This window comes from Lemur catta, chromosome 5 (genome assembly GCF_020740605.2).
Source record: "Lemur catta isolate mLemCat1 chromosome 5, mLemCat1.pri, whole genome shotgun sequence".
NCBI lineage: Eukaryota > Metazoa > Chordata > Mammalia > Primates > Lemuridae > Lemur > Lemur catta.
In genome coordinates this window covers 1,299,121-1,869,045 of record NC_059132.1, presented here as the reverse complement: position 1 = coordinate 1,869,045, position 569,925 = coordinate 1,299,121, and the positions used below count along the sequence as shown (strand labels likewise).

Here is a 569,925-nt window from a genome sequence, read left to right as displayed (position 1 = left end):
TGCTCTCTTGTTCTAGTTGGTTCTTATCGTAGCTGAGCCCTCTGATGTCTCCCTCCAGGGCGGGAAGGGGGCTTCACCGCACACGGGGGCAGCAGTGGGTTACAACTGAGCACTGGGCAGGGGCTTGGGTAGCTGTGTGTGGGGTGGGCATGTGGGCAGAGGGCCGGGCGGATCTGCTCGGTTCTGAAAATCCTGTTGATCTTCCCTGAAACTGTGCGTTTTGTCCTCAAAAACATCTTTTCTTGGAATGTGCTGGGAGAGAAGGGTTGGGGGGGTTTCAAGCCGAGTCCTTTTCTGAGATGAGTGAGGGTGTTCTGTGCCCACAGCGGGGAGATGATTCCTGCTAGAAAAGGCGTCTGTAGGGAGAGGGGCTTTGGCGTGGGGTGGGGGATGGTGTGGGGCACACGGCTCTGTGCTTGGGGCAGACTCCGCTTGAGCCTCCCCTGAAATCGGCGGGCAACGGGAGCAGCCTCTGTGGGCTGGAAGGTCGGGCAGCTGTCACAGTGCACTTCCTGAGCGGCCGGGGGAGCGGGATGTGATGTCACGTCTGCTGGGAGACTCTGGCAGTGCGTTTCCGAGGTGCGAAATCATTATTTACAACGAAGCACTTACAGAGAGGTAGTAAAGTTGATGCAGTTCCAGAGGAATTAGCCTCGTTAAGTTCCCTGGTGGTACAGCCGCTCCCGGCTCTGGCAGGCGGGCCGTGCGTGGAGCGGGCAGAGTTCGGGTGTGGACGAAAGGTGGACGCGAAGTGGCCTCGGGCCCCCGGATGCCAGGCGGAGGCTGGGCTCTGCGCCGAGGCCACCTCCCCGGCTGCAGCCCCTGCGTGGCCGTGCCGTGGGCTCCAGTCCCGGCGGCTCCTTGCAGAGCAATCACCATCGGTTCCCCTGCTGGCCCTCGGCACGCGGGACCTAGAGCTTGCAGGGGTGGGAGGGGAAGGGCGGGGTGTGAGTCGCCCCCACACTCACGTTCCCCGAAGGGGCGATGGGGCTGCACCACGTGGAAGGCCACTCGCTTGGGGCCACATGCCAGGAGATTCTTGGATGGGGCTTCTGGGCAAGGTGCCACGTCCAGTCCCAGTGCCCCGGGCCTGGGAGTTGGGCGGAGGGGGGGGGGGTTGAACCAGGTTCCACTGGATGACCTTGAACATGCTGTGCAGCTCGGGAGCTTCATCTTCCTTGTCTCTGAGATGGGGACAGCACCAGGGGTCGTCAGGAGGATTGTGTGACGTCCAGCGTGGAGGGCACTCAGTGCTGGGTCGGCTCCTGCTGGTTCTTCACGGTGGGTCTCGCAGCTGCCCCCCAGCCCCGTGTTCCGTATTTGTGGGCGGGGGGTGACCCTGCGAGCAGCTGCCCTGTGAGGCCTCTGCACTGCGGAATCCACAGCCGCCTCTGTCCCTTCAGGCCCCGTCGTACCCTGGAGCAGCGGCTTTCAGCCCCGGCTGCGTCTTGCTCTCCGGGCCTTGCACTGAGGTCTGACCCGGTCGGTCTCGGCTCTGACGTGCGGCTGGATTTGAGAAGCGCCTGGAACGAGCCGTGGGGCTCACACACACGTATGCAGCACGAGAGGAGACAAACTAGAGCAAAATGTAAGAAAATGTAAACATTTGGGCATTTAGTTTAGAACTTGGCTTACTAAACTCTAGGTATTCCTCAGCGTTGGGCTTCCTGGTTCTGTTTTCCAGACAGTTTTAAACTCGCTTTCTCATGGTAGCAATTCGTTTCGGAATAACACCGACGACGGGGCCGACGTCTGCTATCTGCGTGGCTGCTTTATTTCCTGCTTTAACTCTGCTTTTCACTGCCTGGGCCTTCTCTGGCTCTTTATTGTTATTATTGTTATTTTTGCGGGGGAGGGGAAGCTTAACGTTCTGTTCCTCTAAATTGTCCGAACATTTTCTCTCCAGAGCATCAAAAGAAAAGAGAGGGGGAAGGACGTCCGTAGCCGTCCCCCGTGTTTTTCAGCGTCCTATTTCCAATCTGACATGTCCCCTGGGGCCAGGTGGTGTCACTGTCCTCCACGGTGTGCCCGGGCGCTGGCACGGAGTGAAGATTATCCGTCGACACCCTCCACCCCCATCCAGGGCCTCCTGCCCAGTTCGGCTTCCAAAACAGGAACGTGTTCATTATGCCGAGCACCGGAAGACTCTTGCTTTTTAAAGCGCGGTGTGGCTTCCCGAGAGTCTCCAGCCGGAGGACGCACATTTGTCTGCTCCTCGCTCTCTCCTCCCAGCCCCAGCCTCGTGCTGAGACCCGGCTGGCCCTCAGGAAACACTCACTGGATTAAATTCAGTCGAATTTCTCACTCTTTGCGCGCCGGGTCCACCCGGAGAGGAAAGCCCGAGGAATGTGAGTGTCAGGTCTTGCATTCTCACTTCGGCAGCCGTCGCTGTCCTTGTGGGTGATGCCGCCTGGTTTCACAGCCCTGTTGCATCGGTTCAGTCCAGGACAAGAAGCTTGTTGAAGCAGCCGGGGACGGCATTTGTTAATACGAAGGCCTGTGATTGCCACGTACTCTGCGATTGCCAAATAAACATCTTGTTGCTCTGGAGTGGAATGGCTCTCGCCCTGCACAACTGGTTTGTAGGATTCATTAATTCCACTATTAGAAACAGATTCCCATTAACGTCAGTTAATAGACTGTGATAGTCTCTTGGTGGGCCAGAAGCCGGGGGGCACAGGAGCCCGATAGCAGCAGTGCCATGCGGGGGGACGGCACTGCTCCCGGTCCCTGGCAGGGGAGGGCCAGCACGGGGGTGGGAATTTGCAGGCGGAGGGTGGCGAGTGAAGTGGGATGGTGCGGTGGGGGGAGGAGGTGGCTGAAGTCACGTTCGCTTTGGCGGCAGAGCTGCCTGCAGGGACGCTGGGCTGTGCAGCTCGAGGGTGAGAGGCGTGGGGACGACACCTAGGTCTTCGTCCTGAGCCACTGGACATCCGAATGCCGTGTCCTTCGCTGAGAAGACGAGGCCTGGGGGAGGAATGGGTTTTGCAGCAGGTGGGAGTAAAAGCGTTATCGAGAGTGCGATCTTAGACCTGCTGAGCTAAAGGTTCCAGGTGAGGACGTTGGGGAGGAGCTTGTGTCTAGGACCCAGGAGAGAACTCAGGGCGAAGTCTGGGCCTGGGACGTGACCGCGGAAGCCACCGGCACCTACGTGATGTTCAGAACTGCAGATCTGGGTGGGCCCCGGGGGTGTGGGGGCAGACGGAGAATGCCGGGTTCTGAGACCCCGGGCGTCAGGGCCCTGCAGTCTTTAGAGGCTGCTCAGGGGGAGACAAGCTGGCAAAGGGGAGAGGGAGCTTGATGATGACTCAGAAGCCACCCTGGAAAAGGCCTAAACGCCTAGAGTTGGCTCCAGGTACAAACTCTTAATTTTTGGCCTTTTGATGATTCGTGTTTGAGGAATTCCCAGGCCTAAGGAGGCCTCAGGTGCCAGTGAGGAAGAGGGGATGCTTCTTGGGGACGCCTCCGGCATCAGTCCTGCTGTCCCTGCATCCCACGGTGCCCCCAGGATGCGGTGGGAGCAGCTTTTGCTCAGGATGGGATTTTAGCCAGGTCCTCACTTATGAGAGCAATCTAGGAAGGCTTCATGGAAGAGGCAGGAGCAAGCCTTGATGGACAGGGAGAAGCAAGATGGGGGAGGGTCCTCAAGGTATGGAACCAGAGCTTGAGGCAGGGGTAAGCTTGGAGTGCAGGTGGGTGGTGGCAGAGAGGAGAGGGATCATGAAGAACTCTAAGGCAGGTACATGTGACATCCCGTTAAGTGTCTACATCAGAACTCAGTAACTCTCTTGTTTTCAAAAGTGGAGGTTTTGTGGGGGTGTGAAGGGAAACAGGATCGGACAGGCCCTCGGTGCCTGCGTGGGAACAGAGCGGCACTTTCGGGCACTGGAGTGACGAGGTCAGGGTGGTGTCTGGGGCTGAATCCATCTGACACAGGCAGGGGCAAGGGCAGCTGAAGTTCTGAAACACAAATACGCAGCCGTCACACCAGGCGAGGTCAGAGCTGGACACGGAGCCCCGAGAAGGCTGAGCCAGATGGACCGGAGGATTCTGACTGCCCAGAGGCTCTGGACTCGCCCTGGGGTGGCCCCTGTGAGAGGGGCTCTGTCACCAGGGGTCACCAGGCGTGGGGGCCTCAGGATTCAGATCCTCCAGAGCCAGAAGCCCTGCAGGGCGGGTTCATGCAGAGGAGGTGCTCGGCCGTGACTCCCGGCTCTCCTTGCTGTCAAGAGTCAGCCGAGTCTGTGGACCTCGTGGCTCCCAGTGAAGGGGCTTAAGGCCTGAGCAGCTGTCCCACCCGTGCGTGCGCTGCTCCTGCCTGTGTCGCTGCTTGTTGAATGTCTGCGTCCCCAGCCAGACAGCCTAGGGGAGCCTTCGTGCCTCATGATGCTCCCAGACCCCACACCAGACCCGCCGAATGGCAGGTGCTCAGTTAATGTCTGTGGCCAGCCGTGTCCTCGCGGGCTGGGCTGTCAGGCAGGGGACCTTGCAGAGAGGACGACGTCACCCCTTCTGTTTGCTGGGCTGCCCCTGACAGCCGTGGGACGCCGGGTATGAGCCCCGCATGTGCAGCTGGGAGGTCTTCAGACTGGCCTCGGCTCCCCCCGACCTCCGCCCCGTGCTGTGAGCTGGTCCTGTCTGGCCACACAGCAGTTGGGGATTGATTTCTACACAAGGTTCTTGTTTTTGGTGCTGCTCTGGCTTAGGGGTCGACATTATTTCTCTGAGCATTTGAAACCCTAGATCTTGTTTGTTGAGACCAGTTCTACCAAAAGTGGGGTGCAGGCCCAGGAAGGGCTGCCGGAACACAGCAGTCTGAGTGCCTGGGGCAGCCAGATACACTCTGCAGTCCCCTATCCCTCCCACCGTCACCTGTGCCTGTGGTGCCCGTCGGGGTCATCTTCCCTGCTACCAGGAAGTGGTTCTTCTCGTCTCTGGCCTCGTACCCGAGTCCCCACAACCTGTTCTGAACAGCTGCCCTCGTGGTGAGCACATTGAGCTACAGTCATCGTGCGTCCTGCGGACCAGTCCTGGTGATGTCACCGAATTCCTGTTTCCGTCCTGTCTTCCCGGTTCAGTCGGGTTTGGTTGGGTGCGTGGGGGGCGGGGGGGTGAGTGAGGGCGCATCTTCCCTGCGTGGTGCCTGGCTTGTCACCCAGGCTCCGTCTTCCCCAGCGCGGAGGGGCGGCCGGGCGAGTCCCCGGCTGGCTTGTGCCTGGACGTTCTCTTTCAGTGACTTGGGGGAGGCGTGAGAGAGAAAGCTCCAGAAGGCTCGGTTTTACCGTCAGTCTTTCAAAGTCATCCTGAAGGATGCGAGCCAAGCCGGCATCCTTAACTTTTCTCTTTAATTTCTTGATTTTATTTTTAATACTGCGAAGTTCACACTGAAGTCCCTGAACATCTGGACGTCCAACTGCAGGTGTTGTCCCGGCTCCCAGCCCCGCACTGGCCCTTGGGCTCGGCTGGGTTTGAGGACACGATGATGAGTCCTGTCTGGTAGCGGCTAATTGGCTTGGACCGTCTGGACTGGAGCTGAGCGTCACCAGATGTGCCCAGGTTGAGGGCCATGACTTTGTCCCGTGGGCCTGCTGTGTCCTGGGGATGTCCCCGCTCTGTCCACTCTCCCTGAGGCCGCCCCTTGGGCTCCGTGTGCTCTCAGTGCCCACGTCATGTTCCGTGGGAAATGTGCGACCTTCTACACTCCAAATGGAGTGACAACATTTATAGAGGTTTAAAACCTGGGGAAAAATTAAATATTTGGCTATGTTAAAAAAATAAAACTTCAGTTGAGGGTTTCATATTTTATGGCTTAGATACTTGAAGTTCATTGCATAACCGTACGAGGGTTTATTTCAGGCTGTGCAGCCAAATCCCCTTTTTCCAGGGAGTTCCTGGTGCCTGGCAGGTGGGGGGACAGAGAGGGGACACGTCCGGGTGGCAGAAGGCGGCGTCCGAGGGCCTGGGCGGCCGAGCGTGGGCGTCTGGGCGTGGGGAGGATTCAGAGCGGAGATCAGGAAGGTTCTCCGGGAAGGGCTCATCCTAGGCACGGTGGGAGGAGACCCCCTCCACGGTCGAGGGGCAGGATGGGCTGAGCAGCTGGGAGTGACACTGTCTCAGCGTGTCACTTGGCCTCTCTTAGCTCCATTTGGATTTTGCAGGGAGGGGACGTGACCCTCTGTCCACTGCAGCTGCAAGAGGTGGCCCCGTGGCTCTCCTTCCCCTGACTGTCTACCCAAGGCCTCTGGTGTCTGCAGCCCCTGCTGGTCACAGGGTGTCCTCGCTGCCCGTCAGAGGCCAAGTCAGCTGGCGGAGCGCGGGGAGCAGAGGAGTCCTGGGGAGGGCAGCAGGCCCGGCTTCCTTGGGTCTGAGCCTCCCCCGTGCGGCTAAACATCCGCGTGCGGAACATCCTCTTTGATTACGCTGTTTGTCGTCCGTTTAAAGTGCGAGGAGCCCCCCTGAGTCCCCGGCCGTGAAAGAGTGTTTTAAGAAGAAAGTCTCTGAAGCAGGATTCTGTTTACAGAAATGCAACTGGAACACGGTCCCCCCCACAGAGCGGGGGTGGCGGCTGCGTTTTGAAGCAGCTTCCCCGCGAGGCGCCGGGCATGTTGGTTACAGAAAGTAAATATTAGTCCTGAGCGGCCGCCAGGAGACCGGGAGCAGAGAGGAGGAGACGCCTGCTTCTGCCGGCCTCCGCCCCACTGCTGTGAGGAGGCTGTTAGCAGGGCTCCGCCCCTGCCGTGAGCTTGGAGGGTGCCCGTGGGCGTCCAGGGCTCACGCACAGCTTGCAGAGGGTGGGTGTGGGGACGCCCACACCCGAAACGTCCCCGGGAGCACCCTAGAAGGCCTCTCAGCCGGCGTGGGTGCGGGTGCAAGCCTGGGCCCACCCCAGCCAGGCGGGCTCTGCAAGGCCTGGGCTCCCTGAGGGGACGTCGGCCCCGGGGACCCTCTGGGGTGCTCGTCTTCCCGTGTGCACAGCAGGGCACCCCCAGCCAGGCTGCTCCAGGGCCTGCTTGGGAAATAGGCATTGCCCTGCGCTCACCCCCAGGCAGGGGCAACACCATGGGCACGGGAAGCGGATATTCCCCGTGTGGCCACCCGGCCACACCCAGGGGCTGCTGAGGGGCCCGAGTCCTCATCTGGCCTCAGCTCTGGGGCAAGGCCCCGAACACGGAGCTCAGGACAGGTTGACCCCTGTTTCTGCTTCTCAGCAACGCAGTCTGGCTGCATTAATCAGACGAAAGTTGGCAAGAAGGGGCCAAAGCTGCGAGTGAGCACAGAGCTTTCTGTGAGGCAGAAGAACGAAGAATCAGGACAAAATACGCTGTGATAGGGAGGCCTGCCCTTTTGTTTACTGACATGCGTCTCTGCCTCAAGCTAGTCTAAAAATGACGATTTCATTTGCAGGGTGATAATGGAATGAATGGAAATTTACCTATGAGCCTCTGTAATTGAGAGCCTATCTGCAGGATGAATGGCAGAAGCAAATTACCGGGGATGGGCCAACTCCCGGCTCTCCCAGGACGAGCCTCCTATTCTTCCTGTTCAATAGAGGACGTCTCTACTCCACCGAATTAGCCAAACACGGATAATGCTGCCAGAGAACAGCTCCATTAGATTTCACAGGTGCCTGACACCAATACAAAACCCGCTCCCCTCACAGCATTTCAGCTCCAATTTTTTCCTACATGACTCAAAAAATAAATTTGTTTTGTGGGCCAGAGATGATGAGTTTGACAGGTTTTCAGAACAGAAGATAAAAGAAAAGTTAGCAGTATTGGCTGAGTGATTCCAGCCAATTCCATTAGGCTGGATACCATCCATGGGGATGTGAGCACGTCGGGGAACCGGAAGGTTCCTTCTACCTGGGGGTCAGGGGGCTGGGCCCCTGCCCTGACCGTGACGTTAACTCAGTTGGCGCGTTCTGCCACGTGGCGATGGGGACGGCGAGACCCAGAGCCGTGACCTTGAGCTAGGAGGTCTGGTGGGGCACTGGGGCCTGGCGGGGGCTGTACCCACCGTCTCCACATGGTTCAAACTCGGGACGGTGCTCACATGGCAGCACCACGGAAGCCTCGGTGTGTTGGGAGGACTGAGCAGGGACGTGTGGAAGGTGGGACAGCCGTCCAGGAGAGGGGGAATGGAACAGTACTGCAGTGCTGCATGTGCTGGTTTCGGCACTCACACACCTTCAGGAAGAACCAAGAGCTCTCGGGATCTATTTGTTTATTTTCTTTATATTGAAAAGAGCATAGAACAACAGGGAATCTTAAAAAATAGCCGCATCCCCTCACCACTGTTCCATCAGAGGTACGTGCTTCTCCCCATGTACACACGTGGCAGGTTGAGTTTTTTGTTCCTCCTTCTCCAGAGCAGCTCCGGCTTCCGCGGGTTTTGCTTGGCAGGTCGGCGGAAAGCGCGTCTCTCCTCCACGTGAGTGCACGAGCCTGGGACCACTGGCTTTGCTGGGTGGTGTCCCTCACCGGTGGCCGTGTTTGACCAGCAGGGAAGTCGGGCGTTCGGCACACAGACATCACCCCGTGGTTGACACATGACCCAGCAACGGGCCGAGTGTCCCAAGGGAAAAGCCCAGGGGTCAGACAGTTCAGGGCTGACCCGTCCGGGGGTCAGGAGGCTTCCTGGAGAAGTGGACGGTTGAGCTGGGAGCTGGAGGGTGGGCTGGATTTTGGATTTGGATGAGGGGAAGGGCTGGGAACGGGGTTGGCCGGGGTGTTCGTGTGCCTGGGCTCTGAGCAGGGGACTTGGGGCGGCTGCGTAGAAGGGGCCGAGTTTGGGGACCCGCACTTGCCGCCCCAGCTCGCCAGGGAGTGGAAACTCAGTTGCGCCCAACGAGAGCCCTCAGCAGGGAGCACAGGGGACCGGGTGCTGTGTGGCTGCCCCAGGGCCCCTCCCAGTCCCTCCAGCCCCCAGGGCACCTGGTGGGGAGGACAGGTTCACCTGACCACACTTGGGGCTGAACCTGACGATGGCAGCCACGGGACAGCTCCGCCAGCAGCCGTGGGGTGCAGCTGAGTGGGGCTGGCTGTTTGCAGGTGGGAGATGACAGTGCTCCCAGGAGAGGTGGTCAGAAGTGACGGATGGGGGGACGGTTTGGAGGCAAAGCCAACTGGACTCCGGGTGGAGTCAGGTGGAGGTTGGGGTGCGGAGGGGGAGGGGCATCAGGCCGACGGCGAGGCTCGCGGCCTGGGGGGCGGCAGGGCCACGCGCTGAAGGCCGGGAGGAGGCCGACTGGGAGGAAATCGACACGAGCACACCTGCTCTGCTCGGACAACTTGGGTTTGCGTAGGTGCTGGGGAGTAGGTGACATGTGGGTCTGGCAGGGGACACAGGCGTGGAAGTTCGTGGCCCAGAGATGGCCAGTGAGGTCGCGGCGGTGGGCGTCGGTGTGCAGGGCGGGGACAGGCCAGGCCTGGGGCCTGAAACGTCTGGAGGTCGGGGGTGTGGGGGGGGAGGCAACCGTGTCGAAGGCCACACCCTGCCCGTGACGAACCAGGCCCAAGCTGCTGGGCTGCCGTGTGCACCCTCAGGTCGCCCGGGCGCCGGGCCGGTCGCGGCGTGACGGATGAAGGCCGGTCCCCACCTGCTCCCGCCCACCCCGTGCCCGCCTCCTGCCGCTGCCAGGCCGTCCCTCAGGAGAGGAGAAAGCTGAGCAGGCTGCCGTGACAGCCTTTTAAAAGTGATTTCTAAAACTTCCCATAATTGTTGACTAAAAGGCCCGCTGCTCCAAAGGCGCTGCTTGTGGCAGAAGAAGGAAAGTCATTTTCGTAGGAATTTCTGGGGAGCTGAAGTGTTTCAGTAAATTCGCCAGCCGGCATTTGCAGCTCCAGGATATTTCAAAAACCATTAAAAGCACCTCAAGAAAGTGCTGCAAAGCAGCTGTTTTGAGAAAGGGAAATGCGTTTTTGTGGGAAGAAGAAAATGCCAGCTTGCAGGGCTGCGGGAGGAGGAAGAGGCTGGACCCTGTTCCCCTGAACCTCCGTGCAGAGCTGAGCCACCCGCCTGGGCCGGGAGGAGGCTCTTCCTGCCCCTCCCTGGGTGCCCGTCCTGTCCTGGGTGCCCCTATTTGCAAGGGGCACTTCTCAGCACCCCTCTTTCCCAATTTAGCCCGTTTGGTAAACTCCTTTCCCTAAATCTTCTTGGCCTCCAACAGCTACCTCTGAATTCCTGCACCCCATAAGGTCTACGTGCCTCACGCTGTCCCCTGAACTCCTGTGACCCGTGACATCTGCACGGGTCTAGAAATCCTCATGCTGCGGTCTCTGCAGGCCCTGGTTTCCCGCGAGCAGGGATATACACGAGAGAGAAGCGTGCTCAGGATGCTGGGGCGGATCAGCCCTGCAGAGCATCACCGGGCCCCTTTCCTCCTTGCTAGGTGGCCGAGGTGCTGCGGGGGAGGGGCTGGCACTCAGCACCACGTGTCTCTGTCCTGGGCCTTGTCCTGTCCCAGGAAGGTGGCCCTGGCAAACACAGGACAATGAGTAGCATGGTGCGCCTGTGTATGTGGTCTTTGGCTTTTCTGTGGTTGTCAAGGTGAGGGCAGCTAGGCAAGCAGGGCCATGGGAGGCGTCCCCAGCAGAGACGAGATCAGTGAGAATTATCGGAAAAGCTCACAGCCACTTCCTGCTGAGGCCGGGGCAGGAGGGGAGACCTTGTGCCTCCCCGGCCGTGGGCACCAAGCGTCTCCGAGTCCAAGCGGGATCTCTGCCTGTCCCAGAGCCCTGTGCCCAGTATGGGTCTGCAGACAGGCGGGCTCTGGGAGGGCAGAGAGGCTCACCTGCCAGGAGCTCAGAGGGGCAGTGTCTGTGGCTGAACCAGTCTCCGGTTCCAGAACTTCCCTGGGTCCCAGCCCAGGGCAACGTGGGAGGCTTGGTGACCTCCTCAGTTCTTTTCTATTGAAACTAGCTTGCGGGGGCACTGGTCGCAGTGGGCCATTTTCAGAGGGCCGGACCAGAGAGATCTTCAGGGAGGGCTCAAACCTGGACTTTGGGAAAGCTAGTCACCCGGCACTGGCTCCTGGGTTTTGTGTCTGGGGCTGGTGCCCGTGGGCTTCTGAGCAAGTCTCCGTGTGGGGAGACCTGAGGTCGTTCTGCACGTTCTGCAGAGGAGAGGGGCGCGTGGGAGTGGGGGGAGCTGCTGTCTCCCTAGGGGCGGTGGCTGGCTAGATTCTCCCCCCTGCCCTCCCGTCTCTGCCCCCTGCCCTCCCGTCTCTCCCTCCTGCCCTCCTGTCTCTCCCCTCTGCCCTCCCGTCTCTCCCCCCTGCCCTCCCATCTCTCCCCCCTGCCCTCCCATCTCTCCCCCTGCCCTCCCGTCTCTCCCCCCTGCCCATCCATTAATACAGTGATCAGTTCAGCCTGGGCCTGCTGCAAGGGGCCAGGGATACAATGGCTGAGGGTGCCCTCGGGTGGGGGAGGCAGACAGGAACCAGATGGCTCCACGGTGGGCGGGAAGGGCACTGTGTTTGGGGAACACAGGCTGTAGGAGCCCATCAGTCTGAGGGGGACAGGAGGCTCCCTGGGGTCTCTGTTGTCTGTTGACGTTATCTGTTATGACCGGGTGCAGCCATGGCAGGTGTTCATGAGGTTGGCTGGGTCACAGCCCAGTGAGCAAAGCTTGACTGGGGAAGGTGGGGGAGGCACCAATCCCTGTACGTGACGTGTCAGTAGTTTCTGATCCAGCTTTTCCCTGGTAAATGTAATTTTGGGCTGGGTGCAGTGGCTCATGCTTGAGCCCAGGAGTCTGAGACCAGCCTGGGCAACATAGCAAGACCCCATCTCTACAAAATAGTAAAATAAAAAATTAGCTGGGCGTGGTGGCATGCACCTGTAGTCACAGCTACTTGGGAGGCTGAGGGAGGAGGATAGCTTGAGCCCAGGAATTCGAGGCTGCGATGAGCTATGATTACACCACTGCACTCCAGCCCAGGTGACAGAGTGAGGCCGTCTCCAAAAAAAAAAAAAAAAAAGTGCAGGTTTTGCATTTTCTCTCCAAACCTTGTCTCGCGGCTGAGCTAACGCAAAGCCATGTGCAGGAGCCAGGCACGCGAGCAGGGTTTTAACAGACTTCCCTGCACAGACCTGCCTGTGAGAACTTCAGCTCCCTCCAGCCCTCTGAGCCTGAGTTTGCTCCTCTCGGGAACGCGGCAGCCGGATGAGCTGAATTTCAAAGATTATAACATTCCAAACCTCCAGGATCCATCCCTCGGAATCACAAAGTGCATGAACTGAAATTTTATTTCCCTACCTGTGAAGGAGCAGCTCCCCCGAGCGCAGGGGGGCCTGGAGCGGGCAGCAGGGTGAGGGGCGGGAGAGGACGCCGTGGGCCGCGGCTGCTGCCCTGGCTGTGGCTCGGCTGCCGGTGTCGTGGGATTTCCAGCGGAGAAAGTGCCCGGGAGCGATGATGATCCCGGGCTCCGGCCGGTGCGTGCTGGGCGGGAGGCTGAGCTTCCGGAACAGACCGACGTGGGATTCGCAGCAGGAGGTCGGCTGGGCTGCGGGAGGAGACTGGTTGACCTCAGGGTGTGTTTGGGGGGCAAAGCACTGCCCAAGGGACAAGATGGGCTTTTGGGGGGGACTTGGTGACAGCACCCCAGCCCTGGGGAAGGACAGGGTTGAGACTCCTCCGGGAGCTGAGACGGGGGTGGCGGGGAAGGGGTCGCAGCAGCCCTGTCTTCAGTGGGGCCAGGATGGGCCCTGCCGAGCACAGAGATTTCTCAAAGCTGTTTGACTGTGTCTAAATCCGGTAGCACAGATCTGTCTCTTTGTTGTTACAAAAGGGACCCGTGTACTTATCTGAGGGACAGCTGTGTAAGGCACACGTTGGAAGGTGGCTGGGGGAGGGGAGGGCTGGTACACGGGCAGAAGGGCGGGGGACCAGGGGGACGAGGGGGACGAGGGGACAGGCACACAGGGCAGGGTCACGTCGTTGGGCACCGAGCAGAGCACCGGGGTCCTTAGTGTCCTGTGCCCCGTCCCCCACACATGCCGACCCTCACATCCACATGTCCACGTGGGCACCAGGCCCGGGGTGGAGGCCGCCGTGCGCATCGCGGTTCCCAGGTGGGGAATCTGGGCCCCGTGGCAGAGGAGCCTGTTGCCCGAGACCTCGCAGAGACTTGCGTCTGCTCCAGGGTTTCCCGAGACACGGTTTCCCCCCATTTCAGAAGGTCCTGTTGGGTGTGAGACGCTGTTAGAGCCATGCCACGTGCCGGGCTTCCTTCCCGGAGATTCCTGACGAAGCCCAGAAGTCCCTCGGCAAAAGAAACCTGTTAAACTTCCTTTACTCCTGCGTCCCTAAACGTATCCGCCCTCCGATCCCCTTTGTTACAGAAAACCTGCGCATGTCCGGGCGGGTCTCCTCCTCCTGCACGTGCACCCTGGGGCTCTGGTCACTTTGTATCCTCCTGCTGCCTCCCTCGCCGACTCGCAGGCTCCACACTTCCTCACACGGTGAGATTCAGGCAGGGCGACTGTCCCCTGGCCCCGGGAGCTTCGCGTGGACACCAGAGCCCGAGCGCAAGGACATCTGTCTGCTCTGCGCTGCTCGGTGAGCCCGTTGCCGGCCGGAGTTTGCAGACCAATTGCTTCCCCGTCAGCTGGAGTGTTCGTCCCAGGCCCGTCCGTACATTCACCTTCACGGCCAAGCGCAGCTCACCTGGGCGGGGAGCTCCGGGGAGGGCGGGACGTGAGCAGAATCCTCCATCTGTCGAACCCTAATCCCCCGCCACCGCGCTGGCCCTGGGCTGCTCTGGCTGCTTCGTTTTGCATACGGTGATGAAATATTAAAGGAAATTCTTCCAGTTTTGAAACCCTGTTTGTCCAGACACAAGGGGTGGCCTGGGCGTGTGACAGAAGCCCCCGGAGCCTGGAGGGGGGAGCTGAAGGACCAGAGGAGGGAAGAGCCACTGCGGAGGGGGGCTGCTTGTCCTTGAGTGGGCCGGGACAGCACGGCTGGGGGCGGGGGTGACCTCTTTGCTGGAGCTGGAGTGGAGGGGCCACACCTGTAGGCCAGCGTGGCACTGGCCAGCCACACGCCTGAGCCGACCCCCTGGGGACAGCCCGTGGCTGGAGTCCTGATGGCTGTGACTGCAGTGTTGTGTCTGGGTCCGCCCGGGGCCGAGACACAGGGGGCCCATGGGGTTTCCGACGTGAAGTATAAGCCCTCTCAGGGCCTCACCTGACTCTGTCCCCGCCTTGTCACTGCCCTGGTCTCTGGATTGGACAGACCTGACGTGACCAGACTCGGAGACGACCTCTGAGCCCTGTGCCTCCCTGGGGCTTCGCACACCCCGCTCCCGGGAAAGAGCGAGCGGCTCCCCCTCGGTGATCGATTAGTAGCCTGCGTTTTTGTTGGCCGAGCGTCCCAGAAGCGCTCAGCAGATGGCTTCTCGAGGAATTCCTGCGGGGAGCTGGGCTTCTACAAATGCGGCAGCACGTGGAAATCAAGAATTCAAACGAGAGAGGAAATCGGGAGAGAAAATAAGTTCTCTTTTCCTCCCTCGAAGTTAAAGCCTGGAAACAGAGCCTGAGGGTCAGAGAGCGCCTCTGTTCCCCTGTGGCTCTGTCCCCATCGGAGGAGAAATGAGCCTGGGGCTACCACTGGGGGTTGGGGCAGGTGAGGAGGTGGCTCTGGCCCTGAGCTGCGAGATTGGGACCGAGGGACGGGGCCCGGCTCCAGCCCTGCTCCGCCACGTTCTGGCTGCCAGACCTGGAACCCGCCACTGGGGCCCCCTGAGGCTCAGGCTTCCAGTCTGTAAAATGGGGGTCCCAGTAGCCGTGTTGCAGGGCTGTTGATAGGGTCACATGACTGGGTGCGCACAGGGGCCGAGCATGGCGCCTGGCTCGAGGGCAGGCTCATCGATCACGGCGCTTTGTACCAGCTGTAAACTCCCCGCCCCTCCCGGCAGGCAGGGTGACAAAGCGGGGACCGGGATCAGCTGCATGAGGCCACCTAAAATCATTCTGGTTGTCAACGACATGGCAGAGCGAGACTGGGATGGCTCGATCCTCCCCGAGGACGTCCTGCCGCTGCCCCTGGGGAGCCCTGGCCGGGCTGGGAGCCCCTTGGCATCACTGCTCTCGGGCAGAGGTGGCCGTTAAGATCATGCCTCTTATTTGAAGTTTTTCCTTCCTGCCCAAGAAACGCATTCACAGAATTCCAAAGGGTTAAAAATCCACGCAGACCCGTGTCCCGGAGCTGGCAAGGACGGCCCCTCCACGAGGGAGCTTCCGGGGGCCCCGTCCCCAGAGCCCCAACCTTTCCCTCCTGCTCCGAGCCCGTTTCACTGTCGCTCCCGCTCTGTGGCATTTGGCTTTTCCTGCTCCTGTCCCTGAGGTTTGGTCCCATTAATGTTTACGAGCAAATAAAACTTGGATTGCTGCTCTGGGCCGTGAGCTCGCTGCGGACTTGGGGCGGGACGTCTAGTTGAACATAATTCCTCTCCTTCGACTTTCCGAGTTTCTGTGACTCCCGCTGCTTCGTCCTCTGGGAAGTCGAGCAAAGCAGGGGAAACCTGCGGAGGCCTCACCTTCCTCGCACGACCTTGGTGTGCCGGTCCCCTGCTAGGGGCGGGACCTGGAGTGGGACACATGGACTGTGCAGCGTCACGGGTCGTGTGTCCCCTGTTTTCCCACAGAACGAGTCTCAGGGCAGGGGGGTAGATGTTAATCATACGCGTGCTCATTCCTCCTTTGGAGCGAGAAATGGAAACAGAACTCTTCACTTCAAGGATAAAAGTGCGTCGAACTGGTGTGTGCTGCCGTGCAGGCCCCGTGTTGGTAGCGTGTGTGTCCCACTGTCTTCCTGAGCACACAGGAACCCACGCGATGCTTGCTCATGGGCTGGGGGAACAGCCTTGGTGGGGCCCGCGGGGGGTGGTCCGAGGGGGCTGCTCTTCACGGGAGGCGGCCGTGGGGCCGTGTTGCGGAGACGTGTCTCGAGGGAGGGGCGGTGTGTTCCTTCTGGGACTGTCGCTGGGGCCGGGAGCCAGGCAGGCGGAAGGTAATTATGTCATTACCTGCCACTCTCGTCTCCAGGGGCCAGATTAGCTGACTCTCCAAAACTGGGGTTTATTTTTGACTTTTTAATTTACAGGGTGATACAGACGCATGTTAGTTCACTCCTAAACCTTTCTGGAGCAGCGGCCGTGTGCTTGGTGAGGTAGGGAGGGGCGAAGCGTGGTTAGCAGGGACAGAGGACAGGCACGGCCGCTGCCAGAGTGCCCCGATGCCAAGGCTTCGCAGGGGGTGGGGGAGCGGGCCCTTGGAGGCTGCGCAGGATCCCACAGGTGGAGTGGGCCGGGCTGTGGGTGCACACGCAGGGGTGAGGCATCATGGCGAGAGGTTCTGCGGAGGGGAGTCTTAGGGAGGTGGTGGGAAGGGGGAGCCCCAATGGCTTTGAAGACATTCAGGGGCATTTGTTTTGAATAAATGTGTGAGCGGTGGCCCAGCTTTCATTGATCCAACAAACACTGAGTGACAACCGTGTGCTGGACAAGTGTGAGGGGCTGGATAGACAGCTGTGAGCAAAGCAGGTGAATATCGCTCCTCTGCGAGTTTGTGTTCTCACGGGGGAAAGCGGACAATAAATAAATACGTAGGTAACGTATGTAGTATGTTAGGAAGAGGTGAGTGCAAGGCATAAAGCACCAGTAGACAGGATGGGGGGTGGGAGCTGCGTGTGCGTGTGCGTGTGCATGCATGCGTGTGTGTGTGTGTGTGTGTGTGTGTGTGTGTGTGATCGATATGCTCACTGGCTCCCAGAGTTACGGACTTCGTTGCGTGCGTGGTGGGTGAGCTACTGAAGGTTTTGACCACAGAAAGACTCAGGGCTGTGGCTTGGGAAGGGACATCGGGCACCCGGGGCCCGTGCGGATGGCACTGGGGCGGGAGCCTGGGGAAGGACTGGGCCACCCGGCGCGGGGAGGGACAGCCCTGGGACGGGGTTTCCCTGAGAGTGGAGAGCCAAGTAGGGGCAAGCTCAGTGTTACAGGCTGAATATTTGTGTCCCCCTCAAAAACCTCTATGTGGGAGCCCTAACCCCAGCGTGGCTGTATTTGGAGATGAGGCCCCTAAGGGAGTAACCATGGTTACTGGGGTCCCACGGGCAGGGCCTGACCCGGTAGAACAGCGTCCTTACGAGAAGAGGCCCCAGTGCTCCCCTCAGCCACCCGTACGAGGACATGGCGAGAGGTCACGCCTATGAGCCGGGGGAGAGCCCTGGGCAGGAACAAAACCAGCCAGGACCCCGACCTTGGACTTCAGCCTCCAGAGCCGTGAGGAAATAAACGCCTGGCGTCTAAGCCACCTGCCTGTGGCAGCCCCAGCCAAACGCACCAGTCTCTTTGGCATCCTGGCTTGTCCCAGAACTGTGTCTTCTTGCCAAGCTGCAAGTCCCAGCAGTTCGATAATTGGTGCTTTAAGGGACGTCTGCTTTTTCCCTCTCTGAACAACTCCACAGATCTGAATGGGCCAGAAGAGTCATCGAGCAATTACCTAGTGATTAGCTTCCTTGTGGAGTCCAGAGAGAATCGCTGGCAGAAAATTGGTAAATTCTTTTCATTCTGTATAAAACCTAACATTATCTTGCTAATGCCTGATATTAAGAGTTCAAAGTCATCTCTACACCATTGATCTTCAAAGGAAGAGATTTCCTAATTTATTTGACAAGGCTGGAAAAGATGCAGGCAAGGTTCCCCCCGATGGGGAGTTGAGAACATCGAGTGGATCGGCAACGTGGCCGACCCCCCGCCGACCCCCGACCCCGCACCTCCTGCTCCTGCGGAATCTCTGGGCTCGGCCGTGGCAGGTGCCCCCCGTGAGCCTCCCGAGCCCCCGAGGGGCACGGCCTCTCGTGCCACTGAGGAGGTGACATCCTCGCTTCCACCTCCGGCCTCACGGGGAGCGGGCTCTGCGCCCCTTGAGCTCAGGTCGAGGGGCAGCGGTGAGGCGTGCCCGGTGCCGTAGCCTTCGGAAGGAGTGGATGCTTCTGGGGTCGTGATCTTTCCTTCCCTTTCCCGAGAGCTCCCCCTCCCAGCAAAAATGAGCTGTCAGCGGCTCGGGAGGCCCGTACATCGGCCTGGGCTCCGTGCATTATAGGGAGCTTCTGTGCGGGGAAACCGTATAAATCTCAGTCAGGGAGTGTTTAAAACGGCAAATTTCAGAGTAAAGGTTTAACAAAACCCATAAATAAAGCTTGAGAAGCAATGGCAGTGTTTACAAGCATCTGTGGGATTCTGCGCGAGAACAACGAGCCTGGCTCGGGGCCGAGAGATTGGCTGGGGTGCCGTGTTCGCCGCGGGAGAGGGGACATCCGTCTTCGTTTGGCCTCTGCTCGGGGAGGCTGGACCCGGGGAGGCCGCAGGGACGTGAGCGGCGCCGTGTGGCCGGGCTCGTGGGAGGGCGTTTGTCACTGTCGCGGCAGGGCCGGGCCGAGGCTGCTGGTGTGAGCGGAACGTGCCGGGCCCCGGGAAGCCACACTTCCGGGCCGTCCTCCCGTCTTGCGTGGTGGGAAGGCACTGTTGTCACAGAGGTTGCAGTCCCGCAGAGGTGGCAGCCAGAGCGACGTGGCCACGTCCCACCTTCCAGCCGAGGAAACTGCAGCTGGGCTGTTTGTGACTTGTCCAAGCCACGGAGTGGGCCGCGGTAGGGAGCTGGAGAGGCGCAGTGGTCCCCAGGCCGGGGCTGTCACCATGCTTCACCACCTCCCTGTGACACAGTTACTGAATCTGTGCTGCACCCGGCCCTGGGCAGGGCGTTGGGGGCGTGGGGACACCTCAGCATGTCTCTCTCGAGTGCCTCCTCCCCTCCGTTGCCGTCTTGCCGTCTGCCGGGGGACCCTCGCAGCAGGCAGGTGCCAGACAGGCCACTCCTATTCGTTCATTCGTGCAACGAGCACTTGATGGGCACCAACTATGTCCCAGGCTTCATGCCAGGTGCCCAATAAATAGCAAAACGTCCCCGCCTGGAAATAGTCCTGCCTTCGCCTCACGCAGCTCAGTTTATGCCACAGACGCAGCTCGTATAGCTAATTCCTAGGTAGAGTTTATCACGGGACATAGATCATTGCAGATGGGGCTCATGTTTTACAAAATGTTTTAGGAGGGAGATAAATTAGGTCATGAAAAGTGCATGAGGGGCATCAATTATGCAGGAGCCAGAAGAATGATTATAAAGTGATCTGGCCTCGGTTTAGGCCCATGAAACATTTAGCTGTGGCCATTGGGGGGGAAACATCCCACGCTCCCTGCTCCTGAGAAGTGGGGCGGGCTGGGAGGCAGGCCTCGCCCAGGGGAGGCTGCAGGGTACAGGGTGGCCTGCTTTGCCTGTGGACACTTGGGGACTGTAGCAAACTGGGACAGGGCTTGTTGGGGTGGAGAAGAATCCTGGTGGCTCTGACAGCAGCGGGGCCAGCCGAGGGCCCAGTGGGGGTGGCTCTCCTGACCCAGGGCAGAGAGGTGTGTGCAGCATGTCACAGGTGGATGGTTAGAGACACGGGGACTCCAGAGTCTTCAAAAATCCCTCAATGCTGTCATGCTTGCCCTACTTCCTGCCCAACCGCAGCACAGACCTGACTGTCAGTGGGCTGGCATCTGCCACATTCGCTTGGCCTGGACGCTGCCGGTGACCATGGGCATCTGGACTTTCTCGGGACAGGCGATCATGACCCCACAAACAAACCACCCACGTGCCTTCCCCCATCAAGCTTCAGCTGCCACGGCTGGGCCCGGACATGGCCGTGACCTGTGTCTCTGGAGGAACCCAGACCCTACTCCGAGCCACACCTCTCGCCCTTGGCCCTGTGCCTCACTCAGGGTCCCGCGAGTGTTCCTCATCCCGACTCGACAGCGTCGAGTGCTTCCTCCTCCTCCTCTTCTTGCCCCTGTGGGGCACGAGGATTCTCCATCCGATAGGAGGGGGTGGGGGAGGGTTAGTAACCTGCTAAAGGTATCCGGGCAAACGATCCTCGTGTCTCCTTCCCTCTGGCGGGTCACTTTTGGCCTAGCGGTATCTTTCTGAATGAGGGTGTGTTTCCACCTGGAGTTGGTCTCCTGCCTTTGACAGTGACAGAAGGTGCTCTTAAGAATTCTGCTGGGATCACAGGCACTAAACTGGGCCTGTCCTTGGGTACAACTGCAGTTGCCTCCCGTGAGCAGATCCTGTTTGTGTAGTGTGAGTTGTGTCCACGTGTAGAAGTCACGTGAGAGATCACCTAACGTCACTGAGCTCGGCTGCTAAAAGGCAGAGGTGTCGCTTGCACAAGGAGAGCCACAGAGCTCCTGGGAAGGCCGGAGGACTGCGGAGCTGTGAGCATCTGAGAGTCTCTGCACTTGGATTCTAGCACCTAAAGGGGTTTTCTACAGGTTTGGAAACCACTTCTCAAAATCTAACTTTGCAGTCTTCCGTGTGCGTGTGTGCGTGTGCGTGTGCGTGTGTGCATGTGTGCGTGCATATATGTGTGTGTTGGGGGGTGGTGGGGTGCTGAGAACCGACACTGCGGAGCAGTTGTTGGGACGTGTTCCCGGGCCCACCTCCCCAGCTCCCCACAGCGGAGGGTCCCGGCTAGGGCTCCCCCGTCCCCCAGGGCGGTGTGGGGGCCCGAGTCCAGGCTTGTCTGGGCTGCGGGATGGTCCTCCTGCCGTCGTGGGTGAGCACCGGGGCGAGTTGCCGTAGTTTCTGGGAGAGGCAGGGACTGAGGGCTGTGTCTTGGGAGCTGCTTGCTGTGTGTGAAAGGACACCGATCAGCTCCACGTCACTCTAGGTCTTGGGCTGCACAGACCCGTGTGTAAGCGTCACAGTGACCCTGACAGCAGGTGGCTGGCGTTGGCTTTCCCAGCTCGCACCTCCCCGCTCTGCCGCGGGTCGCGAGCGATGGAAGCTGTTCTCTCTGGTCCCAGACTGGAAGATCACAGGGAAGGGCTCTTATTGGCTAGGCTGGGTCGTGTGCCTGTCTCCGGCCAATCCCTGAGGGCAGTGAGGTGGGGCCTGATGACGCCTGCTTAGGTCAGAGATCCGCGCCTGGCCATTCGCAGTCGCTGCAGGTGACAGATGTGACAGAAACCGGCAGCTCCACTTGCTTCCGTATGATCGCAGGAGGCAGCAAAGTGATTCCTTGCAAGAGGGTGGCATGTTCTAGAAGGGGGAAGAATGTGGCAGGGAGGCTGTGGTGGCCCAGTACGCGTTTCGGCCAACAGCATTGGAGTCGTAGTTGTGACGCGAGTCCTTGCTGACTGCATAGAAGGGACAGTGTCGCTTGATCGCTAGTGAGGCTGAATACCTTCCCACAGACTGGCTGGCCATTTGTGTTTCTCCTTTTGTGGCCCGCCTGTCTTCGTAACCGTGTTGAGTGTTTCGGAGAAGGGGTGGGGGTGGGTACGTCCGACTGTGCCCCGTCCACGTCCTCTGCAGGGTCACTGTGTCACCTCTGTTTACTCTGCTTGGAATAAACCCAGCAGAGCCTTCAGCAAATCCGTGTGGAAATCCAAGAAAAAAGGCTCTCTTCTTAATCAAATTTCTTGTATTATGAATGATTAAATATTTTATGGGGGAATCGTAATTACCAATTAAAACCAATATCAATAGCCTCAGATAATCAGTGTGTAGCACTAATTACAAGGTACTGAGTAAGCCCTGGTGAGTGTCTGCAGCAACGTCGGAATTGCCGCAATTACCGGCACGCTGAGTGGGGAGGTGGGCGCGCTGGCTGGGGCGGGGACGTGTTTCCGTGTCAGAGCTGAGTCCGTGGGCGGGGTACACGCAGTGTGGCGGGAGTCACTTTGCCGATTCGGAGGGTTCTCTGCAGATGACCTGCCTCGCTTGCTGGGTGACATCGTGGGCCGGATTGCACCTGCAGTGTGCTGTCACTCTGAGGGGGGGGTGGAGGTTTCCAGCCTTAGGGACTCATCTGTGTGCGTACAAGTCCCTCTGCTCTTCCTCCCCTTTCCGGAACACGTGTGCGCACACACACCTGCTACTGCTTAGCCACGGGCGTTGTCTGGAACGCTGCTTTGTGAGAGTTTGTTCTGCTCTAGGCGGAGGCGGCTGGACAGGCCGCAGGGACGGCTGCTGGCTGCAGAGTGTCGGGGCTCGTCACTGTCCCAGCTGGGCCGCCCGGTGGTGTGTGCCACTTGCAGGAGGAGGGAGGTGGGGGACCTCCTCAGCCACGGGACTGCGTGTCCCTCCTCCCTGGGGAGGGGCAGAAACGATCACCAGGGACCACTGGGGAGCCAGGGAGGAGGGCACGGGGCCCCTCACGCTGCCCACGGGGGGCTGCTCATGGCGGCACCTTGGGGGAGGGTGGCTTTGGCGTCAGTCCCAGCTCCACTCACTGCCGGTTCTGGGGCTTGAGGAAAGTCAGGGACCTCAGAGCCGTCTCCTCGTGGACGGAGGGTGATGATCGTGACCTCGCAGCAGGTGGTTTAGACACAGCAGAGCCTGCGGAAATCGCAGCCTTTGGAGCCACCGGCTTGGGCTGGGCGCCTCCTACCAGCCGCGAGACTCTGAGCGAGGTATTTGGCCTGCGAGCCTCAGTCTCCTAACCTGTCAGGTGAGGACAGTGGTAGGGACAGCCTCAGTGGTTATCCCAGGGGTTCAGGCAGTTGTAGGGAGCTCAGTGTAGCAAGTGCCACGCGCACACTCGGGAAATCTAAATAAATGAAAAGTCACGAAAGCTGACCCGCTATGTGCCGGGCAGTACCAACACGTGCTTAAAAGGCCCCCTGTGCTAAGTGCTGGGGACACAAGGTATGAACTAGCCGGCCAGGTCCCCACCCTTCCAGGCTAGTGGGAGACATGGCACACAGGGGACGAGCAGGTCAGCAGGACCGTCTCCGAGGGCCATGAAGACAAGCGCAGCAGGTCAGGAGCCAGGGACGGGCTGGGCGGGGGAGGGAGGTTTTAGGCAGATGGGGCCGGTGACACGTGAGTGGACCCCGTGGTGAAAGAGAGGAGTGAGCCACAGGAGGAGGCAGAGGGAGAAGCAGGGACAGAGACACCCTTGCTGTCCCCATGTGTCCCGGTTCCCATTGCCAGCACCTGCGGCCCTTTGGTGGCTTCTCGTCGGTAGACTGACCTCAGGCTGCTGGCTCTGCTGTCCCTCCACAGGGAGCAGGAGGTGGCTGGGAGTTTTCATCCCTGACAGGCACAGGGGTGCACACCCCCCAGTCCCCTTGCCTGGATAGGGATGGCCTCAGAGTGACCCGGCTGTTCCCAGGGCTCCCCAGAGGTGTGAGCCACGGCCACCCCCCTGGGACCTGGCTGGCGTGTGCCTGCCTTCGTCCCCTTCCTCCTGCTCCCTCTCGCCCACTTCCCTGCTGGCTTTTCGGGGGAACACGTCCCTGTTAAATCCCTTTCACGTGAACCTCCTCGCAGATTCTGCTTCTGGGGAGCCTGGGACAGACCCCGGGTCCGAGCGAGCAGGGCCCGTTGGAGGAGCAGCGAGGAGACCGGCGCGGGCGGATGTGGCTGGAGGATTGGCCGGAGTGGGGGCCCTGTAGGCTTTGCTGGATTTTTCCAAGAGCTGTGGAAGCTGCTGGAAGTTCTCAGGCAGGGGAGTAACACTGTGTGATTTGTTTGCTAAGGGAATCGCTCTGTGTCCCTGTGTGGGCACAGGCTGTTGGGGATGACAGCAGCGGGGCTGTGGCAGTCACCGGCAGAGACGACGGCTTTCACCGGGAGGGGAGAGAGGTGGGCCTGGGCGTGCTCTGGGGACTGGTGGATGCTTCACGGTGTGGATTCAGTTTATAGTTTGCCCAAAGTCACGGCAAGTCCAGGAGTTCACAGAGGGGCCTACGGGCTGGTGGTGGTCCTGCAGTGGTAACTCCACGGATCCCCCCCACGCCCCACCGTAGACACGGGGAGTGACCTTCCTCAGAGCCAGGAGCCCCTCGCCGGCGCCTTTGTACCTTGTCCCTGCTGTTTGTGCCCTTCCCCCGTTCCCGCTGCCCGACTGCGCCCAGCTTGGGCCTGAGTCCTGCGGGAAGAGCCCCGGGCAGAGCCTGCCCCTGTCTAGGTGGGTCCTTGCTGGGGACGAGGGGAGCTGGTGCTGGGCTGCTGAGGCCTCCCGAGGGGACTCTGGGGACTTCCAGAGGGAGGCTGCGGAGAGAACTGCACCTGGGCTGTGCCGGCCGGGGCTCCCTGTCCCCTGCGGCACCTGCTGCCACTCGGCCACCATGAGGGGAAGGAGGGGCAGTGTGCGCCCAGCCTCCCGCAGGCTTGGGGTTCCCTCCGGCCCTCCTGGGGGGCTCCTTTGAGTGCCCGGCCAGACAGAGCCCAATTTAGCTTGTGACTGGGTTGAGTCGGAACCCATTCTGCCTCTCCAGGTAAAGACATTTCTTAAGAAAGCAGTGATAGTTGTTGTAAGTTCTGTCTCTTCCAGAAATTAAGTACCTGGAATCTTAAAATGTTTGGCTCTGACTTTCAGGCCCCCAGGGGACAGTTCTTTAGAGAAAACTCCTTTCTGCGTGAGGCAGAAGGGTCTGTGGGCAGCTGCAGTGGGCGGGGGGGCTTGCTTTGAGGAGCTGTTTCCCCAGGACAAACCCGGACGGGGCTGAGCAGGGGAGGGTCACCGCTGTTTCTCAAGCTTTTTTTTTTTTTTTTTTTTTTATCATATCAATGTCTTTTGCAGTAATTTAATCTCCCAGCCTCCATAAAAATTTTAAAAATCACATGATCATTTTTGAGTGGTATAAAATGAAGACAAAATTTTAATCTAAAAAACGGAGATCAGTATTGTTAAAGTTTATATTTATGCATTTTCCCACAGATAGCATTTAATAATATTGATATATTAGAATTAAACATTTTCCCATTTAACAACTGATTATAATTTAATAATAATAATAATAAAAATAATAGCTCACATTCATTTTGTGCTGTTTACATGTTAGGTACTGTAGTAAGTGCCTTGCGGGCCTTGGTTAATTTAATTTCTTTTTAATTGGTTACACAAGAAACAGCATGCTTTGCCGACAGATAAATTGCGACGTGCTTGTTGGTGCTGTGGTTCGTATGTGTCCCCAGAGCTCATGTGTTGGAAATTAGGCCCCAGGGGAGCAGTATTGAGAGGTGGGACCTTCCGGAAGCGGTCAATGCTGTTGTCAGTGGAGTCGGTTTGTGATAAAGGTGAGTTTGGCCTCTCTGTGCTTTCTTGGGCATGTGCTCTTTCCCTCTCCTGCCTCCGCCGTGGGGGACACAGCAAGGAGGCCCCCGCCTGTTGTGGGTCCTTGACCTCGGGCCTGGCAGCCTTCAGAACCACGAGCCAAATACATTTCTGTCCATTATAAATCACCCAGTCTGTGGTTTTCTATTTTAGCAGCACAAATAGCACTGAGACAGTTGGGGATCAAATATATATTAAAATGCAGATTGAAATTTAACTACGATTCAACATCAGGCAAAAGCTGCTCATGACCTGGTATTTTGGATTCTTGCATTTTGGGCTAAAAAACACAAATGGTTTATGTGTACAACGCTTGTACTGTATTTTAAACGACAAGATAAGAGAGATGGCCTCATGCTGTTATTTGTAAACACTTTGCCACAAATAACATATTGCATCTGTGGGTCGTATTTATTTCCAACAAACGAAAAGCCAAATTGGATATAATTGTCACTGTATTTTCTTTTTAAAACATTCCAATTTTGAAGTAATAAAGACATCTAGATGCATTATATGTGATTTCTGATCAGATGGACGCGGCATATTTATCTGGCAAACATCATCCTAGGATGACTTTGCAGAATTATCCTTTTTTACGGTCTTCATTAATTTGTGGTATTTTAGCATCAGTGTTTCTTAGCTTCCTGACTTTACCAATGGTTCTTTGTGAGCATAAATTCAATAATGTATAACTGAGAATAGGAACATTTGAAAAGAGTGTAACAATGTAACCCACGGTGGCAGTTAGCACCTGTTCAGCTAAGTTACAAACTGGTTTTGACGCTGATTTGTTAGCAGGTTCCTCTGGTCTCCGTACACTGTCATTCTTGTTCTCACGGCGAACATCAAGGACACCTTTAATTTTTAAAGGATTATTTATGTGATTATTTTTTAAGAATGGGGGTGGAAACCCTCCACTGCGGATATGAGAGCTTGCTGCAGCTGCAACACCAGGGAAGGTCCGCAGACGGCTGCTCGTGCCGGGTGGACAGGGGGCTCCTCCTCTGCCTTTGCCACAGGCGGTGCAGCTGAGCCACCGTAGCTTTGCCGGAGCTGGGCAGGGACCAGCAGGCCCCAGGGTGGAGCTTTCGGGAAGTCAGGTATCCAGCACGTCAGAGCAGGGAAGTCAGGTATCCAGCACGTCAGAGCAGGAAACGACCCTGGGGTCACACGGTCCACATCTCTTTAAATATTCTGTCCCGAGGAGGAAACAGAACCCCAGGAATTGACTGGTGTCGGAGCCATGACGAAAGCAAGTACTGTCACTTGTCTCTTTACAAACAGTCCCAGGAAACGTTTGCCGTTGAGCACGTCCCCACCTGCCCCAGGGTGGCCGATGCCCACTTGCTGTGGCAAGCCCACGGCTTGCTGGGTCGCTGGGCCACGTGGCTGCTGAGGCTGGTGAGCAGTAAGGATGGGGACTGAGCCCTGGAGTCCGGAGATGATTTCAGAGCCTGTCCTCTGATGTGTGTGTACCTGGGGCTCTCGAGTAGATTTAGGGACATGTGATTCTCTTCCAGATTTAGATGGAGTCACCCAGAGAGCGTTCTTTGAAGCCAGAGCTGCTGGGGAGGCCGCGATGGGAAGCTGAGACGCACTGATGTCTTTGCACTGGGCTGTGTGTCCTATCTGGAGGAGCAGTGTGGCTTCCACACCACAGGCTTTGCGGTTCACGGGACGGACTGAGAGCCTGGGACGTCTGATGTGAAATGCAGGAAGCGACCATCGTCCTTCCCGGTTGTCAAGGTGCCCGGCAGTGGGGCTCACTTCCTTGTACTGAAACACTTTCAAAGCCTTTTCAAATTGGGGCTTTACTTTCTCCTCCTTTTTTCCACAACAGAAGGCTCTGCGTTCTCTGAGGAAGATTGGAGTAATCTTTCTGCTGCCCGGTGGCTGTCAGTGCCCTGCATAGCAGATAAGCCGGGCCGGCGGTGGTCTCGGGGCAGGCGAAGAGCAGACTTTGTACAAAGATGAAACTCTCGGCAGCTGTGCCTGCAGCAGCGGCAGGGCGAGTTCCTTCGGTTCTGACAGTTTTCTGCAAAGTGTAGTGAAAATTCCATTCCTGTTTGTTCAGAGAGGCGCCTGGGCTCCCTCTGGCTGTCCCACTCGGGCTCAGACTGAACGCGAGTTCAGAGCGGCTTTGTGGGTGCACAGAGCTCCCCGAGAGTCGGTGGGGGAGATGGCTCGTCCCCTCCACAAACGCTCGCTGCACACCGAGTTTTGTGAACGCTCTCAGGGGTGGTGGCTGGGCGCTCACAGGTCATCCGGAAATCCGTCCCCGTGAGGTTCAAGACATGGATGTGAGCACACCCGTGGTCCAGGGCGGTGGAGAGTTGGACTGGGGGACAGTCCTGGTACGCGGCCTGCTGCGTCCCGGTGGAGCCGGTGCCGGGCCTGGGTGTGCCCGTGTCGGGGGTGCCTGGCCGTGGGGAGGAGGCAGCTGATAAAAACCCTTTTCTTGGCGTTTCCTCCCTGGGCTCCCGGCTTAGTTCTTCTGCTTCACTGACTCGTGTTCCTGCTCTGATCCTCTTCCGTCGGCACCGTTGTTTTCATGGTTCTGGCTTTGGCCTTTGTGTCTCCCCCCTCTGCCTGCGTGATCCTGGCCGTCCCCCGACCTGTTGCCGACGTTGCTCCACCTGCGTTTTCAGTCCTGCGTTCTCTCTTGAGCTCCAGTCTCCTTTCTGGTCGTCGCGGAGGGAGACACGCCCACAGCCAGCGCCCTCCCAGCCCCCACCTCTCCTGCCACCCGCCCACCCACTCCCCTCTTCGTGCTCCTTCGCTCGGCTGACGCCTGCTGGAGCCCCGGGCCCCAGCGATGGCCTCCAGGGTGTCCCCGTGCGCATGCGTTCCTTCCTTGTTCCCAACGCCTGGCCTGGTTCTGGCCGTGTTCTCACCCTCCGCATGGGTACGGAATCCTGCCTGCAGCTCACAGCTCACGTGTCCCTGGAATCGTACACACAACTGCCAGGTAGCGTTCTCAGTTGTCACCCTGCTTCCTCCAGGTGTAAAAGCCTTGTGGCTCCCATTCCCGGCAGGTCGTAGACTCCCGGTGCAGACGCACTCACGGCCTCCACCGTCAGAACCCGGCTGGGCAGGTGCCGTGGATGTCCTGCTCACATCCCTCGGTGTCACCGCGGCAGCACATGCAGACCTGGCCTCCGCCTGCCGACACCTGTGTCTCTGTGTCTGAGGCCCCTCTGCCTGGGCGCTCGATGGGCTGGAACTGACGCCCACCTCACTCCTGAGAGCGCCCTCGGTGGTAGACTGGTGGGGCTGATACACAGATGCCCCGGCTGCCCTGTCTCTCAGGGTAACGCCGAGCTGCGCTGGCTCCCGCAGCCCCCGCACAGGGTCAAGCTCCCGCAGCCCCCGCGGCTGGCGTTTCCCAGGGACCGTTTCCGAGATACGCTGCTCACGCTCACGTCTTCCTGTAAGTCACCAACTGACCTTTTCCTGCCCGTCCCCCCACGAGGGCCTCTGCCCTTCCCCGACCCACTCCTGGTTCCACCTGTCTTTGCGCCTTCGCTCAAGCCAGGGCCTCCACCCGAGGGGTGTCCCCACTGCTGCCTGCTGAAGTCCTCCCGTCCCTAGCTTCACCTGAAATGCGGCCTCTTCTGGAAGCCTCGCCAGGGACCCCGCCCAGCACCCCCACCACGCTTTCCACCGGCGCCCTCTCTGCATTGCGTTGCTGCCTTATATATATATATCTTTATCCCCCGTGACCCCTAACCTGGAGCTTGGCACTGGGCTCCAACGCGTGCTGGCTGGTGAGCCCCCACCCTCGAGCCCCTCGTCCCCCTCGCTCCGCCCGGCGCTTGTCCTGAGACTCAGCGGCCCGTCCCCGTGGTCTTTCTTGGGAGGGAAGCTGAGTCTCCTCCTCTGGACTCTCCTCCAAACCAGAGGCCAAGAAGGGCTCTTAAAATTCACCAGGCAACTGCTGCATTCAGACAGCGAGTGATGCGGTAGGCACAGGGCCCCGGGGGATAGAAAAACACAAGGCGAGCCTTAAATTCAAGATGTTAATCCTTTAGTTCAAGGGCAGGAGCACTTTTTCTGTAAAGGTCAGGTAGTAAATACTCTAGGCTTTGTGGGACACATATGGGCTCTGTCACCTGTTCTCCTCCTCCTGCCGCTCCTCCTCCTTCTTCCTCTTCTTTTTACAGCTCTTTAAAAATGTAAAAGCCGTTTTTAGTTCGCGGGCACTACAGGACAGACCGTGGGCTGAGCCTGGCCCACAGGCCACGGGGTGTGGACCCCGCGTCAGCTCAACGATCCGCCCACCCGGCATTTCCTGAGTGCCTACACTGTGCCCGGCGCCCGTATGGCAAAGTCGCTCCTTCTTACGGGTCCCCCGCTCAGGCTGGGCACGTATCTGGCAGGTGCTTGGAACTGTGCATGAGAAACTGGAGTGAGCGGACACGGTGCGGACCCCGTCCTGGTTTGGGGACCCTCTCTGTGGTCCCTGCCCCCTTGCTGTGGGGCTGCTCTCCCCCAGCGTGGCTCTCGACTGGGTTGCAGCTTTAATTTCAGCTGACTTCAGCTGTCCCTTCCTTCCTAAATGGCTGCTCATTCTCACTGAATTTTTGTGCAATGGCATCATCTCATCTCTGCTTTTACTTTGGAAATGGACCCCATGTTAACCCCCTGGTGGGCTCTGTCCTCTGCCTGTCCCCAACCTCGTTTGCGAGATGCCTTCTCTTGTTGTCACTGCCTCCCTCTCCCACTGAGCTTCTACCCCTGTCCTGCCCAGCAAGGGCCTTCCCAGGCATCCCCGGTGGCCTGTCTCACACTGATGTCAGATCTCTTCCGTCACTGGTCCCGTGGGGTCTGCGGTGGCCCCAACATGGCCCTGAGGTCCCAGCGGTCCATAGCTGCTGAGGCGTCTACTTGCTGCTGCTGCAACCCAGTGCTGTCTGCACGTGGGGTTTCCCCAGTGTCTGCCCCTGGCCTGCCCTGTCCACCGGGGTGGGAACCTTCAGCCTTCATGGCGAATCCGGTCCCTGGACATTCCTGTCCCCTTCACTTCAAAGGATTTACTTATACACTGTTTCCTTTGGTCTTTGCAATAGATGATACAAAATATTTTCTATGAAGAACTCTTCTTTAATGCCTCGATACATGATAAACACAAACTTTATGCCTCAAATCCCTCCAACCTCACCCCCTTACCGGCATTCTTTACTTCTAGTTCCCATTCTACAGAAATCCACTCCCACAAAGAGGAGAAATAATTTGCACATCCCGAAGTTTCCCTTGCTTTGCAGAGGAATTCACTGCCAGCTTTTATAAAGCAGTGAGCCCCCTCAGTGCATGTTAAGTGGTTTTATTTGCAAGGTTTTGGTTCAGGCATAACTTTCCAGGAGCACAGGGACTACATAAAGTGCAGCATATTCGTGCTCACCTGGAGAAAATTGTTACCCCGTGTACATGAGGAGAAGGTAATTTGCAAGTCTGATGCGGATGGTCTACCCCCCAAATCCCACAGGGCCGTTAGTTCACGTTCCAGAATGCATATTTCTCCTACTCTTTTATCTTAAGCAGCTCACCTGTAAAAATCTGTCTTTGGAAGGCAGGAAAGTCAGGATCTGAGGATTTGGGTCAAATGGGGCTGTGATCCGTTCAAGGAATTTGACAGATCATGGTGGTATTTGACTGGAACCCTCCGAGAGCTCTCGCCACTGAAGCGGACCTTGTGTCGGCTTTCCCTGCGCTCAGAGTTTCCTGACCTGGTGTTCTCAGAGCCCAGGGAGTGCACCTGCCGGCTCCAGGGATCCTCCAACCCTCTGCAGAGGCACGTGGTTTGGGGTAGAGTCTGGGGCTTTTCGTTGGATGTGCGGAGGAATTGGGAGAGAACTCTTTGGCTCCCCTGTGGCGTGGGCTCAGGAGAGGAGATGCTCCGTGAGGGTGGACATTTGGCTTGTCCTCTGCTGGGTCCACAGCTCCTGGAGCAGGGCCTGGTATGTCACGGGTACTCAGCGTATACCTGTGGGTTGAATGATTCGATAGGGGAATGAGTAAAATGGCTGCACCGGAACTTGACCCTGGGCTTCTGTGACCCCAGAGCGCTCTGCCTCGCACCCTCCGGAGGGCAAGGAGCTGCTCTGGTTTTCTAGGCAGGCTGGGCTGGGAGCCGGGCACGGAGGAGGAAGGAAACGTCTGTATTCACCCAAGACCCAAAGTGTGAATCGAAGACCCACATCCCTTCAGAGGAAATCTCCAAGCAATAAGCAAAGCAAAGAGGAAAGACAAATTGGATTTTCTGAGGCTCCCTCTCTGGGCAGTTACCTCCGAGCCTGGGGAGGGTCTGGGCTCTGCCCCCCGGATGCTGCGGGCAGGGACTGCAGAGCTAAGTGCTTCTGACGTGACTCTGCAGCGGGAAGCAGCTGCCTTGGGCTGGCTCCAGCTCTGGTGGGCCCGTCTGCTGCCGTGTTCTTCTGTTCTAGAAGCACTGCCGGGGGTTGCCTTGGCCCCCGAACGAGGCAGCCTGCAGAGAGGTGGAGCAGGGTCAGAGGGCCTGGGGTCTGGGTCTGCCGCTGGTCCTCAGTGTCCCTCGGCCTGCCGGCTCCTCGCTCTGGACGTCAGGCCCTTCTCTGTCTGCAGAAAGCCCAGCAGGGTCTGTTTTTCCTCTTGCCAGTGTCGGGTGGGGGAGGGAGGCAGGAGCTGTGCCCGGGGTTTATGAGCTGTGAAACGAGAAGGCTCTTGGGGAAGCAGGGACCCAGCTGAAGGTGCTGGACGGGACCCTCCCGCGTGGGCTACGGGTCTGCGTGGTCCCACCCTGGGGTCAGGTGGCGTGAGCCGGGGCTGCCTGGGACATGCTTGGCAGTCAGAGGTGGCAGGAGCCTGGGGACGCCGAAGGAGAAGAGAGGGGTGGTGACTCGGAGGAGCGTGCGAGGAGAGCTGACTGTCAGGAGAGTTGAGGGAGGAGGAGCGAGGGCTCCATCTGTGCCCTGCGCTGGCGACCCGGCCCTTCGCAGAGGATGACGGTCCGTTATCGGAGCCACTTAATTAACTCCGAGACGCTGAGGGGCTGAGCGGAGCAGGGCTGGATCGGCTCGCTCGCAGTGGCAGGCGGTGACAGGCTGTTCTTGCAGGTAAACACGGTCGGTGGCCCGTCCCAGAGCGACAGACACACCGGCGAGGGCTACCGGGTGTGTTCTAGTTAACAGAGGAGTTGGCGTCCGGAGTGGCTGGTGATTTTGTGATTGACAAGCCCAGGTGGGAGAAGAGTGGTTCTTGCATTTCTAGGCCTCCTGAGGCTTGACCTAGACTGGACGCCACTGCAGACAGGGCTGCAGGACCCGCCGCCATGCCAAGGGCGAGGGCAGGGCTGTCAGGAAGGGGACAGGGGTGGGGGCTTAGGGCCATCTTGCTCAGAAGCAGGAAATGGACGTGGTGGTTGCCTTGCCAGCATCCAGCCCACACTCCCCCAGGTCAAGGAGCCTCATGGTTTGAGTGGACACGATTGGTCCAAATCAGTCAGGGAAACCCTGCCCCCTCCTCCTGTTGGAGGGATAGACAGAGAGATGGTCCAGTTGGAACAAAGCCTAGGGCTTTAGTTCAGGGGTCTCAGAAATGGCGGTCTCCTTCCCTTTGGACGTGAAAAGTGAGGGATGGGGTCCTTGTCGCTTTGGCAGCCGTTTTGTGACCACGAGGGAAGCTGCTCTGAAGACAGAATTAACGAGGGCAGCAGAGCAGAGAGGATCACAAGTACATGTAGCTGGACTTTCTGAATTCAAGAGTCAATGAATCCCCTTTGTCATTTCAGTCATTTTGAGTTGGATTTTTGGATTCTTGCGAGTACTTTCTAACTGTCACACAGGGCCAGGACATGCTGGTGTCTAAGGATCCTCTCAGTCCTAAATGTCAATGATTCATCTCTATAGTCCAAAGCAGGTGAAACACAAAAGTTTGGGGCCACGACTCGAGGGCTGATGTTCTGCTTGGGGACTCGGGCTTTGTGTCCGGAGGCTGGAGTGCCGCGAGCTGACTGGTTCTGGCAGCTGTTGGGTCCAGCCCTCACAGGGCTCTAAAACCACGGAAAGACCCCTTTGCCTTGTTGGGGCGCTTAGGTCTGGAGGCTGGTCTAGCCTGCGGTTTGTTAGGGGTGTGAAGGGTGGTCTAGATCCAGAAGAACTCAACCCGAAGACTTAGGTTTATTCTTCAAATGGTCTGTGGATTGGAAGCTACTAGTGAATTGAGAAAACGCTCTCTCTGAGTTACGTGCTTGCCTCCCAGAGTCAATCACGTGTGAGTCGGAGAGCTCACGCCGGTACTTAACACCGCACAGCTCCTGGGCCGCGTGTCGGGGAGACAGACAAACAGGCTTCCATTTTGCACATCCTCAGACGTTTCCACAAAGGCTCCTTCGACTGCGTCTGACAGTAAGCAAATTAATAGATGCGGCTGACAGCGCGTGAAAGGACTGTGTGTGTCGAGGTCTCTGAGGACAACGTGGCATCTTCACTAGCACGACTGGTGTGACGTGCGTCGCAGCGCGGGGACGCAGGGCGGGAAGGCCTGTCGCAGGTTCAACGCCGTTGTGACACGCTCTCTCCGTCAGTAAGCGGCTGTCGGGCACCGCAGCCTGTCCAGCGCTGGGCCGGAACCGGGAATCCAGGCGTGTTGGAGCATGTTGAGGAAGGATGCGTAGCGTGTCCTCTGACCGTGAGCTGCTCCGTCCTGCTGAGAAGAGAAGGAGCCCGTACGGAACAGCCGGGCACAGTCTAGGCCGTACGTGTTCTACGAAGTCTGCAAGAAAACGACTGTTGGGATCTGGGTTTTCTCAGGGGAAATGGGGCTTGAATTAGACTTCAAAGGAATTGAGCAAATCATTATTTGGACTGGAATTATATATTATTGGGTGAACACTGAAGCAGCCATTCATTGGCTAGGGCTTGGAGATTTTATTTACCGGGGGATGTTGGAATAAAATTTATTATAACAAGCATTGGCCTGCCCTGTATTTGTCCTATATTTAAAACATGTAATTTTTCACGGTAGCAGCAGACAACGTGAAATTTAAATGTGCACTTCTTTATGGAGTCTTGGAAATGACTTTTCTTCCTGGATGGAATTGGACTATTGACTGTGTTGGGTTTGGAGGTGATTGAGCAAATAGTATTTTCTATTTGATCTTATTATATTTTAATCACATTGCAAGAAATGTCAGAATAGTACAGAATGAGAAACTTCACGAGCTCGTGTTTCATTATGAAGTCGGTTTGTGCAGAGCTCTGGCGGGGACCTCGCCCACGTGGGTTTGCTGCGGAGATCAGTTGTGGCGTAGCTCGAACAGGAAGGCCGAGTGCGGGAGCTTCGGCCACGCTGGCCTGGGGGTCACGTCTCCACGCCCCTCTGTCTTGAGCTGGCCCCGCTGCGCTGTTCTACGGCAGGGCTTGAGTCTGGAGGTGCATGAAGTACCACTCGCCATTCTCTGGTTGGAGAACTTGTTAGGCTAAACAAATGCTGCCTGTGGGCTGCATCATATTTTCAGATACTCATTTTTCTTGCCTTTTTTCCACTTTGGTGGGCAGCCGGCTTGGGGCTTTGTCGCCTCAGTGGAACTGCACGGACAGGATGTAAGCCAGTCACCTGCCTGGCTTCTTGTTGGCTTTTATTTTTTAAAAGCTCAAGTGCACGGCATCAAACGGGATTTTAGCAGAAAGAGCACCTGAGGCAAGCCATTGGCAGAGAGCTTCCCCCCTCACCCTGTCTGGGCATGCGAGGGTGGGTGACGAGCCCCAGACGTGGGGCTGCAGCCTCAGGGCCCTGCGTGCCTGCGAGGTGGGGTGGAGGCCGCAGGGGGCTGCCAGCTGCGCCAGGCCGTGGAGGCCATGGGGAAGTCAGTGCCCGGGCAGCGGTTCCTGCCAAGTAGAGGTTCTGGCCCTTGCCAGGAACCACGTCATTCTGGGGAGGCTGGGAGGACAGGAGCCCGGAATGACCCCGTGGTTTCCGTTCACTGCTCTAGGGACTTGGATTCAAGGCTGGCCATTCGGTGGCCCTGGTCCAACCTCCCTGAGGGCCTGGTGCCTCCTTGGGATGCAGCCACGGCAGGGCCGACACCCTCAGGACCGGCCTTTCCCTGCGAGCCGCACGGCCCCCCCAGGAGCAGCCCCCTCTTGCTTCCCTCCCCGACTGTCTGCGTGTCCAGGGGCACCGGGTGGGGAGGACGGGGGGCTGGGGAGAAAGCGCTCAGCCTACCTGGTTTTTCCACAGCAGCCAAATACAAAAGACACCTTGGCATCTGATATTATTTATTTTTTGCCATGTTTGTTAAACAGAGAAGCATGATGGGAAACACAGAAATCACCTCTCATCTACGAAAGAATGTAGAATCATTTAGTGTCCCAACTGTGCACTAACTCGGGCTGGCAGTTCATGCAGCACCCGACAATGTGAAGTAGCACTGTGTTTCCCTCAAAATTTAAACTATCCTGTGGCACCTATGAGTTTGCTGCAGCACCCAGGGGTGCCTTGGTGCACAGTTAGAGAATTAAGAAAATAGGATTATATTGTACATATATTTTACATATTGTTTTAAAATTTTTTGTAGAACTGCATGATGCTATATTTATATATGTCACATATTACTGGACCCTCTTATTGGACTTCAAGGCCATTAATAAGTTTTCTGTATTATAAACCTTGCTATAATACGTGGGTTTGTAGGTAAATCTTTGAGCGCATTTTTTTGTCTGGATAAATTATTCCCAGAGTGGAAAGACGAGGTCGAGGGCAGTTACGTGTTGAGGACAGTTAACAGGAGTCACAGCGTTTCTCTGAAGAGGTGCCAGTCCGTGTTCCCACTACGCACATACCGGGGCCCGTTTTCCATGCCATCGTCAACACTCGGTATCGTCCTTCTTTTTGGTCTCTGCCGATCTCATGGCATCTACTTGTTTAATTTGCGTCTCTTAAGTTATTAACAAGCTCGAAATTGTTCCTATGTTTATCCGTCTATTCTGAATTTCCTGTTTATATCTTCTCTTCATTTTTCTATTGAAGTAGTGATGATTTTCAAATATGCTCGCCCATTTTTTGCCATTCTTCCTTTCTAAATGTGGAGCCTAAGTCCCCTTCCCCTGAATGCGCGTTGGACTTTGTAATTCACTCCAAAGAACAGAATGTGGCAGAAGTAGTGGTATGTGACTTCCAGCTCTAGGTCACAAAAGACGGGCCGGTTTCCATTCTCTGGGAGTTTGCTCCGGGGGAAGACGGCTGCCCTGTCGCGAGGACGCTCAAGCCATCCCGTGGAGAAGAGCTGAGACCCACACGGAGAAGAGCTGAGGTCCCCCGTCAGGGAGCAGTGACACCTTGCCAGCCACGGTCCCCGCTCTGGCTGGCACTTATGGGAGACCTGAGCCAGAACCACACGGAGAAACTCCTCCCAAACATTTGACTCTTGTAACTGTGGGATGATACACGTTTATTGTTTCTGAGCTGCTAAATTTAGGGGGTCATTTGTTATGCGGCAAATAGATTAACTACTACAGAGTGTTTGTCTTTTCCTTATTGACTTATGAGGGCTTTTTATTTGCTAAGAATATCAATTGCTTGTAGGCATATGTTGCAAATATCCCTGGAGATTTTCACTGAATCTGCATTGAATTTATAACTATTTTAGGGAAAAGTAACATCTTAACTTTTACTTGAGGAGAAGAGTTTTGCTTCTTCTTGTCCCAGAACATAGATTTACATCTTTTTTGTGCCCCGCAGTAAATTTGGTCCTTTTATTTGTTTGGATCCTGCCCTCTCCCCCATTTTTTCCTTACGTTTATTCTTGGAATATCTTATATTTTGTTAATATTATGAATAAGATCTATTTTTACTTTATATTTTCTTTATTATTGATAATGACTTCTTTAATAGTAACTAAAAATCAAATTGATGAACTCAGTGAGTGCTACATTGGTTCTCAGCCTACCTAAGTTAAATTCTCTCAGTCTTAGCAGCTGAGTCTGTAGAATGGGAATAGTAATAGCACGGCCCTTGGTGGGTGGTTTATGAGGATGGAATCAGATAATCTACGTAAAGGACTGAGCAGGGTGCCCGGCACACAGTAAGCATGTCATGAATATTTGCTGCCATTGTTTTTATTCATAATCAAAGGAAATAAAACCAAACATTACCTGTACTGACTCCCTTGACTCAAAGTGAGCAAACTCTGTGTTAAGAGCTCGCGTGCGGCATGCAATGAGGCTCTGGGCTCCGGCCGCCCTCGTCCACAGCAGTGAGATCCGGCTGCCTTTCGAACGTGTCCAGCCCTTGGGTGTAAAATCCTCGCGGGCTGCACAGATCAGTTTGTCTTGTTTTATGCTGTGCCTGTGTGGAGTCACCACCTCTTGACTTCCACATTCAAATTTATGTGAAGGTCATGCAAATGACGTTTCCCTGAGTCAGCTAGAGCCTTGAGTGTCCTAGTCTGAGGTCCCCACCGCCCCGCACTGCAAGGCGGTGTGCCCAGCGCCTCTTACTCGTCCCGCTGGGAGACAGTGCAGGGCAGCCCGCCATGCCCCCTCCATTCTGAGAGCTCCCGAGGGTGGCCCTGCTGCGCTCAGTCAGCCTAGCAAACACACACAACACGACGTCAGACATATCTTTTCCTGTTGCCTCAGAGTCTATTGAAGGCCCCGGCTGAGGTCTATCGAGGACTCAGTCTACTGCCCTTTCCGGGACTTTCCCTTGTCCCAGAGAAGCTGCATTGCCCCAGGGGTCACGGAGCCTTGGGAAGAAATGGGCACCAGAAGGAGGGTGGCTGGGCAGAGAAGGTGTCACAACGTCTCCGCTGGATTTGGCAACATGGGATTATTGGTGACGGTGTCAGGAGGAGCTCGTTAGGAAGGGTGAGGCTGGGCTGCAGGGGACGGAGGAGCCGGACCTGGTTCTTGGAGGAAGGGCAGGACGTGGGCATGGGGAGACCCGCCAGGCAGGGGGGACGAGGGGCGTGAAGGAGCCCAGGCTGGAGAAGTCGTCGGTTTGACTGGAGGGTGGGGAGGGGTGTCCAGGCGTGGCTGTCACAGTGGCAGGCTCTGGAGTTAGCGCAGAATCCACCGTGCACGTAGCTAGACACCACTGGATCCCAGCCGCCGCCCTCCTGTGGACACTGGGCATTTTGTCCCCAGAGTGTGGACCTGACCGGGCACATGGCCTCCTGCACTCGGTGTTTGTGGACGCAGATGTAACGGATTCTCTGAAGTCTGATTCCTGAGCCATTTCCCACTCTGTCTAGTACGCTTGTTTCTAGTGGTAATTTTACCATAATTATTTCAAAGAATTTAATTCTGCTCTGTGTAAATTGCACAGGGAGGACTTAATGCATCTATCAGATTGTATCCGTTATAACTTCTGCCGCTGTGAATTTTATTTTGTGACTATTGTTTCTGTCAAATCCAATTTTCCTGGACAAATATTTGCAGATCTAAATTTTACTAAGACAATTGGATCTTCATACACACACACACACACACACGTATATAAGCTCTAACAAATTGTACAATGTGAAATTTTAAGTATTATCAGTTCTATTTTGAAGAGATTATTTCTTCTAGTACAATTCATTGTGAGGCTAAAAAGATCGATAGTTTATATTTATTTATTCACTAATTTATTACAGAATTATGAGTAGGCTCTCTGAGTCGGTACCTGTCTGCTGTCTCAGCCGGGGCTGGGGGATTGAGCTGCACGTCTGACTCTCCTGTTGTTTCAGACGGCTCTGTGTGCTGTGTGTAAACTGCCTCCCCTGTGGGCAGGACACGGTGCGGTCGGGACACCTCGGGCCATTGACGGAGCAGGGGACCCTCCGCCCGGGCTCCGCACTGCTGGCCTCCGGGCTGACACTCACAGTCTCTGCGTTCCTGTCCCACGTTATAGAGGTTGGAACTGCAGCTTAGAGAAGTTGAGGATTTCAACCCGGGATTGTCTGATCTGAAGTCCACAGCTGAAGCCACTGGGTTACGCTGTGGGTCACTGTGTTTGTGTCACCGTATTTGTGTGCCCAGGAGACAGACACTCGCTGCCCCATGCTGTGCGTGAGCGGGGAGGGTTGGTCATGGTCACAAAGTATCTGGTCCAGACTCCCTGTGGCTACACACACACACACACCCCAAATGTGGACACAGAGGTCCAGGGGAGAGAAGGGTCAAGGGTCACACACTTACTGGGTGGTGCAGCTGGTGGGACCGGGGTCCAGGCTCTGGTGGTGGTCACCACCCAGCTCGGTTGAGCTGTACGTGCAAGTGTCTGTGAATCTTTTCCAGATCATTCCATAGTCAACTTGACTGGGTGGGGTGGGGGGAGCAGGCAGTGAGAGTCACCTGAGACTGGGGACGCTTGGGTCCCAACCTCTGCTATTTCAGAGCAGCCGGGAGAAGATGCCCCAGTGGTGAGGACCCTTAAATCACCGGCCGGAAGTGCCCGTGCCTGCCGACGGCCACGTGCCCGTGCTGGGTTCTCTTGACTCCCGGCGGGTCTGAGTTCCCGGTTAGAGGAGCCCAGAGGGACCCCCGGCCCCCGGCCCCGTCTGCAGGAGCTGGGCGGGTGTGGAGGGGAGGGCGGCCCCTTTTGCTGCCTGTTCCGCCTCGACCATGAGTCACGCACGTGGCACCTCTGGCTCTGAGGTGGCCCCGAGAAGCCTTTTCCCTGGGCTGTGATGACACATTCACTTCCCGTCTCACGCAGGGAAGCCGGTGCACTGGGGGCCGTTCCCTTTAAGGGGTCATTTCACGACCACCATCCTTGTTAGAATCCTAATAGTGTGAGAATCGCAAAGGGCCTTGTTGTTGCTTTTCTTTCTTAAAGACCCACATTCCCGTGAAGAAAGGAAGCGCGAGAAATAACTGCACACGTGACCCAGTTAGACGGGGAGAGAGCTGGCCGGCGGGGGACAGGCTGTGGTGGCTTTTCCCCACGTGGCGTCTGTGCTGGCAGCTCTGACCCTCAGCCCCACTGTCCCCGAGACCCTTGCGCAGTGACAAATGCTCACTGTTATAAGCCTAACGGGAGAGGACTTTAAGAATTCCACATCTCAGGTATTTTCCCCCAGTGCTAGGGAAGGAATTCTGTCGTGAGAGGGGCCGCTGTGGCCGGACGGTTCTTGGGAAAACCCGCAGGGTTGGCCGGAGCGTTGCTGCGCCGGGGCCATCGCTCGGCTCCCGGGGTCTGGGACAGAGGCCCACAGACGTGCTGGGTTAATCACGAGCTGGCGACTCTGAAGCTGGAGATACCCCTTTGGTTTTTAATACTCTACCCCGAATGGGGCCCGAATCCAGGGATCTGGTCCTGATAAAGTGTTTTCAGCAGGGTGGGCAAAGGCAAAGCCCGGTGTCGTTGCCAGTCTACGTTGTTTGCTGTCCTCTGCGGACCCTTCCTTGTCCTCTGCAGACCCTTCCTTGTCCTAGCGTCTCAGGAGGACAGCGTGTCTGGGGGTGCGGGGGGGACTTGCAGGACGGCCGCCAGGGTTCCGGCAGCCTTGGCCGCCCGGAGACTCCAGCCTCCATTAGCAGCAGGGCCATGGACAAAGCAGGACACGGTGACCTGCCAGTGAGTCTTCCTTTGTTTGATGCATTAGCAACTGACCTATCGGACTTTGGGAAATAAAGATTCCAAAGCCGGCCTCGACTCCGAACAGCTTTCAGCGGAAAGAGCTGGTCTGTGTTCCTTGCACAGATAGCTTTGGGCGGAGAAAAGAAGAAATTGCTATTGCATCTCCCAAAAGCATTTTGTAAAAAGACCATTTATTCTAGGTGCAGTCTGTTTTGCCCGGCACCTCTCCGGCAGTCGATGATTCCAGTTTGTTTATGACTATCCTTCCTCCCTCCCCCTCCATCTGCTCCCGGAGTTCGTGCCTCTCGCAGACGCCCATCGGAACAGGGGGGCATCTGTCTCTCTAATGACCGGCCGTGGCAGTCGCGCTGCTCAATACGGCTAGACGGAGAAAACATTTAATTCCTACTGTACGGGGCGCGCCAAAGCCAGATTTGACAACTGTTCCATGGAACACTAGTATTTCACAATTTCCTTAGATAACGAAAAGAAACAGCTTTTACTCCCGGGGGAATGTATTTACAAGATGGGAAGTTGATAACTGGGCCACTGGAATGACAAATGGCTCTGAAACGCACTGTGTATTGACTTTGACGAGTGTGCACGGCCGTCTGCGAGGTGGATTCTTCCAGAGTGTCTTGCTCTCAGCCCAAAGGGCCTGCAGAAGTCTTAGAGAGAAGCAAGGGCCCGTGTCCTGGTTCCCGGGGTCTTCGTGGAGTCAAAGGAGTGAGAGCTTTGGCTTGAGGGCATCTGGGACAGGCGTGAGTGGCAGGCGGGAGCTCCGAGGGCGGGGGATCCCCGAGGCTGGGGGCGGGAGTTGGGTCAGAAGCAGCCCCGTGCAGAGGTGGGGTGCATGGGGTGCACGTGGGATGGGCAGGGCCTCGGTGAGTGGGGAGCAGGGGGGACAGAGACATCAAAGCACTTTCTGCAGTGTGGGGTCGTCTGCCGGGGAGTGGGGGGGGAGGCTGCTCTGTGGCAGGGACAGGGACGCGGTCTCAGGGCTGTCGTCCTCCATCCTTGGCAGAGGGAGAGCAGTGGACGCATGTGGCAAGCAGAGGGGAGCTGTGTCCTGTGTCCCCACCCCGGGCAGTGCAGGGACGTTTCCGTGGAAGAATCACAAAGGCTGCGTGTTGGGAGCCAGGGACAGTGGGGTGGCCGGGCTCCTCAGGGCCCTCTGGGACGGGAGCGAGTTCTTGCTCCCATTCTGGGGACCTGTTTTCCCTCCTGCTTCCCTCGCTCCTGACCGAGCCTGTGATCCAGACAGGCACGGCCGCCCTGGCTCAGAACGGTGCCCCTGCGTGTGTCCCCTGGGCTTGTGTCTTTCGGGGCCGTACTCCGGAGGCCTGGGCTGTGACGGAGGGAGGGAAGGCCGGGAATGGACGCCTCTCGCCCCGTGAAGTGGCAGACGCCCTCGGAGACCAGCACGCGGGGAGAAGGCACAGAGTGTGCAGCGATGCTCCACCAGCAGCTCGCTGCAACTCCCCGCTGCTGTGGGCTTTTCTGAATAATTAATTCGTGGTGCAGACACCTGCCCTGGATTTCATAGATAATTAGTAGGTCAGGCACCTACCGGAAAAGATGATTTCTTGGGGTCCCTCTGGGTCCTGCACCTTCCAGCATCGTCCTCTCCTGGCACCGCTCTGTGAAACACTTGCCTCACTCACTTGCTTCTCCGCTCACAATACGCTTCTACCCACCCCCGTCCCTGCCTCACCCCTGCGAGGGTCTTCAGTCGGCTCAGCACGGTGGGTGACGGACGCCTGCAGATCTGCATCGGGCGCTCCCTGGGGAGAGGAGGATTTCGTGGTCGGCTCCCCTCTGCAGAACACATTTAACTTAAGAAGGAGGTGGATTAAGTGAATTTTGTTATGAGATTTTCACCACGTCTCTTGAGCTGTGATGATACCAGGCTTAAGCATTTCTGCCCGAAACCCTGCTCAAGTCATTGCTGAGGCTCAGGGTGACTCAGTGATGATGAGATGCTTTCATTTCTGACACCTCCGCCTGGCAACAGGGCTGCGGAGGGTGGCGGGGACGGTGGGCCGGGAGAGCTTGACTGTCAGACATACGGTACGAGGCTGGTTCCGGGCTCCGGCCTCTCAGTCCTCCCGTCGGTTAAACAGGTCAGAGATCCCTGCTGTATCCCTTGCACGGGAGACAAGTGCGTGGGAGGCTTTGGGAAGGGCAAACTGGGCACGTGTTGTTGGTGTCAGGGCCTTGTGGGTGGGCTCAGCTCTTGCCCTCAGCCTGTGGTTGTTATTCCATGGAACAGCCAGACACTCGAGCAGGTTGTGCACTGCTCAAAGGTGCTCAGCTGCGGGGCAGTGGGGGCTGGAATTCAGCTTTCACGGCAACACCAGCCTGTGTGCCCTTGGGGACGTGTCTGCTTACAGAGTCACGTTTTCTGATTCGTACAAAAGAAGAGGCTGGTGGTGACACGGGCTGGGAAACCTCAGGCTGGTCTCCGAGTGCAGCCTGGTTGCTCAGGAGTCCACACCTTGTGAATCCCTCCAGGAAAGCATATCGGGGCCTTAACCCCATGCACGCTAGCTTCTCATTTGTTATTGCCCTAAACTCTACCCCTGTCCCCGGTTTCCAAGTCCCCTCCTGTGATGTCTATTCATCATTGCATTCCAAATGCAGTGGTCCCCAACCTTTTGACACCAGGGACTGGTTCCATGGAAGACAATGTTTCCATGGAGCGGAGGCGGGAGTGATGCGAGTGCTGGGAGCGGCTGGACACCCAGGTGAGGCTTCACCCGCTCGCCCTCCACACAGCTCCTGCTGTGGCCAGTTCCTAACAGGCCGTGGACCGGCACCAGTCTGCGGCCCAGGGGTTGGGGACCGCAGCCTTAATGAACCCCCTAGTGGACCCCAGTGGGTGGCCTCTGCCTTGAGTCTGGCAGATGAAGATCAACTCCTCTGACCCATTAAGGACCCTCAACCGACCCGAGCCCAGAGAGCTTCCTCTGCCTCCGGGCTTCATTTCCTCCTGCCTTGAGGCCTGGTCCTGGCACCGAATGTCCCGTCCTTGAGAGAGTGGGCCTCATGCCATAGTCTCACGTGTCTGCTCTCCACCCGTGGCCCCGAAGTTTGCATCTCTAGCCCCGACTGGAACAAGAGAGCTGCTCTGGGAAAACTCTCGCCTACAGGCTCAACTCTTCCTCACTCTCTGCCTTCTTTGGCCTCTTCCCCAAATGCTCGAGGAGGCAGGGCCTGGAGCTGCTGCCCCGACCGTGCAAGGCCTGACGGGGTCGTGATGTCGAGAGTGCCCATGTTTCGGAAGAAATGCTTTTGTGCTGACTCTGCTGCCAGAGCAAAGACCTCCCCACCTGGCCAGTCCACCCCACTCCCGGAGCAGCTTGTGGGGAGGGGTACAAATCCCTAGGTAGCAATTCAGAAACTTCCTGTTGCTTTCTGTGCCTAAATTCCACCTGGTGGCTTCACAGGGGCAGGGAGCCGTTGGTTGAAGATGGGGCTTGGGGTGCAGAACTGAGTGTCTCAGCCATTTGACTGTCTTGGGACTCCCCACCCATCCCCACCAGGCCAGTCTGTCCAAAGCCGTTCCCAGCCCACTCCCAGCTGCACCCAGGACCTAGGCGAGGTCAGAGGTCAGGGAGAAGGGGGAGGAGACAACCAAGGACACAGAGAAGTTTCCTGGCAGTTCTTTAGGTGCTAATAAAACAAAAAGAAAATTAGCCCAGATTCATTCTCCGATCACTGATCTCATTAGAGCCTGGTTATGTAATCTAGCTCGGTTTACCTACTCTCTTAACCCATTTTTTAAATCGGTAATAATAGACCTTGAGAGCCTCGTGTTGGGCTCACGCATCTGGCTGCGGTGAGTGGGCTGAGCCGCTGATTGTCAGCGTGAATTGGGGGAACCAGAGGTGTTTGCACGAGGAGAGGTTGTTGCTAACACTTGTTGCTTTGTGTTACCGGATTTGCAATCAGGATTGATCAGCATTTCAATAGAGGGTCACTAAATGACCAGGTGCCGCGGCTCTGATAGCATCACGGGGTTTGGGTTCTCTGGGGTGGTACCGTAGCCCCCGCGGGCCTGGCAAAGCTAGCGAGAGGAAGTTAGGAAGGGGAAACTGCATTGTTCTATGGAGTAACCTGGGTGCAGATTCCGTGCACGGGTCGGCCCTGCGCCCGAGGGCTCTCGGCCCTGCCTTCCGTGCTGTCACTGCTGCGGAGGGCAGGAGGCCCAGGCCTCACAGGTGACCTGCCTGAGCTCATGTCAGAGCAGGGTGGCAGGACAGGGACCAGCCCAGGCCTCCACGCTGGGTGCTGCGTGTCCGTCTGTCCTCACGGTGCCCCCTGGCGACCAGGAGCAGTATTGGCGCATTGGGGCAGTGGCTTCTCTTTCCCGCTCAGAACTCTCAGAGCCGGACTAGCCGGTTTGGCAGTTGGCACCGATCTGCCCCTGTCGTTTCCAATGGCTGATTTTGCTGTTTTAGGTAAAAAACGTTGAGACACTTAGGATAGATCTAAATGTCTATTCCGTTTCTCTTTGATTTCTTGGTGAAAACAGAGAAGCTCTTTGTATACTGGCAATGTCTTTTTGCAGCACCAATTTTCTGTCTACTCTGGTTCTTGCTCATTTAGCTGGGAATTGGTGTTTCATTTGGTCACTGCTAGCAGTTTGTGTGGCTTTTTGAGCCAGAAATTCTTTTTTTGCCTGCAAAAAAAAAAAAAAAATGTCACTATATCTGGTAAGCAAGTTTTCCAGTTTCAGTGAACTGATTTTTATGATTCGGATATTAGGTACTTTTTTTTTTTTTTTGGGCTTTGTAAGTTTTAAATTTTCCTTTAGAAGAAAAATACAGATAGCTGTCTGCTTGTGTCTGTCTGAGAGAAGGACAAAGCCATGCAGTTTCATGAACTTTCACTGATAATCACTAACTGACTGAAGAAGAGAAAGAGAATCACACACATACGTAAGTGTGTTTGCTAACTGATGTATCTTTCAGGGTGACGTATGTATCGTATGCTTTTGAATCCAGGATTTGCAGAGCTCCCGTCTTTGGAACAAGGAGTGAGGAGACAGGGCTCGAACACAAAGCCTCATTATGCTGCAAGGATAACGGGGTTGTCTCCACTGAGTGGAGTCCTTAATGTTAATTTTGTTTGCTTTATATTTCAAGGCGTTAAAAAACTTGTTTTGCCTAATCTATTAGCATTCATTTCAAGGCTTTGAAAACTAATCCTTCTTTGAAAGGAGAGTTTCACATTTGAAATATGAGGCCAACATAGTGGGGCCTTGAGATCATTAACTGCCCCTTCAATATTAATTGCAGGCAGATCCATCATGTGGACCCTGCTTGTCATTAGTGCGAGGGCAACGCAAAAGCCAAAGCTCCTGGCACCCCTGCAGGGGGGATGTTGTCACTGCAGACTTTGTTCTGGAATCGATCTGACCTCAGAAACAGGCTGTACCTATTGACGAAATGACAGTCGTAGTTTTAACAGAGCTGACGAGAGGCTGCTTCAGCAAACGGCATGGAAGTTGGTTATGGGAGAATCTGCCGGGCAGCTTTGCCCCGAGCAAAGTCTTTATGAATGAGTCTGACACGCCGGAGGGGTCAAAGGGCAGGGCCACTTGGAATCCACGTGTAATTCCAAGATTCTGCCAAGAATAGAGTTTGTTGCAATTCAGCCCGCTTGCCATAGGCTTGGCCTGTTGCGGAAGTTGGTATTCGTGTGTGTTTGGGTCTCTGGCTAAAGAAACATTCGTCCATGTATATACCATACGTGGATTTTTAAATTTTTACACACCCCCAATCCTCACCAAGAGCTGCTGCGGCTTGTTTCTCATGTGCTTATTGACTTACGTACTATCGATTCCCTGCTGGGGCTGGTGGCTTTTCCCTTTTTGCTCTTATTCAGCTATTTTGCCTGTTAAATTCTAATCTGGGTCTAAAACATTTTCCGATAAAGGCAGAGCTTAAGGATCATCCGGCTGGAAGGGAAGCTGGGCCCACAGGGGCCCTCGGGCTTCGCCTGCACTCGGGAGCGAGCCCCTCACCCCGGAAACCTTTCTGCTCGTGGCAGGATGGGCCGGCAGTGAGTGTCTGCTCTTAAAATGGGGATTTTCTTTCTCACATAAGCACCCCTGGTTTCTAACAAAATGTCATGTTCCTGGCACAGATGGGGGAAGGTCAGAGCTGAGGCCTCATTCCTGAAAAGCAGCCTCAACCCCATTGCTGGTAGAATTTCCTCCAGCCCCCGCCCGGCCCTCCGACGGCCAGGCCGTTTCCTATGGTGACGCGGTCTCGGTTTGGGGATACCCAATTCACTTTACCTTTCGATAAATTCAACCCAGCAAGCACCCAGTGAGTGCTGGCTCTGCAAAATTACCATGGAAACCCAAGTGGAGTCTTTCAAATACTCTGAGGAAACTGTTTGGAGTCCCCGCGTCCCAGCCCTGCTTGGGAGCAGGCAGGGTGATCTTAGTCCAGCCGTGTCTGCAACGTGAATAGCAACAAGGGGGACAGATGGAGGAGAACCCATAAGCCGGTAACATGGCTTTTGTCCTGGGTGGTGTGACATTGTGCTCCAGGGAAGAAGGGTGAGGAGCCAGAGCTTTGATTTCTGCTGGAGCGACGGCTGAGTTTGGTTTCGCTGCCTCTGCCTGGCGGCGCCATCACCCGGACACCCGGCACCAGGGCAGGGCCCACCAAGGGGTGTCTCGGTGCCTGGTGACAGCCTCGCCGTGGCACCTTGCGGCACAGTGGGGGCCGCACGCTGCAGACGATCAAAGCCCCAGTGGTGTCAGGTGCTCGTCACCAGGGGAGCTGGGCTCGTCCCTGACACCAGCGCTGGAAACCACAGAATCGTGGTCCTGGCTGAGGTCTTGGAGGAGCCCGAGGACCCCGCGCTGCTTGTCCTAAAGCAAGACAGGAGTCCAGGTGTGCTGAGAAGCGTCCCCACCTGGGTAAGGGCAGCTGCGGCTGTGACGTGTAAGCTCGTTGTGAGGGTACAAATCTTTGGGCTGCAAGTGACTCCCTCAAACCGGCCAAAGCCACGAGGGGGACTTGCTGGTTCAGTTAACAGAAAAGTCCAAAGGTAAGTTCAGGTGAGGACCGGCCCAGGGGCTGAACCATGTCACCAAGGCCATGGTTTCTGTCCTAGATGAGCCCACTCTGCTGCCGGCTGCCGCTAGGGCTGCTGGCTCCCTGATGTCCAGCAGGAAGTGGCACCGACTGTGCCTCAACTTTCCCAGCAGTTCTGAGATTCTCCCTGGTTGGATCGGCTTGGGTCACATGACGACTCCTGCGGCAATCAGGTGGACAGGAGTTGATAAGCTCTGCCCTGGGGTGCAGGGGAGCTTCTGGAGAAGCAAAGGGAAGTGGGGAGCTATGGGGGAGGTTAGAGTGAGGAAGGCAGACACGACATCATCACAGTTTCACAAAGGACATGCCTGAGTTTGCCCCTAGCTTTGCCTGCTAGTATCTGTTTACAGATAATTATAATAATAACTTAGATTCATAAATGTCAGCAGCTACTATTTATTTAAGAATTTACTGTTAGATCTCAAAGAAGACAATATGTTAATCACTTCATGTGAATTGCGTTATTTAGTCCTCAAACTCCTGAGATCATTACCTTCCATCATCATCAATCTGTTTGTGTAGGGAGGGAAACCAAGGCACGGAGAGGTGAGGTCACTTACCCAGAGCCACAGAGCCAGTGAGCCGCAGGGCCGGCGTTTGAACCCCCGTCTGTCATTCCAGAGAGCTGCATTTAAAGGAACCGTCAGAACCACTGTGTTACACAAACTGCAGGGTGAGGATTTCCCACCAAGAAAGGGTTTCAATCTTTTTATGAACCCTCTGTTTTTTCCAGGATGTGCTCTCCAGATTTCTGGGTTCCAGGCCTGTTTTTGTCATTTATCTGCCCTAAGACCTTGCGTCTTGGCCTTCCCCTGACCCTCCGCCACCTCACTTGTAAAACAAGAGCTTGGACTGTGGGGTCTCTCAGGTATTTCCCACCCCAGACAGCCCAGGGCTCCCTGAGTCTGAGCTGTACCTGGATTTGTTTTTCTGCTCCTGGGGGGCAGTAGAGATTCCCCCCCAACCCCCGTCCTGGTATACTTCTTCTAGGGAGAGATGATTCCTTTAATAGGTTCTTGTTTTTACCCAAAGTGAAAGAAGTATTCAAATATTTTCTTTGCTAACCTCAGAGAACATAAAAGCAGCAAACACATCATGCCCGAGGCTGGCGTTCTGGTGGGATGATGGTAGATCTGCCCGAGGTGTGTCACCTTTCAGCCGCGGACTTGCATCTCCACGGTGCTGGCTGCTGTCACTTAGGCAGACACGCCGCCCGAACACGCCCACCCCGCTGTGCACGTGGTACCCTCAGGGACCCTGCAGGGCCCCCAGGGGCCTCCTTCACAGGAGCAGGTGGCAGTGCCGGCCCTGCCCTCTGGATCCCAGAGGAGAAGACGGTTTAACTTTCAGAAGCTCCTTATGCCTTTTGTGTCCACCCTTCCCTCCCCTCCGTCCTTAGAGCCACCCCCTGAGGGCTGAGGGGCTGTCCTTATCCGGCATGACAGGTGCCGAGGGTGTCGGTCTGTTGCTCTGGAAGTGCCAACTCTGTATCCTGCTAAAAACACGCCCCGTGACAGTGCCCTGTGAGATTCCACTTCCTCCAGCTGTGTAGGAGTCTCTGTCACCCACCTTGAAAATAGCTTTTGTTTCCGTATATGTCACCTCCCTGTCACTCCGGGGGACGTTGACTTTTCCCTCCCTGTTGCATCTGCCTTGCGGCTGTGAGAGGCTGTGTCCAGCCAGCGTCCGTGATGCCATCAGGCTGTGGGCAGCTGGGGTTTGGGGACATGAGATGATGCCTTCGATGGTGGCTGGGGGTGGCCTGCCCAGGCTCTGTCTGCTCAGCACACTCCACAGGGCAGCTCGGCTTGTCCCTTGGCACCATGTGGGTCAACTGTCAGGACAACTGACTGCATCTGTGTTCAGCTTAATGAGCTGCTTTGTCACCACGCGGACCTGCCGAAGGTAAGAGGGCTGGCCCAGGGCAGGTGTCCACAGCCCCGGTGTGGTGGCCCTGTGCAAGAAGGCCACGTGGGCAAACGTCACCTTCACACTTCCCTTCCTCGGGGTCCAGAAGCAGAAGCTCATGCAGTGTGGTCCGTCGTGACGTGGGGCTGCTTGTCCTAGGGAGGTGATGACTCTTGTGGATGAAGAGTGACGAGGTCTTCCAAAGGTGGCAGAAGCCAGCTCTGGGTTACAAAGTGTGACGCGGAGTGTCGTCTTAGAGATAGGAGTATCTGCTAAACCACACCGTGCATGCCTCTGTGGGGAGGGCCAGCGGAGAGAGGCCATACTGACCCCTCGGGTCATTCCGAATGTGCTTCTTAAACAACAGCCCGTGGACAAAGGAGGTGCCTGGGGCCCCAGTCCGGAGCAGGGAGGGTGGAAACCTGAGTTTTCCTGTGACAAGGCCGATCCTCAGCCTCCCACCTGGGAGGGGCGGGCACGGTCCCTCAGGGCTCTGTGGCTTGTGCTGTCATGTGATGCAGGGAATGCTCTTGCTGTCCCGCCCTGGCCCCTCTCTCGCCAGCGCTCCCACCCCCAGCTGCTACCAGGCCACGGTCCTCTAGGAGCTGCCCTCTGCCACACGGGAGCCGCCTCGCCTAGAAAGTGTTGCCACCTCCTCCACCCATGGGGGGAGATGGTCAATGAGGGTGGACAAAAGGCCAGGCCCCTTGCCTTGGTGGGCCTGACTTTGGGGGCCAGTTTGTGCTTCAGAGCAAGACAGTGTGAGGCTGCACCCACATCCCTGCGCCCTCAGTCCCTTCTCCTGAGCATATTAGCTCAATAAATCCCATAACCCAGACCCCAAATGCTTCTAGGGAATCTGGCCTAAGATACACGGTCACCTTGACCAGGATCCTGTCAGCAGCACCGGAGTGTCAGGAAACCTATTAACTGGGGGGGTGGAGGGGCTGTCTCCCGTTCATCCTAGTCAAGCCCGCCCTCTCTCCTTCCTGTCCTGCCCACCCTTCCTCTCTTTTCCCTCCTTTGCTGTGTCATGTGCCTGCGGTTCACCCACCTCCTCATCCGTTCACCCATCTGTCCCCCCACCCACTCACCCGGAGAGCACCCAGCTGACCTCCAAACCCTCCCATTTGGTAGAAGAACCAGGATTGAGCCTCTGCCCGGAGGGAGACTGCTTCGGGCCCGCTACCTCTCCCAGGCCGGGCAGCAGGAGGGGGTGCCCGCGCCTCCAGCCCAGCAGGACCCGTGTCCAGAGGCGGGAGATGCCCGTGGGTCCAGCACGACACACCTTCAGGCCACTCTCTGCCATTTCGAGAGCTCGTGTTCGAGGCCCACCAGCTGGCTGTGGCAGAGGGGGAGAGGGAGTGTTTTTCACTTACAAATGGTGGAGAAAAAAATCGAGGTGAATTATCTGGCTCCTGCGTGAGTGCTTTATTGATTACAAAGCGCCAATCACATTAGCTGTCAGAAGAGAATGCTGATGGAACCACGCGGAATGGATTTTCTATATCCCCTAATTGCGTTATTTCAATCAGCAGGTGAACACCGCGTGGCCCGCAGCGGGGTGGGGGTGGGGTCGGGGGAGGGGTCGGGTTGGCGCACGCTGAGCCAGGCTGAGGACATGGGTTTGAGCATCATCAGTGTTTCAGTGTCAAGATCACGTCTTTAGCAAGTGGGTCTGGGTTGCTGTATGGGGGGACACAGGGCAGGGGCGGCCTCGGGGCGGGGACCTACCTGCACGCAGGACAGGGCACCTCTGTCTCCTTGGACTCTGGAGATTGAAGCGACCGTCTTCCACCTGTCACAGGTGGACGTGCTTAGGCTCCCGTCCTAGTCTCAGCTCTGCTCCTTGCTAGCTGAATGCTCTGTGGCAGGTGCCTTAACCTCTCTGAGCCTCGGACTCCTCACCTGTAAATGGGGCCAACACCTGTACCTTCTCCCAGAAGGACGGCGGCACCGTGAGGGCTGAAGGGGCCTGTGCGCAGGTGCGTGGCACAGTGCCTGCGAGAGGTCAGGTTCAGTACCTGTTTACTCCTCCTGAGGGCCTGGCCTCTCCTCGGGGCACCCGAGACTCAGGAAGGGCTCTGGGGTCAGGTCCTGGGATGTCTGGTTTACCGACGAGGAAAGGCCCTAATGCATGATTTCTGCTCTTCTCAGAAATTCTCCTGTCGGGGCGGTGAATTCGGATTTGACTCCTGCTCTGACCGGCTGAGACTCATGCAGGGATTGTCCCAAAGCCCGGTGGGGTGGGGCCCGATCCTCTGCGGTGGCGGGTTTGGTTTGCAGCCGCTCCTCACCTGCTCTGCATGGCCGGCGTGTGGGACAGGAGTGGGCCCATGTCCGTGACGGCACGAGGTCAACCGCAAAACCACACAATGCAAAAAAAAACTCAGAGCCCTCGTTGGCTTCCTCGGCTCCACGTGGCAGACGTTGGATAATCTGCAGCTTGTGCTTGTGTGTGTTTCTCCCTCTGGGCGGGGTGCTCTGTGCGGTTGGGAGCGGGGTCTAACGGGGATTTGGAGCCGGTGCTCGGGGAGGCGAGCGCAGGTGCACTGCCGGTCGCTGTGCCGCTGTCCTGTCGCCTGGCGCTGTGGACTCCGAGGGGCACAGCGCCTCCATGTGGGGGTGACGCCGGCTGAAGGCAGCTGATCAGAGAGCTCCAACCCGAGGCCCGTGGCGGCAACTTGCGTCTGCGCTGGGGCTGCTGCCTTCCCCAGCTGAGGACCCCAGAAAGTTCTGGGCGGGAAGAGCTGGGGGAGTGAGGAGGAGGGGTGCCCAGCCTCGGCTCTGCTGCCTCCATGAAATAAAAGCTCCATTTATCCGCAGCCTTGGTCCTGGGTGGCATCCACACCCCCTGCACACCGTGCTTCCAGCCCTGGGGTCCTCTATGCTGTCTGTGCTGTGGTCACTCGCTCCTGTCATAAAAAGTCCTTCCTTTCATCTGCCAGCCCGTCTGGAAACTGTATCCTCTCTTGGACACGTGCGTTCCCTCCCCCAGAGGGAAGGAGGTGGCCGGCGGGCCCGGCTTCCGCTAGAGAAGCAGCGTGAGTTCTTCGGGTCAGGACAGCTGCTCTTGTCCTTCTGCCACGGCAGAGTGGGGTGATGCCGGCAGGGAGGGGGTCGGGAGCCTGCTCAAGTCCACAGACTCACTCAGTGGTGCGTCCCCAGGCACCAGGGTCACAAAAGTGGCCTTGGTCACAGGAGGAGGGAGGAGAGGCCCAGCCCACATCTTCCTCCACACCCTCCGCAGGTGGAGACAGGTCCGGGGTGCGAAATGCTCTCATGACAAACACACACACAACGGCAAACCCTGGTGAGTTCTCTCTCGGTTCAGAGAGCTGAGCTCTGCAGAGAGGACACGCGGAGGAAATCGGATCAGGGAGCCTGTAATCCAGTAAGTGTCTGCACTCTGCGCTGCGTGTGGTGCAGGACGGAGGGGGCGAGACGGGCAGGTGGGAGCCCAGCGACTCTCTGTGTCTGGCGCAGCCGAGGGCAGTCTGGCCACGCGGGTGGAATGTTCTACTCAGTGAGACAAGCCGAGCACTTCCCGAGCGCTGCCTGAGTGTTCTGAGCCTGCACAGACGTGGACACTGCGGAGGAGGAGGCCCCGGGGTGAGCTCAGCCCCCCAGTCCCGCACACGGTCTGGGGTTAGAGTGCCGACTGCTCCGAAGGTCACTGTGCTGGATCCGTGATTGACGCTGACGGGGCTGGGACCTATCTGCAAATCTGTCCCCTGCTCTTCCTCGGGACCCAGCTGCAGGCTGGAGGCCAGCAAATTGCAGAGCAGTGCGGGGCTGGGCGGCTGAGCCGGGGGGCCCGGTGCTGTGGCTCTGCTTCCTCAGCTGGCGTGTGTCTGTCCCCTCCCTGTCCACCAGCACGCCCAGTCCCCTGGCATCTCTTGGCTGCGATGCTGTGACCTGCTCCGTGTGCATCCAGGTGGGTGGTGCAAAGCGTCACACGTAAGGGATAGGGTTAGGGTCAGCACCAATGTTTCAGAATAATTTACTTTTTTCCAGATTGGCAGATTCAAGGTTGTTGTTTTGAATCTCAGTATCCTTCTGCTGGTGTTTTGGTGGAAGAGGAGAGGGGCCGTTTCGGGAGCAGTCTGGGGACTGCATGAGACCCGGGGCCTCTCCTCCCTCCTTCAGAGCCTGGAGTCCAGAAATGCCCACGGGAGCGGGTCGTGCACACGAACGCTGCCCGAATTAAAGTCATAACTAATATCCTGGCTTTAAAACGACCTCCAAAGAGGCATTCTGCCGTCAGTCTTGCCTCCCCCAATCCCTTCTCCATCCTGTGGACAGAAAGATTTTTCTAGAACACAACCGAGCATGTCCTCTACGGTTTCCTTTTCCCAAAGGACAAAGCCCACACTCCTTGGAAGACTCCTCGGAGTGGTCTACACGGCCCTGCCCGGCTGGTCCTGGCCCTCTGCGACTGCCAGGCACGGTGCGGTCCTGCCACCTCGTCACCCGATGGCGGCAGGGCCGGGACGGCAGAGTGCAGGTGACCGTTCTAGCTACGGCGTAGGCGGAGATGCCTCACTCTGCATGTCCAGCACCAGAGACGGACACTTGTCTTACAGACGGGAGAAGTGAACGCGGGCTGCTGTGCCTGTCTCTTCCCTGATCCGGCTTTGTTTTCTCTCCCCCTTTCGGGAGAGGTGGAGCACCAGGGCAGGTGTTCAGGAAAATGCTTTCCTGCCCCTCAGGGCCACGCAGATCGGGGGTTGGAGCAACGAGCGCCACGCGGCTTGTGAGGACACAGACCTGCCCGGCAGGCTGGCGAACGCGATTTCTATTGCCGTCCTTGCAGAGGGACCCTCAGACCTTTGTTGTTGGGCTGGGACTCGGAGGCAGGAAGGGAGCAGCAGTGACTAAAACGGCAAAGGCCGCTGGGGGTGGCGTGTGTTTTGGTGGAGGAAACGACACACACGCAAAGCCAGCACGGAACGAGCTGTGGCCTTTTCTTTCCAAGCCATGTTGATCGTGGGATCAGGCATGAGGGGCTTCTTCGGTCTTGCCAGGGGGCTTGTGCGGGACAGTTGTGAGGAGGGGCTTCCCTTCGATGCCGGGAGCCTTTCAGGGACAGGGAAAGCGTGGGGGGCACTTCCTGGTGAGGAGCCCCTCCGCCAGCCCACGGCCCGCGTTGCCCAGCCCCCCGTTCACTCTCCCGTCCCCCCACGGGGGCGGCAAGCACACAGAGGCTTCCTCGGAGCGCAAATGTGTCCTGCAGGGAAGGATGACAGGCGCAGGGGCAGCGTGGAGACCTGCCACGTGCATGGCCCAGGCTTTCGGGAGGAGAGCAGAGCAGATGAAAGAGAAGATACCGTGATGTGATCGCGGGAAACGCTGGGCTGAGAAATGACATACGTGTGCATGTTGAAGGGCCCTCCTCGTGCCAGCCGAGATAAGTGGACTGAGGTCTCTATCTAGCTACGGTCTGGTGACGTCTGAAACAAAATTTGTCGTGAAAAATTTCAAGCCTCCGCAGCCGTAGAGAGTTAGCACAGTGAGCCCCCTGCCATGTGCCTGTCACCCAGATGCTAACAGTCTTCAGGATTGGGCCACATTCGCTTCATCTGTTCCCTTTTCTTCTCTTGTTCTTTCTTTTTCTTCTTTCCCTTTATTTCCTCTCTCTTAATTTTTGCTGAAGGATGTTAAGGCAGATCTCGGATGTCACATCCTTCCCTCCACATGTTTAGTGCACGTCTGTAAACATGTGGGTACTTTCTCACATAGCTACCATGCTATCATCATACATGATAAATTACTAGTCATCTTTGGTATCTCTAATATCTGTCCATAATACAGTTTCCCTGAATGTTTACAAAATGCCTTTGCAATTGGTTTGTCTTAGGCATGGTCCAAACAAAGTTTCGTATGTTACATTTGTTTACAGTGGTGGTTTCAAGATATGTCCTCAAATTTTTGACTCTCTTCCTTCAAAAGACGGAGACTAATTCCCCTCCCCTCGAGTGTGAGCTGGATTTAGTGATTGACTTTTAGCAAAGAATAAGGCAGAAGTAATGGTTTATGACTTCCAAGGCTGGGCCATAGAAGATACCTAGTTTTCTACCTGTGCTCTCGGGGACAGTTCTCTGTGGGGGACGCCAGTTGTCACATCAGGTAGAGTGTGGGGGTATCCATGCGGGGACACACTGAGGCATCCTGCCGACAACCAGCATCAGCTCACCAGCCGTGGGAGTCCCCGCGGAAGAGCACCCCAGTCCCAGCCAGACCTGCAATGTACCTGTGGCCCCAGCTCATGCCGTGACTGTGGCCGCACACGAGACCCGGCCACGGTGACCCGGCCAGTCCACTGCCAAGTTCCTGATCCACAGAACTGTGAGATGTTAAATGTTAAATGTTGTTTTAAGCCACTAAACTTTTGGGCAGTTTATTATGCCGTGATCGATACCTAATGGAGTTGTTATTCTTTTTAAGTCTATTTTAATCTAGAGTATATCTCCTCTTTATTTTTATTTTTTTCATGGTATAGAAACCAAGATCTAAATCCCGCTCTGGCTCTGTTTTCCCCGCATACGTGTAAACCCTCGGCGGTGAGCTTTCTGGAAAGCCCTCCCAGTTTCTAGACGCTGTGTGAGGAGAGAACTGGAGCTAGGTCAGAGTGATTGTACTCCCAGCTGCCTGCGTGGCGTTGGGGTGTCGCCTGACACCCTGGTTTCCCGAGACGCTCTCCTCTCACCCCGCTCCCTCCCGCACAGGGTACCCCGCGGACTGCTTGGCCGGTTTGGGGTCTTTTCCAGAGTGCAGGTGACTTGCTCTGTGTCTCTCCCCGCCTTCAGGCCGGGCTCGTCCAGTCCAGTCCTGACCAGACCAGCGTGTGAACGGGCTCCTGCTGGAGGTTCTTACTGGAGACAAAGGTGACTGGTCCCAGCCTCCCTGAGAGAGCTTTCCAGGGCCCCTCTGTCGGGCAAGAGAGATGTGCCACCCTGAGTCCCGGCCCTCATTCTTCTGCCACTTAGGGGAAGGCAGAATGGCCAGCGCTCTGCCCGCCCCGTGCCCCGACTGTCCCCGTCCCAATGCAGGCTGGGCTCAGCGCAGCCTCTGGCCCTGAGGGGCCCCAGGAAGGTCCCGGCTCTGTCCCCTCCCCAGGGTCCGACTCTCGTCTCTTTTCTTCTCTGGGACACATGCAAGGCGTTAAGCATCCGTTTCTTGCTCATTTTCCCACTCTTTTTTTTTTTTGTTGTTTCATTTTCTGCCTTTCAAGTTCTACTGTGTTCTCTAATTGCTCCAGAAGCCAGACAGATGGGCTGGTTTCTTCAGCCAAGATGAAATTTAAAAATCATCTCGGAGTACATGGGCGGCTCAGACGTGCGAGTGAGCTTGCACGCCGGTCCCGGTGGCTCTTCGCCGTCACCAGAGCTCCGTGTGTTTCCGAGCTGTCCGGGCCTGGCCCTGGTTCCCTCCGGAAAAGCGTCTGGCGGCTCGGCTGGGCTTGAGGACGGACACGGCTGGCCAGAAATGGGCAGCTGGTGCATGAGTTCTCTTGACTGTGCGGTAGAATTGGGAGGGATTCAGCTAAGCGGGGTACACCAGGCCACCCTGCCCACGGCTCCCCTGCGTGGCTGTGGGGCTCGAGGCCCTGGGGGGCCGTAGGTCACCCTGGATCTCACAGCTGAGGGTCAAAGTGAGGTCTCCTGACTCCGTCATTCACGTTGTGGAGCTTGTCACAGAGAAGGGGCTTCGTAAGACGTCGTTAGAAGGATGGATGACTCTTCTACCAGAGGAACATTGAGAGTCTTGATGAAGGAAGGGGACAGTCGAGAGCCTAGAACTTTCACTCCCTCCATTTTGGAACTCTCTGGCCACGCCTAAGAAGCAAGACATGGTGAAGTTATATCTGCCCACGTGGCTTTAGATGTCTGCTCTTCAGTCTCACGCCCGAGGGCCTCTGTTTGTCCATCGAAGGGGCATCAAGTTCATAAAACACCGCTTCAGCACCCTGGCCTCACATCGCCTTCATTCCGGCTGGCACGATCGAAGTCAGTTCAACAGCCAGCTTACGGGTACGTGGACACATGGCCAGCAAGAAAAGCAGGTGGTCACGTTGCACGAGGCCACGGAGCCACGTGTGTTGTCGGAAGGCTGTCGGGTGAGCCCAGGACGAGAGCCGGGAGTGTCGGGTGTTCTCAGGGCTGTTCCCGCTGAGCTCGCCCCTCCACTCCTGACTTGCTGTGAAGCCCAGGGCCAGGTCTTCTCCGAATCTGGCATCTACCCCTCTGGTTTGGGGAATGGATGGCACAAAGGACAGAAGTCTGCATAGATCACCTTGCTTTCTGAATCATATGATTTTTAAGTCTTCCTTCCTTTTCTTCCCTTCTCCCCTCATTTGGTCATGTGTGTTGGTGGTGGGTAAATTTACCATTGAGTCTGTGGGTGGTGGAATATTGAGGTGGGAGGAACGAATGTTACCTAGCGATCTCAGGCTTGACATTGGATGCACCGACTAGAACTGATTTCGGGCTTTTTCCTTTTGAGAAGAGATGAGATGGTGATATCATGTGAGACGGGGGAGTTTTCAAAAGTGTGTGTGGGAAACCTCCACAGTGAATGCTCGCTGGGCCCCTGGGGCGTGCCAGGCGCTGGGCTGGAACTTCGTGTGCATCATCTGTTCAATCCTCCCAGCGACCCTGAACGGGGATGCCACCCTGTTTTACAGGTGAGGAAACTGACATGCAAAGTTTAAGTAGCTCTCCCAGGGTCATGCATCGGTCACACCAGGATTCAAAGCTTGACAGTCTGTCTCCAAAGCCCTTAAGTTATACGGCTGCCTGGACAGGGTGGGGTGTGTGTGTGTGTGTGTGTGTGTGTGTGTGTGTGTGTTTGCATGTTCTTGAATCTGCACATGCAGACATCCATGGCCAGGCAGCCAAGGGGTAGTATGTGATGGGGCTCCTTCATTTCAGCTATTTGGCATCTCCCGTCCTTGTCCTGGTAAGGGCACCCTCTTGTCTTTTGGGGACCTCCCCCTACTAATTCCAGGAACTGTTCCTCACACCTGCAGCCCCTGGCTGGGTGGGGCCGACCAGACGCTTTCCCTGGACTTTCTCTGGGCTTGGACTCTCGAGTGCAGTTGTCCTGACAGCTGTTCCCTGGGGAGGTGGCCCGTGAGCTCCTGCCACCCAGGGCCGTTTCCTAAAGTTTAAACTAGGGCTCTGGTCTGCCTGCTACAATTCCTTAACTCCCTGGGAAGTAGCCATCTCTATTTCAGCTTCCACTAGGATCAGGCTAAATCTCCATATATCATTAAAATGCCCTTTGTTATTGCAAAATTTGCTGCCTGTTGGAGCTTTCCCATTTCATTTTCTGTCCTGCTACTTCTGTCCTGCTACTTCCCGGTATCTTCTCTTTGTCTGGGGTGTAGTTAGCTCCGGGTGTGGGGTGTGGTTTGTATAATGCGAAGACATGATAGAGAACAGAGTGCCGGTTGCCCACCTGCCACGGGCTTTCGAATGCGCGGTTAACACTCCGACACGCCGTGGCTCTAATTTGCAGCTCGGGAAGAATTCAAACATTAACATAGGAGGATCCAGGCTTTGAAAAACTGAAACTGCTTTTATAGGGAACATTGCTTTATCTCGCGTGTGAAGTGGCAATATGCCTTTCCTAATTCCATTCAGCAAAGGATGGGAGTGGAAGAAAGAATTGTTCAAACCGGTTTTATTTTCATTATGTGAAGTCTGATTGGTTTTACAAATTAAATTCCTGCATACTTTTTTGAAGCTGAAGGTGTATTATCCATACGGGATCCTCTTTCTGCACAGGGGGCTCCATTCGAAGCCAACCCTGCCCCTCTTGAATCTCTCCCTTTGTTACTTTCGGCGCGCTCAATACTACAGCATGTTAAACCCCACAACTGAAAGAAATGCCCCTAGAGCCGCAAAAAACCCTTCTGTCCCTTCTCTTGGCTCGTTCACAGAATAAAGGAAATCGGGGTAATTTCAGCAGTGGCGACATTTCCTGGGGGAGAGTGAAGTTGGCTGTGCCTTGGTGACATGAGCTCGCCGTAAAGGACAGGGGTGGAGAAGCCACCTTTACTTATGGACGGGGACCCGCAGGCTCAGGGCCCCCTTTGCAGGAGGAGTGTTTTCAGGGACTGGCAGTTATACTGTGCCCAGCAGTTGATGCCGTGTCTGGTACAAAGCACACCCAGTGCCCAGCACAGCTGACTGTTCCAGGGGTCGCAGATAGGTCTGGAAGTGTGTGTGGCATGGCTGAGTTGGGTCATGCAGCTGCTGTGCAGCCCGGCTTCTCCTGCGTACGTGTGGGTGAGGTGGGCTCAGGGACAGGGGTCAGGCATGGGGACGCTGACTTGCTCCCATCGGTGTCACTTCCACACAGGGGAGATGACATTAGCTGTGCCTAGATGTTTTGTCAGCTGACAGGGAGAAGAGTCACTCAGCATTCTGGAGAAGGTAAAAGTCGTGAGTGGTCTGGTGATAACGGGGTGCTTGGCTGGCTTGATCTCGACTCTGGGCTTCGGAACAAAGACCAAGGGAAAGAGCTGATGGCGGGTGACTGTCCCTTAAAGTTTTAACTCAGGAATGATGTAGGTATTAACAGAATTCCTGATCTGGCCCCTGCCCTCCTGTTTTTCCTAAACTGGGTCTCCCCAGCATCAACCATTGGAAATCCACCTGACGCCCAGCATACATTCACTGCCCTTTTCCCATAAGCGGCTGCAGTTTTGGGGTCATGGAGACAGCTTCGGCCTCACGTACCCTCACACCCTCTCTCAGATATTACGAAGGAAGCTGTTATTATAAATAAGGAATTGTCACATTGCTAGTATGATGAAGTAAACTTTTCTAATGTATTATTATTGACTATAGCGGACCATAGATGTCATACCCCTTATAGATTCATTTTTCTATGTATTTAATATTCTGCATACGGTATAAATCAGAACTCATTTGAGGAAATTTAAGAGATCCTTTATGCAATCACTGAAAGTTTTTGCTTTAAATGAGTGAGCTAAGCAGGTAACTTAGAAGCTTTTGATTAGGTTGAATTCTTGGTGTTATCAGATTGGATTTATAAATAAGAATAGTTGCTACTATGACTTGTAAATATAGCTGAAGTATGAGGAATATTCAAGAAGAGCAGATTACTTTCATTATACCTATAAAATAAAAAATTCAAAAGTGAGGTAGTCATCTAGATCCCCCCAAATTTTTTATATCTATCATAAAATTAAATGACTTATTTTGGATTACATTGTTAACCATATATTTGGAAATAATATAGTTTACAGAGTGTATGTTGCTTATTCTTTACATTCAAGAATTAAAAATTACTAAAACTGAAGAGCAAATAGTGTACTGGTAGGTAAGTCCACAGTTTTGATGGCAGTAATAAAGTCACTCGAACAGGAGACAATAATAAAGTCACTCGAACAAGAATAAATGCTCATCATCAGAAAATCTGTGGCCATCAGGGCTGTCACATAGAAATCTAAAGTCACTTCGAGGTAAAATCAAAATGTGATTGAAGACAGTTAATGAAAATGATGCTATCTCATCATCACTTTCCCTGTTTCTATTCGACCCTTTTCTTTATGCCAGATAATTAAACACTTTCTCCTTACTCATCTGTCAAGAATAAAATGTACATCAAAATAAGACTTCAGAAAATAAACGTGTATGTGTATATGCATTTAAACTCTAAAGTTTGGAACATTCAGACATTACACAAGAAATATTTTGTATGTGATGTGTGAATATACATGTATGAATGAAAACATAAAACCACAAAGACGGCACTCTGCGTTCATTAGAATGGCTACAGTTAAAAGAATACTAAGTATTGGAGAGGATAGGAGCAAATGGAATTCTGATACCTTGTTGGTGAGAATGCACAATGGTGCAACCACTTTGTAAAACAGTTCAGCAGTTTCATAGAAAGTTAAAAATATACTTACAATAAGACCCATCAATTCCACTCCTAGGTATTTACCCAAGTGAAATGAAAACATGTTCACCATAAAACTTGTACATGAAAGTTCATAGCAGGTTTGTTCATAATAACTATGGAAACAATCCAATTGCCAATCCACAGGTGAGTGGATACACAGACTGTGGTATGTCCACACAATGGAATACCACGCAGCAAGGAAAAGGAAGGAGTTGCTGACACATGCAATGGCGTGGGGAACGCTCAAAAACACTCTGCTAAATGAAAGAAGCCAGACACAGAGGAGTGGGTACTGTATTACCACATTTGTCTGAAACTCTAGAAAAGACAAAATCTAATCCATGGCCACAGAAATCAGACCAGTGTTTGCCAGGGTGGGTGGGACGGACCGGGAGGGGCGTTAGGGACCTTGTTGCCGTGATAGAAACTTTCTGTATTTGGATTGTAGTTGGTGGTTACACAAGAGTGCAAATTTTTCAAAATCCATCAAAATGTATGCTTAAAGTATGTGCATTTTACTGTGTGTAAATTATACCCCAATAATGTTAATTTCTAAAAATAAAATAGTAGAAAGCACATTTTTTAAAAAAATCAGCATATTTCTGTTATCCTGATGAAATAATAGTATTGTCATGAAAAAAAAGTATTCGGCTCACAGGTCTCTTGTGAACCTCTGAAATCAGGATCCCTCAGGAGTGTAAGGGCCCTTTTGTGGCTGAGTGGCGTTCCATTATGTGGCTTTGAATAGTTGTCTGTGTTCATGAACACCCAGAGTTTCTTTGCAACCCCGTGGGCAGACGGGATGGGCCAGAGGGTGCTGCCTGAGACACCCGAGAGTCCGGCTCAGGACAGACTCTGGTTTTAGGCACTAGGTAGGGCATTTGCCAAAAATCCACCCGGCCATTGGCCAAGGGACAATGAAATGAAATCTTGGGTTGGAGGATGTTATTCCTATTCAGTTACTTAAGTGTGTTCTGTCTAAAGTTTCCCTTTTTTAAAAAATGGAATTTGATTCTGTGACTCATGAAAGTTAAGGTTCGGGAATGATTTCCATTCGACTGTGAGTCTCGGAAGGGAAGGGACGCCATGCCCGCTCACTCCTGTTCCCAGTGCCTAACGCAGTGCCTGGCACATGGTGGGCTCTGAAGTGTTTTTTTGAATGATTGTATGGATATATAAAGTTAAGATTCAAGTAATCGATATAGTGTACCCAATCCTTTAATTAGTCAAGGTAAAATAAGTTACTCCATAATGACAAACGCCCTCCAGACCTCGGTGCGATTAAATGACGAAAGTTCATCTTTCACACGGAACCAGTCCCAGGGTCCTGCCTGGCTGCAGGGCGGCTGGAAACACAGTTTTCCACGTTCCCAGAAAAGGAGGGATGTGAAATGAGACTTGGTGAACACACAGCATGTTTCTGCCACATTAAGTCTGGCATAAGTTAAGTTTATGGTCTGAGGCTCATCTCTGCCAATGGTCCGAAGATTTTTGGGAAAACGAGCCCACATGAATGAGCACAGCTCTTCTCTGCGGTCCGTGTCAGAGGCTGAGCTCACCGTGCTTTTATGCTTCTGCTTGTGCGGTTCCTTCCATCTGGAACGCCCTCCTCTGTCTCCCAGCAGTCCAGCCGTGGTGCATGGCCTGAGTAACTGCACAGACATTTGGATGCTTAACTGCGCTTGACCCAGCGCTTGCTGCTTATAATCACGGGTTGCAGCAGTGCTGCATGCCTAGGGATTCTTTCCTCAGTTAGTCCATGAGCCCTTAAAGAGCTGGCATGGCGCTTTCTTCTCCTCTGCCCGGCAGAGGACCGAGCACAGAGTGGATGCTCGATACCTTTGTGTTTCCCATAAACATTGCGCGAGCCAGGGGAGGGTCCGCTCCGTGGAGCTGGGCTGGGAGAGCAAAGCGGCCCCGGGTTGGCAGGCGTGGGCTGCACACGAGTCTCCTTCCCATTCTTCCCAAACGTTTGGGATTTTTACAAAGCCTTCCATGATGTGATGTTGGGGGGGTGGGCGGGTATTTATTTACCTGTCACACTACTCCCTGTTCCCATTGAGCAAAAACAACCAGGTGAGTCCTGAAAAACAGGAGTGTATGGGCCACGGCTGCCGGTCCTTGGAGAGGTTGAGGAGCTCTGGCCCCAGGTCCCTTCGTTACCAGCCTAAGTGAAGTTCATCTGCCGTCTTCCCCCTCAGCCTGTGCCGGAGCATAATCGACAAAAGGCTTAATCACTGTGGCATCAAGATACCCCTTTCTGTCTGAGCAAATGTTCTTGGGTTTGTAATGTGAACACGACGCACTCATTTGGAGCCATTGTTCTCCCTAAATGAGAAAATGCAAATGAAGCACTCAGGGAACTGTGCCATAACTCGCTGCATAAAATCCTTGACATCAACATGAAGCTACTTAGCATAATTTTCCTGTTAATAAACTGCCAATTTAGTCATTTAGGTTTCAGCTTCTAAAGAACGCAAACAGCATCGGGCTGGTTTTTTCTTCTTCCCGTAGATGCCTGAGTTTATTATTTTGATGTTTATGTTAAAACATAGGAAATTGGAGTTTGTGCAATTATTTGGAGGTCTTCTACCCTAATTTGTTTGCGTTCATCATTGGAGGAATCTTTGCTCATTTGAAAGGCAAAACAATTTTTCAGAGCATTTTCTTTGGTTCGGGACAAAATTTTCATATTTAAAAGAGTGACTGAGGAACGGTTTGAGGATCTGAATGAGGCAGTCACCCTGCCCTGACCCCAGGCATGGACCCCGAACAGAGGAGGAATCGTAAGGGTGTGAGCGCCTGGGGGGCCTGGGCCATGCAGGAGTCTCATTTCTGGAACCTTCTGCCTGCCTGGCCATGCTCCAGCCACGCCAGCCTTTTTTTTTTTTTTTTTTTTTGCAAATTTAAATGCTCTTCTTTTATTAATGTGTGTATGAACATGAAACATGATCATCTGTTTAGAGCAAAGACAGCTTTGTTCTTTGACAACTTCAGAATAAGAAACTTTGGCTTTTCATTCCTTTTAAGAGTTTCTGTAGTTGATCATTTTTATCCTGCTAGACCATTCTCTTTGGATCTGTATTACCTTGGCTCCTCAGAGATACAGCAAGGATAGAGAGTCCTCATTTAAAAAACATTTCCTAATTTTACATGTTAAAAGCCAGTATTTAAGAAAAACCCTCTTAATCCCCCAACCCCAACTCCCAGTGAATAATCTGGTTATGAGTCTCTCATGACCCCGCTGGTCATGAGTCTCTCATTCAAGGACTGTCCACTGTGGCCTACTGTGTGCCAGCCATGGAGAAGACGCTGCGGCAACACATGCCCCAGTGGGGAGACAGGCGTGACTCTGTGAACCACACAACCACACTGACGTGCAAAGCGGGGGCTCGCGGTGCTCGGGGACAGGAGAACAGGGATCTGACTCGGGCCCTCAGCCCAGACTCACACAGCACAGCCTGGCGGAAGTGTTATGAAGCTTAGATTACCTGCCAAGATTTTTCAATTCTCCAGGTTGTTGTGAAGTATAGACACAGCCTAACCAGAAGCATCGTGTATTTCTTGAACACCTACTGTGTGCCCACCACTGTTCCAGATGCCAAATATGCAGAGCTGTCCACTCCCCAGGGAGATTGCTGGGCTTCGGGGTTAAGGGTGGGACAAGGCAGGCATGGGGTAGAATTGGGAGCTACACCCCTGACCTTGGTAGCTTGGCTCTCCCATCACCCCTACTGGGGAGTGCCCCACTGCTGCGGGAAACTCCAGCCACTCTGTGTCTCCCGGGCTCTAGCTGTAAGGGGCGGGGCCAGTGTGCAGGTGCCAGGGAGGCTGGCTTGTTGGAGAACCGATGCCTGCAGACATGTGCTGTCCACCACAACCGTGCAGGGAGGACTGAAATGGCTTCACTGTGGCTGCTTCCCGATTCCAGGGCAGGGAGAACACATGCTGTCCCATCTCTCCTGGGCTGGTTGTTTTTCTTCTCTGAAGTTTTCAGATCTTGCTCAGGCAGGGAGGTTGGCTCTCCCCGTCTCCTCCCGTCTGGGGCCCAGTACGTGGTTTCGATAGCCAGGTGGAAGCTCCCTGGTTGGGGATGGGACTGGCGCAAACAGGGGGTGTCCTGGGAAGATGCCAGGATCTCCCGGAAGCCGTCTGGTAGGCAGCTTGAGCTCATGGTTTCTCCATTCAGTGCATGTATCCTACCTCCCTGGGAGTCCCGTGGGCTTTGTTGTGTCTCTTTCGAGCTCAGGGTCCCGTGTCACCATTGGGTGCTTGCTTTCTGCTGTGCACACGGCACCCGTCGGCTCTGGGTCTGCAGCAAGGGGTAGCCTGGCGGGCACAGGGCCAATCACTGCAGAAACCCTCTATTTCCTCCCGTTTGCTCAGTTACTCACAAAGTGATCCAAATGGGTTTGACACGGGTGGTCTGTCATCTGCAGAGATTGTCCTCCTGCTTGTTGGTGACAGCTGTGCTCTGGCCGTGGGCCTGCGGTTTTGTGCATAGAATGATTTGTACGTTGAATCCCCTTTCAGTGCTCTGGGAAGTTTGTCAGGGGTTGACACTGTAATCAACAGCGATAGGGAATATTTACCGAGTGCCTACTGTGTGCCAGAGCTGCCTGGGCTGAAACCAGTGGGGACTACAGCCTCGCTCTCAGGGAATCGGTTTCCTGCTGGAAGAGAGAGCCCTCGCCAGCTCTCCTGTTCCCTGGAAATTAAGGCCAGCTCTGGTCCTCTCCCGACTCCATCTCAGGGACACCCACACCATGGTGACATCCCCACGTCATAGGTGACCCCCTGGCCTTGCCCACATTTGGGCCAAATTGCCTGGTCAGTTCTCCAATTTTAAAAGGAGAGAATAACCACAGACGAAGCTGACGTCGGGAGACAGCGGGTCAGAAACACCCGCCACACCCGCTCCCTGTGACCTGAGGGTCACGCGAAAGCCGGCCCCTCGGAAAGACTCGCCCCCACCCCCCGCTGATTTCAACCCCCCACCCAGCGTTGCTCCTGCCTCCGTTTTTGCAGCTTCCTGATAAGAGACCACCGACCACAGAGTCCGCGGTCTGCAGAGCACATGCAGTGGGGGTTCTCGTGTCCTCTGCTTCACCCTCTGACGTCAGAGCACCCAAAACCCTCCGATCACGCTAATGCCGCCATTTTCCAAACAAGGGCCTCATGAAGTAGCGTGAAGCCAGTTGGGCACGTGCAGGTTTCTCCTTTCATAAATATTCATGACTCCTCCTATAGCTTATTAAATATGCATATTCGGCCGCCCTGCTCAGCATAGATTCCTGTTCCTTTACATTCCCTCAAGGTGCCTCCTCCCGGCTTCCGGCCAGAGGCTGTGCTTCCCGGCCTGCCGGGCCACCCGCAGGCTGCAGCCCGCTATGAGAAACGAAGCTCTGCTTCCCAAATTTATGAGCCTCTTCACTCTTCCGCTGATACAGTTACACATGCCTCCTGGGAGAAAAGACGGGACGACCCTGAAAAGCAGGGAAGTGTCCCCAGCGGGCCCAGGCTCGAGCAGCAGCTGACGACCAGGATTAGTTAGGGAAGGGCCGTGTAGACAAGGGCTCCCAGGTGGGAGTGAGTCGGGCTGATTTCGCAACCCACCGGGAGGGCGGCGGCCTCTGGGGGCTGCTCTGGCCTGGCCGCCCTGCCGCAGGGTCACCTGTGCAGCTTCACAGACTGCAGCTTCCTGCACTTCCTGCTCTGGAGAAGCGTTTGCTCAGTCCCCAGAGTGCAGCATCCCAAAGCCACCTCACTCCGTCCTAGTGGCCCAGGCAGAGGAACGGGCTTGCTCAGAGGTAGGATTCGAACCCAGAACTCTGGGCTCCGGGGCCTCTGCCTGAACCGGGCTGCGGGGATGTTTTCCCAGCCAGCCGCAGCCGTCCGCCTGTCTGCACATCATTCATCTTCCCCAATTGTTTGGCGCTATTTGGCTTTATTGTTGCATTTAGGTCCTGGGAGATGATTACGTTCCCTGAGATGGAGTGATTGATTGACCTTTTGAAATGTCAGCAGCTGCTCCCCGGCTCAGGGGGATTCTGGGGGCCTCACCAGCCGTGGCCTCCTGGACACGTGAGCAAACCTCTGCTCTAATCAGCCGGACAGCGGCGAGGGGGCATCCAGCGGGCACGGAGCTCGGCAACTGTCACGGGCAGGACCCTGCAGGAACAGGGGCACGAAACCATCCCACCATTTAAACAGACCCCGCCCGGCACTGGGCCAGGGAACAGGAGAGCAGAAGCAGGCAAGAGGTGAGTCAGAAGGTCGCCCAGATCAGTTGCTGGGCCAGGTGCTCGTCTGGTCCTCTGACACACGCCTCCTTGTCACAGAGGGACCCTGGCCTAGGCCTTGGAATGAGCTTTGCTGCTTGGCTCCTGCTGAGCGCAACAGCACCGTGTTTGAGACCTGGTGACGACGCAGTGTGTGAGGGTGGCTTCCCCGCCCTGCTCGGCCACCCCTGGGCCTGCCTGCGCCTGGTGCACGGCCGTGCACTGTGGCTTCCCGAGGCCCCTTAGAGACGCGAGGTGCCGCCCGGGAATCACGGAAGCCGCTGTTGGGCGGGGCGTCTCTGCCCGGCCTCACAGCCCCTCGTCTGCGTCATCCTCCCCCTGAGCGACACACGCACGCGTGGGTTCCGAACCTGCAGGCTCTGGCACACCAAGGGAGGGAGGCGGGGCGAAGCCAGCCTGCCCTGTGGTGTCGGTTGGAGGAGGAAGAGCCCCTGGAGGGGGCGGCCAGACGTCCGTGCTTGTGAGTGTTAACATGCATGCAAGTCTGTGATTCACACGGTAAAGGGTGAGTGAAGCCTCCTCCCGGCAGTGGGAGAGCTCTGCTAGGTGGCATTTTATGAATTTTCCCGGCACGGCACATGGTCAGTGTTCTTCATGATGACGGAAAGACTTTGGAGAGTCTTAAACGTCTTTAGATTAATCAGTTATTAAGTTGTAATGTGTTTTATTTCATTCCTTGAAAAATCGGTAATTCTCGTTTGGGCAACTCTCGTAAATTTCTTTTAACCAAGATGATTAATTAACCAGAACATCCTTTTGCCAACCAAGCTTGGTGAAGAGATATCGTCAGTCAGTTTCGCAGAATTGATCATAATGGCGGTACGTAGGCGATTATACGCGTAATGATAGGTGTTGTGAGTGTGAACTGTAAACCACGTCCTGTGTGCTAAGTACTTGGTATCAATTTTGTTTAGTGTTAATAATTCCAGTGACCCTATTAAGTAGGCATTTTTAGTTAACAGATTGAATAACGCATCCAGGACCACAAAGACCGAGGGATGGGCTGCTCCTGCTTCCCCTTCCGTGCTACCTGCCTTCCTGTCACTGCGTCATTGGACACCTGCTCTGGTGGCAGCCATTATGCGGGCAAGGGGCAGGGTCAGCCCCTGCCTCAGTGTGGCTGAGGAGATGGCCAAGCACAGGGGAGAAAGAAAATACAAACGAGGTGCTTCCGCATGATCCAAGTGGCTGAGAAGGGCTAGAACCGCCGAGTGTGTGGGGCGTGGGGTATGTGCTCGGGGGGGGGGGGCTTTCTGGAAAAGAAGCAACTTGATTTGGACCCTGAGTCATGCAGAGGAGAGGAGGGGGGGGGAGGGGCAAGGGCTCGGGCTGGGGACCCAGAGGACCAACCACAGGGATGGGACGGGGGTGAAGCTGCTGCTCGGACAGGTGGTGGGTTTCTGTTGTCGCCAACCCCACACCCCCAGCTGGCTGCGCTGTCCCGGATGGATCCCCCAGGGGGGTCCCTTTGAGATCACAGGAGCACACAAGGGGAACCTGGATCTTGTGGTGGTTGTCAGGGATCCTGGGTGGAAGATCTGTGCTCCCCCCACCCAGGCAGCCCCAGAGCCAGGCGGTGGGCAGGGGCTGCACAGAGTCCTGGTGGCGGCCAGGACAGGGGAGAGACGAGGTCCTGCTGTTCTAGAAGGAGGCTTGTGGAGCCTGCAGGTGGCTTCTCTGTCACTGCCCTAACCACGGCTAGAACTGATCTGCAGACGTATCTTCCACCAGTCTTCACACCCACAGGCAGCAGGTACCCGGCCAGCATCCGAGTGCCTACCAGTTCAGCCCCCCGAAGGAGCGTATCGTCTGAAGGTGCAACTCCAGGACGCAGGCAAATGCATTTTCTGTGTTTCCATATTGCGGATGAACCCAGATTCTCCTGGCCTGGATCTCAGGACAGCAGTGGGGCTGCCGTTAGGATCCAGTATGTGACCCGGCTGACACCATGCCTGGGGCATAGCAGAGGCTGCCACTGGCAGAACTAGCTCCTTCTCAGGCAGTCCCCTGACGTCGTGATGACAGGGCGTGGGGTCAAGCCCGCACTGGCGGCAGTGCCTGACTGTGCCCAGCTGGGGAAGCTTCCTGGAGGAAGGAAGCCTCGAGCTGTTGTACATTAGGATCAAGAGATGCTTCTGGCCGTACCCAGCTGTAACCTGGGTGCCTCTTCCCTTTTAAGGACATGGGCAATCTTGGGCCTCTGGGCCCCTCTGGAGGGGACCTAGGATCTGTGACTGGTGCTCTGTGTCCTGGGTCCATCTGAGCTGATGCTTGTGGGGCCACCTTCCCCCTGGGGACCTGAGCCCTCTGTCACTGTGACCCTAGTCTGGGTCTGCAGGGAGAAGCAGGAATCATGAGGTTGGTCTCACAGATCACTTACTGCTCTAGGTTCTCTGCGAGGGCTGTGCCCACAGGACCTCAGAATTGCCAGTCAATCCACGAAGCTGTCAGTTAAACCAATTTCTTAACACGATTAAGCAAAATAATCGAATACGAACACAGAAACAAGCCCTCAAACAAGTTAGTTATGGGACTGAATTTCCCGGTTTCCTCCTTCATCACGGAGACAGAGCTGTTCCCGGAGCTCCGGGGAGGCCCCCCTGGTGCCAGTCAGGGGCTCGCCTGTGACGGTGTTGAGCGGCCTCTCCCGGCTTCCGCTCCCTCCACCCCGAGTCCTCCGTCCTAGCACAGCCTCAGATGCGCGTGGTGAGCAGCAGCTTCAGGAGTGTGTTTTGAAAACAGCAATTTTCCTTCGGAGACTTTTGTCCTATCTTGTCTTTCAACGGAGAAACGAGACGCCTGAACTGAGTAAAGGTGGAGTCTTGCCGCCAGCAGTGGCTGTGTGTCCTGGAGTCGCAGGGCCAGGGTCCCCTGTGTGGTCCTGCGGCCCCTTCCTCTCTCCAGGGCCTTCCTCTCTGGAGGTCCCCCCGACCCCACCTTGCAGTTCAGGTGCCACATGTGTGCGCTCGGAGTCCCCGGCCTTCTCTTCCTGCCTGGGGTCCGGCAGAGCCCCCATCTCACCGTCTGTCTCTGGGTCAGGGTGAGTCTGGGGTCTCACAGGGGCCGTGGGATCCCCCTTCACAGGCAGCTCTGTCTCCTCCCTGGAAGTGTCCCCGGGTACAAAGTCCTTTTCCGTCCTGGCTGTCCCTCTCTTCAGCCAGGACAGCCTGTGCTCACTGTCTGGTGACGCACGGTCAGCTGGGCCTGCTGCGGTGACCATCGATGGCCCAGATGGGCTTGCATTTGGTGGCCACAGTCCTGGTGTCCAGTCTGGGCTCTTGTCTACGTGACAGTCTGCGGACAGAGAGACAGAGCCCTGGGAGCCCGCGGCTGAGCCCAACCCGGCTTTGTAAATGCTCCTCCCGGCCCCTCGAAGTCGATGTCTACGCGGGAGCCCCTGTGAAACGATCTAATGGGAATGGTAACGGATGTAGCATTCCGCCGCCGCTAGCAGCCGAGATTGGAATTTGAGGAGATGCAGAGACAAATTACCTCTGGATTTTCTTGCAGCCGTAAAAGCTTTTTACCATATAGTAATTTTCCATTTCCGCTGCAGGCATATTTGCATATTGCTTAACAATTTATCTCCTGTCATTTGTCAGATATTATCCATCTCCCGTTAATAAGCTAAGGCAGGTCATATTAAGACTTTGCAGGCCTCATGCGCTCCCCACGGCAGCCCGGCTCTCCTGCCCGCGGGGCCTCCCTGCTGTGGGCAGACGGAGCACGGTGGGGGCGGGGCGGCTTGGCTGTGGCAGGGCCTGGTCCCCGGCGCCTTCCACCCCTGTCCCCGTGCAGAGCAGAGGAAGCCGTGGCATGTGGACCCCGTTGGTGGCTGTGCACCTGGCGCCTGCGGAGGGAGCCCTGGTGCCCCCGCTGTCCCTGAGTGAGAGCCAGCTCTGCGTGTGGGTGTGGTCAGCCCCGCCCGGGGTCTGGTCCCGCCTCTGGCTCCCGCTCGCTCTAGGTTTCGCCCGACTCCTTTTCCTCACTGGAGCTCAGCTTCCCCACTTCTGGAACAAGGATTCTAGAACAGGGTTAATTAACTTCTTTTATATGAATATCTATAAAAGCACTTTCTTCCAAACTAAGCCTTCCCTGGACCCCCAGTCCGCGGAGCAGGCAGCTGGTGAGCATCGAGGGACGAGTGCAGGGTGGGGGCCTGCGTTCCTGCCTGTCCCCACTGACCCTCCTGCTCCCCCCACAGAGGTCCCCGAGGCCCCTCCTGGATTCTCGGGGCCCCGTGGAACAGTGTGGACGCGCTTGGCAGGACGTTCTCGGTCCTCCCTCCCGCCCTGTCACCGAGTTCCGGGGTTGTCAGTGCACGTGTTTGGCACCTGCCGCCGGCATGGCTGTGCTCAGGCTGGGGGAGAGCGTTTTCCAGCTCTTAGCTGAAGATGCCAGGGCTCTGCTCACTCTGGGTCCCGGCTTGGTAGTAGGCTCAGTTAGCCGTTGCTGGACAGACTTTAAGAGGAAAGAAAAATGGTTTGATGCTGAATGTGTGATTAGATCTGCATAATTGAATTGAAAAAGAATTAAAGGGTCGTGTGTTTACACAGTGATGCCTAAAATCAGATTGCAGTGATGTGTGGTCAGTACTAAAATGGGCTCCTTGGGGACATGCGGATATCTGGTTCCCAGGATCTGTGAGAGAGCTGGAGAGAAACCTGGGTGGGGGTGGTTTCTGGGGCCGCCTGTCCAGGGCGCAGAGCAGCACTGATGACAGAGGCGGAGTTTACTGAGCATCCTGGGGTGCCAGGCCAGGAGCTCTGCGATTCACTCAGGTTTCCTTATGGAATCCTGACAGCGTTGCTTGGACTCGGACAGGGATAGCAGGACCTGCTCCCCTCGCTGCTCGAATGTGCAGCCAGAGTCTCCTCCTCCCTCTGGGTGAAAACAGAGACGCAGTTTTCCGCAGGAGATGTGCGGGGAGTTGTAATTTGGGAGGATGCAACAATTTTTTTTATAATTGTATAATTTGTATATAATTCCTTGTAATAAAGTGTGATGATTATAGTTCTGTTCCCATAAAAGTCTCCCTAATCTTCTAATTATGGGAGGATGTTTTCTGAGCTCCAGAATGGTCCATCTTTAAAAGTTTTTTTATTTTTTAATTTTTTATGGTAAGCAAGTCAGTGTAGACTGTGGGTTCTGCGAGCTGTCGCTGTCCGTGGGTCCAGGCCTTCCCGGCAGAGCAGAGGACGGTCCTGTCTGGCCCCGGCCACCCGAGAGGGCAGGCAGCATCCATCATTGTCCAACACGAAGCATCTGGCTGTGTTTAGTCTGCACTCGTTCAACAAGCATTTATTGAACACCTACTGTGTGCCAGGCACTGTTGGAGATCTGCCATCATGGAGCTCCCCACGTCAGGGTGAGAGACACAAGCATCAAATAGTCACACGAAGAAGTGTGACTTTGCAGCTGCAACATGGGCTGTGGGTGTGAGGTGTGACCACGCGGCTGTGATGTGGGCTGTGGGTGTGAGGTGTGACCACGCGGCTGTGACGTGGGCTGTGGGTGTGAGGTGTGACCACGCGGCTGTGACGTGGGCTGTGGGTGTGAGGTGTGACCACGCGGCTGTGATGTGGGCTGTGGGTGTGAGGTGTGACCACGCGGCTGTGACGTGGGCTGTGGGTGTGAGGTGTGACCACGCGGCTGTGACGTGGGCTGTGGGTGTGAGGTGTGACCACACGGCTGTGACGTGGGCTGTGGGTGTGAGGTGTGACCACGCGGCTGTGACGTGGGCTGTGGGTGTGAGGTGTGACCACACGGCTGTGACGTGGGCTGTGGGTGTGAGGTGTGACCACGCGGCTGTGATGTGGGCTGTGGGTGTGAGGTGTGTGGCACGGGAGAAGCGGGTGGGGGGCCTGACCTAATCAGAGAGGTAAACGAGCGCCTCCCCCTCCCCAGCACGGGATGTGTGAGTTGGGCTGCGGAGGAGGAATAGGAGGTAACTGGGTGAGAAGGGGGAGGCCCCAAGCTAAGGAGGCAACTGGGTGGGGGCGGCTGCCCTGTTCTCCGCTCACTCTTGGGAGACACGGTTTGTTCCCCTGTCCCCTCCTGTGGCCAGAGAGGTCCAGTTTCTGTGCTTTGCAGGCCGTGGCCTCAGACTGAACCCAGCTCCGTGTGAGAAGCACCGGCCACCTCCCTCTCCAACCGCATCTCGCCTGGATGGAACGGGAGCCTCTACAGCGTCCTTCACGGCCAGAGGGACCTTCCTGTGGGCCAGACCGGTCACATCGTGCCCCTGCCCGAACCGCCCAGCAGTTTCCCACCAGCAAGGGATGAAATCCGTGCTCAGCCCCACCAGCCTGGAAGCCCAGAGCCTCTGCCCTGCCCACTCCAGCCTCCTCGCTGGTCTTGGGGCTGAGGACGTGCCCAACTTGTGCCCTCCTCTGGGGCTTTGCACACGCCACTCACTCTCCCTGGAACTCTCTGCCTGTCCCAGCAGGACTCTGCTCCTTCCCCTTGTCCGTCCAGCACGTTCTTACCCATCCTTCAGTTCTCAGCTTAAAAGTCCCCTCCTCTGGGGGCCTCCCATGCCTCCTGCTGTGCCCGCCTTCCTGCTCCTCGCTCTGTTTCTCCGTACGTTTGGCTAACGGTGCTTGTCAGTATCGGCTTTCCCCTTCCGGGCTGGGAATTCTATGAGACCAGGCGTGTGTCTATCTTACCTATAGTGTAGGATGCCATTAGCGTCTACCCACTACCTGGCACACGGTAAGTGCTCAGTAAATGAGTGAGCTGGTGAGTTACAGCTCAGGGTGGCTGTGTCCTGCCCCCTCCCATCACTAGGATGTTCTCAACTACTTAAGAGTGGTTTTTATTTTGGGGGGGGCAGTTTATACACCCTCATCCTTGCACAGGCTGGGGCTTCCCACTGATGCTAATCACAGAGCATCTCTTGTGGGCCGTTCTCTGCTTATTGAGCGAGTCAGCCCGGGGGACAGATGACCTTGCCTCTATTTACCCCCAGCCTCGAGAGCTCAGCCCTGCAGGGATGGATGTGAGCAGGTTTCAGTGAGACTTGGGCCAGAGTGGAGTTCAATGGCGGCTCAGCCTTGACTCCTCCTTGGGACCGAGGTGGGGAATTCAGAAATAAGTAGGGCAATGATGTGAGGGGTTCATGCCCCCAGGCTCTCAGCTCTGGGCAGCTCGGAACTTAGATGTGGGTCAGGCCACCTCCACAGTCACAGCTGACTCACCGGCAGGACAGTGCCAGCTGGGTGGGCCATGCGTCTGGCAGGAGTCTGGCCTGAGTGTTGCCAGCAACACAGACCCTGTGAGAAGACGTTAGAGACACATTGTTTCTGGAGGCTGCAGCAGAGTATAAGGCTGGCAATTATGTATTTCTGATCCATTAAAGAATGCTTTGGCATAGGAAATACAGATTAGGGATGAAATTGCAATATAATCAAATTGCATTTTTATAGAAAGTACTACATTTTTCTCTAAATAAAATTCAGTAACAAAATTTTATTTGCTTTTCCCTAAAAATGGCTTTCCAAATTGATTTTTCAGAGAAATTGTGAAAACCAATGTGGTTATGGGGAAGAAAGGTCTAATTCAGTGGCCTTGGATCCCAAGCACGGCGTGGTTATGATTCGGCTCAGAGCTTTTCTCCTTCCCAAAGTCCCGCCAGCCCGGTAGCTCAGCTTTCATGGAGCTGAGCCAGTATAAATCCTGGGACGTCCCTGCCAGGGTGGAGGAAACATGGCATCTGGGGAGGGCTTGTTATTTCCGAGGCATCCCCTGCTGGCAGAGCAGGCAGGCAGGTGTGCGGAGGGAAATTATTCCAAGAGGCAGGTATGAGGTTTTGCGTCTGGACGTGGCTGGACAAGAGGATGTGCAAGTCACTGTCGCTATAGGCAAAGTTTGACAAAAGGGATTTTAAGCTGTGCATCCAAAGCCCCAAAACATTCACATGAAAAGTCAAAAACTCAGTCCATCCCCCGTGTTTGGCCTGAATTTTTATATTTGGAAACATCTGGATCATCATTGGAATTTATCATCCACCCAGGTGCCTGACACTCCCTACATGGGGCCAGCTATATGCACACAGGCAGGAATTGAAGATGATTTATTCTTTCTCCACTATTGTAGTCAACTGCCAGGTTTTCAATAACTATAATCAACCATTAGGTATTTATTGATCTCTTACGCTAGGCATATGCGAGGTGCAGAGATATATGTCATGATCCTTTACTTAAGGAAAGTGGCATTTTGCTTGAGAGACAAAATCAGCGAGTGTGGCAAAATTCCACCTTGGTTCTCTTTCTTGTCCTAACTGTGAGGTCCTTCCTGGGCGTGTGACAGGATCCAGGGAGGGCTGGGCAGTAGCAAAGCCTCCTTGGAGGAAAGGGACTAGATCCGTGTCTGATTTTATAAATGGAAATTAAGATAATGAATGGGGGGGTCCGTTTATGTGAGCGAGAGACGGGCACATTGGCGGCAGGGTATACGCATGGGCAGGGGGTGGGGAGAGGCTGCATTGCCGTGGGGAAGGGAGTGCGAGTGGGAAGCTGGGGGAGGCTCTGTTAGGACAGTAGAGTGCTCAGACCAGCAGCCGACTGAGGTTGTGGGTTGAATTTGGGGGAACAAGGAATGATTAGCTTCACTATGTAGGGCAGGGCCAGGACAGGGACCCGGACCCCCGACAGAAAGAGTTTTCCTGGCCGGGTGCAGTGGCTCACGCCTGTAATCCTAGCACTCTGGGAGGCCGAGGCGGGTGGATCGCTCGAGGTCAGGAGTTCGAGACCAGCCTGAGCAAGAGTGAGACCCCGTCTCTACTAAAAATAGAAAGAAATTATCTGGCCAACTAAAAAAATATATATACAAAAAAATTAGCCGGGCATGGTGGTGCAAGCCTGTAGTCCCAGCTACTCGGGAGGCTGAGGCAGTAGGATCGCTTAAGCCCAGGAGTTTGAGGTTGCTGTGAGCTAGGCTGATGCCACGGCACTCACTCTAGCCCGGGTAACAAAGTGAGACTCTGTCTCAAAGAAAAAAAAAAAAAGAAAGAGTTTTCCTTTTATTCAGGGGACCGTGGTTCCCCGAGGGGCACAGAGTTTGGGCAGGGGTCCCCCCACCCTCACGCCCAGCACAGCACGTGTTACTGTTGTAGATGAAATAAACGATGGTTCTTACACGTGTGCTCACAACCACACTTGAATGTCTTGACCCTATTGTGAAACAACTGCAAATGTATGTAAAAGATTTACTGAGTTTGAAGTAGCTGCTGGGCACTGTGGCTTGTCTCAAGCAATGTTTCCTAAGCGCATGTGATTGCTCTCGAGTTCAGGACTCAGTTTTGCCGTGGGAGGGGCTCTCCTGCCTCAGAGCTGGGGCAGTGCTGTCCCAGGAGGGGGTGTTTGGACAAGGAAGCGGGTGGTCCAAGATGGGCCCCGAGGAGATTGTTCTGGAGCTGAGTCTCGGGCAGACTGGAGAGGTGGGAGGGAGGCGCTGGCCGGCCAACGGGGCCGCTGTGGAGAGAATGGGGTGAAGGGCTAGAGAAGTGGGGTGTGGGGCAGGGAAAACCCCAAGGACCACGGGGAGGGCAGCCGGCAAGGGGGCTGGCTGCAGAGCGCTGCTCGGGGGGCCAAGCAAGGACTTCACACTCCTAGTGCCGCTCCACCTCCGGCCAGGTCTCCTGTCACCCTGAGAGGGTGGCTGCCACCCACACCCAGGAGCTAAAGGACCACGCCGTGTGAGGGGGGCCACAGGGTTTTGCTTCTCCAGGCCCTGAACTTCAGTTCCCTGGCTTAGAGCTGCAGCTGATGGCGTCACAGGCCTCGTGGGGGAACAAAATAGCAAGTCACAGACGCCAACAGCTCCAGTTTCTGCCCTGCAGGTCATCAGAGCGGTGGGCCCTGCGACATTCCCACGAAGTCACAGGTTTACTGAGGAAGTCAGAATAATCGAATTTAGAAAAAGCAAGTGCCGAGTCAGACCAGTTTATCGGCCTTGGGTCCGGCTGTCTGGCCTTTGTGTCTACAGTCTCTGCTCTGTGCTCGGAACGGCTGGGATGAGACAGTGGACGGCAACTATCTTGAAGCTAAGTCGTAAAGCATTTTCAAATCAATAACAAGGCACAAAAGCCTTTTATGCTAGAGAGAGCGAGTTGTCTCCTAACATCCCTTGTCCTCTTCTTCTCTAGAACCATCAGTTTTTAGCTGGGCACATGTCAATATTTCCTGGCCTTCCTGACACCTAGGTCTGGCCATTTACTGAGTTCTGGCTGATGGAAGCTGAGTACAGTGACGTGAGCCACAGCCAGGATGTTCCCTTCAAGGGCGTGTCTTCTGTTTCCCTCTCCTCCCGTTTTGTCTGGATGCAGACGTGGTGGCTGAGCCATCTGGGACCTGGGGAAGGGGCAGCCCCCTGGGGAGGGTGGAGGAACCAGACAGAAAGGGTCTGGGCCCCTGACACTGCAGGGCCACACGCCAGCCTCCACGGCTTGTGCCTAAGTTATACAAGAGAGAAAAACATGTCTCTCTTATTTAAGCTACTGCTGTTTAGATCTCTATGCATAGCGGCTCCATCTTGATCATAATTTATAATTCTTTAATTTAAAAGTTGGTTGTATGCAGTTGGAGAATAAGGAAGGTGTGCAAACAAAACACCTCAAGGTTTTGACAGCTGAACAGTGTTTGAATTTGCTGTCTAGGGGCATCCCTGAGTGAGTACCAGGGATGAAAGGCTTTCAAAGACCTGCTGGTTTGCAGTGAGTTTTGAAAAATCACCAGCCTGGCAAGGCCGCTTTGACTATTCCTCAGATATTTCTGCTCTTCTCTGGGTCTGATTATCACTGCCCTGGTGGAGGAGCTCAGCGACTCTCGCTGGATTGAATGGTGACCCCCGAGAGGGCAGGGGCTCTGCGTGTTCACCACTTATCCTCGCAGCATGAAGAGTGCCTGGCGGATAATAGGTGCTCAGTAAGTGCTCATGGAGCTAATGGACATAGAACTCTGGCCCAGCCTCCCAGCCCCTGGCCTCCCTGCCCTCTTTCCTAGTCCACACAATCGCTTGTCCTAATCTTTCTACCACGCGGCTCCTACCGTACAAGCCGTGCCCCTCTGTCTGGCCTCTCAGTGGCTCCCAGCTGACTTCAGGACAGAGCCCACACTCCTTGCGTTGTGACACCCGGGGCCCTCAGTCCCGGTTCCCCCAACTGCTCCTGTGCCGCAGGCTCGGTCCCTTGCACAGCTTGTGGCTCCCGGGCTGTGCGCGTTTGGGTTGTGCACACTGGCAGGGCCCTCCCCGGCTCCCTCACCCGGCGAACTCACCGCCAGGACCCAGCCTTTGCTTCCCACCCACCCCGTCCAGGCTGACTAGCCTTCCGTGCCCTGCTGCTCCGACAGCGCAATCCTACCTCCACTGCGACATTGTTGCCATGGAAGTCAGGTCTCTGGAGTTCGCCGTCGGTCTCTGTGGCCGCCCTGAGGGCAGAGCCGGGTTGCCTACACCTCAACTCCTGATCCGCAGCTCAGAGTAGGCCTCAGTGACAGTAACACGTGGGTCAAGTGACCCTGGTCTTATTCTGCCCCTGTAACTTTGAATAAGTCATTTCCCTTATCCCCGGGACTTAGTTCCTCGCGTATAAAGTGGGGACAGAAATACTCCCATTGCCATCTCACCTGGCCTCTAAGTATTGGGGGAATGTGCGCGGACAGGTGTCACCTGCATGGGTACGGACAAACACGTCAGTACCCAAGCCATGCTCTGGGAGGGCTTCTGAGACACGTCCAATACGCACGATTAACGCGGAGCTAAGCGAACTACTCAAAGAATGGGCCTGGCTTATTCGCATAAATACTTGTAAAGCACTTACTGTGTGCCAGACACTATTTCAGCATTTTTATAATATTACTTCCTTTAATCCTATCAGCTACTGTCTGAGGTGCTTCTCTTATCCCATTTTACAGATGGGGCAACTGAGGACAGGCTGAACTGCTCGGAGCAGAGTTGGCGAGGGGAGGAATGAGCGCAGGCCGTCTGGCTCTGGGGTCTGGGCCGCTGACTTTCCCACACACTGTCTTCCCAAGGCCAGGGAGGGCCGGACGGCCGGTAGCTTTGTCATGAAAACATGTAGGATGCTCGTCACGGTGAGTCTCATTTGACATCAGGGGTGAAAACAGAAATCCCACAGCAGAGTCCTGCGTGCCACCGGGTGGGCTCCTCACAGGGGCTGGGCGATCGCACGGTGATGAGGGCAGAGCTCTTAGTCAGGTGGTCTGACAGCCGTGCCGTCTGCCAGGGAAATCGTGCCCCTCTACAAGTGACTGTGGGGAGAATAAGAAAAATAAATGAGTCGGGAGTTTGTCAGAGCTGATAGGCCTCAGGGACATGCCAGGGACGCGGGGGGAAGGGGCATTGAAGGCAGCGGCTAGCAGAGCAATCGCAACTGATTTCACAGCCGTCCCCGGGGAACCGGGAGCCACCTGCCTCCTGCCAGCACTGGCCACAGGCCACATCCTCTAGCTCATGCCTGGCTCACTCCAGACTTCCCTTGCTGTCATGAATGGCATGGAATGTTCCAGACTTCCCTCGCTGTCATGAATGGCGTGGAATGTTCCAGACTTCCCTCGCTGTCATGAATGGCATGGAATGTTCCAGACTTCCCTCGCTGTCATGGATGGCATGGACTATTCCAGACTTCCCTCACTGTCATGGATGGCATGGACTGTTCCAGACTTCCCTCGCTGTCATGAATGGCATGCACTGGGTCCCTAAGAGGGCTCCGACAAGCCCACCAACTGGCCTGTAGGTAAAAGAAGAGGAGTGAGGCAGGCCCGTCTGGGCTGGGCTTTCGGAAGCAGCAGAAAGCAGCCCGTGTGTCCTGGCAGTGACACGGAGCGGGCATCCCTTGCGCTGACGCAAACTTTAGTGTTCCAAGCACACGTGTATCTTTGTTTGAATCTGCCACGTTCTGCACCTCTGGGCTTCTTCCTCCTGCAGACACAGCGTGTGCCAGGCCCTCGGTGGCCTCTGCTGAATGGACAGAGATTTTCTCACTGGGCCATTTTAACTTCTGCTTCCCAACTCGGCCAGCCAAGGGCCTTGCCTCGATGCCAGCTGACGTGTCCTTTCGAGGTGGCACATTGAAAGCACACCGAGTAAACGGAACGGGGAAGAGATAGGTTTGTTATCTCAGCGCCAGAGTTCTAGAAGTAGAAGCACGAGGACCACTCAGAAGCGTGGGGGTCCCCATCCCAGGAGAGGTGCTGAGCCCCCAAGGCAGGTTCCTAACAGTCCCCAGCACCAGAGGAATTATTGTCCTCACCTTTCGAAATGAGAACGGTATGTGTCTGTTGCCGAGGACTGGCTGACCCCACGAGGGCAGGACACCCCCGCTCACGCGGTCTAAGCTCAAGACCACCGACTATTTGTTAGAGAAGAATTCATAGGCTCTCTGGAGCAGGTCCTCTGGGTGCAGACTAAAGCCACGCAGCTGCCATTTAAATCTCGGCACAAATACATCTCAATCCCCGGAGCTTGTCTTTGGAAAGAAGCAGGATGCCTAACGAAACAATGAATAATAATTTGGGGATGTTCATTATTTACAGCTGCCCTGGGTCGTCTGCGAATCGTGCAGCCCTCAGTCACGCTCGGTTTCGTCCTCCCGCAGAGCCGTCTCTCCAGACTGCTGTCGCCGTGGGCGCTGTCCACGCATCAGTTAATTGCACCACGAGGACGATGCGCTGTTTCTGGAAGCGCCTCGAGTGCCCTGGCTGAATGCTCACGTCCCACAGACTCCACGTCTCGGCGACGAGTCCCGGATACTCGCAGGCAGAAGGGCCAGGGAGCAGGTTTGACAGAGAACATGTGTGTACCCCTCTCTGCCAGACGTCAAAGAAAATCCTCAGTGGGTACCCGGGGGAGAGAACGTTCCAGTCTCTGTGGCAGAAGTGGCCTGGGGTGCAGGGGAAGGTCGGTGCCTGCAGACACCTCTCTGCACCTGGGCAGCTCAGGGGCTGAGAATCAGCAACCAGTGAGTGGACCGGGGACAGCCCCTGCCCCACGGACCTGCAGGGCGGGCGGGGAGGACACAGCAAGGTGGGTGCAGGGCAGCAGCGGCCAGGCAAGGTGAGCGTCCCCTGCCACCTTTTGCTTACCCGTCACTTTCAGCGCTGAGCTCGGCACGTAACTGCAAACAAGACCTTTCCCTAACGCAGAGCTTAATGGTCCCTGTAATGCCCGGGCAGTAGCATCACTTCTCCCTCTCGCCTGTTCCCTGTCAGCCATGGGGCATTAAACCGGTGATAAAAGTGCCTTTTCGGTATGGTCCACAAACCCGCCAAGAGGCTGGCGGCAGCAGTATAGCCATCCAGCATAAAATCAAGAGGCAATCACCGCGGACGAGGCGAGATGAGCTGCACGCGGCAGCAATTAGCGGAGCCCACGTCCCGGTCCGTCCTTCACCACCTCCGTGCACCGCACCTCCGCCTTCGCCCTCGCGGGGACGGCCCGCGGCACCTTCAGCCGCCAAGTCCGCGCTGCACTGGGCGTCCTTCCTTCTCTTTCTGCGTCCGGGGCAGCAGAAGAAGTGTCACCACTGCTTAAATCCTATTATTCAACGCTGCATTCCTGACCCCTACGGCCCCTGGGAACAAGCATCCTTGACAATGTCTTCAATCCAGAAAATATAAAACCCAAAAGACAGAAAAAAAGGAAGGAAGTGCCCAGTTATGAATATGCATTAACATGACGCTGCGTTGGGAGCTGCGAACACGAGCCATTTATTTTAGGCAAACAGGATGTTGAGCGTGGCCCACGGACGTGCCGGCTCCTCTGCCACACAAACACGCCGGGCCGGTTTGATTTATGTGGTGCGGCTGTGAGGTTTTTCCCCAATTAAAAATGAGCCGAGAAAAATCATTAATTTAACTACTGTATATTAAATTTGCATTAAAACATCCGTTTGTCTATATTTATACGTGAGGTATCGAAAATGTGAGCTCATGAATTCTAAGTTTTAAGATCACATGCCAAATTTTTGAAGATAAATTTTATTTATTTCTGCAATTAATTCTATGAGAACAAATAGAGCTAATTGAGGGGCTGGCAGATGTGACTGGCCGCTGCTGCCCTCCCTGCGTAACAAACATAATATTCGTCTCTCCTCATTAGGGCTTCCCTGCGCCCGTAGCTGCTCTCGGGATGTGAAACCTGGGCCACCTTTCCGCACCCCGTGCCTGCAGCCCCCTCAGCAGCATGCAGGGAAAATGCCTGGGAAAATAGGGACTGTCCTAGAGACGCTCATTCCGTGGGCGGCTGCGCCTGTTACCGGCGCTGGGGTTCAGCGAGTCGGCCCTTTCCACACCCCGGGTCAGACGTGGTGGGGTGTGCTAGTCCTCGTCATGAGTTCAAGGCAGTTCTCGCCTCAAGTTGCAAAACAGGCAATGACAATGCAGTGTGGCAGGTGCTGTGATCAGGGACAGACCGGGGTGATAAACGCCGGAGGGTGGAGACACCGTGCTCCGCCCTGGGAGGCTGCACTCACACCTCTGCCCCAAAGGGTTTTCCTGCATCAAAGACCCCTTACCCCCACTCTGATGGTGTGCTGTGGGCACAGGGTCTGAGCTGCCACCCGCTCACCTGCAGACGGCTCTGTGGCTGAGGCTGTCAACGTGCGGAGAATGACAGCTGGGCAGGCGGGGCTGCACCACGCTGGGGGTCCTTCTGCTCTGCCAGAGCCCTGAGAGCCTCACCGGCCAGCATTCCCTCTGCAAGCAGGCCCCGGCTGTCTTTCCCGGACCCACACTGCCGGGCCCCACCGCGGATGGGAGGGTGGTCACCCCAGCAGTCTCCTCTCTACAACGGGGACCCCAGGCTGAGTCTGGAGTGCTGGGTCCTGCAGAGACCAGGCCACTCTGCCAACGGCGAAGGGTCATTACCGCTTTCCTGTCCCAGGGAGCTGCAGTAGGGGGATCCCCTGGCCTGCTCCTCTCCCCGGGGGGCCCCTGGCTCGCCCTGATCGCATTTCTAGGATCACATTGTGTGCTAATCAGCTCCAGAACATGCGAGTCAAGTGCACCACATGATCAGTGACAATTGTCAAGCTTTTTCTTTTCCCTCAGTAACAGGCTGATCAGACATTGTTTCCTTTGATTTTCAACAAGTAAATCACTTTTGTAACCCATTCTGGCTTCAGAATGCATTAACATACCCGGGAGTGGATCACAGACTCCACAGGGGCTGGGCCACGTCTGGGGGCTCCAGATGGGAAACATCTGGCACGAGTCTGTTGGAACGAGGGGAGGCTGCCCCAGTCCCCTGCCGACCGCTGAGGCTGGAGGGCACACGCCACGTGGGGAGGGCTGCCGGGCTCCGCTCACCGCTCCTGGCCTGAGCCCCACATGGTTTAGGGGCAGCGCAGGGAGGGCGGGGGTGGAGCCCCACTTGCCAAGCCCTGCCTGGGGTCTGCCCTCCCCGAACAGCTGGAAACACCTGGAAACAAAGCCAGAAGGAGGCCGAGGTTGGGACTTTTGTCTGCCCACCTGCCTGCCTGTCCCCCCTCCAGGAAATTGGTGTTGTACCACTCACCACGTCATGGGAACACGGGAAGTCCCTCAGGGAGGTGGCCCATCACACCCACAGGGGCCTGTGCCATGCACACCTCAGCCGCCCTGGCTGTCCCTGCTTCATCCGGCCATCGGACACCCAGGCTCCGGCAGAGAGGCCACAGCACACGGTGGGGAAGGACTGTGGCCCCAGAGCCCGACAGGTCTCGGTTCAGCTCCGACTCTGCCCAGGACCAGCTGCATGGCCTGAGCACGGCACGTCCCACCTGGCCTCAGTGTCCCCACCTGCGACAGGAGCTACGGCGTGTGATGTCATTAGCGTAGGACCTGGAGGCTGCAAGTCCTTGCAGACGGTGGCTGTTGTGGTGTCAGTACTTACTCTGCTGTAACTAGAGGGTGGATGGACTCTGTGTCCACCCCTCCCCTCTGCCAGAAGGTGGGGACAGGTTGCTGATCAGAGATTAGGCCACCTGACCAAGGTCCTGAGCTAGTAAGTGGCAGATTCAGGATCTGAATTCTCTGTTGAGTCTGAAGTTGTAGATCCTAATGCTCTGCTCGATTCTTCCACATTTGTATCCACTTTCCAGGCTGCTCGAAGCCTAGAGAGACGACTTTCTTAGGATCAGAAATTAAGAATGTAAATCCCCATTTATGAAACTCTGTGCACTCGCAGGATACGTTTCCAGCCCTGCAGCCAGCGCCGCCCGTGGGTGGGATCAGCCACGCTCCTTAATTTGATGGTCTTTTCGCAGGAGGCATTTCTGGTGTCTCAGTGGCCCCTGGTTCCGAAGGCAAAGTGGAGTAGAGACCTCGGATGTCATTAATGTGCTGTCACATGGGCAGCAAGGCTGTAAGGCAGCGGTCCCCAACCTTTCTGGCACCAGGGACCAGTTTCACGGCAAACAGTTTTTCCACGGAAGGTGGGGGGAACGGGGAGCGGCTGTGAATTCAGATGCAGCGTTGCTCGCTCTCCCCTGCCGCTCACCTCCTGCCTGTGTCCCCGCCGTATTAAGGGGCCGGGGACCGCAGGTGTGAGGCGCTCCCAGGTCCCCGTCTCCGTCCACGCGGGGCCACATCGCGGCTAAAACTGCCCAGATCCCGAGGATCCAGCCGACTGACCTCCGGGCTCAGGACCTGGGTCTCTAGATTTGCCTCCCAGGGAAGGAGTCTTAGCAAAAGAATTTTTATTCCAGAAGAAAGTAAATGTTTTATAGATTTGGGCTGATGTATGTGAGAATGATTCTCTATTCGAGGATTTCAGCTTTTAAACAGAGGCACAGTTTGTCAATTTTGGTTTCAGTTTTACAAGCACTATCTTTTCCGAAGACTGAATTTGTGTGAGCACGAATGTACTAATGAAACATGACATTTCCGTCTATTAAATGCACCTTCTCCGGGGAAGGGTTCTGAGAGAGTTCATAAAACTTCTCCTGGCATTTGTGGAAGCACATCTTCATGTCTATGGATGCTTGAAAGCAGGATTAAAACCCTCGCGGTGGAAAAGCACTCAGAGTAACTTAAACTGTAACATCAAAAGACTAAACAGAATACAGAATTAGACAAGAGAAGTAATGGAATATACTTTTTTTTTTCTTTCCAGTTTTTCATGAAGGAACTGGCTTGAAAGTGTAAGAAATTTTCATTATGACAATACTCACAATTTAATTTTCAGGCTGACTCAAACGACTCAGTTTTATCCTAAGAAGCCGAAAAGAACAATCTATCTTTTAAATATCTGAGCCTGTAGATTTATTCAAAATCAAAACCTCATGGTATTCTTACGTCTTTATGTAATAGAAAATTGGCGACATTAGTACTAATGTTTTTCTGCTGTTAAGCTCCAAATTGGTTATTATCAAACTCTCTGGAAGGCTAAGAAGGCTATTCTAAGAAAAAGAAAAATGCAAGAATAGTTACCTTTCAAAGCATTTTTAGAGAACTAGAATTTTGAAAGAAGAAATTAATTAATAAAAAGTCTTGTTAAAAGCAGCATTACTTTAAGAGAGCTAAGAATACATGGAATTTAAAGTGTTTTTAACAAAAGGTATTGTTGCAGGATTTCTCCATCTATCTGAATGGGATTGAAAAGTAACCAGAAAAATCCCAGAGGGGGTGTTAGTCTGTAGGGTTATAAGATAGAAGAAAAATATAAACCTCATTTTTCCATACCAATTTCAGAATCTTCTTTTTAAAAATCCTTAGGATAAGACATTTCTTGGAAAACAAATTAACCCCCCACCCATTACTGTCTCTTGCTGTGGTCTCTGACAATGCCTCTCACACCCTCTCCAGCAGGAAGTAAACATTCTCTTTGATCCATTCGTACATCTGTGGGCATCTGAGCGCCCGGGGGCCTGGTCATGGAGTGTGGGTGGGGGAGGGGCTGCTTCTGGATGGCGATGTCACCAAGGGTGGGGTCCTGGAGCAGCCCAGCTGGTCCTGGGGTCTGTCAGGCTCCCCCTGGGGACTATTTCCCTCCAGGCCGGACATCAGGGCCCCCTGCCCAGGCTCAGGGGTGGGTGGCTCCTTCCTGCCCCTCTGCAGTCCCTGGAGATGCTCGCTAAGATCTGCCCAGGTGAGATAAGGAGGCTCTTCTCACTGACCCGCACCCTCCAATTCTGTATTCTTCATCTTTATGTGTTCTGAATCCTAGCCAATCTAGAGTTGTCCTGGTGGGCTTATTTTGCAAGCCCCCTCAAAGGGTCAAATCTCAGGTCCTTGGGCCAGGTTGGGCAAAGCGCCCTTGCTTGGCCCAGTCCAGCAGGTGCTCACGGCACTGTCCTTCCTGCCACCAGGCCCTGCACCGTGCTGGGTAGGCATCCATAACGACCAGCTCTGACGCTGCGGCAATTACCTAGTGGGGTCCTCATAAACACTCCTGGGGGCAGCGGTGTCGGGGCAGTGGTGTCAGGGAGCAAGAGGCCCCGTGCAGTCTGACCCTCGGCCATTTCCTGCCCCCCCCATACCCTGCCACTGTCACCCTGGTGACAATGAATGGGTGGTTTGAAAATCTTTGACTTCTGCTCACGCCTTCAAATTGAGATTGGGAGACATTGTCAACAAACCTCTGTCTCTTTTTGTTTTTTGAATGTCAGTTTAAAAACACTCTTCTCACTTTCTAAATGCCTCCATGTTCCCATTCCCGTTCCTATTCCCAGCTCTTTCTCACGTTAGCTCCTCTCTGCTGTTCCTTCTGCCCGAATGCTGTTCCTTCATGGTGCGTGGAGAGGACCTGCTCATGCAGGTTCCACTTGAGTGGCGTTTCCTCAGAGGACCCCATGGGCCCCCCAGGGAACCCCCCACCCTGGCCCTATCGCATTGCTGTCTTATTTTCTTTAGAGAACAAACCACAACCTGATTTTCAAGTTTGTTTGCTTCTTCCTGGTCTGTGTGGCCGCTAGAACAGTCTCCTCGAGCACTTGTCCACCGCAGGGAGCCTGGCACCTCCACGGAGCCTGAACCGCAGTGTGAGCTCAGTAAACCTGTACTGGATAGACCTCTTGGCTAAATCAATGAATATGTGATTATAATGAGAAATCTGCCAGCTTATGTCAAGAAAAATATTCAGTTTTCTACCCTAATGCCTGTGAGCAGGGACCCTTTACCCACCAGCTCGTGGATCGCACTAATTGCATTCAGTTTGCACTTATTGACCGACATTGTGTGCCAGGCACGGTATCCTGACAGACACTATCTGTGACCTCCAGGCAGCCGAACAGAGAAGCTCCTTCACGTCTGTATGGGGTTTTTTTTTTTTATTTCAAAATATTAAGGAAGTACAAATGTTTTTGTCACATGGATACCTTTTATAATGCTTAAGTCGGGGCTTTTAGTGTGCCCATCGCCCGAGTAGTGTTCATTGTACCTGACAGGTAGGTCTTTACTCCCCTCTCTTGTTGCTTTCCAATTACCTTTACAGCCCTTTGTGCCTGTGTGTGCCCATCAATTAGCTCCCAATTATTAGTGAGAACACGTGGGGTTAGCCTTTCCAACCCTGAGATATTTCTCTGAGGATAATGGTCTCCAATTCCATCCAACGTGCTGCAAAAGAAATTATTTCATTACTTTTTGTGGCCAAGTGGTACTCCGTGGTGTGCGCATGTATATATCACGTTTTATTAATCTACTCATGAATTGACGGGACTTAGGTGGATTCCACATCTTCGTGATTGCAAATTGTGCTGCAATAAACATTTGAGTACAGGTGTCTTTTTTTATAAAATGACTTCTTTTCATTTGAGTATTTACCCACTAGTGGGACTGCTGGGTAGAGTGGTAAGTCTACGTCTATTTCTTTGAGGAATCTCCACTCTGTTTTGCATAGGGCTGTACTAATTTGCAGTCCCACCAAGAACGTATAAGTATTCCTTTCTCTCTGCATCCTCGCCAGCATCCACTGTTTTTTGAGTTTTTAATAAAGGCCATTCTGACAGAGGTATGGCGCAATCTCATTGTAGTTTTAATTTGCGTTTCCCTGATGATTGGTGATTTTGAGCATTTCTTCATGTTTGTTGGGCGTTTATCTATCTTCTTCTGGAAAACTTCTGTTCATGTCTTTTGCCCACTTTTTAATAGGGTTGTTTATTTTTTTCTTGCTGATTTGTTTGAGTTCTTTGTCAATTCTGGATATTAGCCCTTTATCACATATATAGTTTGTGAATATTTTCTCCCATTCTGTAGGTTGTCTATTCATTCTGTTGGTTATTTCCTTTGCTATGCAGAAGGCTTTTAATTTAATTACATCTCATTTAGTTATTTTTGTTGTTGCTATAATTGCCCTTGGGGTTTTAGTCATAAATTGCCTAGGCTGATGTCATATATGACAAATCCACAGCCAACATCGTATTGAATGGGGAAAAGTTGAAAGCATTCTCCCTAAGAACTGGACCAAGACAGAGGTGCCCACTGACACCACTTCTATTCAACATAGAATTGAATGTCCTAGCCAGAGCAATCAGGCAAGAGAGAGAAAGAAAAGGTATCCAAATTGGGAGAGAGGAGGTCAAACTATCACTTTTCACTGATGATATGATCTTGTATCTAGAAAATCCCAAAGACTCCATCCAAAGACTCCTAGAATTGATAAGTAAATTCAGCAAAGTCTCAGGTTACAAAATCAATGTACACAAATCAGTTGCATTTCTATATAGTAGTAATAGTCAAGCTGAGAGTCAAATCAAATACCATTCACAATAGCTACAAAGGAAATCAAATACTTAGGAATATACTTAACTAAGGGTGAAAGATCTCTACAAGGAGAGGTATGAAACACTGATGAAAGAAATCACAGATGACACAAACAAATGGAAAAACATCTTATGCTCATGGATTTGTAGAGTCAGCATTGTTAAAATGTCCACACTACCCAAAGTGATTTACAGATTCAATGCAGTCCCCATCAAAATACCAATGTTGGCCGGGCGTGGTGGCTCACGCCTGTAATCCTAGCACTCTGGGAGGCTGAGACGGGTGGATCGCTCGAGGTCAGGAGTTCGAGACCAGCCTGAGCAAGAGTGAGACCCCGTCTCTATCAAAAATAGAAAGAAATTATTTGGACAGCTAAAAATCTATATAGAAAAAATTATCTGGGCATGGTGGCGCATGCCTGTAGTCCCAGCTACTCGGGAGGCTGAGGCAGTAGAATCGCTTAAGCCCAGGAGTTTGAGGTTGCTGTGAGCTAGGCTGATGCCATGGCACTCACTCTAGCCCGGGCAACAAAGTGAGACTCTGTCTCAAAAAAAAAAAAAAAATACCAATGTCATATTTCACAGATCTAAAAAAACTATGTTTCATTTGGAACCAAAACAGAGTCCAAATAGCCAGAGCAATCTTAAGCAAAAAGAACAAATCTGGAAGCTTCACACTACCAGACTTAAAATTATACTACAAGGCAATAGGAACAAAAACAGCATGATACTGGCATAAAAGTAGAGACGTAGACCAAGGGAACAGAATAGAGAACTCAGATGTGAAACCATCTACCTGCAACCAACTGATCTTTGACAAAGCAGACAACAACATACACTGGGAAAGGAAGTCCTATTCAATAAATGGTGCTGGGAAAATTGGATAGCCACATGCAAAAGAATGAAACAGGACCCCTAACTCTTGCCATATACAAAAATTAATTCAAGATGGATAAAAGACTTGAACGTAAGGCACAAAGCTATAAAAATTCTAGAGGAAAAACCACTCAGTTTTTATTAACTCATATACACATGCAAATGTGGAAGGCTCTGCCTGCCTCATTCTCTACGTGATTTTTTTCAAGGTTTCTTTTCATCTTAATGGGATCTAAATTAATGAAGTTTGCGTTTCTTATTTATTGTAGTATGTGAAGATCCTTTTCCTCTCCTGGTTACCTTGCGAGAGGGTGGACCTCATGGTTACCAATGTTAGAAATGATGACACTACAGTCCCCATTTATCTGAAGGCCAGAACTGCAGCGACCTCCACCATTAAGAAGATGGCGGAAAGCTTTGAAGTTGGTGGGAAAAAATATCTCACGGAGGAGAAAATTGTTGTCATACTGCTGATGCATTTTGCTTGGTGGAAACACAGAACAATCCACAGCACCCAAACCACTGTGTGTAATAGAAGTTCGCAGGATAAAAGCCTTATTCACAGACAGCAACGCGGGAGACCCTGCACCCTTGGAGGAAGGGATGTCAGTCCTCCCGGCATGGCGACCTGGAGCCAGCGTGCGGGCTACTGCCCCTCCTATAGTGGAGGTCTTTGGTGTTGCTGTGTCACAGCCTACACTGCAATTATTGCCACAGGGATCGTCAGAGTCATCACAGAAGTTTAATTGTGTTCCTAGGGCTACTTGTTGTTGAGGCAAAAACAATAAGAATTGCGTGGTAGAAAAATTATAGTAAAAACCAAAACAGACACATAAGTTCTGGCACTTAGGGGGACTTGGAGAGTTTGAATCTTGCCCCCTCTGTTTTCTCATTGCTTCTGTCCCTCCACGGCAGCCCTTATCAAACCCTGCCTTGAATTATAGTCCCTTTCACTTGTGTGTTTCTTCCTCACTAGACTGAGAGTCCCTGAAGGCAGAGAGGATGTTTTATTTATTTCTTGGCCATAGCTCTGTGCACATAATAGGGCCTAGATAAGCATTTGCTGATTTGCATAGAATTAAAGTTTGGTATCTGGAAATGTCACTTAAATTGAAGAATCAAAGTGGAAGCAGATAAGTTGAATTTGAATCCACAATGGCTGGCAGGCACCATGAGACGTCAAATTAAGGATCTGAGTTGGTCAATTAGGAGGTCTTCATTACTTTTGAGTTGAGGAGGTTTGAGTGACAGGAGTGCTAAGAGGCCACTCTGTTCCACCTGATTTTAGGGAAGGAATGTCTGGCAGTGAGCAGCAGGCAGGGTGGCAGAGCCGGGAGACAGCCCTACCATGGGGCGGGGGACTCTGGACGGCCCAGTCTGGGGCTGCCCCCGCCCTGGTGACTGCTGAGTTTCCTGCAGCACAGAGAAGGGCTGGAGGTGCCACACCTGGGCTCACAGCTGGCCCTCTTGTGCCTGCTCTGAGTCGATTCCTCCAGGCACGCCGGGAGGGGAGGCAGAAGCCAGCTCTCTCCTCAGCCCCCAGCACAGCTCCGGAGGCCGCGGCAAGAGGAAACTCATTCCTCTCCACCCCCCCGGATGCTCTGAACTCTGGACAGAAAACCTGTTCCTCTGACCTCTGCTGTCTGAACTGCATTGATTTGTTGTCTTTAATCTCTTTTTCTCTCTTTTTTCAGTTAGCATTATTGGTCTCATCTTCTGGACAAACATCATGTATTCACCCATTCATTCGTGAACAAGCGCGTGAGCTTTGGGATCAGACAGATATAGGGCTTACTTCTGGCTCAGCTGCCCCAGCAGTCAGGGTGGTCTAGGGTGGGCTGTGCTGCGGTGAAAATTCCAGATCTCAGCAGCTTAAAGCAAAAACGGTTCATTTCGCTATCAAGCTCCGTGTCCACCATGGGTTGGCCGGAGGCTGTGCTCCACCACACGCTGGGAGAGACCTCGGCTGAAGGTGTGGCCGCCGTCTGGGACATCGTGGTGCTGTGGTGAGAGAAAGCAGACGTGGCAAGTCGTGCATTTTTATAGTCTTTTTCCCGGGAGTAGCACACACTGCTTCCACTTGAGTCTTACTGTCCAAAGCAAGTCCCCAAACTCTCCTCCACTTCAGTCTCACTAGGTGCCTGGAAGGAGAACCAGGGTGTTGGCCAGCAGCTCTGATGACAAAAAGCCATTTGCTAGCTGCGTGACCTTAGCTACCCAGGCAACTTGCTCTGTGCTTTAGTTTTACCTGTAAAATAGGGATCATACCAGTACCTATCTTCTTGGTGGTTGTGAAGATTAAAAAAGAGGATGCACGTGTATCCATGATCCAGTGCTGCGTAACAAACCATCCCAGACTTTGGTGGCTTAAACAGCAAGCATTTACTGAGCTCATTTGCAGTCTGACGCTTGAGGCAGGGCTGTTCTGGACAATTTTTCGGGTCACGGCTGGGCTCTCTTATTCGTGTGCCATCAGCTCTCAGCCAGCCATGGGACTCTGCTTCTGGAGGCTTTCTGCTGCCATATAATAATTTCAAGAAATCTCTGGTCAAATTTTTTTTTGCTCATTTTTAAATTGGGTTGTTTAAGAGTTTGTATTGGGAGTTCTTGGTGTGTTTTGGATATGAATTCTTTATCAGATATATATCTCCAGATATTTTCTCTCAGCCTGTGGCTTGTCTTTTAATTCTCTTAACAGTGCCCCAGCAGGGGCACGGGCAGCCCCAGCATTACCGATGCGGCTGAGGCTCCTCTCCTCTGCACTCGCCGGGTTCTCGGTTAACGTGTGAGGGTGGATATTTGAGGCAACTGAGTCACAGGCTTCTTTGCTTGTGCAGAGGCTCTGCGGGAGCCCGGCTGAGGGCAGGCGGGTGGGTCCTCGCCACACTGCCCAGGGGCAGGGCACACTCCAGGCCTCCCGACCTGGACCCGGCTGAAGGATGTCGTGCTGCGCAGTTCCTGCCGCGTCCTCTGTGAATTTCCTCTGTTTTCAGTAACTTAGGTGGGAACACAGAACACACCGCCCTCCTCAGCACTTTCGCTCCGCACTCAGGGAGGATGAGTCCCCGGGGTCTGGGGTGACCAACCTGGAGCCTCATCCCGCCTCTCACCCCTCCCAGCCTCAGGATGGGGCCCCCACCTGCCCCGCCCGCTCTCCAGGAGGAGCTGGGTCCCTGCAGCTGACCCCTGGGGAACGTGGAGTTTCGAAGAGGAGCCAGGAAGGGTCAGTGTGTCCAGCCTCGTGCGTGAGCTCAGGCTGTTGAAGGAGAAATTTGGTGAAGGGATTTTTCTGGTGCTCCTTAAATCCTATCACGAGGCATCCAATTATGCTACCTATGTGTGGCGGCAATTATTAAAACACCCTGAATTGTGATGCTAATAGCAAATTTGCTAAATGGAAATGAATTTTTAATATCATAATTTGCCTTTTTCTTTTTATCTGATTCATTTTCTTTCTAGATGTCACTTCATAAGAGTGAATGAAACTTGGAAACATTTCTTGCCCTTTCTGCTTGTGACATATTTAGTTAGATTTCACCACATCTCAGAATGTTTCAGGGCTTGTGCAAAGCATCGTGCCTGAGGGCCTGTGCTCATTTGTTTTGGTGACACCTGACCCCACATCCAAAGTCCCCCCTCCTCGGGCAGGCTTACCTCTAGCTTGATGATGTCACAAGACAGAGCACCTAGGGCACCCTCAGAGCCAGAGGTGTCATCCGAAAGGGGCCCACACGTTCCCAGACACAGCCGCCTTCGGCTACTGGCAAGGCCGTGTTAGCAGCAGAGTCCACCTGTCAGAAGGTATCGCACGCACCTGGCTACTTGGGCCCTCGGCCCTTCCTGCACGTTTTACAATGCACCCTGGGAGTCTCTGCTGGGCTCCCAGACTAATTCACACCTGCAGCTCTTGCTGAGCCTGGAGGATACAGAGATGGACGGGAGCAATTGCTTCTCTCTTCTGTCATACACCTGTCCGCAGGTGCGCCAGCATTCGGTGAAGTCGGTCTGCATTTTCACTTACAACCCTCCTCTGAGCAGACACGGGTGTGGGGGGTGCTGATTTCCTGGCACCCGTGTGTCCCTCTTCCGAGTCACTCCCACCCTCTGAGCCCTAAAGCGCTGTCTTCCCTGCAGGATGGGTGGTCTTCCTGGGGGCTCCTCAGCTCCTGATGGGACAGACTTGTGCTGTCCCCACCCCTAGCCCATCAAGGTGCCTGCAGTGACTGGCCCTGTGCAGCAAGCCCTGCTCAGGAGCACGTCCCAGCACCAGTGTGTGGCACGAGAGTGCGGTCACAGGGTGGGATCACCTCTGAAGTTCAGTTACAGGCTTAGCACAGTCTTGTCACAGGGGCTCCTGGCCAGGTCCTGGGTTCCCTCACCACTAACGTTTGAGTGAGACGGACGCGATATCAGGCACGAAGGGGGAGCACGAGGCCCTGATTTGGCCAAATACATTGTTTCACCACTGAATGCAATTTCGATTATTCCTTCAACAAATATTTATTTAGTAAGTGTCTACTGTGTGCCAGGCACCGTGCTGAGTGGACACAGCAGTAGACAAAACAGACGAAAATCCCTGCCCCTGTGGAATTGATGATCTAGTAGGAAAACAACAGATAATAAGCAAGTAAGTAGAACGTAAGTGCCAGATGAGGGTAAGAATATGAAGAAAGATGCCGCAGGGACGGCATGGTGGGCTAGGAGTGAGGATGTCGCCGCCGTCAGTAGTTGGGGGATGGTCTGATGCTCTGGGAGCCCCTTGCAGATACCTGGGGAAGAGCGTTCCAGGCAAAGGAGCTGCCTGTGCAAAGGCCCTGGGGTGTCTGGGGAACAAACCTGCTCGGCTCCAGCGGAGTGAGTCGGGGGAGCGTTGTGGGAGATGAGACCAAGGAGGGTCTTCTCGGCCTCCGGACGGCCTCTCTGCGCTGGTGCTGGCTGAGATGGGTGGGCCATGGGGGGGAGGTGGTTAGGGCACGGAAATGACATGGCCTTCTTGATGTTTGAAAAGGACCGCTCTGGCTCTGGTGTTAAAATCAGACTGTGGTAGGACGAGGGCAGCGCCAGGGAGGCGACCACTGCAAAAGTCCAGGCAGCAGCGACGGTGGCTTGGGCCAGGGTGGTGATGGTGGACGTGGTAACGCCTTGGTGATATTCTGACTGTAGTTTGGAGATGGGCCAACAGCACTTAGCGGCTGAGCTGGAAGTGCAAGGCGAGGGCAGAATGAGGGTAACCGCAAGGCTTTTGCCCTTAGGAACGAGAAGCTTGGCTTGGCGCTGCTCTTTGTTGAGATGGAGAAAGTTGGGAAGAGGCAGATTGCAGAAGATCCGGAATTAGATTCTGGACATGCTTAGTTTGCAATCCCTTTACAACCAAGTGAAGATGGGAAACAGGCATTTGGCTACGTGAGCCCGGAGCTCAGGGGCAGAGACAGAAATTTGGGATCATCAGCATTTTGATGGTATTTATGGCCAGAAGACCAGAATCAAATACAATTCAGGTATCAGGGAAATGATGATCCTTTAAAAATACATCTGCAGCAATGTTTTCAGGAAGTAAAGGGCAACATTTAAGAACTCTCTTTTGTTTTTTTTTTTTTTTTTGAGACAGGGTCCTACTCTGTCACCCAGGCTGGAGTGCAGTGGGGTCTTCTTAGCTCAGATTCCTGGGCTGGGCTCAAGCGATCTTCTCACCTCAGCCTGCCAGGTACCTGGGACTATAGGTGTACACCACCGTACCCAGCTGAGTCTTCTATTTTTTGAAGAGATGGGGTCTCGCTGTGTTGCTCCAGCTGGTCTCAAGTGATCCCCCCACCTTGGCGTCCCAAAGCGCTGGGATCGCAGGTGTGACTCCCGCGCCTGGCTGAGAAACTCTTTTCAACACAGGAACAACTTGCTTAATTTCTAGTCAGTTTCGTTGTCCAACTGAATATTTTGATTCTGAATAAGAGAGAAAAAAAGTTTTCACTGTTAAGAAAGGGAGATTAACGTAGAATTGCTTTTTCAGAGAGAACAACCCAGGAGACAGCGTTGCCTGAAAGGATTCTCGTGCGCATTCACGAAAGAGGAAAACGGAGAGGAACAGCTAGCGAGGTTCTGTTCTGGAAATAGACGTTTTCTTTCTTTTTTAACAGTGAACAGTTGAGAAAAAGCTTTTAACATTTTAAATACCCTTTAACCGTGGATATTTATTTCTGTGAACTGATTTACATATAATTAGAATACCTACAGTTTCTAAGGGGAAAATACGTCCTTATTCAAAACTACAGAAATACAGTGTTGGAGGCTTTTCAGGGAATAAGGAGCCATAAAAGGGGAGAAAAGTCTCAGAGTTCAATTCCTTTTATAATTCACCAATATTTTCAGGGCTTCCAAATAGATTTTTTAAAAGTAGCTATGGGGCGGTAGTTCTATATTTTCCATCAATTTTCTAATTAAAAACAGGATTTGGAAAAGAAAAAAAGTGCTTTGCTCACTGAAATGATTCTTTATGTTGAAGAAGCTATAACATGAATCCCACAATAGTGTAATATAATATCTGAGCAGCTTGGCAGGTTCATGTGCAGATGAGACTCTGCTGAGTCTGAACGGCTATTCCTTTGGTAATTATCTTTTTTTTTTTTTTTAAATTGGTGAGTGGTGAGATATGTGGGACACTCCCACTCTGGACTTTCCTAAAGGGGACTTTAGCCAGCATTAAGCCGCGGAGGCCGGGGCCCAGAGACAAAGCCACTCGAGAGCTTCCACGGTCCCGGTGGCCCACGCGTGTGATGCTCGGAACCCGCAGCAGCCCAGCCCACTGGCTCCAGGACAGGTACTCTGGGACAGGTGCTCTGGGACAGGTGCTCCGGGACAGGTGCTCCGACACAGGTGCTCTGGGACAGGTACTCTGGGACAGATGCTCTGGGACAGGTATTCTGGGACAGGTGCTCCGACACAGGTGCTCCGGGACAGATGCTCCGACACAGGTGCTCCGGGACAGATGCTCCGACACAGGTGCTCCGGGACAGGTACTCTGGGACAGGTGCTCCGACACAGGTGCTCCGGGACAGGTACTCTGACACAGGTGCTCCGGGACATGTGCTCCGACACAGGTGCTCCAGGACAGGTGCTCTGACACAGGTGCTCCGGGACAGGTACTCTGGGACAGGTGCTCCGGGACAGGTGCTCCGACACAGGTGCTCTGGGACAGGTGCCCCGGGACAGGTGCTCTGACACAGGTGCTCCAGGACAGGTACTCTGGGACAGGTGCTCCAGGACAGGTGCTCCGACACAGGTGCTCTGGGACAGGTGCCCCGGGACAGGTGCTCTGACACAGGTGCTCCAGGACAGGTACTCTGGGACAGGTGCTCCAGGACAGGTGCTCCGACACAGGTGCTCTGGGACAGGTGCTCCGGGACAGGTGCTCTGGGACAGGTGCTCCGGGACAGGTGCTCCGACACAGTGCTCCAGGACAGGTGCTCCGGGACAGGTGCTCCGACACAGGTGCTCCGGGACAGGTGCTCTGGGACAGGTGCTCCAACACAGGTGCTCTGGGACAGGTGCTCCGACACAGGTACTCTGGGACAGGTGTTCCGGGACAGGTGCTCTGACACAGGTGCTCCGACACAGGTGCTCCGGGACAGGTGCTCCGGGACAGGTGCTCCGACACAGGTACTCTGGGACAGGTGCTCTGGGACAGGTGCTCCGGGACAGGTGCTCTGACACAGGTGCTCCGACACAGGTGCTCTGGGACAGGTGCTCTGGGACAGGTGCTCCGGGACAGGTGCTCTGACACAGGTGCTCCGACACAGGTACTCTGGGACAGGTGCTCTTGACACAGGTGCTCCGACACAGGTGCTCCGGGACAGGTGCTCCGGGACAGGTACTCTGGGACAGGTGCTCTGGGACAGGTGCTCTGACACAGGTGCTCCGACACAGGTACTCTGGGACAGGTGCTCTGGGACAGGTGCTCCGGGACAGGTGCTCCGACACAGGTGCTCCGACAGAGGTGCTCCGGGACAGGTGCTCCAGGACAGGTACTCTGGGACAGGTGCTCTGGGACAGGTGCTCCGGGACAGGTGCTCTGACACAGGTGCTCCGGGACAGGTGCTCTGGGACAGGTGCTCTGGGACAGGTATTCTGGGACAGGTGCTCCGACACAGGTGCTCCGGGACAGGTGCTCCGACACAGGTACTCTGGGACAGGTGCTCTGGGACAGGTGCTCCAGGACAGGTGCTCTGGGACAGGTGCTCCAGGACAGGTGCTCTGACACAGGTGCTCCGGGACAGGTGCTCCGGGACAGGGCCTTGGGCACAGGGCTGTGCAGAGACGTGCCCGGGCTCCCTGCCCTGCACTCCCTGCTGGACGGTGCTTCCAGCTTCGGAATGCAGAGGAGGGAAGAGCCCCCGGGCCCCCTCTGTTACGTGCCCCGGGTCAGCCAGACGTTTCCGGGTCCCGCACGTGTGAGCTTTGCCTTTGCTTCCAGAAGAGGCTCTCTGGGCTGTGGGGCCCAGTTCTCCAGCCGCGGGAGGGAGGCGCTTCCCCAGGGCAGCGTGCACCGCAGAACACACCTGCGTGCCGCGGTCACCCGCACAACAGGGCGACGGCCGCGGTGGAGTCTGGGCGCCGAGAAGGCTGTTCTCGGGGTGACGGCCGCGGCCGAGACAGCGCGCCTGCCGCACGTGCGGGTGCGTGCTCCTTACGGCCTCGCGGTCGGCTCCGGTCGGCCGGCCGCGAGTAAGACAGCCCGGCTACTCCCAGGCCCAGGCATTTACACGCGGGTGCAGTTCGTTCTTCCCCCCCCTTCTTCCCTCTGCAACGAGGCGGAAGAAGACCAGACTGACTCCTGGGTCACCGTGGGACGCGGTCTGACCAAACCTCACTGAATCCCGGTAAGAATGAGAACTAAGCTTTTGCTGGGCTAAGCCACTAGGGTCCAAGAACTTAGGAGTTACTACAGCACAGCTGAGTCTGTCCTGACTACTAATAACACAGTTCCTTTTCAAAGCCGCTCTCAGACTTCCTGGGAGCTCAGTCGTTGGTGAGGTTTGGGCCCACGGGGACACATGCTTCGGAGGAGCCTCAGACGGCTTCGTGTGGGGCTATCACAACCCCGTGCCTTGGTGACCGGAGGTTTCCTGAGTGGCTGTCACCAGATGGTGTTGGAGTCGGTGTCTTAGCTGTGGCTGGTAGGTGCTCGGATATGCTGATGTGATTCTGTTTCCATAACTGGCATGAAATTAAATTGATTTCATATCCCAATCAAGGAGACATGATCTTCAATAGAAAGAACAACATCCCATATAAAATTGTGTGTGTTGGGTCATCTTTCATCTGCCTTGAAGTGATTCATGACTCCCTAAGCTAGTAAAACACCTTGCTGAGATAAAACGATCCGTCTAAGCAAATAAAAGCCCTGGCAGAGTTACTGGCTGGCATCTTCCGGGGAGCTGTAACTGTGATAGCAGGTTCGTTGAGAACTAAGTAGAAAACCCAAACCCTGACAAAGCGGCAAAGGAGAAATGAATCACCGTCGGATGGCGTCTGTGCAGGGACACTCTGGGGTCATAAAACATACAGACTTGCAGCGGGAGGGGACGTCCAGGGGCGGCCAGGCTGGCTTCGTGCCCTGGGCGTGCCGGAGCTGTCATTCACTGGCACCGGGTGTTTGCGGAGCCCCCTGCTGACCCGCCGCGGCCTCTGTGGGGCAGGAGGGAGCGGCAGGGCCTGTGGATCTGTGGGGAGGTGAGATCTATTTGGGGACGTCATAAAGTACTGACGAGTTAATGGGCTTAACTCGTCAGGAAGCTATGCTGGGCCACATCTTCAGATCAGGGTCCCCCAGCCAGTGTGTCCTCCCTGTTGATGTCATCCTGTTAGATGGGAGGGGGGGCCAGGCAAGGGTCCCTGGGTAGCATCCTCGACAAGTGGTCATTTAATCTATGTCCAAGTATTTCCAGTGTCTGGGAACTTACTACCTGCCAAGGAGGCCCGCTGGGCAGTTCTTCATGCCGAGTTGAAGCCTGTTTCATCCAGCCTCTGCCTACAGACGTAAAGGCGGTCCTCAGACTAACACAGGAGGAGTCTCCTCCATCTGCCACTCACAGCCCCGCGGGTACTGGCTCAGGGCACTCAGGCTGTGTCCTCTACATATGCACGTGGCTGTCCACATCTTCTTTCCAGGCTGAGCATCCCAGCTTTACTCAGAAGCTCTAGAAGCTTCCAGACCTTCACCACCAGATAGTCTCCTGGCCTGCTCCAGGCATGGAAGGCCCTGGTGTGAGATCCCTGCTGTTCCCACCTGCCCTGGCTGCCCTGCTGCCTCGGGGCTGACCCCAGCCCGAGCAGGTGGCGGAGCACTTCTGGCTTTAAACATCTCTTTGCTCAAACGTCTCCGTTCTGCAGGGAAATCCCGTTTTGGCCCTCAGTCCTACATCATCCAGCCACTGCGGAAAGGCAGGCTGTGACAAGAACACCAGGCGTGGGGCAGTTAAACACCCTTTCCTCGTGCCGTTGGTAATATACATAAGGCATGTGCTGGCACCTCTGTTTTCAAATGGAAAACAAGCTGATTAGTTAACTGAAGGCTAGTCTCTTGGTCCCATGAAAAGTTATTGGTAAAAAATGGCTCATCGATATCTTTTTTTTTTAATATTTATTTTTAAATAGTTTAAGGCTCACAAAATGTTGCAAAAATAGAACATAGAGTGAGTTCCCTTCATGAAGCCTCCCCTCAATGATCATATCTTATGCAATGATAGAATATTTTACAAACCATGAAATTGGTGTTAGCACAATACTTTTAACTCGGTCACAGACCTTACTTGGGTTTCGCCGGGTTGCTATGCATCTTGTGTGTGGGGCCCGCGTGTGATTCTATGGACTTTTATCATGTGTGGATTCAAGTCACCGTCAGCACAGTCACGGGGCAGAACTGCTCCGTGACCACAATGCTCACAACCACACGCTTTCCCCCACCCCAATCCCTGGCAACCACTGAGCTGTTCCCCAGCACTGAGATTTTGTCACTTTGGGAATGCTGTATCGTTGGGATGGAACGGTACCTAAGCCTTCCAGATTGGGTTTTTTCACTGAATGTCACTCTCGTGGGAGTCTTTTGCTTACATGTACTCATGATCCTAAATTACTGGATGATTTTGTATTTTAAACTTGAACAATGTGACAAGGCCTCCCCAATGTGCTTAAGAAAGCCATTGGCTTAAGGATGGGAGAGTGACTCATGTCCCCATGGCCAGCACCTGGAGAGAGGGGAGCCTGGGTTGGGGACCCTGGGGGCTCCGGAATTGTGAATGGGACATACCTGAGTCTCTGCCTTCGTCTTCTCATGACTTTGTGCTTTCAAATACTGACAGTTTTCACAGACTGAAGATTTCAGCATTTTCGAAAGGCAGGAATGAAAATCAGGAGTAATCAAACTTGTCAACATAAAGTTTTTTTTAAGGAAGCATTTTAGCAGGGACAGCAGGCTGTCATGTTCCACCTCCCTCCACGCTGTCCGCCTTCGGAGGGTATCTGTATGCCGTGATTGTCTGATCTGGAGGAAAGTTGTATGAATTCCAATTCCATTCCAACTTTGGTAAACTCAGAAGTGATTAGCCACAGAGTGAAAATATCCACTGTAATTTGGCAAATATTAATAGCACTGCGGAGCATTTCAACTGTAAATGGAAAAGTAAAATATGTAAAAATTGAGGATTAGATAGAAAATGGAGGTGCTCATGTTTTAGGAATGTAAATGATTATTTAGTGAACTCATCTATTTATAGCATTGCCACTATACAGGGAATTCAGATTTTTTTTCCACCTTTCTAGAAATCTGGGGAAGTTTAATGGAATAGAAATTTCCCAAAACCATCCTCAGGAAGTATAATAAAAATTTACTGGCTATAGATCAGCTAATTTGTTGTAGAGTTTAAGCAAAGTCAATCTCAAAGTTGATTGTATTTATAAATATAATCAAATATACATGAGTGGTTGGATTATGGTAATATAATTATTTTTAAAATCCAGCAAATATTAATGCCTAGTTTGTGCAAATGCCTCTGTGCTAGGAATCCGAACAAATATTTGTTGACTAAATGATGAATGACTTAATGAATGAGCAAGAACGAGTTACTGAAAACATGACCAGATATCTTAGATTCTTAAATACAGCAAAGAAGGACAATACAGAAGTCTACCTATTGTAATCCCTTAATAACAAAGTTATCTTTATGAATAAGAGCTTTGTATATTGTTTAAACCAATTCTAAGACATGATTATTAAATACAGTACACTGGCTATTATATTAATACATCCATTGGAAACCACTTTTTATGTTTTCCCATGTTTTGACTAACTATAGAATACAGATATTCAAAATATACTTCCAACCAGAGGAAACAGTGACATTATCTCCCTTATCAGTAAACCAGGTTGGGCTGTAAGATACTAATGCTAATAGTAGTGTTAATGCTGATACTACATCTAATACTCAAACTAATACGAGTACTAAGCAATTATCTTTTCAACCCCCTGTTAAGTCCCAGATCCGTGCCAAGCAGGTGCCAGGCCTGGTGCTGTCTGCCCCTCGTCCCCACCTTGGGAAGCTGTTAGATGTCTTTATAAACAGAAGCTGCGCTTCCGAGCAGTTCAGTGGTTTCCCCAAGGTCATAGTGACAATGACTGGTAGAAATCACGGTTCAAACGCAGGCAGTTGTCTCCAAAGCCGGAGCTCACGATCGAGCCTCCACTGTTGCCATATTGTTTTGTTTCTATCTGCTCATCCAAGCCAGCGTGGCCGGCAGTTGAGGTGGGCACCATAGGATTTACCATGGCTCCTTGGAAACGGTAATAGTCGCTTTTGTTCCTGCAAAGGTTTCCTGACAGACTCCTTCCTAATCTAAATCAGTGAGTGCGGTTGCGCGCAAGGGAAACTGAGCCGTGGAGCACACGTGCAGGCTGAGCGGAGAAGGGTGGGCCTCAGGAACCGGGGAGTCACCCGTGACGCAGGCTGGGGGAGGGCGCAGGGTGGCCGCTGTGATCCTGGGTGTGTGGCTGGCCGTGGACACAGGGCTCTGCGCCCAGTGTGAGCACCGCAGCCCCGACACGTCTGCGTGTGTCCTGCCCGCAGCTCCGTGGCGCGTGCAGGCCCGGTGGCCAGCGGGAAGGCGGCAGGCCAGGCCAGCTGCTGCTGTCTGCACCTCTCGTGCAGGAGCTACGTCCTTCCAGTCTCAGCCGAGATGTCACTTCGCACAGAAGGGCTCCCTGACTGCCGTAGAGCAGCCTGGCTTTCCCGTGGTAGATGCTGCCTGTCCCTCCCCTGCCCTGCTGTGGTTGCTTTTTAAACTCTTTGCGTGGACTGTGAGCTCCGGGAGGGCAAGGAGAGAGTCCGCTGCTCGCTGCTTTGTCTGCAGGCCCGGAACGGGGCCTAGAATACAGGGACTGCTCGGTAATGAACAGAAATAATTTGGAATGTTTTCCCTAACAAGGGAACAAGTGATTCAGGGACATCACATTAGGAAACTAACGGAGCCGAGAGCTTTTCCCGCTGTCTGAATCGGAGCGTGTTGGGTGTGCGGGACTCCCGCGTCCCTCCCTCTCCCTCAGTCCTGCTTCTTGTCTGCGTGTCTGTCTGTCTCTTCTTGCTCTTCTCTGAGACAGACTCTCGCTGTCTCCTTTATGTCCTTCTCTTAATACCTCCCTTCTCTCTGTCATTCTGGTTTGTTTTGTCTATTTCTCTGAAATTCTTCTTATGGAGGCAAAAATGCATATTGACAGCTTGAGAAATTGATCGGGATTCCCCCCCTTAATTTTCTTTATATCTTTCCGGTACAGTTCTTAGTGGCTCAGGGACAACCCCTAGAAGAATAAACATAGGATATTTAACTTTCAAACCAGCAGAAGAAAATTCCATCTACCCAAAAGAATGTAAGAAAGGAAAGGGAAAAAAGAAGTTATAAAAATAGAAAACATAAAAAGGCAGAAATAGTTGTTAATATAAGAGGAATTCAATAATTGTAAATAGTTTAATCTCATTTATTAATCCAGTGACCTGAATAAGTACACAGGAGGAGGAGCCTGTGGGCAAAGAGGAGCAGGTATGGAAACAGGGAACCAGGAAACAAAATAACACAACCGGGGAAGAGCCTCCCCCCCCCCCCCGCCCCCCGCCCTGCCCCCACATGAACCTCTGGCGTCTGCGTCCTGAATTGAGCAACGTGATCCGCTCAACTCTGTGCACCTGGGACGGAAAGAAAAATAAAAGTCCCTGTCTATCTCCTGTCACGTAGTAACCTGGGTGCTGTGGTGACCAGTGTCTCTTGGGGCTGACTTTTCTTGCAGTCATCTCAGGCTCAGAGTCACTGATCTTGCTACATTGTAGCTCTCCACTGTGTTCCCAACCACCGTCCCCTCCACGCCATGCCGCCTGCCCGAGCCGCCTGCCATCAACTGCCTGCCTGGGGTCGGGGGTGTCCTGATGGTTTGGCACAGTGGGGGACACGGGGAGGGGAGGGTGGTGACAGCACTCCCCATCAAGGCTGTTTACCACTTTCTCTTTGCCCCCGGCCCTTGCCTGGCACCCCCTGGCTCTGCACCAGCCCTGGGAGGCCGTAAAGGCCAGGTGAGAAGTCCCTTCCAATGACCAGCATCGTCGGCAGAAGCCCCAGAGAAGGCAGAGCAAGAAGGCAGCACCCGGGGGCGGTAGCAAGCTGACCCCTGGAAAAGCACGGGGAAGGCGGGCAGTGGCCATTTGTGACCCACAGCAGCCCAGATGCCTGTGAGGTCCCTGCCTGGCCGTGACCCCGGCGTATGGGGACTGTGCCAGAGTGGGAGGTGGAGGTTACGGACACAGACTCTCAAGTCTTCCTGCCCAGGCTTAGGATCCCAATTCCGTGGCGGGGTGGATTTGGGCAGGTCATGTGACTTCTCCGAGCCTCAGATTTCTAGTATATAAAATAGAGCAAAATAATGTCCGTCCTTCAGAGGGTTGCAGTGAGGATCAACCGCGGCAATGTATGTGAAGGACCCTGTGTCACGCCTAGCATGTGATGAGTCCACAGTGGTGGCTGCGGTGATCACCAAGCGCCCCAGCTTCACCGTGTGCTCCCGGGGAGAGGGAGCCAGTCTGCGGACGGCCCTCTCTTCCCCACCGTTGCCACCCCTCCCGGGGAGCAGGCAGGACTCCCACAGTGGCTTCCCGCCATCCTCATCCCGACTGTCGTCCTACTTCCTGCTGTCACTCGGGGAATCCGGCCACCGAACCAGCCGCAGAGGGAGAGACTTGCCGAGAGCAGGGGCTAGAGGCCACCAAGACATTAACAAGGACCAGGGAGAGCAATCGCAGCAAGAACCTTCATTCTATTGTGGGTTTCACGGTTCAGTCTCTGCCCCTGCTGTGGAGTTAAAAAGAAAAAGATAACTTTAGCTTTTTCCTTGCAAGTTGGAACCAAGAAAAGAAAAAGAACTGGAATGTTCTTTCTCAGCACAGCTGCCCGCTTGCACCCTGGCGACCAGAGGGCTGCTCCAGCTGAAGACACAGATCACACGGCCCCTCCGGGCCCCCGGCGTCCAAGCTCAGGGAACCTTCTTTTCTCCCAGCAAAGTGCGTCCCTGTGGCCCTGGGAAGGACACATTTTACAAAGCAAAACACCTTTACACTCTTCCCCACCATCATTTTGACAACCGCTTGAATTTAGGAATTTGTTTTTATTTGCTAGAAGAACAAGTATTGGAAATGTTAGAAAGGATAAGGTGCCTCCCTGCAAAGCACTAAAACGTGAACAGTTCGCTGTGTCCTTGTGTCCTCTCTGTGTGCTGTCTCCTCCCTCCCTGAGCCGCTGCGGGTCCCCTCCTCCCTCCTTGCAGGCACAGGGTGACGCTGGCCTCGCCCCATTTTCTCTCCGGTCCTTGGGAGCCCCGTGCCCTGTGCTGTCTTCAGGGCAGGGTCTCCCTTTATTGGGCAGGACGATCGGCTAGTCCCGCTCGTGCCGCACTGTGTCACTGGGCAGCGTCTGCTGGCAGCCTTGCGGGGGGAGCCCCTGTCGGGGGTGGGCAGCCTGCTTTGCCGGGCTGTGGGCTGAGTCCCTGTTTGTCGTGGAGGACTCCAGGGCACCACTGTGACAGTGCGTGCCGACCCCAGGGGCTCAGACGTAAGGCCCAGAGCAGTGGCACGGCAGGCACCCGGCCACCACCAGCCTGAAGGAGGGTCGGGGGGAGGACAGAGGACCCCTGAGACCCAGGGTCAGGGGCTCATCCCCGCATGGCGGCCTCGGGTCTTGAAATGCTCTGAAGAGCCATCGTGCTGGTTCTTCCCAGTGGATGTTCCCTTAAGGTTTTGATGACTTTAATAGTACATAAAACTTGCTCGTTGCAGAATTTCAAACAATTCAAGATTGTGTGAAATAGCAAGTGAAAATTTTCATCATTTCAACCCACAGAGTTGACAACTTTGCAGAGTTTGCAGGGTATATACCCAGAGTCTTTCAATTTTTTCAGTGCCAAGACATACAATACACATATATGATGGTTTAAAGCTGGTTCAAACCTGCGCACACTCTCCTGCATCCTACTCACTTTACTTTAGAATATACAGGCAGTCTCCGCTTTCACACACAATACATGGCTGAAAAGATGTTCAACAGATACGCAAAAGTGAATGAATAATAGACGTATGTTTTCTAAGGCGATTGCAGTCTCAGAGATCTGAATTATTCCGGCATCTTGTTCACATTCCGGCAACTTGTTCTCACGCCCTGCGGCCGGTCACCAAGTTCACCAGCGTAAGTCCAGCGAGTAGCAGCAAATTAAGGCCGAGGGCTTTCTCCTTGCCGTGCCCTGGTGACTTCTTTGTTTCAATCTTATGAAGCCTATACTAGACCTTGTTGTCTTGAAAAATATAGACATTTTAATTTCTTATTATTCATTTTTATAAGACAACAAGGGCATGAGGCAATGAAGTATGACACCATAATGGCACAAACCTGTCCCGCTGTGCCCGCAGAGAAGGCCGCGCTCGTTAAACCGGGCGAAGGGCTGGCGGGCAGTGACACCTTGCAGAGCCTGAGCATGCGTCCTTCTGCCGAGTCCTGGAGCTCTGAATCTGGCAGTTGAATGGTGGCGTAGAGGGTGTTCACGTGTGGGGTACAGAAGTGCCGTCTAGTCACAAGTTGAGATTATAAAGTCAAGGGTCAGGTGTCACGATGCCTTTCCAGGCAGCAGCAGTTGACTCTGCTCGTTAAAAAGAAGGGGAGCTTTATTAACGGAGATAGGGCAGCTCACAGAAGTGTCGGGGGGCCAGAGAAGCGGGTGTGGAGCTCTGTTTTGAGGAACGCTGAGCAAACCCACGATGCAGAACTGTCCTAACGAGAAAATGCCACTGCTGCCGCCAGCAAGCCCCGATGCAGCACTCGGCTCTGCTGGGGAACTTGTCTCTGGGGACCTGCCCTTGCTCTCACCCTGACACCACGAGTGTGTCACGAGCTCAGCCCTGCACGGCTGTCTCACCCGCGATTCTTGCCAGCAAAATGCTGCCTCTCTCTGAGCCCGTTTTCTCACTTCCTTTTTGAAGTTTTGTCTCCTGGGTGGAACCAGGCTACGTACCTGTGTCCTGGTGGCAAAGGAAGGTGGGAAGGGGACTGTCTAGCTTCTACCTTGGGAAGAAGGTATCACGGACAGTTAATGCCTCAAACATTAGAAGGGCATTCAAGAGCTGCTGGGAATCCAGAGAAAAGAAGAAAAAAAAAGAAGTAGTTAGTCTTCTACAGGTATAAATAACTTCAGCGGGTTCTTTTAAAGGCTGCATAGTATTTCATTGTATGCATATACTATAATTTATTTAGCAAATCTTACTAGCATACATTCAAATAATTTCCTTTATTTGTTGCTATTAAAACCATCCTACAATGAACATGTTTGTGTATGTATATGCTCACACATATATGAACACACAAACATGCAAATATATTTGTACACTTTAACTTATTTTTATAGGATTAATTCTTAGGCGAATTGCTGGTCATGAGGTATTTAAAATCTTACATATTTATACATAACATTGTCTTCCTAAAAGCTTGCTGAAGTGCCTCTCAGCAAAGCAAGATCACGTTTACAACAACTAAGTTCAGGGAGTTTTAACAATATTCAAAGACACAAAAAAACAAATAACATGCGCATGTTTCTATATGGTATCTTTATTGACTGGGATATCTACAATAAATGGAATGGCCCCTTGCCCTGCTGAGCCTGAAAGCAGAAAGTTAACTGCATTAGTAATCTATAGATATATACATGGATTTTCTAGGTTATCCATATGGACACTATATGGTTGGGTCTTTTTGATTCATTTTTGTGGTATTCCCATGAGCCCTTGGGAATACTAACTCCAAGTTACTGAATTAGCAGCACCCATATGGTTGTAGGATAATGACTTCATGACTCTAGGAGGTGCTATTTCAAATGTAGTGTATGGGAATTGTGTCCCCTGGAGTTGTGCAGTACATAACCTGCTCAACAGTACCTAGCACCCCTGCCAAACAAAGTAACAGTGATCACTTGGAAATTCTTCCAGTACTCCTTTTGGATTTTTAATTCATTTGTCCAAGGCAGCTGATTATGAAACATTAAACCTGGTTTCCCCTCTAGAGCAGTGAGGCAGCAACAGTGACAGCTCCTAAGTGTATAAGAAATGCATCTTCAATTCTGTGACATTTTACATTCCCAACTTTGCCCAGTGGCCAATGGTTCCTTCTTCCAAGTGACATATTGATTGTACCTACATGCAGGGTGAGTGTGATTGTGTGCAGTGTGTTGAGCTCATCATCTGTCATCCCATTCTTACTGTCATCCCAGGCCAAGACGATATCAAATTGGAAGCAGTAGCGTAGAAAATTACGGACAAATCAGAAAAGACTACAGCTGTGCAGTGAATCGGGCCAGCACTCCACGTTTAGCATTTCTCCCGATGTGCACACCCTGCTCCTTCCCTTCACCCTCCTGGCGGGTCTCAGAGCCAGGAGCGCACTGGAATAATTAGAGATCAACTCTGACCTTGCTTTGAAGCCAGGGACAAGGTGTCCCCGAGAGCAGGAGATTCTGCTGTCCTAGAAACCATGTCACATCTTGGAGGCCACGGGGTGGCTCACCACGGTGTGACAGTGAGGAAGCTGAGATTGACGCCCGGTGATTGATGTGGCTGTGAAAGGCAATTTCCCTCTCCCAGGGCACCTGGGACGGCCCATTCCCCCAGGGTTTATGAGACCCTCGTTAATCACACCCCTGCAGGTGGACCTGTGCCCAGCGGCTAATGAGAGGGCGCCATGTTGCCGGTTGGCATGAACGTAGGCGCGGCTCCGGCAGGGCGGGCAATTTCATGCATCGTCAGAGTGAGAAGCCGTAAGGAATGGCGTGTGGGCAAGGCCACCTCGTCACTGTGATAACTGCAGGCTCCTCTGTCACGCACCCTGCCTGTTGTCACTTTTGTGTTTGCTCAACGTACCTGCAGTGCGTGTGAATGGGGCCTGCATTTTCATGCTAACCAGCCCCAGAGCACAGTCTTTCTTCTTGTTCTAAAAATTCAGTTCTGATTTTTTTTTTTTCTGGCTCATAGAGAGTCTGGGCCTGGAGAATGAGTCCCGGGGACTGTCCCTGGCTGAGGCCAGCTCTTGAGAGTTTGTGGGAAAGATCACGCTGGGTGGAGTCACCACCGTTGTCTCCCGCCCAGCCCCTGGCGGCCAGCAGCTCGGGGTGGCAGATGAAAACATGCTTGTTCCACGGTCTCGGGACCTCGAGAAGCTAGCAGTCGGAGGTGACGTGGAGAGACGGCATTCCTCCCGAGAAAGGCCTGGTCGGAGGTTCCTCTCTGCCGGTGGCCCTGCCCTGCCCACAACAGGGCTTCCTCAGTCAGGGGTCTTCCAAGAGTGGGGGGTCCTTTCCTGCCTGGCTCAGGGATTCTGCCCCGCCTGGAACCAGCTGACTTGACTCTGAGCTCTGGGTTTGCTCTGGAAGCCAACAAGCCCCAAGGTCAGGGTGAGACCCCCTCTCGGGGGAGGAGCAAAGGCTGTTTCACCAGCCTGGGAAATCCTGCCCCTCTCGGAGCTCACCCCAGGGGCGTCACACACCTTCTTTGTTCACTGAGACAGGGGAGACCTGAGGGGCCAGTAGCCCACTCGCGTTTTAAATAATCCATTCAGTGACTGTTTATGGAGCACCTACTGTTGCCACACTCCTGTCTAGAAGCTGGCTGGCAATCTGGCCCAGGCACAGTGGCTCACGCTTATAATCCTGGCACTTTGGGAGGCCAAGGTGGGAGGATCGCTTGAGGTCAGGAGTTCGAGACCAGCCTGAGCAAGAGCAAGACCCCGTTTCTGCACAAAATAGAAAAATTAGCCGGGCATGGTGGCATGTACCTGTAGTCCCAGCCACTCAGGAGGCTGGGGCAGGAGGATCATTTGAGCCCAGGAGTTTAAGGTTGCAATGAGCTATGATGATGCCACTGCACTCTAGTCTGGGTGACAGAGTGAGACCGTGTCTCAAAATAAATAAATAAATAAATAAATAAATAAATAAATAAATAAATAAATAAAGCTAGTAATCTGGAAATGCAAACAGATACAGGCAAAAAAAAAGTCCAAGAAAAACCCTCTCTTTCTCACCAAAGGACCATAAAAGAGGCAGCCTAGCAAGAGGAAAACTTTTAGACAAAAACCAAACTCTACCCCAAACTGATGTACAGGTTTAACACAATTCCTACCAAAATCTAAGCAAGATATTTTGTAGATAGAGGCAAGATGATTATAAAATTCATGTAGAAAGATAAAAGACCAGTTAAAAGAATTTTGAAAAAAAAATTGGGAGGAATCACTGACTTCAAGATTTATATATTAATAGCTACAGTGATCAAGACTATGTGTATGGTGGAGGGCTAGACACAGAAGTCAGAGGAACAGAATAGAGAACCCAAAATAGATCCATAAAATATGCCTAGCTTATTATTTTAGTTTAGTTTAGTTTATATTGAGGTGAAATTCGTACAAAATTAAACCCTGAAAATGAACAAATCGGAGGCATTTAGCACATTCACAATGTCGTGCAATCACCATTCTACCTAGGCTCAAAACACTTCTATCACCGAAAATACAAATCTGTAGCCTTCAAGTAGCTGATCCCCATTTCTTCTTCCAGCCACCAATCTGTTCTCTCCTTCTACAGATTTGCCTATTTGGATATTTCATATTAGTGGAATCATATAAATGTGACCTTGTGTATCTGTCTTCTTTCACTTAACATGTTTTTGAGGTTCATCCCTGTGGTTGCAGGTACCAGTACTTCAGTCCTACTTATGGCTCATTGTAATAATATTCCACTGCATGTATAGACCACGGTTTGCTTATCTGTCATCTATTGATGGACATTTGAGTTGTTTCCACCTTCCGGCTGTTGTCCACAGCACTGCTATGAAAAGTCATGTGTGAGTTTTTGAGCGCCTGTTTTCAATTCTTTTGGGAATATACCTATGAGTGGAATTGCTGGGTCACAGATCATTCTATATATAACTTTTTAAGGCCCCACCACGCTGTTATCCATGCAACTGAATCATTTTACGTTTCTATCAGCAGTGTATGCGATTTCCAGTTATTCATGTTCTTGCCCCAGCTTAGCTTCCATTTTTTTGAAACTTACTAATATAGCCATCCTGGTGGGTATGACGTGGTATCTTGTTATGGTTTTGATTTGCATTTCTCTAATGCAAAGTTTTGACCATTTGTATATCATCTCTGGAGAAATGTCTGTTCAAGTCCTTTGTCCAGTTTTTAATTGAGTTGCTTTGTCTTTTTGTTGTTGAGTCATAAGATTTCTTTATGTATCCTGGATATTGATTCCTCATCAGATATATGATTTACAAATTTTTTTTTACTGTGTAGGTTATGTAGGTTGTCTTTTTACTTTCTTGACAGGGTCCTTTCATGTGTAAAAATGTTTAGATTTGATAAAGTCCAATTTATTCCTTATTTATTACTCATGCTTTTTGTGCTATAAGAATCTATTGCCAAGTCCAAGGTTGTGAAGATTTACTCCTGTGTTTTTCTCCAAGAGTTTATGGTTTTAGCTCTTATATTTAGGTCATTGATCAATCTTAAATTAATCTGTGTATTTGGTGTGAGGTAGGGGTTCAAACTCATTCTTTTGCACGTGGGTATCCAGTTATCCCAATGCCACTTGTTGAAGAGACTATTCTTCCTCCATTGAATAATCTTGGCAACTTGTTGAAACTAATTAGCCGTAGAGGTATAAGTTTCTAAACTCTCAATTCTATTCCATTGGTCTATGTGTCTACCTTATGCTAGTGCCACACTGTTTTAATTTCTGTACCTTTGTATTAATAGTAAGTTTTGAACTGTGAGTCCTCTGACTTTGTTTTTTTTTTTTTTTTTTAAGATTGTTTTGGCTATTCAGGGACCTTTGCAATTCCTGCCCATTTGATTTTTGACATAGATGTGAAACAAGTCTATGGAGGAGAGAGAGCTTTTTCAACAAATGGTGCTGGAGCAATTGTACGTTTGTAGGAAAAAAAATGAACCTCAACCTAAGTCTCAGACCTTGTACAAAAATCCACTCAAAATGGATGATGGACTTACATGTTAAGTATAAAACTATTAAACTTTTATTTAAACATAGTGGAAAATCTTTGGGATGTTGGATTTAGATTTGACACCAAAAGCAAGACCCATAAAAGGAAAACATGATAAATTTGATTGTATCAAAATTAAAAAACTTTTGCTGTGCAAAAGACCCTTTTTTAAGGGGTTATAGACTAGAAGAAAATATTTGTAAACTATCTCCACAAAGAACTAGCATCTAGAATGTCTAAAGAACTCTCAAAACTCAATAGTGAAAAAAAAAACCAAACAAACCAAACAATCCAATTAGAAAATGGCCAAAAGATATGAAGAGACATGTCACCATAGAGGGTGTACAGATGGCAAATGCACACATGAACGATGTTCAACAGCATTACCCATTAGGGAAATGGAAATGCAAATTAAAACCACAATAAGATATCACCACACACCTGTCAGAATGCCTAAAATAAAAAATAATGACAACACCAAATGTGGGCGAGGATGCAGAGAAATAGAATCACTCACACATTGCTGGTAAGAATGGAAAATGGTGCAGCTATTCTGGAAAATAGTTTGGCTGGTTCTTTTTTTTTTCTTCCTTTTACATGAAACACTTTTATTCAAAATTGGCCATTTCTTTAAAAAACTAAACATGCAACTATCATACAAGCCAGCAATAATACTTTGTGGGCATTTATCCCAGAAAAATAAAAATTTATGTTCACACAAAAACCTGTACACAAATGTTTATAGCAACTTTATTTGTAATAGCCAAGAAGTAGAAACAACCTAGGTGGTTAAACAAATGTGGCACTTCCATACCTGGGACTCAGTAGTACAAAAGAACAAACTGTCGATACATGAAACAACTTGGATGAATCTCAAGGTAATTATGCTGAGTGAGAAAGACCAATCCCCAAAGGGGTTACATATTGTATGATTCCCTTTATGTCACATTCTTTTTTTTTTTATTCTTATTTCGGCATATTGTGGGGGTACAAAAGTTTAGGTTACGTTATGTAACATTCTTGAAACGACAAAATCATATAAATGAGAAAAGACTAGTGGTTGCCTGGGATTAGGGATGAGGGGAGGAGGGGAGAGAAAGGAGGTGGATATGGCTCTAAGGGGCCACAGGAAGGATTCCTGTGACAGAGATGTTCTGTGTCTTGACTATGTCCATGTCACTATCCTGGTTGTGACATTGTGCTACGGTTTTGCAGGGTGTTACCATTGGGGGAAGCTGGGTAAAGGGTACATGAGATCTCTCCGTATTATTTCTTACAATTGTATGTGAATCTAGAATTACGTCAAAATAAAAAATTTAAGTAAAAAATAAATGACATATTCTTTAAATTTTCCCCATTTGTGATAACAGACTGGGCGCCCGTTGGCATGTAAGCCGCACGCAGGGGCGAGGGGGGAGGTCAGGTGAGGACACGCAGGATCCCTTTACTCAGCCTTTCTCTTGGCTGGAAGTCACTGACTGCTGGGACGCTTGAGACTGTTTCAATTTTAAATTGGTTTTTTCTTAGACATGTATGTTTGATTTGTGCCCATAATAGGCTGTGTTTAAGGACTAGAAACATAAGGAATCTGATGATGAAATACAAGATAATTAAGAGCAAAAAATGGTAAGTCTACAATTCCGCTTCAAAATTACCTTCACCAATCTGTAAGTTGCATTCATCTGATAAAAAGCCTTATTTAGAATATCAAGATGTCTTTGGTACTTCAAAAACAGTGTTAAAAAGAGAAAATAGAGTGACAATTATATCCAGTTTGGTTTTCCCTTTGTTGAGAATAAAGGCTCTCTCCATATCCACAATGTGTTATTTGCACAGTGCTTGCAAATAGTGGCCTGAAATCTTTCCCCTCCTGTCATTTATAAACCAAAAAAAACATAGAAATTATAAAAATAAAAGAGTAGTGTTTTTAGCATAAAATTCCAGAATTTCACACATCAATTCTTGAAAGACAGTTTTTGCTTATTCTTGATGCTGTGTCAAGGAATTAAATCTTAAAATACTTTTTGGTCTATATTCAGTCCCCAAACTAGATATCACTTACCATTTTTTAGCATACTTGTCAGAAAACTATGCTTTCTTTCATATCATTTAATAAAAATTAAGCATTGTGTATTTGTTGTTAAATGATACAAAATGGAAATTTGTCTGGAATGATTGTATATTATGAACATTATTAATGATTGCGTTAAAGCAAACTTTGGAGATAATATTTAATGTGATACTCTGAAATAATTTGTTTAAAACTTCAAATCAGTCTTCTGTCACATACTGCCCCAAAATGGCAAAACTATTTTAAAAATTTTTGAGGGGGGTTTAGTGCAAGGCGTCTGCGAGTCACACAGGGCCGCAGTGCTGATGTGTGTGCCCGCCTTTGTCAGCGGCGAAGCACCCTGTTGGTGTCAGTTGTGCACCCACTGTCTTTTATCCAGGGAAATTAAGAAATGGAGGGTCCTGGTTAATTAAATGCTCTCCATAACTGAAAATTACCACATGTCTCATCACGGGGCTGGAGTCAAGAGACTTCAGCCTTTGACTAGCTTGGGGTTGTTGGCAAGTAAGGTGCGAAGCACACCTCCACGTGCCAGGTGCGGATGATGTCGATGTTAATGGCGTCTCTCTCCCATACCATGTGTTTTCATTATTTGAAGCCAGTAAAATAATGCATCAGGTTTCTATTTACATTTTGGCTTCTTTCTCACTTGGCATATTTTCTACTTTAAGTAATGGAAAAACCCTACTAAGTTGATTTAACTAAGAAGGGAAATAAGTCCCAGGGTGGGACAGCTTCAGAGCTGGCTATCGAGCAGCTCACTAAGGATCTAGTTTCTTTCCCTGCTCTGTCATCCATCCTCCGTGGGTCACCTTAGGTGTTCTCAGGGTCACAGGTTAGTGGCCATGGTCTAGGGGTCGCTTGTAGTTAGTGACAGTATCAAGGGGGAAAGAGGAACCATCTCTTCCCGAGCTTCTCTTCATCCCCAGCCAACACCCTCTCTTCTCTCCGTGGCCAGAACCGGGCCCGGCTCACCACTTGGCCCGTTCCTGGCAAGGGGCCTCCTGACCGGCTTAGACCACGCTGAGGCTGAGACACCTGAATGGAACTGACATTCTAGAGGCAGAAAAGAAGATAGAAATGTATTTTGCAGATGCAACACCAATGGTGTCTACCATGGTCTCCCGGATGACATGTTCGGTTTTGATTTTATGTGACAGGGGTTCACAATGAGAACAATTAAGTAAATGTAGCAATAGGTTCAGAACAGAAGGTTCTCCAGCCACTGGTTTGTAGGACGTGAATTCTGAGCTATGTGTCAGCTGCCGCACACTCATACCCAGTGTGCAACTGACACGGAATTGTGCAGTGATGGTCAGGGTGGGCTCTGGGTGCAATCCTAGCTCTGCCATTTGCCATCCAGTTTGCCGTAGATACGCTAACTTCTTGCAGCTTCATTTATAAAATGGGGATCTTGCAGAGTTGTTGTGAGGGTTGGGTGGAACAATACACATGAACGGCTAGGACCGGTGCCTGATGCGTAGTTAGCACTCAGTAAACATCAGATGCTGGTTTGACGGCAGTGATGATGACTTTGTACTTCTCAGTGACAGCACCTGGTCTTCCCTGCCTCACTGTCACCACCAGCCACTATCCTCCCTGTCCAGTCTCTTCTCCATACAGCAGCCAGAGTTATTTGTTAAAAACATACAGTAGATTGTGTCTTTCTCTGGCTCAAAACCCTCCCAGGGCTCCCATGACACCTAATGTCAAATCTAAAATACTTGCAGTGTCCCCTTATCTACGGGGTTGCTTTCTACAGCTTCAGCCACCTCCAGTCAACTGCAATCTGAGAATGTCACATGCAGTGAGATATTTGAGAGAGAGAGCGCATACACATATTCATATAACTGTTACTGCAATACATTGTTATAATTGTTTCATTGTATTATTAGTTATTGTTAATCTGTGACTGAGCCTAATTTATAAATTAACCTTTATCATAGGTACGTATGTATAGGAAAAAGAGTTTACATAGGGTTTGGTGTTATCTGAGGTTTCTGGCATCTACTGGGGGTCTTGGAACGTGTCCCCGTGGGTGAAGGGGACTACTGTGATTGTCAGGGCCCACAGGCCCCTGTGTGATCTGGCCCCTGCCCAGCCCTCTCTGTCTCCTGCAACCTTTCCCCCGGTTCCCTCTGCTTTGCCACCTGGCCTGGCTCGCGTCCCGCCCGGGACTCCACCACGTTCTTTGTGTGCTGTGCCTCCGCCTAGGCGCTCCCAGCTGGATCTCTCATGCCTCGTCCCTCATCCAATCACGCCTGTGCTTAAGCACCGCCACAGAGAGCACTTTGTCCTCTGCTCTTTTGAAAACAGCCACCACTCTTACTTCCAGGTACTTCTTCTCTCAGTCTGGATTCTCTAGAACTGCGGTCCCAACCCCCGGGCTGCTGACCGGTACCAGTCCGTGGCCTGTCAGGAACCGGGCTGCACAGCAGGGGGTGAGTGACAGGCACCTGTATTCACAGCCGCTCCCCATCGCTCACATCACCGCATAAGCTCCGCCTCCCATCAGATCAGTCCCTGTCTCCCATCACCCCCAGATGGGCCGGTCTAGTTGCAGGGAAATAAGCTCGGGGCTCCCACTGATTCTGCATTATGGTGACTTGTATAATTATTTCATTATATGTTACAATGTAATAATAATAGAAATAAAGTTCACAATAAATGTAATGTGCTTGAATCATCCCAAAACCATCCCCCACCCCAACCCCTGGTCTGTGGAAAAATTGTCTTCCATGAACTGGTCCCTGGTGCTGAAAAGTTGGGGACCGCTGCTCTAGAAAACAGAGCTGGAGGCAAAAGCTTATGTGCTAACACTATCGAGGGGGAGGACAATTGCAGGGAGGAAGAAAGTGCAAATGCTGAGCAGGCCACCGCCCTGGAGCCAGTGGAGCTGTGTGCTGGGTCTCCAGGACATCTTCAAGGAGGATGGGGGGCGGGGCGGGGGGAACTGCGTGTCAGTGTGGACCATCCAGGGGAGCAAGGGGGATTTGTCACCTGGCCCCTGTGCCCAGGCGCCCACTGGTCAGAGGGCAGCCATCAGGGCAGTGGCCCCTCCGTGCCGCTCCCTCTGACCAAAGCAGGCCTGAGGCCAGCCTGTCCTTGTCAGCTGGTGCCACATGCAGAGCTTCCTGTCTGCAGTAGTGACGCGGTGGCAGTAAGAACAGAGGGGACCTGGCTCTAAGCCTGTGGGAGCAGCATGGACAGTTGTCGGGCCACTCTGGCCAGGACGCCAGACAAGTGTCCAAAGCCCTGGGGGGGACCAGGGGCAAAGAGGTGAGTGCGGCTGCTCAGATCTGGGGCAGTCTGGGGCCGGCGCCATCTTGCAGGTGGATCCTCATCTTGCCCTGTCCCCAGAGCGTGTGAGATGCCCCCGCAGTGCTGCACATGCATTTGAACGGAACGTCTGTTCATAAGCATGGAAGCTCCCTAAGGTAGGAGCTTGTCTTTTTGAATAATCTGTCTTATGACTGGGTTGGAAAACAGGGTCATGACAAAAATTTGTGAGCTTGTGCTTCCCCTTTTGGACAAAAGAAGTTGGCCCCTCCCTTGCCTCTGCCCCTCTATATTCCCTCTGCCACTCCTCTCTCCCACGCTCGTAGGATGGGGCACTTTGTGGCATGGAGGCCTGGCCGTCTCATCCCAAATTCTTCTTTGTGCACACTGAGTTCTTAGGGTAGCAAAGCTTAGTTTCCTCCTGTTTTCAGCGCTCTTCTTAGGCCCCTTGTGCCATCAATCCAGCCCCTGGGAGTTTAAGGGGAATTTAGTCTCAGGAGCAGCAAGTACCAGGTGAAGGGTGTTAGTATTCATCTCCCCCCGCGGTTACCGGTCACTCGCCCTTCCAGCACCGCGTCTCCTCATTCATCCCAGCCTCTTAATTAAAATTCCTGCTCTACCCCACTTCTTCCTTGCCTTGAAAATTTTCCCCAATCAGCTATCTCTTGAATGAATACCTGATTTCCAAGCTGGCTACTTCTCTTCCAAAATCAAAGTTAAAAATAATTATTTGCATGTGATTTCACATGTAGGATTTTGAACTTATTGCCTACACTCCCTCAATTTCTAGATGATTAAATGAATCGTCATTTTAAACGTCAGCATTAATACTAGACTTACGGGAAAACTTTAACATCATCGCTCATTTTAGATCAAAGTAGCCCTGACTTCTATAAATACTAGCAAAACAAAGACATGATGTTTAGAATTGGAAATGCTCTTAGAAGTTCAGTTGATATGACAGCCCCCACCCACCCGTCCCCAGCTCCCGCTTGAGAGAAGAGACTAACAAGACGCAGAACAGGGGTGACTCACCCAGGCTCACGCAGCCCTAGAGGGGCCGAGGCAGAGCGAGGCCTAGCCCTGCCGCCCTGTCCAGGCTCTCCTAAGCACAGGCTGCTTCTTCAATACACTGCAGGGCTTGGTTTGAAGATTTACAAAGACGTTTTTTGGACAGGCAGCAAAATGTTAAATTATGCAAGACAAGGAAGACTGTTTCCTGCCTTTTCCCACCTTCTAATGTTTGACCTCCCTGTCTGGCTTCCAACAGGTATCTCTGGGCACTGTCTGAGCAGCCCAGGATGGGCCCCCAGGGTGACCTGACCCACAGCTAGTAATGCGGACACTTTTGGTTGAATCTGGAGAAAGTGCCTTGGTCCCATGGCTGCGTGTCATCTCTGGGTATCCTGACGGGCTGCTGTAATCTGAAATGACCTGTAGGACACATTGTTTGGCAGTAGTTTTGCATCACATGGTTGTGTTTCGGGTAAGAAAGAAATAGAAAACAGGTGGGAGGCTGAGGCAGGAGGATTGCTTGAGGCCAGGAGTCTGACTGAGGCTGCAGGGCACTAGGATTGCGCCTGGGAGTAGCCACTGTGCTCCAGCCTGGGTAACATTTAAAAAAAAAAAAATGGGATGTTTAAATTTTCTGATCTTATAAAAGTATATTAATAACTTCCTATTATTTGTCTCTGGGTCTGCCTGGGTTAGAGTGAGGGCTGGGGATAGTTATCTGAATTTGTGTTTCCTTTTAGCTCCCCCATTTCAAACTTACTGAATTATATGATGTTTACAAGAAATTCAAAACTTAACCAATTTTTATGTCAGTATGCTTGCAAGTTCTGAAACAGGGTTTCAGGCAAATTCTGAAATTCTCCGTGTGAAATATAGCCTATTTTCCAATTTGGGGCATATTATTAAACCAAAATTGCCCTGAGAGGTAAAGCACAGAGCAATCCAAAGAGGTGTGAAGGTCTCCTGGCATCTGATGCCGCTTCCCTGGAGGCTGGTTTTATTTCGTCATTCACACTTCACCTTTTTTTATTCCAAGGTGACTTTTAATTCCACTCTTATTTTATGCACGGCAGTCACAACAGCTCACTCTGATGTTGACACTATCTCCAAGGGATGTTCCGTACATCTGGTTTGCAGCAGCTGCATCCTCCCACTTCTTTGGGGAGCTGGAGGGAAGAAAGCAGTCCTGCTCGCTGCATTAAACAGAGCTGGTTCTGATCTTGGTCAATCTATAGACCTTGACTTACATGTGACCTTGAGTTATTAAAAAACAAAAAACACACAAAGTCCTGCTTTGATTATGTCATAAGGCCACTAGGCTGACTCAGGGGCTTTGTGCTCAGAGCTGAAATCTGCTTTTCCAAACACCTCAGCGTCCGAGGAGGGGGCTCAGGCCACCCTGACCACGGCCTGAGAGTCCACTGCAGAGGGGGGCACAGCCTGTTTCCAAACTTCCCTGCCTCCTGTTCGCGCCCGGTCTCCTTTTCTTTTTCCCTAGACGGAAAGTGCTGTCCCTTCCCCAGTCTGGCTGCAGGGGATCTGGCCTCTAGCCAGCCTCAGACGTTCAGCACGGATGGCCTTGGCAAAGATCCAGATCAAATCTGAGACAGCGTCACAGCAGCCAGGGCCCAGGGCCACTGAGGATGGAGTAGCCTTTATCCTTCTGGGTACAAACCATGGTATCCGCGTGGGAAGTCACCCAAGTTGTCCAACCCTTCATTTTACAGATGGGGAAACCGATGCCTATGGCAGAGGGGTGACTGGCTCTGTGTCACACAGTTGGCCAGTGGTGAAGGGAGGGCTGGACCCCAGACCGACACTGTGAGGCAGGACCACGCTGGCCCATTCACTTCTGTACCCCTAGCAACTAGCACAGTGCCTGGTACATGGGAGGAGCCGTCACCAACCGGGCCTGCTGCGCCCTACTGGGGTCCCGGCGCCCCAAGTCTTGCTGCAGTGCCTGGCGCAGGTGTTTGCTTGAGGAAAATCTGTTGAAGGAAAAAACAAACATAGCATCTCTCCCTCCATGTCAGCCTTTTATCCTTCTTCCCTTTCCTCTGGCATTTAACTAACCTCATCCTCGGAAAAGCCCCTCTGCCCACTTCTCCTGGCCAGGAGAGGTCAGAGAGGCATGGACAGGACGCTGTCCCCCTAGGCCAGGAAGCCACGCGGCCCCACACAGCCAGAGCGGGGGACAGCCCTTCAGAAGCACTCCTGGCTGGGGCCCCCCTCCTAAGTTTAGTGACAGGCTGAGGCTACACTATGACCACCTGGAAGGCCCGAGGTGTTACAAACGTGTTTCCACTTTATTTGGGAACCAAGACTGATCTCAAAAGCTTGTGGCTGTTGAAGAGGGACACAGAAAAGTTTGGGAGCCCTCAGACTTGGGGATGGGGTCCGGACGGAGAAAGTGTCTTGTTCTAAGGGATAAGAAGGACCCTCTGGTCCCAGCTTGGTCAGGCTGGGCAAATGTCACCTGGGATTGCCGCTGCATGCCCAGTATCTCCCAGGGTTGTGCGGTTGGGAGAGGGCAGATTCAGAAGAGGGATATAAAAACTTTGCTCTTTCGCAGGTTTTTGGTTCTCAACGGAGTGGGAGCGCCACCTGATTTTGCCTCCAGGGACAGCTCTCTCGGTGTGGTGGACTGGGCGGCTCGCGCTCCACCAGCAATGGCCACTGAGACCAGTCGTTCGCCCTGAGAGCGCAGCCTCGGGGAACCTGGCCCGAAAGGAGCCCTAGAGGAGAGCAGAGGGGAAAGGAGTGGGAGGAGGGGGCTGTCGCCAGCCGACCTCCATGCCAGCCGGAGGCGGGAGCGCGGCCCCGGCCCCTCCCGCGGGACCGAGAGGCCTCAGCGCGCCCGGAGTCCGCGCCCCGCGTGCGCGCCCGGCTGCTCTGCGCACCTGCCGCGGGCGCCGCGCGGGTCGGACCGGCGGGCGGGCGGGCGGCGCGCACAGGTGGCGGCGATTGGGCAGGCGGGGCCCGGGGGGTGACGTCACGGGCTCCGGTCCCGGCGGCAGAAATAGGGCAGCCGCGGCGGCGGCGGCACAGCAGCGGGCAGCGGCGGCTCGGACGGCCGGAGCCTTCGCAGCTCCGCGAGCCCAGGACCCGCCGACAGCCAGCGAGACCGAGCGAAGGACGCGGGGCCGGGTGGCCGCCGCCGCCGCCGCCACTGGCGCTCGCTCCCTGTCGCCCGAGTCCGGCCGCCTGGTCTTCCTCTCGGCCCGGCAGCCTCAGGTACGCAGGCGGGAGCGGCTCCGGAGCGGGCGCGGGGAGGCTGCCAAGCTGCTCTCGCCGCCGCCAGCCGGTCCCGCCGCGCCCCACGGGGGTCCCGCGCCTGCGGCCGCGCGTCCTGCTGCAGGGCCCGGCGCGGGCGCTCGCTCGTGCTCTCTGCCCGCGCCGGGAGAGCCAAGTTTGCCCGCCGCCGCGGGCGCGGGACCAGCGGGCCGGGGCTCGGCAGGGTGACCCCGGCCGGGGCTGGGACCCGAGGTTAGGGCCGGGGCGCCGAAGCTCGTGGCCGGGGGCTGCGGCGGGGACCGGACGGACCGGCTGGCGCGCACAACCGCTCGCGCCGAGGCCGAAGCTCGCGCCCGGCCCCGAGACCCTGCGGGCGCCGCTCTCGGGCTCGGGACCCCGGCAGCCCCGGAGGCGCCAGGCGAGCGCAGTCCCGGGCTCGGCCCGTGCCCTTGGCTCCGACTGCGGGGCGGACCCGCTCTGCACTCCCTGCCGCCCCCGTCTCCCGCTCCCCGGCTTTGCGGGGAAACTTCCGTCTCCTCGCCGCAGCCCGAGGGGCCCGCTGAGCCCCGCCTGGCCCGCGCTTGCCCGCGTCCCCGCGTACGAGGCTGGGGACGAGGGGATCGGCCCCAGCGGCCCCGGGCAGCCTGCGGCTCTCGTGCCGCCGCGCCTGCCGCTGCCCAGGTGTCGCCCTCCGGGGGCTCCAGGGAGCAGCTCGTCCTGGGGGCCTGGTCCTAACCGAGCCCGCACCGTGGGCGACCTCTGCCCCTCTGTGCGCCAGCGAAGGAGAGACCAGTGCCAAGTTTTGGGGGGACCGAGACGACGCAGGCAGAGAGCGCCGGTTTGGTCGTGTGTCGCCTCGCGTGTGGGGACGGACGCCGCGGCACGGGTCTTCCCGGCTCCCTGCAGCTGCCCGAGCGGCGCCGACCCGAGGCTGCCACCTGAGGACTTCGCGCAGCGCGACCCGCGGGGCGGCAGCGTCTCCCGGTGCCGAGCGCGGCGAGCGCCCCCGGCGCGCGTGTCCCCTGGGAGCTCCGGGGACGACGGGGTCGGGCCCTGGCCCCTGTGCCTCGGCCCACGGGGCTGGCCCCCCGCGCGCGGTCCCGGACCTTGCTCCCGATGCCTGTCCCCGACAGCGACGGATGGCACCGCCACCGCCTCGCCGCGCTGTCCTCTAGGCGTCGCTTCCGCCGAGGTTTCCTGGAGTGAAAAATAGCGCCGGCAGCTCCGGCCGTGCCCTTGTCAGTTTGCTGCGAGCCCGCGCGCCGGGACGGTGCCGGGTGGGCCCGAGGTGCAAACGCCCGTCCGCGGTCTCTGGGCCAAACCTACCCAGAATTTCCATAAGGGGTGGCGAGGTGGCCGCCAGCCCAAGTGTGCACCGGGGACGGCACTGTGTCACAGTCTGCGAGGGGAAAGAGGGGTCAGAAACCATGAGGACTCTCTCCCAAGTCCCAGGTCATTTTCCTACCACTAGGCCTAGGGGAAGCCGGAGATGATTTTTGACAGTGTCGTCTTAGTCCCGGGCCGGGTCAGTTGGCCCCTCCTGGTCCCCAGAGCAGCCCCTGGGTCTGGGCGGTGGTCCGTGGGGGGCTCACCTGGGAGGCAGATGGTCGGAGGAGTGAGCGGGTGGCTTCTGTCACACCAGAGCCCAGCGAGTCTCGGGCAAGGGCTCAAGCCCAGCCCCCGGGCCGATGCCCTGCAGGGCAGTGTCTGCTCCCGTCTCAGCGCTGTGAGGACAGCCGCAGCGTCCCTGGCCGGTCTGCCACACTCTGCCGCATGTCACCTGTCTTCCCCCCTCCTCGGAAAAGGGATGCTACCCTCTCCCACGACTTGAGCCCGAGCCAAAGGTCATGCAGGAAATAGCCCACTTTGATGTCATGTATGAAAATTGCTCTTAGGGTCGTCCCGGTGCCTTTTTCTCTTAGAATTTCATGATCACCCTCAGTTTTTGTTGATTCCAGCAAGGCTCTTTTTCTTCTAGAAAGGGGCCAGCTTGTTCTTCTGGGCACTGGGAGAACTTCCACCCTTTTGGCTGTCCTCCGAAGGTGGGTGAAGGGAGGGAGGTTGGATTTGCTACCTTGACCAGTCACTCAGGAGTCTCTTCCTTTTTCTAAGGCTGTAGGGTTTCTTTTAAACATGACCTTCATGTTGTGATCTTTTGTTTGACTCCACACTCTATTCCAGAGATTGGCATTGAATAGTCAGAATTTCATAAAACCTGCTTTAATTTCTACCTTGCCTTTTTGAGTATTTCTCTGCCAGCTCAACCTTCTTGAGTTGCTTACGTGTGGTCCATTGTGGGCTTCCTAACGTAATGAAATTAAGTAGCTATTTCAAGAACACGTCTTTCCTTATATTTTCTGTCTCTTAATGCCTGATACAGGGCATGGAACTTCAAGTACAATAGAACTACAGTCAATAGAATGTGGTGCTTAAAAGGTACAATCTGAAGGTTGGAAGGATAAGAGTTAATTGGAAGTCGTACTGGTGTATGTGTTAAACTTCATGGCAAATAGAGAAGTCATAGATTTATACATTGCACGTAGAATAATTTAGGCATCTAATTTATCAAGTGTTGGAAGACTTAACCAATGCTATAGAGTAGATAATTAATAGGAAATGCAATTTAACTTCATTATGGCTTGCTGCAAGGTTATCCTGTTATATTTCCATGCCTAATTTCCCTGAGTTGGTATTTTAGGGACTGTCTTAGGAAATTTGAACCGCTTTCTTTTTTCCTAAAACATTCATAAATCAAAACCAGGGTGCTAAGCCTTTCAGAAGAAATTACCATATAGCCCCCTGATTTCAGGTTGGAGTTGATAGGGCTTTTTTCTTTTTACCACTGGGCAGACGTGCAGCAGAGGACTGTGGGGTTTTGGCGATCCCAGTTGATGCCATTTGATTGCCCACCTGTCATAGGTAAAACGCAGCACTCCTAAAGTGATTTGCTAGAACAGACGCTGTTTCAGTTGGAAACGTTAGGAATGCAGATGCCTCAGAGTCCCAAATCTGACTGTCTTCAGGGCTGGTTGGTGTTGCTCGGTTCTGCCAAATCATCTTCTTAATTTCTGATCCTGTTGGTTATATATGAATCCTTCATGGCTCGTCTGATAAAGTTACCACGTTCTGGGGGAGAGGCTGAGAGGGAGAATCGGTGAACAATGTCCCCAAAACTCTGAGGGCCAGAATTCCCAGTGTGGCTGGTTCCTAGAATAGAAGAGAGAACTTTGTATAAACCCATTGGCAGTGTAGCGGCGGGTGCTGCTCCCCGACCTGCCAGGAAGAGAGCTTGCGTGCCCAGGTGTGCTCCCTGGGTGGGTGGGGCAAGTCTTAGAATTTTCATATTAATACCTAGTTCTCTCTAACACTTTGCATTCTTCTGTCATGCTTTGTAAACTTTCTTCAAAAAGCAGGTCAGTGTTTAGAATATTACATCATGCTAATTTGTAATACCTCTATCATTTTAAATACAAATAAACAATAGCACAGGTATCAGCTTATTTTATGACACCAGAAAATCCTGTGGTTTTCACAAGGAGAAGGTAGACAATCCAGTGAGGCTCCTCGCATGTCCTCCAGCTGTAGGTGTGTGCTAAGAGGAACCACACCGTGGCCTCGGGCAGGATGCCTGGATCCTAGTCTAGGTCTGGCTTCACTTTGAGCTTTGGGTGAATTCTTCAACCTTCTGGGCCTCTGGCATCCTGTCTATGTGGCAGCCAGGTAAAACACCTGATGCCCCTGACCACAGGGTAAGCCGTAAAATACCTCTCTTCAAAGCAAGATGTCTTCAATATCAAGTGATCGTACTTCCTCAGTAGTTTGGAAGAAAAGGTAGTCCCAGCTCTTATGTGAGGACAATCCCAGGAAGATTTATAATGAATGCTTAGGACTTAGCAAGGATTGAATGAAACTTACTAACCTAAATTGATCTCAAAAGGAGCTCTAGGTTGAAAAAGAAGGTCTGTGACTTTATTGATGGCACCTTCCCAGTTCTATAATGGGGAGATTCTTGCGTTTTCCTCTATCTGAAGGCCAGTAGGGCTATTTGAATGTGAGGAGTAATTAATTTGTTTACAGACCTGCTTCCCCAGAGTGACTGTCTTTACCGTGCTGGTGTTCCTTGCGAGCTGAAGGTCGCCCTTGCTGCCTGGGAGCCTGTGCATCTTCTCACGGCCTCTTTTTCAGGACCACATTCTTTTCTTGGCCCATAAATTGAGCAGCAGTGAGGGCTGAGGAGGGTGCACTGGGCGGAGTGCAGGAATTAGGGGTGAGCAGCTTGCCCCTTTCCCCTTGCTCTGCCTTGGTCGGAGCCACGGCCGCTAGAGGAGAGCAGCTCTTGGCGGCTTTCGGAGGAAAGGAGAGACTCGGGGTTCAGGGCCTCCTATCTTACTCTATGTAGATTTTCTGCATCGTACTAACAGCAACTGTCTATCAGAATAAAACATTGCTAAGTGTTGTCAGGCAGCGCAGGAGGGGGGTTAAGAGCATAGATGTCGGGGTCCACCTGCCTGGCTCGGAAGCCCAGCCCTGCCACTTACTTGGCACTTTCCCAGTGCCCATAATGGGGAGATTCTTGCATTTTCTTGCCATGGCCTTGGCAGGGTATTAACCTCTCTGTGACCCTGTCTCCTGTGTCATCTGACGGGGGATCATCATTGCCCTCCTCCTGGAGTGGAAAAATGAGGATTGTGAGTTAATACCTTTAACGTGTTTAGAACAGTGCCCGACACATAGTAATTGCTGTATACGTGTTAACCAAATAGATAGTCTCTACTCAGGTATTAGAACATCAAAATTGATTTAGGCTCAATAGTAATTCTTTTTTATGAACTAAACTGTCATAAAACTTGAGTTATAAATTTTTAGGCTGTTGCGGCGGTAGATGTCATGAATTGTCAATCATGCTAAGTATAAAATGACATTCAAGACACATTCACAGTGCAGATGACATCAGAGCTAGTGGTGGCCAAACCGAGCTACGCTTTACAGAGAAGCTGCCTGGCAGTACTTCCGTAGTTGGCCTGGTTGATGTGTTTCCCCGTTGCCAGATGGAGTCTTACGGGGCATTGCAACACAGGCCGGATGGAACCTGTGGCAACTCCGGGTAGAGCTCCAGGCTTGGAGTTTGGGCTTCCTGAAACACGACTCGGACACAGCAAGTTTAATGCCCCCAGTCTGGGTGCATCTTCTTAAACGAAGTGATTTGGTGCTTGCCAAAATAACAATTGAAATGAATGGATTTTATTTTGATGCTACCCATTAATAACACAACATCAAACATAAGTGGTCTTAGATTACTAGGCAAATTAAAAATTAAATCCTAGATTTTGTGGCTCATATATTTCATAACTCCAGGAATTGACATCTGTATGTTAACTAGAATAAATTTTGCTTATCTTGCTGTTTTTAGTTTATTTGGATGAGGGGGCATGAAAAGGAAGGAAAGTAGACCTTGATATGTGTGCTTAGTCCGTGAGCAATGTTTGGTGTTGGGTGAGCAGGGAAAAATTAACGAGGGTTCTAGCTTAATTTACCATGGCTGGGTTTTAAAATTCCCAAAATCCGGTAGCTGCTTTCTGTAGTCTCTGGAAAGTGGCTCTGTGTTCAGAAGAGGATACATTTATGGAGAGTAGCTAGTTGTCTTATTTATTTTTAGAAAAACCAGTTGCAGTTAAGGAAAGATGTTTTTATTTTCTCTAAGTCCTGAATGTGATTTTTTCCCCTGTTCCTCATCCCTGTAAGAATTCACACGCCCCAGCTGGAGCACTGGAGCAGGGCTGCGGAGTTGGGTGGGCGCCATTAACGTGACCGTCCTCGCCCAGGCGGTGGCGGAAGCGGCACCGTCCCCACAGCAGGTGCCTGACAGTGGTGTGACTGTGACCTTCAGGTTACATTTACTGGCCACCCAGACCGTGTCCCCGGGAGCTCAGCTTTGCCAACAGATGTCAGAGATGAATGACCGAAGGAAGAGACGTGGGAGCGGGAGCCTGTGGACTCTTTCTAAAACAAGGAGACACTTGCTCTGAAAAGATGGTGCTACCTCTCGGCCTTGCCTTTTCTGAGGCCAGTGTTACATGTCCACAATTTTCAGTCTGACTTTTCCTCCCTGTGGGCATTTCTGTCTTAAGCTGGAGACATAAAGCGAATGTGGAGAGGCAGCTCTATTTGGACGTGGAAGGCAGCCAAAGGAACCCGGAACGTGGCAGGAGTGTGTGTGTGAGTGACAGCCCCGTCCTCGGCACTAGCGGGTGTGTGACAGCCCCACCCCTTTGCCTAGAGCAGGAATCCTCCACGGCTGTGGACTGTGGGAGTGAGCGGGGCGGACCCCCCCCCAAGCACCCGCTTGGTTCTGACTTGTAGCCTGCTCTGCCCCCGCCCCGAGGCCAGGTCACCCTGGGTGGTGGCCTCCAAGGAGGTCCGTGTATCCTCATCTCGCCCGCGGTGACCGGAATGCAGCCTGGACCACATGTGACTAAGCACTAAACTGTGTGGTACACGCAGAAACCAATAACCCCTAAAGTTTCCTTGAGTAAGAGTTGTAAGGACTTGAGTCCCATCTGGCTGCGTTTCATAGACAGATACTGAAAGTATGGTTAGAATATGTTCAGAATAGAAACCCTTTTCGAAAAAAGGGCAGCGAATTAGACAGATGGACTAGTCTGTGTCCTCATTCCCGTAGCACAGTTAGCGCAATGCCTGGTACATGATAGGTGCTGGAATATTTGCTGTAGCTGATCCTTAGTTTCTCTATCCATGTAATTCTTTGATTACCTTGAATTGCTCGTTTCTTGTCTTCTAGGAATTTAGACTATAATATTAAAGTGAATCTCAGGAAAAACCGTCAAGTGTATTGAAATTCCACTATCATTGGATGCTTGAATTCTGCTACAGAAATGATTGGCCTTGAAACTGAGATACTGGATTTATGATGCCATTTTGAAGCTCATTATCTTGTAAACTGAGGTGTCTGCTACAAATGAGCTGTCACAGCTTTAACATAATTTCTAATCGGCGTTTCTTGGGCACTAATTGTATGCCCAGTCCCAAAGGCTTTCTTTGGAAACTGAGGCATGGCTCTGTAGGAACCTAATAGAGGTGACCCAGCTGTCTCATCCTGGTTCGTTCTTGCAAATACATTGGTAGGTGGCATTTCAAGCGGGTTTCCACGTCACAGCGTTTGTGGAGTTCTCACTGTACGTGTGACCCTGATTCCTTCAGTCTTCACAAAACCCCACGAGGTCTGTACTGTTGCCTCCATTTTAGAGATAAGTAAACTAAGGCTCAGAAGTAACGTAGTTTCTCCAAAGTGGAGCGGAAGGGTTGGTGCTAGGGTCTAACCCAGGCTTATGTGATCGTGGGGTGCACGTCCTAACCCGCCGTGACCCGCTGTACGTCTCGTAGTGCTTAGTTCTGAGCATTTGTCCTTTTCTCAACAGACTCAACAGAATGAAGCCAGGAGGCTTTTGGCTGCGTCTCACGCTGCTCGGGGCCTCTCTGCCGGCCGCGCTGGGATGGACGGAGCCGGGAACCAGCGGGGGCCGGAGCGTGGGTGTGGCGGAGTCACAGTCAGAGGTACAGTCAAATACCAGCCGATGGGACATTTCCAACCGGTTTCTTTTTGATGTTACAGTATCTGATTTCTCCTCCACCTTCAGTTTAGATCAGTTAGGCCACAATGTGAATTTAAATAGCACTCCCTCTTGGGTGGGGACAGAGGAAGCAGCATCTATTGATGTGGACAGGAGGTTTATATCATGGTGTGAGCAACGGCTCTGGAATCTCTCGAAGGCAGACACCGTGTTCGGAAACCAAGCTTCGGTTGCGCGGTTAGTCTTCTGCAAAGACCCTCAGGAGAGTGGCCTTTCTGTATCCTTAATAAAACTCTGAAAACGCAGACTAATTGGTGGAGCACACCCATGTGAATTAGTGAAGTATTTTAATTATAAAACATGTTTTAAAAGAAATGGACTCCTTTTCAGGTATGTAGATAGAAAGAACCAGACGGAAAAGGATCTGGCAAGTGGAGGCCCTAGGGGAGGCTGCTTTAATGAGCAGATAAGAATGATTAATGGCGTGTTGGGTGTATAAATGCTGCTAAAGTGCTTGAAAAACTTGTTCTCGATACCTCCCTGGAGAGTCTGGGTTCACTGCTAATTGCTCAGTGAACTCTGGTCTTAAGTGCCGAAGGGGATTCAGAAATTGCAGCCCAGCCCTGCTCAAGGTAGTGGCCCCATGAATTTGGGGCTGGCGGGTGGGGTGTAATTTTTCTGCAGAAAATGTCTTATGTGTGCTCAACCTTAAGAAATGACTACACCCTTTCATTAAAACTACCTGGGATTTTCTCTGTGCTGTGACAAATAACAATTCTTATCAGGGAGCTTTTCGGGGTATTTTTTCCTCCCCTTGTCTTCCTCGAGCCACGCCCTCTCCTTTTCTCCGTCCCTGTTTCCTGTCTTGCGGAATGAGAAATAAAAATTCCCTCAAAAAGTCAACATTCCCAGAGAGTGGATGAGGTTACACAGTGTATAGTAGGATTAATGCATTATTTGATCAAAAGACACGATTTCTCTTTCATTATTACTTAATTGTAATGCAATCCCGAACCTCCAAGCCTTAATCTGTAGGGAGCTACAGAAGTAATTTAACGCACACTTTTCCTGCTGAAGTCGGCGTGGCTTCCTCCTCTGCGGTGGGCAGGTGATTAAATAGAAACGCTATCTCTGCCATCTAAATCCGTGCAGGACGCAACTAATGCTCTCTCGAGAGTCCGGAGGCTGCCTTGCTGGTGAGAACAGCATCCCCACACGGGGGTGGCTTTATCCCCACACTCATATCCACACAAAGGGATCACTTAAGTCCTACAAATACATGGTTGAATATTTAATAGCAAAGCAAACAGGCAAGCACAGGTATGCTCAGTCTTCTTACTGCTGGGGCTCGTTGGCCCACTGTTTTCAATCACTTATTTCAATTAAAAAGTCAAGCTAATTAAGGTGGGATTTAGCTGGAGGTAAATTGAAGGTAAGTTAATGTCAACCTAGGGTCTCTTTATCTCAGCTGTTAACACCCTCATTCTTTCTGTGCCAACAAGGGAGGGCCGCTCACCGAGGAGGTTGGGCTGCTTCTTGGTTTGGGTGGTTCTCCACCCGCGCCCCCCGGGTAGAGCCGTCGTCTTCCGAGTCCGGGAATGTTGCTGCTTCAGGAAAGGGAAGTGCTGACTCCGCAGATGCTGGGATGCAGGAACAACCGCCCTATCGATCATATATATATATATTTTTTGCTGTGGCTTTTGCTTTTGCAGTGTTATGACTTCTACTCATTGAGTCTGCTTGTAGCGATGATTAAATGAGATGATAATTCCACTGAGCCTGGTACATAGGATGGCTGCAGTAATGTTTAGCTGCAGAACGTTTATTTTTAATGGATTCATTTGGTGACCCTGATCACACTCTGTGCAGTCCCCCACTCCCCGGGTCCCTTGCTCAGTAGGAGGGTCCTGCCTGGCGGGGTCCCTTGCTCAGCAGGAGGGTCCTGCCTGGCGTGCTGTCTCCCTTCCCGTGTGTGCATCTTCCCCTTCTCCAAGGCCCAGGTCTGGTTCTTACCTTTTCTCTAGAACCATCTTTGACCACTCTTGGTCACACTTGGTCTCTTTTTCTGAACTCTTAGTCCTTCCTGTCTTTTTTCCCTTCCTCTTATAATTTTTATTTTAGCATCTGGATGAAACCTCTTCTCTTCCTCGCAGTGTCCAATAATTTTATGAGCAAAATAAAGGCTCGGTGGGTTTTTAAGCCAATGGAAACGTAGGTGACATTTGGTACTGGTCACGATGTCACCCTGGTGCTTTCAAAATTCAGATCAGACCGTCAGGTACTTAAGTCCGTGGTGTACCTGCCCGCACGGCAGGCTGGTCGCTGGTGGGGACACGGTGGTCTCCCCAGCCAACCCGTGAGCCGCTCGCAGGCCAGGCAGCCTTGGGTACGATCAATACCAAGACGGTCCTTGTGTTATAGTAATAGTTTCTGGGTAGCTTCCTCTTTGAATTCTAGTTATTAATGTATCCATAACTCACAGTCAAAACCATATTAAACTCCTCCACCAATTTCCTCAGTCTTATTTCCTGGAAGAGTCAAAACCAACAAAGTTCTCTGAGAGACTCTGAAGAAGCCAAGACCCTTCAGGAACGAACCACTGTGTGTGTGTTTTCTCCCTGAGGGCAGCACTTCACAGATACTCACTGACTTAAGATTTTTAAAGTACTTGGGAAGCATTAATAAGATTTGATTTGTCTTTAAAGTCATTCTACCAATTACTTACGTGTCCTAAGGGTAAACCAGAATTAACTGACCAATGTGTGTGTGCGTGCGCATATTTTTAAAGCAATTATGCAAGGGTGAATTTTTTGTTTTATGTACGGAAGCTGCAGTGGAAATGGCTCCACGGAGTTTACCATTCTGCAGACCTGTAGATAACAAGACATGCAGCTGGGTGGAGTGGCTCGTTCACAAGAGTGGAGTGGCGGAACGCGGCCTGGAATGCTAATATCATTCTGAAGTCAGAGGAAACAATTCTGAGATGTATAATTTACTGAAATTCTGAAATGTTATTATATTTCTCCCCTTTCCTCTATACAGACGCTCCTTGACTTATGATGGGGTTATGTCCTGATAAACCCACTGTAAGTTGGAAATACCATAAGTCGAAAATGCGTTTTAATACATCTAACCTACCAAACGTCATAGCTTAGCCTGGCCCGTCTTCAGCCTGCTCAGGGCACAGACAGTAGCCTGTGGTTGGGCAAAACCATCTAACGGAAATCCTATTTTATAATGAAGTATTGAGTATCTCACGTAATTTAGTGAGTCCTGTACTGAAAGTGAGGAACAGTTGTGTGGGTACCAGAAGCACGGTTTCCACGGGATGCGCATTGCTCATGCACCATCACATTGAAAAATCCTAAGTCAGGGCCCGCCTGTGCCCCGGCCAAGATAAATGTAGTAGCAAAATCAATATTGGTAGAATCTCCTATCTGGGAAACCGAGGAACCAGGAGGGAGTGAGAAGTGCTGCGGTGGCAGATAGCCGACGTGCTCTTGAGAGGCAGGTGCTGGTGGGAGCCCCCCCAAACGTGGGGTCCTGGGTGCTCTGTTCCGGCACCAGGGTCTGCCCCACGTGCCAGGCTCGGGGTTGAGTGGTGGCCCTTACAGTCTCATGCATCTTTCATGCATTTTACTTAACTTTCTCTAAATTATTCTTACCCATAGTGTGTATGTATATAGTCATGTACTAAGTACCTGCAAATCTTGTTATTCTCACATGCCTCGGTGCTTATAGACCAGAGCGACGTGGTGAGCTCGGGCACCAGGCGTTTTCAATATTTGCAAACGCTCTCAGTGTAAAGTCTCGGAGAAAAAATAAGTAGGGTGGTATCAGTTAACGTAAGTGTGATCCCCTCCTCCCTAGCCCCAGGGGTCAGCCGAAGGCAGCCCTGATCCTACCCCGTAGCCCGGCCTCTCCCCCTTCCATAAGCCTTGGCCCCAGACGCTGACAGCAGACATGGCGCTCCCGTCCCCTCGAGGTGGCTTCTAATTGCAGGGTCCCTGAATGCTCTCTGGCTCCCCTCTGGCTGGGCATTCAGGAGTACGGGGGCTGCCAAGACTGGGCATAAAACTTCAAAACTATTTAAGGCAATGCCCCCCACCCTCTGCCACCCTTCCCGATAAAGTGCTTCTCCCCGGCACCCACGCCCCGACCGCTCTTCCTGATTTCTGGGGAAGAGCAGCTTGAGGTCTGCCCACGGGTGTCTCTACTCACCCTGGCCTCAGCCCCATCGTGGGCACGAAGACGAGAAACTCTCTTCTCCCTGTGAACAGACGGGTCCAGGCTGGATGTTCACTCAGCGTTTTCTAAGCCTCACCTGCAGCACAGGCCGGCGTGCACGCCCGTGTGTTTTCTGCAGTGTCACCCGCTACCCTGCACTCGCTGCCCCCAGTTCTAGCATGTGACTCGCTTCAAACAAGATGAGCCTCTGGGCAAGATCGCTCAGCAGGGTGCAAGAACAGCCTTCTCCGTTGGCCATGCCAGGGCCCTGGGATTACCGAGGCTCCGCTTTCCCAGGGATCCAGGACTTCCGCTGCAGGTGGGGTGCCGGCAGTGGGCACAGGGGCCCTCTTCTCCGTGTCCCCGACACTCAGCCGTGCCTCTCTGCTGCCGATTGTGAGTCACAGGATGTGTGTACTTTCTCAGGTGGAATTGGGGGGTCTCAACCTCCCCCCTGCAGGTGCACAAGCACATCCGTAATTTTGAAGGCGATGGATGGTACAGACCCTTCCGAGTTCTCGGGGGTGTCGGGAGGAGCCCATTCCCGTTTACAAAGTCAGTGTGGGCTGTGCCCTGCCCCCGCACCTCCTGCGCTTCAGTGTGCTTGTGAACCGCCTGGGGTCTGGTTGAAACTGCGGGTTCTGATGCGGGAGGTCTGGGTAGATCCTGAGAGTGGGAGCCCCAGTGGTGCCCACACTTCTGGTCTCGGCGGACGGGGGGCAGGGGGCCTTGGAGCAGGTGCCCCCAGCCCCGTGCACACAGGCAGGAAGGAGAATCACAGCTGGACGAACCCATTTTTTTTTAAATCTCTTCTTACATGATGCTGCTGACTGCAGTGAGGAAGAGGAGAGAAGCGGGCTGCAGTCGTGCTGGGAAACAGCCTGATGAGACCGGCCTGGGGGTGGATGGGCGAGAGAAGGGTAAACTGAGGCAGACCGGGTTCTGGAGCCATTTTCGCCCATTTCCCAGCAGCTGGACAGGCAACCTTGGATCTCCGAACCCACGATCCTCAGCGGGTGTCTGTAGGTGGCTTAGATCCCAAGGGAGGGGATTCTCCAAGCTGAGGCCTCACCCAGCCCCCTGCTCCCAGGGCCAGCAACACGCACCCCCGCCCCCCACTGCCGCCACCGTGGTGCCCACGCTGGTGTCCTGCCCCGTCTCTGTCCCCAGGGCCCTGCACTGCTGGGTCTGTGCTCTGTGTTGGAGTCTTGTTTTTATCTTTGTCCTTGGACAGGGCAGTCACCGTCTTTGTTCTCTGTGTGGGGTGTTTATCTGCCACCACTGTCTCAGCCAGCCCTGCTGCGCCGTACCCGTCGGCCCGCTGGATGCCCCTTTAGTGTTTTGAGATCACAGTTGATGGAATCTTAATTGGCCCTGAAAAATTCTGTGACCAGGAAAACGAGCATTTATGAGTTCACAGAAAACCATTATTTTTCTTCCTCTTAATTTCACATTTACTCATCTACTTTATTTACGCCTCTGCTGCCGAGTGGCCTACACTCTAGGAGCCCCCACCCTCGTGTTCAGGAAGGCAGGCCGCGCTGTAAACGGGGCCCCAGTTTCCATCTTTCGGGGGGTTGGCAGCACCAGACTGCCGAGCCCCCACCATCTGCCCGACGTGTCCCCTCTGCCCCGGGGGCTGTTGCTGTCGCTCCCATTTAGGGACAAGACAACGTTGTGCTGGTGTCAGGTGCGAACAGGCCCCGCGAGTGGGCTCCGCTTTTCCGTCCCGCCAAGCCTGAGCCGCCGTCCTTCTGCCCCCACCGCTGTGGTCCCTGCCAGGCAGCTCCTGGGCCTTATCGTGTCCCCAGCTGCCCGGGAGGTAGAGGTGCTGGTTCCAGAAATGGAAGGCGTCGTGTGACGTGGGCCCCGTGCTCTGAGCTGGTGGCTCGGGGGACACGGTGGTGGGAGCTGGCGCGTGGCGCTGGTGTCGGGTGGAGACGTTGTGCCCAGGTGCCCACGGAGCCGCCGTCCTGCCGGTAGCCGTCACTTCGACATCTCCGCCTGCGGCAGGCCCTGGAGCCGGGAAGGCCTGGAGCGGGGGAGCCCAGTTCTTCCCTCTGAGTAAAGGCGGCCTGGTCTCCCCCTGCTAGTGAGGGGGAAAGAAAACACTCACTCCTGGCTGGAGTGAGGAGCAGAGTGCGAGTGGCCTGTGGCGCTGGGTGTCCCCTCGTCACATCGTGAGTTTTGGCCGCACAGGGGCAGGAGACCTGGTGGCGCTGAGACCCTGGGGGTGGCCGGGCAGCCCCGAGAGAGAACTGTGTGCCCGGGGTCTGTGGGGCATTCTGGGTGGCACCTCGTTGCTCGATGCTACATCTGGACGCTGAGCCCCTGGTTTTTACTCCCCTCAGTGTTCCAAGAGGGTCTTGAGTCCAAACTGAGACCCTCCTGGAGGCCTCAGCTGGGCGCGAGAGCTGCCACTGTTGCTTTTGTTAAGATATTTTAAAGTCTGAGATTTTGTGTCTCTTGGGTCTGGATCCAGAGAGTGTGTTTTTCTCTTTAAGAGCTGAGAAAGGACGTCGGTCATCCCCTGGTTCTCGAAAAAGTCCTTTCCAGAGAACCAGTGAGGTCCCCAGTGAGCCTGTGACGTGGCTACAGAAGCCCCTCTGCCGACCACGTCACCGCCTGCAAGGGGACAGCCCAGCCTCAGGGGTGACAGGCCAACACCACGCCCCCTGTGAGGCGCGGCCTGCCTTGCCACAGCGAGTCTCCCCCTGCGCGGGCAGGCAGCGCCCTGTGCGCCCTCGGCCTGGCAGCCGGTGACCCTGAGCCCCTGGCGTGGGGCTGCGGGCTGCCCTCGGGTCAGGGCTGCAGCCGTGTCTTCCCCGCCAGCCCCGTGGCGGAGGGCGTCCCTCGCCCTCTCTGCCTTCAGGGTGGCCACGAGTGAAACGCAGGCGCCATCTCGGAGCTTTCGTGGGGACCGAGACTGAGCCCAGGTGGGGCCTGCCCGGCGCGCGGCCGTCGGAGCTGCGGTTCCGTGTCCGGCGTCTCAGAAACCCGGCGCGTCCTCCCCGGGAGGAGCACACGGCCCCCTGCGCCCGGCGGTCTCTGCTCACCGCAGCGAGGCGGCCCTGGGGGCGGGAGGGTCCTCTTGGGGCTGGAACGGCCAGTTTCCTGGGGTCTGGGCCCCGCGTCCGGGACAGCCAGGCGCACGGGAGGATGTTCCAGTGTTTTCTGAGTAAGTAAACCCGTCAGCCATCTGCTGTTCTTCATTTTGTCCCCATGTAGGGTTTAAACAGGGGCTCTTGAGGTTCTGGGACCCCTCACAGAAGAAATCCCAGGAGGGCATCACCTGACTGCCGTTGGCTTCCACTTCTGGTAGAATCCCGTCCTCAGCCTCAAATCTTCCCAATGTTCTCATTGAACCGATAGAGGCTTAAGAGAGTCCTACGGGGTGTGGCGGGGGCAGGGGTGGGACCCCTGACTCCGGTGCTGGCCCCTCCTAGAGTAATTTTTGGGGCCTGCCTGGCTCTGGCTGTTCGTCCTCCGCAGAGGCCAATGTCACTGGAGGCAGCCAGACCCCTGCCAGAAACAGGAACCCCGAGAATGAAGCGTAAAGTCTAACAAATGCGGGAGGCTCTGTTTGTGCTTAGAATTCTTAAGGTCAGCAGGAATCATCTGTGACTCCAGGGAGGGGTCCCCACACCTCTCCTTGCAAAGGGAAGAAGGGGTTGAGGGACGGTAGGAATAGAACTTCTCTTTTGAAACATCATTAAATAGGTGTAAGGGTGTTGGCTCTCCTTGACACGGGTCTTAGGACAATTGCACTGAAAGCTTGTTTGAGCTCTGCTGTCATTAAAAGCTTGCTCTCTAAAGAGAGCACAACTCTTTCCCCATTTATGTCCCTTCCAGCCTTGCATTTAAAACGTGCCTTGAAAACTCTCCCTACAGGAAAGACCTCGGGTTTCTGTGGTTCTGCCAGTGCCACACTTTGAGCACCGTGCCAGGCAGCTAGGGCTTCACGTGGGGACGCGGGAGGTGTCGGCCGCGAGAGGCCTGCCAGGTACACGCCGTAATTGGAGCAGCTCTAAAATATGCCCATGGTGCCTCCTCTTCCTCCTCCGCTCTCCTCTGCTTGGTTGTTACTGCCGTTTGCGCACGAGCGTTTGGCTGTGAAGAGTGGGCTTCTCTGCCGTGTGCCGAGGTGTTCACGCCTGGCAGCACGGCTCAGGGTTTTGTCTCTGTGTCCCCAAGCAGAGCTTCCTGTTTGACCTTCTCATAGCACCGCTGCCTACATGGGTCTCTGAGCCCTGGGCTGCCTGGGCCAGCTGGGACGTCTAGTCGTCCTGAATCTTAGCGAGCAGCAGGTATCCCCTGAGCACCCAGCCATGTGCGTGGGCCTGTGCTGGGGCTTGGCCCCGTGGTTGGAGGGAAACGGGGTCTGTGATTCCAACCGTGAGGCCTGAGGAAGACTGGGGTACGGGGCGGGGGCGGGGCGGTCAGCTGTTGCAGAATGGATTCCGAGTTGGCGGAAGGAATTAAACACCTACCTCAGTCAATGATCTTTTCTAACCTATATACGATGACTAAATTAAATTATTAACTTTAGCCTAAAGAAAGGTATATTTATTGAGTAATAAAGAAGGAGGTAGCACCTGCCTCTTCCACGCCCCACCCCGGCCCCGGGCAGGATGCTTGTTCCCACGGTCCAGACGTGCCCTGCTCGGCCGAGGGCAGATCTGGCCTGTCCTGGTCTGTGACCCGCTGCTCTGGAGCCCCCAGAGGGGGGGTTGGGGGCTGGAGGAAGCTGGGGACTGAGTGTCCCCTGCGTGGGACGGGTGCGGTGCTGAGTGCAGCCGCCCCGTGGGTACACGTGCCCTCCAAGGCCTGTGCCCGCCTGGGCCCGCTCCCCTGCGGTGGCCCTGCCTGATGCGGCCATGTCCCCGCGGGCTCAGCAGGTGCTAAGTCCCACTCAGAGCACTTGGGCTGGTGGTGGAGAGGGGGGTGGACGCCCATCATCGCTCTCACTGTGTCGTCTTTCTCAGGGTGCTGCAGTGTGTGACACTGCCACCCCAGCGCCCCACACCGTCACACTGGGGGTCTTAGTCCCCTCCTGCGGAGTCCCACCTTGAGCAAAGTGTCTGCCCTGGTCCACCGGACTGTAGCCAGTCATCGTAGTCCATTCGGTGTTGCTGCGAAGGCACGTCTGGGGCTGGGCGATTTATAAAGAAAAGAGGTTTATTTGGCTCACGGCTCTGCAGGCTGTGTGGGAAGCCTGTCGTCACATCTGCGGCTGGGGAGGCTTTCGGGCTGCTTCCCCGCACGGCAGAGGCCGAAGGGGAGCTGGGGTGCAGGTCACGTGGCCAGAGAGCAGCGGCACGAGCCGGGAGGTGCCGGGTCTCTTGAACACCTGCTCTCAACGGAACTTGTGGAGCAAGAACTCGCCCATTGCAGCAGAGCAGCACCGAGCCGTTCGTGGGGGATCTGCCCAGACAGCCCTCATTAGCCCCCTCCAACGCTGGGATCACGTTTCTGCGTGAGGCCTGGGGGCACGACGTCCGACCCGCAGCACGGCTGTTCAGCGATCCTCAGGAACGAAAACACTTCCATGGCCGTGCCGACTAGAACAAAGTTCCCTGGGATTCATTACACATTCTAGATGAAAACTAAATGTAGGATTTAAATCCAAACTTATTCAAAATGACTGTTCTTAAAAGTTGCCAGTGGAGACCGTCATGCACTTCGCTCTGCAGGAGATTCCTGTCTGCTACCTCACATGGCTGTCTCGGGGGAAGGAAGGAAGAGCTGTAAGAACTGGTGCACACGTGGCAGCCGCTACCGTGGTGCAAAGCGTGTTCAGTTAGCAGCGTGGGCCAAGCCGTGGGCGAGGCGAGAGCTGAGAGCAGAGAGGCGCTGGGTGGGAGGCAGAGGGGCTTGGGGGAGAGGCTGGGATCTGAGTGGGCGGAGCATCCAAGGGGAAGGACCCCGGGGCCGGTGTGGGTGGAGCAGGCCACGGCTGGGGGGAGGGGAGGGGAGATGGTGGCTGGGCCTGCTGTCCCGGTGAATCACTGGGGACCTTTTGGGGACCAGGAGCAGAATCCCGTGCAAAGAAGGGTCATCACGGGGGCTCAGACGTTCTCCCGCAGCGAACGGCAGGGAGGCCCCGTGGGCTCAGGCAGGGAGGCGCGGCAGCCTGCCCCTCGCCTCCCCCGAGCCTCCCATCCCCTCCTGCGTTTCTCTGTCCTCTGCCTGTCCTCCCTGGAGACTGGCCTCTCCACAGAGCTGCGAGTCTGTCCTGCTGCCACCAGTGCGTGACGTTGCAGGAACACGGCCACCACGGGCCTGTAGCGCTGGGCCTGGCCTGTCACTGGAGGCCGGTCTGTGCACCCCCAGCCTCACGGGAGAACCCTGTTGGCCAGCGTGGGAGGCGTCTGCCTGGTCCCATTGCCTGTGGCTGGGGCAGGTCCAGACGGCGAGGGGGTGTTCAGGGGCCCTGAGGACAGGGTGGGTGCAGCACCCACGCTCTCGAGAAGGCGCGGAGAGTAGGTTACCGTGGGTGGCGACAGCTGGCGAGGCTGCGGAGCCCAGCGAGCCTCTCGGCGAGCGCTCAGAGGATCCGAGCTCGGGTGTTTCATGGAGTAGGGCTTTCAGATCTGCAGAGGGGGGTTGGCCCCGGCAGGAGGGCCTGCCCGCGTGGGGGTCTTGGCTTTGCTTGCCCACCTTCCTCCGCCTGTCCCGGCACCGTCTCCTCACCAGCCCGGGCTGCCTGTGGCTGGGTGGAAGCCCGGCTTGTCCGTCCCGGGATATCCGGGCAGACAGGCTGTCGCACGGGCTCCGCCCCCGCGGCTGACTCACGTCTCACCAGCCGCCTCCTGGTGCCCGTGCTGTGGTTCGTTGTCCCTCCCCAGGCCACGTGCTGGAAACTCAGTCCCCAAGGCGGCAGCACTGCGAGGCATTCGGGTCGCGAGGGCGGCACCTGCACGTGGATTAATGCCGAGTCTAAAGGGCTCAGGCGTCAGGTGAGTTCAGCCTCTTGTTCTCTCACCGCCTCTCCACCCTTCTGCCGTGGCTGACGCAGCAAGACCCCCCAGCCCCCAAATGCCGGCCCCTCGATCCGGACTTCGCAGCCTCCAGAACCGCGGGCCAGGACGTTTCTGTGTGTTGTAAATTGCGCAGTCTCAGATACTTTGTTACATGGCGCAAAAGGGACTGAGACAGCCTGTGTCCACGCACCGCCACCAACTTCACTAAAGGGCAGCAGGCACTGGGGCTCGGACATGGCCACATGACGCTGGAGCCACCTCCCCCGGGCTGCAGGGAGCTCCTCAGTGCAGCTGCCGTGAGGGTCAGCTGGAATTGTTCTCGGGAAGAAAGAGGGGCTCTGTGGGGGCAGAGCATGGCTTGACCAGACGCTGCTTTTTAGAGGGTCTGTCACCCTGCAGAGCCTGGCAGACAGCACCTGTCAGACCAAATGCCACTTCTGTCCTCATCGTCTCTCAGCATCTGCTCTGTAGGGGGACAGTCGATTCGGGCTGTTGGGGACAAAGCTCGCGTGTGCCTTCGTCCCAGGCACAGGGCCCCTCCTGGGCGGTGCGGGTGGCCGGGTCTGGCCCGGCTCCTGAACTGGCAGGTGATTGTCCAGCCGAGGAGTGGCGTTTCTGTGCACCCGCCCTTGCTCTGTCCTCACAGCGATGCCACGGGCGCTTCCTTCAGCCCCGTCTTCAGGTGAGGAGGCTGCAGGTCGTGGAGCTGCCACCCGAGGAGCGGGGAGAGGACGGGAAGTGGCAGCTTGTTCTCCCTGTGACAGTCACGTGGGCCAGGTCCTCGTCAACACCCACCCAGCCATGCTGACCGCCGGCGCCTTTCTTCCTTTTGAATCTGTTGCAAAAGAAAATTGAAAAAGAGTCTTACTGTGCCTTAAAGGCTTTTTAATTAAATATAACTCGCTTAATTTAAACTACTTTAAGTTCCATTTTTTAATATAAGTGTTATGGTGGTTCAATGAAAGTGCCTCCTCATGCAAGTGTGTGTGGGTTTACCCCTGTAGGGAAAGCCCATGGGGGCCAGACCCATTATTTACTGAGACAGCAGTCAAGAGTCACCCAGCCCCGAGTGTCAGGATGCTCAGGGAAGGTTCCGGGCGTGGGCAGGAGTCAAGGCTGCTCGGGGGCCGTGACGGTGGGAGGCAGTGGGGGGTAGGGGGGCCCAGCACGGCAGACAGCGGCCTGGCGATGCTGCCGCCCTTCCTGGCTCTCACTGCCCGTGCCGCAGCCACAGAGGGGAGCTGGTGGCAGAGGGGGGCTTGCTGGGCGGGTCCCTACTTAAGTCGCAGCGCCTGAGAGGGGCCCTCCTGACTTCCTCATGTAAAACAGCGAGGCCTCTCTCCTCTGGCAGACTGTTCCCCTTCCTTGCTGTATTTTGCACCGTGGCATTTGCGTATTTGTTGCCTGTCTCCTTGCACGAGAGCGTGAGCTTCGCAGGGGCCGCAGCTGTGGGTGCTGCTCTCCCTCTAAGACAGTGCATGTCTGTGGAGTGCGTGGGTGCAGGGGCAATGCAGGCTCGATCGAGGGAGCTGCCCAGGGGCCCACTGCGAGCTCCGCTGAGAGCCCTGGGCCAGGCGCTGAGTGTCCGGGGGAGAGTCCCGTGGTGGGGACAGCAGGAGGGCCTGATGGGACGGCATCCACCAAGCTGGGCCCCCCGGGCTGTGAGTGACGAACAAGGAAGTGAGAGGAAGCAGCGGAGGTGCCCAGGAGGACAGGGGGACACTGGCCAAGCAGGTGGATCAGAGGGGAGGGGACCTGTTTTGGGGCCAGATGAGTTTTCGGATTGAAGACTTGGATTAAAGGGTCTTGTGTCCATTGGCCAGGAGGGTCCTGAGACATCGGCCAGTTCCGGTGTTTTCCGCCTGTCCCCATCAGACACTGCTCTTGCCCAGCCCTGGCCCCAGCTTGCTCACCGTCCCCGGGCTTCACTCAGATCCTGCCACTCAGCCCCACCAGGACTCTGGAACATTCTGCATCTTTATGTCAGATCATCTACATCTGTGACCCCCTCACTCTATCCACAAAACCAAGAATGAATAATGGACGCAGACATGAGGCCTGTGCTGGAGGGCAGCCTTTCTTCCTTTTTTCTTTTTTTGTTTTGTTTTGTTTTAATTTTCTAGGCACAAGTTATTCTGAACCTCATCTTGGGCTTGCAGCTGGCAGCAAGAAAAACAAGCTGCAGACTGGAGGGTCATGTTAAGCAGGTTGATGCTGAGTCCCGTCACTTGCTGGTTGGCACCCGGACCAGATGACGAATGATTAAACGGGAGCTCCTGCCCCCGTCCTCCCTGGCCGTCCTCCCTGGCCATCCTCCCTGGCCGTCCTCCCCGGCCGTCCTCTCTCCCCCCCAGACACCCACGGACGGCCTTGGCTTTCTGACGGAGCACGGACTGCGGGAACAGAGCCAGCGCAGGGAAGGGGTTTGACAGGACAGTGGGTGGACGTGAAGGTCTCAGAATGAGGACGTGTCACAGGGTGTCCCTGCGTTTCTGTAGAAACCACCCTGCAGAAGGGAAAACACAGCAAGTCAGGCTGCAGGGACAGTTAGCATGCCACCAGCCTCCCGGGCACCTCACTCACTCCCGCGTTCTCACCTGGGGATCTTGGTGTCACCTGATTTCGCTCCAGCAGCAGGTGTGCTTGGGGCCGCTGCCGCACCCGCCCCGTGCTGGGGTGACAGCTTGAGGTGACATGGACCCTGGGGCGACAGACGCTGCTCTTGTCGTCACAGTCCAGTGTGGCCACTGCGTTGGTGGCTAAGTGGCTGTGCACACAGTGGCCCCGCCACTCGGTGGAAACAAGGTATTAATGAAGGGGCCCCTCAGGGTGCCCCCCAGAACCCCTGCTGCCGGCCGTGACCATAGTGCCGGGAATGGCGCGTGCTTGTCCTGAGGGAGACACGCGATTACTTTCCAAATCAAACAGTTAATTAGTTTTTAATTTGTGGGATTGCCAGAGACAACTGGAAAGTGCTGCTCTTTTCCTCCTGGTCTCCTGCTCTGGCTGCGTGCAGGTGACATGGCTAACAAGGCAGCGTGATCCGCTATTGACATTTATCCCATCAAATGTAACTTACTGTTTACTCACATTGTCACCTCGGTAGATTCACTACGGAAGACTGCCTTAAATTCGGAGCTAACTTTTCTTTTTTAATTGTAAACGAATGACCTTTAGCTTAAAGCTTTAAATGATACCCAGATCCTCATATAGCATTTTATTTATTCCCTACTTGTAAAGATGAGAATCTTAATTTCTGAAGATGGGCGAATAACCCCAATCCTCCTGTTCGGTCTCGTGTCTGGTAGTCGCCATTCATGCTGTTTCTCTTTGGAGCATCACAACTTGCTCCTTCACTGATCACCCTCTGCCGCCATCAAAAGGCCCCGCAGGGACCTGGCCGTGGCGCTCTGCCCACGTTTCTGAGACTTCTCCTAACTCACCCTGGCGGGTGTCGGGCTGCCCATGTTGCAGGTGGGCACGTGGCAGCAGGAGGCTCCCGGGCAGCTCCTGCAGGGCTGCGGCTGGTGGAGCAGCTGCTCATGGAGTTGGGTCATCCAGACCGACTGGGGGCTCTGAGGGTCTCACTGCCCAGTCCCGCTCCTGGACACAGTGAAATCAGCGTCTCTAGGTATGCCCCCGGGGATGCTATTGATGAGTCCATCGTGGCGAATTTTTGTTTTACTAGTAAAGTGAGAGTCCCTTAACAGTAAAGATATTTCTTTGATATTTAAAAATGTCATCTGACATGGTCTCTTCCTTTTGTCTTGATAAACCTCTCTTGAGACCCTCTGGCTTAGTTGTTTTCGGCCCCCCACTCCTGTGTCAATACTGGTTTCCTCACTTTGATCTGTTTATTGTGAGATTGGAAATAGAAGGGGGTAGAACGGCGTTTCGGCCCCAGACTGCTGGAGAAGCACAGTCTCTTCCCCCGAGGGGTCACTCCTCTGCAGTCCCCGTGTCTTGGGGCCGTGAGGAAGGCCGGCGTGGACTCCCCTGCCGGGCGGTTCCGGCAGAGCTGGCAGAACAGTGCCAGACTCCCTCGGCTACTTAAGCCTCTGGAGGTTTAGTGCTGTCAGCTGCTGCCCCCGTCCCCCAACCTTTGAGCCTTTGACTCATTTTCAGGGCAATAAGCCAGTCTCCCAGGGGTCTACACCCTTCTGCCCAACCCCAGAGGGCTCTCTGGTGCAGGTGACGTGAACTGTGGCCCCTCACCTGGGGTGGTGTTTCTCAAAAGCCGGCCCTCTTTGGTATTTTTGGTGTGCAGGCTCAGTATGACTGAGGCGGCAGGGGGTGTTGAGACTGTCCCCCGGAAAGTCCTGTTCTTGGCTCACTCGTTCAGCCTGACTCTCAAATTAGCCCCGAGTGCAGGGTTAATTCCTTAACCTTCTCCATCATCTGGCTTCGAAGCCCCAGACGGGATGTGCTGGGAAATGTAACGACTTGATGGTTTTCCCTCTGCCTTTAACTCAACCATACAAAGGAGATACAGTGTAAAAACCACTCGGGATGTGCTCAGTAAGTGGGAGCCAGTAATGGAACACATGCTCCATAAGGCACCGCTTTATTTAGCTGGATTCTGTCAGTCTGAGTGCAGATTTTAATTGCAGAATGGTGTCTTGCTAGCGAAAACGAAAGTGGTTTTAGAGTCAAGTTTTTAAGATCCAAATGAATAAATGAAAATTTGTTAGAAAGGTTGTTAAGGAAGCATTAGTTTTAAGAGCATCGCAGATTTGAAAACCTTGGAATTTAGATGTCAGAATTTCTGTAGCGATGAGTCCTGTTCACAGAGCTCTAGCTCAACTGCATGAATCGGTTCATTCATTTGAGCACATAGGGTTTTCCTTCTGGAACGTCTTCAGGAAGCTGGGGCCCGGGGAGCTCCGGGCCGGGCGCTTCCTCAGCCCCTCCGCTGCTGGACGGAGCTGCCGTCAGCAGGGCTGTTCTTCAGGATGCCAGGATGGGGACCTGCACGGGCCAGCCCCGCCTTCTTTGTCTGCAGAGACCCGGCCCCGCCGAACTCCACTCAGTGCTGTTCCATTTCATTCACTCCTTGGTGTGGGCGCCTGACCCACACAGCCAGCACTTGCCCAGGGGTCACTGAGCCCCCAGTGCCGAGCGCTCACCCCTCTAGCAAGCCCGGCTGGGATCATGGATGGAGACCAGGCTGCGGTCTGGGCCAGGGCTCCACCTCCCTGTCCCCGTGCCCAGGTTGGACGTGGGGAGGATCCAGGGGCAGAATCTGGGGACCCCCCTCCAGGCTCTTTCAGCAGTTCTCATCCTGTTTCTCGGTATCTGAGAATCTGTAATAGGCCTCTGGATTATGAAAAATACTACTCAGCACTCATATCATATTGATTCAAAAATAAAGATTATGTAGTTCAACTGCATAGTAAAATACGGCTTTATGGGATGGTAATTTTTTACTTACGTTCTTCTGCATTATAGTGCGAGATAATGGATTCAGGAAGGGTGCAGTGAGGAATAAAGCTGTTGTATTGTATTGGTTAAATGACATTTTAAATGATTTGGCTGTCAAATTCGTAGAAAGGTTATGAACAGTGAATGAAAAATCTGAAATTAATTCCCTACTTCAAGGAAGTGTGATTTATACCATCATAAAATTAGATTTTTAGTTAAAGAAATTTAGTCATTAAGTAATGCCCATGTGCTAACTCTCATTTATAACCATCTGGTTTGAAGCTTCTGTAGAAAACAATTTCTTCCTTAGGCAACGCGTCCGGGCCTTTGGTGTCATTAATGTCAATGAATTTTGTTCTGGACGTTTCTGCTGCAGCTTCTCGGGGGTCACGTTTCCAAGTACTGGAAAGACAGATTATTTTTTAGCCTCGATAACTGAGAGAGCCATTGAGCTCATTCACCTCCCCAAATGGTCTTATCATCTCGTTCCCTGAGTTATTTTCATCGATGGTAACAGTGATGCTGCTGGCAAACGTTGGAGAGCTGTGGGCCAGACGCCATGCTGAGCACGGTGGGGGCTTATTTCATTTTGTCATCACAGCTGCTCTTCAAGGAACACACCATTCCTGCCTTTATTTTACAGGTGGACAGCCCGAGGCTTACCGAGGCCTTTTTGTATACTTACATTTATGGTGTGTCTCTTGTAAGCGGCATTCATTTGGATTTTGTTTTATCAGCCGTGCCAATCTTTTTGAATTTTAATTGGATTATTTAGCCCATTTATATTTACATGGATTTAAATCTAACACCGTATTTTCTCTGTTCTTTATTCCTGTTGTTTCCTACCCTTTCTGGTCTTCTTTTGGATTAGATATTTTTTTTTATTATTCCGTTCTTTTGGCCTCAAAGGACTATATTGCCATTTTTTGGACAGTCCTAGGACATTATAATACTTCAATTTCATTTGACCTCCTGACCTTTTGTGATCATATTGTCATGTATTTTAGTTCTACGGTATTTTTTCCTTACAGCAGGACATTATTATTGTTGTGTTAAGCAGCAAAAATATATTTATATTTATCCACGTTTTTTACCCTTTCTGGTGCTCGTTATTTCTCCTTGTGTAACTATTCATCTGAATATTTGTCCTTTTGCCTAAAGAGTTCCCTTTAGTACTGCTCTTACTGTGAATCTGTTGGCAATGTATTCTCTCAGGGTTGTTGTTATTTTTTTTTTGTCTAAATATATCTTTATTATAACTTATGAATGCCCATATTTTCACTGGATATAGAATTGTAAGTTTTTTCAGAATTTTAAAGATAGCGTTCCGTTGTCTTCCGTAATGTCTCCTGGAAAGCCAGCGATCACTCTTACTGTGGCCCCTTTGGAGGCCACCCACCCACTGGCTGTTTTTAAGATTTTTGTTTGTCTTTGAATATTCAACTATTTTTCTTTGAGTACTAGGGAGGGTTTTATTTGCATCTATCTTACTTGGGATTTGTAAAAATTCCCAAACTTCTGGCTTGATGTCTTTTATAAATTTGGAAAATTATCAACTGGTGTCTCTTCAAATATTGCTTCTGCCCAATTTCTTCTCTCCTTTCACTCTGCAGTTTAAATTACATACTTGGTAGACCTTTTCACTATATCACATAATTATCTTATATTCATCTCTGTATTTTTCATTCTGTATGTTTTTCCATTCAGATCTTCGGTTTGATTATTTTCTACTGATCTAGATTTCATCTTATTATTCCTTTCTCAAGCTGTGTTTAATCTCGTAAATTCATCTGAATTTTTTCAGAATTTCCATTTGATTATTTTTTAATATATTACGATTTCACAGTGAAATTCAGCATTTCTTGTTCTATTTTCCTAAGTGTGTTCATCATAGTTATTCCAATGTTTGTGTCTGATAATTCTAAGATCTGGATAACCTGTGGGTCTGTTTCTGTTGTCTACTTCCTTGGATTTTAGCCATTTGATTCTGTTTCCTGCCATGCCTGGTAATTTTGGGTTGGATACTGGAGATTATATATGAAAAATTGTAAAGCCTATGGATAACTTGATCATCTTCCACAGAGCATTTACCTTTCTGTGTTAGGCATATTAAACACTGTCAGATCATCTTGATCTGCTCAGGAACAGAAATTATTTGAGAATATCTGGTCTTCATGGCAAGTCTGCTGCATTTCCTGGGGCCATTCTTTCTCAGAAAGCCTAATTTTGTCTCCCTAGCACCAGGTACTCTCAGAATCTACGCTTAGATTTTATTTCAGGCTTATTCGAGGCTGCTTTTTTGCTTGTTTGAGACCTACTTTGAAGGTACTTAGCAGTAGTTTCTCAGCCCGTTGCCCTCTATATGTGCAGCTCAGGCACAATTCCATAACGCAAAGGGAAGCTGAGTGCAGAATAGTGAGCTCACTTCTCTCTGGTTCCCTTTTCCAGGGATTTTGACCCTCAATTTCTGGATGCTTTGATAGTCCTGAACTCTGACTTCTATCTCCCAACCCAGTGACTTCTCTAAGTTCTAGAACATCCCATTCTGTGTGGCTTCCATGCAAAACAGGAGATGCTCTAAGGGGAAAATGTGGCAGTGAATATAAGACTCATTTCAATGGGCTTCTCTACTCTCCAGATATTGACCCTGTAAGTTCTGGCTCCTCTTGCTGCTATTGGATGCCTTCAAAAACTTGGTTTTTAATCCAACTTTTATAGTTGTTGATAGCTGGATTAGTCTAATACAAGCTACTTCTTCATAGTATAAAGTAGAAGTCTATTTCATTTCTTTTTCACAATATCCGTATGAATTAACTATTATCACTTTATTTTTATTTATTTATTTATTTTTTGAGACAGTGTGTCACTCTGTTGCCCAGGCTAGAGTGCCGTGGTGTCAGCCTTGGTCACAGCAACCTCAAACTCCTGGGCTCAAGCAATCCTTCTGCCTCAGCCTCCCGAGTAGCTGGGACTACATGCATGAGCCATCATGCCCGGCTAATTTTTTGATATATATTTTTAGCTGTCCATATAATTTCTTTCTATTTTTTTAGTAGAGATGGGGTCTCACTCTTGCTCAGGCTGGTCTCGAACTCCTGAGCTCAAACAATCCTCCGGCCTCGGCCTCCCAGAGTGCTAGGATTACAGGCGTGAGCCACCGTGCCCGGCCTCACTTTATTTTTAAAGGCAGAATGTTATGTGCATAGATTTTGGAATTGTTACATTTTGGCCACTGACCAACATGTAATAACTTGGATGAGTTTAACCTCCCCTTCCCTTTTAATCCGTATGTGAGAGATGAAGTGGAAGAAATCTTTAAATATCAAATAATCCCACTTTTATTTAAACTATTTCAGAGCATAGTAAACGGGAAACTTCCAAATTCTTTCATTCTAATTCCTAAGTCTGAAAAAAATGGTAGACCAATCTCATTTATGAATACCAGTACAAAGAATTATAGACCAATAAATGCAAAAACATATTTAAAATCATAGCAGACAGAATCCAACGGCATATTTTAAAAAGTATATCACAACTAAGAAAAGCGTGTTCCAGAAATACAGGGATAGTATAGTATGAAATTTACTGTATAAGTCAACTATTAATAGAGCTGAGAAGAAAAAAAATCATATGATCGTCTCCATAAATGCAGAAAAAGTACTTGATAAAATTCAGCACATATTTATTTTATTCCATTTTTTGTTCAACAAATATGTATTGAGCATCTGCTCTATTACAACACTGAGGACGCGAGAGTGAAAAGGATTCTGGCTCCGTTCAACCCACATCCCAGGAGATGGAAACAGTCGATAAATAAATGAGTAAGGGAACAAGCTACTTTTAGCTAGAGCATACATTCATTTAAAGAAAACTCAATAAAGTATATATTGCTTTCATTTATATAATAAACATATCTCAGGCCAAAAGCCAGCATTTCACTTAATAGGAAAATGCTAAAGGTTTTCTTCCTAAAGCCAGAAACAAAACAAGGATGCCCAGTACGCCCACAACACTCAACGCTGGGTTGAAGAATTAGCTGAAGCACTAAGACAAGAGAAAACAACTAGAAGTATAGGAATTGGAAAGAAGAGATAAGATCATCACTGTTTGAAGATTATATAAATATTCAAGTGAACTCCCCAAAAGAATCAATGGAGAAAGTTTTACAAACAGTAAGAAATTTGGTCAAATGGGTGGCTATGAGATCAATATAAAATCGATTGCCATCACATATACAAACAAAAACCGGTTAGAAGAAATAATGAGAGAGAAGATCCCATTTATGATAATAAAAGATGGACAGAAAAGACATATTCAAAATATGCACAAGGAAGACTGCGAAATGATCTTGAAAGAGGCAAAGTTAGACTTGAGCAAATTATTAGAAATATACCATGTTATTATATTAGATAAGAAGATGCAATATTGTATAGGTGTCAGCTTTCCCTACATTAATTTATAAATTTATGCAGTCACAATAAGCATTTCATAAAGTTTTGTCTGCAGCGGTAAACGCTGAGTGTGAGTAGTCCCGGTTCCGTGCATACTAGCTGTTCCCAGGGATGGTGGTGCCGGGCTCTGGCACAGGGAGCAGAGCAACAGCTTGGGAGGAGCTGGGTGTGCTTTATGGGTTATGTGTCTGCACTTACACTCATCCTGTCCGTGCCCCTCTCCTGAACCCCGACCCGGTGAGTAGCCCCTCAGGAACCCGCGCTGGGTTAGCGGTGCTTGTTCTGGGCTGTTGGCTGGTGACGGGTCTCTCACAGGTCTGCACGCAGGCCTTTCACTCAGTAGGGAAAGGGCAGCCAGAGAATGCAGCTTGGGTGGGACAAGCCTTCCAGTGCCCCCTGCTTCACCTCTAGTACTGCCTCCCCTCCTGACCACAAGAGGATGCTGGGCAAAAGGCCAAGGGACGAAAGACCATGCTGTTTGCTGAAAAAGTGCTGGTGTTCAATGGTCTTCTTGGTCTCAGTGTTGAAGCGATGGTCTAAGTTTGGTGTTTTCTCTTCCTTCCTTTAGTTGCTAGCATAGATTTTCAGCTTCTTTTCAACCTTAGGCTTTTTATCCTGAACAGGGCATTTATGATGATTTGCAGGCACATTTTGTTAGTTATGAAACCACAGTATACATAGTCAGCCTTCTCCCCTACCCATTACTTCTCACTGGGACTTTTCCTTCTTCCAGAGCTATCCTTACTCTCCCCTGGCCTTTTCTTATGTCTTTCTGTCTTCCCGGGGCACCCTCCCTCCCCTATTCCTGTCTGATAACCTTCCCCTTCTTCAGTGCTATTTTCAAGGGTTCTTTTAAAAGCACTTTCTCTGGGATGGGCATGGTGGCTCACACCTATAATCCCAGCACTTTGGGAGGCCAAGATGGGAGGATAGTTTGAGACCAGCCTGGACAATATAGTGAGACCTTGTCTCTACAAAAAATTAAAAAAGAAATTAGCTGGGCATGGTGGCATGTGCCTGTAGTCCTAGCTACTTGGGAGGCTGAGGCAGGAGGATCATTTTAGCTCAGGGATTAGAGGTTACAATGAGCCGTGATTGTGCCACTGCATTTCAGCCTGGACAACAGAGGGAGACTCTGTCTCTAAAGATAAAAACAAAAAAACCCCACACTGTTCTTTATGTTTCCATCTGAATGTGAAGTGCTGGTGTTTATCGAGGCAAATCACCCTTTGATTTCTCAGTACTTCGTGTTTGTTCTGCAGCCCCCGGTTCAACTGTGACTATCAGTGCAGGAACTCGCTTACCTGGGTGACTTCTGGCACACGTTGCTTGTTGCCCTGCACATATTAAGCCTCACTAAAGATGGGATTGGATTAGGAAAAGTCGAGGGCTTAATTTAGTCCCGTGGCTTGAACTAGCTGTCCAAATTGTCTGTAGGGTCTGACCCCGTGGAAACCATGAGCTGGGTGTGATCAATCAACAGATGATGCCAGTGACCGACACAGGGGCGATGGTGGTCCTCACCATGCACCACCAAGCAGAGCACACAGCTGGCAGAGGATTGTAGCCCTGGTCTCTGTGTGTCCCCTCCGGGCCCCGTGAGCATCTCCAGTCCAGGCAGAGGGTGGGGCACCCGCCTGGAGCAGGGTCTCCCTTAATTCTTGGTACCAGCCCCGAGGCCACATAAGGAAGGCCCTGAGAGGTAGCTGGGCTCATTAAAAACTGCATGATTAACAGTCTATGTTTCTGCCTAAGCTCCCAAAGCAATGAGATTTTTATCTTTTATGGAGGGGCGTGTGTGCGTGTGCTGAGTTTAGTAGACCCAACATTGCTGAATGTCATGTTCTTACTAGTTCACTTTAGTGTGAATATGTGACTAACAAGGATATTTGTAAGTATCTATACCTGTGAATTCTTCTTCACAAACACAGAGTCTTTCTTTTCTTGCAGGAATCCAGAAGCTTTGAAGTCACAAGAAGAGAAGGTAGGAAATGCGCTCGTACCCGTTTCATTCCCAGTGTTGACATTTTGGAAGCAGTTTGCTGAAACTAAGATGAACTTCAGACTGTGGAGAGCTCATTCTTTGAAATTTCCTGTGGCCTTTTCTGGGTGCTGGCTGCTTGACACTTGGTTCTGGGGACTCCGAGAACCGGAGGCAGGTTTTCTTGTTAAAACTGTATCTTCTACCGTCAAGTACCAGAGGTGAGGTCTGGGGACCTGGCTCGTTCACGGTCATGTTTGTGGTCTCTTAAGAGAAGCCTCGTTTTTGAGTCAAGTTTGAAGTTAATTATTTAGTTTCATCCACCAAAAGTTACATCATCGACCAAAAAAAAATGGCTTGAAGTTTGAGGTATTTTAATATCTGGGAAGAGATGTCGCTGTAAAAAGTATTTCTGATTAGATTTTTTACAGCCTCACCTTAGATGAAATAGAAATAACCAATTAATTTTCCTTTTGAAAAGAATCCGATGATATTCTATCTTCCCTGCCAGCATTTCTCTTAGCACATTTGTTTTCTGGTCTCCGAGGTAAGCATATGACGGTAGTAATTTCAGAAATCTTTTAGTGGAAATTCAAGTTTCCCGTATTCATTTTAAGTAATACCTGGTCTATAGTAAGAGGAGGTCTTTTGTATGATTTGTGGAATCATTGCCCGTCATCTCCTTATTGCAGGGGTGGGACAGTGACGTCTGAAACCAAATGTGTTCTTGGTCTGGGGTGTGGCCTTTGCTTTTAACCTTAACCACATCCTTCTCTGTGGTGCTGTCGCTAAAAAGAGTGACAATCTAAAAAGTTAGCACAGTCCATATGGACCCTTTAATCTAACGGTTCCTGGCCTCCTGGCTGTTCTTGTGTCATGCAACACAATGAAAGACATAGGATGGCTGTGTTCTCAAGTATGTTTCCAGAGCTTGGGAACCGAAACTTTTCATGCTACCTGTATCTAGTCCAGCGTGGCATTTGCTGCTGTCCATGGTGCTGGAATCCTGAGGTCGAAGGATCTGCTAATTTGACGCCAGGGGTGAACTTTCTGGCTTCCATTCCCATTTGCCATTATCTCTGGTTTTGGACTTTATGTGATCTGCACTGTATCTTTAGGGAAAACTGCATTGTTTGTATACCAAAACCAAACAAAACTGGTTGAAGGTGGGTGGGGCGGGGAAGGGTGTTTCTTACTGAAAGGAGTGTTCACAACGGGCACAGTGACCCGTGTGAGCTGGAGAGAAAAAGCCATAAGGAGAGGAGAATTTGACATGAACTTTGGTTTTGGATAATATTCTATGTATGTCAGTACTCCTGACTATGGATATTTGGAATTAATTTGTATTATGGAATCACATATAAATTTAACCTTTTTCGAATCTTACCGTCCTTGTGTTGGAAATGTCTCTAATAAGGCTGGGGTTATAGGAGAACCCTGTGTATTTCCCCTCAAAGGCACAGAAAGGCCTGATTGAACGTAAGGCTTCAACCCCCAGAAGAATGAGGGTGAGCGGAGGCTCAGTCAGACTGAGCTCTAGTCGCCCATAACCTCACCCACTCTGGAAGTAGCGGGTTTTACAGCTGATTGACTCAGACCATGTGCTTTGGGTTTGTCCTAGAAAAATTTTCCTGACATCATGTAAATCTTTTTCTTCCTATTGTTCACTGTCTTTGTTTCTTGTTTCTGTCAAAGTTGAATGTTTGAGGGTTCCTGAAATACCCCAGCGCCTTAATGTCAACGTTTGTCAGCTGGCAGGCTGGAAGGAAGGGTGGGACTTTGCAGGTTGGTTCAAATACTTTTAGGTTTGAGAACTCACTGACATGGACTGTGGGGTTTTTAATTTTCTCCAGAACAGTATATGAGTATAAAGTAATAGAGGCACTATGAATATTTCAGTAAATTAAGACATGATTGTTTAGCAACCAACAGTTGGTTCCTAGCTCTGGCGCGACCCAGAACTGGACGAGGGACAGGTGAGCGATACCTGCAGAGACCCCTCCTCACCCCCCCAGCCCCTCACAGACCCAGCCCAGGGCCAGGGCTGCTCAATGGTTGTTTCTTACATCAAGTACAAGCTACACGTTTGCTCTGGGTATATTGTGTTTTCACCCTGGTCCCATCCTAGTGATATTCAAGTGAGGCATGGAGTCCTTTAGTTCTAGAAAGCTCCTTCTAAAGCAGTGTTCCATGGATATCCGTTAGATAGTCCTGGCTGTTGTGTTGGTGAAAGTGCTCCCTGTTCAAATAAGCTTGGTGTTGGGTGTTGAATTGTGTCCCCCAAAAGTTGTGTTAAAGTCCTAACCCAGAACCTGTGAATGTGACCTTACGGGGAAATAGGGTTTTGGCAGATACAACCAAGTAAAGATGAGGTCAGAATGGATCAGGGTGGGTCCTAATCCGATGAGTGGTCTCCTTATAAGAAGAGGGAAGTGTGGACACAGACACACAAGGAGGATGACATGTGACGAGGGAGGCAGAGGATGCTGGCAACTGCCAGGAGCCAGGAAGAGGCAAGAAGAACCCATCCCTAGAGCCCCCAGAGAGAGAGACTTCAGAGCCTCCAGAATTGTGAGAAAATCAATTTCTGTTGTTTTAAGCCACCTAATCTGTGGAACTTTGTTATGGAAGCCCCAGGACTCTAATACACTTGGAAAATGCTGGACTCGGTAAACTTGAGCTGGTTTCTGTTGTTGCTGCTGATTGTGACATTTTTATTGCAGAACCTCTCAGGATTTTTCCTGTGCTAAATATGCAGGGAATATAATCTGCAGCATTTTCCAAACTTAGTTTCCCACGGAATTAAACAAAACTAAGCTCCGGGCTGGCATTCTCGGCAAACCGTGCTCTAGGGAGCCCAGGAAGAGGCAGGGCTTCCTCAGAGCTCCCGGGCAGCAGTGACCGTCTTCCCGGGCTGCGTGCGCCGGATGGGGAGGTCGTAATAAGGATAATAACTTCTTGGTTGTTCTGATGTTTTCAGAGCGTGTTCATGTTCTTCGCCTCCCTTGACCTTTAGTAACCTGTGACAAAAACAGAGCAGACGGCGCCTTACCCACGGGACTCCTTCCTTCCTTTCCGTGTTAGTTTCTGTGGGGCCAAGGACTCCCTGGGCGGCCGGTGCCTCTGGTGCACTGGGCCTGTCTCTAGGGGCGGAGGTTGCGTAAACGACGCGATCTTGCTCTGGCACATCCAGGGCTTCTGCACACCGCGTTGGCTGCCAAGCCCAGAGGGCCAAGAGGGACTCTTGGAAGAAAACTTCCTGGAGGACTTTGTTTCCGAGTTAGATTTGTGGTGGGAACTCTCAGGGGACCCGGAGGGAGCTCTAGCCGGAGAGACCGTGAGCCGGGCAGGGCGCCTTCCGGGAAGGCTGGGAAGGACACGGGCCTCCGCCAGGGAGACGGGGCCGTTCCCCCCTCAGGGCAGCCCTGGACTGTTCTCGATGCCCTTGCTGGGACCCGCCTGCGCCGGCTGCACGGGGAAGAAGTGGTGGCTGCATCTTCATCTGCTTTCCAGCGTAGGTATTTTTGTGCATCTCTCCAGACACCACAAATGTAATTTCAGCCTTTTCTGAAGCTTCAGCAAAAGGTGCCAACCTCTCCTCTCCAAAACACTCTCGTGCCCACTCCGAGGGCCGGGGCTGATTGTCACTGCCAAAACTCATCTGCTCAGACCCGTACTTTTGTCTGACTGATCCCATTATGCTGAATTACAGCCGCGAGAGAACACTTGAGTGAGCCGAGCAAGTGGCTGGGCTAATCCAGCCCTTGTCAGCCGTCTCTGAGGACCAGGGGGTGATTGTGATTGTGCTGTGATTAGGGGCTTCGAGTTTGGGGTGGGCACCGATGTCAGGTTGCATCGCCCCCTCCCGGCGACGGCTCCCTCACGTGTTCCCGCCCAGCCCCGCCTGGCCTGGCTCCGGCAAGGCTGCCGGGGAGCTGGCAGGAGGCTGCTGCTGCCCCCAGGGAGAAGGAGAGACACGCCCAGGTGGCCCTGGCTGCTCTGGCTGCTGGGCAGTGCCGATCTCCTGCATGAATGTGACCCGCCAGGCCTGAGTGTGGAACCAGAGCCTCACTTTCTGAAAACCCCGGAATGAGTCCCTAATTGGCAGCTGCCTCTAATACCCCTTTATAGTTCTCTGCATCTGGGTGAACCTCAGCTGTCAACAACTGCGTTCTGTTTACCATTAATTTTGATTTTGTTTAGCAGATGTTTTCTGGAGCTCTCGGTTGCCTACAGAATCTGTCTTGGTATAATGTGAGGCGGCAGACTCTCTCTATGAAACAGACTAATAAGGTTATTTTGAGGCAACTTCTCTTCTGGCTACAGATGTAGCGAATTTAAAGGGGAGCCCGTCAGATTTGACAGCGCCTGGCGCGGTGGGTCTTTCTCAGTGCAAGACGGCCACCGGGGGAAGAGCTGGAGTTTGTGTCCCTGTCCCGCCTTCCCTCACGTGCAGTGCAGCGTTGCTTGTTCTGCAGTCACTGGGCTCAAAGAAGCCAGGAGTAACATCTGTCTCCTGACACTCCTAACCCCACAGAGTGTGGCTCTTTCTGGGTAGTGTTGCTTTTTTTGAGCTGCTGGAAAACTGTGTTGTACCCAGTTGCCCCAAGTTGGATGAAAAGTGGGTGGCACATCTGACTGGTGGGTTCTGCTTAAGTCCAATGACACTGTGCCCAGTCTTGGTCGTGACTGCTGGGTTCTACTGCCCACCTCTCCACGCACGCACAGGGTGACTTTGGGAAAGTTACTTGACATTACGAAAAAAGTGGGGATGGTAACAGTGTAACCATTAGTCCCAACTCTGGCTTGTAGAAACCCAGCTTGTGCCGGCTGGAGCCCGAAAGGCTCAGGAAACGCAGAATCCAAGGTGAGCTGCCGTCGAGGAAAGCGGACACACGGGGCTCACACTCTCCCTCTTCCTCCTCCTCTCGCGTGGCACGTGGCCTCTCCCAGGGGCCTTGCGGATGGCCACACCCAGCTGCAGCTCAGAGGGTCCCAACTGCTCACCGTCCCAGAAGGTGAAGCTATTTCCCCCCAGAATGACACCAGAAAAGTCCCGTTAGGGTTTGTGAGATCATCTTCTTTCGCCACAGGGTGTGGTTTGGTCCTCGGAGGAAGGAGGCAGGCAGGCCTGGGCCCGATGCCCTTGCACGACAGTCTCGTGGCAGTGCTACAGGAGGGACTGTGCACCCACAGTCCTGCACAGAGTGGGCAACGTCAGCAGGGCCACGCGAGTGGCAAACATCATTGTAGCTCTTGCAGGTCTGGCCAGAGACATAGAGGACTCTCACAGGTCACCAAGTCTGTCATTCTGTCTCCAGGCAGACTTACAGATATTGTAGCCCGTTGACTTTTCCCACCACAAATTATCTTAAACTTGGCCTCTTCCCATCCTTCTCTTCTGCCAGGGTCTGTCTTTACCTTTCTGATTTAATTCTCTCATTTCACAACCAGAAGAACCAAATCACCCTCTTCTTGCTCGTGCCTTTAAGAGCTTAAGCCCAAACACAGGCAAAATTTCCCCCCAGATCAGGGGCTTTCTGAGCGCTGGGTCAGGAGCTGTTCTTCAGCATCACAGGTACCAGCCCTTCATCTCTGCCCTCAGTTACCGCGTCGTGATGGCCCTTCCCAGGGCCCAGGCAGACGAGGGTCACCAAGCACAGCGTTGGCCGGAGGGGTCTCGGCTGTGGGTAACGCCGAGGCTCTGAGAGCCGGGGTCCCCGCTCCTGCCTGGCTCATGGCCCCTCCAGCCTCCGGGCAGGCAGCTGTTCCGTCCCACCCTGGCTGAGCCCAGCTCTCTCTGGCGAGTTGGAGGCAGCAGCGCCTTGTGGTGTGTCACTCGGGGCTAACGGTGGAGCCACCAGTGCTGCTGTTTGGACCCCAGAGGCGTGACAGCTTTCCCAGGGCCTCGACACCACCGCTCTGGCGGCTCAGCCCGGGCTCTGGGGCAGCCCTTGTGCTGCTGTGCAGGTCCGAGTCCTGGAGAGCGGGCGTGGAGTCTCTGCCTCCCAGCGCCCCTGTCCCTCACACAGAGTCACACTGAGACAGTGTCACGTGCCTGGCGTGGCCCAGGGCTGCTCTCTCCACATCACAGCTCCGTTTCTCACAAAGGTAACAGCCCAGGGACGGGGCCTTCCGGGGCATTCGGCCGTGGGCCCCACAGCTCCCGGACACCTCATCCTGTCTGCTGCTGTTCTTCCCACCTGTCCCTTGGAAGGAAGGCCCCCTCTCCTGCACCCCGTCCTCAGGGAGCTGCTCTGCCCTTTCTAACAACCTGACAAGGTGTGGTCCGTCTCCCAGAAACAGCTAGAAGGTGCTCATGCAAACGGGCAAAGTCTCTGTGGTCGTGACAGGCAGGCTGCAGGTTGTGGGGGTCTGGGTGGATCACGAACCCCTGTGCAGTCAGGGAGCAGCGCTGGGGGCTGCCCTTGCGGCGTTTGGGCATAGTCTCTGGGGTTTGTGGGGAAGAGTCACATTCTCAAAGAGGTCATGACCCCAAAGGGTGTGACCCCTGCAGGTCCCTAAGGACCCTCAGGTCAGCCCTTGACAAGAGGTGTCTCCCTGAAGCTCCGACCCTGCCCCGCCAGCCCCGTCTTTGCCTGGGATGCTCACTCCTCTTCTCTGACATCCCCGCAGAAGTTGAGGTTGACATTTGTCATCTTCATTCCTTGCCTGGTCCCCAAGCCAGAAGGCATTTCTCTGCTTTTCAGGAACCCTTGCAATTTTCTTCTCCATATAAACACGGAAGCCCTCTTCAACCTCGTTAAGCTGTTTGCACAGCAAATCAACGTGCCGTCGGCGGCCTCGGAGGTTAATTATCTGTAACTTCAAAATCATTTGTTTCTGTCTCTTTTGCCTCCTCGCTGCTCAGCAATCTTTCTTTATTAGGAAAAGAGGCGCAGAATCCGACTGACCATTATGTTCTAATTCCTTTCTTGTCATCAAAATTAGCTCGTCTTCTAAAAACTCTTCTTCAAAAACACAACAAACCCTCCTTCTCATTACTTCCAAGTTGTTTGTTTCTCAACAACCCTTTGACGTCTCCACTTTGGTCGGGGCGGAGCCGGAGCCAGAACAACCTGCAGGAGGAGGCGTCTCACCTGAGCTCTCCCCGTCGGCCTCCCTGCCCTGGGCTCACTTTGGCTGCGTGTGTGGCCTGCTCCTCCCGTGGCTGTGGCGAAGGTTTCTCAGTGTGTTTTCTGGGCTGCATGTGGTCGGCTTGTTGAACGAGCCGTGATGTCCCCGGAGGCCCTGCAGACCAGACAGCCAGGCTGGGGACACCCCGCGTGTCGTGCCCGCCCTGGCGGGTCACCCCCACACTCCTGTGCGCTGCACATCCGGCCGAGGCTGCCACTGGCCCCCAGGAAATGCCTCAGGACCTGCATTAAATAAAACACTGTTTGCAAAACGTTGCATTTTACATAAGTGAAGATGAGCTTGCTTTGAGCTCTCCGGGGAGTCAGGGAGCGTGTGTCACAGAAGTGAGCAGGTGGCACGGCCGCTGGCTCCATGGGGTGCCAACAGGGACCCACAGCCTTCTGGGACAGGGGTGAAGCCAACGGTGGGAGGTCTGGGTGAGGGTCTGAGTGCAGCCAGCGCACCTGGACGGTGCCCAGAGCTGGTTCACCAGGAAACCCCAAAGCCAGCAACTGCCCCCTGCATGTTCCCTGCAGCCCCAGCCCCTTGGCTCTGTCCTCAGCCCCTCAGTGGCTCTCTCACCTGCATTGCCTGGAAAACAGTGTCTGGGAACCTCGGCTGGCAGTTACTACCAGCAGTGGGGAAACAGCTCCCGGGAGAGGTGAACACGGTTCTCAGGGCTTGGCGAAGGTTTACGGTTGCTGGTGGAGGTTTCCCTGGTCTGGCTGGAGTTCTCCTGACGCTCAGACATGACAAGGCGTGGTCCCTGCCGTCACGCGTGAGTCAGCCGGGACGGTGTCTGAGCGTCCTGCACACTGACAGGCCAGCTGCTGCACGTGCCCCACGGCCAGCCCCTCTCAGGGTGACAGTGTTTGCTCCATGTAATTGACGCTGGAACCGGGGAGAGCAACTCTCCGAATGTCCTAGTACCAGTGAGGTCTCAGCAGAGGGTCCCCTTGGACCCTCCTTGGCACACGGTAGCAGTGGGGACATTGTTGTTGCAGATAGCAAAACCCAACGCAACCGGCTCAGACAAAAAGAGGACTTAGTGGCTTCTGTAGCTGGAAGGTCCGGCGGGGGTCACAGGGTGAGTGTGCTGCCTTCAGCCACACTCGATGTGGGGCACAAGGACCTGGCTTCTCTCTTCATCTTGCCCCTCGCGGTTGGCTCCCTCTCACGGTGACAGCCAGCCTCCCCCGACAACTGCAAGCCCACGGGAGGAGGAGGACAGCCTCGGGTCTGGTGTTTCCCACCAAAGGCTACGGCTCCCTGGGACGGGACAGGCTTGGGGAACGTGCCCCTCCTGGACCAAAGACCGAGGCCTGGGGGACAGTATGTGCTGCTGGGCTTAGTGACAGTCACCAGCTGTACCCCTGTTCAGGATATCATGAGCTGTTGGGGAGTAAGGTGGATCCCCAAATGTAAATCGGGGTGTGTGGCTGAGTAAGGGACACGGAAGAAGGAAAGTTAAGAAAACTCCCTGTGCCTGCCGCCGTCTGCTTAAGGATTTCATGCCTGGGCGTCTATCACACCCTCCCCTCCCCAGAGAATTCTGAGTGCCTCACAAGCTAAGCGTCAGCAAACATTCATCCAGCGTTTTGCAGGGACTACATTCTCTTCCTGTCTTCAGAGAAGGAATCCAAGGCTAAGACATTGAATTGCTGACCCAAGTTCACAGGCACTTGTAAAGGCGTGAGCTCGAACCCAAAAGTGTAGATAAAGGCACTTGTTTTCTTTTTTAAAATCACAGCTGCCTCCTGTGATTGGGTGTCCTGTTCCTTTGCCCCTGTCCCCCGTGGCAGATGCAGGCGTGGCCTGGTGCCGTGCATCAAACGCCCACTAGCCAAAACCACGCGGGGGGCTCGTCTTTGTTTTGGGCCCCAAACATAATGTTCTTTCCTTAGCCCTTTAAAGCCAGTGAGCATAAGGATCCAAAGCAAATGAGCATCGAACAATGAAATCACCCAAAATAGGAAAAATATTTTTAAAAAGCAAATGAGCAAATTCCTGCCCTGGCATTGGCCTTAGAACTGTCCTCAGTGAGGTTTGTCAGAGGATTTCCCACGTTTTAAGAGATGCTTTTCCTTGGGAAGGGGATGCTGGTGCTAACTGGGCCGGCTGCTTCTAAACCAGCAGGGAGTGGCGGGGGGGCGGGGGGGGGGGCACACAGCGGGGGCGGGAGGCTCCCCCAGGGCCAGAGTCACTCACTGCTCAGCAGCCACTTGTAACAAGAAATTTCCTGTTTGTCCAGACGATCAAGACCGCTTAGGGGGAAAAGGCCCACTTACTCCTTTAACACAAATTCTGTAGACTGGAAAGGGAAAAACGCTTTCATATTCAGTCTCTTATTTCATCTTCGTAAGTACCCTCTTAGATGAGCATTGCAATCCTAGTTTGTAAATAAAAAAAAATGAGGGACCATTTGCACTCTATAGGAAATTGGTCAAAGAATTAAAATGGGCTTCATGGAGATCAGAGAAATGCATTCTCTGAAAATCTGGCAACGTTTGTACAGTCCTGATAGAAATGTTCTTATTAAGAAATGTGAACTCATCATCCGCAGCCGACACGCCCGCCGGGTCGGAGGTCGTGGGACCCTGCAGGGCCCTGAGCGGGGCTGGCTAACGGGGCTGTGTCTCGCCGCTGCTGCAGGGAGGAGGAGAGACCTCCGGGTTCAGAAGAAATAGGACTTAAAATCCACAGGTCTGGAAAATGAGTCGTGGGGGTAAAAATACATTTCAATCTGTTGGTTTTACTAATTTTAGTGGTTATTTGTTCTCCCTTCTTGCTGGAAGCAACATTCCCATCCAGCTGCTTGGCTGCTTCATTTGAATTTTTATCATTTGTCTGAGTCCCTGCATATTTGGACACAAAATGGGAGTCGTGTGGCTCAGAGAGGACGTTTATTTGATGGGGTCACATCTAGTCTCACACTTAGAAACTTCAGCCGAAAATAAAATGAATTGAGACTTTGGGTTGTGTGTGTGTGTGTGTGTTTTGTTTTTTAAAGACAGTGAGTCTAAAGCTGTGCTAGCATATCACTTTTTCCCCTTCACGCAGAATGTAAAATAATCTTATGTTCCGGATGGTGCTACCAGGGTGTTTTTGCTCTCAGAGAGCTCTCCCATTTGTCCTCTCATTTAGTATGCTCAAGAAAACCTGTGCGTTAGGAAGAATGAAGATATCATCCTTGGTATTTGACAGAGGAGGTAGACCCATGCTCAGAGAGGGCAAGGGACTTGCCCCAGGTCACACAGCACACTGAGGCCGAGCTGGAGCCCGGCTGCCGGCTCTGTGCTCCTCCCGCCAGCCTTCCTCTCTGAACAGGAGCTCACGGCAGAAGTTTTCCAATTAAAACCCAACAAGAAAGTATAGCGTTTTTTAGCCCTGTTTTGGTTCTTTTAAAAATAAATTATTGTAGAGGCAACTGTTCTCATCTGTCAATGTAATGTTCCTATTCCTCGGGGATCCAGAATATTCAAAATGTGTGTGGAGAAAACGGTAAAAGTTAATCATTTTCACAGTACCTGTCGGTGGTGAGGTTTAATTATCACTTGACATATTTCATGCTTTAAAATGATGACAGTTTAAAATAGAGCCAGAGAGAGCCAGAAAAATCCACTCATTATCACATGTTGGGTACTGCGGTAGAGTAGCCCCAAATACAGATGCTGCCCAGCCAGACGAGTCCGCAGCGTTTTCTGGTCGCTGCAGATGTTCCTGGAACTGAAACCCAAACTGTGAGAACACATCCCGAACCCGCTGTAACCACCCCGAGGGCGCCTGGGCGAATCTAGCAGCATGGTTTGATTTTTGCATCGTGTTCTAGATGCTGAACTCCCCCATGCGCTCAGATCTAGACCTCTCGCTGGTCTTCAACAGAATTTCCAATGAACAGGATAATTCATTGCAATGTGTGCTTTGAATGAATGAATGAAAGCTATATCAACTACAAGGTGACAGATCCTTCCACCTGCCTCTTAGGCAATTGTCCGCCTTTCCAGGATGAGAAGGCTGAGAAGCAGCTTGTTGTTGTTGTTGTTTAATGAGCACAAGCCCATCTGTCTGTTTAGGAAATAAGCAATTGTCCCTTTCCCATGAGATTTCTGGAAGTGGAGCTGTCCAGAGCTGACCCGTCTGTCCAAATGTCGAATTTCAGCCTGAGAGTCCTAGGAGAGGGAGCGGATGAAGCCGTCTCAGAAACGTAAATGCTGTTTGACGTCTGTTAGCTCGATGCTTTTCCGCTGCCGACAGCAGCGTCCGTTAGGACATGGTGTCACGGAGCAGAGACGCCTGGAATGTAGTGAGAGCCAAGCCACCCGCAGCCAAGGCCCATCTGGATGATCCGAGAGAGCACTGGATGTGCCACTGTGGGCCAGGTGCCCTCCCCGGTCACTCCCCGCTCACTCCCTGGGTTTCCGGAAGGTCCGTCCACAGCCAGTCTTCATGGCTGCGCCCCTCCCCCAAGCAGCCCACCTGAATGCCGGGCAGGGTGGTGACCGTGTCTTCCTTGAGGGGTCTGGCTCGCTTCTTGGCTCTGCCATCCATGCCAAATGCTCAAACGCCAGATTAAAGGTACCCACAGGGTCACCCCCTATTTTTAAGGTGAGGTAGGCTTGAACAGGTGCGGTGACCTGAGGTCCCACGGCAGTGGGTGGCAGAGAAGGGATGTGAGGCTCTGAGCCAGTGCTCTCAGACAGGGCTCTCCACTGTTCTCCTTTCTTTCTTTCCTTGCGTCCTGTCCTTCCCTGCAGGCTCCCTGTCCTCTCCAGGGTGGCACGGTGTCCAGCATACCCTGGGTACTTGGCAGCCGTGTCCTGGTCCTGGCTGAGTTTTCTGGTTAAGTTCCTGTTTTGACTTTTGTTTAAATTATTTCTAAATATTTTGTTTTCCTGCTTCAGGGGATGGGAGACCACATGGGAGGGAGCACATGATGACAACTGTTATTATTAAGCCTCCACCGCAAGCCGTGTGCGTTGCCAAGTTACCTTATTTTAACACTCGCAGTCGTCTGACGTGGCCAGTTAGCGTGGTCTGCTTTAGCGAAGAGAAAACACAGGCTTTGAAGGGATTAGTGGTCTGGCTGGCTGGGTGTTCCAGGTAGTCAGTGGCTTGTGCATTGACCCCACTGTGAATATCCAGAGCCCTTTGTGATAGAGCGTCCCTGTGTCTCGCTGCTGTGGCTTTGCTGGGACCCTTGTCCCGAGGACTCCCTGCTCTCAGGCCAGCCTGCAAGGCCGTTTCCAAGCAGACAGCCCTGCAAAGCCTGGGCAGAGCAGGCCCATCCGTGGCTGTGCCTGGTGGGATGGGAGTGGTGCGGAGGAGAGAGGGGAACGGGACAGAAGGTCTGAGGCCGGACACGGGGAGGCTGCTGCTGAGCCTCGGCCTGGAGGGGAAGATGCTGCTCCAGGCTGGGAGTCGTGGACAGACCTGGGCTTCCTCCCTCTGGCCGGGCTGGCCGTGGGCTGCAGGTACCGCCAGACTCACCTGCGCACAGCGCCCCCTGGAGGGCAGAGGAAGGGTTACGCTTCGCTGGCCAGGAGACCTCAAGGCAGAGACCAAGGGCCGCTGGGGTTGAGCACAGGGACAGCAGGGGCAGGAGACTTTGCCATAGGTTGCCTGGCCCTGCACCCTCCAGATGCTAGGAGCTGCGCGGGTCTGCCCCCATGTCCACGAGGCCAGAGAAGACTTTTGTGCACGTGTGCCTGTCCTGTCTGCTGCTAATGCCTAACCCCCAACCACCAGGGTTTCAGCCCTTTGCCTCCTGAACCCCCTCAAAGTAATTCTGGCTCCCGAAGGAGTTGCCAAAGGTCCACTGAGCCACATCACACCCCACCTGGGGAACCCGCCAAGCCTCCTGCCTCTTTGTAGGAAAACCAGACGCAGCCTTCTCCTCAGCCCCTCGAGCCTGATCTCTGTTGCGTATTTGTTTTGTATCACAGGTCTCAACCTGGTGGCCCGTGGGCCAAACTTAGCCTGCGGCCATAGTTTGACTTACATCGTATTGGCCTGCAGAGGTTTTTTTCTTATTTTTATATTTTAATGCAAATGAATTCCATCATTTAAAAAATAAAGAAATTTTACAAGCAGATCCAAATATGCAGATTATCTTGGGCAGTAAAATGCTTTGCTAACCCTGGGCCCGCAGGGCCTCGCGGTGGCAGTGGGCTGAAGGGAGAGCGGTCGCGCCCTTCGCGTGCACTGCCGTCCTGTTCCCCGCAGTCCGCACCGCTCCCTAGTGTCCCTGACTGAGACTGCGTGTCAGATGCAGTTCTGAAAAATAAGTATGACTAGGTGGAAATTCCAGAAGAACCATACCCATTAAATGACCTGTGCAGCCTCGGCAGACACTGGAGTTTTCAATACCTGTTTTATATTCAGGTTTGGACTTGTTAATCGTGGAACGGTAGCGTCGATGTCAGTTAAGAGGTCGGGCGGGGGGAGAGGAGAGCAGGGGGCGGCAGGGGGTGGGGGATTTGGGATAAAGGCCGATGCAGCCCTGACCTGGTCGGCTCTCCATGAGAATCTCCGACGGTGCTGGTGTCCAGAAGCTGGTCGGTGGTTCAGATAGTTAAATCTTACGTCATATGATCTTTATGCCTTAATCTGTAAACATTCACTCTAGGTTGTAAGTTTGCTTCAAGCTTGGTAATTAATAATTGTGCCTCTTGATGTAAGTTATAGCTTTAAAATGCAACAGTTGCTTTAAGCGTTTAATAGACATTCCACTTACATTGTAATTACTTCCCAAAGATATTTCCAACAGATATTTTGTTACATCTAAATATACATTTACAGTACTCAGTAGACCAGAATAACTCTAATTTATATATTTTGGTCCCCTGGGTTAAAAAAAGACACATTTTTAAAGTACATTTTTAATCAGTGTGTTTCCCAAAGATACGGTTGCCTTCTTCAGCTCAGCCACGTGATGTTAGAAAAATAATAAACGTGGTATGTTCTCTGAACTGGTTTGGAATTTAATGAGAGATGACATCTCCGCTGAGCGTGAGTAAGGCTAACTTTTAATCTGGGCTCAGAGATGTCCTGTAGCTTGAACAAGCTTATTAACTCCCTGGGTATCATTTTCCTAATGCTGAAAACTCAGATGATAAATGAGTACTGCCCTTGCGTGGCACGGACTGATGCTCACTGAGTCACAAGTATTGTTTTGATAAAATAGTCTTAATTGTTTGCTTTGTATATTTTCTGCTTTATTATTTTTATTCTTCCTCTTGCCTCTGTAATTGGTAGTTACTGGGTCCCCGTTATTTCTTTATTAGTTATGTTACAAAAAGCCATCTTGTAATCTATCGTCTCGCCCACACTTGCTTTTCCCCAAATATCATTAACAGGGACGAGAGGCAGGCGAGCGTTGCTTCCGTCTGCCGGAGCTGGCGGTGCTGGAAGCAGCTTGCCATGGCTTTGCCCCTGGTCTTCAGGATGGATCACTACAATTTCTTGACTGCTTTGCTGTGAAAGAACTTATAAGAAGCCCAGGAGGTTTATTAGAAAAATATTCTAAGTGATAGTAAGAGGGCAGAATTGGCAGGCTCTGCATGGCGACTGTACGCTCCCTCTCTGTAGGAGGAGAGGAGCAAGATGCATCTTCCAGCCTGGGGCGGGCATCATCAGTGTGCGATGCCCTCGTAACATGCCACGCTGCGTAAAGGGGCAAGAAAACATCGTCACTACGGTGCAAAGAAGCCAAAGTCCATTGTACCCATGAGCTGGCTCCCTGCTACATTGCCGGCTGCCGTGACGTAGGTACTTTCTCCTGGCCTTATTTCTCGTATGACCTCATGGCATCTACCGTTGTGTTCTCTAACTTTTCAGTGTAGTTTTTCAAAATCACATAGCCAGACATCCTGAGTATGATCCAACTTACTGATGATGTTACTTTGGGTGAATTGCTCAAACTTCTGTGGCTTGGTTTTCTCGACTCTGAAATGGTGTTAATGATTCTGTCTACCTCATACGGCAGTTCTGTGGCTTCAACACACATGGAAAGGCTCAGCGTAGCCCTGGCTCACCTTGGCCACCGCTGTTTGCTATTACTCACTCACATCTGGGGCTTCGGGTGCCCGGGGTTGTGACTAATTCTAAGTGGACCCGTAGTCCTGGGAACTGGGATATCTTTGGTGAATACTTGGTGAAGTTGGGTTACGAAGCTTTGCATTTAAGTGGACTAAGTTGTCTCCTTTCATCAAAACCGAGTCATCACATGTTTCCATTGTTTCAGGAAGAGTGGGCGATAATAAGGTAAAAACTTTAGAACTCCCTGTGCAGCCTTTGGTTTCTGGCTTTATGGGAGACTAGATACCTTAGCCGACTCTCCCACCTAGAGCAATTTAAAATGATAGATAAAGCATTTAAACACTCTTTTAAAGACATCAGTGAGAAGGCAGGAAAGTAAAGAATTTCTAAGAGGCCAAAATCTTCGGGGTCTAAAATAGACTTTTGCTCTGAGAGTATTTACCCGATGCAGGTGACCTTGGGCATTTATTTTTACAACCTCGAGAGATGGGAGACAGGCGCCTCGCCTAGCACAGGGAAGCCGGTTAGAAAACCTTCTCCTCCTAAAAGCTGAGACTCCGACAGACCCCCAGCAATGGCCTGCGTCTCCGGCATAAGGGCGAAATGGGAATAAACAAACACACCCTGTCTCCTCTCAAGGATGCGTGAAGAAAACTGCCTGCTTCTAACCTTGGTGCTGGGTAGGGGTCAGCAAATCTCCTCTGAGAACAAGAACCACAACCTGAGTTTTCAGCAGAATTCACAGAACAGACTGGTCTGAGAAAGCCTCAAGCCAAGCATTTAGGGTAAGCAGTTCTGGTTGGTAATGTTTCTGGGCACATGGTAGGGCAAACACAGATCCCGTCTGGAAGACCCTTCTTCAAGAGGCTTCAAATAAAGTTTAGACAGTTTGCCATCCAAGTAATATGAGCTCCAAATCAAAAATAAAATATAAAGGGAAGCGAGACACCAAAATAAGAGCCAGCAGAAACAGAGCTATAAAGACTTAAGATATTGGAATTCGATATGGAATAAAAAATAACTATGCATAATATGATAAATAAAATAGCTGAAAATATAAACAAAGGATAAGACTGTAATAGATTATCTTGATTATTTGAAAAATAACCAAATATAATTTCTGGAAATTGAAAATGTAATTAAAATTTTGTAAATGAATTATGGGTTTAAGAGCAAATTAGATATAACTGAAGAGGGCAGGCAGGTCTGAGGATGTAAGCTGGAAGGCAGTGAGGAGACAAAGCTTTGGAGGTCGTAGGGCAAAGAGCACAGAATGAGAGGGACTAACGCACTGGTAGTTGGGGTCACAGCGAGAGAAAATAGGAAGAGTCGTAGTAGAAGGGATGATGGTTGAAAAATTTTTACAAAACTAAAGGAAGACACTTATCCTCAGATGTAGGAAGTCCAGTAAATCCCAAATGGGATAAACAAAAAGAAATCCAAACATATGTACATCATAAGCTTTCGGAACACTAAGGACAAAGGACAGGCCTCAAAGCAGCCAGCGAGAGAAGACAGATTACTAATGAAGACATTTATGGTTTACTTCCCAGTGGGACTCAGGAAGCAGTGGAATAGTATCTTCAATGAGCCGAGAGGAAATACTGGTCAATCTAGAATTTCAGACCTATTAACCATGTCCCACAACTCTCATTCTATCGTCTGTTTTTCCCATTCTTTCTTTCCTCGTCAAGCTTCAGTCTCCCTTTGAGTTCACTGACCTCGTCTGCAGAGTGCCCCTTTGGTGATCATTCTAACCAGTGAGTTTGTGAGATCAGATGTTTTATTTTACAGTTCTGGAATACCCATTTGATTCTTTCTTACAGGCGCTGACTCTCTGCAGAACCACTCCATTCTTTCTTCACCACACTAATGATAGTAGTTTTGAACTCCTCTGTTTGCTAACGCCAATCTTGTTAGCATCTCTGGGTCTACTTCAGTCGACACTTTTATCTCATGATTACAGGTTACCTTTTTCTGGTGTGTTTAGATTTGTTAGGGGGCTTATTTTGGCTTCTCCCTTCGTTGTAGGGTACAGGCCTTATTGCTAGAGTGTGGTCCCTACTCAGGGGACCACAAGGACAGAGCCTTTTTATGGTCTGTTCTGACACCGTCTAGTGTCCTGCAATACAACTCTGTCACTAACCACCTGGAGTAAGCTCAGACCCCTCAACTTAAGGATTCAGTCCTCTACGAGACTGCTGTCACTTCAGACACCAGCCACAGGTTCAGGGGTCCCCCAAGCCGACTGTATTTATGACCAACTAACTAAAAATTATGGAGTTTCAATGACCCCTTTAGATTCGATAATTCACTGGAATGACTGGCTGAACTCAGAAAGGTGCTGTATTTATGATCACAGTTTTATTACGAAGGATACAGATCAAGACCAGCAAATGAAGAGACTCATAGGGTAAGGCCTAAAGGGTCCCAAACGCAGAGCTTACAAGCTCACTGCCCCCGGAATCAGGGTGCATCACAGAGCTTTGGTGTCCAGAGTTTTTACTGGGACTTTACGATGTAGGTGTTATTGATTTAGTCATGGCCGTGTGGCTGAACTCGATACCCAGCTCCCCTCTTGTCTTAGTCCATTTTCTGTTGCTTTTATTGAATACCTGGCATTGGGTAATTTATTAGAAAAAGAGGTTTATTTGGCTCATAATTCCGCAGGCTAGAAAATTCAAGATCAGCCAGCCACGTCTGGTAAGCTCCTGGTGAGGGCCTAGTGCGCCCTGCCGTGGTGGAGAACTGAAGGGGAGGTGGGCGTGTGCAGAAGGAGGAAACACAGGGAGCATCCTTGCTTCCGAACAGTCCACTCTCGTGGCAACTCGCCCAGTCCTGGGAGAGCTGCATTGTTCCCTCTTAGGGGGCCCAGATACCTCTGAAAGTTTCTTTCTCCCAACGCGGCCACGCTGGGAGCAGGTTTCCAACACGTGAGTTCTGGGGGACATACTCAAAGCGTAGCATTCAGCCCCTGGCTCCCAGAATTCATATTCTCATCACAGTGTGAAATACAATCATTCCATGCTCATAGTTCCAAAGGTCTTAAATTGTTCCAGTACCAACTCAAAAGTCCAAAGTCTTAACTGTGAGCAGCCTGTAAAATCAAAATAATTTATCTCCTTCTAAGATACGGTGGTGGGACAGGCATAAGACAGACATTCCTGTTCCAAAAGGTAGAGACAGGCAAGCAGAAAGGAGCACTGGGCCCCAAGTAAGCCCTAAACCCAACAGGGAAAACAACATTAGGTCTTGAGGGTCCAGAATAATCTTCCTCACACTCCAGCTCTCCCAGGCTGGCGGTGCCTGGCTCAGCTGTGTGGCCCTGGGCTCTTGTGACAGTCCCACTCCCACGGCTCCACGAGGCATTGCCCTAGTGGGCGCTCTCTGCAGTGGCTCCCCCCTGCGACAAGTCTCTCTGTGGGTCCCCAGGCTGTTCACAGCACCCTTGGGAATCCAGGCGAACAAAGCCACGCCCCCGTGGCTCTTCCATTCTGCACACCTGCAGAGTTGGCACCAAGGGGGTACTGCCAAGACTTGTACCTTTCATAGCAGTGGATCCAGCCGTACCTGCAGCTGTTCGAGCCATGGCTGGGATAGCCAAGCAGTGCGACGCTGGATTTCAGGGAGCAGAGACCTGAGGGGCCCTGGGTCCATTCTCTGAAACCACTCGGCCCTCCCAGGCTCTGGGTCTGTGATGGGAGAGACAGTGTTGAAGGTCCCTGAGATGCCGCTGGTGTCTCTGTTCCGTTACCTCGATGATCCGCTGTCCGTACCAATCTCCTCGGCAAACAGTGGCCAGACCACATCCCTGGTTTCCTCTCCTGAACATAGTTTTTCACTCTTTCCATGGCCAGGCTGAGAGTTTTCCAAATCTTTCCACTTTACTTCCCTTTTGATTACAAATTCTGTTGTTAAGTCATTTTTCGCCTTCTCACACGTTAATGTAAATGGTCTTTTAACCACCTGGCCATGCAGCAGTCTGAGTGCTCTGCTGCTTAGATGTTTCTTCCACCACATATTCTTGTTCATTGCTCTTAAGTTCCAACTCTGTAAAGCCCCAGGCCGTGGACACAATGTAGGCAAGTTCTTTACAGCTTCATGGTCTTGGCTCCAGTTTCCAAGGCCCTGTTGCTCAGCTGCGTCCCAGACCTTGTCAGCGTGGCCTTCGCTGCCTAGCCTCTGCCCGTCACCCCGTCCCACAGCTGCTCCAGCATTCCCAGGGATTTGCACCCCAGCGGCCCTACTTCTTGGCACCAGTTTTCTCTCTTAGTTCATATTCTGTTGCTATGACAGAATGCCTGAGACTGGTTAATGTATGAAGAAAGGAGGTTTATTTTGGTTTACGATTCTGAAGGCTGGAAAGTGCGAGAGGAGGTGGCCACAGCTGGTAGGTTTCTGGCGAGGGCCTCCGTGCCGCGTCACAGTGTGGGAGAGAAATACAGGGGCTGTGGGCACGTGTGGGGCACAGCGCCAGGGGTGGCCTTGCTGTCCAGCCACCCACACTCACGTTAACTGCTCTGGTCCCGTGAGAGCAGCAGTTGTCCCCCTTAATGACCTGATCGCCTCATATGGGCCTCCCTCCTGACACTGCCCCACCGGAGTTCAAATCCCACACACGAGTTCCAGGGGACATACTCAAACCAGGGCACCTCTTTTCCCCAAAGGCCAGGCTGGCTCTCTAAGCTCTAACCCTCCAACCACAAGGCTGGTCTTTCTGGTGACCAGGCCCTATCCTGAGTCGTCTCTTCTCTTAGTGTAAACTCAGGTGTGATCCAAGGGGCTCGGGAATAACGAAGACATTCCTATTACTGGAGAAATTCCAAGGATTTAGTCTCCCTCCAGAAACCAGGGACCAATGCCGGTCAAATTCTTTATTACACCACCAGGGCTCCATTGCCCAAAACCTCGGGGTGTTTACCAAGGTCTCTTTGCTTTGGCTGGATTGAAACTTCATCCACTCCATGCTCTGCAGCCTGTAAAATCTCTGTGCAGCTCTTGGACCCCCCAAGATAGTCTCTTCCAGGCCCCTGTAATCTTGTTGCTGTACATGCAGCTTAGGGTTTAGCCTAGGACCAAAGGGGAACCCTATTCAGACTTTGGGGGTTCCTTTTCTGTGGTCGTCTCTTCTGCTGAACTCTGATCCCCAAATTCCAGCCCCCTTCGCAGTCTCAGACTTTGGCATCTTTCCCTCTGCCTCGTAGGACAGCTGCTCTCTGCCTGGGCTCCACTCCCTGTGCCTGGGTTTGGGCCGTGAGCCTGTTCAGAACTGCCCTCAGCAAGAAGACTGGGGTGAATGTGGGACTTTCTCATGTGTTTCCCTTCTCTCAAGAACTGCAACGATTAATTTAAAGGACTATGTTGACAAGAAGGTTAAGGTTTTGATGGAGAGATGCTGGAAGAAACAGAGAGAAGGGAAGTGCCGTCAGCGGTTAGCGAGCAGGACGCTAGGACAGGGTCAGCCTGCGTGTCCAGGGCCATCCTTTTCCGGGTCAGCTCTCCTGGCAGAGAAGGGGTCGGTCCCATCCAGGGCCCGGGCTCGTCTCCCAGAGGTGAGGATCTGGCCCCGTCCAGGGCTGGACGCTGCCCGCTTTGGTCCAGGCTTGTGTGGTGCTGGGCACTGGAGCGAGACCCCAGCCCAGGGTTTGTGGGTGTTAGAGGACGAAACACACAGAACGCCCCCAGGCCCCGTGTCAGTCTGACCCTCCACCCAGCTTGGCCTGCAAGGTCTCCGTGTTGGGGTGTGGGGCCCGGGGCCAGCTGTTAGCGAGGGGTCACTTGGCCCTCCTCGGCCCACGTGTCTTGTGTATCTGGGGACTCCCGGGGAGGGGTCACTGTGGGCGGGGCCGGGTCCCTGGCCATAGGTCTAGCTAAAAGCAGTCCAGCCACACGGCAGCTTCTAGCAGGAGATGACGTTGCCTCTCTGGCTAAACTCGGGTCTTCTCCAGGACTCGTGGGAGAGATTATGCACTTCCTGCCTGACCACAGTCCCCTTGAAGGCAGGAACCAGGTTTCTTGCTGAATTTATCCTTATTTACTTACCTTTCTCTTCAAGGTACTAGTGCTGAGCACCCAAACGTGTGTCACGTGACTCGGGACTCCACGTGGCCCTGGAGAACGGCCGCAGCGTGAGCTGTCCGGGAGCAGCCAGGGGCGCAGAGCTGAGCTGGGCACCCGGAGCCCCGCACAGTGTCCCCAACCCGCTCTGGCCGTGACATCGAGCCCGAGCAGCCAGGCCTTTCTGCGGCCCCTGATGGCTCCGTGCAGGGCTGCGGCGCTCTCGGCTCACGCGGCGGCCTTGGAAGATGCTGATGTGCCGGTTTTCCCTGTTCCGTTTTTCCTCCCTTAGATCAGTGACGCCCCCCTTGGTTTCACGCCACCCCAGGGTGTCTCCAGCTGTCTCAAGGGCTGGCACAGAATTCTCAAAACCATTTGCTTCAAACAAAAAACAAATATGCAGAATGCAGCAGTTTTAGCTGCGTTGGGAGGAGGGGAAGGAGAAAAGTACAACAGAATCCAAACAAGCAAATTGCGTGTCACACTCCGAAAGGCCGGGCCACTGCCCTGGGAAGGAGAAACGGCTACACAAAGCCACCGTCGTCACGCGGCTGTTTGGATCAGCGCTTTGGGGACTGCAGCACAAACCTAACCGTACAGGATTTTTTTTAAAAAACCATTTTATTGCTTTCTTTTCCTTTTCTATAGAAAATAAATGTTATTATAGATGAATGGTGTTGTACAAAACACCACTCAACAGAGTTCTGAACTAGCAACTCTGAAAAGGGAGTCTTGCAAGGCAGAGCTTCTCGGTGTGCTGAGCCTCGTGTGTCGGGATGGCTCAGACCTGGAAACGCCCGTCCGGGCGGGGGGTTTTCAGCTCATTGACTGGACACGAGGGAGGCAGTGGAGCCTCAGTTTCCCCATCTGTAAAATGGACAAGGGCGCTGTTGCCAGGGGCACAGTGGCTTTGGCCTGCAGGTGGGTTCTGGGGCATCTCAGCACCACCCTGCACTGTGTCCTGAACAGAGCAACTCAGTTCAACAAATAATCACCGAGGAGTGTGCCAGGCCCTGCCCTAGGTGCTGGGGACGTAGGGCGGTCCCGTGACAAGCTGGGCAGGGGCCCTCGGGGAGGAGCATATGTGACCCAGAGTCACGGCACCACGTGTCCTGGAGTGTGAGAGCCGGCGCCAGGGTTGAACCCAGACAGGGCAGGCCAGGAGTCTTGCCCAAAGACGGAGCATCCAACCAGGGAACAGGAGGAGCTGGCCCAGCCGGGCGGGATGCGGCAGTGCCTTGTGTTTAGGGCAGAGGGAGTCGCGTGGGCAGGGGTCCTTAGGGTGACAGAGCATGGCTTGAGTGAGGAACCAGCACCCGGTGTGGCCAGGTCTTGGACAGGGAGAGGAAGCCAAGAGACCAGAGTGGTTGGCAGAGCTCTGTGGGCCACCATGAAGCCTAATGGGCAGCTCCCCTGCCTGTGGGAAAGGACCCTTTGTTAAAGGCGACTTAGTTCCTGGGGCCTCGATGGGAGGTGTTTGGGTTGACACTGAGGCGGTGCTGGGAGGGCTGGCATTTACCCGCAGCCACACTGCACCTGTTCTCGGTGCTCCCCATTACCCAGGTCCCTGAGCTGACAGGCGACACACACTGAGGTCGTGCTGTGGTGCTCGGACCACACCTGTGACCAGGGCTCCCCCCCGTTCCCAGCACAGACCATCTGGTTTGGAGGAGCGGAGTTACAGAGATTTGCATCTGAAAAGCTTGCGAGCGAGTGAACAGTGCTCCTCGGGGGCGGGCACCACGCAAGGCCACGGCTGCAGTGTGGTGGGGCCGACTGCCGGCCGTCAGGGGTCCCTCGGACCCTCCTGCCTGGGCCCAGAGCTGACGTACCTGGCTGGGCCGTCACCTGCCGGGTATCACTCCGTGTTTCACGCCTGTGTGCATTTTGCGCCTTGATGTTTCCAGATAAGAAGTGCCATATGCAGGAAATTGACAAAACGTGAGTGACTCTTGCTGCCCTGAGTCCCCTCAGCTGCTCGGTTTGGGGTTCTGCTGGGATCAGTGCTGGCCTGCGTGTGCAGAGATGGTTCCTGGTTGTTCAACAGCATTGTGTGTCCGGAATGCTCGTAGCATCAGTCCGTGATGCAGTGAACGCGCTCACGCGTGTGTGTGTGTGTGTGTGTGTGTGTGTGCGTGTGTGTGTGCGTGAAATTATCACCGAGAGTCCGGGACGAGGGGGTGCTGGCCGGCCCCTCCTGAGCTGGGGTAAACCCTGATCTTCACGAGGAGTCAAAGGAGGGTTTTGGCGACAGGGTCGAGCCCCTGTGAGGCGTAAAGCTGTGCCAATCTTCTGGAAGCCTGACTAATTTTGATTCTCTGACTGCGTTAGCGAGGCATTAGACAGAGTGCCAAAATATACCCCTCAATTTGCAGAGAAGTGGAAGTTGTTCAAACACAGAATCAAAATAAGGGGTAATTTTTCATCTTCCACTGAAACCGCTCATTTTCCAGCAGTGCAGAAACGGAACAGGAGGCAGCGGGGACAGGCGGGGACGGGGAATCGGCTCATGAGCCGTCTGCGCAGGGAGCCCCGCGGTGGGTGCGCTGCTGGGGACAGAGGGGCCTCGCGGGCTCCGTCTCTGTCCGCAGCAGTTGTGGTTTTGCAGACTGCACGGAGCAGCTTGCTGCCAGGCGTCCCTCTCTGGGCGGGACGGAGGAGGACGGGGACACTTCCTCCTGAGAGCCCTACAGAGATGAAGGGGATCGGTCTACCCAAGCTCAAGGCCTCCGCACGCTCGCAAGCTCCTCTTGGTCCGTGTCCAGTTGGCCAACAAGTTCTGCTCCTCTCTGCACTGTCTCTCCTGTCCCTGCTGCTCCACGCGGCCGGTGTCCCTGTCCCCCGGTCCCTGCAAAGGCCTCCCCGTGAGCCACCCTGGCCCGTGCATAGCACCATGCCACACTTCTCCACAGGTGACTTCCTCAGTCCCGGCCAGCTCGGCTTGGGGTTGGAGTGCGTGTGATGAGCTGATTCACAGGGAGATCTAAGCAGCCGCCAGGGACCACCAGGAACCTTCCTGGTTTTCTGCCCAAGTTCAAGGCCATCCATGGTCGGTCCTCACCCTGCCCCTCCCGTGGCAGGTCCCACCTTAACCCAGAAAGCTTCCCTCTTTCTGGCTGTGGATTTGGGCTTTCCCTATTTGTGAATAAATTCTCTCCTCCCTCCAAGACCCAGCTACGGTCCCATTTCTGCAAAGACTTCTCAGCTCCCTCTCTGTTCACTTTCCTTCTCCCACCACCCAAAACTCACCCCTCGTTGCCCAGTGCTTGGGAACGAGGTTGCCCCCTTGTTTTCCTGGGTTTCTGCATTTCCCCAGCTCTGTGCTGAGGACAGTGAAAGCAGCTACAATGTATCGATCACCTACTATGGGCCACAGGACCCCGATTCTGGTCCTGGCGCTTTGGTGCTTGGCCGTTGCGTCCTCGGCCCGAGTCTTCCTGAGACTCCCCTTCTTCGTCGGTGTGACGAGGGCTGTGCCCAGTTCTGGAAACTCTGGAATCCTTGGTGCTTTTATTTCATTCCGTGAAGAGGTTCCTTGGGACGTGGTGCTCTTTAACTGGTGAGTACATGGCTGAGACGGGGCTTGTGAGTGAGGGGGCAGCATTGCCACCCCCGGCGTGGCCACTGGCGATCTCGCCTGGTCCCAGGAGAGCAGAGCCGGCGAGGAGATGACTCACAGTGAATAAAACGTCCCCCACTCGCGTCAGATGAGGAAGCTGTGGATCCAGCGCTGGGGACGTCCAGGGCAGGAGGTTTCCAGTGCCCTGCATGTGGCTCCACCTGTCCCCAAGCGTCTCTCCCCTCCCAGCGTGAGACAGACAAGCTGCCTTCGAGTGGGAGCCCTGCGCGTCCCCGCGAGGAGGTGGCCGGCACGGACGGAAGAATCGCCGCCCTCAGCAGCGTCGGGCTGGGCTCGGCCGCTTGGTCCGGGGCGGAATGTGCAGGATAAGCCAATTCACGTGGGTCTAAATGGCTGCCAGGTGCGTTTGCGTGTTTAACCACAGGGAGGCCTAGATGACACCGCGACCCTGGGCCTGTCTGGCCAGAGCAGCGGAAAGGCGGGCACCTGTCTGCCGGGAAGACTCCGCAGAGCAGGGTTACCAAGGCACCGTTTCGAGGCCTTTTGGGTCCGTGAGGTTAACAGTCCCCGGGTCTGTTCCGGAATCCCTGTCGAGAGCGTTTACAGACGAATTAGCAGGAGCGGGCAGCCCCACATGGCTGTAAGGAGGACTGAGCACAGTGAGGGCAGATCCCGTCCTGAAATCTAATACTCACCCTGAGCAGGCGCCCGGGGGTGATGCCCCACAGCTGGCAGTGCAGGTGGGACAGGTGACTTGCGTGTGCGGAGGCCCCTGGGGGCTCCGGGTTGGGCGTGATTTTCCTGCCTTCAACTCCGTGTGTGACAGTCACCTTGGCGTCATTCCCGGAGTCCTCTGTGTGCTGGGAGGTGCCACAGGTGCTGTGCACAGAGGTGGGTGCTGGGGGAGGCCCCTGTCTGCAGCAGGCTTTTCTGCGAGGGGACTTTCGCCCCCTGTTCCCGAGTTTCGGCCATCTACACCCAGGCGAGGGGACGCGTGGACAGATGGTGTGTGTTCCTCATAAACTCCGTGGGGATGACACTGCTCTGACCCTTCCCCTCGCGTTGCCGGAGGCTGTGACCCTGGTTGTTCATCCTCCAGCCGTCACAAGGGTCAGACCTTGGAAACCCAGGAGTCGTGATAATGATTCATCGTCCTAAGTCCTCAATGGCCTCCCATTATGCCTGAGATAAAATCCAGTTTCTCCCCAGGCCCCCAGGGCCCTGTCTGATCTCCCCCCCCCGCTGCCTCTGTCCCCTCGTTCTCCTCAGCCTCTGCCTCCAGCGTCCCACGGGCCACACACGCTGACTCGCCCTCCCGCTGCTCCCGGCCCGGGCCTTTGCCCTGCTGGTCCCTCTGCCTACAGCGTCGCCCCTGCATCTCTAGTGGCTGCCGCTCTCCCCGGCTGGCATCGCCCAGCCGTTCGCTGCCCAGAGATGCCACCGCTGACTTTCCTGTGCAAGGAGCCTCCTCTTCCCTCCACCGCCCATGATTTTGTTTTAGTTCCTTCACAACAATTGTTATTCTCTGAAATTTTCTTATTTATAGCCTACTGTCCGGTGAACCAGAACATGAGCTGCAAGAGAAAAATGTCCTGTCAGACTTGGTATTTTAAATTGTGTTTTAAATTTACAATAATAATAGCTAGTCATAATAAATAAGAAAAATAGTAAACTATATATGAATCTTGTTTTAGGTGGCTGGAGCACTGTTGAGTGACTGATGACAGCAGTGACAGGAGTGGCTACTATTGATTGATTACTGTTCTGTGTTGGGCTCCTCATATTAACAAGTTTAATCATCACCAGCCTCACTGACCGGTGCTGGTGCCTCACTTTGCGTGTGATCAAACCAGGATTCTTACAGGCTACATTCATTGTCACTGTCGCAGTAACAAGCGTGACAGCCCAGGTTTAAGCCCAGGTCTAACTGGCCTGAGAACACACGCGTGTCCTCTGAAGACTGCAAGTCCACCTGGACGTGATTTCCACTCCAGAGCACGGCACTCCTGGCTCACCTGACCCACCCGGCCTTCTCCCCTGTTCCCTACCTGCCCGGCTGCAGGCGCGCCTACCAGTCCATGAACATTGCTCCGTGTGCATCCTGTGTGAGTCCACTCAGGCTGCCGTGCACGATGCTGCCAACGGGGCGGCTTAGACAACAGAAGTTGATTTTCTTACATTCTGCAGGCTGCGAGTCTGAGTGCCAGGTGCCAGCAGGATCGGGTTCTGGGGAGGCCTCTCTCCTCGGCTTGCAGACGGCGGCCTTCCGGCATGTCCTCACCCGGCCTTTGCTCTGAGTTCGTGTGGGGAGAGAGACCTCTGGTGTCTCTTAGGTTCCTTATAAGGACACCAATCCTATCAGATTAGGGGCCACCCTATGACCTCAGTGAACTTTAATTACCTCCTTGAACGTTCTAACTGCAAATACAGTCACACTGGGCTTGGGATTTTAACAATTCCTTAATCATACCCAACTGATTAAAATGCAAGAGTAATAGTTCCCAATAAGTGCCTCGAGGGTTACAAAACATTGAAATAGGGGATCCCCATAACCTAAACTTTTGTGCCCCCATAATATGCTGAAATAAAAAAAAAGAAATAGGGGATCCCTGCCCGCAAGGCACTTAGAGTTTCAAGTCGTGGACTCACTGAATTGTGTGCATTATTGACGATAATCGGGGCCTTTAGCACGAGTCCTGGGTGCCCCCGTTGAAGCCTCTCAGCTCTGAAGGGCCACTGGGGCAGACACATGCTAAGACAGTGTCAACCGGATAATCAATTAGCTTAATTTAAAAAGTGGCAGCCACTGAAATATTAAATGTGAAAGATGCTCCTGAAAATTGTTTAGTCTGCAAGTCACACCGGAGAGGTGTCTGCATCAGCATTATGTCATGCTTTGGCCTCCAAAATTTAGGAAGGATGTGAGAGAGCTGGAGAGGGTCCAGAAGTAAACAGCAAGGGTGAATTAGGGGAGAGGAAATGATGCTAGGAGGGAAGGTGATAAGAGTTGTTGTGTTTTTTATTTTTTAAAGCCCAATGCTCAGGAGATTGTGGCAAATGGGTGATGTACTATCTTCTAGGAGGTTAAAGGAGGAACGCTGACCGGCTGTTTAGCATTTTCTTGGAAAATGTAATAGGAGTCATGGCCTCAAGTCCAGCAAAAGGGAGGTGGAGGAAGCTAAGAAACAATCACTTTGATTTTTAGCAGGATTAATTGGTGAATTAATTCCTAGCAAGGGAATTGCACCGTGGTTGGTCCTGCCCTGACAGCTCTTTGTCTACACTGGTTAATGTGTGTGGACTCAAGCCTCCCTCACCTGGTAGAATTCTTGCTCCTCACGGATAGTTCCCCCCCCAGCTGTGTGTTGGTGGAGAACTCGGGGGGCCTGGGGGCCTGTACCCTTCTTCTGCTTTGCGCAGTTTCTCCTGAAGTCTCTGCATCTTTGGCATTAAGAGAGATTTATGTCACCTAACTCTGCCTCCTGGCACCTCTCCTGGATTGCGTCACTGTGCTCTTGGGACAGCCCTGCGGTTTGTATGTCCATCTGCCTGGGGGCAGGAGATCAAACGCGATGACCTGTGAGTCCCTTTGTAGCCGAAACACCTCGCGGCTTGCTCGCTTACAAACCAACAGTGGGTGCAGTGTCCTGGCCCCCTACTGTGCCTCCCCGTGACAGGGAATTTAATAAACATTCTGAGACATTAATAGACAAAATAAAGAGTTAATAGGGCCCCTCTCGGGGAGTTAATTTAGAAAGAGCTTATGAGATGATGGGCAGCAAAATGGAAAAGGAAATAATGTTTATCGAGAATCATTTTTCTGCTAAAACACAGCAGATGCACCAAGGAGATGCCATCACAGAATCATTCATTTGGTGACTCCACAAAGACTTCTGAGAGCCAAGCGGCTGCCAGGCACTCGCACAGGTGCTGAAGACATGGTGGCAAATGGGACCAAGTCCCCGCTTTCACGGAGCCTGCAATTCCTCATCCGTTAGGACTTCCAACAGCAAGCGACAAAAATGCAACCAAACTGCTTCGAGCAAGGAGGAAGGATTTGGAACCGGAAAGCCCAGTGCTGGTGGCTCCATGTTCTCCTTGGATGCACTTGGGGCTCAGCAGGGAAAACTCTGGGGCTTCCTCCCGCTGGACCAGCCTGGGCCCTGGGCCTGTCCTCGGACCCCCGTTATCCAGAGAAAGAAAGACTGGTCCTCAGGTCAAGTGGACCCGATTTCCTCCCTGCTGCTGGGGATGCGGGGTCAGCCTCCCTGCAGAGTGGAGCGGGAGTCCTGATGCTAGAGCACGTTCAGGATACGCTTACCCTAGGGAGGAACAGTGGATGCTTGCTTTAAAAAAATACTAGTAATAATAAAAGGCAGTTACTTTCCACAGAGGAGAAAACAAACTTCAGAAAGTTCGAATGATCTACACAGGGACTTGGAGCCCAGATCTCTCCCACCTAGCGCTTCTCCGGGAAGCAGCAGGACCAGTAATGTTCCTGGTCTCCAGCCGGAACCACCTTCCTCCTCCACATGAGCCCTCCCGAGATCCGCACACCCTCCCGACCCGTCAGAACCCACCCAGCCCACGTCCCCTTCTCGGCACCCCGCTCTCTGCTGTCCGAAATGGCGCGTCATCCTGTACAATTATATGCAATGGAAAATATATGCATATAGGATGTGCACACCCCTGTATCTGCATATGGTATATGTGACTTTTCATAAAAGCAACCCTGTGTTTAAAAGCCCCTTCCCTGAACGCTTTGCACCTCCCCTGCCTCCTCACAGCTGCTGAGCCGCACACGACACTTTCTGACAGCGGGACCCCCCACTCTCCAGTTCCACACTTAGCACCATGCCGGACGCACGGCAGAGACTCAGTGTCGAAGAATGTGCTGTTTTCTCTTCCCGGAGTGCTGTGGTCCAGAGCAGGTGTCCTAGGGAAGTACTGTCACTTGCTGCCTCAGGTCTGTCCCCTCCCGCCCCCAGCCCCCACGCTGGCAGCTCCAGGGGCAGCCCTGGGGTTCCCTTCTCAGAGCTCCGCACAGCGTGGTGGGCTCAGTACGGGTGGCTCAGCTGATGGCTTCCTTGAAGCCACGCGGAGACCTGCAGGACAGAAGGGAAGGAGGGGCAGGCACAGACCTGTCCCCACTGCTCCTGTCTTCTGGTCCCCGTGTCTTGGGACACTGTCTGAGCGTTCTCAGTCCATCCGCCTCCCCACCCTCTCCCCGCACCCCTGCGGTTTTAAGTACATGAGCAGCACAACCACTTTGCAAAAAGAAAAAAAGGGAGGGAGGGACGGAGGAAAGGAAGGGAGAAAGAAGAAAAGAGATTAAAGAAAAGAGAAGAAAAATAGAGAAAAGAAATACAGAAACCCCCCATCTGTTGCTGCTGTGGCTTGTTTCCTGGCAGATTTTCTCCCTGTGCATTGTTTTGTGTTGTTACTTTTTAACATAGTGGTGCCCACAGTCTGCTTTAGCTACTTGTTTACCCCAAGTGATTTTATGTAATTTTTTTCTATACAGAATCCACTCTCAATCTTCTGCAGCTCCCCTGGCTCTGGGGCTGACGCCTACGCCTCCTGCCTAAGTATTGTAATTAGACCCGAAATGAAGCGTATGTGGCTCGTGGGGTCGAAGGCTCTGTGCCCTCTCTCTCGGATTAGAAGATTTTAGGGATGAATTATTTTGATTTCTTGTTCCTGATTGCGCCTCTTAGGGCAGAAATGATTCTTGTTAAACAACAAAATTCTCTATAAAAGGCAACTTGCTGGGGAAGGAGGGATAATATCTGGCTGGAAAAGTACAGCTGGTTATTGCATGAAAAATGCCAGAGGGGCCCAGGTGCCGTTATCCGTGCCCCCCGCCCCCGAAAGCCCTGCTGCCTGAAAATGCACTGCAGCCCCCCAGGCCGTCCTATGTGCTGCTCCTCCGGGCAGAGCAGGCAGAGGCAGGAGAGCTGCCAGGCGCTGACCCAGTGCCCGCTCCCCGGGGCCAGCTCAGCACCTCACAGGATGCCAGGTGCTGGCTGTGGTGGGAGCAGGAAGGGCCTGTCCCCTCCCGGGGGCGTCCGTCCAGGCGGGAGCCGGCTGTTATCACTGGTGACTCGGTGCGTGTCCGGGAAGCAGTGGGCACGTCCTGGCTCACAGAAGCAGCCCTGGGTGGGATGCGCTGTGGGTTTCACAAAGATCAGAACAAATTGTCGTCTTTGGAAAGTGTCGTGAGCCACATTTAATGCTGAGGACAAGAAATAACTGTAAGGGGCAGAGGCGAGGGGGACCCGTCTTGCTCGGGGGACCTTGGCCTCTACCCGGAAGGGACCCCTGCAGCACAGAACCTGGGCCTCACAGACGTTTCCTTCTGTGTCTCCGTACCTGCGTCTGCGAGCTGGTGCTGTTCTTGGTCTTTCTTCTCTCCCTGCGTCGAGGAGAAACTCCAGCACCAACCACACGCGAAGATTATTGTTAATTGTGTTCCGTGCCGTGGCCGTTAGGGAATAATACCCTTTGTGACTTGGTTTTGAGAAAGATTTCTGTTTTCCCCCAATTTCCAAACTGATACATCTGCGTTGTGCTCAATTTGGAAAATATGGCAAAGCTTACAAAAAATATCTGTAAGTTGCCATCCGGACGTTAAAAGCTCTTGCCCCCCGGGCATGTGTGTCCCAGGCGGGCTTTGTCCTGTTCCTGAGCCAAGAAAAACAGGCACCCAGTGGCTTTGTTCTTGCGTCCTGTCCCTATATTGCTAATTTTTTCCCTAATACAGAGTCCAGTAGTGGAATTGTTGGAATTTAGAGCAGAATATATGCAGAGTTTCAGATCTTCAGAAGCTTAGTGTTAAACTGCCATTTTGAAAGGTTATTCAATTCCCATCCCCCACCCAACCCGCCAATGTCATTTGCTGGGCATTGACATTTCTAAAAATCTTTACTAATTTGATGGTATAAAATGGTATTTCATTGTTTTAACTAGCTTTTCGTTGATCATTGGTGATGATGAACAATTTTTCATCTGTTTATTGGCCACTTGTATTGATTTCTCCGAAGTTTGTCTGTTTCCTTGTCTTTTTTCTATTGATATATATCTTTCTTCCTCACTGATTTGTAAAATAACATTTTTATATAGTAAAGATATTGACTTTTTAGCATGCATTTTGCAAATATTTCCCTAATTTGTCATTTGCCTTTTGATTTTGTTTATGGTAGGTTTAACAAAAGAAGGGCTTTTTATGTTTATTTAGTCAAATTTTGCAGTTGTTTTCCTTTATGGTATCTTTGTTTATTTACGTGCTTAGAAAGTGCTTTCCAGACTATGATGGTTAATTTTATGTGTCCACTTGGCTAGGCCGCAGAACCCAAATATTTGGTCAGACCTTATTCTAGCCATTTCTGTGGAGGTATTTTTTAGATGAGATTAACATTTAAATTAGCGTACTTGGAATTAAGCAGATTACCCTCCATGATGTGGGTAGGCCTTGTCTCATCAATTGAAGGCCTCAATTGGAAAGAGACGGATTTCTCCAGAAGAAGGGGACATCCTGCCAGTGGCCTGCCGGGGACAAAAGCTGCAGCACTAGCTCTCCCCTGGTCCCCAGCGCCCGCCCACCCTGCAGACTTCACACTTACAGCCTCCCTGGTTGCATGAACCAGTTCCTTAAAATAGACCTCCCCCTCCCCCGCCACCTCCCCACACATCCTATTGCTTCTGTTTTTCTATAAGACTCTGACTAATCTACAAACCAAAAATTATATAAATGTTCATCTCTGTTTTCTTTTAGTGCTATTATGCTTTCAGTTTGTACATTTTTTGGTCCATCGAGAGTTTAATATCTGCTATGAGGCAGAGATTTGATTTAATTATCTTCCATGTGGTTAACTAATTGCTCCAACACTGTAAATTTAACGACGTCTTTTCTTCTTTGCTTTGAAATGACATTCATCGTTTACATGTATCTTCCTAGATTTTTCAGTCTGTTTTCATCTGCATATTCCTGCTCCCAGACCCCGCTGTTTTAGTAATCCTAGTTTTGTTAATACAATGCACTTCACTGTAGGATAGGTCAATACCCCACACTGCCTTTTCCAAATGTTTTTTGGGAAATTTTTCCCATGTGAGTTTGAATAATTTTTGTTAAGTTCCAAAAAGAAACCCCATTGGAGATGTACAGTGTTGTGTTAATGTTATAGGTTAATGTGGAGAAAATGAAAATCGTGACAATTTTGAATTTTCCCATTCGGGGACATAGAATCTCTTCATTTACTCAAGCCTCTTATTTTTCCCAGTAAACTTTTGTCATGTTTTTCATATTATTTTGCATGTTTCATTAGGCATTTTATATTTTTGTTTTCTGTTGGATTTTTTTTTTTGCCGTTATATTTTTATGTTATTTTTTCCTGTGGATTTATATCATAAACAGTGCCTTACTAAATTCTCTTACAAATGCTAATAGTAATTTTGTGAATCACAGATTTTTCCCAGGAAAGGTGATCATTTGTTCCTCTTCTTTTTAATATTTTGTGACTCTTTTTGGTCTAATTGCAAGGACCAGACCTTCCAAGAAACAAAGTCATAGTACATAGTGTGTGAGCTGCTTTGCTTAATTCTAAAAATAAAAGGAATGCCCCTAAGTGATTCATTCTTAAAATGATATTGGTGGTTATTTTCAGGTAGGTAGTATTAATCATGTAAAGCAAGCACCGTATCTCACTTTACAGTAGGAATTTTGCATTAGGAATCTTTCTGAACTTTGTCAAACGCTTTTCTTCTTCTATCTAGAGGAGTGTTACGGTTTCTCACCTTTGAACTGGCAATGGCCTGGCAGAGCAGTGGTTCTAGAGCCGGACTCCTGGGATCAAAATCTGGTATTTCCACTTACTTGGATGTGGGGTTTTAGACAAATGACTTAATGTTTTTGTGTTTTGGTTTGCCCACCTTTAAATGGGGATCATAATAGTTCCTCAATAAATATTGGCCATTAGCTATTATTGCTATTATAGTTGTTACGTATATGAAATTCATTGCCTCCAAATAAATGATCACTGAACTCTTAGAATAAATCCTCCTTGGTCATGGTATGTTACTTTAAAAAAAAAAAAAAAGACAGCACTGGGTGTAATTTGGTATTCTTTACTTAGGATTTTTTCTTTGCATTACTTTTCGTGAACTAGAGCTGAAGTTTTTTTTGTTTTTATGTTTTATTTCTCATGTGTTTATATCAGTGGTGGCTTACATTGAAAATGAGTTAAGAAAACTCAATTTTTTCAACACACTGAATTATGCAATTTGCCATTGTATCTACTTTGCTTGCTTTTTTATTTGGTTTGTCTGATACTCATTTAACCAACACATATTTTTTTTTTAGCACATACTATGTTCTAAGCATTGATTTATATTTATCCATCCTTTAATCTGTTTTCTATGTTTTGCTTATTTTTTTAAAAGCAGGTATTATTTTTTTTAAAAGGAGGTATTAATCAGAGAGTTTTTTATTTTATGGTAGGAAGATTTAACCTTCTTATAGTTATTATAATGCATGTTATGATTAGAATTGCTTCTTGCAGCTTGTTTTGTTTTCTGAATTTATGCTTCCTTTTCTTTGTTTTCCATATTTTACTCTAGGAACTGTTATTATTTTATTATCATTTTTCAGTGTTTTATATTGTTTGTTTCTGTTATTAAATCTCCTGTAGGTCACCTAAAAATACCTTTAAAATTTTTAAATGCTTTTAAATACATCTTTCTCTAATTGTCAAATTCATTGTCTTTTGAATCCCAATATTCATTTCATGAACTTTTTTTTTTCTGAGTCTTGCTTTGTCTCCCAGGCTAGAGTGCCGTGGAGTCATCATAGCTCCCAGCAACCTCAAACTCCTGGGCTCAAGTGATCCTCCTGCCTCAGCCTCCCATGTAGCTGGGACTATAGATGTGCACCACCACGCCTGGCTAATTTTTCTATTTTTTGTAGAGAGGGGGTCTCACTCTTGCTCAGGTTGGTCTCAAACTGCTGATCTCAAGCAGTCCTCCCACCTAGGCCTCCCAGAGTGGTAGGATTACAAGCGTGAGCCACTGCGCCCGGCCCATTTTACTGAATCCTTAATCTTCTGTTCCCAGTTTTTTTCTCCACCCCTCTACCACTTCTTAGTTTCTATTATTGTTAGAGATTTGCAGCCAAATCAATAAAAAACTCTTTTTAGTCTTTCCTTTCAAAAAATGTTGACAGTTTTTCCAGCTTATTAACCAACATAATAGCACTTATTTAGATTTTTCTCTTATTTATTCAGTTGTATGATTTATTGAGGGTTCTTTTATATTATAGTTCCAAGAAATATTAATCTTCTTGGGTTAGTTACATTAATATTACATCTTTAAACAATGTTTTTGAATGGAGAGTACATGAGTGTTCTATTGTCTTGAATATTGCATCTCCAGGAATAAAATACTTTTTTATAATAAAGACCACTTTCCTGGGAATACTTGTTTTTTTTTTTTTTTCCAGACAGAGTCTCACTCTGTTGCCTGGGCTAGAGTACTGGGGCATCAGCTCACAGCAACCTCAAACTCCTGGGCTCAAGCAATCCTACTGCCTCAGCCTCCCAAGTAGCTGGGACTATAGGCATGCGCCACCATGCCCGGCTAATTTTTCTATATGTTTTTAGTTGTCCAGCTAAATTTTTCTATTTTTAGTAGAGACAGGGTCTCACTCTTGCTCAGGCTGGTGTCGAACTCCTGACCTCGAGTGATCCTCCCGCCTCGGCCTCCCAGAGTGCTAGGATTACAGGCGTGAGGGAGGTCTGATTTTGTTTCCTTTGTAAAAAATCTTTTTGTTCTTCTTTTGTTTTCTTGCTAAAGTTCTAGAACCACTTGGGTTTTGTCTTTGTTACTCAGGTGTTTTCTTTAGGTAAATGTAGGTGTAGATTTCTTATCATTTTTTTTCTTCTGGAACATGGTAAACACTTTTAATCTGTGCTTTGGTCTTTAGGAAAATTTTCCGCGACTGTATCTTAATCACTTGCTCTGGTCCTGTCTGCTGACCTTACCTGCAGGAGAACCCTATCGCCTGCCTTGCACACCTGTTCTTTCTCCCGTCTGCACTCGGGAAAGCATCCGACGTGGTCCTCCACGTCACTGATGTAGCCTTGCTCCATTTGGTTCTGCTTTGTGCAGCTGCTGCGACGATGCTGATACGCAAACGCGTTTTCTGCCTCACGTGGGCCCTTCTCCAAGCTCCCTGCCTGTCGGTTTCCTGGTGCCGTCCCTGCGTTCTCTCCTGGGAAGCTTTTGATCAGCCTCATGTTCCCTCATCTGTTCTTCTGTGGGGATTTCTGCTCCTCTCTCAGAAACTGTGACTTTTTAAATTCTGTTGAGGCATAGACATTGTCTTAAGTTTTCTCCTGAATCCTAAAATAGATCATCTTTGGAGAGAGCTCTTTGGGAGTCCGCCGGTCTCAGGATATGGCTTCCACCACAGCCCCATCTCCACGCCTTTGCCCCGGGCCTCACGCTGGGTTTGAGTCTCTCTTACCCACCGCTGGAAAAGAAGCCATTGTCCCCACTCACCGTCGTCGTCGGGGTGTTTAGATGCTCTTAGCCTTGGCTTCTGTCCCCGTGGGTGGCTGAGGTCAGGTTCACTAGCATCTCATGCCGCAGAACTGGGAGTGGAAGAATTCACGCCCTGCAGTTCTGTTTAACCGCAGCCAGAGGGGACAACCAGCAGAAGCCTTGCAGGGTGGGAAGCCGCTTGCGCCCGGACCCGGTCTTGGGTCTGTTCTGCTGATGGTGGAGTCAGGGGACAAAGCTCTTGTATTCCGGAAAGGACTCCCTGGAGCTCCATGAAGACAGTGCCCGCAGCAGCGCACACACTAAATTTTGTTCCCGTTTGCCTTTAAAATGTTTTGTTTTCTCCCAATTCTCTTGGAGCAGGAGATACAATCTGGGTCGGGAGCTGAGTCTGTGGTTTTTCCTTCCAGTAGGAAAATTGATCTTCCTAAAAGCCTGCGTGGTCTGTCCTCAGGGGGGGCCAGGGACGTTGCGGGCTAGGTCCGGTGGTGAACAACGGAGCCATAAATTAATCGTGGCGAGCTGACAGGAAGGTGCCACCTGGACAGCATGAGCTTAGCCCAACCTGGGAACTTCCATGTACCGTCCTTGGGGTTTGAAAGGTAATTTATTATATAGAAATAGGCGGGTCTCATTTAACCTACCGCTTGGTCTTTTGGGGTCAGACGCCAGTAAGTTGTTTGGTTTAGGACCATGTGTGGGGGGTTGGTGTAGACTGTCGTCTGTTTAGCAGCAGTAGGGGTTGGGCCACTGGGTCCCACTGTCTGGCCAAGCCACTTAACTCCATGGCCTCAGACAAGTGAGTTGACTGCGCTGAGCCTCAGTTCCCTCACCTGTAGATGGGAGTGATACTGGTGCATGGGGCCTGGCATGCCGGGAGCACTCAGATGCCAGGTGTGATGATTAGGTGTGAGTAAATGGACCAGATCTTTGGCTTGCTCTTCATGTCTGGACCGTGGCATCTGGGATTTGGGCTGATGCCTGTCCCCAGAGCTTCGTAGTCAGTGGACGTGTGTGTGACTTCTGAGGTCCCTGCCCAGGTTCAGAGCAGGCAATGTGAGGTCCGGGCCCTCGGCCAGTGGGCGCTGCCCGGGGCAGCGGGAGAGGCAGGGCCGGCTCAGGGACCGCCCCGCCCCTCGGCTGTCTCTGCGTCTTTCCCCCTTCCCCGCTTTCTGCCTGCTTACGTATGTTGCCGTGTTAGGCCCATTGTCCATCATGAAACACGCGGAGCGCTTAGCAACCCAGAAGCTGCCGCAGCTCTTCGTTGAAGGACTGTGTTTTTATCAAGGGAACCATTTCCAGGAGGAAACAAGGGAAAGCCCCAGCAGCCGTGTTCCTAGGCCGAGAGCCATAACCGTTTAAACAGCCGGAGCGAGTGCTCCGTGGCCCCCACCCTGTAAAAGGTTTTCTTGGGATGAACCGGTGCTTGCTGTGCGAGCCGTGTCCCCGTGAGGGTGTTCAGGGCGCTGGGACCACAGGCTCCTCCGACAAAGAATCAGAGAGGAAATCAGGAAAGCAAAACCTGAACAGGCTGCAGAAACGAGGAGACGGAGCGGTCGGCCTGGCCTTTGCCGTGTGGTGAAAGGGAGACGAGGCCGCTGTCCCGCAGGAGCCGGAGGCCCAGGGGGCTGACTGGGGGGCCGGGCAGCCCGGAGCCCGGGCAGGGCCACGGGAGAAGGCGCACCCAGCCAAGGGGGCAGCTGTCCTGCGGCCTGGCGGGCTCACACGCGGGGAGGGGACTGTGCAGGGTCGCGGGGAAGTACCTGCATTTTGAAAGTCATCCCTGGGTATCTTTGTTTTCATGTGTTGTGCTGCTCTGGTGCCCAGAAACCCCAAGTATGTCAGGTTCCTGGTTTACAAAGCAAATTATCGGCGGGTCCTGTGATGTGCTTCTAGAGGTACGAACGCTTCCTTTCCTTGAGAAGCTTCATTAACAGATCAACACTGACCTTAAACATGAATGAGATAAAAGGCCCAACACGACAGACTTTAAGGAGCAGTTAAAACATCAAGCAACAAGCAACCCTTGCTGAAACAAGATGTGGGCAAACTACAGTCGAGCAGTTCGCATTAAACGGATTATACCCCTAATGCTGTCTTAAAGCTATTTGCTTCTCGCTCAGGTGGTTCCAGGACCTCCACGGGTACCAAAATCCCGGGATGCTCAAGGTCTTTACATAAAACAGCACAGTATTTGCACATAAGCTGCTAAGCACTTCTAGGTCGCTTACATGGTTATGTGCCACGTGGCGTTTCCATCTGTGACAGACTGCATACCCGGTGGAAGTCCCGTGAGATTACAGTGAGGCTGAAAAAATTTGTCACCTAGTGATGTCACGGCCCTGGTAACATCACAGCGTAACCGTTACGTGAGTGTTTGTGGCAGTGCTGGTGTGAACAAACCTACCGCACAGCAGGCTGAGGGGACCCCAGCTTCCCCGGGGGGGGGCCCTCCCCGAGGTGGCTGAGACCTTTCAGGTAGAAAGGCAGGCGTTTGACGCATCAGGTCTGACCTCACGAGAAAGGCTGTTGTCTACCTTGGAATCCTGACATTTTTAAACGATTCCCACCCGTCCCTGTAGCAAAGCAACCCCCAGTGTGTGCGTGCCGAGTGCCAGGCCCCGTCCCTACCTGCAGTGCAATTCTCACAGTCTCGCGGTGCTGTTGTTCTAACCCTCGTTTAACACACGAGGCAAGTGGGGCCCGGAGGGCTCAGTAACCTCATCAGAGAGCCGAGAGCCGGCACTCACGCACCGAGTAGCCAGCGCAGGTGACAGAAAAGTCCAGGGCTCTTCCCTTTCATGATGCACCTTTGCACAAGGACGACGTCACCTGTGACGCGTTTCTCGTGATGTGTCCCCGTCGTTAAGTGATGCACGACTGTAATACCCAGCACAATGTAAATGCCAGGTAAATAGTTGTTACAGTTTTTATTTGTATTATTTGTATTGTTTTTTTTTTAATACTTGTGCTCGTAGTCGGTTGACTCTGGGGGTGTGAAGCCAACAGGAACAGAGCCCGGCTGTACACGTGTCCTTTCAAAGGGAGCGGTGACACTGGGGTGGTCAGGACGGTTTCTGAGCCAGTTCCAGAGCTGCCTCTGGTCGCCCTGCAGAAAGGACCCAGCAGGCCCAGGCTCTTTCATCCCTGTTGGGAGGACCATGAGGAGCTGGTGCAGTGTGCTGCGTTGTTCATTTTCGTTAAAAAACAAAGCAAAACTAATATTCATATAGCCTATTTTTAAAGGCCTCCGTCTAATTTATTTCAGATAGATTTTGCAGAAATACTTGCATTTGTTTCTTCAGCCAGCGAGCCAGCCATTCTTCCCACAAACATCCATCCAGCACATGTTCACTGAATAACCTCACTGTGCCCGGTGCTGATCTGGTTGCTGAGAACAGAGACGGATGATTGAACGACTTTGCTTTTAACCGGATTCTCACCTTTGTCTGTGCGCTGCCCCAGCCCCCAAAGCCGTGCACAGATTTGGGGTCCCATCTGCTCTCACACCCGTGCCGGGCAGGTGGTACCCCAGTTACACAGGGGAGCAAGTGGAGTCCAGGGGTGGTTAGTGGTGATGTGAACTATCCAGGTGAGTGGAGACTCGGAAGCCAGAGTCCTCGCTCTTGTTCTCCATCTCCTCTTGTCCGCCCAGTCGAGTTTCGGGTCTTTTCTTTTGTTCCTTCCCCTTCTCACACCAACCCTTCTCTCATCCCCTCCGGGGGAGCTGCCGACTTTTCAGGGTGACAGGTTGATGGCATCGGTTCATCTGCACTGATGGTTAGGAACCTAATTATGGCTTAACGTTGCCTTTCTGTGCATTTGCTTCCACCCTGGCACGAGGGCATCAGCTTGTCACACAAAGTCTCCATCTTTGGCTCCAGCAGATTCTGTGATAGCCAGAGCAGGGCACGCAGGGACTGAAACGTCACGGCAAGACGTGAGCATTATTTCTTCCATGTCACAGATCGCTGGGCAATCAGATGAACTGACACAGTTTTAATTTTTTAGAGAACAATTATAAGCATTTTCTCTAAGAGATGGGCAGCAGCTTTGATCTTTCATCCAGTGAAGACTTCCTGAGGTTCAAGGTCCCTCCCCAGCCGCAGAAGAGACCCCATCCTGTCAGGACTGCAGGCAGCCTCCTTGCCCACCCCGGGGTCTCTGCCGTTGTCTCGCCTTAAATGAAGCCACGTGAAGAATATATTCACAAGCAAGTAGGACGGGTATTTCTGATGGGCGTCCAGAAGAAATGTGGTTTATCGGATTTTATCTTACAGCTGATTTGTTTCTGCCAGACGTTGATATGCGACCCCGATGCCGTGATTTCAGGCCGCGGAAACATTAACGTTATAAACAACCTTCCGTTGCTTCATATGCCAGTAGGAACTTCAATTTATCGCGTAGGTGATAGAGTTGCAGTTTCTCAACCACTTAAAAAGAAAAAAAAGAAAGAAATTTGCATAGCTATAAGGAATGCATCCTTTTTTAAAAAATTGTTTTATTCTAAGGAATAAAAGAATTTTTTCTAAAATATCTTCATCCTAGTGGAAATAAAAATCCTGCTTAATGACTGGGAGTCTCTCCTGGGCTTTGATTAAGAAGGAATCGCAAGGATGGACTTTTCTTCTCTTACGATTTGTCTTCTGGGCTAGTCAGACTTGAGGAAGAAAATGTCGTCTTCGGCACCTGCTGGGGCGCAGATGTCTGTGTATGAAACCTGCCGCTGCCACAGGTGTGCGTTGAGGACACTCATGTATTCGGTGACGGCTGACAGCTAGAGAACGAGGAGGGAGGGCAGGGAGCCGTCGCGTGTGGATGGCAAAGGAAGACGCGCGTGGCTGAGACCGGCCGGGCAGGGAGTCGGGGTCCGGAGAGAAGGCCCAGAGCAGGGCTGGAGGGTCAGAGCCTTGAGCTCTGCAGTAGGAGGGTGGGTGCACTTGGGGCTGGCGTCCTGGCCGCTCTCACTCCAGACTGTCTGAATTCCTTCCAGCTCCTTCTCTTGGTTTGCCTCGTGACTCCCAGTGGTGAGCGGGACCCAGCTCACGCTGGTTCCTGAGTGTTTGCTGTTACAGTCTCGGGAATTTTGCGAGCCAGTTGTTTGAAATCAGCCATGATAGGAGCAATCACAGGGAGAAACTGGCAAATGCTGCAAATTGAGGCTGAAAAAATTATTTTTTCCTCTTCCTGGAGAGGTGGTTGTGTAACATTTGCCAGCACACTGCCGATGGTGACCAACCTGTCTTTGTTTCCAGTGTAATTTGGTGGGTTACTTCCCTCGGAATCTGAGAGTAAGCGTTATCTCTGACCATTTTGAGATGTCCTGAAAGTCTCTGATTTTCTTCTAACTTTACAGCCCCTTCTGCTCAAGAGGATGTAAACAAATGACTTGCTGAGACATGAAACCTCCTCAGTCTCCATATGAGTTTTCTGTTGCTGCTGTAAGGAATTACCACAGACTTAGCAGCTTAAACAGCATGAACTTACGAGCACAGAGTTTCTGTAGATTAGGAGCCGTGTGGGCTTAACAGGGTCCTCTGCTTAGGGCCAGACAAAGCCAAAATCGAGTTTTCGCCAGGCTGGGCTCTTCCCTGGAGGATGTGGGAAGAATCCACGTCCAAGCTCACGCAGGTTGCTGGCAGAATTCGGTTTCTTGTGGACGTGGAACTGAGTCTGTCTGGCTGTTAGCGAGGGGCCACTCTCTGCTCCTGAGGGTCACCTGCATTCCTTCCCATGTGGCCCCTGCGCCCTCGAATCCGCACAGGCACCTTGAGTCCTTCTCTAGCATTGAGCCTCTCTGGCGTCTCCTCTGCTGCCCGCAGAGAACGCTCTGCTTTGAGGGCTCTTGTCGTGAGACCAGTCCCACCTGGACAGCTTCCCTGCCCTAAGGATAACTGTGTCGTGTTCGTTTCCTAGGGCTCCCTAACAAAGCACCACAAATTGGGCAGCTTAACACATTGGAAATTGATTTCCCTGCACAGTCCTGGAGGCTGGTGGTCCCAAGTCACATGTCAGGAGGGCCATGCTCCCTGCAAAACCTGTAGGGGAGGATCCTTCCTTGCGTCTTGCAGCTTCTGGAAGCCCAGGAGTGCTTGGCCGTGGCAGGGACACTCCAGTCTCTGCCTCCGTCTCCACACGGTCTCTTCCCTCCCTGTCTGTGTCTCCTCTCCTTGTGCGTCTGTGTCCAAATGTCCCCTGCTTATGTGGACACCAATCATGTTGGATGGGGGCCCACCCTGAAGGCCTCATCTTTACTCGATTCCATCTGCAAAGACCCTGTTTCCAAATAAAGTCACATGTTCACAGATATTGGAGGTTAGGACTTCAGCATCTCTTTTTGAAGGACACAATTCGGCCCACAACAGCACCGTGTGACAAAACAGGACACGATCACATGGATGGTGTTTCGTCACATGTACAGGTTAGGGCGTGGAATATTGGGAGGAGGGTGACGTTTTTAGAATCCCTCCTACCACAGCTTCCAAAGGTGCCTTTAGGGAATTGTGTCATCTGCTGACTGTCCCAAAACTAGATCCCATGCCGTCTGCGGCTCCCCCTAAGATGACCTCAGTTCATACCTGCTCTTCCTTCCTCTGACTTTGGGTCGTTGTCTGCCCGACAGGCAGGACTTCCCATGCACTGCACCGTCCTTGCTGCCGGCGGCTCCTGGAACTCACGCGCGGCTGGCGAAGGTGGTTGGTACAAGACGTGGTTACGAGAAAGAGAAACTCTCCCCTCCTTCAAACATCTCCAGTTTCATGCTCCAATCAAAAGCAAAGCAAAGTTTGCTCTTGATTTTTATTTTTTTCTTAACATTGTGCAGCGTGTACCAAATGGCTCCCCGTTTTCCCTCCTGTGGTTTTGGTGGGAAGCAGCCTCCTCTCCCTGCCGTCTGCTGCCCCCGCCCCGCGGCTCGCTCAGGCTGGACCCGTCTCTGCACCCAGCGGTTTGCGAGCTGCCCTCTCTGCTCTTCTTCCCCAGGGGAGCCTTTCCCACGCGAGGGGGGCCCGTGTTCCACCCACAACTGACAGAATCACACGGAACTTAGAGTCTGCCTTCTCTCTCCCCTCCTCCAGATGCCAAGCAAAGCCAAAGCTAACGCACACGGTGTTTCTGCGAAGCAAACGGGCGTCTTGCGGGCCTCTGTGTTTACGGGATGCTGACGGCTGAGTGGCTTCCCGCTGTGTCCAGTGTGTTCTCTCCTGGCAGTTTCCCTTGCAGAATTTAATTAGGCTAAGTTATCTTAGATCGTCTACTCCATGCAGAAAGGTTAGAGAGTGGAATGAGTCATTAGGAAATCTTTTTTGGAAATAGGTTTGGTTGTTTTATCAGCTTTTACATCCTCAAAGGTTAATATGTTAATCAGTCTGACTTTTTAAAAACATGACTATTTTGTAAAATAGTCTGAGAGTGCAAACTTGGGAGATTAACACCATTATTTTGTGGGTTGGCATGCTGATCTTTGCACCCCAAGATGACACGACACCCCCAGAGTCGGGGGCTGGGCCTTGTTGCTGCCGAGATAAAGTTCCCGTCACGTCTGCTGTGACCTGGACCCTTGGGGAGCAAAGCTCTGCCTTGTGGGTCGTTCTGTAAAGACGGGTTGAGGAAGGGTTCTTCTGAGGAGCGAATCGAACCCACAACCTTGGTCTCATTAGGCAGAGTCAGGCTGTGACGAGTCCAAGGCCAGGCTCAGAAAGTGTGGGCGCTAGTCTCAGCTCCAAGGCTCGCTGGTGTGCGGAACCTGCGGCCAGTCAGCGGTCGGCCGTGAAACTCATCTTCCTCTGCACAGTGAAGGCTCAGTGTCTCCCCCAGGGGCCACTGGGAGAATCAGGCGAGTTCCTAGAAACAGCAGTGTCCATGCTGCAGGGAAGAGGAGGGTGGAGAGCCAGACCCCTGAGCTTAAAAGACCCAACTTAAGTGGGGCCCGGGGCAGGCTCTTTGGCACGCCCTCTCTGTTCCTTTAGCAGAGCAAATATTTACACAGTGCTGTAAGTGTTTGTGAAGCACCCGCTACATCCCAGCCTTTTTCTGGCCCACGAGAGGTGATAAAAAGGAAATACGCAGCACGGGTGCAGCCCTGTGGTCTAACGATAAAGCTGAGACCATGCAGAGAGGACACTAAATACATATTGGTCGATTGAATTGACGAACATCAAACAAAGTATGAGAAGGCAGGATTTGGGTCCTGCCTTTCCCGCAGCCCACAGTCAAGCTGAAATGTGGGCCCTGATCGGCGGTGAGGGGCAGAGGTCATTGCTGCCTCAAGGACTTCAAAGGCACGAGAGAGAGGCTCGGGGTGGCCCGGCCTTGGCAGAGTGTCAGAGGCCCCAAATCCCAGCGCAGGATTAATCAGTGGAGCCTGTGCTCTGTCGCAGAAGGAATTTACAATCATGCCAGAGTGAGCTTCGCTGGAGCCAATGTAAGTTGTCACTGTCATGAACAGCAGGTTTTAAGCTGAACTGACACCCTGGGAGGCTGATTTCTGGGTTTGGGTTTAGAAAACAGTGGGTGACTGTGATTTGTGCGAATCTGTCTTGGATGCCCCAAAGTCACGGCCCTGATGGTGGACGTCTGACTGCTGCATAGGTCTACACACCAACAATTAGTCTTCCGCCTGTCGCTGGGGAATCCTGCGTTTCGGGACCCGGTGATGTGAGCAACCGTGACAAGGCTCTGTTCAAGTGGTCAGACCCCCCAGAGATCTGAGCAGAGACTCACCCTCCGATTAATCTGGGAGCCGTTTTCCCAGCTTCAAACCAGCCCTCCCAAGACCAGATTAGATGTCGCTCCTTTGTGTGTTTTTTTAAACACAGCCTGAGAAAGGCCGGCACTCAGTCCGCAACCGGGCGGCTGAACTGCGCGTGTGTGGCTGGAAGCCATTTTCGCCGGTCACCGCCTGCCACGTCAGCCGTTAAATGTTCGGAAAATGACCTGTAGGTACAAGCACTGTGCGCAGGCTGTACACGTGTGTGTAAACCGTGTGCGTGTGAGCAGTGCATGTCGGTGTCACTGACTGATGCTGAGAGTGGGGTGGGCTTTGGGGTTCAGGGAGCTGATTCTGGGAGCCCCAAGGCAGGGGGTACCTGCTCCCTCCCCCTTCCTCGCTCTGGGGACCCGCAGCCCAGCGGGTGCTCGAGGGACAGCTAGTGAGCGGCCTGGATTGAGTGTAGGTGGGATGGGGGACTACGGTCACTTGCGAAACCTGAGAAGTACTCTGGGGAGTCGGAAAGGGCCTTGAAAGGCATGAGCTATTATTTTTAAAAGGACAGCTTTGATGTACGGACTCTGTAGTAATAACCCCAGCTTTCATCACCTCTGTGTCGCAATTCTTAGTGAGCCGGACCATGAATGGGGAGTCCTGGGGAAAGAGGACTTTCTCAGACATTCCCGCACCGAAGGCAGATGAGAGGATGCGGATGTACGATGAGCCCAGAGGTGGCCCTGCAAGCTCTAAGGGGGAGGGACTGGGGAGTCACCCGAGGTTTATCTGGAAGCCCCATTTGCACAGCACACCGCCGCTTCAGCCCCCCGCAGAGCTCCCGTCACCCAGAATGTTTGGGGTATCCGCTGGAAAAAGAAAATCTCAGTCTACAACATAAGATTACACGTCATAAGAAAGTAATTTGCTGTCCTGAAGAGTTCACAGACTCAACACACTGGAAGGATAGCTCCCTTAGACTCTTCATACAATGAAACAATGTAAAAGTAACTATTAAAAATCCATGTTTGAAATTATTAAAATAATAAAAAGAAATAAAAGAATGATAAAGTATTGTAGGACAAAAAATACAAGCAAATTTGGATCAGTAAAATTTCTAGAAATTAAAATTATTAAAATTAATAACTCAGTGAATGGTTTAAAAGTATATCAAACATAACTGAAGAGAGAATTATTGAACTGGAAGATAGGTCTGGGGAAATTACTCAGAAAAAAGCTCAGAGAAACACAAAGATGGAAAATATAAAACATTGAGAGAGAATATTAATAGACATTGAAATATTATCAAGAAATATTGTTTAGAGTTTTGAAGAGCAAGTAGTAAGGTCTGTAAAGAAAGTATAGAGGGAATGGGGGAGAGAAAACATTGGAAGTGATAATGGCTAGGACTTTTCCAAAATTAAAAAAAAAGATATAAATTCCTAGACTGAAGCAGCACACCAAATCATGAACAGGATGAATTCAAATTATGTCACAATGATGTGTACAATACCAAAGATAAAAAGTGACCAAAGAGAAAAAAAGATTAACCACAAAGGAAAAATCACTAATTGCAAACTTTTCATTAGCAACAGTGTAAGCCAGAAGGCAATGGAATAATATCTTCCCAATTATGAGGGAAAATAATCAACGTAGAATTTCTATTTGAGAGTGAGGGCAGAGACACGTTCTTATAAAGACTTGGAAGCTTACCATTCACAAAACCTTGCTGAAAGAACTACTAAAGGATATATTTTAGGAGGAAGGAAATTGAACCCAGAAGACAATAATGGAATAAAAAAATTGCTAGTGAGAAAGGGAATAGTCAAAAACATATGAGTAATTATAAGAAAGCATTGACCGTAGAAAAGCATCAATAATAAAATGACTAATTTGGGGATGTTTAAATATGAGACAGGAGGTCATGATGATCTGTACTAAAGAATTTTATAATTCTTGTGTTATTTGAAATGATATTAGGCCTTAAGCCAAAATGTATATTAAAAATATAAGGGTAACCTGTGAAAGAATAGAAATAGAATATAACTTCCAGCACAGAAGAGTGGAAGAAAGGGGTTGGATAAATAACATCCCACCAGTTCAATAGAAGGCAGGAAAGTAGACAAAATGAAGCAAAGTAAAAGCATTATAAATATAATATTTATATTTAGTATAAATATATACAGTAATAAAAATAGTAGTAAATAAATAAAATAATCTGGCAAAAAAGTCTGAATAGATCTGCAGTACATATTAATGGATTGAATTTATCTGTTATTCAACATCAGTTCTCAGATTGAATTTTAAAAATCCAGAGATGTGCTACTTACCAGAGTCATTTCTAAATATAATGACAAAGTTTGAAATTACATTGATGGATGACGGAGCGAGAGCCACGCCGAGGTCAAGCGTCACTAGCAGAGTCCCGTGTGCGTGGCGGCAGGGTCCCTGTCCTGGTGAGCTGCTCTCCTGTCCCTCCCTCTATCTCTGGGACCTCAGGTGAGCCTCAGAGCCTCAGGCTCTCGTCCGTCATCTGCGGGGAGGATGGTGACAGCTGAGATTGCGGGAGGCGGCGAATTCCAAACAGCAGCACACGGACCGCGGGCGCTTGCCCTTCACCGTGCGCGGCCACCCGCGAGCTCAGTCCCCGCGGAGCCGGTGCCAGGTGCAGGGATGCCGGGCGTGGCTCGGGCAGTGGGGTTGGGAGTCCTGTGTGGGCCTTGCACGTGCTCAGAGGACAAAGTGCCCGAGCACTGTGCTCCCAGGGCGGCTCCTTCCCAGAGTCGGGCCCTGCCCTGAGACGCGGCTCCTGGCGAGGGTGACGTGAGCGAGGGGCCACTGCCCGGCGGGGCCGTGTGCTGCAAGGTGGGCAGCTCCCAGGGGCGCCTGCCGGAGTCACGTGTCAGGTGGGAGCCCCAGATTCTGCCCTGACTGGCTGCGTAGCTTTGAGCAAACTGTCCTCCCTGGGCCTCAGTTTCCCCGTCAGTCCAGTGGGGATGGTATTACTCCGTGTGATTCTGTGGAGCATCGCGATGTGCGTTGGCGTCTAAGACTGAGCCCGTGCGGCTCCGAGCCCCGCTCCCTCCCGCCCGTCCCGGCCGCCGGCTCTAGCTCTGGGCCCGCTGGCCCCGCGAGGCCGTCACTGCAGACCAGGGGCTGGGGCATCGCCCAGGCCCTTCCGGAAACACCACGGCAAGGGGCACCAGGTGGTTTTGGTTTTCTTAGTACTTGGTACTTGGTACTTGGAGTAACTTGTGTTGGGTGATGGAATTTTTCACAGGGAAACACATTTTTCCTGTCTCCTCAAAAGCGTTTTCAGAAACGGTCAACGACTGAGCTAGTTTTAACGGCACTGAAGGACAGAACAGGAGGGAATGCTGGCGGGACTTAGGTCCCTTCCTCCTCTTCCTCAGTCTCCCCTTCTCTTCCCTTCCCCCCTCCTCCTTCTCTGGGTCTCTCTGCTCCGTCTCCCCACCCCCACGGCTCCCCTCTCTTTGGTCCCCTCCCTTACGTTCTCCTAGAGTCTCTCTGTCTCCATATCTCAGTCTCTCTCCTCCTCCCACCTGTCTCTGTCTCTCAGACCCTCCACCCACGCCTGTCACTCTCTCATCCGCGAGCCCTGGGGCCGGCGGTCACGGGAAGGCTCCGTGTCCGTGCGTGTCAGCTAATCGTGCTGCGATTGCCGTTTCCTGGGGACCGGTGCTCCCCCCTACTTGGGCACAGGCCCCTTTACCAACAGGACGGCGTCTCCACGGTCCAGAATTAGAGCAAACAGTGATTTGCCGCCGAAGCAGAGTTTGTCTTCTGGAAGAAGCTCACTGTGACGAGTAACGTGTTGGGGAGAGGTGGGTGCACCCCAGGGAGCCGTGGCTCAGGACCAAACTGTGTCCCTGCACAGGGCCCCCGCCCACCCGCCAGCCCACGCAGGACGACAGCTTGTGTGCAGCTGCCCTGGCTGCAGCTGGTTGCGTATGTGTTTGGTGCGTGCGGATTATAAATCATTTACTCTCTTAAAGTGGGTTTACAGGACCTCTGCTGAGCAGCAAGCCCTGGCCGTATTTCCTTAGCCTGATCTGAGTTGCTGCATATACCGAGATTAAATGACATTTCACTCTCAGCGTTCCCAAATTCAGCCGCTGCCAGCGCAGCCCGGCGTCCTCCCAATTAGCCTGGGCTGGCGAGACGCCCGCCTGCGCGGGGAGCGCCGTTACCTGCCCCTAACGGCGTCCTCCGGCCTCCTCCACGGGCCTCCGGGCAGGTGATCTTCAGCCTCCACTCCCAAGAGCCAGCTCAGAACATGGACCCTGCTCCTCGGTGGTCCGGCAGCATGTGCTCCAGAGGACGAGGGTTCCCGCGGCAGGAGCTGCTGCCGGCCCTCCCCGCAGCCAGGAGGGAAGCTGGTGTTTGAGAACGTCTCATCAAGTTATTTTCTGGGCAGAGAAACGGCGCTACCCGGGGAAGCCACATTTCATTTTTAAACCCAAACGCATGGCTGCTGTCAAGGACAATATAACTGTAGTGAAATCCTCGATAAAGAGATAAACACAAGAGAAGAGCTAGAAAGTTCTTTGGGTAAAGTTACCCTTCAAATCATGCCCGCATCGAGCGTTAGCCTGAACTGCATGGCATCTTCCCCGCAGCAGCGACCGCTGCCTGATGAACACACGGAGCTTGCGTTTAGGTCACTGTGACCCAACTCACGCATGATCTCCACTGATACCCATGACAGCCACGCAACGCGAGGAGGGCATCGCTCTTCTACAGATGGGGAAACTGAGGCCCTCATGCTGACATCAGCTGTAGAAGCGTGGCCACACTTGAAGTGTCCTGAATGCTCACACCAGGCTCTGGCCCCTGTGCCACGTTGTCACTTCAGAGGCAGTAGGCAGTGTTGTCGAGCAGTGCGCAGACTGTGCTACCACCCAGTGCCGATACGGCGGTGGAGGCTTGGGAACGTGGAGGGATTCTCTCCCTGCTTTGGCAAAAGCAGGATGAGAATTCTAAGCTGAGCCGTTTTAAACCTTGTATGAAAGCATGTTTTTCTTTGACACATGACAGCTCTTACAAATGTAGGAGAATAAAGCTTTCCTTCCATACGAGCTAGTGGATATCTTCTCTTTCATCTTGGCTAGTAAAGAAAACAGATTTTTTAGCTCTTTCTGTAATCCCGTGTGTGTAAGCGGCCTCCCTTCTGGCGTCATCCTCAGAGTTCCGTGTGAGAAGGCCCTTGAGTCAAACGTGATTCTGAAAACATTTTTCTTCCTACATGTCAACATTCTGCAAAGAGAGGGCTCAGAGATGGTGACAGTCCCACTTCTGCTGCCACCTTCCCTTTGCTTCAGGAGTCCCTGCTTGGGTGACAGACAAATCGCCCAATGTGCTGTGCAGCAGAGAAGGGGCCACACCTGGGGACAGAGAGCCTGCGTGGACCTGCTCCCTGGGCAGAGGTGCGTCTGGGAGACGGGCAGACAGGGGCACGGAAGGCAGCTGGAGACTCAGGGTGGGGTCGAGGGAGAAGGGTCCGAGACAGACGGCGAGAGTGGGCATTCTCGCTGGGAGGCCGGGCAGGCTGTGGAGACGAGGCCCCACACCAGTGAGCCTTTCAGCCGGCGCGTGTGCAGTGCAGACCCGGGCGGGGCGCCGAGGCGGTGGGCTGTGGGCCGAGCGGCAGAACCAGCCGCAGGGAAGGACTTTCCCTCCGGCTGAGCACCCTCTGCCCGCACTTGCCCTGCAGACCTATGATGTCTCCCACTGCCAGGCCCCCAGGCACCCTGCTGAACCACAGACGCTGACGGTGCTCTGTGACACAGTGGCTCCGAGAGGAAAAGGGTTGCTGGTGACCTGACCTTGGCCTCCAGACTAAATAATGAGACCAGGCTGAGGCCAGGGCCAGGGGTGGACTGTCGGGAAAGAGTAGATGGTGGCCGGCCCAGCCATGGGGACTTGAATGGCCTTGAGCAGTCTGGCTTTCGAGAGAGTGCGGTCACAGCCCAGTCGGTGTACGCCCTGCCCTTTCGTTGGGGTGGTGCTGGGCACAGCCCCCTGCGTGGCCCTTGTGTCTGGCTGCTCTGTCTGAGCTCACTGTCCCCAGGGTTCCTGCGTGGGGCCGTGCACACCGGCACTTCCTCCCTCCTCGTCACCGATCATGTTCCGTCACACGTGCACATCTTGGTCATCTGATCATCAGTTGAGGAACATCTCAGTTGTTCCACGTTTTGACTGTCGTTTCCACATTTTCCCTCTTTGGATGGATCTTATGGCCTCTGTATAGACGTCATCGGTGAAGTCTGGTTTGCCTGGGGCTGGTGGCTTCTGTTTGACTCCCTCAGCCAAACCAACACTTACTTAGCTCCGTCTGTGTGCCCAGCACTAGGCTGAGCCCCGGGAGCCCGGCAGTGAGCGAGATGCACGGGGTCCTCACCTGCACGGGCCCCTCGTTCTGGGGCCGGGAGACGGGCGGAAGCCGGCCGTTCGGGGAAAGCACAGCAGGCAGCGAGAGAGCCCGGGAGGAGTCGGACAAGATCACGGGAAAACGTGCAACGTGGAATTCAGAATTTTCTCAGCATTTTCATTTTACTTAAACTTCTCTCAGTTTTTTCCCGGCATTTGAAACTTCTATTTTCCTTGAAGAATTCTCCAAATACACTTCACTTTACATGGAAAATGTTTGAAGATTTGAGAGAGAAGAAATCTGCACACTTGGGGGACTGAGACACACCCTCCACTGTCCGGTGGTCGGGTGGCTTCTCCCCTGCTCTGCGGGGTCTCGGCACCCCCCACCTCCACACAGGCAGCCCCTCCGCTGCAATCCAGGTCAGCATAGAGGCCTCGGCGGCCTGCAGCGGAGCCGCACTAGCACGCGGGAGCGAGTTACCCCCGTTATCCCGCCGTGTAGAAAGCTGCAGTTTTGCTCTTCATGAAAAATTAAAATCCTGCCCTGATCTGATGGGAGGAAACGGATGTGGCAAGTTGGGGGAACTCAGCTAGTGTTGAACAGGCAGGTGATAAACTGCACGCTTTCTCCACTCAGGGGATCAATGGAGAATCTGAAAGAGAAAATCTCAGACAAAATTAAGATTAAATTTGCAAGCCCGTAATAGCGGGAATGCATCCTAACAACTGCAGCAGAATAAGGCTCTCTCTTGGAAATGCATTATTTATCCCGCCTGTTACCACAGTTACCGACGCTCCTTCCCGCGGTTCGAACCCGCGCGGGTTACAGGCGCAGTCCAGAGACTGCGGCCCGCTCGGCGCTACGGTTAGAATTTCAGATGAGCAGTCGGATATTTTTAGACTGTTTGCACGCAGAGTCGCGGCATAAATCACGAGGATGGAGGTAGCTGAGTGAGTCTAAATCCAAATGGGGCCACAGTGTGGGCTTCACACAGCATAAATTTTGTTGAGAGAAGAAAATCGCTGCCTCGGTTATGTGGTTCGTGCCCACATATTTTTCATTAGTCAAATCTTGGAGGAGCCTCCAAAGTGGTGTCTGCTTCAACGGGGACCTTCGGTGGAAGAAGGTAATTGGCTTCCTAACGAAACCCGCTCACGCCGTGACACGTACCAGGGAGAGATTCGGAAAAAGAAAGTTGGGCCGCTGGCATTAGCGGGTTGGCATCTGCCTCGGATGTCTCCGTCCAAGTCACACCGGCCAGATGACGGAACTTTCTAGTGATTGAAGCGTAAAGTGATGTGAATGGTCCCCAACAAGAGGTGTGTCCCTCTGTACCAGGGACAGGTAGCAACCACCTGGCACATTTCTGTCTGAATTGTCTGGAAAACTGGCACTTCTCAGAAAAAGAAATAATTTTTTTTTGCAGAGTTTTGAAGATGAAGTTTAAAGACGATGCTTTCAGAAAGGTTTCTGCCTGAGCCAATTAAAATTTAAGCAGGTTGTTCTCTGAGAGAAGAGAAGCAGCCAGAACATTAGAGGGTCATTCCTTCCCCGGGTGTTCCCGAGAGGAGAAGTCCTGTGAATCTTTTAAGGGCCTGGGTTCAGGACCACGCAACACAGCCTGAGCCCGGCTCTGGCAGCCTTGGGCAAGCACACGCCCTCCAGCCTCAGTTTCCCCATCTGCAAGTCGGGGCATAGTACACCCTGTCTGCACAGGTTTGTTGGGAGGGTCACATGAGATGTATGAAAATCATTGAACACAGAATAACCAGCGTGAGATAAATGCCCAGCATAACGGCAATGTATTGGAAAGACCTAGAAGACATAGAATGTGTTTGAATAGCAGAGAGAATAAGAGAGAAGATGGTGGAACTCTCTTGAGTACCTGCGAGAGATTTGACTCAGTCCCGTTAGAAATCAGAGCGATACTTGTGCAGCCCAACTAAGTCAGCAGCAGATCTCAGGAATATATTTAAACCTTTTTCTTTCTTTTTCTCTTTCTTTCCAGATTTTTTTTTTCCTCACAACTAGTGAATCATTTAGACAGAGAGATATTTTAAACCAAACTCTAAACATAAACAGTAGGTAAATATTTGCATATCAACGGTATTAGTTTGCTGACTCTTTAAGCAAAATGCTGATGGCAGAACAAGCTGCAGGGACGAAAGTCTCCAATCAGAAGATGATTTATTCAGTTCATCCTGTGCACCAGGCACAGCCCAGATGCTGGGGCACTTTGCCAAACAGGTGGAGTTGTTTGCCCAAGGTCACAGTGCCCGTTAGTGGCAGAGCTGAGATTCAGACCCAGGGAGCCTGGCTCCAACCCTGCGTCCCTCCCCTCTGCTTGCTGCTTACAGGGTGCGGTGGGAGTGTCGTGGGGGTGTCGTGGGGGGTGTCATGTGCAACCTTTGGGTGGGTCAGTTCGGTTTATCCTGATCCCCCGGATCTGCAAGTGAAGGAAGGACCCCATGACCCCAGCCCCAGGGACTGAGTGTCCCTGACCCAGGCGGAGCTTGGTCCCCGACCTCATCCAGCCGTTTCCGGGGATCACATTATGTGGCAGCAGAGGGAACTTACAAACCAGCCTTCCGGTTCTGTGTGGATAAATCTCTGTGTAGCTCCGTGCGTGTCCCGCTGACCAGGGCGAGCGAGGCCCGCTCTACACGGGAAGGACGACCCCTGGCCCTTGAACGGGTGGACTGTGGTGGGACCAAGACGGCCCAGAAGGACGTGGCAGAAGCTTTCAGGGGACACAGATTTCTCTCTCCTCGGAGAACGGACACACACGGGTGAGAGTGGTCAGTTTGACCTCATGCACTTTCTCCTGCGTGAAAGTTTGCCGAGGAGGTGAGAGGCTGGGCTGTGCCCGTGGCACAGGGGCATTTTCTCTGCCACCTAAAGCCCACGTCACCCGCGCTTCGGAACCGAACAACAAGGAGGTGTGCGTGACCCAGGCAGCAGAGGGGCGGCAAACGCAAGATGTGTCAGTCACGGGCCGTCCGATTCCTTCATCTCTTTGTCACCGAGCTGAATGGAATTTACCGCGACCCGGGTGGCAGAGCTCAGAGCGCTGGAGATCGGTCCCGTCTGGTTTAGACGCTCGTCAAGCCCCACGTCCTTGCCTTAGCCCCATGGGCCCCTCTGCTCACACCTTCCTGACCTGAGCACCTCACCTTCCTCTCCTCCTCCTCCTCCTCCTCCCCTGAACTCTCCTCCTGCTACGTCTGCACCCCGCACCCTCCCGCACCTTCTCAGAGAGCCCCCGGGGTGGGTCCCACCCACCCAGACTCCTCTTGAGGTAGACACTGAAAGGCTGTTCTGCCACTCAGAGGTTCTAGAAGGCAGGGACCATCGCACATGCATGCACACGCGCACACACACACGTGCACACACCCATGCACACATGTGCACACACGCACACACATGCACACACACACGCATGCACACACACGCACACATGCACACACACGCACACAGGCATGCACACACACGCACACACATGCACACACGCACACACATACATGCACACACACGCACACACATGCACACACGCACACACATGCACACACACGCACACAGGCATGCACACAGGAGGGCAGGGTGGCAGGAGTGGCTTGCAAATGCAGACTCACTCGCGGCAGGTTTTTGCAGCGAGGGAGAGCTGCCCTGCAGACCTCTCCAAATTCCATCTCCCGGTCCATTATCATCCCAGCCTGCGACGGGAGCCCCGCCCGATAATCCAGACTCGCCTATTACTTACTTTTTTATCTAGAGGAAATAAAGAGAAACAATTACCTTGGTGTGACATTCTGCCATCTCTGCAAAGCCACCCGTACCTGAGACTTTGCCAGCAGCAGGAATAATGAGTTAAATGCTAAATATTTCATAGCAAAGAGAGTAGCAGGGCTATTGAAAATAAATTTAAAAGACTTTCATGTATTCTGGTCATATATCCCTGGCATCAAACTTCTCCAGGGATAAAATAGCTTTCTGGCAGGAGGGCTGTGGCGGGCTGGGGGGGGGGGCGGAGGGGAGAGCAGCCCTGGAAAACCCACACGGCCTCCCTGTCGCTGCGGACACGCCACCTTTGTGGACACACCTTTGAGATGATTGAGGTTGGACTATCACCGCAGAGCCCTTTTCAATAATGAATTTTAAATTATAAATGACATTTTGTTGTGTGCCCTTCTCTCCCACCTGTTGGTGGCTAACGGGGAAAATCGATGCAGTTGTTGTCAAGACAGCGACCTTCCCCAGTGCGAGGGCCTGGAGCTCAGCCTTGGTTCTTACTGAGAAACGCGATCCCGGCTCCCCAGCCCTCCCGAACCTGAGGGTCTGCCATGGCCAAGTCCTGGGACCAGCCTGGGCTGGGCACGAGGCTCACAGCCCCCTTGGGACACACAAGCTGTGACAGTCCCTTTCTTTCTCTTCCCCTTGAGGACAGGCTACGGGAACCTGACGTGAGGGTGATTTGGGGGCCACGTGAGGGTGATTTGGGGGCCATGGCGTGCCTTCGGCTCCCCAGGGAGAAGCCAGTCTGAGGACTGGGAGGAAGTGGGTACCACTAGTTAGCATCGCAGGACTAGTTCAATGAGATAATTATCAGGCTGTTTATTTACTGCCTTTAAAGGAAGCAGCTAAGACAGAGAAAAGATAATTTAGGAGTGACCGTTGGCGTGCCAGCCCTTCCCCTGCCTGTGTTCAGAGTTTCTCTCCTCCTATCGCCCATTCTTGGCAATGAGATGCGCTTTCCTTGTTAATGCCGGACGGGGAAGCAGACAACGAAGGCCCTTCGTCGCAAACAGCTGCTTAATGTCGCAGCCTGCCGGTGAGTCGCCAAAGCCGTGGAGTTTTGCCTGTCCCTGAGCGCAGAACACCTTGATGGCTGCTGCAGAATGAAATTGTTAACACAGAAGAGCAAATCCTGGCGTTTCCCGTGGGCCTGTGCACCTCCCGGTGCGCTGACGTGGCCAGACCCGGGGGCTGCGTTCTCTGCGGGGCTCTGACCCGGCTCCGTCCCCCTCTGTCCCTTCCCCTCGGGCACGTGACAGGCGTGGCGGGACCTGGCAAGGGAGTGTCACGGGGGCATCTAGAGCTGGGGTGTGGAGGAACCGTGTGAATGTCCCAGTCCCTGGGTCCTGGGCGCACCTGTGTGCAAGACGCCACCCTAGATGCTGCACTCCCAGTGCCTCAGTTTCCCCTAAAGATGAGCCCGGGATGGAAAGAAGGTACAGCAAGAGGACTTGAGCTCAGACCTGTTTACTGTGGGATAGATCATGACTTCTCTAGAAATGCTGTCTTTGTCATTGCTCCTTTCTTAGGGATTCCTAAGCGTGCTAGACTCCTCTAATCACGCGTGTCCAGGCAGTGCGGCGTGGTCTGGAGGCAGAGGACTGGCCTAACTCGCCTCTGGGCCCCCTGACCACTGGGCAGCCATCACCACGAGCTGCCGAAAGTGGCCTCACTGCAGACGTGACAGGTCAGTGCTGACCTCAGAGCCAGAGAGGCCACAGGTCGGACACACCGTCACTCTGTCCCGTCACGACCAAAGGGCCAAACGCTGCAGACCTGGCCATGTGGCGCTGCCAGCCTGGCAGACTGCCGAGCAGCGGACACGCTTTGACATGTCACCTCCGTAAAGCACACCATTGATTTTTTTTTTTTCTTTTCAAATCAGAGTCTCTCCAATAGCATCTGCAACCCGTAGAAACAGAGTGCTGGATTGGGGCACATCGAACAGGCAAGGTCACGTTCCCTAGAGAGGGCCGCCAGCTGCCCCTACTGGACGGAAAGAGTCTCAGACAAGGAGGGGAGGCTTGTCAGACCGGAGCTGGATGACAAACCCTGCAGGAGCCACAGCAGCCTCTGCTGAGACAGTGAGGTCACAGGCAGGGGCTCCCGCCGCGGCTCGCGAGTGCGAATCCCGGCGAGGTGAGCGGCGCAGGGGACAGGACACAGAGGGTGGAGCATGGGGGCCAGGCCACACTGCACGTTGCGGGACCCTGGGAAATCACGTCCCTGTCCCAGCCTGGGTTTGTCATCTTTTAAGGCTGGCGTGGGAATCCGTGGCCAAGATCTGTCCCTGCTAAGCCAGCATTTGGATGTCCTCCCACCGTTTGTCTGTAAACTGATTCTAGAAGTTGAGGACAAAGAAGTCACTTTTACATTATGATGACCATGAGGCGTTGTTCTCTGGAGAGTCACGTCACGTCCTGGTGTTTCGCTCCGTTCTCTGGGCGCCTATCAGCGGAGGCGACTTTCTGGCATCAAGTTCAAGTACTTTTCACCCTCCGTCGATTGCTCACATCTTCCAAGCAGTCACTCATACTGTCTCTCTCATCATCAGTTGTCTTTTTTTCCGGGAGTCCTCTCTTCTGGAGTCTCTTTTTCTTGTTCTAATCTAGAATGTTCTTTTCGTTTGCACTTTCCTTCCCAGGATACCCTGAACGTCCCTTCTTGGCGTGCACTTTCCTTTTGCTGGAGTACACCCTTATGTTATTTCCCAAGAACGCATGAATAGGAGTTCCTCTTCCTATTGCTCGAATGTTTGAAAATGCTTTTATTCTATCTTTGTACTTGATGGACAGGTTAGCTGGGTGTAGTGCTCCAGGTTAAAAATTCTCCTTCTGTTAGTCAAGCTAGTCTACTGCTATAATAAGCCCCAAGTCTCAGTGGTGTAATAGAGTTTATGGCGTATTCATATCATAGCCTGCTCAATCCCTTGTAATGTCGGAACGCCGGGGTTCTCTGCTCCATGCAGGAATTCAAAGACCAGATTCCGTCTATATGTGGCCTCCAAAGTCACTGTGGACAGGATGAGAAAGAGAGAGAGTGAGCGAGAGAAAAGGAAAAGGCCCACCAGCTCTTAACTGACCCAGCTCAGTAGTGACATATCGTTCTCCTCACACCCGGCTGGTGAGAGCTCGTCAGAACGTTCCATCTAGATGCAAGAGGTGTGACCGGTGTAGTTCACCTGTGTACGCCGGAAGAGCAAGCCACACCCTCAGACTTTTAAAGGCATCAGCTTCAAGCAAGCAGCGTCATTGATACACAGTCCAGTGTTAGACATTCTTACTCCTTGTGAGTGACCTGTTTAATCTAGCTGGGAGCTATTAGGATCATCCCTGTCTCGGTCTGCTCAGGCTACTGTAACAAAATGCCATAAACCGGGTAGCTTAGGAACAGCAGGAATTTAAGTCTCACAGCTCTGGAGGCCGGAAGGCCCAAGGTCAAGGTGCCAGCAGGTTTGGTGAGGACCACTTGCTGGTGCACGGATGGTCCTTTCAGCCGTGTCCTTGCGTGGCAGAAAGGGCGCGGTGAGTCTCTTTATAAAAGGGCTCTAATCGCAGCGTGAGGACGCTGTCCTCGTGTCCTAATCTCCTCCCTAAGGCCACACCTCCTAATGCCATCACCGTGGGGATTAGGATGTCCAAATGTGAGTTGGGGGGACACAAACACTCGGAGCAGACAGTCCCTTGGGGTCCGTCGAGGTCCGTGAGAGGAGGGCGTGTGACTGGCCAGCTCATGTCCAGGGTCTGTGCCCGGCGCGTGGCAGGGCAGGATGAGGGTGAAGCAGTTGACACGCGTGCCTCCAACACAAAAACTCAGTAATTAAGACAAAAAATATTTTAATGCAATATTTTATAAAGTTAAAATTCATGCAAAAAAATCCATGATGAATGCAGTAATTAATATCCTCAGTGTTGTGAAATTTTGCAGTGATATGTCCGACTTTGTGGTTCCTTCTCTGGGCTCTCCAACCTAAACATAAATATCCTTCCTCAAATGAAAGCAATGGTGATTTTTTTTAAACAAGTTTTCTGTCTTTCTGGAAATCGTAATGGGTATGGAACCTCCTGGATCAATATTTTCTGTCTCTCTCTTATTGTACGTTGTGTAAAATTCCCTTGGCTTTATCGTCAAACCTGAGTATTGAACTTTTCCTTTCCAGAGTCACGCTTTTAATTTCCAGGCACACTTTCCTGCTCTCTGATTTCTAGAAGTGACATCTTCTTGACACCAGACGAGGGTACTTGTTAGCAGTTTTTGGTTTTCTGTTTGAATTCTGCATTGACTTTTAGTTTTCTTCTGTCACGTGGATTAGCTCCGTGTTGGGGTTTTTGTTGTTAACCGTCATTTTCTGCTAATCTGTTTCCGGTTCCTCCGTGGCCCTGCGATGTGTCTGGTGTTGCGGGTCTGGTCGTTCTCGATCGTCCCCTCCAGCGTGGGCGTGAGGGAGGTGCAGAGGCTGACACGCAGCTCTCATTCCTGGGCAGGGTCGTCAGGGGGCAGGTGCCACGTCAGCGTGAGCAGGTCGTGAGCGGGATGTGCCGTGGGCCCCATGCAATGCCCTTCCACAGGGGGGAGGGTGCCGGCACCCACGGCAACCGCCGTGGCTCTCCGCGGGCGGCTGATTAGTTTCCCTTAGAAAAGAACCCTCTAAATCTTTTTCTGCGTAAGCCAGTTTTCCACATATAGACCTTCAATCTTTCCCGGTCCCACCTCGCCTGGCTGCGAGGGAGGTGTCATCCCGGAGGTGGGCTCCCCGCACGGCGCTGCCCGTCCGCGCGTGTTCTGGGCTGTGGGCTGTGGCCTGAGGTGTCCCCTGTCCTGTGCACCCGTGAACGCTCTTCCGGGAACATTTGCCGAAGACGCCTCTCCCATTTCTTTCATTGTCGTGGTTTATTCTTTCAAAGTCACTTTGATTGCGTCTCAGAAGGAGAAGGGAATCAATGCAGGTGCCTCCCTTGCCATCTGGAACCCTCCCCTGCGGCTTCTGAGCTGTTTGCGATGTCTGGCTTCCTGGGCTCGGCGCTTGGCTTCTCCGGCTTCACGTGCCCAGCACAAAGCTGCCGTGTGTCCTCCACCAGCCGCCAGCACTGTCCGTGCTTCCTCTGCTCGTGTCCCCTGCAGGGAGCAGCACCAAAGCCACCCACTTGCTTGAACTGGAAATCTGGGTCACCTGTCATTCGTCCCCTTCTCACATCCGTGTCTCAGGGCAGCACCGGGGCCGTGGGCTCCTGGGCCGTCGTCCTTGCCACGGGCAGATCTCCCGATGGAACCTGGGGCTCCCCTGCGTCCCCGGCCAGGGCAGCTCCTGCTCTTCAGAACGGGCACTGCTGGCCGTCCGCGCACGCAGGGGAGCACGGTCCCCCGGCTGGCCGTCCAGCCCCTGCAGCGTCGTCCTGAGCTGACCCTCTAGCCTGGCCTCCGTCCGCCATCCTCTGCTCCTGCCTCTGGCCAAGTGCGGCCGCCAGTCCCGCTCAGACATATCTTTGCCTTCACACACCTGTGCCTTTGCTCAGCTCGAGACGCCCCTTCTTCCGTCTCTGCTTTTGCCATCATCCTGCCCATCCTTTAGGGCCTGGATTGGATGCTGCCTCCTCCAAGAAGGTTTCCTGAGTTCCTGCACTTGGCGGGAGTCTCTCACCCCTCTAGGCCCTCCCAGCCTCGCCCTGTGTCTCTTGTGGTGCAGCCGCCTGTGCCGGAGCACCGGCTGGGTGGTGTCTGGTTCCCCGTGAGGTTGGTCGCGTCTGGCTGTCCCCTGGAAGTCCCTTGGCGGGCGGTGCAGCGCAGGAGCGGGGGAAGGGAGTCTCCCAGTGCCGCTGCTCGGCGAGTCCCAGGGCTGGGACCTGGACCCCAGGCTGGGCGTGTGGCCGGCCGACAGCTCGCCTGGTGCCTGCGTGGTGCCGTTGCCGATGTCACGCTCCTGTGTCTGCAGGTGTGACAGACGGCGGCTCCACAGCTCCCTGCTCTCCTGCCGCAGCAGGTGGATGTGATCTTTCTCTGTGAGGAACGTCAGGTCCTCCTCCACGAGCAAACAAAGGAGGCGATGGGGCCACGGTTACTCTCTTCCACCCGTGACCGCCTCGGGAGTGAGCCAGACACAGGTAGCCGTGACCCAAGGCCAGGATCGTTCCCACCCACCCTGGCCTGGAGGCCCAGGGTCTGCGCAGCGGGAGAGTGACCCTGGGACAGTGACACCCACAGGACACAAAGACAAGGCCCACAGAACCCTGGCTGGTGCCCAGAGGGGGTGTGCTGGACGGGCAAGCTGGCCCCCGGCCCCCGTGGGGAGAGGTGACTGTGTCTTGTTTCCATCCTCCCAGCAAGGGGCCCCTGCAGCCCGCGCGCCTCCTCCTGCGGCCCCTGCAGCCCGCGCGCCTCCTCCTGCGGCCCCTGCAGCCCGCGCGCCTCCTCCTGCGGCCCCTGCAGCCCGCACGCCTTCTCCTGCTGAGAGGTTCCCACCTGCGACAGGACACGCAAACCGCTGCATAAATTACCAACCTGGAAGGAACCTGCCAGTCACCTCCTAGGTGGTGTTGAGGTTGTTCCTGTGAGTGCCCCATTCCGAGGCAATTAGTCTAATTGCTTTTGTTATTTCAGAAAACAAATTAAACCACCCGAGTGTTTCAAGGTAGAAAACCGTCTCCGGTGTGTAAGAAACGTTCTAGGAGAGCTTAGCTCACCGCAGGCAGCGTCTGAGCAAACGGCCAGGAAGGAGTCTCAGGGCACAGGCGGCTCGGCAGGCCGGACCTCTGCGAGGGGGGCGGGCTGCGAGGGGGGGACACGGGCCAGGCCTCTGCTCCCGCTGGCCCTGGGTGTGCTCAGAGTCCTGCCCGGCCTGGGGGCACCTGAACTCCTGCCCCCTCTCCCTGTGGCCTGCATGGTCTGAGCATCCTGCCTGCTGCCCACGACCGCTGTCACAGCCCTGGCTCAGACCCACCTCCGTGGCCGGGATCAGTGGGGCAGCCACCCAGCGCAGCTCCCTGTCATCCTCCCAGCCCCCCTCCTCTCAGCCAGCATGGGGGCCGCCTGAGGAAGCACAGTCCCTGTCAGGGAGGGTGTGACAGGGGGTCATGCAAACAGCGCAGGGTCCACTCACGGTCACCTGGCACAGTCTTACGGATGACAGGTGCTCAGAAGGGACTAACGTGGGTTGAGCCAGCTGGAACAGACTTTGAGAGGCCAAAAGAACTTGAGCCGGACTGCGGAGGGCGGGTGGGAGGGAGGACGGGGGCTGCCGCTGTAGGTGCCACTGGGCACAGCAGACACTGGTGAACTAACACTGGGAGACTGCCAGGGAGTCGGGATATTGTGGAACCGGAAGTTTTTAAAGCCCCAGCAAACCACTTAGAAATTGAATCCAGTCCCCTGCAAGAGACCAAAATGCTGAGTGTGAGAATCACCCTGTTGTGCTTGAAGAGCCGCTCTGGGAGCCACCAGTCTGTGGTGACAGGGAGGACGGATGGAGGCCCCAATATTGAGACACGGATCGAAGCCCGCTGTAGTCGGGGCACTTTCCCTTCAGGTTGGAAATTTTAATGTCAGAGCTGTGTTGACAGGTGGAATTTGAGTAAGTGATTTGTTCAGGCGTCCACAGCTCACAAGAGGGCTTTGTTCCCAGCAGCCTGTTGTGAGCCAGTTGTTTGAACCTTTAGACAAAAATGCAGTTTTTCCACAGAAGTATTCCCTTGAATGTGGTTTAATTTCTAGCCTAGTATCCAAAGCTTTATTTAACCTTTAATGTGGGCCGGGCACAGTGGCTCACGCCTGTAATCCTAGCCCTCTGGGAGGCTGAGGTGGGAGGATCGCTTGAGGTTAGGAGTTTGAGACCAGCCTGAGCGAGGGTAAGATCCCTATTCCTACTAAAAATATAAAAAATTAGCAGAGCAACTAAAAATAAATACAAAAAATTAGCCAGGTGTGGTGGCGCATGCCTGTAGTCCCAGCTACTCGGGCGGCTGAGGCAGGAGGATTGCTTGAGCCCAGGAGTTTGAGGTTGCTGTGAGCTAGGCTGACGCCACGGCACTGTAGCCTGGGCAACAGAGTGAGACTCTGCCTCAACAAAACCCTTTAATGTGGCTTAAAAACACTCTACACATGCAATCAATATCAGGAAATGCTAGTGTTACAGGTAAAATAGTGACACTGAAGAGGAAATTGTTTTCTCTGTTTTTTGTTTGTTTGGTTGTTTTTGGATTGGTGTAAGCTGAAAGAGACGGGGTAACTGGCAGAGGTGAGAATAACCTCACAGCATACAAGAGTCGGAAGGCGTCTGAGCAATAGTTGAGTTCCAGCCCTTGTTTGTCAACTGAGGAAATGGAGATTCAGAGAGGTGTGGTGTCTGACCCAGGGTCACACAGCCAGCTAGTGTGGCTAGAACCCAGGCCCAGCCTGCGGCAGGTTTCAGAGAGACTAACAGATGTGCTCGGGGTGCTCCAGGTAGTGTGGCCCCGTTAGAAGGCTGTTTTTCCCGGTTTCACTACAGAATATGTCCCGTGTTCTTCTTACAATGGAGATGAGGCTCACGACGGGGAATGGAGCCCTGGGGCTCACAGACAGGGAGGAGAGAGGAAGTGTGTGTTCAGGGGTGAGAACCAGCAATGAGGTGGAGCTGACTGAGCTGGAAGTTGCCAAGGACCAGGAGCTGAGGATGTGTGGCGGACACGTGGTCCACCCACGGAGGAGCCGGCCCTGGACCCCAGGATCAGTCTGAGGACACAGATGCACCCCAGGGTGTCCTGCCACCCCAGGCAGCTTTGCTGCACGTGGAGTAGAGGACTGTGTGTGTGGACGGCAGGGGACAGGGTGACGTGGCCCTTGCCGAAGGAGAGGGAGGTGGTCAGCCCAGACACAGCTTGCTGGTCAGGCGGTGGCCCGGAGCACGGGAAGCCAGAGCCGAAGCGGGAGCCGGGGCCGCTCACCGCCCGGGGCCTGGGCTGAGGCTGGTTCCTGCGGCCTTTGCCTCGGACTGTGAACTGCCTGAGGGCCAGGACTGTCTGTGCCGCTCTTAGTTCTCTGCAGCCTCTAGCAGACGTTGGATAATATCTATTCACTGAATTCACTCAACTTTAAGATACATTTCTGAGAGCAAAACAACTTTTTAAAAAATAGTATTATTTAAAATTGACACTTGAAATTCTAGACAAATGTTTCTTTAAAATCTAGAATTTAAACATCTAATCCTCATCACATTTGATTGTCCCACATATTGAGTGGCCCTTGGTGTGGCATTAATTCCACATACTGACTCTGGTGGGTGGTCCCTGAGGAGCCTCCCCCAGCCCTCATGGGAGAAGGCTGCCCTGGTCCCGGGAGCAGGCGGTGGGCAGCCCGCGGGGACAGCCTGACGGTTGGGGACGGCCTGCCGGTCGGGGACAGCCTGTGGTTTGCCTGGCTCTTTGTTTCCAGCCTCAGAACAAACGCGTGTGCCCTTTGCTGTAGCCTCGCAGGCTCAAGGAAACGGGAGAAAGCAGTGGGGTCCCGCGGTTTCTGGAAGTCTCCTAGCTGAAATGTCCCCTGGTACCTTCAGACCCCCATCCCCTGCCACACCGCCCCCCTGCTGGGATCTGTTAGGGGAGGGGAGGTGACAGTTCACGTCCCTCAGAGGCAGAGATCTGAGCACCGTCAGCCCCAGCCTGGCTTTCAAAGGCCACGGGAGCTGGGGTGTCTCATGTCCCCTGCGCCTCTCCCCCACCCGCTTCTAGACCCGGCGAGTGTGGCCCTGGCTCCCACCCCTGCTGCTCCTTGTGGATACGGCGTGGCCCTTGCAGGAGGCTGGCCAAGCCACCTCATGCTGGAACGATGGAAAAGGTTGCGGGTTTTACAGCACTGAGTCCTTCCCTCCTCCGCCCCTATGATCCTACTCTTACAGAGACGACAGTGGGGCCAGCCCTCCTGTCTGTGAGGCCTTGTACCTGGCAAACAGGTGACCGGCACCTAGCGGCGTGCCCACGAGGCTGGCCCCTGCCCAGGCCCCAGATGGGAACGCAGGCTCAGAGAGGACACATGGCTGTCTAGGATCCCAACGCCGGCCACCTCCCTGGAGTTCCCATCAAGGAGGGCCTGTTCTCCCCTCGTTAAACAGACGGGATGAGATTCCTTCGCCGACTCCAGGACTGACTTCAGTCTGGGTGAGGACTGAGAACAGGGAGGAGGAAGGCTGGCCACTTACGCAGGCTGGGTGACGGCACCTCTGCTTCCTCTTGAGCTTACGCAGCTGGGATCGCAAAACCCGGGGCAGATATTTCAAGGCTTCCGTGACTATTTTCTTAAGGACAAAATCATTCTTTTTTATTAATACATAAATCACTTTTTTCTTGAGCAGGCCCAAAGAAATGAAACACAGATGGTGATGATGTTGAAAATGTTTACCTATTTCCTCCCTGAGGACATCAGATTAGCCTTTTCTGTGGGCGGAATGTGTAATGCGCTGGAAGACAGTATCGTTCTTTTGATCTTACAATACATTTTTCATATCTTTGCCGCAAAAGCTGATTATTATCGTGACATTTTTAAACAATGACTGTTCACTGCCCAGAATGGGAAGGGAGAGCTCAGCGGAACGTATGGATGGATGGAGGCCTGTCGAAGGCCGGGCTGTGGGAATGAATTTTCCTGCGTTTCTCCCGCCCGGTGACATTGGCATTAACCCCTCCCTGGCCGATTCGATCTTGCGCGCTACTTGGAGTCTGACGCTCGGCTGTGAGTTGGCCGTTGCTCGCTTGCATGCAGAGACGGTTGATTAATGGCCCCGTCCACTCCTTCCAAGGTCGATGTGTCCTCTTTTCTTCTGGAAGTTAAAGCACCCTTGATTAAATGGCAGAAGCAGATTGAGTGGGGAAAGGTGTGGGGAAGGGCTTTTACGATTTGAGGGGGCTGCGCAGGCTTGAGACGCTGACGTCTCCGTCTGGATGGAGCCCGTCGGCGCAGACGGCTCGGGCGCCGCGAAGCACTCGGTCGGCTTCGGCCGCGGGAACGGGCGGTTCTAAAAGGCCCCTCCGCGCCGATCCCTCGCCTCCTGGCATCGGAGAAGGGAGAAATCAGCAGAAGCGGAAAGGACACAGATTTCAAATGTTTTCTGTTTCATTTTGGCTCCAGGGAATTTTGTTTGTGTGGGGAAGGGAGTGAGTCCACACACCGGGCGGCCCCCACGTGTGTGCCCCGCCAGGCCCGCGATGTCCTGCTCCGTTGCTGAAACCCACAGAGCGCTGGCCAGTAGCGGCAGGTGAAGGACGGGCAGCGACCGGCAGAGGAGAGGTTAACGCCGCCCGGGCCGTCTGCAGCCTGCGGCGGGGCCGGGCCGTCTTGCAGCAGAGGGAAATTCCCCACAGCCACAGGGAGGGAACAGACAGATCATGAGTGGATTTGAAATTATATTTCTTTCTTTTAGCTTTCCTTCCTTCCTTTCCTTTCCCTCCTTTCCTTCCTTTCCTTTCTTTCCTTTGTTTCCTCCCTTCCCTTTCCTTCCCTCCTCCCCTCCCTTCCTTCCTTCCTCCCTCCCTCCCTCCCTCGCTCTACCTCCCCAGCCCAGGAACGGCGTCACAGAAAGCCGTGGGCTGTAAGCCGCACTCGGTGTGTTTAGCTCCTCTCGCTGAGGGCTGTGGAATGGAATCGCCCCAGTCGTGTTTCACGAGGCCTTTCAGCGAGTTCCCACCCCGAGCAGAGAGCTGAAGGGCAAAAAAGCCGGAAGTCCCCAGGGCACAGATGGAGCCAGAGGTCGGTCCCGCGGCGTCAGGCGCTCGCGCCTGGGGAGTGGCCAGGCTGTGCGCTTGTGGCAAGTCCCGACTCACCGCCTTCACGGCACAGACCGGGCGCGCTGGGGACTCGTTCCCTTGCTGGGGCCGAGCTACAGCGGGGAGGACACGGGCTCATGGCGTGTGCCTCAGGGTTTTTTAAAGCAGAACTTTGTATGATGGTGTACCTTGACCTTCGGTAAGTCTTTCTAGAGAAAGGAAAGAAAGAAACCTTCATACCACTGGGTCCTAACCCAACGTGCCAGTGACCGTCACGGTTTGTTGGCCTGAGCGGGGAGGCTGTGTCGGGCCGTGGGTGAGGTGTGGTTAGGAGGAGGCAGAGAAGCGGCCGGCTGTCCCCAGGTATTGGCTGGACTAACTCATCAGCTGCACTGAGGAAAGGGGAGGGGCTGGTCCAGAACCACAGCTTGCCGGCCAGCGTCACCCTCAAAACCGCAGCGCGGAACAGGAGCCGAAGGCCTTCGCTTCCCGGGGCCTGTGCTGGTGTTCGATCCGAGCACGGCCGACTCCTGGCCGCAGGGTGCTCTCGCCGGCTTCCCAGCCAGGGGTTCCTCTCCACCCCCCACCAGGAGGTTGGGGCTGCAGGGCGTGTGTGTATTTGCACGTGTGAGTGTGCGCTGTAGAAATCAAAGCCACAGACGGGCCCCTCCTAGCTCTTCTGAGGGTCCCTGGGGTCCTGATACAATCAGGGCGTGATGTCCAAACCCTGATCCACGCGGCTGAGGCTCTTCATGGGAAACATGCACACGCATGTCGCTGACCTCACTGGCCCCAGCCGCACGGCAGCGTCTGCGGAACTTGCTGATGGCGAGACCCCAGGAGGGTCAGAGACCTACCGTCCCCTGCAGCATTTTCCCTGCAGGCTAGGAGGGTTCTGGATGCGAGTGCAGGCTGGAGGGCTCCCCTTCCTGGCACCAGGTGGGCAAGGGCGTCTAGCACAGGTTGTCCTGCCGGGAGCCCCTGACCTCAGGCTGCGGTGTGGGTGGCCAGGAGTCTTGCTCTGTGAAGGCGTGAAGAGGAAGGAAATCTAAACATGGGGAGGTGACTGCATGTTCCACGTGCACCTGTCTCTCACCCGCTCCCCGACCTGCACTACAGACTGCTCAAGGCAGAGGCCACCTCTTCCTCCTCCTTCTACCCACCCCTTTTGCTATATAGCCTGGCACTTGTGGTTCATTTAACCAACCTCTGCTGAGTGAGGCCTACTATGTGCCCAGCACTGTACCTTCAGGCCCCAGCAGTGACTGGCAAACTGTGTGGTGTCCCAAACAGCCCAATTCCAGGTCAGCAGAATTTGGCTGGTGGCTCATACCAGGCCGTGGATGCTGCGTGGCTTGTGCCTGGGCTGCCTCGGGAACCCCTCCGAGTGCTCCCAGACCACGTGTGAGTCCACGGCAAGAGAAGCACCGCCTTTGGGAGCAGAGATATTTCACTTTCTTGACCAATGGCTGACGTGTCCAGGCCACCACCTGCCATCTCTGTAAACTCACGAGCTCTAGCAGCGGCTGCCGAAAGCTCAGATTCAGGGTTGAGGCTGGAGTTGTGTGTGGAGCGAGGGGTCAGGGGTTTCACTGGTGCAGACCCGTTCAAAAACCAAGAAGACAGAACCCGACACCCCTTCCACATGAAGCTTGTCCGGGACTTCCTTGCCAAGTTTCATTTTTAAAAGCTCTGCAACTTTACTTAAATGTATGTGTTTTTGCTTTGTAATCAGATTTTCACCAAACTGATATATCATTAAACCTTTGTTTTTACAATACATGCTTTATTGCAAAACCAATTTCAACAAAGCATTGCAGATGCAATGTAATTTTTATGTCCTAGTTGTTTTCTTCTTTTCTGGTTGCTAGGGTACCAAACACTTCTGAGAAAGTAGCTTGATAGTATCTATAATATGGTGGTTTTCTAGATAAGAGATTGCATTATCCCCATGTAATATATTTGGGCAGACTGTATCCATCATGGCTCGGCTGGATAAATAAATTAAAACACGCTGATTGAGGAAGAAATGTGATATTTATATTGCCGAGAATGGTTTCTGTTTCTCTTCTGGCAGCTGCCGTGTTCCCGGTATGCCTCGTCCCACCCGGCTTAGTTGTTTCCATTTCTTATGAAAGATAAAAATGCTCCGAAGCTTTCAGAGCTGTGCAAACACTGCTTTTGAGGCTGGGTGGCCGTCGCCCCTCCAAAACCTCCGTCCGCTCCACCCGGCCCCCTCGTCCTGATGAGTCATGAGATGAGCTTAGGGTCCTTAGGGGACACTGACTGTGCTCAGCGTGGTGGCCCTTTACGGGAACAGCCTCCCTTGCTTGGGGTGTGCTGGGGCTCCCAGGTACAGACTCCGGCTAGAGGAGCCTCACAGACGGGCCTGTGCTGTCTCTCCTCGGCTATTTCAAGACAAGGCCCTGCTGGGCCCAGGCCAGGGAGCTGGGGATGGACATCTGCCCTGACTCTTGCCCACCGAGGCTGCCAGCTCAGGGGAAGACATGCAAGAACAGGAAAGAGCCACCTGCTCAGAAATCTCCCAGCCGGAGGGTGCTACCCCCAGGGACAGGTTCCACTGATTGGGGGCGGGAGCAGCCATCCGGAAGTCCATCCAGTCTGAGTCCAAGATCTTGGAAAAGCTATAATGCGGTCCCTAGACACCCAGATGTGGTCACACGGGGGCCATGGGATCGGTGATGATGGCAAACTGCAGACTTGAAGAGAAGGTGGCATCGGCAGTTGTCCAAGGAGGACCTGAGGCTGCTCTTGCTTCACCTGCAGCAGCTGCCCACGAAGGACCGGTGGGAAAGAGCAGGAATTCCGTGTTGTCACTGGATGCAGGGGATGCACACGGCACACGGAGCTGAGGGCTGGGCCTGGCTCTGGATTGGTCCATTCATTCATTCATTCATTCATTCACTCCTGAGCCTGTGTCTATGCAGGTGCTGCTCTGGGCACGGAGATCGAATCCAGTCCACAGTGCCCCGTTTGTGCGACCTCTGACCAGTCGCTTCAGCACAGGGCTCCGTTGTCTCACGGGGTTACTGGGGGGATGGAATGACTAAACAGCACACGCCACAGAATGCGCCTGCGATGAAGAACTGTCACCATCGTGACCGTCTTTCAGACGTGGTCTGAGGACAGCAGAGGTGTGCCATGGGTGGTCTCTCTGGGAAGGAACAGCACCAACACGCTCCACCCACCTCCCCGGGGTCCCGGAAGGGCATCCACTCGGTCTGCCCAAGCACAGCCCCGCTTTCCTGGGTTCACATCCTGGCTCTGCTGTTTACAAGCTGAGTGGTCATGGGCTAGTTGCTTAACCTCTCTGAGCCTCAATTGCTTCATCTATAAAGTACATCTAATACGAGCACATACCTCGTAAGTTAGTTGTAAGGATTAAATGAGTTAAAACACGTGCACTTCTCAGGGCCCGGCACTCAGTAAAGAGCTAGGTGTGTTTAGCTGTTGCTGCTAGTGCTTCCGGAGGAATTTCCATTTAAATGAGAAATGTCTGTGGGAATTGCCGGCACAGAAATCTCCTAGCTCAGGGAAATTTCTCCGGCTGCAGATCCTGCTAAGTATTCCTGCGTTGTTTTCCTCTCATTGCCCAGAGCAACACAAATACCGTTGTCATCTTTAAAAAATTCAATTCTTTGGTTTCATACTTGAGAGATGCGACCAGAATAGTCTGTGTCTTCTCAGACAAGCGTCTTCCCGGGTAATCAGACAGGCAGGAGTGACGCTCGGCAGCACGGCTGGGGGGTATATTTCCAGGGGGAACGGGGCCAGGCGGCCACCCCAATGCAGGCTCTGGTCTGTGGGGGTCACGGCCTTCGGCTCCTGCAGCCACGTCCCAGCCATGGCTCGTGGCCCCGGTGGCTTTGCACACCTGCAGGCCACACCCTCCCTGCAGGAAGGGGTCACTCAGCTGTGTGCTGTGGCTCCCAGGGATGCAGACGTGAGGCTGGGCTGGTGCTATTGTCAGGGACCTCCTTTGACCTTCACCACCAGCACCCGCTCCTCTGCAAGGTCAGGGGGCTCCATCCTCTGTGCTCCAGCCGGCTGCGTGGAGCTCCGTGGATGTCCCAGGGACTCTGCAGGTCTCTGTCCCCAGTCAGGTGTGGGCTGCTGGGGAAAGAGGGACTGTGCCTTCCATGTCTGCATGCACAGTCCCCGACACGGGGAGGCGTTAGTTACAAGGTAGGAGGACAGCAGGACACGTGGCTCCTCCTCTCTTTGGCTTTGGCCACCTTGGTGCCTATAGCTCACGGCAACCTCGGTGCTCTCTCCTTGGTGAAGAAATCGCTGCCAAACAGAAAAGTCTGAGTTCTTCTGCCGAACTCGAACAATCCCACTTCCTTCTGAAGGGCCCCAGCGGCCTTGGAGAAGTTCCTTTCTCGCTCTGTGACAGTGACTCAGCTGTGAGGTGCGTCTGCTCTGCCCCCAGCACAGTGTCCCAGGGACCCTGGCTGAGCCCAGGTAGGCAGAGGGGCTGGTGGCTGTGGTCCACACGTGTGTTTCAGCCCGGTTGGGCTTTTGGTGCTGTTGACATTCCCAGACTTCCCTTTTGTGTACAGCGGGCCCTCAGAAGGCTACTTGGTTGGGATGGAAACGTTGACCCTCAGCCGATGCTGGTGGAACTGACCAATGTGCACAGGCCGTGCTGCCTAGATCAATTCCACCTGCCCTCAGGGACTTTGCCACCACGGGGGAAGGAACTGGAGGTTCCTTCTCTAAGACGCTCAGGCCCAGAGCTCGCGCCCACCCTTTCGAGTTGCCCCCCTTCCCTGCTCCGTCCCTCTCTCCCCCTCCCCCCCCCCCCCCCCCCGTCCCTCTCTCCCCTCCTCCCCGATTCTCCCCTGTCCTCAGCCCAGGCCCCCTCTGGTGTAACAGCCCGGCCACCTGGGAGCACCTGGAGCTGAGGTCTGGTCCACCTTGCCCCAAGCGCTGTCCCCGCTGGTCTGCGCCCCGGTGTCCCCTCCTCTGAGTGCCCCAGTGCCTTGACGGATGCGATCTGAAAAGGCGCCAGTAGACTCCGTATCAAGTCAGCTGCTCGTGGCGCTGAGATGACAGGTGTGATGTTTTCCTGGGGATGCTGAACTGGGAAAAGCACCATCTCCTGTCGTAATGGAGCTAATGGTGTTCGCTCAGGACGGCTGCACTTACATCTGGTGTTAAACCACCGTTATTTAAACTTTATGATGCGCGAGGACGCCAGCTCATCCACTTGCAGCATGTAAATCATGTCGATTGCTCGTGCACTTTTTTTAACCCTGACTCTCCTGAATTATGAAAGATGGACAAGACTGTTGATGGTTCTCCGAGCTCCCCAGGGCCCTGTGGGCCGTGAGCGCCGTGTGTGCAGATGGCGAAGGGGAGGTGGCAGAGCGGAGCCCAGAGCCCCCCCAGCCATTAAGCGCGGTCCTGGCTGAGCCTCGGGGCTCCCGAAGGGCCCATCGCTCTGGCTCTGTAGGTTCACCCCCAGGTGACCTTCTCCGCGGCCGCCCCTTGGGGAGACCCGTACTGCGTGTCATAAAGGGACCGATCCCGCAGCTGGGCTGCGTGTAACAGTGTCCCCTGACAGAAATCGGCTTGGTTGTGTGGGTTTGCAGCCTGCATTTTTTCCTGGGGCACGGAGTAGGGGAAAGGCTGGCATTTGTGTTTGGTGAAGAAACCAGGTAAAGCTCTTAGCAAAAGAAATGCTCTTTCCAAGTCAGCTGGGAAGTGGGTATTGCAAAGCCACCTGCACTGTGGCTGCCAAGCGCTGAAGACCTTGCCCGTTTCCAAATCAAACTTGACCCGCACCTGGGAAGGGGGGGCTGGGTCGCAGCTTCCGCTGAGCCACTCGCTGCAGGGTCCCCGGTGAGGGCCTAGCGGGGCCCCGGGAGCAGGGGGCCTGGGGCCAATCGCTACAGATTCCCTTCGCTCTGGATGAAATTCAATTTGCCTTCCATTTCATTTTTTTTGAATTTCCTACATTTGCCAATGCTTGAAAGACTTGCAGGGAAAATGAATAGCGCAGTGGTCTTGGGGGCAGGGAGGGGAAGAGCGCGCCCAGCGGGAAAACCAGCGTCTCAGAGGGACATCTGGGCGCTGTTGCTGTGGACCCCAGCCCTCCCCTCTCCGCAGCCCTCCCCGGGTGGCTGCCTGTGAACGGCTCTGTCTGGGGCCGTGCTCGCAGGGGCTGTCCCAGGTTCTCCCCACGTGGAGACCGCCGATGGCTCTCTAGGGCCCCGAACCCCAGGCTCGTGCCCTGATCCCATCCCCAGCGCTGCTCATGCCTGTAAGAAGCCCGTGGGGGGGGGGGATTGTCGCCGTGGTTTCAGTTGGCTTTTCTGGCTTCACAGCCGGGCGGAGTCGTGCCAGCCTCTCCCTCGTGCCCCTGGGGGTTTCTGTGCATGCCTGGTTCCGTGGACGCCACGTGCTGCAGTGGAGATGCCCCCAAAGGGGACACCAGGCCCAGCGTTCCGCGGAGGGTGGCCGGGGGCGTCTCAGTGCCGGCAGCCCCTCTGGCAGGCAGGTCTGAGCTGAGCACCAGGGCACGGTGGAGAGGGGCACAGCCGCCCTGCCCCGCAGCCGCCGCAGGCCTCGAGGCCGAGACCTAGGGTGTGCACCCGCCGGCCACCAAGCACTCGCGGCTGGCAGAGGGATCAGAGCAGGGGCTGTTTTCAGGGACGCCTGGAGGCCACAACGAAGATGTAGATGTTACCTGGGAGGGAAAACCTGATAAGCCTTTGTCGGAATTCCCTCCCCGATAAACTCCTCGATCGGCCGTTAGACACCTGGACCTGCAGTAGTCAGCTGAGGGCCTGAAACACGCTGGCAGCTGTCGCTTAAAAACAGCGCTGCATCCGGGGCCGGGATTCAATCCTGCCGCCTTGGGGTGTCCGACCTCCCTGTGCTCAGGAAGCATCTGGGGAGTTCGTAGAAAAGACAGGACATCCAGAGCCCCCAACCCTGGGATGCGGAAGCCACCCTGTGCCCTTGGGGGCTGTCGACGGTCTCAGCCTCTGTTCAGTCTCTAAAGTGGGGGTGTCAGCGTGTTCCCAGCAGTGTCACCGCGAGGAGACTGACAACAGCAAGGTGAGCACCCCGCTGCTCCCCAGGGACACTGTTCGCACCCCTCAGCGGCTGCCCCACACTGAGCCCCGGGACAGGCAGCACCTGGCGTTTACCTTGTGCGCCGGGAGGGAATGCGCTAAGAGGCCAGGAGTGACCCTGTGGGGACAGGCCTCGAGCAGCCACCGCTCTCCTGTGCCCTGGGTGGTGGCACTGGCGTGTGGGCCCCGGATGCTTCGCCCCTTCGGACAGGGCAGGTGCTGACCCAGGGCTCTCCTGGCCACTGAGGAAGGTCACCGGGCCTAGGGAAGACAAAGGGTGCAGAGAAAAGTCTAGAAGCCACGATTCTATGTGGAATCAACCAGTCGGAAGGGCAGCCCAGGGCGGGAAGAGCATGTGGGTCCAGCAGGGGCAGAGCAGTGGAGCGTGATCTTCCTGCTACTTTATGGTCTCTGATTACTGATAGTGCTTAATTCACGGCGTGTTCTCGCATCTCAAGTGTGGGCAGAGACTGCACACGGCTACTTCCATGCTAGTACATGGAACACAGGTGCTCACGCATGCACACACAGTGGAAATAACCACTGCCTCCCGGAAGGTACCAGAGATTAAAAAAGACAAAACAAAAGGTTCGGCGCGGTGGCTCACGCCTGTAATCCTAGCACTCTGGGAGGCCGAGGTGGGTGGATTGTTTGAGCTCAGGCGTTCGAGACCAGCCTGAGCAAGAGCGAGACCCCATCTCTACTAAAAAAAATAGAAAGAAATGATCTGGACAACTAAAAATATACAGAAAAAATTAGCCGGGCATGGTGGTGCATGCCTGCAGTCCCAGCTACTCAGGAGGCTGAGGCCAGAGGATCACTTGAGCCCAGGAGTGTGACGCCACGGCACTCTAGCCTGGGTGACAGAGTGAGACTCTGTTTCAAAAAACGACAACAACAACAACAAAAACTTGTCATCTGTTCCAAGAAAGGAAAAAAAAAGAAAGAGCTACTGAAAAAGCAGGAAATGTGCACCAGAACGGCAGGGTATGTACCTTGCACTAAAGTGGCGTTTCAAAAATAATGACCCCACATGCACTGTTGCTCACTGTCCTGTGGAATTCTGACCCTCCTCCCCCCCAGCACGAAGCCTGGTGTCCGTCCTTCCCCTCCGCCCGCCACGTGTTCCTCCGAGCACAGCACTTGGGAATTCCCGGGAGACACGTCAGGTACTGTTTTCAGTCATCAGGGGAAGGTTTTGCCTTCAGAAGAGGCAGAACAGCACAGTGGCTTAGAGAGCAGATGGGGCCAGGTGACCTGGGCTGGAAACGTGGCCCTGGAGAGCTCAGGCCAGCGGTTCCCAGGCTCTGTGCCTCAGTTTCCTCAGCTGCTGTGTGAGCTGAAACGATGCTCCCCTCATGGAGGGGCAGGTCCCCCTGGAGCTGCCGTGGCTGCTCTCTCTGTGGCCCCCGCTGTCACCCTGTGTCATGGCGCACGGGTGACGCCACTCATGGACGGGGAGCCCAGAACGAACTGAGTCACTGGGCCCAGAAGGGCTCAAAGGACACGGTGCTTCCGAAGGTGCCCTCTTCTCTCTGCACCCCACAGAAGCCACTTGGTCTTCGGGACCCCGACGCCCTTGACCCGCATTCCCTGCTCAGTGGCGGTCAGAGCACCTGGGCCTGGGGGCAGACAGGGGACAACTAGCAAGGGCCAGGCCAGGCCTGGGACCTGGGTCCCCACTTGAGGGGGGTCAGTGACGCGCAGACACGTCCTCTGAGGGGCCTGGAGGACTGTGGGCGGGGCTGGGGGAAGGGGCTGCCGAGGGGGGACCGGCCCAGGTTCCCTGCAGGGAGGAGGCCGGGCCAGTGTTTCCGACCAGACTCTCCCGACAGTGGGCAGTGAGTAGGAGTCACTCAAGATGGTGGGGAACACCTGGGGGGTGTAGACTGGAGCCCGGGGGTTAAAGACGTCAGCACGTTCTGGGCCAGAAGAGAGCAGCAGGGTCTGGAGCAGCAGCCGTCAGAACCTGCCCGTGGACGAGGGCCTGAAGGTCCTAGTGGGCCCCAGTCGCTCTGCCTGCCCCTGAGCAGGGGTGGGTGAAAAAATCTCCTCCAAAGGAACAGAGGTTGTGACTGCTGTCATTTTTATACCCTACAGTCAATCACTCGGGGAACTTGCTAGCCCTTGAGTTTATAAACCGCACATAAAGTTGTAGTATCCATTAAAAAGAGCTGCCGGGGACACACGGTTGACCAGGGCAGCACCCGGCCTGCCATCTGCTCCACATGCAAATTGTCTGTGTTTTATAACCTCTCGTGGAAGTTGTTAAAGAGGATTGTCTTCTTTCTCCTTCTTTAAAACTCAAATACGAATTCAAGACTCAATTAAATAATCCCCAGGAATTTCCTTCCTTCTGTTTGAATATCGCCGTGGCCCTGGCAGGCAGATGTGCAGGGCTGGGGACCCGGGAGGCCTCACACTCTCAGGGAAGAAAGTCCCCATCGAAGCCCACCCTGGTGCTCCCCCAGCTCCCCACCCCAGTCTGTACCGGGAGGGTCAGTCTGCCCTCAGCTGCTCTCTTGTCCCCAGGCCCCTCGAGGATCCCTGGGCATCCTTAGCAAGGCCCGGCTGACAGCGTGTCCCAGGGCTGTGGGCAGGGCCGGTGGCAGGTGGCCGGGACCGGGCTGGGCCTGCGCTCCATGGCGTGTGCTGCACCAGGGCAGTGACCTGAGGGCGGATTCATCCACCTTGGCTGTCCCGCACACGGCCGTCCCCGTAGGTGGACCCTGAGCAGCATGACCTTCTTGGCTGGCAGCTGCCCCGCCCCCTCTCCGAGCTGTGAAGGTGGATGGTGCCTCCCACGCCCGGCGGAAGCAGACTTGCTCTTTCCCTTGAACGTGGAAACTGACTGGAAGCAGAACTGGGTCCGGGTTGCTGGGTCTGCAGCCCATGCCCTTTGCAGGGCTGGGTGCTGGGTGCCAGGCCTGGGTTCTCGTCTGGGCCCAGCCTGGGCCACCTCCTCCTCTCCGTGGCTGTGCACTGAGGCCAGTGGCAGCGTGGGCGATATCGGGGTTTAGCAGGGACCGGGGTAGCCAGGCACCTCGCCCTCCGCCCTCGGCCCCAGAAATGGAGGCTGGGAAGAGAGGTGCGTGGGCTCAGCGGAGTAGGGAGGGGCTGCCCGAGACCTCAGATGTGTTCACCCCACTTCCCCATCCTGTGAGGCCAAGAGCTGATAAGGGCCAGATATCTGGGGACAGAGTGAGTCACCCCAGGGACAGCCTCACCCAGTGAGCTACAGAAGCCCCCACCCACCTTCGTCCCTGCCCGGTCCCTGAGAGCCCCAGGCTGTGGCTGGGCTGAGAGAGGGACGCAGGGCCCAGCAGCCCCCGCCCCGTGCCACGTGGCTGGCCGGGCCCGGGCGGAGCAGCCGTGCGGGGGACACGCTGGTCTAGCAAGAGAGGAAATGAAAGGGCCTCACACAGATCTTCCCCGAGTCCCCCGAGTGGAACCGGAGTGCGCTGAGTCGGAGCACAGTGCGCCTGGTCAGGAGTGGGGACAGAGAGGGGCACTGTGGTCCCCAGAGAGGGCGGGGCCCTGCCAGGCCATCTGGCTGCGGGTGGAGCCACGTGCTGGTGCTCCCGGGACGGCCGTCAGTGGTGGGGCCTGGAGAAGCCAGGTGGCCCGGCTTGCTGAGCACTTGGACCCGCCTGGGCAGTGTGGTGGGCACGACGGCACCCACTTACCTGTCTGTCTGTGTTTCTGTTTTTCCTTTCTTCCTTCTTTTCAGTTGTTTAGCCATTTGACACACATTTGTTGAGTGCCTGCTGCGAGCGAGACGCTTACAGTGAGCTGGGACACCAGCAGTCACCTGTCCAGACACGGCTCCACGCCCCACGTGCTGTGCCCCCACAGGTGGCCAGGAGGAAAGGGAGGGGTGCAGTTGGAGCTTGCAGCAGGAACCCCGAAGCCCAAAGTGCGGGTTTAGGAAGGGTGTCCCTGGTGAGCTGCGGGCAAGACTGAGAGCTAGCAAGGGACTGAGGCCAAGAGCGAGGGCGAGTGCTCCGAGCAGAGACAGTGGTGGGTGCAGAGGCCCCGGCCACAGGAGCGGGTGTGGGGTGTGGCGTTGCTGCAGGCAGTAAAGCCTGGCTGGAATTCGAGGCAGAGACGGGGTGGGGGTGGGGCCTCCTAGGAAGCTGGAGCCTCCCCATGGGCAGTAACTGACCAGGAAGTGACGAGTGACTAGTGAACAAGCCTGTGCCCCCCAGAACTCAGGCTGAGCTCCTTAACTGAGAGGAGTCAGAGCACCCCCGTCCCCCACGCCCCACACGCCCAGGCCGGAGAACGTCACCTGGAAAGCTGCGTGTTTGGTGGGAGCCTCCTGTCCCCCCTTCTCCAGCAGGAGGGGCCGAAGGGTTAACCCCGCCCGGGTCTTAAGGAGCAGATGTACCAGCAGAGTTGTCTGGGGACCTCCCCACACCTCGAATGAGTCTCCCCAACACTAGAAGCTGTGAGAATTCAGTTCAGGCTTTGATGTTCAGAACATTTGGCTTTTTCCTTTTCCAGATGGGAATCCTTAAATGCTCCGGTTTCTTCTTTAGGGCAAATTACAGGAATCGAGCTCCCTTATCGCTTTCTTGCACCTGGAAAAATCTCAGATAGGAACGATTGGACATTTTTGGACCTTGAGTGAGTTTAAATTCCACATTTAGACTCCGTCAGCCACGTTTGCATTCGAATGAGAATGTCGCGTTCACCTCCTGAGCACGAGGTGTCGGGCAGAGGACATTCCGCAGAGGGGCTTGGGGACGAGCAGCAGTAAAAGTCCGTCTGGGAGAACGATCTTTCTCAGGTGTGTTTAGTGGTAGTCATTTTCTGATAAACTGAATCTTCAGAAGTATTTTTTGATTACCAGATTTAACTTAATGTGCTTTGTTCACATTTAGTAAGGCACACAGGGTACCTGTTGTTGCTTTGAAGAAGGTACAGTGTGTGCACTTGTACGTGGCAAAATATAAGAGTGTATAAAGTCTGGGGATGGTGCTAGTGGTGGGTCAGTTGTATAACGCCGACTTACCCGGTGAGCGGTTTTTGTCTTGCTGACTCTGAAAACCTGATTGAGCCTCTGTGACTCAGGAGAAGGGAGGACATGAAATTTGGGGGTCCCGTGACCCTGAGAGGGTCATAGCACAGACGCCTCTGTATTTTTCCTTCGCACTTCCACCAGGGTTCAAGATAATTTACTGCTGCCTGGGAGTTTTTCTAAATAAGTAAAATAACGGCACCGTACTGTGTGGTATTGGACTTGCTGAACATGCTTTTATTGACTGTGGTCAAAAAACAGATGAGGATTTTCTTCTTCGTCTTGATGAATAGAGGCAGATAAAACACATCAACCTCACATCTCAAGAAAAGCCGCACAAGAGGAGCTTCGATAAAAACGGACCCGACTCCGGGCGAGCACAGACCTGTTCGGCGTCTTTCGTTCTGATGACTTAATGGCAGATGCCACAGCCCCACAATTAGCAACAACGAGGGATTATTGGGAGCGGGAAGGGATGCTCGTGTCAGCAGTCTGCAGTCTTGTTGTGTCTTCTGTAACCAGGCAGAGGGAGAAAGATAGCCAGGACCTTGTTACCCCGCAGCTGTCCCCAGCCAGTCGGCCACTGGACGGTTGCTGCCCCTCGAGTTGTCAGATGAGACTCCTGCCCGGAGTCCCTTCCTTACTCCTCCTCGAGGGGGCTGCCTGGCCCTGCCTCTGACCTGCATGTCTGGAGAACTTACTGCCGGCTCAAACCCAGGGAGGAGGGTTTCTCTGGGCTCCATGTGACAGGGGAGAGGCAGGTCACTGTCCCCAGCAGCCCGGCTTCTCGCTGTCAGGTCCCTGCCGTGCATGACCCAGCCCCAGGCCACCAGGGCGTGCATCTTGCCATTTCCCTGTCCTCGTTTCCTCCTAGACATGTTCCCAGTGAGTGGAATAAGAGAGTGTGACTTCATGGGTACAAGCTTCATTATCCGCACTGACTGCCACCAAAGTGGGCAGGGGAAATAAAAGGCGTGTGAGATTCCAGAAGCTCTTGAGCATCCAAGCTCATCCTGACCTTCTCCTACATCATGTAAATCGTGTCTCCCAAAACCTCATTCTCAGCCTGCAGCCGGCGCCTCCCTGGCTCCTCCTCAGAGCTTGCCCGAAGGTGCCGCTGACTAGACCCCGCTGCTCATCCTCCAAATCTCATGTATAATCTGCATGTGGCTTTTCCTCATTATAATGTCACTTCCCTGAGGTACAAGCCCCACTGTCAGGCCATCAGGATTATGTATGTGCAGCTCAGCCTTCCCTGAAATCTTTACTTAGTTAAACGCCCACTGTGTTCCTCACTCGTCCCACGCCCGCGATCACGCGAATACCACGGTTCTGCAGTTTCCACCAAAGCTGCCTCCTCCCTCCACACCCTGTGTCTGTTTCTGTACATCTGGTGACCTGCACAGGTGTCCCTGAATTCAGGGACTTCATAGATTCTTTTCAGTTAAGACCCCTGAATATAGATCCTTCCACCAATGCAATATATTCCCCTTCTGATCAATACCATCCACGCCACACACACATCCTGGGAAGGGTTTTGAAATACACACACACACACACACCCCATTCTATTGTCATCCTGGAAGAAAAATCAAATCCATCCATGACGTCTCATCTGTAAGCACCGAATGCCAGGAGATAATGGTGTGGTAGTTGGAGCGTTTCAAGGACAAAAGATTATGATCCAAGAATTTTGTCCCTTGCCTGGATGCTGCTGTTCATGTGTGAAGGCAAAATAAAGGCATTCTCAGATAGGCAAGGGTTCAGATATACAGCATCTTCCTGCTTTTTCTTCTTTTAAAAAAAATGTACTTTAAGTCATTTTCCACCCAACTGATAAATGGATCAAAATAAATAACTGAGGAAGAGAAACTGTGCCGTAAAAGAACGGACCAAGAGATTGCAAATGAGTCAACTACAGAATTAAGAATATATAATTAGAGTAATATAATTCAGTAACTATAAATTCCAAACCAAAGAAAGAAAGAAAGCAAACTGGCCCATGGAACTGAAAAGAAAAATATTAGTAATAATGAAGAGGACAAAGCAAGAAAACATTAATGACAGAAATAGTGAAAAATTTTAAAAAAGAAAGTTGAAAGAACAACTTCTCAATGATAAAGCGAAGACTCCCAAATTGACGAAGAAAACATAACCTAACTAATATACAGCTTTCATGAAATGTTGGCTATTAAATAATCTTTCCCCAAGTTCGAATCTCAGGGATTTAATCAGTGGTCTTCACTTCTGGTTCCGTGTTCTCTTCTCCAGCTGCCTCAGCCACGCCCAGACTCCCAAGTCCTGCCCAGGTGCTGTGACTGCACACCTGTGGCTCCCGCTTGGCCTCTGCTCTGCTTTCCAGACCCGTCTGTCCCCGCCTGCTCCACACTCACGCTTGAGGCCTCACAAGCAACTAAAACTCCAAGTATCCAGGTATACCAGGGTCTGGTTCTCAACCCTGTGCTCTGGTTCTCAACGCCTCGGCCTCTAGCTGACAACAGACTCCTCTCTGCCACAGGCCACCTCCTTCTGGAAGGCCTCCAGTGCCTCTCCTGCACAATTAGTCAACAAACAGAGCCCCTAGAGCTGAGCCTAAACGTCCCTTCCTCAGGAAAGTCTTCCCGAGAGATTCCACCAGACTAAATTAAGTCATCCCACTGTAAACTTTTGCAGCACTTGGCAGCTCATGATGCCATTATACCACCATTGTAATTTTACATGTATTGATGAAATTATCGATTATTGTCCATATTTCATACTGCGCTTTAGTTTCTATGAGGGTAAACGTCATGTTGTTTTATAATCACCATTGTATTCCCTGTGCCCACCGCTTGGCACATAGGAAGTACTCCACAAACTTCTCAAAGCCAAATGGTGCAAGAAAGTTAAAGGAAAAAGAGTGGGCAACGTTCTATTAGTCAAAAACACAAAAAAGAAACCCAAGGTAGCAATTTTAGAGGCCAAGTAGTATTCAAGGTAAAAACATTACATGAGACAAAAGGTCATTTTGTGGTGACAAAACCCATACAGAATAGACAGTGGTCATGGAGCTTTATGTTCCAGATAACACAAGGGCCGTTGCTGTTAGGAATGAAAGGGAGAACCGAAGCACAGTTACAGTGTGAGGACTGAACAGAACCAAACAGGCAGAAATAAGCCTTAGAACACATAATGCCAACCTGAGGCAGTATCTCAAAACTGTGAGAAAGGAATCGGTTATTTTCAAATGGTCCTGAGACAAATGATTAATTGTTTTGAAAAGGGGGGAGTGGTACCATATGCCAGTTGGATTCAATGGCTCTTCTGAAGTGCTTGTCCCAAAATATTCTCGTAGGACGTTAATAATCATGGTGGGAGAAAGGTTCTGTAGTCATGTAAATCTGGGAAAACACTGTGTTAAGCAAAGTTACGCAAAGATTTCTTTATTACAGAGCTTTCAAAAATCTCTGTTGCTACTGTTCTCTGTACAGTTCCAAGTGAGAAGTATAGCATAACATCCGATTCCCAAAATTACTGGACCACAGGGTATATTATGGGACTGGTGTTTCATGTTCTGCAGAAATTACCTGGGAAATGGTGGCTTAAAAAGTTAAATACATAAAATCATAAAAGATCTCCAATAAATATAAGTAGATATTTTTGTGCTTTTAATAAGGTGAGTGAGGCTCTCATAAACCAAACAAAAAAGGAAGAAACAATTAGGGAAATGGCTGATATATTTCATACATAAAATATGTAAGCTTCTGAATATTATAAGGCAAATGAAAAACTAGGGGAAAATAGTTGGAGTTAGGAATGACTTTACTATACAAAGAGCTCTTAGTAATCAATAAAAAGATGACATTGAAGTGGAAAAGTTTCTGAAGAGCATGGGTAGAGTATATACACACATTCATAACCATCCACCAAATACACATTATCATTAAATATTAGAAGGATACTGAACCTCACTGGTAATCAAAATAAGGCAAATTAGAACAGTTACATAATACATTATTTTTGCTATGGAATTGGCAATTTTTAATGATAAAATTCAGTTTTGGCAAGGGTGGAGTGAAATGGGAACTCTCAACGCAGGCAGCGGGAATATAAAATGGCGCCAACTCTGTGGCCAGTCATCTGGCAGTTCCTATTTATCAAGTCTCTTTTTAAAAATGCCTTTGATTCAGTAATTCCACTTCAGGCAATTTATTGCAAGCAAAAAAACCACAGATTGCCTGAAGACGTATGTACAGAGATGTTTACTGTAGCCTTGTTTATGATCGCAGAAGTGTTGGAAGCAGCCCAAACGCCCAGCCCCGGCGACTGGTGAAAGAAATCGCGGGGAGTCCCCCGTGATGAGATATTACGCAGCCATCGAAAACTATGACTTGTGGAAATATTCGCAAAAAGAACGTGAAGCTTAAAAGCATGATGTGAAGCTACTTCCAGATTCCCATTTTACAAAAATACATATGTCTTTTTATATAGCTGGAAAAGACGAGGGTGAAATATACCAGAATGTTGAGTTATTCTCTCTGGGAAACATTCCGTTTCTTCTGTAACTCTCCCCCACCACTCCGCATCTAATTCGTCAGCCCGGTCTCATCAACGCTGCTTCCAGAACACTCCGCACCTTGGCTGCGTCTGTCACCTCCACCACCGTGCCCTGGTCCAAGCCAAGGCCATCGTTCATCCTGACAAACACCGGCACTTCCCACTGGCCCCCCTCTCTCCTCTTGTGCCCTGTTACCCTCCGATCTCCGCACCGTGGCCAGAGGGATCCGTTTCGATGTAAATCAATTGTGTTACCCCTGCCCGAAACCCCCCAAGGCTTTCCCATCACACCTTGAGTAAAATCCAGATGCCTTCCCTTTGCGTCCAGCCTGACCTCCCCTCCCGCCACCCTCCCTGCCTCTCTGGTCTCCGGTCTCTGTCCCCCACGCCTGCCTCGCCGACACCAGCCCTTCCCTCCGCCGAGCTCCCGCTGCTCCTTCTGTAGCTGACTCCTCGTCGCGTCCCAGCTAAAATTCACCTCCTCCAAGAGGCCTCCTGGTCGCCTGAAGTCGCCGCCCTGACGTTGCCTTTCAAATCTGCACACTTTAGTGCTCTCACGACTGTCTGATTCTTTTCTTATATGTTGATTTCTTTGCACACTGCCTAAACTTCCCCATTGGAATATAAACTCCATCGCAGGCTGCTGCATTCACTTAGCACCCTGCCTGGCACTTGGTAGGCCATAGATGGCTGCCAAAGGAATGAAACAGAAAACGAGACTGAAAGCATCTCGTTGAAACTGAAAAAGGTAAATCATGACAAACAGCTTGACTAACGGTCTTCCAAAAATCAACCACTCTGGAAACTCCCCAGGCTTGAGGGGTGCCCTGCCCCTGCGTGTGTGCCTCGTTGCCGTGAGTGGGTAACCCCTCCCCTGTCCAACCTACCAGACCAGAAAATGACACGAATGCGCACGGGCAGGTGGGATGGATTTGCACGGTGTCCCCTGCTTCAGAAACAAATAGGACTATTAAGCTTCTGCAGGTCTCTAGGGAGCTCGTCCAGGTTTTGGTGAATTCCAGTGAGCGCCGGTTTTAAACATGCAAGATTTCAGCTCTGGCTTTTAGCTCCCTGAAAGGGAGAACAGCTTAGATTTTCTTTGCCTCACAACTCAGACTGAAATTTCTCTTTCCCTCGGTGACAGCCTGAGGAGTCGGGGGCACAGAGCACAGCGGAGCCGGATGCCTTTTGATGAGACGGCACCCAGGAAGCTTCTCCACTCTCTTTTAAGCTGTTCCTTAGGGCTGCTGCGAAGATACAGGCCACGACCACAGACAGCGAGGCACAGAGCAGATGAAAGATTGCCAGAGTTAGCATTTGTGGCTTTGGCTGTATTGCAGGGATCCCCAAAGGCTGCCGACTCGTCATGTTGCTGTGGGATGAATGTCAATCAAGCACCATCCAAGGCTGCTGTGTGACAATCAGTCAGTTGCTAGTGAGTGGGCCTAGCCGGCCACCCAGCATCTCAGCTCACCGAGGTTTCCACTTAACACTGGAATATAAGATCTGTAAGGGGCAGATTCCTGCCTATTTTGTTCACTGCTGAATCCCTGGTGCCTGGAGCAGCACATGCATATAGAAGATGCTCAATAAATAATTGTCGAATGAGTAACATTTGCCCCCCATTTACTGAGCACTCACTGTGCCTCATCTGCTCAATCTTGTAGCATCTTACCCCTCACACCACCTCTGTAAGGTGGGCTTTACAGAGAGGAGCCTGAGAAATTAGGTGCTACGAATCTCTTTTGCAGCACATGTCTGTTTGAAAGTTTGAGTTTATTTCCTCTGTAGGATATTGTCTGATCTTCATGGCCCTGATTTGATATCGTGAGAGAGGCAGAAACGTCATTGTAGAGAGAACCTCTCCCATTGTAAGGAGAACCTACTAGCTAATGTGTTGAGAAAGGTAATGTGACATATGAAAAGACCATCAGCCATGGAGTTGTCATATCTGTATTCAGATGTCACCTCCTTCGCTAACCTGTGTGAACTTGGACAAATCACAACCTCTCTGAGCCTCAGTTTCCTCATCTATTAAAAACAAGATAATAAAACAACTCTCCCCCAGCTCATATGGGGGCACAGTGAAGTGCCAATGAGAGAAAAGATGTGATTGGGTAAGAGTTACTCCTCTTTACTCTGAACTGTCATTTGAGTTGACTCTGCACTGAGGTGGGTCCATCAGTGTTTGGCCCCGTTCGTGGGGGTTTGGTCTCTCGCCCTGGTTACTTGGGGAGATTTCGCATATAAATGAGTTAGTCCGTATAAAATGTTTCCCAAGGATCCTGCACACAGTAAGCACTTAGTAAATGCTGGTATCATTATACTATTATAGTTATTACTGGAAAGGCCCCCGGTGATGACTTCCGGACCCCGAATGCAATTTTTTATCTAGTCCCAGGTGGCCAGTGGGTTTTGTATTGTATAGTATTCAGGTTATTTACTGATATGTAACAGATTATCCCTAAAACCTAGCAGCTTAAAACACCCACCATTGTATTTTACCCCATGATTATGTGACTAAGGAATTAGGACAGGGCTCAGCTGGGTAATTCTTCTGCTCCACATGGCATTGACTGGGGGTACTCAGTGGGGTGGGTGGTGTTCAGTGGTGCTGGCTGGGCTGTAATTGAGGTCCTAGCCAGTGTCACTCACACGTCTGGCATCTTGGCCGGGTCAGCTGGAAGGCTGAGCTTAGCTGGACCCCTCTCGTCCCCCCTTGTAGTCTCAGAGCGTCTCTACGTGGTCTCCCCTGTGCAGCAGTCAGGCCTCGTGCTTGGTGGCTCAGGGGTCCAAGGGCGAGTGTTCAGAGAGGCCCGTGTGGGAGATGTGAGGCTTCTTAGCACAGAATTCACAGCCATGGTTGTCACGTTTTATTGGTCACGCAAGTTGCTAAAGTCAGACCAGATTTGAGGGGAGGAGAATTATACTCTGCCTCTGAGAGGAAGAAGCATCGGACACTTTTTTGCCATTGTTAATCTATCATAGGCCATAATGCTAGTCTCTTGGTAGTGGCAGCTGGGAGTGACGTGACAGAGAAAATGGGACGACCACACCTGGGCTCGGGTGGGAAGAGTGGTGTGATTGCTGTTGTCGGCCACGGAACGGGGCGTGGGTGCCCGTGTTTGCTATCTCTGACTTAGAACGTTCTCCCTCAGGGTGTGCAACACAGCCTCTCTCCTGCTTTCTTCCTGTCAACGTATATGCCCCATTATTTTTCCATCAAAAGTCTATTCTGATTGCATTTAATTATTGTCTGCCAGATAGTTTTACAGGAAATTTCCTTGTCCACCACCACTTTGCAGGAATGGTGGGAACCTAGATGTCCGCTGGAGACGCGTGTGTGTTTGTAGGATTCCCGTTTCCTCTGAGCCTTTCTGAAGACTCTGCTGACCACCCTGTACAGTTTTGCCAATTTAGGGTTCAGCACAGCCAACTGGGCATCTCAATAGCCAATAATGGGTGCATTGTTCAAAAAACAGTGACTATCACCGATGATGGTGTTACCTCTAATTCCACCAAGTGGACGCCTGTCAAAGGGTACACCAGGAACTTGAGCAAGGAGGAAGGGAATGGGGAGGAAGGAGCAAGCCCCCCTGGTCACTGTTCTGGAAGTCCGTGTTTCACCCTGTCGTTCTGCAGAGTATGATCTTGATACGCTGAGTTTGGCTGGAGCAGCGCTGGTGCTGAGCTGAGGCATGCCCGAACAGCTTCCCCCACTTCTTTTGCTAGTTCATGAACGCATCTGTCACCAAAGTTGTGAAGGCTCTGACCTGGCCATTCCTGTCCCAGGTCCTGCTGGGATGACAGTGATGAACTGGAGACTTTGTATTCATTTCCATGGCAACAGATATCCCTGCCCTAGAGCCACTCCTGAGACCCTTTGCAGATACCCCTTCCTCATTAAGCCCAACCCCTGGGATGTGGTGGCGTGTGCGCGGCAACAGCAAGACCCGCCGCCGGGGCTGCTCCAGCTGGAGCGTGACCCGGTTTCAGGAGCATGTCAAGCTCACGCGCAGCGGGTGAAACAAACACAATGAACTAAATTGTTTCTTCTCTTGTAAAGTTTGCCCCTCGTGTGAAAACCTCACTTCCGACTTAGATTCCACACCAGGCAGCTTTGTGTCTAGAGTTCGGAAACTGCCTGGACAAGGAGAAACCGCACCTCACGTTTCCCAGGTGCTGTGGATGTCTCGCGCCGTCCGGTCTTCCCCAAGTCCCAGTGAGGAGCGTTTGTTTACAGCTCCCGTCTCAAATACTCGCAGTGTGCAGTGTGTGTCTGCAACCGACGGTTTGCCGTTAATCAGTAGTCAGAGACGCGGAAACAAGGATGTGTGAACTGTACGGTACAGACCCGACTACCCTGGCGCCATAGAGAAGGGACTTATCCTCTAATGGAGTTACGTCTTGGTGCGGGCTGGGCTGATGGACCCTGGGAGGTCGCTGAGGGATGGTGACCTCGTGCTGAGGGTGACACCTCGCAGGGACTGGACCCCTGAACTCACCGTGCTCTGTCCTCCTTCCTGTGGGCGACCCGGGGGGTCTAGAAGCCCGTAAGACAGTGAATCCAAATGGCCTAAGAAGGCTTTGACCTCAGGGGCCTGGAGACCCACCATCCCAATTAGGATGGGCCTAATTTTGAGGAAGGCGGGTTCCAGAGGAGAGGTTTCCGCAAGGCGATGCTCTATGGAAGCTTCAGTGTTTGGTTTTTCCCCCCATTTGTGGTGCCCACGGGAGCCCACCGCGGAGGCCACAACTAGAGAGTGGAAATCCCTGCCCGTGGGTGAGAAGGCAGCCACTCACTTCCGAAAACCTCAGCTGAGATTTAAGGGAGCTGCTTAGAATGACGGTGCCTGCATTTCACGCCGTGGCAGAGGTGGTGCCTCTGTGTGTCAACAAGGAAACAGGGGGCAGGGACACCCCCCCGCATCGCGTGCCCACTGCATGCCCCCCCGTGCTGGGACTTAGGAATTAACGGAAAAGACCCTTTTTGGGAGTCATGTTGAGGAGAAGGGGAGCATCCAGAATTAGAGAGCCCGCCATATCCGGCGTCAAGGACAGGGCTGCTTCTGCAGGAGTGAGGTTGGGGCCCTCACTTTGGCACCTCCAAACCTGGGCATCACTCCTGCTGCTCGGCCGCTTGGCGCTCAGGGCCTCGGGCTCTGCAGCTGCGGCCAAGCTGAGCACAGCACGGTGCCCCGGTTCGTGGGTCTCGTGTACGAGGACGTCCTTGGCAGACGCCTCGCTGTGGACAGCTGGAACCCAGAAGGAACCTGCCCCACGCCCACCGCTCTGTCATTCCTGTTTTGCTGGCTCTGGACGGGGTGCTGTCCACAGGCCTGCAAGCTCAGGGGTCTAGTCGGAGGTGACAGCAGGGTGAGCTCGGAAAGGCACCAGCTCAGGGACCCTGGGACAAGCCAGAGAGTCGTAGATCACAGCCCAGACGGCACAGCAAGTCCTCCTCCTGCTGTGACACACATGACAGATGACATCATCGGTCTGGCAAACCCAGGTACAATTGCCCAAAGTCTGCCCAGCTCCACGTGTCACTTGCAATCCCTTTTATAAATGTGCAAAATTTTTCAGAGCGGAGGTATGTGACAATGATACTGTGGCAATAAATTTAAATCCACTCAAAATTCATTATCTTAAAAGTATTTTATTCCCAACTGGGCACACCTCAGGTGTTGTTTATTCACACATTACTTGTGACCTCACAGCTGGCAGAAGTTGCTGTCTGGCTTTGGAGGGTGATTGTTCTCCCGTTAGGGGCTTCGGGAGAGGTCCTGAAATCATGGCCTCCCAGCTCTCTCCCACCCCGTGCGAGCCCGGCTGGGAGGAAAGGACTGGGTCTGCTGGGAACTGAAGACGTGTCTGTCCCACTAGGAGTGGAGCCCTGCGGGGCTTCTCCGTGTGAGGTCACAGCTGTGTGACCTAACCTCAGCCAGGGGACTGGTTCAAAAGGAAGGTTCCCAGGCTCTGCCCCAGAAATACTGGACAGAATCACGGGGTGTGGAGTCCAAGACTCTGCATCTTTACCCCTCCCCACCCCTCCTCCACAGTGAGGGGCGCTCCCTGGGCTTCCACGGCCACACGCCATCTCTCTCCTTGCGGAGGGCTCCTATGCCTTGGGGGGCCTAGAGAAGGCCATAACCCTGCAGACCAGGAAGGGCAAGGCCCTGACAACTGGGGACAGTGGTGTCCCTGCTGCCAGAAGGAGCTCCACCCTCTCGGGTCCCTGGGTTCATTCCTTGAGAGTGGGGTCGGCTGCAGGAGCTGGTAAAACAGGGAGCCCTTCCAGTATCTGAGCACTTTCCAGGAGCCCCGTGCCATGCTGCATGTCACAGGAGCCACCTCTCACCCTTGGGGCAGATACTCGTTGATATCTGTGCTCTATAGCTGTAGAAATGAAGGCCCAGAGAGGTTAAGTGGCTGGTCCAAGGTCACACAGCCGGTCAAAGCAGAAGTGGGATTGTAACTCAGGCTGCCTGACTCCGGAACCTGTGTGCTGCCCCCGGGGACATTGCTAGGATGGTCGGAGGGGACACCGAGCTGGCCCCTAGGAAGGGGGACAACTCTTATGAATGCCGGGCTATTTCCAGATTCCATAGAACCAAACTTCCCCTGGGCCTTTGGGCGTTTGAGAGACAAAACACCGAGACCGTGACGAGACGTGCTCAGATTAAGAGGTTGTTTTAGAGCTTGAAATCTCTGCTTATTCCAGAACCTGTGCTGATTTTCAGAAAGAGGAAACATCTTGGCCTGGGTCTGGGTCCCTGGGTGGTGAAGCCGTGGTGTTTGTTAGACTGCAGAAGGGAACTGGAGGTTCTGTCGTGCGTTATTAAAGCACAGTTGGCAGGTTGTCGCCTGGGGAACAACAGGACTGAGGCTGAGCCTCCAGGCAGAGACTGCTGCCCCCACCTCCAGTGACCCCCTGCTGCCACCTTTCCTCCCCTCCCAGCCACCCGCCGACCCCCCGCCAGGGGGCACAAAGCCAGCATCCATCACCCGACCCACAGTCCGCTCAGCCTCCTCTGCTGCTAATTGGCCGCGGGAGCTGTCATAGGAGTAATCAGCATTGTCAGTCTCGTCCTAACGATCTCCGATCTCCGTCTGGAGACCAACCTCAGGCCCTTCTCCAATTAGGCGTCCTGGAGCCGGCACCCCCTGCCCGAGCCCCTGCAGTGACAGGGCTGGGTCTGCAGGAGACCCAAGTCCTCGGGTCCTGCGGGTTGGCAAAGTCCGGGAGGGCAGGAGGCAGGCACCAGCCCTGCCACGCCTCGATCACCACAGCCACCTCCACTTCACCGTCACCCCTCCCGCTCCGTCACTCCCTGTGGCAGGGGCTTATTTCCTCCTGCAGCAGAATCAGGGAGCACCCCCAGGGTTCCAGGCCAGATGGGGAGCACCGTGTGGGGCCTCCTGGCAGGAAGGTAGGAGGGACCCAAGACAGCAAGGCAGGGAGGACGACGTGCTCCAGCTCATAAAATGCAAGCAGGACTGTGCAAGGTGCCGGCTGAATGCATTTGAGCCTGAAGTTCCTGCTGATGTAAACAGATGCTGGAATGTCACAAGACCAGGTTCAGGGCTGGCGCCTGGTCCAGGTGAGCACTGTGGAGCAGTGGGGGGTGGTGGAGGCCGCCAGGAAACAAGTCCCCACTGATTCGCGCAGTCCGAGAGCACAGCAGGGCCAGCTCCAACCTGCTGTGCCAGAAACACGGGGGCACCTTTTCTCCCTCCTCTTCCCAGACGGCAACTGCTCAAATGAAACTCCAGAGCTGGAGCGTGGCCGTTCGGAGCCCTCACTGGCTGACCTGTTTCTGGCTCGTTTAGCCTCATTCTCTGAGAAGACTAAGAGCCTCGTTCATCAGAACAATCCCCTCAGCCCACAGGGGATCAGTGTTGTTTCTAAGCTATAGCAACTTGTAGCACATAAAGGAAAAATAAAATACACCTGGCAGGAGTTTTAAACTCGTCTGAACGACCCACTTAAACACATCATCTTCACATCAGACACACATTTCCTGATGCAGATGCAGAATTGTTAAATGTCACAAATTTCTATGCTTCATAACTGTCTGAGAGTAATTTTTTCAGGACAGCATTCTTTTCTTCCTCATCCACACTCACTGGCTCGGTGACGTCACCGAGGCCCGTGACCTTGGAACCTCCCAAATCTGCATCTGCAGCCCAGCCCTCCCTGGGAACCCCAGGCTCACGTGGCCAGTCGCCCCGTGTGGTCCCCACCTGGACACTTAGCAGGCGTCTCATTCTGAGTGTACCTGGAGCAAGTGCCTTGATTTCCCCCCAAACCTGGTCCTGACCCCCTCCCCCTGTGATTAATAGAGCGAGGTCCACTGCACTGGCTGAGCTCCCGCACTCCGCCATGGACCCTCTGCCCCCTCACGCCGCCATGTGCCTGCGCGGTCTCAGCGAGCCCCCACCCCTCCCTCAGCGCCCCGGCCCAGCCGCCTCTCTTGCCCAGACACCCCCAGATCTTCTAGGCTGTTCTCCCTGCTTCTCCAGCGCCACCGTTCTGTGCATCCTCCGCCCAGCAGCCAGGACACCTTTGTGAGAATATACGTCATGCATCCCCTTCCTGCTCAGAAGCGTACGCCCCAAGTGTCACCTCACTCAGGATGCAGCCAGAGCTCCCCACATGGCCCTGCAGGCCCTGTCCCCAACTTGCCCTCTGACCCCACCTTCAGCCATGCCCCTCTCTCCTCCCTTCCAGCCACCCTTCTTGCTCTTCCTTGGAAACACCAAATTCACTCCCACCCCGGGGACTTGGCACTCGGTCTGTCCTCTGATCCTCTCTGGTTTGTTCCGTCACTCTGTGCTGAAAGGCCACCTGCTCCAGGAGGCCCTCCCTGACCACCTTCCCTACATAGCACTTCCCCTTCACTGGTCATCCCCTTTCTTTTTCTTCATGGTATTTATCGCTTCCTGGCTTTCTCCTTCCTCTCGAATTTAAGTTCCATAAAAGGCTGGGTGTGGTGGCTCAAGCCTGTAATCCTAGCACCCTGGGAGGCTGAGGCAGGAGGATCACTTGAATTTAGGAGTTTGAGACCAGCCTGAGCAAGAGCGAGACCCCCGTCTCTACTAAAAATAGAGAGAAATTATAGGGACTGCTAAAAATATATATATATAAAAAAATTAGCTGGGCATGGTGGCGCATGCCTGTAGTCCCAGCTACTCGGGAGGCTGAGGCAGGAGGATTGCTTGAGCCCAGGAGTCTGAGGTTGCTGTGAGCTAGGCTGACGCCACGGCACTCACTCTAGCCCGGGCAACAGAGTGAGACTGTCTCAAAAAAAAAAAAAAAAAAAAGGTTGCAACCGGCTGCTGCAGTCACATCCCTCCCTCAGTGTGGGCTTATCTGGTGTTTGCTCGTGACCACACTGAGGTATGAACTCTGGGCGAGAAGTCACTGGAGCCGTCCTGAGCTCCTCGCCCCCATCCCGTCAGGTAGGAGTCAGTGTCGGCTTGTGTGTCCCTGGCGATGTGAGCGCTGGTCACCTGAGCAAGGTGTCATCTGCCCGCTTTCCCCACGGGGAAGCTGCCCCATCTTCCTTTAAAATTAATAAATGTTTTGTGATGAGATACTTTGAGACTTTGTAAATACCCTGTTCTGTCTCTATCTTTCGCCCACTAGTATAAACATTTATTGCTGTTTTTGCCTGAATTAATTAGTACTGTGATGACTGCCAAATGAAAATTTTCTAATTCCGTGATTTCTTCTGCATTTACTAGTTGAAATTTTACCATAAGGAAGTTTTCTTTTGTCTCCATTTATTTGTCCACTTTTTAAAAATAAGTGTGGACTCCTGTATTCCACTGAGTAAACAGGAAGTGAGTATTCATTCCTATCGTTATCATTATTATTTTCATGCTCAGAATGTCCCAGACTTGGCCAGCAGGCCACTTCTTCACAATGGCTTCCGTGTCCCTTCCTGTATCTCGTGGTTCTTTAAGCGCTTCCTTACTTTCCGGCACGACAAGATGTTCCGGGCTATTCTTACTCTTTCTCTGCCCCTTCCCTGGAATGAGCCATTTCTTCAAGGAGGCTTGTTTCCTTTAGTGGTGAGTTGTATTTAGAAACCAAGATGTGAGAGTTAAATGTGCTTCTTGCTGCCGGGGTTTTGCCGCGTGCAGATTCTCTCGGAAAACAGCTATGAGAAACATATGTGCACACATACATATACATACATATCTCGAATTAGGAACTGTGAGTTTACTTCCAAACCTCCAATGCCAACCCAGCCACAGGGTTCATCCCAGCTTTCCTTCCTTTCGTATCTGTAACTGTCCTCTCCGGTGAGGACCCTGGTGAGAGCCTGCGGGACCCCCATCGTCCTCAGTATTTGTACTTACTGTGGGATCCACCCGCGAAACAGCCTCTTCCCACCCGGCTGCTGCCCACCTCAGCCCCTTCCCCGCAGGGGCTCCAGTCCCTCCCTGCCACCACCCACCTCCGCGTCCCCCCAAACCGACCAGGCCACCCTCCCCCCCAGCCTCTTTCCCTACCATGGCTGTGACCCCACCCAGCCACCACTGTGCTCCGCCACCTTCCTCCTTACTGTGACTTTTTGAAAGTAAAACATTGTTAGAATTTTCTCTCCTTGGAATTAAAAGAAAAAGTCATTCTTACGCATAAAATGTGTTTAGAGTTGAGATGGTAAGTATATTATCAAGAATGAAAGACCATTTTTTGTTAATATGACCTGCTTAGATGAATATTTCCATTTTTAATACTGTCCAGTGTTGTGCTGTAAACAAGATCGAGCCAGCACTTACTATAGAATGACTTGTGTCCGGGCTTTAAATGGAAAGACATCAGTGAGGGTGGAGCCCCCACTTTCCACTGCTCCCCACTTTCTGGAGAACATGACCAGTCACAACAGCCTTGTCCTGGTCAGCAGAGACGAGTGATTAGCTGACATTGTCGGCCGAGACCCAGACGATGTCGGTGGGATGGCCCAGAGCAAGGCCTTGCCTACTCAGAAGATATTTCAAACTCAGCTGGGTCTTTGATTTCTTTTATCAGAAGTGGCCCCGAAAGGGTCAGTCACTGACTTTGTGTTTGTCACCAGCCACATCTATATGTTGAGGCAAGTTCAGATGCTGAGGGCTCCTACTCTGGTTTTAGAAGTGGAAAGTAGGCACACAGGGTATTGGTGACAAATGTGTGCATTTCTTTTTTTCCCCTCTGCTGGCCCCATAACTAGACTTGTCTTTATTGTTGAAGTTCATGGTGGGGAAAGGTGAACATGCAGGTGGACCCAGGAAAATTAACACAGGCCATCGGGCCATGACCCCAGCCTTTCCTGGGCTCTTCTGAGGCAGGGACTGTTCCTCATTCCCATCTCCAGAAGGGCTAACTGATGTGTTGAAAATAATAACCCTGTTTTTTTTTTTATCTCAAAGTATTTTTTAATTGTTGAATTCTATTTTTAAAAATCATAAGCTGACTGCTACCTGTGGTAATATGATAGATAAATATTTTTTAAATCCTTTTAAGAATTGATATGCTGGTAAGAAAATAAGGAATATTTAGGGGCTAAAAACGCAAGTGAAATCAGGAGCCCAGAGAGGAAAGATGGCGGTGAGGCTGACTTTACTTTGAGGGCTTTTGCCAAACCGGGTGCAGTTTAGCTTTGGTTTGCACACCTCTGTGATTCAGGGTGCCGGGGACAAAGCCCAGGGTCCTTCCAAGGTGGATCTATTTGGAAAGTTCCCCATTCCTCAACCCCCTATATAAACCTGGGACCCTAAAAAGTTACATCTCCAGTATAAGAGTAAACAAAGAAGTCCACTCAGTCCCAAGGAACTGCAAGAAAATGTACTTGTCTCATATCGTGGGACTGAGTGCAGAGGGAGAAGGTTCCCTGATAATTTAAACCACGTACTGACCTCTACAAGGAACCACACCTCATATGCAAACTGCCTGGGTCGTCTGAAAAAAATCTCCAACATAAAATTTGGCTTAACCCAGAATGACAGAGTTCTTGGGTGCCTGGCACACTCAGAAAGCGCCCATATCCAAACTGTGTCTCAAAAATCTTCACAGATTAATTTCATGGAAAAACGTGAGCTCTTTTTAAAAAATATCAAAACGCCATGAGGACAGATTCCATGTAAGAAACGGAATAATCTGTAAATGGCAAAATGATACAGATGTAAAATTTATATGTTTAATATTTTTTAAAGTTCAAAAGCATGATCTAAAATCAAGAGATTACACGAATGACCAATCATCTTTGTCAATGACTAAATAGAAATTCTAGAAATAAAAATTCAAAATTAAAAACTCAGTGGAAGACTATAACAGTAGATTAGAAATAAGTGAAGAGAGAATTCAAGAGCTGGAAGATGAATTTGAAGAAATTATACAGAAGGCAGCACAGAAAAACCAAAGATGGGAAATAGGAAAGAGATCAGAATGCTAAAATAGAATGAAAGCTTATAGCACATGCCTAATTAGAATACTGAAAAAAGGGAGAGAAATAATGGGGTAGAAATAATATTTAATGGAAAATGGCCAAGAATGTTCAAGAATTGATGAAAGACACAAATCCTGATGAATTACAAGCAGAATAAATACAAAGACATAGAAAAGAAATACAAAGAAATATGTATACTTACATCATAGGGAAACTGCAGAAAACCAAAGAGAAGATCTTAAAATTATCCAAAGATCAAAGGTGGATTTACCTGCCAAGGTGACACCTCAAAAAAGCCAGAAGCCAGGGGACAGCATGTTTATTAAATTGAAAGGAAAAAAAAAATACATGAACGTAGAAATTTTTACACACCATAAAAAACTCTCTAAGTTGAGGAAAAAATGGACAAGCACATTTTAGACAAGCACACCTGAGAGAATTTGAGGTATAAGAAGGAATTATGAGAAATAAAGATAGAATCACTATGTGGTATTGTTATGGAAAGGAATGATCAGAATTCACTTGTTCTAAGGTTCTTCATATGGAAGGTAAAAGCATTGATTAACTGTAGACTTAATGATCCATTTTAAATTTTGAGGTAAACAGTAGAAGAATAAAAGACTATATTTAATTTTGATGTGAGTAGAAAAAAATAAAAGAGGTGAAGTATTTGATTCAAAATAAACAGAAAAGAGAAAGAAGACGACCTAAGACAGCAAGGAAACTGCCTAATACAGACTACTTAGATAAATACCGTGTGTGCACGGTGGGTCCTGTGCGTGCAGAGGAAGGACTCACAGGCCTCTGCAAAGACACGGGTGGAACAAAACCGTGTGCGAGAGAAAGAGAAGTCTCCGGTGAACACACACAGTGAGATTCAGCTATAGAACATTCAAAACCATAAAAACAAACAATATACTGCACAGCAATACAAAGGTGACATAAAACGACAGAGAAAAGCCAAAGAATAATAAACAAAAAGTTCAGGATAATGGTTACTTCCGAGTGGGAACGAGGGCCTAGAATTGAAAAGGGGGAAATGGGGAAATTCAAAACTGACGAAACTGTCCTTTTTCTCTTAGTGGACGGGTGAGTACCTGATTGGTTCTTGGTTGTTGTAATGCTTATCCTTGCCGCAAAGTACACAGGTGTGTTTTTCTGTCTACTCTTTATTTAATAAGAATAATTTAAACATTTACAGTTATTTGAATTTGATTTCTTATGTGGTGTGAAATAGGTTTCCAGTGTTACCTTATTCCAGGTGGAGAGCTGGTTGCCTCAGCATCCTTTACCGCATAGCTATCTTTTTCCCATTAGAATGGTCACTCCTGTCAAATATCTAATTTTCATATACATTGGGATTTGTTTCTGGATTCTCTCTTCAATTTTATGGCCAAATCTACAGTCATCGATTTGTCTACTCCAAGGTCAATATTGTATTGATTTTATCACAGCAGATTTCTGGTTCGATGCTCTGGTATCTGGTCAGGCACAGCCCTTTGCTATTCTTCGCTTATTTTTGTTGGTTATCGAGGGGCAGTTATTCCTTCAAATGAGCTTTTAAAGATCATTTTATCTAATTCCAAAAAGACTGTATTAAATTTGTAAATGTATGGTAATGTCTTCCCACCCAAGAATAAGAAATGTCTTTACATTTGTTCAGATCTTATTTTATGAGCTTCAGTAAGATTTTATAGTGGTTTCCGCATAGGTCTTGTAGCTTTCTTGTCAAACTTATTCATAAACATTTTATGGTTTTTACCATTATTATGAGTAGACTATTTTTCCCTTTTGCATTTATTATTCATTGGTAACGTCAAGAAGAATGATTAATTTTGGCATATTTAACATCTGTCCAACTAGTTCATCGTCCTTCTCTTATAATTTTAATACTTTGTCACTAGAGGCCCTTGGTTTTCTAAGTATACAGATACACAATCAGCAAAAAGAGATAGTTTTTAGTTGTCTTTGTTTTATGAATGTTAGTGATTATTTCATTTTCTTGTCTTATTATCCTTCCTTTTTGAATAAAAACAGTGATAACAGGTATCCCTGTCTGGCTCCCTGTTTTGATGGGAAACAGTGACAGGCGATTTACGATGACGGTAGTTAAGGAGTTTTCCTCTATTTCTTATTCCCTTAAGCTTTTATTTGCAATGACTACTGTATTTTAAGACTTCTTTTGTTTCTGTTTCCCTCTGGATTTTGAGATATATCTTCTCTGATCTTGGAAGCCACTATTGAGTCTCAGTAAGGACCATTCTCTCCTTAAATTCCTCTGATTTTCTTTTTGGTTCAAAAATCATTATTCTCTTGAAAATCATCTTTGTGCTACTTTTGGTTCTCGGGGAGTTTTGATATTTTGTTGTCACTATTTAAGTTGCCACCCCTTCTCCTCTGGCAGTTCTGATTCTGGCCATTCTTCCCCTCTGTGGCGGTTGGACCTCCTGACACATCTGGTCATTTTTCGTTCCCTGCTCGTTGGGGCTTAAGCCAGATGCTGAAGTACCCTCAGGCGGTATCAGTGCCACACGCAGTGTCTGTAGGACGACCACTGACCCGCGGGCCTGTTGCAGAAGCGGCAGGCTGTCAGGCCGCCATGGCGACCATGAGGAAGCTTTCTGTCCCCGGCTCTCCCTGTGCTCTCCTGGTCTCGGGGCGAGAGCAGACCCGGCCCCCCACTCGGCCGGAACAGCCGGTGGGACTGTCAGGCCCCCCTGCCGGAGCCTCAGCAGCCACTCGGCTCCACTGAGCCGGAAAGTTGAAGCTGAGAACAGAAGAAAGAAAAGTACCTGCTTGGTATTGTTACCAAGCTTTGTCTTGATGTGACCCAGGACATACTGTTACGGCTGATCATCCTGCTGAGAGAAACGGGCGCATCTTTGAGAGGAGACATGGACACGCTACTGATTAGAAAATGGCCATTTTTTGTGCTAATATTAGACATTTTAATTCGGCTCCCATTTTTTCCTTTAAAAGTACAATCACAGAGAACAGCACACTGTCATTGAAGACACATCGGTGACAGCTGGTCCGATCAAGGCCAGGTGTGGACCAGGGGCAGCACCACATGGCAGAAAAGGCCCCGGGAGAGTCAACGTCCCCTCTGCGCTGGCCAGTCTCAGAGAGTGAGGCGGTGGGGACGTCACAGAGGCTCGTGCCGAAGGACTGCGCGGTGATCCTCGGAGTAACCGCAGGCGGCCTGGCCGTCGTGAGCTGGCGGAGAAGCAGCAAAGACCCCGCGTGACGGGGCCTCCGCGGGGCGGTGCCCACCGGCAGCAGCAGCTGGTCCCTCGGCTGTGAGATCGAGGGACCCCGAGGAGCTGGAGAAAGTGACAGGAGCTCAGTCCCTGAAGGACAAGGAGGGGTCTGGTGACGGAGAAAAAGACAGACGCCAGCGGAAGAGGCTTTGGGCAAAGAAGAGGAGCTGGGGACAGGACTGTATCGGGGAAGTGCTCTGAACAAAGCCACTCTGTAAAAGAAACTCTCCCAAGGGCGAAATCCTGTCGCACTTCACATTGTCACGCAGCTCTTCCCGCGAAATTTCCAGAATAGTCCCCTCGAAAGCCAGTTGAGGCAACTTGATGGGGAAATAAAGGAACAACGAAAAGGCTTTTGTGGTTTTATTACAGCTGACAGACGTCCGCGGGAACGCACGGCTGTGCCGTACGTACATCCTGATTCACGGACAGGAGGTGACAGCCGTCTCTGCATGGCCCTCTCGTGTCACGGACGAGGACAGTTCTCTGACTCTGTGAAGCTGAGCTCAGTGGTTTGGGGCCTCGTGTTCCTCCCTTTCTGGGGTCTTTTTGTGAGGAGTGGGGGCTTCAGAGCAAGGAGAGGCCCCAGGTAGAGGACAAGGATCAGAGTCCTTGGCAACCTCCTCAGGTGACATCGGTCGCTGGAGCCACTTTGGTAGCAGTGAGAAAAGTCCCAACACTTGGGAGTAAGGCCAAGGGAGGGTGGCGGCAGTTCCTCCCAGTGTCACAGCAGGGCCCTGTTGAGCAGGCCAAGCGTCATCCGCTGGTCCTGGCTGCAGGGCTGCATCCTTTTCCCAACTCACGATTTGTCATCAGTTAAAGGCCCAAACTGTGCAGTTAGTGTTGACTTGTGTATTTGTTCCCAGCAGAGTTGCAGATTACTTTTTCCAGTGGAAGAGACAATCCCAAAGGTGGTAGTTTTCTTACCCTGTAGGTCATTAACCAGCTGCAGGCCTAGCCCGGGCCCCTCCCCCCAACCTTCTTTCTCTAACGCCCCCCCCAACTCCTCAGCCGCTCCTTCGAGCCAGGTCTGCCCTGCTGTGGGTTCCCTCACTGAGGAGCTGGACAGAGCTTTAACACATGCTTGCTTTTTGTCACTCATGGGAGTTATGTTTTTACGTTTTTGAAAAGTATACTTCGGCACTTGTGTTTGTTGTTTGTTCTTCATCTGTGACCGGAAATAACCACCTCCTAAACGTCGGACAATATGTAGAAACGTATTTGTGCTTTGGTTTGACACAGATGGGCTAGATGCAAACTCCTTAGACAGCACTGAGATTTGTGCTGACAGATTAAAGGCCTTCCTTCTCTCTCACGTTTCCGGCATTGCCAGCTTTGACTCAGTGGCTTATTGTGAAGCAGTTTGTCAGACTGCGGTTTAGGATCTGCAGGCAGAGCACACATGACAGGTCACGTTACCTCCTGGCGAAGGAAAACTGCGTGTTTCTGTTAAGCTTTGGGACCTGAAGAATCTGGTCAAGTCTTCCAGAGCGGGTCAGACATCTGCTTTCATCCAGCACGCAAGCGCCCTGGCCTTGTGGTTAAATTTGAAATCACCTGTGGTCACAGCTGCCAGCAGTCACCTGTCCGGTTTCAGGCAATATGGCGGGGGCGGGGGCAGGGAGGTGCTGAAGCCGGGAGACGTCACCGTGGGGGCCAGTGTGCCGGCACCGTGCGGGGGGCTTTGCCTGTGATGTTCACAGATGCACGCAGGGCTTCCTTCTGCAGCACTGGGAGCCCCCAAGCCCGGTGTCCGTGTGGCGTGGGGGCAGCAGGGGTCCCGCAGGCCAGGGCTGATGTTTGCATGCGTCTTGATACTGGAGAACTCGGACTGTGGACATTTGGACCCTCCTGGTGGGAGTTCCTGGAGGCAGGGACCATATCCCCAGTTGAGCAGATCATCCCAAATCTGAGGGATTTAGAGCGAGACTGATTCAAATCCAGGCTCTACCACCCACTCGCTCTCTGGCCGTAGGCAAGTCACCTCTTGACTCGTGCTTCCCAATCTGCACAATGGGCACACGCGTTCACGCCACAGACACATGCTGGGTAAGGCCTGCGTGTCCACTTCACAGGGTTGCGATGAGAACTAAATGGGAGTCGGATGAGACCATGGATTCCAGGTGTTCAGCCTCGTGCCTGGCACTTGGCGTGGCTCGGTGAGTGGTGGCAGGACCACCCTGAGACGCGGTCACTGTGAACAGGTGGTGGAGGCGGCTGCCGCTCCCTGTCACCCTGTCAGGGTCCGGCTCCTCCTGCCCTGCCCCGGGGTCAGGTGGGTCACCTGCCGCGGTCCCACTGCCACCCACCTGTACCGCAGTCCCGAGTCGATGATGTTCTCACCGCGAGTTCTCATTCAAATCACAACTGGGGCAAATGGACGTGTGTCTCCTGCCGCCATAACTGTAATGGAATAATTCCCATTTCTGACCGTGTTCAGTAAATTTAATTAGTGTTGAAAAGCAGCTTATTTGGCAAGATGATCAGGTTTTAACCTGGGTAAACGACTTTCTCTGTGACCATAAATTAAGCACATTACATCTTTCCATGCTCCGCGGCTGTCCCCATCAACAGCGCCGGCAGCTGCCGGTGGTCTCACTCGGCTACCTTCCCGTTACGGCTTTATCACCGTCCTGGTGGGAGTGGGGAACTCATTCTGTGCTAATGACAAGCAGGGAGGGGTGACAAGGGGTGTGCTGAATGAGGAGCCCACCCTTGGTCAGCGTGTCTGAGGCCGTGGGTCAGACTCCGGGCAGGGCCCGGGGTGTTCTCAGCTCTCCCTGGGGCCAGCTGTCAACGCCTCCGTGAGGGGCACATGCAGGGTGTAAAGCCACTTTCGTCTTAATTGCAGGTAATTAGGAATCAAATATTTGCTGACAGCCAATTCCATGTCGGAGAGACCCTGAGCGTTCCTGACAGCTTCCCCGGCCACAGGTTGGCACCACTGTTTTCTTAACACTGACGGCTCGGCGCAGCCCACGGGGAGGCCGTGGGGTCGCAGCTGCAAGCTGATCCGTGTGGGCGTCTGACACCCCCGCGAGGGGCTGGTCCTCAGGGGTGTCCACTACAATCTGGGCACACGGAGTTCAAAGCAGAGGGCCGGGCAGAGCAGCTTCTGCCCCGTCCACTGTGGGCTGGCTGTGGTTTGACGGCCCGAGCTGGATCCGGTGGTCTCTACAGCCCCTTCCTGCTCTGCCTCTCCAGGGTTCTCGTTCCCGTGACCCCAGAAGGCCCCTCCTGGACATGTGTCTCCCTTCACACCTCCATCCCTCCATTCCCTCCCCCCCTGTGGAGGAGGCCACGGGAAACACCCTCTGAGGGTCCCTGCGCGTGGGGCCCACCCCTCCCCTACCCAGCCCCTCCCCTGGCTTCTGAGCTGTGCTCAAGCATCCTGCCAACTCTAAACCCTTGTGTTTGCTGAAACTCGAGGGTACTGGGGACACATGAGGACCAAGGCCCAGCACCTGGGGGGCCTCCTGAGGCCAGAGAGTGGGCAGAGCACGGGGCAGCACTGCAGTAGGGGACTCAGAGAGGGGACACTTGGACACGAGCTGGCAGTGAGCACCTGGCGGAAGAAACGGCCCCCAGCGGTGACTTGGAGCCGCTTTAGCCAGAGGGAGAGAGAAACGGGGGTGCGGGGACAGCCGGAGAAAAAGCTGGAAGCTCTGAGAGGCCGGAACTGAGATTCAGCCTCTGCTTCCTCAGCAGGGCTGGTCGGTGGGTTCCCGTCCTGCCTGCAGGGGAGTTTATTAAAACAGGGATCCAACGGCGACTCTCTGTGTCCCGGCCCTACCTTGGGAAAGAAACAAAGGCCGATATTTTTAGAGCTGGGTTAGTTTCTTCTAGTAGCCGCCGGCACTTTCCAGGATAACCCATTTTCTAACCACCCGGGAGAATCACGCTAATCAAACACGCTCTGTGGCAAAGCGGCCACAGGCGCCGTGAGCAGGGGGGGCCGCCCGCCCCGAGCCCCCCGCCGGGGGCCTGCACCCCCCTTCCGGCCCCCACCGCGTGGGCCTTGGCGGGAAGGCGGCAGAGGGGCCTTCGCAGCGACACAGGGACAATTAGCAAAGTGGATGAAAGAGATTCACGCTCGCTTAGGATCTGCGCTTGTGCACGGCTCAGAGATATTTTGACCTTCTAGTTTATTAGGATTCAAGAAAAAGTCAATACTTGTTAGCTTGCCAAGGCTGGAGGAATTTAAATGAATCATTGAATCAAGCAGTTAATCTGCCAATAACTGATTTTTTTCCTTTCAGATCTATAATGATGAAAAGCAGACTTAACCAAAAACAAGAAAACGAGGATTTTTTTTTTTTTTCTTAGTCATTTTAATCCCATGGGGCAGGAGCGGGGGCTGAGAGTTCAGTCTCGACTCCCAGGGCCCTTTTGTCTTGCGGAATATTCTGACAAAGGTTTGATTAGAACTTAAAGCAAAGTCTTCTGTGGCCGTAAAGTCTGCACTCACGTGTTGATCATTTGTGTTTTGACGTCCCCCTGCAATTCCCAGCTCCCCCTCTGTTGCCGTCGGTGACGCTGCCGAGCATCTCGCGCTCTGGGCTGCGGCGTGGAGTGCGGAGCCTACGTAGCTGGGCCTTTCGCTCGGGGTGCCTGTCAGAGGTCCCAGCTGCCCTGCCCGCTCGCCTGCGCCCTCTGGGCACCGCTGCCTGGGACCCCCGTGGGCGTGTGGTGGGTGCAGGGGGCACCCAAGCAACGTGACCTCCACCCCTTCCTGCCCACGGCCACACTCTGTGCTAGAAAGGACCGGAGTGAGGAAAGGCCGCTGGTAGCTCTGCGGTGACGTGTGCCGTGGAGAACCGTGTTCTCTCCGGAGGACAAGGCCAGCCTCTGGCCTCCTAGGCTGTCCCCACCCCCACCCCAAACACCTAGCACTCTGCTTTCTTCTGAGGCCACACTTCCTCCCCGTACTCTGCCGTGGCTCCCCAGTGCCTGCACGATCGTGTCCAGATTCCTCGGCCTGGCTCTCTCAGTCTCCCCGGACCACGCCCTGCCTCCCCTAGCCCACCCCCGTGCACCTGCAGGGCAGCTGGGGGAGCCGGGGCCCAGGCCCCTGTGTCTCTGGGAAAGCCCTCGTCCCCCCTCTTCCTCTCCACCTCCGTGACCCCTGCCCCCACTCACTGCCCTAAAAGCAGCTCCTTGGCTCCTGTAGCTCTTGGCCTGACCGTGCCTCATGGCCCTGGCCACATTTGGTCTCAGATCAGAGATATACCTGCATGGGTGTCACCACCTTACAGAATGACAAGGTCAGAGAGCGGGCTTGTTCATCTCCGGGACCCTGAGGCACCCGGCACACAGCCTGGCCCAGCGTCATCTCGGGATAAAGGAAAAGAAGGAGGGAAGGAAACGGGGAGGGAACCACTTTTGTAAAAAGGCCTCCCAGCCCAGGAGGTTGTCTCGGGCCTGGGGACGGTGGTGGCCGGCTTTGTCCTCTGCTGGGAGGCACGTCTTTGTGGGCACACGGTGGCCGGGTGTCTTCGTTTTTCCGTTGGCAGCAGGAACAGTGAGCCTCAGAAGGAGCCTAACAGGAGTTTACCAGAAGCCCCGCTGTGGGTCCCAGATGGGTGGGGGTCGTGGCTGAGGTGCACAGAGCGAGTCAGCCGTAAAGCCTGAGCTCGGCACGGCAGGACGCCCTTGGACACCCTTCTCAGTAGCAGTGGTAGGAGAGACAGGGACTCTGGAGAGACAGGGACTCTGTCGGGGACCCCAGGCCCCACAAGCCCCACCTCGGGTAGCCTCAGCTTCCCAGGCAAATGGGGCCTCTGCTCGCAAGCCCCTCAGGAAGCCTGAAACCCCTGTCCCCCGAGCCCCGCAGGAAGCCTGGAACCCCTGTCCCCGAGCCCCACGGGAAGCCTGGAACCCCTGTCCCCTGAGCCCCACGGGAAGCCTGGAACCCCTGTCCCCCAAGCCCTGCGGGAAGCCTGGAACCCCTGTCCCCCGAGCCCCACGGGAAGACTGGAACCCCTGTCCCCCGAGCCCTGCGGGAAGCCTGGAACCCCTGTCCCCCGAGCCCCGCAGGAAGACTGGAACCCCTGTCCCCCGAGCCCTGCGGGAAGCCTGGAACCCCTGTCCCCCGAGCCCCGCGGGAAGCCTGGAACCCCTGTCCCCTGAGCGCTGGCAGCTGACCCTCCGTGTCTGTGTTCCTGGCAGGGCTTTCCGGCCACAGCGGGCTGCCGGCCTCCTGCGGGGAGAAGTTCTGCGGCCGCGGCAGCCGGTGCGTGCTCGTCGGGGAGACGGGGCAGCGTGAGTGCCGGTGCCTGGCGGCGTGCGGGCCCAGCTATGTGCCCGTGTGCGGCTCCGACGGCAGGTTTTATGAGAACCACTGCGAGCTCCACCGCGCCGCCTGCCTGCAGGGGAAGAAAATCGCCATCGTGCACAGCAAGGAGTGTTTCCTCAAAGGTAGGAAGGGGGCTCTTGCCCTGTGCTTTTAACCTTCCAATGCTCGTTGGACAGTGAGCTGGTGCCGAGTCTGCAGCTTGCACGTGGTAAAGAAAATAAAGAAAGAGGAGGACTAGTGTGTGACAGACGCACACAGTGGCGCTTCAGGGATGCACGTTCTGTCTGAATCCAGGGAGGTCAAACCCAGCCCTGGCTGGTGCTGCTCATGTGTCCTTTAGGGACCGGACAGCAAGGCGTTCGCCTGGTCTCCACACAGGGCGGACCCTTGCAAGGTGGTGACAGGGACCATGTTCACCCTCTGGACGGAGTCCCACGGGTCGGGAGGCCACGCTGGGCACAGACAGACCACAGCACAGTGGCTCCCAGTGTGGCAGCGACACCACCGCTGGCCTGGAGCAGCTGCTGATGGAAACGCTTTCTGTCCCTCGCCGGTCCTCACCCCCGGGCGAGGCAAGGAAGCCCTTGAGTGGACGTCACAACACGTCATGGAGTTGGCACCAGAGGGGTCAGGCCTTGTGCTGGGGTCGAGTCGGAAGACAAGGGCGGCATCGGTGCCCACGTGGGGGTAAGGCCGAGGGCGGGGCTGGGGCTGCTTTACACCCGGATGTGTTCCCTGCCCCGACCGCAGCGGCCCACCAACAAGGGCGGCGCAAGGCGGCTCACAGATGCTTAAGGATGCAGGCATTAGGTGCACATTCGTGTGTAGATGTGACCCCATAAATAGTATGTTCCACAGCCTGCAGACGTATTCGTTATCCAGAAAAGAATGGGCACCCATGAATGAAGCAGGAAACTCACACGGCAGAAGCAGCCTGTGGGCGGAAGGGAACGGCCCCATAGACTGAGCAGGGGGCGCTGGAGGCGGGAGAGCCCACCTGGGGCTGCGGGAGGTCGGGACCCGCTTTGAGGTGGGGCAGGGAGGAGGGGAGCAGGCTCGGGATAGAGACCGGGCAAGTGCCCGCCCCGCCGGCAGATGGGGGCACCGGAGCGGTCGGAGCTGTGAGGGGCTGGACGGGGTAGGGAAGGACGAAGCTCCCGCCTCCGTCTCACATTCCCAGCATGCGTGACACGTGACACACGTGTGCACATGGGTATTCACAGCCCAAGCAGCCCCCCACCTCGCGTGCCAGCCGTGGCAGCACAGGGCCTGGACGGGGCGCAGTCCTGGAAAGGCTCGTCTGTCCCGTGGTGCGACCGTCTTGGGCACTCCCACAGCCGTGAGCGCCGAGGTGCTTCAGAGATCATGAGACACGCGATGGAAACACGGCCAAAACGGGCCGAGGCAAAACACCCCCGCTGGGAAGCGCTGCCCGGCGCCCACCCCCGAGTCCTCAGCGACCACTCGCCCGGTCGCTCCAGCTTTATTGGCCGTGTTGGATTTTGTGGGCTGACGTTCCATCCTCCGGTTTCCAACATCCCCCAAATTGCGTCTTTCTAAACGTTTGTGTTTCTGCATCAGAGTGTGCACGGCCTCCCTCACCATCGGTTATCCAAGCAGCGTTTCTTATTTCACGCAAGGGGACCCAGCCGCCACAACGCCTGCCGAGGGGAGCGGGCTGGGACGAGCTGGCGTGGGGCCGTGGGGGCCGGGCAGGCCGTCTCGAGCCCACCAGGGCTCGGTCCTGCTTCACGCTGATTGAATTTATCCACCACATCCTTCGGAATCATTGGCTTCGTCACAGGTTGTGAGTTCCCACCTGCTCCGTGTAGCAGAGCTGCTCTCCTGAAGACCCCCTTCCCTGTAAGCTCCCGAGAGACCGAGGGGCGCGTCCCAGCCTGGTACCCCTGCCGCGTGGCCATGGGTGCATCTCTCTGCTGCTCTGGGCCTTCTCGGCTGTGAGGCGGGACTGGTGCTGTCACCACCGTGGGCAGCGGCGAGGGGCCGTCGTGCACACAGCTGCTGGCAGGGCAGCTGGCGTGTGCCGAGTATTCGGTGTCAGTGGCACCTGCCATCGGTGTTTGTTCCAGGCAGTGTGGCCACAGGCCTAGAGCGGAGAGACGCACAACTATGAGAGGCACAGAGGCAGGAACGAGGGCTCCACCCGGAGGTTTAGGGGGACAATTCAGGTCCCAGGTGGCTTCGCGGTAGATGGACGGTGAGCGAGGAGGACGCTGAGTGTCAGACCCTGGCGCTGTCCCGGAGGGGCCCACCTGGCGCTCGGCTTCTCTTTCTGCAGAGGGCCCCGTGGGTCCGGACTCCACGGAGAAGCTTCCGGAGCCTCAGCCCAGGGTCAGCTCCAGCGTGGCCGGCAGGAGAACCGGGCTGCCCTCCGCCCCCGGCACGGCCATGGGGTGCCCGGCACATGGGAGCAGGGCCCTGGCGGGGGGAGCGCAGGCCAGACCCCAGGAAGGTGCTTTACTGTCCCTGGAACCACGGCTCCCGCAGGGCACAGAGGAAGCAGGTGACAGGGGCTCTGCTGAGAGCCGGGCAGGGAGGGTCCGGGGAGCTCGGAGGACGCCAGGAACGGCTTCCCACAGTCCGCATCCCGGAAGGGGGGCAGAATGTGTAACGCCGGCTTGAGTTCCAGTGATGACAATTTGTCACATGTCCCAAATTTCCAGGGAGTTATTAATACAGAAAACAAAACCACGTTTTTTTCCCCATGCAAACAAAAATTCTAAAATTATCTTCTATTCTCTATTTCTACCAAATGGTACAAAGAGAAGTTATGACTTCATTCTCTGGGACTTTGCACCCAGGAGTGACTAGGAGGCAATTCTTGTGGGGCTGCAGCGTGTAGAGCAGGGGACGGAGCTGGTAAGTCGTGCGGGTCAGGCCACTGCGGTTTGGGGGTCACCTTCTGTGGCCAGAGCCCCGAGCCACGTCGGGGAGGGCTGCTCCTGCGGACGGGCTGGGGACACACAGCCCTCACCACACTGCAAGGTAGAAGAGGCGGCATCCTAGGCCCCATTACAAGAAAACTTCTGGTATCGCATTCCAGTTGCTATGGTAATGGGATTCCTTGCGAAAGCAGGATGAAATATATCATTTAGGGATCATTAGCATGTGTGAACATCAAACTGAACTCAAAAGCATCGCTTCGGCTGGAGTTTGCAGCTTTGATCCCAGATCTTGTGTCACGAGTAGGGTCCCTCTCAACCAAAGTCAGGGACAAAAGCGATGTGGGAAAGACATTGTATCTCTTTCTTCTTGTGGCGAAATCGGGTCACGTTTTTTCTCAGCACCAAACACTACCAACGGATTACCGAGGGACTGGGTGGCATTCACGGTTTACCTTCTTGCAGAGTTTGTGTTTGCAGAGTTATGATGTGACGTCACCTTCCGACTTGTGTGTCAGTGGACACTTTTACATTGTTTTCCTGACTTGTTTTGAATTCTCGCTTTATCTCCTCTGCGGCTGAGAGCTTGCCTTCCAGCAATGACTCACCGTGCCAGACGCTATTAAACCACCTGACACAATGTCATAGTCGGGCAGTTTTCCAAACAAACCATGAAATTCTGGAAGAAAAGAGGCTGTTGGAGGTTCAGTCTGAAGTGGACCCTTCAGCTTCCTCAGCCCGAGTGGCGTCTGCAGGTGCATGGGGCACTTCCGCAGGGAGTCCCCCAGCTGATGAAATCAGGGGAAATAATTTGCGTGGGGGCAGAGGGGAATTAAACATGCTACAGGCTCACTAATAAACGCTTTTTTCTTAAGTGTTACTAAGCAGGCATAAAAACTCAACATTTTGTTGCAAGTTAGCAGAGCTGCTAGAGCCAGCTGCCTGCTGCTTTTTCCTCTCTTCTTCTTGTTATTTTGTTGCTGTTGTTACTTTGAGTCTTGTTGCCTTAGGAACTTAAATTAGGCCCCACAGCTCCCAGGGGTGTTTCTGTCTGTCCTCGAGTCTGTCCTGCCTTGCTGGGGAAGCTCCGGCACCCCCAGCTGTGTCAGCTTCGCCGGACGTGCGCAGGCCTGTGCGGGGCTGGGACGTTGTCGGGCATTGATGGGGGGTTTGGTTCAACTCTGCTGCAGCCAGGAGCTGCCTGAGGGAAGACCAGAGAGGTGCAGGCAGATGGGCAGTGTGGCACGTGCTCAGGGGCACTGCTTTGGGATCGGTTGTGGATCCATGCTGTGCCTCCTTAGACAAGGCACACACAGTCTCTGTGCTTCACTCACCTCGTCTGTAAAATGGCGATAATAGTGGCACCCACCTCACAGAGCGCCATGAGGGAGACCCGAGCAGTGCCTGGCGTGTGGTGAGAAAGCTCTTCTCCAAGCAGGGAGTGTCACAGCTGCAGGGTGATGGTGGTGCCATTGCAGACATCGTGGCACCTTCAAGGGGCAGATGCAAGAGGCTGTAAGACCCTTCCTTGCTCACTTACGTGACAGTGCTGTGTGACATGGGCTAGCAGTCGGGGTGTGGCTGCCTCCATGAACCAGGGGAGAGAAGAGCGCTGGTCCTCCAGACCTACTTAGCGCATGGCTAGCATTCGGCCTCCGGGTGATCGGATTCAGTGATCACCTTCTCCAGCTCTTACTCTTGGAAAGGAGATGTGAGGGGTCACCCAAGTCCACCCAGCGTGTTGATGGGGAACAAGAGGAGAACAAGTGACGCTGACCCCAGAGTTGCTGGCGCGCACGTATGGCCCCCGGACATGGCAGTGCAGCCAGAGGGGGGACGCGTCTGCCGTAGGGTGAGCAGGGGGTGTTCAGAGCAGGTGCTGCAAGAGACGTTGGAGGTGGATCTTGAAGGGCAGGGAGAGTTTGCCAGCTTGAGAGGGTCGGGGAGGATGTCTCTGGGTACAGGTGCGAAGTAGCTCTGGTCTCAGGGAAGGGCAAACGGTCAGGTCCTGGGTGGGGAGGGGTGCAGCTGCGGGTACGAGGAGACGGGTGGGTCAGAGCAAGCTGGGAAAGGCCTGTGTGCCGAGCGAGGTGGTTTGAATTCAAGCTGGCTGAGTATCAGATAAGTTAGTCCAATGTCCTCATTTCCCAGATGGGGATCCTGAGGCCCAGAGTCACACACGAGAGCCAAGCCCAGGGCCAAGGCTCTGCCCCTGCAGCCGGCCCTTCAAAAGCACCCACAGCTTTGGGGCTATTTTAATTAGGTCCCAGCAAGGCATGTTCCCAGCAGATGCAATTGCTCCACTCTTCTCTCCCAGGCGACGTCCCGGTGTGGAAGGAGGACTCGGGGCCGTGGGCAGTGGGAAAGCCCTCCCTTTTCTGCAGGTTGTCAAGAAGCCCAGCTGCAGCTTCTCCAGGGAAGGCTGGCTCAGCCACCCCAAACTCACAGGGCCTCCAGGCATCAGAAAACCAGACCGCTCTCTCCCCTCTAAGGAAAGAGTAGGAAACCCAGGACGCTCAGAGGCTGCCGGAGGAGCCTGGAGCCCAAAGCAGGCAGAGCCCCTGGGGACAAGCCTCCGGCAGCCTGGTCTGGCTCTAGAGCCGGCCTCCGCTTCCTCCCCAGACTCCCTTCCTGTCCCTCCACTTGCCCTTCCGCTCCGGCGCCTACCACCTTTCCGTCCAGGGCCCCTGCGAAGGAATCGCTCTGTACCCAGCTCCCTTCCTGGCCTTCACCCTAAGGAGGGTTTGACCATCTTCTTCCAAGCCACCCGGCTTCACAGACATTCACTGAATGCCACCGGATGCCAAGGCTGTGCCAGGACCTGAGGACACAGTACCATCAGGACATCAGGCCTTACCCACGTCATTGGCGGCCGAAAGAAATGTCAGGTTCCAGTCCTGCTCCATCCACTCCCAGCCATCCTCTGGGGCTGCTTTAGCCAGAGACGCCCCCAAGACCCCCAGGACACACGGGAACCTCTCTGGACTGTCCCTCACCCCCTCATCACTCGGTGGCTTCTGGCAGCATCAGTGCAAACAACTAGGGCTTGATAGAAGTGAACATCCACTCCCGGCCTCCCAGCCCAGCACCCCCTGGAGCTCAGTCCTCCCATGTGTAATATCTGCTTCCAGGATCAAGAAAAGTGACTTGAAACAAACGTGTGTGTTGTTTGGATATTTCCTCTAGGTTTTATGCAAAAAGTGTCTTGGTGTGAGCACCCTGCAAAAACATGCAAGAATGTTATCGGCTCAGCACGTGTGGTGTGCTTCACAGAACTGCTGCGATTTGAGTGAATTAATTACATTCCAGTAATTAAAAATTGCTAATAAGTTATTGAGCTGAGAAAGCATTGCACCGCATTGATTTCACTCATGGAAACGAGCTACAGCCCCCGAGTCCCCTGCATTGTTTCCCGCTGTGTCCCTGGCACCCTCCCTCTTGTCTCCAGCTCCTCCTCCTCCTCCTCCTCCTCCTTCTCCCCCTCCCCCTCCGTGTGCTCCTCAGTGACCCTGGCTGCCCACAGGCTCTGTCTCTCTTGCCCCAAAGGAGCTGGCTTTTGTCCCAGCACCCCTCTAGGTACCATTTAACCTCTCCTCTTCCCGTCCCTCCCAGACACCCACAGCGGTACCTGCCCTGGCCGCCTCTACTTCCCACCTTCCCTGCACCTGCTCCAGCCTCTGTGTCTGCCTCCTGTCCCCACCGTGCACCTGCCACTGAGTTCATTAAGATCACATTGCCCTTCTAAATGCCAAGGCCAGGTGGCACTTTCTGGGCTTGGTCTTGTGCCTCCCTCCCACAGTGGCCTCTGTCGTCCCCCTACAGCCCTGCTCCACTGTCCTCCAGGGACCAGCCCCACCGCTCTGACCCCCCACTGGCCCCTCCTCGCCCGGCGGCTGCTGACCTGCGTGTCCCCCGTGGTCCTCCCCGGCTCTCTTCTCTTTCCTCCCCACCTCTGCGCACAGTTCCAGCCACGCCGCAGAGATGCGACTGTACCTCCTCCCTGACCCCTCCTCCGTCTCAGTCCACCGCTTCTGCCCCCTGGGGTGCTGCGTCCCACCGTCTCCTGCCCGCATGGCCTCTGTGACGCCCCGGCTGTTCCCCCAGCCCCTGGTCAGATGCTTCTTCAAACCACTTTCCGTATGGCTTTCAGAGTGAGCTTTCCAGGATGTCGCTTTGACCACGGTGCTCTGCTGCTCGACCCCGTCCATCTGTCCATTCACTCGGCAGACGTGCATCTGCTACGAGTCGGGGGATACAGACCGGAGTCCTGCCCTCGTGGCAGGGACAGTCTGGTGGGAGAGACGGACAATAAACACGGATACTCTGTTTGGTGGTGACAAGGGCCATGGAGAAGAAGAAAGCAGGGAAGGCAGTTAGCAAGAGCTTCTGATACGAGAAGTGACATTTCAGCAAAGACCTGAAGGAGATTAGGGTTTGGGGACTGAGGCATGTGAGGATCTGGGTGAAGAGTGGCCCAGGCGGTGGCGATGGCGGTGGCAATGGCGGTGGCGATACCAAGTGCTGAGACCCTGAGGGGGGAGCTTGCCCGGTGTGTCCGGGGAGGCACAGGGGGGCCGGGGCTGCTGGGCCAGGCTGAGAAATCAAGGAAGCCCAAGGGCCGTGGGGCAGGTCATCCACGCAGGACCTTGTCGGCCATAGAAGCCCAAGTGCTTTGCCACTGTGTATGTTGACCTTCCAATGACTCCACCTCGCCCACTAGGGGTGGCCTTGAGGGGACACCCCCTTCATCGCCACCCCCAGAAAGCCTGTGAAGGGCACGTCTCGGGCTAGAAGCAAGGATCTGCCCAGGAACTCACGGCCGAGCATCTCTGGGTCATTCTGCACCTGAGGGAAACTGCAGGGCCCGGGGCTGTCCTGTGTGAGCCCAAAGCCAACCGAGGGGCCGCGGGACTTGTACCGAGAGCAGGGTCCTCCTTCTGGCATAACTTCTTAGTAACGTCCTATCTTCCTGCCATACCGGGTGTCCTTACAAGTGGGGACTTTTGCTTTGTCTTTTCATCCCTAGCTCACCGGAGCGGCTCTGTTCATTTTTTAGAAGAATGTGCAAATGGATGATGATGTGCTAAATGAAGGCACATACGCAGTCCCTTCACAGTCCCCAAGTGGGAGGACGGGAGGGCAGTTAGAAACCCTCGGTGTGCATGGCAGACAAGTCAGAGGCCCCAGCGAAGGTGACAGTGGGCTCTCGGGGAGGACCTGCTGCAAGGACTGGCAGGACACTCTGTGGGGGGAGGGCCACCGAGGATGTCAGGGGAACACAGTCACGTGTTATTTACTGGAGCAAGAAGATGTTGATCTGGGACTTTAAGGTTCTTCTCTACTGCGCCTTCGATCAAGATCAAGGCCCCATGTAGCCGCCGCTAAACGACTCCGCGTATTGAGTCTCTGTGCTCAAGCAGTTTATCTAATTATCTGTGTGACAAACTCAGCAGCTGTCAGACCGGCCACAACTCAAATCTGTGGACTCCGTGTGCCCGCCTGCAGGCGCTTCCTGCTCATTAACGGGCTCGGGGAAAGGCTTCCACATCCCTTCTAGATGCAGGGTCCCTTCCGGGCTCTTCTGCCGCCTGGTAACAGGAGGCAGGGAAGGGGCCAGTGGCTCGGAGAACACAGGGGCAAGAGTTGGGCAGAGGCCTGGGGGCTGGGCTGTTCCCGGTTCCCAGCTCTCCCTCCCTCGCCCTCCCTGCAGCTGGCCCGGGCACCCAGCCTCTCTGCCCGCCTGTCTGGACTGGGAAGAAAGGGCCCAGTTTTGGCCACAGTTTTTCCTCCAAAGAGAGGGAGGAGCACTTACCACAATGTCAGATTAACTCAAGTCGATCAGGGGCATTAGGGGGCAGCCCCATGCGGTGACCAGGGGACAGCAAGTGACTGCTAATGTCCATCAGCAGAGCATGTCTGCACAGGTAAATGTCCCCAGCAGAGGGGCCCTGGGTGCATGAAGAACGAGACAGCACCCAACCCCAATCTCCAGGAGAACCGAGGGACAGAACCACAGGAAGCTGGGGCTCGGCCCGTGCAGCGTCCCCGGCCCTGGGAACCCCCTGTGCTTCCTACCATGGGGACGCTCGTGGCCCGTCCTGCACCGGCTGCCGCGGGGGAGCCAGGGTGTTCTCAAGGCTAATGAAGGCAGACAGAGCTTCACGGCGCCTGCCGGGCTTGGACGTGGCCTCCCGGGGAGTCCTGCCCTCTGCTTTTCTTCCTGTGCTCACTTCTGCTTTGATGCATTTTGATCACTCATTAATGAAGGTAATCAGAGTGAAAACTACTTTCAAAAAGCTCCTCTAAATGAAAGTAGCAAAATTACTTTGCTTGCAGGTAATTAAAATAGCCAGCTGCAATGAACTCCATCCACTTATTAGAAGCAGGGGCGTCCGAGTCTTGCCTTTCTCTTTGTAGCTGGAAGGAAGGGCTCGTCCAGGGAACTAGCAGCCTCTCTCTTTGCCTGTCTGCCTCGGGGAGCTTTTGTTTCCTCTCCCCCTGCTTGTCTGCCGTCCGCTGCTAACCCCCGCCCGCCCGCTGGCTAAGGTGTGGCCCAAAGGCCTGGTTGCCAGTGGCCTGGAAATGCCTCTGTGCTGGGCTCTCGGACTTGTCCCCCTGTGCACCTATACCCTCCCCCGCCTCCCCCCCACACCCTGCATCCTCATTTCTGTCTCTGTTGCTCAGATGGTTCATGCCGTGATCCATGTTTCATTGGAATATAGTAAATCCAAGCTCTTGTTTTTATATGGATTTGCAGAGATTTTCATTTATGCTGACACTCGGAGTTTGTACAGACCTAGGTCTCCCTGGGCCCCCACAGCTGAGATTTTAAATTTCTCCCTGTCTGAGTTCGTCCAGTCATTTTGGGAACTCTAGATTAGAGGAGTCAGAGGGTATAAAGGTTCTCACAGCAGAACTTTTCCTGATAGGTGGGTGATGGTCAGGAAAGGGGGACCCAGGAAGGGGTCTCTTGCAAAGCTGTAAAAGAGAAATAACCCCAGGCCCAGGAAGAGGTTTCACAAGGGGTCACCGGAGGGGGGGTTGAGGTGGTGCTAGAAAGGTCGGGGTGCGTCACCCTAATTATGTGAACAGTGAATGCTCAGCTCTCCCTTCCTCCCACGGACAGAACCGCGGGTTTCAAGGGTGTCTCTCGACAGCTTGGCCACGAGTTCTGGTTACAGGGACGTTAAGACCCCTCTTCAGGGGTGATATTTTGTTGCAGTGACCGTGGGTTGAGCTATAATTCCGCAGTCTGGGCAATCCCACCAGGGCCGCGGGGAGAGTGCACAGGGGCGAGGCCTGCACAGACCTGTCTGAGCACGAGCGAAAGGCAGTTGCCTCCTGCAGCGTGGGGGGCGGGGGGCGGCCGCGCTTGAGATGCAGCCAGCGTGCTCGGGGGAAAATTATTACGAGCAACAGAAGCACATTTTAGACAGCAACTGTGTTCTGCTCTCAATTTGAGAAAACATGAACTCGTAAATGAGATGAAAAATGGGATTATAAATCAGCTGAGCCACAGTCAGAAATAGAATGGAAGGTGGAAGAGGCAAGGGAAGGACACGAGGACTCTGAAACACGGCTGCAGAAGTCCCTTCTGTCCCTTCTCCGTGGCGAGCAGCAGAGGGCAAGACTGACAATGTAGACACCGTACAGTCGTGCTCCAATGTGAAGTACAAGGTTGAAAACCTCTCCCCAAAATACACGGAAAATGAGAAATAATACGGTTAAAAACATACCGGGAGAGGAGACATGTAGGACAGGGATGAAGGATTTAACATCCTAGTGACTAGTTATCTTAAAGACTCCAGAGCAATTCGAACAGACACGATGAGCAAAAAGAGATTTTTAAAAATTGCCTTGTACTGAAAGATTCATAAAATCAGTCAAAATATATTGCTAAGATTTCGGGGTTCAAAAATTTTAGATGCATCTGGGGTGTCCAGGCAGAGAAAAGACTCTGGTGTTGGTTTCAGGGTTCTGGGTGGTTCTGGCCGACCGGCGTCCCCAGGGGCTGCTCCTCCGCCTGGGCTGATGGCACCAAAGATGAGTCTTAGACGCTATCCGATGTGAAAGAAAAAAAACCCCGACCTTAGACTTTTCCGCAACATTAAAGAGCAAGACAGCGATGAAAAACGTCTGTGGGATTTTGAGGTGACAAGACTGTGATGCAGGAATTTCACCTCGTCCAACGGTGACCCACGTGGAAGAGCGGAAAGTGTCCTCTGGTCCACGAGGGCTCAGAAAATGTGCCACCCGTGTGTCATCTGGGAAACAGACAAGGACAAACCCCCAGGAATCTGGAGACAAATCCGAGAATCTGACAGAGGAAGTTGTGCTACTCGAGGCCTAAGGGGCCCCTGAAAGGGGAAGGTGTCTAAATAATTGTGTCAAATATAGTCCCCGGCAATTGCGATGGATAAATGATGATGCTAAGTGCACGTAATTCCCTCGACTTACTTACTTATGGGATTTCAGCACATCGTGTATGAGTCTCGACTGAGTTTGCAGAAAGCCCACACCGGCCCACCAGGCAGTTCCCACCAGCTCCATCCTGGAGCCAGAATGACCCTGCCGCGGACCCCAAGCCAGCACCCCTGGCTGCTCCAGCTGCACTGAGGGACTTCCCTCCTGCCTTCGTGGCTGTGTCCAGAGACCGTGGGCAGGACCAGCCGTCGGCCGAGGTGACCTGCCCTCCGGCCAGGGCTCCCGTGCCTTCTCCACGGTGGCCAGACTGAGCTCTCCAGAAGCCGTGCCCAGGCCGTGACAGCCGTAGACGCCCAGTGTGTCGTGACAACTCCTCCTTCCGTGCCGAGGCCGGTGCTGACGGGCTCGTGTCAGTACGATGCAGTCGGGGCGGGTGGGGCGGCCCGAACCGTTGATTCCAACGTTCCAGTCGATGCTGCTGATTAACCAGGAAGAGAGAGGGGTGTGAGAGGCCAACGCTGTCGCCAAAAAAAAGGCAAAAGCGGTAGAAGAGCTGCACCTTGGGAGGCAGAGGTTAGACCCCCAAGACAGGCAGCGAGGGGGCACCAGGGGTACAGCGTGTGCAGTGGGAGAGAGGGCGGCCACTGAGGTGGGGAGGACACGGTGACAGCCGCCGTCCCAGAGCACCCGCCAGGGCCTGAGGGGCGTCAGCTCACCTGCTCCCAGTTAGCGTTTGCTGGGGACGAAGATAAGCCCAGTTACTGAGCTGGTAAATGACAGTGGCAGGACTGGAACCTGCGTGTCCCCTTTCGCTGTCCACCGACGGCCACTCCCACGGTCAGCAGGGGAACGCGATGACCGTGGGGAGCAGGTGGGACGTGGACACCGGGCACGAGGGGGGGGGCAGCTCAGGAAGGGCTCAGTGCGGCACTCGGAGTGTCCCGGCTGCGTTCCATCCCCCCCACCAGCCTGGGCACTTGGGACTTGTCAGATGGTGGCACCTAGAAACCATCCCACCCCTAAAAGGAAGCGGGTGGCAGTTGCAGTTCCCGTGGGCACCGAGCGTGGCCACATCCAGTCGTGTTCATGCGGTGAGTCACAGCCACACGTTCCGCCTCTGAGCCCCCGTGGCCGTCTCCACGTGGCAGGGGGACGTGGCCACCCCGCGAGCACGTTGCAAAGGAAGAAAGTCCTGCTGCCGCCCCGGGAGACACGGGGCGAGGGCTTCCCTGGCACAGGAAGGAAGATGCCCGCCTCCCTCAGCCGCTCCCTCTGCCTGTCACGTCCGCCTTGTTCCCTGTCACCAGGGTCCCCAGCCCTGCCCCGGCCGGACTTCAGGCGCGTGCAGGTCTTATGTCCATAAACGCTGTCCTGGCAATTTGAAAGGAACGAGTTTTCCATGTTAAAAAGTGTGGGGACTCTCAGGACCGGCAGCTGCGGGTGTCGCGAGGCCAGCGACAAGGGGAGTCTGCAGAAAAGGCAGGCACAGCCGCTCTGGGAAATGTGGTTTCTCTCAGCAAAGGAACGCTGGCAGAAGCCATGTACTGATTCAGAGACGCGGTCGGCATGAAACAAGATGCAACTTGAACGTGCCCGTCTGGGAGGCTGGGCAAGAAGTCACAAGCAAAGGTGCCACCCGGTTTCCTCTGGGGACAGCTCCACAGGGACTCAGCGGCCGTGACTGTGATCGTCAGACTTTGCAGCCAGTGACTGTGATCTCACACGGCCCCACCTTTACAAGAGACCACAGGTTGGGCGGGAGGGTGGGCAGGGAAACAACCACGCCCAAAACCCGTGTTACACGCCAGGTCCACGCCGAGCGCCTCGTCCACCTGGTCTCCCAGCGGCAGCCCTGCAGCACAAGGGCGACTGTTGTCCCTGCTTGCCAGGGGAGGAAACTGAGGTTTAACGACTTGCCCAAGAGCACCCGGCCAGGGAGGGCAGAGCTGCAATTCAAACTCGGGTCTATCTGACTTTTTGATTTTGAATTTTTACGTGCCTTTACTCTTTCTGCTATGCCTCATCTCTTGTATGTGTGATTTTTCAAAGCACTCAATGATTATCATTCAACAGGTTGGCAGACTGTGCCTGTGTTCACTCCCGTGTTCTGAAAGAGACCCTTCGTACACGTAGCTGATGGGGGCCTGCGTTGTTAGCCGCTCTGGACTCAGCAAAGGAACGGTGACATTTTTTAAAACCTTTGTTCCTTTGTCGTCTTTGCTCCTTCCGCTGTGCCCTGCCTTCATTGCATGTAATGACTTGATTTCTGTAATTACGAAAGGAAAGAGACTTTGCAGGGAGCAGCTGCCCAGTCTGTCCCTTGGTCAGGATTAGCCAACAGCCAGGAGCTCCTCACCTCAGAGGAGCCAGGGGACGGCGTGGGCTCAGGCCAGGCCGCCACCTAGACCTGCAGCCAGGGCATGCAGCCTCCAGGCAGCGCAGGCTGGGTTCTGGGGGGACCAGGGGCCTGTGGTGCGGCCTGTGCCTATGGTCCTGGAGAAGGCCTTCAGGATGGGTGTGATCAAGGAGAAGGCCAGACAGCACCAAGCAGAAACCCACGAGCAGCACCGAAGTGTGCTCTGAACTTCGTTCCACCTGTCTGTTCTCTTTCCCGGGGCAAGGGAAGTCGTAGTCCTTGTTTTGAACATGGGTGGATAAGTTTCACTCTTATGTTTCAGGGTTTGATAGAAAAATCTGTGATTCTTATGTCTGGGCCATTCACACCTAGGCAGGCTTCAGCCACTCAAAGTTTCATTTCTTCAGCAAACGCTGCTGAGCACCTGCTGTGCCCCAGGCCTAGCGGAGGGGCTGGGGTCTCCCAGAGGAACGTGATTCGGCCCCTGCCCTTGGGGAGCTCAGAGTGGGCACACGGATGCTGCCGGGTGTATCGCACAGTGCACGGCAGCACGGCAGGGCATGTCCTGTCTGCTACGGAAGGAACCCGGGAGGCCTCCGAGGGGAGCCGTCTGGGCTGAGTGTTAAACGATGTGTAGATGTGGGAGAGGCAAAGAAGAAGGGAAAGGGCCTCCCAGGCCGAGGGTCAGGGTAGGCGCAAGCTACCTGGGGTTTCTCCAAATGTGAAGTGTAAGAGAGAGACCAGCACGAGGGAGGCTGAAAAGCGGCTTTGGCCGAGCTGGGGCTGGACCTGGGGAGTCGGGGTCAGGAGCACAGGCCTCCTCCTGGAGGAAACGGAGTCAGCATTGCGGGGTTTGGACCCGTCTGCCTGGTGTTTGTAGGATCACCCTGTGCTGCCCTGGGGCGCAGTGCCCAGCAGGAGGCAGTCAGTGAGGGAGCAGTGATGTGAGGCCTGAAATTAGGGAGGGGACACACGGGGGGCCTATTTGGAACCATTCCTGGGAAATAGAGCTGGCAGGACCGGGCGCTGACTGGGAAATGGACCCCGCACCTGCGCACGCCGGGGTGGTTCCCACTGCCCTCCTCGGGCCTAGCGGTCCCTGTCCGACGGCAGGACAGGCCGTCTCGGGGATGCCTGCGTGAGGTCCCTCAGCTGGCGGGAGCCGAGTGTCCCGTGGGCCAGCCCCTGAGCAGCCCTGCGGCCATGCTGGCCCTTGGCACCCGCCCCCCTGCGCTGCAAGCCCCCTCCTGGCACCCGGGGGTCCGCAGAAGGGTGCAGAAGCTGCCCTTGACCCCGGAAGTCCTCACCCTCCGCACCCACTGGCCTCAGTGGCGCTTTCTGCCAATCACTGTTTTCCCGCAAAGTGTTCTTTTCTTCCACAAGCTTAACAGTGTAAACGACAACTGTTTGAAATTACGCTTACACACTCAAGCGACGTAAGATGCAAACTGAGGGGGAGAAAAGGCAGAGGGGGACGTAGGTGTCCGATTGCTGAGAACACGAGAAGGCGGCAGGCGGGGGCGGCAGGCGGGGGAGAGCCGAGAGCTCCTCTTGCTCGGCGCCCGTCTGGGAGCCCACCCCTCGCCGCCCAGGCCAGCTGCGGGTTCAGAGATGGAATCAGAGTATTTAGTCAGCCGCCTTGGTGACTGGCGGGAGCCCTAGTCACTCCTGGAAGCGGGTAATGACCGCGGCGGCAGGACACCCGCCTCTTAATGAGGCAGCAGCCGATTAACAAAGCACATGTTCGAGGCCTCTCCCACCACGTGACGGGATGTCCCCTCTTCCCCGGCCCTGGGCTGTCAGGCACCCAGGCAGGTGCACGGCTGAAGACGATTGGAGAGAAGCTCCTTCCAGGGAAGTGGGCCCCGGCTTGCCATTCAACGGGACGGAGGTTTGGTTTTGACAGGCACCTTCGCCCGACCCAAGGAAGAACACGTCCCTCAGAAAGGCTCTCCGCCCCCCACCCGACCGCACCACCGCGGCTCCCAGGGTCTCGGGGCCAAAGGAGGAGGCTGAGCATCCAAAGCCCAGAAGCGCGTTGCAGGGCAGGGCCGTGCTGAGCAAACCTCCCCCTGCTTCCGGTGGTGTCTGGACGGCACCTGCCGAGCCCCCCGGGGTCTGGGCTCCAGGATGACTGGAAGGATGTGCAGGGTGTGGCTGCGGGCCAGGCCGTGCCTGGGGGACATTTGAAGCTCAGGGTGGGCTGGGCTTGGCAGGCTGGAGAGGGGTTCATCTCAGAATGGGCGGAGGAGCAATGTGTCTGTGAGTCCACGTGGGCAGGCAGGGTGGCCCCCTGGAGGAGGAGGTCAGGGTGGGGGGGAGCCACCTCAGTACAGCAGGCAGCTGCAGACTCCTCTCCCGTCCTCTTCCTCCCTCCTCCCTCCCTCTTTCTCAGGTACCCCCTTCTTCCCCCTCCTCCTCCTCTTCTCACCTCCCCCTCTCCCCTCCCTCCCGGCCCCTCCCCATGGAGCCCACACACATCTGAAACAAGCGGCTACAAAATAACATGTTTCCCAGTTAACTGGGAGTATTTACTGCGTGGCACAAGCTACTAATTTTCACTTTGTAGCGATTTAAGCAGTTTGCGGAGCAGAGTTTGGACACAGTGTGAAGTAGCGAGCGGCCCGTGCTCCCCGGAGACCGGCGGTGGTGCTACCCCCCCCGCCAACTGGCCGTGATCGCGTGTGCCAACCACACATACCGTGATCGCGTGTGCCAACGGCACACAAGCTCGCAGGTTTGCCCTTCACTGGAGGAATCCCCCTCTCCAGTGTTCCAAACAACCACAGTCTGGATTGTAAGTAAATGACTAATTCAACAAGCAAATGTGACATTTCTCAGAGTTCTTGCCTCCTGTTTGAAGTCAGAGGGGGAGGAGGGGGAGGGAGTGACAGGAGCTAAGAGTCACCGCAGGTAGGTGGAAATTATCACCCACCTCGTAAAGCAGAAGTGGAGGTTTCAGGGGCGTGCTAGGCTGTGCCGCAGTAACAAACAACTGTAAAACCTCAGAAACCCAGTAAAAGCTCATTTCTCAATTGCTGTACGTCCAGGATGGGTCAGCGGGGGCTCAGCTCACGCTCCCGGTCGACGGGGGCTTCTGCAGCCGTCGCTGGCGGGGTGGGGACGTGGAGAGTGAGCAGAACAGCAGTGTGGAGCCTGGGGCTGGCAGATGTCCCCGTACTCCCCCGTGTTGCTGCAAGAGCAAGTCACGCAGCCACGGCTGACGTCAGGGGAGTTGTGTACCCCTCTGCATCGAGGCCACAGAGGACAGAGACCCGCTTCCTCAGGGTCCCCTCAGTGCACAGTGTCCCGGGCAGCGCTCAGCCGGGGCGGGACCCGTGTGCTCAGGGGGCACCTGCTCACAGCACCCAGGAACCTGTCGTCCGAGCTGCGTGGGAGGCGGTGCAGAGAGCACAGGCCCCACGTCCCAGACACGGGGTCTGGAGTCCCCGCGCTTTACTTCCACGCTGCCTGAGACTTAACCTCTTTGGGCCTCAGTTTCCTCATCCATAGACTCGTAGCAGTACTCACTGCACAGTGCTCAGTGAGCATCCGGCATCAGCACCACTTCCATTACCCTGCAGTCCCCGTCCCCGTTTGTTTCAGGCTTAGTTGCCAAGTGCCCGGGGAGGTCCGCACGTGGCCGAGGTGTCCGGGCCAGGGAAGTGGAAGAGGACATCTTGGCCCCTGCAGCCGAGCTGCAAATAAACCACAGAGGGTGGGACTGTCAGCCCCGTGTGAACACGAGAACGGGAAACGTGGCCACGCGGCGTGAGGAAGGACTGAGGCCGCGGGCAGCGCTGCCGCTGCAGTGTCTGGACACACGCGTGCCGGCCCGCACCGGCTCCTGGGCTCCCACGCCTGCTGTGGTTAAAGTCACACGTGAGACCACATGTGCGAATAGACACACACAGCCCATCGGGACACGTCCCTGGCTGGGGGCGGATTGGAGAAGCAACAAGCTTCATCCTCCGTCACGCCTGGCCCCTCTGGTGCTGAGGGAGGTCCCCGTGGAGGCTGTGAATCCCGAGAACAGCACCTGAGAGCTACCGGGTTCGAGGCTGACGCGCATTCCCTTGTGCGTTGGAAGAAACAGGCTCCTTGTGCACGGTTTATGCACGTCCTGGTTATTGCATCTGTACTGAACTTCTGCCCACCGGGTGCCCGCGATGCCCACACAGGGTGTTCTTTCCTTTTACAGAGTTGATGCTCTTTTAAGTTGCATATCAGAGCAATTTCACATTTTTAGCATAACAAAAGAAATGACATCAGTCATACACAAATTGCTTCCTAATGGCCAAACTTACATCTCTGAAGCCTCCAGGTATTTAAGAGTAGCCGCAAGATTAAGGTTTTGCGGGTCAGACTAAAAGACCTCACGTTGTTTTCCAAGGTTTCTGCTCTGAGCCCCGCTCTGGGCCTGGTTAAACAGACTCGTGGGTGCTCCCTGTCCCCTGGTACCGGACTAGTCCGTGAACCGGAAGATCACAGGTAGCGTCATCCCCGTCACAGAACCGTAGGGACCAGGTGTACCTGGCTGACTGCCGTACCCCCGCCTGACACGGGCCCTCCCTCCGGGCACAGTTGGAGCAGAATGCCCTGCTTGTCACTGCCCAGAATTTCAGTCTCTCCCCACTGGGAGCCAGTTTGGACCATAAAATGCCACATTGGAAATGCAGATTCCTAGAACCTGCAGAGGTCTGGAGAGAGAAGTCTGCCGAGGAGAAACAAAGGCTGTTCAGAATCAGATCCACTCCCCTGTGGGTGGCCTTAAGGTGACAGCGCCTGCCTTTCATCCCCCTCTGAGTGTCACTCGGAACTGGCGTCTCTGCAGTTGCCCTCCCCAGCTGTCTCCCACCTTATGAGTCCTGGTGCAGGAGCCGGAGCTCGGGGACAGGCTGCGGGACGGCCTGGCAGGGGGACCAGGGGGCCATGCAGGGAGGACATCCCACCCGGCGTCTGAGCACTGGGCTGGCCTGTGCGTCCCCTCCTTGGCATCGTGTGTTTGGGGGGCTCTGACACGGAGGCGACCTCTAGGAGGCAAACACTAGGATAACACGCAGTCTAGAAACTTCCTCCCAGGGGACAGTAAAATACGTACATCTACATACATAGATCTTCCCCCCGGCGGTCCTCAAGCCTCAGCGTGAACAATGATCTCCCCAGTGGGAGAAACGAGAAAACCGTCTGCTGAGCTGAAGGGCCTTCGCCCGGCCGTTCCGTGAGGTCTGTCTGGGCAGCCCTGGCCGCTGGGCCTGCGGGCGGGTGACAAGAGGCCGGTTTCAAATGTCCTGCTTGTCAGTGTCGGGAATTTTAATTCCTCCCCTCTAGGAGTGGTTTCCGCCATCCCATGGTGAGCCTGGCGACAGCAGCTGTCTCCGCAACAGGAGTGTGTCCCCTGGCGAAGACGTGGCCTCCTGTCCCTGGACCACACAGCAGAGGCTGCATGGGACAGGCGGAGGGTCTGGCGATGAGGCTCCTTCCAGCCCCAGTAGACACTGCCAGTGCCTCAATAGTTTTCAAGCCCCAAATTGGTTTATTTAAATGATGCTCCTGTAACAAACAATACCCAGTGATTGGTATAACCAGTGGTTTTCTTTCTTTCTTTTTTTTTTTTAAGACAGAGTGTCGCTTTGTTGCCCTGGCTCGAGTGAGTGCCGTGGCATCCGCCTAGCTCACAGCAACCTCAAACTCCTGGGCTCAAGCGATCCTCCTGCCTCAGCCTCCCGAGTAGCTGGGACTACAGGCATGCGCCACCATGCCCAGCTAATTTTTTCTATATATATTTTAGTTGGCCAGATAATTTCTTTCTATTTTTAATAGAGGTGAGGTCTTGCTGTTGCTCAGGCTGGTCTCGAACTCCTAACCTTGAGCGATCCACCTGCCTCGGCCTCCCAGAGTGCTGGGATTACAGGCGTGAGCCACCGCGCCCAGAGTGGTTTTCATCGCAGTTCAAAGGAATCTGAGAACAAAGGTGAAAATGACATTTCCTCGTCTCCCAGCTGCCGTTCTCGTGCATGGGTCAGCTGCCACGTTCTGTGTTATTCCACAGGCTCTTCCAACGGACGTGAGGGTTCTTCCCCGGGCAGTTCTCGTGCTGCGCAGACAAGTGGTGGCCCTGCCGGGGGGGACCCCGTGGCTCTTGCCTCCCAGACAGGTCCCCGCTGCCACCGGGAGTGAGTCCTGGCTTTCCCCAGACCGAGGCCCTCTCCCTTCCTGTTGCTCTTCCATCGTGGGGGTTTTAGGGACACGAGCCCTGAGTCAAAATCTCTCGAGAGCTACGTGGGGTCGGGTCCTCCGGTGCAGGAAGCCGCGGAGAGAGCGCGGCCGAGCTGCACTGCCCAGATGCTTCCGCTGGCGGCACCCAAGGCCTGGAGCAAACGTGCTCCCTGACCAATGTCACACGCCACGGCGGCAGAGTCTCCGCACGTCATTGTCCTGAAAGCCTAGGGCCTGATTTGGATGGAATCGAGACGCAGGCCTTTCTGGGATGCTTTGGTCGGATTCCTAGAAAACTTCTGAGAATAACGCATGCCAGATGGCTGTTTCCTTGTTTACCTTGGGCTGCAGGGAGACATTCTGGACCGAAATCTTCCACATTGTTTCGGAGACAACACACCCAACCGCACACGGTTTTGTGACGCTGAAAGCCAGGCTCGTTCCGCTTAGCGGGGACAGAGATGCACATCTCCGGCCGCTGGAGTCGGGACAGCTGGCCGAGCGGTCTGCACGTGCTGCGGGGCAAAGGCGTCCGGGCGTCTTGGTGTCCGCGTGTCCGGCGCTGCCGGTGGATCTGTCTCACCCTGAGCCGGCCCTGGACCCGGCTGTTCCAGGAAAGGAGGGCGGCCGTCCCCACCCGAGTCTCTGCCCCAGGGAAGCGGACACTGGGCCATCCTCGGGGCAGGCCTTCCGGGGAGAGCCCCAGATCTCAGGGGTGGCTCCTTCTCATCCTGATACTGTTTGGCTTCCACATCTCAGTACAAATCCAAGTTTAAATGTACAATTGAATGATCTGCACCAGAAAATCAAGCAAAGGGAACTTGCTGGATTTATTTTTTATTTATTTATTTTGGCCTTTTCAAGCTAGAGTATTTTAAGTTCAAAGTTTGAGTCTTGAAAATGGTTTCATTGCTATAAATCATGACGCTGCCTGGTGCTTATGTAAGAAGCTTCTATTTCAGATCAGTCCCTTGCTGTTACTTTGAACGGATGCAGCAAGTTCAAATTCTGGGTGCTGCATTTCACCTGGCTTCCTGTGTCACCAGAGGGTGTGTCCTCGGTCCCCAGCAGGAAGGGAAGAAAAGGGGCACAGAGAAGCAGGCAGAAGACAGTTTTCAGTGGCCAGAGAGGAGTCGAGTTAGGGGATTATGTTTTAATAGGCTGCACTGTCGCTCAGGGATACACATCGGTGACCTGCCGTGTGCTGGGAAATCAGCAGTGACCGTGTCTCGTGGCGTCCTTGCCCTCCAGGTGCTTACGTTTGAACAACGTGAGGCAGAGAATAAACACATGAATGGACACGTATGACAGACGGTGAAGACTACAGAGAAAAGTGCACAGGGTGATGTTTCCGTGGGGGGTGTCGGTGGCTCGCGTGTCCTGGAAAGGCATCTGTGACATGGCATTTGAGCTGGGAGCGGAGTTTCGGGAGAGACTCGTGTGACATTCTGGGCAAGGAGCGAGCTGAGCCGAGGCCCTGCACATGCAAAGGCCCTGAGCCTGGAAGGAGTGTGGCATGCTCACGGTGGCACACAAGGGCCACCACGGCTGGGCCATCGGAAGCGAAGTGAAGGGTAGTGAGGGATGAGGTTGGGGAAGGAGCCGGAAGCCCAGGCAGGTGTGGGGCCCTGCAGGCGCGGCACGGAGTCCGGGCTGCCCGTGGAGCTGCGGGCAATGCTGGGAAGAGCAGTCTTGTCTGCGCGGGGTCGGAGAGGATCCGAAGGCGAAGCCTCATCCCCTCGCCGGGTGCCGCCCACCCCGGGGGCTCTGAGCCCTGCAGGACGCTGATGCCCACGGTGAATGCTAATGCCCACGGCCCTGGTTCGACCTTTTCAGCGTCCGGCGTTCTGATTAACTGGCCGTTCTCCCCCTCCAGCACATGGGCAAGAGACTTTGTTCGGGAGGAAGCTGGAGTGGCCCATCTAGTAACAGAATATTGAAAAGGTCACGGCAGTACGGCTGAGTTCTCCAACCTACAAATCACGGGCAGCGTCCGCTCCGATAACTCGTCCTCCTGACAAATGAAGCGCGAGGACTGAAGACCGCACCGCTGACCGGGCTCCGGGTCGATGGGAGAACATCCCGCCCAGGCGGGGCCGGGCTGCAGGTGGGCAAAGCCGCAGGTGGCAGGCGCGCTGCCCCCTGGTGGCCGCTCAGATGACAGCCGCATCCGACAGCCCCGGAGGGACCTGCTGCCCGTCCTGGCCTCCGGGAGGGACGGACGGCCGTGCCTCAGTGGTCCCACCAAGGCAGTGATCCGGCTGGAGGCCCTTTCTGTCTTGCCACAAAAGTATTATTAATTAAAAGCCCTAAAATTCTCTCTCTTTCATGTTACCTTGTATTGTTCTTCCATTACGGATTTCTTTTTAGAAATTAGCTTTCGCCAGGACAAGCTTTTGGAAGAAGAGTGAGCAAGAACACTCAAAACTCAAACTCCGCGTAAACGAGGACAGGCCTGTGGCTTCGTTTACTGTGGAGTTCCCCAAACAGCGTTGAGGAAAGTGGCTGATTTGATTAAAGGCCGGGCAGTTAGCCTTCCGTGTGCTGCGGCACGGGCTTCGTGGCGCTTCCCGTAGAAGCATGTCTTTATCCGTGAGGCGGCGGCCACGGAGAATCCTCATAGATCAGCGAGGCCGGATTGCGGCGGAAAGCTCACCTTAAAAAGAAATCTAAGAAGATTAAGAGAGGGAAGAACATCAAAACTGACTCTGATGAAGCCACGGTAAAGAATGCTAGAAGCTGAAAAGGAGGAACAGCAGACACAGAATATATGTTTTAAACCACAGCACAAAGATTTCAGTGGGCTCTGGAGATAACGGGGACTGACATTTCGAGAACGGTTGATTAAAAGCTTTTCGGCACAAACGCTCATTTTCGCTGGGGGTTGAGCACAAAAATCCATGGAGTAAATTGAAATTCTAAATGCTAAGAGAAGACTAAAAGATTTACTGCCACAGATTCAATTAAGTGGCTTAAAAAATGTAGCATCTGCTTCAGGATTCATTTAGGCAGGTGCCTCAAAACTGCACAGTTTTTCCCAAACACTGCTTCTCTTGTGTGTCGGGAGGGGCGATTCCGGCAGGTCAGGCCTGGGGTCTCCATCACGGGACCTCAGAGTCAGCCAGTGCCAGACCCCCCAGCACGGGGCAGCCCTTGCCCTTCTTCCCTCTGGCAGCTGCTGCCACCTGGACCGGGAGGTAGGGGGCCCGCTGGGAGCACTCGGTGTCGATCTGAGGCCGTTGGCCCTGCCTGTGACCTCCACTGCCCACCCCACACCCCCAGCAGAAGCCAGCCTTAGGGGTCACAGGCAGTCTGGGGACTTGACCTCGCAGGAACAGAGCCAGGTCGAGATGCTGTCTGAGTGTGTCCCTTGTCAAGCAGTGCTGGAATTGCCGACCCCACAGGCACACTTGGTTCCGTATTTCTGAGTTGTCCATCTGCCAGCTGATGCTGGAATGTTCCACGTGAGCCACCTTAGCAAGGCTGCCCTGTCTGGTAGGAAGGGGATTCTTGACAGATCTGTCCCCGACAGCCCATTAGGGGCCCAGAGGTGGGCCGAACACGGGCAGCACAGCGGGGGAGTTACTGCAAAGCAACGAGAGTCACTTCAGTGTCCCCCGTGCCACTACCCGTGAGTTACTCCAGCCGGGAGGGAGCTCGAGTTTGCTCAGCACGAGGCCACCTTGGGGTGCAAAGGCCCCGCGGAGCTGCCTCAGAGACAGGAAGTGGCACAGGGTATGGGCAGCCCTCGTGTTGGGCCACGCGGGGGTAGGACATTGCAGCTGCACCGGGGTGGTGAGCGGGAGTCGGCCCCTGTGGTCCGTGGCCCCCCAGCTCTGAGATGCCCCCCGGCCCGGGTTTCACTGTGGCTGTGTGGCCGGGTACACGGGCCCGAGGTACGGCAACAGCCTTGCTTGTCCCACCACCAGGGTGCTGAGCGTTGTTCTGAAAGTAACAGCGAAGGGAGTGAAACGAAGCGGCACTAGCACCGCTAGGCGTGTGCTGCCGGCAGAACCCAGGGCCGGACAGGAAAGCCCAGGCCGCGCGGTCCGGGCAGACTTCCCGCGAGGGCCCAGCTCCGGGAGGCTCGTTGGGGCAGGGGGGCATTTCCGGGCTTGCTGGGGAAAGCGAGGCTTGAGGGGGCTGCTGTGAGCGGCCCCCACCGCCAGGAGAAGCGGGCTGGGGGCTTCCTTCCCCACCCCCGCAAACCCGAGCCCCTTCTCCTGTCCCCGCTGTCCCCACAGCAGTGCTCGACCAGAAGGGGTTTTGCACACGTTTCTGTTCTTGTGGTTTTTGGGGATTGTTTTTCACCCACAGAACATCCATATTTTTTGGAAAGAGAAAAAAATAACGAGCTGTAATTTATTTCCTTTAAGAATGATAGAGCAGACATAAAAGCCCAGATGGAAGTAAAACAAGAAGTTAGAAGAAGGAAATCAATGAAATAGAGGAGGTTTAAAATAAGAGGTTTAACAAGCTGACAGCCATAGGAGACAGGAGCAAAGGAATTAGAAGACTAGAATTTAAATCCCAGATATTAAACTTGAGATAAAACAGAAAAGAAAGGAATAAAAAAAGAAAGAATTTTAAAATTAAGTATTAAAAAAGCAGATAGGTTAAGTGCATAGAAATTAATGAGGTTAAAAGTATGAGACAATGGCTTTAAAATATAAACTAACTAAAGTTAAGCTGTAGCTGCTGAGAAAAAGAGAAAAGAGGAGGTGTCCGGGCAGGAGGGTGTGTGAGGGGTCCCAGGGCACGGGCAGCCCCGAAGCCACCTCCACGCTCAGCCCCCACTTTGTGTTCTTGTGCCCACTCCGGCGGGCAGTGTTTCCATTTCCCAGGGGACAGGGCTGTCCTCCCCGTGTGCACCAGCATCATAGCAGGTCCAGGGTCAGTCCCTGGGTCTGTCAGCACAGCCCTAGTGCGTAGGGCCAGAAGGTGTCCACCTAGAAGGTTCTCTGGCAGCGTGGGCTGGGCGAATGGGAACTAACAAATACACAAACAAAGGCTCCCCCCGTGCTCTTTTGGGAGCGGTGACTGGGCTCCACCGCCAGGTCTTCAAGCGCTGGTTCCCAACTCTTTTATATCCACTACCCACTTTTTAGAACAAATATTTTTTAATGCCCCCTCTATTACCCTGAAATAAAATTTATAGGTAATATAATCTTCTTCCACATATGATTTCATAATATGATGCCCTAATCAAAATATAAATGAGAAATACAACGAAGGTAATTTGGAGTAAAATATTACATAGTTCAACATGCAGGGCCACAGCAGAATTCAGAAGGATGCAGCCCGATGCTGGCAGGAAACCAGCCTGTTGCAGGGATGCCCACCCCACTCTACTGCGTTGCCGTTGGCAAGGAGATAACGATGAACGAGTTTTCACAATGTTCCAAGCAAAGCAATGTGTACTCTTCCCTTGGTTTTCATTGGAGTGGCGTCACAGAAAAATGCCAAGTATATTAAGCCATGTAGAAAGTATTCTGTTTATAAATAACCAGAGTTAGGTTCTAGGCTCAAATAATTATAAATATATTTTCACCTACATGAATATTCAACGGGACATTTAAAAAGAATAGGGACACATGACAGTTTGTTGTCGTGAAGGGCTGCCCCATGCAATGAGGATGTCTGGCATCCCCAGTTCTTGCCAGTACTAGTGACAGCCCCACCCCAGCCGCTGTGACTACCGAGGGTGATTGCCTGGACAACTGCCGAGAGGCACGTCCGCCCGCTGCTAGAGCCACGGTCTTGGAGGGACAAACCTGGCATCTGACAGCTCCTTTGGATTCCTCATGGCTACCCGGGTTGCGCATTCCCAGTCTCAAAAATTGTAGGGAATACGTTCGGGGTGGAAAGACATTTAATAGCAAGAACAGGAGACCGTGCAGGAGACACCTGTGGGTTTGGGCCGAGATTCTGGTCCGATGCTCCAGGGAGCCCTGTGGGTTCTCGGGCAGAGAACGAGGAAAGGGGCCTGGTGGAGACTAAAGGCAGCAGCTGGAGAAGGGGGAAGACTGGAGCTCAGGCAGGAGCCGAGGACCCGCCGGGAGAGCCTCCTGCTGGAGTGGGAGACACGGCAAGTGACAGAGCAGAGGACGCTTCTCAGTCAGAGCAGTAATAGCTGTAAAGGATGCTCGCGCCAACCGTGAAATCTCAAGATGACACATGCAGGGGCAGAGGTGAGGGGTTTCCACTCCCAAGACGGTCTTCATCCAGAGACGGTACCAAGTTATTAGAAAGCTCTGGAAAGAAAGGCACACAGCAGGGCTGGAACGTGACCCCTCGTTGGGAAGTTCACTAGAGCAAGAAGAGGTCAGGGTGATGCTTCAGAGCTGCTGCAGTTGGCAAAGGCTCAGAAAAAGTTAATCTGGTACTCTTCTTTCTCCGGGTCATTGAACTCGTTTCTAAAATGGGTTTCTTGCTCAGAGCAGCATTTTGAGGTTTATAAACCCCAGGGAGAGAAAAAAGTTCATACACAATTGTGTTATTGTGATTCAGCAGTTTTATTGGCAAAGATTTAATTCTCCAAACTTTGCATTAGGAAAGTACAGATTGCAACACGCGGTAAGGTGGCAGGTAGACTCCCCGTGTCAGGGGTTTCACTCACGGCGGTAACCGGGGCAGACGGCAGAGGACGGGACAGGCCACCTCAGAAGAGACAAAGAGTCTTTTCAGTTATTTATTGTTTTTGAAGGGTGATGCATTGCTGCTCTTAACTGCCTGAAATTACAGTGGATGTTGAAAACACAGCCTCTTCTTTGAGCTTATTTTTATTTTTACTGATCGTAATTAGATAATGCAAAGAGAAGTTTACTTGGTAAATGCGGCATCTCCTGTCTCCCTGCAACTGTCATCCCATCAGCGGGGACTTGGCGATTGGGATTTTATTGCTTCTCCAGCCTCTCAAACTTGGCAAATCTAAAGATTGTTCACGAATAACGAAAGCTGGCTTGTTGCAGAAAGTTCTTATTGCCCGAGAAACAAACTCTAAGAGAGACACTACAGTAATGTTTGTGTTTTTAAATGTGAGATTGGAAGCGAGACTATTTTCTAGGCAGATTCTGCAAAATGATCACTGGACCAAAACACATTTTCCTGTGTTAAGGTCAGATCCTGGAGCCAGCTTTGAATTAAACAGTGGGATCGTTTCTTCTCATCATAAAACTGGCTTCAAAAGGTCAGGGAACAGCTAGGTGCCGGGGGAGGGAAATCACCAGAATTTCTCCTTCCTGTGTTGAAAACAAGACTAAGGGAAGACAACACTTGGGTGTATGACACGGGGGAAGGATTGGGGATAAGGGGGGAGGGACGTGTCCCATGAACACCCCAGACCTGGTGGGTGAGGTCGCTGTCAGGGCTGTTTGTTTCCTGGGCAGGACTTCCAGAACCTGCTCTCCTGCCGGCCGCTCCTGGGGTCCAGGTGGGAGAGGGCTCAGGGGCCCAAGGCAGGCTGTGGCCCCGGCTGCCCCTCCTGTCAGGGACCCCCAGCACGGGGAGTCGGGGGTCTTGCTACACCCGCCCCACCCTCCCTGGTTCCTGGGAGGCACCAGGAGGGCTGCGAGGCCGCGGCCAGCAGGGCAGCCGGGATGGAGCGGGGCCCAGAGAAGAGTCTCCCTGGAGCCCAAGCAGAGTGGAGGGAATATTTTAGGAAGCAGAACAGGCAGCGGGGCTGGGGCTTTCGTTCATTAAACTGTACTCGACGTCTGTCAGAACCAAAACGCTAAACAATATGTGGCTAAATTCGGTGAGTTTTGACAAATGCATCACACTTGTGTGACTACTGTGCCAGTCAAGATATAGGACATGTCTGTCACCCGCAAACCTTCCCTGCGGGGCCCTTTCCCAGTCGGTCCCCCCCCAACCCCCCTACCCCCCGCCGGCGCCGCCAAGGGTACTGCCAGTCTGGTTTCTATCATTGCAGATCAGTGTGCCTCGTCGACAGCTCCCGCAAGTGTGATCGGGTAGCATAAGTGTGATTGGGTAGCATACGTGTGATCGGGTGGCGTGTCCTCTTTCGGGTCTGGCTGCCTCTGCCCCCGTGAGGCCCGGGCGGGGTTGGTGGGACGACGGCAGCGGCAGAGTCCTCGGGAAGGCCCAGTGCCGTGTGGCCCCAGCGCCCTCTCCCTCGGCGTCCTCGGGTGGGTGGCTCGGTGCCGTCGTCAGCCGCTTCTGCCTCAGCCTGGAGAGGGGGTGTCAGGGAGAGGGGCCTGCAGAAGCCAGTCCAGAAACGAGCCAGGAAGGGACCCGGGTCTGCGGAGCCGTGGAAGGGGGCGGCGGTCTCGCGGTCAGGCTCCCCGGGAAGGCAAAGGCCTGGGAAGAATCCGTTCTGCCTAATGAGGGCACGCAGAGCTGGCAGCCTCAGCCGCAATCAGCCCTTCTCACTGCAAACAGACGTCTGCAGGCCAAACGTGGCTGAAAGGCGGGTCCCTGGCTCCCGACCGGGTCCCTGTGCCTTTCCTGCCCACAACTAGTTCATTATTTGTGTGAATGTTCGTGGCCACGTCCTCTGAGCAGACCCTGAGGCCCTTCGCTCCTTTTCTCCCGTAAATTCCTGGACCCGTGGCTGCTGCTTGCAGAGTGGCTTCGCTCAGCGCCTGCCGTGTCCTCGTCAGCAGCCCCCGGCCTCCCTGGGGGCCACCTGCAGGACGACAGGTCTCCTGACACAGCTGCAGGGGCCTGTCCTTTCCAGCCTGGCACACTCAGCCACGAGGCTCAATTGGGAAACTCCTGAGTTCACCCAAGAGTCTCCACCCGTCTTTGAAACATTCATGAAACCCCTTTTGGGAATAGCTGATCTGATCACACTGCATTTCAGCAGCAGGGGGTTCTCTCCTCTGTTCCAGGGCTCATGTGCCTGTCGTTCTGGCTCCTCCTCCCTCCCCGCCAAGTGCGGGCTGCCCCCCCTCCCTTCCCGCCAGGTGCGGGCTGCCCCCCCCCTTCCCGCCAGGTGCGGGCTGCCCCCCGCCCCCCCCACCCCGGTCCTGAGCAGCTCCCTGGGCTCCCCATGCTGCCGTTTGTTTTTTGTTTTTTGTTTTTTTTTTTCTGATATCATTTCCCTCCCTGCCTACAGAGAGAAATGATTACGTCCTGTGAAACAGGGGTCATTCTGCAGATGAACAAACTAAGGTGAGGGACCTCCCTGAGACCACACAGCAGGCCCAGGCTGCAGACCCTGCCCACACGGCAGAACAGCTGCAGTCCCTGTTGTCACGGGTCTGCCCCTGTTGTCACGGGTCTGCCCGGGTCTCTGCCCTGCTGGTCAGCAGCTCTGGCCCGACTGGCCCTCAGCAGGGAGGCGCCGAGGAGGACAAGGACTGTCCGGCCTGCTGGGCTCCTTCCGCTGCTCTAAGGACGGGACTCCGGAGGACAGCAGGGAACAGGCCCCGCAGGCAGCAGGCTTCCCTCCCGCTCCTGAGGCTGTTACAGCGGATGGCGACGTGTGTGCGTGTGTGCGTGTGTGTGTGTGTGTGTGTGTGCGTGTGCGTGTGTGCGTGCGCAGTTATTTTTGTGTTTGGCCCGATAGCCTCCACTCCACCATTGCAATGCCAGGCAGCAACTTTTTAAAGGAAAACTTCCAGAAAGTGCTGGTCTGTGATGGCTCCGGTTGTCCCCCCCACCTCGCCCAGCATCTGTCCCTGAAGATTCTGTGCCTCACTCTCATCTCACTGCACGCTGTGCCCGTCTGACAACGATGCTCCACACCCCCCCACGCCTCAGGGCGGGCAGGGCAGAGCCTTGGCCTCCTTTCAGACGTGGAAGGGACCCCCCACGCACCCCTCAGGCTGGGCACAGTCTGGCTCCAGCCCACCTGCCACAATGGCTTCCTCCTCTGCGATTCCCACCAATCAGAGGGAGCAGAGTGTGACGGAGATTTCCAGAAAGCCACCTCATGAAGGGACGGTGTGTCCCCTTTCCCTTCCTCCCCGTCGCCGCCTGGAAGGAGAATATTCCGGCTGGAGCTCAGGCTCCACGCTGGACCATGGGGCCGAGAGCCACACCCAGGGAGGGCAGAGTGGTGAATTTGGATGCCCCTGGGTCGGTGACAAGTTGATGGGGACACCACGCCAGCTCCGGTTTGCCCCCTCTGCATCCTTTCACATGAAGAAGGCAGCAAAACTTATCCTTTCTTTAACGCACCCTCTGGGGTGCCTCTTACAGGACATTTAATCCTCCCTGATGCGGAGGGGTTTAGACTGCAGGAAAGACAACAAGAGCCCAAACTTGAGAGAAACATCGAGGAGGAAGAGGAGGGGAGGAGGGGAGGTGGCCAGGCTGAGAGCCGGGGCTGGAGGGAAGACCGGGCTGTGGTACAGAGTGGGGCCCTTCCCGTGACGGTGCGTCCCCGCCGGGCAGGGGCAGGGAGGCAGGCTGGGGCTCCGGCGTCGCACCACTGGCCCCCAGGGGTCTTGCCTCAGGGCCACTAACAGCCAGCACTCCTGGTAGGGGGTGACACTCTCGCCAAGAGCAGAAAGAAAATTACAGTCCGTCCTGTGGGTCCTTTGCAGCCGACAACCCAGGCCACACGGGAGCGTGACGTTTGGAAATGCTGAGCTGTGTCGGCTGCGACCTCAGCGGCTTTGGTGCAGTGGGCTGTGCCTTGTAGGGCAGAGACCCCGCACTGCGTGAAGCCCCGCCGAGAGACGGGCAGCAGGGAGGGACATACGCACACAGAGACACGCACATGCACGTACACACACATACACACACAGAGACATGCACACGCATGCACACATGTGCACACATGCACACACACATACACAGAGACACACGCACGCACACACATACACACAGAGACACACGCACACACACATGCACACACATACACGCAGAGATGCGCACACATGCACACACACATACACAGAGACACACGCACGCACACACACAGAGAGACACACGCACACACATGCACACACATACACAGAGACACACACACATACACACACGCACACACGCACGTGCACACAGAGAGATACACAGACACACATATGCACACACACACATACAGACACACACACACAGACACACAGAGACACGCACACACTCGCACACACGCACACACACATACACAGAGACACGCACACACACACGCACACAGAGACACACACGCGTGTGCACACAGACACACGCACACACAGAGAGACACACACATGCACACACACACGTGCACACACATGCACACACAGAGACACGCACACACAGAGACACACACACGCACACACACACGCGCACACACACACGTGCACACACAGAGACACAGACATGCGCACACACAGAGACACACACATGCACACACACACGCACACACAGACACACACGTGCACACACAGAGACACACACAGACACACGCACACACGCAAGCCCAGGCTTCCGAGAGGGGGCAGCCTTGCACGCTCAATTTTTTAGCAACTAAAGGAGTGTTTATTTGGTTTTCTCCCAGGGCCGCTCGTTGCTCCTCTCTGGGTTTGTGGGTCTCACACACAGGCGGGGGTCTGTGCACACCCCAGCCGCCCTCTGCAAAGAGAAGTGAAGTGAAGTTGTCACAAGATGTGTTTCATTTTGGGCCCTGTGGACTCGAGAGAACTACACTGAGATCTCACTGAATGTGATTACAGACCACACGGCACCAGTGTCCTGGCTCTGGCTGGCAGTTGTTGAAAGATGGTGACAACTTACATGTTTAATTAGCCTGCACACAGGAGCACCCCGGTTCTGCCTGTTCGAGTGACTTCATTTCAAAGCTGATGTGTCGTCGTTAGCAACGGTAAAAAGAGCTGTGTTTTTCAGGCGGTTTCTCTGTGCCAGGGTCCATGCTAAGAACTTTCCGGGTGCCATTTCATTTAATCCCAGTGTGGTAAGCTCTATTTTTAGCCCCATTTTTCAGATGAGGAAACTGAGGCACAGATAAGTAGCCCACCTCCCCTCCACAAGGAAGGGGACGTGGTAGACTGTGAGTTCAGAGCTGTGGGGCTGGAGGGTCACGGGCACGCGGTGGGGGCACACAGCTGAGAGCGCCAGCGCCCACCCAGACTCCCCTCCCGGGAGACCCGGGCCCTTTCTGCCTCCTGCTCCCACACTGGCGAGGCTCAGGGCCTCCCTTGCCAGCCTCCAGCCCTTCTCCTGTGACATCCTGGGACTCCCACCCACTTATGTGGGGTTTTGATGGGCTCCTCAAGGAGGACGGGACGTAAAACCCCTTCGAATGATCGTCTCTACCGTCCTCCCCCAACCCCACTCCCTCCTCCCCCTGTGGTGACGTGGTCCCCTCTTGGGTGGGACAACTGGCTCCTGCACCCACTGCGCCCTCCCAGCCCCTCTGCTTAGGCCCTGGGCTCTATGGACGCCATAGCTCTGTTTCTTGCCATGAAAAGCCAAGATCTTGGAGCTTTAGAAATAAATTATCTTTCAAAAGCCTGTCTTCTGCACCTCAAAGGTCTTCATTTCAAGAAAATTGTCTCTGCTATGAGCTTTGAGAGCCACGAATTGGATGCTTCTGTGTTCTGCGCACCATCTTCTCTGAGGCTGCACCACCGAACCTCGCGTTTGATTTTAATGGTGAAAGAACCTAAGAGAAAAAATAATGTGCTGAGCATGAAAAGCCACCGGGAAGAATAACAGGGAGTGAGCAAGAAGACTGACCAGAAACACCAGCTGCCGGAGCATCTCAGTAAGAAGGAGACGTTTTAGATGAAAGAGAGGAAACAAAGACAGAGATCGGGTGTGGATCTGAGGGAAGGTTGCCAGAACCTTCAGGAGACTTCATGGGCAGAGGCTGCGGACAGAACAGGAAGGAGCACGGTATCGGCGGAGGTCAGCCCCCAAGAAGCGTGGAGTCCAGGGACTAGTCTAGCAGGTGGAGCCGTCTGTCCCTCCCTCCCTCCTGCCTCTGACACTCGGCGGGTTCCTAAGCGGCTGGAGAGACCTTCTGCCCACACGAGCTCAGAGGCTGCTGCTGCCCGTGATCTGGAGCTTCTTGTGCACAGGGCACCAGGCCCCCAGCCCTCTGGGCTCCCTCCGCCCCACAGACCTGAGCCAGGACGGCAGGCGCCATGCTGCCTCTCCACCCAGCGGACGCCTCTGTCCTCCCCAGGGGCTCCGACTCCCAGGTTTCATCCCGTTGGCTCCCACAGACAGTGCCCAGCTCCGGCCCAGACTGCAGGAGCCACAGGGCTCCAGTGGGTCCCCGTGATCTGCGTGACTCCAGAGCCTGGACATTCTGGGCGCGGACTCCCAGAGTGAGGGATGGGCATGGCCAGAGTGCTGGCTTCCCTCCGTTCCGACTGCTTTCCTCCCCTTCCCTGCCCCCACCTGTGGCTGCAGAGACAATCAGGCCACCACTCGGAGGCTTCTGCAGAGCGTGGGGCTCAGACCTTTCCTGTTGGGGTCCTGCAGCGGACTGAGGGGCGCTCAGACTATGAGCCCTCTGCCCCCCAGCCCTCCCTGGTGCTGCTGGCCTGGCGACTCCATCAGAGCAGAGCACGCCCCGAGGCAGAGGGACATCAAACCTGCTTGGACACCCCACGGGTGACTCGGAACCAGCATGCTTCTCCCTGGCAAGGTCAGGGATTGATCTTCAGTGACCCAGAGAGAGACCCACAGGCCGGACCCCACAGCCCGAGGTCTCAGCCATGTTGCTGGGGGCAAGGAAGGGAGATTTGTAAATTAGTCTCAGGAGGCAAGGGAGCCTCGTGGCCAGATCAGGTAGGATGCAGTGTGGGTCCCGGGTGGCCAGATCAGGTAGGATGCACTGTGGGTCCCACGTGGCCAGATCAGGTAGGATGCAGTGTGGGTCCCGCGTGGTCAGATCAGGTAGGATGCAGCGTGGGTCCCGCGTGGTCAGATCAGGTAGGATGCAGCGTGGGTCCCGCGTGGCCAGGTCAGGTAGGATGCAGCGTGGGTCCCGCGTGGCCAGGTCAGGTAGGATGCAGCGTGGGTCCCGCGTGGCCAGGTCAGGTAGGATGCAGCGTGGGTCCCGCGTGGCCAGGTCAGGTAGGATGCAGCGTGGGTCCCGCGTGGCCAGGTCAGGTAGGATGCAGCGTGGGTCCCGCGTGGCCAGATCAGGTAGGAGGCAGTGTGGGTCCTGGCTGAGCCATGCTTGTGGAGAACCCCTCCCCCCACAGGAGGGCCACGCACCCAGCTCAGGCCAGGACCCTGGGCAGGGAACCCCCTGGCCTGCAGCAGTCATGGGGGACCTCAGGGGCTTGACGTCCTGCCTGCCAGCAGATGCCAGGAGGAAACTGGAGCAGGGGAGGATGGAAAGGAGCGAGGCCTGCTGCGGACCGCCAGAGTGTGGCCCTCAGATGGCCCCAGCTCCACAAGCAGACTTGCGGGTTGGTGAGGCTACTGCAACCCCTCCCTGGCAGCTATGCCCAGAGGGGGGAATGGACCTTTGACCTCTGCTGAAGCAGATCCCTTGCCAGCTTCTGTGGAGCTGAAGGGCAGGCTCACCCTACCCAGCCCTGCCCAGCTGCTCTCCCCACCCACCTCTGCAATGGTGGAGAGTAAGGACACACCTGGAAGTCCCAGGACCCCACCCTGCACCTGGGGCACTAGAGTTCTTCTCCTGAGGGACTAGAGCTGGTCACGGGTCCCAGAAACAACACTGCAGCTTGTTTCTTCTGGCAAGTGCCACCTTCTGACAGGGAGGTCAATTTGCACACCCTTTACAGCATTTACTGACTCAGTCATACAGGGTGTGGTTGATTCTCACCCACACGCACCACCTGCTGCCTCAGAGATTAAAGTGGGCCTGACAATCCAACCCGCACTGCTAAGAAGACCACAGGGCTGGGGAAAGAGAAAGGATTTCAAAGACCTCCATCCTCCCTATTCAAAGAGAGACAGGGAGTCTTGCCACACACATAGCTCACCACTCCTGCAGCCTACAAACAACTAGCAACTGAGAAAACCACCACAACAAGGATATCTGTAACCAAGGCATCCACTCAGAACCTAGACCACCATCAAAGCACCCACAAGCAAAGCCAAAGGTTCTTACCCAATATGCTACAAACACACCCATACGAGTGAGGCAAGGGGAAAAAGCCCTATCTAAACAAAGGGAAAGCCAAAAAAAAATAATAATAATAATAAGTAACAGCTGCTCCCGGTGAGAAGGAATCAACAAAAGAATTCTGGAAGTATGAAGAATCAGAGGGAAAGGTCACCCCCAAAAGAGAGCACCAGCTCTCTAGCAATGGAAACAACCAAAATCAGAATATCGAATGACAGAGAGAGAATTCCAAATATGGATTATAAGTAAGATCAACAAAATACAAGAGAAAATGGAAAACCAACACAAAGAAACCACACAAAAAAATTCAGGAAATGAATAAAAAATTCCACTAAAGAAGTCAAATTATTTTAAAAAATCAAATAAAACTTCTGGAAAGGAAAAAATCATTCAAGGGAATACAAAACACAGTGGAAAGTCTTAAGACCACCAGGCAGAAGAAAAAATCTCAGAGCTCGAAGACAACACCTTCACATTAAGCAAGTCAGCCAAAGATAAAGAACAGAGAATTAAGAGGAAGGAACAAAGCCTACGAGAAATATGGGATTATGTAAAATGGCCAAACCTAAGAATTATAGGCATCCCTGAGGGGGAAGAAGAAAACACACGAGGTTGGAAAACCTATTTGAGGGAATAATTGAGGAAAACTTCCTTGGTCTTGGTACAAACTTAGATATCCAGGTACAAAAAACTCAACAAACACCTGGGAGGTTCATCACAAAGAGGCAAACACCATGAAACACAGCCATAAGACTGGCCAAAGTTAACACAGAGGAGGAAATCCTGCAAGTAAGGTGAAAACATCAGCTAACTCACAAAGGAAAACCCATCAGGTTAACTGCAGACTTCTCAACTGAGGCCTTACAAGCCAGAGGGGCCTGGGGGCCCATCTTCAGTCTTCTTCAAGAGACTAATGGCCAGCCTAGAATTTTGTATCCTGCAAAACTAAGTTTCTTATATGAGGGAGAAATAGAAATAAAGACTTTTTCAGAGAAGCAAACACAGAGGGAATTTGTCAAGACCAGACCTGCCCTGCAGGAAGTACTCAGATCTGCATTATATATTGATCAGCATAATAAAAACCCACCAGTGTAAAATCATCCAAAAGCTAAAGTTCAGAGCCCATATAAAATAATGGCTCAAGAGGTAAAACAAAACAATAAGGTTTTACCCAACAGGATAAACAGAATGCATCCCACTTATTGATTCTTTCAATAAACATGAATGACTTGAACTCCCCACTGAAGAGACATAGGCTGGCTGAATGGATTAAAAAAAAAATACAAGCCAAGCGTCTGCTGTCTCCAGGAAACACATCTAAGACACAAGGATTCATTCAGACTCAAAGTGAAGGGATGGGAAAAAATATTCCATGCAAATTGAAATCAAAAGAAAGCAGGTTTACCCATTCTCATATCCAATAACATGGACTTCAAGTCAACAATAGTAAAGAAAACCAAGGACAGTCATTATATAAAGGCAAAGGGAGCAATTCATCAAGAAGATATAACAATCCTAAATATTTATGCACCCAACACATGTGCTCCTAGATTCATAGAACAAACCCTACAAGGTCTAAACAAAGTGGTAAATAGCGACATCATAATTGCTGGGGACTTCAACACCCCACTGACAGAATTGGACAGATCCTCCAAGCAGAAAATAAATAAAGAAACACTCGATTTAAACAGGACTCTAGAGTAAATGGGCCTAACCGACATTTACAGAATATTCTACCCAAAAACTACTGAATATACATTCTTCTCATCAGCACATGGAATATTCTTTAAGATTATTCATATCTTAGGCCACAAAACATGTCTCAATAAATTTAAAAAAATAGAAATTATACCATGTATCTTGTCAGACCATGGTGGAATAAAATTAGAAATCAACTCCAACAGAAACACTCAATTCTACACGAAGTCACAGAAATTAACCTACTGCTAAATGATTATTGGGTCAAGGAGGTGGAAGTCAAAAGATTCCTCAAACTCAATAACAAAGGGGACACAAGTTATCAAAATCTGTGGGATTCATCAAAAGCAGTCCTAAGGGGAAAATTCATAGCCTTAAATGCCTACATCAAAAAGACAGAAAGATCAAAAGCAACAATCTAATGAATCATCTCAAGGAACTAGAAAAGGAAGAGCAAACCAATCCTAAACCCAACAGAAGAAAACAAATAAGTAAGATCAGAGCAGAACTAAATGAAATCAAAAACAAAAAACTAATATATAATATTAATGAAACAAAGAGTTGGTTCTTTGAAAAGATAAATAAAACTGATAGATCTCTTGCTAGATTAACCAGAAATAGAAGAGATCCAAATAAGCTCAATCATAAATGAAAAAGGCGATGTCACAACTGATACCACTGAAATACAAAATATTAATATCATCTGTGACTAGTATAAAAATCTCTATGCACATAAACTTGAAAACATCGAGGAAATGGACAAATTCCTGGAAACATGCACCCTCCCAAGGCTCAATCAGGAAGAAATAGAACTCCTGAACAGACTGATTACAAGCAACAAAATTGAAGCAGGAATAAAAAATCTTCCAACAAAAAAAAGTCCCAGACCAGATGGTTTTACAGCCAAATTTTATCAGACCTACAAAGAATTGGTATCCATACTATAGAAATTATTTCATAACATCGAGAGGAAGGAATCCTCCCTAACTCACTCTGTGAGGCCTGCATCACCTTGATACCACACCCCGGGAATGAGATTAGACCAAGACAAATGGCCCTGCCTGAAACGAGAAGCCGCCATCTCCGTCCGCAGAGATGCAGAACCAGGGTTGTTATGGGCCTGATTTGTGAACTTGAACGAGGCCTTCTAGAAAGCTATTTGTAAAATTCATTGCTATCTCTGACTGCAGCTAACACATTCCATCTTCTGTCTTCTCAGACTAGGTGATTTCAGGTTCCGCACATTTCTAAAATAGAATGTTCTGTGGGGCGGGACATGGGAATGGCAGGGAGGTGGGGTGGGCGCGGGGAGGGTGCCTCTGGGCACCACCTGGCCGACTGGGAATTTGGTTACTGAGAAACTTTGCATTCTCCGCTGCCCAGCACCAGGGCCTGCTCGTGCCTGCTTTCTCCTGGAGAAATCCTCGAGGGCTTTCCCAACCCTGTGGGTTTAGCCCGACTTGCAGAGCTTTGTAAGCAAAGGGAGCTTTGCAGCTGAATGCTGGTCTGCACCCTCTGCCTCAGTTTATCCTCAGTGTCTCCTCTAGTTTCTCGGCCTGGTGGGGGAGGGGCCTTCTACAGGGGTCCAGCTCCTGTTAGCAAGAAGTGTCGGGAAGAGGCCTGGGGTCCCTGTTCCCAGGAGGAAGGCGGCCACGCGAGAGCTGGGGCCCCTCAGCACCGAGTACGTGGTAGGGACGACATGGGACGAGTCAGGAGGAGCCTGACCTCAGAAAGCTTGACCCAGGCTCGACTCAAACCCAGCACACCTGGAGGGAGTCAGAGCCATCCTAGATCTTTCTGGAATAAGATTTTCTCTGTCAAACAACCGTTGCACTTCTGATGATACCTAGGGCAACTTCCTGGATCAAAATGTAGTTTAAACTTAAGAATTGAAATAGTAAAGAAAATTAATTTTCTAAAGTAATCCTTTATGCTCTTGGAAAAAATTGACTAATAAACTCACTCTAAGCCTCAGTTTGCTTATCTGCAAGATGGGGGTTATGAGCTGGGCTTTATTTGCCTCTGGAAGCTGCTGTGATTCCCAGCGGGTCGATGTATGAATAACTGATTCAGAGGATTAACAGTTGTGAAGGAGAAAGGACGGTACATCGTGACCATTTGGGTTATTTTTGGCAGCTCCGAGTCCATGGTAAAGCCCACCAGGCCCCTCCTTTGTTTCCTGCACAAACTCCTTGCTCCACAAGGTGCTGTTTGTTGCTGAGCAGGAAACCCTGGGAACTGCGGCCTGGACGTTTCCCAGCCAAGATGGGGTCTGTGGGATTCATCCCTGGTTGGGTGCTTGGGGTGGGGTGGGGGTCTCCTGCCCTGGGGGTTTTGGCCTCTGAATGGTCTTTCTCCAGGTGCTCCTTGTCCAAAGGGCAGAATCGGGCTTGGTGCTCTCCGAGGCTGGGGGCCAGCCCACCCGGACCAGCCCCTCCAAGCCAGGATGCAGGAAGGTGACATTGCCACTGCTGACATTGTTAATGGAGGCCCCGACCTGGGGCACCACAGCAAGACCGGCTTGTGTTTACCATGCAGTGTGCACCTTCGCTCTCTTGGGTTGGGGGAATCCGAAGTCCCCGTGGGGTAGATAAGGCCTGGCTCTGAAGCCCAGAGTCCTGCTCGAGGGGCTCGTGGGAGGGGTCTGTCTTTTCTGTCAAGCTCTTCGTGGGGGCCTGGGCTCGCCGGCGCGTTGGCTCAGCCGGAACCCTCCAGGGCCGTGCTCTGTGGGGGCGGCTCGGCCCTGTGCCCACACACCCGGGGGGCTGTCTCTGCCCCAGGCCTGGAGGTGATACTGGACGTGACTCTCTGTGCTTTGAGTCTATACAACGCACAGCATGCAGGGGACAAGGTGAGGCAGTGTGTAGTGACTGTAGGTTCCGGGAAGTCACTTACGGTGGCTGGTCTCTGTGGCCTCAGGCAGGTACAGGGGCCGTGCCAGAAAGAGCAGAGCTCTGGGGCCACCAAGGCCTGGGCTCTTCCGGTTCTGCCACTTCCCAGTGCGTCGGCGTGGGCAGGCGTCTTTCTCTCTTTGCGTCTGTTTCCTCGTCTCTAAAATGGAAGACAGAGCTGTTCAGGGAATTCAATAAGATAAATGGCAATAAAGCAGCTATAAAATGCCTGGCTCAGGGCCCTGAGTGAGCAGTAAGGGAGAGAGTGTTTGTCTTACTCAAGGTCCTCTTGAGGACTAAGAAGAGAAAAATGCTGTACATGGTGCTGATCTGACCTCAAGAAATGGCGAGTCCAAGGGGATTGGGTGGGGCCGCCCGCGTGCCTGCCCCCTCCCTGCTGGGCCCCTCCCCAGAGACAGGCTCACGGCCACAGAGGCCACCTGTGTCCACTGACCGCGTCCGTCCAGCTGTCACACACAGGAGTGGACAGAGAGGGATTAGGAGACATTTGGAGAAAACACGAACACAAAAGAGAAGAGCCAACGTGAGTGAAAAGAACAACTGGCCTCAGGGAATATGGAAAAAAAATTTTTTTTAAATCTAATAAAAACCCTTAGAGGGACTTGAGAAGACAACATTTCCGTAAAATAAGAACAGGCTGCTATGAAAATGAATAGCACAAGAAATATTGATTGGAAATTAAAACTGTGATTGCTAAAATTAAAATTCCAATAGAAGAAGCCAAAGAAAAAGTCAAGGAAACATCCAATAACATAGATTAAACGGCAGAGAAATGGAAAAGGTGAGAGAAAAACTGAGAAACACAGATGGTCAGTCTGGCAATACCGATACCCATCTAACAGTTGACTCAGAGAACAAAGAAATTTGAGAGGAGAAAATTATCAAAGGAATAACAGACGCAACCTCCCCACAGCTGAACTCAGATACAGACCTTCAAAAGGAATGACCCACTGAGAAGTGAACAAGCAGAAATGAAAAAAGGTCCACGATTGTGTGTGCTCTTGACATTTCAAAACATCAAGGATGAAGAGAAGATTCTAAAAGCTCCCAGAGAGAAAGGACACGCTAGCGAGAAAGGACCGGGAATCACTGTGGGCAGATGGCATTGTCCGTGCTGGACGGTAGCGAAGCAACCGCCTTCACCTGCCTGTGGGAAAACGGTTTTGCACCTAGAGTCCTATTCCAAATAAAAACATTTCCAGACATGAAAGGGCACAGAAAATTACCTTCCTCCTGATTAAACAAGAGGCAGGCGAAGTATCATCCAGCAAAACAAAAAAGGAAGCTAAGAAGGAAGAAAGCAGAACTCAGCCAGGTGTGGGAGGAAAGAGGATCCTGGCACGACGGCGCGAGAACTGTGAGATCACCCCCCCAGGTTGGAGGAGAAAGTCAGAAGGCTCTGAAAAGAAAGTTCAAGAAGAAAGTTAATTCCATTCAGCAAAAGTAAGATTGAGAAGCTGGAAGGTCTTAGTGATGTGCTGTCTCACGGTACGTTTTTAAGGCAGCTAAAAATTCTGGGGAAGATAAATCGGTAAACTGGGCAGGCCTGGGCAAGTATTGAGCATGGTAAAGCGTGTCGTGATCTTGAGTAATTAAAGGAAGGTGAAGAAAGAGAACTCTTTGTGCAGCTCGAAATACTCTCCTCCAAACCGCACAGGTGAGTCACCTGGGCTAACCTCGTCCCGGTGGTGATGGCCTCTGGATCTTCTGCCGTGGGCGACGGTTGTGTCATCGGAATGTTGATAATGCTCTTCATTCATTCTCACTTCTAGAGTCCGTGAATAAAAACTTGCAGTTGTTAATTATAGTGATGGAATGTAATGAAGTAAAAATTAATGCTATAGATCATACAAGCCAGAAGTAAAAGGGTAGGATCAGAGAGATAGATTTTTTCCCATGGTGAGGGGGCAAGAAAGGTGGTCTGATTGTTCTAATTGTATTATTTAAAGTTTTGTTTTTCTGTTTTTCGGTATGCATGTTTTGCTTTTAGAACTTTGAAGAAAGTGGTACCACATTACACACCTGAAGATGTTTTACAGGTTAGCTCAGGCCTATAAGAATCCACTGCATTTTCCATTCTGTGCCTTTTAGTATATTTTTATTTATTGGCTGTTCTCCAAAGATTGCAATTTTGAATTGCTCAGTATATTTTCTCAGCTGAAAATGTCAATGTATTTATGTAATGAAAATGCCGATATGTGTGTATATATCTGGAATTCGCATAGAAATGATGAAGGCAGTTCAGTGTTGATCAATAATCGTATTTGATTTGGGATTTTTAATTTGCTTCTCGCAACCATTTTGTACTTTGGTATTTATCATCACCCACCGAGATTCTGGCTTCACCTAAATAGAAGTTGCTTGAGGAAATTCACAATCTAGCGATTGAATTCAAGCGGTGTCGCTTGCAGAGTAACCGTGCAGGATTGGGTCTTGCGGAATGAACAGAAGCCCAGCAAATGAGAACTGTGCCCTTAATCAAAGGTCTCTCGCCGCCTTGAACACAAGAAAAGAAACATCGCCAAACCGCAGCCCCCAGTTATCAAACTCTACATTTCAAGTGTAGGGTCGGAGTCCCCTTTCAAATGCACTAAGCAGTTTGACCAAAAAGTGTATTTTGACACGTATGGTTTTAGAAGACCTGAGTTCCTCAGACCGCAGGGTTCGGAAGGCTGACGCGGCGTTTGGCAAAGTCCTCGTGTTCTGCGTTCCGTGTGAAGCCGCAGGGCTGCTCCGGTGTCGGGGAACAGAGCGGTGGCCCTGGGCCAACCTCCGGGGAGCCCAGATGCGGGCCGCAGGCCATCTGCACGTCCATGCTGAGCGGCCGGCCTCGGCCAAGGAGCGTTTGCCCTCTGTTGGCACAGCTAGTGGCCCTGGGGGGACATCTGACAGCAGAGCCAGCCTCAGCCCTCCCTCTGTCCTCCTCACAGCGGACTCAGAGCATCAGTCTAGAACCTTCTCTCTTTTTCCAGAGTTACTAAGGAAATCTGCAACCTGCTTTACTTCTTGCTAATTGAAATAAAACGGATTTCTGCAGGACGAGTGGCCGGGCCCTCACTAGGATGCACAATGATCACCCACGTGACAAGAGCATGGTTCATCTGATGGGCTGGCAGGGGGGTCCCCGCCTGCTTCTCTCAGAAGGAAGGGCAGGCCTTGACGCCCACAGTCGTTAGGACAATCGCAGACGCTGGGTTTCCGCAGCTCCCTCTGTGGGCTGCCCAGATTTCCATCAGTTTCCGGTGTAGACAACCCCCAGGCCGGCCTTGCACGTGAGCAGGAAGCAGAGCTGCTGCTCCTCCTCCGGGCGCTCAGGCCCGGAATGCTCCGCACTCCCCCCAGGCCGGCGCTGCCTCCCGGAGCTGTCGTGGAGTTTTGTTTTGCTTTGACCTGGGATTTACTGTCAGTCGTCCCAGTCAGAGAGGCTAAGATACATCTTCAAACCTCAGGAAGTTTCTCGGAGTGATCTCAGGACCAAAGCCCTCTGTTCAGGTCATTTTTTTCTGAAATGCCATTTCCTGCGAGCCCGTGGACGGGCGTGAATCCCTGGCTCACGGCAGACCCGGTTTCTGAGCCGGTTCTGAGGCGGTTTCCGTCTGACACCTTTTCTGCTAAAGCAGCCGCCCCCACGAGCCCAGCGAAGCTGTTCCGGGTCGAATGTGCCACGTGTTCCCACGTGGGAGTCCCCCCTGCAGGCCGCGGGTCAGTGGCATCGATCTGCGGCCCGTGCCGCCCTCACGCCCGAGCACGAGGGTCTCCGCGTGTTGCCTGATCGTCCAGCGGCCCTGGCGCCTCGCGGACCCCGCAGGTTACCTGTCTGAGCCGGCGCTGCCGAGACAGCACCGGGAGAGAAAAACAACCCAGGCCTGTGAGACGCTGGCTCGGAATCTGCCCCTGCCCGAGTCTCGTCCTCACCTGCCCTCCCAGAGCGTTAGTGCCCTGCCTGCGGGGTGTTCCGGAAGGACAGAGACAGGAAACAGCCCAATTCTGGAGGGAGGCAGACTGCAGGGAGGTGGCCCTGCCGGTCCTGGATGCCTTCCTAGAGGACGGGAGGCTCGTGGCCCGAGGGCGCAACTCTGCACCTCTGCCCCCGTGCTTGGCCTTCGCACAGGTGGGCTCGCACACAGGGGCACCTGTGTCCACAGCGTGTCCACCGGGCACACTCACATCTCACATCTGCACGCGAGAGTGTGCTCCCACGCTGCTCCCCTGGTCTTCAAACATCACAGCACCCAGGAGAGTGAGAAGAAACAAGTCCACAGATTCAAGTTGCTCATGACATCACTTGTCTTTAATCCTGTCAGACCTAAAGCCGCCTTTGAATATATTTCTTATCAAAAACTGTGATATGAAAGAGAAATGCAAAAAATGTGATGCACACAAAATGCCTTTCCGCACCTAAATACCTGGGCACCAGCTACGCCCACGGTGGCCAGACCTCAGCGCCGGCACGTGGATCCCCGAGCACACACGGCTGCAGACAGAAACTGTTCTAGGTCTGCTATGTTGACAATTCGAGTATGCGAGTGTCACTGTTTTTGAAGACAGGATTCTCCGAAATGGTGGATGATTCTTTAGAAAGTGGTAAACAAGCTGCGTCCTTGAACACTCCTTGCTGGACCGCCAGGCTAAATGCCGTGTACGTAACACAGTGTTAGACCCCAGGGGCAAATGCTGGCAACTGGGTAATTTCCTTCCACGGCTGTGACATTTGAAAGGTCAGATCAGATGCCAGGCCAGCAAGAGCTTCTGTGCAGCGTGGCACCAGGAGGGACAGGATCACTAGGATCCCTTGGCCCCCCCCACTAAGTGCCACTGAAGCCCCCCGATCATTGTGACAACCAAAAACACCCCCACAATGTTCCAGAATGCCTCTTGGGGACAGCACTGTGCTCCCTGGGACCACGTCTACGGACTCCTCGCGCGCAGTCAGTCCACACGCACGCGAAGTGCTCGCCTTGCCTGACCCGTAGCCTCACTCTGGAGCCAGCGGCCTTTGCCACCCACCGAGGAGTGACAGCCCCGACCCTGCCGCTTCTCAGCCCCGACCCAGCCGCTCGGAGACCCCAGCAGCGTGGAGCTCAGAGCAGCTGCGTTTCTGGACGTGGCCGACACCTGAGCAGCTAAGTGATCCCCATTGTCACCAGCAGGTCTCCCCTCAGCTGGCTGTTTGGGGGACAGGGAAGGCCTCCCAGGGAAGTCTCAGGAGCAAAGTTCATAGAGTTAAATAGGAGCTGGGGGAGGTGCCAGGCTCTCGCCCCTCATCCTCTCCGACTTCTCCATCTGGTGGCCACACCCTGGCCCGCAACGCCGCCTCCTCTCTGGGTGCAGGTGAGGAGGGGGTGGGCAGGGGGCTGAGCCCCCGGACAGGGCTGCAGGGGACCCACAGTCCATCAGCACCCCGCTACCAGAAGGAATTGGTGACTTGTACGGGAACCCAGGTGTGCGGAGGTTTTCCACTAACACAACAGTGAAAAATAAAGTTCTGAATGCCAGGAGGCTTCAGCATCTGTTCGCGTTTTCAAACATCACTCTTTCACTCTGCAGCAACCTGACAGACGTGCCCGTCAACCGGCAAGAGCATGTGTGGATCCCTCTCCCAGGAATCCAGCCAATTTCGCCGTCTCTGATAGGGATGAAGAGAAGACTGTAAATGTCAAACCGGCAGGCTGTGTAGCAACATCAATGGGACCAGGCCTTCATGAGCAAACGCGCCATTTGTCTAACGAAGGTCTGGGTAGTTCTGTTCATTTAAATTACCTGCTGCTGAGGTGCAGATGGAGCTGAGGTTTCCTCTGTGAATTCGGGAGCTGGTGGAGGGGGGATTTCCACTGGTTGGTGTGGGCTTGGTCTGCTCCGATCCCACGCTGCTGGGGACGAAGCCAGGTCTGCACAGTCACACGTGTGGGACGGGGGGGCAGAGGCCATGGAGAGCCTTGAATGTGGTCCCAAAGTGGGCCTCGTACCTGCTACCCAGAAAGTTCAGAGTTAGCTGGGATGACTGGTACACTCCGGGGAAAAGACAGATGGAAATTGACCGAGGACAGCGAGCAGCCTGCTGCTGGGGCCCTGTGCATGCTGGGAGCGTGAGGGCTGCATCCGGAAGGACCCAGTCACATCCAAGAAGCCACCACACTTGATTCCCCCAGCCACCTCCTGGCTGCCAGAGTGCCCACGTGCCAAAAACCTGCTCAGGATCCCAGGACATGGTGTGGCCAAACGCCGGCAGGTGACCTGTGAGAGAACAGAGCCAGCCGAGCCTGCGATGGCCGTCAACTCTGCACAGCCAGAGACGGAGCCCAGTCCTGTGTCCCTGCAGCCTCCGCTTCCCGGTAGCGGGACCGGCACCCCGTGCCGTGCAGGGGGGCAGGGCCGGGAAGCCAGACAAGCTGCGCAGCTCTGTGTCCGGGTCGTGGCTGAGGGGCGGACACCCCCCTGCTGCGCCCAGGCTCATTCCTGACCCCACCCCTGCGAGGTGCCCCTTCCACAGCCCCCCTGGGGGCCCGTCACTCCCCACCGAGGGAGCCCGGCCGGGGTTGTGGGGCAGGCAGGCACGTTTGCTGAAAGGCTGTTTCCGGAAGCGTGGGCAGTGGACTGTCTGCACCAGACCCACCAGGGACTCTGTTAAAACGCAGCTCTCCAGCCTCCCCCATACTTGTTCCAGACTCCGTAAAAGGAAGACCCGGAATTTGCATTCTTGATGAGCATCCCGGGTGATTCTGGTGCAGACCACAGCTGCAGAACCTGCACACAGAGCAGCCCCCCTACCCATGCTCTACCTCAGCGGGGCCCGTCCTGGGTCCCCCCGGGAAAGCAGGTCCTCCCCTGAGTCCTCCTGAGGCCCCGTGTCACGTGGTTGAAAGAACACAGACCGGAGTCAGGAGACAGGTTCTAAACCTGGATCTGCCACTAGTCAGCCCCGGGGTCTGGCCATGTCCCTTCCCCAGCCTGGGCCTCAGTTTCCCCATATGTCTGAAGGATGCATTTGGCTCATTGCTGGTTATGGGCTGGGGCCCAGGCAGAGCACTGAGTGGTGGGGGCGCAGGAAGCAGACCAAGCTCCTCAAGGCCGGGGGGCAGGCGCGGCGTGTGGTGGGGGGTGTCCACCGTGGGCCCCTGGGGCCGTGTTCCGTGGAGGGCGGGTATTTACCCAAGAGATGCAGGGACGCTGGAGCACAGTCCTGGCCTGTGGGAAGTTCGGTCTAGGAGACAGGACAGACTCCCACCCACGGCCTACAGAGCAAGGTCCGGGGCGTGTGGTCTGAGTGGGCCGTGGAGCTGGGCCTGGCCCAGAGTCAGGTCTGAAGACACGGCCTTCGGGAGGGCGGCTTGCTGGCAGGTCGCGGGAAGTCAGCGGAGCCAGCCTGGGGGGCCCTCACGGCTGGAGTGTGGGGGTCTCCAGCGGGGGCCAGTGGCAGCCGTCAGCACCTCCGCAGGGTGCTCAGTGGAAGGGTTAGTGTCCCCTTCACTTGGAAGCCACAGGCCCCAGGGGACAGCAGCACTGGGTTCCCAGGTGGCCTGACTGTTTGTTTGGGGATTATGAGAAGACTGTGTCATGTGTGTTTAACGATGTCCTGGAATTCTCAGAATTGGGTGGCTCAGTCAACACTGTCAGAGAAACATCAGTGAGTCAGCTACAAGCTATCCCAAAGATAAGCCCATTGGTTTTGGCCTTTATTGTTAATTGAATTTTGCCAGAAGTGGCAGCAGAAAGATTGTTAATGTTCATGGATTTACATCAAGTTAAACATCTGTTCCTCTTACGCTAAATTCCAGCAAAGTTACAGCGGCTCATAAATTAGATCTGAGAGTAAAACGCTTCTTGCTCTTTGCACAGCTTAGCAGTTTCAAAACAGACCTCAGAATGACATGTCACCAGTGCCACGCCACCACACTCAGCCGCGGCCCCGGTGCCAGGCAGTTGAGCCACGTTTTTGCTCTGGTGACGAGGATCACAGCTCTGTTGGGGCCGCGTGTGCCAGCTGGGGACCATGTGGGAACCAGAGTCACTCGCGTGCGCAGGGAGGGGAGGCCGTCACCCGGGTCGGGGCACATCCCGCCTCTCCCCTGGGTCCCCCTGGGGGCTCCTGAGTGTGGTCCTGGGATCCGAGCTCTGGCCGCCTGCCGGGTTGAGAGGGCTGGAGCCCAGGGAGCGCGGCTGCAGGGCCAGGCTGGCTCTGTGTGGGCAATGAAGGGACAGTCTGTGTGTGCTTTGGAGGACAGATGCCACAGCCCTCTTGGCATCTGGGCGCAGACCCCCAGCCCCGCCCCAGCACTTCCTTCCTGCCCCTGCCGCTTGCTGGCGTCCGTGAAGGCAGATGCGTGCTTGCGTGGCGTGGAGCTGTTGCCTCCTGCCCTCCACGCTCCAGCACGCGACGCTCTTCAGAGGGCAGAGTGACCCCGGCAGGGAAATTCCAGCTCCCTGGAGGCCACTGGGACGGGGCTGCTCATGGTGGTCTCGGGATTTCCCCCTCCCCACCCTGACCTCATATTCTGCCTGTGTGTCAAGCTGTCCCCAAGAGCACAGAGGGTCCCCAGCGCCAGCTTTGTGCTCATGTATGGGACAGAGACCAGGCGGCAGAGCAGGTCTTCCCTGAGGCTGTGCCACCGCCAAGTTCACACATAGGCCCTGCCCGGCCTCTGCACGCGGCTGTCCCGACCAGCAACGCAGAACCTTCCATCCTTCGGCTCTCCAGCGGCGGTTCCCAGGGGCTGCCTGGTGCCTACCAGAGGCAGCTTGAAGGAGACAGAGACACTGCTCTGCAGCCTGGTGTCTGCAGCCCCTCCGTGCCAGACCGCCTCGCCAGCACCCCCGCCTGGCTGTGCCAGAGGTCACTCTGTGGGATCAGCTTTGCAGGTCTGGGGTGTCCCCACTGGGCGAGGTAAGGCCTTTGACCCCTGGCAAACCCAGGGAGATTTGGGCTTCAGCAAGCATGGCCACACGTGAACGGTCCCCTGCACCCATGTCATGCCCCAAGGAGCTGACGTGAAGGATGACACGGGCTCCCAAACCCTCTCAAGCTCCAGACCTTGGTCACTGTGGCTCAGAGCAGCCTGGCTTGTCCCCTCTCAGGGCAGGGCTGCAGCCACGCTCTGCCGAGGATCCCACAGTCGGACGTCAGTAGATGTTTAGTGAGCACCTTCTACGTGCAGGTGCTGGGGACATACCTGCGAGCCAGCCCGTCCCTGCCTGGAGATGCTCACAGTGCGCCGGGCGCCTGGCCGCTCATAGCAACGCACAAGGCCAGGACGTGCAGGGACAGAGACAGGGCCACACACGCGGGACCTCGCAGGCAGGTGGCATGTTGGCGAGGCAGGCTGGGGACTAGGAGGGACAGTGAGACACGGCCCCTCTCCCGCCCGTCCCCACACAGGGGAGTGACCACACGGCCTGTCTCCCCCTCAGGTAGAATCTGAGCTTCCTGCTGCTGGTGGCATCTCCCACCTGCCCCCGTTGTGCCACAGCCCTGTCCCCTGGACCCTCTGGAGTCCCCAGCCCCGCCTACACCTGCACAGAGGGAGGACGGCCGCCGTGAGGCACAGGCTGGCAGGGGCGCGAGCGGCGGATGGAATATTTACAGCGTGTTACAGCGTGTCCCTTGATTCCCTTTGTTTTGCAGTGGGAAGTGTTTCTTTGATAGACGTTTAATTCCAGAGGCTGCTACCTGCTTCCTGTCTCCTCTGCTCAGAAATTAAATGCGGGTGTCCCGTGCTCTGCTAGAATCACCTCCCTCTGTGGGGGGGCTGCGGCTGGAACGGGAGAACATTAGAATCTTCAAAGAGGGACAATTATTAAGGGAACGAGATTAATGAGGTGTCATAACAACTTAGCCAGATCCGAGACTGACCTTTCTCGTGGAGAATGGGCTTGATAAATGCAGTTCATTACCGAGTTCTGACATGGAAATAGGATCACACCCTGGGCTCCTCGGCGGCTGATCAATATTTTATCTGCCAGAGCAGGCCCGGTCTGGAGCGGGAGGAGCCCGGTGTGCGCTGGCAGCGAGCCCAGGCCAGTGCCGGGGCGTGGAGGGCACCCGGGCCGGCGGCAGGTGGCCGGGCCCTGCCAAGACCTGTCCCAGGTGCCGTCAGCATCCGGCTGCCCAGGCCGTGCGGCCTCCCTCCCTGAGAGCCCCCGCGGGGTGTCCGAGGACCGGGAAGGGAGGCAGGAAATGCAGGACATCGCCCCTCTTCTGTCCATCCCCAAACACAATCTGGTGGCCTCCCTGTCCCAGGCCCCAGGGTGAAGGGAACAAGAATGAGTGAGCCACAGCCCGCTCACTGGGGGCCCGGAGCCCATTTCAGCAAGAGGGGACCTCGGCCTGGCTGAGCACTTGGGCTCGTGAATTCCTCTCCCATTTCCTTTCACATCGTGGCCCTGAGAGGTGGTCAGGGGCTGTCATCATCCACATTTTAAGACAGGAAATGGGGGCAGGAGGACAGGGGAGCAAATGCCCTTCCTAGGGCCTCACAGCCCAAGGGAGAAGGTCTGCTGACTCCCTGTCCAGTGCTCCGTCCGGCCTGGCAATGACCATCGTTAGGTGGACACGGTGGCCCACGGGACGTCTGTCTCCACCTGCAGGCCCCACACACGGTCACAGGTGGGCCCATCACCCGCTGCCTCAGGAGACCGTCTGCCCTGGAGCCTCAGCCACGCGGGGTCTCAGCCACGGCCGCTGGTCAGCACATTCGACAGCGTTCGACACGGTGAATGGGCAGCCTGCCACTCCCAGCCCCGCCTGGCAGAGCTTGCACTGTGTCCAGGGGACAGAGCAGGTGCCGACATTGCCCCGTCCAGACTGCCCGGTCGGCCCCAGAGGTCACGCAGGCCTGGCGGACGGTTCCCACGACACCTGCCACGGCGTCGATCCCAGACACCTGCACCTGCAGCCCGAGGGCGTGTCCCGGCCTCAGGAGTGCGCTGGGTCCCCATGTGAGAGGTGCAGAGCGGCTGCCTGGGGGTGGTTAACGCCCCCAGAAGCACCCCTCAACCAGCAGGGGTGGAAGTTGCTAGAAACACACCCCAGCTGCCTCAGCTCTCCGTGGAACAGTTCTGAGGTGTGTCCTACACCGTCTGTCCCAGGTCCCTGTGGGGCTGAGCCCGCTGCCCCCCATGGTAGCCCCCCCGCTAGCCATGGGTCAGCCCACAGGGCGGCCCATGTGGACGGGGGGTGGGGTGGGGGGGCATGCGTGAACAGAGACAGCCCGCGTGGACGGGGGCAGCCCAGCCTCTGGCCGGCACTGTGCTGCTGACAGCAGTCTTCTCTGGGAGGTGGATTACGGACGATATATTTTTGCTTTCCAAGTGGTTTTTAGTGGGCAGGTATTTCTTTTATAATAAGACCAGCGTTTGAAAGTAGAAGCACGGCGGGGAGCCCTCAGCTGAAGAGCAGGTGCCCGCGCGGGCGAGCCGCTCCCACCTGACCCCACGGAGAGACCTGGGGTCGGGAATGAGAAAGCAAAACCGGGCTTGGTGAACTCCCCCTTGGACGCCTTGCCGGGAAGGTCGCCGTCCTGGGGCCGGGCCTGCCTCGGGGGGGGGGGGGGCAGCTCGCCCTGCACGCCGAGCTGGAAGCCGAAGCTGTTGGGGTCTCCAGTTCTGGGGGCCGGAAGAGGGCAAGGAAGGAAGTTTTCCTCCACTGCTGCCCGTCCCCCGTGGAATTCAGATGACAGAAGCTGGGAGCCACCGAGCAGGCCGTCCTTGCTCCCAGGGCCTCCTGGCGGAAGAGTCTGGACCCTGGGGTCTTACTTGTGACCCTGTGACCCCCTCCCAGGAGTGGGTGTCCGGCCGGGCGAGAGAGGACGGCCAGCGAGTGGGGGTGGGGGAAAGCCACTCTCGCCGGAGCACAGAGACCCCCAGAGAGCAAATAGATTTGATTGCATTGAACTCAGCCATTGATTTTTTCCTAAGTAAACATGCGGGAGGAAATGGCAATGGCATCTGTCTGTGACGGGAATCAATTGACCCCAATTGGAAGAAACTCTAGAAACACCAACAGGTACGAGAAGAAGTGGGGGCTTCCCAGGCTCATCCAGGGAGGGAGCCAGGGAGGAGGAAGAGACAGACGGACAGACAGGTCCCGTCCCCTGCAGCTGTGCCCTGCCCAGCAACTGTCTGTGAGTGTGACGGACACAGGGACTGATGACGGGGACATTCTCTCAAGGCCAAGGGCGTGTCTCACTCTAATGACCCATCTTTCCCTGCAGGTGACAGGTGCACCGTGGCTGGCTATGCCCGCCTGAAGAACGTCCTCCTGGCGCTCCAGACCCGCCGGCAGCCCCTCCGAGAAGGGGACGGCAGGCAGGACCCCCCCTCCCAGAAGCGCCTCCTGGTGGAATCTCTGTTTAAGGACCTGGACGCAGACGGCAACGGCCACCTCAGCGGCTCTGAGCTGGCGCAGGTGGGTGCGGCTCGGGGACAGTCTGAGGGTGGAGGAGCCCAGGGTCCGTGCACGTTGACGAGAACTGGGAGGCCACACAGGGGCAGCGGTTTGTGACTCTGTCTTCTAACAGAGAAACCCTCTCCCTCCCCGCCCAGGAGTCGGGGAGCCCGTGTTCGACACCTCTGAGAACATGTGACAAACAAAGTGATGGCAGTTTTCCTTCCTGCCAGCCGCCTACAGCCACTGTTGACACTCAGGCTTTGCCGCCCCTCGGGCGCTTCAGAGGGGCTGGTCCCGGAGGAAACCAGTTAGGAAATCAGTCTTGCCTTGCTGGGTCCTTCACTCTCCTCAGCAGGAAGGTCACAGGGAGGCAGTGTTTGGAGCTGGGAGTCCCCCAGTCCTCTCCCTGAGGCTGTCACTGCTCTTTGCTGTCCCAACAGCAATACCCCAAACCCCAGCCTGCGGGCCTGCACCCCGTGTGCACCCCAGGCCCTGCTGTCGTTTGGGGGAACATCTGCGTTGCGCCCTGGGGTTTCCCTCTCCCCACAGCCTGCGGGTTTGAACACAGCACGTGTGTCCCTGTGTCCAGCTCCAAGGGGGTGCGAGGGGACTCAGTGTCCACAGCAGAGAAAGCAAGGAAAGAGCAACCTCACTCCCTGGGGCCCCTGCGGGGAGGGCCTGTAGGGTCCTGGTGGCAGCAGGGCTGGCGGGGGGCCGCATCCACCCCTGCTCCGCTGTCCTGTCTGGGGGGCCCTGGAGCCTCAGCAGACACGCAGAGCCCTGCAGGGAGGGAGCTCAGCCTCCCCCGGCCGGGCCGCGGAGCTGGGGCCGCTCGTCCCCCGAGACCTGACTGTCCTCGCAGAGGCCGATGATGAGGACGAGCCCCCACCTTTGATGCCAGTGTAAAGAAATCTTCCACGTGGCACATGGAAGTGGCCTTGCCAAGGCTGCGGCCAGGCCGTCGGGAAGACTTGGAGCAGGAAGCGCCGTGGCATTTACCGAGCCATGTGCTCGGCCCCAGGCTGGGCCTTTGCCACAGTCAATAGACACAGACGAGCCCCTGGCGACCTGGGGCGGTGGCCAGGCGAGCAGACGGCAGGGTCACGCTGCCCAAGGCCACAGCCACCTCCGGCATTCACCAGCCAGGGGCTCTCAGGAGACACGTCACGTCACTGAGCCTCAGTTTCCCATCTGTGCGCCTCACCGGGTCCTCCTGAGGGTTAAGTGGGCTGAAACAGTGAGGGGTGCAGCACAGCGCCTGGCAGGTGGTCTGTTCAGTGGTCAGTATTGTCATCGTCATCTTCGTTAAACTTCTCAACCCTCTCTGCTGTCAGGCGGAGGCTGCCATTATCCCGCCTCACAGATGAAGAAACTGAAGCTCTAGGAAATTGGGCAACTGGCCCGCGCTGTGTTCACTGCCGGGGACAGGGTGGGGCTCAGGGGAAGCCCGGGGGGCTGGCGGGCCCACACCTGCCTCCCCGTGGCACAGGGGTCTCTCTGGGGGCAATGGCTGTCACCAACGCCACCACGTGGTCCCTTCAAGGTCTGCGGAGACAGCAAATGCCCACAAAGCCCTGGCGAGGGGCAGCCACCCCGCGCTCTGACACCTCTGCCCCAGCCAGCCTGGAGCTGCTCCCAGGGGGCACATTGGGAATCTCAGGTGACTCTGCTCAGCCCCACCAAGCAGCAATGGCCGCATCTCAGGGCCCCCACCCTGCCAGCACGTCACCACCTCCACAAACAGGAGGCCCCCAGCTCGGGCTGAGACCCCAAAGGGCAGACCAGAGCTGCTCTGGGAAGACCCCAGGTCTTGTCAGTTACAGCCACCCACAGGGGGAACCACCTGGCGACCCCCCACTGCAGGTGTTCAGGGAGCGCCCAGGGCGGGTGGCGCCATCTTGCCCCCAACAGCGGCCGCTGTGATCCCCTGGCCCATGCGACCCCCAGGTGACTGCCAGGTAAACAGAGCGTTCCTGGGCACGGGGCTCCGATCTGGCAGATAGGTGGCCCGAGGCACCTGAAGCCATTAACAAGCCTGGTAATTGGACGATGATTTCCTCTTTAAAATTTAATATACTCAAAGTTCATTTCATAAATCTGCCAAGCAGAGCACAGCTAACGTGGGCGTTTCCTTGACACCGAATCGGAGGCACCAGGGAAACCCATTGGTCCCTTGCAGAGCTAATCAATTTCCGATGCAGAAATAGACAAAGGGAAATTTCTATCTTCGGAAGATTGATCGCAGGCGTTGCGGTTGATCTCCCTTTTATCGAACACTCTCACTTGCTGGCTGAAGGGTCATTTTTTTTTAACATTATCACATTAAATTGCCTTTAATATAGCAGGCCAAGCTGAGAATGTTAAATAAAGAGAAAATATTTCTGCCCCTTTCCCCCGCCTAAAATAAAATAAAATCATTTTCTTTCTTTGGAGACATCCTCCCGAGCATTCTCCTGGCAAGACCTGTAGTTCCAGGCTCTGAGAACCACAGGGAAAACCAGGACCTCTAGTTCCAGGCACACCGGCCTCTGGCTGCAGCTGGGCACAGGGGCCTGGAATTTCCACCCTTACCTGTCCTTTGGCCTGTGGGCAGTCAGCAGGGGAGGCCTGTGTCCCACGGCTCAGACCACGACCAGAGTGGCATTCACAAGGGCCTAGCCACAGCCCCTGTGCCAGGATCCCACGGGCAGACGCCTGTGCCCTGGCAGGACAGGGCCGGCAGTGGTAGGACCCAGGCCACATCTGCAGAATGGCAGCTGCCCCTTCTGGGGTGGCCGCAGCTGGGAGGCCTGTGACGTTGGAAAGGGCTGGTGGGTGCAGGGCACGTCGGTGGAGCAGTGACCTCCAGCTCCATGCACTTGGGAGCCGGCAGACGCCGACCGCACGCTGCGCTCGGCCACTCTTTGCTGGGTTTATTTGACGAGGCCCCTTCCCTTCTCCTTTTCCCCGTCGGTAGCACTCAGGGGGACATCAGGTGGCCTCAAGGGTCCTCCCCATCTCAGACTGTCTGTGGTCCGTCTGCCCAGGTGGGGACAGGACAGACCTGAGCTCTAGTCTGGACTCTGCCTGAACCACTGTGTGACCTGGGGGGAGTCACTTCCCCTCTCTGAGCCTCAGTTTTCTCATCTGTAAAATGGGGGGGGTTGGACAAGACAACACCAAAGAGCTCTAGGTTCCCCCCTCCCCAGGCCCACTGAGCTGTCCCCGGAGGCCCCGCTCGGCCACCACGCTGCTCTCACTCCGCTCTGGCTCTTCCCTCCCTGCCCACAGCACGCGCTGCAGGAGCCGGGCCCCGACGAGGACCCGCGCGGCTGCTCTCCGGCTGACCTCCTGCGGTTCGACGACTACAACAGCGACGGCTCCCTGACCCTGCACGAGCTCTACACGGCCTTCCGTGAGTCGGGCGCCGTCGGGTGCCAGCGGGCAAATGCGCTTGTTTCCGTGGATGTTCCTGCACCGAAGCGGTGTCAGGGGACAGGGGCCATCCTCGGTTGTCTCCCAGGCGGGAGCAGCGGGGTCTGTCTTGCCTGGGCTTTACGGGAGGGGTCAAAGGAGAGGGGGTGGGGACGGGGAGGTCCTCGGAGCACGGACCCTGGCATCGCCCTCGGCCCGGCCTGTGCCTGCAGTCCCGTCCCTCGGGAAGACGCTCCCGCTTTGGGTTGGCGTCCCCAGAGCTGCGGCTGCTCCAGACAGTCACAGGCCTGAAAAGGGCCCTTGTGATTCGCTGGCAAGAAGGGCTCTTGTGACAAATAGCAGAGGTGCTCGGATGACATAAGGGGACAAACAAGTGTGACCCTTCCCTGTGGGAAGTCTCATGAACTTGACGTGGTTGGAGGGAGGGACCTTTCCAGTACACAGCGTCCTTAGTACCAAGGCCCAAGGCCAACCCCCAATTATAAGGCTGTGCCTATGCAGGGTCCCCGTCATCCTCCTCCCTGCCCACTAGTGAAACTCCTATGTGCTTATACTAGGTCATACTAAGGTGTGAATGACTGCTTGGCTCATCCTGCTGCAGCAGGTCTTTGCTTTGTGGACCAAGGAGTTTATTGCCAGAAATCCGTCTCTAAATCGTAGCATGCATAGAAGTATCAGCAACTCCCTAGACTTGGCTCATGAGAGCTGATTATTAAATTTTCAGGAATTTTGCAAGCAAACAGTTAAATACTTGGTAGCTTTCAATCAGCCACGGTGGGAATATTTACACCACAGAAATTTACACTGTACATACGCTACCCAAAAGGGGGAGGTCGGGTACTTCCTTCTTCTCCCGAAAGGCTGTCACTCAACATTGACCTGCATGTCACTGGACAGGACCGTCCCTCCCCTCCGCAGAGTACACTTGCGGCAATATCCTCTCCCTCCGCCTCCCGGAACCGAGACCCCTTCATGACTCTAGTTCCGCAGAACAGTTAGGGCAGATTGCAGGGAGAACAGCTCTCCAAGCCAGGGAAGAGGCAGCGTGTTTCCTGGGATGGATCCAAGACATTCCCAGAATCGCTTTCTGGGCCCGTCCGCCAAGGGAGCTGCGAAGGAGAAGGTCAGCGTGTTAGGAGCCTCCTGCCGAGGCTGGACTGGAAGGGCTTGGGGGTGGACTAGCCGTCACTACTCAATGTCCCGGGACAGTGGCATTCAGCAGAGGATGGCACCACTGGGGCACCGTCCTCGGACCTGGTACCACCGCAGCCTCTGCCCCACGGCCTCAAGTCCTGGCAACTGGTCTGGGGATGAACAGGCCCTTGGCCTTGCTCTGGGAAGTAGAGGCACGCGCCTTGCCCCTGGCTTCCCTAGCGACGGTTGTCATGAGCGTGAGCCACCCGGGCAGAGGACAGGTGTCATCCCCTCTCCTCCCGCCGTGTGTCTCATGCAGAGCAATGTGGTGTCTGCTCCGTTCCCTCCTGGATTATGATTTGAAAGGCTTTATAATCATCATTTTTAAAGCAAATTAGATTCTGCTCTTGCCTTGGACTTGTTTTTAACCAGGCAGCCAAACCATTCATCACAGCCCAACCCAAATAATAGATATGCGATAAAATGTAAACCCGCAGCCATTAAGGAAGCCACAAAATGAGTTGACCCCGCTATAAAGGCTTGACACGCAGCCGCTCGGAGCGTACGAGGATCAATGGTTTTTCAAAGTCACGGGAATTCTCAACTAAATTCCCAGGGCTCGGGGAATAGATTTATGGTTCAGCGAATTTTAAATAGGTAATTGAAATGAGACATATAGGTACAAGTTATTACTCAGCAATCGATGAGCATTAGAGAAATCTCACTAAAACCCAGAAAGTAATATCTCAAACATTTCAGCAACAACATTTTAGATTTAATTCTAAAAACTGCGGCTGAGAGGCTGGCAGAGGCTGAGACTGTAGCATTTTATTTCCCAGGCTCCGTTTTGCTTGCGTCCTTGGGGCAGGCGGGGTGGGATCTGGGGTGGCTCCCGCTCCGGAATCTTCCAAAGCAGCCTGGATTGCTGGGCTAACGCGAGATGCGCTTGGGGGTTTCCCTGGAGAAGTGAATTGCATTTGTAAGTCTTTGAGATTGGGGGGGTGGTCTCCTTCACCTTGTTTGGCAGTTGGGGGGGTCTCCTACACCTTGTTTGGCGGTGCGGGGGGTCTCCTTCACCTTGTTTGGCGGTGGGGGGGGGTCTCCTTCACCGTGTTTGCCACAAAATGCCGCCGACTGAGGGTGTCGCCGGGACTCCCACGCTGGGGGCTGCCGTGCTCAGCGGAGCCAGGTCATGGTGGGGCCACACCTCCTTCCTGGGGAACAGGTAACCCCTCCAGGGAGGAGGGTGGGGGGCAGGCAGGTGCCTGCGTCCTGGGAGTCAGCTCAGTCCCTTTCTGACTGTCCGATGCAGCTAAAGCTCTCAGTCGCCGTCTCCACCCAGGGACAGGACTGAAATACAGGGGTGGCCTCCCTCTTTTCCTCCATTCATCAACTAAACATTCTCTTCGCATTGCTCTCGGCTTCCTAAGTCCAAGGCCGACCCAGGAGCTAAGGGCACAGTGTCCTCCCAGCACGTGCCCCCACCCCCGCCCCGTCCCCCCGCAAGGAGCAGAGTCACCGGTCCCTGCTGTGGCAGAGACCTAGGCTCCAGGGCCACTGATAAGCCAGGTGTGTGTTGACCATGTCTGTTCATCACGGTAAATTAATCTGGAAGTTGCTCGTCCAAGAAGCTTCTCAATAATGCATGGATTTTACACTCTTCTGAATGCTCGGGGTGGGAATCACAGGAAAAACATGGTGCTTAAATGAGGACTTTTCTCTCGCTTTAAATTCATTACAAGTTTCTTCTGCTTTTTAAAAAGATACTTGCCCTTTTAATTAATCCTATGAGAGCAATGCTGGCGCTCGAGTTGGAGGCAGGGGGAGGGTTTGCGTAGCCAGCAGCACAGGACAAAGGGCTTCCCGAGGTCACATCCCGGGACCACAGCTGCGGAGTGTCGGGAGGACCCGGGGCACAGACGCCCCCCCACCGCTGGCGCTGTGAGCCCCGGCAGGCAGAAGGGGAAACACAGTGTTTTCATCTGATTATCACTCTGCCCTGTAGCTGGGGCAACTCTGTGACACACATGAAATGGTCACCTGGTTTTTCTGCCATTGTTGCTGCAAAGGGAGGGACGGTGCAGCTTCGGTCTCCGTGTCCCTGTCCCTGGAGTGAAGAACGCCTGGCGCCACGCCGGACAGCCACACACCCCGTCTCAGCTGGTCCTCACTCCCACCCGTGGTGAGCAGGGTGTTAGAATAAGCAGTGGAATGCATCCTTGCTACCCAAATGTACTCAGGTCTTTGTCCCTGTAGGGTAAGTTCAGACAGGGAGCTTGGATGGCCAGACCCTGCGCTATCCTACCCCATTTCGTCCCTGAGTTTTGGAGAGTAAGTAGCAAGATTTCAGACTGCATGGGGTTTGTCAAAAATCTTATCTGAATTTACTTGGATTTGGAGAGACAGTGATGCTTGTGAGTGGGTCTCCGTGTTTGCTGAGGCCAAGACCGTTGGTGCCGGTCCCCTAGCCCCAAAGGGAGACACTGGTTCCTCACGCGGGACTTGCAAATGCGGTGGCCAAAAACCTGCTTCACCTCCCTTGGTCCCTGGTCCCCTCAAGGGCACAGAACAGCTGAAGCGGGAGTGGCCAAGGGTGGAATTGAAGATTGGGAGACAGAGGTGTGAGTCTCTCCACCCCCTCCCAGGGACAGACATTGGGGTCCCCTCCTGACTTCAAGGGGATGGCCCTGCAAGCTGCCGAGTGCCCTGAGGCCAGGGACACTGAGTTCGGAGTGAGTGTCCCATCTGAACGATTTCTCTTGTCAATATTGCTGTAGTTAGCGACGGGCTCTTAATACGCCACTTATGTAGAGAGAAACCTAACATTTAACATGTGTCAGCCCTGCATGTCACATCCAATTTTACTGAAGGTAAACTCAGAGAAGTTAAGTAGCTAACTCAGGGTCACACAGCCAGCAGGGAGCAGAATCGGGATTGAACCCACATGTCTAATTCCAGAACCTTCTCATGCATTTAAACACACTTTGCAATTCATCTGCATTCTCCAATGAAGAGATTCTCAGTTTCCACAGCGATTTCCCTAAACTTCAAGCCGTAGCTCAATGGTCTCCTCCTACAGGAAGTCTTCCTCAATTTCTCTTCCCTCTACCAAGCCCCACACTCCTTCCTCTGTGTGTCCACAGCCCTGTTTTTATCTCTACGTAGGAACAAGGCTGTGGCTGATGGTTAGAAGTGTGACCTCCAGAGTCCAAGGAAGACCTGGGTTTGAATCCTTCTTCTGCCACCTGCTAACTATGTGACTGTGGAGAGCTCTTAAACCGGAGGTTAACCTGGGCTTCCAGTTGCTCATCTGTAAAATGGGCGTAATAACCGCACAGGACTAAATGAGATGGTTCGTGCTGCGTGACTGGCAGGAGACCCTGCGCGTGGCCTCTGCAAGCACTTTCCATTTTTAAAGTCCCCAGCTGGAAGCCGTCAGCGGCCTCAGCGCAGAGCATTGAATAGTGGAAAATGAACTAATTACAGGTTGTTACTAAAAATCTATTATGCTCAAATTGTGTAGAATTGTGAAGAAAACTCATTAAAATATGATGCTTTGATGATTTTTTTAAAAACTCTTGGAGGGAGAGGCAGGGGTGGGGTGGCTGGACACCTCGTCCGTCTCTGTTCCCGGGGAGAGAACCCCCCACAGCGCTGCAGAGCCGTCTCCTGGTCGCGTGTCACAGCCCGGCCTGATGTCAAGCAAACATGCGATTTTGCACGGAACAGAAAGCTCTCTGAATGTTAGTAAATATTCACAAACGGCTGCAGAGGAACCAAAGAATTTCATTACAAAGATATAAAATGGGAACAATTTAAGTGTCAGCTTTTTACCAGGATAACACTGTATTGTCCGCATAAATCCCAGTGTTTTTGCAAAGCTTTTGTGAGGACTGCAACATCCAGTTAAGCACGGAAGGTCACAGTGCCGATTCCCAAGCCTGCTCCCTTGCACTGGGGCGTGGGAGGGCTGGTGTGTGTGGCTGCACCATGCAGAGCCCGATGGCAAGAGGGATCCTCACATGGCCGAGCTGCCTCCCAGGCTCTGGGCAGGAGCCCAGACAGCAAGCTGGGGGCAACACAGGGCACCCCCAGCCACGACCTCCCTGGCATCCCAGCAGGGCCCATGGCAGTGTGGGCCTGGAGGGGCGAGCTCTGAGGCTCCCGGTGATGCCCAGGGGTGCCGAGGTGTGGCGGGGCCCCCCGGGCTGTGTCTGAAAGGGAAACCTTCCCTAGGGCCGCGTCGGCCCAGGAAGGGAGCTTGGAGCACAGACCACTTGTCTTCTGCCTCGTGGGTCTGTCCTTCCTCTCCGGCCACCTGTTTTCAGGCTCTGTGACAATGACCTGCAGGATGCCACCAACACCACTGTGAGGCCCGGCTGTGGGCTGCATGAGGGACAGGTGTGTCCTGGGGGTGCTGGGGACTGAGAGGAGCTCACTGGGACCCAGCGCCTGGCTCGGGTGACAGCAGGGGGCCAAGCTCGGGGCCGGGGGCTCAGAGTATGTGGCCATGATGAGGCTCGGCCCCTCCTAGCAGAATCAGAAGGACGAGGCATACCTGGCCACATGGGCCCTTCCTGAGCCTCCACACTCACGTGCCCACCTCCCTGTGGAGTCAGGAGAGGTTGCTGATCTCACCTGGAGTGAAGGGCACAGCCCCAGCCCCAGCCCACGATCCCTGGCCCCGACCGCAGGCCCCGCCCCTCTGCAAGCAGCCCCGGCCGGGCAGCTGAGCAGGTGAAATAGTCGCAGGCCCAGAGTCTGAGCAGCTCGACTTCAAAAGGTCTGTGTTGGGCCAGACTGGCCCCTTTGCAGACGAGTCTCAGCAGGCTGAGGCCCTGCGGCTCCGTGATGTCTGCCAACAAATGTCTACCGAGATGCCCAGGCTGCGGGGGGCGGTCCTCACGCTGGCACGGCCACGAAGGCCCTGGCTGGGGCCTCAGTCTCACCAGGTGCACAGGGACGGCCTCCTAGCGCCCGGGCCCGGCTCCTGATGCTCAGACGAGGGTGCTCTGAGGCCGTGGCCACCTGCAGCCATCCCCTGGGTCCCTGCAGAGCACAGTGAGCTTCCAGAGTGGACGGAGACACCCCTGGCAGGTGTCAAATGCTCAGCGACATGGTTTAGTTTACTGCAGGAAGCTTTCAGATGTGACAGACATGGCCTTTGAAGTCACAAATCCAAGCTGTTGGGCTTTGGCTCTGAGCAAACATGGGTTTGAGGAAATGCCCCAGATTGAAACAGCAGGTGAATATTCGCCCTCGTGTAGCCACTCACGCCCGGTGTCTGCTCCAGGCAGGTTCTGGGCTGGGCCCTGGGAAGAGGTGGTGACATGCAGGCCTGGCCCTGTCACCCTGTCTGCAAGTCGCAAACTGAGAGATCGGTTCGGGGCGCACAGTAGGGAAGCCCACCCGTGGCGGCTCATCAGCTGCGTGGGCAGGACACGGCACCAAGCGTGTGGTGTAGACGCACCGCAGCTCAGAGGCAGTGTTGTAGGGCCCAGCGTGTGAGCTTGCTCCTAAAGGCACATGATTAATTTCAGGTAATAATACAGCATTAATAGCTGATGCTGAGCTGCTCTGAGTGAGTCCATTAATCCCGCAACAATCTGTGAGGGACAACTGTCGTTGTCCCCTTTGCCCAGACGAGGCCTGGAGGCACAGAACCAGAGTTACAGGACGAAGTGGGAACCCGGGGGCCTGACTCAAAGCCCTGGCTCTCACCACCAAGCTATACTGCCTCAATAATTCCAGACACTTTTGGTCACCAGCATGTTTCAGGAGGGCCCCTTTGGTCCTCAAATTTGGCAAGGGGTGGCTTTGCAGGTACCGGTGGCTGGGGGAGGGGGATCTATCCAAAGCAGGGGGAGGGGAGGGGACGGCTGACCCCAACACCACCCACCCCCACCCGGCATCTCGTCCCATCAGAAGCGCCCTGGCTTCTAGAGTCCGCACCACCCAGCAGCGCTGGTGAAGGATGACAGTGGGGTTCTGGGCCCTAATCCCAGTCTGACAGGCTCCCGGTGCCCAGCCCTGGCCGTCTGTGGGCTGCACGTAGACAGGGAGCCGGGGCCACCGGGTGGCAGGATTCGCGTGTAGGAGGCGGGAGCCACAGGCCGTGTTGCAACCTTTGCTATTGCTAGTAACGCTCGCTGAGTGTGAGTCAGTGCAACATTGTCTCAGTCGGGGACAACAATCCCCATGAAAAGGATACCATGTGTCCCCACTTTAGAGGTGAAGAAACTGAGGAACAGAGAGGGTAATTGCCGATGGTCACCCAGCGGGCTGAGGATTCGAGCTCAGGCACAATGCCTCGGGCACCCGTCGGCGTGTCTGATGTGGCCACATGCCACCCAGGAGCCCCAGCCTCGGCTCAGGAGCCTCGTCCTCCGCTCCCGGCACCCTGGGCTCGCGGCATCTTTGTGCCTGATTCAATCATGAAAACTGAGTTCTCTTTCCTTAATCAGGGGACTGATTCTCCCTCTGTCTGGCAGGGATGTCGTACAAAGCAATTAATACACATTTGCAAGATGCCTACAGGTCCTGCCTGCGGGATGCCACACACTAGCACAAAACTCTTTTTTTTTTTTTGGATGATACTATTTGGCATAGAAACTGTCCCCTGGGCTCCCGCAGAGAGCCTCCTTTCGCAGTGTTTTCCATCAGCTGCTGACAGTGGAGGACAGCCCGGCGTGGCCGTGGCAGGCACGCGTGCCCTCAGAGGTGCCCCCCAAAGAACCTTCCAGAAACCCTCATACTTGTGGAACCTGCGTTGCAGCAAGGAGGGGACACAGCAGCACAGCAAGGGCACAGATCAGAGCAGGACACGTGGCTTTGAGGACAGCCCCACGGGGGAGGGCAGAGCGGGGGACAGCGGGCGGGCGCAGCGAGAAGTGACCGTGGCAGGTCAGAGGTCGCACCGGAGGGCGAGGCGAGCGGGTGGGGGGTGGGGCGAGGGCACTCGCCGTGCGGTCACTGGGGGGACACGTCCCCTTGGGCGAGACCAGGTCAGGTGGTGGCAGGGGTGAGGGGACAGGGGCTGAGGTCAGGGGTCCTGCAGGGCCTGGGACGCCAGTGTGAGCACTTTGTTTTCACGGTGGGTGAAACAGAAAGTCACTGGGGAGTTTCGAGTCGAGAAGTGACATAATTTGACTTTATGTTTTAAAGGAATCACTTGGCTGCTGTTTTGGGACAAAGCTGTTCAGGGCAAAAGCGGGAGCAGGCAGACAAGGGGGGAGGCTGTCGCCGTGACCGGGTCAGAGACGGGGCGGCTGGGACCCGGGGACGGCGTGATGACGGGGAGAAAAGTCGGGTCATGGGGGCATTTTGAGGGGCAGTGGCAAAGGTGGGTCACATGTGATTATGAGAAAGAAATGAGTCCAGGGTGACTCCAGGGCTCCTGGCGCGGGGACGGAGCTGTCACACTGAGACGGGGAGGCTGTGGGCGGAGGCTGGGAGGGACACTCGGGAGTTAGGTGGGGATGTGTGGGCTCAAGGTGCCATCAGTCGTCCCAGGAGCAGTGGCGACGAGGCGGTGGCTACGTGAGGCTGCGTTCGGGGGGGAGGTCTAGGCTGGAGATGGAGACTGGGGGTCCTCGGCATCCGGACGGAAGTTAGAGCCGGGGGAGCACTGAGTGGGGGAGCACGGGGGGAGCAGAGCACCAGGACTGGGCCCGGGGAGGCTGCGCGGGGAGGCTCAGGGAGCCGGGGAACCGGCAGAGGAGAACCAGGCGTGTCCCGGGGACTGAGAAGGACGAGTGGCCAGCTGTGCAGGACGCGGTGGGGAGGCCGGGTCACACAGGGAAGGAGAGGGCACTGCGTTCACGGTTGGGGGTCTCTGGCTCGCAGAGCCGCTTCCGTGGATGGGCACGGGAGGGGCAAAGTCGCGCTGCAGCAGGTTAAGGTAGAGTGGGAAGCCGGGACTTGGAGACTAGGTATGGAGAACTCGCCCGAGTTGTGCTGTGACGAAGGACAGAACAGGACAGTAGCTGGAGGGACAGTGGGGCCAAGAGGGGCAACAGCCTGTACAGTGATGAGGATGACATGGAAAGGGGAAACCAAGGCTGTGGGAGGAAGAGGTGACACGGCTGCAGTGATTTCTCTGCGGAGGTGAGGGAGGGGGAATCCAGCGCCCTGGCGGAGCGGTTGCCTAGATGCGTGGCCGGGAGACCCAGGTGACAGCAGAGAAGCCAGAGCACAGGCGTGGACACAGTGGGGGTGGGAGAAGTGGGGGGCGCACAGACACCTGCCTTCTCGGAGGGTCAGGAAGCAAGGTCACGCGGAGAGCAAGGGTGGGGAAGGAGGGGCAGGGGTTTGAGAAGGGAGGAAAAGGCCGGGAACAGTCACATGGGACAGTGGCGGGAGGGGACAGATGTGGGCGGGGTGGTGTGATCACCGGGCAGCATTTGGAACCCACTGGGGCTGCTAGTCCTGAACTCAGAGTGAACCCAGGCGGCAGGGCCGCAGGTTCCCCGACGTCCAGGGCACAGACGTCAGCACGGAGCAGCCGGCGGGTCTCACCACGGCCGAGTGTTTGCCGGGACGGAGCCAGGGACTGAGCGTGTGCGCAAGAGCGCAAATCCCGTGACTTCAGTTCCATGGAGTTCCATGTGAGGAGGAAATGACACCGTGAGCGGCAGATAGTTAAACGGTCGCTCAGCAGATCGTGGGTCCCAGTGGGCTTGAAGAATTGCTGGAGTCCGGATCCCAGAGGGAACAATCTAGAAGACGTGGGAAGTGATCAGACAGCAGGATTCCGAAGATGGGATTTTCAGACGTCCTTTATTCTCGATGGCAACATCCAGAGTCCAGGGTACGGCCGGGGGAATGAGGGCCTGTAGGGTGGGGAGGTGACAGGGTGATCACCTTGTCCCTCATGTCAACTCGGATGTTGAATCACCAAATGTCACCACAGGAGGAAGGTCAGAGAGGCTGTTGGCTACCAGGAATGGGGGGGGTGTGACCCAGGATTGGGAGAGGACCGTGGCAGGGTTTCCCTCAGCAAACGCAGATGGGAAGGCCCCGGCCATCTAGGATGGCCAGTGTGTCCCCTGTGTTGTGGACAAGTGAAAGAGAAGCAACAGACGATGCCGGAGGGAAGGATTAGAACCTGAACAGCAAGGCCTGGTCTCAGTCGGGGAGGCTGATGCAGCCACGCAGCACCCCGAATCCCAGGGGCGTAACGCAGTACGGGCTTGGTCTTTGTCCATGGAACGGGTCAACGCTGACGTTCAGTCGTGGCCGCACGGTGACACAGGACCCAGGCGTCCTCAGCTTTGTGGTCCTACCGTCTCCTCGAGCCGCAGATTCTGTGCTGGATGCTCTGCATGCGGCCGGTGTATAGACGGACGGAGAGAGTGGATGGTCCTGCAGGAGAGTTTCCGGCCCGGCAGGCCCTGTGCCTCCCTCTGACACTCCCCCTGCCGGAACTCGGGCACAGGCCACACCTGCCCCTGGGAAGCTGGCAGAGGTGGTCTGGCCGGGCCTGCAGGAGGGCAAGGAGGCAGGTTTGGGGGAACACGTGGCTTTCTCTGCCGCAGGCCCCCAGATCCGGCCCACGGGGTTTGGGCTTGTCGGGGACGCCCAGGTGGCAGCAGGGTGTGGTCAAAGCCAGCCTGAGAAGGACTGGCCTGGACTCGCCCGGGGGGGTGGAGGGGCAGGACCTCGGAGACAGCAGAGACCTGAACACGGAGGCAGGACAGGAACGGCCACCAGCACAGGTGACACTGAGGGGCTCTTCCGCCCCTCGGCCCGGTGGGAATTGGGAAGCGAAGGAGCCTAACAGGAAGAGACCACTCTGAGGCCCCCCAGCTGGGCGAAGGGGGCCGCCTGCCTCCTGGGCTCAGCCGTGGGGTCACCAAAAGGCACGGCCAGGCCTCACGAAGACGGGGCGGCTGTGACAGTGCCCCCCGTCCACAGCCCGGCCTCAGAGAGGGGAAGAAAGGATCTATTTTAATTTTCTTCTCAGGCCTCCGCATGACAGAGGAGAAATATCACCCAATATTATTATCTCTCAGAAAATACTCTCTGGAATCATAAAAAGGGAAACACGGTGAAGCCAGACCATGGAGGCTGCCCCTTAAATCAGGAGCCTCTGAATTACCGTGGTGGCACGCTCTTAATTCCTCCGGATGAGGACATTAAAGATGACAATGTCCCTTTAAATCAAATGCCCTGGGAGTTGCTGTAAAGAGTCAGGGAGCATTTTTTTTTTCCTCGTGAGGAGTTTTTTTGTCTCTTTTCACCTTGTAATAAAATATAAATCATCACTTGTGGGGGCAGCTCTGTAGAGCAAGCTGTGAGCATGGATTTTCTGAAAATGAAGGTGTTTTGTTAATGGGAGTCATCTCGTCCCGGGAAGCGTGAGAGTGGCCAGCGATGAGTTTGCTGCTTAACTTCACACTCGTTTTTTGTGTGTGGTCTGGGTTCACAGGCCGGCCCACGCCACGGCAGCAGCACCTCGATGCGTCGTGATGCAGCCCCCCTGGGAGGCTGGGGGGCTGCCGGCTCGGGCTGTGCACCGCGGGGGGCGGGAGGCAGTCCTGGGGGCAGGAGGGCCGGGACCTGAGGAGGGGGCATGGGCCACCCCCGGCCGGGCAGTCTGGGCCCCGGGGAGCTACGACGGGGCAGAGACGCCTGCGGGACGGACCCTCAGCTGAGTAGACTTGTCATCTGGATTCTCGCGTGGAAAGCGGTAGGGGACGGCGAGGGACTGGTGAGGGACCCAGACAAGGCTCTGCCCGGCCCTGTTCCTCCCCCTGCACCCTCGTGCCCGGGCCCAGGTCCACGGGCCTGGCGGGGCCGAGTCTGCGGAGACGGCTGTGCATTTGTGACCAAGGGAGGAAACAAGACGCAGAGATTTTGGAAAAGCTTCCGAGGCCGAGGTCTGAAATCACAGGCTTTGCTGGCCAACCCGCCCGCCCTACGGCCTGTGGCCCTCCCTGCCCTGCGAAATAGCCGGGCCTCCTCCAAACGCTTCTTCTCATCTCTCCACGGCCTTAACCCAAGCCCCAGCCTTCCCCCGGCGTCACCGCTGCCCTCGCCACCGCCCCGCACCGGGTAGAGAAACTGAGGCCCACAGAGGCCGCTGGTGCACGGACAGTGCCTGTTCCTCAGTCTCTCTGCGGCCCGGCCCACCGGCCCTCTCTCCCTGGGACGGTCTTGTGCCTCCACCTTTTTGTGTTCTTGCCCTCTCCCGTCATCGTCATTGTACCTCCTTTGCGACCAGACCCCTCCGTGCTTCCAGGTGGGTGGTGGAGTCTGAGAGGCTGCGCGGGTCAGCGGGGGCAGGGCGGGAGCTGGTGGGGAGGGGGAGACAGGGCTCTGGGGACAGACTGGGGGGCTGGGGGACGCGGCATGGTAGGGGACCCGCCACGCGGCCGGCTGGGCCTACTCTGCTGCCAGGCTGGCCAGCGACTGCCCAGCATCTGGCATGTCGGAGGCAGCACAGGGACAGCACAGGGACATGCTGAAGGGAGGCCACCAGGTGCAGGCAGAGACCACAGGGTGAGGGCAGGGGTCCCGGACCCAGGCCCCTGTCTGCCGGCCGCCTGTCTCCAGGTGTCTGATGGCCACTGAGCTGCAGGCAGACCTGGTCCTCAGAGCCGTCCATGAGGGTTCCAGGCAGGTCACGTCTGAGGCCACAAGCCACTCTCTCCTTTGGCCCCCGTGGCTCCCGCTTTGCCTCGTCCCAGGGAGACCGCGTGGCCGGGACGTGATGCCTGGAGCTGAAATTCAGGGGCTTCAAGACATGTGGATCCTTGTCTAGATCCGCAGGCCCCGTGGGAAGAACCACTCCATGGGGACCTTTGGTCACCCGAGTGGGACCATGACCCCAAAGCTGCGGACTCGCCGGGATGCAGGGATGCTGGGCGAGAAGGAGGACGCAGACTGCGGCCTCTGTCCTGTTTCCACGCCCCAGATGTCCTCGGGCTTCCCAGTGGCCCTCGCGGGGGCTCTGCCCTCCGGCCCCGTGTTCCTCGATTCCCCCAAGCCGGCGGCAGAGGGGTTGAGCCGGGGGTGCCAGCCGAACACGCCCTCTGCCTGACGCCGCTCTGAACCGTCTGCCCGCTTGGAGCAGCAAACGGGCTCACCTGCTTCCTGCCCACTGCACACAGAGATAAAGCTCTCTATTATTTATTCTCTCTCCTCTGCACAGTCCTGGGTCACGATACACGATAATTAATCTCCACGCGGCCTTTGCAGGAGGGCACACCCAGCCGGGAAGACAGGGCCCTCCCCGAGCCGCCCCTTGCCACCACCCGGCAGACCGACGGCCCAGGGTTCGCTCCGAGGCTTCATTCGTTGTCTCGGCCTCTCTCTCTCGGGGATGGAAAGCCGTCAGCACCCGCTTTGCACGCAGGCCCTGTTCCCGGCACACTCGAGAAGGCCCTGGAATTTATTTCGCCCATTTGAATACAAATGCAATTGAGACAAAACTCTTTTTGTTTCAGAAGCCATTGCTCCGTTTCTGTTTCTCATCAAGGGAACTGACAGCCAAAGAGGGTTGAAATAAACAAGGCTGTGCCCGGCTGTGCCAGAGTAAATAACTCCCCCGCCCGTCGCTGGCTGTGCTACCGGCCGAGGGGTCAGTGCTGGTCTTGGGCAGCTCTGGAGGCAGAACATGAGGCTTCGGGCCACACCTGTGCCAGGCCAGGCTGCAGGACGCGAGGGGCAGGCCCAGCACCACCTAGGGGCACGGAGACAGCGGCTGGGAGACCCCCACGGGGGCCTGGAGGGAGCAGGGCAGCAGCTGTTCCTGTGGCCCAGGAGCACTTACTCATCAAGGTGGCTGTGAGACCAGCGAAGTGGCGTCACCCTTGGTCCCCAAAGAGCCCCTTCAGTGCCGTCCAGCCGTCCCGCCAGGGGCTGCTGCCTGGGGGGTCGGCAGAGCCAAGACAGCCCCCTTCACAGGCACCGCGAGGCCGGGCTCTGCGCCCGCCCCCGGCAGGACACAAAGGCCTCCCAGGAAGGCCCTGTCCCAGCACCCAGGATGGGGGTGGGGGCCGGGGAGGGGGCTCATTAGGAGCTTGGCGCTTTGTCTCGATGAGTCTCCTGCTGGGGCCGCTGGGGGCCGTGGCTGTGACGGGTTTTAAATCGCTCGTGGCTGGGCAGGTTCTGTGTTTGGTCCTGCGGGTACCGAATGTGACACTGTTTCCAGACGGGCAGCAGCATCCCTGGGACCAGGTCACCGCGGCGAGCAGGGCCTGTGCTGAGGGTGCCTGGGGCGGCCGGGCCCACTGTGGGGACCAGGGACAGGGGGGCCTCTTCACTCCCACGCAGCCCCTGCGGCCTGTCTCCAGGACCCTCCACAGTGACAGGCCGAGTCCCTGATCTCAGGGCTGCCTGGTCAGTGCGAAGTCGGGCTGAGATGCTAAATATAAGTCTACAGATCAAAAAAAATAGCAGCTCTTCTTTATTGAGCTGTTACTCGGTGCCAGGCACTGTGTCGAATAGTTTGTCTTTTATGTTGTTTAGTCCTCAGACGGGCACCGTTACTAACCCCACTTCACAGAGGAGATGGCTGAGGCCAGGCGGGCAGAGCTGGGATTAAGCCTGGGCATGTGCAGCTCCGACAGACAGCCCTTCCGCGGCACACTCTGTCCCCAGCGGAGGGAATGGGGCCGGGTGGCATGGCGGAGAGACACAGAGTGCTCGTGTGTGGCGGCGTCAGATGGACGCCTCGGAGGAGGAGGAGGTGGCATTTGGCACTCGCATGGCATCCGGAAGGCGGCGTGTGATTGGCGTAAATGGCAGGAGGAAGAGTGTGGGCAAGGACACCGGGGCCGGAGGGCACAGAATACGTTCGGGAAACAGGCGCTGTTGTCATCCCGGAGCGCAGGGCACAAGCGGGAGGGGACAGCGGGGTCCGCAGTGGGGGGTCAGGCAGAGCACATGGGCCACAGGCGTCAGGCGAGGGACAGCCGTCAAAGCTCTGGGCGGGGGAGGAGCAAGGCCAGGGCAGGGCTGGGCGGGACGCGCACGCGCGTCTCAGACAATGAGGTGACCCAGCCAGGGAGCAGCCCTGAGCCGCGGCTGGTTTATCACACGTGCACGCAGCTGTCACTCACGACTCCTCCGCAGGGCGGTGACCCCGCGGTGCCCGACACCCACAGCCGAGGGCCCCTGCCCGAGAGCACCGCCGCTGGCCGTGTGGACGTGAGGACTCAGCGACACTCGGGCTGCCCGGAGTCCAGGGATTGTTTCTAAGTGAAAGAGACTGAACGATGCTTAAAATCAATACTTCTCAAGTTAGGTTTTCCTTTTATGGGATTAAATACACTGTATCTGCCGGGCGCGGTGGCTCCCGCCTGCAATCCCAGCACTTTGGGAGGCCGAGGCGGGAGGATCGCTCGAGGCAAGGAGTTTGAGACCAGCCTGGCAACGTAGCAAGACCCCGTCTCTACAAAATAAAAAATAATAATAACAAAAAACAGAAGCTGCTCCGTTGGAGCCCTGAGCAGGAGCGTGGTCTCAGGGCCGCGTGGGCGTGATGAGCGGATCTCGCAGCTTCCAGACGCTCACAGGCCTTTGAGTAAAAGCAGAGAGGAGCAAACTGGTTTCCAAAGAGCAGCGGGAAGCCCACCCGCCCGTTAGGGTCCCCGGGTCCGCTCTGGGCCAGCCCCGGTGCCGCGTCCCACAGGAGGCCGTCCCTGCAGCCCCCCTCCTGTCCCCAGGGGGAGGGGCCCCAGTGTGATGACAGGGCCTCAGCTGGGGCACAGTCCGCAGGCCCCAGAGTAGCCACGTGGCCCACGAGTCGATTCTGTTCAAGGCTTAGGAACCACGGCCCGTGGGGGGAGGAAGGTTTTTGCTGAGACCGAGAGGCGATTGACTTGCAGGGGTGGACGAGCACTGAACGTGCTCCGTGGAAACAGGCTCCTTCAGGAGGAGCCAGGCCTCCCTGCAAGTGTGTTTATGCACATGAATTTGGGGATCGGGGACGGGCTCCCAAGGTTCTAGGGTCCACTGTCCCTGCCTGATAGTGACACGAGCTCACAGGTATTAACCGTGTCCTGGGACAATGCCAAATACTTTGCATGTACTAAATCCTCACAGAAAGTCTATGAGGCAGATTCTATTCAGATTCCCATTTTATGGAAGAGGAAATTGAGGCCCAGAGAGGTTAAGGAATTTGCCCAAGGTTGCACTGTCGGTAGACGGTAGAGCTGGGATTGGAACCCAGGCTCCTCAGCGCTGCACAACACCACACCCAGGGGTGCTTGACAGTCGGCCTCGTGCCATGACCACGTCGTGCACCCAGACTGCAGGCTCCAGGTCAGTCTGCTGTGCTTGGGCACCCAGGACAGGGCTTGGCACAGAGCTGAGCTGTTGGTGCCCTGGGTGACAGGGCCACTGTCTCGGCTTCCTTCCCAGGACCCTGAGCTCGGGGCTTGTAGCGAACCCTGAGGACACAGGGGGCCCGATGGGCGGGTCTGGACAGAGTGTGCCTGGACAGGGGCCAGCCAGAGGCTCCCCCTGGGCTCCGTGCAGGGGGTGCTGAGCTGGGTGCAGCGGGGGCTTCACGGGCCAGCCCGGCGCTGCAGGGGCCGCGGGGCCTCACGGGCTGAGTGATCCTCAGCACTCTGGCCTGCCAGGGAGCCTTGGGGGCTGATGCCACATCTGGAGAAGGGACGTTGCGTGAGCTGGAGGGTCAGGGAGGCTCCCTGGGGTGGCAGGAATTGCACTTGGCCTTGGAGGACATTTGGAAATGATTCCTTTGGAACCGTGAGGAGGAAAACACAAGAGTTCAGATCCTACTCCCTGGAAGTTCTGAGGATGCTATTTCGGGGCCAAGGGAGTGGGGACGTCTCTCCTGACCAAGGTGGAGAGAGCCGTGGGTGCTAGCGGCAGCCTGCAGGAAAAAGCGAGTGTCCCTGGCAGACGGGGACCTCCGTCCTGCTGGTTCTGCCAGGACACTGGTCAAACTGAACTATTGTTCCCATTGCAGGGTGTTAGCAGTTCCGTCCCCATTGCGATTTCCCTTCATCGTCTCACGTCTCTCCCCACTGTTCATAAATATTTCTCGCCTTCTCCCTCGTGTCTTTCACGCCGAGCCCTGCCCTGCCCGTTTACAAGCAGGAGGCGAGTAAACGTTGTGCCAATCTCCCTGTGCCCTCAGGAACGGGCCGGCACAGCAGGGGCAGCAGCAAGGGTGCCAGTGCTGACTCAGCGCCGTGTTGCGGCCACCGTCGGGGCTGCCGCAGCGTCACCCATCACCTGTGCTCTCCTGCTCCTGAGCCTTCAGTGGCTCCCCACTTCCCGCCTCACCGAGTCTGAACATCTGCTCACTGGGTCCCACGCCCCAGCCAGCCCCTCCACTGCACCCTGACACCCCCCAGCCTGTCCCTGCCCGTGGCGTCGGTTCACATCCCCTGGGCTCCCCTCCATGCGAAGAATTAGTATGTCCAAGGGAGGCGAGGACTGTGTCTGATTCACCTGTCACCTGAGCATCCAACACCAAACGTCCCCCAGACTTTGGAGAGTTAGTGCGTCAACCGCTTCAAGGCCGGGAGTGGGAAGAGGATTGGCAGGTGGTGCCGTCGGTCTTGGTCGCCTGAGTCTTCCCCAGGAGGGTGGGCCAAGCACTGGCGAAGCAGAGCAGGTGCCCGGGGCGGAGTCTGCGAGGCCCAGAACGCGAGTCCCTGGGAGGGAGGAGGAGGAGGGGAGGGGCGCTGCTCTGAGGGTCCCGGCTGCAGAGCTTCCCAAGGCCAGGCTGCCCCCTGCCCGCTCAGATCCCTCCCACCTGCCCCACCTGCCTCCGCCCAGGGGACACCTGTCTTAGGATGGAGAAGGAACGTCACACTCCAACAACCGAAGGATCTTGTGATGTGCTTGGAGTCCCAGATACGCAGTCGGTCGCCCTCGCCGGTGCAGACCACACCTTGCCTTCCGCCTGCTGCCTCTGTCCTGTCCCGCACACTGTCCCGTGCCGTGAGCCAGCTCCCCGCCGTCCGGTCCCTCGGGGCGCTCCCTGTGAGCGTCCACCAGCCCCTTCCACACTCTCTGGCCAAAAACCTCCAGGGCCCCCTCTCAATTCCACTGCAAGCAGCACCTAGAATTTGCTCGTTCCTGGCAACCTGCCATCCCAGGTCCGCACGGCAAGAATGCCACCGGCTGTCTGGCATCCTTGGTCTGAGTAAGAAGATGAGAGAGAGGAATGGAGGGCAGCTGTCCCCCCGGATCTGGACCTTGCGATGCAGTTCTGGCCAGCTGTGTCTCGGTGACTTGCCTTGTTCTGTTTTATCGTTTGCCAACGGGCACATCTATCCTAGTCAGGGCCCCGGTCACCGTCCATCACCTGGACAGCCAGGGCCGGCCCCACCGCGCCGGGCTCTCGAGGCGCAGCACGGCCTGTGACAGGCTTGGCGAGCACCCCGCACACGTGCACCCCCCGAGCCGGGCCCAGAGCCCCCGAGGCCCCCAGGAAGGGTTCCTGCAACTCGCCTTCGGGGGGCAAATGGTTGGGGACACCCGGTGCCTCCACCACACTCTCGAAAACCTCTGTCACTGACACACAGTCCTCAGAGGCAAGCGGCGGTTTTCTCTTGTGGCCTGGCGAGGGGACAATGGCACGTGTCCTGTGACGGGGACACGTCCTCTGACCAGGGCCCCGACGGTGCCAACAGGCCTTCCATGTCCCCCACTCCCAGATTGTTTCTCGGAGCTCGGCATGGCGGGCGCCGACGCTGTCTGTTTGAAAAGAGACAAATGTCAGACGAGCACTGCGGGACTGTGGCGTTTGTTTAGAGAAGTCGTCCTCCTGGTGAAAGGACCATTTGCTCCTGGTGGTAGCAAGGTCGATGCAGACCCTTCCGGGGCGTGGCCCAGGGGTCAGAGGGCCAGAGCAAGAGCGACAAACTGCTGTTCAGTGGGCCGAGCCCAGGCGAGGGTTCGGGCTCAGCGGCATCCACAGGCGGGTGCCCCGTCCCTGTGCCGCAGCCCCGGCCCCCGGCACGAGGACCCGTCTGCCACCCCCGACAGACGGCCTCTGCTGCCACCCGCGGGAGCCGCCACTGTGCCCCCAGCTCTTCTCCAGGGAAAGTCACGTGGGGGGAGGAGATGACCCTGCTGCTAATGGGATTAAAATGCGTTCTGAGTTTTCCTATTACATATTTCAATTATTCTGCGAATGTTAATTGGAGCTCAACAAGGCAGCAGTGGCTCAAGTTAGTGGGAAAGAGAACCCAGGGCCCCCAGAGTCAGCCGCGTGCACGGGGCTGCTTCGCCCAGGGATCCGGGTTCACCCCCAGGGGCGGGTCGGCCGAGACGTCCTGAGCTGCTCCCAGCACTGTCCCGGGACAGACGGACGGAGCGATGGGAATAGCAGTGCTCTCCTTTCTCCGTTTAGATCCTGTTTGCTGTGCAGCCCTGTGTCTTACATGATGGTGTCGGAGTTATTGTGTAAACTGTGATTGATGCATGACATGCACAGAAAAGTGCACAGTTCAAGGAAGTGGACACGGGCCCTCGGGTGACGCTGTCCCCACGGGGAAGGACAGTCCCACCGGCACCCGGACACCCTCCCTCCTGCCCCGTCACCTACCGTCCTCCTGCCCCGAGTGTCATCGTCCTTCCTTTCCAATACCGCAGGGGATTCTGCCTGAGTTTGAACGTGACAGCAGTGGAATCATAGCGTGGACCCCTCTGTGTCGGCTGCTTGCTTAAAACTACGTCTGAGATTCGTTTATTGTAGCTTCTCCTATGACAGAGATTTGTTCCTTTTCACTGATGATAATATTCCAAATATGCCACAGCTGATGTACCTGGGTCGTGTCTAGTTTGGGGAAATTATGAATCGTGATCCTGTGAAGGTTCTTGTGCAAGTCTCTGATACACGTCGCTGTCAGGAACACACATATCTTGGCACCAATTGCTGGTTGGCAACACGCACCGCGTGACAAGGTATCGATTCCTGGTTTTCAACATGCTGCTGTGGGGAGGAGCACTTAACGTGACGGGAGGTGGGGAGGGAAGGCCTTTGGCCCCAAGGAGCCCATTCAGGGTCAGCTGGGGATGCAGCCTCGAGGGGTCCTCACTGCTCTCCCCACCAAGGCTGCAGGCCCCCCCCTGCCCCTGGGCCAGGGCCACCCCCCGAGAATTCGGATCATCAGGTTGAGACAAGCGAGGGCCAGACCTTCCCTGCAATCCCCAACCTCTAGACACCCACCTGCCCGCTCCTCCTCCTCCTCGCCGGGGTCCGGCATTCCGGGCCCCCAGCCGGCCGGCCGGCCCTGGGACCACCAGCTGAGGGCGGGGCTGTGAACACCCATCTGGCTCCCGCCTTGGGGACGGGAGGTGCATTTCTATCCCTGAGGAACGTGCAGACCCCACTGAAAGGGAAAACTCCGTGATCGCTCTCTGCTGACGTAAATCATGTTTAGTATAGTGTTAGTTAAATACGTATGAACATAAAACCAGGTACGCGGTCCTTTATGCAGAGAGCTCTTTTACAGCCATGAAGCCAAAACAAATTTATAAATGAAATAAAAACAAACTGCAAAACCAATAAACTTCAAATTAACAACATTAATTTAATGGGACAAAAAAGATACCGTTTTCCTGAAACTAAATCAGTGCTTGCGGTGCGGCTCCGGGCAGCCTGTGGCTCCCGGGTGTTTCTGCCACTTTGCCACGTGCTCGGGGTGACCCGGCTGTCCCCCCACTTCCACCCCATTCACCCCATTCACACCACTTCCAAGTCTCCGCTCCTGTAGTCTCCTCGCCTCTCTAAACCTCCGTCTGCTCGTCTGTGAGATGGGGACAGTGACAGTACGTACGTCGTTGTGGGAATTAAGCCGGGGGTGCAGCACGGCCTCCCGGCGCCCCCCCTGTGCAGCCATGGGGGGCTGCACCCTCAGAAGGGCCACCTTGGGTGGATCTTGCTGCCGCCATCCTGAAGTTCTTATCGTTTTTTTTTACAAGGGGCCCTGAGGTTTCATACTGCACTGGGCCCTACACAGTATGTAGCAGGTCCTGTGCGTAGCATACAGCCTGGTACACAGTTGGCACCTAATAATTGTTCACAACTATTGCTGGCACCCCGTCCTTTTACTGCGAGCGGTTTCTCTGTGACGTTCTCCCCTGAAGACAGTTTATCTTCCCGTTGTTTAATAGGGGTGGGAGGGGCCACCTCGTGTGTGTAATTGTATCTGACTAATTCTCAGAGTTGAGTGTGTGCTCCGGAGCGAGGACGGCCGTGTGGACGGGAGGATTAGCCGCCGGGTCACGTGGGCAGGCCGAGCGCCCCCGCCCCCACCGGAGCCCTCTGACTCCGGACCGGCCCCCCGGCTTCAGACCCGGCTCTTAGGGTGACATTCAGTCATCTGTATTGTAACCGGTACAAAACAGGGCGAGGTGGGCACGGCTACTCCCCCACTGAAGCGGGTGGTCGGCGTTTAACAGGTTGTGAAGTTGAAGACACCTTAATGGATTAAAAGCCCAAACAGAGTTGCTAATTTAATTTCTTTTTCACTGCTGCTCTCAAAACAAAAAAAAAAAGAAAGAAAGAAAGAAAAAGCACAGGTAGCCCTTTTTTTCTGAGACATATTAATAATCACAGCATTTTGCAAGAGCAGAGAAGGGCATTGAAATTCTGCAAGGTCTCTATATTTGTCCCTGACGTCTCAAGGTTCCCAGATAGGGGACACCCAGGGCATTAACCGCTCAGAGTTCTAGGAAAAGGACCCGCCCTTGGCTGACACCACTTTCCCGACCTCCTCTCTGCAAACAGCTGCATCAGCCCCGGCCCTGCCCTGGCCGTGCTGAGGGATTTGGCAAAGAAAAATGAACTTAGGCCTCAAAGTGCAGACGTTCTCCCAAATGTTCTCACCACGGAAGACTGCATTCCCCAAGGAGAGTCGATTTTTCCTTATGGGACACAGCAGGCTGAGGACAGAGCTGTGTCTGAGCTCAGTAATAGAGGTGCAGAGGGAACCCCCATCCATCAGCAGCCCCCACACACACGCCCAGACTCGTGCCTGGCGGGAGGGAGGCCGAGAGGCGGCTGCAGACCCTCCCTGTCGGCCCAGGAGTGAGTTTCTCCTCCCGCCGCCCACAGACCGCGGCTTCCCTGTGGCCACACCAGGGCCCGTGGACAAGGACGTGTGGTCAGGAGCATCTTTGTACCTGCTTCTTCCCACCACCGCCCCGTCCCGGGCCTGCTGGCTCCGCAGCCTCGGGGTACGGTGCTCAGAGGTCACCAGCTGCCAGGTGTGCCGCTCTGCACCCTGTGGGGGCACCTTCGAGAACAGGGCTGCCGACCTCTGCAGGCAGATCCCCGGGTCACCCTGACCCCAGGCAGCGCCCTCCTCCGCCAAGAGGAGCCCCAGGCCCAGGAAAGCACAGCCGGGACCCCAGGCCCGAGGACTCTGAGCTGCATCTCCACCAGCTACGTGCGGCCCCTGAGCTCGTCCAGGCCGAGCGGTGCTGTAAGCGTGAGTCACGCAGCGGGGTTTAAAGCCTTACATAGAAAAGGAAGATAAATGTCTCATTAACTAACTTTTGTATTGATTACACATTGAAATAATATTTTATGTATTATTAAATCGGTTTTGCCTGTTTCTTTTTCCTTTTTTGATGTGGCTGCTAGAAAATGTGAATGAGACACGCACCGGGCTTGCGTTGGTTTCCACCGGACAGTGCCGCTCCGGAGAGGGCAGAGGGGCCAGCTCCAGAGTCAGCCAGGAAGGTTAGACCTGTGACGAGGACGCAGGGCCAGCCTCTCCTCCGGCACAGCGCAGGGCCCAGCCGGGCACTTTCCTGGGCTCTGGCCCCCAGTGGCCGTGCGTCCTGCTCCTGAAGGGGACGGAAGCCCCTGGCAAAGAGCCCCGAAGGGGGAACTTAAAGGCTGTGCTGTGACAAACATTACCGGGGTCAGCAAGTCACACTGGGTTTTCAGGGGCCACCTGAGTGGACTAACAGATGGTCTGAGTGTTCCTCTTCTCTCCTGAGCCTTGGCACAAAATCCAAGACATGGTCGCGGACTTGCCGCGGCTGCATCAATACCTCCAGACTCTCACCCCTCGCAGTGCCGCCTCTAGTGCCAGCACAGCGCTCGTTCACCGACTCATAACGTCGGAAGAGTTATTATTCCTTTAAAATGCAGACATATCTGGGGTATCCACTTAACGATACTCGTGGAATAAATTACTCTTGGACAACACTTTTTAATTGGATCGAACTAACAGCTTAGTAATACGTTGCAATAAGAAGAATATTAGGATGATTAAAAGATCTGAAAACTCTTGTGAAATTAAATGATTAAACATAATGCTGAGTAAATGAACAAGCCTGCGTGTATTACTCAGTCTCGGCTCCACACGCAGCCGTGTAACTAAACGCGCGTCACGGCCGCGCACTGCCTGCCCATCCCTGTCCCTCCGCGCGGTCTCCGTCCTGTCTCATCCCGCCTCCTCCCCGCACGCGGGCCAACCGCCTCTTCCGCAGGCGAGGAATTCAGCGAGTGCGTCCGGAGAGCTTTCGCTTCCTGGCAAACCGTCCTCCCTGTGGTTGTGGCTAAAGGAAATAACCGTGTCAGTAATTTTCAGTCTTTGTTTTTAAATTAATGGAATTCTGGCCGCTCTTCAGACCGTAGGCATTGACATTCCGGTATGTTCCCCCGTTGCGATGTCTCCTGTTTCCCGTTAACCCTCTCACCGCAAAGCGTCTCGATTCCCTTGGGACTGTTGGATTGGGCACGCCGGGCTCAGGAGGCAGCAGGTGGGAAAGTCACACTGGGACAAGGTGGCTGTCCCAGAGGCCCCGGGGACAGAGCTGCTGCTCTCAGGGTTGGGGAGGAACTCGGGGCTCCAGAGACATCCCGGGAGGGCGTCTCACCCTCTCTGCGGGGCTACGGCCAGCACCGAGCAGCTGCCTTTTGTGTGACCGAGAAAACTGATCAACTTCCTCCCGCCGCTCATCCCCCGCCTGCCCAGACAGAACACAGGTAATTTCTTTTCTGATCGTATAAATCTTTCATGCCCAAGTCGCAGTCATAATTAGTTGCATAAAAATTCAGGTTACGGCTCAGGCTGTTATTAGAAAACATGAAAACAGTGAAAAGTTTGTTTCACTCTCTAATAAAAACTCTCAAGGTCTCTGTGACAGAGAACAGAAGGGACGTGGTATCTCATTAAGGGAAAAATTCAATTCAGAGCAGAATCTCACTTGCCGGGCGTGATGCTTGTGGAAAAAAAAAATCCCAGGCACGCCTGGCAGGAAGCTCCGAGCAGGTGTGTGTGTTCCCCGGGCCCTTCCCTCGGCCGGGCCGGGTCTGTGCGTCCTCAGCCGGTGCTGGAAGGAGCCGGCAGAGGCGTCTTCTGAAATGAAAACATATTCTCCAAACTGAAGTGCCGACCAGCCCCATTTTGCAGAACATCACACTGGAGGACGAGCCAGCTTTCTGAAAAGTCCCGGATAAAGCTCTGCGATTGTCTCAGTGTTTAGGGGCACTAGACTCGTCTGCCCCAGTTTGGCAAATTAAGAGCCATAGAAAGGAATCGCATTCCCACGGTTACGCAGGAGACCCGGAGGGCAACTTGCAGGCAGGTGCTGGCGGGCGGCCTCCTCCGCGGGGGCTGCTCCCCTGCCTGGCCCAGCTCCGGCCTGGAAGCCGAGCCCAGGACGCAGCCCCCGCTGACTCCAGGGTAGAGTGTGAGATGCAGCTCGGAGAGCCGAGGGTTTGAACTGCAAGGATGGAGTCGAGTCGCCCAGAGGCCCCCGGTCCTGAAGCCCCGGGCCCAGGAGGGATCACCAAACTCATCCTTTCCAGACGGGCAGCAGCGGGTTACGCCTGCTCAGCACTAGATCCAGCAGCTGGAGCAGTTCGGGGCCTCAGATAATGTGGGGGTGTTTTCCAAGCCGCCGGGCGGGGGAGCCGGGGGCGGGGGTGACCCCCCACGTCACAGAATCCCAGCCCCCACCTTGTCACCTGAAACAGGAGAGTCAGACCCTCACCCCAGCAGGTTTCGTTCCTCACTTTTCTCCAGGGCAGAAATGCTGAAAACAGTAATTTGTCAAAACTCTGAAAGCCACAGGCCTGTGCCGACAGGGAGGGTGGCAGTCGGGACTTTGTCACCAGGGAGGTGGCAGCGCCTGTCCTGTCAATTCAGTCCAGACGCATCTCGCCATCATGACAACCCTGGCCTTCGGGGCGCCAGTCCAGGGATGGGGCTGGCACCTTCTGTGGCACAGTCTTCAGGGGGAGGCGGGATCCGGGTGCCCCTGACAGGATGACAGCAGAACGCAGCGGAACGTTTTTGAGATGCTAATGCACGCTCCTCGCAACTTCATTTCATTTTTCTCTTATTGGCTTTTTTATATGACATTTCACAGTCCTGTAGCCTCGATAGCTAGATCTGCCTCATAAAAATGACAGCACGGTGATTTAGGGAGGAGAGTCCGTCAGAGCCAAGTGGACGGTTTGCTGTTAAAGTGTCAGTTTAGCTCCTCTCACCTGGGGTCGATGTTCGTTTTCAATACGTCATTAAAGCATCCCGTTAAATCACCCGGAGAGGGGCTGCGTTCGCCCTCCCCGTCTCCTCGCTGGACCGTGGAGACGAGGAAGAGGAGCCCTGCAGGAGGGTCACGCTAGGCCCACGCTCTCCCGGGTCAGGGGCTGCCAGGGAGGCTGACCCGCCTGGGAGACCTGGCGGGGGGAGGGGGAGAAGAGCGGGTGTGTGTGGGCACAGGCTTCCACCCGGAACTTGGTAGTTAGTCGGCGACAGATGCCACCAGGTTTGAGGCCTCGTCCCTCTGTCGACTTTGCAAGCACCGTGTTCAACAAACCAGTTCCGGAGAGTTCTGAGCTGCGGTCCGTCCGCAGCCAGCAGCCGGCGAGATGAGAGAGGACGCAGCCCGTGCTGGTAGAGCTCTCCTGACCGCAAAGGCAGCTCGGAGGCAAACGGGGTGAACGGGTCCAGCCGGCCAAGGCCCACCTCAGTGAGGCCCTGAACCAGAGCACTGGGCCGATTGAAAGCCCCAGGATCCAAAGAGGGCGTGAACTCCTGCGAACGCATCCCCCAGGCCCAACTGCCTTTGTCTGGTCACCATGAGCCCTTGGGACAGAGATGTTCTTGAGGCTTTGTTTCCTTTCCTTTTGGAAATAACATCTTTTGTTTCAAAGCAATGCACTAATTTTACACCCTTGCGTCTAAGAGGTTGAAAGATCACCCCTCTGGGTAAGCTCCCCTGGCAGAGGGCATGGCCCGCCAACACTGTCCACGCGTACAAACGCCGGGCAAGTAGCTTTGCGACCTGGGACCAGACTCTGCACGTCGCTTTGCCCCTTGCTTGTCTCACTTCAAACCACATCACGTCAGCACAGATGGATTTGCCTGGCTCTCTCCAATGGCTGTGCGATATTCTTCCCAACATACCGTGTTTAACCAACCCCTGATGGTGGGTGTCAGGTTGTCCTGAGTTGTCTGTACCCCAAATAATGCTGCAGTTGGCGTCACTGGTCGCAGAAGTCTCTGCAGGTCTGTGGAATGACACTGTCAGATAAACTCACAATGGGCTTCCTGCGAAGCCTGACTTTGCAGGTGCCTGGCAACTCGTCCGAAAGTGAGAGCTCTTATCTCTGGGTCTGATGGTCTCCAAAGTTAGGGAAAACCGAACAGCCCACGCCCCCTGCACACCCAGGCTGGGGAAACCAGGGCTGCCGTTGTCCCTCCTCTTCAGTCGGCTGGTGTCTGTTGGGGTCGCTGAGTGCCGGGCCCGTGCGAGGCGCTGAGGAGGCAGCAGGGGACCGGGCAGACGTCGTTCCTGTCACTCTCCACCCTGCCTGCCCTCCCCCCGCCGTGTGCACTGCGGTTTACTTTTCCCAAAGCCAAGCAGGTTTATTGGCCAGAGGAGGGAAAGCAGAGCCCCGGAGCTTAGACGGACACTCAGGTAACCCCGCACCTGCACAGGCCTCTCCGACACACGAGAGAACATGACACCAGACTGGGGCAGCTTGAGAGCAGGACGTGGTCTGCTGTCTCTGTCTGTCCCCGCTGTGCCCAGCGCTGGGCACACAGGAGGCCCTGCCAAGGGAGGGCAACCAGGCTCCGCGGGAGTCGGGGCCCTCGACCCAGGGACTGCGACAGGCTCAGGTCTCTGCTCTCCGTCCCCCCACTTGTCTTCCCTGCTGGGCTGGGGGCTCCCGGTTAGCAGGGGCTGAGCCTGCGTTGCCTGCCAGCACCCCCCACTACATCCTGGCTCCTAGTAGATGCTCAGTAAATAATTCCTGGATGAGCACTACCCTAATTGTTCGCTTGCTTAAAACTACTTATTAAGTCCCGTCTGTGTGCTAGCTATTGTATCAGGTGCTGAGGATACAAAAGAAATAAAACTGATAAAGTGTCTGTCTTTGTGCAGCTTACAGAGGTGTTTACACCAGAGAGCAGGACTTGATAATTAAACTGTAGCAAAGGTTGAAGGAACACCAAGCAACATAAGCCGATTGAAAAAGTAAATTACGCACAGATTTGCAGGTAATTAACTAATAAGTTTATTGCCATCCCCAGAATGAGGCAAGCGAGAGGGAATATATAATCACAGAAAGGCTGAATCGGATCATGCACGGAGACACAGGAGATTCTGGACACATGCAAGTCCCTCCCCTGTGGCTTTGGGGCAGGTCTTGCGGCCGGCCACAGAGCAACAGGTGCCGGCTGGGTGCACCCTGGGGCGCAAATGTGCACGTCGAGGGGAAAGGTGTTCCCAGCCTCCCACCTGCAAAGTTTCAGCAGATGTTTGCAAGGAGCCCAGAGTGGCAAGTTCTAGTGAAGAGAACGGATGAGACAAAAAGTGCACATACGTCCCCACCTGCCCTGCCCTGCGCATGGTCCCCCCAGGGCAGCCAGAGCAGCTCCACTCTGTGAACGTCAGAAGCTGGAGCCACAGGGTCCAGGAGATGCTGGCGTGTGGCCCGTCCCCTGTGTGCTCGGGAGACATCGGGCATGCTCACTGCCTCGGTTTCTCCCCCAACTCGCCAGCTTCGCAGTGTGGCTCTGGTCACAGGAACAAGACCAGATCAGTAGGAGAGTTTGTCATTCAGGTCCAACATCTCCTTTGGTGGCTCCCAGGTCACCTGAGGGCTTCGTCCCGGGAAAGCGCGTTGAACTGCAGGGAGCAGAGTGCGGAGAGGGTGTGACTGCAGAGGGGTGTCCGCGCCCGGCCGGGGCTGTCCCTCCAATCGCCCCGATTCCCACACAGCCCCCTGGGCCCTGGTCTGCCCTTCAGCGCTCGGTCAGAGCTGGTGACGTGTGGGCAGATTGGAGCCTTGACAGGGTCTTGTCACCAACAGCATCACTTGAAAAATTACAACTGTCCGGGTAGCAATGTGTCCCGTTAGTGTGTTTCTGACATAAGAAAACAAACCCCAGCTTGACAAGAATTTGGGAAATTTAGTTTCTGTGGCTTCGAAGCCCCGGAACCCCGTCTGGGAGGGCACTGGTGGGTCTATGACTGTCTCATCGAGTCAAGTCGGCGAGAGAAACAGCGCCGACATTCAGGGGAAGCTGCCGTAGGGACAAAAACCCAGTCTCCAGCCACTGGAGTTCCGTGGCCTCCTGCTTTCGGGAAGCCCGTTGACTCCCCGTGGCCGAGTGTGGGGGACAGAGGTGAGGACGGTGTTGGTGGCCCCTGTGTCTGGAAGACCAGGGGTGAGTGCTCTGGGCTGGGGGCCTTGAGGCACCTACTGTGAGCCGGGCACCGCGCTGGACGCCAGGAGCCAGGCAGCTGTCTGGGATCCCCTGCAGGATGCTCGGCCTCGCTAGGGGCCCAGGGACGTCTGTCTCGTGCTGACACATCCACGCTGGCTTTGGCCGTCACTGCAGTGCACCCCACACCCCCTCGTCGCAGGGAAGCCTGGGATGTCACAAGGCCCGGCCCACGGGGGGACGGTGGCCCAGCCCGTGAGAACTCCCACTTGCCGGGCAGCTTCCGATGCCAGTTCTCAGAGCGGGCGTCCGCCCTGTGGGCACAGCCTCTGCCCAGCGGCACCGGACAAGCTCCCTGCTGGCTGCCCCGACCCCCAGCCCAGCCCTCTCTGTCCGGGGACACGAGCCCCTTAGCACCGACAGGTGCTCACCTCGGACGTCAGCTCTGGCCACCAGCACCTGGGGCTCGTCGGCCGCTGCCCTGCAGACGTGTCTGTATCGGGGCTGAGGTCCGGTAGCTGTGTGATCACCGGACACAGGTGCGGGCCCTGCCCGTCGTGACGTGGGGCTTAACAGGGCTGCGGGTCCCCTCAGCTGGGCCACACCCCTGCCCCCGTCACTCTGCAGAGCAGGGCAGGGTGGGGCGGTCGGCAGCGCCTACAACAGGCCTTGGTCCCGATGACTGAGGGTGGGGGGAAGGGGCTCCGTAGCCTCAACTCCCCTGAGAATTTTCAAAGGAGCTGGGGAATATTGACACGGATGAAATCCAATAGAACATTCATTTAATTAAACTGTGTGTCCAGTGTTTGCTGTTTGGTGGCTGTTTGTGCAGCCGACAGGGGCAGGATCCGAGGGCTCTGTGGGTGTTCATGCAGTGGAATCTCGCAGGAGCTTGTCGTGTGCAAAGTGCATGGCTTCCTACACACAAACGACCCAGAACCCCCCAGGGGGGCTGTGGCCACCAGGTGTCCCAGCCGGTGGGGACGGGAGGGACACAGGAAGCTTCCGCCTCCCACTGGGGTTTTTGCCCTGTTTGGTTGTTTGGTTGTTTTTAGCCCCGAACGTTACAGGCTTCTCCGGAGCTTTCTCTGAACCTGCGTGGAGAACGCGACTCTGGGGTCGCGTGGTGGGGGTGAGGCCGGCATCGCCCGCAAGTCCCGTGTTCTGAAGGAGGCCGCGCCCCGCCCCCCGGCCTGGTATTTAGGGCCCCTGGAGCCCAAACTGTCCCGTCCCCCCGCCCCCTGCACGGCCCCTTCCCGCCTCCCACCTTGTCAGGCAGATTTCCGGGCCTCGGGGTAGCACGGGACCCCCTGGACGCCTGCTAAGATCCGGTGCCCGCCTGGCGCCCCAGGGCGTCTGCCCCAGGCTGGGGGGTGGCAGCTGAGTCGTGACCCCCTGCCCGGGAGGCAGGTGGCTGGGGAAAAGCGGACTCCGCCCAGCGGAAGCCCTGCCCCTCCCAGAGGCCTCCCCGACTGCCCGGGGGTCTTTCCGTCCTAGCCCGACAAAACGTGGGCTCTCTCCATGACTGGCCTGACTTCCGCAGAGCGCCCCCCCCCCCCACTGGGAGAAAACCCAGCTACGCGCTTGCTCAGTGCCTTGTGAGGCTCCGTCCCAGCTGACGCTGCGGCCAGGTAAGCGACTGGGTCTCAAGTGCCTCCGTCGGCCCTGCCGTCACCCGCTGGCTCTGGGCATAGAGAGGCCACCTGCCCTCTGTGTCCTCTGCCGCCTCCGGTGCGCCTTGTCCAGGGGCACCTGAAGCTGAGCTCGGGCTGGGTGTGCTCTGGGCTCGCAGCCTGGCGGGCTGTGGGGTCAGGATGCCCCCAGGCAGGGCGCCCGTGGCCCTCCAGGGCCCGGTTGCTTCCCCGTGGGCCCTGCTCGGCCGCCCAGGGCAGGCCTCCCGCCCAGGGGCCCAGGGGCTCCGGCGCTCTGCCCAGACCCGTGGGGTGCCCAGGTGCGGGAGCAGAACCTTCCAGAGCCCCGGTCTCGGCCCTGCTCACCTGCGCACGGACGGTCTCCCAGAGCTTCCAGGGCATGAGGCCCCGCGGCCCCGGGGAGCCCCCTCCACACTCAGCGGAACTCGGGGGCCGGGGTCCCAGGGCCACAGGGCAGGGAGAGAGCTGAGCAATTCTAGCAAATTCTCGTTCTCTCCCCCCTCTGCAAGCCGGGGTCTGGCTGTGGAGGGTCGGTGCCTCCCCCCCTGCCCTGGCAATGAGCCTCATGACTCACAGGTGGGAGGGCAGCGGCAGGACGTGATGTAAGAGGGAACCTGAAATGCATCACTTTAATGTTTGTACAGTACTGTGCCGGGTGCGTGTACATCAGTCACTCGGCGCTTATCGCTCCTCCTTCACCGCGAGTCGCATTTTCCCCGTGTGCGGCCCCTGCCCCCCGGCCTGGCTTTCCTGCTGCTTCTTTCTTTCTCTCCGTTTCTCTTTCATCCATCCAGCAGCACCGATGGAGCGCCAGGTGTACACACTCTTCCTCTTCGTCTCGTCTCGGGAGCCCAGGCCAGGCCGCTGCGTGTTGGGGCGGGGGCGGGGCGGGTTCTGCCGCTCAGGGTCTGACCTAGGCCCTGTTTTCAACTCGGCTGCTTCCCCCCTCCCCCTCCCCTCCCCCCTCCCCCTCCCCTCCCCCCTTCTCCTTCTCCTCTCCTCCCTCTCCCCTCCCCCCTCCCCCTCCCCTCCCCCCTCTCCCCTCCCCCCTCCTCTCCCCCCTCTCCCCTCCCCCCTCCTCTCCCCCCTCTCCCCTCCCCCCTCCTCTCCCCCCTCTCCCCTCCCCCTCCCCCCTCCCCTCCCCCTCTCCCCCCTCTCCCCTCCCCCTTCTCCCCTACCCCCTCCCCCTCTCCATCCTCCCCCCTCCCCTCCCCCCTCTCCCCTCCCACACACGGCCGGCCATGGAGAGGCGTCTGCAAGGCGGTGCTGCCCACGCTCCTGCCGCAGCCTGGCCCATCTCACAGGGGCCTGCCCAGTTGGACAACTCAAGGCCAGCTCTGTGCCCTGCTCCAGAGTGTTTGGGGAACACACCTGTCAGGGCCCCCAGGTCCCAGCAGAGGAGTAGTGAGAGTGAATAGGGTTCCCAGCACTTTGCCGGCGTTCCGGAACACACAGACCCCTCAGCTCGTGCGGCTCCGGCCACTGCCCAAGCCGCCTGAGTGGGCAGCTTGCGGGCAGGGCAGGGGGAGCCAGGCCCCTCGGTGGGCTGGGGACTCTCCCCAGCCCGATCTCATTAGGGCATTGAGCAGCCTGAGTTTAATGTTTTCATAAATCCTGAGAATCTCAAAAAGCTTACGATTGCAAGGAAATATTTTAGACCCTTCCCATTTGCCCGCAGAATGATCAGTCTTAATGCCTGTTATCGAGAGTAAAATGGCAAGGACTGATCATTTCTGCAGCCTGAAGTACACTTCGAAAAATCAAAGGCTACAGTGCCCAGTTGCAGAACAGAAATCCAAACCCTCCAAGCTCAGCGAATCCTCAGACGGAAACGAACCTTCAAAGGTCAGCGCTGCACCCCTAGACTTGAGACAGTGCAGCCTTCAAATGGCCCCCACATTTCCCAGAAGCCAGTCGGCTCCCCAGCAGGCCCCGACGCCAGCAGGGTGGAGCCGGGCAGGCTCTGGGCCCCCTGGTCTCCATGTGACAGTCCTGTGGCCCCGGCAGGCCACGTTCTTGGCTCAACTCACCAATCCGTGGCGCAGACGGTCCCCTGCACGTTAGCTGGTTCCTGACCCGTTTTGACTCAGAGCCTTTCCAGCATTTGACGTAAGCCACGTCACCTGTCCAAGTGTCCATCTCTACGTTCAGTCGGCACCTTGCAAACCAGTTTCAGGGAGCCCTGAAGCCCCCCTGGGCGCCGAGCCTGAGCAAACCTGTGGCCGTTTGCCTTGAGCTGAGACCCCAGCCCTGGCTGCCCCTGACTGCCCTTGTTTCCCTCTGCAGAGGTCGTCCAGCTCAGCCTGGCCCCCGAGGACAGGGTCAGCGTGACCACGGTGACCGTGGGGCTGAGCACAGTGCTGACCTGCGCCATCCGCGGGGACCTGCGGCCACCGATCGTCTGGAAGCGCAACGGGCTCACCCTGAACTTCCTGGACTTGGAAGACATCAACGTAAGTCACCCAGAGCTCGCCCTGGGTCCCCTGTACACGTCCCCGGTGGCCGTGGCAGGGCAGGGGTTCTGGTGTCACACCCCGAGTTGGTGCCTTGTCAGCCTGGAGGTATCAGAGAATCCAAGTCCCGCCGTGGCAGAGAAGAGACGGGTGGTGACCTTCAGCCTGGCAGCCGTGCCCGGGTGCGGAAAGGTGCACGGGGCGGGGCAGGCGGGAGGCCTCTGGCGTCTGCTTTCGCCAAGGCCCGGGGGTGTCGCTGAGAAGGGGCCGTGGGAGGAGCAGGGCCCTGTCACCCCGTGCGGAGCGGTGGCCGCAGCCACGCAGGCTCCAGGGGAGGAACTGGTCGGGCCCGAGGCGGTGGCCGTGGGCCCCAGTGCTGGGTAGGCTGTGGGCGGCTGGACGTGGGGACAGGGTGGTCCTGGGGGAGGCAGAGGTGACCTGCAGGGCTGGGTCGGCGGGAGGGCAGGTGCCAGGTGAGAGGTGGGGGGAAAACAGGCTGGGGGGGGCCGCCCTGACCTTCCTTGCTGGGTGGGGGTGAGGGCTGATGGTTACGTGCGCCGCGAGGAAGAGCAGAGCAGCTGCACTCACGCGGCCTAACGTGGCCAACGGGGGGACTTTGTTCCCTGGGGAACCCGGCAGCCGGGGTTGGCGTCCCAGCCTCACCTGTGTCGGCGTTGTGACTTTGAGCAATTTCTTAACCTGCTGATCCCCGATGAATCGATCTGTAAGGAAAGCAACGCTAGCAGAACTTCTCTCCTATCGGACATGAAGAAGTGGAATAATTCAAGTATATGTATTGGTCTGGGTTTGGCACGAGACGTGGTCTGTCTTCCCAGAAGTTCACGTGGGAAGACAGTGATGTCAGCTGACAGGTCTTGGCCACAGTGACAGGAATGTGACTTTCAGGCACAGGACAGGACAGCTGGCCCACAGTCGGATGCTTGCCCACCCCCCTGCCCCCGAGAATAAAGGCCTGCAAACATCTCCAGGGTGGTGGGCTGGGGGCTGGGGCAGAGGGAGCTGACCTGCGCTGAGTGACCCCATGTGTCGGACTAGGAGGGCCAAGGTGCACCCCAAAAGGAGACCGACTAGGGCTCCTTAGATGGAACATCGTTGCAGCCATCAAACCTGCCCCACAATGGAGTGAACCATCAAAGGAGGTAGTGAGCTCCCCGTCCCTAGGGGCATGCAAGCTCGAGCAGGGACTATGTCCATGACCTTGAAGGTCCCTTCCAACTCAGAACTTTGTGAGGAGGGGGGCCCAGTATGAAACGCGGCGGGAGCCACTGAGGTCGGGACTCTGAGACTCTAGTCCTCTGGCTGCACTGGGAGGTCACGGGGGAAGCAGCCGGGCAGAGAGGCCGCTCTGGGGCTCGACCTGGGCAGAGCTGGCAGAAGTGCCCTCCCCATTGTCGTCACACGGGGCCGTGTTGCTGCTTGGTGACTCGCCCACCATGGTGAACACGGGCCGTGTCCTAGACGCCGTTGACGTCAGAGCAGCACAGCCCTGGTGGGGCCGGGTGGGCAGACGCCGGGTGGGCAGATGAGTCCACCCGGCCTGGGACGGCCAGGGCTTGTCTGAGGCCTTAGCAGGAAAAGGCAGCGTCCTGTCTGTGAAGACTGGCGTGTGCGCGCGTGCGTGTGTGCGCACGTGTTGGGGTGCACGGGTTCATGTGTGCAAAAGCTGTCGAGTTGGGGTGTCAGCTTGCAAACTGTCCGGCCGGGAGTGACTGGCTCAGTGTCGGATCACGCGTGGGCCTCACCCGCTGCTCCGTTTAGAGGCATCAGAAGTGAAAGCAGAGGCAAAGCTCCTCCTACTGTACTTGCCATCAGTTAATTAAGTTACTCTGAGTATTTCTCCGCTTCCTCAGCACGCCCCCAGCACCAACCCGATTGCATTTCCGCTTTCCACAGTCAGGCTGGCAGTTCGGGTAGTCGCAGCACGGCCAGAGATTAGCGGCCCCTCGTTAGCTCCCGGGAAGCACTTGGCTGCTCGCGGTTGAGGCAGTGGACCCTCAAATAAACAGGGCGCTGTGCTCTGCGGAAACCCCCAGGGAGGGTGCAGGGCAGGGTCCCCCTGGTGCACGCAACACACATGAAACACACGCCTGCCCCCGCCTCGGGGCTCTGGGGTCAAAGTCTCAGCTCTGCCAGTTACTAGCTGAGTAATCTCAGAAAGTTGCTAGTTGAGTAACCTTGACCTCTCTAAGCCTCAGTTTCCTCTTCTGTGAAATGGGAATAAATAATAGTACCTACCTTGTAGGGTTATAGTAAAGATTAAATGAGAAGATACATGTAAGTTCTCAGCATACGCTATTCCATAAACGCTGTTATCACTCTCCTTATCATTGTTAATATTATTACGATCATTAATACTATCACTTCTGCTGCTGCTAAACAACACTCTCAGCATCTTGCAGCCCGAGTCCCCAACAAGCAGCCAGCAACAGCCTGGTCAGGCAGGTGTGACCCTGGTGCACCCTGCTGCCTGCCGTCGGGGACAGGGCAACACCGGGTGTGTCAGCCGTGACTCCCCCAGGGAGAGGGACACTGACCGGCCTCCCCCCCGGAGCAGCCCTGGGCGAGCCGCCGCACCTCTCTGGGCCCACAGGCAAGTGGAGCCCCGACGTCCTCCCGCCCAGAGGTTTCCGGGTGAACGTGTGTGTCAAGCCCCCAGCTCAGCGTGTGGCACACAGCAGGTGTCACAAGTGGCAGCCCCCCCTGGGGGACCTCCAGGAAAGCAGCCCTGGGAGGAAACCAGGCTGGGGGGTGGGGCAGAGCCAGGTCAGCAGGACGCAGGGGACATTTTGAAGCAAGAATTGGTCAGGAGAGGGCAGCCCCAGGGCTGACGGTGACATCTCAGTGCCACACAATCACCGGCCTTGCAGTTAGTGACCGGCACCCGACTCCTCAGACGCAGGAAGCTGAGCTGCCTTGGAAACCGCGGCCGGAGGCGGCAGAGCACAGAGAGGAGCAGGCCGCTTTTCTTTGTCATTCGTACGAGTCATCTTGATTGGCAACAAAATATTAATCACTTTTTCACTACTCTCTTAATGAGAAGCTTTCATGGGCAGCAAAATATTAATTTGTCTTGTCTTATCTGTTAAGAATTCTGTTAATGAATCCAGCCACGGAGCTATTACAGAATGCCATTCTAATGACACGTGTAATTAAACTTTTCTGACTTGCAAACATCAAGGATGCCTTGAGCACGGGGTAATATTTGATCAGAAGGTAAATGTCCCCCCAGCCCAGAGCCCGGTGAGGAGGTGCAGGTGCCGTTGCTGTCACAGCACCCGAGTCACCGGTCGTGTGTGCCCGTCCACGTGGCGCACGTGGGGGACGGAGCCGCTTACTGAGTGACAGAGGGTCACAGGTCCTGTACCACAGCAGAGAGCAGGAACATGGTCCCCAGCCTCCAGGGGGGCAGGGGGGCCACAAACAGCTGTACGTAGGCATCTGCCCGGGGCTCCGGCCGACAGGGCTAAGCGGGTAAGATAGGAGTGTGCCGGGCAGGTGGGGCCAGAGCACTCGGAACATAAAGGGCCTGGAATGTTGACATAAAGACTCGTGGCCGTTCCCCGGTGCGCAGTGAGGAGCCATAGATTTTGGCTGGGGAGCGACATGGTCGGACGTGGCCTGCAGGAGCCCGAGCCTTTCCAGCCTGAGAGTAAACGTGCACCCCGGAAGGACCCCAAGTAGCGAGGGGAGCCCCTGGTGTGCTGGTGTCCTCCTCATTTCCCCAGTGGCACATCCGGGGTGGAGCAGCGCCCCAGCCGCCATGGCTCCCACCCACGCGTCCCTCCACGGGCCGTGGCTCAGCACCAGGCACCTTTGCCTCCGTAAAGTGGTCGGGAAGTTGGTCTAGACCTCGTGTGCCGCCCGGGGACGCCTGAGTCCCCCGTCACGGGAGGCTTCAGCTTCACCCGGCCCGGCTTGCAGGGAGGAAAACAAACCCACCGCTGAGCAGAGACTCGCGGTGCGGAGCCCCCAAAGACGGGCGCTCGCTCTCGCTCAGTCAGCAGCCCGGGGAGCTGGCCCAGCACCCCCGGGCAGTCGCTCTCCGCACTGTGATGCCTCCGTCTGTTTGTTGGATGAGAAATCAATAGTTCCCGCTCCTGCTCATGTTCCCCAGAGCTAACAAAGTGCAGCCTCTAATTTGTTTACTTCCTGGCTGTCGGTTTCTCTGCTGAAGCAGCCGTGGGGGCTGGATGTGCTTCTGACCCGGCCCTGTGCCCCCGACACACCCCAGCCCTCGGGCAACGGCAGCCCACGGCCCCCGCCCGGAAGCTGAGCAGGGACGGCCCCGGCAGCACCATGAGCTCTGCAGACCTGGGCTTGGGCCAGGACCTGCTGTCCCTTTGGTAACTGTCTGCCTTACCGCCCCTTATGAACCTAAAGGCCAGGGGCCCACCCAGGAGGGGGGAAGAAATAGGGACAGGACATCCAAAAGTCACAGGTAACCGGTGACTGTCTGAATCACTGCAAGTGTCATCACCATGATTATCAGGGGTGCCGGGTTCTGTGCTGGTCAGTTCGTGAGTCTCACCTTTCACCCCAGCTCCACGGGGCCGGTGGGGTTAACGCCGAGGACTCCAGAAACGCCCAGGGCCAGCAGCAGCCCGCACACCCCAGCCAGGGCCGCCTGGGTTCCCTGCTCTTGGGACACAATACCTGGCACCCGGCCCAGCCCACCCTGAGGCTGCCGTGCTGCCCCGGCACTGACACCTGTGGCTCCCGGGCCCCGGGGGACGTGCCCGCTCGGCCGTGGGACTGTGCGTGCTCCGGGGCCCACAGGGAAAGGGAGCAGCACCCCGAGACCAGCACGTGGAGTTGTTTGGCCAGAACATTCTCAGGGAGAGGAGACATGTTCCTATTGTATTCTGCTTTAAAAAAAAACCTACAACAAACTCAGTATATTTCAAATGACTTGAAAGAGCCACTCTTTTTGTTTTGGGGGTTTTTTTACTCTGAATCCCGCTATTTGGGGCTTTCAGATGTCGGCAGGCGGAGCGCAATGATAAAAGCAGAAAAACAAAACCCATTAGGAGGAAGTATTTGTGGCAGTGTTTGAAGGATGTGTTAAAAGGGTCACTTTCTCCCCCCGTGCCTAAATGCTGCGAAACGGGGAACAAATGATTCTAATGAAGCATACGCTCTCAGCGAGCTCTTCTCTGCAAGTGAGTTATTAAAAAGACCAAAAGAAAATGATTTAGGAGCTCATGACTCATTTAATTTTTATTGTCTTTGTATGAGCCAGTCATGAATCCATTGTAAAAAGATGAGAGGCGTTTGATTAGCATGGAGGGCTGTTTGCGCCGCGGTAGACGAGGGTTGTGGGTTCTGCATTAAAATAATCTCATTAAATGCCTGGGTACGTTTTGTTTTAAAATCTTGGAAAACACTTGAAGCACTTAAAAGCCTTGGCCGGTTCTCCCCAGCTTGTGTCGAAGCCCTGGTTGCATCTGAATGTCCGGTTCCTTTGAGCTGTGAATGAGCTCAGACCACGTGGGGTATTGTCCACAGCCCTCCAAGATGTGGGGGCCTGGGCCTGCCAGCCCTGTGGCACTTTCGGGGTGACACTGCTCCCTAAATATCTCCTCTGGCCTTTGCTTTCTTGGCGGCTTCCTCACGGTTGCCTCTCTCCCCTCTTGGTACCCGGCTTCAGGGTCCGGCTTGTGCTCAGTGACCACTTCCAGCCCCATCTCAAGGTACGGCGTCCCGCAGGAAGGTTCTGACTCAGCTTCTAGACCCCACCTGCAGAGCCCAGGGACTCCCCCCAGAGCTTCCTCCTCCCTGAGCCTCCTGCCTCCCTGCAGAGGCCCAGCCGGCGGGGGAGGACGGTCGGTGCCTCTCGTGGCCTCCACAGATCGGAGCCCACCCCCCCAGGGGCACTCTCCCCACTCAGTGAGGACAAGGGGGTCGCCAGGTGGCACTGCACCCCCAGCCGTGCCCAAGCGTGCTCTGCCTGGGCGGGGGCACACGAGCAGCCTGTTTCAGGCTTTGCCTTCGGCAGACAGCAGAGCTCCCCGCACCCACCTCTGCCCGCTGGGCAGGGAGGGCTGTAAGATGTGCTCTTGGAAGTGGCACGTTCTCAAGTTGGTTGGTTGGTTTGTTTGTTTTGTTTTTGTTTTGTTTTGTTTTGTTTGAGACAGAGTCTCACTCTGTTGCCCGGGCTAGAGTGAGTGCTGTGGCATCATCCTAGCTCACAGAAACCTCAAACTCCTGGGCTCAAGCGATCCTCCTGCCTCAGCCTCCCGAGTAGCTGGGACTACAGGCATGCGCCACCATGCCCGGCTAATTTTTTCTACATATATTTTTAGCTGTCCATATAATTTCTTTCTATTTTTAGTAGAGACGGGGTCTCGCTCTTGCTCAGGCTGGTCTCAAACTCCTGAGCTCAAACAATCCACCGCCTTGGCCTCCCAGAATGCTGGGATTACAGGCGTGAGCCACCGCGCCCGGCCACGTTCTCAGTTTTGATGGAAATTGCCGAATCTCCCTCCAAAAAGGCTGCACCAGCTTACGCCTTCTCCAACAGGATGTACGAGTGTTAAACACCATGTCAGGAGGACATTTCCTAATTGAAACTGTCCTTGGTCCCTGAAATGAGCCACACAAGGAAATTTATGCGCATCCTCCCTGGAGTGTTTCGAGGACGGCAGCAGCTGTCTGGCTGCGGGTGTGGTCCAGGTCAGGGGCAGGGGCAGGTGTCTTTGGTGGCCTCCCAGCCTGGTGGTTCATGGTCCAAGGGCCCCTGGAGGGCAAGGGTCGCCGGTTTCCCAGCAGCAGGGGTGAGGTGTCCCGGAGCTTCAGGTGACTGCTCAGCGCTGTCTCCTGCCCGCGTCCCTTCCTGCCGGCTGGGCGTGCCAAGCTGATGGGCCAAGCAGCCAAAGCCGCGTTCCAAGGCTCAGGCCTGCACTCGCCAGCGGGCCCCATTAGCTTTCACCTATGTCACGTGACACTCTGGAGTCCCGGCCAGCCAGGAGGTATCTGCCCTCTGACCTCTGAGGATGGAAGGTGAGGGCTCAGAGCAGGGTCTGACGTGAGTTGCAGGTGCCTGGGCACCTTGTGCACCCAGACGCTCCAGTTTGTCCCTAGGTGTGTGAGTCCAGCACCCACACGCCTGGGTCAAACCTCCCTGCTTGAGTTTCACAGCCAGCGGTAAAGTCAGAACAGTCCACACAAGATCGCCCTCGGTTCTGACATCAACTGCAAGTCGGGGGGGGGAGGGTCCCAAAACCACCCCCAGTTTCAGCCATCTGCTGGAAGGGCCCACAGAACTCGCCTTACGCGGCTGTACTCACAGTAATGGTTTGTTACAGCAAAAGGCACAGATTAAAGCCAGCCAAGGGCAGAGACCAGGAGGGTCCCAAACACGGAGCTTCTGTTGTCCTCTCAGCAGAGTCACAGACTTGTCACTTTCCCAGCGTCGATTTCCCAGAGTATCGATGGCCAGCCCTCGGGGGCCAGAGTTTTTTCCGGGAGCTTTAGTTCTTGACCTGCAGTCCCCAGCTGCTCAGGGGGCAGAACTGACGTCACGTGGCCCAAAGACGCCAGGCAAACAGGGGACTCCTGTGAGCCGTGACAGCCCAGGGCCTGGAGATGGCCTCCCAGTGGCTGAGGGCCAGGGCCAGGGCCAGCCTTCCCTCTGGGTGACGTTAATTCTTCACTGTCCTTCCCTTCAAGGCTCCCCAGAGGCAGCACATGTGGCTAATACGCCCCATTCATTCAGCATTCGCTGAGCTCCAGGAACCACGTGACACGCTGGGACACCCACGCAGCACACGGGGGAGGTGCCTCCCCTTGGCACTCACAGGCACAGGGGGAGGCTGAGCACACAGGTCAGCGGGGGACACACGTGCCCTGAAGCCCTGCGGAAGGCGGGAGCTCTCCCACGGCGGCTGCTCTCGTGCCTCTGACCCCCTCTCCGGGGCCTCAGCCTGGAGTGGGCAGGACAGACCCTCTCTGGGGGGCTCAGTCGGCCCCTGCGGGGGCTGCTTCCAGTTGCAGAGATTTCTTTTTTGAAGAAGACTCTGAGCAAGAGGACTGGTGCTCCAGACCTTTGCAGAGTGGCACATCCGTCCTCTGCGGGGCTGGAAGGAGCGAACAGCAGGGGAAGCCCAGTGTCAGTCAGGGGGGTCAGCTGTCGAGAGCCAGGGGGTTGCTACATGCGTGTGTGCATGTGTGTACATGCTCGTGTGTCCATGTGGGTGTTTGCGTGTGTGCTCATCAATACATGTACATGCTCGTGTGTCCATGTGGGTGTTTGTGTGTGCTCATCAATATATGTACATGCTCATGTGCATGTGTCCATGTGGGTGTTTGCGTGTGCTCGTCAATCCATGTACATGCTCGTGTGCTCTGCATGTGCCCACGTGGATGTCTGTGCGTGCTCGCTGATGCGTGTGTTTGGGCCCAGCTTGGTCATGGTGATGGCCCTGGTGCTCGTATGAGTACAGACGTCCCTGAGGACTGGCCACCACCACACCACTGCCTGTCACTCAGTGCTTGGTCCGCTGCGTCAGCTGTGTGTGCCGGGGAGCCACGTGGTTAGTGACAGTCCGGGGCCCAGAGTGGGACCACTGCAGGGGGAGGGTCCCCCCCACCCCCTCCCCCCAGAGAGAGCCAGGGATGCTCCTGAGAAGGGAAAGTTGGAAACGCTCTGGATAAATGTTTATAGCCGGTTTTAGCTCGGAACACTGACAGCGTCGTTAACCTAAACCCTAGCACCACCCTGGAGTCCTTGTGTTTAATGTCCAGTCACTGAGCGTTCAGCGCTGATGGCTCGTTTCCGTGTTCCTCGCACCTCACTCTCGTGCATCGCTGTGACAATGTCCCCATCTCATCTCCACGTAACTGTTGTTTAATACTCGAGTCTCATTTAATTACTTTCTGTATTAAGGGCAGATACTCAGAAAATAGCTTTTTAAAAGGCTATTTTAATTTTACCACATCTTAAGGTAAAATTGTCTCTTTCCCCAAAACGGATGTGCCTCCATACGAAGAGTGGTCCAATCTGGCGTCTGTATTTCTGGAAGGAACCTGGATCTTGCGGGTACGTTCTGTGCGTCAGAGCAAGAACAGGCTGCCCGAGCGGAGCAGAGCCGCAGCAGGCATCGACCGCGTTCCGGAGAGGGAGGATCGCAGGTTTAGGTTATGTGGCTTCTTATAAATCACTTTTAAAGTAATTTTCTCGCATCCAATGAGGTAAATTTGATTTCTGTAGCTAGTGTTCGTATCTAGAAAGCAATATGCGCCTTGTTCTATGATACGAGGCCCGTTGTTTTAGCCCGGAGACGTTATTTTATTTATTAGAGAGTCAGGGTCTCCCCGGAGCCTGAGCCGCAGGTGGCATCGCGTCGGGAAATCACGGGACCGTGACCCGCGCAGTGCCCCCACACCCCTCGGCCCCCGAGCGGTTGCCCAGGAGCCGTGTCTGTGCAGGGGGGGAGCGGGGCTTGCGCCTGGTCAGCAGGAGGCAGCAGAGCTCGGGTGACTGTGTTAGAGGCCGGCACGGTGGCCTGTCGCGGCCTCCCCGTCTCCGCCCACGGCTCTGGGTGCAGCCTCCGCTGTGGCCGGTTCCGGCCTGGCCGGAGGAACGCCGGAGCCGCGAGTCCCTCCAAGGAGGCAGGGTGGGGACGGGGGCACAGGACGTAAGACCAGTGCTCTGGCCCCACCAGCTGCCTCGTTTTGACCCCACGCGACCGGACGACATTTGGGAGGTGGGATGGCAGAGGAGGGCACCTCGGCCGTCAGAGCCAGAGAACTGGAACCAGACCCGGCCCCTGCAGAAGGCCCAGCGCGGGGCCTGGCTCAGCCCGTTCCATACTCGCTTGTCGAGGGCCCACTGCGTGCGAGGCCCTGTGCCAGGCACCGGGGACACGGCAGGGAACACGGAGCTCACGCTCCGGGGCGGGTAGACGAGTAGCAAAGAGGGCAGTGGGCGCCGTGAGAGGACGTGAGGCAGTGGGGGCGGAGGTCGGGGTCTGGAGGTGGGGCTGGCAGGTGAGATTCGAGCAGGCTTGAAGGAGAGGGAGACGGACGGACAGACGGACGGACAGACGGACGGACGGCCTTGGCAGGGGCAGCCGCCTGGCACAGCAGAGCAACGGCAAGGCTGGCGTGGAGGGAGCCGGGTCTGCACAGGCACGGCACGATGGTGCGGCAGCCCTGAGCCAGTTCCCAGCGCAGAGGGGCATGATCTGGCCACCGCGGGAGGGGCTGCGGGGACAGAGGCCCCTGGCACGCCCCACCCCCACCCAGGCAAGGCGGTGGCCGGCCCGCGGTGGCAGCCATGCAGGTGGTAAGGTAAGAGAAGAGCCACCATCTCACCCGCAGGGACTGGGTTTTTCTTTGTTTTAGGGTTTTGGGTTTTCAGAGTCTTTTTCTGAGGACGGAACAAGGTGGTTGTGGATGTCCAGTTCCTGGCACACGGTGACCTCTTGGAGCCCGTGCACTGGCACTGGCGCGTGCCACTCTGCAGTGTATCTGTGGGGACTTTGGCCTTGGGCAACTGTCAGAGCGCAGGGCACACCTCGGCCTAGAGAACGCTGTGGCCCTGTGACCACGCGGCCCCGTCAAGGTGGGGGGGGGGCAGGCGCAGCCAGAGCCTGGGTTTGGCTTCGGGGCCCTCCGGGAGGGGCTGTGGGTGCGGAGGCTCCGGAGGGCGACCGGGAGGGACAGCGCCGGCACCGGGCTCCCTGTACTCGGCCCTGGGCTTGCCCTCCGGGCTGGAGCCTGCCCTGGGACCACCAAGTGCAGCATTGAGGGGTTTCCAAGCTCCCCCAGCCTCTGTCCCCCAGGCGGGAGCTGCACCCAGCCCTCTTCCAAGATGCCATCCCCCCACTGAGGCTCCAGGAGAATCACATTTTCCCGAGACTTAGGTTTTAACACAGGAAACAGCTTGGACTAGAAACATGTTGGCCCCAGAATCGACCAGTCATTAACTTTTCATAAGCAACTCGGGTGCAAACCCTTCATGACTCTGTTAGGATGCAAGACAAGTCCGCTACCTGGCGTTTTATTTTACTGTCTGGTGCTTCCGCAGAGCGATGCCTCGGCCCCCTGCGAAGTTTCCCCTGTGGGACTGCTGGACCCTGGAGCGGCTGCGCGTGTCCACGCTCCCCCTGCCCACCTGGCCCTGCCCCCGGCCCCGCTCTGGGCCAGCACCCCCCGCTGGGCTAACGAGCCAGGAAGAGTCTTTAAAGGGTCTCACGAGACTGAGGCCAGGACCTCCGGAGCGTGAGCAGGGAGAGTGGCATGTCAGGGCGCGGGAGCACCGGGGAGGGCCCCGCGGGGTGGCCCTGCTGCTGCCTGTACGGCCCTTGAGCCACGACGGCCTCCTCGTGGCCTCCTCTCCACCACCAGGATGCTTCTGTGGCCAAAGGAGGCTCAGAAACGGCAGGGGAGTGGCAGGAGGGGTGGTTTGGTGTTTGCTCCAGGGGGTCAAGAGGAGTTTTGCATCTTCTGTCAATAATAGCAAGAGGCCAGGCGTGGTGGGTACAATCCCGGCACTTTGTGAGGCCGACATGGGAGGATCGCATGAGGTCAGGAATTTGAGACCAGCCTGGACAACATAGCGAGACCCCATCTCTACAAAGAAATGTTTAAAAAATTAGCCAGGTGTCCTTTCTGTGCCCTACCTTTGGCTCTCCCTTTGCCGTGACAATGGGTCCGCTCGTCATCTGTGGTGTGTGTATCATGCTCTGTAAACTCATATCTTGCTTTTGCCCTGCAATCCTATCTTTCTCTCCTCAGTAAACCTCATTTTCCTGCTTGCCTTAAAAAAAAATTAGCCAGGTGTGCTGGTGCCCACACCTGTAGTCCCAGCTACTCAGGAGGCTGAGGCAGGAGGATCACCTGAGCCCGGGTGTTCAAGGCTGCAGGGAGCTATGATCACACCACTGCACTCCAGCCTGGGGGACAGAGGGAGACCCTGTCTCTTAAAGAATCATAACAAAAATGACATCCCCGTGTATGCCACGCTTCCCGCATTAGAGAATATATCACGTGGTTCTTTCCCCGAAGCTCCCAGCACCCATGAGGCCGCAGGGCCAGGAATTGTCCCCAACCTGCAGGTGGGGAACCGGTGCCCGTGGGACTAGAGAACATCTGGCCGGTGGCGGAGCTCACACTGACCCCAGAGCGCCCGGTGTCTGCGTGCCAGCTGCCGGCTCCCCGTCACGGCTCTCACAGCCCCCCTCTCGCCAGCGAGCCTGGGCCTTGGTGTCCCGTCAGCTCAGGCACCCTGTCCTCGGCCACCTGTGGGGGGACCTCTGTGGAACCCAGGAATTCCGGCCTCCAGCGCGTCTGCAGTGGGCGTCTGCAAGGGCAGCACCGCGTGCAGCTCTGCGGGAGACGGGGCCGCTGACCGGGGAGGGGCTTGGGGCCGCGACCTTGTCAGGGGACTCTCCTGCGGCCTGAGGCCCCCTCCTGTCCACCCTCCCCCACACGCCGGCCAGTAAGACCCCACGTCGTTAAGGCTGCAGAGATGACGGTGCCAGGGCTTATTGGGCCATTTCTCACGGAGTCCCCGGGCGTCAGCCCTCCCTGGCGCTCTCGTGTCCCTGCCCTGCCATTTTCCTCACCATTTGATTTCCCTTCCCTTGGGTCACCCAGACCTCCGCAAGCTGCCCGGAATTATCTTGGGATTGAGGAGGGATCTCAACCACGGGTGGGCAAACTGCAGCCCGTGGGCCAAACGCAGCCCACCAACTGTAAATAGCATTTCCCTGCAACGCGGCCACGCTCGTTAATTTACGGATCGTCAAGGCTGTTCCGCGCTATGACGGCAGAGTGGAGCAGTTGACAGAAACCCCACCCGTCCCCCCTGCGACGCCGAAAACATCTCTCCTCTGTCCCTTAAGAGAGTTCGCCGAGCCCTGCCCTACACGAGGCCCGCTCTGCCGAACCAGCTGCTGCTCTCGTGGGCAGGACCCCGCGAGACGAGATGAACGGGGGGCACGTGGGCTGATGTCGTTGAAACTGAGAGGGGTGTGCTGGGGACACGTCCAGGCTGGGCACAGGGAGCGAGTGCAGGGCCTGGGCCGGCAGAGCAGCGTGGGGAGGGTGTCACCGCTGTCCTGGCCCCTCAGCCCCGAGGCAGCCCCGGCCGAGCAAGGGGTGGCCCGAGAGACACCGTCTCGCAGCTGCAGGGTTTCTGTTTTCCTGGAAAAACGGGAGTCGGGGCTTCCTTCCCAGCCTGCTCGGTAACGAAGCCAACCTCACTGTCGTCTTTGCCTCACGCAGGACTTCGGGGAGGACGAGTCCCTGTACATCACCAAGGTGACCACCGTGCACATGGGCAACTACACCTGCCACGCCGCCGGCCACGAGCCGCTGTTCCAGACCCACGTCCTGCAGGTGAATGGTTAGTAAATGGCTCCGTGCGTGTCCGTCCCTCCCCGAAATGCTCAGAGCGACTCGCCCCTCCGTATTCTGCCCTAAGGAAATACCTAACCCCGAAATAGCCCACGGGTCTTATGAGTAAAGGGGAGCAATGAGCAAAGGGCACACCCAAAAGCCGCCTCAGATGACATGAACCCAAGTGCCAGTGGGGTGAGTCGTGGGACAAGGGACACTTGGCAGTGGGGCTCCTACAGGCCACTGTAGCGTGTGGCCTGTGCCCCGTCGGCCGCGTGGCAGTGGTGAGCCGCGGTGGCCTCAGGATCCAGCCGGAACCTGTCTCACACCCGCCACTCCTCCTGGTGGCACGGAAGGTGTCACCTGCTCAGGTGGGCAGCATCATTTCCTCTGATGAGGGCCTGTGCCCGTCTCCCGCCCCGGGGCTCAGTGAGCCCACCTTAGGCCAAGCCAGGGCAGAAACGGAGGCTTTTCTGTGATTCTCAGAGCCCCGAGTTGAAAGCGGGAGAATCGCCCCTCCCGGCTGTCGGTGATCGCGACGCCCGGTGGTTTCCGGGCGCTTCGGCCAGGCCTGCGCCAAGCGCGCCCCGCGGCCCCTCCCAGGCGCTGTGTTTTCACCCCCTTATGGCCGAGTTCCTAAGGAAGGTGACCTGCCTGGGTCAGGCGTCACTCTGGATCCGGAGCCCTACTCTGACCTCTGCGTCACATGGCCAGCTGCCTCGCCCTGGCCTGAGAGAGACAACGCGGACAAAGTGCTGGGAAAGTGCCTGGCGAGGGCTGAGGTTCAGTCCAGCGTGGGGCAGACCCCTGGGAGAGTCCAGTTTGCCTCGGGCCGTGTTGAGCTCTTGGTAGACACACATGGTCGGAGCTGGTGGCCCCTCAGAGACCCTCCAGCCCGCATACAGAGGGGACCATCAAGACACAGAGAGAATTGTCAAGCCCGGAATAAAATGTAGGTTTCTCTCCCTGGGGCTGCCCCGCTCCCTGGGGGCAGGGCAGGACCCCGCACAGCATCCTCTGGGATTTCCCCGCCCGCGACTCTGCCGGACTTCAGGAAACCATTCCAGGCCACCGTCCCCCTCTCCAGTTATTGGTATAACTTAGCCAGCGCCTGGGCCTGCCAGAGACGGGGCCCAAACACCGACATGATTTATAACTGCGTGCAAACCCCCGGCATTGCTTTCATAGGAAGGAGCAGGAACTTCAGACATAAGTGATTAATCCATTAAATAAAAAACACCCTCGACCTCCCCACAGTTCAGACAAGTAGCGATTCATTCCCAGAAACACATTAATAATCTCCCAAATCTGTTTATTTCTCCAGCGTGGCACTTTCGTGTCTGCACCTTTCACTTGAGGACACGTCTATGCCGCCCTTCGCCCTGGGGACAGTCGCTGCTCCCCAAAGAGAGTGGGCCTTTGTGTTACGTGTGCGAAGATTGTCACTTGAAAGTTTTGCAAATTTAAAAGAAAAGGAATGGGTTTGCCCGGTATAAACTAATGGCAGATTGTGTTTGGCGTGCGGATTAACACACGAGGAGCAGGGAGGTCACGGCCAGGGGAAGGCGCCGGGTCTTTGCCACGTTGCTGGCGGGAGCTGCGTCTCCACCTCGACCCGGCAGAGCCCGGGCACCTCGTGGGCCCCACGCAGGTGTCCCCTGCCCTGCGGCGCAGGGGCGGCTCTGACTGCCAGTGTGGACAGCTCTCCGAGGCATTTTCAAGGAGAAACATGGGGCACAGCTGGGGGAGGCTGGGGTGAGGAAGTGGCATTTTTTTTTTTTCAAGATGGGAGAAACAAAAGCATTTTACGGGCCGACAGGAAAAGTCCAGGAGAAAGGAGGAAACTGAGGCAGGAACGAGAGAGGTGTGGGGGTGACGTCTGGGGGGAAAAGGGGGTGAACCTGGGAAAGGGGCTGGGCAGGACGTGAGGCTCGGCGCCAGGTGCCTTTCTGGAGAAGGGAAGGAGGACGGTCTGGACGTGGCAAGGAGGGACCAGGAGGACGCCCACCACCCCCAGCCCGGCGGTACCCAGAGAGGGGCCGGCCCTGGACAGGCTGCGGGACACACAGCGTCCTCAGGAGGAAGCCGGGGTGCCATGGCAACCGAGGGTGAAAGAGCATTCACAGAAGGGTTTGAGGATGTCGGGAATGACAACATGAGTCCAGAAGGCACAGCGGGAGGTTTGGGTGGGAGGGACGTCCCGGAGGCCGAGGCTTCTGGTGGAGACGGACGTGATCGAGGGGAGGGGCACGAAGAGAAGAGTCCTGATGACCCCGGGGAAGACGGGGAAGCAGGGAGGGCACTGGAGGTGGAGCAGGCTGGGGTCTGGGCCCCTCCTCGGTCCTGCTGGCCAGGGGTGGGAAATTAGCTATTCTGATAATTCTCTGGGACTGCTGTCCCCGTGCTCCCAAATCTCCCTGGTGGGAGTGAGCATCACACCTACAGTTCATTGCTGAATCGCTCTCCCCAGACAGGAAGCTCCGTGAGGGTGGGGACGGAGGCTGTCCCATCCACCGCTGTGTGCGTCCTGCCTCACGCTTGGCGGGCGTTTAATGAACTTTGGCTGCACGATATTGAATTGACAGAGCCCACCGGGATCATGCCTGTGGTGCCGGGCGCAGATGAGAGCTCCCTCCACCCTCTCCTCCTCCCCTGCCCACTTTGCAGCATTTGGTATTGTAATATCTGGTATAGCAAACAATCACCAGTCTCTTTTTTCAAAATTTCCTCAGCTGTTCTTGCACATTTTTTGTAGATAAATTCGTAATTGTTTTGTCAAGCCCCTACCCATTGATTTTAATGGGAATGAGATTAAACGTGTGGCTTAATTTGGAGTAGCTTGTTGCTTAACAATAGTAAGTCTTCCTATCCTAGAATGTCACTCTCCAATTATTCGAGTCTTTTTCTTGATGTTGTCAGTGAGGTTTTATAGTTTTCTTCATTGAGTTCCATTATGTTTTCTGTCTGGTCGACAAGTCCATTATGTTTTCTGCTGGTGTACAAGTAAGCTATTAATTTTGTATATTTTGGCACTGGCCCCTTTACTGTGCTTGCTTATTGGTCCTCACCACTTGTTTGGTTTGTTACCTGGAGGAGATCCACGTGTCATTCTTTTCCGTCTTTAATATTCGTGCCTCTCACTTCTTGCCCTCCACTGGCAGCATCCAGCAGACCCTCGAGAGCCTGAGATTGCCTCTTTTCCTTTTTCCTTTTTTTCTCACTTAATATTTCACCATTCGAAAAAGAATGGTGCTGTTTCTTCTTTTTATAGAGATATTCTTCGTGGTGGGAAGAAAATATTCTGTTCCTATTTTATTGAGTGTTTTCCCCCCAAGAAATAGATTGTGGACTTTTTTCAAAGGCCCCTCTGGTGTCTAGTGAGAGAATCAAACGGTTTTTCTCTTTGCCTTTGATTTTGGACGTGATTAATTATAGATTTCCTAATAGCCATTGAAATGTGTTACACTCGTTCACAGTATGTTCTTTTAATACCACGCTAGACTTGATTTGCTGACATTGTACTTAGGGTTTTGGTGTATCTGGTCCTAAGAAAGACAGGTGCGTGTTCTTTTTTGTGCTGTTGGGTTTTGGTGCCCAGGTGATACCAGCTTCACGGTGCAATTTGGAACATCTGTCCTGCTCTGTGCTCGAGGAAGCATCCCCCTCTTAAATGTAAGGAGGGAACTGTCCTGCAAAAACAGTCAGAATGCCTTTGGGGTTAGTAGCACTTTAAAACTGTTCGAAATATTCTCTCCTTAATTCAAAGTGTGTCCTTTAAAGTTTCCTTTTAAATGATCCATTTCATTGAGATTTTCATATTAATTATGCATAATTGAATACAATATTCTCACATATTTTTTAATTCCCTCTGTGTTCTTTCTCTATTTTTTTCATTGATCAAACTTGCCAGAAACGTGGCTATTTTGTTGGGTTTTATTACAAACACCCAGCGTGTAGATTTATCTATCAGTTCTATTCTTTTTCAGCTAATTGATTCATTCACTTCTGCTTCTGTTTCCACTGATTCTTCTCCCACTTTCTTTAAACTCACTCTGTGGGTGGCAGGCAGGCTTATCTAAGGAGATGCTGACCTATCAAGAGTCCAAGCCTATACTAGCCCCAGGTCCTGCCAACACTGTTCTAGAACTCTCTGCTACCACCTTCTCCAGCCACCCTCCAGCCCAGGGCTCCTGGCCCCAGGTTCTATCTCTGTGCTCCTGAATTAGAACCTCCTGGCTAAACTTCTACCTATTCAACCTGACCCCACTCCTCCCTCGACCAAAGGCAGGTGTGGGAGAGTGTCCTTCTTTCCTCTTTGAAGCAAGAGGGGGTCACGGAAGGGAGACACAGATTTACGTCCCACGCGTTCCTCCAGGTTCGTCTCGGCTGGAGCCCCACCTGCCTCCTCCACTCGCCGGGGCCTGATCCTAGGACAAGGCCCTTCTGCCCCGTCCCAGGACTCTCCTCCAGAACTTCAGGCAGAGAGAAACCAGGTCTCTGCTCTCACTGTTCTTGGTTCTCTGTGCAGTTTGCCATCGCTGCTGTGAGCTTAGGTGGCGGAGATAGCTCTGGGCCACTGGAGGGCGGGATCATGTCCTTTCCTGGTTGTCCATTAGCTTTCCCCTCTGCCCCACCCCCGCAACTTTGCCCCAAGATTGATCAAAGAAACACTTGAAACTCAGACCAAGTTGATCAAATTATTAGCAGCCCCCTGAGAGTCGTGGCAGGAGCTGCAAAGCCCATTCTCACGACGGGGGCGGTGGCGTTTTCTGTCTGTCCCCTGCCTGTCACACACACGGGTCACTGCAGCTCTCCTGCCTTGCTCAGGTGGCAGCGTCCACCCCAGGGCCGCCTCCTACATAAGCATCTGTCCGTTCCACACTCCGGGCCCAAGAAAGACCTTCTAACGTAGTGAGATGCTTTCTGTTACTGAGCACACAAGCTTCCCGATAACTCTAGGAAAATGTAGTTGTCCCATTCAGGGAGAATCCTTCTCCCCCGTTTCCAAAGGTTTGTGATGTTTTTGTTTAGCTTAATACCCAGACATGTTTCCACAAGCTCTCACAAATCCTTTTTGAAAGTATATAGAGTAAAATGTATGGGTGAGTAAGAGCCCTCGGTTCTACTGAAAATGATATTTTTTGCTGGGCCAGAGCAAGGGGCGGGAGGGACGGTCCCCAGGCTGTCCCTACCCACATCCGGCCAGGGTGGGAAAGGCCAGAGCTCCGTGGAGGGGGCTGGAGCCTCGCCCGCCAACACCCATCTGGGCAGTGGGCCGGGTCACACCCCCACCCCAAACTTGACCGCCAGGGCCCGTGGCCGAGGAGGGTGTTCCTGACCTTTCACCCACGGTCCAGGGTGGCAAGTGGAGAAATCAAATGACCCACTGAAACATCAGTGGACTCCCCAGAGCAGGAGCCCGGCCGGCCGCTGCCCATAGTGCTCGGTGCAGCATTTCCTGCAAGAAATTAAGCCCCCGTCCAGTGGCTTTCCGATAACAGAAATAATATATCTAAATTTTATTCAGAAATAAATGTCAGTGGCTGTTGCTCTTTGCGTGTAGCAGCTGAGCGCGGTAAACACTCGGGTGTCTTTCTGATCGTATTTGGAGGAATGACGGGAGCTGTGACCCACAGGCAGGAAGCCTGCCGTGTTCGCTGCCGCGATCCCTTCTGCAGCCTTTGCTCTTGGAGCGTGAGCTGCTCAACAGGAGTGTTGTCAGCTGGTTAAGACGACAACCCCAGAGTCACCTCCCGCGGTCACCCCTCGGGAGCAGGGTCTCTGGGCCGGGCCACGGGCCTGAGCCCGGGCGGGGCCGTGTGTCACCAGGGCCGACTCTCACCCGCAGTGCCACCGGTCATCCGCGTCTACCCGGAGAGCCAGGCCCAGGAGCCCGGGGTGGCGGCCAGCCTGCAGTGCCACGCGGAGGGCATTCCCGTGCCCAGGATCACCTGGCTGAAAAACGGCATGGATGTCTCCAGCCAGATGTCTAAACAGCTCTCCCTCCTGGGTAAGAACCGCCCTGGGGGTCTGTGTGACATTCCCATCCGATTCTGGGCGATTCTCTAGGAACGGAAACAAGAGGCGCGGTTTGTTTCTAAGTCAGCCCGGTTAGGAGGGAACACACGTTTCTCCACGTCCTCCTGATACCTGGGTTGTATGGGTCTCGTGGCTTTCTGAGAGCAACAATGAGAAGGTGTCATCAAGGTCCCATGTCACCCACAGTTAACTGCAGCCGTGACAGCCCTTCCTGGGTGTGTTACCAGGGATGTCGGCGTCCCAGGGGCTGTTTTTAAGCCCAACATGCTCAATAGCCCCGTGAAGGACATGGGGAGTGAGGAGGGGTCTCCGGCTGGGCAGCCCCCGAGCCCCCTCCTCTCCGCAGCCAACGGCAGCGAACTGCACATCAGCAGCGTCCGCTACGAAGACACAGGCGCGTACACCTGCATTGCCAGAAACGAAGTGGGCGTGGACGAAGACATCTCCTCGCTCTTCGTCGAAGACTCGGCCAGGAAGACCCGTGAGTCCACTCCTGCCTCTGAGCCGCTCACTGAGCTGGGTCGGGTGGTCGGGGGGCCGGGGAGGGCGCTGAGTGACCAGGGCCGCAGCCACCACCTGGGAGGCCCTGGGGACAGTAAACCCCGTATCCCTCTATGCACAAAGCTGGATCAGAGGGTACCCAGGGGGGAGCAGGCCTTCCCTGACGCCCTGGACAACGCGGGAAATGTAGACAGGGAGACTCTGGGCAGCAGACAGAGCCCAGGGGCACAAGGAAGCTCCGGTGTCCCGGCCCTGGTTCTGCCTCGCACTGGCGTGTGCCCGACCTCGCCCCCTCGCCCACAAGAGCCTTCGTGCTGCCCACCCGGTACTGCCCCCCGCAGGGGCCCAGACGCTGCCCCTGCACACGTCACACGCGGGAGTGCAGCAGCCGTCACTCCAGGGGCTGCGGCCCATCGGCTGTGCCACGTGAGCTCTCCCACAGCCCCTCCCCAGGTGGGCCTGCAGGTGGGACTCCAACGGACAGCGGTGTCGGTCATGGTCAAAGACTCCAAGCTAAGTCTTTGTCATTGAAAGAGATAATCAGAAGTATTTTGCACGGTCTGCCTAGGAGAATCCCAGTTGAAACCCAGTTCTCCTGGAAGGAATCCGAGCTGCTGCTCACTCCTCGTCACCCACAGAGTGTGGGGGTCCCACCAGCTCCCCTGGGCCTCCCCAGCCAGCAGCGACCCTGGGGCTGATTTCAGAGATTTGTTTAGGAATCGAAAGGGCCCTGAGGCCTGAAAGCCTCTGTTCGTGGCCAGAGACCCCCGGTGCCGTTGCTGGGGCTGCGAGTGGTGCAGATGCTGCAAGGGATGGACCAGGCCCCAGCGTCTTCGTACACAGAATCACTACCGTGAAGGTCTGACATTGCTTTCTCCTTTTTCCCTTCCCGCAATCTCGAACGTTCCTGCCTTCCTGACTCTCTGCTGCCGCAGTTGCGAACATCCTGTGGCGTGAGGAAGGTACCGAGCTTGACTTTCCCGTGTCGTGCCCGTGATCACGTGTGTTCGTGGCTCCGTGACGGGCCATCTTTCTGTTGGCTGCCCTCAGCTCTCCCAGACGCCAGGCAGGGCCCGTGCCAGCGTGGACAGGAGGTGGCAGGGGGATGTCACACTCAGTGGCCCACAAGTTGAATCAAGTTAACCACCTTCTTGTGTCCTTGAGAAATTTAAAAAGGAAAAGTTTCCATCACAAGCTGCTTATGACCTGCTGGAGCAGACAGACCCCCGCAGTGACTCCTGGCCAGATCTGGGCCTCGAGCTTTTTCCAAGTAGCTGGTGTTAGTGTTAGTGCTGGTTTTAGGGCTTCACTTGTCTTAGCTGTAGATTCCTACTGGATGGCACCTGCACCTCAAGTGCGCTTTGATTGAGGAAATGCTGAAGGGCAAAAGCTACCATGGTTTCTATAAATGTAGATGTTGAAATGTAGAGATTAATTTTTAGATATTAGGCTGAGCCATATGAAATTGCCATGTTTGTGCAGCCAAAATGGTCCAATGCTGACAGTTTCATAGGGTTCAGAAAACCCCAGGCACGTGTGGGAGCTGGAGCCCACGTCACCATCTGGGGTGTGTGTGCCCGAGTCCCGGTCCTCGTCCTGTGACAACCCCTCACCCCGCCAGGTCTGAGCCCAGATCCCCTTGAGGTCACACTCAGCTCCCTGGGAAGCACAGGGTGCACACGGGGTGCAGGGCTGAGCCCAAATCTCCCTCTGTAAAAGCCGGGGTATCTCCCAGCTCACTTTTGCTCAAGAACTTCGTGTGGCGGTACCCACCGTCCACATGAACTCAGAGCCCCTTCCTGAGCAGCAGGCACTAAAGGTGGCACAGTAAGTCTGGGAACAAAACAAAGGCAGAGCCTGGAAATGAGGAATTGCTGCTGGTAGCAGCAGTCGCTGACCGCGGCCCCTCACGCTCTTGCCGAACTGACACGGAGCGCTCACTCTGTGCCTTTCGGAGCTGGGGTATTGCTAAGGGGAGGGACTGCGAAGGACTCAATTTTCAAAAGTAGAGACCTGGGAAGAACAGTCGGTTGGAGCCGTGGGGTGTGAAGTGCAGCTGTAGAGACCAAAGGCCCGTGGGAGACCCGCGGCTGCCCCAGGGCACGGGGCTGGCGGTGCCGAGCTGTGCTGAGCTGGGCAGTGAGCAAATTCCCCTGGAGGGCGAGACGCTTGTACCGGCACTGCTAAAGCAGCTCAAGGCCTGGGGACAGGGAAGGAAGGAGTGAAAACGCAGGGTCGAGCAGGCCGCAGGGCACACTCAGATCCCAACAGGAGAAATGAGGGGACGAGAGCAGACAAAAGCAAAACCCCTTTGGCAAAAGCTAAATTCAGGCAGAACCGGGTCTCCTGTCCAGTCAATTATTTGTCGAATGAGCATTTGCTGAGCCTCACTTTCCAGGGCCGACTGCGAGCAAGGCACTACCCAGCCCAAAATGCCAGGCCGCAGCCCCCGCCTGGACTCCGTGACACTTTTAGTCTCATGTTGGTTCTTCCAGCTATTTTTTTTTTCTTTTCTTTTTTTTTTTTTTTTTGAGAAAGAGTCCTGCTCTGTTGCCCGGGCTAGAGTGCCGTGGCATCAGCCTAGCTCACAGCAACCTCAAACTCCTGGGCTCAAGCCATCCTCCTGCCTCAGCCTCCCGAGTAGCTGGGACTACAGGCATGTGCCACCATGCCCGGCTAGTTTTTCTATATATATTTTTAGCTCTCCATATAATTTCTTTCTATTTTTAGTAGAGACAGGGTATCGCTCTTGCTCAGGCTGGTCTCGAACTCCTGAGCTCAAATGATCCACCCGCCTCGGCCTCCCAGAGTGCTGGGATTACAGGCGTGAGCCACCGCGCCCGGCCTCTTCCAGCCATTGATTTGCCAAGAAGCCCACGGAGGCTGTTCCCGGAGTCTGTGGCTTAATAGGGACTTTGAGCCCTGCTGGCCCCCAAGTTTGAGTGGAAGCAGTTTGCCGGGTGACAGCGCAAGGGAGGAGAAGTTCCTGTCGTGGGGAGACGGATGGGGTCAGAGTAGACATGTGCGGGCTCCAAACGCCCGGGTGCTGTGGAGCTGAGACCAGGCATTCGTGGGTGGCAAGTTTCATCTGGCTCTCGAGGGACAGGCTGCCCAGAGTCCCGGGACTCCCCATCGGGAGCTGGGTGCCCCCAGGTGTTGGCTGCTTCTGAGAGGTGGGGCCCCACTGCACACAGTGGCAGAAGCTCCCCTGCCCAGAGGCGTCTGAGGTTGTGTCATCGAGTCAGAACCTTGTTCAACCCTGGGTGACCTGCCTGTCTGTTTGGGAGGACAGCCTGGGGACTGCAGAGCGGACTCCCCGTCCCTGGGTCCCTCTCCCCACCCGCCAGCTGTGGCTGCTTGTTCAGCCTCGCCCGCCTGGGCGGGAAGTGTGTCCTGTGTTCTCACCGGGTGCAGCCATGCGGCCACGCGGCGCTTTCTCGTGTGCTCCACGGGCCCTGCCTGGGTGCGGCTGCTAGCAGGGCCTGAGCGCTCTGTCTGCTCCTCCCAGGCCTCAGCGTGGGGAACATGTTCTACGTCTTCTCCGACGATGGCATCGTCGTCATCCACCCCGTGGACTGTGAGATCCGGAGGCGCCTGAAACCCACGGAGAAGATCTTCATGAGCTCGGTGAGTCTCTGCGCGGCTTCGGCATCACTCAGACAGGCAGAGTCCTGCCAGTCAGTCTGTCGCCGTGGGTGCCACTGGGTTCCTTAAATCCCATTTGCTGTCCGTGGCGGCGTGATTCCAGATCTGTCCGCCGCTGAGGGAGGGACATCCAAGGCCGAGAGGTTAAACTCTCGTTCCTGCCCCCGGCAGCCGCTTCCGTGCGCGGAGCCCTGGGTGAGGCCCAGGGGGCTCAGAAGGTTCCCGGCCTCCGGAGTCCACAGTCGAATACTATCCAGGTCCTGAGTAGGATGAGCAGGACCGGGAGGTAAAACTGAAGGTTGGTCTTGGACATTGAAGTTCGAGATGCACATTTAACAGTGGAGCCAGGCACTGGGCCGTGTATGCCCAGAGTTCAAGGGCTTGAGAGCATGTAGAGTACAGCTAAAGCCACAGGTTTCAGCGAGATTCAAGGAGGGCTGGATTTTATAGAAGAAATGAAATCTAGCCAGGGTACGGTGGCTCACGCCTGTAATCCTAGCACTCTGGGAGGCCGAGGTGGGTGGATCGCTCGAGGTCAGGAGTTCGAGACCAGCCTGAGCAAGAGCGAGACCCCGTCTCTACTAAAAATAGAAAGAAATTATATGGACAGCTAAAAATATATATAGAAAAATTAGCCGGGCATGGTGGCACATGCCTGTAGTCCCAGCTACTCGAGAGGTTGAGGCAGGAGGATCCCTTGAGCCCAGGAGTTTGAGGTTGCTGTGAGCTAGGCTGATGCCATGGCTCTCTAGCCTGGGCAACAGAGTGAGACTCTGTCTCAAAAAAAAAGAAAGAAAGAAAAGCAATCTAGGCCTGCACCCCGGGTACTCCACATACAGAGAAGGGTCGGGCACTGGGAGGGAGGGGGGCAGAAAGGGGCAGCAGAGGGAATGGGGGTCTGGCAGGCTGACGGCGGCCCGTCTCCTCCACAGGAAGAAATCTGTCCTCGGCGAGGAGGGGACGCAGCCCAGCCCTGCCAGTGGGCGTCCGCGGTCAACGTCAGGAACCGCTACATCTACGTGGCACAGCCGGCCCTGAGCAGAGTCCTTGTGGTCGACATCCAGGCCCAGAAAGTGCTGCAGGTATGTCTGTGTACGACGTTAGATTCCGGCCGCGTCCGTCTTTGCTCTCTGCCCACCCCCAGCTCCTGCGAGAGGTGGTCGGTCTGGAGAGAAAAGACAAGACCCGTGTGTGGTTATTCATTGTTTACTTCCTACCCCAGGCCAGGCACTGTCCTAGGGGCACCATGACAGAGCAGCGATGTCCCTGGAGCTTATATTCTAGCTGGGGGACAGGCCATGAGTCAGAATTTTAGGGGGCTGTAAGTGGTACGTGCTGTGGAGACCCAGGTACAAGGTGGCAGGCACTGTGACATTGTCTTCAGTGGGCTGCTCTCCGGAGGGGACCGGAAGCTAAGATCTGGAGCCCAGTGCGACTCGCGCTCGGGGAGTCGGTACAGGGGTGGGGGACGAGTGTGGGGTACACGGGGTCGGGGGGAGCAAAGCCGCTCACGCGATGCCTTGGAGGCCAGTGAGGACGTTCCGGTGACAGCCGCTGCGGGGCTTTAGTCAGGGCAGTGACGTGAAGAGCCGACTGGCTGCCGTGTAGAGCACAGAGAGGAAGGCAGGGCGGGGACGTGGGCTGACGTGGCCCAGGGCAGCGATGGCGGAGGAGGTGCTGAGAAACGATCAGATTCCTGATGTATTTTAAACATGGAGCCCCGACACTGACTGAGAGAAAAAGGAATCGAGTTGGTTGCTTTTCAGCTTAAGTGGCTGTAGAGTGGTGATGTCATTCACAGGGTGTTGCAGGCTGAATAACAGCCCCGTCCCCCTCCCCAACCTGTGACTGTCATCTGATACAGCACAAGGGCCTTTGCAGATGTGTGTTCAGTGGGGAGATGAGCAGGCTGGGCCCTAACTGCGATCACAGGGATCCTGGTAACCGGGAGGCAAAGAGAAATCTGCGTAGACAGAGGAGGTGATGTGAGGACCGAAGCAAGATGCTACTGTGCTGGCCTTGAGCTCAGAGGACGGGGCTGTGGGCCGAGGGGGGCAGGATGCAGCTTTGGGGGCTGGAGAGAGCAGGGAACATGCTCTACCCTGGGGCCCCTGGCAGGAGCTGGGCCTGCCAGCACACTCGCTTCAGCCCGGTGGGACTGATTCTGGCTTTCTGGTCTCCAGAACTGTGTGGTTTTAAGCCACCAAATCGGTGGTGATTTGTTACTGTAGCAACACAAAACTAATACACTGTGACAGAAGAGACTTGGGGCAAGGCAAGGGTGCGGCATGGGAGCAGACTGGGGAAATTTTGGTTTAAAATCCTATTAGATACATAAGTAGGGATGACGGGTAAACGATCAACTCTGCTAGACCAGAGGTGTCATCTTGGGTAGTCTCCCCGTCTGAACTGTCCGGGATGAAGTCACCAAGGGTGGGGTGGGTAGAGAAGAGGTCAAGCTTGGAGGCCTGAAATACTCCAACGTTTACACATCAGTAAGGAGAGAAGCCGCCAACAAAGGAGACTGAGAATGAGTGGCCTGAAAGGTAGGAAGAGAATTAGGACAAGGTGACGTTCCTGAAGCCACTAGAAGAAGGTGTTTCCAGGGGGAGTCCGTGGTCAGCAGCGTCAGATGCTACTGAGGCCAAGTGTGTGTTACAGAGACTGAGAGCGGGTCACTGGCTCTGGTACCACAGAGCCGTGGGTCGCCGTGGCTGGAAAGGGTAGGACTGCAATGGCGGATGCCAGCCTGCCGGTGTGCGGTTAGAAGGGCAGGTGAGGAAACGGAGATGGTGAATGTAGACAGCCGTGGGGAAGCGTTTTGCTGTGAAGCTGAGTAAATGTAGACAAGTGAGGCAATAGCGGGAAGGAGAGGAACCTGTTTTAGAATAGTTGACATTACAGCATTTGCATGCTCGGGGAGCAAGTGCTCCCACGGTTCTTCTCTCTCTCTCCTGCGTCATCCAAGTAGGAGGGGTCACGGGCACCCGAGGCACCAGCGGAGATCTGGCCTCGGCTAAATGCCCCTTCCCCCACTGGAACAGGTGGCACGGGACGGTGTTCAGGCACAGGTGCAAACAGGTGATCCCGCGGGAGGTAGGCAGATGAACTTCTCTGCGGGATGTTTGAGGGAAGGTAAATGCTGAACCCGAGACTGACTGACCAGGCGTGTGGTGGGACTGCCGGTGAAGACTGTGGGTGTGAACTGAAAGTGAGACCCGTCCGCAGGGCTCTCTCTCCTTCCAGCCATGCTCAGCTGCTCCGGTGCCAGGTGCATTGTGTGGAGAAAGTTGGAAATAACTAGGGCTGGAGTGTCTCCCGGCAAATACGGCAGGATGTTTTCTGTCTTTTCTTATTGACTCCCCTGGCCAGAAAATGCCTAAAATTCTACTGTTGTATAGTACTATAACAATGCCTAAACCAGATTTAACTAGTGTTCTCATGGTATAATGTTTCCATCCTTTTACTTTCAACCTTTCTATGTCATTATATTTAAGATGCTCTTTTATCAAACCACATGTAGTTTGATTTGGGGTTTTATCTAGTCTAATAGTCTTTTACTTGGAGTATCTGATTCATTTATATTTAATGTAGTTAATTATATAGTTGAGTTTTATCTGTTTGTGTTGCTTTTTCTCCTTTTGCTTTCCTTTAGATTTGTCAAACACTTTTATTATTCCATTTTTCCCTCTATTAGCTTGACCATGAACTCTTACATTGTTGCTATTAACACGGTAGAGACTGCAACATGCGCCATTGCGTCAAACAAATTGTTACTTCACACTTCCACTCCTTTAACCCTCCTCCTGCTGTTTTCGTTATTGTGGTGATGAATTTTAACTCTATATGTAATTTAACCCCACAAGACATGACATAATAGTAATTATATTCATTCACACATCTACCGTTTCCATTGGTCTTGAGGATAATTTTTAATAGTTCTGTATTTGTTTAAAAATATCTTTATTTTCTATCTCTCTCTTAAGGATGTATTCACTGGGCATAGACTTCTATATTGGCATTTTCTTTCAGCATTGTAAGATGTCAGTGCGTTATCTTTCATTGTTTTTAGGCCAACTCTCAGTCTTACTGGTGCTCCTTTGAAGCTAATGCATCATGTTTTTCTCTGCTTTTCAGATTTTCTCTGTGGTCTTTAGCAGTGCTATGATGTGCAGGGATATGGTTCTTTGTATTCATTCTGATTTGGTGTCTACAGAGGCTCTTGAATATATGCATTGATATCTTTCATCAGATCGGAAAATTCTCAGCCCTTATTCCTTCAAATATTCTGCCTCATTTTCACTCTAACCTCCTCTTCAGGAATCTGTTAAAGACTTTTCCATTGCACCCCAAGTGTCTCTTTCTACTTCCATGTGAATATGTTCTATCAGCCTTTCACAGTTTGCTAATCCTCTCTTCTTCTGTGTCTGATAAGGGTTTAACAAAACCTATTAAGTTCTTATGTCACATATTGCATTTTTCACTTTTAAAGTTTCTACCTCATTCCCTTTTTATATGTAAATTCTTAATTATCTCTTTATGGATCAGCTTTGGGTCTGTTACCATTGTCTTTTATCATCAGTCGCTTGGGATGCCAAACGTCCTATATGAAAAGTTACAGAGACTTTCGCTAGCTGTCACCCAACACAGAGGGTTCCCCTTTTCCTCTGCGAGGCAGGGAGAGCAGAGAACTAACCATGGACTAAGTGGAATCCGAGCTGAACTGGAGCTTCTGTAAGGTCAGTCTGCCTCTAACGCACCCCTAATCCCAGGGCTTCCTCACCAGGATCTCTTCCCTATTCTTGTGGAAAAATCTGTTCCGAATTCAAGACTCTAAGGGAGTTTTGCTGTCAAGAGAGAAAGCGCGTGCAGGAGACTAGAGACAGCGTGAAGACGGTATCACTGCTGACAGGTTAGGAAGCTCCGGGAAGAGGAAGGCAGTGTCGGGTGCTAAAGCCTTTGGTGGAAGGAAGTGTCCAGGAAGCTGGCAGGTGATGGGAACGAGGAGGGGTAGCTGGAGGCTGTAAAGTCTAGGAAAACAAAAACAGCCTCTACTTCAGGCTCAGGGGAGGGGAATTTTTAATTGGAGCAAGAAAGTAAAGGGCGAATTCAAAGATGTTGACTGGAGAAGAGACACTGGAAGGGGGCTGAGCACACGTAGGAGTCTGTATGTCAGGATTGGGAGCCATGGTATTGGGTGAGCTCATGCAGCAAAGGACGTAGGAAGAGAGAGGGTCAAAGATGAAGGCCTGGGAGGTCAGGAAGAAGAGGAGAAGCCAGGGAGGTGGGAGGCCAAGTAAGAAGGAAATAGTTAACCAAGTGAAATCTTCCTGAAAAGTAAAAGGAGGATTATAAAGTGATCTCTGAGTTTGGCATGAAGAGAGAAACTTGGTAGAAATGAGTTAAGGAACAGTGGATCCAGGACACCACAGACAGTTCTTTAGAGACATTTTTACCAGTGGAGGCAAAAATGATGCCGTTTCCCCCAGATCAGAAAGGCCAGAGTATGGGTGGCTGAAATTACAATTTCAGAAATCATATTGACAAGGTGTAAGTTGTGGTTCCTGAGCTGAGGAGGAGGATAAGACCACTGAAACCCAGAAGGAATGGAGAAAGCAGGGCTTTGGAGATTTGAAGGCACCAAACTTTGTGACCAGGTGAGTGGTGGAGGAGGTGACAGCGAGCTGTGTGTCAACATCGTTAGTAACCAGGATGTTGACCAAGGAGAAGAAGAGCAGGGGGTGATGGTCTAGCCATATGCTCAGAAGCAGCTGTGTTCTTGGTCAGTGCAGTGACTGCCTGGGTCCCAGAGGATCTGCACGACAGCCTGCTCAGAGCAGAACAAAGGTAGAGAAGGGTGACAATTTCAAAGTCCACCCAGGAAGGGCCAGCTCACCAGAGTGCCAGCCCCAGCATAGCCTAGTGAAGGACAGCGAGGGTCCAAGAGGCCCACAAGTCTTCCAGGAAGAGTGTCTGGAGCTGGTGCCCGGGTGGAAAACTTAGAGCCTCTGTGTTCAGGCTTTTTCCACGTTGGCCTCCATCTCTTTAAGTAAAAACACACAAGAAAAAAAGTTGTTAAAAGGGAGAACACTGGCCGGGTGCAGTGGCTCACGCCTGTAATCCTAGCACTCTGGGAGGCTGAGATGCGAGGATTGCTCAAGCTTAGGAGTTTGAGATGAGTCTGAGCAAGGGCGAGATCCCATCTCTACTAAAAATAGAAAAAATTAGCCAGGCGTGGTGGCATGGCCCTGTATCCCAGCTACTGGGGAGACTGAGAAAGGAGGATGGCTTGAGATTGCTGTGAGCTAGGCTGACACCACTGCACACCAGCCCAGGCAACACAGTGAGACATTTGTGCCTCTGAGAAAAGGGGGGATCGTGGGCAAGGCTCCTAGGCCAGCCTTCCCCGCACCCAGGAGTGACATCCACGCACACAGAGCTCAGAAATGCCATCATGTCATGTTGCACAACAACAATGACCAACTTGCCACTATTTTTTTTAAGTCCATAGGTGTGGACCCTCTGCCGGCAAAGCTGTCCTATGACAAGTCACACGACCAAGTCTGGGTCCTGAGCTGGGGGGACGTACACAAGTCCCACCCAAGCCTCCAGGTATATTGGCTCGTGCAGGCGGGTCCCCACTCCACGGAAAGGGGGACTCTCTCCCTGCTGCCCTGGGTGGCTGATCACATTCATCCAAAACATGCCCATAAAGACTCAAGGAGAGAGTAGGAAATAGCCACAGGCCCCTGCCCCTCACAGTAGCGATGACGATGGACAGGATTCTGATAATGTGGCGCCCAGTCCCCAGCCAGCCCAGCCCCACGATACCTGCTAGGGCCCCGCAGAACGAGGCCCTGGAGTCCCGGCTGTGAGCAGGAGACGGGGCCGGCTTCCCCACAGGCTGGAGACCGCGTCAAAGCAGCAGCCACAGCCCTAAACGCAAGCGCGTTTGCTAAGCACTTGCACCGTGCAGGGGATGGAAAGCGGAATAATTTGCCTGTGGCCCAGGCCACGTGGCTCTGGACCCTACGTCAGCCACTGTGCTGCCCCTTACAGGCAGCTGTGGGACCCCTGTCTCCCTCAGCAGGGACCCGGAGGACTCATCACTGCAGCAGTGATCCAAATGCCTGTTTGCTCAGCCCTCCCAGTGAAGGTGCACAGAGCGGTTCCAGATGCACAGGAAAGAAGACACCTTCCACGCAGCGGCTGCCTCCGGACACTGGGGCGTAATGCTCGCTCTTCCTCCTGGACCAGGGAGAAGACACTACTCCCCTTTCTGTAAACTGAGGCTATTGTCACTTAAGGGATACCACCAACCATTGTGGGGCCCCAGTGCTGACAACGTAATAATAACCTGTCAGAGCAGCCAGAATAATAGCCCGGAGAAATAAGCACTGCAGGAAACTCAAGAGGAGGAGCCACGAGAAAAGAATTTTCTGAAACTAACAACAAAAACGACTTCCCAGCTTAAAACTGCACTAGACAAGTTGAAAAACACATAGTTCCTACTGAGACCCAAAATAGCAGCCTGAAAGGTAAAGAAGAAAATCCCTCTCAAATCACAGAGCACAAACGTATGAAGAGCTTGAGACCTGAAGTGGGAACAACGAAGGTGATGATTGGAATGGAATCAAACATTAAGTAAATGTGGAATAAAACGTCCAAGTTGAAGAAATTTAATCATGTAGATTGAAAGGAATCCATGAGTTCCAGGCTAGATCGAAATAATAGGTCTCTGTACTTACTAATAAAATTCCAGAACTCCAAAGATAAAGGGGAAATCTTAAAAGTTTTAGGGCAGAAAGAAGAAGTTACCTATAAAAGGAAAACCAAGCAAATTAGCATTGGACTGCTCACCGACCACAGGAGCTGGGAAAACCTGGAATCCCAGCTCCTGAAAGGAAAGGACTGAAACCCCAAGAGTCCTAGTCCCGGCCAGAGCATCTGCGACCTGTCAGCACAAAGATGTGTGTGAGAATCCAGGGCCCCATCTGAGGACGGATACTAGACAAACATCAGGTGAACTAGATGAGAGGGGAAGGACATTTCAATTAGAAACATATTAAATTATTTCAGTAAAGATAAGAGTAGAGCATGCAGGCAGAATACTGGGGAAAAAATCTCACTCTATTGGGGTAAGAAAGGATTTGGAGAATGGTGTTGGAAATTGGTAGTTGAGAAGTGAGTATCTCACTATTCCCAGTATGATACACTGGATTCTCCTATTAAAAGCAGAGACGATCAAATTTGATTTAAAAAAAAAAAAAAAGAAAACTAGCAATAACTTGAAGTGATAATAAAAAAGGTTGCATTTAAAAGTGAGAATAGTGATGACAGGTAAACAAAAAGATGTGCAAGAGTGATAATGCTAGTATCAGACAAGGGGAAGGTTAGGATTAAAAGCACTAAATCGCACACTGGCTGTTCACCCCCTAATGTCTCTCAATCTGTATCAAACAACATAACTAAATACATAAAACAAGAGTGATTAAAAATACAAGAACTTGATTGAAAATGTACTTAAATCATACACACAAAGGAAAGAAAATAATGACAGGAAATTAAATAATACAAGGAACTTGGTTTAATAAATATATAGAAAACCTTCCATCTATCAAATAGAATTTTTCATATGTCCACATACACGAAGTGTTATCACTGAGGAAAACTTTAAAATTTTTGCAAGAATAGATGTCATATTACCTGATAATTAAGAAAACAATTCTGGATACCTATGAAAAGTAAAATTACAAATTGTCTCAAAAGCAGTGAAAAAGAGACTATTTCACATCAAAACCTATGGAACACAGAGAAAGCTGTCCCCAAAGAATATTTGTGGCTTAAAAGCCTACACAGAAAGTATTTGTTTTAAGAAATTAGAAAAAGAACAAAGTTATTGGCTAAAACGAATTTAAAAAGGCTGAAATTAATAGAAAACCAAAAAAGGATGCTCACTTTGGCAGCACATGTATTAATACTAAAATTGGAACAACACAGAGAAGATTAGTATGTGTAGGCTAGGATGACACAAAAATTTGTGAAGTGTTCCATATTTTTAAAATTATTCCTGAAAACTTCAGTGTACATCACAGTATATAAAAACACTTGGTATTTTTATATAAAATAAAGTTTTGTTCTGGACCCAGAAAAAAAAAAAAGAACAGAAGGATTAACTCTTCACAACCCTGATAAAGAAAAAAAAAATAGACAAAATAAGGAATGAAAACAGGAATATTATTGCAGATACAAGAGGATGAAAGGAATTGAAAAATACTACTACATTGCAACTCAGAGGCAAATTTTAAAACCTAGAGGAAATGGATGATTACTTGCAAAAGGTAAAAATAAATAAAAACTGACCTATGAAATAGAGCAATTACCATAGAAGATTTTTTTTAAAGATTAAAAAAGGTATAGCTAAGTTTTATCAAGTCTTCACAACAGAGATAACTTTAATATTATTTGACCTATCCCAAGATCATGGGGGACCATGTATAGTTCCTCAGTTTATTTTAAAGAGCCAGCATAATTATAATCTCACTTGTGAATTCAGAAGCAAAGTTCTAAACACAACACTAAGAACAGAGTCCCGTGCTGTGTCTAAAGGCGTGAGAGGGACACAGTCCCAGCATGCAGTGACAGTCACTCAGGATTATTCATAACACCAACAAATTAAAAGAGAAAAAAATGTAGGATGCCTTCAATAAATGCTGAAAAGATACTTAATCAAATACAGAAGGCATTCTTAATAAAAAGCCTAAAACTAGGAATAGAAGGAAATTCTTTAAATACAATAAAGACTATTTCCCCAAAACCAATAGTCTATCTTTGCCTAAATGACAAAACACTAAAAGCATTTTAATACGAGAAATTAGACCACGATGCCACCACCGGAACTGGGAAGTCTAGGACATACATTATCACAAGAAGGAAAGCAAGTTGGAATCAACCTACCTGCGTCCCTGTGGGCAAAGGCAAAGGCAACCGGTTGCAGAAGCCGCTCCTGGGCAGGTCACTGGCACAGCCTCCGTGGTGACCAGGTGGAAATGGGAACCAACAGCCTGGAAGAATAATTTCTGATCCAGCAACTGGACTTCTCAGGATTTATCCAAAGGCCAAAATCATAGCTGTGGACAAAGATTTAAGTACAACTCGATGTGTTACTGCATTACTTACATTTGCAAAACATTAAAAACAGTATCCTAATATTGTTTCTGAGCATCCAACCCTAAGGGATTTGTTGGGCAAACTTGGCTACAACTCCACAGAGGTGTTTCCGTGAACGCGGCTCATTCCACCAAGGCCTCTCCAGCGACCGGTTTCGAACATTTGGCATCTTCTCAAATTCCGCCCAGAACCCTCCTGCCCAGCCTTTCCCAGGCCGGCGTTCAGCTGCCTCTCAGCCTGTCTCCCTGGGCACACTGTTCCCCTGTCCTTCCACGTGTCACTTCTCGGCTGGCCTTGCCCACCCTCTGAGCGAGATGCCAGCCTTCCGGGACCCCCCCTGCCGACCGCCTGGCATGTCCTGACATTCAGGCACAAACGTGCATCTCCCGAGCCAAGCCCACAGAGCTAGTGAGCTCGAGGGCTTGACGGTTATCTCTGGGGCACTTACGGGCCCAGCCACGCGCTAGGATACAAGAAAAAGCCGAGAAGGAACTCGTAGCTGGGAGGAACAAGGCTGCCGTGCCCACGTCAGTTCAGTGGCCCACGGTACTGTGTGTTTGATGAAGTAACCTCTGAATATGGGGTGTCAGAGCGGCGAAGCGTGAATGACTCCGTCCAATGACAGTCTGTAATTTTCCATCTAAGCTGAAATGCTAGGCCTGATACCAAGCAATGATCGCAGGGCAGCTTGGAATTCTCCAGCATTTTCCTTCACACTCTCTAAGATCCAGTTTCCTAATGCTGATATTTTCTTAATGCCAGTTCTATGAATTTTTTTCCTATGGACTTGCCATGGAAGTATCATTTGGCCATTTAGAAAATAAATAACAGGAAAATAACCTAATGCAACTTCAGAGCTGCCCCAGGACTGAAGACTGCAGGGTGCAGCGCTCTGCCTATTCAGGGCTCTGGCGTCCGCCTCCCGTCCCGCCCAGAGGGTCTGGGCTCGTCCTGGGGGCCCTCGAGCCAAAACTGCCTGCAAGCTGGCCAAGCCCCTCATCCGGCTGCTGGTCTGCACCTCGCGGGCACCGGCCTAGAACCGGAAGACGGATGGGCACATGCACAGGGCAGGAGGACACAGCCAGCTGCCTGCGCCTCAGTGGCGACCAGGGGGCTGCCCGGCCTGCCCCCTCCCTCATCCCATCTGACCCCCACACCACCCAGCTCTGTCCTAAGCTGCCGGCGTGCCCTTCCCTGCCACAAACACAGTGGGGACAGGCCTCTCATTGCCTCCTGCTACGTCCGCCAGGGAGAGAGTGTTACCCCCAGGGAAACAGGCAGCCGTGCCCTGTCACTCCCGATTTGTACAAAGCACAGGGCCCGGTTGTTTCCTTTCCCCCCACGTCCCCTCTGTGCGACCAGAACCTCTTCCCGGCACTCTGCGAGACGTGGAAACTCCGCGAGCAGCATCTCTGTGTCTGAGACACCCTGGCGGACGTCTGCCTTCTCCAACAAATGCTCCTGTCGCCGCTCGCAGAAACGCCCCGTTAGCAGCATCCGACAGATCCCCGAGACACTGGCCCAGGCCCTGGCACCAAATAAAAATGAATTCCCAGCAAACAATTCTGCCATTTGCATGCCTGAAAGCCCCTCCCTCTTCCCCTAGGGCAGCCTACACCTGGCGGAGGTGGGCGTCCCTGTTCGGGGAGGAGGAGGTTGTCTCTGAGCAATCAGGGTGACGTTTCAGCTCTGGGGACCTCCCTCGGGCCCTCGCTCTGCGGTCACAGCGGCTGACCGAAGAGGAGCAATTGGGGCGTTCACCCCGTCCCGCACGTCCTCCGCCGGGAAGGCTGGGTCCCTGCCTGTGACGTACCCAAAGCTCCCACTTCGCTCCTGCCCTGGTCCTGGGACTGTGGGTGCTCATCACCAACCTCACGGGGACTCCTGCGCTGTTGCAGGTGATCACGGAGGTCAGCAGCGGCCGGGGCCAGCACCTCATCCGCACCCCGTTTGCAGGAGTGGACGACTTCTTCATTCCCCCGACAAACCTCATCATCAACCACGTCAGGTGAGACCGACTCAAATGCCTCTAAGCCGCTCCACACCCCGGCTCAGCCCTGCAAGGGGCAGCTTTGCTCGGGGGACATGGGGGCGGCTGCTCCCTTCCCATCTCCCCTGCTCCCCCTGTGCTGGGTTCGGACCCCACCAGGAAGAGACAGAAACGGACCCGTCTCTAGAACAGCGGGCCCAGAGCCCAGTTCTCACCGTGCAGAGTCCGAGACTCTGTCAAAGAGGGTACTCGGCTTCTACGCCCTTGGGGGCCCCGTGAGGTCAGGGAGTTTCATCCTCAAAGTGAGGACAACATAGGAAGAGAAGTGCAACAGGGGCAAACTGAGCACCCTCCCCCTGCTATACACAAAGGCCTAGGAGAAGCAGTCTTGACCCCGGTTTTACAGCCAGGAATTGGCAGAGTCAGACTAAATGCAAAGCCAAGTCTGCCCTCAGTGCCCATCCTGCCTCCTTCCTGACCAACCCCAGCCCATCATTCCCCTGGGAGCCCCCCCAGACCTCTGTGCAGCGGCCGCACAAAGAGACCAGCCTTCCTGATTGCCGTGGTTTGCCACCATCTAAAACCACCTAATGACAGCAGCCACGGCCTCCACTGCCAACCTCATCCCAGCCGGCCACCCCCTCCCTGTGCATTTCAGAGAGTCCCCATTGCTAAGAGACCCAGCCTGCCCTCCAAGTTACCAAGCCCCGCACTGTCCTGGGGCACTATGTATGCCTTTCTGTCATCTGCCACCAAGCGCCTCCCTCCAGGAAGACATGATCCATTTTCACAAGCTGGGGATGCGCCCACAGAAGACAACCACTTTGCGAACCCCTCACCATGGAGACCAGCTGCGCAGGACCCTCTAGATTTGTACTGAAGGGCACAACCCTCCCAACGATGCCAAATCCAGCTGGAGTTGCACAAACTCAGAGGCGCTGCAGCTCCTGGGGGAGGCTTTCACACTCAAGGTCCTTCTTAAGGGTGGGGGTTTCTTTCTTGCTCTTGCAGGATGCTTTAAAGGCATGCCTGGCGGTGGGGAGCATTTTCCCCCACTCTGGGGTACAGTTTTTAAAGAGAAAATCATGGAAGAGCTTTTGCTCTGTCGCTGCAGGTGTACCTAGCGCCAGGGACTTGGGCACAGGCTCTCAGGACCAAAGGGGAGTTCCAGCAGGAGTCAGGCCTTTCCACACTTGCAACCAACCTCCAAAAAGGAATTCCAGAACGTTCACCTGTGAGCAACGCCCACCTACTTGACCTCCTCCTCCAAAGTTTCCTCTTAGAGCTAATCCTCCCAGCAGCCCCAGGAAGGAGCTGCCCTTGTTAGAGAGGCAAGCAGCTTGCCGGGCACCGTGGCGGCACCAGGCCAACCGGCTGCAGTGGTCCAAGCTGTCCTCGGCACTCCTGCCCACGTCATCAGTGTGGCCAGGGAAGGGACTGCCCCCGACATTCCTCACCCAGGGGACAGGGGCACTGACAGGAAATCTGTTCAGCTGCCTCTGCGTCCTCAAATTCTGACTCACAGGTTAGTCCAGAAAACAGCAAGACATAGTATCTCCTATCTTGTCCTCATGGCAGGCAGGGTCCGGGCAGTCACCTCTTGCCCTTTTCCTCCACGCTCCCCTTCCTGGGACAGGCCTCAGGGGAACAGGTCACTGGCATCCCAGATGGTGGGATGCTGAAAGCCCTTCCTCCCTGCCGCTTCACCTTTTCTAAAGACGAGTGCGTGTTCCAAGAGCATGAATCCCCAGGTGCGGTGGCTCACACCTACAATCCCAGTACTTTGTGGGCCAAGGCAGGAGGATAGTTTGAGACCAGCCTGGGCAACATAGCAAGATCCCATCTCTACAGAAACTTTAAAAATTAGCCAGGCATGGCAGCGCTCACCTGTAGTCCCAGCTACTCGGGAGGCTGGAGGCTGAGGCTGGAGGCTTGCATGAGTCCAGGAGTTCGAGGCTGCAGTGAGCTGTGATGAGGCCACTGCACTCCAGCCTGGGCAGCAGAGCAAGACCCTGTCTCAAAACATAAAAAAAAAAAAAGAATATAAATCCAGGAACAATTGTAACTCAACTGCATTTGGCTTGAGATCACAGATAATTTGATTACGAAGCCATCCCCTGGCAGAATGACAGATCTCATTACTAGGCTTTTAGCTCACTGAAGGATTACGACAAGCGGAAAAGGGAGAGGGGCAATCGTTTAAGACAAGTGACAGGTTCCCTCCCCCTCAAGGAGGCCCCTCGACCTCTGACCTCAGTGCTTCCGCCCCCAGGTTCGGCTTCATCCTCAACAGATCTGAGCCCGCGCTGCACAAGGTGGACCTAGAGACGCTGGCGCCGCTCAAGACCATCGCGCTGCGGCGCCACGGCTGCGCGCCCCGGGCCATGGCGCACACGCACCGGGGCGGCTACTTCTTCATCCAGTGCCGGCGGGACGGCGCCGCCCCCGCCGCCCGGCAGCTGCTCGTGGACGGCGTCACGGACTCGGTGGTCGGCCCCAACGGCGACGTCGCCGGCACCCCGCACGTGTCCCCGGACGGGCGCTTCGTGGTCAGCGCCGCGGCCGACAGCGCCCGGCTGCACGTGCAGGAGGTCACCGTGCGCGGCGAGATCCGGACCCTGCTCCGCCTGGCGGTGTCGCCGGGCGTGGCGGACGTGGCGTTCCAGCGCTCCCCGGCGGAGGCCGGCGGGTACGACGCGTACGCGGCGCTGCAGGCGGCGCCGGGGCTGCTGCGCCTGGAGCTGCCCGCGGGGCGGAGCCGCCTGCTGGGGAAGCCGGCGCGGCCCCGGGGACAGCCCCGGGGAGGGTCCCCGAGCATCGTGAGGGACAGCGGGCTCTTCGGGCGGCACCTGCTCGCCGCGGCGCGCGAGTCCCTGGTCCTCGTCGACGGCAGGCGGAACGCGCCGCGGTGCGAGGTGCGGGGCGTGAAGGGCGGGACCACGGCCGTGTGGGTGGGCGAGGTGTGAGGCCGGGGACCCGCCCCGGGCGGCCGCGTGTACAGTTCTGGACAAAACCCTGTATCGCTCCGTGGTGACGCTGGTCCCCCTGCAAGTTTCCTGGTGCCAGGTCTGCGCCGCTGCGAGGCGGGGTCCGTGGGGACATCGATCCACGCCGGGAGCCGCAGCGAGGACACGTGCGACACGTATTGCCGCCGCCCGCCGCTGCCTGGGGCCGCGGGATCCTGCTCTTCCGGCTGACGCTCCGTCTGTCGCCTCGGCGCAGTCACCGTCCTTTCCCGCCAGCCCCGGCCGGACTTCCCCCTGGCGACTGGCCTGGAGGCAGAGGCCGAGCGCCGGGCTCTCCGTCCGCGTGGCCGCCGCCCTGGCCGGGCCCCGCCGCCTTCCCGGCCGCCGCTTGCTTTTCCTTCCATTGACTTGTCGGCCTGCGGGAGCGCCCACAGGCCTTACTTCATCTTGGGGGGTGGGGAAATCACTCTCTTTATTTTGGAAATTTTTGATTAAAAAATAATTTTTTATAATCTCAAACGCTAGTACGCAGAAAGATGCTGTCTGAGGTCCGCTGTGTTCTTCCCTGCCTTAGCCAGGTCTCTGGGGGTCGCAGCCAGACAGGACGGTGGGCGTCCAACACCGGCCCCATAAACCGTCGCCAGCCCTGGTTCTCCAAGTGCAGATCAGCCACCCTGTCGGCAGAGACTCCGTTCTGTGCTGGGACCCCAAGAGGCCAGGACAAGCTCCGTGTGCCTGCTTCTCCCCACAGAAGGGGCGTGTCGGTAGCCAAGTCCAGACCCCCAGATTCGGGCACACTGGTCCCACCCAACAAGGGCAGCCTCCATGCTCCACGCTCCACACACATGCCCCAGGGGCACCAGTGGGTCCCCGTGGGCTCTTCAGGCTGCACCTTCTCTTTTCTGCCCGTGGCCTGTGCACTCAGCCCCCCTGAGCACGGCACAGAGAGCCCATCTCAGCAAGGGTCTCCTTACACGGCCCCGCACACACACTCCACAACCCGGGATCGGAAGGCTGCAGGCTGGCACTGCTGGGCATTCCCTAATGTCTCAGGTGACCGCGACTCCCAGGTGGGCATCACAGAAGTAACCCAACCGGCCTTGTGGAGACCACCTGGGTCAGAGACTGTCGGCAAAAGAGGGTCCCTTGGGTTCTCAGAACACTCCTTCCCTCTGTCTCATGCCAGTGGCCAAAACTTACAGGATTATGTGATCACTCTGCAAGCCACACGGGGTTGGGAGAGGTGGGCCGTCCCAGACACCTTAGCTAATCTAGCCCCTTCCACCTGCGGACAGGGCCGTGATTTTCCTTTGCTTCTAAGGAATGACCCCTTTCAAGGAGAGGAAGACTGAGACTCTGCATCACTCTTAACACACACGGCTCGTTCTCACTCCCACCTGACTGCCCAGCCCACCTGCCCCCGCCACATTTCCTGAGGTCAGCCCCTTCTCTGGCATGTCTCGTGTGTCTGAGCCCACCGAATTCCTGTCCCCTGCAGCTCCCAGGAGTGTGCTAGGATGACATGTACGTTCATCTTCTAGATTTCAGAGGTAAGCTATGTAGACACAGGTTATAGAAACTGACCTCAAAAGCCTAACATTCATTTTCGCAGTAGCCGGAGGGGTGGATAACACATCTCGCCCTTTCTTTTTTCTGCCTCGATGTCTTGATGCATTTGCTCTCAAACTCCCCCATGTTTGCCGCTGAAATTCTCCAACCTTCATCAAATTCTTTTGGTAAAATCTTTTAAATAGTGTCAGCCCCTGGCAGAGAAAGAGTCTCTGAGCCTAAAGGAAGAAGAGTCCCACGGACTGCCAAGCCGGAACACCAGCCCCTGAGCCGCAGGATTCCTAAGTAAAAGACCAATCTAATCGGAACTAGCATTTAAAAAAAACAAATCGGGAGTGAAGGAGTCCACTTCTGCAGCGTCTGTTCCTTTTCCGCCGTCCCTCCCATCTGCAAGTGTGTCTTCAAAGCGTGTCTGCCCTTCTCTGTCCTCACGTGCAGCTACAGGACATGGCCAGCCCCGGTCCCACAGCCAGCGTGCCAGACACATCGAACCCAAGCAGGACACGGCAGGCCCGAGGCCCAGGCCAGAGCTCCGGGAGTCCAGGCCCAGGAGGCAAAGTCACAGCTGCAGGGGGCAGATGCGTCTCAGCAGTGAAACCAGCAGGGTGCCCAGCTGGGGGGGTGGGGACAGTGCCAGACCCGCCCGGCCTTCCTCCCCCTCCTCAGCCCAGAAGCGGCTGGAGGACACAGCGTGAAAGCCACCACGGGAGGTGCAGTCACTGCAGATACGTCAGGGCCTCCTGGAACTAACCCAGCAGGGCACCCTCCTGCTGAACACACGGCGTCAATCCACAACTGATATGTTGTATTATTAAAGAAGTATTGACTTTACCAAAAGAATCACCAAACTGTCTCAGTAATTTTGAAATAAAATGTCTCAAAAATCCAAGTTTTTTCTTTATGAAATGACAAATTATCTGTACCTGTGGAGACAGGAGGCTTTGAAATGAGGCCCTCGTCCTCCTCCTGCCCTTTGAGCACAAAGGTTCTGGGTCCAAGCGCCCACCCAGCCAGCCCGGATGGATGGTAGAAAGAGGGACTGTGGGCTTCCGGATGATACCGTGAACCTCCTGCATGAGCAGGCCTGAGAGTGGGCCACCCTCAGCACGGCAAAGCCACCACCCCCATCTCGGCAACGTTGGCCAGCCAGCCCTGCCTGGGGCTGGCCCAGGCTTATGTCTTCAGGCTCCAAACCATTCCGGAAGATGCTGGAAGAGCCCTGAAACTCTCGGCTGGGGCCAAACGCTAATACCAAGCTTCAGGTACTCTGAGCTGAACGTAACGTCCCCAGAAACAGAAACTCAGTCCCCACAATCTCCACCCCCGCCCAGCTGTCCCCCAGGTCCCTGCTCACCTGTGCAGACCAGGGCTCCCAGCCCCAGGTGAGTGCCCAGGATGACGGCACTCGGCCCCCGGGAGGCAGGAGCAGCTGCTGCTGTGGAGGACCGCAGCCGCTGGGCCTCCGTGCGGGACAGCAGCAGGAGCTGGCTCCGCACGGCCTCATCTTCTTGTTTTCTGTTGACCAGTAACCTGTGAACTAAAGAAGATTTCAGAACTGAGATGTGAAACAGATTCATTCTGGATATATTTTTCTACAAGGGGCTTAAACAGTGTAGTCGATTCATCATTCACAATGTGTTTTGTTCACATACCAGACGCTAAACCATCTTCACTAGCAAATCCTGCAGTTCTCTCCTCCGCCCCCACCCCCGCCGCCCCGAGAAGCCTCCAGGAGAGTCGACGCCCCCCCCCATGCATCCTCCAAGCTACCTCACACTCTCCCCCGCACCCAGCACCCCTGAATCGCTGCTCCGACAGGTGACGTCGGACAATTGCGGTGCTGCCACCGAAGTCCTCTTTCAGCCTCCCCCCGACCCGGTCAGAACCCCCTGGGATGCAGCTCCTTGCTGCCTAGACTCACCCCCCAACCCAGCTTGCAGACTTTGGCGTTAGATGACCGGGACTAGAGAGTGTCGCTCACAAGTGTCAGGGGAGTCGGACGTTATCCACCAGGCGCAGGGACCATGACGTCTCGCCAAGCCGCCTGGGTTAGAGGCCCAAGCGCCCAGCTCCCCTCCATTCCCCTGTCACTCTCTGCCTCTCCTGCTCCCGTCCCGTGTCGCAGGCCCCTGCTCCTGAGCCGATTCAGACCACCTCTCCCATCCGAGGAGCAGCTGGCCTCACCGCTGCACCAGCCCGGGGGTCTTTGCTCATGCTGCTTTCTTGCTTCGGGCACAAGTGAGAAGTCGCTCACAGGCCAGACGCTTCTGTATTTGCTCCCAGACCGGCATGTAGGCAAAGCAGTTTTGCTCAAGGAAGTCACTAGCTGCCTTGGTTTCTCCAAAATCATAGAGATCGTAAAACAGAGATGCTTAAAAAATTCGAGGGGGAAAAAAATACAGTGCCTGTCCTCAGGGTGTGACTGCAAGACCCCAAGTAGCCAGTGGAGCGTGACCCACTCCCTGCTTTTGTCTACACCAAGTCACCTGCCAAGTCACTTGAGGATTTGAGCGTCTTGCCTGGGCTTGCAGGCTCCGGGCAGCAGCCGACGCCGCAGACACTCGGAAACGAGCCTTGTCTTGGCACCCACGTCCACCCCGGGAGCCGTGGGCAGCGAGCGGGCAAGCCCGACTCAGCCAAACACAAATTGCGAAATTTCGGAAAACACGAGGGGAATGGCAGTTATCCTCCAAAACTCAGTGAGGCTTCGTTAGCCAGCACCAGAGCGTTTAGCACGTGTTTCTATTTTTATTTATTTTTTTATGTTTTTGACAAAGCCACGATTCACACACCTTTCCACGCTCACCTTTACTGACACGGACTCGACCCTTCCCACGTGGCCCCAGAGAACGTGGCCGTGCCCTGGGGGGCTTCAGAGGGCTCAGCCTGCACTTCACAAGGCAATAACTGCCCACTCGCCCCTGCAAGCCTGTGACCGTGGCTCTCCACCTGTCACCGAGGCAGGATCAGAACACTGCCCCGCGGAGGCAGCCTCTTCAAGATCAGAGCTTTGTTGGCTGGTTGAGAGGCCCGAGAGCTCTAAAATAAGGAAATTTCCTAACTCTGAACCTGCATCCAGCATGACATCTGCCATCGGTTGGAGAATTGTTGGTCCCCTGCTATTTGAGAGAGGTGAGGGAAACACCTGCAGGCCACCCACCCAGACAGGCAGCTCCCGGGGTGGCAATGCCTGGCTCGCACCCTCACGGCCTGGCTCTGGGGGCCGCCAGCCCCCGTCCTTCCCGGCCTGGTCCCGAGGCCTCTGACCCTCCCTGCTGTTCCCACTTTCTGAAGGCAGAACTGGGCGTGGAGCTGTGCCGTGGCCACGCACTGTCTTGTGTTGTCGTGCAGCTACGTGACCCTCGAGACTGGGAGCCACACGCCATTTGTCCCGCTGCGATTCTCCTCCCTCCCCGCTTCAGAAAACTGTCAGGTCTCTTACATCAAGGCAGATTACATTATTTTGAGCAGCTGTGTAGACTCCAAAATATATTTTCCGTAATCACCGGTATTTCTCAAAAGGCCTCCTCTAATTATTATACATGTGAATTTTTCCTTATTTATAAAATATATCTAGATTATTTTTAATACATCAACTTTAGTAGGAATTTGTACCAGCACAGTAACAGTACGCGGCATTTGAAATGAGTTTGTGTTTACTTTGACGTGTCACACGGTATGGAACACACGGTGTATTTGCAGTCCCACTTGGTATCAAGATGACTCACACAGTACCATAAAGTGTTGTCATTGTAAATGCTCTTTTTCTGAGGATTTTACAATAAAACTTGAGAAAAGAGACCTTTTCCCGGTGCCAGTCTGTTTGCAGGTGTTGAATGAGAATGGACTGAGGTAGGACCTTCCGCCTCTCCCATCCCACCTGCGGGTTCCTGGCGGTCGCCGTGAACCGCCCTGCCCATGCCGGGTCCCAGGCGCGGCCGGGCAACAGCAGCACCTGGGCCCAGACATCGCTTTCCCCAGGCCAAGTGTCAGCTCCCCAAACGCACAAACACGTCTGGTTCAGAGCCGCTCACCAGCTGCCCCGGCCGGTGCCGATCCGTCCTGATTGCCAGCCACTCCTGGCTGTCACGGGCAGACTGTCTGGCCGGACACAGAACATGTGACGTGCTCAGTGCTCACCCAGCCACTGACCGGGAACGCCCTGCCGCGTGCCAGCTCTGTGCTAGGCGTGGGGGACAGAAGGCTACACCGGAGAGACACGGTCCCCACCCTCAGGAAGCGTAAACAGGGCCGCACAACTGTTAGGGTTCTCCCGAGACACAGAGCCTGCGGGGGCGCGGTGTGTTTGAAAAGAGAAAGACACAGAGAAGGGACATTTATTTGAGGGAATTAGCCCACGTGACTGTGAGGGTGGGCGAGTCTAACACCTGCAGGCCGGGCTGGCACGTGGCACACGCAGGGCAGGGCTCGGTCCCTCCTTCTCCAGGGGGGTCGGCCCATTGCCACTGAGACCGGCCACGTTACAGAGGGTGATCTGCTTTCCTCAGAGTCTGCTGATTTAAATGTTCATCTCGTCTGAAACTACATTCACAGAAACACCTAGAATAGTGCTTGGCCAGATAGCTAAGTATCATGGCTGCTTAGTCCATTCGGGCTGCTAGAACAGAATGCCATACACTCTGTGGCTCATACGCAACAGAAATGTATTTCTCACAGCTCTGGAGGCCAGAGATCAAGGCACGGCAGACTTGGGGTCTGGGGAGGACCCTGCCCCCGGCTCACAGACGGCACCTCTCCCTGCGTCCTTGCTGCTGGGAGGGGCCCGGCGGCTGTCAGGGACCCCCTCATAAGGGCAGAGTCTCATCGTGGAGGGTTCCACTCTCATAACCTCATCACCTCCCAGAAGGCCCCACCTCCAAATATCACCACACCGGGGGTTGGGCTTCAAGATACGAATTTGAGGAGGACACATTCAGTCTGTAGCAGTGGCCCAGCCAAGGTGACACATAAAATTAACTATCACAATGACATAAACAAGACACTCTCCTGGAAGAGTAACCTGCTGTATGTGCCTGGCCTGTGACAAGCATTTAATAAGCATCTGTTTTACACCTTACAATGCCCCAACAAGACAGGTGTCACTGTCATCTCCATTCGACAGAGAGGACACTAGGCCCAGAGCAGCAGAGCCAGGATTCAAATCCAAGTCCCTGCGGCCAACACAAATGCCCCAACCACTGATCCTGCCACCCCCCCACGACAAAAGGGCCGAACCACGGCCACTCCAGCCTCACCGGCTCGCAGACCCCGGGGCACGGGCTGCCTGTGGCAGGGACCCTGCTCTGTCCCCCAGAGGCAACTGCCCAGACCCACCCTCAGGATTTGGCGCCGGCCAGCGCCCTGGGGCAGGAGGAAAGTCTGGGGCTCCGCCGCTCCAGGACACTGCTGACAACCGCAGTGGCCATGCCTGTGTCACCGGCAGTGCTTTCTCTCTCTGCCACGCTAACACCAGAGGGAGGCCCACAGCTCCCCGTCAGCTGAGCACCGTCTGACTGGAACCCGAACGCGAACAGCAGCCAGTTTGCTGGGGCCCACGGAGCCCCGCTCATCCTTGTACTCACTCTGGGTCTCTGCCACGAGCCCAAGGAAGCCAGGGGACGGGATTTGGGGTGGGGGTGGGGCTGCAAAGGTGCCACCTTCCCCAGGACCCGCCCAGGCTGAATAAATCTGAGACGTTTAGAGGGATTCACCTTCAGGGAAAGAGTATTCTAGAGAAAAACTTACCCACTGGCTCTGAGAAACCAGGAACGTATCCAACTCTGACTGCACTCTGGATGGGATACAAAGGCTTCCCTGAGGATTCCTAATTATGGAACTACTACATATGTATATTTGGAGTTCAAATTTATATTACCCTCATGGTTCAAGAACCCCCAAAGTGAGAAACAGGTATAAAAATTGGTACTAGGCCAGCGGTCCCCCTGGGACATCCAGGAGAAGCAAAGACAGAGCCACTGTTGAAGGATACGACCTCAGTCCAGGCCACACAGGATTCTCAAAGATAAACCAACATTTAATATGACCTCAAAATAAAAAATAACTAAAGTACATGAGAAAAACCCACCATGAGCGAGAGTCATCAGACACAGGAAACAGCAGCATGAGACCCACAAAAACTTCAGATACCAAAATAGTTTTATAGGAAATATTAAAAATGACTAAAACAAAAGAAGGAATCAAAAATCACAAGAGTAAAAAATACAATAGGCTGTGAGTAGAGAAAGAATAGGCAGAGATGAAAAAGAGCCAAACGGAACTACTAAAAATGAAAACACAGAAATGGAAAGTTTAACAAATATATTAACCAACAAATCAGAACTGAGAGCTAGAGTGACACCACTGCTCGGAACGTAGCACCAAGAGATAAAGAGATAGAAAATATAAAACAGATTTAAAAATATAGCAGGCAATGAAAATATCCACACACACCTAACAGGAGTTCCAGGTAAAGAACCATGAGCTTGGACAAAGGTAATATTCAGCAATAACGGCTGAGCAGTGATGAAATACAGGAGTCAAGAGACTCAAATATGAGTCCTGAGCAGGATAAATAAAAATACAGGTCACCAAAGACCAGATCTTAAAAGCAAACAAAGATATTTGTAATTTACCCACAAAGGAGCAGTAATCCAACCGACAAACCTCTCAATAACAATAGGAAAATATGGAAAACAATGGAATCATATCTTTACAGTGCTTAGAGAAAATAACAGTTAACCTAGAATTATCACCACAAAAACCACTCAAAGATGTGCTTCCAGAAGACTGAAACTAAGCTCAGAAGAAAGGAAAGGAATGCAAGAAGGAACAACAGGTAGGAAACCGATAAATAAATATGCATGTCTCGATAATTATAAACAGTAAGGATTATCAACTTGGGAGATGCAAAATCAAAGGGGAATTAAAATGCTGGACAATTATATGTAAGATGGGAGGGGTGTCATTGATGTTAAAGCATTCTGAAGCCCGTATATATATGCTTATATAAGGAGGAAAGAAACAATTTTAGGCTTTGAAATTGAATGTAAGATGTCCTAAGATGTCCAAACCAATGGATGGAGTGAAAGGGACTTAATACCCCCAAAACAAACAAACAAATAAGCAAACCTCTATATCAATCCAATAGAAGGCAAATAAAGAGGAAAAACAAGTAGCAGAGAAAAAGCATGCTAAATAAAAATGACAAAAATGCTAGAAATAAATCCCAACAACAGCAATCCCACCAGAAGAAATGTGCCAGTCAAAAGACAGAAATTAGATTAAATTTTAAAAATATTATTTCACTGTATGTTGTTTATAAGACAAACTTGTTCCTAGCACTCTGGGAGGCCGAGGCGGGTGGATCATTTGAGCTCAGGAGTTCGAGACCAGCCTGAGCAAGAGCGAGATCCCGTCTCTACTAAAAATATACAAAGAAATTAGCAGGACAACTAAAAAAAAATATATATATATAAAATTAGCCAGGCATGGTGGCACATGCCTGTAGTCCCAGCTACTCGGAAAGCTGAGGCAGGAGGATCACTTGAGCCCAGGAGTTGGAGGCTGCAGTGAGCTGTGATCCCACCACTAGACTCCAGCCTGGGCAATAGGGCAAGTCCCTGTGTCTCAAAAATAAATAAAGTGTTAAAAACATTTTTTAAAAATAAGCTTGATTCATAGATGTATATAGAAGCCTGTATATACAAATTTGAAAAAACACAATATTTTTCAAATTCACGTGGAACTACACAAAAAACTATCTACTAGGTACAGTGCCCCCCCCAGAAAAATCCCAACAAACACCAGAGAATGAAAATCTGAGAGCATGTTATCTGACCACAGTGTAATAAGACAGAAATCCATGACAAAAAAGATAACCAGAGAATCTCCACACATTTGAAGACTTAAATGTGTAACTGTAAATAATTTAGAAGTCAAAAAAGAAATCATGATAGAAAATATTTGCAATTAAATTATTAGAGATATCTATATGTATATATCTCAAATACATATAGGTATGTCACAAATATATTATTTGATATAGATTGGCAATAAATATCAGAACTTTATAATATACACAGAGAGAAAAATATGTACATTAGAAAAGAATGCCTATTATTAGAAAAGAATAAAAGGCCAAATATCAGAGATCTGAGCATTCAACTCAAGAAATTACAAAGAGAACCAAGGGTAAACCCAAAGAAAATTGAAGGCAAAAAACGTAGCAAGAGCAGAAATTTTTAAAATAGCAAAATATAAAAAAGATTGAAAAAACCAAGTTCTTCGCAAAAACTTATAAGATAGCCAACCGACAGCAAGGCTAATGAGGAAAATGAATACAAACAACATTAAGAATGAAAAAGAAGACATAGTCATCATAGATTTAGCAGAGATTTTTTTAAAACTACAGATTACTATGAACAACTTTTTGCAGTTCATATAAGAACTTAAATGAAATGGACCATTTCCTAGGAGAAAAAATGGTTTGCCAAAACAAACTCAAAAAGAAATGGAAAACTCAAATAAGCCTATAAAAGACAGCAAATCAATAATTAATCTACACACAAAAACAAAAACACTAGGCCCAGACAGTTTAAGAGGCAATTCCGTCTTATACAAAATGTTTCAGAAAATAGAAAAGAAAGAAAATCTCCTCGATTCATTTTATGACGCTAGTAAACCTTGAAACAAACGCCAGATGAGAACAGTAAAAGAAAGGAAAATTATGAGCCAATCTCACTTATGAACAATAGGAAAATTCTAAAGGAAAGTCTAGCAAATCAGATTTTAGAAGATAGTACGTCACAATCAAGAAGTGCACATCCCGGTAATACAAGTATAGATCAACTTTAGAACATCTATTAACGTAATTCATTCCGTTAACATATTAAGGTGCACAGTAGCACACACCTACGATCCCAGCCACTCAGCAAGCTGAGGCGGGAGAATCCCTTGAGCCCGAGAGTTCGAGGCCAACCTACACAATATAACGAGACCCTGTCTCCCCGCCCAAAACATAACAAAGAAGAAAAATCTATGATCACCATCACCTCAGTAGATATAAAAAAAAACCACTTGATAAAATTCAACACCCCCATTTATCACTTTTTAAAAGAACTCCTGCCGGGCATGCTGCAAGCACCTGTAGTCCCAGCTATCTGGCCGGCTGAGACAGGAAGGTCACTGGAAGTCAGGAGTTCAAGTCCAGTCTGGGCAAAACAGCAAGACCACATCTTTTAAACACACACAAACTCCTAATAAATTAGGAACAGCTCAGCACAATGGCTTAGGCCTGTAATCCCAGCACTTTGGGAAGCCAAGGTGGGGAGGGGCACTTGAGGCCAGGAGTTCAAAACCAGCCTGGGCAACACAGGGAGACCCTGTCTCTACAAAAAAAAATTTTTTTTTTTTTTTTTTGAGACAGAGTGTCACTTTGTTGCCCTGGCTAGAGTGAGTGCCGTGGCATCAGCCTAGCTCACAGCAACCTCAAACTCCTGGGCTTAAGCGATCCTACTGCCTCAGCCTCCCGCGTAGCTGGGACTACAGGCATGTGCCACCATGCCCAGCTAAGTTTTTTCTATATATATTTTTAGTTGGCCAGATAATTTCTTTCTATTTTTAGTAGAGACGGGGTCTCGCTCTTGCTCAGGCTGGTCTTGAACTCCTGACCTCGAGCGATCCACCCGCCTCGGCCTCCCAGAGTGCTAGGATTATAGGCGTGAGCCACCACGCCCAGCCTCTACAAAAAATTTAAAAATTATCCAGGCATGGTGGTGTGTACCTGTAGTCCAGCTACTCCAGAGGCTGAGGCAGGAGGATCGCTTGAGCCCAGGACTTGGAGGCTGCAGTGAGCTATGATCACACCACTGCGCTCCAGCCTGGGCAACAGAGTGAGATCCTGTCTCAAAAAAAAGTAATAATAATAATGATAAAAAAATAAATTAGGAATACAAGTCTGTCAAGCGCCTGCCCCTTGCACACTCTCTTGTCATTCTTTGGTGTAGAGTTTGCAAATCATGGAGCTGGTCAGAGGCTGAGCCAGAATTTTGACCCTAACTCTTTCACAGTATGGCACAAACCCAAAAGCTGTAGTGGAATAAGAGTGATAAATTTGACTCTATAAACATTAAAGTGTATCTATGCGCAAAAAAAGTTGAAAAACTTGGAAAACATATATAGCAACACATACAACAAAGAACTAATTTATCAAGACTCACAGAAACCAATAAGAAAAACCCAGCTTAATAGAAAAATGAACTACAGATGTGAACAGATAGTTTACAGGGGAAAAAAATACAACAGGACAATTTACATTGCTAATTTTCCTACCTCCTTGCCTACCCTGGTTTTGGCAAGATGACATCAAAATTAAAAATTCATATGCCCTTTGACCTAATAATTCCACTGCTAAGATTTATTCTCTGAGTTTATTTCCAACAGCTCCCCAAGAAATGTATATGAAATACAGCATTGTTCGTAAGAGCAAAAAAACTGGAAACCAGAAAAGTAATCATCAAATTACGTAAAATTGTAGTATATTCATACAAGGACCACTATGTACCTATGAAAAAGGATAACACAGGTCTGCGTGTGCTCACAAGGAACAATCTAGGCTAAACTATTATTTGGAGACAATAAAAGCAAAGTACAGAAAAGTATAATAACTTTCTCAGTTTAAAAAAGAAAATAATGTATAGATTATATATGCAAGTATATGCATAATTTTCTCCCAAAGGGAATCCGTAAGAAACAACAATAGTTATTTATGAGGAGAGGACACGAGAAGGAGTTTCAGCACTTTTCTCATTTTTCCTTTTTGTAGTTTGAGTTCTCTAATAATGTTTTTCTCAAGCTAGGCATGGTGGTGGAAGCCTGTAGCCCAGCTACTCGGGAGGCTGAGGCAGGAGGATTGCTTGAGCCCAGGAGTTCAAGGTTGTAGTGCACTAACACACTTGCAAATTGCCACTGCACTCCAGCCTGGGCAACATAGCAAGACCCCATCTCAAAAATATATAATTTTTTTGTATTTTAATAATATCAACAGGATTTTTCTGGATGGAAAGATTATGGCCAATTGTTTTTCTCCTTTGTAGCTCCCTATATTAAAAGAAAAACAGCCTGTTAAAGAATATGTGTATATATCTATTTAATTCTTTAACATACAATCGTGTGCCACATCATGATGGTTTGTGTCAACAATGGACCACATATATGACAGTGGCCCCATAAGATTATAATACCTTATTTTTACTGTACCTTTTCTATGTTTAGAACTCCTGGCCTCAAGTAATCCTCCCACCTCGGCCTCCCAGAGTGCTGGGATCACAGGTGTGAGCCACCGCACCTGGCCCCCTTTTCTATGTTTAGATATACAAATGCTTACCACTGTGTTCCAATTGCCCACAGTGTTCAGAGTAACATGCTGCACATGTTTGAGCCTATGAACAACAGGCTACGCCATGTAGCCTCGGTGTGCAGCAGCCATGCACCTAGGTTTGTGTAAGTACATGATGTTTGCACAATGGTAAAATCACCTAACTACATGTTTCTCAGAATGTATCCCCTGTCACTAAGCAATGCATGGCTGTGAATATATTTGGAAGAGGTTCTGATGGCAGAACTGACACCTGCCACACCTGCCAGTTTCCTGTTGCCTTAACTGGCCGTGAGCTCTGGGCAACTTACAGGAGCCTCTGCCCTTCCCAGTTGTGGCACCTCCCAGCCTCTCGCGATTCCAACAGACCCCAGGCAGGACGACCATGGCCTTGCACCAAGCCTGCCTGCAAAGGGCAGAAGGGCTAAGACAGGGTCACAATGGCTCTGACTCGACCAAAGGCAGACAAAAGAGAACCTTGTTCCTCACACACTCACACACTCCTTCCCTGGCTGAGGCCTGGCCCGCTCCTCGTCTGGCGCCTGGTACAAGGAATCTGACCCTGAAGAGGAGCCTTCGGTCAAGATCTCTCCACCGTCTCCTCCAGGCAGGCTCAGGGCCTGACCCAGGACGCAGCACGTAAGCACCGGGGCTCCCTCGGCCCCTTCTACTCATCCTGGTGAATGCAAAATTCGTGCTTGAAACCCAGCTCTCTCTGCAGACACTCACCAGCTCACGGGCATTTTCTTCACTCAATTCCACGCTCTGATTGTGACACCCAAATTGATTTTTCTGCAAATTACAGGTATTGGCTGAATCCCCATTATGCTCCCTTCGCCTCTGATGGTGCTAACCGTCGGGCTGCAGGGATGCCCTGGCTCTGCCGCCCACAGGCTGCCTACCTGGCCTGCAGGTGGCACTGGGATGAGACTTGCCTGTCAGATCTGTATCTCCCACCTCAGACACGGGCCCCAAAGGCTTTTCAGTCTTGATTATTTATGTTCCCCTTGTTTTCAGCTTCTGGGGCTGTGGGAACATCTTCTTTCTACCCACAGCGGTTATAATGAACTCCAAGAGAAACCCACCCCACCCCCACCTCCAATCCTCAAATATCCCCCGTCTGGGCACCTTCAGTAACCCCTGAAGTGGCCAAGCAGCAGCACACACCAAGCTTTGAGGGTGAGGCAGAGCGAGCGTGAGTTCACGGTCTGGGGAGAGGGCAGGACACAGGACAGATGCCAGCTGGAGGGACCTCCAGGCAGAGCTTGTAACACAACTACGGCAGGGAGGGCTCCGGCCGCCCTACCACGGAGAGCTCTTGGGGGTTAAGGGGATGACTCCTACAAGCCACCCTGCCCTGGCGGCTCCTATGACCCCAGAATGTTCTGGATCACAGGGCCCAAGTCTAGCAGCTCATACTACAGGCCACAGAAAACACCTTCACCCTCGTGACCAAGTCCTTCTTCACGAGCCTGGCCGGGGCTGCATCACTCTGGACCCCCAGGAAGTGATGGCATGACACAAACAGAGCCCCCGGCCCTGGCCCAGCCTTGGAGGAAGGAGCTGACCCCCGTGCCCGGTCACAACTGTGCAGTTCTCCCCGGAGGGGCTGCCCTAACAGAAACCGGCGCGAGCTGCTGGAGGCTGCGCTTCTGGGCCACAGGGGCTTTCCAGGGCCCTCGCAGACCCCCGCCCGGGCCACGTACCTCCACGGGCGGGGTCCAGGCAGAAAGGGAAAGCCGGTGACCGGGCCAACACCACCCTCTGGGCCGCGGCACAGTGACCGGCTGTGCCCCTGTGCGGCCACGCGAGGTCGGGCCCTGGCACGGAGGGTGGCACTCAGCTCCCGGCCCGGGGAAGAGAAGGCCAGCGGCACCGTGTGCCACCTGCCCCGCAGGCCCCAGGACCTGCCCGCGGAGACCCTGGAAGGCAGATGGGGCCTCCTGGGGGGGCAGCACGCGATGCTTCTGTCGCGAGCGTCCCTGCGAAGGCCACTGTGGGCCCTGACAGGTTCCATAACCGGAAACCCGTCTCTTCACCGGTCGGGTGTCGCACAGAAAAGCGTCCCTGCGGCTACTGTGAGTCCCCGGGCAGTTGAACTCCTGAGCTTCAGGTGCATTTTACTAGAGCAACTCATAGCACGTTGACTTAATGTACGGAGAAGAGGAAGAATGAGATGAAAAAGGGAAAGACTAGCCAAGGCAAAGAAAGATTTTGCAAAGCTAGATAAACTAGATGGAGAGCTCACTCTTCAAAACTTTTTCTACTTTGGCTCCTTTTAATTATCTTTCTTTTTCTCACTTGTTTGAAGAAAACCAGCTACTGAGGCTTTTGAAGGAAAACAATATTCCAGATGCACAAAGGAAAAGATTAAAAAAGAAGAAGAACAACTGCATGGCTAACCGGCAAACCAGGTTCTGGGGTTCTGAGGAGGGAGCCTATTTGTGGGAATGATGGGCATTCCCGCTGCCTTTGCCAGCCATCCCTCGGATTTCTCCAGAATCTACTAAGAGCAAAATACCAGTGAGAGAGAGTGGGACCCCAGAAGACAAAATGTGAAGGGAGTTTGATAAACACTGTGTCTCGTTTCCATTGGCAGTTTCCTGACCCCAGAAGAGCCAGGCCTCTCGCAGGATTTTGGAAGATACATAACCCCAGGTGTTTGGAAGATACATACATGGAAAGTTTTGGGAGCTTAAAGCACTTTCATCAGGGTGGGTCAGAGCTGAGCTGATCGCTCATTCTCCTCTGTGAAACCAGAACTCCTCTGCATCCAAGGGGCAGCGAGGGAACTTTCCAGAGCACGTGCCCTAGGAGGTCGCCGTGGTTACGGGGCCAGGCCGGAGAGGGGAGGTAGTCACAGCAAACAAGCGGCAGAGCCTCACTTGCACGGCCAGTCTCCTTCCCTCCACTCTCCTCACCAGGGACGTTGCTCATTCGCTATAAAAACCAGCAGGGCTGGGAGTGGCAGGAGGGCACCTTTGCACACAGTAACAAACAACGTCCGCTAGATCCTGGGAGCTCAGGGAGCAACTCCGGCCCCCACAGGGCTGCGCGCAGCCAGCCCTCACACCATTATCTGATGAAACGTGTTCAGTTGGTGGCAGATGACTGTCTCCAGGACTCTGGATTACCCACCCATTAAATCAGATTGCTAATAAAGAGGTTTTAACGTAGAGTTATGAATCTTCCAGCAGTAACTGCCTACTTCACGTCTCTGCACTAAATACTCCACAGTGAGTCTCTAGGCAAGAGAGCAGCTGTCACAGACGCAGCCTTAGTCAACACTAGACAGCTGGGCCAGTCCCAGGCCGCCGCCAGGCACAGCAAGGCCGCCTCCTCCCGCTGAGGAGCACACGGCTGACAGCATGGGGTCACCGCAGGAAGGCCCTCTCTCACCTGCGCCCACCACGTGGAGAAGCCCAAACCACACCAGACGTTTATCTTCCTCTCGTGACCACACTGCTGAACACCGTAGGCAGGGACAGCCGAGACAGAAGAGTCTTCTCCGAGCAGAGGGGCACACGGCTGCCTGGGGCACTCGAAGGCCTTTTACTGCATCACAGGATAAATTAGGCTCAGAAGAGGAATTGCTGATGATTCTGCTCTGGGAAGAGGAAGAATACAGAAACCGCAGTCCGTCAGCACACGGGAGACTGGAACCAGAATCCATCGTGTCGCCTGTGGGCTCGGACAGTCCTCTGAGCACAGGAGCCAGAGGGACACAGGGCCCACGCCCGTCAATCAGAGCAGGGGGCGGAGGGCCACACGGTGCTGTCCTCTCCAGGGCCGAAAGGCCGTGCGGGTTCCTCCCACGCCTACGTACCCAACACGACCGTGCGCGGGGACCTGGGCCTGCCTGGCACAGCCACAGCCAGAGGGAAGGCAGAGGGACAGGCGAGCAGAGCTGGACGCAAGACTTGCAGAAGGCTCTGGGCAGGCGCTCGGGCACCAGACCCGGTGGCAGAGGGGCGTCCTGGCAGAATCAGGGGACGCTTCCTGGAGGAATTTCTAAGTGAGACGTGAAGGTTAGGAGACAGCCTGGCAAGGCAAAAGGGCAGTGGGGGCCAGTGCTCCTGAAAGAAGGACCGATATGTCCAAGGCGGAAGCCAGGGAGGCTGCAGGGCACTGAAGACACTACAGGCTGCTGCAGGTGGCACGAGGCACGCGGGGCTTTTACTGCCCACCTGCGTGCCCCCCCCCGAGGCCTGGGAGCGGGCAGGAAGCTGGCACGTGGCCTTCACGGGGGAAGCAGGTCGGCCACAGCTTGGTGGCTGAGATCCAGCCTTCTCTGAGACATCCGCCTGGTGACTCTCCACTCGGTGGGGAACCTGCGGCCTGAAGGTCCCTGTGGCCTTCTAGGTCCTTAAGTGCAGCCTTTTGATCGAATCCAAATTTCACAAACAAATCCTGCTATTAAAAGGGCTGCAGCAGAGAAAGATGAAGCTTTTCTTGCCTCCTTCGGTGCTTCAAAAAGAACAGCCTTGAAATCAGAAGGCCGCAGGTTCCCCACCCTGCCGGGGGTGCAGAGGTGTCCGGGGCCAGCTGGCCCGGCTCTGCGTGTCGCCGGGGGGCACCACAGCAAGAACAGACCCCGGTGTCGTGAGCGAGGAGCAAGCAGAGGTGACATGAGCCTTGTCAAGTGTGACCAAGGCAAATTCACAGAGACAACAACAGACGCCACCAGTGGGGAGGGGAGGGGGATGGAGATTCAGTCTTTAACACATACAGAGTTTCTGTCTGGGACGATGAAACAGGTCTGGAAGTGGATGGTGGTGACGTTTGCACAACATTGTGAATACCCTTAATGCCACCGAACTGTACACTTACAATGGTAAATTTTATGTTATACGATTTTGCCACGGTTTTTTTAAAACTTGGCCAAAGCAGGGGACCGCCAGTCCTTCCTGGCCTTGCGTGACAATCGATGGTCCAGACGTTAATCAGACACATAAACGATCAGGTCCACTGGGTAGCGCATAGTAGGTGCCCAGCACTAAGAGTGATCACTCGTGCTGCCGTTACTGAATCCACGAGGCTCCACTCGTGACCACCTAAGTTATGAATGCATTTGGTATTAATGATCCTTAAGCACTACTAGAGAGTTTCTATTACAATTAAGTATTAATTAACTGAAGGATCATTATAGAATCCCCATTATAATTCCACGTCCTGTGTTTTCCAATTCAAATTCAGCTTCCCTTTCCATTGCTCGCTCCCATCTCCCACAATAAGCTGTTTACCGTTCCAATTATTTTGATTCCAACCACTGGGATCACTGTACTTAAAATTCAATCAGGCTTCTAATTTTAAGCATCTTTTTTGTGTATAGCGCCAACAATTGACAAGCGTCCTGAATTTAACATCTGTTCCCAGCAGTAAATGGTTTTAAATTTGAGAACTGAAAACACATACACGGGAATTATGAGCAGTTCTCTCGCTGTGATTCACGGCTGTGCGACAGCAGCATCTTCCGTGACCGGCAACCTGACAGATGGGGCCGCGGCCGGCGTGTTCGTGTGACAAGGACGCTGCACAAGCTGCCTGGACACCCTGAGGCCAGAAGAATGGCTTCTGACCAGCAGGGAAAAAAACAACCTACTGTGCACCGGGAAACTTTATGGGCTCTCTCCCATTGAATGCTTGAGCTGGTTTCCCCAGAGACACGAGCTCAAATGAGGCCGCTGGGAAATCCGTCATGAGGTCAACAGCCCTCGCGGGGAGCCGAGTGGGTGTCCCCAACCAAGATACCGTCAAAGGCGGGTCCTCAGCCCAGGGATCCCGCCGGAAACAGGCTTGGAGTTTGGTCCCCAGCCGGGAGCCTGTGCAAGGAGAGGCTGCAGTTACGGCCGACGGTGTTTTTGCTCCGAGTCGGGAAGTGATGCACCAAGGCAACAGTGGGGTCATCAGGTGTACAGAAAGAAAGCAGCTATGTGGCCTCCATCAGATACTAATTATGCCTAAATTGGGAAACTGTGAAAGGAAATAAGTGTAAAATGCTAGAAATAGCTTATTAAGGATATCTGAAATTTTCAACTAGGAATTTGATATTTGTAGCTCTTTAGGACAGGGCTCTTTTAACACCTGAGCCTTCCACTGGGCCTTCTAGAACCACAGCTCCAAAATTTAAAAAGCCTTCCACATCAGCAGCCTCTACTCGAAAGCCCCCCTGCCTTGCACGGAAACTTCCATGGAGGATGCCACCCCCCAGGGCCCTCAGGGACGGGGAGTGGAGTCCCCGTCCTCTCTGCTCTCATGTCACATCACTATTTCCCACCTCCGAGACCTCCCTCATCGTGTGGCCCAAGGGTTGGCAACTGATTCCTCCAAGACTTGACACCTGGCACCCGTCGTCCCCTCCAGCCCCCAGTCTTCCCTCCCCCTAGGGGACCACCACCCACATGGATGGCCCCTCCTGCACCCTGACCTCCACCCCCTCATTCTAGCACCTCCTTCCTCCATCTCTGCCCCTTCCCATCACATCCTGGACCTTGTCATAGCACTTCCCTGGCAACCTCATTAATTCAAACGTCACACACACTGGCCACACCCTCCCCTGTCTGGCTTCTTAGACTACTGCCTCACTGGCCAGGCCAGGACCTCGTGTCCTTTGTCCCTTCTCTTTCTTCCCAGCCCATCAGAGCAATGCAGGTACATAAGCAGACTGACCGGTGAAATGTATCTGTCTTTGCCTCATTTAATCTGAATGCTCACATTGTTTTATCAGCAAGTGTAATGCTGGCTTTCACATGGGATGTTATGTGCACGTGGTATTTTTAAATCACCCTAAGAAATCATTTCAGCCTACAGAGGGTAGGAAGGGAAGGCCTTCTTTGATATTTGAGCAAAAATCTGAAAGGAAGTAAGCAGGCAGCCACATGGCTTTCTGGAAAGAATGTTCCAGGCAGTAGGAACAGTAAATGCAAAGGCCCGGAGGCTGTAGCGTACTTGGCAAGGCGGTCAGTGCAGCAGGAGCAGAGCAAACAAGGGGGCAGGTGGAGGAGAGGAAGCCCGAGAAATGGCACAGAAGGAAGACAGGAGGAGATGGACCCTGGAGGGCCTCTGCAGCCGTGTGAGAGCTGGGAGGGAAGTCATAGGAGGGTTTTTTGTTTTTGTTTTAGAGACGAGGTTTGCTATGTTGCCCGGGCTGGCCTCAGACTCCTGGTCTCAAGCGATCCTGCTGCCTCAGCCTCCTGAGTAGCTGGGACTGCAGGTGTGCGCCACTGCACCTGGCTCTTAAGAGGGTTTTGAACAGAGAAGTGACATGACCCAACGTGCAATCTGCAAGGCCCACTCCGCCTACTGGGTCAGAATAGTCCCGTAGGGCGGGGCCCAGGCAGCGGCAGGGATTCCAGGCAGGAGGTGACGTCAGTGACCCAAATCAGACACAGACACCGCGGTGGCAGTGGTGAGAAGGGGTAAGATCTATCTGGAAGATAGAACCAACTAGACAAACAGAAACAGATAGAAGATAGAGAAAGAGCGCGGGAAGACAGCTAGTCCAATGGTAGCCAGGTCAGTAGATGACAGACTGATCGACCGACAGATGAGGTCGGTGCACACGTGTATCTGAATGAACATCCACAATGTCTCACTGAGCAAGAAGTGTGTCACAGAGCAGCACGAATAATCTTACTGACATTTTTAAATTTTTATATGCATAGGAAGATATTTGGAATGGTACACACCCGACTGCTGACGACGATTTCCTCTTAAAGAACAAGATTAGCAGGGGCATCGCGGACACTTTTTACTTTCTATGCATTTTTGGTTTAAACAATCAGCATATATGACTCGTGCTGAATGGGACAGGTCACTTGGTAGTGAGCACCCGCCTCCCCAAGAGGTGCTCAGTCCTGGGCTAGATGACCTCAGCATGGGTTAGCCACCACAGGGAGTCCAGCATCAGACGGCCTCTGGCACATTGAACCTAAACATCCTCTCTAGCCCTGGGCTTCCTTCCCAGGCTCGCAGGAATCCCTCCTCTCTCTGGGCTTCCGTCTCCTCCCTGGCCAGACGGGGATGACAATATCTGCTCTACCGGAGGGGTACGATCTCATGCATCAAGTGTCCAGCCCAGGACACTAACGCTCAGTAAGCTACAGCTCCCTTCCCCCACCCCGACAAGGACTCCAAGACACCCGGGAGGAGGGGCTGCTCCAGGAGGCTCCCTGTGCCGCACGCCAGCTTCCAGGGGGGCAGGAAGGATGTTGGACTAAAGGGACTGCAGCACACTCACCCCACAGAGAATGAGGGTCTCCCTCAGGGGAAAGAGCAGAGCTGCCTCCCAGACCCACTCTGGGGAAAGGCAAAGAGTAATGTAGAAACGTCCTCACTCTGCCAGGCACGGTGCCCGTGGCTGGACTCCACCTGCAACTCCAAGTCAAGGTCAGCAAGTTCTGGATGATTTGTAATTTTCCTCTTGGCTTGTGAGAAGGCCACGGGGAAAGGCAAAGAAAAGCTGAATGCTATCTCTCTAAAATCACTAATACTTCTGGAGAAGCTATAAAATGTGCATGCTCTTGCCAAATGGATGTCAAAAGAGGTTTGATCTCCATTTTGGCCGGAAATGATCCGTTCCCTTCCCGATGCGGCTATATGGTCTCTGTGCCTCACCTCCGCCCAGTCCGATGCACCGTACATGCTTAATTATTTTGAAACGATTAAACATGGAACCATAAATCTATGCGGTGACATGACTTGGTGATTTGACCCCCACACATATCGTAATGGGTTATTAACAGTGCTTCCCAAATCTATTGAAATTTTTTTCCAAAGCTATTCACTAATTAATAGCTGTTCGCACAATGATCATTTTTGAGTAATTATGGAACTGTGCCACATTATTTTGTGATGAGAACATAATTATGTCCATTAAAATTATTTGCCTAGTTTTTAACCTTCCGCCAGAAATAAATGAGGGTAACACAAACTTCACGACGATACCTGGTATCGCCTTCCTGACAGTTCCCCAAGCTCACGTTCCAGCCCAGAAAGTTAGGATTCGTCCTGCAGCTTTTCCAGAGCCCCTGGCAGCAGGTGGCACCGAGGAAGTGGCTGGAGGCAGGGTCCTCGTGACCCCTCCCAGCCTGCGGCCCTCAGGCTGCCCCCCCCCCAGCCTCTGGTCACCTCCCGCATGACCCTTGTCCTGGCTCGCCCCTCCAGCGCCTCCCCCGGCTCAGCCCCTCACACCCGGCTCACGCAGCCCCCACCCGCCTGGCGCTGTCGACTGAGACCTGTCGGAAGGTAAGTGCCTGCTCACCCCTCTCCCCTGTGTCCCGCAGAGCCTGGGCAAGGTCCAGGAGCCCCCAGCACGCGGAGAAGGTGAGGGGAGTTTGCATTTCCATCTGAGGGGCACCGGGCGGGGGTGACGGCTCTTGCTTCTTCACGTCTGAAGACTTAACTTTTGCTGAGAACATCTCAGGGTGGACGTGGGGCTGAGGGAGACACCTGCTGTCTTCCCGGTGAGAAGCCCCTCCCGGGTCCCGAGAGTCTCCTGCCTCAGATCTGGGTAAATGGAGAGGTCCCAATACATGGGACAAACTCCTACTGAAAAAAAAATTACTCATCACTTACCTGAAATTCTAATTTAACTGGGCATCCTGCATTTTATCTGGCAACTCTGGGTAAAACTGAAGCGGAGGCAGGTGTCCAGGTTCGGGGCACCTCGCGATCGGCCCGGGGGGGCTCCTCATTCCTAAGGGTGAGTCGGACCCGCGTCACCCCCGCCGTCTGCAGCCACAGGTCCGGCATTCTGGGCTCAAGCCCAGCGCTCCCCGGGGACAGAAGTTCCACCTGCCTCAAAGTAACTGTCTTCTTCCCTCAGCCCCTGCCCCAAGTCCCCTCGCTGTCCAGCCCCCATCCTAGTGACCCCTCCCCTTCCCTAGTGGCACCTTCCCCACCTCTGCGAGAAGCCTGCCTTGTGTCCTCACCTCCAGGACTCTCTGTGGTCAGAGACCTCCTCGCCCTGGGGGCACGGGCATGGAGGAAGGAGCTCAGAGGGGGATGGCCCCTTGCACGGTCACCACAAACCCCAAGAAAGAATTTCCTTTGCCTTGTGTGGGTAGGTGGGGGGGGCGCAGGAAGGCGAATGACCGGCCTCTTCCTTCTCCCACCCTTGTGAGTCTTCCCTGGAAAGGCGGCTTCTGACAGCGTCTCGCTCGTTCCCCAGACTCAGCCTTTCATTTGGCCGACAAACACGGACTGCAGCCCACCGTGGGGCCAGGAGCCGTTCTAGATGCTCAGGAAACACCAGAGCGAAAAAGAACAAAGCATTCTGCTCACGGAGCAATCTAGAAACATCACCAAAACTCAGCAGCAAAATAGTCACAGCGCAAACCGGAAGTCAAATTTTCACCGTCCGTATAAAGAACTTAGACTGAAAACTTTAGATTATTTCAAGAAAAACAGAGAGGAGATAAATAAAAGAATTCAAAAATAATAAAACAAGAACATTAATAAATACATTCAAGGTTGTTCTTTGGGGAAAACCAGACTTAAAATAGGCAAATACCAACAAAAAAAGATAAAATTTTAAATAACCAAAAAAAAAAAAAAAACAGGCCGGGCGTGGTGGCTCATGCTGTAATCCCAGCACTCTGGGAGGCCGAGGCGGACGGATCCTTTGAGCTCAGGAGTTCGAGACCAGCCTGAGCAAGAGTGACACCCCGTCTCCACTAAAAATAGAAAGAAATTATATGGACAGCTAAAAATATATATATAGAAAAATTAGCCGGACATGGTGGCACATGCCTGTAGTCCCAGCTACTCAGGAGGCTGAGGCAGGAGGATTGCTTAGGCCCAGGAGTTTGAGGTTGCTGTGAGCTAGGCTGATGCCACTGCACTCTAGCCTGGGCAAGAGAGTGAGACTGTCTCAAAAAAAAAATTAAAAAAATAAAAAAACAGATGTAGCAGGGACTTAAAAATTATAAGACACTTAGCTATTATTTTTTGCTAATGAATTTGAAGATCTCAATGAGAATGATTTTCTGTGGGAAAATATAAACTATCAAAATTGACCCTATAAGAATTTTTTAAGACCAATAATCAAAGAAAAAGTTGAAAATTTACCTCTACTGAAAACTCTAGGCTCAGATGTTGAATTTAACCTTCAAAGACACTGCTCATTTTTGTCATACAAACTGTTCTACCACATGATAAAAGATGAACAGCAATCTACCTTATGTTATGAAACTATCATAACCGTGACACCAAAATCTGACAGAAATAACAGGAAAAAAAATCCCATGGATAAACCTAAATTAAATACTAGAAATAGAATTCAACAGACTATTAAAGCAATACTACACAATGACAAAGTAGGGTCTATCCCAGGATTGAAAACTGGGATGGTGTCAGGAAATCATTCACGTAATCTCTCATCTCGGGACATCAGTTTTTTTAATGTTGGCCTCATGCTTAGACACCTGCTCAATTCAACATCCATTTCTCATGAAAATTCTAAATACCGGGAATAGAATGATACTTTCCAAACATAACAAAGTGTATATTGTATAAAGAATTTATCTTCTTTGAGGATACTGCTTACATCAAATGAGTGTCTATTTAATTATATGACACTAACAACGGGAAGAAAAAAATTTACTATATATAATATTTTCCCCTTGGTGTTTCTAAGGTATATTTATTATTTCACATTTACTATCACTGAAATAAGAATATCCTTCAATCAGTGTGTAAGGTTAACATTGAATGACTCCTTCTCCTCCCCACTCTGCCCTCCAAAAGCTGTGATTAAGTTGGTGCATCTTGCAGCAAGAGCTCACATCGGAGGAAGTAAGACGTATCTCCAACAAACTCACATCAGACCCACCAGCTCAACACTCTGGTCTTGATGTTAAAATCAGGAACAAGTCAGGGATGTCTGTTCTCATCACCATCATTATCTAACACTGCCCAGAAAGGCTCGATTGATACAATAAGATAAGAAATAACTATTAACAGTGAGACTATATAATCATTTCCACGCATTCATTCATGACAAGATCATATTTCGATAAACTTTAAGGTAATTTGATCTTAAAAAACCTATTAGAATAAGAATAGAGTTCAGTGCCATGGATACAAATAAATATGCAAAACTCACTAGTTGGCAAGGGTGTGGTGAAACAGACACACTCCTATACTAGTCAGAAGAATTTAAGTCGATACAACCATTTTGGAAATAATTTGGCAGTATATATCAGGAGTCTTTAAATGTTCATACCAAAAAAAAAAAAAAAAAGGTTAATACCCCTTGGGGTAGATAATAATTGTTTTCCAAAGAACCATTCTTTCCTACTAACAGAATCAAACTCTGGGGATCAGAGTCCCCAGACCAGACCTCAGGCAACCAGGGTAGTCCTGCTGCCTTTTGCCAGTGATGGGTCTAGGATGGGCACTTGACCCAGACCATGTACAAGAAAGCCTGCTGGAGACTTTAACCCCTAGAAAGAGAGAGCTCTTAAGAAGAAAGCTGGCTGGGCATGGTTGCTCATGCGTATAATCCCAGCACTTTGGGAGGTTGAGGCAGGAGGATCACTCGAGGCAAAGAGTTCAAGACCAGCCTGAGCAACAAAGCAAGACCTTGTCTCTACAAAAAACAGAAAAAGTAGCCAGGTGCAGTGGCGCGTGTCTGCAGTCCTAACTGATTGGAAGGCTAAGGCAGGAGGATCACTCGAGCCCAGGAGTTTGAGTTTGAAGTGAGCTATGATAAGACACTACACTCTAGCTGGAGCAACAGAATGAGACCCTGTCCCAAAGGAAAAAAAAAAGAAGAAGAAGAAGAAGAGGAAGAAAGACGTTTGCTCCTATCTCTTTCTTTCCTGCTTGAAATTCTATCAAACAAGGATGTGACGCTTGGCGCTGTGGCAGCCATTTGAAGCCATGAGGGGACACGCTGTCAATGCCATCCTAAAAGACAGGATGGACCTGAGGTTTTGGTTATGTCACTGAGCCATTGCTCTAGCCTGTACAGTTTTCCCTCTAAACTTACATCTGAACACATAGCAAACATCTATCATTCAGGGATGCCTGGCATCTTTTAAATAATTGTATTTTGGCAGTTTCACGTGAGTCCGAACTTCCTACACTACAAATCCAAAAATCCACTTCTCAGGCATCCTTATTGCTAGACCGAGGACGAGTGCCCCAGGTTCTGCCTATCAGACCCACCCATATGGGACGTGGAGTAAAAAGGGAGAAATGAAATGATATCCCCGTGCAAGGAACTCAGACTTCTAGTAGTGTGCCGTTGGAGACAACTGGTCCTTTTGAACAATCTGTGGCAGAGCTTCTGCAGGCGGGTCCCCGGGGTCACTCATGCCCTGCAGCAGCAGCAGGGATGTGTCACTGGACAGTCCCACAGAGAGGTGGAGCAGTGATCCCAGCCGCACCGCTCCTGGCTGACATGTCGAAACCTAGTTCTCTGCAACCCCCACCCCCACCACCCTCCAAAGCTGCTGAGTATCTTATATGAAGTCTCCTTTCTACTTAAACATCTACGGAGATGTTTCTATCTAGAGAAAGTAGATTCTCTCATTTGGAAATAAAAACCCTAACCTATAATTCCACCTCTAGCAATCTATTCCAAAGAAAATAATTCAAAACCTAGATAGAGCTTTACATGTAAAGATGACCGTTGTATTACCTGTAATGGTGAAACAATTTAAAACATGTTGCACAATGAGATACTTATGAAGTAATCTATGATAAAGCCACATAATGTCTCTATTATGAAACGTTTGTAATAACACGGAAAACTGCTCAGACTACGGTGCAATTGTGCAGAATCACATGCAGTCTGATCGCAGCCGTGTTAGTAGCAACGGGAGTCGCACAACCATTTCCCCACTTGAGTGAAGAGCTCCTCTCCCCTGTCCTGCACATGCCTCCTCTGGGGTCTGCCCAGCCCACGGCTGCAGCCGCCTTCTCACCTGCCCTGAGAGTCGCCCTCCCACAACCAGAAGTGGGGGGGGGGGTCCTGCAGCCTGTTTGCACCTGTGACACCCCATCCCCACCCCACCCCCACCCTCCTGGCCACGGTTGACGGGACCGGACCACTGACCCAAGCTGGGTCAACGGGCATCTTCCCCAGGTATATAGGCTCAGAATGAACCTACTGATTTCCTCGTGTGCCCGGACCTGAGGGCCAAGGAAGAGCTCAAGGGCGCAGGGTGGCCGTCCTCCTCCTCAGGGCCAGAGAAGCAGGGAAACTGTCTACAGAGAAAAAAGCGGGGAGCAGAGGGGAGAGAGGAGGGAGAAACTGAGGAAAGGAAAGAGGAGACTGACACCTTTCCAGGCTCTAGTCTCAGCCCATTCTTGAGTTCCAGCTTCCTTCCTGTCCTTGGTTTCTGAAAGAAACTCCTGTGTCCTTATAATAATTGTTTGCCATTAACTAGTTCGAGTGGGTTTTCTGTTACTCAAGGACGATTTGCTAACATGTTTCTAAAGGTAAAACCTCAGGATGCCGTGAACAACCTGCAGGCACCTCAGCATCTCTGCCCTCTTTCCTCTCCATCGCGGCCTTGACCTTCGCAGAGGCTGCCGCCTGCAGCCCAGCCACACAGCCAAGCTGGAGTCACCCCAGGCACGACTGGCCGAAGCAGCTTGGTGGCCGTGAGTTCCCGGCTCCCTTCACTGGGCTGGTCAGGCAGAGGAACCCAAGGAGAAGGACGGGAATGAGCCAGAGAACCAAAGTCACCTACCTAAGAGTGAGCCTGTCTTTGCTAGAAGGAAAACAACAATTTTGGAGCTGAACAGTTTGCTTAAAAAGTATTGGCCACTGAGCCCAGGCACGGTGGCTCGTGTCTATAATCTTAGCACTTTAGGAGGCCAAGGTGGGAGGATTGCTTGAGGGCAGGAGTTTGAGACCAGCCTGAGCAACATAGCGAGACCCCGTCTCTACAGAAAATAAAAAATAATAACTACAACAAGGAAGTCTTGGTCAGAGACAGAGGAATAGCAAGAGAAGATAGCCAGCCCGGAGACTGAGCATTCTGAAGAGAAAGCAGAGATCCGAGCAGCTGCTAGAAGATCCAGGCATCAAGGAGCTAAATGGATGAAAGGAAACGTTCAGGAAGTTTGCCGGGTGACTCCCCACCACCCTCGCAGAGGCTTTTGGAGCCTTGTGCATTTCTTTTGGATGCTTAATTGTACTGAGATCGTCGTAATGAAAGGAAGTCCAGTTCTATTCCGATGACACAGGGGACAAAACGATCTGTGAGCTACTTAGAGTATTGAGGATGGGATTCGGTTGTTGTAGTCCTAAAAATAAAGGAAAAGGAGCCACGGAAACAGTTTACGTCTTCTGAGGAAGCTGCTGGCGACCGCACGTTCAGACAACTCCCCGGCAAGGGGAGCCATGGCGTGAACGGCCCCAGCCGCCCTTGAGCCCTTTGCCATGGAGCCTCTCCAGGACGCCTGCTCAAAATGCAACTCAATCAGCGCTGATGAGCCAACTGCCCATCACAGTGATCAGAGCCTTTTCTGATGCAGAAAACTCAAGCGGAGGAGCCTCGGAAGGACCAGACCTAGCCAGGTGTCCCCAGCCTGCCCCCAGGGCCCCTCGGCAGCCTGGCTGGAGACAGCAGTGACTCTGCTCTCCCCTCCGCACCCTTGGGGTCCCCGTCACTGGAGACTTCGAGTGCTCCCCATCCCAGCTCCCATTCCTGCCACCTCTGGGGAAACGACCCACGTCCAGAAATGCCAGGTACTCCTTTCTGCTGAGACTCAGTTCCCCCAAGGAGACTTGGGCTCTCCGGGACTGCTGAGAAAGAATGGACTATCAGAGAAAGAACTTTCTGGAAAGTCATGTTTGCACATGTGAGTGCAGTTATTACACTCCCACAAGGGTCCAGAATATGGTCCTAAAAAGAAACATCTTTCTATCTTGTCTCCCTTATCCCATTAACTCTAAATCCTTTGATTTACTTTCTCTTCCCTCTTCCTCTCGACCACACTCTCGATTCCTTGATTATTTCTAAAGTCCCGTGTTTGAATAAAAAGATGAACCCGTCATAAAGAATTCCCCACACACAGTCTAACACACACCATCTGCACCCCCACACACAGCACGTCCCCCCGTCTGCCCCCCAAAACGGCAGAGGTGGCCCGCCAGGGAGCTGACAGTTCTAATTACGGAGAGAGGCTTGATTAGCATAACCACAGCAAAGAGAACTCTCTAGAGAATCCAGTGAAAGCCTGGAGAAACTCCAGACACGTCCGGGTGAAACACAGAGTTAGGGGAGAGAAGCGTGCTGCCCGCCAGGCTGCAGCCAGGGCTCGTGCCGGGATGAGCCCCCTCATTCATCCCTTCTCCTTCCTCCATCAACCCACCATTCCACATCCATCCCCGTGATCATCCATCTTCCCTTTACCATCCCATCCATCCTCCTTTCATCTCTCCAGCCACAGATTCATCATCCTCCGTCCTCATCCACCCTTTCATTCATCCGTCTTTTCACCCAGCCACCCACTTGTCCGTCTCTCTGAGCTCCATCCATCCATCCAGCTGCACCGTCTTCAGTCTCTGCATTTACGTCCTCAAAACACCACCCTGCTCCCATCCCTGTGACCCCTCCACTGTGTGCAGGGTCTGTGCCAAGTTCTGTGGCTGCAGAAATAAGCATGAGCTGTTCCCCGTCCAGAAAGACCTCTCAATCTGATGAACAGGGGCCTTTATGAATAAAGCCCTCACAGCCACTGCCTCTGCAGACCCGGGGTGTTCTCTCCGGGATCCTCAACCAGCACTTTCTGGCTGCCCCAGCCCTGGCCCTGTCACTGCGTGTCCAAGCAGTTGGCCACTGTCTGTGGTTTCTGAGCTGTGCCCTTCTCGGAAGCGCCTCAAGGTAACTCCTCCCAGCCACGTGCAGAGAGAGCTATCCGGTCCCCGCTGCCTTCTCTGTCTTCTCGAATGCTCAGGGCCACATTAGCTCCTCTCAGAGACGAGGCTCCAGGACCCTGTCCAGCCAAGCTGCTTCTTAACCAGCCGTATCGATGTTCAGATGGACTCCTCTCTCCCCTCTCCCCCAGGACCGGCAGGAAAGACGGAGGAAAAGGCAGAGATGCTGGCCCGCAGGACAGATCACCCACTTCCACACACCTGGGGCTCCCACGACTTCCCTGCACCCTCCCGGCAGCCGTGGGGGTGCGGGGACAGGGAAGACACGGGTCACTGTCTCGTTCTAAGATGAGGAAACTGAGGTTCCCAGGGGCTGAGCGACTTCCCCAAGGCCACGTTGAGTATCAGTAACAGCGATGCAGTAACGAGATCTCAGGTCACCCACTGCCCACCCTGTGCCCCCTTCCCTCCCACCCCTGCCCACGGGAGCTTTAGATAGGGGACCGGGCTGAGGAGGTGGGTCCCAGAGGGGCTCCTCCAAGGCCCCAGAACCATCCCACCCCCAAGCAGGGCGTGAGGAGGAGCCCAGAATTAGTTATTATTCAAGACCCCTCACCGCTGGGGCCCACCTCTCCCCCAGAAATCCTGGAAAGAGCACCCCGGAAATCCCACTGCCTTCGGCAAGCTCCAGGGTGTCACGCCTCTGTGCCTTTGCCTCAGTGTTCCTTCTGCCTGGAAGGTTCTTCCTACCCTCTCTGCTCGGAAGGGTCTCGACAGCCTTCAAGGCTCGGCCAGACGCCAGCTCACGCAGCCCCCCTGACGGCCCGGGCAGAGGGTCTCTGGCCTGCGACTGTCCTGTGAGCCCACGCTGATGGCACTCGAGTCTCAGCGCCCCTCCTGCTCTGAGCTCCCCGAAGGACAGACACAGAACCTGTCCCCTAGACAGTGCCCGAGGGGCGCACAGTAGGGACTCAGAAAGTGTTTCCCAAATAACCAGCCGGGAAGCTGCGGGCACCGGCAGCACCAGGAGCTCGGTGGCTCCGCTTAGACTCAGCCTCCCTCCATCCTCCCCGCGGCCACGGAACCAGCCAGCCCCGGAACCAGCCCCGGCGCCGCAGTGCCACCGGGACGGCCCTGCACAGCTTCACACCTGCAGGGACCCGCTCAGGTGACTCTCCAGCCCAACCCGACGCCCACCTCCAATTCTCCGTCCCTTTGCTGAGTCCCCACGAGCTCCAGGACCCTCCCTGCCTGCACACGCCCGAGTGACGTCCCCTCGGCTCCGGACGGGGGACATCAAATGTCACAGGTGATTTAGGTCACTCAGGAGCACACTGGGAGACTATCTGTCTGTGTTCTCTAGAAGACGAAGCTGGAGTGGATCTTGCTGGTTGCATTACCCCATTGACAGGCGGAAGTGACCCCAAAAGCGGCAAGTGAAATCACCACTTTGTAATCTACTAAAACAAAACCAATACCCAAAGACAGGTTTTTCTCTGCCATTTTATAGCAACTTCACCATTAAACTGTCTTTGATTGCAATTCATAACAATGAATAAAGCAAAGGGAAAAGGATCTCTTCGGCCCCATGGGAAACTTTATCCTGAAGGCTAATGATTTCCCCGTAAGCAAAAACGCGGGCGTCACTTCCAGGGTGGCTGCGGCTCACCGGGCGGCGAGTGGCAGTGACCAGGGTCACACGGCGCAGGCAGAGTGGTCGCCGTCCCTCCTGCCCGGAGACAGCCACCGAGTCCCCTCGCGCCCGCCCCCGCCTCGCTTAGGGCGTCGGGCCTGTCCCGGGTCTCGGCCTGCAGGAGCCTCGTGGTCCCAGGTCCCCGCCACGTGCATGTCCTCACGGCACTCGTCCGTGGAGTGCTCCCGTGTGCGTGGTCATTCGGGGTCTGTCCCCACCAGACTCCAAGCTTGATGACGGCAGGGACCTTAGAAACTGTTCGGTTTGTCCCTCACCTCAGTGAGAAGTTGCTGTATAAACAGTAATGAGCAAGGACAGGACGGGGTTCCAGTGCCACCAGCCGGGCGCCCTTCTCGAAGGCACAACAGACGCCCGCACAGCCCCGACTCCGCCTGTCACACACACACACACGGAACCGCAGGACACGTGGGGACCACGCCGGGAACGGGCTCGGGGGGGCCGAGAACCAGAGAAGCCCGTGCGAGCCCGGCCAGCGTGGGGTGTAGACGGCCCCGTTCCTTTAAAAAATGTGTAAAATCAAAACGGTCCCCAGAGACACAGACCTTTCCAATCCTAAGTCCAGAGAGACAGGTTTATGGATCATTATTAAACTGCTGAGAAAAGATATAAACCAGGAGAATATTAAACATAAATCAGACAAATGAGGCTGCGGCCCCATTAGCGCCGAGGAGACCCGGACGTGGGCTGCAGCACCTGCGTCTCCCGGACTCCGAGGGCGGGGCGGGGCGAGGTGGGGCGGGGCTGGGGGCGGGGCTGGGGGGGCAGGGCGGGATGAGGGGGGCGGGGAGAGGGGCGGGGAGAGGGGACAGGGCGGGATGAGGGGGCGGGCCTGGGGGCGGGGCGAGAGGCGGGGAGAGGGCGGGGCTGGGGCGGGGCGAGGGGACAGGGCGGGATGAGGGGGCGGGGCTGGGGCGGGGCGGGGGCGGGGCGGGGCTGGGGCGGGGCGGGGCGAGGGGCCAGGGCCGGGCGAGCACGGACAGGTAACATTCACTGAGCGCTTAGGAGGCGCCGGCGCAACACTGAGCACTTGCCACACGTACCGTTTAACCTTCACAGGCAGAGTCTGTCGTCACCCCCAGTCCACACGTCAGAAACCCAAGTTTGGAAGGTTAACTGCAGGCTCCAGGGCTGGGTCGCAGGGGAGAGGGGTCTGGGCCACCCGAGGGCTGGAACGGGGCCCGGAGAGCTCACAAGGGTCGTGCAGAGTGGAGATGCCGCCCACTCTCCCAGCCCAGATGGCGAGGTGCAGTCAGCAACCTGCCCCTCCTGACAGGTCAACACCTGCCATGAGGAAGGAAGCCACAGGGAACTGGGGTGACGCAGCTGTCTGCCCCCCACCCCACGTGCTCCTGTGGCCGGCCCCTGCGGCCCCTGCCGTGTGGTTCCGCCCCCCCTTTCACTCCCCTGGTCCCAACACCCCACTCGCAGGGCTCTCCGCTGCCCAGACAGCACTGCATCCTCACACACGTTGTTAGTCTTCACAGTCACCCCAGAAGACAGGACGATTGCCCTCATCTGCATTTTTGTAGATGTGGAAACTGAGGCACAGAAAGTTTAGATGCCTCACCCACCGACACCCGGCACACACAGGGAAGCCAGGGCTGGGCCAGGCCCCTCCAACACCGAAGTTCCGCCTTCTACTGCAGCCTCCAGGCCCCTGGACACCCCTACACCCAAATCTCCAAGCCCAGCCCCCCAGGTGGGCCAGGCCGTGGGAACCACCCCTCACTCCTTCCTGGAGCTGCACCTTCCAGCCTCCCCGCCCCCACTCCTGCCCCAGGGGCTTCCTGCAAACTAGCCCCTGGAGGTCACAGGTCACAGGTCACAGCTCTCAGACGCGGGAAAGCGCTGACACGCAGGCCCGAGTCAGACGGTCCCTGGCTACAGTGTGGCGGCATCAGGCTTCCCAACTGTTGTTTACTAATAAATCCCTGAGAATTTATAATAAAGCTGATGGGGCCTGACTGATGGGCCCACAACAAAAGGGAGCCAATTACCCCACACTCGCGGCTGTGATCCTAAAACAGATGTTTGAGTGTGTAAAATTACGGCGTGTGGTTGGGAGCTGCAGATACAATCCCAACCTTCCCCTTTATTGCCACTCGTAAATGTTCAATGTGGAGAGATCCACATCTGAAATTCAGCTGCTGCCATTTTGTCCCACGTTTCGGAAGCCCAGGCTACGTTTTAGAGCTGGTGTCTGGGTGATTTATCCTGCAACTCCAGCGAACAGCACACAGAAAAGAGCTGCACTCACAGTCCCCCAGGCACTGCGCAGCAGGGGACAGGCTGCCTGGGGCTCCCTGATGGCCCAGGCCTGCCCTTCGGAGGTTATGCTCCAGGTGACGCAAACGTGGACCAGCAGACTGGCCCCTGCCCCCCTTCGGCATCCCAGATCAGCCTGACTCTTGGCACATTTATACAGGCCAAATGGAAGGGTGGGTTCGTGCACATTTGGATGTGATTTGCACACAGGTTCTCTGGAACTTTCTCAGCCACGCACAGTGGAGACTCCAGGCAGCCCCGTAGCCAACCAGCCACTCGGCCCAGCCACTCAGCAGCCTCCCTACTGCCAGCCTGGCCCCTCCTACCCCACCCACCAAACGGGCCAGACCTCTCCACGGTGCAAAGCAGACCCGCACTGCTGTGTCCCAGCTTCAGGATTTCCCGCGGCTTGCCCGCACCCTCAGGAAAAAATCAAGGCCCTTGGTCCAGGTACAAAGGAGGTCCCTTTGCCTCAGTGGGAGAGATGCAAATGTTCTGAGCCCCGAGAATTCCCTCCCGAAGAGTTCACACCTCCCGCGGGATGCTGCTCACGTGGGTGACTTAACTGCTACGTCCCGCAAGGGGCCCCCGGTGTTGGCACAGCCCCTGACCCAGGCCCGGTGGCCACGGGCAGCCCCCAAGACGTGCTGCCTACACCTACTGAGCTAGCATGTCACACTCAGGCAGCAGTGGCCCCCGCAAAGGTTCTAGGGCTGAGGCATTGTGACCTGAGGGCCAGCTCTCTCTGTGCTGCAGGGGCCAAGGTAAGACGCCCTCCTCCTCCCCCTGATTGTGAGGCCAGATTTCTCCTCGCCTCACAGACCCTCTCGGGGAGCCCTGGCCTTTCTGTAATCTAACCGTGCTTACCGAGATGGTGTTTGTCCTCCTGAGTTTCAAAGGCCCCTTTCGGAAGAGCAGCGTCCTCCCAACCCCTGTATAAAGTCAGGGCTGCAAGGAGGAAGGGGCTTTTATGCGACTCCACACAGTGACAGCATCTGGTCAGCCATCCCTCTGGCCACTCTCTGGCCTGAGCACTGGCTGTCCCTGCTTGTCTGTGGGCCAAGCGGCTTCAGGGCTGGAGCAGAGGACATTCGGCTCTGGGAGAGAGTGACCGGGGCTGGGTGGTTCCCAGTGAGCGGAGGAGGAAAGTGGGCGGCGGGGGCTTACAGCCAGGTTTCCGTGGTTAAGGGGGCTCCCAGGTGCTGTGAGTAGACTCAGAGGGGACGTGCTTTTAGGAAAAGCGGTTCCATGTGTTGCAACAGGTATGGGCTGTGTTCAGAGTGGAGATCCCAGGAACCACACGTGGGAAGATCAGTTTGGGAAGTGTCCTCTCTCCACGGCCCCCTCCTCCAGGCTGTCCCCTCTGCCTCCACCCCCTCACCAGTGCAGCCAACACCCTCTCATCCTCGCTCCCCGCTGCCGGCCGCCTCCTCACCTGCTCCTCCTCGCCCCACGCAGGCTGTTGTCAGCCATCTGTTCCCCTGCCAGCCCCCTGGACTAAGTGCTGCGTGGGGACAGCTGTGGTCCTGTGTCTGTGTCACCAGCCCAGGGCAGAGCCCACGGCTGCTCAGAGAACGACTTTGGGAGGGACAAGCGAGCCCACAGATGAAGTCCAAGCTCCCACCTGTTGGGACCTGCAGGTCCCCTGACGGTTGCCATGGCACGTGGGCGACATCCCCCACCACAGCCCACAGGGAGGGGGGCCGTGGCAGCCATGCCAGATTGTCGGGAGCCATTTACTCTGTGAACTTAAATTAACAGGAAGCAATTTCATTAACAGATAGTGCTGCTTGACGAGCTAGCTCCAATTTAGGGCTTATTTTTAAAGTGTCCTTAAAAGCTGTGTGGAGTAGGCTAACAGCTGAACCTGATTTAATGGAAATTGCTGAACACGATGTCTCACCTGGGGACACTGGGGATCTCGAGGCCTTTCCCTCGGACTGCGAGGACCCCTGCAGGCCACGGAGCTATCCTCCAGCTTGAGGAAGGGTGGACGGGGGTGCAGACCGAAGCCAGGCTCTGGAGGCCGTGGGCTCCATTAGAGAAGGGACCTCAACTCAGCAAACGCTTCTCTCCCTGGGGAAGATTCCCACCCGGCCAAGGAAAGACACAGAGAGAGAATCGCAGTCACCTACCCAGCGAGGCCAGGGCGTGCGAAGCCCCAGGAGGCAAACCCAAGGCCAGCACCCCAGAAAGAGACGGCCACGTCCCCCCGACCTGGGGGAAACTGGACACTATTCACAGAGACCCAAAGTCCTGCAGTCAGAAATATTAATAGTTTCAGAGAAATTCCAAACTTTCCTTGGCATGTTTTCAGGAGCGCTTTGCATTTTCCTCTCTTCCTACCGCGCACAACTGTGCTCACCCCCTCTTCCCCTCCTGCCCGCGGCCCCGGCACCCTCAGCTGCTGACACGAACCAACAGCCCCATCGCTTCTCCTTGCCCGGCACCCAGAGTCTCCAGCCCCAGAGCGAAGGCACAGTCCTCACCTGGGAACTTGCTAGAAATGAAAGGCCCAGGGCCCAGGGCAGGCCCACTGCATTGGGGGCCCAGTAACCGCGGAACAAGCCCCCCGGGGTGCAGATGCACCCTGCGGCCCGGCCTCACCTCCAGGGAGAGCCCGGGGCTGATCCACCGTGATGCCTCTGCTCCAGCTTTGTCTCTTCTGCCCGCGCTCCTGACGGCGTCTCAGAGCCCTGGAACACAGGCCATGTCAGGAGAGGGGTGGGCGTGACGGAGGGGGCCGGGACCCTCACACGCTAGGAAATCCGTCTCGTTCCTGACACTCAGAACTGGCCCCTCGGCCTTGAGGCAAAGACAGGAGACCAAACTGGGTGTCAGGAGGGTCACCCGGCGCCGGGACGTTCCGAAGCTTTGACTCACTTCTCTGCAGCGGATGCCCAGGGCCCAGGGGCCATCGCTGCTTTCTGGAAGTCTCTATCCACAGCTGGAGACCCGCGGCCGGGCGGAGGTCTCGCCCCTGCCCCTTTGTGGGGCCACTAATGGGATCACGTGCGCCTGAGTCGGGAGCAGCTCAACTAAAGGGAGCAGTGGGGCCTCCAGCGCCAGGCAGGGTGGCGTCACGTGTCACTCCCTCCCGTCCAGGGACGGGGACAGGCCACGCTGGAGGAGTCCGCTGCGTCTGTGCCGTGGGTGGCCCTTCAGCACGGCTCGTGCGGAGCCCGGCCCCGCAGCCCTGGGGTCCGGGTCTGCCGCTCCTGCACGGGGCAGGGCAAGCCACCCGCCCGGCGTTGCCACCGTCACCCTTCCCGTCTTCGATGCCTTCCGCGTCCATCATCTCCCGTGACGGACGGGACTGGGGTGACCCAGTTTCACAGGCGAAGAAACTGAGGCTCCCAGCGGTCAAGTCCTTCCCCGTCGAAGTGCAGCCCGTGACGGGCCACCTGGGAGCTCGCCGGAGATGTCACTCAGGCCGCTCTCTGACTCCCTGGGCCGGAGTCTGCATTTTAACGGGATCCCCGGGTGAGTCGAGAAGCGCCGGGCTGGTCGCCTACCCAGGGCTGGGGTCGCCCGGACTCCCCTGTTGGCACCTGCAGCGCCGCGCTCCGGGCGGGAAGGGCCGGGGGTCGGGGGCGACTTTCTAGCTCGAGGCTTGTTCTGCTTTCGGCTGCCCTGAGGGGGGGCGGCCGCGACCCGCGACCCGCAAAGGCCTGGGCTCCCGGCCCGACCCGCAGGCAGGGGACGGGCGACAGCGCCCCCGCGTGGCGACACCGACACGGCCGCGCACACAGGCCCGGGCCCGCGGCAGGAGCGTCGGATTAAGGGCGTCCCTCCAAATAACGCCACATCCGGGGCGGATTTCCTGTGGGCAGAAGCCCCTCGTTCTGGCCACAACCTTCCGGAGATTGACCCTCTTCGGAGCAGCTGGCGTCGGAACTCCCGCTCTGCGCGAGTCGCCTGCTGCGGCCTCTGCTCGCCCAGAGCGTGGGGAGTCGCACGAGGTGACCCCAAGGAGAGCCCCGCTCCGGTTTCTCCTCTGACAACGTTGCCCCGCTGTGTTCCTGCGATCCGGAGCCGCCCCCGGTCCTGCTTCCCGCCGGCCGCAGAGGAAGCCCCTTCGCCAGCCTGGCCTCCCTCACCGCTGCAGGGGCCTCGATTTCCCCGCCCCGTGCAGCTCACGGGCTCCTCGTGCGACCCCCACGGGTCCTAGAAATCTACCCACTGGCGCTGCCCAAACATACCCTATCACCGGGCCGTCCTCTTCTAGAACACCTACTGATCTGGCTTATCCTGGAAATGCTTTGCTGGGATTTGCATCCTAGAAACGGAGCCCCTGAGAGGGCCTTCCTGGTGTTCCCAGCTCTCTCTTCACCAAGCATTAGCCGGGTCTAATCTAACAGACCGACACATTTGCATTAAGTTTTAAAGTGCACGTAGAAAGAGAACAATGTGAGACCTCCAGTGTGTAGTGGGTGGGGGGCTGTTAACCTGTGGCAAGAGAAGTTCTCCCTCCCCTGACACAGGATTCCAAACGTCACAGCCCACCTGGCCTTGGAGGGATGTGAACCCAGACACAAGTAGCAAAAAAGGCCCAAGACAAACAGCTTTCTATATTCTTACTCTGTGTGTTGTGCTTGAACCTGGTGAATCTCACAAGGAATTAGGAGTCCCCCCCTTCTCCCTGTCCTGACATGTGCCAACACTGGAGTCACAAAGTCAGGTTGGCCAGATCTGGAAAGCGATCTGTATTTTTCTTTCACATCTTCTGAGGTCTTTCTTCCCTTCCTCGACCAGCCAGAAACTTACACCTTTAGTTTCCCAGATGTTTCCCCTACCTCAACTTGGCCATTTTGCCTCCTAGACTGACACTTAACAGGTCACCTCCTTCATTTCCATACTTCTTGCAGCATCTGCTCAAAAGAACAGCATCCGATTCACGAGGACAGCAACTTTCGAAGTTGGAGGGTCCTGTCCCAGGGCTACCCCAGCCAGAGCCAAGAAATGCACTGACAACTGCAAGACTCCCACGGTCTCCAAGTAACTGCCAGGAGCTACCCCCATTCACACACAGGACCATGGGCACAGGACGACACCCGACCTCCTTCCTCCCAGACTGACGTCCCATTTTACACAGGCCAAGCTTCTTGACCAGTCAGCACCTGTGGCCATGCTGTTCTTTGGGAAGGTATCAGGCCTGGCACTTACCTTTATGCCATAACCTGCAATACCCACCCAGCTCCTACGCCTCTGAAGGACACCCCACAGCACCTCACTCTGCTGGCCACTACTGCTTCCCACATCTGAGCCCCCTCGTCCCGCACCTTACACATCATCGTTCCTCTCTGGCAGCTCCTTGTTTCTTTCAAAGTTTCCACTTCCTCTTCCTGACACGTCCAAACACAATCCTTCATTCCCTAAACCAGAACTGCAGCTCCAGCCAAGCTTTCTTCCACACCCACCTGCAGCCTCAACCTCTTTCAACTGCAGCCCGTACAACTTCTCAATCTTATCCCAACTCCCACTATCATCTCCAAAGACTCCAAAAGACTTGAAGCTCCATATACCCAAACACAGCTTTTATTCCAGGTTTTAAACTTTGAAGCCATTCTTTTTAAAATATACTTCCAGTTTTTTAACATTGTAAAATTCCTAAATGCTTATCATAAAAATATTTGAAAACACAAGCAATAATTTGCAAATATCGCCCACAATCCCACCCTGAAGAAGAAACCACTTCATTTGAAAAAAATCTTTCTGGTTTTTTTAATGCAAACACTTTTCATGTTCTTTCCAATCATGGGAGATTCCTGTGTGCTTTTATAACCTACATTCCTCATGTAAAAGTTTAAATAGACACCTTTCTGCTAAAGCCACTGGAAAATTACTGAAATAGATCAAGTATTCAGATGAGCATACTACCAAAGGCCAGATGAAGAAACAAAAATCATCAGGCCCCTAAAGACCGCCTCACGTTGCCTTGTCACTACCCCACGAATGGTAACCACTATCCCAGCACGGTTTTCAGTTGGAACCAGGCTCAAACCTTCCCTCTTCCTCCAGGTACCAAGAACAGCCATTTCCTCCTCCATTTGGCTGTCCACACAAACGTGGATTTTTTATTTTTTTAACAGAGACAGGGTCTTGCTGTCCCCCAGGCTGCAACTCCCGGGTTCAAGTGATGCTCCTGCCTGGGTTTCCCGAGTAACCAGGTAACTAGGGTTACTGGTGCAAGCCGCCAGGCCTGGCTGAAGTGGACTATTTTGAAAGCCCCACCACCTCCACTTTCCCCAGGACCTACTCATTCTACACACATCGTATGGGCACTCCTAAAATACCCATCATTCTCCATTAAAAGACCTCCTGCAACAGAACCCCAATCTCTCAGGCCTCCCCAACTCTCACAGTCCCCCCACAAAAGCCACTTTCGTGCTTGAAAAGCATCCCACCCACCCCCCGTCCAATGCTCTGCCTGAAGCCGGTGGAGGTTCTGAAAGGAAGTTCACACACTTCGAGCCGAAGCTGTCCGGCTACACGACCTTCACACCAGCCCTGGTTTCACCCCAACACCTTCCACAGTGACATGCAGGGACACCGGGACACTTCATGGATAAACAGAGCCGTTACTCTTTCCGGGGGAGCCCAATACTCCCATAAAACCTTAATAGCTACGGTCCGGCTGCACACTGCTGGCTAGTCCCAGGCTATTAATACTCACCTTACCAGGGGCCCACTCTTCTCTCAGGGACAGAGCAGCTCAGGAGGAAAGCAGACGTGGATCAGCCACGTTCCTTGGACACATGACTCGGACAGGCCCTGGCAGGTCCGCTGCTCCCAGCACAGCCAGCAGACCAGGACTGTGTGACGTGGCAGGACCCCAGGAACAAGGCCCCTCCTCTTACAGGCCCCAGCCCCCGGCGGTTCAGGCTTTTGCTGGCCTCATCCCCTGTGACCACCCCTCACCACCCCACATCCACAGCACACACACCCCACACTCGGCCCCCACGGCCAGGGCCGGTCACTGCTCCAAGCACACTCTGGGCCGTGCTATTCTCTGGGAAGATCAGGCCTGGCACTTACCTTTATGCCATAACCCCATTTTTTGCTATTGTCAAAATCCTCAAAATAAAGCCCAGTCACAGGAGCAAGATAAAGATTCCTATGTCTGAGGAACTGGGACAAGACTCAAAAGGAGAGAATGAGCACAGACAAGAGCAAGCAACTTGCCAGCCAGCAGGCAGTACCTTGATTCTTCTTCAGATAGGAGGTCTCCAGGAAAGCTAAATTGAAATTAAGCTAAGAGGGCTCCTTCTCCCAAAGGAAAGTTTTTATTGAAAACATACGTCCGTGCGCACACACGCACGCACGCACGCACGCGCACACACACACACACACACACACACACACACCCCAACAGCCTTCATTATGAAATTAAGGAAACCATTCCTTTGAGTGTAAGACAGGTTTCTTTTATTAGTTTCTCCTAAACTTGTCTCATGTTTACTGAATGATTTTCTTAGTGTAAGAATGTGACCTGGAGCTTTAACAAACCAATTTGGGTAATGCAACCGGGATAAATGCTTGTCTACACACAAGCCATCAACTGTCACTCTATGGCCTGGCCCCATGTAAACCCAACTGGTCTCAGAGCCTGTCTAAAACAGGGAGCGAGCAGACCATATCATCTTATTTCTAGTTTTAACTTCAAGTTCCCCCCATCCCAACACCTATACCCTTCCCCACACACAAAAAAAAAATTTAGAAGAAATGGCCATTAAGGACTGAGTCAGTTGCATAAGGGTTGGCTTAATCCTGTAGCCAGAGTTTCAGACAGACACTGGCCTCCCAGCCGGCCGGCTGGAACTCTCGAAGCGTGACACGCAGAGGACGAACCAGAGGATGCTCTAAGAACAGGGCCCGTCCTGGTGCTGTGAGGCCGCCATGCATGCTTGTACACCAACATGAACATACTTCCACCTTCCTCCTCTGAGCAATTGTTCTCGACAGCATTTTGGAGCTTGTAACACTCTAATAACTTTTCCATGTAGAGACAGACAGAAACTTATTCTAACTATGCAAGATACAATCCTAACAACATAGGCCAATATTATCAGAGAGATACTCTGTTATACAGAATAGCAATTATTACAAAGATCCAAAACGTAACCAACAGAGCTCATAACAGTTTCTAAGGCAGGTACCAGCTCTGGCCTCTAATACAGGCTTCCCTTGGAGTTTCCAAAATGCCTCACTCCTACCGACACTGCCCTGAACACTGGTCTGAGGAATGCTTCGGTGCACCTGGCGCTGGCTGCACAGGTAAGAATGGGGTGTTGCTATGACATCAGGCACCACACTTCTTTAACACTAATGTCAGACTCATCCAGTACAATCCAGTGTATCTTCATTTTCTGTATGCTCTGTCAGCTGTTTAACATGTACAAATTGGCATATTGATGACAGATATTAACACTTAACACACAAGTGATTCTGAATGAGCTAAAAAGAAATTTTAACTCTTATCCTAGGAGTTCAAGCTATACCTCAAATTTACACAGAACATCTCCCACCTGAACAGGCCAGGATACAAATCTTTACACCATAGTTAACAAGGATTGCTTCCTCGGTTAAATTTACCATGCCTATACCCAACAGTACATCTACCCAATTCTAACTTTCTGAAGAGAAAATTATTTGGAGACTTTGATGCTCGGGGTATTAGTGAACATCCTTTCAGGAAGAGCCTCTAGGTCTAAAACCCTCAGTTAACAACTTGCTCTAAGTCAGGGGGGTCTATTTTCCCAAGAGCAGAACATGGCGTTTATAATGAGGGCTCTTTTATGCGGAGAAGGGGGAGAGAACAGGGGAGGGGTGGAGGGGAAGTGGAAGGAAGCCCAAAGCACACCCTTGCTGCTCTGCTGTGACTCCCCGCCATGCTCTGCTCTCACCCTCAGAGGGGGACCCCTCCCCTCGCCAGGCAGGGAGCCTCGGCGGCAATCTCCACAACGGATTTTTGAAGCATAGTTAGAGCTCCTGCCATGTAAGTCATAATGAAAAGTCTGCTGGATAGCTAGGTATAGCTTTTGCTACAGCTCAACTTTCCCATGTAAACGTATTCTTGCAGACGCATGATTAAACATAAAAGGAGTGAAGCATAAGCTCAGTAAGACTAACTGGGCTTCTAAATAGTACCATTATGAAAAAGATACAATGCACTTAATTTCTGTATCTAACTATTTAGAAGTCAAAATGCTCCATACATATCCCCTCCCCCAAAATTCCCTAAAAACTAAGAAATCTTCAGTATTCACTTGCTCTAGTTGATGTTTAGAACAAAGTTGACCACTTAAAGCTTTATAATAGTCTGTTTTAATATAAACAGGTGTTGGAATCAATCAATGTCCATTTCAGGAAGTTTCTTGTCCGAATCCGAAGGCGCAGCTGTGTCTGCGCCCTGCTCAGCAGCCTGAGGGCCGGGGCTGTCTCCTTGGCCGTCCACCGGTCCGTTCTGCTCTGCATTTTTTTGCTCCTCTTTTGGAGGTTCCACTTTGGGTTTAGGCTTTGAAATTATGGGGCTACAAATATTCATCAGCTCCTAGAATGAGTGAGAGAGAGAACTGTGGTTTCCTATAAACTAACAAATTTTACAGACATGCTAAACCCAAATCCACCCTCTCCCACCAACCACCAACCCAGAAGCGCACATGCAATGATGAAAGTCCCGCCAAACGTCACCTGAGGACTATTAACAATGCGGCTGACAAGGACAGGCTATGATATGAAGGCGTAATCACCTTAATTTTAGCTTCAATCTCCTTTGACTTGACCACCGGGTCGGCGGTCGGGCTCTGCTTGTTCTGCAGGTGCAGCTTGCTGTTCATCCACTCCATGGCCTCGCTCATGCTCTTCTCCACCTTCGCCATGTCCGCGGCGTCCAGGTGCTCGTACTGGTCCTCCTGCAACAGCAGCGGCAGACGAGCGTTAGAGGAGGAGTCTCGCCCTCCCCGAATGCCGCCCAGTTTGTTGCCATCTTTCAGAAAGATGAAATCTTAAAAAAAGTGAAGCACATAGGGCCTCACAACCTAAACAGACATGAAATTATTCAAGAAAAGAAACATAACCACAATTTTTAATAGTCACGAAACAGATTTAAAGGCCAAGAAAATAAATGAGGTGGTAATTTAAAGGTTTCCATAGCTGCACATGTTTGATACAAACTCTTATAAAAATAATTTCACAATGCAAACAAATTTTATTAGATACAAGAGTTGAGGTTTAGGCATGGTAGTTCAGAACCAAAATAATGATTACAATTTTTAAAAGAAGGCCTTTCAAAAGTAAAATTTAAAAAAAAAAAAAAAAAGCCCAATGTATCATTCTTAATGTTTTACACTGCCATTACATCAAGAACCTAGAGTCTAACAGAGTGGTTAGGACCCAAACTTTGGAGTCAGACTTCTGGCTAAATGCCAGCTCTCTGGGTGTTGCCTAAGGAAAGTGAGGCTTGAAGAAGTTACAAGTTATCTATAAAGGCCAATACTACCACCTACTTCATAAGGGTACTCAGGAAGGTGCAGATTCAATGACACAATATATTTATGGAGCATGTCATATAGTGCTCAGAACTATCAAATTGTCATAGTCTTACATCTGTGTAACAAACCAAATTACACACCTAATACATTCTCAGAAGGATCAGGACAGAGCATGCTATGTCAGACACGGATGAAGCGTTTCACAACAGGAAAAGGGAACTAAACAAGGCTGCTCAATTTCAGATTCCACCTATTAAGAAGATGCAGCAAATCCCACAGTTCTTATTAAGAGTCTAAACCATTACACATTTATATCCAAAGTAAAACAAGTGCTATTAAACAACAGCTAAAGAGAAAAAGAGGGAAAATACTGTATAAGTGCCTCAAAACTTATCTTTACCAAAATAAGAGTAGGGAAAGGAAGGAAAGAAGGTACCTTGTTTTTGAAAGCGCTGATCACTTTCATGTACTGTTGGATCTGTTTCCCTAGTTCTTCAAATAACTTTGGTCTTTCTTCAGATTCCTGGAACCGCAACTTAATAGGCTGACCTAGATTCTTAAAAGAAAGAATATACAAATTCTTCATAGGGCAGCTTAAAATATAAGAGTTGTACTGTTTCTGCTAAGATGGATTATAAAGTGCATTTAACTGCCATGTGCTATGCAGGAGAAGTCACTTCCTTCCCCACCCGCTGGGAACAGGAGGCTGCCCCAGGGAGGACCGGAGAGTCTGCCCCAATACTGCTCACTGTGGAGCGGATTCAATTTGCCACCTGAGCCCTTATGCTCAAAACACAGTGGGGAGACAGCCAAAAATTAGGTGCCTCCTAACAGAGATACACAGCACTAAGTAGGAAGTATACTTGCCTAAAATAAAATTTTATTTAATTTTTTTTTAAGCCGCCTGAATCAGATGAAGCCTCTAGATCTAACCACCAATTTAACAAAGTTAACCACCACCCTGGAAATGAAAATTGGTGAAATCAGACTAGGGGAAATCCTACAGGACAAATGATCCAGTTTCTTCATCAAATAAGAGGTAAAAAACAATGAAACAACTACAGACACAGATTTAAGAGACATACAAATAAAATGCAGGAACCTTATTTGGATACTAACTGCAACTGAAAAATCAATTATGAAATAAATGAAACTTGAAAAGCGAATACTATAGCGTTATTAAGAAATTTTTAAGGTGTGATAAATGGTACAGCATGAGGTTGTATATTTTTTCATTAAAATATTTTTGGATTAAATTTAACATGAGAGACTTGCCTCAAATAACAGAGTAGAAGAAAGAGAAATAAACAAACTGAAAATAGTTGAAGCTATAGTCCCTTTACTTTCACGTGTTTGACATCTCCCGGAATAAAAGGTAAAACAAACACACACACACAGGAAGGACCTCAAGGAGAGTCTTACTATTCCTGCCAGAACGATATATTAAACTACAGGTACTATCCTTGAGAAATTCCCCTCAAGAGGTAGTCATAATGGCCCAGTTCCACAAAAAAACAGGTAATCCAGAGCTAAAACTAAAGGCAAATGTGAAAAGTTCATTCTTGTGCATTTCCATCCTTTTCCAAACAAAAAGCCTCAATTTTAGATAATACTTTACAGTTTTAACCCTAAGGTTTAACGACCAGATTTTTTAAATACTAAACAAGATACTTTGCTTTTATCAAGAATCAAAACTACATAAACAGCCCTGCCCCAAAGGCCCTTCAGGTGTCTTTGAGGAATTGACTGTATCTTGCTAGTTTCTGCATCTCTTGACAGTAACAATGCACTAAATCTCCAATTCAATGAAGCACTGTAAGTCTAAACTGAATTTTCAAAAACAATTCTTTTGTTATTATGAGGTTCTAAAAGTGAGAATGATCATTAGCCTACACCATAAAGGGTACAGTTCATCAAACAGCATGTCCAGCCTGCCTTCTTTACTTGACAGGAGAATTCCTCCCAGCTTTGAGCTCCTCTCTCTGAAAGCTTCAACAAGGGTTTGGGATACCTTCGCCCTCAAGGGTCACTTACTTTTAATTCAGCCAGTTTATCAACATAAACTTGCTTTGGCTGGTCTTCTCCTTCCTCATACAACCAATTTTCAGTATCTTCTAGTTTCAAAGTAAAACTGTTACGATCCTAAAGATAAAGAAAATATTGTAATTAGGTCAATTAGGTCAATCAAAAACCAGCTGAACCACCCATGCAGTCATGAGTACAGAATGCAAAGATAGATCTCGGATTTGCTTTAAAATACAGGTTGGGAGGAGATGGGAGATACAGAAAACAATGTTGGCAAATGTTACCCTGGACAGGTATGTGGGGTTTACTTTATTACTCTCTCTCCACTATAGGAGACTTCCAGGTATAGCTGAAAATTTCAAAACGAGAAACTGTGTATTTAAAAGCAAGTGAGTTAAAATAAGCAGGGAAGGTGAACTGATTTAAAGAAAGGCACAAGGTAAATAGTAGCATTCAATGTGCCAAACACTGATTTGTCAAAGTGACTAACTGAGCCCAGCGGCTCCTGTCTGGAGTCCCAGTTTTCAGGAGGCTGAGGTGGGAGGATCGCGTGAGCACAGGAGTTTGAGGCTGCAGTGAGGTATAATCAAGCCACTGCACTCCAGCCTGGGCAACAGAACAAGATCCTTTTTTTTTTTTTTTTAATTAAAATGTTGTGCAAAGACTATCTTTAGGAAACACGTAATTACGTAAAGAAATACGTAATTAACTATATAAAACTTCCCCCTCAACACAAAATACACTTTTAATAACTTTACTATACACACAGAGATGCAGACTTCCCTTCTAACCCATTTAACGATGCTCCCAGCAGACACACAAAGCAGCTGGGCACATCCCGGCACACTTACATCTTCACTCACAAACTTCTCATATTCACCACTGAGCTTGTCTCGCATTTCATACACATATTCTTCCACTGCGTTCTTCGCATCGTTCCGCTCCTTCTCCAGTTTATCCTGCATGATCATCTTACCCTGAGAACATTAACATTATGCATAAATTAAACATTAGGACAACTGAGACAATTTCCACTTAAATGCTAACAGAACTATAAAAATGGAGAATTCTTCACCAAATCCTTTTAGTTCTGTGAGCCACTCAACAAAGCAGAGCTGGAAGACTAGTCCTCAACAAATTTTGAGACCAAGAAGTGAGATTTTTGTGGGAGATTAGGGCAAAGCATTAAAAATATCAAGGTGCAGAAACTCCAAAGCAAAAATAAATGCAAAGGCCAGGCGCACTGGCTCACACATGTAATCCTAGCACCCTTAGGAGGCCAAGGTGGGAGGACTACTCAAGCTCAGAAGTTTGAGACCAGTCTTAACAAGATTGAGACCCCATTTCTATAAAAATTAGAGAAATTAGCCAGACGGGACGTGTGCCCATAGTCCCAGCTACTCGGGAGGCTGAGGCAGGAGGATCACTTGAGCCCAAGAGTTTGAGGTTGCTGTGAGCTATCATGATGCCATTGCACTGGGGTGACAGAGCAAGACTGTCTCAAAAAATATATATATATACATATATATATATGTATGTATCTATAGTTAGAATGAACAATATTAGCACAACAAGGCAAACATAATCATTAAGTCAAGGAATACTTTAAAAATAACTACAATAAAAGAGCAGAATTGGAATGTTCCTAACACAAAGAAATGTTAAATGCCTGGGGTGATGGACACCCCAATTACCCAGATTTAATTCCTATTGCATGCCTGTATCAAAACACCACATGTACCCTACAAAGATACACAACCATTTTGTACCCATAATAATTAAAAAATTTTCAAAAGAAATTACTGGTTCAATGTCAAAAGGTAAAAATACTATTGTTATTATTATGGAATATGAAGAAAAAATCAAATTTATTCATGCAGTATAAATGCCAAAGTTTCTACAGAACAAAATTATTCTAAGATGCACTGGATACCTAATAAGAAACTTCACAGACAACACTTGGGACAACAAATATGCTCCAGGATCCCAAACCTTGCGTCACTCGCTGTAATAAGAGTTAATGAATTTGCACAGTGACTGGCAACGGGAAGGAATAAGCAAAACAGTGCCACCATTAACACTATGTGACCTCTCCTACTGATCAACTTCCATGACCCCCAACCTCAAATACCCAACTCTCTAGTGAGCAAACATACATCCACACCCAAAACTGAATGCTACTCCCCTACAGCAAAGACACGTCACAGATCTTTTAACAGAGCTTCTACCAACACAGACGCTGTGTTAGTATCACCATGAACAGACTCGGACACACCATGGGATCGTAATTTAAACTTGTCCTTACGGTACACAAAAGCCTACATCATTTTTTCAAAGTCCAAACAACCAAAAGTACATAAGGATCACTAGAAACAGAGTCTGAATGCCATGGTCACACTGATTTGTTAGCTCATTGTTCTAAGACACTTTAAATAGCCACCTCGTTTTCAATGTACAAGTTGAGCATTTCTCTGTCTATCTGCCACAACAGCTGGTTCTCAATCGGCAGGTCCACAGTACTGGTCTTCACTTTCGCCTTCTTGGCTTGGGGTGGTTGGTCCATCTTTTTGTCTTTTGATCCAGCTTGGGAGGTCTAAAATAACAGAAATCATTAACAACAAACACATACACAGACTACTTTAAATTTCAAAATGGGTCTTATTTCAAAAGCTATTTTTGCTTTTTTATTAACTTTGTTCCCTGATGACAGAAATAATTTGGGACTACCACAATGTCCAGAATACAAGAAATAAATAAACATGATACAAGGTATCTAGAGTAGTCAAATTCACAGAGATGAAAGCAGAACGGTGGCTGACGGGGACCGTGCGGAAAGGGAGCGTGGAGAGTGGTTTAATGGGTACAGAGTTCCAGTTCTGCAAGATGAGAAGGTTCTGAAGCTTGGTTGCACCACAAGGTCTGTATTTAATGCTGTACTGAACTGTACACTAAAAAAAGGTTAAGATGGTAAATTTTATGTGTATTTTACAATTGGAAATAAATTTTAAAAAATACATACACATAACAACCTCCCACAATCAACACAGAATCACTATTAAACATTTTTCTTCAATTCTTAGCTAAACATAGAAATACATTATGAAGTTAGTGGAGAGAAAATATGAAATTTTTAAGGATCAGTAACATATGTGCAATGTGATTTTCAGAATGTTTATAGCTATTTACATTCTCAGAGCAACTGAGGAATACATTTAACTTGACCTGTTATTAAATGAGTGTCTTTGGGTCAATAACCTTTTCTCACACATTACTTCTTCGAATTGCCTAGTAGTATTTAATACACCATTCTCCTAGGATTTTTGTGATATTTTTCCACAAATGACCGACCCTTCTAGTTTTTCTCATTTCATACTATTTGTCAATAAAAATTTTTATTGTCAAATGTACCCTTTTCCTTTGTGATTACTTTTGCTGCCTAGCCCGTCTCCATCCACAGATGAGAAAAATACACACTTCAAGCTTTTGTTTTTCTGGGATTTTTTTGTTTTGTTTTTTTCTTTTTCCTCCTTGCCTTGCTAAGAGTATGTCTGGGTTTTTTAACCCTTAACTTCAGAATTCATCTGGAATTCACCTTGTTCTATTATGTGAGGAAAGACTTCAATGCCATTTCCTCACCTCATACCCAAGTCAACTCCTGAAATTAATGTGTCATTTGCATATCATTTCCCTTAGAAGCAATACTACGAGAGACATTCCAGTTCCTGAGGCCCCCCAAGGAAGCCTACGTAATGACACCCTAAAACTCCCCCCGGTTCCAAGGCACTGGGGCGCAGAGCTCTGTCGTTTCTCCCTTCTCCTCACCTGCCTTCCACAAACAGAACTTCCCTCTCCCACTGCTGCCCCCAACCCACCAACAGCACGAAAGCTTTTCCACCTTGAAAAAGGCCTGACCCAACTAAATCTGTGAACACAATTTCCTCCATCCATTTTTTCTTTTTTAGTATTACTTGCACAGCTAAAAGAAAGCAATTAAAAATTTTTAACTGACATCAAAATGGGTAGTAACAGACTTAAGCCACCTTAAGGCTCTGCCAAATGCCACAATCAGAAATTCCTAAAAAGGTGAGATCATACACTGTAATTTTATAAATAATTTGAAAGAAAAGGTGTTTTCAATGTTAAGAACAAATTGAAACATGAAAACTCGAAATTAAAGAACAGGCTGTAAAGGATTCAAAAATGTTACATATTCATTTTGGGATAAATTATTTACATTATTTACAAAATGACTGAAATACAGTAATTAAAATCTTTCAAAAAAAAGACATGATTACGGAGCTGACAAGATGTGAAAAAATTTTAGGTCTCATTATTGTTCATCAGTAATGAATATATTATGGATAGAATGACTCAGTAAGAACAATTCAGAAACTAACATGAACCAATCACTAGCCTAGTAAAATTACGGCTTCGAGTGCTTTCTTCCCATGTACCAACTAGAACAGAGTTCAAAGGTCATCTTGCAAAAAGCACACTAGAAAACACTATAAAATCTTGCCTAAAAATTGTTCATAGCCTGGGAGCAGTGGCTCACAACTATAACCCCAGCACTTCGAGAGGCCAAGTCAGGAGGATCACTTGAGGCCAGGAGTTTGAGACCAACCTAGGCAACACACCAAGATCCCATCTCTACAAAAAACTTAAAAATTAGCCGGGCATGGTGGCACATGCCTGTAGTCCTAGCTACGTGGGAGGCTGAGGTGGGAGGATCGCTTCAGCCCAGAAGTTCCAGCCTAGACAACAAAGTAAGACCCTGTCTCTAATTTTAAAAATATATATTGTTCAAATAAAAGAAGAATCTCTACTATAACTACCCTCTAAGACACAGCCCCTCAGCCAAAACCATGTATGTTGAGAGACCGCAATTCATACTCTAAAACACAACTCATACCTCCATTTCTTCAGACTCTGCCTTATTCTCTGCTGGTGTTTGCTGCTGTTGCTCTTCAATATGAGCTTCCTCCTGGTCCACTTGCATCTTCTGAAAAACAGGTCAAATTAAATCCTGGAACTTAGGAAATGTTAATACTAACAAAAGACGAAGCAACCTTCATGGCACACTGACAAAGTCACAAGGTATGAAATTCCTGCTGAATCACCAGCAATCAGAAGACCGGGACTCAACTTCCAGGTATGCTACGTATTACCTAGAACACAGAAGTTTTCCCGTCGGGATCTCAGTTAACGTGTGTACCGTGGGCATAATACTTGCCCTGCCCTGCCCGTGTACAAACAAGAGTGACTGTGGAATTGCTTTGTACGTTACAAAGTGCTCATACTTCAGTGTGGCATCATTTAACACAATCTACAAAGCACAATCTGAAAAGAGCGTTAAGTTTCTCCAAGCTTCCACATGAATAGTTTCCCTCAAAAGTTTTAACTTTTTCAAATAGTTCCTAAATTGGCCTTTTCATCCTCAAAAGTACAATCGCTGCATGTGTTAGGGAACTGAACACATTGGGAATTCTGTTAAAATTACAAAGCCTAACAACAATGAAGGGAGACGTCTGTGAAGAGCCTGAACACGCAGTTCTCAGTGCCTGCAGCAGAGTAGAATGACCTTCAAAGCTTTTAAAACTACTGGCACCCGGGCCCCAGCCCAAACCAATTCCAGCAAAATCTCAGGACGAGACCCAAGCATTTGTAGTTTTATAAAGCTTTGAATCTGGTACACAATGAGGACAAGACCTGGTGCTTAATTCCAACCAATGAGTGTACAATCTATTCTACTTGTGAAAATAATCAACCAAGACTCAGAGCATCCTTCAATAACCAGAAAGAATTACAAGAATAACTCGGCTGAGCAGTGCATGGTCTGAAGGGAGGAGTCAGCGTGTAAAGACCTCCTGCTGGTTTAACTGTGCCGGGGAAAGGGACAGGTGCACACCCACTCAGCGGCTCTGTCACGACGTTCCTCCCCTGTCACCAAACAAGTCACCACTGCACCATCAAAAATGGTATAAAACGTCCAGATTACCTCTTCTTCCTTCGGATTCTGATCTGTCTCCATCGGCTCCTCGTTCTCCTCAGACTTGTGTACTTCCACCAGGGACGCACTGGACACACTGAAAATGCCGTGGACGTTTACGCGAACCTTGACTTTCACTTTCGAACTAGAGCCGTCAGACTGAGGAGTGACTTTCTGAACCGAAAACTGAGCTAGGGACATATGAAAGACAAAAGGGAACACATAACCTAAGCAAATAAAGCCAAACAGGAACATATGCCCACACTGCCAGGTTAGGTCCAGCTCCCAGTGACAGGGCAGTAACTAACATGATGCTTCCAACATGAGCAAAGTGGACACTTAGAATCTTACCATCAGATTTCTCCTTCCTCTTCACACAGCCTTCTATTATCCTGTCCCAATTAAGGCCTTAAATATCTCCTAATTCTTTCCTTTCTTCCCGTCCCTTATATTTCAATTTCATCTCTATATGCTACTGACAGATAAATTCCTGAAACAGATTTGTCATATTCTCCTCTACTGAAAAGGAAAAAACCCACTGATTCCACGCGATTCTGTCATTTATCAAGAAATTGTCATTTCTAGATTCAGTTTTATTATTTATGTTTTCTGGATTCCAGCAACTCTGCAAACTATGAATTATCATCCTTATTCCTGGCTTTACAAATGAGGAAAACAGAGTAAGTTAACTTCCCACAGCTTCTAAGTGCCATTCAGGATGCTCCGAATACTTCTACCTATGTATTCTAGGTCTTTACAGTATAATTCCAGTTTCTCTCTCTTCTCTACAAGTATTATTTCCAGATAAGAGTTTCCCAGAGTCTATAAAAACTCTAGCCAACATGGTTCCAAAATCTAGGATGAATTGATACTGTACCACTGTGTACACCTTATAGTTGTACGTTAGGACCAGAACAGAATTTCTTTAACTCCTTATAGTATCTTACACAAAGCATAATCACAATATGTATTAATTAAGAAATACCGCCCACATAATAGGAGATCCAATTACATAATAACTATCTGACTGGTTCTTAACCTGTTAACAAGACTGGAAGAGGTTTTCTTTTGTAATCTAAGGTACCTAAATTTCAGAATATTGCGCCCTTGTTCTTTCTGCTATCCCGGTTCTCCAAGTAAATATAAGCTTCCTTTTTTTTTTTTTTTTTTTTTTACATTTCCAACTCTTTACTTACCTATAGCAGGATCCGGGTAGGGTAAATCCCGAGGAAAGCTGTAATAGGCCTCAAGAGTAAAAGGTTCCTTTCTATAAAACGTGAGGACTTTAGAGAAAGGAGCAGCGTGATTTTTTGGAAAGACTTCACAGTCACTGAATGGAGGAAAAAGACAAAAATACACAAGTTCAGGATATTCCTAACACTTATACCCATGTATTTATTCTAGGTTTGTTTTTTACCCATGTATTCTAGGTTTACAATTACTGCATAGTCCTAGTTTGTCTCTCTTCTCAACTGACATTACTTCAGGTTATAAGAGCTGGGCACAGTGGCTCACGCCTGTCATGATAGCACTTTCAGAGGCCAAGGAGGGAAAACTGCTTGAGGCCAGCAGTTCAAGGCCGGCCTGAGCAAGAGACCCCGTCTCTACAAAAAAACAGAACAATTGGCCAGGCATAGCGGCACATGCCTGTAGTCCCAGCTACTCAGGGAAGCTGAGGCAGGAGGATCGCTTGAGCCCAGGAGTTTGAGGTTGCAGTGAGCTATTATCACACCACAGTACCTCTACCCTGGGTGATAGAGCAAGAACTTGTCTCATTTTAGGAAAAAAAAGAAGTTTCCAAGAATCTTTACAGATCAAGTGTAAGAAACTAAGTAAGAACAAATGTATTTATTCTGAATAAAATCAGTGATTTCTTTGCTTCATGCACTATGACAAAATGTTACAGATTTGCATAAGTTGAAATGGAGTCAATATATTACTCAGGCTTAACACTGAATTAACTTTAAGTATAAAAACGATTAACAAACATTACCTTGACCCTTCTTCAGCCGGAGAATTCCATCTCAGGGAGACTGAATATGGCACTACATCAGTGATAGAAAACTCTCTGACTTTGAAAGCAGGCGATAAGATTGCACACTAGAATAGTAATTTTTAAAAATTCCATTTGACAAGTATAGACATAAACTGAAAGTATTACTAGACCCACAAACGATGACCTCAGAAAACCACCAATAGTCTTTTATAAATATTTACATTAATAATTTAATGGTGTATAAACAAGCAGTTTTATAACCTTCTATCATCTGCGAAATTACCTATCTACTCCTTATTACTTTTCCATTAACCTCCCCAACCCTTATTTAATTGATGTGCACTACTTCATATTGACCTGCCAAATTCTAACAGTGTTTCAGGCTCAAAGTTAGCTCTGTTTCTAGTCAATTAATTTGTCTTACTATATGCTACAAAGTACAATTCTTTTTATTAACATTACCTCTGCTATCCATTTTAAAACAAAGATTTCAGAATCTTATGCCTTGAGATCTCCCTGAGACAACCTCAGGTTTTTAGTCAGGTACATAAACCACTGTCATCTTGTTACAATGACTTCTACATGACTACCTAGGAAAGAAAGAAAACTCACCTGCAATGCACAGCCTCGAGTGACAGCTTCATCGGCATTTAATGTTGTGCTGAGTTCTTTACCAAAAAACTTGCTGATCTTCTCTTTCACTGCAGGGATGCGTGTAGCACCACCAACTATCTCCACTGCATAAATATCTTCTTTCTTTAACTCTATTTTTAAACAATTAGACATTTATGTTAAAAGAATCTTTAAATTAGTATTTTACAACAAAATAAAACAATAACGTCCTGTAATAATGAAATAATTCACAGACGTATAACATAACTCCTTCACTCCCTCACCCCCCTCCACAACACACTCACACTCACACACTCGCACTCACACACAAGCACACACTCACACAGACGTGTGACATCTGGAAACTAGTAGGTGTTTTGATTCTCAAAATAATGGGGGAATGGCAGCAAAACAATAATGGGAGTTAGGAGGTGAGGGCCAGGAACATTCAATACTCTGTGATGTACAGGTCCTGCAATCTCCGACAGAGCCTCACACAAAGAACTGCTAAAACATCAACAGATGCAAGGTGCCAGTGAGCCAGCCATAAGGGAAACGAGAGGGCCTCAAAATCATGGTTACCCTGCCCTGGCATGAATGAAAGAGGGATTTAGAATCTAGCTACTCCAGTGTTCTCTTCAGAGCATAAACACAATTCAGATTAAATCACAGGTATAATCTCCTCATATCGAAAGAAAGAATGTACCAAGGCTCTGCTGTTGCTCATAAAATAACAACCACTGCCAATTTCTTGAGAAGGGCAATTTAAAGAAATGGGTTGTCCCAGTGTGGAAAGAATGTGCTCATCTACCATAATCACTCTGATTTAGTAACAAAGCCTGTACCAAGCTGACAGTACACCTCAACACCCTGACATAGCAACCAACACAGTGAACTCTAAGTAAACACTTTGTCAAAGGTTTTATGAAAATTAGTAATATATTCCTAAATCAAACAACCACCTTTTAACCTGAGACAAAGCTAATGCATCTTGTTAAATATGTGATTACCATACCTTCCCTCTGTTTATCTCTCATTCAGCTAAGTAAAGATTCACTGGCAGAAAAGTTTACAGAACTATCACATCAGCACTGCAAAAGATAATTTTTACCACCATGAAATAACTGAGATGCTTATATCCATCTTTTAATCTGAATTAGGTTTCTCGGAGAAATTTTTATCAGATTTCCATGAACGTTTATCAAAAGATTACTGAAGAAGTGGGGGGGTGCTCCAGGAGAAACATAAAAAGATGCTTAATATAGCACTGCAGTAGTTCCTATAATAAAAATTTGTATAATTGCTTGGAAAAAAAAGTAATAAACAACATTTTCCAAAGAGTCTGAGATACACAAACAATTCAATCACGAAAATACTTACTGGCTTGTTCCAAAACACTACGAAGTGGTGGCTCTACTCTAGCTAAGAGATCATCACACATCTCCAGAAATTTGCCTCTATTTAAAAAAAAAAAAGAAAAAGTTAAATCACATCCCCCTTTTATATGCAATAGATGGCTAAAATCAAAAAACAGACAAGTGTTGGCAAGATGTGGAGAAACTGGATCCCTCATACATGCCCAGGAAATAAAATGAAAATGGTGCAGCCACTCTGGAAAGGTGTTTGGCAGTTCCTCAAAATGTTAAACAGAGAGTTACCATGAGTGAGCATTTCCACTCTAGGCATATATCCGAAAGAACTGAGAACACGTGTTCACGAAAAATATTGCACATCAATGTTCGCAAGCAGCAGCTTTGTTCACAACAGCCACAAAGTGGCAACAACCCAAATGGCTATCAACTATATTCACAATAAAACAGAACGAATACAATGAAAAGAACTGATACATGTTACAACGCAGATTAACTCAGAAAACATACTTGGTGAAAGAAGCCAGGCAAAAAAGAAGACACTGTTAGACTCCATTTATATGAAATGTTCAAACTAGAGAGACAAAAAGGAGACGAGTTGGCTGCCTGGACTAGAGGGAGGAAGAGGAGACACATTGGCTAACGGGTACACAGTTACATTTTTTTCTTTTTTTAAATTAATACACTATTTTTTTTGCGTAAGTTTTAGGTTTACAGAGAGTTGAACATAAAGAGACTCCCCACACATGCCCTCCTGACCCCAGCCCAGTTCCCCTGTTAACATCCTGCATCGGCGTGGTGTGTCTGTTATACCACCAACACCTGGCTAATTTTTTCTATTTTTAAGAGACAGGGTCAGGGTCTTGCTCAGACTGGTCTGAACTCCAGACCTCAAGCGATCCTCCCACCTCGACCTCCCAGAGTGCTGGGATTACCAGCATGAGACCCCATGCCCAGCCTGATAGTCTTGTTTCTAATAGCAAAAAAACTGGGAGGAGACCAGTGCCCATCGATAGAAGAAAATGGTAAACATACCATGGCATATTAGTCAGCGAGACAGAAGAAATGACATACCCAACAACTACATGAATCTCAAAAATTTTATGCTGAGTAAAAAAGGCCTCACACAAAAGACTACATACTATATGATTCCATTTATAAGAAGTTCTAGAACAGACAAATTTAATCTATGGCTCAAAAGATACAAAAAAAAAAAATCACAGCAGCGATTACCTCCGGGGATGAGGGCTGGGGAGACTTTGTAACACAATGATCTATTTCATGACAAGGGTACTGGTTACAAAGGTGTATGCGTGTTTGGCCAAACTCAGCAAATATGCACTCAAAACTCGAGTATGTCATTATATAAAAATACATCTCAAAAAACCCACTGAATTATGGTTAATATGCAAACTTCAGTATTTTGGGAGAAGCACACAGATATCTGCAATTTACTTCAAACTACATCAAAAAATAAAATTGATGAGCATACAGAAGTATGGATAAATGAACAAATGTTAACATGTGATATGTGATAAAGCCAGTGCAGCAAAATGTTATCAGTAGAACCTAAGTGGCGGGATAAGGATCATGTTCATTGTAAAATTCTTTCAACTTTGCTGCATGTTTGAAAGTGTCCATAATGAAAAACACAAGAAAGCAAAGGAGTAGAGAAGATTCTAGGAAGACTGCAGCAGCAGTGGGAGAGGTTTTGGGTAGTTTCTAAAGTTTTTAAAGTTTTATTAAAATATAATTCACATAACATAGAAGTCACCCATTTACAGTGTAAATTCAATGACAATATATTTAGAGTTGTGGATCATCATCACAATTTTAAAACTTTTCATCACTCTAAACTGTTTTCTCCAACCCCTACACATATCCTCAGCCCTAGGTGACCACTGACCTACTTTCTGTCTCTACAGATTTGCCTATATCTGGACATTTCACATAAACATAAGTATCAATTATGTGGTCCTTTGCAACTGACTTCTCTCATTAGCATGAAGTTTTCAAGGTTCATCCATGTTTTATTACGTACCTATACCACAATGTTTAGATTCCCAAATAATATCCCACAGTACAGACATACTACATTTGTTTATCCACTACATCAGTTGGACATTTGGGTTGTTTCCACCTTTTGGCTATGATGAGTAGTGGTGCTACGAATATTTGTGTGTGAGTTTTTGTGTGGACATGTTTTCCTTTCTCTTGGGTATATATCTACGGGTCCAACTGCATGGTAACCTTTTCAGAAACTGCCGGACAGTTTTCTAAAATGGCTGCACCATTTTACATTCCCACCAGCAGCATGTGAATATTTCTCCACATTCTCTCCAATGCTTATTGTCTTTTTTACAACATACAATAATCCTAGTGGGTGGGAAGGAGTATCTCGTTGTGGTTTTGACTTCCATTTCTTTGATGGTTAATGACGCTAAGCATCTTCTTGTGCTTATTGGTCATCTATATAACCTACCCTGAAGAAACATCTATTCAGATTCTTTGCCCATTATTATTTGGGTTGTAGTTTTATTAAGTTGTAATAGTTCTTTACATATTCTAGATACAAGTTGGTATAGTTTTTGAATCTCTTCATATCACATCAAATAAATACACAGAGCAACTAGGATAGCAAAACCAAAACCCATTAATAAAGCCTACAACAAAGTATCCCACAAATCTCAAAATACAAATAGGTAGAGACAAATCACGGACAGCTACAATTCCTGCTTAGTATCAGCTCTGCAAAAGGAAGGAAAATGAAACAACAGGGCATATAATGGACCTGAAAACTCCAGAATACCCAAAATTCAGCAGGCCAATTTGAAAACAGCAGCTGAAATCAGGAAGAGTTTGCACACTCCAAAACAAAAGAGGTCCTCAGTAAGGTATACAGGGACCATGAGAAACCGGACCCAACCTAAAATTCCCTTCAAGGAAAAAAAGACTAAACTGAAGAAAACTGCTGATTAAAAAATCCGAACTGGCCAGCTGCAGTGGCTCACGCCTATAATCCCAGCACTTTGGGAGGCCAAAGAAGGAGGACCGCTTGACACCAGGAGTTCAAGACCAGCCTGGGCAACACAGCAAGACCATGTCTCTACAAAAAAATAAAAATTAGCCAGGCATGATAGCACATACCTATAGTCCCAGCTATAGCCTGGATGACAGAGTGAGACCCTGTCTCAAATAACTAAATACATAAATAAATAAAATGTGGTATATCTGTACAATGAAATATTATTTGCTGAAAAAAGCAATGGAGTACGAATACATGCTACAGTATGGATGAACCTCAAAAACATTATGCTAAATGAAAGAAGTCAGCCACAAAAGAAACCAGACACATATTACATGACTCCATTTATACGAAATACCCAGAATAGGTAAATCAGTACAGACAGAAAACAGACTGGTGATTACCAAGGGCAGAGGCAAGGGGAAATGGGAAATAACTGCTTAATGAAGGTAGGGTTTTATTTTGGGATGAAAATGGTTTTTTCAGGAAACAGACGTGGCCACTGCACAACAGGGAGATCATACTAAATGCACCGAACTGTTCACTTTAAAATGGTTAATTGTACAGTATGTAAATTTCACCTCAGGTTTTTTAAAAATGAAGAAAAGGTTAATTAGAAGCACTGTAATGTCATGTCAGAAATTAACAAAAGATTATTTCTGACATTACAGTGTTTCTTAAACAAAAAAGTGAGCATTCAATGATACGTGCTGAGGATGCAGATACAGTACATTTCCGTTTAATAAAAACCGAACACAGGCAAATTCAGTTTTTGAAAAAATTTAAATGACTTTACAGGTATCTATTTAGCTCTTATAAATAAATAACATTTCACCAACAATTTCTGAAACACATACTGGTCTATTTCCAGATTCCTTAACACAGACACACACACACACACACACACACACACACACACACACACACACAAAACTGCCACTTCATAAAAATGAAAGCCATCACTTTCAAATAGGGAAAAAAGGCAACTACAAATTTGTATATAGACAATAAACACCATCTCAATTTTTTAAGAATAGCTCAGGCATACTTCCCCAAAGAAGCCATCAGTCATGACTGAATTCTACCAGCAGAGCTCAAAACCAAAAGAACATCTCACTCCGGTCTTCCAAGCAACTGAACCAGGTGACAGTAACACTCTGGGTATTTCTGACGGTAGCCCTGAAACGTCAATCACCCAGAATTCTCACAGCTCTATACCAAAAGAGCTGCCCTCAGGTGATCCTGAACCACTAACAGACAACAGTTTCTTAATCACTGGGTAAATTAAATTCAACTTACTTCTGCAATAAAGCACTTTGCTCTGATTTTGTGAAAACTGATAACTCATGTATAAGAAATGCATATGTAAAGAACTACCAACTTCCTGCAACATTCAGTTAATCAGAACAAAAACATCAGTCTACATTAGAATAACCAAATTCAACCTTTACATAAAAAGCAGGGCACTGAATGGCCTCTTCATTTTTACCCATAGCACTCATCAGTTCTATCAACGACCACGATGATTTCAAAAATTAGCTAATTATGGCTAATATAAATGGAGAGAAATCAGTTCACTTTAACATCAAAATATTAATATAGTTACCTATTCATAGTTCCAGATACATCAACATCATTCATAAAACATTCAATGCTCAAAGGGAGGTCTGAAGCATTTGCACTCATCAATTTCTTGAGTTTCTCACACTCCTGAGAGAGTCGTAATAATGCACGGATTTTGGACTTTATGTCTAGCTTGTACTTCTTCCCAAATTCTTCACAGAAGTGATTTACTAAAACTTCATCAAATTTTCTGCCTCCCAGTGTCGTGTCAAATGCAGTGGCCAGAACCTTAGAAAAAAACATGATAATTAATCTAACAATTAACCAATCAACTTTAAAACGTATCATGATAAATATTTAACTTATAAGTCATTTATAAACAAAAACGTGAGGGGGTTACATTAAAGTTGAAACATAGCAGTGTGCATGTATCATTTACCAGCCTGGGGGATGTTTTTACAATGAATATTTTTATCATTAGATTTAAAAGAAATCAAAAGGATTAGAAAACTAACAAGTGACAGCTGACAGTGAAAGATAATTTAGAAAAACAAAAGCAGATGGTCACTAATACACATCACTCTGATCCAAAGCCAGGCTAAATTATGGCCAGAATCTTCTGTTTAAAGATGAAACAGGCTAGGCGCGGTGGCTAATGCCTGTAATCCTAGCACTCTGGGAGACCAAGGTGGGAGGATCACTTGAGGTCAAGAGTTTGATCAAGAGCAAGACCTTGTCTCTACCAAAAACAGAAAAAATTAGCGGGCGTGGTGGTGCGCACCTGTAGTTCCAGCTACTTGGGAGGCTGAGGCAGGAGGCTCGCTTGACAGTCTCACTCTGTCACATACATACATAAATAAAAATAAAATAAAAACATGAAACAGCTGGCAGTAGTGGCTCATGCCTATAATCCCGCACTTTGGGAGGCTAAGGCGGGAGGATCACTTGAGGCCAGGAGTTCAAGACCAGCCTGGGCAACATAGCAAGACCTTGTCTCTATCAGAAAAAAAAAAGATGAAAATATAGAATGGATCTTAGAAATAACTCTATTAGAGATTAAAGTTTAAACATTGAGAATTACACTTGGTCCACCATCATAGCTATAAAAAAAATACCACATTTCCTAAGTATCTGAAAGATTTGCTTTTTATTAAAAAAAAAATTAGAAATAATATAAACCAGAAAATAAAGCAGAACCAAGTCTGTTTTCAAAGAAACAGGACCACAACAAAGTCTCAAAATGCCCTCCAAAACCACCAATTTATTTATTTGGGGATACTCCCTCCCCACCAATCCCCAAGGCAGTGGTGGGGTATAGACCTTGGCACCAAGAACTCTGAGACACAACTCAAATAATTAAAGCAAACACTCGAAAAATCCTTGGTTCTTAACCAAATGCTAAATGAAGTCGTCTAGCTAGACAGAGACCTGATTTCATGCCCTGCTGTGAACCTGGCATAAACGAGCAAACCCAACCGTGACTGTGATCACCTTCTGGCCCCTCCTAGCCTTCTGTAAGTACAACACGGCTTGCTCCAGGGCTTTCGGCTTTCCAGAAATCTAAAATACCACTCCTGGTCCAGTTTCTTTCGCTATCCAAGTTCTAGTTCTTCCACCCCTTTCCTAGAACATTCAAAACCTCAAGAGCAAGAAGAGAAAGCACCTTTATCGTTGCGCCTCCATCCCCAGAGTAAGAGACTACATATTAAGGGAAGCACTGTTTTTCCCATATTACAGAAACAAAAATAAGACTCAGGGATCTCAAGAGCTTGTTTCCTCAAGGTCTACATGCTTTGCTTCACACCACGCCAACCCTTGAAAATATTTTGGGCCTACAATCTATGCTCCACCCGACAACACCTAGTTCCACTTCAGATGGCTCACAGCAAGCTTCCATTAGTGAAACAAAATTCTTTAGCCAATTATTTAAGTTGCCTCTCAAAAATTCTTAACTATTATACTAGTAATACAGTCTTCTAGAAAAAATATACTTACTTTCAGTTTTCCTCTATTAAATGCGCATACAGAAACTTGATAAGCAGAATGACCCATGTCTACAAAAACTACATTTCTTGGTTTCTCTTCTAAGGCAGGAAGATCTTGCTTATAGATTCCATATGCAAGAGCAACTACACAGGAAAAAAATAAATTCAACATAATAAGCATCATCTAAGTAATAAATAAAATTCATTTAAATAGTAAAAAGCAGGTTTAATATATAGTGAATGGGACTATATCACGTGTTGTGTTTTAGATAAAATCAAATTCCTTATAAGTATTGCATAATTTATTCAAGAAGAACACATTAACTTCAAACAGTTAAATGCTGACATTAACTTAAGACTTCCTTACAGTTTCCCATGGACTTTGGCAATTTTCCCCAAACCAATTCCATTCCCCAAACATATTTTCCCAGATTTCTTCTACCCCTGTTCCCACATGTCCTGTCCCCGAGATGCTGCTTTATGCCCCAATTCCTCTGACACCACCAGTCCCCAAGTCGAGAGAAGGCCCAACTTTAAACCACACCTCTGCTCCACACACACACTGAGTGTGTTCCCTTCCAAACAAGCATGTGATCAAATACCAAAGCACATGCTCTGAGGCTCCAGAGAAAGTACTGGTCAGATGGATTCTCCCTATGTGCCACTGTATCCAAAACCACTATGACACACAGGTAGTAAGGATGATAACATGCCAAGCAAAATAAAGAGAAGAAACCCTAGGGTTTCAAGATTTGAAATTTCAAAATAAAGTTATGTCAAAAAAGTAATAAATAGTCCTTCCTACCTGCAGTAGTTTCATTCATTAGTCGCAGGCAATTGAGACCAGCAATCTGTGTTGCATCCATCACTGATCGTCTTTCCGCATCAGTATAGAAACAAGGGACCTACAAAAAAATTTGAACATTTACTGTATTATAGAGATTTCTCATTTTAGTTAGTAAAACCCAGGAACAACCTCAAATACCTACAGCAATTTATTCTGTATACAATTAAGAAAGTATTTCAAACCAGTAGGAAAAAGAACATTCATTAAGTAGCACTGGGATACACAGACAGCAGTACATTACACAGTGGACCACAATCCCAAGAGCTCCAGTAGTGACTGTGCAAAAAAGAGTTAATATGGAGGCCAGAAACTGCTATCCTTAGAAAAGGCCTGCTTGCATGCTGGCCCTTGCCCGGCATCTAGGAACCTGATAAACAGTTCCCTAAATTGATAGAAAATTTTCCTTACACGATTAAGAGTGGTTCACTGTGCCTAAACTATTTATATAAACAATGTAGTTTGTGCTGACTATCTACTTTCCTTCTGGGAGTCTGGAATTTTGGTACATGCTAGGTTTAGGGTACCTATGTGACTGACTCCCAATAAAAACTCTGGACTTCTAGGCTCAGGCAGAACTTCCCTGGTAGAGGACACTTCACTTGTGTTGTTATAACTTGTTGCTGGAGAATTAAGTACATCCTGTCTGACTCTCAGAAGATTGTGCCTTGTTGCCTCCAGACGTTGACTCACATACCTTTTCCCTTTGTTGACTATGCTTTGTATCCTTTCATTGTAATAAATCTTAGTATAAGTACAGCTGTGTACTGGACTAGGAATCCTCCTAGCAAATCACCAAAACTCAGTGTGTTCTTAAGGACCCCTAAACATGACTTAACACATCACCTTTTAACTGATCCCCAAAATTGGAAAAGCCACTCAGGCATTCCACTATTTTAATAAATTTTTCTTCTACGCTGAATTCAGGATCAAAGTTAAGGCCACTGGATGAAAGAATGGGGACAAATCTAGGAGACCAATGGAGAGCTGAGAAAAGGTAGAAGCATCTACGAAATAGTGCCTATTATATCAACCAGTGGGGAGTCAAGGTCATTTGGATCAGAGCTTTTTAAAAGAACATAAGCATTTTTATTCTTTCTTAAATCTCCAGAATGTGGCCAGGCACAGTGGTTCATGCCTGTAATCCCAGGACTTTGGAAGGCTCAAGTAGGAGGATGGTTTGAGGCCACGAGACAAAATCAGCCTGGGCAATATAGTGAGACCCCCATCTCTACAAAAAATGAAAAAAAAAAAAAAAAAATTAGCCAGGCACAGTGGTGCATTTGTAGTCTTCACTACTTGGGAGGCTGAGACAAGAGGGCAGCTTAAGCCCAAGAGTTCGAAGCTGCAGCACACTATGGTTGCACCACTGCACTCCAGCCTATGGCAACAATGCAGAGCCTTATCTTAAAAAAATACAATAAAGTAACAATAAATCCCCAGAATGTGGTACACAAGCTATAATCAAATTTTTTTTTTTTTTTTTGAGACAGAGTCTCGCTCTGCTGCCCAGACTAGAGTGCCATGGCGTCAGCCTAGCTCACAGCAACCTCAAACACCTGGGCTCAAGCCAGCCTCCTGCCTCAGCTTCCCAAGTAGCTGGGACTACAGGCATGCACCACCATGTCAGCTAATATTTTTCTATATATTTTTAGTTGTTCAGTTAATTTCTTTTCTGTTTTTTTTTTCCAGTAGAGATGGGGTCTTGCTCTTGCTCAGGCTCCGGAGCTCAAGGGATCCCCCCACCTCAGCCTCCCAGAGTGCTAGGACTGCAGGCGTGAGCCACCACAACCGGCCTACAATCAAATTCTTCCTGACAATGTCACTTCTACTTTACTAGATAACCAACGACCAAGGAATCTACTGGAAAACAGATTCTGGGGTGAAAAAGCCACCTAACAGTCCTTGCTTGGCCAATCAAAGCATCAGCATTAAGACATAAGAGGCCACAGAAGTAAAGTATCAGACAGCAACTACAGAATGAAGAGATTCAGTGGCAAAGCCAATACAGCCACCTATATTTCAACAGTCCCTAAGGACTCTACTGTACTACAAGTGGCCAGGCTTCCACCTAAACAGGATATGGAAAGGACAAAATCCTGCCTTGTCTGTAAAGCTAGATACAGGCAGCAAATAGAAATGGAGGAAGACAAACAGCCATTTACAATCGGGAGTATTCAACTAATTCAACAAACAAGTCGCTACCCTATGCCAGGCACTGTATTAGATGCTGAAAAAAATCCAAGAAGTGGGCTTTGAGATGAGCCTCAGATAAGATTTAAATAGGCAAAATAATGGAGAGGCCTGAGCAAAAGCTAGGAGGCAGAAAAGAATATTTAAGAAAATGATGAGGCCAGGCGCGGTGGCTCACGCCTGTAATCCTAGCACTCTGGGAGGCTGAGGCAGGTGGATCATTCGAGATCAGGAGTTCGAGACCAGCCTGAGCAAGAGCGAGACCCCGTCTCTACTAAAAATAGAAAGAAATTATCTGGCCAACTAAAATATATATGGAAAAAATTAGCCGGGCATGGTGGTGCATGCCTGTAGTCCCAGCTACTCGGGAGGCTGAGGCAGTAGGATCGTTTAAGCCCAGGAGTTTGAGGTTGCTGTGAGCTAAACTGACACCACGGCACTCACTCTAGCTAGGGCAATAAAGCGACACTCTGTCTCGAAAAAAAAAAAAAGAAAAGAAAAAGAAAATGATGATTAACTTGATAGATGTTTAAAATAACCATTACAACCTAAGACAAAAAAATACATTTTACTTGGAATTTTCTTCTCTCTGCTCCTTCACACAAATCTCCAATAATGTGCAGGGATCAAACTCACCGAAACAACACAGTCAACAACGGGCTTCTTAAGAACACTTTCTGCTGTCTCCTTCAGTTTGGACAAAAGCATGGCGGTGACTTGCTCAGTGGTAAAATTTCGCTCTTCCTCCATATACATCACCTGCAAGAAAACAAAAGGGTCTAGACTTATCAGATTTCTTCATGTCTTAATCCTAAAAGCCTGAAGTGAACAAGGCTTCCTGTCAACAACGGAACATTATTTTAAGAGAGAGTTGGGCCAGGTGAGGTCGCTCACACCTGTAATCCTAGCACTCTGGGAGGCCAAGGCAGGAGGATCGCTTGAGGTCAGGAGTTCAAGAGCAGCCTTAGCAAGAGCAAGTTCCCGTCTCCACTAAAAATAGAAAGAAATTAGCCAGGCAACTAAAAATAGGAACAAAAAATTAGCTGGGCATGGTGGTGCATGCCTATAGACCCAGCTACTTGGGAGACTGAGGCAGGAGGATCACTTAAGCCCAGGAGTTTGAGGTTCCGTGAGCTAGGCTGATGCCACGGCACTCACTCCAGCCTGGGCAACACAGAGACACTCTGTCTCAAATTAAAAAAAAAAAAAAAAGAGAGAGAGAGAGTGAGAGTTGGAAGAAAGCTCATTTTGGAAGCAAAAACTTGAAGGTCACTTTTAGCTTTTAACGTGCTTTCCAAACATGATACTTGGAGATGGAAGACCATGACATAAAACAAACCTAATGAGTATCACCCATTTCCTAACCTTTCCCCCCCCAACTCCTGCACTCCAGCTTCATCCCTTACTATATGCCATTCGAACTGTTCTGAGATTATCACCACAGGCATCCTAAGTAAACCTAGTGATCATTCCTTAGTTTTCAGAATTTTTCACTTTTATATTTCACTGAATTCTTAGCTACACTGGCACAATGGACTACTTTTTTCTCATAGTTCTATCTCTCGGCTTTGAAGCCTGTTCTCATGATTCTTACTTCTCCCACCTGAGTGTCTCCAAAACCCAATCTCCTCTCCCTAAACTCACCTGCCTGGAAAGCTCATCTTCCCTTTGCGGACTTTTCTTCCTAGCCCTGAGTGCAAGAGAGGCGGAGGTGTCCACCCTACCACCTCCCAGCCTCCACTTCTTCTGTGCGATCAGTTCACTGCACGCTTCCAAAGCAGACTCCTCTACATGTCCCAGAGATAGCGAAGACCAAACTCACTTTCCCCAAGATTATCTTTCCAACCTAAGTCTTATTGCTAAAAGTATGACCATATAACTGCTAGTGACTTAAGTATTGATTCCTTTGCCTGCTCTTCCAGAAGTCATTCCCTAAAATCACACCAGAAAGGACACTGTGTGCATGAACGAAACAAGCAGCAATGGCAGTGTTAACTTAAACCATCACTCTCCCAGCCTCCAACCCGTATGAACAGCACCAAGAGCTCCCAACCGAATTCCAGACCCTTCAAAAAATGTCAAATAGTCTTTACCAGCAAAAGCTTTTCCTAAGCATTTGTAAGCATTTTCATTACAACCTGACATCAGAAAGGTATGGATATATATGGAACTGATAAAATACTGCATTTTTATCATAAGGCATTAACTTGGGAACCTTACCTTTATGCCCGTTAATCCAGTGGGCAACTGCACAATATCATATGCAAGGTTAGATTTTTCTGCCTCCACAAATGGATCAGAGAATGCTCGGCCATGGAATCTTTTAAATCCTTGGACTGTGTTCTTTGCATTGGAAATTACCTAAAAGAAAAATATCAAAGAATCAAAACACTACTGTTAATTTTTTTTTTCCAACAGCCTTAGATTACATTAACATCGTTTTTGGCATCACAGTTTCCTTCCTGGTTTCAGTTTCTTCACACACTAAATCACCCTAAATGGTGCCCATTTGATGAAAAGGAACGAGGAACTTGCATGGGTCTCACTGTGGCAAGGCTAAGACCAAAGCCCAGCTCTTCCCACTTCTCCATGAAGTCATTAAACTTATAAAAGTATTTTCTGTTCTTCTGTTCTTAAACTTCTAATAAACATTTACATAAAATGACTTCTAGCTTTTAAAAATTGCCTATAGCTATGGTTCAAACTTTCCAGGAACCAATTTGGCAAAATGTGTCAATTCAGAAATTCTAGTTAAAGAAACTTCCCATAAAGCAAAAAGATCAAACTAAGTATACAAAGATGAATGCCAAAGGATACTGAATTATTTATAATAGCAGAAGCCTAGAAACAGCCTGGATGGTTTATATCAGAAAAATGGTTAAATAAATTATGGTATATCCATACAATGAAAACCCATACAATAGATAAAATTTTATAGAAGGTAAGAAGAAAAGTGTCTATACAGTATGATCTTACTTTCTTAAGGGGAAAAAACATACACATGCTTAGAAACAGTACAAAGGATTTTACATTAAGCTATTTGGCCGGGTACAGTGGCTCACACTTGCAATCACAGCACTTTGGGAAGCCAAGGCAGGAAGATCATTTAAGGCCTGGGGTTCAAGACCAGCCTGGACAACCTAGTGAGATCCCCACCTCTACAAAAAATTTAAAAATTAGCCAGGCAAGGTGGCACATGCCTATAGTCCTAGTTACTTGGGAGGCTGAGGTGGGAAAGATCACTTGAGCCCAGAGTCCAAGGTTATATAGTGCTATGAGCGTACCACTGCACACCAGCCTGGTGACAGAGCAACACCCTGTCTCTAAAAAAGAATAAAAATAAAAATAAAAATAAAAAGATGGAGGCCGGGCACGGTGGCTCACACCTATAATCCTAGCACTCTGGGAGGCCGAGGCAGGTGGATCGCTCAAGGTCAGGAGTTCGAGACCAGCCTGAGTGAGACCCCGTCTCTACTAAAAATAGAAATAAAAATTATTTGGACAACTAAAAATATATATAGAAAAAATTAGCCAGGCATGGTGGTGCATGCCTGTAGTCCCAGCTACTCAGGAGGCTGAGGCAGGAGGATTGCTTGAGCCCAGGAGTTTGAGGTTGCTGTGAGCTAGGCTGACGCCACGGCACTCGCTCTAGCCCAGGCAACAAAGTGAGACTCTGTCTCAAAAAAAAAAAAAAAAAAAAAAAAGATGGTTAACAGTGATGTGCAGATAATGGCTGAACAGGTGACTTCCAAATTCCTTATGCTTTTATATCTACATTTTCTTATTCCTCTAGAATAAACTATTACAACTTATGTGGGGGAAATGCAGACAAAGACTTTCAACCAGTTTCAGGATGAACTTGTACTTAAGATTTACAGAGGCCACTCTTCCCAGTGCAAGAGATACAACGAGCCCGCAAAGATGGCATCACAGAGCTCGCCTGCACCAGCCAGGTCAAAAGGCAAGCACAGAAGTCCTTTTGTAAAACAAATGAGGCCTCCAAAATCAGGCCTCGCTTGGGTAAGCTGCCAAATGGGAACTCTATAACATAGTAACTATGTCAACCTAGAACTGGGCAGCCAGTTCAGAACAATGACTGTTCTCAATGATGAAAGCAGGTTTAAAAACATGAACTCACTGGAATTTTAGAAGGAAGGACATTTCAAAATAGCCCTGTATTTGCTATCCATTGCCTTCTAAAATACCTTGAACATTTAAAAGATAAGACTATAAAACAACCAATTTAATTAAAAACGAGTTGGCCAAGCACTATTTCCTTAGGTTCATAAATCTTAGGCCCTGTCCAGCCCAGAAAAAGAGACAAGTTATTCACTCTGTATGTTGCTCCAGACTGAACCATAAAAAGGTCAAAAAGGCAACTCCTTAATTTTCCAAAGACCTCAGATACTCAGGATAACAGAACCCTTAGGGTTCTCTGCTCTGGTTACTCAGAAACCAGCAAATATGTCAGGTTCCTGGTTTAGAGCAAACTAAGGGCAAGTCCTCCAATGTGCTTCTAGAAGTAAGCTTTCCTTCCTTGAGAAACTTCATTAACAAGATCAACACTGGGCCGGGCGTGGTGGCTCACGCCTGTAATCCTAGCACTCTGGGAGGCCGAGGCGGGTGGATCGCTCCAGGTCAGGAGTTTGAGACCAGCCTGAGCAAGACGCTGTCTCTACTAAAAATAGAAATCAATTATCTAGACAACTAAAAATATATATAGAAAAAATTAGCCAGGCATGGTGGCTCATGCCTGTAGTCCCAGCTACTCGGGAGGCTGAGGCAGTAGGATCACTTAAGCCCAGGAGTTTGAGGTTGCTGTGAGCTAGGCTGACACCACGGCATTCACTCTAGCCCAGGCAACAAAGTGAGACTCTGTCTCAAAAAAAAAAAAAAAAAAAAAACAAAAAGATCAACACTGGCCTTAAATACGAATAAGATGAAGGGCCCAACAAGACAGACTTTGAGGAGCATTTAAAGTATCAGGGAACAAGCAACCCTTGCTTAAACAAGATCTGGGTAAAATACATCCTGGCAGTTTGTATTAAACAGGTTATACTGCTAACGCTATTTTAAAGCTGTTTGCTTCTCACCCAAGTACTTATCCCTCAGTATCCACAGGGCTTTGGTTCCAGGACATCCCCCACCCGATTATACCAAAATCCACAAATGCTCAAGTCCTCATATAAAATGGCATAGTATTTGCATATAACCTCTGCACATCCACTTGTACACTTTAAATCATCTCTAGATTACTTATAATAATACAATACAAATGATATATATTAATAGTTGTTATATGTACTGTTTTTATTTGTATTGATTTTTATTGTTGCATTGTTATTTTTTATTGTATTTTCCCCCCAAATATTTTCAACACTCAGTTGGTTGAATCCAAGACACGGAACCCACAGGATATGAAGGGCCAACTATGCATGAAAACAGGGATCACGTCTTGTCTGTCAGTTGTATACCCAAAGCCCACCAGTGCTGGGCACATCATGGGCACTAAACTAGATGCCAAACCAATGGATGAACAAACCAGAGAAATAAGTCATTTTAAGAAAAAACAAAACTCTACCTGGCTTTTAGCCGCTGCTCCAATTGAACGATTCTTAGGACCAAAAGAAATGCAAGCCCTAGAAGATAAAACAAACATTAAAGAATCAAATCTTATTGCAGTATTACACCCAAAACCACAGCAGGCAAGATTTCTGAGCCTCAGCCATGTTATTTTACCAACATACAAGTCTATGATTTTGATCTTTCTATTGAGTTAATCTGTCCACAAAATAGGCTGCCTCGTCAGAGTCCTGTCGTTTACTTGTTGGAGCACAAATCTGATATAACTACCTGTCCAGTCTCCACCATCCTCTAATTATTTTTCAAGTCTTGTGTTCAAAATCTCAATATAAAATAAAGTACCTTCACATCAACATATCAATTAAATGTTCTTCTCATTTTTAAGACAACTCATAATTTCACCAAGAATATAGTCTACAAACCCTGAAAACAACTCCTGCCCTACTGCATAGAAGTAAAAAGTAATTTTTCTAGAACTAGCTTGCAAGGACTCAGAATTTCTGACAAGGAGCTTCATTCTCACTTCTGAACATTCTTCCAAATTGTCAATTCATACAGTGTCTTGCTGAAATCTGCTGAAAACTGAAACCTGCTTGACAGTAACAAACAATGCATTTAAGCTTATAAAATCAGTTATCTTGGAATGGATGCTTTTGCTATCTTGGCCCCTATGTTTTTCATTCTAAACCCTCTGGAATCCTGCCCAATCATATCATTACCCAAAAAAACCCGGAAGACAAAACTCTTCCCAGAGTCCACTTCCCCCTCAAGCTATTAAGCCTTCTCTTCCTTCTACTACTTTAATAATAAGGATTGCATTAATTGCTTATCACATTTAATCCTCAGAAGCACCTTACCCTATCTTATCCTCATTTTACAGGACAGGAAACTGAGTCCAAAAAGATATTAATAAGTAAATTTACCCACAGTCAAGCAATCTGAAAGCAACAGAACTCTAGATTATGTCTCCCTACTTTATACTCCAGCTTTGAACCTCTCTATCCTCCCCTGAACTTCCAATTCAGCAGAGTGATTAAGAATAAGGACTCTCAGGCCAGGTGCAGTGGCTCATGCCTGTAATCCCAGCACCTCAGGAGGCCAAGGTGGGAGGATCACTTGAGGCCAGGAATTTGAGACCAGCCTGGGAAACAGAGTGAGACCCCATCTCCACAAAAAGATTTGTAAAAAATTAGCCAGGTGTGGTGGTGCATGCCTGTAGTCCTAGCTACCCGGCAGGCTGAGACAGGAGGATGGCCTGATGCCAGGAGTTCAAGGTACACTGAGCTGCAGTAGCGCCACTGCACTTAAGCCTGAGTGATAGAGTGAACCCCCAATTCATTCATTCACACATACACACATACATACATACACACATAAATAAGGGCTCTGGAGCCAAACAGTCTCAGTACAAATCTGACTGCACTAGATGGCCTATCTATTAACTCAGTAGAATTGTTTGATTTACGTAACCTTACTGGCCCTGTGAAAACTGGCAGAACGCTGGGCCTCTGTGGGCTTCAGTGGCCCTTTCCAACCAACAGGCTAAGGGTCTCCGAGTCATCTCCCAGGGCAGCTGAAGGCAGCTGTGCTCTGTATTAACTGGTGGGAAGAACACGGCACAGCCTGGGATCTCATCAGAATTTCTCCAAATCTTGACACAGGGGTTACGCTTAGCCTTTCCACACATATGCCACCAATCACTTTAGTATTTACTTTAGATTTAAAAAAACAACCTCAGTACCACTTAAATGTCTCTCCTTCCAAAGCCCACGATGCTCTTTAGGAAACTGCCCAAAGTAATCTCACCCACTATGTCCACTCCCTCCACCCCACAAATGCTGCCTTGCCTAAGCCTAATAATTGGCACTTCTAAAAACACCAGATCTGAATTTCTAAGGTACATCCTACCAAGACCTCAACTGCAACATAACTAAAAAGCAATGTTATTTATCTTGTTGTTTCCTGCAGCCCTTTTTTGCAAACCTTCATCTCCTCAAAACAATTACTAGCTCTAAGAAAAGACATTCATGTTCCCAACTTAAGTCCTGTTGAAAGCGTTAATTCCCTCTTCCACATCAGTAACGCTAAAGCTGTCTGGCTTCTCAACCTTCCAAACAAAACCAGCTACCAACAAATAAAGCCCAAATCTGTTAATACGGAGCCTAAGGCCTCTCTCAACCCAACCCAACCCCACCCTATTTTCCAGCGGGTGATAAAGTCTCAATCTTCCTCCTTTGCTCACGCCACTTTTCATATCTGAAATGCCCTGGTCCTTCACTTGTTCCTGAGGAATATCGCCTATTTTGTCTGTCATGCCTTTCCAATCCAACCTTCCCAAGTACAAATTAATCATTTCTATTTAGTATCTCTTAAAACTTACTAGACTTGGCTTAATTTCTACTTAGCACTGACCACAAACTGAACTGCATTATGAATGCTAACGTATTTGTTTTCCCTTCTACAAGTGTTTTATAAACCACAGATCACAACCTATGCGTGAGTCTAAAATTAACTGGGGTGTTGGAGAAGTCATGAACAACTTAAATAGAAAACACCAGCATGCACTGTATATAAATCTATATGCTGTTTAAATGAAGTTTTTTTCAGTTGTGCATGTACATACGAGGTCTCAATGTAAAATACATAATCGAATAAAATTTGGGGTCTTCAGTTATAGACATACACTGTCCACTAAAGTAGCCACTAGCCACATGTGGCTACTTAAATTTAAATTATTTAAAATTAAATAAAATTCAGAAGTCATTTCTTCAGTCCACTGACCACATCACATCTCAAGTGCTCAATACCCAAGTGTGGCTTGTGGCTACCGTTTTGGACAATCAGAGAACATTTCCGTCATCCTAGACAGTTCTATTGGACAGGACATTATTTCCTCAAAAATGTTCCCTAGACAATATTGCTCTAGACAATATTCTCCTTGAAGTCAATATTTTTACTTACTTTAAAAATCTATATCTGCATTCTTAACAGTAATAGAAGTGTTTCATACATCTCGAAGAGCCAAATATAAATGTCTCAGTTCCAATTATTCATCCTCCTCTTTCTTGGTCTGTACATGCACACACAGCAAATAGTTCCCAACTTCTTACAAAGCAATTAAATGTCACTAATGAAACTTCAATCTTTACCATGTAATATAGCAACTAAACCTCAAAAAAGGCATAATTCTTCAAGTATACAAAAAGTTTATACTTTTCTTAGATCGTGCAAAAATCACCAATATCACTACATAATTCTTACATCTAACGTTCTATAACAAGCAGCCAACTATTGCACAAGAGAAATCTTTAGCATTTCCACTTCGTCACCAACTTGGCTGATTTGAACACTACACAGATAAAAGAGCTCAGGCTCTAGAATCAGACAGTCTGGGTCTGCCCCAATCCTTCTGCCTTTGTAGCTGTGTCACCTCTGCTGTTTAATCTCCGCGATTTGATTTGTTCATCTCTAAAACCACAGCACCTATCTCATAGGATGGCTACAGATAAAATTTGATGATCCACTTTTCTTCCTTCAGGACACTAACATGGAAACAGCATTACAAGAATATTTAAAGGAAATTTATCTCTCCTTCCCATTCCCCATGAACTTCCAAAATTTGCACACAGCCTGCATCCAATCCCTAACTGTGTCAGGAAGCCTGTTTCATCCAAGCAGGTCAAGCTCCCTTGTTTCACAGCTTTCATTAGAGAGTCTTCTTGTGCCAGGCAGTGTGCTGAGCACTCTACACTTGATACTCCAAGATATTCTGAGAAAAGGACTATTATTAACCTTATTTCATAGACAAAGAGCTGATTCAAGTCAAGTTAAGGTGCCCAAAAACATAACTAAACTAGGAAATATTAGAGTCAGGATTCAAAAATCAGGACTATCAAACTCCAAATCCCATACATACATACTCTTGTACTCCTAAACTCTGTTAATTCCTACTTCTACACCTTACTGTCTCGATCCATTCCTCCATGCATTCTAATACTATTTGCTCAAGTTCCACTCAAGACTTTCCTCATCTAGCCCCGCCCCCCCCCACATGTACCTCTCCTTGGAACATGGTGTTTTAAGTCTGTACTATGTAACCTTGTCCATAATTGGACTCTTGTTCTATTTACTTTTGCTTTGTGTCATTCATATTTTCACCTAGGGTGGTTACATCTCTAGACAACAGGAATCTTTATTTTACACTTTCTCTATACTACACACAATGCAAAGTCAGTGCAGCTAAAACCGTAAGAAGTATTCACACACCTGCTGTTTGGATGTTAACACTTCTCCTCCATTCCAAATTACAAGTTGGCAGCACAGAAAGTCAATTTAAATCAAATTCAAGATCCCTCTGTTCTAATCTGTAGGTCCCAGAAACTGTATCCCTTTTTAGCATTGTTTTCCCTTTCCTGGGCAAGAAATACTATTGACCAAATATTTATGCACATTCTGATAGGATATTATGAACTGCTGCCACTGGCACAGATCCTTAAATGGTCCAGTTGCACGTTTGTAAACGTATGTAAGAACTACTTTCAGGATATTGTGACACCTGTTGTTCTAATTCACTTTCTTAAATAGAAGAAAATGAGCTTTTCAGAGAACCCATAATTTTACTATCAAATAAGACCTGTAGGAAAACTGGCATGAAAATGGATACTACATTAATCAGAGTATTCGCTGGTTACTGCCTTAGTCATGAACTAACTACAAAGTACCAAAAAGAGTTGATACCAAACAGACCAAAAAATTCATATTTCTGAGATTTGCAGTTCCTAATACACAGCAAATGCTTCAATCACTAAGCTTTGCACATTAAAAGGTACACAGTTGTAGAACCCAAAGGATAAACTTCCATAGATTTCATTTACTATCCTTACAATCCAGTAATACAAAGCATTAATATAAGACCAGCCTGAGCAAGAACAAGAACCCATCTTCTAGAAAAATTAGCCAGGTGTGGTGGCACAGGCCTGTAGTCCCAGCTACTCGGGAGGCTGAGGCAGGAGGATCGCTTGAGCCTAGCAGTTTGAGGTTGCAGTGAGCTGTGATGATGCCACTGCACTTTAGCCCAGGCAACAGAGAGAGACTGTCTCCAAAAAAAAGCATTAATAAAAACAAACAAAAAGTAACAGCAATATTAGCAAATACTATATTTACTATATGCAAGGCACTATTCTAAGCACTAAGACAAGAAAAAGGTCTGAGCTATACAGTTAATTCTTTATAATCCTTATAACTTTCAATCAGGTAGAGACATCATTGATGTTCCTAATGCAAATTAATCTCTTAAACTTTAATCCCTTAAATATTCTGGCAATAATTACTGGAACTTTACACATATACAGTGTATCTTTTGCCCTAACAATTTCACTTCTGGAAAGCTATCCAACAAAAATAAAAGCATTAACATGGTAACATAAATATATTACAAAACTACTTGATGAAGTACTATTTGTAATAGCAAAAAATTAGAAATAACCTGTTTGAAGAAAACATGTTACAGCCATAATATGGAATATTACATATTTAAGAAGGTAAATTCATATCTAATGACTTTGAAAAAGGTCTAAAATATAAGTAAAAGAAAATAGCTACAAAAGTATGATCTTATTTATTTAAATACACATACAACATATATGTACATTTGTAGAAGTCAAAAAAAAGGTATGGAAGGATAACAGCAAACAGTAAGTAATCAAAAGGAGAAGAAAATTTCACTTTAACACTTCAGTGTTTTTATTGTTACAGCAAACAAGTACTTTGTTACATAAAAAAAAAAATGTTTGCCAGGCACAACAGTTCATGCCTGTAATCCCAACACTTGGGAGGCCAAGGTAGGAAGATCACTTGAGGCCAGGAGCTTAAGACCCTGTTTCTACAAAAAAAATTTCTAAAAAACTGGGCATGATGGCATGCACTTGTAGTCCTAGCTAACTGGGAGGTTGAGGCAGGAGGACTGCTTGAGACCAAGAGTTCCAGTCTGGGCAACAGAGGGAGACCCTCTGGCCTCTTAAATAGTAGTAATAGTAAACTTTAATTTAAGAAACCCGATTTGGAACCTAACGACATAAAGTTCCTGTAAATCACTTCTACCAATAGTGTATACAAGTTATTTTAGTTCTTAAATGATTCTAAGAAACTTTCATTACTTCTGCAATCAGACAAATGAGGAGTGTGATATAACCAGTCTGAAGCTTTAGTTAACAAATCAACTTTTTTATCAATCCACAAGATCCATGGCATCCTGCTGCTTTACCTGGAGCTACATAACATGTAAACATCCACTTCAAAGAGGAGGATTTTTCTTGCACAAATAAGGGACCGGATGTTAATCTGCCAGTTAACCAGAAACTATACATACTTTGCAGCTTTTGCTCTCTTCAAGGGCAGTTATTAATAGACCATTTTACCTCTTCAAATTCCTAATATATTGTTTATTTCATGTCCATGAAAATGATAATATAAACAATTCATTCACTAAATTATTTTCATAAGGAACTCATTTCCAGTTCATTTTGGAAAGTACGGTCCAATTAGCTTCTGTAATGGCTGGCAGCCTAGTTACATTTTTATTCCAAAGAAGCTTTAAGGTTGTACCCTTTCTACTATAATAATCCAGCTAAATATAAAAATGGGTTTTCCATCGTATTCCAAAGTCTATTAGTCCAAAAAATGGCAACACAAATGCTCAGAATTAAAAATCCCAAAATTAATCTCAAAGCCACCCATTTCTCTCCCATGCTATCACACTAGTGGAAACCAACAACTCCCACATGTAATAAATACTGCAATAGCCTCTGAAGCATCATCCTACTTCTCTCTTGCCATTCTCAAATAAACCCATTCTCCACACAAAAGCCAATCACATTTTCTAAAACATAAGTAGGATCACTTCCCACTACACCTAGGAAAAAATCCTTAACACGATTCTCAAGGCCCTGCCATAACCCAGTGTCCCCTGCCTAACTCCCCAGATTCAGATCAGACCATTTTCTCAAGTGGCTAAAGAGTAGCTGTGATTCCTTCAATCTGACAAATGTGCCAAGAAGCTCCTCTTGCCTCAGGTCTCCCCACTTGCTGCTCCTTCTGCCTACAACACCTCTTCCTCACACTCACCAGGACTTCCATCATCCTCCTGCCCATCCTCCGGGTCTCAAACAGCACTTCCTTCAGAGCAGGTTCCATCTCCACTGGACATCTTATTTAAATTAGATACCCCTATTATACTCTCATCGTATTCTGTACTTTTCCATCTTGCCCTTTACCACAATTAGTAATTACTATATACTTTTGTTTAGCATCTGGCTTTTTCCACTAACCATGTCCACGATGGCATGACGTTTATTTGCTCACCATAGTAACTCCAGTGCTTTTAGCACAATGGCTGCCATACTGCAGGCACTCACTATCTAACAAAATAAAGGAAGCTTAAATTCGGAGCAAAGGCAAGGGTCTCTTCTACGCTAGCTCCTCAAAAACTGTATCTTGATTGCTACATCAACAATTTGAAACAAGGTACTTCTACATCTCATTTCCATTCTCACATTAAAACAAATCTATAGCACACCACACACTCTCGGTACCTATAAAATCTAACTCCAGTCTTCCATAACCTCTACAAAAGTCAACCTTTCTGCCCCCACTTTCTATTCAGCCCAAGACTCCAACAGAAATCAAAGTTATTCAAATAATAACTTGAATGTGTAGCATTCCTATACATTAATGGGGAATATGAAGGAAAACATAAGAAAAATTAAAGTATTTAAATGGCATTTTCTTATCACAATTGCATGGTGTGTATGGTCACCTATCAGTCTTTGAGGCAAACTTAATTACCATCTGGGAAGATTAAATTCTTTAACTGAAACAACTTTCAAAGAATGGAATTCATGGTAAAACTACTGTTGTAGCCGCTGTCTACAAGAAAAATAGGAGCATATGATAATAATCTAAAAGACAGGAACACTGTTCTCTCTAATATTTGAGATTCTCTTCCCATGTCCCCTTTGGAGCTAAAGTATATTCAATTTTAGGCAGGGAAGGACCAAGTCGCTATGCGCAAGTCAGTGGTTTTTAACCCCTTGGGAAGACTATCTTTACAGATGAAGGAAAGTAGGATCCAGAAAAGATGATGATATCATCAAAGAGGAAATTAATGCTAAAATAGTTAAAATGGGGTTTGAGTGCTAACGGGTACAGGAGGTTTTGGGGGGGAAGTGATGAAAATGTTCTAAAACTGAATGTGGCAATGGTTGCACTGTTTGGTGACTACATGCAAAACCACTGAACTGTACACTTCAAATGTGTGAACTGTATGGTACGTGAAGTATACTTCAATAAAGTTAAGACTACAAACATACTCAGGAAAAGGACACCAAATGATAGTTTTGGGTTCTGGGATGGGTTTTCTGGGGAAGCACCTCTCTTAGGTCTAAAAATGGGGGTAACAGAAATTTGACAAGTAGAAGAGAAACGTGAGTCTTCTGAGTAGTAAAGATGAAACTAGTATATAGAGCAATATATAATATTTTGGCTAGAAACCTGCTTAAGTGTCACAAAAATTCAGGGTGAAAATAATGGGCCTTAGAATTGAAAGCTGTGAACAGCCATATTGAGCACCTGACAAATAGTATGAAGCTTCTTACAAGGTCTTGTCCAAGAACACGGCAATGGATTAAAAGGTACCTATATGTATTCAAAAGGCAGGCTCTTACTCTAACATGAAAAGATCTGAGTGACTCACCATTTTTTGGGCTGTGTCCATACTAGTCCCATAACTTACTATAGGTTCCAGAGGTCAAAGCAAGCCCTGGGCCGTTAACAATGAGGCCAACACTCTAGCTGAAACGTATTAACGCGAAAGTGCAGCGCTATTAAGGTGTAGATTGGCACAGAATGATAGCAGAGAATGACCCAATATAGTTCAATACCCTGAAACAATGTGGAAAACAAAAGCCAACGCAAAGATCAAGAGAGCATAGATTTTATCTGTTTTTTTTTTTTTTTTTTTTTTTTGAGACAGAGTTTCGCTCTGTCCCCCCGGGTAGAGAGCAGTGGCGTCTTCATAGCTCACGACAACCTCAAACTCCTGAGCTCAAGTGATTCTCTTGCCTCAGCCTCCTGAGTAGCTGGGGCTACACAACACCTGGCTAATTTTTCCATTTTCAGTAGAGACGGGGTCTCCCTCTTGCTCAGGCTGGTTGTCGACTCCTGAGCTCAAGCGAACCTCCCGCCTCGGCCTCCCAGGGTGCTAGGATTACAGGCGTGAGCCACCGCGCCGGCTCGGATCCCTTTCTGATAGCTGCCGGTGCCGCCCTAATCAAGACGGCGCAGGTCCCCCCGGAACCTGAGCCCCGGGTAACCCCGCGCCCGCTCTTCCGGGCGGCACCCCGCCCCCACTCACGTGGGACCCGGACCGCTCCACGGTCCCGCGGCCAGCAATCCACACAACCTATTCAATTCAACTAACTTTTATTAAGCGCCTGCTGTGTGCAAAGTTCTGAGGTCTGTGTTGGACTCAAGAAATGTCAGTACGCCCTGGGCCTGGTCTCTGCCGTCTAGAAAAAAGCTCTCGACCCACCTTACGTCCTAGGCCCGCCTTCCCTCCAATTCCTACCCGTGCCTTCCGCCGCTCCGAGTCCCGGCCCGAAGCCTTCGTTCGGCTCGCGGGCCACCGCGGAAAGGCCTCGCGCCCAGCGCAGACCCACGCTCAAGGCGGGTGGTCGCCACTTGTGACCTGGCACCCAGTGAGGGTCCCCTACCCGCCGAGACCTCAGCCTGGAAGGGAGGCGACTCCGTGGCCCGCATTGCCCAAGCAGTGAGGGTCACCGACTGGAGCAAGCGCCACCTCCTCAACCCGTGCGCGCTGCCGGCCCGGCCCCCACTTACGGCGTGCAGCGGTCGCTGTACTCGTTAGCGATAGTCTCGATGCCGCCGGCGCGGGCCACCGCGACGTAGCAGCTCTGGAAGCCCAGGTCTATGCCCACCACCGACATGGCGCCGGCTACGGCTCGGGCCCGGGTCCGGCTGCCGAGACAGGACACGGACCCCGGCGGGGCTAGCGCGTGGAGAGCGGGCCGCGCGGGCCGGGACACTGGGGCTACTGGGGGGTGTCCACGTGAGCGCCTAGGACCTGGCGGGGAGACCGCAACCAAGGGCGCAGCTCAGGCCGGCTCCGGCTCAGCGGCCGCAGAGGAGGCGCCGGTAGCGGGGGCGGAGAAGATCTCGAAAGATCTCGTAGGGATGGGAGCAGAGCCGCAGCGCGAGAACTGCGAAAGAACAGAGTGTTCTCGCGATGTTCCGGCTCAGGCGCCCTCCCCAGAAGTCCCGCCCCCAGCACGTAAAGATACGACACGTCCTGGCAAGAGAAGCTGGGAAGGGGGCTGAAAGGCAGCCGGGGAGCCGAGCTGGCCTATTGAGCCTGCGCACAGCGCCCTCCGCCGGGCGCTCCGCGGCAGAGCCCCGCCCCTTCCGGAAGGAAGTGGTGGAGCAGGATGGAGGCCGCGGTCTGGGGAAGTTCCGCGCGCTGCTTCCGGCGTTCTTGTCTCAAAGAAGCTCCAGGTGGTCGGGTCTTCTCCACTCCACCTTCGGTTTGTGGGGACCCGCAGAAAGAGAACGCGAGCGGATCAGAATCCGCAGGGCGCTCCGTTCTCTTCACGGTAGGGTGGCCTGTCGCGGAGAAGGCCGCCGTTGGAAGCGGCCCCGGGCAGGCGTCACCAGCGGAGGGAGGAACCCACTCCCGGCGACATCGCCTTGTCGCCCCCTTCTCTGAACCGCTCGTGTCCTCACATCAAACTAAGGGACCCGCAGGACTTAAGCCTTTCAATCCCCAACACATTCCAAGCACCTGCCCAGTGCTAGGTCCTGAGTTGGGTGGAAGGGACACAGAGACAGAGGACGCCCTCGCCAGCCTGGAACGTCCACTCACACCAGGGAGTCGGTGGCAGGGTTACTTGAAGCAATGAGCCTTAAGCCTCAGGGCCCCTCCCTTGCATGGTCCCCTGGGAGAGCAGGGAGTTGCTGAGAGTTACGGCGTGTTCCAGGTGAACCGGGGAAGCCAGTTCGAGATGAGGAGGCAATTCTGCGTAAGCATTTTCAATAAATTGCCCAAAGAGATCTCGGAAGAAGGAGAATCTGAATCTCCAAGTCTCCGATGATGTGTTGTGGTTTTTCGTTCTAAATATTTATTTTGTGATTTTTTTTAAGGGCTCCCACAGTGTATAAACTTCAGCTCTAGGAAACCTGGATATCCCCCTCCGGAAGGCAGCTAAACAGGTAAAGGGGATCCTAGTACAGGGTGGCGAGCGCTCTATGCACAGAATGGGGAGACCAGGAGGACTTCCCGGAAAAGGAAAGGCTGTGTTCAAATTGAAAAAACCAGCAATACAGGAGCTAGTGTGGTTTGAGGACTAGGACTAGGACTGTATTGCGGAGCGGTAGACTGGAGTTGAAGATCTCAGGGCTAGAATACTTGCCTTTGGACCATTTAAAAGTGAATGAGCAGCCAGCACTGTGGCTGACACCTGTATTCCTAGCGATCTGGGGGGATGAGAAAGGAGGATTGCTTGAGGCCAGGAGTTCCAGACCAACCTGAGCAAGAGCGCAATAGCCAGACCCGTCTTGACAAAAAATGGAAAAATTAGCGGGATGTAGTGCTGCGCCTGTAGTCCCAGCTACTCAGGAAGGTGAGGCAGGAGAATCGTCTGAGCCCAGCAGTTTGAGGTTGCAGTGAGCTATGACAACGCCATGGCACTCTAGCCTGGGTGACCGAGCAAGACTCTGTCTCCAAAAAAAAAAAAAAAAAAGTGTTCTTACCACAATAAAATAAAATGTTAAAAAAAAAATCAATGAGCAAGACAAAGTTACAGTTCCCTGGGACTCCATCCTTTTAAATCTGTGCATTTCCCGCTAACTCAGGAGGCACTTCAGCCTCTAGGAGCCATGTGAAAGCCCAGGTTGTTTACCTTTAAACTTGGAAATTACCACATAGTTCTCTCATTTTGGCTAATCCAAATCTTTTTTTTTTTAACCCCATTACTTTTTAGTGGAGTCAGCAAGGAAAAGCCTGTGGGAAAAAAGAGAGCAGTGGCAAACAGATATTTCTACACCCGTGTAGCTTATTCACAAGCCAAAAGCTGGAAACAACCCAAATGTCCATTGATGGATGAATGGATTTTTTAAATGTGGCATATACACGCAATGGAATATTATACAACCTTTAAAAGGCATGAAAAAGGCAAAGGAATGAAATTCTGATACATGCTGCAACATGAATGAACCTTGAAAACATGCTAAGTGGAAAATCCAAACACAAATGGACAAGTTAGTATGATTCCTCTTGTATAAAGTACCTAGAATAGGCAAATACATAGAGACAGAAACTGGCATAGTGGTTGACACAGGCTTGTGGGTAGAATGAAATGGAGAGTTATCGTTTACAAAATTTCAATTTGAAATGATGAAAAAGTTCTGCAGATGGATAATAGTGATGATTGCACAAAATGTGAATGTACTCAATGACACTGATTTGTGCACTTAAAAATGACTAAAATGGTAACTTTTATGTATATTTTGCCACAATTTTTTCAAATTTAAAAGAAGTTAGGTTGACCTTGACCTTTCTTTCTCTATCTCCTATTTTTCTCCTACCTAGGGGGGATATCAATAACACCAAGGACAGTATTGATCTTAACTATGACATAGGGTCCTACATCCATCTGTTTGAGTTATTAAGCACTGGCCAGGCAGCCCAGTATGCCCAGGCTGAAGTGTCCAATCAACCTGAAAGATCACATCGTCTGGGTTACTGCCTCTACCTTCCTTCTATTGGGAGGTCTCCCCAGCCTTTAGCAAAACTGGCAAGAAAGTACATCTATATCTTTTTTTTTCTTCCTCCCAGTCCTACATCCATATCTTTTTTTCCCCCCAGGAATCCTCTGTTGAGATCATATCTTACTATCTTCCAACTTCATACCTCAGCTGCCTTTTTTGCCTTGGTACTGCTTTCAGTTTAAAATACCAGCAGCCCTATAACCTTTTTAACAATTTGTCCTTCTCAAAATAAAACATAACTAACATCAGTCACAGAGAGTACTCACCCTGCTATAAATAGTTTCCTGGATCATCAAACTTATAGCTCAAGAGGCTATTCTGGGATATTTAAATAAATGAAGTCAGAAAAAGTTATTTGAGAATTCTGAAGAATTTAAAGTGGCAAATTTCCAAGAATTAAAATCGTAAACCAGGAAAGTTTCCAGAATTTTTAATGTTAGAGGCATCGTGTTTGGAGCACAAGTTCTTTTCATTCAAGCAGAACATCTTGAGTGTTTTTGAATCAGGAAGTTGTTAAATGCCTTTCTGTGGTAAAATGATAAAATTTAGTTACAAGTAATCACAAAGGTATTTGTTTTTTTTTTAATCTGTCAAATCCATTTATTGTAGCTCAGAAATTAAAGGCTGGACAAGATCAAATTGTAGGCAGTGGGCTCAGACACTGCTTGCTTTGGATAAATCCATTGTGTGTTGTGAAAGTCCTTTCTGTGGTCAAGGGCTCAGCTACTCAGTGACGGCAAAAACCATTCTGTGGATTGGGATTTACACCCTCTGAAGACTGGAGCATCATGTTTTGCAGAGGGCATCTCAGGCAGTCTACTCTTGAGAAAATCCAAGGCCTGGCTTCAAGGGCTGTCAGATAAGGATGAGGGCTGAAGTCAGAGATGAGAAGGAATGATGCCAGGGAAAAAGGACCCGTGACAGGCGGCTAAGGTGTTGGGCACAGAGGAGAAAACATAGGCGTCAGGGTCAGACACTAAAAACACACAGTCTGATGTCAAGGACTGTGAAGGGTGATGACATCAGGAACAGGGGGATAAAACGTCAGGCTCTTAAGGGATATGAGGTTAAAGGACTGGCAGGTTAAGGAGGTTGACATCAAAGGACGGTATTTATGTTGGCAGGGACCTAGAGGAAGACAACTGCAGTGGTGAGGAAGGCATCAGATCCAATGGGGGAAGGACGTTAAGGACAAGAGGGTGATGTCAGAGACTGAAAAGAGTATGAGAGCGAGAAGGTTTCTATGTAGAAGGGATGAAGATGGCTCAGCCGGTGGGTGGTGCTTGAGACTAGGGTGCATCTATCGCACAAGTCACCTCCATTCCGCACAGAGCCTAGTTTAAAATCTACAGTGTGCAAAGGCTGCCAGACAAGAGACAAAAGATTCTCAGGCAGCTGGGGACATGTCATTCTCCTGCCGAATGTCTAATGGAACCCGTCCCACACTCAGGAGCAGCGCCCGCAACTGTTTGCTTCAGAGGGAAGCTACGTGCTCAGACAATGGTGCTTTTCTGGTCTCCCTGCTCCCACCATGAGCGGACCAGTGCCGTTAGTCAAGCCAACAGGACTTTCTCAAATTCTAAAACTCCAGTGACTCAATAATGATGGTAGTTACGATGTCTCTACCTCCTGCAGTACACGCTGGACATTGTGCTGAGTGCCTTCAATACCATAATTCATTTAATCTTCATGGCAAGCCCATCAGGTGTTATTTTTCCCATTTTATAGATAGAGATCTGATACGGTTAAGGAACTTTTCAAGTTCACACAGCTTTTAAAGTTCCAGCTTCAACACTGGTCTGCTACAATTACGACACTGCTTTTTTTGAGCTCATGTTCCTTGTACAGATTTATTAAGGTAAATATGGGAGGTCAGTCACAGCCAGGGCTTTCGCATGCAATCCTAGCACTCTGGGAGGCTGAGGGGGGAGGACTGCTTGAGGCCAGGAGTTCAAGAGCAGCCTGAGCAAGAGACCCTATCTCTACAAAAAATAAAAAAATTAGCTGGACGTGATGGTGCGTGCCTGTAGTCCCAGCTATTCAGGAGGCTGAGGCAGAGGATTGCTTGGTACCAGGAGTTTGAGGGTGCAGTGAGCTATGATGACACCAGTGCATAATCATAGCCGGGTGACAGAGTGAGACTCTGTCTCCAAAAACCAAAAAAATAAAGTAGATATGAGAAACCCACACACAAAAAGTCAACTAAAGTCATTCACTGCTGACATTCTAGAATTTTTTTTTTCCAGTGCTTTTGTTATAAGTGTGTTCAATTTGCTTGAGCCTTTTAAAATAGTAGGTTAAACCAGACTTTCTCAAACTGTGTTCCACAGGACAGTGTTCTAGGAGATACTAATAGGTTAAAATTACCATTTTAAAGACTCTGAGAAGTGGAAAACCTGTTTAACTTTGTGTAATCATAAATACAAACATACATGTAAGAAATACTGGGTTAAGATGTAGTAGAGCACAGTTTTGTTTCCTACTTTTTCCACTCAAACATCTTTCTTACTTATTTTTCTTCCTTTTTTTTTTTTTTTTTTTTGCAGAGAGTCTCGCTCTGTCACCTGTGCTAGAGTGCCATGGCATCAGCCCAGCTCACAGCAACCTCAAACTCCTGGGCTCAAGTGATCCTCCTGCCTCAGCCTCCCAAATAGCTGGAACTACAGGTGTGCACCACCACGCCCGGCTCATTTTTTTTTTAAATATATTTTTAGTTGCTCAGCTAAGTTCTGTCTATTTTTAGTAGAGACGGGGTCTCGCTCTTTTTTTGTTGGGGGGGGCGGAGAAGGAGAGGAAGGGAGGAGAGTATCAGGGGTCTCACCCTCCTGAGCTCTAGCAGTTCTCCCGCCTCGGCCTCCCAGAGTGCTAGGATTACAGGCGTGAGCCACCAGGCCTGGCCTATTTATGTTTCTTAAAATACTGAGTGAACATTGCACAGATTTCTCCATGCCACATGAGCTGATATGATCACAAAAATTTAACCCTTTCATCTGGGCCCGTTGATCAGCAGTGATTTTCCTGGCGTGACTCACAGTCTCCTCACCCACCTGCTCCGCTCTCTCCTCAGCGAGCCCCCCACTCCCATCTCTCCGGGTCTTCTGCCACCTCCCGCAGCTGACATTCCGACCCCACCCCAAGTCCTGCCTGTTGGTCTGGTCTGCTCACTGTCCTGTTCCTGAGTAAAGAGGGCCCCTCCCCAGGAAACCAGCAGCTGCCATCTCATTCCTACAACTTACAAAACTTTCTTGACCATTTTTCATTTTCACAGTCAGATTCATCAGGATCCAGTACCCTGTGCTGGTTTCCCTTCGGAACGCTCTTTGCTTCTTGCTCTCAGACTCAGAGACAGTGATGTGAGAGGCCCTCCGGACCCTGGTAATAATTCACTTTCCAGGTTGTCTCATTAAAGAGGAATCTGAAGAGTGAATGTTTATAATTCGATAAAAGATCAGTGTTACTATGAACAGCCTCAAGTTCACGTGGCGTTCTGCCCACATATCACTTCACAACCAAAGGAAGACCATTAATTTTCTTGCTGACATGTAGTTAATGCTCAAATGCAACGTGAGTTCAAGATCTAAATATATCACAGAGGATTACAGTCTGACACTCGGACACCAGTGCAAGCCCTAACTCGGAGGAGAGTTTTTTCCTGGGAGTGGCACGGGGACCCAACCCTATGGCCAGAGGCAGCGGCAGCAGCGGAAAGTGAGGAGTTGACTTGAGCTGACTTTCAGCAGTGAGCTCTCCGCCAGACAAGACAAAGGCCAAGACTGGTAAAGGTGACCTGGCACCATCCAGAAGAAGCTTCTACCACAGAGATGTTGTGAACCAGAAGCAGCATTCACCATGGCAACATTGTGAAACAAAAAGCATAAGAACCTTCTGTGTTCTTCAAATGCTTTGCAAGAATGAGCTGCTCAGCAGAGAGTAGAAATGTGGTAAAGTCATTTTTTTCAAAACTGGATGACTAGCCCTTTAGGAATTCTATTTAGTCTATTAAATAGGGATATATTTTATGCTATTTCCACCAAAGGCAGAAGTTTATTTTTGAAGAAAGAGTAATGACCCTAAAAATTCCAGCTGGTTTCCCTCACTGGGTCCAGCAGTCCAAGCCAGTGAGCAGAGCTTGGGATAGCTTTTTTTATTCTAATAGCATTAGCACATACTGTGAGTAATCAGAAAGGAGTAGCATAGTTATCTTTGGCATATCTATAACACTGAATGAAATGAAGTCCAGATGCCCATAAAGTTCCCACCTGTGCTAAAAGGTCTCATCCAGTGGTTTAGAATGGTACCTGAAATGCCTCCATTAGGGCATGGCCTCTCCCCATGTTACATGTGCAACTGTAAATTCATGTCCCTTCGCAATTTGGCTTGCAGCTTCCTAGTCAAAGTCCCTTTGAAGCTATCCATGGTCCCCCTGAACACTGAGCTTAGTCTTGACCAAAGCAAACCCATACAAAGGGGGAGTAATGATGCATTTGGAAGAACGGATTCTTGGGCCAGGTGTCCTGTTTTCTATAGTCATTCTATGGTACTCACAGTCCTGTCCATTTTTTGGTTTCATCTTATCTTTTCCTGGTGGTTTTGAATTACAACAGAGAATCCTGCTTTAGCCCATAGTAGGATCTCTAGAGGGATTCAATATGCTGCCACGTAACTTTTCATTTCCTTAAAAAGTTTCTGTTATTGATGTTGAATTATTATCAGCACTCTCTGAAAACAAGCGGAGCCTAACTGGGTCGTGTAGAGCACAGTCAGCCCCTCCAGCAAAATTGGAAAGTTAATGAGGATTGTTTTTGTCCTCTTCCCTTTTCACAAGAGCCTTCCTTCTTGTGTTGTGATCAGATCTCACACTCACTCATGAACGGCCTCTCAATCGTGCAGTTACACTTTCTCTTCATTCACGTGGAGATGTCAGGTCATCATTTTGTCTCTCAACTTTGGAAGGGATTTTACTTTGAGACAAGATGCCCTTGGAATGAAGACCAGTGATACCTGGTTGGTTTTGGAAGATTGCTCTGTATGTTTCTACAAGGCAGTTAAAACCCTATAAACTCAAGCCTCAAACTTCTAGGGGATCCTTCCCAGAAACAGGCCATTCTTGCCCTAGTGTAGGCAGGCAGCCACCTGCAGCCAGCATGCCTGTTGCTGGGACCTCACTGTATGAGCCGGAGGAAGAGAAGGCAGGACAGCTTTAGCTCAAGGGGAATGGCCTAAGAAGAGGAAGAGTGAAAAATGGCAAGATGAAAAAAGGGAAAAGTACAAGAGAGAGCCAGGGGTCCTTTTCTGAGGACGCCTGAAGTCAAGGATTTTACTGACTTGCCCTCTCTGAGTACACGAGCCTGCTAATCCTCTCCCCGACCCCCGCCCCCCTACACACATGCACCTAGCGCTCAGCGCTGCTTTCAGGTTCCTTAGGTTAGTGTCTTTTTCTAGGATTTTTTAATGGAATTTCTTAAAGCAAGCACTGTATTTTCACTGCAGTGTCTGAGAGTTGCTGCTACTTGCGAAGCAAGGCTGGCCACTCACTCTTCCCCTGGGAGGATCAGCTTTTCTGACTGAAGGTGTGGCTTCTGGCAGCAGAGACATCGGTCAGAACTGCAGGAGAGAACACAATAGAATAAAGCAGTGATAATTAGAACTGTGATACTGGCACCAGAAAAGACAAAAGCAAATAGAGCAGAAGAGAAATAAGAGTCCACCAACAACCTAAGTATCAGAATCTAGTATATCATACATGGCCTTTCAAATTAGTGGGGGGTGGTAGGGAATGTTGGGACATTAGCTAACCCCTTGGAAGAAAATTTAATTTTAGACCCCTATCTCAAGCCATATACAAGAATATATTCCTAATCAATCAAATATTTAATGGTTTAGAAATTAAATTTCAAAAATAAAATCATACAACTACCAGAAAATAAAGGTAAGTATATACATATGACGTATACGCTCAACATACACACACAGTGAACTTTAGTGAGTATAACACCAACAGGCAAAAACAATGAAAGAAAAGATAGCAAAATGAATACAAAAAAAAGACAATAAAAACAAAGTTAAGAAAAATTACTCAAAATTTGGAGATAAGGCAAAAAGATTACTACTTTGCCCTTTCGGTATCATACTAAAGCATTATCTAACAAGCCTTTCTAATGGTGATATGATTTTCTAGGAAAATGTAATTTTGATTTGTCATTTTCTATTGATTAGGTTCTATTGATTTTTCCCAATTGTTCTAGAATGGTGATTAGGGCCCACAGATGAAAACAAAAGAGTGCTAACTAGCCTCTAGCCTACACCCTTAAAGAAATTTGCCAAGAATTGGAACCAGCCAACCCCTCATGAGAGTAGGCAAAAACAGCTGAGACATTTCCAGCCTCCTCTCCACTCCAAGCACCCCATCCATCCCACCAGTCTCTGTAAGAAAACTGGGGAGGAGAGGGAGATGGTGCTTTGCCTGGTGGGCAGTGCAGAATTACCGCATGGTGAGAAGAGAGCTCCTTCTTCTCCGCCTAATCAGAGTGGGGTAGAAAATGCTGCCTCTACAGGGAAGGCAAGTACGATGGGAGGCTCTTGTAAGGCTGGAGAGAGATGCCTGGGAACCGGGAGGACCCACATTCCATGCCTTAGTTGGCCATCTGCTGAGGCAGTGTGCTTGCCAATTTCTCCTTTGAATAAAGGAGGGACAAATAGGTAGCCGGGTGGCTCTCGCCTGTAATCCTAGCACTCTGGGGCCCTGAGGTGAGGTGGGAAGGAGAGGATTGCCTGAGGTCAGGAGCTCAAGACCGCGCTGAGCAAGAGACCCCCTCTCTACAAAAAATAGAAAAATTAGCTGGGTGTGCTGGCATGCACCTGTAGTCACAGCTGCTTGGGAGGCTGAGGCAAGAGGATTGCTTGAGCCCAGAACTTTGAAGTTGCAGTGAGTTATGATGACACCACTGCACTCTAGCCCGGACAACAGATGAAGACCCTGTCTCCAAAAAAAAAAAGGCAAAGAAAGAAAAGAAAAAAAATTAGTGGCCAGGCGCTGTGGCTTACGCCTGTAATCCTAACACTCTTAGAGGCTGAGGCGGGCGGATTGTTTGAGCTCAGGAGTTCGAAACCAGCCTGAGCAAGAGCGAGACCCTGTCTCTATTAAAAATAGAAAGAAATTATATGGACAGCTAAAACTATATATAGAAAAAATTAGCCGGGCATGGTGGTGCATGCCTGTCGTTCCAGCTACTCGGGAGGCTGAGGCAGGAGGATTACTTGAGCCCAGGAGTTTGAGGTTGCTGTGAGCTAGGCTGACTCCATGGCACTCTAGCCTGGGCAACGGAGAGAGAATCTGTCTCTAAAAAAAATTTTTTAAATTAGAGAAGCAAAACTCTAACTGATCTACTAATGCTGCCCAGGATGATTTAAAATTCCCTAGGCAAATATTGTCTGTGCTGTTTTAAAATGTGTCTTAATTAGTTACAGTTCAGTTATGAATATCATATATATCTGCATTTCTCAAAGGAGAACCTCAAACATCTCTTCTGTGAATAATAGAAGGTAATATGTATTATTTTTTGTAATCAGTATTTTCAAATTTTCCATAATGAAAATGAATTACTTGTGCTGTTGGGTTTTTTTTGTTTTTGTTTTTGTTTTGAGATTATTAGGACTGTCAAACAAGCTCGAACTGGAAAAAAGTTGTTTTATCCTCAGGCCTCACATTACCTGTGGGGTACAGTAGAGGAAGTGGGCAGCGAGCAAAATTCAATGAGTGGGATGTCTGAAATATTAGAGCATCATTGGGAATTTTTTCATATGAACTTTTTTTTTTTTTGAGACAGAGTCTCACTCTGTTGCCTGGGCTAGAGTGCCGTGGCCTCAGCCTAGTTCACAGCAACCTCAAAATCCTGGGCTCAAGTGATCCTCTTACCTCAGCCTCCCAAGTAGCTGGGACTACAGGCGCGCACCACCACGCCCAGCTAACTTTTTGTTTTCTAATTTTAGTAGAGACAGGAGTCTCACTCTTGCCCAGGATGGTTTCTAACACCTGACCTCAAGCGATCCTCCTTCCTCTGCCTCCCAGAGTGCTAGGATTACAGGCGTGAGCCACCATGCCCAGCCCACGTGAACTTTAATGAAACAATCATCATGTATCTAACGTGGCAATTGGATACAGAGCACAGAAGTTTATCATCCTCACCATAAAGAGTGAGAGTTGAAGTGGGGATTTTCATTTCAGCTAGTTTCCTTTGCATTTGCTATGACATTTCTAAAGGTTTGATGACTCAGCGGCCTTAGCAATACACTGTGTTATTAATAGCTCTCCCTTTGTGTCTGGATGTGAACATTTTATGTGGAAAAATCTTGGGGAAAGGTCCTATTATAGGATATAGCGTACATCTTTTGTTTTTTCTGCTTCCCACTCATTTCTTTGAGGTAATCCTCTAATCTTCCTCCTTCTGGTAGGCTGTTAATTGTGGCGCTGACTAGACAGGTGGGCATATCATCTGTAATAGGCCAACCAAACTCTGACCAGGGAATGCTAATGTTGACATGAAGCACGTAAGTACTGCAGGGGGTTGAACCTGACTATCTGCTGGCAGCAGCCTAAATAGGAAACACACAAATTCCCAGTCCTGAGATCTAGACTTTTCTGGTTGGTTCAACACCTTTTCAAGGCCCAAGTGTTGAATTCCTCCTTCTATACTAGTCAATAAACTTTGTCCAGAGACAAGGTATGGAGGCAGCCTCATGCCAAATTAGTTTAATTTAATAATGATCAGGCCAGGCGCGGTGGCTCACACCTGTAATCCTAGCCCTCTGGGAGGCCAAGGCTCGAGGTCAGGAGTTCGAGACCAGCCTGAGCGACACCCCATCTCTACTAAAAACAGAAATAAAAATTATCTGGACAACTAAAAAAAAATACATATATATATATATATAGAAAAAATTAGCCAGGCATGGTGGCGCATGCATGTAGTCCCAGCTACTCGGGAGGCTGAGGCAGTGGGATCGCTTAAGCCCAGGAGTTTGAGGTTGCTGTGAGCTAGGCTGATGCCACGGCACTCTAGCCTGGGCAACAAAGTGAGACTCTGTCTCAAAAAAAAAATAAAAATAAAAATAATGATCGTATGAAAGATACTTAACTTCATCAATAATATATCATATTGACTTATTAGATAGGCAACAGTTTAAAAGTTTGACCATCCTCAAATGTGGTGAGGAAGCAAGATCGGATACAACCTATGTATTTATTTATTTAATTTTTTTTTTTTTTTTGAGACAGGGTCTCACTGCTGCTCAGGCTGGTCTCCTGAGCTCAATCGATCCTCCCATCTTGGCCTCCTAGAGTACTAGGATTACAGGCGTGAGCCACCACGCTCCACTGGATACAACCTATTTAAAGGGCAACAGTAGTATCTATCAAAATCAAAATTGTGCATATCCTTTGACCCAGCAATTATACTTATAGGAAGTCATTTTAGAGAAACACTTGGGTAAGTGCTTAAAAATCTGTTCCTTCCATTATTATGGTAAATGAGCTAAGCATTCAACAGGGTACTGGTTGGATAAACTGTGGAATATCCATGTAATGCATATAAACGTAACATATAAAAAGAATGAATTAGATCTATATGTGCTGATATGGGAAAAGATTTTCATAAATACACAGAGGAATGAAAAAATAAGCTGGAGAATAGAACATATAGTTAAGATACCATTTTTTAAAGAACAAGATGTGCTGAAAGGTGACATCATCACTTTCCCTAACTGGCAAAGCTAATTCCTCTGTACCCCCTTGTGCTGAATTATTTCTCTTTAGAGTACTCATCCTCACTGGACATAGTCTTTGCTTCTTGTTTGCAGAAAGTTCCATGTGTACAAGGACTTTATTTATTCAACGCTCTATCCTCAGCTCCTAAAACATTTCAAGTATTAAGTAATTATTAACTTAAAAAATATTCAGACAGATGAACTGCCCAACAAAGAAAAAATAACAAAAAATAAAAATATAAGTAAAGAAAAAATTCTAATTGAAAAATTAAAAATATAGATGATACAGAAACACACACAGGTATTTTCAGAAAGTTGAACGTATTTCAAACAATGTGGATTTAAGAGGACAAATTCTCCATGAGCTGATGCTAAATGTAGGTGCAGCTAAAATATCCTAAAATGTTTGTATAGTCCTTTTCCAGTTGACAAAGCAGCTTTACTTAAAGGTCTCATTTGGTCCTGATAACATCACTAACATCACTGTGAAATACATAAAAAAAAGAAGTAATTAACATTTTGCACTTTCTGGTTTGCTAAAGTCATTCTTTCAATTAATGATCTCAGTCCTGTTCAGCTCATTCCTATTTCATTCTCCAGACTTCTCATTTTCTGAACACTGCAGTTCGAGAATGTTCTTCCCCCCATCATCCTTCAAAACCCTGTTCGAGCCAGACCCAAAACCCGCCCCGGAGACAACCCAGTCCCGCCCCGCCCTCCGCGAAAGCGCCGCGGCCGCGGCCGCCCCAGAAGCCCTTGAGGCCCGTCTGGCCCCGCCCCCGCCCGCGGCCGTCAGGGTTCGAAGTCCCCGCCCCCTCCGAGGAGTTTCCCAAAAGCCCGCGCGGCAGGCCTCGGCCGCGCTAAGATGGCGACTCCCATGCATCGGCTGATCGCCCGGAGACAAGCGTAAGTGAGGGTCCGACTGGGGCCCGGGGCGGGGACACGCGTCAGCGGGCGGGTGTCGGATTGCTTGCGGGGTCCGCGGAGGACAGCCGTTTGTCAGACGCGCTGCCAGCTCCCGACGGGCTCGGGCCCAGGAGACAAGTTGGGTGACTGTGGGTTAGCGTTTCCGGAGGACAGTCGCGTCAGCCCTGCGGGGTGGGACGGAGCCGGGTCTGAAGAGAACCCTCGCGTTCGCCTTTCCCGGAGGACAGGTCCACGAGTTGGTCCCCCCGTGGTGTATGCCCCTCCGCCAACCCCTCGCGGGGGCATGGGTGGCCCGAAGCCGTGGTCCGACACCTTCGTTCGCACCGACGTAAACCCTCAGCTCCCGTCGGCTCCCCACCCAGCTGGCTTTGCCTGTTCCCTTTCCTGCCTGCGATGCCGACTCTTCTCCCGAGCTGTCGTCTCACTTTTTGCCACTCATTTTCTCCGTCAATAAGTAGTAATTGATTTAAGCACCTACTACTCTGAGCTCGAATTTGGGTAGAAAGAAAAACAGATGTTCAAGACAAAAATCCCTGTTTTAAGGAAGTTTACATTCTAACGGTGGAAGCAGTTAGTAAACTAAACAAGTTAAGTAAATACAGCTGGTTGTAAGAGCTTTGCCGGAAATAAGCCGTTGTGATGGAAAGAGGGAAAGGTCCGCTTTGGGCTGGTGGGACTGGAAAGCCCTCTCTGAGGAGGTGGCGTTTGAACAGAGATTGAAAGGGTGAGAAAGGAGGCAGTCATGAGAGGATCTGGGGAAAGAGCATCCGGACAGTGGCATAAATGTTTGAGTCTGGGAGGAACTTAGTTTTTAAGAACTGAAAGGTGGTCATTGTGCCTAATGAGCAAGAGAGAGTGGCACAAGAGATTTACAGTGGACAGATAATGCAAGGGTTATCGCAGATGCCCCTTTCTTGCAAAGCCTTTCTTCTTTCTACCAACCTGCACGTCCCAACAACATCTGCCAGTTTTTCACTCAGCCTTTCATACCATCACCATTTGTATGTCTATAATATGTAGCTTACAGTCTAACATGTTTGTTTATATTTCTTTTTTTTTTTTTTCATTCCTTCTCTCCATCCACTCTACCTCTTAGGCTTGATGAGAAGAGTTCCTTGCGTGTAGGATAAAGACTTAGGGAATCAGAGTAGTAGGCTTGATAGAGGAAGGAGGCTTTGAAATCAGACACTTCTGAGATCAAGAATGGTGTAACCTGTGGGCACCTTGTAATCCTAGCACTTTAGGAGGCCGAGGCAGGAGGATCGTTTGAGGTCAAGAGTGAGACCTCGCCTCTATTAAAATAAAAATTTTAAAAATGAGCAGGGTACGGTGGCTCATACCTGTAATCCTAGCACTCTGGGAGGCAGAGGCGGAAGGATTGCCTGAGCTCAGGAGGAGTTTGAGGTTGCAGTGAGCTACAGTGATGCCACTGCACTCTACCCACACAGAGCAAGACTCTGTCTCAAAAAAGAAAGAAAAAGAAAAGAAGAATGGGATGATAATAATACTTAAGAGGAGTGCTAAATGATGTCACCAGGGTCCCATTTCTCCATCTCTCTATCTCTCAGGCTTGCTCTTTTGGTTGTTGGCTCCATACTTGGATAAGGTCTCTCCTTTGGTACCTAGGTGGCTAAAGTATCTAGGGTCCTTTATATCCTTTCAGCTTCGGTTTGATTGCACTTTTGTTCTAGATTGGATTACACTCCCCACCCTGAATCATGGCCACAGGACTGTTAACCTCTGATTGATTTAGTCATTTCATTCTCTTCCCAGTACAATTGAATGAGTGACCATAAACTAATGATGAGCTCAGTAGGTAGGTCAGAGGGGTAAAAGAATGCTAGATTGACAAAACCAACCAATGTCCACTGTAAATATGAAGTGAAAATAAGACTTAGTATCAAAATAATATTGCTATTCCTTGTTTCAGAAGTATCAGAAAGCTAAATGTTTCATTTCTATGGTGAGCCTCATTTAGTACATGAACTACACAGAAGTAAAAGACAAATCTTACCTTTAGGAGTTTCTGATCTTACTAGGAAGAAAACATGTGGTATATAATAAAAACTGTTGTGTATGTAGACTATAAGTCCCCAAAGGATTCAGAGAAGTAAGGGCCTTTAGAGGGTAGTCAAGGGAGTCCACGAGAGTTTTGAGGATATATTTAGGAGGAAAGCAAGAGAGGAACCTTTACTTTTAATTTTATATTCATCAGAAATGTTTAATTTTATTTATAAGGAGCATATATTACTTATATAATAACAAGTTTAAAACTTTTTAAGCCAATTTTGAGAAGTGAGAAAGTACTTACGTCATTCTTTAATTAAAAAAAAAAGTCTTTGGGCCAGGCACAGTGGCTCATACCTATATTCCTAGCACTTTGAGAGGCCAAGGCTGGAGGATCACTTGAGGCCAGGAGTTTGAGACCAGCCTGAGCAACATAGACAGACTACCCCCCCCAAAAAAATGAGCTGAGCGTGGTGGTGCACACCTGTAGTCCCAGCTACTGGAGAGGTGGAGGCAGGGGGGTCACTTGAGCCCAGGAGTTCCAGGTTGCAGTGAGCTATGAGGATGTCACTCTGGCCTGACGGTGACAGAGGGAGACCCTAGCTCAAAAAAAAAAAAAAAAAAAAAAAGTCTTTGGACTAATAGAGGAAAGGGGAGAAATAAAAAGGGAAAATAAAAAGAACCTAAATATGAACTCCACATTCAGTAGATTTTTCAGGGACTTAACTAATCAATCTACTTTAAATCAATTGGAATGAAATTATTTGTACCTTATAAATGTAATTTCATCTACCCATATGTAAGTAGATTGTAGAATCTTGCCACTATTTGGGGCCATTTCTTCTGCCAAACCGTGTACTGGAATCCACTGCTCTCCAGCATCCAAGAAGGTCATCCAACTTGGCTTGAAGACCTCCAGTAATGATATACTCACCTCTGGAAGTAGCCTGTTAACATTTTTCATATGTATCAAAAAGTTTATGTTGGGGCTGGACACGGTGGCTCAGGCTTGTAATCCTAGGACTCTGGGAGGCTGAGACAGGAGAATTGCTTGAGGTCAGGAATTTGAGACCAGCCTGAACAAGACCAAGACCCCATCTGCACTATAATAAAAACAGAAAAAATTAGCTGGGCACATGCCTGTGGTCCCAGCTACTCCGGAGGCTGAGGCAGGAGGATCACTTGAGCCCAGGAGTTGGAGGTTGCTGTGAGCTGGATTGTGCCAGTGCACTCTAGGGGGGGCAACAGAGCAAGACTCTGTCTCAAAAAAAAAAAAGCTGAAAGGAAAATCATGTTTATACAGTTAGATGTTGCTTCCTTCTGACTTGCCTGCTTTTGACCCAAGCTGTGATTTCAGTCAGTTAAAAAACCCCGTTTTTCACTTGAATTGCCATCAAGTCAGGCCTCCATGTCTTGTATTCGTGTCTGGACTTAAGTGCTTAAGTGTCGGACTTACCTTTATCCTTGTTAAATTTCATCTTGTTAGATCCGGCACAGAGTTCCAGCCTGTCAAGACCTTTTGGATCCTGATTCGGTCATCCATCGTATTAGCTATCCCTGTCAGCTTTGTGTCAACTGCAGGTTTGATAAGTATGCACATTTGTGTTCTCCTCCAAGTCATTTATAAAAATGTTGAACAAGACCAACTCAGGACCAAACCATGCGGGCCTTCACTGGCTGTCTCTCTGTATACAGTCATGTGCCATATGACGACTTTCCAGTGAATGACAGACCACGTGTACTATGGTGGTCCCATGAGATTATAATGGAACTGAAAAATTCCTATCGTCTAGTGATGTCTTGATGATCCTGACTGTATGTAGACCTAGACTGATGTGTGTGTCTTCATTTTTAACAAAAAAGTTTAAAAAGTTAAAAAAAAAACTTTTAAAAATAGAAAAAAGGCTGGTCCAAAGGTAGTGAGTTATCTCAATTGATTGTTTGCAGTCACAGATCAAACTCCTTGTTCTATTCTTTCCCCCTTCTCCATACTGCACTTGACTAGTCTTAAAAAAGGTTATAGAATAAGGATATAAAGAAAATATTTTGGTCCAGCTGTATAGTGTGTGTGTGTTTTTTTGTAAAGTAATAACTTTTTATTTTTTTTATTTCAGCTTATTATGGGGGTACAAAAGTTCAGGTTATATATATTGCCCATGTCCCGCCTATCCCCCCGAGTCAGAGCTTCAAGCGTGTCCATTCCCCAGACAGTGCACTTGGCACTCACCGTGTAGTTATACCTCCATCCCTTCCCCCCACCCCCACCTCCCTGAGTCAGCACCTTCAAGCATGACCATTCCCCAGACGGTGCGCAAGGCACTCATCATGTAGGCATATACCCATCCCCTCCCCCTCCCCCGTACAGTGTGTGTTTTAAGCTTTTGTAATAAGTTATTACAAGAGCAAAAAGTTAAAAAAAAATTAAAAGTTTATAAAGAAGTTACAGTAACCAAAGTTTAATTTATTACTGAAGAAAGTAAATTTTTAAAATAAATTTAGTGTAGCCTAAGTTTTCAGTGTTTATAAAGTCCACAGCAATGTCCTAGGCCTTCACATTCACTCACCTCTCACTCATTGACTCACCCAGAACAACTTCTAGCCCTGCAAGCTCCATTCATGGTAAGTGTCCTCTACTGGTGTACCATTTTTTTTGGAGACAGGGTATCGTTCTGTTGTCTGGGCTAGAGTGCAGTGGCTTCATCATAGTTCACTGCAACCTCAAACTCCTGGACTCAAGTATCTTCCTGTTTCAGCCTCCCTAGGAGCCGGGACTACAGGGATACACTACTGTGCCCGGCCAATTTTTCTATTTTTTGTAGAGACAGTCATTTTTTACCATACCTTTTCTATGTTTAGATACACAAATGCTTACATTATGTTACAACTGCCCACAGTATTCAGAACAGTAACGTGCTGTACAGGTTTATAGCCTGGGAGCCATAGGCTATATCTGCAGCCTGGGTGTGTAATAGGCTATACCTTCTAGGTTAGTGTAAGTGTACTCTGTGATGTTTGCACAAGGACAAAATTGCCCAGCACCACATTTGTCGGAACGTATCCTTGTTAAGTGAGGCATGACTGTATTTACTTCAACCCATTCAGCAGCACCCTTTGTCCATGTTATTCAACTGATCTACCTAATTGTTCTGTCTTATTCACAAGAATATCATGAGAGGCTCTTTAAAATGTCTTATTGAAATACAAATACCTAAAAGGCAATAAGGGTGTTAGTCCATAATGATTTGATACCTAGTGATCATGGTTTTCTTTCTGAATGGATTTCATAAATCCAGCCAGAATTTTGCCTGAAATTGATGTCATTCAGGTTCTCTGGTATAGTGTGTGGACTCTGTTTTCCCTGCTTTGAAAATCAAAACAGCATTTGCCCACCTCGGTCTTCCAGCACCACTCCGGTTCGCCAGAGTTCCTCAGATTACCAGTGGCAGGAGAGCAGTGTCACCTGGAGAATCTGTTGGTATGTCAGCAGTCACCTGTCCCTGTAACTTAAACACATTCAAAACAGATAAAGGCTCTGTTACCCACCCCTCAAGTATCTTGGGCTTTGATTCTGTTCATTTTGTTTGAGAGTTAAAAATGGTTCTGCTTGATTTTTGAGCCTATAATGTGAAAACGTTGGTGTCCTATTTATTTGCCTCGGACACTAAATAGTGAGCCTGTCCATTTTTTTGATGCTTTGTGCTTTAAACATAACTAAAACAACGAAATGAGTTTTTGATGTCCTTGGTATTTTTCACTAGTTTCAGCTCATTTTGGTGAGGAGGCTTTCAGATACATCTTTTACAGGCTTTTATCACTCGTCTGTATTCATTCTTAGTTACACATTCCATTAAAAATGTCCCTTAAAGTTTGTTTTATGATTTCACATGCAATCCTTTTTCATTGTAAAGTAGTTAGAAAATATGGATAAGGAAAAAAAGTGTAATCCTCCCCCAAAGATAATTAGACTACATTTTAATGTATGATCTTTTAGGCAATTTATAACATTTTAAATGGTCTCATAGTGTTCTCTATAGTTAATTTAGTAACTTTTTGGCTGTTTCCTTTGTTGTTGGATAGTTAGGTATGTTCTGAAAACCATTCCTGTAGCAAATATTCCTACAACTAAAAGTTTGCATGTATCTATTTTTTTTTTTTTTGAGACAGAGTCTCGCTCTGTTGCCCGGGCTCGAGTGAGTGCCGTGGTGTCAGCCTAGCTCACAGCAACCTCAAACTCCTGGGCTCAAGTGATCCTACTGCCTCAGCCTCCTGAGTAGCTGGGACTACAGGCATGCGCCACCACGCCTGGCTAATTTTTTCTATCTATATTTTAGTTGGCCAGATAATTTCTTTCTATTTTTAGTAGAGATGGGGTCTCGCCTTGCTCAGGCTGGTCTCAAACTCCTGACCTCGAGTGATCCACCCGCCTTGGCCTCCCAGAGTGTTAGGATTATAGGCGTGAGCCACCGCGCCCGGCCTGCATGTATCTATTATTATTTCTGGACCAAATTGAGCATTTTTTTAAAAGTCAGGTTTATTGAGGTACAATTTACATACTGTGAAATGCATCTTTTTTAACGTATAGTTCTGACAAATTCATATGGTTGTGTATCCACTACCAAAATCAAGATATAGGACACTTCCATCATTCTAAAAATTTCCTTATGCCCCTCTGTAGGTAAACCTCCTTGTTGTACCAGGAACAAGGGAGTTCTCACAGAATGAAGGAGCCATGTCAAAAGAACACAGAGACCAGCCTGAAGGGGCTCCCACAGACCAAATGTGGGACAGTTTGAGCATCGAAATAAATGATGATGATGGATTCTAACCCACTGAATAAAATAGGAAAACATTAATCCATACTGATAAATAAGCTAAACATTTAATGAGGAGCAGGATGTTTATGGACTTCCAAGTACTAGCCCACAATATAATTATTATATTGGTTATCAGTTGCTGTGTAATAAATTACCCCCAGAATTTAGTAGTTTGTAACAATAAACATTAATTCACAGCTTCTGTGGGTCAAGAATTCAGGAGTGACTTAGCTGAGTGGTTCTCACTCGAGCTTTCACGTATGGTTGTGGTCAGGATGTTGCCAGGGGTCACAGTTATCTGAAAGCTCGATCAGAACTGGAAATCTGCTTCTAAGATGGTTCACTCACATGGCTGTTGGCAGGAGGCCAATTTTTAAATTACTGTAGCTTCGTAAGTCAAATGTCTTTTAATTAAAATCTTCCCTACTTGTTCTTTTACAAAAATATTTTGGCTGTTCTTGGCCTTTTGAATTTCCATACACATTTTAGAATGAACTCGTCAAGTTTCACACCCCCCCAAAAAAACTTGGGATTTTGATTGGCATTGCTTTGAATCTATAGATCAGTTTGAGGAGAATTGACATTTTTACAGTATCAAGTCTTCCCATCTGTGAATATGGTATATCCCTCTATTTGACTACTTATTTAGGTATTCGGTATCTCTCAGTAATGTTTGTTTTTTGCATAGAAGTCTTGCATATTTTTTCTTTGATTTATTTCTAGATATTTGATATTTTTAGGATATTATAAATATCACCTTTTTAAATGTTCATTTTTAATTGTTTTTGTTATATAGAAACTCAATTGATTTTTATATATTGACGTTATATCTAATAAAAGGGTCCACAAACCATGGTTAGTGAATCCTGGTTTTGGAGGCTCATAAGCTAAGAATGTTATTTACAAATGTGCCTATATGATCGTTTTGATGATGAGGAACACTAACTTTGAACCCCAAAAGAGTGAAATGTTAGCCTTCAAAACAGAATTTCATTCTCTCATTAATAGACTTCTGTCATATAAAATTGTACCCAAATATTATATTTTAATTTTCATCAATAAAATAATTTATGAAAATTTGTTTTCTCTCCTGCTATGTAAGTATCTATATAGTATCCACAATTTTGCCTCTTGTTCTACAGAGCCTAAAATATTTACTGTGTGACCCTTTACAGAAAAGATTTGCCAACCCCAATCTAAAACCTTGCTAAAGTCACTTAGTTCTAATTATTTCAGAATATTTTTATGTTGATTGTTTTGGATTTGCAATGTACGTAATACATCATTGATAAGGAATGACAGTTTTATTCTTCCTTTCTAATTCTTTCACCTATTTTTCTTCCCTTGCTATATCTCAATCAAATATTAGGGATTGAGATTTTTTTCAGTCTTCTAGACAAACTAGAAAGAAGCTGGGCTGCAGTCTATAAAATGTCTGTTTTATTCGTAGGGTATAGCCCTTCGGACCTTAGCACTGGAAACAAAGTTTATCTCCCGAGCTTGTAATAAGTGATGCTTCCCGCCTTGGGATGTGCAGACACCTTCAGCACAAGAGTTGGGTTAACTCTGGTTTTCCGTCTTTTTCCATATCTTGATTTGAATATTCTGTACCTCCTTGTTGATTCTCTGATTCCTCTAGCAGATTGTTGAAAATATTTTTGACATCTTTTGTATCTCTGAGCTAGAGAATCATCTGAGTTATCTAGTTTATCATTACTGGAATGGAATTGAGGAGCGAAGATTTGAACTCAACTCTATCTTAACTCCAAGGTCCATGCTTTTAACCACTTACTATACTTCATTGTATTGAATCTTATATAACACTATAAAGTGTAAAATGATTATTTTTATGAATTGGACCTCAAACATTATTTTATACTTTATATTGTTTATGCTTTTCAGGACAAAAAATGTCATAAGGCAGAATTTTAAGGCTTGTATTCTATTTTTTGCTCTTTAGTGAAGCAAATAAGCAACATGTAAGATGTCAGAAATGCCTGGAGTTTGGACATTGGACTTACGAATGCACAGGAAAAAGAAAATACCTACATAGGCCCTCAAGAACAGCAGAACTAAAGAAAGCTTTAAAAGAAAAAGAAAACAGATTGTTATTACAACAAAGGTAGGTTTACATGTACCCAAATGAATATTTTTATATATATACTTACAGAATTTATTAAGGGACTAAATGTTTCATGGTGGTTCTCCAGATCTTAATTATAATACTAGCTAATGTTTAAGGAATGCTGACTATGAGCCAGGCACTGTACTAAGCTCCTTATAACTATTTAAAGATTATTTAAGCCTCACATCTATACTATTAAGGTAGGTACTATTAGTGTCCTCATTTTACATATGAAGAAACTGAAGCACAGGGAAGTTCATTAACTTGCTCGTTGTCACACAGCTACTAAATTGAAAAGTCAAGTGTTAAACCAACCAGCCCATCTTCAGAGTTCATGCTCTTAATCATTTTGCCTTATTACCTCGACTGTCAATGAAATGACAACAGAATACTAAGAGGTAGATTATACGAGCTGATATGGAAAGCCATCCAAAGTACATGAAGTATATAAACTAGGTAGAGAACAGTATATATAATATGCTATGATTTATGTAATTTATTTTTTTAGAAATGGACATGATTGATAATAGTGGTTACTTCCTAGAAGGCGAATTAGATAGGAAGGAGACTGGAAAATTATTTACTCTTTTATGCCCTTTGAATAATGCCTTTTATGTCCTTTAAATAATGTGTATTTATTCCTATGAAATAAGTAAGCATACATATCTTAGAGAAGCTAAAACAGGAAGGTGTTGGGTATATTTAGTGCTACAGATTAGAAACAGCATCTTCTTAAGAACTGTTAGCTATATAATAATAGTATCTTAAATATCTGGACTTCCAAGGCTGCGTCTTCCAGTTTGTGGGCATGAAAGCTCTTCAAGGGTCATTCAGGAATAGTCAAATAACCAATTTCTAGATCATCAGCATTCATATATACTATTGCCAAAAACAAATGTGGAAGAGAACTTGCCTACTGGTTCTCCGTTTTCACTTCTCCTTTCCAATAGTCCTCCTCTAGTTTCACAAAAGAAAGGTGTACGTCTTACCCATGTCTAATCATAACTTAGTGTGTTGTCCTCGTATGCAAAAGCCCAGAGGGTTTTTCAGAATACTATTGTTTGTCCTGCGAAAGTGAATGGCCATAATTACTGGGAGTAAATTCTTTTCTAAGTTTTTTTTCCCCCAACAAGATTGAAGGAGGGCCTAATTGAATTGTCAACTTAAAATATATTTTAATGACGTATCATTATATGACTTACGGAACATAACATGGAAGGAATTCAAAGAATTGAGTGACATTGCTATAACAAAACTTTCTATTCTGATCTACCTGTTTAGGTTAACAAGGTTTCTCAGGGTTAAAGCTATAAAAACTAAAAGTAGGGATTGAATTGATGCTGAACCTTGTCACATTCTAGCAATAAGAAGTATTTATTCACAGATTTGTAAACTAGAAAAAAAAAATCCACGTCATTAAGAAATGCATTTCCAATAGAGTTATTTTTATGAGATTACTTATTAAAATTTGTAATATATTGTATATTTTAATCAATTTTATATTAATAATAGTAACTCAATTCAGAATTTTTAAACACTTTTAAAGCCTATGATCACAGGTAATTAAAAGGTACAATTTCAAGGTATGTCTGTATTTTATTAAAGAGAAATATCATAATTGATCACTAAAATTTTGGGGCATAAAAGTATGTTAGGATACATTCTATGGGGAAAGCAGAATAAAAGCACAAGTTCAAGGAAGAAAAAGACAATATAAAAGTATCAATTGTTAAAGATAAACTCATCCATGTATTTTTCCAAGTGAATGGTGGTAGTTATCTAGATAGTGTAGCATTTAGTTTCCATAGGATACAATTACAAAAGTGGTATGACAGTTTTCTTTTAAAATATCTATCTATGTATATAATACACCCTTTACAAATTATAAAACTTGGAATTAAAAAAAGTATGAGTTTTCCAAAATTATTTTATTAGGAATGTAAGCAAAAAATATTTGAAGACCCCTGTCCTAAAGAATAAAATATAAGGCTGGGCACAGTGACTCATGCCTGTAATCCCAGTGCCTTGGGAGGGTGAGGCAGGAAATCGCTTGAGTACAGGAGTGCAGGGTTGCAGTGAGCTGTGACTGCGCCACTGCACTCCAGCCTGAGAAAGGGAGGCAAACCCCGTCTCTTAAAAAAGAAAAAAAAGTGAAATAAAAGAGTACCAACATTTACTTTTGTTTTTGTGTATCATACAAGTATCTTGGTCTTAATAATATGTAGAACTTCAACATTCCATAAATCTGGCAACAAAAACAAATTTTATATATATATATGTGTGTGTGTGTATGTGTGTGTAGAACTACATGAATATTAGCTCTGGCTCTTATGTACAGACTGCTGGGTTTTGATTCAATTAAAAAAAGTAGGTGTATATGAATTTCAGTGATCATGAATTCTTACAGTGTGATTTAATAAGTGTACTTTCTTCATTTATTTTACTCCCCAAATGGTAATTCAGTAAGTAATTCCATTGTGTAAAAATCTTGACATAAATACATTTTGTTTGGAGACTCAGGAATAAGGATAAAGACATTAGGAAATATAGAGAAGTCAGAATATAGAAATGTTGGCCGGGCGCAGTGGCTCATGCCTGTAATCCTAGCTCTGGGAGGCCGAGGCGGGTGGATCGCTCGAGGTCAGGAGTTCGAGACCAGCCTGAGCAAGAGTGAGACCCCGTCTCTACCAAAAATAGAAAGAAATTATCTGGCCAACTAAAAATATATATACAAAAAAATTAGCCGGGCATGGTGGCTCATGCCTGTAGTCCCAGCTACTCGGGAGGCTGAGGCAGTAGGATCCCTTAAGCCCAGGAGTCTGAGGTTGCTGTGAGCTAGGCTGACACCACGGCACTCACTCTAGCCCGGGCAACAAAGTGAGACTCTGTCTCAAAAAAAAAAAAAAAAAAAGAATATAGAAATGTTAAATTTACAGGACAGTGCTACAGTGATAGAAGTAATCCTGTAATTTGAAAAGCTGATTTAGTATGCATGTTATTTGGCAGAAATACAGCAGCAAGCCATTTGGACATTTCATTCAAATTCACCAGACTTTTCCTTTAGAGATAATATGAGGAAACATAGTCTTGAAGTTTTAATTTGTTGGTCTTTAAAGAGTAAATCACAACATTGAGGGACATGCAGAAAAAGAATTATTTTAAATTAAAAGATTGCTTTTTTAAAAAATATGAAATGGCCATTTATAATATTCTGGGAACTCAAATTAAGAATTATAGCTATTATGCTATTATTTGCTTTGTTTTGTTGTTCACTAAGTAGTTGATATAGCTATGTCAACTTAATTTCCAAACTAAAAAAGAGTCAAATTTGTGCATTTAAGATTCTTAACTACTAACTTACCTGGCTTTTAAGGTCCAGGTGATAAAACATGTCTTGCTTAAGTGCTGGTTAAGTTCACTTCATCTACCGTATACAGCCTACAATAGGAAACTGTCCACTTGGCTACAAGAAATGCTGTACTCTGGACACATGTTACAACAGACAGCGTTTCTCCAGTGTAAACAGTGTGGGGCAGCAGAAGGGTGTGTCTGAGCTGTGTGTAATCACTCTATTAACAGGAGCTTTTTTCCCCCTCGTGTTTATCAGCATTGGAGAAACTAATGTAGAAAAAAAGACCAAGAAAAAAAGGTATGTGTGGCTTTAGGAGTACTATATAGATAATACGTAATACTAGTTGGAGGGATCGGAAGGGTGATTTTAAAATAATAGCTGTAAGATTTAGATCTGAATCTCTTGTTTGCAATTCAAAATTAAATATCATCCTGTTTTCTGATAAGTTCCTCTTCTTACCTGTCTGGAATTTATCGTCTCCATTTCTTCTTTTTCTTCAACTTTCTAAAGTCCTTAGACCTGGAAATAGTAAATAATTGTCTTCTCTCGGCTTAGAATAGGAAATGTTATTAGACTGGTAAGAAATTGTTGGCCAGCCCTCTCTGGTCTGAAGTAGTTAAATAAAGATCATGAAACATTTACCAGTCTGCATGAGGTTCAGATAGACCCAGTTGTTACACTGCAACTTTATTCTAACATTCTTCACTCTGAAGCATAATATAGTAGAAATCTTGAACTCTGTCCAAGAGTGTTAGAAGTTGCTGAAGTAACAAGAATGACTTGTAAAGGGAGGGGGCATGGTTTACAACAGTCAGGCAATTCCCAAAGCATCAACGCTAGGGATCACATGCTGGCAAAGCCTCAGTATACACATATCTGTGTGTATACATTGTACTGTATCCTATGAAATTACCTTTAAGCATTCTACTAAATGTCAGCTTCCCATGTATATAACTGTTTATTGCCTGATAGGTCTAAAAGCGTAACCAGTTCCAGTAGCAATAGCAGTGACAGTTCAGCCAGTGATTCTTCATCAGATAGTGAAGAAACGTCTACCTCATCCTCCTCAGAAGACAGTGACACTGATGAAAGCTCCTCTAGTTCGTCATCTTCGGCCTCCTCCACAACCTGTTCCTCCTCCTCTGATTCAGACTCGGATTCCAGCTCCTCTGGCAGCAGCAGCACCAGCACAGATAGCAGCTCTGAGGACGAACCACCAAAGAAAAAGAAGAAGAAATAGAATTGCTCCATGCATACTGGACTGATGGACTGAAAACATTAATGTGATTCTCACAAGGGAATTTAGGATATGTTAAGGCCAAACAGGTTAACTGGTCAAAATTTCTAGAATTCAAAAGTTTCTAAGTGTTTTACATTGTAAGAACATAAAGAGTATTAATAATAATGCATATATATGAAGACTTTTTTATTTTAAGGGTGAATCTTGTTCTTTTTTTATCTTTGAACTGTATCTCTAGAACTTAATCAAAGCTGAAATCTGTAAATCTGTTTTTGTGATGAAACTGATTTCTTCTCCCTGTGAATCAATGCCATACTCTGTTACAGGTTAACAGTGTGCATCGGACGTGTTTCCAGGATAGTCCATCAGAGTGTCTGCCAATGAATTTCTAATGCTCCTGGCTGTGTGTTACTGTGTAAGGTTTAATATGTTGTTATGATAAGCTTGGGGGTTTCCCTACTGTTAGTAAATGTGCTCTATTTTTATGTGGGAGTTTTCCTGCTGTTAGTAAATGTGCTCTATTTTTATGTTTATCTTCATAAAGTTACTCTGATTTTTTGTCCTAAATATTAAGTTCAAGGAACCTATTAATATATGTATACCTTTGGAATGCTACTGGTTTCAAGTTGCTGTGTTGTGTCATTCATTTTCTTCTGGTTCCTTAAGTTATCCTTTCCTGAGGAAAATCGTTCTAGAGGAACCTAAAAAGGGACAAAAAATCTGAAACTACTTAGGAGTCTAATCTCAGTGCCTTCTGATAAATTCAGTATATCAGAAAAGAAAGAAGCCATGTAAAAGGCTAACTTAAGTAAAAATGCTATGTGTATTAACATGTTATAACATGTATTGACATATGTATTGACATGTTATAAAAGGTACCATTCAAAGGGGGGAAGATAGGAGGAAGAGGTAATTTTTATAGAAAATTAGGGCAACGTTTGGTCACCTTTTATTAAAAGCTTATTTTAAGCTTTTATAAAGATTGCCTTTTGCCATTTTTGCAATTATGATATTATAGTTTTTTTGATAACTGGTCATATATGACAGTCTACTGCATAAATATGAATGACTGGGATTAATCTGATGTGTTTACATAACATATGCACAGTTGATATCTAGAATGAAAGGTTAAAAAGAAAATACTGCACAATACTTCTTAAAAGTAACATATTCTTATTGTGAGATTGTTTGGTTTAACATCACATTATTCCGTGATGTCTTTTAAACTTTTTGGAAAGAGGTATCATTTGTAGAAAAATCTTGATTTGGGTTAAATATAAGTTTGTAAAACTATAAATGTTGTCTTTTTTATATTTTTATGAGAAAGCAGTAGAAAATTACTTTTGAAGAAAATGAACTTTATTTAAATGTTAAAATATATGTATATTGTGAGTTTAAGGAGCCTGTAATTACTTGCAAGTTTTACGGAACCATCTACTTTCAATAATTATAAATAAACTCTCAATATATCATTTCAAGGCTCCATACAAAATGGATCACTTGACAGGTAGATTTAATAAATTACTAATTAAACACATTTTACAATGTTTGTCATCTCTGTAAGGGTCATTTTAGCAGTTAACCTGGAAGAGAAAAAAAATGTGCTACATAGGAAGTTGCATCACTTGCAATTAAATAAAACTCACAATTTGTGTTTACTATGTGTAAACTTCTGTTATCTCTGCTATTTTATTAAACACCAGTTCTTACTCCATTTGAAGGAAAGGGCATTTAAACATATTCTAATTTCAAATTGTAACTGTTAAAAGTGTGCATGGGGAAGTGCAGAGGGCAGGAACTCGACTCTTCTAGTCACATGTTTCACTCAAAAAAGCAGGATCAGTGGCAAAGCAGAGACCAACTTCCAGTTTCTCTCCATGTGGCCAAAAAGCAGGCCTCTGGGAAGTCCTGCTTTGAGTCCTGGCAAATGTAGTGAGTATATAATTTCTCAACCACAACCCTATCAAGAGGAATCATTAGATCCCAGGTTTCCATTCCACAAACATTTTGCTAGCATAACTGTACAATATAGTAATTTTGTCCTAGAATCAAAATATAGCATTAGCCACAAGTTAACAGTGGAAGTGAAAAAAGTACAGAGAGGGTGTTTCATATTCATAGTTGTATGTATGCTTTTAATTTTTTCTTTTGAACTGACTGTTGGTTTACCAAAAAGTTGCAAGTAATACAATTTCCCTATATACCTCATCTAGCTTCCCCCAATGTTAACATCTTACATAACTATAGTATTATACAATGATCAGAACCAAGAAATTAACACTTAGTAAAATAGTATTAAACTAAAAACTTTATTCACATTTTACCACTTTTCCCACTAATGCCCTTCCTTTTTCTGTTCCACTACATTACCCAGGAAATGCGTTTAGTTACTTCTGTCTCTCCTACAGTCTTAAGTTTTCAGTCGTACCTTGTCTTTCATGCCCTTGTCACTTTCGAAGAGTATTGATTGGTTATTTTGTGGTAACCCTCAATTTGGGTTTGGTGTTTTCTCGTGGTTGAACCGAGGTGTATGCTTTTTGGAAGATTATCACAGACATTGCTTGTCCTCAGTCCATCATATCACTAGACTCCTAGCACTGATATATCTTATTACTGGTGATGTTGATCTGGATCACTTGGTTAAGGTGGTTTCAATCATTTTTCCACTGTAAATTACTACCTTTTCCTTTTTAGTTAATAAAAATCTTGGGGGAGACACTTGGAGAGTGTAAGAATTGTTTCTCAAACTCACCCAGTAGCTTTAGCGGATCAGTGGTGGATCTTGTCTACAGTTGTTACTGTGATATTTTCCAAATGATGGATTTCTATCTTTTTTTTTTTTTTTTTTTTTTTTTGAGACAGAGTCTCACTATGTTACCCAGGCTGGTCTCAAAACTCCTGGCCTCAAGTGATCTTCCCATCTTGGCCTCCTAAAGTGCTAGGATTACAGGTGTGAGCCACAGTGCCTGGCCTCTTCTGCATTTATTTTTTTTTTATTTATTTATTTTTGAGACAGACTCACTCTGTTGCCCAGGGTAGAGTGCCGTGGCGTCAGCCTAGCTCACAGCAACCTCAAACTCCTGGGTTCAAGCCATCCTCCTGCCTCAGCCTCCCAAGTAGCTGGGACTACAGGCATGCGCCACCATGCCCTGCTAATTTTTTCCATATATTTTTAGTTGTCCAGATAATTTCTTTCTATTTTTTAGTAGAGACGGGGGTCTCTCTCTTGCTCAGGCTGGTCTCGAACTCCTGAGCTCAAACGATCCTCCGGCCTCGGCCTCCCAGAGTGCTAGGATTACAGGCGTGAGCCACCGCGCCCAGCCTGTCATAATACATTTTGAGTTTTGCATTAATACATTTTCTAATTTACATAGCTATATAGAGAAAATTTATATTAGCTAAAAAGAGTGATATAGATTTTAAAAGTTTAAAAGAATAGTAGGTAATCAGGTATTTTCAAAACGTTATACTTCTATTGATGCTGATAAATTACCAGCCTCTGGGGCTGATAAAAGAATTTTCATATGTACATTTCTTGTAATAGTTTATTACAAAGTTCCTCAAAACCTCTGTATCTTATTAAAAACAATCTTTAAAATGATTGCTTCAAAATTAGAAAGTAAAAAACAAAAACACAACACAACGAAACCTTCAGGAGGCCCCTTCACTGCAAGAAAACAGGTAACAGACACGGCGGTGGAGTGTGTCCCTCAGAGACGGACAAGGGGTCGCCTTCGGCCAGTGACTGTGCCGGGTTCCCTGAGACCCTCTGGAAATTCAGGCTGGCCTGTGACCATTCTGTCACACGCAGTGGAACTGCGGCTCGCCCTGACTGGCGAGGCGTTAAGAGGGGAAGGAAATGTTCGGCATGCCGATATTCTGAGGAAAGGTATTAATGGCAGAAAACGTCTGGATGAGGAAGGGCGGCTCAGCTTCTTAGCACAAGTTTTCCTTTCTGTGGGATCTGTTGAGGGCCGCCGGGCCGGAAGCTTCCACACTGGGAAGCAAATGCAGCGGTGAGGGCCGGGCCGGAGCCCCGAGGGGCAGAGGGCCCGGGCCCCGCCGCGGAGCCCCAGAACCGGCGGCCCTCGCGAGTCCCCCCTAGCGGGCTCCGCGCGGCAGACGCAGGCCCGGCCCTGCCCGCCGCGCCCGCTGTGCCCAGGGGCTCAGGCCTAGACCCCTCGGGCCAGTCCTCGCCCTGCCCCGGGTCGCCGGACCCGACAGCCGGGCACGTCACCACACCCGGGCGTCGCCCCTCGGCCCAGCAGGCCCCCTGCCCAGCGCTTTCCCGGCGGGGAGGGGCGCGGCGGCGTCACGTGACGCCCTGCAGCCGCCCGGCCCCGGTCACGTGGGTGGCGCGGCTGCTGCGTCAGTCAGTCCTGGCTGTGGGAGTCGAGCCGCCGCCGCCGCCAGCGCGCGGGGCGGGGATCTCGGTGCCAGGTCTTCGTCAGCCCGCCCCCGCCGCCTCAGAGAGCCGTCCCGGCCCGGGCCCGGCCGTCATGGAGCGGGGCGGGCCCTCCGCCTGTTCCGTGTGAGGCGCGTCGCCGCCGCCGCCGCCGCCTTCGCTGTTCCAGGCCTCCGGGACCCCCGCCGCCGCCCGGAGCCCCTCGCCCTTGGCAGCCTGTCGCCGCCCCTCGTCGGGCTCGAATGCGCGTCCGGTGAGGGAGCAGGCCGGGCGCCGCCACTGCGCAGCCAGGAAATGGTTCGGGCCTAGCGGAGCCGGGACTGGAGGTGAGAAGGGCCGGGCCGGGCCGCGGGGACCGAGGGGCCCGGGGCCGCCTGAGGGCGCGGGGAGACCCCCGGGCTACCCTGCCGAATGGGGCTTCTCCGCTCCTCTCCTCGTCGCTTTCCACCTCCCATCCTCCGCAAAAATAGGAAAATACGAACAGCTAACCCAATCCTAACCAAAATTACCAGAAACCCATCTTTTCACCCTCTCTCCATCCCTCTTTCGTTCCTTAATCCATGCCTTTCCTCGGACATGCCGTCGGCTGGTTTGTTACTTTTTAGTGCCCTCCTCAATTTCAAGTTATTTCCAGTTACAGAGAAAAATACAGGCCCAGGTTCTGGCTGACATTACCCAACTAGTTCTCGCTTTCCTTCTCGCGATCCTGCGCACCTCCCCCACCGCCTCTGCAAAAGGAAAAAAAAAAAAAAAAAAGGGAAAAATTTCCGCCTCGGACGAGGGAAGGGGGTTGACTGAAAATGGGAACGCAGGGGTGTAGGGCTCGAATATGCCCCGCAGCCTCCGCGGCGGCCTGTCCCCCGCCATCCCGATGGCTCGCATTCGGGTCCCGGTGTCTAGGCCTTTCCCCAGCTGCCCGTGCTGGAGGTTAATCTCGTAATTGACGTCAGTGCTTTGTTCCTTCCACTTTGCTGTTCCTGCCACTCTCCGAGGATGGATCTGACGTATAGGAGTTTGCGTTGTTTCTTTATCGCCTTTTCATTCACAAATGACATTATGGGAAGTTGGAAGCACAAATCTGAAGTGCTTGCGTATGGAGCTCCAGGCGAAGAGTTCGATTTAGCGTTGGCGTAGTTCAGTCAGTTGCAATTCAGAATTGTGCTGTTTCTCCCTTGCTGGCCATATGGAGGTTTTCAACCAAGGCCAGTCCCTTTTCCGCTGACCAGTGTTTTTCTCGACGGAATCTAAGCTATAGGTGCCTGTGAATATGCTGTTTGCAGTTGTGACATATAAAATGTGGACTGTTTTTAGGCCTTAGATGTGAAAAGCTCAAAGCTTTGTTTCTATATTGATTCTGCGAAGCTTTACAAAGTGCTTTTTTTATTTAACTATCCTTTAACTTATCAAAATTGAAATATTTATGAGAACTTTCTTAATTTGGGATTTGATAAAGAGCTTTTGTGGCCTGTGAGTCTGTCTAGAATCATCTTTGGTCATATGTGCATAAAGAAGTATTGGCAAGTGGCCACTTGGTCTTCAACAAAGCTGGCTTCTTTAAATTTCTCAGGTTCGTTTTCCTATTCATCACTGCATCCTTCAGCCTCTAAACATACAAATGAGTCCCAAGGAGTTATTTTTAATTATCTTTCAGAATTAACTTACTAAAAACCTGGAAGCAATTTTTTTTTTTATACCAGCAATTTCATTCAGTTTGTGGTGGTTTGCAGGCTGATGACGACTTTGATTTTTGTTGGCTTTGTAGGAACAGAAGGCCAATTTTACTTTAAATAAAATTTTGCTTCAAGTGGGGCCCAGATAGGATGTCTGAATGACCAAGCCTTTTTTGTTTGGTTGAAAAAAAACTTAGCTGTGTTCATTGGAACATGGCCTACAATTTGGGGGTGTAAAGGTGAAGCTGTATAATAAGAATTCTTAAAGATAGACTATTTTTGTTCCGATTCACTTTCTACTTGTCAGAGATTCTCACATTCAGATTCATACATTCTCCTCTCTGTGCTCTTGAGTTATTATACCCCCTTTGTAACAGTTAATCTGCTTTGTATTGTAATTTTCTTATAGGTCTGTTGTAGTGTCTTAGAGCAAGTACCTTATTTATTCCTCTTTTTATCATTCCCAATGTTTTATACAGTTATTAGATTGAATTTGAATGTGATAGTATTTTGAACTTGAAATTAATTGTTCTATCAAGCTATCCAATCTATATTTCACAAAAAGATTAAAGAAAACTGTGTGAGCAAGTGATCAGTATTTGAAGTGAAACAGTATCAGCTTCAGAAGATGAGGCAGAAGATACGAAGCCTTCTAAAAGTTATGTATCTTACCTTTTTTGAGGAGGTAAGGTATATGTCATGATTTTATGTGTACCTGACAGGAACAAAGAAAACAGGTATTTCTTCTTTTGTGGCCATCTACTGGTTTAGAATGGAGTCCAAAATCTATGGAGATTTCTTTCTTTCTTTCTTTCTTTCTTTCTTTTTTTTTTGGTAGTATTTTTCATAAAATCAAAGAGATGTTCTTAAATATTGAGGGTATACCTGGACAGTGACCCAGAAGTACAGTGTGTATTATAAATATTGATAACTTAGATTTTATTTTTTACTTTGGCTTTATTTTACTGATATTTTACTGTAAAAACTTTCCCATATAATATAAAGGTTCCCTGCCTTTTTCCCTATCTTCATTATATTTTACCCATTCTTTTTTTCATTTTCTCTGATAAGTTGGAAGAATTCTATTTGATTTCTGGGAGGATGTTTGCCAGTCTCAAGTTATTGTGAAATAAGGTGTAGTTAGTGACTAAAGACTGCTTAAAGCTAACCTAACCTGTTACCTTGATGCTTTTTCCTTTGGTTTAAGAAAAGCACCCCCACTTGTTATAACTCCTGTCCCCACCCCTCTTGGTTGTTTGAAGAGATACTCTAGTAGGTGGAAGAGGACAGCAACACATGCTACGCACTGAGTTTTGGCTGATCATCTGCATTCCTATTTGTCTTGATGTTCATTTTCCCTGGTGTCGTATCCTGAGAATTTTCATGGTACCGGACACAGAAAATATCAGGACCACTGAATCCAATTCCAAAGTATTCTAAAACATTTTAGTATTGGGGCTACTTATTCTATTTTTTGAAGAAAAAGAATCTTATTTAAGATCTACCTGCTTCATCAGCTATACTTGTAAAAAACCTGTAACCTAAGGAATGTTTTAGGGAAGGCATTTCATGTAACTTTATCTCTCTTCGAGTGCCTAATGATCTGTGGTGTTGGCTTTTAGTCAGGGAGATGTGGCTTATTAGTGAGTACTGTTTTAAACTAATTATTTTGATGATCATTTCCTAGGACAGGTAAAAGAACTTCATGTATTCTTTTCCCAAGGTTGTGTTTGGGGAAAAAATCAGGGCCTGACATGAATAGATTGCCCTGGAGAGCCAGTATAGTTTGATTATCCATCCAGATAAGGTAATGATCAGTCCTGGGACTGGGCTCGCTGGGGTTGCTATGATAGCTCTCCTAGGATTTTGTCAATTCGGAGTTGCCTAATGAGTTATGACTTTTCCTTTTCATATTATCATTAGGGAAGGGACAGTTTTATGGAGAGGTGACTATAGGTCAGCACTTTGCAGAGGCTAGCCTTCTCACCTTTTCGTAGTTGCTTCCAAAATTTCTTCCATGTCGAATATCATTTTTCTCATTTCCTACCTGTTAAAATTTCACCATTTTTTAAGGCCCAACGCAAGAATCATTGCCTTCCTAAAGTTTTGCTTGATTATCGCCCTACTCCAATTGTGATCTACTTCCTTTGAATCTCTGCTCATCACTTTGTATCTCTTTTAATTATTTCTTATGCAGCTACCATGAGACTATAGCCTCCTGGGTGTTATGGAGAATAATGTATCAGGGAAGACACACTAGTAAAAGAAAGACTGTAAATGTTGTAATACTTCATTATGTGTCTCTAAAAGATAAGGATTAAAACAATAATCAAAAATTGCTGGGTGCAGTGGCTTGGACCTGTAATCCCAGCTATTCAAGAGACTGAAGTGGGAGGATCACTTAAGCCTGGGAGTTTGTGGCTACAGTGAGCTATGATTCTGCCACTGTACTCCATCCACAGAGTGAGACCCCATCTCTAAAAATAAAACATATATAATACACTAAAAAATTTAATACCAATTCTTTAGTATCATTAATATACAGTGTTCGCATTTTCCTGGTTATAGTTTTGTTTTATACAGTTTGCTTGAATCAGGATCCATATAAGGTCCATAAATTATATTGGATTTATATGTGTCTCAACCCTTTTTCTTTTTTTAATTTATAGGTTCCCCTCCATCTTTTTATTGTTGTTCCCATACATGTAGTTGGTTGAAGAAGCCAGGTCTTTGCCCTGTGAGATTTCTCAGAGTCTGGATTGGGCTGATTGTGTCCCAGTGGTTTCATGTAATAGGTTCCCATTGTATCCCAGTGGTTTTTTGCTATATGTTCGTTTGTCCCCTGTATTTTCTATAAATTACTAGTAACATCTAGAAGCTTAATCTGATTCAGCCTTGAACTTTTTTTTTTAATGCAAAACAATTCAGTGTCTTATTTAGGGACACACACAAAAATAGTAAAAGTGTGAAGAAATTCCTGAGAATGGTTAACACCAAAATCAAAATAGTGGGGACTTACAGGAGCAGAGAGTACTGGAGATGTGATCCAGGAGGAGTATACAGTAGCCTTCAACCATATTGGTAACGCTCTATTTCCCAAGGTGGCGAGTTGGTGGGTAACACAAGTGCTCACTGTATTGCTCCTTATACCTTTCGGGATCACTTTTTATAAAGTGAATGATTGCTGAGGAAGTGGAGAGTCCTCAAGAGTCCTTTTTGAGAAGCTTGGCCATGAAGGAGAACAGAGAGAAGAGATAAGGTGGTAGCTGTGGAGAGATACGGGGTCAGTGAAGACTTTTTTTAAAAGAATAGATTTGAATACTTATGGAAAAGATTTGAAGGATTCGTTAGGGAGAAGTTGGGTGGGGAACCTGTGGCCTCAAGACCACATGTGACCCTCCAGATCCCCAAGTGCAGCCCCTCAACCAAATCTAAACTTTAAAATTTGGATTCATTCAAAAGGCCGCACTCAAGGATCCAGAAGGCCACAGGTGGCCTGGAGACCACAGGTTCTCTGCCCCTTCCTTCATCCTGGAAATAGTTTGGTGTAATTCTGTTGGGACACATCGTCCCTTTGAACACGCCCTTCTGTTGACCACCCAGTGGAGTCTGTTTGTCTTACAGCAGTTTTAGAACACTTCGCTGATCTCATGTTGTAAGCAGGCAGGACCCATCTTCAAATCCACAGATTCCAAGGAGAGAGTAACATTTCTCAGGGGAAGAACTTCTTCTATCTCAGAAGAGAGCATAAACATTTTGTGAAGTCAGCACAGTTTAGGTTATGTAGGCACTTATTCATCAAAGTGTAAAAAAAGGTGAAGGAAAAATTGTAGAATAAGATATTCAAATGTAATGTGAACATTTAAAGCAGCTGATGCCCCAAATAGGCAAGTCAAGGGGGATGCTCTGGGTTTGGAGTGGATTTTCCATCTAGCAGGAATTCTCTTCTTGTAACCTCAGTGACTAAGCACTGTTGAGCATGTCTTCTTCCTCAAGGCCAGTGATGCTTCAGGTACTAGATGGTTTCATTTTTCAACTGTGTTCTAAAAAGAAAATTCAGTTGGCTCAAAATTCCCATCAGCCAAAAGAAATAACAGCAAACTGAGTAGGTCCACAACTGCTCAGTAGTGATAACTCCCTTGTTAAGACCATTGAGGATGAACCAGGTTACAAAGAAGCCAACGAAGCCCCAGAACAGGCTCCTCGCTCCTCGCGATGAGAGGCACTGTGGAACCGTGATGTGCTGGAGTTGCCTCTTGCTGATTTTTAATATTCTATTTTTTAATCTTGTCCAATAAGATGAGGTCATTTGTGGAATTAAAGTTAGGATTGGGGGAAAGTCATAGGACTCTATGAAATACTTGTGAGGAATAGAAAAGAGCATTCACCAGAGAAAGACAGTACAATTTCTGGGAAACTTTGAGGACCTAGTTGAGAGTGATTTATCAAACATGATAATGAGAAATTCAGATAACACATAAAGATGTGATGCAGAAAGCAAAAATGGTATGAAATCGTTATCTTTGCTTTCATGTTTTTTACTACATTATTTTAAACCTGAAGGCTGTGGAAGTTACTGACTAACTTTGGGGCATGGGTCCTTCTGTGCTAAATATTGTCTTGGGACCTGATGTTTTGTTAGTATTGGTTTCGATCTCCAAGTGTACAACTTTTGTTTCCCTGCCTGCAGGAAGTGACCTCTTCAGACTCTCTCGTAGGTGGAGAAATATTACCAAATGAGGCCAAGAGGGATTTTTATACTCATGAGCCTTTGTGCTTTAACATAGTGGATTATGGTGAAATCACAGTTTAATAGCAGTTGTAATAAACTGGGTTTGAAAATAATTGAAATCTTAGCTCAAGTCTCATATTTTGACTTTTAGAGTTTAAATCACTCAATAGTCTGGTAGTTAGATGGCCCCGTTTTTCAGAAGGACAGTTGTTCTAAGATACTAACTAAAAAAAAAAAAATTGTAACAGATGTTGAGCTCTGCTTGAAAGGGGCAAGTTAAAGTACATGTTTTACTCTTTAAAGTGTTTTAAAATTGTTCCTTAAAATTACAAATTTAAAAAGTTATAGCTGGACACTGTGGTTTGTGCCGGTAATCCTAGCTACTCGGGAGGCTGAGGTGGGAGGATTGCTTGAGCCCAGGAGTTGGAGGCTGCAGTGAAATATGATCACCCCACTGTGCTCCTACCTGGGTGACAGAGCAACACCAACCTTGATAAAATTATAACTAATATGAGTAAAATACCTGTGTTTATAAAAAATTATAGGGGATGAATTTCCAATTTATTGGGAATGGACATTTAAATTTTTATTTTTGCTATGTGCTCACTGTAATTTTTTTTTTTTTTTTTGGTGACGGGGTCTTACTTGTCACCCAGGCAGGAACACAGTGGTGCCGTCATACTCACTACAGCCTCTAACTCCTGGGCTCAAACAATTCTACCCTCCTCACCTCCCAAGTAGCTGGGAATACAGGCATGTGCCACCGTGGCTAGCCAATTTTAAAATTTTTTTGTAGAGAAGAGGTCTTGCTATGTTGTCCAGGCTGGTCTGGAACTCCTGGCCTGAAGCGATCCTCCCACCTCGGCCTTTCAAAGCACCACTGAGCCTGGCCGTTTATTTCTACTTTCTGTCTATTTGAATTTGCCGATTCCAGGTGCCCCATATCAAGTAGAATCATACAGTATGTCCTTTTGTCTCTGACTTACTTCACATAGCATAATGTTTTCAAGGTTCATCCATGTTGTAGCATGTATCAGAATTTCATTCCTTCTTACGGCTAAGTAGTATTCCATTGCACGTATATACTACATTTTTGCCCAGCGTTTCATCTGTTACTGGACACTTGGGTTGTTTCCACCTTTTGGTTACTGTGAACAGTGCTGCTGTGGGCGGGTGTGCAAGGATATGCTTGAGTGCCTGCTTTCAGTTCTTTTGGGTATATACCTAGGAGTGAAATTGCTGGACACGTGGTAATTCTGTGTTAAAGTTTTTGAAGAACTGCCAAACTTGTTTTTCACAGCGGCTGCACCATTGTACCTTGCCACTAGCAGTGCAAGAGGGTTTCAGTTTTTCTAAATTCATACCCATTAATTTCTGTTCTTTTTTTTTTTTTTTTTTGGTAATAGCTGTCCTAATGGATGGGGGAGTATTATCTCATTGTGATTTTGATTTGCATTTCTCTAATAACTAGTATTTGCTATTTGTGTATCTTCTCTGGAGAAATGTTTATTCAGGTCCTTTGCTTTTTTTTGAAATTGTGTTGTTTGTCTTGGCACTCTTGTTGAGAACCACTTGTAATGTGAGGTGTATTTCTGAACTCTCCATTCTGTTTTATTAACCTATGTGTTTGTAGTGAGTTTTGAAATTGAGAAGTGTATGGCTTCCAACTTTGTTCTTTTGCAAGGTTGTTTTAGCTAGTCTGAGTTTTTTTAATCTTCCTGTGTATTTTAGGATTAGCTTGCCAATTTTGGCAAAGAAGTCAGTTTGGATTTTGATAGGGCTTGTGTTGAATGTGTAGGTCAATTTGAGGGAGTAGTGATGTCTTAATATTAAGTCTTCTGACCCTTGAACATGAGATGTCTTTCTGTTTATTTAGGTCGTCTTTAATTTCTCTCAATAATGTTTTGTAGTTTTTGTAGTATAAATTTTGCACTTCTTTTGGTAAGTTTATTTTATTCCTTTTGATGATACAGGTTGAGTATCTCTTACCCAAAGTGCTTGGGGTCAGATTCTGGATACAACCCAATTACCTATCAGAGGTTTCTAGTTAAATATTTAATAAATACTATACAGTCAAAAGAATGAGGTAGAATTCATATGTATTGCTGTGGAACTATATTCATTGTTTATTAAATGAAATTAAATATAATCATTTCTATAGTATGTAAAATACATATAGATTATTATATGTTTCTCTTCAGAATGTTAATGTTAATTGTTTCTTTTGGTGGAGAAATTATTGGTGACTTTTACTTTTTTTTTTTTTTTTTTTTGAGACAGAGTCACCCAGGCTCAAGTGCAGTGGCGTCATTATAGCTCATTGCAACCTCCAACTCCTGGGCTCAAGTGATCCTCCTGCCTCAGCCTCCCTAGTTCCTGTGACCAAAGGCACACGCCACCGTGCCTGGCTAATTTTTTCTATTTTTAGTAGAGGGGAGGGTCTCCCTTTTGCTCAAGTTGGTCTTGCACTCCTGACCTCAAGCAATCTTCCCACCTTGCCTTCCAGGAGTGTTAGGATTACAGGCTCCCAGGACCGTTGTTTTTTTTTTTTATGAGCTCATGATAATGACATTTGTGAAGAGTCCAAGCCATTTCTGCAGATTGTTCCTCAATTTAGGTTTATATGTTCACTCATTAGATTCAGGTTAAATATTTTTAGTAGGAAGACTACTTATGTGGTGAGGTGTCATGTGTCTTCAGTGCATCACATCTGGCGACACATGGTGTCAGTTTGTCCCATTATTGATGTTAAGTTTGATCCGTTGATTAAGGGTAGTGCTTACTGTATTTCTCTATTTTAAAGTTTTTTTCCCCTCTTTATAATTAATAGCCTGTGGGGAGATACTGAACATGCATTCTCTCCAAATTTTTCACCCAGTGGTTCTAGCATTTATTGGTGATTCTTGCCCCAGTTGTTAACTTTAGTGGCTGCAAAAACGTGACTTTCTAATCACTTTATTTCTTCCACATTTATTAGTTGGCATTCTTCTATTATTTCCTCCCCACTTTATTTCTCTTTATCTTATTTTTATTATAGTTATGGACTTGGATTCTTTTTTTTTTTTTTTTGAGACAGAGTCTCACTGTGTTGCCCGGGCTAGAGTGCCGTGGCGTCAGCCTGGCTCACAGCAACCTCTAACCACAATCCTCCTGCCTCAGCCTCCCAAGTAGCTGGGACTACAGGCATGCGCCACCATGCCCGGCTAATTTTTCTATATATATTTTTAGCTGTCCATATAATTTCTTTCTATTTTTAGTAGAGACGGGGTCTCACTCTTGCTCAGGCTGGTCTCAAACTCCTGAACTCAAATGATCCACCCGCCTAGGCCTCCCAGAGTGCTAGGATTACAGGCATGAGCCACCGCGCCCAGCCTGGATTCTTTTTTTATTTAATTGGTTATATTCTATTCTTGTCATTGTTCATTTTAATGCTCAAATGTTTTTAAATCTAACCAGTGAGAGCCCCTTAAGGCTGGTTCCAGTGCCCTTTTGATATGTCTTATTGATCTAAAGAGAAAAAAAACTGAGAAAAAATTAATAAACGTAGAGTTTATTTGGGCCAAGTTTGAGGACTGCAACCTGGGAACATAGATTCAAGTTGCCCTGAATATATGCTCCAATTAACAGCAGTTACAAATGGGTTTTTAAAGGAAAAGAAGAAGTTCCTAAGTTGTTTACCAATAATTTACATTAAAAAAATATAAGATGTTGATTTGCTGTGTGTTGTTTTTTTGTATCACAAGTTGCTGGGGCTTGAAGATGATGGATAAGGCAGCTAGTCTAGGAAAAAAGTGTTTTAAATAATTGCTATGGGACAAGGGTGCAAGGTAGGGGGGGCCATGATTTCAGTCCCATACTCTTATTTGTCTGGGTCTGATAAACTTCGTATAACTTACATGGCTCAGATTGCTTTGAGCTATTTTTCTTTTCTCAGTCTTCATCTGTTTCTGAGCATTTTCTTACTGTTACAATAAGATTTTTTTGTTGCTCACATAATACCTTCCCTGCTGCAGCCCTGCAATCAGGTCTTTTTCCAAGAAGTCCTTTTCCCTTTTAGTGAAGAATAACATCAGAAATAAAAATCTGGGTGCCAGGGGTGCTCCTTTCTGTTGGGGTACGCCTGCTCCTAGATAATCTGAGTAGACAAAACTAGGGACCTTATATATACACAGTATGTACATATACACACACACCATATATACATACCATATATATAATACACACACATACATATATATTTTTTAAACATGAGTTCATAGTACTACTTTTAATTTCCAACCTCCTATGTTCTTTTTCTCTTTATTCCATTCTATTAATGTATTTATATCTTTCTTCTCCCATAGGAAAATGATTGATTGCCCAAAAATCTCAATAAATTTGCTCAACTTGTTCAATCCATAGCAATGAAATTGCTACACCATTATCACTACTAGCACCAAACCTACCAAGCTGAAGACTTCTTTGCATTTCTTTTTGTCCGTAGAATATTATTTATAATTAATGTACCTAGGAATACATAGCCATTGAAAAATCAATTAAAAAAACAACAAATAATACTAAAATAAAATAAAAATTTAAAAATATAATTAATCGACTCAATACAGTTTACCTTAATTAAAAATGTTAGGCTGGGCGCGGTAGCTCACACCTGTAATCCTAGCACTCTGGGAGGCCAAGGCAGGTGGATCGCTCGCTCGAGGTCAGGAGTTCAAGACTAGCCTGAGCAAGAGCGAGACCCCGTCTCTACTAAAAAATAGAAATTATCTGGCCAACTAAAAACATATATAGAAAAAAAAATTAGCCAGGCATGGTGGTGCATGCCTGTAGTCCCAGCTACTCGGGAGGCTGAGGCAGGAGGATCGCTTAAGCCCAGGAGTTTGAGGTTGCTGTGAGCTAGGCTGACGCCATGGCACTCACTCTAGCCCGGGCAACAGAGCGAGACTCTGTCTCAAAAAAAAAAAAAATATTTAGAGAGCCCTCCTTTCTACTTGCTAAGTTTCTTTTAGAAATTATTTAATCTAGTAGCCACAGATTTTGTTGTGATGCAACGATTTGCTAATTTTAACTGAATCCTATTTCAGTACAGTAGTTGCAAGTGTTCAGAGTGCTATGCTATTGTGATATTATGATATATGTGTGTGTGTGTGTGTATGCATTTTTTTGGTGTGTGTCCATGGCTTCTGGGTCACAGCTCCTATAACCTTTGTAATTTCTTAAGGGACTAGAGCAGTAAGAATATCTTTTATTAACATATTTGCCCTTTTATTCTTGTTTTCTGAAACAGCTCCAGAGCAATAAAGGTGAAAACAGTCTTTTGTTATTTGTAGCAAACTCTTCTCAACCACACCTGAGCTTATGTTAATGAGGAGGTTTTTGGAAATTCCCTAGATAACCATGTAGTGGGGGGAGTGCTCAGAGGATTGGAACTCTGCCCCACCCCCCACCTCTGGGGGAGATGGGCTGAAGGTTGGGTTGGCCACCAATGGCCAGTGATTTAATCAGTCATTCCTATGTAGTGAAGCCTCCTTAAAGTCTGAAGGACTGTGTTCAGGGGGCTTCTGGGAGGGTGGCACACCCTAACTCCTTAAAGAATGAAGCTCCTGCACTCAGGATCCTTCTACACTTCGTCCTCTGTAACTCACTGTTTGTTTGTATCCTTTAAGATATCCTTTATAATAACCAGGTAAATGTGTTTCCTTGAGTCCTGTAAGCTGCTCTAGCAAATTGATCAAACCAAAGGAAGGGGTCATGGGAACCCCAATTTTTAGCCATCAGTCAGAAGCACAGGTGAAACAACCTGAGGCTTGCCATTGGCATCGGAAATGGGGGGCAGTCTTGGGGACTGAGCCTTCAACCTGTGGGATCTCCAGGTAGAGTCAGAATTGAATTGAATTAGAGGACACCCAGCTGGTGTTCACTGAAGAATTGACTGCTTGCTAGATGTGGGATGGAGGAGAACCCCACACATCTGATTTTAGAAGCCTGTTGTGTGAGAGTACAGTGTGATAAAACTGAGTTTGTTTATTCCTGTATTCTCAGAGCTATGAAATAGTTTTTGCCTATATGGCAAAGGTACACTTCAAATTGACTCATTTAAATTTCATGTTAATTTTAGTGGAGCTCAGATTACTGGAATTACTGCTTTTGGGGCAACTTTTATTTTAGGCAGAGATAGTGATGTTAAGAAACACAGGAGGAAAGAAATGGAACCTGTAAATTAGATTAAAAAAAATAGGTGGGGGGGGAAGAGAGTAAGAGCTGTAACTGGGATATTAATTCTTACAAACAGTGAGTTAATTTGGTAATGAGCTTCCTGGCAGCCTTTTTAAAAGGAAATATTCAGTTGGATCACTTTCATTGCTTAAGAAAAAGTTTCTTTGGCATTGAATTATAGAAAAAGTTTATTGTAGGAATCATATCTGTTTTTACAACAAATGTTTCTTGACTCTTAGTGCTGTTGAATATATAAAATTAAATCATGTTTTGAAGAAGTTTTCGGTGGTTTTCTGATCTTTCAGGACTTGCATTTAGGAAATTTAGACTCAGATATAAATAATTTTGTATGTTAGCAGCATAGCTCAGGAGGCCTATTTGAAACTTGTTAGTGATGTAAAATTATTAGTTGGTTCAAATATACTGGAGGATAATATGTTCTTTGGTTTTATTCTCTGAATACTTAAGTATAGATGTTTTGTGGTATACATTAAAGAAAGATTAAAATACTTTGTGTGTGCTGTAAGGTGCTAAGTGCTAGGGAAACCAAAGAAATCACACTGTTTCTATACCTTGCAATAGCTTATATTGTTTAAGCTTATGAGAACATTGTACAAGTAAAAAACAACTTGAATACACATTCAAAGGCAACATTCTTTTTTTCCTAACATTAAATTGCTTTAGTTGTGTAATACTAAATTGTGGGAATCAGGAAGTTTTATTTTTGGATGTTTGCTTTTTTTTTACACTGTTCTAATAACTGATAAAAGATCCTCAAGAATATAGTGTTGGTTTTGCTGCTCATTCTAATTTTATAATTACAGTTTCCCCCAATCCTGATTAACTTAATTTTCTGCCTTGATTTATGAGTTATAGAAATGTTTCACACGTATAACCTGATTTTTCCCTTTGGGCTCCAATAGGACTTTTTTGTTTTTGTTTCTTTAAACAAAATCAATGAAGGTTGTTGCAGAGTCCGTGGTAATCAGTCCCTTGTCCCGGGGTTTAACAACCTTTGTCATCACTGCCTATTTAACCAAAATCCTTTCTGCTAAAAATAAACTATTTCCGTTGGTTTATTCCAGTGAAAATATGACATATCATCATGATTATAGAGATGTCACTGCTATTTTCCCCTCAAAGGCTTTTTCTTTTTCAATATAATTTTAATTACTATTACTAATCCAAGTTAATTTTAGATTCTATTACTAAAAGCCTCAGTTTTGCCATTTATTGAGGTATTAATTGAAATGTTAATATATTTAGAGCAGAAATGTCGTTTTTTAGGGAATCTAGAGCAACAGCAAAGCTGAGGTCAAACTGCCATAAGGATGGACACCAAGGAAGCTGTGTTTGGGACAAAAAGAAATCAAGATAAGGTAGATGCAAAGTAGAGAAAAGAACTGGACCCTGGGGGAAAGGGGTGGTAGGTGGGAGTGGGTTATATGCTTTTGAAGGGCGAGAATAGTTAGATTTCTGAAGAGTAAGCCATGAAAGGCTTATAGGAAATATTGAGGATTTGGGTTTAAATACTACCTTCCCTCTGAATGTGTAAGTCTTAGCTTGTAGCTAGCAGAGTATTTTAAAAATTGGTAACGTTAAGTGTTTTGATGGGGTGGGTTCTTATATTCTGGGCTAGTATCTTCTCTCTGGATAGTTGTGGAAAAAACCATTGCCAAAACCCACCTTCAGCACTAATGCCTGTTATTACTTGATAATCAAAAGGGAATCTCCGATTGAAGTGTTAAACTGACAAAATCAGTACAGAAAATTTAATTTTTCCTTTTATTTTTGTGATGTAAAAGTTTTGTTTCTTTCCCTAGCAACATGAACCGTGAAGACCGGAATGTGCTGCGTATGAAAGAACGGGAAAGGCGGAATCAGGAAATTCAGCAGGGCGAAGACGCCTTCCCCCCCAGCTCTCCTCTCTTTGCTGAGCCGTACAAAGTTGTAAGTTGTCCTTTGAACTTTTTTTTCCATTAGCATGACATTTTTGCTTTTAAAATGTTTTAGGCCAGGCGCGGTGGCTCACGCCTATAATCCCAGCACTCTGGGAGGCCGAGGCAGGTGGATCGTTTGAGCTCAGGAGTTCCAGACCAGCCTGAGCCAGAGCGAGACCCCGTCTCTAAAAAAAAAAAAAGTTTTAAACTTGAACTTTTATATTGGAATGGAATTATTATGAATACCACGTAACATTTTTTTTCCTGTCCTCTACGTAGAACATACTCTTTTGGGGTAAACTTTCCATGGAGTATGTGTACACAGAGAAATACACAAAATGAGTGTTATGAATTGAGTAAGTTTTACAATGTGAGCAACTTCATGTAATCAGTACTCACATCAAGAAATAGAGCATTACCAGCACCCTGCAAGTCCTCTTCCAGCCCCGCTCCCATTGCCATCCTGTCCTCTGAAGTGTGGTCTGAATTGGCCTGAACATTCATCTCTATGCTCCTCGCTGTACTACTGGCCATAGGCAGGCATTTCATCTTTCTGAGCCTTGAGTTAAAGTTTTGTGACTCAATTTGCACTGTCTGGGCCGGGCGCGGTGGCTCACGCCTGTAATCCTAGCTCTGGGAGGCCGAGGCGGGTGGATCGCTCGAGGTCAGGAGTTCGAGACCAGCCTGAGCAAGAGTGAGACCCCCGTCTCTACTAAAAATAGAAAGAAATTAACTGGCCAACTAAAAATATATACATACAAAAAAATTAGCCGGGCATGGTGGCTCATGCCTGTAGTCCCAGCTACTCGGGAGGCTGAGGCAGGAGGATCGCTTAAGCCCAGGAGTCTGAGGTTGCTGTGAACTAGGCTGATGCCACGGCACTCACTCTAGCCCGGGCAACAAAGTGAGACTCTGTCTCAAAAAAAAAAAAAAATTTGCACTGTCTGTTGTTTTCCAGGTGTTCTTTGAGTATAATGACAATAAAAGATGAATATTTCATAGATACTTTTGTTTCTCCTTGTTTCTTGCCATGTGCTTACTTAGTTTATTTAGTTCCAGAGACTATTGACACTATTAATATGTTTGAATAAATGTGTTTTCAGTATCAGATTCTTTTTCTGTTATACTGGACAGTTGGTTATAACTTAATTCACTAAATTTCTGTTGTTGTTTCTAACTATAACATTGAATTATAAGGAATATAATGTTTTCATAGACTGGAAAAATACTTGGCTGGCTTATTGTGCTGGCTGGGAACTTAATTACATAAAGGCAGATTACTTTTTTGTTCTTTAAAAGATTTTTACTGCTGTTCTAGTATATTTGGTGAAATTTGGATTTTTTCCCCATTCTGGAAGCTATTGTATACATGTCCTATTGAATGTTTGTATTTTAGCATGGCTATTTTTAGACACTTTTAAATGAAATTTTTTCACTATGGAAATTATATGTTTGGAGTTTGCTTCTAGGTGTTAACTTTAAAATATGAGGTGATGTTTTCCCTTTGAAAAGTCCCTTTCCATTTGAAATTTGGAAAATTCATGTAGAAGCATATTTTGTTCCTGATTATACTAATTGTTTAATTTTATTTCACTTTTTTTGTAGACTAGCAAAGAAGATAAGTTATCAAGTCGTATTCAGAGTATGCTTGGAAACTACGATGAAATGAAGGATTTCATAGGAGACAGAGCTATACCAAAGCTTGTTGCAATTCCCAAGCCTACAGTACCACCGACGGCAGATGAAAAATCTAACCCAAATTTCTTTGAACAGAGACATGGAGGCTCTCATCAGAGTAGCAAATGGACTCCGGTAGGACCTGCACCCAGTACTTCTCAGTCTCAGAAACGGTCCTCAGGCTTACAGAGTGGACATAGTAGCCAGCGGACCAATGCAGGTGGCAGTAGTGGCACCAACAGTAGTAGCCAGAGGCATGACCGTGACTCATATAGCAGTAGTGGGAGTAGTAGCCGGAAAAAAGGCCAGCATGGATCAGAATACTCCAAAGCACGCTCTTCCAGCCCTGGAAAACCCCAGGCTGTTTCTTCACTAAGCTCCAGTCATTCCAGGTCTCATGGGAATGATCACCATAGCAAGGAACATCAACGTTCCAAATCTCCTCGGGACCCTGATGCAAACTGGGATTCTCCTTCCCGTGTACCTTTTTCAAGTGCGCAGCACTCAAGTCAGTCCTTTCCACCTTCGTTGATGTCCAAGTCCAGTTCAATGTTACAGAAGCCCACTGCCTACGTGCGGCCCATGGATGGGCAGGAGTCCATGGAACCCAAGCTGTCCTCTGAGCACTACAGCAGCCAGTCCCACGGCAACAGCATGACTGAGCTGAAGCCCAGCAGCAAGGCACATCTCACCAAGCTGAAAATACCTTCCCAACCACTGGACGTAAGTCACACTTTTAGCATTGTGATTGTGTGAAGCAGTTGACCGTGAAATTATCACTGAACTCCAGCTGCCCTTTGTCTTACTAGCAAAGAGTGTAAAAGTTTAAAGATGAAAAAAAAAAAGTTTAAAGCCTTGTCAGTGACTCTCAAGTGGATCCATTGAGCTGTTAGCTTCCCCTCTTGTGGGAAACAGAGAAAATGGCATTCATGATTTTAAATATTAAAATGACAAGTCAGTTATAGAATAAAAGCATGATCCAACAGTACCTTACACTTCCTCCTATTGATTTTATGGAATAACATATCATATTTTCTTTCATTTATTTTATTTATTTATTTATTTATTTATTTATTTATTTATTTATTTTGAGACACAGTCTCACTCTGTTGCCCAGGCTAGAGTGCCGTGGCGTCACCCTAGCTCACAGCAACCTCAAACTCCTGGGCTCAAGTGACCCTCCTGCCTCAGCCTCCCGAGTAGCTAGGACTACAGGCATTCACCACCATGCCCGGCTAATTTTTTTTCTATATATTTTTAGTTGTCCAAATAATTTCTTTCTATTTTTAGTAGAGATGGAGTCTCGCTCTTGCTCTCAGGCTGGTCTTGAACCCCTGAGCTCAAACAATCCACCCACCTCGGCCTCCCAGAGTGCTAGGATTACAGGCGTGAGCCACCGCACCCGGCCTTTTCTTTCATTTAAAAAGAAAATTAACTCCTCTATTCTCACAGAGATTCTCATGAATGAGATGTGAGCCATGGTTTATGGTGGTAAATGTTGGGACTTTCGGGTTCATGGAGGTAGAAATATTGTAGCGTTGGATGCTATAATCCTTTCCTCGGTCATATTTAAAGGATTGAAACAGCTGCTCCAGATTCATACTGGTGGTTAGAAATTTATGGTGTTTATAATGCTATTTTGAGAACATAAAAAAATTTTTCCTGCGGCCTTGGGAAACTCATTGTTACGGGCATCTGTCATCTAATTACTCCTCTCAAGAGAACAGTAAATTGGTAATTTGTTCATTCTTTAAACAACATGATCTTTAGAGTTAGACTTAAGTTCAGCTCTCTAATTCCTGTTTGTCCCTTAGAACTACAGTCCCCAACCCCTTTCTTCCAAGCGTTCCCTGACCCAGCAAGCTGGCAGCTCACCTCTCCCGACCATGGGCACGGAGGGCAGCCGGGCAGGGCCTCTCTCCGTGGCCCTGCTCGAGGGAAGTTGGGGGCTCACTCTGCAGGGGCCCTAACTCCGCGGCTGGTGTAGACCGGCAGGGACAGGTGCACTCGGAGACTGAGTCCTGCCCGGACCACAAAAGTCTGTCCTCGGCGTTCGCTGGCAGAAGCGAGAAAGCTGAGCGCGCCTGGCCTTTGGCCTTGGTCAAGCGTATCCAGTTCATTTGCGGTATGAGAAAATGGGGCTCCACCCCAGGGCTGTGGAGACAGCCCCTGCCCTTAGGGTGTTCCCCACCCCCTGGCAAGAGAAAATATGCAAGCAAGTTACCCATAGGGCAGGTGGTGAGGACAGGGACAGATGGGTGCAGGTGCTGCATTCTGAGAATAAAGTGACTCAATCTGCAAAGGTTGGGGACTGCTGCCTTAGAACAAGCAACTTAACCTTTGGTGATTTAAGAAAGACTGTGTAAAATGTTCATGTTCCAGACTAGTAACCTTTCAATAATACTTGTTTTACTCTGTGTGTTAGTTTATGTGAAATGATATATCTCAGTATTATGGAATGTTTTTGTACATAAATAAACTTTAAGATTTTGGGGTAGCTGCTCTCCTGAAAAAGTACATTTCAAAAATTATTTCTAATCTCCAAAGTATAAGAAAGGTAAAAATTTAGAAACCTCTGAAATATATAAAGTTCCTCAAGCTGTGTATAATTTGGTAATTAGAATTTTCTGGGCCGGGCGCGGTGGCTCACGCCTGTAATCCTAGCACTGTGGGAGGCCGAGGCGGATGGATTGCTCAAGGTCAGGAGTTCGAGACCAGCCTGAGCAAGGGTGAGACCCCGTCTCTACTAAAAATAGAAAGAAATTATCTGGCCAATTAAAAAATATATATAGAAAAAATTAGCCGGGCATGGTGGCGCATGCCTGTAGTCCCAGCTACTCAGGAGGCTGAGGCAGGAGGATCGCTTGAGCCCAGGAGTTTGAGGTTGCTGTGAGCTAGGCAGACGCCACGGCACTCTAGCCCGGGCAACAGAGTGAGGCTGTGTCTCAAAAAAAAAAAAAAAAGAAAATAGTCCAAAGATTCTAACTACTGTTCAGATTTAGAGTAGTGGGATCATAAATACTTATTATGACATTTTTAAAGCTGTGAAGCAAATACTAAAAATCTAGTAATAAGTTACTCCAAATCTAATGTGTGCTTCTTTGTGTCTTTTCTTAAGGCGTCAGCTTCTGGTGATGTGAGCTGTGTGGATGAAATTCTAAAAGTAAGTTTTTTTTTAATCATTTCAATTTTAAAAAATTATGATGGTCTGCCATTCTCATACCCTTCTTCCATCTGTATTTCGCAAAGGATCTGAAGCAACATATTGCTTATATGTATAACTTGATTGTGTGTGTCATAAATAATTGGCTCTGTTCTGCTTATACTTAGGTTCTGAATCACTTGGTTTGTTTACCTTACTATTTGCCTTCAAAGAGCTGGGGATTTTTTTGCTTTTAACTGAAACAAATCCCAGTCTTAAGAGTTTGCCTTGAAAAGAGAAACCAAATATAGCTGCACTTTCTCAGGCTTATCAGTTAATAATTAGAAGTGCTAAAAAATAAAAGTATTTAGAATGAAAATACCTTGCTTTGTAATTCATGTGTACATACTACTCAAATGCTACAGTAATAGACCGCCTGTGGAGTACTACATGTTTTGGATATTTAATGGAATATGTTTAAAATTAACACATGACCAAAAACTACATTCATCTGTTGGAAAAAGTCCAGTGACTTAGTGAGTACTGATGACTGCTTTTTGCTTAGTAGAGAAAACTGTTAGTCACATATTCCTTGTACTAATTTAAATTTTTTGTAAGCTCCTGAATTTGGTCTATACTCGGATTTCACTGTGTATACTTTCGAAAGATTACCTGCATTGGCTGCTCCAGCTTTGTTCTCTCCCATTCCTTCCTTTAGCCCCCTGTAATCTGCCTTTTGCCTCCACCATTTTGCTGAATCTGTGTCTCTAAGGTCATTGTCTTCCCCCTCACTCAGGGCCTTCATTTGGCTTCTTATTTTGTTGACTCTGCTGTTTAGTTTTGTATTTTTTCCTTCTAAAAACATTCTTTTTTCCTTGGCTGTTATGCTTCATTGTTTTTATTTCCCATCCACCTTTCTTGCCTTTCTTTTTCTGCCTTTTTGGAAACTTTGTGTCTTCTCTTCTCTCTTAAATGTGGGCATATTCTTCTAGCCTCGTCTTTTCTTTCTGCTCTGACTTGCCTTTCCACCCTTCTTGGCTTAATTAGACACCTGTTCAGTCTTCTCCCCTGCCTTGGCCTCCTTTGTGTTTTGGTTTAAGTCTCTTAATTGTTTTTGTAGCTGAGTTTCCATTTAAATTTCTCTTTGCTTCAAACTCAGGATGTCTAAAGCCATACTTACCAGACTTCCTTCCATTACTAATACCACCATTCTCCCATGCTTGTAAGTGTAGAATCTTAATCATCTCTATAACTTCTTCCTCTCGTATTCTATTTAATCACAAAACTGGATGTAGACTTTGAAATTTTTCGGGGAAAATATCCATTTCATTCTTTTCATTTCTGCCACCTGGAGCTTGAATCGCTGGAACACAGTGCTTCACTCTGCCTCTCTGCCTCCAGAATCTCCCTGCTTATCTGTCTTGTGCATTGCTGCCAGATTCTTTACTTCAGTCCTTGGTCTTCGTAAATTAATTTTTTTCTTAGATATTTTCAGTGGCTCACTAACACTCATAGAAAGAATAGTCCCCAAAGTTAACACTCCTGACCTTCCTAACATTTTCCAATTCCATTTGACTGCTTTTGCCAAATTGATTCCCCTAAGCCATATACTTTCTTGCTCTTTTACCTCCTTAAAGTAAACTTTCTTGGCATGGGTTTCTCCTTCTCTTTCAGTTATATATATATATTCTATTTTTCTTTATTTGTTTATTTATGAATGACAGGGTCTCACTCTGTTGCCCAGGCTGCAGTGCAGTGGTGCAGTCATAGCTCACTGCAACCTCAGATTCCTATAGTGCCTCTCAGCCTCTGGAGTAGCTAGGAATGAAGGTGCATGCTACCATAAGTGGCTAATTTTTTGATTTTTTTGTGGAGATGGGGTCTCACTATTTTGCCCACATTGGTCTCCAACTCCTGGCCTCAAATCCTCTTGCCGTGCCTCCCAAAGCGTTGGGATTACAGGAGTGAGCCACTGTACCCTGCCTCTGTTTTTTCTTAGAATCCGAATGAAATCCTTCTTTCCCCTGTATCAGAGTATCAGGCCACAGTGATAACTAGTTCCTTTGAATCTCACATAGCATTTAATTTTTTTAGTTGCCATGTATATAAAAGGTTTAAGGGAGCATATGTCTTTTCCCCTGAATCTAAACAGTGTATGAAATTTTAGTACCTGGAAGATTTTCTTTCATTTAATTATCTCTTTGATATTACTGACATCTACATTTTGTATATACAGGGGCTTGGCACATGGCCTTGAGTTAATAGGTGCTTAGTCATTTAATGGTAGTTGGAGAATTAAATAGATTTTCAATTGAGAGTATTTTAATATTTGAGGTATAAAATGCCAGTGCTAAAAACCCGAGTTTTATGAGTTTTTGTTTCCCTTTCCTTTCCTTTTCCTCAGTATATAGGGAACTTCCGGTCTGCATTCCCTTCTTGTTTTCTTCATATTTGTTAGTCATACTGTTTCTAGGAACCCCATCATGAGCTTAAATTTTTAACCTAAAAGTATGTTTATTGAAAAAATTCATTAGTCCCAGGCATGCTAATGGAGCACCTACTATGTGTTAAGCACTAGGGATCCAGTGATGATAATGGTTGTACCTTTGAGCTGACATTCTAGAGGAGGGTGTAGGAAATAGTCAACTACATAATATTATGTTGGGAGGCTAAATGCTATTAAAATTAAAGCATTGTAAGAGGATAAAGCCAATTATGTGCAGATGGCTGTTTTAAGAGATTCAACTAGTAGAGAGTGTATCAAATGCCCTTGTCTCTTTCCCCTTCTGTCTGCTGCCCAAAGGTAGTCATAAACATTTAGTAGGACATAGACTATGACTTGTATTTCTCACTTAACAAAATTCTACGGACATCATTTCATATCAGTAGTTAAATTTCTCATTTTAATGTCTGCTTATTGTTCCATTATACAGATGTCTGATAATGTATTTAATCAGTACTGTGTTGTTGGTGTCAACCTAAATAACTTCTACCATTCCTTCTAGAAGCGTTATTCTTTTCTTGACCGTTGTGCTTCATTGTTTTTATTTCCCATCTACCTTTCTTGCTTCTCTTTCCCTGCCCCTTTGGAAGCTTTGTGTCTTCTCTTAAGTATAGTTAAGTTCTTCAAGCTATGTATGGGGACTTAACTCAAGCTATACATAGCTTGAGGAATTTAACTATGCTTACGAATAAAAAAAAGATATTTATTTGGGAGTAGAGTACTACAATGGGAATATCCGTGCCATAGTAAACTATGTGCATATTCAGGAGGTAAAGGAAGAGAAAGGTTTTTAAAGGAAGAAAACGAGGAGGATTACATAAATGTTATTGAAATAATTATCCTTGGCTGCAAAGATTAGTAATTAGGGTGATGCCAGTCCAAGGTTGGGCAGACAGTTGCTGGGTAGATGTCCTTGCAGAAGTATGTTTTTGGGTAATGTTTCAATGGCCTTCATGCAAGGTTGTGGTTTTTGTAGAGTCTTTTTTGTTTATCAGGCTTACAAGCATGAGAAACTTCTCTTCATGGCCTTCCTCAGCTCTATTTGTCTGGGGGTTTTTTTGTCTTTAAACATTAGTGACTCCATTTTGATTCTGACAACTTTCACTTTGAATATACCTAGGTTGTTTCCATTTTTAAAATGTGAGCTCATTAAATGTGTATCTTTACAAAGCTGTGTGGGTATAGCTATAGGATAAATTTCTAGGCATTATACCACCTTTAATGTATGTATTTTCTCAATCCTACCTCATGGCTTACTTTGAACCAAATGCCAGAAATAAAATTCTCTCTCCTTATTCTGATACTTCTCTCTCTGGCTCCTCTAACATACACATTGTAATCTTACCTAAACCTCACGTGGACATACTTGGCATGTGATTAGACAGAAGGCATTGTATGAAATCAGACTTAGGGCCTTGCTTGTCTGTCTTCCTTTTCATGTGCTCTTGAAATTTCTCTTCTGACTTTTTCACCTGACAAAATTTTCCTATTCGTGCATGGCCAGACTTCATAAGATGAAATTCTGTGTCCATTATTTACTAAGTATGTGACCTTGAATAAGTAACTTAACCTTTGCTTCATTTTTATCCTAAACAGAGTTAGAATAATAATGGCATCTACCTCATAATGTCATTGTGAGTACTAAGTGAGTAACAAACGTAACACACTCAGCAGTGTCTGGCCCATTAAAGGTACACAGCATATGCCGGCTGTTTTCCTGCTCATTATTCCCTTGCTCTCACTCCCCCAGCAAAGCTCTTCCCTAGTAGTGTTTGATTATGTGCCTTGTATTTGATTACAGGCTAATTTCTGTAATCATTCACAGGGCTCATCATCCTGACTGTAAACTCCTTAAAGCCAGGATTGTTTATTATTTATTTTCCTATTACCTACCCCATAGTGCCTTGCACACAGTTGTGCTTAATTAATATTTATTAACTAAATGTGTAGAACTTTGGAGGAGCAATCATGAAACCAGTATTTATAAATACACATCTGGTTTTAGCTGTATAATTTTTATCCTTGACCTGGTTGAAAACAAACTGTAATAATTACATTTCAGGAGATGACGCATTCATGGCCTCCCCCTCTAACGGCTATTCATACACCATGCAAAACAGAACCTTCCAAATTTCCTTTTCCAACTAAGGTAAGTAAATAAAATATGTCTTTGATACTATAAGAAAATTCTCATAAAATTCTAAATGGCTTGACTAAAATCATATGAATTTAAAATTGTCTTGCCATTCCCATTGTAGTGGGAGAGAGACAATAAGTGAATAAGTAGGTAAGTTCAGGTAGTGACAATTGCTGTGAAGATAATTAAATAGGGTGAGGGAATTCAGAGCATCTTGGATGGAGAGGTACTTAAGAAAGCTTTGAAGGCATTATGGGGGAGAGACTTAAAAGATATTGATGTTTATTACAAACTATTGTGGTATTCTAGGCCAGAGGTGGTAAGGGCTTCTCAAACCGTTGTCTGAAGAGCCCCTTTCTGTAGAACATAGCAATCATGCTGTGTCCTGTGGAAAGGAGTTCCTCAGCAGCAGTTCCAAGCTGATCTAAAATCAGCCTTGATTTTTTTTTTAAACATTAATTTATACTTACACAAATAATACAAAAATACATTCTGCTTGTGAAAGTTTGATCAGGACCCCTAATAATAGCCTTTCCCCAGTTCTGCCCCCTCCATCTCACCAGAGCTCCGTTCATACATACCTTACAAGTCTCTTTATATGCATTTATGTGCTTACATACAAGCATTTTCTCATTTATTTGTACACAGATATCTGTTCTATGTCTCTAATCAGTCAGCAATGGGTCTTGGAGACTTTTACATGTTATCACATAGAAGTATTTCATTTCTTTTAAACTGCATCCATAGTATAAATGTATCCTATTTGTTTAGCCATTTCTCTTTGATACAGAAGTTGTTACCGAGTTATTTCTATAAGCATTTCTTTAGTGAGTATCTTTGTTCATGCCTTCTTGTGTGCATATGATTTTCTATAGGGTAAAAAGCAAAAAATAGAATTGCTGAGTATTGAAGAGTATATATTCTGACTAATTACTTGAATAGTTACATTATAGGATTTGTACCAGCTAATACTCCTATTTGCATTACATGTTATTTCTCACATGCACACTATCGTTTGATACTGTTAAGCAGCAATCTTTTGAGTGAAAAATGGCATTCCATTTCCTAGATTACTAGTGGGGTTCGCCATCATTACACATTTGTCATCTATGTCATTTTTTTTTTGTGGATGAACTTGGCTATTCCTGCTGCCCTTTGAAGTTGCATCTTTTACCTAATTAGTTTTAGGGGGGCTTTTTGTTTTGTGTTATGTTGTTTTGTTTGCATTCTAAATTCTAATAATTTCTTATACATGTTGCAAATGTATGTCCCAGTTCGATTCTTGTTTTTTAAGTTTTATGGTTTAGAAGATTTTAGTTTTGTCCTTCTCTTCCTTTGTATTTTTTGCTTTTTAATATCTTGTTAAAGAAGACTATTCTTTCTCCAGGATCATAGACATACCCTCTTATTTTTCTTTTTCTTATTTTTGAGACAAAGTCTTGCTCTGTCATCCTGGTTGGAGTGCAGTGGTGTCATCTTAGCTCTCTGCAACCTCAGACTCCTGGACTCAAGTGATCCTCTTGCCTCAGCTTCCTGAGTAATTGGGACTACAGGCACACACTATCAGGCCCAGCTAATTTTTCTATTTTTTGTAGAGATGGGGTCTTGCTCTTGCTGAGGCGAACTCTTGGCCTCAAGTGATCCTCTTCCCTTGGCCTCCCAGAGTGCTGGGATTACAGGCTTGAGCCATGCACCCAGCCATGTCATCCATTAATACATTTTTACTGACTTTCTGTCTACTTACTCCATCAATTACTGAGAGGAGTTTTGATATCTGCTTATGTATTAATGGATTTGTCTTATTTCTCCTTTCAGAAAGTTTTGTCAGTTTTTGGGTTGTGTACTTTGAAACTTTGTCAGTAGGTAAATACACATTTAATATTGCTGTGTCTTTCTGATGAATTGATCCTTTTATCATGAGATATTCCTCTTGATCTCTGCTGTTAATGCTTGTTCTGCTGCTTTTAAGTCTACTTTGTCTGATGTTAATACTACTCCAGGCTTCTTTTAATTTATCATTAGTCTCATTTATCATTTTCTTTTGTTTTACTTTTTATCCATCTGTGCCTTTATATTTCAAGTGATGATCTTATAGGCAGCTTATAATTGGGTCTTGCTTTATTATTCAGTCTGCCAATCTCTGGTATTTAATCTTAGAGTGTCCAATTCATTTTCTTTTTAGTGTAGTTATTGATATTAATATTATTGGGTTTAATGTACCATTTAAATGCTCCATTTGTTTTAAAACTTTTTTGTAGAGACAGGGTCTCACTCTTTCCCAGGCTGGTTTCGAACTGCTGGGCTCAAGCAATTCTCCTGTCATAGCCTCTTGAGTAGCTGGGGCTACAGGTATATATCACCGTGCCTGGCTTTCCTAGACTTTTTATGGTTTTAAGTTTTACATTTAGACCTATGATCTATTTTAAGCTAACTTTTGTATGTTGTGATAAGATGTCAGTGAAGTTTATCTTTTTGTATGTGTATATCTAATGATTTCAGCATATTTATTTAAAAAGCTTTTCTTTGTGCATTGAATTGCCTTTGAAATTGCAGTTGACCATTTATGTGTAGCATATTTCTGACTTTGTTCTGTTTCATTAATATATTTGTCTGTCATGGTACCAATATGACCCTGTCTTAATTATCTGACTTTAGGACTTATTACTGCAATGTCAATCCTCCCATTACATTAATATTTTTCAGTGTCGCTTTGGTTTTTCTAGGCCCTTTGCATTTCTGTAAGAATCTTAATATGAATTTTATGATTAGCTTATCAGTTTCAACAAAAAAAGCCTTCTGAGATTTTGGAGGGGATTGCACTGGATCTATGGATCAATTTGGGGAAAATTGATATCATAACAATATTGAGTCTTCTGACCTATGGACCCCTATTTCTTTCTATTTAGGTCTAACTTAATTTCTTTCAGTAATGTTTTGTAATTTTCAATATACAAGTCTTGCACATCTTTTGTCAGAGTTATTTCTTAAGTGTGTGATTTTTCACTATTATAAATGAAATTTTATAAAAATTTTCAGAATCTTATTTTTACTTGCTATCTTATAGAAATACATTTGATGTATAATTTTATGTTTTATCTTGCAATCTTGCTATATTAATTTTAATAGCATTTTTGTAGCTACCATAGAATTTAAATTTAGGTGGTCATCATCCATGAATAAAGAATTTTACAGTGTTTAAAAACTAGATGCCTTATTTCATATTCTTGCTTTATTGCACTGGCTAGAACCTCTGGGAGAGTGTTGAATGGAAGTGGTGAGATTAGACATTCTTGCCTTATTTTTGATCATAGAGGGGAAAGCATTCAGTTTTCATCATTAAGCGTGATGTTAACTATGGACTTTTTGTAGATGTCATTTATTAAGTTGAATAAATTCGCTTCTATTCCTGTTTGCCTAAGAGTCATTACTGGGAATGAATTTGGGATTTTATTGAATATTTCTTAAAAAATCCATTGATATGATCATAGGATTTTCCTTATTTGGTTTGTAAGATGGTGAATAATATTGATTAATTTTTTAACGTTAAATTAGTGTTACATTCCTGGTATAAACTCTACTTGGTCATTACGTATTATCTGTTTTATATAGTGTTGAATTTGATTTTTACATCTATGTTCCTGAGTAATCTTAGCCTTATAGAATGAGTTGGGACATAACTTCTTCCTCTTTCATTTTCTGGAATAATTTTCATAAAAATGGTATTATTTCTTTAAATGTTTGTTAGAATTCACCTCTGGATATGAGCTTTCTTTGTGAGATGGTTTTTAAATAAAAATGCGATTTTTTTTTTTTTTTTTTTTTTTTTTGAGACAGTCTCACTATGTTGCTCAGGCTGGTCTCGCACTCCTGGCCTCAAAGGATCCTCCCGCATCATCTTCCCCAAGTCCCCAAGTACCGGGATTATAAGCATGAGCCACCATGCCTAGCCTAAAAATCATGTTCTTTACAGTATGTTTTGTAATGAAATCAGGAGTGATCCTGAATATCTTTTACACTAACAGAAGTTCACTGGTTATTTGTTTCATGATGTTGGTGTTACCGCACTTAAAAATGAGTTAGATACCTCTGTCTGTCTCTCTCACTCTCTCACACATACATGTTGAAAATATGCCATATCTTTTCATTGCATATTTAAAAAAAATAATTAACTCCTCTTGTTTCCTCAGAATACAGGTGATTATTTTATCAATGAATGAAAAAGTAACTGCTTTCCTAAAAAATAAACACATACTAGGAAACCAACATTTAAAAAATAATATTTTCATCGTTGTGTCATATGCAAACTTTAAAAAGTTGGAAACAGAATTTTTTATTCAGTTGGTTTGAACCTATCTACTAGGTTCAACTTCAGTAGAAACTTTTGTGTAATTAAGGTATAGGATTGCAAGTTTGGTATGGTTTAGTAAACGTAGGACTTCTTCCGTTTGTATAACTGTTGTGTAACTGTGTCTTTGTGACATCCAATGAAACCAAACATGAAAATAAGCCCATCTTAGTGTCAGATATTTGAAACACTATATTTTTGTGTATATAAGGAAAGCTTTTGTTGTCATTAATAGATAGAATTTAAAAATTACTCTAAAATATGTAATTTTTATCTTATATAACACTTATATAACACTACTTAAGTAGTAATACACACAATATACGTGTTTTGGAGATACAGATGGAAAAATTTCTTAGTAATGGAGTTAACATGATCAAAAAAGCTTGGAGACCAACGTATTTCTCCTACTTGTACTACTGCAGTAACTTCCTAATAGGTACTTTTACTTCTTTTCTCAAAGCTGTTCTCCACTTAATAGCCAATATGGTCTTCACAACATGCAGGTGTGGTTGTGTAACTCTTCTGCTTAGTAAACTGTGTACACACAGATCTTTAGTAGGATCTATAAGGTGTATAAGCCATATGATCCAGTTTCTTAGGTCTTCAGTCTCATTTCTCACCATTTTTCTCCCTGTGCTTTTATCTTCACATGGGCTTCCTTAATGTCCCTTATACTAGCTGTGCTCTTCCCTTCTGGCCTTTATACATGTTTGGGTTTTTTTGTTTTTTTTTTTATTTCAGCTCATCATGGGGGTACAAAAGCTCAGTTTATATACATTGTCCATGTCCCGCCCATCCCCCTGAGTCAGAGCCTCAAGCGTGTCCATTCTCCAAACAGTGCGCCTGGCACTCACCATGTAGTCATACCTCCATGGTTTTTTTTTTTTTTAATCCCCTGAACTCTTACCTATCTCCTCCTTTCCCAGTTTACTTTCTGCATACCTTCAAATCTTGATCTGAATGGGACTTCCCCAGGGAAGCCTTTGCCCATCTTTCTCGCTAGCTCTCATGTACACAGTTTATAAACTCTTATATAAAATTCTGTGTATGGATTTACCCTTCATTGTACTTATCACAATTGCCATTTTACCTTTATTTGTGTGAGTAGTTTCAAAAGGTAGTCATTATTGATATTATTCAAATAGGTGTAAAAGTCCTAAAGGGCTGTTTTTGCTCATCATTTTGTTCTTCCTGTACTTAGATACATGAGTGAATGTGATACCAAAGAGTTTAGGTTTCATCCCTAGGAAAAACAAAAAGAGCCATTGGAGATGCTGTGAAAAATAGGAGAGCAATGATGACACACACTAAGACTTGGGCTTTAGAAGAGTAATTGGAAGGCTGTAGTTGAGTGGAGGAAAAAGACTGGAGCCAGGCCATTGTAGAAGAAAAAAGATGAGAACCTGAAGTCTTTACAGTGCAGGTGGAGGATGAGTACCATGGATGCTATTGAAAAGAAATGAATGATAAAGACAGACTGACCATTAGGTAGCTCAGTGCTTTTTGTGTTAAGCTCTGGGAAACTCCACTATTGCCGTAAAATTGCTAAAGGTGATCATATGGGATCATTAGATTTTTTTTGGTGCTTTTGCTTTTAAGTACTTAAAGCATTTTTATGTAGTTTGAAATATTTTTCACTAATGACCCTTTCTCTTTTAGTCTCACTTTGTATAACTGTCTTTTTCTTTTTCTTAGGAATCCCAGCAATCCAGTTTTGGCCCTGGAGAACAAAGTAAGTATTTCTTTTCCTCTTGGTTTTTAAGTTAAGATATTTATTAACTATTCGATTCTCATGGTCACATCATATACATTGCTTTAATAATTCTTTTGTGTATCTTCTAATTTTTATGATCTGAAGAGTAGTAATTGGTTGAGCTGAATTTTGATATGCTTAAAAATAATCAACTATAGGCCATTGCAGATCAAAAAACACTTTTTATTGAATAGTTAACTAATAGTTGAAAGTTCGTGAATTCAGTTTGATAGGCACCCCATAAACTCAGTGGGCATTCTGTCTTTTCACTCCCTTCGTGAAGATACGTGTTTTTATGATGGTAAAACTCCAGGGAAGAAGAGCTCATTTTAGCTGACCATGCCTCTTCTCTTCCTTATCTATGCAATCCTTATTTATTCTTCCTTGGTCTTCTGGTCTGGATAGAAAGTCTGCTTCACTCCCCATCTCTTGACTTCTCAGAAGAACTAGAAGGGAAGATAGCCTTTGGGAATTCAAATATAGTCCCAAAAGGTGGTGGCTGTGTAGATTGATAGTGGTCAGGAGCCGTTGCGAATGTCTGGGCTTCACCGTATAGTGCTATAACAAAACATACTCTTGTAGCCAAGAGCAGTAATTTCTTAAATAAGGTAGATTTATACTGTTCATAAGGTTATTTTGGGAGATGAAAATGTGGAACTTTTTGATCCTTAACTTGTTATCTTTAGTGACCTTAATGCAAAGAGCTGAAACTAGAAGAACATCTCTTTTAGTGTTAAACTTTTTATGTGTATATCCATTTCTTAGTTCTTGAAACTATTGTTATAGGAAAAAGGGACCCGACATTGTTAATATGCAGAAAATGACTAGCTATAGGCTAGAAAATTTATATTTTCTCTCTTAAGAATGGCTTATCCTTACTTCTATCCCTCCCCCATTCTCTCCCAAAACCTATTGGTGAATAGGATCATTAGTGGCATCTGCTCTCTTACCTTGCATTTTTCATATAGCTTATTTTAGAGCTGTTTATATCAGTATAAAGCCCTAGCTCATTCTTTTTAACATTAAAATTGTTCTATATTATATGAAATCATCATAACTTACTCAACTAGTCCCCTATTGATGGACATTTAATTGTTTAAAGTTTTTGCTGTTATAAACCATGCTAAAATAAACGTGTGTGTGTGTGTGTGTGTGTGTGTGTGTATTCCTCAAGATAAACCTGTATATTCCTCTCATTGGAATTGCTAGGTCAGTAACAGTACAGTTATAGTATTGATATTACCAGATTGCTCTCCAGACAGATTACATGAGTTTATAGTCCTGCCAGCAACATGTGAGCATGCCTGTACTCACCAATGTCCTTACTGTTGAACTGGAAAGTGTTGCTAATTTGATGGATGAAGAATCATATCTCCTGTTTTGATTTATATTTCTTTGAGGATAGATGTTTTACATAGATATTTTAGAGTCCAAATAGCCATGTTAGTTGCTCATTTCTACATTCTTTTTGTTCCAGAAAGATACAATCCTTCTAAAACTTCAAATGGACACCAGTCTAAATCGTAAGTTTATTGCTTAATAAATTTAATTTTTTTATGCTAAAAGTTATCTGTAATATCTGGATATTTTGAATAATACTTAAGATAATAATAACACTTAATAATACTTAATCTTTTAAGGCAGGAGTAAGTAAACTTTTATGTGAAGGACACCAGATAGTGAAATATTTTAGGCTTTCAGAGCCACGTGGTCTGTGTCCTGACTGCTCAGCTGCCATTGTAGTACGAAAGCAGCCGCAGACCATATGTGTGGCTGAGTTCCAATAAAACTTCCTTTATAAAACAAGAAGTGGGCTAGGTTTGGTTTGTGGGCCATAGTTTGCCTGTCCATGCCCTGAGATTTCGGTTTTTTCCTATCTCGGGGGTGTGTATGTGTGTGTGTTTGTTTGTGTGTTTATTCATAATTTGTATTTAATAAAGAAGTCATAGAAAAAGACAGGATTCCCTTGGATAACATGGGTTTGAAGAAAAGATAAAAAAAATTTTTAAAAGACAGAATTCCTAGTAAGCCCTTCGTTTAACCACTAGATATAATATATTACAGTAACATAGTTTGTACCGTCCTTAGGTTTTCTTATTTTTATTTTGTAGGCAGAACCAGAAATATATGTCAATGTAATAGGGTAGTGTATTGGATGATAATAAATTCCACCTTAAAGAATGACCTCCTGGGCCGGGCGCGGTGGCTCACGCCTGTAATCCTAGCACTCTGGGAGGCCGAGGCGGGTAGATCGATCGAGGTCAGGAGTTCGAGACCAGCCTGAGCAAGAGTGAGACCCCGTCTCTACCAAAAATAGAAAGAAATGTTTTGGACAGCTAAAAATCTATATAGAAAAAATTAGCCGGGCATGGTGGCGCATGCCTGTAGTCCCAGCTACTCGGGAGGCTGAGGCAGTAGGATCGCTTAAGCCCAGGAGTTTGAGGTTGCTGTGAGCTAGGCTGACGCCATGGCACTCACTCTAGCCCGGACAACACAGTGAGACTCTGTCTCAAAAAAAAAAAAAAAAAAGAATGACCTCCTGAATTCCTAAGACCACAAATTAACTCAGTGATTAAAACAAAATTCTAAAGAAACTGGCCACAGTACCAGCTCTCTGTACCACAGCCATGATGATAACCTCGGCCTGGTAGCCTCTTCAGCTGAACACAGGAAGAACTAAGTGAGAATGAAAATACATGAACACAAGAAGTCCCCCTTCACTGCTAAAGAATTCAAATTATAGTCCTGTTTATCATATTTATTTATATGCAGAGAACTGACGTATGCCAGCCATGTATGTGCACATCACATTGGTTGCTGAGGGAACAAAAGCATGCAGGGCCGTGAGCAGTCTGGGAAAAGCTTTGACATATGCACATGTGTAAACAGCTTCATTGAACTGCCATTATTAAATCATAAGGGCTGAGAGAATTCAGAGTAAGTACATTTCCTTAGAGGAAATCAGTCATAGAGATGCACCAAGCCCTTGTCCAAAAGAAAACCTTTACCCCATCCTGCTTAATAGGGCCAGCCTAAAAATACTTTTCATAATTCCGTAGTCGTGTGGTTACTTTATTTCAAGGTGATCTTTTGTGTAATGCTTTGAACTTAGGATCAGATTTAGAAATGTAAGTTAGATTTTGAGGGGAAAGTAAAAGTAGTTACTGGAGTGAAAGAAGATTTCCTTCCCACTGATTGGAGACTGTCATGAAATTTTAAGAAGAAAGGTAACGGAACTGTTACTGGTAATGAGAAATTAAACATTTTTCTAGTTGTTGTTCTCCCTAAGCTTCGTATTAATTTTACCTCTCTTGTAAAAAGACAGTGTTTTATGGGTTGTTAAGTAGATTTTAAGTTCAATGGTTTTGATTTTATGGCCTTAAGGAAAATTTAAATCTTTAATTTTACTTTCAAAAACAAATTCCTGAAACTATCAGCTTATAGTGCTTGTCTGTGTTTTTTAATTGATTTCAATTTTGATCAAAGATGATTTGGAACCTGGAGTTGTAAAAATACATGCATGGTTATTTCTGCTATATATCCAAGGCTCTTACCCAAATTTTTACTTCTACAGAGCACACTTATGTTTCATAGCAAGGCATTTATGAACTAGAACTTTGGCTTAGGAAATTGTGTTCTGGTTTTCACAGTTAGCCAGTTGTCAACAGTTGTACAAAACTGTCTTTATGGAACATTGGGAACAAAAAAAGAGATTTGCTTGATGCTTTCATTTTATCTTTCTTCTTTTTTGAATTTAATATCACTCTAGTGGACTATTGGGTATGACTGTGTTAATTGTTTTGATGGTAATGAATATGTGCATGCAATTAGAGAAAAGTTAGAGATACAGAGGAAGTGGCTGTCGTTTATTTAGAAAAGGTGAATGTTTTACTTGGGCAAAAGTTAGAGCTTGTGAAATGGTTTCCTTTCTCAATTTTTGCTCTTATTAAGAACCAAATCAGACAGAGTAAGACAATGTTTTTTTGTTTTTCAGTTAAATCTTTGGCTACCAAAGTGATTATTTCTAGAATTATTGGTAGATAATTAATAATTTGGCATACCATGAAAAAAAATGTTCCAAAAATAATAATCCTTTCTGCCTTTTTCCTCTAGTATGTTAAAAGATGACTTAAAACTAAGCAGCAGTGAAGACAGTGATGGAGAGCAGGTATGTCTACTACTATATGATTTTGACAGTTTCACAGTGTTTGTTTTCATTGTATTTTATAAAAATTATAATTGAATAATACATTTATAATCCAGTTATTTAAAATAAGTTTCTTCCTATAAGCTTTCTGACACTGGAATGTTGTAGTTTTTTCCTCTGTCTTCAAATTTCCTTTTTTTCTTATTTAAAAAATTGGCTTTTCCTTAACATTTATCATGGAAACTCATGAACATACTCGTGAAGATGGAGATTATTGATAAAAAGAACTATTAACAAAGTTTTTGACTTTTTCCTAGCAATTTAGTTATTCTTTAGGTAAAAACAGTATAAGTAAACATTGGTGCATAGATCAGCCAGTTTTTCTATTAAGAGTTCAGATATTGTTCAGATTAAGTAAATAGGGTACTATTCATTCACAGATTTCCTTGTTATGCTTTAATTTTAGGATTGTGATAAGACAATGCCAAGGAGTACACCAGGAAGGTAGGGACCCTTTTATTTTTTGTTTTGTTTCGGGGTGGGGTCAGCCTGATAACAGTATGCGGAGGCTCCCGCCTGTAATCCCAGCGCTCTGGGAGGCCAGAAGTTCAAGACCAACCTGAACAAGAGTGAGACACTGTCTCTATAAAAAATAGAAAAATTAGTTGGGCATGGTGGCGCACACCTGTAGTCCTGGCTACTCAGAAGGCTAAGGCAGGAGGATCACTTGAGCCCAGGAGTTTGAAGTTGCAGTGAGCTACGATAACACCACTGTACTCTAGCCGGGGCACCAGAGTGAGACTCTGTCTCAAAAAATAAAAATAAATATTATTAATTATGGTGGTGGTTGTGCAACTCCATAGATTGACTGAAAGTCATTGAATTATACACTTAAAATGGGTGAATTTTATGGTGTGTAAATTATACCTTAAGCTGTTTTTAAAGGATGAATATTGATAGCTGAGTAGCACATCAGAAACTGTTTAAAGGAAGTATTTACAATAAAGTCTGTATTCATAGAATTGTATCAGCTTAACAAACAGTAAACATTTTAAATAAAGTTGATTATCAGATTTTGATGTTTTCCAGTTGTCAGTTAAAAAAAAAACAACTTTGGTCATTTATATGTTTTATCTCATTTAGTAACTCTGAACCTTCACACCATAATAGTGAAGGAGCAGATAACTCCAGGGATGATTCTAGTAGCCACAGTGGATCTGAAAGCAGCTCTGGATCCGACTCGGAGAGCGAAAGCAGTTCCAGTGACAGTGAGGCGAATGAGCCGTCCCAGAGCGCGTCTCCTGAGGTGAGCGAGAGGGGGGCTGCCTCCCCCAGGTCCTCGCAGGCCCTTGCTGATGTCCGGTTAAGCCCTGATTCATATAGGGAAGGTGAAAATGACATATTCTGACAAAAAGAAATTACTGCATCTTGAGGAAACCTAGATAATTTAGTTTCCTTGTTATTTGAACAAATTTGTCTAGATTAGGAATTGCTTGAGGTCATGTTGTAGGTCACTAAAATATTGCATTTCTTTAGTTTGGTCTTTATTTTTGGGTCTCAACATGGTAATTGATATTATGTAGTATTATTGATAAAAAGTGTCTTAATTTTATTGTAGCTTGATTAAATGCGGGTACAAATGTCTCTTGGTACCTACATCATTTGTTTACTTTCAGGAATTGAATGTACTGTATGGTTATTTGTAATAATGCCTTTGAAGCTGGATTCCTAACAGGAATATTTGCTGCTTAAAGGCCGTATGTAACATTAAGCTCATCTTCTCATTCAAGTGGTTAGAGCCAATGGTCAATACTCAGCCCTTTGCTTTGGTTCAGACAGAACCATGAAAAGTAAATGCTTCTGGTACATTAGGCATTGTATTTTTTCTTTTTCCTTGCGCTTGTAAAGGAAGGAGACAGCTGTGATACAGAAAAAAGCAGACATATTTCTCTGTTTTTCAGCCTGAACCACCACCAACAAACAAATGGCAACTTGATAATTGGTTGAATAAAGTGAACCCACACAAAGTGTCGCCAGCTTCTTCAGTGGACAGTAACATCCCATCATCTCAAGGCTACAAAAAGGAAGGCCGAGAGCAGGGTACTGGGAACAGCTACACTGATCCAGGTGGACCTAAAGAAACGAGTTCTACTACTCCCGGACGAGACTCCAAAACCATCCAAAAGGGATCAGAAAGTGGGCGCGGGAGGCAGAAATCTCCTGCGCAGAGTGACAGCACAACACAGAGGAGAACTGTCGGCAAAAAACAACCCAAAAAGGCTGAGAAGGCAGCTGCCGATGAGCCTCGCGGAGGCCTGAAGATAGAAAGCGAGACCCCCGTAGACATAGCGGCCAGCATGCCGTCCAGCAGACACAAAGCAGCCACCAAAGGCTCAAGGAAACCCAACATAAAGAAGGAGTCTAAGTCTTCCCCTCGACCTACAGCAGAGAAAAAGAAATACAAGTCAACGAGTAAATCATCCCAGAAATCAAGGGAAATCATAGAAACGGATACCTCATCCTCAGATTCGGATGAAAGCGAGAGCCTTCCTCCTTCCTCACAAACTCCTAAGTACCCTGAGAGCAATAGGACTCCTGTGAAACCCTCCTCAGTGGAGGAAGAAGATAGCTTTTTCCGGCAACGAATGTTCTCTCCTATGGAAGAGAAGGAACTTCTTTCGCCCCTCAGTGAGCCTGAAGACAGGTACCCACTTATTGTGAAGATTGACCTAAATCTCTTGACTAGAATACCAGGAAAGCCTTACAAAGAAACAGAGCCACCCAAGGGGGAGAAGAAAAATGTGCCAGAAAAGCACACCAGAGAAGCTCAGAAACAAGCCTCAGAAAAAGTTTCCAACAAAGGCAAGAGGAAGCATAAGGTTTGTAAAGCGTTTTTGTTATTATTGTTTTGAAACACCAGAATCTGAAATGCTATTAAGTTAACACGGTGGGTCATGTGCTGTGAGGGATTATAGTGGGTAAACCCAAGGCCCACAGGCCCCCTGTGCCTCTGCCTGTCTCCTCTGGCAAAGCAGGAGAGTTTCTGACGACGCGAGAAGGGAGCCAGCGCTTCTGTGCAGAGCGTGTGCTGGCTAGGATTACAGGCATGGGCCACCTCACCCGGCCGGTAATGTTTCTTATGGAATAAAAAAATGGTTGTTTTGTGTTTAAAAAGGATTAAATTTTAAAAATAAGATATTTATAAGATCCTTCGATAGCTCAGTTGGTAGAGCAGAGGCCTATAGGGGCATTTGAGTAAAAATAAGATATTTAAACATTTAAAATACTATAGAACGTGAAAGTCCTTTTTATTCTTTTGTTTAAAATTTTTACTATATACATAAAAATAATAATAATAATAAAAAAATCCCCTTCGTCCAAAAGAAGTACCCCATATCTAATTGGCATATATTCCTCCAGAATTTTTAATGTCAATACCTATAAGCTAAGTTTTGATTTTATAAAATGTGTAACACTAGGAAACTTCATTATGATTTTTAAGTTTCATGCCTTTGGCAAAAAAAGTGTCAGGGGCAGTACCTGGAGATAAAGCAGGTGGTCCTGAGAGGAGACCTGGTCAAGGGTAATGAAGGATATACATTCCTTTTTTTCATGTTTTAATTTGTCTGTCTTTAATCATTTGTGTAGGGGAACAGACTCTTTTGTTATGGCGGATTATTTGCATTCTTGTGCGCTGATATTTGAAGCAAAAGGAAAACTTAGATTGCCTAGGAAAGTAGCATTGGCAATAGATGGACCCACCACTTACGTTTCAGTCAGAGAGGTTTTCAGAAGTTGTTAGGTTTGGCTATAATCAGGATAGACTGCAACGAGTTTTGGCAAAAGATGTGGAAGAATTAGAACTTTCATACAGTGTTAGTAGGACTTTAAAATGATACAGCTACTTTGGAACATCGGTAGTTCCTAAAAAAGTGAAACATAGACCTTATGACCCAGCCATCGTACTCATAGATACATACCCAAGAGAAATGAAAATGTATGTTCACACAAAAACTTTTACTTTACTCAAACGTCCATAGCTGCAGTTTTCGTAATAGCCAAAAAGTGGAGACAACCCAAATGACCATCAAATGATGAATGGATAAATTAAATATAGAATAAGAGAAATGTGGTGTGTCCATACATTGGAATACTGTTCGCCCATACATGGGAACAAAGTACTGATCATGCTGCAGCATGGGTGAACCTTTAAAATACTACACCAAATGAAAGGAGCTAGTCACAAAATGCCACACATTTTATGATGCCATTTATCTGAAATATCTAGAATAGGTAAATTTATAAAGACAAAATGTTATTGCCAGGCTCTAGAGGGAATGAGGAGTGACTGTTAATGGGTATGGGGTGTCTTTGGGGATGATAAAAATATTTTAAAATTAATTGTGATAGTTGTACAACTCTGTGAATATAATAAATGCCATGGAATTGTGTGCTTTTGAAGAGTGAGTTTTGGTGTGTGAATTATATCTTAATTTTAATTTCATAGATACCCCTCCCACACACAAACCTGCCTCCAGATCATTACACTGAAAAGATGCGATTTAAAAGACTGTAGGAAATCTGTTCCAGTGTTTTGGTTCTTTTTTTTTTTTTTTTTTTTTTTTTGAGACAGAGTCTCACTCTGTTGCCCAGGCTAGAGTGCCGTGGCGTCAGCCTAGCTCACAGCAACCTCAAACTCCTGACCTCAAGTGATCCTCCTGCCTCAGCCTCCCAAGTAGGCAGGATTACAGGCATGCGCCACCATGCCTGACTAATTTTTTCTATATATATTTTTAGGTGTTCAGCTTATTTCTTTCTGTTTTTAGTAGAGACGGGGTCTTGCTCTTGCTCGGGCTGGTCTCGAACTCCTGAGCTCAAACGATCCACCCGCCTCGGTCTCCCAGAGTGCTGGGATTACAGGTGTGAGCCACCGCGCCCGGCCCAGTGTTTCGGTTCTGTTTGGTTCTGAAATAGAAGACCTCTTCTCAGCCTTAAGACCTAGTTTTTTTAACATTGTTTAAACGAATTCTTTCACTTTTCTTTTCTTCTTTCTGAAGTTTTATCAGGGATAAACTGTTTGTGGGTGACTAGGGCTGGAAGTTGAAATTAGATAAATAAAAGTCAGACCTAGTAGCTACTGTTTTCTGTTTTTCATCCAGAGTGAAGATGACAGCCGAGCCAGTGAGAGCAAGAAACCCAAAACGGAGGACAAGAATTCAGGAGGCCACAAGCCCTCCAGCAACAGAGAGTACGTCCCCAAAACATGTTGTGCTGGTGTTATTAATATATGTATATCATTTGGTATTGGGTGCTTTCTAATGTGTTACCAGAATGTTCCTTTTGGTAAGTGTGTGTCATATACATGCACACACATGCATATACCAAAGAGTGGGACCTTTTGCTTTTAGCTAAGAGGGATGGAAAACATTTAAGATTTAGTTACTTCTTCCTTTCTTCTTTTTTTGGTGGGGTTGGGGTGAGTGTGGGGTAAGAATTAAAGTAAAGCTTACCGCTTTCTGATTAGACGACAAGCTTATCTGTAATTTCCAAGATGCTAGTTATTGACTTACAAGCATTAATCTCTTCTTTCACCATTCAGCTATTTGTTCATCCATTCAGCCAGTATTCATTGAGCACTTACTGTGTGATATGCCATGTTTTTGGCACTGGATATTTAACCATGGGATAAAACACAGACAAAATGCCTATCCTTGTGGAATTTACAGTTTTATTTTACTTTGTAAAAATCTTGTGTCCTAGCAATCAATGGGTAAACGCAAATTTTTGTCTTAAAAGCAGGCAAAGAGAAATGGAAAAATCCATCACCCTGTATTACTTTATGGAGAAATGAGGGCATTTGTTTGGTTTGGCAGGTCATCTAAGCAGAGTACTACAAAAGAAAAGGATTTGTTACCTTCTCCCGCTGGGCCTGTTCCTTCAAAAGATCCAAAAACAGAGCATGGCTCTCGGAAGAGGACTATTAGTCAGTCTTCTTGCTTAAAGTCAAGCAGTAACAGCAACAAGGAGAACAGTGGCAGCAGCAAAAACAGTTCCTCTACGTCCAAGCAGAAGAAGACTGAAGGGAAGAATTCCGGTAGTTCCAAGGAGGTTAAGGTAAGGTTTTGGGGCCTAGGGGTTTTGAAAATCACTCATTGCCATGTTATTTCTCCAAGATGACACTGTGCTTTGAAATTTTTGTGACATCTCATATTAAATTTATAGGTCTGTGCATTTTACTCTCTGGATGTCATAATCCTGATGATAAATTTATACAGTGACGTGAGACGATGGAAGCAGTGCGTATTGAGACAGGAACTGAAGGCCTGGTGGAACAGGTTTTTGGTTTTTGGTTTTTGGTTTTTTTTTGAGACAGAGTCTCACTCTGTTGCTTGGGCTAGAGCGCCGTGGCGTCAGCCTAGCTCACAGCAACCTCAAATTCCTGGGCTTAAGCAATCCTCCTGCCTCAGCCTCCCCGAGTAGCTGGGACTACAGGCATGCGCCATTATGCCCAGCTAATTTTTTCTATATATTTTTAGTTGGCCAGATAATTTCTTTCTATTTTTTAGTAGAGACAGTGTCTCACTCTTACTCAGGCTGGTCTTGAACTCCTAACCTCGAGCGATCCTCCCGCCTCGGCCTCCCAGAGTGCTAGGATTACAGGCGTGAGCCACCGCGCCCGGCCAGAACATGTTTATAGTCTCTGCCACTGGGGGAAGGCTGAGGCGGGAGGATTGCTTGAGCCCAGGAGTTTGGGTTGCTGTGAGCTAGGCTGATGTCATGGCACTCTAGCCCGGGCAACAGAGCGAGACTCTGTTTGAAAAAAAAAGGGGCCGGGCGCGGTGGCTCACGCCTGTAATCCTAGCTCTGGGAGGCCGAGGCGGGTGGATCGCTCGAGGTCAGGAGTTCGAGACCAGCCTGAGCAAGAGTGAGACCCCGTCTCTACCAAAAATAGAAAGAAATTATCTGGCCAACTAAAAATATATATACAAAAAAATTAGCCGGGCATGGTGGCTCATGCCTGTAGTCCCAGCTACTCGGGAGGCTGAGGCAGTAGGATCGCTTAAGCCCAGGAGTCTGAGGTTGCTGTGAGCTAGGCTGATGCCACGGCACTCACTCTAGCCCGGGCAACAAAGTGAGACTCTGTCTCAAAAAAAAAAAAAAGAAAAGAAAATAACACTAAGTTAAAATATCTGGTTAAAATATCTGAAAACTTTTATTTTCAGAAAACTTCAGTTTTCCACAAGTAAATCTAAACGTAGGTCTATTCATAAAACACAGAAGGTAAAGCTGTTGTAGTCATGTTAATGCTACAACATGCTATTCAGGAAGCCGTTTCATAAACATACAGACTTTATGATAAAGAACTTAACATTTTCTCAAATCTCAGGACTTTTATTTTTATCCCTTGAAGTAAGCTATAATGGATGGAACTGAAAAGCCTTTATCATACAGGAAAAGAAAAAATTATTACATGGTTTTTTTTAAGTAGATATTTAGTATACGTAGTACACTTGTATATTATTGGGTTTTCTAATGTTGAAACATCCATTAATTTGTGGGATAATTCCACTTGTTTATTGTGTTTTATTATTGAAAAATGAGTGTTCATTTTCTTGAACATGCAGCTGGGTGGCGGGCAGTTGGAAAGACAGGGTCATAGCCCGTGCCTGGAGGCACAATCGACATGTTGATGGGAGGCAGAATAAAGTTAAGGAAAGTGGCAAAATTCAGATTTCAGGAATGCCAGTTAAACACTGAACTTGGGCAAGTTACTCAACCTCCTTGAGATTGCTGTTTTATATGACCTAGTACCAGTGTGTATTCCATAGGTTGTTAAGGGACTGATGACTGTGCTAGGTGCTTAGTTAAATTAGTTCCTGGTAAGCAGTAAGTACATAGTAAACGTTAGGTCTTATTGTTGCTGTTTTCATTGACCAGTAATTACTAATAAATTTTGCCCTAGGTACTATTGCCATTTTGATATTAAGGTTTTTGTCTTCCATATGTTTTAACAAGTGCCTAGGCCAGTGCCTGGCACATAGTAGACCCTTTGTAAGTATTAGAATGAATATATAAAATGGACTCCTTTTTTTAATTATTATTTTTTCCTAACCACTAGACCACCAGAGATAAAATGGACTCATAAAAGTTTCATAACAAGGAAATTAATTAATTACTGAAGGCAATGAAATACTGTTTCCTTTTTACCAGTGACTGAAGGAATGCTATTCGTTTAATTTTTAATCCCCTTACAGTTTTCAATGTAGTTATATATTTTTTTCATCAGGAAAAGGCTCCAAATAGCTCCTCTAACTGTCCTCCATCTGCACCGACTCCCGATTCTTCTAAGCCTCGGAGAACAAAGCTTGCCTTTGATGACAGGTGAGATAAATAAAATTTTTAAAAAGCATTTAAGAAATCATTCCAGTCAGCATATAAGAAACTTGTTTTAATTTCTGTGATTGACCAGAAGAATTAATACTTGTATGTGATCCACAGAATATCCACGTTGTAATTTGAAAAGCATGCGCTAGTCCAAGTCCTGCTCTCTAGCTTAACTGACTTTCGGGATGGTGGTGGGGGGAGGCGGTGAATGATGTGTCTTCCCGTGGAACCTTTAATGCTGCTGACCTCATTGTTAGAACGGGTTTTCTTAGATGCAGAAGAGCAATGTTTTTTCCTCGGTATCTTCTCTGATGAAAGGTTATTTCTCTTTCCCACATTTTATTTACATTTAAATCTTTCAAACAACCTGGGTAAGTTAGTATTTAATGCTGGGGAGCTTGGTTTCTATTTTCCTAAGTAGATTTGGCATGAGTTGGCCCAAAACGACTTATGCTATTAAATTGATGTAAACATTTTTCAGAAAAAAACTGAAATGAATGGTTAGTAATTTTCCTTACTTGAGGACACGAAAATTGAAGGATACTAGAGACTGACGTGAACAAATATTATCTCATGAAAATATTTGACATTTTATTTATGATGAAAATTTACATTGCAGAAATTATTCAGCCGACCATTATTTACAAGAAGCAAAAAAGCTAAAGCACAATGCGGATGCATTGGTATGTAAATATTCCATTTATGTTTATGTATTTAATCAAATTAACTTAAATTTTCATTTATTTGTAGCAATTGTGGGTCACTACTCATTGCTTTTATTCTCCTTTCTTCAGTCTGATAGGTTTGAGAAAGCTGTATACTATCTTGATGCTGTGGTATCTTTCATTGAATGTGGGAATGCATTAGAGAAAAGTGCTCAGGAATCCAAGTCCCCATTCCTTATGTATTCAGAGACGGTGGACCTCATCAAGTGAGTGAGAAACGTGCCACGTCCTTGGCAACAACATGATTTCTTGACCCTTTTGTAGTTCATAAGCGTAATGATTGGGTTGTGCTCATCTGTGACACGTGCCTCTCTCAAACCTTGTTTGATGCAAGCACATTACCTGTTGGAAAATACTATCTTGGGGGGAAACAACATCATTTTTCTGGTCCATCTAGGAAGGGGCTGATAAAACTATATACAGTAAACCAAAGGGGATGCATGATCTTTTATTGTTCTTGGGTAAGGAGAACTAGGTACTTCAATAGGTATTTTTGCCTTTATTTAAGTTTGAAATTTTAATGTTTTGAGGATGAAAGAGGTTGTAAGTTCAAGGTGAAGTATTATATTCTGTTTGTCATTTGTTTGTTATTTTAACTCACAGATACACTATGAAGCTAAAGAATTACTTGGCACCAGATGCTACAGCTGCAGATAAAAGACTCACAGTACTTTGGTGAGTTTTCTGTTCTCTATTCCCTGACAGGTGACAGGCAGTTCTATAACAAGTTGTGCTGTGGGTGCTCTTCTGAATGTTTTCTTTGAATCAGTCTCTCATAACCCTGTCACAATTCTGTTCTTGATGAGGCAAACATAAAATAACTTAAAGTTCCTACTGAAAGATTTTAGTTGTCAGTCTTAGATTCATTGCCCTGTTGACAAAAACCTCAATATAATGGAACTGATATCAGAACCTTCCATTATCTTTTTTTTTTTTTCCTCTTTTTTTTTTTTCCCCTCTCTGGAGACAGAGTCTCTCACTCTGTCATCCAGGCTTGAGTGCAGTGGCATGATCATAGCTCAGTGTAACCTTGAACTCCTAGGCTCAAGCGATCCTCCTGCCTCAGACTCCCCAGTAGATGGGGCTACAGGTGTGCATCACCACCTGGCTTTTATTTATTTTTATTTTGTAGAGAAGGGGTCTCGCTACCTCACCCAGGCTGGTCTCAAACCCCTGGCCTCGAGCGATCTTCCTGCCTCGGCCTCCCAGAGTGCTAGGATTATGGGCGTGAGCCACCACACCTGGCTGCTTCACTATCTTAGGTGGTCGCTTTTCTAGGCTGTTCTTTTTCAGAAGAGACAGAAATTTCAGGGATAGAAATTAATCGAATAATCACACAAGCATGTGAGTTAAGTACTTTGAAAGAAAAGTGTGTAACTGGAGGAGTGAAAGTTAGGAAGATGTGCTCTGGGTGGAGAGAGCAGCATGTGCAGGGCTGGAGGGTGGGGAGGAAGGGAAACTGCCAAGGAATTAAAGAAGGCCAGTTAGAAGTGGGCGTGACTGGAGAGGTAGGCAGGGCTGACTGTGTGGGGCCTTTGCAAGGCGTGTTTGGGTTCCTCATGTTCATAACTGAGTTTGTTTTTTAATTTTAGATTATTTATAATTTGGTCTGGAGATTCTGCCGCTTAGAGATTTTTTTTTAATGCATATGTTGCCATGACACGTGAGAACTAGTCCTAGGTTTCTTGGTCATCTTCCTCTCCCCAGGATATGTACCACAATAGGAGCACACCTTTCGGTTTTGCCTAAGGGTTAGCGTTGTGGCCTTATGCCGTGGTCCACTCGCACAAGCCAGTCCTGCACTTTTGCATGGGCAAGTGCTGGCTGTGCAGACGTGGCCAGAGTGTGCTCTCCTGGTAAACAGCTGCCCTTTCCCTTGGCCAGCCTGCGATGCCAGTCTCTGCTGTACCTGAGGCTATTCAAACTGAAGAAGGAAAATGCTCTGAAGTACTCAAAGACGCTGACAGAGCACCTGAAGGTAAGTGTGAAAGAGGAGGGTCTGTTTCCTAAGAGATAACATTTGTAAAGTCTCCTGTCCCCACCCCAGAAGCACCCTCTTGTTTAGGTAAAACATAGCAGGGGTGGAACTATTGTTTGGGACCTTTCAAATAAGTTTGAGATTTCTTGGAAAATTTTTAATGCACGTTATCTGATTATAGAACTTACATAGCCATGTGCAATAGCCATGTATACTTTTTCAGTGATCTTTGGTTTTCACACCATCGTTCTTTTTAGACTGTTACTTTCCTTTGCTAAAAAGCCTTCCTGTGTTTTTTTAGGCCAGAACCACATAAATCCTCCTAAAATGCTTCTCAGGTTATGACTTGGAACCTTTCACTAACTTACCATTATCTTCAGGGTCAAGTCCAAACTCCCTAGCCTGGCCCACAGGTCTCTGTCTTAGTCCCCTTCTACACCTCTGCTTTAGGCAGACTGCATGGGCCACAGTCAGTCTCTTTTCTGCAGCCTTTGTGTACTTAGTGTGACCTCTCTGCTCTCTCTCCTTTCCTTTACCCATGTGAGCGTCACTCGTTCTTTCCTTGCCTCTTCTGGGAAGTCTTCCGAGCACCCCAGCTCTCACCTAATCATTGCTTTTTGCTGTACCTTTACACACACACATTTTGGTATCTTAAATTTATAAAGCTGCTTAACATCAGCTCTGGCCAAATGCTTTTGAATATATTTAGTACTTTACTGGTGTTTTTTTGTTTTATTTGTTGAGTACATTTTTTTCCCCAACAGAATTCTTATAATAATTCTCAAGCACCATCACCTGGCTTGGGAAGGTAGGTAAAATTTTATTCTATAAAATATTATTTGTGACAAATGTGTAATATAAAAGTGGAATGGGTAGGGTCTAATTTCCAAAAACAGAAAGATGACCACTTTTAAAAAAATGAAAATTATCTCTAATAAAGTATTTTTTTTTTTTGAGACAGTCTCGCTCTGTTGCCCGGGCTAGAGTGAGTGCCATGGCGTCAGCCTAGCTCACAGCAACCTCAAACTCCCGGGCTCAAGCGATCCTCCTGCCTCAGCCTCCCGAGTAGCTGGGACTACAGGCATGCGCCACCATGCCCAGCTAATTTTTCTATATGTATCTTTAGCCGTCCGTATAATTTCTTTCTATTTTTAGTAGAGATAAGGTCTCGCTCTTGCTCAGGCTGGTCTTGAACTCCTGAGCTCAAACAATCCGCCCATCTCGGCCTCCCAGAGTACTAAGATTACGGGCGTGAGCCACCGTGCCCAGCCTAATAAAGTATTTTTAAAAGTTACAGTTTTCTCTTTTTTTATGAATTGAAAATATAAATGAATATAATCATAAAGATTAGAGATGGGACATTTCACCTATAGAAATCTGAGTTTTTAATACTACTCATCCCACCTCACAGTTTGATTCCCGTAATTACTTGGATTTATCACAGTAGACTTATCTCTACTCACATCTTGGCACTGCCAGGGTTTGATGACAGTGGTGTGACCACGGTTTCTACTCCATCCCATGCCACTCTCCTCCCACCGCCTCCAAAAGAAGGAAAAACACTGTGAAACCATTTTTTAAGTTTATCTGTTCAGTTATTATGTTTATGTGAACTGACATTCTGTCTTTGGCCTGTGTATATTTTCTTAAATTTATAATGTTGAAAGTACAGATAAAAATATAAACAACTAGTCCTCCCCACACACACACACTGATTTTGTTTGATTTTTTTTTTCAGTGTGTAATCATAACTTTGGGCATTTCCACAAATTTTTTTTTTTTTTTTTTTTTTTTTTTTTGGAGACTGAGTCTTGCTCTGTTGCCTAGGCTGGAGTGAGTGCCGTGGCATCAGCCTAGCTCACAGCAACCTCAAACTCCTGGGCTTAAGCGATCCTACTGCCTCAGCCTCCCCAGTATCTGGGACTACAGGCATGTGTCACCATGCCCGGCCAATTTTTTCTATATATATTTTATAGTTGGCCAGATAATTTCTTTCTATTTTTAGTAGAGATGGGGTCTCGCTCTTGCTGAGGCTGGTCTTGAACTGATCTCGAGCGATCCACCCGCCTCGGCCTCCCAGAGTGCTAGGATTACAAGCGTGAGCCACCGCGCCCGGCCTATTTCCACAATTTTAATACTCCTGAAATAAACCTGCCAGATTTCAACATATGTGTTTTCCAAGAAATATTTAATTGGCAGGAATTTGAGATAATTGCAGTTGATTGAGAGGGTTGTACCTCTTTGTCAGCTCTGAGTATTTGGTTAAACTAAGAAAGTGTCAGAAATTATGGAACTCAACAACAGGTGCTCCCAGCTGGGCGGGGTGGCTCACACCTGAATCCCTAGCACTTCAGGAGGCTGAGGGGAAAGGATTGCTTGAGGCCAGGATTTTAAGACCAGCCTGGGCAGTATTGAGACCCTGTCTGTATTTAAATTTAAAAAAAAAAGTTCCCATCTGCTGTCCCATTTTTTGAGTTAAATGTGAATTCCACCCAACCTTCTACAAAACAATTTGAAAAATCTGCAGTTACATACCTGAACTGATGGAAAGTGTGTTGAGCTGTGGGTGAGGGGATCCAACTTCTAAGCCTTTGACTGATACCAATAAGGTGTCTGACTGTCTCAGTAATCTCCTGTCTCTTGTTCCATTGTCATTCATAAAGCACTGGTTATAGACAAGATTGGAACCACAATGGCCTTTAGTAGGTATTTAGAAGAAATTGTTCTTCCCTGGGAACCCATCTAATTTAAAAGAATCCTTAAATTTTAAAAGTCTTCATGTGGGAAGAGTCAGTAGTGTATTGATTTCGTAATGTTCACCTAATGTTCACTGTGCCCGTATGAACAAAGCCCATTTCTCTGTGTTCAGCAAAGCTGTCGGGATGCCGTCCCCTGTTTCACCAAAGCTGTCACCGGGCAATTCAGGAAACCATTCTTCTGGGGCCAGCAGTGCTCCGGCCAGTGGCTCTTCAGTGACCATTCCACAGAGGATCCACCAGATGGCAGCCCACTATGTCCAGGTCACATCCAACTTCCTCTACGCCACCGAAATCTGGGACCAAGCAGAACAGCTTTCCAAAGAGCAAAAAGGTAGGTCTTGGGATAAACTTTGAGGAATGGAATTGTTAAAAGGAATTTTTATGATTTAATTAACCAAGTGTTTGGTCTGTATTTAATGTTATTACCTAGTTAAGGTTAAATGATAATCAGTTTGCTAATACTCTCTGCTGCTTAACAGTCATACTAAATGTAACTGAATTTGGTCAAAAAATACCTCTCAGGACACTGGAAGCAACAGTTATCACTGTTGCCCTGAGTGGAGAGTCTGCCCCGCTGACGCAGCCTCGCTGTTCTAAGATGGTTGACAGCAAACTTGGCCATCGGCATAGGATTACATCTACACTTGTGTACATCTGAGGTGTTTGGTATATAAGGAAACACGTTTATACAGGAAGTGGAGGTATATTAGAAGAAACTTATGAGATAAAGGAGACTAGGAAATGAATGGATTTCTTAGCATTCTTTAAAATTCAGTTGTTTGGGGCTTTGCACTTTAAAAGTTTATTATTTCCCAACCTAAGGACATTGAGAATTATAAAGTATTTAAAGATCTTAGGGAAAAATACTGTATAAACACCATCTTACTTTAGTAGGTATTGCTAGCAAATATGTGTGTGTAGCATCTATTCAGGTAGATCTTTTGCAGAAAATACCAAAGTAGCCAATCAAATGTCCTTTTGTCACAGAGTGCATTTAAATACTTATAGTACGAGCAAGTGATCAGATGAAAATGAAAGATTTCTATCTCTAAAAGAAGGGTCATGGTAAGAGGAAGGTAGAAGAGGAACCCCAATATTTAACATAAAGTCATGTTTATAAAAACATAATTTGTTCCCAAAATTTTAAATATTGTCAGGAAATGTTAGAGAGCTGGAATTCCTCCAAGTTGCCCCTGCTTTCTATTCCTCTCCCTGATGCCAGTTTTCAAGACTCTTTTTCCCTTTTGTTTTTTTTTTCTTTTTGTATGGAAATGTTCGACCATTGACTAATGGGAAGAGAATAATATAATGAACCCCAGGAACCTTTCATTCAGCAGCACATTCTGCCAGTCTCCTTCCATCTGCGTGTGTGTGCCTGCCTCCCCCCCCCCCTCTCATACTTTCTTCCCCACCCCCAGTATTATAAAGCAAATGCCAGATATCGTGACATTTCACTGTGCATCCTTAAGTGATAAGAACTTTTCAAAACCATGACCACCATGCCTTTATCACAGCTACCAAAGTTCATAACTCCTTTATATTTTCTATATTCTACCATCACATTTCTCCTATTGTGTCAAATATCTTTTTTTTTCAAATAGTTGGATTTATTTCAAGCAGGATCCAAGCAAGGTCTACATGTTCAGTTTCATTGATAAGTTTCTTAAGTGTCACCCCCTCCTTCTGTTTTTTTTTTTTTTTTTTTTTGGCCATGCCATTGATTTTGAGGAGAACCTGGGTGATAGAATGTCATATTCTGGATTTGACTGATTACTTCCTCGTGGTGTCAGTTGTTCTTCTGTCCCCCTTATTTTCTTATATTGGTAGTTACATCTTGAGACTCAATTCGATTCAAGTTCAGTATTGTAGGTAAGAATGTCTCCAGGTGGTGCTCTCAGTTTCCTGTGGCGCCCTGGTAGGAGGCATGTAATGATTATCCCTCTTTGGTGACACTCAGTTTGCTCGGTAGATTCAGTCAGGGAATATCAGCCTGATTGGTTTGATGTAAGATTCCCTATTGCACTTTCACTTAAGTATCCATTGATGACGATTGCCTGTGTCCGTTATTATATTAGGAAATAGAAAATCTGTCAGGAATTTTCTAGTCTGACATTCCTTCTGCATTTAATAGCTGGAATTTTGTAAAGGAGAGCCTTCTCTCCTCAAGTGTTTGGTTATTTCCTCCTTTGTTTGCATAGCATGAAATCTTTATCCTGAGAATGACCCTTTTTCCTCTGCGCATCTAAAAACCCTCTTCTTAGTCCTTCATCCCTCTATCTGCTCCCCAAATTACACTGGGATCACATCTTAGGGTATTGTTTCCCCTCCTCTACTCAGGGGTAGAGCCTTTCACATGTACACCAGCCTATATTTATTCATGTAGGAGGAATCCGTTTATTTCTATCTCTTAAATCTTTAAACTACTGTCATGGGATTTAGTTTATCGGTGGTACATGGCATATGGCCATAGCTGAAAGGTTGGGTACTGGTTGGCTGTCCTAAATATCTAACCTCACAGGGGCTGTTGTGGGAAACATGCAGAGAACATCTTCCCTTTTGTATCACTTGCTTCTTATACAAAAACAATACACAAAATGTTTTGAGGATCAAATAGTACATTGTGGCACTAGGTCTTCATTTTAATGATGTTAATGGCGGCTGGGCGCGGTGGCTCACGCCTGTAATCTTAGCACTCTGGGAGGCCGAGGAGGGAGGATCGTTTGAGCTCAGGAGTTTGAGACCAGCCTGAGCAAGAGCGAGACCCCGTCTCTACTAAAAATAGAAATAAATTAGCTGGACAACTAAAAATACAGAGAAAAAATTAGCCGGGCATGGTGGCGCATGCCTGTAGTCCCAGCTACTCGGGAGGCTGAGGCAGAAGGATTGCTGGAGCCCAGGAGTTGGAGGTTGCTGTGAGCTAGGCTGATACCACAGCACTCTAGCCTGGGCAACAGAGTGAGACTCTGTATCAAAAAAAAAAAAAATGGCATAATGAGAATTTATAATTTCCATCAGTGGAATTCTTGTTCATACATTCTGTTTAAATGTTGAATGACTTAGGGAATAAATATAACTTGAGAGACCGTGGAGGATTTGTTCTAAAACATGGACAGTAATCATGTCAGTGTGGGAGGGAGTGTTTTTTACTTCATATGAATGCTATACAGTCTATACTCAAGATTTTAGAGCAGTGATTCAAAAGAATATGCATCATTTAACAAATATTTTTGGTTTTCTAGAATTCTTTGCTGAACTGGATAAAGTAATGGGCCCTCTCATCTTTAATGCGAGCATTATGACAGATCTAGTTCGTTACACTCGACAAGGACTGCACTGGCTTCGCCAGGATGCCAAGTTGGTGTCTTGAACTGAACACATTCTCGTTGCCTCTGATTTTCTCCACAACACTGTGTCACACCACGAAGGAAAACTGCCATACCACGCCACCTAGTCGACACTAAGAATGAGGAATGGTTTTCTCCTCCTTGGTTAATGTCTCGTGTCAATTGGCCCCTTTAATATTCCCAGTGTGAAATTATTTAAATGCTTTTAAATCTGCAGCACATTGACAAGATGGTTTCAATGATCTATAATAAGATTGAAATACCAGTTGCAATTCATAACTAATCAATTGAAATTCTATTTATTTTAATTTTTTTAAGTTCCCAGATTGGGGCTAGTTTAAAACTTAGTTACTTGTGCCTATAAATTTACTTTGTTGAATATTTAGCATACATTTAAAGTAGGCATTTTTATTTATATACTTTGGGAGCTTTGTTACCTAATAATGTCATTGTGGTAGCTCTTATAAGAGTAAGAATTGGTTCACCTAAAATAAGGACATGTTCTTTCTACACCTACTACCTGATATTATTTGAAATCTTAATTACAATTTTATTATTATAGTCTTTATGGTTAGTATTAAGGATATTCTTCTACATGTGAAAAATCACTTATATATATGAGAGGATGGCATTCTACATGGATGTAAAATGAAATGTGTCTGATTTGGTATGCATTATTTCAAAAACTGTGAATGTGTGTTAACACTACAGCAATCACAAGGTGACTATAATTTGCATTTAATGCGTTACAAAAGAGGGCAGGCAAACTGTGTAGAAGACGCATGTCATGTTGAATGGTTTCATAAAAGGACAATCTTGAACTGTATGGATTTTATTAAAACCATGTTTTGTTTTTTAAGAAATGGGATGTCGCTGTGTTGCCCAGGCTGATCTTGAACTCCTGGGCTCAAGCAAACCTCCCTCCTCAGCCTCCCGAGTAGCTGGGACTACAGGTGTGCACACTGTGCCCAGTTCACATGTCCCCTTTTGTTGCTAATCACGTGACACTTAATTTAAACAGAATAAGTTACTGTAGAAAAAAGGATGATCCAGCTCCCAAGGGTTGCTGCCTGTGTCTCTTTAATTGACAATGTTTGAAAGTTAAAACCTTTTTTAGATTTTTGTTTTCCTCATAGTGGATTGTGATGCTCTGATGTGAGCATGCAGTGACCGACATAGAAGTGGGCTGGAGCCTCGCTGTTCTAATGCCTGCTGTAGGGATGATGGATTTCTCCTTTTTAAGCCTATCTTGTATTTATTCCTTTTGTATTAAGAAGGCCCTCATCAGTGATGTATGTTTCTGATGGGATCAGAAAATTCACACTAGAAAAATACCTAACTTGGTTTAATGTGAGCTGTCTTGGGAAGGGGAGGGGAACAGGGGTAGAGCTTAAGAAGCCAGCTCTGTAAGAGTTGTATATCAAAGTACCTTTCCCTACAAGGTGCATATAGGAGTCAAAGGTAAGACGTTTACCCTCTATACTTTGTTTTTTAATGCCCCTATCATGTTTGGTGTGCCTTAAATCTTACCTTCAAATGAAGACTCTATGGATTGTTTACAGATGAAGTTTTACACTAGGACCAGATCGTCCATAACTGGTTGGTCTTCTACAGTAATAATGTTAAACTCTCTTCCTTTTAAATCTTCCTTTAGGATTACATAAAGTTTAATACTTTGAGAAAAGCTAATGCTTTGGTACATGACTTAGTCTAACCAATTGGGCAGTGCTGCTTCAAAAAACAATTTGTCCTTCTCCCCATTCCAAAAATAAACCTATCCAATCAGAAAACAAAGAGACGGCCCTACTGTTTGTAGGTGATTGCTCAGGCTTGAAGTGGGAAAGGGGGAGGAAGGGGTAGAAAAGCGCCAAGTCCAGTGGTGCGGTGAATCCTTTGTGTCTGAGTCTTTTCACACTTAGTTCTGCAGCCAGTGTGCTGTCCTTGTCCTGTGGCCTCATATTTATAGAGCTTAACTGTTTTTGTACCTCAAGTTGTTTCTACATATCATTGAAGATTGAGACCTACAAATTATGTTGAATTTAACCTTTTGCCCTTGGATAAATTGCCTCTGATATCTTTTTAATTTAATCTTAGTGTGTTCTAGAAATAGTTTTCCTTCAGAGGCAACTTCTCAGTGATCGTGATAGTTATTCAGTAAGAAGTAACTGTTGTTAAGCAAGTACGTGTGTGTCCTGTCCTCTGATTTCTCTGACTCTGATTCCTTAATTTGCAGTGATGTCTTAGAAACGGAAACAGTATCCTCTGGACTTTTAGACTCAGCGACAGCCAGTGGGGCATCTCTGGGTTCTGGTGTGTTCTAGTCTCTGTGTCCTGAAAGGCAGCAGGAGCATCTCTCGGGTCACACTGGTACTTGGTTAAAGCGGAGTTTCCTGCGTGTTTTTGGTGCTGCTCTGTAAGATATTTCTCTTTAAACCGGTGTTAATTCTTGGAGAATGAATTTTTTAAGCTTTTCATTGTGGAGGGTTTTTCCCACAACATAGTAAGGGGCGGTGGATCGAAGCCCTGTTCTAAACAATTGAATTTTCAGTGTCAAAGCTGTGGAAATGCCACTCCCTCTCCTCGTCTGTCCCCTAGATGCTCTGTGTCGTGTGTGCTCCAGCACAGACTTCGGTCTCCTCCACAGGTGACCATTCCTCCCTCCTCAGTCGGCGTCCTCAGTGTTTTCTAACCATTTAAAACTGAATTTGACAAGTGGCTAAAATCTTAACTTAGTCTGAGACTTGTACTTACTATATAGTTAATTACAGAAATAGCAACTGTTTTAACAATTACTGTTGCCTGCTCTTTACGACCACACTTGTGTGCCAGGAGGCAGCATCCTGCACATCGGATTCTACAGGCAACCAGCGGCCCCACTGTGGTGGGTGAGGTTGTCCCAGTGGTCTCACCTGGGCTGGGCTGCGGGGGCGCCCCCGCCAGGTGATGCCGGCTCTCACAGCGCAGCCCCGGCTCCAGTCTGGCCGGAGAGCATCCGGCCCACTCCTTGCCTCAGTGCCCCCTTTTCTGGGCAAGTAGCCAAGAAGTGACTCCACAAGCAGTGAGCACTTCAGATAAATTTACAGCTGTAGCTGCCGAAGAGTGGGCCAGGCTGACCCCACTGAGTTAATCCCCCAGTGTCGTGTGTGCGCGCGCGCCCACACACGCCCGTGCTGCTGGGGGCTCTGGCACCGGTGGGTCCATGGGCGTCTGGGCTGCACTTGGAGTGTCACGCTTGTGGCTTTACTAGATTCACTGTTTTCTTAAAATTGTTGTTCGTTTCTTTTCATTCAGAGTTTAAGCAGCTAGATCAGACAGCATCATTTTGTATTTAATGACAGAAACTTTGGTACATTAACTTAGTGAACGAGCTTGCATCATTGAAGCAAGAGCCTGCGAAAGGCACCCGATAGAAATGGAAAGGCAGGCTCCGGAGGCCAGGGCTCTGGGGTTGCAGGGCAGCCGGTGCCTGTCCCCGTCACTGACGCCCGGTTACGCAGAGGGGGTACACTGGGCACTCTCAAGGTGTGAGGGTATGCAGCTTTGGATCTTAGAATTATGTACACATACACACTTTATATATATGTATGTATGTATGAAAACATGAACTTAGTTTGTCAAAAACGTGTGTGTTTAGTATTTTAGCTTAGTGCAACTATTTCCACATTATTTATTAAATTGATCTAAGACACTTTGTTGTTGACACCTTGAACGTTTATGTTCAGGGGTGCAATGTGTATTCCCTTAGATTGTTGAACCTTAATTACTATGATTTGTAGTAAAATAACTTTAAAGTATATTTGAGCCCTTCTGTAGTGTAATAGGGCTCTTACAGGGTGGGAAGGATTTTAATTTTCCAGTTGCTAATTGAACAAAATGGCCTCATTGTGTATTTTGATTTGTAGGAGTTTGTGTCTGGGTTCCAGGAACATCTACTGGGGATGATGTTCCTTAAAAACCCTGAGTAACTGGGGAGCCCGAGCGTTTCCGTCTGTGCAGGCTCCTACAGCTCACATTCCCTGATACACGGAACACAGGCTTCATTGTCGCGTTCTGTAAGGTGTGGCGGAGAGGCAGACTCGCTTTGTACATCTAAGGTTGCTATTCAGTAAAGGCAATTAAAGAGCTAATTATTGAATGCCTTGGAACATGTAGTGACAAAAGACCAAATTCTTCATGTTTGTGAGCATATCTTCACATGTTTGCTAATGGAGAAATTCGTTTTAAACTTCTAGACCCTAAAGCCAAGCTAGCAAATGACAGGAAATAAATTCTCAGTAGTTGGTAAGGTGAATGCTAATCTTGCTAAACTCCTATTCACATGAAACCCTGTGGTTAATTAAAAAGAACTTGCTATCTCCAGAAAAGGGAGAAAGAGTAACAGTCTCCTAATGGAATTTGGTCCCAGAATGGGGTGTTGCAGGTAAGTCTACGCCAGCCTTAGCGATCTGTAAGCATCGGACGGTAGCAGCCTTAGTGGTCACCACACCAGGAAGTTGACTTTCAGGGACGTCAGCATCGGCTTCTCCTTGCCACCATTGCTCAGCTAAGCGTAACTTTTGCTGTTCTTAAAACAAAAACAAAAAACAAAGCTTTCTAAATGAATGTGGAAAAGCTCCTACCCAGAAATTCTAGTAATACTTAGTTTTGACCTCTTACTGCTTCCACGTGGGGTTTCTTTTCAGCTTTTAACCATTGGGATTTTCTACCTGCCGTGTTCCTCTCTGGAAAATACCTATTTGGAAATGCTGCCTTTCAGATCAATGCCGTGGTTCTCCATGCTTGTTGGGTTCGTTGTTGCTGTTCAAGAAATGTCCCCATGTTCCACCTGCATGCACACACCTGGCAGGTCACTGACGTTGCATTCAGCAGTGCTGGGGGGCTCACCAACAGAGCTGGCCCGGCCGACGGTGCCCTTGCAGGCCAGCGGTGTGCTTGGTAAGCACAGTTAGGAAAATTTCTGTCTAGCCTCCGTTTCGAATGGTTTTAGGAAATTTTGTATATGGAGGATGGAAATACTTATATATTTATTGAAAATCCTTTTATCTTATTTGACATTAAAATTGTTTGGTAAATAATGGTTTGATACTTGGGGAGGGTTTTGGAGGGAAGGTAAAGCCGCCAATCAATTAAAAGCCTGTTGGTTCTGCAGAAAGGTGCTGTTCATGACTGATAGGATGCCTTTGCTTTGTACATGATCCAGAGCTTTCTTTCACGTTTCTTTTACCCAAAATATTTAGGCATCTGACATTTTTTAACCAAAATTTCAATTATATACTGTGATTTTTATTTGTTGCAATACATTAAAATTTCAGAGGTACTTTGGGGTTCAAAAGCTAGGATTTCTCAGTCAGTACGTGCATTTCTCATAATAAAGCTGTTAATGGTGAGCAAAGTATTATATACTAACTAGATTTTTCCACATCTGTATAGTATATTATATGTATTTTGTGGTATTGAAATTATAGAAAGTTTAGAGTGTCAAACATGCGTTTAATGTGTATTTTTAAACAAATTTATGGCAATTAAAATATTTGGAGACAAGGGTATCACATTTCAATTTGTAAAGATCTTTTTAACTCTACTGTGTCATTAAGATGCTTTGTATAATGCCAAACCATAGCTGGAGAAACTAAGTTTAATAAATATCAAATAGATTTTCTGTATTAAAGTTTATGAACACTGTGCTCTCTACACTTCTTCAACTCCTACTTTGCCCCTTTTTGTGCAGCTCCTGTTTTGTATCTGAGGGTCCGGTAGCATACTCTTCTTTAAAAGTCTGGTCCCACCAGCCCAGGTCTTGTTTTCTGACTACAGACATTCTGAACTCGCTGGCCAGGGGTCCTTGTGCAAATGTCAGAATTTGCTCTGCTCCAACAGAGATCTCAATTCCATGTTGGTGTTCGTGGGGGCTTGAGCCTTTATAGTTTTATTAAACTAGATTTTTTCCAGGTCTGCCTTAGGTTGAGACAGTCACAGACAAACTTGGGCACATCATTAGGGGGCAGGTGCCAACCTCGTCCCTCTTAGGAACTCGCCACAGCTGTCGCCAAACTCCCTCTCACCACCCTTTCCAGATTGAGACGCTAACAGCGTTATTGGGCAATGCTGGTTTTTTCTGTAATGTACAGAGTGAACCCTTCCCCTCAAAGCTTGATCCCAGACTGCTAAAATTTCAATTTGAGACATTTAATAATATCCATAGAAAAATAAACTCTAAATTGACAAGTTTATCCACATATCAACATTTTAAGAAGAAATGGAGACTTATTTAAAGCATACGTCTGTCTTTAAATATTAAAAACACAAGATTGCTTCACTTATGGGTCTCCAGGCAAAGTGCAGTTAATCAACGTTCCATAGAATGGAGCATTGTCGCGGGCGCTGCTGTCGTGGTGTGTGCGTCATTCCTGGGCCACGCTGAGGGAGCAGCGTCTCTTTCTAGCGGAAGAGAAAAGGTGGTTTTTAGTGGGGTCTGGGAGCGACCAGGGCCACCGCGGCTGCGTTTCCTTCTCTGCTTGATCTGCCCAGTCTCAGGGAAAACCAAAGAAAGGATCGGTGCGGTTGTCTCATGGTACCCGCGTAGAGCCGTTCTTGGCTCTTAACCGCTAAGGATTCTCCGTGGAGCCGCCAGCCTGAGACCCGGCCCCCCGGCCCGCTCCACCCTGAGGTCCGCGGGTACCTGCACAGCCTGGTGATGCACTCAGACTCGTCCCGGCAGGAGGCTCCGATGGGCCTGAGGGAAACGCTTCTCCAAAATGGGGTCATTCTCCGTGGCCTTCTTTTCACTGGACTCAGCTCTGATATTGGGTTACCTTCTACCTGTAGGGGCAAGACGGATTCACCCCAGATAAGGCAGGGTTGACACCGTGCACACCGCGGGTGGGTGCTGCAGACTCAGCACAGGGACATTCCTCAGAACCGAGTCGGGCCTCAGTTTCCACTTACAGCCCCACCGGCCCCCAGGCCGCACGCACGTCCGCCCTTACCTGGCCCAGCAGCAGCAGCAGGCAAACCATGAGCACTGCGCAGAGCTTGAGGTGCCACATCTTGACTGAGGGAGGGTGATGGAGCCTCAGAGGCAGGGCCAGTTCCCACCTCCGTTTATAAACTGGCACCACCTCTTGCGTGGTTGCCAGGTGAGATGGGGGCAAAGTTTATGTTTGTCATCAGGATGGATTTAATAAGTTAATGTCTACCAGAGGAGCGAGTTCAGCGGCCGCCTTTCAGCCCCGTTGTGTTTACCGATCCCCCATCGGGACTTGGAGTGACTGGGCTGCCGGCTGGGACCTTTTCAGCCATTTTGCCATAAGTCAGCACTGGCCCCCTTCCCTGAAGGCCACGTGAACCCACTGAGGGAGGCCAGGCAACTGGCCACATTTCTATTCCAAAATAGCTCAGTGAGATCACGCTAATAAAAATAGAATTCTAACAAGGAAGTCTTCAGAAATACCGTTGACCTCTTTCAGCCTTGTGTGGGAAAGGAGCGCTGATCAGCTGGCTAAGGCCCTTGCCTGCTTCCTGCGGGAGGATGCTCCCACAGACGGGCCGCAGCGCCCAGATCTGCGCTTGCACAGAGGGACTGTGCCCTGGTTATCTGCACCTGGCCGTCACCCTGGTAGAATGAACACCCAGCGTCTGCCCTAGCTGCCCTCTCACAAGGCCAGGGCCATAAGGACCCATGTGGGACTCGCCTGAGTCGCAGGTGAATTGAATGAATGATTACAAGTTGGCTTTTGCTTCTTGTGTGAGTGGGGAGGTGGTAGGACCTCCTAACTTAGTGGGAGAGCTTAGGACTTTGGGAGTCCTCAATAGTGACAATATTATAAATAATAAACTGGGCTGTCTTCCCAGTAGCTGAGCGGGACCTTATCAGAGCCTTTCCTTCCACACCCTCAGGGGACCAAGCACAGGGCTGAGATGTCTTCAAAGCGCCAAACATTCATCAGTTTAGCTGGGAATTACTGCAGATTTCTAGACCAAGGGAGGACATGTGTCTACACCATGAGTAGTTATAGGTACTCATTAAATGACATGAGTTTGAGGGGAAAGGTATGAATTTTGAGTAAGGGGATTCATGGGGCTTTATAGTCTTCCTGTCACCTGGAAGGATAATAAGCCAAGTCAAATGCCTCTGTGCCTGGCGTCTCCCTGACAACATGGCTGACACCCTTCCCAAGGCCCTTCCTGTCACCACAGGTTGGACACTGGGTAAGAGCCTCCTGCTCCTTTCCCGCAGGGACAGTGGATGGGAGGCAGCACAGCTGAAGGTGGGACAAGGTGGTCACCAATCCCCGCAGGGCAAGTAGGGGGAGCTTCTTGCCAAGGGAGAGGGGATGGTGTGACGGACCTCAGAGCTGGGGCTGTGCAGATGTGACTCCACAGAACTGACTGTCCTGGCTCTAGTCCTCCAAGGACCATGGAGCCAGGCCTGGAGGGGGACACTACTCACTGATGGCACTTTGGGAACACCGAGAAGAGACCTATAATATATACCAAACCCAACTAACCAGTCCTGCACGTTCCAGACGCGTTAGCTGCTCTGCCCCTTCCCCCTGAGCTTGGGTACTGGACGGTCCCAGATAGGGGCCTAACCGGGAGCTTTTGCAGGGTGGGGGAGAGGCTATGCAGTGACCTAGTGAACACTGGGTAAGAACACACATGTGATTAGATAAGCAAAAGACTTAATGACGTGATGTCCTGGAGCCAGCTGGGTCTGTGGACTCAGTGCCAGCCTTCCCTTAGCCAGCCTGGAATGACATGGCAGATGGGATTTGGAAACTGCTCCTCCAAAAGATGGGTACATCTTGTTCTCCATTTCTGCCGTCTGGCACTCCAAGCAAAATCAGCCTAGTCTTTTGCGTTAATTTGTAAAGCCAGTACCATGGTCAAGGAAGGAGCCTAAAGCCCTGGGCCCCACACGTGGGGAGAAAAGAACCATCCATCCTCAGAGGCGCTAGGACACTGCAGAGCCCTTTGCGGGTCCAGCCTCTGTCTTGCCACCCCCTTTCCCCAAAAGAAAAAGCCATTAGTTATTGTCTGTGGAAGGAACCACTGTTAGGGAAAGTATTTCAGCATATGTCTACGTGAACTTTGTAGTTACTTCATTTAAATAAAATATGGAGCAAGAATCAAACTTACAGAAGCAAAGAATCATCCAGGCAGCACTTAGCTAGACTGGCAGCAGTTGTCCCCAGCCATCCCACACTTTTTTTTTGAGACAGTCTCACTGTCGGCAGGGCTAGAGTGCTGTGATGTCATCACAGCTCACAGCAACCTCAAACCCCTGGGCTCAAGCGACCTTCTTGCCTCAGCCTCCTGAGTAGCTGGGACTACAGGCAGAGGCCACCACCCCTGGCTAATTTTTTCTACTTTTAGTAGAGACGGGGTCTCGCTCTTGCTGAGGCTGCTCTGAACGATCCTCCCGCCTCGGCCTCCCAGAGTGCTAGGATTACAGGCGTGAGCCACCGCGCCTGGCCATCCCATACTTCTTGATAGACTATGAAGGCCTATTCCTGAAATTAAGAAAAAAAATGTTCTCTGCAATTAAGCATTTTGCTGAATGAATAAACATATAACTACATGCTCCTTCCACCAGCAGCAAGACCTAAGCAGCCTTTAACAGTCCAGCCGTAGGAGAAAGAATGCTCGGCTGGGAGGCAGGAGCTTAGGGTCTATGCCGTGCGACCACAGGCCAGCCCTGCCCACCCTTGGGCTTTAGTCTCCTGTTCTATCACCGACATGGGAGTAGGTCTCAGGCCTCTCAGGCACTGACATTTGGGGGTTCAAATGATTAATTTACAAGAAGAAAATGAGACTGAAGCAGGTTTGATAGCTGAGAGCTTGGCAAGTCTGGATACAAATCCCAGGGATTTTTGCTTCTGAGTTAAGTGCCTAGGATGAAACAGGAGAAAGAGGGCGTAGATACATGAGCAGCTGTTTGAAACACATTCCAGGCAGAGATCATTAAGACTTCGCAGTAATTGGAAACTTTTTTGTTGCCCCTGAGCAGGAGGTGGCTAATGAAAGATGAAAGAGTCTGAAATGGAGAAACTTCTCCTGGTAAAATTTCAACAAAGGGTCAAAGTGTATTTACTTTTTTGCTGGCTGGAACTGGCAGACTTCGGGGCCTGCATCTTGGGGAACTATGTTGGCAAACTGCAGAGAGCTCCTTTCGCCAGGCTCTGCAGCCCATAGTAAGTCCTTGTGCGGGCAGGAGCATGGGAGAACGAAGGGTTGGATGGAGCGCGTGGTTGTGCCAGGGTAGCAGGTGAAGGAGCCACGCCCAGGGCTGGAGGCTGCAGGTGGACGGGTTTTAGGCACTGAGGCCCACAGCAGCTGTCCTGCCTTACAGGCTTACGCAGGTTCTCCTTTGCAGATTTCTGCAACTAGAATGGTCCCTATGATGATCCCAGATGCCGTATCATGTACGGGAGCGCTGAGCCAGGACAACTCACGCGTTCCACACTTGCTGCCTCAGCAGCCCTGCTACACCGGTGCGACCTAGCCCCCAGGCTTGAAGAAGGAAGCCCCTTGATGAGAGACAGGCTTAAGTCAGCCTTTAATTCTAGCCACAGAAGTTCTGCACATCAAAGGCTTACAGCAGGCTTCTCAGTAGAGCTCTCCTGGAGCAGAAAGGATTCAGATCAACAGGCTCAATGCCTAGTCTGAGCTGAGAAAGGGTGTTTGATTCTCTTGAGCTGGCGTCTCCAAGGGAGTCAAACCAGGGAGAAATAGCGTAAGGGTAAAACAAGACCAGGAAGATGAGAGTGGGTGGCTACCTGCCTAGGAAGCTTGGAGCAAAGATCAGAAAGACCCTGAGAAAGACAGGGGCCTGTCAAAGCAGTGGTCCTGCCCTGGCCTGTGACCCTTTTGAAGCTGTGCAAGGTAAGGATGGGTCCACAGTTTCCATCAGATTCTCAAAGGACTCTATGACCCAAATGTTACAAGACCTGGGAATAAATCTGGACGAAGAGGCAAACAGGAAAATTGGCCTGTCTACAGGGGGAGGCAGGGAGTCTTCCTCAGACCACGGCCCTCTCTTAAGCCTCTCCCACCTTGCTAGACACACAGCACTCATTTCAGCCCCACAACCCGAGAACTCTGTGTTAACATTTCTATTCCATGGACGAGAAACTTATGGCTCAAGAACGGAGGTTTCTTGCCTGTGTCACAGTGAGGACGTGACAGTTCAAGGGAATGGGCCCAAGATTATAACACTCAGCACCTCCCTCCCCACCATCCAGCCTCAAAATTAAAGCAATTTATCTTACAGATTTTTTTTTTTTGTTTTGAAATATCATACTTTGGGGTCTTAAAAGGCCACAGCAACCATTAGAAGTAAAGATACAGAAAGCTGTTGCTAACAGGAAGTATCCTTAGCAGAAAGTTTTAAAACTGGATCCCAGATTCCATCTCATGTCGTGCACAGGAGCACCGAGCTGTGACAACTCCCCACATTCCACAGCCCACTGCCTCAGCGTCCCCGCTGCAGATGAGATCCCTGCCCCAAGCTTAGTCTTCGTAAGGGACTAGAATAACATTGCCAACCACATCAGCTCCGTGAAGGGGTTACCTTTTCTACTAAAACGATAATACAAAGGCTCTAGAGCACAAGTGAACTTTCTCGAAGGGCCAAAGGAAGTATTTGAGGCTCTACGGACCACATATGGTTAAAACCATTGCTGGCTCCCTGGTAAGAAAACAGAACACTGCCGTAGAGACCAAGGGGGTCACCTCATCCCTGCTGCAGCCCACTCGAGCTCGGGCCGGGGCAGGCTGCCCTCGGAGGAAAGGCAGCTGGACATGTGCACACTTCGGTGCACGACTCCACTGTTCACTGCTGTGTGATTTTGGGCAAATTACTTAACCTCTGTGCCTGTTTCCTCATCTGAAAAATGCGTATAATGATACTTCAAGGGTTGTTGTGAGGTGTAAAAGAGTTCGTTTGTATGGCTAAGAAGAGTACCTGACAGTAATTACAACATAGTTACTAGACTTTATTGTAACTATGGGAGCAGAGGGCCACACACCAGTCCTCCCCACAGCCCAGGCCACCCCCAGCGGCCGCAGCTACGTTCTGCAGGTTAGAGAACTCTAACAGGGTGAACTGTATTCCTTCAAAACCTCAAGACTGGGGAAAACTTCAGGACTCCCGCTGCGGAGGGGGCTTCGAGAACTTAAGTAACAGCAGTCACACCAAGGATTCTGCTCACAAAAATGCACAATCACAACCGTCCTGCCCATACAAGTTTATTGTGTCTTCAAGACACTGCAACGCAGACTCCTCTCCCGGAGAAGAACCTTCCAGATTTCAGAGACAGGGAACCGTCATCCCGATGAGGTGCTCATTTGTCGTTTTCATAGGCAGCTGGATTCTTCCTCTTGGATTTCTCGAACTCCTGGGTCCCCCATGTGTAGATGAGGTAGGCCACTACAAACGCTGCAAAAATCAGAAGCGCGAGTCAGCAGTGGCCGTGCGTGTAAGACACGTGAAAGACGAGGCCTCGGCGCCCTTTCCTGACTCACCCCGGTTCCGCCCTCCCCTCCAGTTCTGCAGAAACCACTGGGTCAAGAAGGGCCACGTGATACCCCCACGTCATCAAAACAAAGGGGTCCCCCAGGAACTCGTGTCGCCAACTCTTCCCCATCTCTCCCCTGCGGCACACTAATCTTTAAGGTAAATAACTGAGATAAAATTCACATGACATAAACTCCATTTTAAAGTGTCCACTCAGTGGTTCTTGGCCCGCTCACGAGGCCCTGCAACTGCCGTCCCCGTCGGGTCACACTGAAACCATGTCGCCGCACGGAGCGGATACGGATGACCTCAGAGAAGACGCTGGAGTCGCCCGAGCGATCTGAGGCCAGTCATTTCGGTTCCGTGACTCAGTTTCCCCGGGAGACGGGGAGGGTGTTGCGACTAGCACAAGGCTGTCAGGAATATCTAGCGAGAAAGGCGTGCCCGGCAAGTCGCCCAGCGCCCAGCGCGGGGACCGCGGCCGCCGCCACCGCCCAAGGGAGCCCCGCCGCCCGCCGGGCCCGGCACTCACGCGGCGCCACGCGCAGGGCGGACGCCCGGATGCGGCGCAGCGCGTTGGGGATCCCGTTGGTGAAGTAGTGCGGGAAGGCGCGCTGCTCGAACGGGGACAAGCTGTAGGTGATCACATGCCGCATCCGCGTCAGGTGCCCAAACTCGCGGCCCATCGTGGCGGCGGCCCTGCGGGACCGAGGGGCGGGGACGCGTCTGGCTCGGTTTGGGGACCGCGCGGGGACCGCAACCCCAGGGCCCGCCCGGCGCGGCTCGTCCTCCCCAGCCCGGGCGGCGCCCGCACCACCGCACCCCGCTCCCGCACCGGGGTCACCTCGCCCTCCACCGTCGCGGGAGCTCCCGCCTCCGTCCGTCACTTCCGGCGAGATCGGAAGCCGCTCTCGGAGGTCGGGAGATCGCTTCCGGGGGGACACCACTGTCCCGTCGCCTCCGGGGGAGACGCCCTCGGCCCCCGTTCTGGAGAGACGTGGCCGTGGCGGGTGGGCGGCGCCACGGAGGCCCCGCCTGGGCTGGGTGCGGCCGGCGGGGACGGCGCGGGCTTTGGGGAGGAGCGGCGCGTGCGGGGAGCGCCCCCGAGCCCCGACGCCGGCCACCCCCCGCCCGGCGACAGAACGCGAGGCTCTGTTGGGTCTTGACCAGTAGCCGAAAGGGGGCTCGGTTATTCTCAGGCCATCGAGGACGCCAGCACCAAAGGCAGGGACAGACCCAAGGCTGCTCTCGGCACCCTCCGTGTTGGAGTCCACCGGCGGCCTGGGGGCGCTCCCGAGGTCGGGTGCAAACGTCTCCTCAGGTTCAGCCACCAGAGTCATCACTTAATCGTCAAGCAATTGATTAATGCTGCGAGTGGTCGTAGGGCAGAGGCCAGCTCAGTAGCGGCCACCTGCCGCCCCCGTGGCGGGGCCGAGCCTCCCTGCGCCCCGTTCTCTCCGCGCCGGGGACAGGCGAGGAGCGTCGCGTGTGCTGAAGCGCAATCTGCGTGGAGACGCCGTCGTCCCGCTGCAGCTGGCTTCTCTGCCTCCATGCAGCGTCTGCACGGTTTGGTGGCACTGCCGGCCGCAGGCACTCGGGCTCAGCCCTGACTCAGCGCTTTGCGTGTTTGGTCGCGCTGCTCGCCAGCCGCAGGCCGGGGGGACTGGGCAGGCCGTGAACTCAGTAGTTTGCAAACATCCCTCAGTTTTATCAGTCTGGGTACTGCATAAACTGGTTTTATGTCGTGTACGACTATGGGTGTGGGTTGACTTCCAGCAAATAGTCTCCTTCGGGTGGCGCTCATTTCAGTTTTTCCTGGTGTACCTTTGCCTCGTTTTTCTAAACTGTAGGTTGGTCCGCAGTGGTGTTTACAACTAATTGATCACAATCAGTTGCAAATTCCTTTGTTCCTTCTCCACTCCCACTGCTTCACTTGACTAGCCTTAAAAAATATATATATATATATATAATATATGCACACACACACACATACATATATATATATATGTAATATCTGGCCTGGCCTCAGCTCCAAGGCAAGAACATAAATGCTCGTAACAGGTAAAGACAGAATAATACCATAGCAAGTTCTACCACCATTTGGGTGATTAATAAAAAATAAAGCATTCATTTATTTTATAACACCAGCAAACATCTCAAAACCTTTCAACCAAGGTATGTCTGGATAAGTATATAGACCAAAGTAAGGAAATCATGATATTATATTTTTACCCAAGGTTAAAGACGATGTCCTCTTCTTTCAAGCAGATTGCAAATACAATTGCAATATGCCAAGTACATAGTCTATATTAAGCCACCTGGGAGAACTTAGCTAACCTAACAGTTCTCTGCTCTCTGTAATTTCTATGCAATTGTGACTTTCTCTCACCCTTCAAGTCAACATGGAGTCAGTAATTATTCTAAGCACCTGGAACTGGGAGAGATGGTGAGGAGGAATCAAGAGGAAGAGTAAACCTAATACCAAAAATTGCATACCAACATCTGAGTATCATCATGAATAATTAGTTAGCTTTTCCACATGTCTTAGAAGTTCCAGCAAGCACCTAAGAAACATGGTAGGAATCCTAATTTCTCTCAGAAAAAAAATCAGAGGTTTTATTGTAATATCATTCCTCAGTTTCTCTTAGACTTTCAGCTACGTAGCCAGTCTGTTAGTATAATGATAATTTAACAGGTCTTAAGTAGATGCCTGGGGTGGGGAAAAGGTAGAGGAAAGCTAAATAACCAAATAAATCTGTGTCTAATGAGAGCAAATTGGCTAAATAGGGTGTTATCAGCTGTTTGATATAGAGCCGATAAAAATCATCTTCAGCTAGGCATCGTTGAGGCCTGATGACAGGAACAGTGCCAGTCCACCCACACACCTAAAATTTATTTAAGAGCCCAAGCTAGGGTCTTCCTGACTTTCAGGAAGAAGACTGGCATGGGGAAATGTGTTCCTCCCTAGTTCTTACAAGCCATGGCACTTTCCAGCAAATTCCTCCTTTGGTTTTGCTGTTCTGCCTGGCTGTGTGTTCCTAGTTGCCTTGGTTCTCAGGCTTCTAGGGGAGAAGCTCAGATTGCAGCTAGCGCTGAGTTGGAATCTGAGGCTGAGCCTTGGTCCTCGCCGCAGCCTGCAGATGGGAGCGACGGGTCTGGCCTCCTTCTCCCTCTTCTCAAAGTCCTGTCCGATGGGCGAGGTGGGGCACCTAGGCTGCAGCCAGACTCCAGAGCCTTGCGCTACATGAAGAAGCTCTATAAGGCATATGCCACTAAGGAAGGGATTCCCAAATCCAACAGAAGTCACCTCTACAATACTGTTCGGCTCTTCACCCCCTGTGCCCAGCACAAGCAGGCGCCTGGAGACCAGGTGACAGGTGTGTAGGAGAGCGGTTAACTGAGTGGGGGGGAAATGATAGAAGATGCTGCATTTCAGTTACAGAAAGGAGCGGGCCTTAGCTCCTTGAACTGCATTGTATTTTGCTTGGTGCTCAATATCCAACTGAAGCAAATCTGGTGCTCAGTCTTACTGTTTCCTCCTAATGCCGTCAGTGGCCAAAGTGGGCTAATGTGATAGAATTTTAAAGCTATGCGAGACTTAATGGCTTTGGAAGGCCGAGGCTGGAGGTTAACATCTCTTTCCATTCTACCAAGCTGTTGGCTCAGAAACGTGCCTAAGGCCGGGCGCGGTGGCTCACGCCTGTAATCCTAGCACTGTGGGAGGCCGAGGCGGGCGGATTGTTTGAGCTCAGGAGTTCGACACCAGCCTGAGCAAGAGCGAGACCCCGTCTCTACTAAAAATAGAAATAAATTATCTGGCCAACTAAAATATATATAGAAAAAATTAGCCGGGCATGGTGGCGCATGCCTGTAGTCCCAGCTACCTGGGAGGCTGAGGCAGTAGGATCGCCTAAGCCCAGGAGTTTGAGGTTGCTGTGAGTTAGGCTGATGCCACGGCACTCACTCTAGCCTGGGCAACAAAGCAAGACTCTGTCTCAAAAAAAAAAAAAAAAAAAAAAAAAGAAATGTGCCTAAAATATCTCTTATAGCTATTGATGTGCTTTGTTAATCAGCACATTTTCTCCTTGTTTGTTGCTTTCTGTGAGGGGAAAGCTTAAGTCCCCATGTGGAACAGTGGGTCCTTACAAGAACAAAGTGTTAGTCAGCACTTGGACTCGGCAGCTTGGTGTCTTGTATGTGTGAGAGAGGACCCTGCTTTAAAAATCCTAAACTCACTAGCTTATGACTTAAAAATCATTATAGGCCCGGTGCGGTGGCTCACGCCTGTAACCCTAGCACCCTGGGAGGCCAAGGCAGGGGGATTGTTTGAGCTCAGGAGTTCAAGACCAGCCTGAGCAAGAGCAAGATCCCGTCTCTACTAAAAATAGAAAGAAATTATATGGACAGCTAAAAATATATAGAGAAAAATTAGCTGGGCATGGTGCCGCACACCTGTAGTCCCAGCTACTCAGGAGGCTGAGGTAGAAGGATCGCTTATGCCCAGGAGTTGGAGGTTGCTGTGAGCTAGGCTGACGCCACGGCACTCTAGCCAGGGTGACAGAGTGAGACTGTCTCAAAAAAAAAAATTTAAAAAGTGAAAACAAAAAATCATTATAACCCAGCAGGGCGGGTGTGGCTGTGTAAAACCCTTCCTCCTTCCTCAATATCTTGTTTTAGTATAGTGGGTTTACAGCATCTGTTTTCAATCTCAAATGTTCTAAATTAACTCGGACAATTAAGTTTTCTAATTGACTTCATTCACCAGGGCTTAGAATGTCGTCTTAACGAGACTGATTAATGTTTTTTACGGTTTTCCCTCTAGAGTCTCTCAAAGAGAAAAATACCTTCCTTATTAGTTTCCTCTGTTTGGAGCAAATTATTAAGAATGAAACTTCAGGCCGGGCGCGGTGGCTCATGCCTGTGATCCCAGCACTCTGGGAGACTGAGGAGGGAGGATCGCTTGAGCTCAGGAGTTCAAGACTAGCCTGAGCCAAGAGCAAGACCCCGTCTCTACTAAAAATAGAGAAGTCAGCCAGGTGTGGTGTGCACCGGTAGCCCAGCTAATAGGGAGGCTGAAGCAGGAGGATCGCTTCAGCCCAGGAGTTTGAGGTTGCTGTGAGCTACAATGATGCCACTGCACTCTAGCCAGGGTGACAGAGCAAAACTCTTAAGAAAGAAAGAAACCTCAGAATATAATGATTCCTTGTTGCTTTAATTTACCACCAAATCTGTCTGGCTTTCTGGAGGTAAAATGTCCAGTGTGGTGCTGGGAATTAGTTATAGTCTTTATATATGAACCGCCCTCCTCCTCTTGAAGACTGAGGAAGTAGGGTGGGTGGAGAGGAGGGAGAAATAGTATGAAGTGCTAATTCCTTGACTTCCTGTGATGTTTGATTCCTATTCAAGCTCAACTGGTGGATCGTTTTTCTTCCCAGGAGCGCTTCCGGCGGTGGACCTGCTGTTTAACCTGGATCGTGTTACTGCTGTGGAACACCCACTCAAGTCAGTCTTGCTGTACACCGTCAACAACTCAGTTTCTTTTTCCTCTGCTGTTAAATGTGCGTGCAACCTGGTGATAAAGGAGCCAGAGTCTTCTGGCAAGAGTCTCCCTGGAGCTGCGCACTCCTTTACCTTTAACTCACGGTTTGAATTTGGCAAGAAACACAAATGGGTTGAGGTTGATGTGACCGCCCTCCTCCAGCCTCTGCTGGCCTCCAACAGGCAGATTCACATGTCTGCAAGTTTCACGTGCACGCGGGCCGGGCGGCAGCGGCCCCCGGCGCAGGAGGGTCGGGTCGACGTGGCTCTCGCGGCGCCGCCCGCGCTGATCTTGTACCTGAACGACACGGGTGCTCAGGCGCGACACGGCCCGTCCCCCGCGGACAGCGCCGGGCGGCCTTCGCAGGGTCCTGCCCCGCAGAGCAACCTGCCCGCCTGTCCCCGCGGGGAAGAGGCTGCCGAGGATGGGAGATTTTCCCGCCACCGGAGAGGTCAGGAAACCGTCGTCTCTGAATTGAGGAAACCCCTGGCTCCGGCTTCCCTCAACCTGAGCGAATACTTCAAGCAGTTTGTTTTCCCCCCAGAACGAGTGTGAGCTCCACGACTTCAGACTCAGCTTTCGCCAGCTGAAGTGGGACACCTGGATCGTGGCCCCGCACAGGTACAACCCTCGGTTCTGCAAAGGGGACTGTCCGAAGGCCGCGGGGCACCGCTACGGCTCCCGGGCCCACACCACGGTGCAGAACATCATCCACGAGACGCTCGACCCCTCGGTGCCCAGACCCTCGTGCGTGCCGGCCGAGTACGGGCCCCTGAGCCTGCTGACCGTGGAGCCCGACGGCTCCGTTGCTTATAAAGAGTACGAGGATATGATAGCGACTAAGTGCACCTGTCGTTAACGCGTGCTCCAAACTGCGACCTGGGGCCTGACAGATCCAGTGTCGTGTGCCTGTCCGCGCCTGCAGGAGGAAGCTCCGCGTGTCACATCTCAGTAAAATGCAGCGCACGTGGCACGGGACGGGCCTGCGTAGATGAGCACGTGCTGTGACAGCTGTCGGTGCAGAGGGATGAGGGCAGTTGTTGGCGCTGAACCTTTATTTCCTTTACTTTGAGTAGCTTTGAGTTTTTTTCCCTGGCCTTTTTTTCAGAGGAGTCTTATTCTTGATGGAAAAAAATTCTTAGCATAAATCTTAGAATTATAGCTATAAATAGACAATTCAGAGCACTATAGTCTTATTTAAGGGAAGAATAAATTCTTATCGATGGCATAAATTTTGTGTGTGTGTGTGTTTTATTAAAGATTGCTATAAATGATTATTTGGGGGAGAGAAGGGTATACAAGCCGGCCTTAGCTCAACTTTTGAATTTTGGTAGTAAATTCTTAGAGTAAAAGGGAAGCTGACTTCTCTAAATCCTGATGAAGTGAGATTTACTAGGACTCGGGTGTACCCAACACAACTCATTGCTGTCGTGTTTGTGTGATTGGTACGATTGATACACAGTATACTAATTCTGCTTATTAACTGGCACGTATAAAACAATTCACACAGAACAATGTAACACTTATCTCATTCGTTTAAAGTAAATCGCCTTGCAGATTTTTCTAAGAAAAGCTATGT

The 569,925-nt window shown here is 50.9% G+C and overlaps 7 protein-coding genes, 4 long non-coding RNA genes, 1 other non-coding gene and 2 pseudogenes across 19 annotated transcripts; 9 read left to right on the top strand and 5 right to left on the bottom strand.

Moving 5' to 3' along the window:
• Nucleotides 1-122,523: 122,523 nt before the first annotated feature.
• Nucleotides 122,524-386,355, top strand: FSTL4 (follistatin like 4). Its single transcript, XM_045550782.1, has 16 exons — nucleotides 122,524-122,759; nucleotides 130,196-130,331; nucleotides 153,381-153,414; nucleotides 258,922-259,170; nucleotides 310,789-310,982; nucleotides 314,235-314,358; nucleotides 347,089-347,255; nucleotides 360,507-360,627; nucleotides 366,469-366,630; nucleotides 367,006-367,140; nucleotides 368,096-368,122; nucleotides 370,669-370,787; nucleotides 371,738-371,887; nucleotides 377,310-377,417; nucleotides 382,874-382,983; nucleotides 385,238-386,355. Exons 2-16 carry the CDS (start codon nucleotides 130,206-130,208, stop codon nucleotides 385,929-385,931), a joined length of 2,520 nt encoding a protein of 839 aa, XP_045406738.1. The 5' UTR covers nucleotides 122,524-122,759; nucleotides 130,196-130,205; the 3' UTR covers nucleotides 385,932-386,355.
• On the top strand, nucleotides 379,771-379,865 carry LOC123639023 (annotated as a pseudogene).
• A 40,743-nt stretch (nucleotides 386,356-427,098) lies between the features above and the next one.
• HSPA4 (heat shock protein family A (Hsp70) member 4) lies at nucleotides 427,099-467,654 on the bottom strand. The gene is made up of 19 exons (XM_045550781.1): nucleotides 467,266-467,654; nucleotides 457,370-457,427; nucleotides 454,009-454,149; nucleotides 452,425-452,547; nucleotides 449,557-449,656; nucleotides 448,762-448,895; nucleotides 446,810-447,054; nucleotides 442,189-442,265; nucleotides 440,809-440,960; nucleotides 440,194-440,300; nucleotides 439,397-439,530; nucleotides 438,210-438,391; nucleotides 437,124-437,213; nucleotides 434,652-434,804; nucleotides 433,063-433,188; nucleotides 432,221-432,328; nucleotides 430,623-430,742; nucleotides 429,446-429,607; nucleotides 427,099-429,246 (listed from the first exon to the last, which is right to left on the bottom strand). The coding sequence occupies exons 1-19, from the start codon at nucleotides 467,370-467,372 to the stop codon at nucleotides 429,043-429,045; spliced, it is 2,523 nt and encodes an 840-aa protein (XP_045406737.1). The 5' UTR covers nucleotides 467,373-467,654; the 3' UTR covers nucleotides 427,099-429,042.
• A 200-nt stretch (nucleotides 467,655-467,854) lies between these two features.
• On the top strand, nucleotides 467,855-469,578 carry LOC123637767. Of its 3 annotated transcripts, none has more exons than XR_006735059.1 (3): nucleotides 467,855-467,937; nucleotides 468,583-468,651; nucleotides 469,422-469,578. It is a non-coding gene; the product is annotated as an uncharacterized LOC123637767 (long non-coding RNA). The 3 variants fall into 3 exon arrangements; XR_006735058.1 differs by having other exon boundaries at nucleotides 467,864-468,035; XR_006735057.1 differs by lacking the exon at nucleotides 467,855-467,937 and adding an exon at nucleotides 468,047-468,461.
• A 20-nt stretch (nucleotides 469,579-469,598) lies between these two features.
• On the top strand, nucleotides 469,599-476,260 carry LOC123637765. 2 transcript variants are annotated; one of them, XR_006735055.1, is made up of 3 exons: nucleotides 469,599-469,698; nucleotides 473,477-474,149; nucleotides 475,699-476,260. It is a non-coding gene; the product is annotated as an uncharacterized LOC123637765 (long non-coding RNA). The 2 variants fall into 2 exon arrangements; XR_006735054.1 differs by lacking the exon at nucleotides 469,599-469,698 and adding an exon at nucleotides 472,833-472,874.
• LOC123637766 lies at nucleotides 470,837-476,736 on the bottom strand. The gene is made up of 3 exons (XR_006735056.1): nucleotides 476,694-476,736; nucleotides 475,744-475,812; nucleotides 470,837-471,060 (listed from the first exon to the last, which is right to left on the bottom strand). It is a non-coding gene; the product is annotated as an uncharacterized LOC123637766 (long non-coding RNA).
• Nucleotides 476,737-480,790: 4,054 nt separating this feature from the next.
• On the top strand, nucleotides 480,791-495,969 carry ZCCHC10 (zinc finger CCHC-type containing 10). The gene is given in 6 exon segments (XM_045550780.1): nucleotides 480,791-480,873; nucleotides 484,388-484,449; nucleotides 484,452-484,482; nucleotides 489,676-489,837; nucleotides 493,448-493,489; nucleotides 494,165-495,969. Coding segments are annotated over 6 exon segments (606 nt in total). The 5' UTR covers nucleotides 480,791-480,832; the 3' UTR covers nucleotides 494,433-495,969.
• A 2,805-nt stretch (nucleotides 495,970-498,774) lies between these two features.
• Nucleotides 498,775-555,944, top strand: AFF4 (AF4/FMR2 family member 4). 3 transcript variants are annotated; one of them, XM_045550776.1, is made up of 22 exons: nucleotides 498,807-499,163; nucleotides 512,740-512,831; nucleotides 513,276-513,402; nucleotides 514,998-515,792; nucleotides 518,188-518,232; nucleotides 522,777-522,863; nucleotides 528,895-528,931; nucleotides 530,430-530,475; nucleotides 533,066-533,120; nucleotides 533,566-533,603; nucleotides 534,243-534,405; nucleotides 535,061-535,978; nucleotides 538,259-538,347; nucleotides 538,973-539,213; nucleotides 541,387-541,481; nucleotides 542,104-542,167; nucleotides 542,279-542,415; nucleotides 542,813-542,884; nucleotides 544,094-544,187; nucleotides 544,952-544,995; nucleotides 547,057-547,277; nucleotides 550,186-555,944. In XM_045550776.1, the coding sequence occupies exons 3-22, from the start codon at nucleotides 513,280-513,282 to the stop codon at nucleotides 550,311-550,313; spliced, it is 3,492 nt and encodes a 1,163-aa protein (XP_045406732.1). In that variant the 5' UTR covers nucleotides 498,807-499,163; nucleotides 512,740-512,831; nucleotides 513,276-513,279; the 3' UTR covers nucleotides 550,314-555,944. The 3 variants fall into 3 exon arrangements, with proteins under 3 accessions (XP_045406731.1, XP_045406733.1, XP_045406732.1); XM_045550775.1 differs by lacking the exon at nucleotides 512,740-512,831 and having other exon boundaries at nucleotides 498,775-499,163; XM_045550777.1 differs by lacking the exons at nucleotides 512,740-512,831; nucleotides 544,094-544,187; nucleotides 544,952-544,995; nucleotides 547,057-547,277; nucleotides 550,186-555,944 and adding an exon at nucleotides 543,917-544,075 and having other exon boundaries at nucleotides 498,775-499,163.
• LOC123638715 lies at nucleotides 504,499-506,601 on the bottom strand (annotated as a pseudogene).
• On the top strand, nucleotides 542,462-542,561 carry LOC123639090. Its single transcript, XR_006735652.1, has one exon. It is a non-coding gene; the product is annotated as a small nucleolar RNA U13 (small nucleolar RNA).
• Nucleotides 555,945-556,455: 511 nt separating the features above from the next.
• Nucleotides 556,456-557,385, bottom strand: LEAP2 (liver enriched antimicrobial peptide 2). The gene is made up of 3 exons (XM_045550778.1): nucleotides 557,277-557,385; nucleotides 556,970-557,109; nucleotides 556,456-556,728 (listed from the first exon to the last, which is right to left on the bottom strand). The coding sequence occupies exons 1-3, from the start codon at nucleotides 557,334-557,336 to the stop codon at nucleotides 556,692-556,694; spliced, it is 237 nt and encodes a 78-aa protein (XP_045406734.1). The 5' UTR covers nucleotides 557,337-557,385; the 3' UTR covers nucleotides 556,456-556,691.
• A 290-nt stretch (nucleotides 557,386-557,675) lies between these two features.
• Nucleotides 557,676-561,526, top strand: LOC123637760. The gene is made up of 3 exons (XR_006735053.1): nucleotides 557,676-557,992; nucleotides 560,300-560,483; nucleotides 560,666-561,526. It is a non-coding gene; the product is annotated as an uncharacterized LOC123637760 (long non-coding RNA).
• Nucleotides 561,527-562,523: 997 nt separating this feature from the next.
• On the bottom strand, nucleotides 562,524-563,762 carry LOC123637759 (cytochrome b-c1 complex subunit 8). 3 transcript variants are annotated; one of them, XM_045550774.1, is made up of 3 exons: nucleotides 563,652-563,762; nucleotides 563,340-563,506; nucleotides 562,524-562,729 (listed from the first exon to the last, which is right to left on the bottom strand). In XM_045550774.1, the coding sequence occupies exons 2-3, from the start codon at nucleotides 563,491-563,493 to the stop codon at nucleotides 562,635-562,637; spliced, it is 249 nt and encodes an 82-aa protein (XP_045406730.1). In that variant the 5' UTR covers nucleotides 563,494-563,506; nucleotides 563,652-563,762; the 3' UTR covers nucleotides 562,524-562,634. The 3 variants fall into 3 exon arrangements, with proteins under 3 accessions (XP_045406730.1, XP_045406728.1, XP_045406729.1); XM_045550772.1 differs by having other exon boundaries at nucleotides 563,630-563,737; XM_045550773.1 differs by having other exon boundaries at nucleotides 563,643-563,735.
• A 1,263-nt stretch (nucleotides 563,763-565,025) lies between these two features.
• On the top strand, nucleotides 565,026-569,567 carry GDF9 (growth differentiation factor 9). Its single transcript, XM_045550771.1, is given in 3 exon segments — nucleotides 565,026-566,184; nucleotides 568,243-568,883; nucleotides 568,885-569,567. Coding segments are annotated over 3 exon segments (1,359 nt in total). The 5' UTR covers nucleotides 565,026-565,787; the 3' UTR covers nucleotides 569,206-569,567.
• The last annotated feature ends 358 nt before the right edge of the window (nucleotides 569,568-569,925 follow it).

Coding starts and splice junctions, on each gene's coding strand:
- FSTL4 (XM_045550782.1), top strand. CDS start 130,206: ATGAAGCCAGGAGGCTTTTGGCTGCGTCTCACGCTGCTCGGGGCCTCT. Junction 310,983..314,234: donor GCGGCTCTGAGCTGGCGCAG/GTGGGTGCGGCT, acceptor CCCTGCCCACAG/CACGCGCTGCAGGAGCCGGG. Junction 366,631..367,005: donor TAAACAGCTCTCCCTCCTGG/GTAAGAACCGCC, acceptor TCCTCTCCGCAG/CCAACGGCAGCGAACTGCAC.
- HSPA4 (XM_045550781.1), bottom strand. CDS start 467,372: ATGTCGGTGGTGGGCATAGACCTGGGCTTCCAGAGCTGCTACGTCGCG. Junction 457,428..467,265: donor TACAGCGACCGCTGCACGCC/GTAAGTGGGGGC, acceptor TTTATCTTCTAG/GGCTTGCATTTCTTTTGGTC. Junction 429,247..429,445: donor AGATTGAAGCTAAAATTAAG/GTGATTACGCCT, acceptor CACTCATTCTAG/GAGCTGATGAATATTTGTAG.
- AFF4 (XM_045550775.1), top strand. CDS start 513,280: ATGAACCGTGAAGACCGGAATGTGCTGCGTATGAAAGAACGGGAAAGG. Junction 542,416..542,812: donor GAGACGGTGGACCTCATCAA/GTGAGTGAGAAA, acceptor TTTAACTCACAG/ATACACTATGAAGCTAAAGA. Junction 544,188..544,951: donor CGCTGACAGAGCACCTGAAG/GTAAGTGTGAAA, acceptor TTTCCCCAACAG/AATTCTTATAATAATTCTCA.
- LEAP2 (XM_045550778.1), bottom strand. CDS start 557,336: ATGTGGCACCTCAAGCTCTGCGCAGTGCTCATGGTTTGCCTGCTGCTG. Junction 557,110..557,276: donor TGCTGCTGCTGCTGGGCCAG/GTAAGGGCGGAC, acceptor TTGCCCCTACAG/GTAGAAGGTAACCCAATATC. Junction 556,729..556,969: donor TGCATCACCAGGCTGTGCAG/GTACCCGCGGAC, acceptor CTCTTCCGCTAG/AAAGAGACGCTGCTCCCTCA.
- LOC123637759 (XM_045550774.1), bottom strand. CDS start 563,493: ATGGGCCGCGAGTTTGGGCACCTGACGCGGATGCGGCATGTGATCACC. Junction 562,730..563,339: donor CGCCCTGCGCGTGGCGCCGC/GTGAGTGCCGGG, acceptor TGATTTTTGCAG/CGTTTGTAGTGGCCTACCTC.